The 576,716-nt window shown below is 43.5% G+C and overlaps 1 protein-coding gene and 1 pseudogene across 2 annotated transcripts; one reads left to right on the top strand and one right to left on the bottom strand.

Annotated features, from left to right (window-relative positions):
* Positions 1-104,727: 104,727 nt before the first annotated feature.
* VIPR1 (vasoactive intestinal peptide receptor 1) lies at positions 104,728-522,787 on the bottom strand. Of its 2 annotated transcripts, XR_004538192.1 has the most exons (14): positions 522,110-522,787; positions 416,083-416,179; positions 328,057-328,164; positions 261,755-261,858; positions 255,319-255,416; positions 234,158-234,290; positions 164,702-164,855; positions 148,832-148,892; positions 146,060-146,126; positions 133,442-133,533; positions 114,962-115,091; positions 110,808-110,849; positions 104,911-106,251; positions 104,728-104,876 (listed from the first exon to the last, which is right to left on the bottom strand). XR_004538192.1 is itself a non-coding variant. In XM_033931776.1 (13 exons), the coding sequence occupies exons 1-13, from the start codon at positions 522,164-522,166 to the stop codon at positions 106,060-106,062; spliced, it is 1,335 nt and encodes a 444-aa protein (XP_033787667.1). In that variant the 5' UTR covers positions 522,167-522,787; the 3' UTR covers positions 104,728-106,059. The 2 variants fall into 2 exon arrangements, 1 of the variants encoding a protein (XP_033787667.1); XM_033931776.1 differs by having other exon boundaries at positions 104,728-106,251.
* On the top strand, positions 337,316-337,481 carry LOC117356095 (annotated as a pseudogene).
* Positions 522,788-576,716: the final 53,929 nt, after the last annotated feature.

Below are 576,716 nucleotides of genomic sequence, written 5' to 3'. Positions count from 1 at the left end.
TCAGCTGATTGGGGATTCCCCTGCGGCAATTAGGAAAACCAGCAGGGAGATACAAAATTCCTTTCATCCTCCCACCCACCTACTCACTGATCCCCCCTAGCACCCCTCCAAAGAAAGCCCTCTCCCACTGAGCCCAACACCACACACACCCCTCCAAACACCCCAACAACCCCACATACCCCCCTACATCCTCCTTGTACCACTCCCTCCTGCCAGTAGGCCCGCCTCATCAAAATGATGGGCCTTCCTGTCCTTGATGCACCCTGAGATGCACTGGGAGGGGCCTAAGACTTTGATTGGTCCAGTGCATCCCAGGTTACACCGGGGCCTAAGGTGGGGAGGCGCCTTAAGTACTTGGGCCAGTCAGAAGCTTAGGCCCTTCCCAGTGCATCCCAGGGTGCACTGGGAAGGGGAAGACCCACTATTTTGATGAGACAGGCCTGCCAATTTTCCATGTAAGTGTAACCCCCTCCTTCTTAGACTGAGGTAAAAAATATTCCTCTTGAAATAAGATTTGTTTTGTAGTCATAAACACCAAGGGTTAAATTGATACCTTTTCCCCAGGAGAAGGAATAAATTACATAAAAAAATAATATATAATAATAAAATATAATGTAACCTAGAAATAAAAATGTTAATTAAACCATAAACAAAATAGATATAAAGAAGCACTAAGGATTCAAAATTTAAAATAGAAATAAAATTTAATAAACAATGCTGTATATCAAATCTACATAGAAACATAGAAAGTGACGGCAGAAAAAGGCCGATGTCCATCGAGTCTGCCCATTCCATTGACCCACCCCCCTAGTTAATCGCTCTCTGATGACCTTTTCCCTCGTAGAGATTCGACATGAGCATCCCATCTGTTCTTAAAATCTGGCACGCTGCTGGCCTCGATCACCTTATTCCAGCTTATTCCAGCTGTCAACCACTCTTTCGGTGAAGAAGTATTTCCTGGTGTCACCATGAAACATCCCGCCCTTTCCCAATGAAATTCTACTTCCCTTCTGTATAGTTCTTCTTTTTCCCCAGATTTGGGTATTTGAGGCTTTCTGTCCTTTCTGTGTAGGGATACCACGTTGGCGTGCTGTTGCTAGCAGACTCTCTCTTGCTGAAACCAACCTACTACTCTGACTAAAACCAAATCAATACGGGAAAACCCTATCCTACATCTAGAAACCCCACAGATACTTAAAATATTCTAAGCTATGAAAAGAGCAGATAATTGGAATTCCCTGTACTATTTCCCTCCCACAAATACCTATAATCAATACAATAATCATATATGAAGCAGCACATCTGTAATCACTATTTATACAAAATGATAAACTCTCAGATAAACCACACGTGTTCTTTAGCCAGAAATCCTTACACCAGCAGCTGACACAAAAATAATAAATTCTCAGGCAAATCCCAAAACTTCACTTCAGCCAAAAAATCCTTTCACCAGCAGCTGACACAGAATAAACAATTTCTCAGGCAAATCCCAAAACTTTTCTTCGGTCAAAAATCCTTTTACCAGCAGCTGACACAGAATAAATAAATTTTCAGGCAAATCCCAAAACTTCACTTCAGCCAAAAATCCTTTTCACCAGAATTTAACCTTAAACCACCTTAAAGTTCATTACCAGTATCAGTCAACTAAATCCCAAACTTCATCAAGAATCTCATATCTTACTCAAATTCCAAATAAACCACTCATATTTACCTCATCACCAGGAGCAGACAAAAAACCTCTATGATGCTGATCTCTGCACTAGGACAGCAAACCTGTGCAGGAAATCAGCAACATAATACCAAAATTGCACCAATACAAAAGATACACAAACCAAACCTCTCAAAATAGGGGAAAAAAAACACAGTTCTTACATTCCAGATCCTCTCTGCTTCAAAAATCCTTCAAAATCTTCTTTAACCCTTTCAGGACCATAAGGATCGTAGGCCAATTTTTGTGGTTTTGACGACATTTTTATGGTAAAAAGGGCTTGCAGATGCCAAAAAATTGATTTTTTTTGTGAAATATCATTATTTTTATTTAAAAAATCACACTTCTGGCTTATGGACAGTGTGGCAAGTGAATCTTCTCGTCAATCTGGCAACGACGCTAATGAATGAATGTCGGAACCAGTTTGTTTACATAAAGGCAGTATCATATGGAATCCGTACATATCAAATTTAGAACTGTAGACTATCCCAATCAAAATTTATAGGATTTTAAAGTTATGGGACAAATATGTCCCTTGGTCCTGAAAGGGCTACACCCTGTTTTTCTCACTCAGGTAATTTTTAAATTTTAACCCTGGTAACATAAGGTACAAGGGGTGTGTGTGGAGGGGTGTGTGGGGATGTCAGGGGTGGTGCCTGGCGTGGTGGGGAGGGGCTCTCTGGAGGGGTGCTAGGGGGATCAGTGGGTAGGTGGGTGGGAGGGAGGAGAGGAGGGAGAGAGGAATCGTTGATCTCCCAGCTGGTTTAGCTGATCGCGGCAGAGTAATCCACAATAAGCTGAGCTGGCAGGACTTCCTGAAGCCACAGTTGCGTGGAGTCCTGCCGGCTTAGCTGATCGGGGATTCCTCTGCCGCAATCAGCTGATGGCATGCTGTTGACTATTTTCAGGATCTCCTGGCAAAAAGAGGCACCAAAAATGTAGGCTAGGGTTTTGCGGGCCTACATTTCTGGCGCCTATCTCTGCACGAATCATGCCTAGGTAGGCGGTTTAGTTGCCTAATGTCACTTCTGCCATTGGCCATGCCTACTTTGGCGGTCAACGGCCTAAAGCGCCTATGTAGGTGCAATTCCGGCACCTTTAAATTTAGACATTGTGTAGGCGGTTCATCCTTGCCATTTTTAACTATGTTCTTCAGTTGACCAGTGTTTAAGCGCCAGTTTTAGAATTTCCTTCTTAATGTTTCACACAAAAATGAACATTAAAGAGCAAACACTGCAGCACAAACTCCCTCAAAAGATCAATAACATCAAGGCAACAAACAGTTTGCTTGTTTATTACCTCCACCACAGTCCAATTATCCAACCGAAATATCACACACCTGTCCTTTAAGTAGTCCCTCTCCATTGCGATGGCCACTGGGAGTCAAATGCTGTGCCTAAGTCACAGATTTGGACTCCCTGCATCACTCGGCAAATCTTATTCTGCACATCAAACCCATTTTGATGTGTTTTGGATCCATGTTCCAAATCTCTCCATTACTTTCTCTTGTGGTTTTGAATGTGCTTTCAATTGCTTTACTAATGCCTTTTCCCAGAAAGTCACTGTATCAGCTTGCCTCTGGATAAGCTCTGTGATTTGCCTTCCTATCAATCTGGATCCTGCAGGACTTGCTGCAGTTTGGCTTTTTTTCATCAAAAACTTGTCTGGCTTGTATAATGCTCATAAACCCTTATGGATTCTACAGAAAGCAAAACACAATCAAATGACTCATTCTTTGGGAATCCTCCATAGCTTAGCATTATGAATCACTGGAAAAATAAACCTGTAGGGAAACCAGTCAATACTTTGTATTAGTGGTATGGTAGTCCTTGGGGGGGGGGGGCAGGGGGGCCTTCTGGTGTGTCCAGGAGGGGAGGGAGAGAAGAACTAAGTGTGAACTATGTCTGTTTAGGGCAGTGGTCTCAAACCCGCGGCCCGGGGGCCACATGTGGCCCGCAAGGTACTATTTTGAGGCCCTCGGTATGTTTATCATAATCACAAAAGTAAAATAAAAGTTTCTTGATCATATGTCTCTTTAGCTATAAATGACAGTATTATTATTAAGACTTAGGCAAAAGGAAAGATTTATAAACTATAAAGAGATTTACCTCATACAAAATTGTCATTTCTTTCATAAGACATTAACGATTTTTTCTGCGGCCCTCCAAGTACCTACAAATCCAAAATGTGGCCCTGCAAAGGGTTTGAGTTTGAGACCACTGGTCTAGGGGGAGGAAGGGAAGGAAGGTGTCAGTGAGAGCTCAGTCAGTTGTGGGGGGGGGGGGGGGGGGGGGGGAGGGTCTTGCGGTGGTGACGGCAGTAAGGGAGGAGAAGGGATATTACCGGGAGGGAGGGAAAGGAAGGAATGCTGGACATCACAAGGGATAAAATGAGAGAGGGAGGGGAATGCCAGACACCACAGGGGAGAGGATGGAAGGAGAAGAATGCTGAAATATAAACCCTTGGTTTATATTCAAGTTAACAAATTTTTCCCTAAAGGGGGATGGGATTGTTATCTTGGTTTATATTCAAGTATATACAGTACCCTTAGAATGGTTTTCTACCTATGCAAAGGCTGTATTTTTTACCTAGTTCGACACATCAGCCTATAACAAAAGGTCCATTACTGGATGAACTTCATCTGATAAGCCTTAATGTGTCGGCTATAATATAGTCTTTTCAGGAAGATACAACTTTTAGAGCTATCCTATATAGGGTTACCAGATGTCTGGGAAAACCCAGACATGTCCTCTTCCGAACAGACTTTCTAAGATTCGGTGCTTGTCTGGGTTTTGGAAAGCCCCTACAAGCTCTAGTCGCACCTGGAGGGCCTCTGAGCATACGTGGAAGATGTTACATGCATCCGCACATGCTGCAGGCCCTCCAGATGCGGGTCAGAGATCGTCACAAAGAGAGGAGGCTTTCTGGGAGCAGGGATAGAGGGTGGAATGGGGGGTGGGGCTAGAGGCATAACTGGGCAGGGCTGGAGGTGGAATAGGGTGGGGTCATGTGTCTTTAATTCAGACATTCTAAAGCAGGGGTGTCAAACTCAGGCCTGCGGGCCAAATTTGGCCCGAGAGAAAATACCCTGTTCCTTCCTTCTCTCCATCTCATTATCCATCTTATTCCCAGCTTCCTAGTCTCACCTTCAAAGCAGCCTGAAAAGGACTGCTGGTCAGCTGTAGCGATCCTAGCAGGTTGCCATAGCCTCAGCAGCACATTCCCTCTGCTGTGGTCCCGTACGTCAAAGGAGGGGCAAGACCGTGCCAGAAGGACTGTGCTGCGGAGGCAGAGAGCAGCCTGCTAGGATCGCTACATCCGATTGGTGATCCTCTGCAGGCTGCTTTGAAGGTGAGGCCAGGAAGCTGAAAACTAGAAAGAATGGGGAAAACATGCAGGCCTTCGGGGGTGGGGGGGCACTGGTGTGGAAGTACACGGAGGGAGGGAAGGAGGGGGTCCAAAGAGACGTGCGTATGCCTGACTGAGGGGGGAAGGGAAGAAATAATGGGTCTAAAAACAGAGGAGAGGGAGAGAGATGGTGGACAATGGGATGGAGGGAGGGAAAAGAAAGGGAGAGAAGGACCCAAGGGGTGGTGTGGAGGGAGGGAGGATAGAGATACTGGATAGGAGGGTAGTTAGGAAGAGAAAGGGAGAGATGGTGGACCCTGGTGCGGTGGGGAAGGAGGGAGAGATGCTGGATGAAAGGGTAGTTTAGAAAAGGAGAGATGGTGGATCTGGGGATGGTGGGGTCCATCGCTGCAGCTGCGGGGATGGAGATGAAAAAAAAAGGAGAGATGCCAGATCTCCAGGGGAGGGAAGGGAAACGGAAGGGGAGGACAGAGATGGAAGATGGATGGTTAGCACCGAGAAAGAAGAAAACAACAAATGGGCAGGAGATCCTGGCAAGCGAGTTATCAGAAGACAACCAGAGTCCGGGACCGATATGATTTGAATAATGACCAGACACCAAAAGGTAGAAAACATAATTTTATTTTCTGTTTTGTGATTTCAATATGTCAGATTTGAAATGTGTATTCTGCCAGAACTGGAGTTAGACAGCAAGCCTGAACTAGGACCTAAAAGAGAGAGGAAAATGTTTTTTTATTTATTTTGTTTACATCACAGAGTCGACGTGGGGTTGGAGAGGCTGTAACCCTATACTTCCACTAAGACTAAGGGGTCCTTTTATTAAGGGGTGCATTTAGCATGTGTTAATCTTTAGCGTACCTTAATAAAAGGACCCTTAAGAATCTTAATAACAAATTCAGCCCGCAACTTAGCCTATGTTTTAGATTTCGGCCCCTTATGTGATTGGGCTAAAAAACCAGATTTCTCCTGATGTATTTCGTAGTACTCAAGAGAAGAGCAAAACATCTTTCTACGAGAGCTGAAGTTTTATACTTTATTGATATACTTGCTATACTGCCTTTCTAAAACAAGTCAAAGCAGTTTACAGTCTAGAAACAGAAAGGAATGCCAAAATTACGTAGGAAAGATATGAGCATTACACCAGCGAGCAGACAGCCATGGAGCCAGATTTCCATGCATAGTAAACTTTAATGTGACTTATTATTTCTCGAGCCAGCTCAGCTCCAGTCCTTTTTAGATTCTAGAAACAGAGTTGATGGAATAATGCTGGACATTGTGAATAGGTGTTAGGCAATTGCTCTTTCTTCATAGTCTCTTCTTTCTGGTAGACAGACTGAGAGCTCCGCAGACACAGCGGGGGAGGGGGTGGTATGGTAAAATCAAAAGGAGACTTTATTGCTGAACAAACAGAACAGCTGTCTCTTTCTATCATAGACTCAGGGCATAAAATAGCAACAGTCACAGGTACTCAAGACACAGCTATTTGTAGATGCTTTCTTCTAGTTTATAATTGCCTTTTTTTGGCAAAGCTGATGAACTGTTCCTGATCATTCTTATTTTGATTTTAGTTTTTAATAATGTTTTAACATGATTTTTTAGGATTATTTGTATGTCATGATGATTCTGTTTTTAAATTATGTATGTAACTCTGTGAACCATTTAGTTATAAACGGTATAGAAATTTTTAAAATAAATACCACAATTTAGATTGTGAGCTCGTCGGGACAAAGAGGGAAAATACTTAGATTACTATTCATTGTAAACCGCTTAGTATGCAAGCGGCACTCTCTAAAGTTAAAAGGGGATAGATTCCGTATAAACATAAGGAAGTTCTTCTTCACATAGAGTGTGGCCCAAAACTGGAACGCTCTTCCGGAGACAGTCATGGGGAAAACACCCTCCAGGGATTCAAGACAAAGTTAGACAAGTTCCTGCTGAACCAGAACATATGCAGGTAAGGCTAGACTCAGTTAGGGCACTGGTCTTTAAGCTAAGGGCCACCGCGGGAGCGGACTGCTGGGCAAGATGGACCACTGGTGTGACCCAGCAGCGGCAGTTCTTATGTTCTTATATTAATTTATTAACTAACAATGGTTTCTCCTTTCTCTGGCATTCCTATCTTCCCAAGCTTCTACAGCAGTGTCTTACAAACTTTGTGAAGCTGCGGCAAATTGAATGTGGCGGCTGCGGCTCAAGAGCATCCAGAACTGCACGGATGTCGATGCAATGATGCCATGCACGAAGGCCCTCCAGATGGGGCCCTGAGCCGTCAGTGGGGAGAGGGGGGGGGAGGGGTGCTGGAAGGGAAGAGGCGCGGAGAGAAGGAAAAGCGCTGACTGACTGCCTACAGGATGTGCCTCTCGTCGCAAGAGGCGCGTCCTGTAGGCAGTCAGCCGGCGTCTCTCCTCCTCCCCGGCGTCTCACGGCACACCTGGAATCTCAGGTGGCACGCTAGTGTGCTGCGACACTATGCTCTAATCTACAACATAGTTAAGCCACGCCTGCATAAATCCAGGCCTGGCTGTAGCAATGACACTCAAATGCACTCTGTACTTTTGCAGTCTTCTAGTCCTTCTTTTGTAACCCCCGGTTGACTACTGTCTATACTCAAATGTAAACTGAGATATTTGGGGCCCCCCCCAAAATGGCCCAGAAATGGAGATCTTGGTTTATATTTGAACCACCACCCGACCATTACCTTCTCCTCCACTCTACCCCCGACGACCATCAGAGCTGTGGTCATCCATGCGCTGCTGTCCTTCCGTCCCCACAATGAACATCTATAATGCCCCCTGATGAACACTAGTGCCACTATCCTCTTCGCATGCCTCCCCCCCAACCAGCATTGCATTTACCTGTTGGTGCTGAAGAAAGCTGCTACTGCCGATGCCGTATGCTGATCCAATGTAGGGCCTTGAGCGTCAGTGCATGCCGAAGGTCTGCCAGCTTCCACCCCCTCCAAGAATCCCTTTGAAAGCAACAGAAGTCCCAATCTTTCCTCCTTTTTCTGGAGCCATATGATAACCCTACACCTACGCATGCATAGATTTAAATAACACATTTGCATGCCACACTCAGGCATTGGCATGTGCTTGACTGTTGTATATCCAAAACAGAAGGCAAGGGAGGCGTCTTTTCAACCAATGATAAAGTCTTTATTTAAACCAGTGGTCCCAACAAGGATCCCAGTTTTGGCGTATAGGAGACGCCTTCCTCGGGGGACACTATTGAAAATATGTAAAACATAAAGGAAGGATTTGAAATCATGTAACAAAATATCATAACACATATACATTGAACACTTAAAAACAGCATTAAAAACATATAGCAGATTAAACCAAAATAAGATATGACAATTTGAACCAAATATGCAGAATGTACATCAAAAATAATTGAACTGATGTCACAGAAAGAGAAACTGATTGAACTGAATGAACGAAAAGACAAAATGGAACCAATTGTGATTTACAAATACCCAGGTTAGTCTGGCAACATGCTGAAATGAAAGATGCAGGAGGCCTTTCCCTGGACGTCTGGTAATAAAAATAGTATCTGGAGGTGAAAAATCAGTTAAACCAAATAGAAACACAAGTTCAGTCTTTTCCTTATTCAAACACAACTTATTTGCTAATATCTATCTCTCAGTGGTAAGAAGCTAGAATCCTACTAGATCCAAAGTCTGGTTCATTGAATTTCTAATTGGAACATCAAATTGGATGACATCAGCATAGATTTTATAGGTGATCCTAGGCCTGCTGTAGTACTTCGAGATGACTTCTAGGAGTCATGGTGGCCATTTTGATACCCAGCGTAATCCCAGACAGCAGCAAGTTCAAGTTTCAAGTTTATTCAAATTTGATAGTCTGCCTTTTCAAAGCGGTGTTACAAAAAATTTAAAATATTACATGAAAGCATCAAATAGGAGAAGAGAACACAACCAAGGACAAAAACACGATATCAAGTCATACATAAGGAACATTGACTAACTGGCACAAGAGGAAAGGGAAGAGGGACCCCATCAATAACCATAGCAGGGGTAGGGAACTCCGGTCCTTGAGAGCCGTATTCCAGTCAGGTTTTCAGGATTTCCCCAATGAATATGCATGAGATCTATTTAAATGCACTGCTTTCAATGCATATTCATTGGGGAAATCCTGAAAACCCGACTGGAATACGGCTCTCGAAGACCGGAGTTCCCTACCCCTGTTCTATAGTCTGGTGGCTAGTTGTTCCTGTTCCTGAGCCAGACCTACATTCTGTGTAGAAAAATAACCCATCTTAGTAGAAATATTAGAAAATTGTAACTGAACAGATTGTTCCATACCAGTTAGTACTTCCCAGAGGGAGTCAAGGGTTACAACTGAAGGCTTGTTCAAACCTTCCCGCATATTACCCAGAGCTGTTGCAATTGAAGTCCCACTCTGTGGCTGGATAACTCCTGCAGGTTTTCTCCACTCTGCGGCAAAGTCGGGGAGGACATCGCCAATGGTAGACCTTCTAGAGTCGGCACTGTTACTTTCCCAAGCAGGGTAGAAGGGCAGGTCCCACCCGCCGGAGAATGACTTCCAAGTTGCATTGGAGGAGCAAGCTGCATGGAGCTTAACGATGCCGCTTCCAAACTCTGTCCTGTGGAACCTTCGGGACCACCCATAGTTGAAGAAATTGTCATTTGGTGCCAGAAGGTATGTCCTAAACTTACCCCCTCTTTTACGAACACATAGCGCGGGTTTTAGCACTGATAGGAATTTTATGAGGATCAGAGCAGTTACCGCTGCTGCCGGCATAAAACCCTCACTATGCATTCGTAAAAGAGGGGGCTAGCCTTTGTCTTCCCCATTGTAAGCAGAGTCTCTACTGACAAGCTGACGTGAACAGCCCTACACCTTCCGAGATCATCTTGGTTCCTATGGATTATATATTACCGGTAATATTAATGTTGATGATGATTAAGCATATTTTTCCAGCTAGTAGTCATACAGGGCTTTGAATAACTGTGCTGCTGTTACTTTTATTGATAAAAAAAACACAGCAGATTTCCCCTAAAGTAATTTTGCCAAATATATCCCACATAATCTAACAGTATTGCACAGTTTGAAATATCAGTGTTTTCATCAAATTTGATAGCAAAAACCTTCAGCTCTCTCTGGTCAAGTAATAACCTGGGCTTTCAAATTCTCTACAATAACTTATTTTTGCCAAGACATTCTTTTATTATCGACAGAGATAAGTCACATTATTCTATACATTTCTATCGAAAACTGTGCATACCGAGGGCAATTTAATAATGTTGGGCCTAGTCAATGAACATTTTTCTTGTGCTTAATTTATGCTTATTTAATAAAGTCAAGTAGGCATTTAATGGACTTTACAACATACTAGCGTGGATGCAGAGGAATTTATGTACATGTAGGTGAAAACATACACATCAGTTCCACAGCTGGTGTAAATTCACACATGCTCTGACAGACTCCGCCCCTGTTCACGTCCACTGTGAAAGGCACACCGTGAAATTAATGCATGCACTTTCATGCTAGTCAGTAATTTATGAGATCATTTATGCATGCAAGTCGTGCTTCTTTGCAGAAATGACTAAAATACTAGCACTGCCATGTATTCTTAGCACCTAAAGTAAGGCAACTTCTTGTAAAATTACCCCAACTATTTGCTAGATGCAGTAAAGGATTCCTCCCATGTTTGTCTGTGAGAAAAATAGTTATTACAAATGAGCCATTTTTGCAACCGTCACATGGCATGCAACCAAACATGAGGCTAATTGTCCATTCTCATGGGAAATAGTTCAATAAGTAAGAACCTACATTGGAAACCTAGGCCCGGATTCTCTACATGGCGCTGTTGTCAGTGGCCGCCTTAAAAGTGGCTTCTGATCACATGTCAATTGTACCACAGCACTGTTTAGACAAGAATTGCACCTCCAGCAAAAGTAGGCACCAGAAATGTAGTTCAGAGTTTTCAAGTCCTACATTTCCAGCGACTACAGAAGAACGGGTCTTGGGTGCGATTGTATGTGATGATCTTAAGGTGGCCAAACAGGTTGAAAAGGTGATGGCGAAAGCTAGAAGGATGCTAGGGTGCATAGGGAGAGGTATGGCCAGTAGGAAAAAGGAGGTATTGATGCCCCTGTATAAGACACTGGTGAGATGTCATTTAGAATATTGTGTACAATTCTGGAGGCCGCACCTTCAAAAAGATATAAAAAGGATGGTGCGTAGTCTTCATCATAAGGCATATGGGGACAGACTTAAGATCTCAATATGTATAGTTTGGAGGAAAGGCAGGTGAGAGGAGATATGATAGAGATATTTAAATCAAAAATAATTCAAAATATGTCACTCACCAGCAATGGACTCAATCTCTAAGATGCCTTATTCAATTCAAAAAAGATGGAGAAAAAGCCTCAAAAAATAACCGTTCCATCAATCAAAGAACTTTTCTACACTTGTAATACCAACTTCTCTGCCGCTGCTCCTACCCTCTGGAACGCTATGCCATCACACCTCCGTCTCGAAAACTACTTTGATAAATTCAAGTTTAAACTTAAGATCTTTCTATTTCAGGATGCTTTTCAAAACAAAGCTAGACATCTCCTTAGTTATTTATCAGCGCTTACTAAGAACTGCTTTTAAGAAGCAGCCTCCACTCCCTATTTGTTTTTTTCCCTTCCTCCTCGTTCCTCCATTTTTAATTTTACTTTTAATCTAAATGTATTTATGAAACTTTCCCTCCCTTATTACCTTATGTATCAACTCCCTCATCACCCAGTCGTCTTTGTCTAGTTTACTTCCCCTTCCCTTTTTTTTTTTTTTTTAAATAATTTAATTTGAATTTTTTTTCCCTTAATTATTTTAAATTGTTAATTTTAGCTCTGTAAACCAACCAGATACTTGTTGATGGCCGGTCTATCAAATTATAAATAAACTTGGAAACTTGGAGACATTTAAATACCTATGTGATGTAAATGCACATGAGTCTAGTCTCTTTCATTTGAAAGGAAGCTCTGGAATGAGAGGGCATAGGATGAAGTTAAGAGGCTAGGGAGTAATCTAAGGAAATACCTTTTTACAGAAATGCTTCGACACTCATAGAATTCCTATGAGTGTCGGAGCATTTACCTCGCCGGCCCACGGTAGAGACCTCTACCGCAGCTTTGTAAAAGGAGCCTTATGAGTGTCACTTGCTGCCCTAACATGAAATAATGTTTGCAAAGCTCCTCTAAGCTCTCTACATAAGCCACAAGACATCCCAAAAAAGGCTTACTAATCTGATCCTTAAAAAGAGACTCATTTTGTCATGATAAAGCTCTATGCCGCTGATAAGTCACCGGGAAGTGAAATTTGCATCCAGAAGCAATTACCAGTTGATAATGGGAGTTATTTAAGAGAATAGGGAAAAGTCCTTTTTGTATAAGGCCCATTGAATACTTCCATTCTGAATATACGTAGGTCCAAATTTTAAATTAGTTGGGGTTTGGGGTTTTTTTTTTTTTTTGGGGGGGGGGGGTTTGCAATTATATTATTGTAAGTTGTTCTGTATTCCAGAGCTCAAGGCCTTACTTGGACTGGCTCAGAGAAAAAAAAGTAATTTAGATTACACACACACTAATAGTTCCTGTTTGAGAAATTGGCAATTGCTTGCATTCTCATTAAGGAGGTCAGATCACTTTAACTTTGTACTCATGAGCTGTACATAAACATTATTCAGCTGTTGAGCAGAGCACATTTCTAGCTTCTTGTTGCAGTAAAAATCTCTGTTACACAAACCAGGTAAGCATCAATTCATCATGCAGGTAGAGAGACTCCCACCAAAAGGAATACTTCAGTCTATCCCAGTTTTTCCAATTCCTTGCTTAGAATAAGCTGGATGGCAACCCCTGTCATAATAAAGAGAAGTTTATTATTATGAGATGATATTTGGCTTTTAACTCTCATCATAGTGCCAAATAGCACAGTGTCATATGTTAGTGCCACTGGATTTTCCATTACTTTGTTTACCTGATCCCAAATGGATCTCCAAAATTAGTGGGATTCTCTCTGTCACATTTTTTAAGATGGAACGTAATATGGCCATTCATCAGGGACATTATAAGGAGTTTCTGAAGATTTGGGAGCCACTGACAAAATTTTGCAAAGAGTGATTGGTGACTATGCCCTTTGGTCGTACACGTCCAGGGTGGGTGGGTGGGAGGGCAGGTTGGAATGTATTTTTCAATTTCTCAATTTGAGTGTAGTTTTTAGATATAATTATGGGGGGGGGGGGGGTGCTATATCTTTTTGTCATAGATTATAATTGTAATTGTATTTAAGTGCTTTTATAGAGTTATATGATTGTATTATATTGTGCACTTACTTATGGCTTTAAAATGAATAAAGCAATAAAAAAAAAAGAATTAATAAAAGATAAGTTGGGTAAATTGTTTTAGCGACCATGATAAAACAATTACAAACTATACAAAATACAGCCCTAAGACTTATCTACTCATTGAAAAAATATGACCACATCACAGAAGCATACCATGACCGTCACTAGCTCCCAATACAAGCAAGAGTACACTTCAAATTCTACTGCCTACTATTCAAAGCTATTAATGGAGAAAGCCCAACCTACTGGAATAACCGACTAACTCAATCCTACTCATCCAGGCACAGGAGAACCCACTCACTTTTCACACACCCACCATCCAAAAATGTCAAACGAAAAAAAATATATGACAACCTAATGGCCACCAAAGCAGCTAAACTGGACAGACAAATCACCATTCTGTTGTCATAGACCACAGAATACAAAACCTTCAAGAAAGATACTAAAACCCTACTCTTCAAAAAATACATAAAACCTATCTAATACGACCAGTTCCTACCTAAACCCCACCTACCCACTCTACACCCTTAATATACTCTAATATGCTTCTAACTACCCAACTAATGCTAAAATGCCTCTATTTACCCAACACTTACCACCTTAAGATCTCGACAACTCTTTGGTAATTCTTATTACCCAACATTTATCACCTTAAGATCTCGACAACTCTTTGGTAATTCTTATGTAACTCTTATAATAATAATAATAATAATAATTTTATTTCTTATATACCGCTGTACCGTGAGGTTCTAAGCGGTTTACAGTAGAAACAGAAGAAATGCAATAAGTAAGATTAATTAAGATGAAGAGAAAGTACTTAGAGTTCCCTGACTGTCCCAAAGGCTCACATTCTTGCTAAAGTACTTGAGAAAAATAAATTAGTTAGGTTATAAACATAGAGTAGAAGAAGGTAGGAAAACAGTTCATAGGAAAATTAATTTCGAATACATTATACATTATATATTGTTCAAGGCGGAATACAAATTATAGGAATTACCAAAAGAATTGCGTAATAAAGATTATCTAGATAAATTACATAACAGTGATTTTTAAGAATTACATATCAAGGGAATCAAGTGATAACAGAATATAGTGGAGATTATCAGTATATACGGTTTACAGATTGGAAGTTACCTAATAATGAAGTAAGAAATTTATTGGATAGTGTGGAAAATGTTTATATAGGAATCAGAGTATGTATGATAGGAAAGGTTCTAAGAATTGAATTAATGTGTTATTCTATCGAGGGAGAGCTTGTGCATAAAGGGAGGATATTAGTTGGTAATGACGTGTTTTCTGAATAGAAATGTTTTGATTTCTTTTCGAAACACTTTGATGTCTGTTGTATTGATCATTAGTTTGGTGATTGTGGGGTCAATTTTTGCTGCCTGTGTCGCTAGAAGGCTGTCGTATAGTTTCTTAAGACGGGTTCCATTATTAGGTGGGAAGGTGAATAGGTTTTGAGTTCTTCTTGATCTGGATGAGCGGTAATGGTTTAGGCGGTTGTTTAGGTAACAGGGGGCAGTTCCATGGGTTATCTTAAACAGCAGACAATAGAACTTGAATTGAGTTCTTGCTTTTATCGGAAGCCAGTGAGAGTCTATATAGGCGGGAGTGATGTGGTTAAATTTGCTGAGACAGTAGATGAGTCTGATGGCAGTGTTCTGAACTGTCTGTAGTTGTTTTATCATATTGTTATGACATCTCTTATGCTATTCCTGTAAACTTTTATGTAATCTCTGAAAACTTTTATGTAATCCGCCTTGAACCGCAAGGTATTGGCGGAATAGAAATCACTAATGTAATGTAATAAGTTTTCTACTAAAAAAAAAAAAAATTATTCATGCAGGTAACATACCAGACACATTTCAGGATCAATATTCAGCTGGCAGAGCTCAGGGTTTTGCTGACTATCCTTACCATCATACCTGGAATTTCAATGCCGGGCTCCAGCTGGTTTCCGGCATTGAATTCCCAGGAATACGGAACTAGCCACTTAGACACACAAAGTACCACAGATATTTTGTATGGCTAAGCGCTTTGAAAATGAGCCTGTATGAATGATATTCAGCACTTTATGAGCTGAAAAGAACCGCATAAAGACAGGACTGAATATCTCACGCAGGAAACTTTGGAACGAGGGGGCCGAGGATGAAGGTAAAAGTGGATAGACTCAGAAGTAACCTCAGGAGATATGTTTTCATGGAAAGGGTGAGGAATATGTCGAACGGCCTCCCGGTGGAGGTAATGGAAATGAAAAATGTATCTAAATTCAAAGAAAGCTTGAAACAAGTTCATTGGATCTTTAATGCAAAGGAAGGGATAGAAGATGGCCAGGAGTGTATTCCATATACCATACTTTGTAGAGGATAATATTATACTTCAGAACTTAGCATTACTAAGCTACTTAGGTCTAATTTTATCAAGCTGCATTAGGGTTTGTTATTTTTTTAAATCACGGCTCGCTGTGGTAAAAAGCTCTGATGCTCATAGGAATTATATAAGTGTCAAAGCTTTTACCACAGTGACCTGCGATAAACTCTAACACAGCTTGATAAAAGGGGCCTTGGAGACTAGCAGCTCCAAAGGTGAAAACCAGATGAAGAACGTTCGCCTTTCAGTGCTATATAAGTGATAAGTAGTACCGTGTTTCTCCGAAAATAAGACAGTGTCTTATATTAATTTTGGGTCCCAAAAAAACACATTAGGGCTTATTTTGGGGGATGTCTTATTTTTTTTCATGTACAACAATCATCTCTTCCTTCCTTTCCTCCACCCAAATTCTTCCTCTTTCCTTTCTCTCCGCCCCACCCCCCATGTGCATCTTTCTATCCCTCCCTCCCTCCCATCCCCCTGTGCAGCAGAACCTCACCCACCCTCCCACCGTGAGACTAACATACCTCCGCTCCAAGGCCTTCACAAACAGCAGCGGCAGCAGCACTCTGAACAGGCTTCTTTGAGGCCTTTCCCTGCCGGGGCCTTCCCTTTGCCGTATCACTGATGTAGCGGAGGGAAGCCCTAGTGGGGAAGGCCACAAAGCAGCCCGTTCAGAACGCTGCCACCACTGCTGCTTTAGGAAGCCTCAGAGTGGAGATATGTCTAAGGTGACCATATGTCCTGTTTTGAACGGGACAGTCCCGTTTTCGGATCCTCTGTCCCATTGTCCCCACACACAGCTTCGGGAAGCCAAAATATCCCATTTTTAGGGACAGCGTCCCGAAGCTGTGCGCGGGGACAACGGGACAGACGATTGCTTCCTGTTCCTCCCTGCCGCACCAAAAAAAAAAAAAGCCTGGGGGAAGTTTAAATCGGGCCTGGAGGTAGGCTTTTTTTTCCCACAGTAGGGAGGGAAGGAGGTAGGTAGGCAAGCTGGCTGTTTTTTTGCGTGGCAGAGTGGTAGGTAGGTAGGCAGGCTGGCTGGCTGGCTGGCTTTGGGGAAGGTAGACCGGCAGGCTGGCTCTGGGGGAGGTAGGTAGGCAGGCTTTGGGGGAGGCAGGGAGGCAGGCTTTGGGGGAGGCAGGCAGACTGGCTTTGGGGTAGGCAGGCAGGCTGGCTCTGGGGGAGGTAGGCAGGCTGGCTCTGGGGGAGGTAGGTAGGCAGGCTTTGGGGGAAGCAGGTAGGCAGGCAGGCAGGCTGGCTTTGGGGTAGGCAGGCAGGCTGGCTCTGGGGGAGGTAGCCAGGCAGGCTAGCTCTAGGGGAGATAGATAGGCAGGCTTTGGGGGAGGCAGGTAGGCAGGCTTTGGGGGAGGCAGGCAGGCTGGCTCTAGGGGAGGTAGGCAGGCAGGCTGGCTCTGGTGAGGTAGGTGGGCAGGCTGGCTCTGGGGGAAGCAGGTAGGCAGGCTTTGGGGTAGGCAGGCAGGCTGGCTTTGGGGTAGGCAGGCAGGCTGACTCTGGGGTAGGCAGGCTGGCTCTGGGGGAAGTAGGTAGGCAGGCTTTGGGGAAGGCAGGTAGGCAGGCTTTGGGGTAGGCAGGCAGACTGGCTTTGGGGTAGGCAGGCAGGCTGGCTCTGGGGAGGTAGGCAGGCAGGCTGGCTCTGGAGGAGGTAGGTAGGCAGGCTTTGGGGTAGGCAGGCAGGCTGGCTCTGGGGGAGGTAGGCAGGCTGGCTTTGGGGGAAGCAGGCAGGCAGGCTAGCTTTGAGGGAGGTAGGCAGGCAAACTGGCTTTGGGGGAGGTAGGCAGACAGGCTGGCTTTGGGGGAGGTAGGCAGGCAGGCTGGCTTTGGGGGAGGGGGTGGGACAAAGGCTGGAAGGCAGTGAGGGGGGGGCATAGGAAGGAGGGATGAAGGAAGGAGAGAAAGAGGCAGAGAAGGGGGGGGGGTTGTAAGTAGAAGAAAGACTAGAGAGATAAAGGCCTGGACCAAAGGGGAAAGACAGGAGGCAGAAGCAGGACTTTGGGAAGTACAGACAGAGGGGGAGAGCCCCTGAGGAAGAGCAGAGAGAGGCAAGATCATAACAGAGGAGGGAGACCTGGAACAAAGGTACAAAGGAGAACTGACACTGGATTTGGAGGCACTAAGGACATAGGAAGGAGGCACTGGGGGCACTAAGGATATAGGAAGGGGCACTAAGGACATAAGAATGAGGCGCTGGGGACACTAAGGACATATAGGAAGGAGGCACTAGGGGCACTAAGGATATAGGAAGGAGGCGCTGGGGACACTAAGGACATAGGAAGGAGGCATTGGGGACACTAATGACATAGGAAGGAGGCACTGGGGGCACTAAGGACATAGGAAGGAAGGAGGGAGGGAATAGAAAGGGACAATTGTTGGGCCTGAGTGCAGAAAGAAATGAAAGAAAGGATGCACAGTCAGAAGGAAACACAACTAGAGACTAATGAAATCACCAGACAGCAAAGGTAGGAAAAATGATTTTATTTTCAATTTAGTGATCAAAATGTGTCAGTTTTGAGAATTTATATCTGCTTTCTATATTTTGCACTATATTTCTCTATTTTTCTATAGTTACTGAGGTGACATCTTTGAAAACCCCCCAAATATAAATGATAATTAACATTTTCTCTGCATATAGGGTGCTTTGTGTGTTTTTAAAATTTTATGGTTACCATTATGAAATAATAAGATATTGTGTGTACATGAAAAATGAATAGAAGAAATTGGGGGTGGGGCTAGGGTAGTATTGGGGGTGGGGTTAGGGCAGGATTGGGGGCGGGACTGAATATTAATAGATGTCCCATTTTGATGAAAAAAATAAATGGTCACGTTAGGTATTTCAGATCTCACCAGGGTGGAGGAGGGTCACTGAATTGACAAGTCAGATTTTTTTCGGTGAATCGGGCAGTACTAGTGTTGGGGATGGAGTTGGGGGGTGTTGGGGACATTCGGGGGAGAGGGGCTTCAGGGGTCAGTCTTAACTAGGGCTTATTTGTGTGGTAGGGCTTATATTAGGAGCATTTTTAAAAATCATACTAGGGCTTATTTTCGGGATAGGTCTTATTTTCAGGGAAACGGTAGCAGTGGCGTACCTAGGATATGTGACACTCAGGGCCCATCATTTTTTGGCATCCCCCCCCCATCTGTATGAAAAACATGATTTTTAGTAACAAGCCACACGTCACACATGAGTACCTAGGAAAAGGCAGCATCTTACATATGCAGTGCGAGTACAACATCAATACACCCATTGTAAAACTAAACAAGCCAGACTAGTACAGATCAATCCTACACCATCAATCCTAACAGAAAACCATGTCTTTCGAACACACAGAACACGGAAAACACCTTTGCCTAGTATGGAATATGTAATCACAAACTAACCACTCCCTCTTTTACAAAACTGTAGTGTGGATTTTAGCCACGGTGGTAACAGCTCTGACGCTCATAGAATTCTGGGCATTAGAGCTGCTACCACTACGGCTGGTGTAAAAAAACGTTCCACAGTTTTGTAAAAGGGGGGATAAAATAGAAATACATAGACAAAGGTTAAATTGAACCAGCAAGAAGCTGGACTCTGCATATAATCCAACACCACAGAAACAGTGACACATGTCTCCTAAAGCAATAAATAAATAGAAAATTTTTTTCTACCTTTGTCTTCTCTGGTTTCTGCTTTCCTCATCTTCTTGTTACTCTCTTCCTTCCATCCACTGTCTGCTGCTACTCTCTTCCTTCCATCCACTGTCTGCCATCTCTCTGCCCCTATATGGCATCTTCTTTCCTTCTATAACCCTTCCAGAAACTGTATACCTCCCCTTCCATCTCTCCTTTCACCCCCCCCCCCCAATTGGTCTGGCATCTCTCTCCTCTCCTTCCCTCTCCCACACCTCTCTTCTGCAATCCCTTTCTTCCCTCATTTTCCTTTTCAATTTATTTTCTGCATCCATCTAGATTACGTTCTTACTACCCTCTCATCAATTTCCTTTTTTACTGTCTACCTACAGCTCGCCACCTCTTTCCCTCACCCTGTCCAGTATTTCCCTAACTCAATCCTTTTCACCCATCATGTGCCCTCCTTTTATTTATCCCCTCCTTCCATAATCTGCCCTCTTCTCTCTCCCCAGTTCCATCATCTGCCCCTTCTCCCCACTTCCATCATCTGCCCCTTCTCTCTCTTTCCGCCCACTTCCATCAGCATCTGCCCCCTTTCGCTCCCTAAACCCAATTCCATGCAGTATCGTTCCCCCTTATGTCTCTTTCTCTGCAATTCCTTCAGCATCTGCCCCTTTCTCTCCTTCCACCACGCATCCATACCACCCTGACCCCCTTTGTCACCCTTCAGCATGATTCCATATCACCCTGACCCCCCTTTGTCACCCTTCACCATGTTTCTATAGCACCCTGACCCCTCTTTGTCACCCTTCACCATGTTTCCATAGCACCCTGACCCCCTTTTGTCACCCTTCACCATATTTCCATAGCACCCTGACCCCCCCTTTGTCACCCTTTACCATGTTTCCATAGCACCCAGACCCCTTTAGTCACCCTTTACCATGTTTCCATAGCACCCTGACCCCCTTTTGTCACCCTTTACCATGTTTCCATAGCACCCTGACCCCCCTTTGTCACCCTCCACACCCTTTCATGCCACTCTGACCTCCTTTCTTTCTCCGTCCCAAAGATCCCGCGATGACTACTTCTGCTCTGATGGAAGAGGTAAGTGATGTCAGAGGGAGCTGGGCTGGCAGACGCAGTTAGTTGTGGCAAGATCCCGCAATGACTGCGGCTGCCGGTCCCCCCCCCCCCAAAGTCACTTACCTCTTCCCAGTCATCGCGGGACCTTCTTCACTTCAGCGCGGCTGCCGACTCTGCTCTAAGTAGGGCAGCCGAGCTGAAGTATGGTTTGAAGCAGCGCGGGAGGTTCCGGATCCGGCCGGCTGTGCACCCCCTTGGAGCATGCACCCGGGGCGGACCTCCCCCCCCCCCCCTTGGTACGCCACTGAACGGTAGTGCTTGCCTAAAATGGAGTCTGAACTCAGGACAGGAGGGTGCAGAAAGGAGGGGGGGGCTGATCCCTTCATGCATGAAGCAAATAACACTGGGAGCTTGCCTTAAAGCTAGAAACCTTAAGTACATTCTCAGTACAAGCAACCTGCACCCAGGAATGTGGGGGCAGAACAGGCAGCGTGCATATACCTTCTTCAGTAGATTACATTAGTAAATTGAAGCAGAAATTGCAGTTCAGTCACTAATATACTTTGCAACCATTAAGAAAGTTATATTGTTCGGCTGCTCGTTTTCACAGTAGAACTTACAACAAATACCCTGCCCAGCAGAGAGAGAGGTGTGGCAGCAGCTGGGGTGAGGGATGCATTGTGGGGGAAGCATATTGCAGCATGGTCATGAAATTATCTGGCCAATGAAAGAAAAAGGGATGGATAATGAACCTTCATGCAAAAACAAAGATACTCAGGACATCAAAATATAAAATGTTGGTTGAATAAAACACCACTGAAACAAAGAAACATAGAAACATAGAAATAGATGGCAGATAAGGGCCAAGGCCCATCCAGTCTGCCCACCCTAATGTCCCTCCCCTACCATTGCCCTGTGAATAGATCCCTCCTCTTCCTTTGCCCTGTGAATAGATCCCACGTGACGATCCCATCTGGCCTTAAAATCAGGCACGCTGCTGACCTCGATCACATGTAGTGGAAGACTATTCCAGCGATCAACCACCCTTTCTGTGAAAAAGAATTTCCTGGTGTCAGCTCGTAGTTTCCCTCCCCTAATTTTCCACGGATGCCCTCTTGTTGTCGTGGGACCCTTGAAGAGGAAGATATCTTCCTCCGTCTCTATGCGGCCCGAGAGATACTTGAACGTCTCGATCATGTCCCCCCTCTCTCTGCGCTCCTCGAGTGAGTATAGCTGCAATTTGTTTAACCGTTCCTCGTATGGGAGATCCTTGAGTCCTGAGACCATCCGAGTGGCCATTCTCTGAACCGACTCCAGTCTCAGCACATCCTTGCGATAATGCGGTCTCCAGAATTGCACACAGTATTCCAGGTGGGGCCTCACCATGGATCTTTACAATGGCATAATGACTTCCGGCTTTCGGCTGACGAAGCCTCTGCGTATGCAACCTATGACTTGTCTTGCTTTGGATGAAGCTTGCTCCACTTGATTGGCAGCCTTCATGTCCTCACTGACGATCACCCCTAGGTCACGTTCTGCTTCAGTTCTTGTTAGGATCTCCCCATTTAGGGTGTAAGTCTTGCATGGATTTTGGCTGCCCAGGTGCATAACTTTGCATTTTTTGGCATTGAAGCTGAGTTGCCAGGACCTAGACCAGCGCTCCAGTAGGAGTAGGTCGTGCATCATGTTGTCGAGCATTGAAACATCATCTATTGTGCATTTGCCCACTACATTACTTAGTTTGGCGTCATCGGCGAATAATGTTATTTTACCCCTAAGCCCTTCTGCCAAGTCCCTTATAAAGATGTTGAATAGGATTGGGCCCAAGACCGAGCCCTGTGGCACTCCACTGATCACCTCCGTCATTTCAGAGGGTGTGCCGTTCACCACCACCCTTTGAAGCCTACCTCCAAGCCAGTTCCCAATCCATTTCGTCAATGTGTCACCTAATCCTATAGAACTCATCTTGCTCAGCAACCTGCGGTGTGGTACGCTATCAAATGCTTTGCTAAAGTCCAGGTACACGATGTCCAGGGACTCCCCAATATCTAGCTTCCCCGTCACCCAGTCAAAGAAGCTGATCAAGTTGGATTGGCACGATCTCCCTTTTGTAAATCCATGTTGACGGGGATCCCGTAGATTCTCCTCATCCAGGATCTTATCCAATTGGTGTTTTATTAGAGTTTCCATTAGTTTGCTTACTGTCGATGTTAGACTCACTGGTCTGTAGTTTGCTGTCTCTATCTTGGAGCCTTTCTTGTGGAGTGGAATGACGTTAGCCGTCCTCCAGTCCGACGGAACGCTGCCTTTGCTAAGGGAGAGGTTGAAGAGCTTGGACAGTGGCTCCGCCAGGACATCACACAGCTCCCTTAGCACCCTGGGGTGTAGGTTGTCAGGCCCCATTGCCTTGTTAACCTTGAGCCTTGATAGCTCACTGTAGACACTGCTGGGCGTAAACTCGAAGTTACTGAACGGATCAACTGAGTCAACCCTTGTCTGTAGCTGAGGGCCAAGCCCCGGCGCTTCTCGGGTGAAGACTGAGCTGAAGTATTCATTTAATAGTTGGGCTTTTTCCGAATCCTTTTCCACATAGTCTCCGTCTGGTTTCCTAAGACGTACAATCCCGCCTGAGTTTTTACTTCTGTCACTGATATACCTAAAGAAGGATTTATCTCCCTTCTTGATGTTTTTTGCCAGAGACTCCTCCATGTGAAACTTAGCCTCCCTGACTGCCGTTTTGACGGCTTTTGATTTGGTCAAGTAGTCTGCTCTAGAGACCTGTTTCCCTGATTGTTTGTAAGAGATGAATGCTTTTTTCTTCTCCTTGATAAGGGCCGAGATCTCTGTAGTGAACCACTTCGGCTTATTGTTCCTTCGTTGTTTACTTACTAATTTAACATAGTGGTTTGTCGCTTCCTGTATGGTGGTTTTCAAAGTCGACCACATTTCTTCCACGCTATCGGTTTCTGCTTGTTCTTGTAGCGCCTGGTGAACGAAGTCTCCCATTTCTTTGAAGTTTGTGTCCTTGAATTTGAGGATCTTGGTCAGTGTGGTAGATTTAGTGAAACCTTTCCTAAGATTGAACCATACCATGTTGTGGTCACTGGAGGCCAATGTGTCGCCCACCGAGACCTTTGTGACACATTCTCCATTGGTAAGTAATAGGTCCAGTATTGCCTGATCCCTTGTTGGGTCCAACACCAGTTGCTTGAGACCAGCTCCCTTCATAGCATTTAATAGCCTCCTGCTGCTGCCGGAAGCAGAGGTAAGTTTATCCCAATCCACATCAGGCATGTTGAAGTCACCTAACACTACTGTGTCCCCATGCAAGGTGATATTTTCTATATCACTGATTATTTCCATATCCAGGTCATCATGTTGTTTTGGGGGTCTGTAAATTACGCCAAGATACAAGCATTTGTCCTTCCCTCTGGCCAAATTAACCCAAAGGGATTCCCCAGTGTACTGGACATCTGAGATTCTTGTGACCATAATGTCATCTTTAGTATATAATGCTACACCTCCCCCTATTCTGCCCTCCCTGTCCCGGCGAAGCAAGTTGTAACCTGGTAAGACCATGTCCCACCCGTGGGAGTCTGTGAGCCAGGTCTCAGATATTGCCACCACATCCAGGTCGGCATTCCTTATTTCCGTTTCTAATTCCAGGATCTTGTTTCCCAAACTGTGTGCGTTGACGTACATAGCCCTCCATGTTGTATTTTTGTTACGTCTCAGTGGGGGTGTTCCTGCTTGAGCTACTTGAACACCTTTAGCATTGTTTGTATTCTCCCTAGACTCATAACTACAATGTGTACTCCCCTTGGACCCAGAATTACAATGTGTGCTCCCTCTAGACCCAAAATTACAATGTGACCCATAATTGTCATATGAACATACCCCCGATTCGAAAGTTTTCGTACTCGCCCCTGACCCAGAATTATGGTGACTACTTTCCTCAGCCCCAAAAAAGTATTGGCAGTTTAGTTCGCCAGGTATGTTGTATGTGCCTGTACCCTCCCCCGAAGGGTCATATATGTCTCAATGTGTTTTGGCGGAAAAGATTGTCTATCTCAGGGGTCAAAGAATTTGTAAGATGTGCAGTAAGATACTACTCTAGAGTTTCCAGATGTCCGGATTCACCCGGATATGTCCTCATTTCAGAGGACTGTCCAGGCATCTGAATGGCTTTTACAAACCCAGCACTTTGTCCGGGTTTTGTAAAGCTTTGAACTTGAGGCCACACCTGGAAGACAACTGCACATGCGCGGACGCAACACAGTGATGACACACTCGGGCGCACACGCGCAGATGCCCTCCAGATGCGGCCCAAACAGATGAGGTTTGTGTGGGGCAGGGGTTTGGGGATGGTACAAGGCAGGGCTGTGGGCAGAACGGGCGGGATGTGGGCAGAATGGGATGGGTATGGGAGCGGAATGGGGGGGTGACACATCAAAGACACGCGGGACAAAACCGCGCCAACAATCCCACTTAGGACTTATGCGCGCCGCCTTCAAACAGTTGCTGTTAGCGCTCTGAGGGGGTGTAGGGGGGAACACCCCCCCACTAAACTGACAAGTGTTGGCGTTTCCATTGGTGGTGTGTTTGGGGGGAACCCTCCCCCCCACTACACTGAAAACTGCCGAATACCCAAAAAACTAAGCAAAGCTGTAGTTTTCAGTGTAGTGGGGGGAGGTTTCCCCCCAAACACACCCCCCATCGGAAGCGCCAACACTAGTATGTTTACAGAGCGCCAACAGCAATTGTTTGAAGGCAGCACGCATAAGTTCTGCGCGGGATTGTCAGCGCAGTTTTGTCCTGCGCGCTGCAGTTACGGTACCGGAATGGGGCAGGACTGTGTGTCTTCTGTTTGCCCAACAAAAATCTGGTAACCCTACCCAAGCTGTTGAATTGGATCGGTACAATCCAGTCACTTGAGTGCCAAATGACATTTACAATACTCTAAGACAAGTTCAAGCCCCGATGAAGGAAAGTATTTCCTCATTGATTTTCAGAGGATTGTGTTCGTGAGGAGCTGGCTAAAATAAAGGTAGACAAAGCGATGGGGCTGGATGGTGTACATCCGAGGGTGCTGAGGGAACTTAGGGAAGTTCTGGTGGCTCGGCTGACTGACCTTTTCAATGAGTGTCCAGAGTCGGTAGTGGTATCGGAGGTCTAGAGAAGGGCGGATGTGGTCCCTCTCCACAAAAGTGGAAGTAAGGAAGAAGTAGGGAATTACAGGCCGATAAGTCTGACTTCTGTGGTAAGCAAATTACAGTAATGGAAGTGCTTTTAAAACTGAGAATGATGAAGTTTCTGGAATCCGGTGGATTACAGGACCAGAGGCAACATGGATTCACTAAAAGTAGGTCTTGTCAGACAAATCTGATTAATTTCTTTGACTGGGTGACCAGAGAACTGGATAGAGGGAGTGTACTAAATGTGGTGTATTTAGATTTTAGCAAAGCCTTTGACTGGGCTCCATACAGACGTCAAATAAATAAACTGAGTGCCCTCTGGATGTGTCCCAAAGTGATGAGCTGGGTCAGGAACTGGTTGAGTGGAAGGCGACAGAGGGTAGTGATCAATGGAGGTCGCTCTGAGGAAAGGGATGTTATCAGTGGTGTGCCTCAAGGTTCTGTTTTTGGGCCTGTTTTTTTTTTACATTTTTATAAATGATATTGTTGAAGGGTTGTCAGGTAATATTTGTCTCTTTGCGTATGATACCAAAATCTGCAATAGAGTAGACACCCAGGATGGTATGAATAAAATGAAGAAAGACCTGGCAAAGCTTGAAGAATGGTCTGAAATTTCGCAGCTAATGCTAAGAAATGCAAGGTCATGCATTTGGGTTGCAAAAACCCGAGGGAACAGTACAGTTTAGGGGGTGAAGAAGTTTAGGGGTGCACAACAGTACAGTACAGGGGTGCAGAATAGAAGAGCGGGACTTCTACAGTGAACTGGCAAGACTCAAGGTGAACAAAACCATGGGACCAGACAATTTGCACCCAAGAATGCTCAGAGAATTGAGCGATGTCCTGGCGAAACCATTGGCTGAGCTATTCAATCTCTCCCTAAGTAAGGGAAAAGTTCCCCTGGACTGGAAATTAGCTAATGTCGTTCCTCTGCATAAAAAGGGTTGCAGGGCAGAGGCTGCAAATTATAGACCGGTGAGTCTCACATCAATAGTGTGCAAACTCATGGAAACACTAATTAAAAGCAAATTGGACACGATCTTGAATGAAGGGAATCTTCGGGATCCCAGTCAGCATGGATTCACCAAGGGTAGGTCCTGCCAATCCAATCTCATCAGCTTTTTTGACTGGGTAACAAGAAAGTTGGACTTGGGAGAGTCTTTGGACGTCGTGTACCTGGACTTCAGGAAAGCTTTTGACAGTGTCCCACACCGCAGGCTGCTAAGCAAGATGGAATCGATGGGGTTAGGAGAGACACTAACTGCATGGGTCAATGATTGGCTGAGTGGCAGACTTCAGAGGGTGGTGGTTAATGGTACCCTCTCTAAAACATCGGAGGTGACCAGTGGAGTGCCGCAGGGCTCGGTCCTGGGTCCACTCCTTTTCAACATATTTATAGGGGATCTGACTCAAGGGCTTCAAGGTAAAATAACACTATTCGCCGATGACGCCAAACTATGTAATATAGTAAGTGAATGCAGTTTACAGAATTATATGGCGCAGGACCTGCTTACATTGGAAAGTTGGTCCTCAACCTGGCAGCTAGGCTTCAATGCTAAGAAATGTAAGGTCATGCACCTTGGAAGCGGAAATCCATGCAGGACGTACTTCTTGAACGGAGAAACTTTAACTAGGACTTCAGCAGAACGAGATTTAGGAGTAATCATCAGTGCAGACATGAAAACTGCCAATCAAGTGGAGAAGGCTTCATCTAAGGCAAGGCAGATATTGGGTTGTATCAATAGAAGTTTCGTCAGCCGAAAGCCTGAAGTCATAATGCCGTTGTACAGGGCCATGGTGAGACCTCATCTGGAGTACTGTGTGCAATTCTGGAGGCCACATTACAGTAAAGATGTGCGCAGAATTGAATCGGTTCAACGGACGGCCACCAGGATGATCTCGGGGCTCAAGGGTCTCTCGTACGAAGAGAGACTGAACAAATTGCAGCTCTACACTCTTGAGGAACGTAGGGAGAGGGGAGACATGATCGAAACATTTAAGTACCTCACGGGACGTGTCGAAGTGGAAGATGATATTTTCTTTCTCAAGGGACCCTCGGCCACAAGAGGGCACCCACTCAAACTCAGGGGCGGAAAATTTCATGGCGACACCAGAAAGTATTTCTTCACAGAGAGAGTGGTTGATCATTGGAACAAGCTTCCAGTGCAGGTGATCGAGGCAGACAGCGTGCCAGACTTTAAGAATAAATGGGATACCCATGTGGGATCCCTACGAGGGTCAAGATAAGGAAATTGGGTCATTAGGGCATAGACAGGGGGTGGGTAAGCAGAGTGGGCAGACTTGATGGGCTGTAGCCCTTTTCTGTCGTCATCTTCTATGTTTCTATGACTTGGATGTGATTGTATGTGATGATCTTAAGGTGGCCAAACAGGTTGAAAAGGTAACGATGAAAGCTAGAAGGATACTAGGGTGCATAAGGAGAGGTATGGCTAGTAGGAAAAAGGAGGTGTTGATGCCCCTGTAAAAGACTCTGGTGAGACCTCATTTAGAATATTGTGTACAATTCTGGAGGCCGCACCTTCAAAAAAATCTAAAAAGGATGGAGTCGGTCCAGAGGAAGGCTGCTAAAATGGTGTGTAAGGCGTATGGGGACAGACTTAAAGATCTCAATCTGTATACTTTGGAGGAAAGGCAGGAGCGGGGAGATATGATAGAGATGTTTAAATGAGAGGGCATAGGATGAAGTTACTGTAAGTGGTGATAGGCTCAGGAGTAATCTAAGGAAATACTTTTTTACAGAAAGGGTGATAGATGCGTGGAACAGTCTCCCGGAAGAGGTGGTGGAGATAGAGTCTGTGTCTGAATTCAAGAAAACCTGGAATAAGCACGTGGGATCTCTTAGAGAGATAATGGTTACTGTGGATGGGCAAACTGGATGGGCCATTTGGCCTTTATCTGCCATCATGTTTCTATGTCTCTATCACTTGTGTTTGTATGTGTGTGTATATGTATATGTGTGTTTTGCTTGCATCTGTATACATTTTGTTTATGTTGGAGTAGGCGTGAATATTTGTGTGTGTATGAATGTGTCTAAGGGCTCCTTTTACAAAGGTGCTCTAACATTTTTAATGCACGCACTGGATTAATGCACGCTAGTGGAAAATCTACCGCCTGCTCAAAAGGAGGCAGTAGCGGCTAGCACACGCGGCAATTTAGCGTGCGCTATTCCGCACATTAAGGCCATAGCCCTAAATGTATCTATGTTAGATCTTTGTGTGTCTATGACCTGTAGAGTTAAAAAGTGAGGAGACATATTCATCGTAGCAGAAAACAATTTAACTTCCAATAAAGGATGCAAAGTCAATAACCTTTTCTATGATGAATGCAACTGCCTTTGAGTTTGGTACCTCTATAAACAGACTGCCATAAGTTTAGGTACTTCCCCGACACAATATCTTATACACTAAACAAACACCTTTAAAAATCAATTGTGGCTCAATTGCTAACAAGTGTAAAGCAATCAGCACTGCAGTAAGAAAATCATAGCAAAGCTTCTATGTCAGGAGCTGGAACGCTTCTCCCCCTAGAAATGGCTTTAGGGAATATATTTTTTTCTCGAGCCCCCAGTTTTGTTTGCCCATTTCTGAATATAATGCATTTTTTTTTTATTTAGTCCTATCTGTTAAATGGTTGGAGAGCTTTACCTCCCAACAGAGAGACAGACAGACACTTGTTTGAACCACTTATGCATGATTTACGTATTTCCAACACCCTGTTACATTAGAAATAATAATAATAATTTATTTTCTTATATACCGCCCAACCAGAAGTTCCAGGCGGGTCACAAGAATAAGAGACTAACACATGAAAAGATTTAAAAACTTCAGACAACAAATTTAAATTGAATGCGAATCAATAGCAGATGCATAGGCTTAGGCGTGGGAGAATTCTGTTTCTCTACCTTTAACCAAATGAACGGCCAAATTGCCAAATTCTGGTTCATTTGAAGATTCTTGTCCTCATAGCTGGTAAACTCCAGTATAAGACATTTCAATAGTCTGTGTAGTTGTGAGGAATCTCTAGAACTCCCCCTGCTGGATACTCCTTTACAATGTTGGAACCACTGTAACATAGGTAGTAGAGAATGACAGGGGGAAAAATTTATCCCCGTCTCCGCCCCATCCCTGCGAGCTCGGTCCCTGCCCCGTCACCACAAACCATCTGATCCCATCCGCACAAGCCGCGAATATTTATGATTTGATATTGAACTTATTTTATTGAAGTATAAAAAGAAAAGCTATAGGTATGAAAAAATGAATGCTGACATGTTGGGGCATAGTAATTTGTTTAAACTGGTTTGGGGACCATTGATGTCTTTTGTTACTTCATTGTAGTTATCTTTGGTTTTTGTTTGTTTCCATACACATTCAGGGAGAGGGGATATTTCTATCTTAATTTGGGTCCTTTGAGCATATACATCCAGGATGGGATTAAATTTATATATATATATATGATTTTTTTTTTATTTAGTCATTGAGGGGATGGATGAGTGGGGGGGGGGGATAAAATGGTTGTTCATGTATATTTATAAGATGATTGTGCGTTTCTTGATTTATTATATGTTGTTATACTTGTATATTGCACTAATATGTGGAAAATCAATAAACAATTTTTAAAAAAGTATAAAAAGAAACAATATTCTGTTCAATTGTCATTTTATAAACACAAATAATACAGAGTACAAATCAGCAAATCCCCTGTCTCCCTCCCCTTCCCTTCACAAATTCCCCCTCCCCTATCAAAAAAACTGAATAAGCCAAATTATTACAGAATGTTACACAGAAAAGTTATGCTAACAGAATACCGCAGTCACACATGACAGGAACAATGCTAGGGGAATGCAACTAGGGCAACTGCCCCCTGGTCAGGGAGAGCTCTAAGACAGCTGGAAGCTAAAGAAGCATGATCTGGACTTTGTGGTTCCCAGTTATGTCTAATACCAGCTCTAGCAGGATACTTATTTCAAATTTGATATAATCTAATCACAAAATAGAAAATAATTTTTTTTCTAACTTTTGTTGTCTTGTCATTTTATTCTTCAAATCATGTTGGTCTCAGGCGCTGGTCTCTGTTTTCTTTTGTCTTCTCTTAACTCACTTGCCAGGGTCTCCTGGCCATTTGACATTTCTTCTTTCTCCATGCTCACTATCCATCTTCTATCTCTGTGAATATATTGTTCTCCATGTTCAGCATCTCCCTTCTCTGTCTTCTATTTATCGCTTCTAGTATTTTCCCTGTGCTTATCTCCCTTTCATCATCTCACCATTCTATGATCCTTTCTCCCTGTGTACAATATCACTCCTCTATATCCCTATGCCCCTCCTGTTCAGCATCATACTTCTACGTTCTTATTCTCCCCCATGTCTAGCCATCTTCTCTCTGTATCCATATATCTGTCTGTGTGAAGCTTCTAAGAGGCCGGTAGGCCCACCAAGGAAGGAGCAAAGGGGCCGACCCAGGGGAGTCGATTTGTTTGTATGGGGTTTTCTTTTGCCAGTTTTGACTCACACCCGTGATCAGGAGGGAGGGTGTGGGAGGGGGGGGCCTACTGGACCCGCAATAGAGAGGGATGAAGGGGAGCTGCTGGACTCATGAGAGGGGCTGCTGGACCTGCGGTCACGAGGGGGACTGCTGACCAGGAGGGGTGAAAAGGGAGATGACTCGCAGCAGATCCTTTACTGTGGGGACAAGGTCATTCACCGCTCCTCAGGGTGGTGAAAAGCCTTGTCCATGTACCCATGGAAACCAGTATTTCCCCCCCCCCCCCCCCATTTCTGCTGGTTACCTGTGGCTATCCACAGCTAGCTGAGGGAAAAAGTCACCATGTCATTCTCTAATAGATAGCTCCTCCTTAGGGGGAAGTGACATGGGCAGGAGATGTCAAAAAACAGCTACAAGGAAGTGTAGGCCAGATCTAGGTTGAGGAGGCCCAGGAGAGAAGGAGGAAGAAGTGGTCCTAGCATACTCCTTGACTTCAACATCCAGACACTCTGCCATGTTGAGGTGAAAGGTCACTTTGGGCAACCACAAAACTTAGAGACTTGAAGAAAGCACAGATGTTTATTCACATATGCGGACCCTGAGCCCCAAGCTGGCTTCAGAAGTCCCGAAACCAGGAAGTTGCAGAAATATTTATACATTTTTCTGGCTATACAACTGAATTCTAGAAAAAACTTTACACGTGTTACTTTTCTTAACAATCATTGGTGCTAAGCTCATTAGCAGGTCATTAGCAGGTCACTTATCTAGGCCCTGCAGTCTTTCTGTTACATGTCGTTTATGCTAAGATAGCCATAAGAAGCTAGAATGCCCAAGCTAACACACCCAGTGCAGGCAGGCTAGAACATGAGATAAGTTAGGTCTGCAGCTAAACATAATTCAGCATTTTATTAAAGAGAAAACTTAGTTCAACACTTAGGAAAACCAGTCCCAGACTCCTTCAGAGGTAAGCCAGTTCTGGGGTATTAAAATATATGTAGGCTTTGTTCTAAGGTCTGGCAAGACTTTTACAATCCGTGTTTAGGGCATGGCAATACCATAAGAACATAAGAATAGCCTTTCTGGGTCAGACCATTGGTCCTTCAAACCCAGTAGCCTACTCTCATGGTAGCCAATCCAGGTCCCTAGTACCTGGCCAAAACCCAAAGAGTAGCAATATTCTATGCTACCGATCCAGGATAAACAGTGGCTTCCCCCATGTCTTTCTCAATAACAGACTATGAATTTTTCCTCCAGGAAATTGTCCAAACCCTTCTTAAAACCAGCTACACTTCTCTATCCGCTCTTACCACAACCTCTGGCAATGCGTTCCAGAGTTTAACTATTCTTTGAGTGAAAAAATATTTCTTCCTATTGGTTTTTAAAGTATTTCCCTGTAACTTCATCGAGTGTCCCCTAGTCTTTGTAATTTTTCATGGAGTGAAAAATCCATCCTCTTGTAACATAAGAACATAAGAACATAAGAACTGCCATCTCCGGATCAGACCCATGGTCCATCGAGTCCAGCGATCCGCACACGCGGAGGCCCAGTCAGGTATACACCTGATGTAGTTTTACCACCCATATCCCTCTAAGCCTCTCATAAGGAGATGTGCATCTAATTTGCCTTTGAATCCTAGCACAGTGGATTCCTTAATAACCTCCTGTGGAAGAGCATTCCAGGCGTTCACCACTCGCTGCGTAAAGCAGAACCTCCTGACATTTGTCCTGGACTTGTCCCCCCTTAGCTTTAAACCATGTCCTCTTGTCCGTGTCACGTTGGACAGTGTAAATAATTTGTTTTTCTGCTCTATTTTATCGATGTCTTTCAGTATTTTGAACGTCTCTATCATGTCCCCTCGCAGCCTCCTCTTCTCAAGGGAGAACAGTCCCAGTTTCTTGAGTCGTTCCTCATATTCCAAGTTCTCCATACCTCTTATTAGCTTCGTTGCTCGTCTCTGCACCCTCTCCAGCAGTTTTATATCCCTCTTTAGTTTGGGAGACCAATGTTGGACACAGTATTCCAAGTGTGGTCTGACCATTGCTCTATAAAGCGGCATTATGACTTTCTCCGATCTGCTCATGATTCCTTTCTTTATCATTCCTAACATTCTGTTCGCTTTCTTTGCCGCTGCCGCGCATTGTGCCGACGGCTTCAGGGTCCTATCTATCAGTACACCCAGGTCCCTTTCTTGTTCGCTCTTACCAAGAGTTGCTCCTGACATTCTATACTCGTGTTCCTTATTCTTACTGCCTAAATGCATTACTTTGCATTTCTCCACGTTGAACTTCATCTGCCATTGCTCTGCCCATTTCTCTAACTGATACAAGTCGCTCTGGAGTTCTTCGCTATCTTTCTGCGTTCTGATTGTCCGGCATAGCTTTGTGTCGTCTGCAAACTTAATGATCTCACTGGATATTCCGTCTTCAAGGTCATTGATATAAATGTTAAATAGGATCGGCCCAAGTACCGAGCCCTGGGGCACACCACTAGTCACTTTCTCCCAGTCTGAGAACTTCCCATTTATGCCCACTCTCTGCTTCCTGTTTTCCAGCCATTTGCCTATCCACCTGTGTATATCTCCCTCTATTCCATGGCATTGTAGTTTCCTGAGAAGTCTTTCATGCGGAACTTTGTCGAATGCCTTCTGGAAGTCCAAATATATTATGTCCACCGGCATTCCACTATCAATTTGCTTGTTCACGGTCTCAAAAAATTGAAGCAAATTCGTTAAACATGATTTCCCTTTCCTGAACCCATGTTGACTGGGTTTCAGCAATTCGTGTATATCTAAGTGCCGGACTATGCTATCCTTGATCAGTGCTTCAACCATCTTTCCAGGGACAGACGTAAGGCTCACAGGTCTGTAGTTGCCCGGTTCTCCTCTTGATCCCTTTTTGAAAATTGGCGTGACGTTCGCTATCTTCCAGTCATCTGGTATCTGTCCAGTTCTGATTGTCAGATTGGCGAGTTTTTGCAATAACTCTCCGATTTCAACCTTCAATTCCTTTAAGACTCTCGGGTGAATTCCATCCGGTCCAGGGGATTTGTCACTTTTAAGTTTGTCGATCTGGTAGTATATCTGGTCCAAATCTACTTCAACTGTGGTGAGGCTGTCTTCTATTACTCCACTAAACACTTTCACAGTTTCTGGTATTTTTGCGGTATCCTCCTCCGTAAAGACGGACGCAAAGAAGGAATTTAGTTTGTCCGCAATTTGTTTATCTTCCTTAATGTACCCTTTTCTTCCCTGATCGTCCAGGGGTCCCACCGCCTCTTTTGCGGGTTTTTTCCCTTTCACGTATCTAAAGAAGGGCTTGAAATTTTTGGCCTCTTGCGCTATTTTTTCTTCATAGTCCTTTTTGGCATCCCTCACCGCCCTGTGACATTTCTTCTGATCGTCTTTATGTTTGTTCCATGCTTCGGTTGTTTTCATGTGTTTCCATTTTTTGAAAGAGTCCTTCTTTTCTTGTATGGTTTCCCTCACCTGTCTGGTAAGCCATGCTGGTTCTCCCTTACCTCTTGTTCTCCTTTCTTTGGAGATCCTCGGAATGTATAGGTTTTGTGCTTCTGTGATAGTAGTTTTCAGTAGGGACCATGCCTGCTCTACTGTTTCAAGTTTATCCACCTTTTTTTTGAGTCGTTGTTTCACCATGGCTCTCATGCAATCGTATTTGCCCTTTTTAAAGTTAAAGGTTTTGGTTAAGGTTTTGGCACTTTTTCTATTCCCGATGTCAAGCTTAAAGATGATCACATTGTGATCGCTCGTCCCCAGCGGTGCCGTAACTTCTACTTCTTTTGTCGGTCCCGTGAGGCCATTTAGCACCAAGTCCAGGGTGGCGTTGCCTCTTGTCGGCTCTTTTACCATTTGTTCCAGGAAGCAATCCCCTAGCGCCTCCAGGAACTTGACCTCATTGCCGCAGTTGGAGGTTCCTAGTTTCCAGTCTATCCTCGGGAAATTGAAGTCTCCCAATATTATTACATTGCCCGTCTTGCATTCTCGTTTGATTTCCTCTATCATTTCAGAGTCAGTTTCATCCGCCTGTCCCGGGGGACGATAGAAAAGGCCAATTTTCGTGTCTGCACTGTTTTGGCCAGGAATCTTGACCCAGAGGGACTCTAGCTTCTCTTTCGTTTTCGCTCTACTCCACACGATCTATCAGCTTGTTGAGGAAAGGCTAATTTGAGCTTGCCCCATAGTTTTCTAATTTATTATTGTTCAATTTGTGTTTCTTTAAAGATTTTGACATTGAACAGTTCTTTAAGTTGATATAATTAAATAAATCACTGAGCTGCAATAGTCTTTCCAATTTGCAATCTCTTATTTTAACACTGTTGTGTGTGTAGTGAGTGACAATCTTTTGAAATTAATTCACTTACAGGTGAAGGATTTATTGCTACAATTACATGCAGGGGAGATGAGATAGGGAACACACTGCACATTCTTAGCAGACCATCTGTTCTGCCATTGCACTTTGGTTTACCCTATAGACAATAAAAAATGAGGTCTAGAAGCAGTATGTCTGCATGTGTGTCTGTGTGTGCGTAGATTTGTATTTCTGTGAGTGTTATTACGGGGCTCATTTTCAAAAGAGAAAAACGTTCAAAAAGTGGCATAAAGTGGCAGATGCATGCTTTTCTCGCCAAACCATTCAAGTCGCTATTTTCAAAACATAGACGGATTTCTATGTTGTGCATCTAAATCTCAAGGGGGCAAGTTAAAGGCATGGTATGGGTGGGACTAGGGCGGGCTTATGACTTGGATGTTGTTCTGCCATAATCAAACCTTTTAGAAAATATCCAGGGTGCACTTTGGATGATTGGGGGCTTGGCCTGTTTTAAAAAACAAATAAGTGCCTGAAAAAGGTGCCTAAACTGATCAGGTGACCACTGGAGAGATGGAAGCATGATCTCCCCGCCAGTGGCGTAGAAAAGGTGAGGGGCGCCCAGGGCAGTGCCGCCACTCCCCCGCCGCACGCGCGCCCCCTTGCCCTCCCTCAAAACTTTTGGGTGCTCCCTCTGTCGCTTCCTAGGTGCAGGTCCTGGAAGTGATGTCAGAGAGCACGCCCAAAAAGGTAGGGGGGAAGGGCAAGGGGTGTGCACGGCAAGGAGAGGAACGGGGCACGAGCAAGCAGGCAGGCGAGTGAGTGGGGAGCGAGCGAGTGGGTGAGCAGGGGGGAAGGGGGTGTAGAAGAAGAAGGGTGCAGCTGCGCCTTTAGGAAGACCATGCCCGGGGTAGACCGCACCCCCTGTACACTCCTCACTACGCCACTGCTCCCCACACTTCCCCAGTGGTCACTAACCTCCTACCTGTATGACAGCTGCAGATGGTATGGCCAGTCCTATTAGAGCAGCAAGTAGATGTCTGGAGTAGCCTGGTGGTCAGTGCAGTGGACTCCAGAGAAGGGGAACCAGGCCCATATCCCAATCTAACTACTACACTTGTGGTAGAGAATGTGAGCCCACCAAATCCCACTGTATCCACATATAGGCAATACCTATAGGCATAAGGGCTACTGTGGTGGTGTGCAATTGGGTCCAGTAGGTTTTGGGTGGGCATTGGAGAGCTCACGATACACCCTAAGGGGGCTATGGTAAGATGTATACCTGGGACCCTTTATGTGAAGTTTACTGCAAAGCCCCTAAGGTGCCCCACTGCTCTGCTGGGATGTCTGTGTGACAAGTCCACTACAAATACTGGTCCCTCCTATGTCCCAATTGCTTGTTTTATGCGCTTTTCAGTTGGATGTTTTATTTTTTTTTAATGGTCAAAAAAGTTAGATGCACTAAGGGCGAACGTATCTAGAAACGTAATTTTTTTTTTTTTTAAAGAGAGACTTTTTGCGGTTTTGAAAATTACCTTGTTTTTTTTTTGCTACCCGATTTTTGGACACACTTCACAAAATGTCCATACAAGGACTTAGATGTCATATCGAAAATGACCCTCTATGTGTATAAATGGGTATTTGTACATGTGATTTTTCTAAGGGTATTACATTACATTACATTACATTAGGGACTTCTATTCCACCTATTCCTTGCAGTTCAAGGCGAATTACAAAAGAGCTAACTGGACATTTCTAGTGAAGTTACAACAATTTTTTTTTTTTGGGGGGGGGGGTTTGGTTACAAGGGAGGAGAGGTACCTGGATTAATTCCGGAAGAACTTGCAAATTGGATATTAAATTGACTGTACGTTACTGTGTGATATAACAAATAGATTATAGTTAGAGTACAAATAAGATTACGTTACATTTCAGGGATCTGAATACTTGGTTGGTGTTTTGGGGAGGAAGAGATTATTTAAGTGGAGGTTTTGGGGGAGAATTTATCTAGGAGGAGGGGGAAGTATTGGGTTAAGATATCTGGATAAATTTTTTGAAAAGTAAGGTTTTGATTTCTTTTCGAAAAGTTTTGAAGTCGCCCGTTGCCATCAACAGGTTGGAGATGGAGTGGTTAAGTTTTGCTGCTTGCGTCGCCAGAAGGTTATCAAACATCTTTTTGCGCTGAGTGCCCTTGAGTGGAGGGAAGGCAAAAGGGTTCGGAGTTCTTCTTTGTCTTGAGGTGAGGATCTGGTTTAGGGTATATGTACGGATTTGTAATTTTTGTATGTTTATATATTATGTTTGCAATGGGCATGCATGTGGGTGCGAGTGTGTGCGTGCCATTTATTATTTACACCTATGATCAAAGACCACTGCACATAGGAAATTACACATGCCAAAATATGCCAAAAAAGCAGATGGAGAAAAAAGAGACCTCAGAGAAATTTGCTCCTTCAGTACATTTAAGTCCTGTAGTAGAGCTAGCACAGTCATTGGTCTCTAAAAAAAATCCACCAAAAAACTATTTAAATGTTTTCAATTCTACAATCTTATATCCAATTGTGCAGCAAGGCACTTATCTTCATAGTTTTCAAATTCGGTCAACCACTGACGCACATGGACATTGTACTGCTGAAAACCATGCAACAAAGGCTTCCAGAGAACATTCAGGCAAAAGTGTCAGGGTGAGCTGTTAAGGGTGCCAAGATGGGGTGTTGGGGTGACACCCCCTGAACACCCAGAAGAGGCTCCAGGCAACTTAAACCATCAATACCAAGCTCTCTAACCCATAATCACAAATAGTTTACATGGTTGCTAAAATTCTTGTTTATTTAACTGGAATATTTCAGCTAATTTCTCCTAGTATGAAGTAATGCTTTAATTCTTTCCTAAATTTTTAATGCATCCCTCTAGTTTTTTAATTTTAGCTTTTGTAGCTTTTTTTTTTTTTTTGTCCAGTAGAGATGCCAATTATTTTTACTCTCATAAAAGCTTTATTATCTTCCAATAATGTTTTTTTTGAGAATTCTCCATTATTGCCTCCTTCTTTTGGATTAATGTCTTATTGGAGCCTTTACTAAGCAGAACTGAATTACAGTATTAAGTTTCCATGATTTATGCTTAGGAAAGCCTTCTCTTTGTCTAATTCACTCTGTCCAATTGTTCCTTGATAATCGGCCATTAATCCACACATCATTATGAATCTTGTACTCAAGAATACATGGATCAGTTTTCAACAGCTTAGTCAGGAAATAGGAGACTTTTAAGTATATCACGGGACATATAGAGGTAAAGATGATATCTTCTGTCTTACAGGGCCCTCGGCCACCAGAGGGCACTCGCTGAAAGTCAGGGGAGGGAAATTTCATGGTGATGCCAGGAAGTACTTCTTCACCGAAAGGGTGGTCGATCATTGGAACGAGCTACCTCAGCAGGTGATTGAGGCCAACAACGTGTCAGATTTTAAGAGAAAATGGGATATTACATTACATTACATTACATTACATTACGGATTTCTATTCCGCCTGTGCCTTGCGGTTCTAGGCGGATTACAATATAGAAAATATCTGGGACATTCTAGTAGAATTACATTTCAGGATAGGAGTAAGTTGCAGGAACAGTGAAGAGTTATGATATTACAATTTTACAGAAGATATTACTTATTACAGAAGATAATACATATAGCAGAAGATAATGCATTTTGCAGAGGTAATACATGTCAACTCGATCAGTTAAGTCGGGTGTAGTGTAGAAGAGTTACAGTACATTCTTGATCACAGACAAAGAGATAATATGGATGAGTGATTCCGAAGTCATTGAATGGGAACTCATTGGGCGGTGGTTAGAGTGATGGGAGATATTTTTTGAACAGTAGTGTTTTTATTTCTTTGCGGAACTCTTTTATGTCTGTTGTTTTGGTCAGTAATTTAGAGATGTCAGAGTCTATTTTGGCTGCCTGTGTCCCCAGGAGGTTGTCATAGAGTTTCTTACGACAGGTACCGTTGAGTGGTGGATAGGTGAAGAGGTTCTGTGTTCTCCTTTTTCTTGGTGGGTGGTAGTAGTGAAAACGGTTATTTAGGTAACTGGGTGCCGTGCCATGGGTTACTTTGAAAATGAGACAGTAGAGTTTGAATTGTGTTCTTGCTTTTATTGGTAGCCAGTGGGATTCTAGGTATGCATTGGTAATGTGGTCGTATTTGTTGAGTGAATATATGAGTCTGAGGGCTGTGTTCTGGATGGTCTGTAGTTTTTTTATTGTGTTGGTCGGGCAGGGTAAGTAGAGGCTGTTGCAATAGTCGACGATACTTAGTACCATGGATTGGACAATGATCCTGAATTGGTCTTTTTTAAAGAATTTTCTGATTTTTCTTAAATTTCGCATTGTGAAGAATGCTTTTTGGGTGATTTTTTGGATTTGTGTTTGCATTGTACAGCATCTGTCTAAGTGTATTCCTAGGATTTTGAGGGAGTTCTGTATGGGGTACTTGATTGAGTTTACTTCCAGTTCTGTTAGGGATGGTTTTTTGTCCTTCTCTAGTAATAAGAATTTGGTTTTGTCAGAGTTCAGCTTCAACTTGTGATCTATCATCCATTTATCCACTGTTTCCAATGTAGTTTTCAGGTGTTCTGTAGAGATTGGGTTATGTATGTCGAATGGAAGGAGGATGGTAATGTCCGCGTAGCTGAGAGAAGTAATATTTTGGGCGTCTAGGACAGTGCCTAGGGAGGATATGAATAGGTTGAAAAGTGTGGGAGAGAGGGGAGAGCCTTGTGGTACTCCACATGGATTGGACCATGGTTCAGATAGAATGTCTTTAGATTTGACTCTGTATGTTCTATTTTTGAGGAAGCCTTTGAACCAGTTATGAACTTTACCTGAAATTCCTATTGCGTCTAGTATTTGGAGGAGTATGTCGTGGTCTACTAGGTCGAATGCAGCTGATAAATCAAATTGGATGATTAGCAGTTTGTTTCCTTGGCTGAGGTGACTTCGAGCTATGTCTAGTAGAGATACTAGTAGAGTTTCGGTACTGTAGTTGGTTCTGAATCCGGATTGGGATGGGTGTAAGATATTGTGGGATTCAAGGTATGTGGACAGTTGTTGTGCGACTAGTCCTTCTATTATTTTGACGTATGTAGGGATAGAAGCGATTGGTCTGTAGTTTGATGGGCTGTTTGTTGGACCTTTGGGATCTTTCAGTATTGGCGTGATTATAATTTCTCCGAGGTCTGGTGGGAACTGGCCTTCCCTGAGTGTGGTTTGCAGCCATAATGTGTAGCAAGCTTTGAAGTTGGTGGAAGCTGTTGCTAGTAGGTATGGTGGGCAGTTATTCAGATCACATGCTGATTTGCAATATTTTTTGTATAGCCTGTCCAATTCGGTCCATTGGGTTTTAGGGAAGTCGGTCCAGAACCTGTCTGCTGATATTGCTTCGGCTGTTGTGGGTTTTGTTAGAATCTTGTCTGTGTTGTATTGTGAGTTGTTGAATGTTGTTCTAATTGAGATGATTTTATTTTTGAAGTGGTCTGCTAATTGAGAGGCTGTAGGTGTTAGGTTTTCCTGGGTGGCTAGACATGGTTTGGTGTCGGTGAGGTTTCTTACTAGGTTGAACAGTTTTTTTGTGTCTGGTTTGTCGGTGCCTATGAGGTTAGAGTAGTAGTCTTTGTGTTTTTCCTTCAATTTGATTTTGTATTGCTTGAGTTGGATTTTCCATTCTATTTTGGTAATAACTTGTTTCTGTTTTGCCCATGCCCTTTCTAGTTGTCTACATTTCCTTTTTAGTTGTAGGAGTTCGGTGTCAAACCATTTATCTGATTGTCTATGTATTTTGTTTTTTTCTCTTAGTGGTTCTAGTTTGTTCAAGGTCGATTCGCTGAGAGACCGCCAGGTGTTTATGAATTCACTAGGGTTGCTGGAATCTATTTCTGGGTCCACTGCGCTCCAGAATGTGTTTGGTTCAATTTTCTGTCTAGTCTTATAGCTTGTTTTGAGGGGGGTGGGTTTGTTTTTGGTATGTTCCCAGTTGATGGTGAAGTTGTATTTATAGTGGTCCGAGCATAGGGTGGGTTGCCAGGCGCCATTGGTGATTTGGATGTTTTGTGTGTTGTAGTTTGGGGATGAGTATGCTGCGATATCGAGTTGATGACCTTTTTCATGTGTTGGTTCCGGGTTGAGGATCTGGTACGATAGGGTACTGAGGTATGATATAATATCTTCTACTTGTTTGGAGGAGTGGTCTTCTAGGTGGAGGTTTAAGTCACCAAGGATCAGATTGTTTGTAGAGGAAAGCGAGTTCTGGAGGATGAACTCTTCTAGTTCATGTTTAGTTATGTTCCATTTTCCTGGGGTGATGTAGCATAGAAGGCAGTTTAGATTTCCTGTTAGGGTGGTGTCAGAAAGTTGGCAGGCTAGAAGGTCTAGATGGGGGGAGGAGTGCTTGGCTAGGACTTTGATGTTGAAGTTGTTTTTTGCTATGATTGCAATCCCTCCTCCTCGTCTGTTTGCTCGGCATACTAGTTCAATTTTGTATCCTTTGGGACAGATTTCTATAATGTGAGGGTCTTTGTCGGATGTGAGCCAGGTTTCAGTGAGGAAGAGGCATCCTAGGTCTTCTTTGATTAGCCAGTCTTTGATTAGTTCTGTTTTTGGACCTACCGATCGTATATTTAAGTATGAACATGCTATTTGTGTGATTTTTGTGAGTGGGCAGTGGGTAGGAGCTATATTTGATAGTATTTTTTGTGTTGTCTGGGGTCTTTGAAAGCTTATCTTGGCTTTTGTTGTATGTCTTTTTCCCCAGATTGTGGGTATGCTTGTTTGGTTGGATGGTGAACAGAGGATCAAGGTTCTAGGGGTTTGGGTTTTTCTGGTTTGTAGGACCGATTTGTTTGGTACTGTAATGATTGGGATTGGCTGTGTGTGGTATCCGGTTGTTTTCCATTTGTCTGTGAAGAGGGATAGTAGTAGGATAGCAAGGATGAGTTTGGGTGTGCTTGTATCCATTCTGTGTGTGGCTGAAAGAAATTGTTGTGGAATTTGCTGGAACTTTGGAGGGCCTCGGTATGTAGGCTGGTCGGGTTCCTGTTTGTAGTTGAGTTAATTAGTAATTGTTTGTTTGGGTTTTGGTATTGGTGGTCTAGTGTGATTTCCTGGTGGTGTTAGGTGGTTATTCTCACTCACCTCTACGTTAGGTAGTGTTGGCAATTTCTGTATTCGGCAGTCGTCCCTGCAGTCGCTTCCCAAAGGCGCGCACTAAGGCGCATGCGCCTTTGTCGTGCGCCTTCGTCGGCGCGCCGAACGTCGGTGCGCCGTTGACCCTGGTTCGAATTAAATATGTTGTCCTCCTGCGGGAACGGGGGGGCGGAGCAGGGCTCCCACGCCGGCCCGTTCGAGCTGGCTTGTGTGGCGCTGGCGTCGGGTTTCTTGTTTTTAAATATGTTGTCCTCCTGCGGGAACGGGGGGGCGGAGCAGGGCTCCCACGCCGGCCCGTTCGAGCTGGCTTGTGTGGCGCTGGCGTCGGGTTTGTTGTTTTTAAATATGTTGTCCTCCTGCGGGAACGGGGGGGCGGAGCAGGGCTCCCACGCCAGCCCATTCGAGCTGGCTTGTGTGGCGCTGGCGTCGGGTTTCTTGTTTTTAAATATGTTGTCCTCCTGCGGGAACGGGGGGGCGGAGCAGGGCTCCCACGCCGGCCCGTTCGAGCTGGCTTGTGTGGCGCTGGCGTCGGGTTTCTTGTTTTTAAATATGGTGTCCTCCTGCGGGAACGGGGGGGGCGGAGCAGGGCTCCCACGCCGGCCCGTTCGAGCTGGCTTGTGTGGCGCTGGCGTCGGGTTTCTTGTTTTTAAATATGTTGTCCTCCTGCGGGAACGGGGGGGCGGAGCAGGGCTCCCACGCCGGCCCGTTCGAGCTGGCTTGTGTGGCGCTGGCGTCGGGTTTCTTGTTTTTAAATATGTTGTCCTCCTGCGGGAACGGGGGGGCGGAGCAGGGCTCCCACGCCGGCCCGTTCGAGCTGGCTTGTGTGGCGCTGGCGTCGGGTTTCTTGTTTTTAAATATGTTGTCCTCCTGCGGGAACGGGGGGGCGGAGCAGGGCTCCCACGCCGGCCCGTTCGAGCTGGCTTGTGTGGCGCTGGCGTCGGGTTTCTTGTTTTTAAATATGGTGTCCTCCTGCGGGAACGGGGGGGCGGAGCAGGGCTCCCACGCCGGCCCGTTCGAGCTGGCTTGTGTGGCGCTGGCGTCGGGTTTCTTGTTTTTAAATATGTTGTCCTCCTGCGGGAACGGGGGGGCGGAGCAGGGCTCCCACGCCGGCCCGTTCATGTGGGATCTCTAGGGGAGTAAAAGTCAGGGAGCGGGTCATTGGTATGGGCAGACTTGATGGGCTGTGGCCCTTTTCTGCCGTCAATTTCTGTGTTTCTATGTTTCTATTTTTCTACATGTGACAAGTAGGGTTTAGCTTCTTTGCTTACCCTCAGTCTGGGCAAAGGGAATTTTCAATGAGGAAAAATGAAGAATATTATGAAATATGGCTGCCAGCTTGTCACAAGAAGCAAAGGAACATTTTGGAGTCATTCTGGGGATAGACTGATGCAATACATATTTGTGTCACATGCTCTAGTATGACTGGATAGCATACTAAGCTTGTAATCAGAACAGGAGCTTCCATTCAGGGGCAGTGGAACACCTTTTTGGATGACGTGGCCTAACAGACCAAAGTCCAGTCCTGCCCCTAAAGTCTCTAATTACTGCTGCTATGTTGGGCAAATAACGGGAGGGTCATGGTCCGCCAGGATACACTGTCTCAATGAAGTTACTCACTGCCTCTGAAAGACAAGTAGAGGTGGGGGGGCCTACTCATAGTATGCAAATAATTCCTGTCCTTAATACTAATAGACAGTAATAGTGATCAGAACTTAGAATATATGATCTGCGGCATGAAGAGTCAGGAAGGGGAAAAGAACCTGGGCATATTATTAATGCACAAACCTCCTGGTAACTGGAACAAGGTAGAGGATAAGCTGTCAAATCTGATCTCTCACTATGCCACAATCTTTACACACCTGATAATTTTGGGTGACCTAAACTTACTTCTGGACATACACGATGACCCCAAAACCCAGGCCTTTAAAAGGATACTAGAGCAGCTCAACTTTGCTTCAATTCCATGTGAACCCACTCATAATGGCAGTCACTGTCTAGATTTCATAGTGGGCATGGCTGGAGACTTAAACTTCCCCCTGATAGACCATGTCACATGGGTGCCAGTCATCTGGACAGATCGCTACTTATTAAACGTCTTCTATAAACTACCAATTTAAAACATATAACGGCAACTTCAATCGACGGGTCCACGGTCCGAAGAGGCAAGATCCAAGCAGACATATTCTGGAGCGCGATCATCGACCACTTAGAACCCATAGGGGATGAAGCTGACAGGGCATTAACCTCCTGGCATGACGCAACAACATCAGCCTTAGATGAGATTGCCCCAGACAGACATATCAAATCAAAACAGAAAAAAAAAATCCCTAGTTTTAAGAACTAAAACAAGAAGGCTAGAAAGACTCTGGAGGAAGCAACCAACACAGGAGCATCTGAAGAATGGAAATTAAACAATACCAACTAACCACAATTGCAGCAAAAAAAGAGTACTATGATAACTTGATAGTCCACTCAAAGATTATCCACTCTTTTAAGATTAGCGTTATTATCTTTTAAGATTATCATTTATAGTTTATTATTTATAGTCTGCCTTTAACAAGGTAGATTACAACCTTACATACATAATAAATATACAATACTATACAAAATTTTACAATATGGAAAAATATTTCTGATAATCCTCTGTCATAATGAAATGTCAATAGTCGTATTTCATCTTACAAAATAAATGACATTTCAACATTTTCTTAAAATTACATAAGTCCTATTGTTGTCTGATATGAACTAGAAGCTTATTCCATTCAGTTGGACCTGCGCATGAAAGCACACTAGTTCTCACTGTTTCCAAGTGCAACTTCTTTCGAGTTGGGACAATCAAATCAAAATGTCCCGGCAGATATCTCTGTTAAGGAAACTCGCAAAGAAATCCTGCTGCCTTGACATTTGCCCAGCCAATCTGCTAGATCAGTGGTCCCCAACCCTGTCCTGGAGGACTACCAGCCAGTCAGATTTTCAGGACAGCCCTAATGAATATGCATGAGATCTATTTGCATAGAATGAAGGCGGTGCATGCAAATAGATCTCATGCATATTCACTGGGAAAATCCTGAACACCTGACTGGGTTGTGGACCTCAAGGACCGACATTGAACACCCCTGGTCTATGGGAAGACTTTATCCATATTTTGCATATGTGACCAAGGTAAGGTAGTTTGTGAGTCTGTAGTTTCTCTGTAGGGAATTCTATCAGTCTGGTTTGCTCTCTTTGCACAACAAGAGGTCTGGTGTAAATGAAAATGTTGTCTTTTAACCCTTTCAGGACCAAGGGACATATTTGTCCCATAACTTTAAAATCCTATAAATTTTGATTGGGATAGTCTACAGTTCTAAATTTGATATGTACGGATTCCATATGATACTGCCTTTATGTAAACAAACTGGTTCCGACATTCATTCATTAGCGTCGTTGCCAGATTGACGAGAAGATTCACTTGCCACACTGTCCATAAGCCAGAAGTGTGATTTTTTTTTTAAAAAATAATGATATTTCACAAAAAAAAATCAATTTTTTGGCATCTGCAAGCCCTTTTTACCATAAAAATGTCGTCAAAACCACAAAAATTGGCCTACGATCCTTATGGTCCTGAAAGGGTTAAGGGTTTTTTTTGCTATGAAAACAAACAGGCATGGGTATCTATCTGACAGGAATAGAGCAAATGACAGCAGAAAAAGCACCTCATGGTCCATTAAGCACCCCTGAATGACTACATATCAGTTTCCCCCCCCAAAAAAAAACAAAACAACAAAACAAAAACTCTGAATAGGAAACCACAAGAAAAAAAGGCTCTACTTCCAGACCACCACCACCACAGTGATGGAAACAGAAATGTATTTCCTCTGTTACTGTGCAAAATACAAAGATCTCAGAGATACTGATTCCCAAATCAGGTACAGAATATTCAAATTACTAAACCAATGCTATAAAATGTTTTCTACCTTTATTGCCTGGACAGCAGGAGCTGGGCTATTATCTCCTGTCCACATTCTCTCATGGACCTATGGGGACGCACTTTCTTTGCATGTGATTGGGGATCCTGGATTCTAATATTTGAATGGACAACCGAAAACATGCCACTACTCAATACCGCTCTGTAACACTCAGTACCTCCTGAAAAAAATAAAAAAAAAGCTCTGGTGTAGCTAGTGTCACCAGAGCATTAATGGTTACTGCGGTCATGCACTAACAGTTATCTCATCCTAATTCACATGCTAATTGCTTAGAGCCAATTACCAAAAGGGCTTCTTAGATTGTTGCTCTCTTATTCATTAAGTAAAAACATTTCTCTGCGGATCAAACATCCAAGAGAGGATTCAATTAATCACTCAGTTCAGTCTTAGAATATGGACATGAATAATCTTTTGAACCACAGATGTTCAAAAAAAAAAAAAAAAAAGGATAGACACAAAAATATAGCATTCCATAAGCTCCTCCCCTCAACAAAAATGAGATCTACATTGGGGAGTATGTGGTGCAATGGTTAGAGCTACAGCCTTAGCACCCTGAGGTTGTGGGTTCAAATCCCATGCTGCTCCTTGTGACCCTGGGCAAGTCACTTAATCCCCCATTGCCCCAGGTACATTAAATAGATTGTAAGCCCACCAGGACAGATAGAGAAAAATGCTTCAGTACCTGAATGTAAACCACTTAGGCTATAAGTGCTAAATAAAATAAATACATTTGAAGAAAGGGCATTTAATTTTAAAAAAAGATAAGATGTAAGGACCTCATGTACAGTAAAAGGCACCATAATAGCTTTATTTTGCTAATGCACTGTTCAGACAGTCCACAAGCTGCACAATTATCTCTAGGACTAGTCTTTAAGCCCGTTACATTAACGGGTGCTAGAATAAAAGACATTAACTATTTTTTTCTGTGGCCCTCACAGTTAAAGTTTAACTTCTTTCCTTTCTCAAAACTGACGCATTTCAATCACTACATGAAAAATAAAATCATTTTCCCTACCTTTGTTGTCTGGTGACTTTATTTTTCTGTGCTTTTTTAAATATGTTTCCAGGGCCTCCTTCCCTCCTCCAACCAACATCTATCTCTCCCTCCCTCTCTCCATAAGTCCAACTTTTCACTCTGTGCCTCTCTCCCTTCCCCAGTGTAACATTTCTCCTTCTCTCCTTTCTGCCTTCCCCATCCATCTCACCCTCTCCACTTTCCGCCTCCTGCACACACTCTCTCTCTGTCATTGCCTCTTCCCTCAGTGGCATCCCTCTTTCCCATCCCCAACCCAACATGCTCTCTCCCCATGCACCATCTCACCGTCCCCTCCAGTGTGTAGCACCTTTCCTTTCCCTCCCTTTCTGCCAGGTCCAGCAGCACCTCTTCTCCCTTCCTTTTACCTCCCCCCCCTATCCAGCAGTACCCCTTCCCTGCTTCCCCTGTCCAGCAGCAGCCCTTCTCCCTTCCTTTTACCTCCCCCCTGTCCAGCAGTATGCCTTCCTTGCTCCCCCTGCCCTGCATCCGCTAGCTTTAGTTTAGCTTTAGCCACGGTTTCATCAGGCAGCCTCGGGGTTTTTGCTAGGCCGGCCTGCCTCGCATCATCAAAGGTGGCCGGCCTAGCAAAGGCCCCGCGGCTGCTTGATGAAACCGCGGCTAAAGCTAAACTAAAGCTAGCTGTCGCTGCTGGTCCGGGGTGAGAAGAAGAGGAGTCCCACCAGCATATAGCTGGCATAAGGCAGGAAGTCAGCCGGTGTTGACGGACGGATTTGTAATTTTTGTATGTTTATATATTATGTTTGCAATGGGCATGCCGTTTATTATTTACACCTATGATCAAAGACCACTGCACATAGGAAACTACACATACCAAATATGCCAAAAAAGCAGGTGGAGAAAAAGAGACCTCAGAGAAATTTGCTCCTTCAGTACATTTAAGTCATGTAGTAGAGCTAGCACAGTCATTGGTCTCTAAAAAAAAAATCCACCAAAAAAACTATTTAATTAAATGTTTTCAATTCTACAATCTTAAATCCAATTGTGCAGCAAGGCACTTATCTTCATAGTTTTCAAAGACGGTCAACCACTGACGGACATGGACATTCTACTGCTGAAAACCATGCAACAAAGGCTTCCAGCGAACATTCAGGCAATAATGTGAGGGTGGGCTGTTAGGGGTGCCAGGGTGGGGTGTTGGGGTTTATTGGGGGGTATCTGGGTGATACCTCCTGAAAACCCAGAAGTGGCTCCTGGCATTTTACAGGCTTTAAGGTGTCTGTCTCGCGTCTACAGAGATGCATAGCGATGTTGACGGAAGCCCAAGGCCACTTCCAGTGGAAACCAAGCCTTTGCTTGCCTTTGGCATCGGTAGGCGTACCTAGACACCTCCATAGGCACGTGTCAGACACCTATATTGTAGGCGTTCTTCACGCTATGGTAGTTAAAAAAAAACAACCGGGAGCAAACAAGACAAAACTGCAGATCTGTACAAGACATAGACAAGATTTATTTGTGACAAAAAGATATATATGCAAACCCTTTTACCAATCAGGGGACCCGACACGGTCCGTGTTTCGGACAAACCTTCGTCAGGGGTCCTAATAGGTACAAATATGACATAAAATTTATTATTATTAAAAAACAATTAAACACATAATATATTAAAATAATAACTAAAAAACCATAATAACAAATGAATGGTGTGTCAATCAAACTTATACCAAAGTTTGTGAGGAGTACATTAAAAATACGCATGTGCGTAAAGAGAAAATTATAAATAAAAAGAGAAGAAACAACCGTGGAATAAATTACATGAAAAATAGAATAAGTGACATGAATGAACTATGAACAATATATATATGAAAAATATGTGTATAAGTATGTAAAGACGAAGATAAACATACAGAGAACGTGACCCATAGAAAGAGAACGCAGTGAGGAAAAAAGAAAAGAAAAGGGATAAATAAATACTGTGACAATAAATAAAGAAAAAATACATACCATGGTAAAAATAGAGGGAAAAACAAAGAGTCACAAAAAACTGTATAGTGGCAGCTATAAAATGAAATGGAAAAGCAAAATAGTCATAAGAGTATAAAGTAATATTCAAACAACAACCATATGTTATAAATTATAAAAAATCTTAAAAAACCTTAAAAAAACAATTACAAAAGAATTGTATTTATAACATACATTATTGAGGTAATAATAAAAAACCACAACCATGTTATAAAATAATTAAAGAAAGTGGAACGTATTTAGAAAACCTTACATACAGAGGTTATTTCACAAATGGATAATAATTAATAAAAGTTTAATTAGACCAAAGATGATATTTAGTGAATATATCAATACATCACACAGGTAAAAATCCAAATAGGCAGAAATAGTAATAAAAACATTATAAAACTTATTTAAGTGACGGATGAAATAAATGATAATTTAAATTGAATATGTTTACACAACACCCAGCCATAAATACAGACAAAAGCAGCCACATTTTGGTAGAAAATGCAAGGAATAAGATGCACAAAACTATATAAATCTTATCGGGAACTATCATACAAATGGAAGAAATATGCAGGGGAAAATTAAGAACAATTCAACCGGAAGATCTATTAAAATGTGCCTAAAAGATAAGTATAATAATAAAAACAAGAATCTCTAATATAAAGAAGAACGATAAAAAAATAGTATCATAACTTTAAAAATTGCTGAATGATGACGATGCCCAAAGGAATATGTAAGTAACCATTACTGTTTTCCAAAAAGAAAGAAGGAGAAAAATTAGCTAACTTACGTGAAGAAATACTTACAGGGCTCTACAAATTTGATGGGACTAAAACCTAAACAGGGTTAGTGTGTATGTATAGTGACCCGCCAGACCCTATTTCACAAAACCGCGGCCGCGGTCCACAGCACAGACCGGCGCGCCGACCGCCACACACCACCCCTAGCATCAGAGGGACAACCGGAGTAGTGCGGGACGCCCGGCGACCAAGCCTGCGCCACGAGCACACTGCCGCGGCCTCGCAAAAGGGGAGAGGAAGAGGCACAAAAATGCTAATAACATAAGTAAATCGCAAAAGTGTGTAAAAAAACTCCTATATAGGAGCTAGTGAGAACTATTTAGAAGTATTTAAAAGTAAAAAAGGGGCTAGAGAGTGGGCCGTCAGAGAGTTGAAAATATGTAAAAGAAACTTACCAAAATATGAGCGACTTTGGGATTTGTCACTGTGATAAGCCGTCAAGAAAATAGGCAATGCTATAGAAAAACTTAAATAGATGAATGAAAACGTAAAAAAATGTCGTAAAGCCCCATAAAGCAAATGTCTGGAGGAAAATTGGTATAAAGGGAAACCAACCAATCAGTCTTCAGAATGGGCGTGTTTATGTTACATTAAGGGAAGGTAATATGGAGCTGAAAATGTAAATGATGGTTTGATATAATGGAAAGAAAAACTGGTATATATGAACCTAAATATTACAGATGATAGTATAATAAAAAAAGAAAAAAATGTGTATAAATAGATAAAACAGAAAAAAACATGTGGCTGTAAAAATAGTAAAACAATTTTTATAAATAAACATGATAATAAAAACAAATGTATAATAATGTGAAAATACAGATAACACGCAATAAAAAACACAATAAAGTCATAAAAAAGGGAGGAAATCTATATCTGAATTTAAACCTGCTGGTGCAATAGTATTCAGTTCAAATATAATTCTCTGTTTAGCCCTCAGCAATACATTATCAATGTCACCACCCCTCCAATTGTTTTTAAAGGTTTAAAAAACAAAGAAACGCAAATCCTCAATCGTGTGAGCTAAATCCTTCCAAGGTTGGACCAAGGGCGCTGAACAAACTTCTCTTAAAATACAACTCCTGTGTTCGATAATCCTTGTTTTGATCTTCCTCTTGGTTTTACCAACATAGATGAGATGGCATGGACAAATGATGATATAAACAACATGCTCAGTATTGCAATTGCTGCTAAAATTTAAATTATATGTCTTCCTTGTACGTGGGTGTGTAAAAGTTGTGATATTCAGAGAATGTTTGCAAACTGAACAAGACATACAAGGTTGATGTCATGTATGGTGATGCTGGGCATTTGGGGCTGTCGGGAGTGCAGAGGGCACCGATTTGTCTCTAAGATTTGTGTTGCGTGCTAAGGCAAACATAGGTGTCTTGCCTCTAAAGCACGGATGTAACTCCAATATACGCCAGTGGTCTTTAATGATGCGTGATACTTTTCCAGAGAGACGTGAATGCTTCAGGACGCAGGTAAAATCTAGTGGCTTCCGTGTTCTATTGCCTGTCTGAAGTAAGTTTTCACGATGTTGTAATTGTGATCGTTGCTAGCATTTAGAAACCTCAGTAGTCCCTCTGATGCTAGGGGTGGTGTGTGGCGGTCAGCGCGCCGGTCTGTACTGTGGACCGCGGCCGCGGTTTTGTGAAATAGGGTCTGGCGGGTCACTATACATACACACTAACCCTGTTTAGGTTTTAGTCCCATCAAATTTGTAGAGCCCTGTAAGTATTTCTTCACGTAAGTTAGCTAATTTTTCTCCTTCTTTCTTTTTGGAAAACAGTAATGGTTACTTACATATTCCTTTGGGCATCGTCATCATTCAGCAATTTTTAAAGTTATGATACTATTTTTTTATCGTTCTTCTTTATATTAGAGATTCTTGTTTTTATTATTATACTTATCTTTTAGGCACATTTTAATAGATCTTCCGGTTGAATTATTCTTAATTTTCCCCTGCATATTTCTTCCATTTGTATGATAGTTCCCGATAAGATTTATATAGTTTTGTGCATCTTATTCCTTGCATTTTCTACCAAAATGTGGCTGCTTTTGTCTGTATTTATGGCTGGGTGTTGTGTAAACATATTCAATTTAAATTATCATTTATTTCGTCCGTCACTTAAATAAGTTTTATAATGTTTTTATTACTATTTCTGTCTATTTGGATTTTTACCTGTGTGATGTATTGATATATTCACTAAATATCATCTTTGGTCTAATTAAACTTTTATTAATTATTATCCATTTGTGAAATAACCTCTGTATGTAAGGTTTTCTAAATATTTTCCACTTTCTTTAATTATTTTATAACATGGTTGTGGTTTTTTATTATTACCTCAATAATGTATGTTATAAATACAATTCTTTTGTAATTGTTTTTTTAAGGTTTTTTAAGATTTTTTATAATTTATAACATATGGTTGTTGTTTGTACATTACTTTATACTCTTATGACTATTTTGCTTTTCCATTTCATTTTATAGCTGCCACTATACAGTTTTTTGTGACTCTTTGTTTTTCCCTCTATTTTTACCATGGTATGTATTTTTTCTTTATTTATTGTCACAGTATTTATTTATCCCTTTTCTTTTCTTTTTTCCTCACTGTGTTCTCTTTCTATGGGTCACGTTCTCTGTATGTTTATCTTCGTCTTTACATACTTATACACATATTTTTCATATATATATTGTTCATAGTTCATTCATGTCACTTATTCTATTTTTCATGTAATTTATTCCACGGTTGTTTCTTCTCTTTTTATTTATAATTTTCTCTTTACGCACATGCGTATTTTTAACGTACTCCTCACAAACTTTGGTATAAGTTTGATTGACACACCATTCATTTGTTATTATGGTTTTTTAGTTATTATTTTAATATATTATGTGTTTAATTGTTTTTTAATAATAATAAATTTTATGTCATATTTGTACCTATTAGGACCCCTGACAAAGGTTTGTCCGAAACACGGACCATGTCGGGTCCCCTGATTGGTAAAAGGGTTTGCATATATATCTTTTTGTCACAAATAAATCTTGCCTACGTCTTGTACAGATCTGCAGTTTTGTCTTGTTTGCTCCCGGTTGTTTTTGACTGCAGTTTAGGTTGGAACTTTTCTTTTTGTTTTATAGTTCAAAAAAAACAAACATGCGTCCCAATTGTCTGGTGGGAAGCCATTTGTAGAATCAGCCCCTAAAGTGCCTAAAATAATACTTTTTGAGTAAAAGGTAAAACTATCGCCACTACAATGCAGATTTATCAAGAACTGCTACCAGATTCAGCTGCATCTCTACCTTATAATAATAATAATAATAATGGTTTATATATCGCAGGACCGTGAAGTTCTATGCGGTTTACAATGAATATAAAAAATGTTACAAATGGAGGAGTGTGTGGCGCAGTGGTTGGAGCTACAGCCTCAGCACCCTGGGGTTGTGGGTTCAAACCCCGTGCTGCTCCTTATGACCCTGGGCAAGTCACTTAATCCTCCATAGCCCCAGGTACGTTAGATAGATTGTGAGCCCACCGGGACAGATAGGGAAAATGCTTGAGTACCTGATTGTAAAACCGCTTAGATAACCTTGATAGGCGGTATATAAAATCCTAATAAACTTGAAACTAGAATTGACATAGTTAATATCTATTGTTTAGCAGTTCTAGAGATCTGGTATTGAGAGAGAGATTGTGCGAATCAGTTTCCTATGTACTTTAGGAACAGATATGTTTTCAGTTGTCTCCTAAATTCCCTATATGTATTGGCAAGCGTAAGTAGTTGTTTCAGATTGTTGCCCCATAATGCTACTTGATAAGAGAGAAGATGTTGGTGATGAATTTTGAATTTACATCCTCCAACTGGGGGAGAAACAAAATTCAAGTTTGAGCTTCTTTTATGTCTATTGGTTGAAAAGGAGAATAGCTCGTTTATGTATTTGGGGGCTAGACAGAATAGAACCTTGAAGCAAAAGCAGCCGAACTTAAACCTCACACGCGCCTCCATTGGCAACCAATGCAGGAGTCGGTAGGAGGGAGTTATGTGATCCAACTTTTTCAACCCGAAGATCAGCCTGACTGCTGCACTCTGCACCAGTTGCAATCGCCGCATATTCTTCTGGGAAATTGCCAGATAGGCGATGTTGCAGTAATCCAGTTGGCTCAGTATGAGGGATTGTACCAGGATTGTAAATGATGGTGCGTCAAAATATACTCTAATGGACCGAAGCTTCCAGAGAGTAAAAAAAACTTTTTTGACCAAAGAGTCTACCTGGTCTTTCATGGTTAGGCCCTGGTCTAGCGTTACGCCTAGAACCTTCAGAGTGGGTTGAATGGGGTAACTAAGATTGTTGATTCGTAGTGGAGTTGTAGTATCTAGTGGGTGTGGCGAAGCTATGAAGAATTTTGTTTTTTTCTGAATTGAGCTTCAGTCTAAATTCAGTCATCCATTGTTTCATCGAGTTTAGTGCTTCTGTTGCCATGGGAGTAACTTCTGAGAGAGAGGTGGCGAATGGGATGATGATCGTAAAGTCGTCTGCGTAACTGAATAATTTTATCCCTAGTTGGGACAGCTGCACACCTAATGTTAACATGTAAACATTGAAAAGTAATAGGGATAGTGGTGACCCCTGTGGGACGCCAGATGGGTTACTCCAGGTGTCCGAGAGATTGTAATTAAAACAAACTTGATAGGTGCGGGATATAAGGAAGCCTCGGAACCAGTCTAACACCTCTCCTCTGATACCAATTGCATCTAAGCATTGTAGCAATTTTTCATGGTCTACTAAGTCAAAGGCGGAACTCATATCAAATTGCATAATCAGGGCATTGAGGCCTCTGCTAAACAAGGAGCGTAAGTTATCTAATATGGCTGCAATTACTGTCTCAGTGCTAAATAAAGGTCTGAAACTAGATTGGGTTTCATGTAGGAGAGAGAACTGGTCAAGATATTCCATCAATTGGGTGTGCACTAATCCTTCCATGATTTTTACAAAAAATGGAATGGATGCTACTGGTCTGTAGTTGGTTACTAATGCTAGTGATTCTTTACGATTTTTTGGAATTGGGGTTATTATAATGTGACCATTATTAGTAGGGAATTTTCCATTTTTTAAATTTTCGGACAAATAATCTAACCATTTCAAACACAGGCAATTCCACTGTTCTTGTAGGCTTTATTCACCGAACAGCAACATTTAAGATGAAACGATCCACTGTTTGCACGACGAGGTTTGCAATAGCAAAATCCTGTTCCCATTGTACTGTTTTGTTTTGGTTTACCGAGGAAATGCCATCTACAACTCTCTTCCACTTTTACTTTTTATTTTTAACTGCCAGCGTCAAATGGAACTAGGCAAAAGTAGTAAAATTTTGGCAAAATTATTACTTCAGTAAAAGTAACACATGTTATCTTGTACTACTTTATGAGTATCAAAACCTGTATGTAAGTAACGAGTTCGTGTACCTACCCCTTCCTTTACAAAGCCACGCTTGTGTTTGCAGCACCAGCTGTGACGGTAACAGCTCAGACGCTCATAGGAATTCTATGAGGGCACACATGCTAATTTTTGATAATAGCCACATGCTAATGGCTGTTATGTGAAATTGCCTTTATATAACTTATCAAAAACCACTGCTACCAGACATTAGAAATGGAGCCTTGGAACACTCGTAGAGTATCACTACATAAAAATAAAAAGTGTAAATATAAACCACAAATTATACTGTTGGCAAATGAGTAGATATTCCTAATCACTTGCTAGGCGCTAACAATTCATATCGGGTCTTGAGGAAAATGCCTCAGAGCCCCGTCACCACCCTATTGGGTCATGAGGAAAATGCCTCAGAGCCCCGTCACCACCCTATTGGGTCATGAGGAAAATGCCTCAGAGCCCCGTCACCACCCTATTGGGTCTTGAGGAAAATGCCTCAGAGCCCCGTCACCACCCTATTGGGTCTTGAGGAAAATGCCTCAGAGCCCCGTCACCACCCTATTGGGTCATGAGGAAAATGCCTCAGAGCCCCGTCACCACCCTATTGGGTCTTGAGGAAAATGCCTCAGAGCCCTGTCACCACCCTATTGGGTCATGAGGAAAATGCCTCAGAGCCCCGTCACCACCCTCCAACCAAAGTACTCATCTTATCACCGGGAATATTGGTGATGAGCACTTTATTTTCAAGTCCCTGTATTGACGTATAAACTATACCCATGCACTGAACAACAGGTACCCAAGTCATTTGTCACACTCCTGCTAGGCTCAAATATTACATGTTGAACTTATGTGATCCGCGCATCTCCTTCCTTTCATCTTACCTGTCCACTCACCCGATTCTAAAGTGACTGTCCTCTAAAACTATGCAATGGTTAGCAAAACTCCTTATCCATTTTTGTAATTTCATACTGTATATTAGTTGAGTCGTGTCCTTCACAGCATCAGGAAGTAATCCTATGTAATCATGTATCGTAACACTATGAATGTAAACTGTAACCTGTTCTGAGCTCTTTAGGGGGGGACGGGATATTAAACCAAAGAAATACATAAAAAGTTAGGACTGAGAAACATCTATTTTTGAAAATGCTAGCCGTTCAATTTTTGGAGGGGATTTTTGGAGTGGGATCGGGAAGCCAAGGGGATGCTGGACGGTGATGGAGAGCGGGAGCAGGGCAGGATTAATTGTTTGAGGGCCCCTAGGCACACAAGTACACTGGCCCCTCCCTGGGCCTTCCCCGCCCACACCTTTCTGCAGTCAGAAATGTAGAACATGAGGGCGGTAAAGACCACTGGGCCCTTCCAGTCCACACAAGAGATAATTGGAAATGTTATTGTGCTGGTCATTCCCACCCTTAAGTTTTCACATGAAAATTTGTTACTGTTTATTTTTAAAGTGTTTTAATAATTATTTCATTTTTAGCTTATGTATTCTGGAATGTAAACCACTATGATGTATATCTGTACAAGGCAGTATAACAAATTCTCAATAGAAGTAAAAAAAGAAAGAGTGGACTTAGTAAAGGTACAAAGAAGGGTAACAAAAAAATGCCAAAAGGTTTGGGATGACTTCTCTATGAGGTGAGGCTAAAGTGGTTAGGGCTTTTTAGCTTGGAGAAGAGACGGCTCAGGGGTGATATGATAGAAAATACTGAGTGGAGTAGAAAGGGTAGATGTGAATTGCTTGTTCACTCCTTTTCCAAAAATACTAGGATTAAGGGGCATGCGATGAAGCTACTAAGTAGTAGATTTAAAACAAACTGGAGGAAATATTTTTTTCACACGTGTAATTAAACTCTGGAATTCGTTGCTGGAGAATGTGGTGAAATCTGTTAGCTTAGCGGGGTTTAAAAAAGGATTGGGGAAATCCGCTGCTTATTCCTAGGATAAGCAGCGTAAAATCTGTTTTACTACTTGGGATCTAGCTAGGGACTTGGGACCTGGGTTGGCCACTGTTGGGAACAGGATACGGGGCTTGATGGACCTTCAGTTTATCGACAGCACGGTGTACAAAATGTATTTTTAAAAAAACAAGAAAAGAAAGGAACATCATGTAAAATAGGAAAGCAAAACATTTAGATGTCCTGGAGGGTGAATGTCCTGCAAATACATTTTAAAAAGTAGTTTTGAAAATCGGCACTTTGATGTTTTGGCGATTAAAACATCCAAGTGCTGTTTTATGCTGGTTTTTTGGACATTTTTCTCTTTTGAAAATGAAAGTGGCGTATTAACTAAATAAACCTGCAAATTTGGACCACGCTTCAGCCTCCTAAACACTGTGTTCTAATAATAATAATAATAACAGTTTATATACCGCAATACCGTGAAGTTCTATGCGGTTTACAAAAGATTAAGAGTAGGTACAAAATGATTGAACACAGGAGAAGAGAGCGAGAGAGGGTAAAAGGTCAAATCTGTCATCTTAACACAGGGCTCCTTTTGCTAAGATGCGCTGGCGTTTTTGGCACACGCACAAGATTAGTGTGGGCCAGCCGAAAAATTACCACCTGCTAAAAAGGAGGCGTAGCGGCTAGTGCGTGGGGGCAATTTAGCGCGTGCTATTCCGCGTGTTAAGGCCCTAACGCACCTTTGTAAAAGGAGCCCACAGTGAGTAAAATAATACACACACACACACACACAAAAATTTGAAATTCAAATCAGGGCCATTTTATATGAAAGAAAGACTAATACCAACAGGGAGGATCATTTCTACATCTACATTATTGCAAGCAAAATTTTTTTTTGATTTGTCATTAGTGCAATCGATGACTGGCAGATCAATTAGCCAGGACAGATCATTAGCAAAGCTCTGCAAACCTCCACAGTCATATTGATAGTCTCTCTCTCTCTCTGATTAGGGAAATTGTGGAGGACAGTTCTGAAAACAATGAGCAGTGATGAATGCAAATATTAGCACGTTGGAGCCTGTTTCAACACAACTGCAGTGATATAGATCAGTGCTCTCTCGCGTCTTAACCAGCTGCTTATATTAAGAACACGCAGCTGCCCTGATGAAGCCGTTTGGCAGGTTTTATGCTATATTAATGTGTACACGCTACACCAGGGGTGTCCAACCTTTTGGCTTCCCTGGGCCGCATTGGCCCAAAAAAATGTTTCTGGGGCTGCACAAACGCTGCAGCAAGACAGAGGAGGGAGCCGACAAGATGGTAAACATCCGAGGGCAGCAGAGGAAAACACTGCATCATCCTCGACCGGGGCCGCACAAAATACTTCATGGGGCCGCAGGTTGGACACCCCTGTGCTACGCCCTACATATGGGTGTATACAATTAGGCCTACATTTTCCTCTCCTCACTTTTATTTGTTGGTTTTTTTTTTATTTTTAGTTCAAAAAGTTTTATTGATTTTATAAAAGATGAAATACGAAGCCAACAATATGCGTGCTCCAACAAGGAGCACATTATAACAATGTCATTAACAAATGTGAAGTGCATCCACAGTGGGATAATAGTCATAAATGATTGAATGCATCAGAAATAAAATAGAAGTTGAGAAGACATTAGTTCAGGAAAAGGAAATAAGACATAATAGGTACTTTTATTTGTTTTAATTATTACATAAATATATTACTTTAAAAGTTATCAAAGGAGTCTTCTTTTGGAATTTTACTATATACCAGATAATGTTTATGAGTAATTGATTGTTTTTACATGTTTCATAGGGGGAGATCCTTGAAAAAAGCAATTTGTTGCGAAACGTGTCGGATCGATTAAACCCATGAGCGTGAGAGCATGATGCATTTAAGTTAAGTATTATACTCATTATAAGGATTAAAGAAGACTCCTTTGATAACTTTTAAAGTAATATATTCATGTAATAATTAAAACAAATAAGAGTGAGGAGAGGAGAATGTAGGCCAATGAGGATATTGAAACACCGGGATTCCCACCAGACTCAAATTTTGTCATGGGGTGGGGGAGGTGTACCTGAGGCCACATTCGCATATAAAATATGTGCATGTAAATTAATCATGATATTCAAGCGTGAGACACATAGTTAACGTACACGGATGGCGTTGTTGTATAAATTCAGCATCGGGGGATATTGTCAAGATTGAAATTTGGAACCCCCCACAGCATATTTATTACCGAAATTGGTGCCATCTTTGGTGACATTGCAAGGTGTATGCAATTAGGAGCACATTCTATAGATGGCACTGTTGGTTAGGAAGCGGTAGCCACCCTACCGCCATTTAACTTAATAATTTTAATTGGTTCAATTGGCGCAGTAACATGGGAATTCTATAAACGGCGCCCAAAGTTAGGCGCCTAAATAGATAGACGTCTAACTTAATTAGTAAATTGGCTTCAATAACGAGCTTTAACAAGCTCATAATTGAAAGAAATAAAATCTAATTGGGAGGTAGGCGCCTATCTTCTTAGGCGCAATTCTGCAAAAGATAGGCACCTATGGCATGGCGCCTAGCACCAAAATAGGTGTGTTTACGGTGGAGAAAGACTTAGGCGCCACTAGGCACGATTCTCTATAAGACTTAGGTGCCTATAATTAGGGTTGACAGTTGGTAAAGATGTCAGATCTCGGCACAAAAGTAAGCAAGCACTAGCTGTTCTAAAGATAAAAGACATAAATACCATTTTTTTCTTCACAAAATGTATATCTATTAACAAAGGGAATCATAGACTAACCTCTGCAACTTTGATTGAATGCCATTAGATCCATCTCCCCCTGTTGAAAACAATTATACCATGACCACTATCAACTAATAACGTTTTAAACCCCCCAAAGATTAGGAAAGGTTGCTTCTGATCTCTGTCATTTATTGCCCTATTCAGTTTATCAGATAAATAAATTGGGTTATTTCTGCTCTGGTAAAGTACAAAGAAGAGCTAAAACACTAAAAGACTCATCTTTTCTGAAAGAACGCCTACGTTCTTGAGTGAAATTCTTCATGGAATTTGAAATTTGTGTGCAGACTGACAGGCTTGATCCTTCGGCAGTACTTAGAAATCATAATGCAAAGGAAAGGCACGATTTGAAGCAGTATAATTTGTGTACACTAGATACCGTATTTTTCTGTCCCTGAAGGGCTCACAATCTGAGTTTGCACCTGAAGCAATGGAGGGTTCAAGACTTGCCTGGTTCTTAACACGTGGTACCATTGTCAGGGGGGTACATGGTGCCGCCACTGTATGTTTCCCACCTTCCTTCTGCTGTTGCATATCTCCTGCCTTTTTCGTGCTTTCTCCCCAGCCCACCCCAGGGACTAGCAACAACAGCTCACTGTGTACTTTTAACATTAATTTAGCCGGCAATTCCATCAGGCAACCTTGGGGCCTGTGCTAGGCCAGCTCGCCTCCAACGAAAGAGGGCGTTGCATTATGGGAGATGGGCTGACTTAGCAAAGGCCCCGAGGCTGCCTGATGGAACTCCGGCTAAATTAATGCTAGCGGCAGCTTGTGGGGAAGTTAAAAGCACACAGTGAGCTGCCGCTAGGGGGAGGAGAGGTACAGCTGGGCATGGGGAAGGGAAAGGGAGAGGTGCTGCTGGATAGGGGGGGAGGGAAACAGAAGGAAGAAGAGGTAATGCTGGATATGGAGAAGGGAGATGGAGAGGTGCGGCCGTACCATAGAATGATACAAGGGCATTATAAGATTTTCATCTTTATTTTCCATTCCTTTCCTGATAATTCTAAACATTCTATTTGTTTTCTTAGCCACCGCTGATAGTTTCAACGTATCCTCAACAATGACACCTAGATCCTTTTCCTGGGCAGTGACTCCTAACACAGAACCCAGCATCACGTAGCTATAATTCAGGTTTCTCTTTCCCACATGCATCACTTTGCACTTGCTCACATTAAACGTCATCTGCCATTTTCATGCCCAGTCTTCCAGTCTCACAAGTTCCTCTTGCAATTTTTCACAATCCTCTTGTGATTTAACAACTTTGAACAACTTTGTGTCATCAGCAAATTTAATTATCTCACTAGTTATTCCTTTCTCTAGATCATTACGAAGTAAATTCTTCTACGATCGGATAAAATTTGCTCAAAATTGACTGAGAGAATTATTTCAAACAGTACGATATCTGGTTGAAGGGGGCAAAGCCTCTAATAATTTACATCCATTGGTAGATGATTATGCAAAATATTTGGCTAACAGAATGAGTGGTGGTATAATAATAGAGGATATTATGCATGTAGACCTGATATTTGGGATTTTAGGAAATGGACATTCGTGTAACTTGTTTTTACAAATAGGTAAAGATGAAGTGACCAAAGTAATCATGAATGTTACTCCTACCAGATCATTACTTGATCCTTGTAATACTAGTGTAATGCGTCCATTGGCCAAACAGATAACTCCCTTGCCCTGACGCAGCTTGGAGTGAAACGTGGGCTTGCCTTTCTTGGCAGATCATCAAGGTATCAAAGATTGAGCTGAGAATAAAATGTTTAAGAGAAAAGTGAAGTTTGTTCCCAGGCATTTGTATTTTGAATTTTTGAATTATGGAAAGGTTGATAAATGGACTATGATGCATGTAGTGGGAACTTTCTAACAAGAAGGATTTTTAGCTGATGAGGTGATTTCCCTTTCTAGTATTGCCTGCAAGATAAGTTCTGGTGGCATACGGAGATCTGAGGCTTTACCCTCCTCCTTTAAATGTGTTTGAAATTATGAAGAGTCAGTCCTATTATAGACAGTGTTAGTTTAAAAAGAATTGTAAAGAACATAAGAATAGCCTTACTGGGTCCATCAAGTCCAGTAGCCCGTTCTCACAGTGGCCAATCCAGGTCACTAGTACCTGTCCAAAACCAAAGGTGTAGAAATATTCCATGCTACCAATACAGGGCAAGCAGTGGCTTCCCCCATGTCTTTCTTAATAACAGACTATGGACTTTTCCTCCAGGAACTTGTCCAAACCTTTCTTAAAACCAGCTACGCTATCTGCTCTTTCCACATCCTCTGGCAACGCATTTCAGAGCTTAACTATTCTCTGAGTGAAAAAAAATTTCCTCCTATTGGTTTTAAGAGTATTTCCCTGTAACTTCATCGAGTATCCCCCTAGTCTTTGTAATTTTTGACAGAGTGAAAAATCGATCCACTTGTACATGTTCTACTCCACTCAGGATTTTGTAGACTTCAATCATATCTCCCCTCAGCCATCTCTTTTCCAAGTTGAAGAGCCCTAACTGTTTTAGTCTTTCCTCATATGAGAGGAGTTTCATTCCCTTTACCATCTTGATCGCTCTTCTTTGAACCTTTTCTAGCACCACTATATCTTTCTTGAGATAAGGAGACCAGAATTGAATGCAATACTCCAAATGAGGTCGCACCATGGAACGATACAGGGGCATTATGACATTCTTAGTCTTGTTAACCATCTCTTTTTAAATAATTCCCAGCATCTTTTTTGCTCTTTTGGCAGCCGTCACACATTGGGCGGAAGGTTTCATTGTATTATCTACAATGATACCCAGATCCTTTTCTTGGGCGCTAACCCTCAAGGTGGACCCTAGCATCTGATAACTGTGACTCAGGTTATTCTTCCCAATGTACATCAATTTGCATTTGTCCACATTAAATTTCATCTGCCACTTGGACGCCCAGTCTTCCAATTTCCTAAGGTTCGCCTGCAATTTTTCACAATCCGCATGCGTTTTAACAACTTTGAACAGTATAGACCCCTGCGGCACTCCACTGTTTACTCTCCTCCATTGAGAAAAATTACCATTTAACCCTACCCTCTGTTTCTGTCCGATAGCCAATTCCTAATCCACAACTGAACTTTGCCACCTATCCCATGACTCTTTAAATTTCTCAGGAGCTTCTCGTGAGGACCTTTATCAAAAGCTTTCTGAAAATTACATTACATTACATTACATTAGGGATTTCTATTCCGCCTATACCTTGCAGTTCAAGGCAGATTACAAAAGAGCTAACTGGACATTTCCAGTGAAGTTACAACAGTTTTGGGGTTTTGTTTTTTTTTTTGGTTACAAGGGAGGAGAGGTACCTGGATTAATTCTGGAAGAACTTGCAAATTGGATATTAAATTGACTGTACGTTACTGTGTGATATAACAAATAGATTACAGTTAGAGTACAAATAAGATTACGTTACATTTCAGGGATCTGAATACTTGGTTGGTGTTTTGGGGAGGAAGAGATTATTTAAGTGGAGGTTTTGGGGGAGAATTTATCTAGGAGGAGGGGGAAGGGTTGGGTTAAGATATCTGGATAAATTTTTTGAAAAGTAGGGTTTTGATTTCTTTTCGAAAAGTTTTGAAGTCGTCCGTTGCCGTCAACAGGTCAATCTAAATACATTATATCAATTGGCTCACCTTTATCCACATGTTTATTCACACCTTCAAAGAAGTAAAAGCAAATTTGTGAACATAAGAATTGCTGCTGTTGGATTAGACCAGTGGTCCATCGTGCTCAGCAGTCCGCTCACGTTGCGGCCCCCAGGTCAAAGACCAGTGCTCTAAATGAGTCCAGCCTCACCTGCGTACGTTCCAGTTTAGCAGGAACTTGACCAACTTTGTCTTGAATCCCTATAACAGACTCCGGAAGGCAAGATCTCCCTTGGCTGAACCCATGCTGACTCCGTCTCATTAAATCATGTTTGTCTACATGTTCCACAATTTTATTTTTTATAATCATCTCTACCATTTTGCCCGGCACTGAAGTGAGGCTTACCGGTCTGTAATTTCCCGGATCTCCCCTGGAGCCCTTTTAAAAAATCGGCATAACAGGTTTTCTGTTTCTGATGCTATGAGATTTTGCAAGTTTCTCTTCATATTCTTTCTTAGCTGTCTTTATCAATGCTTTACATCTAACTTGCCAGTGCTTGTGTTTCTTCTTATTTTCTTTATTCGGATCTTTTTTCCATTCTTTAAAGGATTTTTTTTTTTTTTGCTCTAATAGCCTCTTTCACTTCACCTTTTAACCATGCTGGCTCTCATTGCCTCTTTTTTCCACCTTTGCTGATACGTGGAATATATCTGGTCTGGGCGTCCATGACAGTATTTTTAAATAACATCCACGCTTGGTTTCTAGTCCTAACCTTTGCAACTGATCCTTTTAGCTTCTTTTTAACCATTTTCCACTTTGAGGGAAGTATTTTTTTGGATGCATAGATTAGTTCTCTCATATTCTGCTTATTTTATTATTATTTTTTTTTTCTACTTAAATTAGGCTCTATTAGCAGATTATAAAATGGCAAATCAGTCCTGGCAAAGTGGTTTCAGTTTTGAATCAGCATTTATTATGAATGTTTTGCAAAGACTTTCTACATTTCAAATATATGAAACCTCGCCCTCAGCAAGCTTGACCTAGAATGAAATATTGAATGCATCTAAACGACTAGTTTGCACAGAGTTGCATGGAGCAACCCTATTGGAGTATTGTAAAAGGGAATATATACCCTAAGGGCTCTGGATTAATAAGGAACCAAGATTATTTTTAGACACCCAAGAGTTTTTGAAGAAGTGCTCCCTTGACCTTAAGTTCCTGATTATTGAACAGACAAGGGAAAATTCTACATTACGAACAGATTTGAATTCCAAACTCAGGGATTTTAAGACCTCAGTAACTATTGAAGAATTTGACAAAGGATTTGCAGAATTACAGCAGAAGGTAAAACATGGAACTGCAGAAGAACAAGATTAGAAAATTTTAAAGGGATGAAGAGGATTATAAAAAAACAAGCTGTATATCCATGGCTTAATCGTGATTATCAGACTGTAAAAAATGGCCAAGAAGGGGGAGGAAAGTTGATTTTGATAACATTTCAGAATCCACAGATACTTCAGGATCTGGAGATCGTTTTTTAGGAAATGCAGGTCAAAGAAAAAACAGAAGAGGCAGAGGACGGGGCAAGAGATGATCAGAACAAAGTTGACTGGCGACACGATCACAAAAGTCCACAGATCAGTAGAGATCAACCTTTCAGATTACATGTTGTCACCACCCAAGGAAGAAGTATTGCAGAGAGGATTATCTTTTGTCCCAGCTAAATATGTAATGGATTTTCAAGCAAGGGTAGATTTTGAGGGTTTTTTTAGATCTCTGCACCTATGTGAATTTTTTGGCAGAATGGAACAAGTAGGAGCCAGTGAAAACAGGGTTAAGAATAAATCCAAATGGACCCCCACCCCCATTCCTCCTGGGCCATCATTGTTGACTTTTATGCAGATGATACTTAAGGATGTGAGTTGTACAGTAGGCCAAGGAAGACATCAGCGTTGGGCTAGCGATATTTCTAAAACAGAATATCAAGCGATATATTAATTGAGAAACAATCCTGAGCTGATTATTAGGAGAGCAGACAAAGGTGGGGCAATTGTGGTTATGAATAAGAAGGATTATGACAGTGAAATGTTACAGCGGCTATTGGAACCGGCTGATTATTGTGATTTGCAGACAGATCCAACCAGAAAACTACAGGTTTTGATATGAGACTTTACTACAGATGCCTTTGATAGAGGGTTTCTCACTATAAATGAAGCACAGTTCTTAAATGTGCCATGCCCTAAAACCCCTGTTATCTATCTGTTGCCAAAAATACATAAAACCCTCTAAACCATCCTTAAACCACCAGGTAGACCCATGGAGGGGCATAATCAAAACATACGTCTAAGTATGATTTGGGCATATGGTGCTAGACGCCCAAAGTCGACAGTGAGAAAATGCCCATATTCGAAAAATACGTCTAGAATTTTTATTTATTTTTTTTTGAAAATCGTCTATCTGAACATCCAGGCAATTGTTCATCCAGACCGCCTATCTTTATACCACATTTTCAACCAAAATTTTATCCAAGTCCCAAATGCCCAACACAAGACCATTTGGACTTAGGAGGAGCCAATCTTGTAATGGACTGACCAGCCAGACATGGCAACAGAGCAGAAGGGGAACCTTACAGGACACTGCTGAGAACTTCACAGAAAGGGTGCCAGATAAATATCTAATCTAATCTAATCCTTAGGTTTGTATACCGCATCATCTCCACGTTCGTAGAGCTCGACGCAGTTTACAGTAGGAGAAATAGGAAGGAACTACAACAGAGGGTTAGAGGTAGAAGTGTGAAGAAAATTTAGAGGACTTGGGATGCCAAGATATAAGAGTTTCCTTGATTCCTAAGTTGGAGGGAGACTTATCTCACCAGAACTCCCTTATAGGTTATGGTTAGCCCCCCCAAATCCACTATACCCACCTGTCTACAACCTCAATAGCCCTTATGGCTGCAGGTGGCACCTATATGACAGTAGAGTTTGGGGGAGTTTCCTAGATGCACATGTTCCACCATAAATATAGTGGTTAGAGTGGCTTATGAGCCTGGGTCCTCCTCTCTATGGTTCACTAGCCCACCCCCCAGGCTATTTAAGACACCTGTGTGCAGCTCTACTAGGCTTTCCTATACCAGGGCTGATGTTCTGGAGACAGGTATGTACTTTTTTATTCTGATCTTTGTGGGGGTGTGAGGGGGGTCAGTGAACACTAGGGGAGTGTGTGTGGGTCTTTACTTTGTCTGTGCAGTGATCATCTGGTCACTTGGGAAACCTTTTAGGCTCTTATACCTGTTTTTACATCGTCTTAACTCATAACGTTTAATTTTCGTCCAGGATGTCTAGTAAAACATTCGATTATCCCTGCAGGATGACTAAGTCTAGGTCGGACCCCATTCTACCCACATACTGCCCTAACCACTCCTCCAGATACACACCTTTCAGCTCTGGGTGCACAGCGGCATTCAGAAGCATAAAAAGTCCCGTGACATGTCCAGAACGTTGATTTGTTATCAGCACTTGGACGACCTGTCTTTTAGGTCGTCCAAGTGCCAGCTTGGGCGAGTTTTTAGATATGTCTAAGTTTTGATTGTGAGCCCCATAGTGTCTAGTAATGGGTCAGTTCTTGAGCCCTTGTTAGTGTTTTCTGATAGCTTTCTGTGCCCTGTGGTAAAAGAAAGTTTTTCATACATTCGAGATTCTACAGATTTGATCAAGAAGTTATTAAATATTGAAGACATATCAGGGATCACCTATATGGTGACCCTAGATGTGAAATCTTTGTGTACAGTAATTCCACAGGATGAGGCTCTGAATATTGTACAAGCTGAATTGGAAGTTGAAGCGGGAAACTGTTGAGTCCCCAAGGAAGTGATTTTGAAATTGACCAAGATTACAATGAAGAACAACTTTTTCCAATATGGAGATCACATTTTCAAACAAATAGACGTTGCAACAGGGGCTATTTTGGCTTCTATGATCGTGTCGCCGGTCAACTTTGTTCTGATCATCTCTTGCCCCGTCCTCTGCCTCTTCTGTTTTTTCTTTGACCTGCATTTCCTAAAAAATGATCTCCAGATCCTGAAGTATCTGTGGATTCTGAAGTGTTATCAAAATCAACTTTCCTCCCCCTTCTTGGCCATTCTTTACAGTCTGATAGTCACGATTAAGCCATGGATATACAGCTTGTTTTTTATAATCCTCTTCATCCCTTTAAAATTTTCTAATCTTGTTCTTCTGCAGTTCCATGTTTCACCTCCATAGTGAATTTATTCATGAAGGCGTTTGAGGTACAGTGGGTACAACATAATGATTTCTCACCCAACATCAGGCTGTGGGTGAGATTTATTAATGATGCTTTTTTTCCTTTGGACTGGTCCAAAGTAGCTTTTCAAAGAATTTGTGGAGTGGCTGAACAAGAGGCACTACAGAATAAAGTTTAGCATGACAAGCCATTCAACAAAGATTTCTTATTTGGATTTACTGGTCACTAAAAATGGTGATCTGTGTGAAATGGAAGTTTTGCATAAACTCACTGACAGAAATACCCTCCTGCATTATAGTAGTTGCCATCCTTAATCATTAAAGGAGTGGCATGGATGGCCAAACTGGAAGGCCATATGGTCATTGGTGTAGCAAGGATAGGAGGCGCCTGAGGTGATGGCGCCCCCGTACTCTCCTCTCTGCCCCGTGCTTTGGTGCCAAGCCCCTGTGCCCTTTTCGCTACCTCCGTCATACTTGTGCCCTCCCTTCCCACCCCCGCACCTCTTCAAATCTTCGCTAACGCCAGCAGCTGCTGTTTGTGCTGGCTTTCCCCTCGGATGTCACTTCTTGGCCCCGTGACCTGGAAGTGATTTCAGAGGGAGCCAGGCTGGTGCGAGCAACAGGCTACAGTAGTTGCTTGTGCTGGCAAAGATTTTAAAGATGTACAGGGGCAAGGAAGGGAGGGCATGAATGAGGCATGGGGTGAGGCACAAAGCTGCTGGTACCCCACCAAGATGGTTTCTGGGGTGATCCGTCCCCCCCTTTGCTACACCACTGCATATGGTCCTTATATTTTATCTTCCTTCAGTTTTCTGATTCTATTCCACGTTTAATGTTTCTACGTTCTAACCAATGCTGTACAACTAAATAAAACATATTTCTTAAAGTTATTGTTTATGTGCACAAGTTGAGAGTAAAAGTTTGCTGAGCACCTCAAAAAGGACCGTGCATTTTATTGGTGACTGTGATAAGATTGTGAGAATCCACCCCTGGAGGAGAGGGTGTATGCTACTGAGGGAGGGAGGACAGAGGAATACAAATTGTTTCTATGTCTGTCCCCATACCCGTGGGAAAGAAAAATTACATATAGTATATTATCCTTTCTCTTGTCCAAAATATAATTAGAAGTGTTAGATATGGTAGAAAATACCCCCAGTGAATTCAGTTTCCTCACTTTTGCTTCTTTATTTTTCAGGGCTGAAGTAATTGAAAAGCAAGAGCTCATTTCCTTTCTAGTGCAAATTAACTTGAGTCCAGGCTTGCTGTATAATTAACACCTTATCCTGAAAGTTCAAAGACTTGGCTAGAAAAGATATGGCCTTTTCTCTTCTTTATGAAGGACCAGTTGGCTCTCCATGTGCCCTTTCTGCTCCAGTGTCTGGATGTCCTTGTGTGGGGGGGGGGGGGGGGGTCTGAATAATTCTAGCAGCATTTGGATAAAACCAAATCCCCCAATTGTTCGATGCCATGCTTTCTGGCAGTTCCACAATCCAAACGTTCAAGTGCCTTCCTTGAGTTCCAGGTTTTCTATTTTAAAATTTTAAGATCTTATAGCTTTGTGCTACTCCTTTAAGTATTTATAAATGGATTTCATCTCATCCATTGAATTATTAATATGGGATTCAACAGCTGTCATTCTTAAGGTAATGACATCTATTGATATTTGAATATCTATGCACAGTATTATCTTGTTTTTGAAATTGCTGCTTTCTTAAAGCTGATGTACCCAGAGTGAATTTATTTTAGGATCATAGATAGGCAAACATATCATTGCAACTCAGGAGCTTCAGACATATCCTGCAAAGCATCTACTATAATAAAATGCTAAGCGCGCATGTGCACTCCTACCTGCGTGATCCGTATGTCCGTGGCAGGCAGGAGTGCGCATAGTTTCCAGGGCTTCCTATTAAATGGAGACAGTCAATGGAACCACTAAAGAAGACCACAGAAGCAGAACAGTAGAATAAAACTGAACACAGGCTTAGCCTCATGCCCCATGCATGTATAAAAGGCTGATTATTGCAAGAACAATAAGAATTGTCATACTGGGTCAGACCGATGGTCTGTCTAGCCCAAAATCCTGCTTCCAAAAGTGGCCACTCCTACCTGCGTGATCCGTATGTCCGTGGCAGGCAGGAGTGCGCATACGCGCTTAGCAGTGCCAGTGGCCGGAAGAGAAATTGCAAAGCGCCAGCCTCCCTGCTCTCCAGCTCCTCCAGGAGCCAAAGTGGCAGTCCTCATCCAGTCCACCAAAGTGGCTCTTCTCTCTGCTCTCCTCTTCAAAAAAGCCTGCTGAGGATCGCAGTCGGCTGCAGCGAACCTTGCAGGCCGCTCTGCACCTCGGTAAGAAGGAATGTGCGAGGTTCGCTACAGCCGGCCGCGATCCTCAGCAGGCTTTTTTGAACGAGCAAAATGGCCTGGCAGTTGAACTCAAGGTGAATCGCGGCAAGACATTAGTAAAGGGTTCTGCGGCAAACATGTACGGTTCTTCTTTTGACCTGAACTATGATTTTCAACGGGATAGCATGCGCGTTCGGCAGTTGGCATAACAATTTGGCTCATGTTCAGAATGCGCACGTTTGCTTTTCAACGAGTGTCGAGTGGCAATTTACCATACCGAAGTCACTCTCTGCCGATTTACTACATTATACAATTTACTCTGTGCTGGTTTACTTCATACTACCTACTATGTGCCTGTTTCAAGTTACTCTCTGCCAGTTGCGTGAAAAAAAAAAGAAAAAATAGTAGGTGGAAGAAGGGGCATATTCCCCCAACAGCACCCTGACATCTACACACACATGACATCCCCCTAACTTCCCCCTGACATATGTCACACACACTGAAACACAGGTAGGTGGTAGTGAAAGACACAGACAGAAGGACAGGGGGCTAGGGAGACAGACTGAAAAAACAAATAAACAAAAAAACAGCGGACAAGGAGAGAAAGACACACAGAAAAAAAGACAGACAGACATACAGCAGCCAAGGAGACATACAACAACAACAACAAAAATACAGAAAGACATACAACGGCCAAGGAGACAGACATACATACAGTAGCCAAGGAGACAGACAAACAGACAACGGCTAAGGATACAGACAGCAAAAAAAAAGACAGACAGACAGCAGCCAAGGAGACAGACAGCAAACAAAGAGAGACAGACAGCGGCCAAGGAGATAGACCAAAATAAACACAGACACACAGACAGTGACCAAGGAGATAGACAGACAGACAGTGGCCAAGGAGACAGACAGCATAAAAATACAAACAGCGGCCAAGGATACAGACAGCAAAAAAAGACAAAAAAACATACAGCAGACAAGCAGACAGACAGCAAAAAAAGACAGACAGACATACAGCAGCCAATGAGACAGACAGACAGACAGCCACCAACGAGACAGACAGCAAAAAAATAGAGACAGACAGCGACCAAGGAGACAGACCAGAATAAACAAAGACACACAGACAGCGACCAAGGAGATAGACAGACAGTAAATTTTTTTAACCGTTAAGACTGCACATCTATTCTAGCACCCGTTAATCTAACGGGCTTAAACACTAGTTTATTCATATTTCATTACATGGTAATACTTTTAAGGAATTAAAACATATTTTTTCACACAATGAATAGTTAAGCTCTGGAACTTATTGCCTGAAGATATAATATATGCACTTAGCATATCTGGGTTTAAAAAAGGTTTGAACATGGTTCCTGGAGGAAAAGTCCATAAACTGGGATCGTTATCATTGAATCTTGCTACTCTTTGGGATTATGCCAGGTACTTGTGACCTGGATTGGCCACTTTTGGAAGCAGGATTTTGGGCTAGACAGACCATCGGTCTGACCCAGTATGACAATTCTTATTGTTCTTGCAATAATCAGCCTTTTATACATGCATGGGGCATGAGGCTAAGCCTGTGTTCAGTTTTATTCTACTGTTCTGCTTCTGTGGTCTTCTTTAGTGGTTCCATTGACTGTCTCCATTTAATAGGAAGCCCTGGAAACTTTTCAGATTCACATGGGACTGGCTTCCAAACAGATTTCCTCCCTTTCCCATAATTGCCTGCAACACTCATGTAGTTCTGCCTCAGCATCTTACCTAAGGAATTACTGAACCTTGTTGCTTTCCAGTGCATATAAAATTCATTTACGTAAGATTCTCTGATTTTCCAGGATTTTCCATCATTTATGGCTTTTAACTATCGTATCAAGCAGCCTTATGGGGCAAAGACTTAGAAAAACTAATTACCCACACAAATGACTATGGAGAATTTAGAAAACACCTAAAAACGTACCTGTTCTCGAAACACCTAGGTAATGAACCAGGACAATAGCCCCCTTCGCAATATCATTCCCAAAACTGAATTTGTAAACTGTTAACCCCCAATCACAAACTATGAATACCCCATTCAATTTATGGAATTTTTCTAATTCTTTGTAAGCCGCATGGCACTTCAAGGCCCTGCAGCATACGAACTGTTGTTATTATCATTAATGTTCCCATTATCAGATGTACACTGCTATACTCTGTAATTCGCTGTATGTACAGTTTCTCTTTATTGTGAACCGCCTAGAAGTCGCAAGATTGTTGGCGGTATATAAGAATAAAGTTATTATTATTATTATTATTATTATTATTAACTACGTGATTCAAACTTTGTAATATATTTTGCTTAAGCTGTCTGGGGAAAGGTTATTCTCACAGATTCTCAGTGCCTATGGTCTCCCACGCTGATATACCTTTTACAGTAGGAAAGAAATCAGTTAACAGCACCATGCTATAGAAAATTGTTCTTTTTTCCCCAAAAAAGAACATTATGAAATGAGTAAAATAGTATACTTAAATATGCCAATTAAATTCAGAAAATCAATTACCTTTGATGCATTCCTACAACGAAGCCATTGTGAGGATAGCACAAAGGAAAATGATGAGGTTAATTTTAAAGAATCAGTCACAGCCATGAAATAGTTTTCAGTGATCTTTTTCTAAGTTTGTTCTAGAATACATAAGGATCTATATACTAAACTGTGATAATATTGGTCATTTGAATGCTGTAAATGACCAGGTTATCAAGGGATACAGTAAATACTCTGAGAATACATTCAATATTACATGCTAAAAATTTGTGACATATTGATTCAGCATGGCAAAATGCAGTAATAGTTAGGCCCTGGTCAGAAAATAGATGGCTTCAGAAGATATGGAGGGGCATTTTCGTTATGACGTCTAAATCCGAAGTTAGATGTCACCCAAAAGATATCCAAAACCTAACAGCGACAATCAAATAACACCAAAAATGTATGGCATGTTTGGAAAATAACCAATATAAACATCTGGGAAATCAGCGTCTACAGATGGTATCACTTTTCGCCAATAAACATCACCAAGCATCGAAAATATCTCATGAAAAACATCTGCTGTAATGTAATGTAATTTATTTCTTATATACCGCTACATCCGTTAGGTTCTAAGCGGTTTGAAGAAAATATACATTAAGATTATAAATGAGAAGTAAGAAGGTACTTAAAAAATTCCCTTACTGTCCCGAAGGCTCACAATCTAATTAAAGTACCTGGAAATTAATAAAGAAGAGAAAATAAAGATGGTTGAAAAAAGAAAAATTCTATGTGAATTTATAGGATGGAAATTAAACTGACAGTGAAGAACTGTATGAAAAATACATATGGAATTCAGTTAGAGAGGGTAGGTTACAATCTATTTATGGTATTTGTTTAATTGGAAGGTGTTAAGGTGGGTAATTTGGGGGAAGGTTATCTGAAGGTAGGTGAATCTTCTGGAGGTAAAAGAGGAGGGGTTAAGATATTTGGATGAATTTTTTGAAAAGCAGGGTTTTGATTTCTTTTCTGAATGTTTTGAAGTTGTCTGATATTGTCATAAGATTGTATTACCGGGTATGGCGAATGTCAACGATGACATCAATATAGAATCAGAAAATAATAGTAAATATTGAAGAACTAAGGCCAGTACTGGGCGGACTTGCACGGTCTGTGTCTGTATATGGCCTTTTGGTTGAGGATGGGCCGGGGAGGGCTTCAATGGCTGGGAGGGTGTAGATGGGCTGGAGTGAGCTTTGACGGAGACTTCGGTAGTTGGAACCCAAGCACTGTACCGGGTAGAGCTTTGAATTCTTGTCCAGAAATAGCTAAGATGAAAATATTAAAAAAAAAATAATTAAATTGAATCAAGTTGGGCAGACTGGCTGGACCATTCGGTTATTTATCTGCTGTCATCTACTATGTTACTATGTAATATGGTCCTCAATTGGCAAAATGACATTCCTGTGATGTGCTGAATGTGTATGTATAGCAATACATGTGGAGAACATTTCTTTGTGGGAGAGTGGAGTTATAGAGAGGAGGAGAACTACTGGAGGTAGAGGAGAGAGAGAGAGAGAAAGAGAAGAGGAGGGAGAGAGGTGGCGAGAGAGGGACAAGAGATGATTATCAGGAAGGATCCTGACTTCTCCCCCTAGGAAACTGAGGCCTTGGTGCACCTATGCCTCAGCTACAGGAGGCACATATTTAACTACCATCACCACCACCATTTGTCCTCCCTCTATATTGGGCATAAGGGCACGGAGAGCTATCTGCAGCAACCTACATAGGTGAATGTGAAATGGTGACCCCCCAGGATCGCTGCAACACTTATGCTCAATCACCAGAAACAGACAGGGTGTGTCTCCAACAAAGGAAAAAAACAAACAAACCACTACTAGGTAAAGCACAATCCACATAATAAGGCATGAGCAGCTTACAAGGTTGCCCCATCTGTGCCCTGCCAATATGAGGGGGTCCCACAGATGTAAGACTCCTTCTCTCCCCTTGCCCCATGCTTATATGGGCAGAGCAAGCTTGCGGTCACTCACTAAAGTACAGTCACGCACCCCAAACCACACCTGCCTGTCTCCAATGACCATCCCCACCTAATCTAGTCTAAATCTTGGATTTATATACCATGTTATCTCCCCAAAAGGAGCTCCACTCGATTCACATAAAAAATCAATAATCAAAGTGAAAGTAGTTAGATTAGAGAGAAAATAAGTTATTAATGAAGACCCTCATCCGACATCCTAGAGAGAAGATAACTAATTTTCCTTAGAACAATTTTCTAAGAACTGTTAAAATAACAGTGTTTCCATAGATTTACAGAAAATCTGGAAGGAGAAAAGAATTCTAAAGAAAGAGGGAATCCCATTCCAAATCATTGTAAAAGTATATTAAAAAGATCGAGTAGAGCTGCCAGTGCCGCCAGTAGCACTAACTCCAACCAGCTTTGCAGGCAGCCCCCACAGCCACCCAGCATCCTGCGCCGATGGAGGGGTGCTTGGAGGCCCAATAAAGAACAGAGGGAGCCGCGGAACGCGGCCAGCAGTTGCGTGTCCAAAGGAGCGTGTCCAAAAGGGCAAGACATGCCCCTTTTGAGCCCCTTCGGAGCCCATGAGGAATTGTGAGAGGACCGAGACTTAATCCTTCTACCATGGGTAAGAGAAAAGCAAAACCTCATCTTCTAACTTCAGGTTTGGGTCCAATGGATCATTATCTTTCAGCTCCATGTCCACCATGGATAGAAGAGCAGGTAACTTTAAGCATGCAGTCAGCTTCCCTTTCCTCAGGAGGCCCTTCACCATCTCCCCAGCCATTGATGTCTGTTGGAAGAGTAGAGATAGCCTCCAATGCTGAGGATGTAGCCTCTTCCTTACAATTGTCTGATGTAATTGGACTTAATATGGTGGAGTAAATAAATGAGGTGAAGGCTAAAGGGTTGACTCCTGTCTAGATGGTCAAGGAGCCAACCCTTGATGTTCTTCCTAAGGACAAAGTTATCACTTTAAATGATATATGGCTAACTGTTAATAGAATTGAGTCTTCTTTGCAAAGCAGTTTTGAAATTGTGTCAGTTTTCCTCAGATGGAACAGTTAAAATGAATGAGCATGATAATCAAATAGCAGAGCTAGGAGGTAAATTGGATAAAGTAGATAAATCTGTGGGTAACTTACAAAGTACAGCTCTATCTAACATTAAAGAGAGTGTACAGTTTCATGCAAAAATAGAAAAAATGGAGAACTATATTAGAGTTAGGAATCTTTGTTTCCTAAATTTCCCGATCACGCAATTCCTCTCTCCTTTGGAGCTAGTAAGAATGTATATGAGGGAGATTTTGCAATATTCTGAGGTGGATAATTTTCAATCTGATAACCTCTATTATGTCCCCAGGGCTTCTAGGGAGCAGGGAGTGGAAGGGGAAATTGATAAATTAGTCTAACCAGATAGTTTAGAGGATTCTAGAAACTGAGAAAGATCTAAAGACACAATAACAAAAGGTGCCATACTTTTGGTAGCTTTCAAAACAGAGTTGGAGAAACAAACCATTTTGAAATTGTATTTCACTATCAAAACAGGCTCTGTTTTGTGGCCAAAGCATTATATTTCCTGATGTCTCTAAGCAGACTCAAATGAAGAGGAAGCAGTTCCTGGCACTCAGGCCTAAGACCTTAGTGGTAGGAGCAACCTTCTTCTTAAAATTTCCTTGTTTCATATGCAAGTGATAAGTATGTCCTTTTAGATCCAGTCCAGTTGGAAGGTTTTCTAAAAGATAAACCAGTTCAAACAATATCCTAGATTTATAATTTTGGTCATCTTCAACTAGGGAGGATAATTGAAGAAATGCACAGAAGTAGATGCCACATTCTGCCTACTTAGTTGTTTTCCTTTTCTAAATTTATGTTGCTATAGGGAAGGTGCTGACGGCCAGATTAAGTGGGCTAGATCATTGAACGATTTTATTTTCCTTTCTGTAAATGTTTATGATGACACTATGGATTTTCCTGAGTTTGTTAAATATATAATTTCTAACAAATGAATAAATTTAAAAAAAGAGAAAGATTGAGTAGTATTACCAATAGATTTTATTTCTTTTAAAGATGGAAAGGACAGTTTAAATTTCAGAGAGCTTCTTGAATCAGACAATCTCTGATTATTCAAAGATAGAGGAATCAAAGACGTAAATAGCCCATGTATGATTAAAAAAAACCCGCCAAAGCAGCAGGAGAGAAAGTGGCTCAAGGGCCCCGAGCCTCCTTGTCACCCACCGGCGCAGCTCACTCCCCCTGCACACGCTGTGTTGAAAATTGCCACGTCACCCTCCCGCTTAACTTTGAGCGCCACTTGAGTCAACATCTGGGGATGGACGCTGGCTCTCACTCTCCACCAATCGGAGTCTGCCAAAAAGAAGGGCGTGAGAATTTGGAGGCGGGCTTTGAAAGGAGGGTGACAGAAAGTGTGTGCGCGGCTTTTCTTATAACGGAAAGTCAAATTAAAGCTCAGACTATCCATTTGAATAGTACTGAGGAAAATACTAAGCTGTTTCTGGTGGTTGGGAGGACTTGTTGATTGGGACAGTGCTCGTTTTACGAGTCAAAGTGTGCTGGAGTGTTTAGCTTGTCTTGCAAAACACTCACAAACCACGTTACTCACAAAACGAGGTTTGACTGAATTAGCTTTTGCTGCCCCCAACAGTGCAAGTGATGCATGCAGAGGTCACCAGGCCACCTTCAAGCCCCATGCCCACACCAGCTCGCAATCCACCTGGCCTGTATTGGCCATTTCCTCCCTAGAATTCCTACGAATTTCGGAGCAGTGTTGGAGCATTTAGCGCTTTGAAGCTGTGGTAGAAACCTCTACCACAGCTTAGAAGAAGAGGTCTGTTGGTAGCAAATCTGTGTAACGAAACGCTTATAATAATTGCTACGAGGGAATTCTGTCAAGTTTGCAAAGTTCACAACCCACAGAGCAGAAGGGCTTCTCAGTAAAGTTCTGTGCAAGTGCAATCTGAACAGAAGCACTCAATCCTGAAGTCACAGAAAGCAAGACCAAAAGCTAAAGACTCTCCTGGGTCCTTCCCAGGAGGCAAGGGCCTCATATCTTATCCAAAAACAATATGAAAGAAAGCTTTAAGGAATTTGTTAGCACATTTACCAGCACTTTTCATTTTTAAATAAAGAGACCAAGGTGGAGAGAACGAGAGGGCACTCTCTAAAGTTAAAAGGGGATAGATTCCGAATAAATGTAAGAACATAAGAATTGCCGCTGCTGGGTCAGACCGGTGGTCCATCGTGCCCAGCAGTCCGCTCACGTGGCAGCCCCCAGGCAAAGACCAGCGCCCTAACTGAGATTAGCCTTACCTGCATATGTTCTGGTTCAGCAAGAACTTGTCTAACTTTGTCTTGAATCCCTGGAGGGTGTTTTCCCCTATAACAGCCTCCGGAAGAGCGTTCCAGTTTTCTACCACTCTCTGGGTGAAGAAGAACTTCCTTACGTTTGTACGGAATCTATCCCCTTTTAACTTTAGAGAGTGCCCTCTTGTTCTCTCCACCTTGGAGAGGGTAAAAAACCTATCTTTATCTACTAAGTTTATTCCCTTCATTATCTTAAACGTTTCGATCATGTCCCCTCTCAGTCTCCTCTTTTCAAGGGAGAAGAGGCCCAGTTTCTCTAACCTCTCACTGTACGGCAACTCCTCCAGCCCCTTAACCATTTTGGTCACTCTTCTCTGGACCCTTTCGAGTAGCACTGTGTCCTTCTTCATTACAGCGACCAGTGCTGGATGCAGTACTCCAGGTGAGGGCATACCATGGGCCGGTACAGCATCATGATAACCTTCTCCGATCTGTATGTGATCCCCTTCTTAATCATTGCCATTGCACAGACGGCTTCATCGACTTGTCGACAAGTACTCCTCTCCTCATCATATGAGCATTCAAATCAGCTCAAGATGAAGAAACTTCTGTTCTAGAAGACCTAGTAAGGGACTACTCCATTAGAAGATTTTTCCCTTTTGGGTTCTTAGTTTTCTTAGCGTTTGTGGGGAGAATCACTAGACTAAGAGAGACCAAAGAGAGTCAACTGGACTTCTCTCTAGCACGTCACCTTAACTGTCCAGCATATTTCGCTGCCAGAAGTTCATATAGAGGAATGGTAATTTTCAAGATCATTTATGAAGATAAAGCATTGTTTTTACTTGCAAAAATGGTTTTTATAAAATCTCCCTACATGAATGCAAATAAAATGTATCTGGCCAATATTCAGCCAACAGCAGTCTGCATTGTGACTACCACAGCTAAATTAGGCCCCTATATTCAATGCCGGACTACTTCCAGGCACCAGCATTGAATATTGGCAGCTGACTGGAGTATATCAGGCCACTGATCCATATCGAGGTCCCAGACAATATTCAGCTAGGATCTACATAACACCTGTGTCCATGATCCTACTGACAAGGCCCCATCCCCGCCCCCATAATGGTTCAAACCCACCCATCCTCTCTAAACAAGACAAGACCACTTCCCTCCCCCCTGGCCAGGTCCAGAATTCCTTCCAATTAATTAACAAGGGAAGACCCCCCCTCCCAGCCCCTCCTTATAGGTTCTGACTTCCCTCCCACCCTCCAGTCAGAATAAGCCTCCTTGGGCTATCTGAACTCCTTGGTAGTCCAGCAAGGCGATGGGAGCAGGAGTTAGAAAGTGTGGAATGCATCTGGTACCTCCTCAATAATCATTATTGCAAGGATTCTAGTGTGGCTTACTGTGTCTGGTCCAGGGGTATGAAATTCCGGTCTTTGAGAGCCACAGGCAGGCCAGATTTTCAGGATATCCACTATGAATATGTATGAGATGGATTTGCATGCACTGCCTCCTTGAGATACAAATCTATCTCATGCATATTTATTGTGGATATCCTGAAAACCTGACCTGCCTGTGGCTCTCGAAGACTGGAATTGCTTACTCCTGGTCTGGTCTATAGGTAGGGATGGTCCTGGAAGATCAACCCTACATAGACCCACAAAAGTGACAGTGTAATATTCACTTATGTTATGGCACATACATGAGCCACTCCTGTTATAGAATTGCTCTTCACATGCTTAATAGAATTTTGTAAATATGCAAGTACATGGCATAGCTTGTAAATTCAAGGGAGTGTTCAGACAAGTGAAGCACGGGCAGTTAAGTTGTATACCCCCTTTCTGCATTTGGGTGCCCACATTTATACCAGGACTATGGCTGGTGTATCTGCAGCAACTTACATGCAAGGCACGCAGATATTGGGTTACACTAGTGTTCTGAAACATAATCTGGTGACCCAAATGCCATTATGGAAAAGGCTCTTACCATATGGCATTGAGCTGCATAAACAGCGGTGCCCACCTATCAAAGTACCAATTTATTGCAGAAATGACCACATACTGTCAGCACAAACTGCACTTTGCAATGAACAATAATTTCCTGCAGCAGACAAAGGAAATCATGTAATGCCCAAATAACAAAGAGGAGTGGGAGGAAGAGTGCTCTATGAAATTTAGGATTCGGTTTAAGATCTTGATGTTGCCGCATAGAGCACTATTTGAACTACAGCCTTCATATTTAATTTAGCACTATTTTATGTTCCGAGGCGATTATTAAGATCATTGAACATTAACAGAGTAGCTATACCTTATATATCAAAGGTTCATCTTGCCTCAACTAGAAATTGTGCATTTTTCTATTTTGTTCCAACTGTATGGAATAGTTTACCTGTAGAACTGAGAAAGGAAGAAACTTTCATAAATTTTAAAAGTCATTTAAAGACACATTATTTTTAATTGACCTTCTTATATTGACGGGATTTGAATTCAGGACTTCAATCTGCTTTAATTAAATTAATTACATTTTTATTTTACATAATAATAATAATTTTATTCTTGTATACCGTCAAACCATCAGTTCAAGGTGGTTACAATAAGAAAAAAGCTTGACATACAGCGAATTACAATACAAATATCAAATATGTCTCAGAAAAATATAAATTGCAATTGGATCAAAATATTTCTCAAAGGCGATAAAAAATGAGAAAAGGCTGAACATACAATAAATTGAAATCCTAAGTATCAGATGTTTCTTAAAAATAGAAAAATGCAATTAAGTCAAATATTTTTCAAACAAATAAGTTTTAGGAATTTTTCAGAATAGATAATATGATTGAGTTTGGGGAATAATAGGATCCGAGGCAACATGGCTTTACAAAAGGTAAATCGTGCCAAACAAACCTGATTGAATTTTTTGATTGGGTGACCAGAGAGCTGGATCAAGGACATATGCTAGATGTAATTTACTTAGATTTCAGCAAAGCCTTTGATACAGTTCCTCATAGGAGACTGTTGAACAAACTTGAAGGGCTGAAGTTAGGACCCAAAGTGGTGAACTGGGTTAGAAACTGGCTGTCAGACAGACGCCAGAGGGTGGTGGTTAATGGAAGTCGCTCGGAGGAAGGAAAGGTGAGTAGTGGAGTCCCTCAGGGTTCGGTGTTGGGGCCGATCCTGTTCAATATGTTTGTGAGTGACATTGCTGAAGGGATAGAAGGAAAAGTGTGCCTTTTTGCAGATGATACCAAGATTGGTAACAGAGTAGACACCGAAGAGGGAGTGGAAAATATGAAAAAGGATCTGCAAAAGTTAGAGGAATGGTCTAATGCCTGGCAACTAAAATTCAATGCAAAGAAATGCAGAGTAATGCATTTGGGGATTAATAATCGGAAGGAACCGTATATGCTGGGAGGAGAGAAGCTGATATGCACGGACGGGGAGAGGGACCTTGGGGTGATAGTGTCCGAAGATCTAAAGGCGAAAAAACAGTGTGACAAGGCAGTGGTGCTGCCAGAAGGATGCTGGGCTGTATAAAGAGAGGCGTAGCCAGTAGAAGGAAGAAGGTGTTGATGCCCCTGTACAGGTCATTGGTAAGGACCCACTTGGAGTATTGTGTTCAGTTTTGGAGACCGTATCAGGCGAAGGACATAAGAAGACTTGAAGTGGTCCAGAGGAGGGCGACGAAAATGATAGGAGGTTTGCGCCAGAAGACGTATGAGGAGAGACTGGAAGCCCTGAATATGTATACCCTAGAGGAAAGAAGGGACAGGGGAGATATGATTCAGACGTTCAAATGGTACTTGAAGGATATTAACGTAGAACAAAATCTTTTCCAGAGAAAGGACAATGGTAAAATCAGAGGACATAATTTGAGATTGAGGGGTGGTAGATTCAAAGGCAATGCTAGGAAATTCTACTTTATGGAGAGGGTGGTGGATGCCTGGAATGTGCTCCCGAGAGAGATGGTGTAGAGTAAAACTGTGACTGAGTTCAAAGAAGCGTGGGATGAACACAGAGGATCTAGAATCAGAAAATAATATTAAATATTGAAGTAAGGCCAGTACTGGGCAGACTTGCACGGTCTATGTCTGTTTATGGCCGTTTGGTGGGGGATGGGCTGGGGAGGGCTTCAGTGGCTGGGAGGGTGTAGATGGGCTGTAGGTTTTAACAGAGATTTTGGCAGTTGGAACCCAAGCACAGTACCGGGTAGAGCTTTGGATTCTTGCCCAGAAATAGCTAAGAAAAAAATTTAAAAATTTAAATTGAATCAGGTTGGACAGACTGGATGGACCATTCGGGTCTTTATTTGCTGTCATTTACTATGTTACTATGTAATAACATTCAAATATGAATTCATTGCACTAGCCTGAAATGCCACGGTTTTTCCTACGAATCTCTTATTATGACATGCTTTTACTGAAGGGAACATAAACCAGCAGGCACAAAGGACACAGCAGGCGCTGAGGACACACAGCCAGGCAGGCACAGAGGACAAAGCAGGCACAAAGGACACACAACCAGGCGGACACTGAGGACATAACTAGGCAAACACAGAAGACACAGCAGACACAGAAGACATCCACAGGAGACCGACAAGTGGGCAGCAATGGAAGCAGCAGACAGAAGCAAGATATTGAGCTACCCAGTTTTCTGCACCATCTGCCATATGTATGACTACCTTCCTTCTGGGAGGCGGTCTTACGTATGCGCTCGATGCGGAGAACTGGAAAGCCCGAAGAAGTAAGTCAAACTCCTGGAGGGCAAAATACTGGAACTGGAGGTACTTCAAGCAGTGGAGGAGGAAGACAGAGATGCAGAGATCATCAAGACGGGGAAGCAGTCCGGGAGTTGGAGAACTTCATAGAAGTGGCATACAGGGAGGCCGTGGAAAAACACCAGCAACAGTGGAACTGCCAGGATACGCCTACAGAGAGTGTGGACCACCAGATGGACAGCCATCAGGAGGAAATGGGGGACACAGCAGCAAGATCTGGAAACAGCGAGGGAACCCATAAGAAGACGAATGCCAGGATGAGAGGAAATGGATAGGAATGAAGGACACGGACCTACAGCTGGAGAGATGGACATACACCAGGGAAATGGACTTGTGGCTGGAGAATCAAGATAAGATAGAGAGGACAGCAATCGTCACGTGGGACTCTATCATCAGACAAGTTGACAGCCACTTAGCGGGAGGAAGACTGGATCGACTGGTGACCTCCCTACTGGGAGCCAAGATAGAAGACATAGTGAGCTGCATCGACAGGATCATCAACAGTGTGGAAGAAGAAGATACGGCGGTGGTGATCCATGTGGGGACGAACAACATGAGCAACAGGAACTACAACAGAGAAGTACTGAAGGACCAGTTCCGGATGCTAGAAAAGAAGCTGAAGACCAGAACACAGAGGATAGCATTCTCGGAGATCCTGCCGGTACCCAGGGCAGATGAGAAGAGACAGATGGAGTTGCAAGCAGTCAATGCGTGGATGCAGCGCTGGTGTGAGGAAGAAGGATTCCACTTTGTGCGCATCTGGACGACATTCTGGGGGAAGAGCAAGCTATTCAGGAAGGATGGACTCTGCCTCAGCAGAGACAGAACGAGGCTACTTGCAAGCAACATCAAGAGAGAAGTTGAGAAGTTTTTAAACTAGGAAGAAGGGGAAAGCTGACAGTCGACCGAGAGAGTCAATGGTTCGGGAACGGGTATACCCAGAGGATACCGTGCAGGAAGATGGAGGGGAAGACTCACCAGATCACAGACAAGACAGACCAAAAGGGACACAAGAAGGAAGGACATGCAAGAAGGGAAGAGGCTGCAAACTCAAGTGTATGTACACAAATGCAAGGAGCCTTAGAAATAAAATGGGTGACTTAGAAGCTGTGGCACAAAAGGATAATGTTGACATCATTGGCATTACAGAAACATGGTGGACTGATGAAAATGTCTGGGACACGGTGCTACCGGGATACAAACTATACCACAGAGACAGAGTGACTCAAAAAGGAGGAGGCATTGCCATATACGTCAAAGAGGGAATTGAATCCACTGGAGAGAACATGCCACAACAGACAGATGTTAGAGTCCCTATGGGTCAAAATTTTGGGAACAAATGGACCGGAAACAAGGATAGGCATCTACTACCGACCCCCAGGGCAGTCTGAAGAAATTGATGGAGAAATGATGGATGAGATTAAACGCAACTGAAAGGGACGCCACGCAGTTATCATGGGTGACTTCAACTATCCGGGGATAGAATGGAACCTAGGCACCTCCAGCTGAGCTAGAGAGACCAAGTTCCTGGAAACTGTAGGCGATTGCTTCCTGGAACAACTTGTCAAGGAAAATACAAGAGGAAACGCAATTTTGGACCTAATTCTAAATGGACTGCGAGGACCGGCACAAGATGTAGAAGTAGAAGGGACGCTGGGAAACAGCGATAACAATACAATCCGCTTCAACCTGGAAATAGGGGCGAAACATCAGTCCAGAACGACGGCCATGGCGCTAAACTTCCGAAAAGGGAATTACAAAGGGATGAGACGCATGGTGGGGAAGAAGATTAAGAAGAGGATAAACACTGTAAAGACACTAGAGTAAGCTTGTTCTCTTTTTAAGGATACGGTCACCGAGGTGCAAAATCTATATATACCACATATCAACAAGGGATCAAAGAGGAAAAAAAAAAAGAACCGGCGTGACTCACTGTAGAGGTAAAGTAAGCGATCAGAGACAAAAAAACCTCATATAAGGAGTGGAAAAAATAAAAAACAGATGAAAACTGGAATCAGCACAAACAACATCAACGCAGGTGCCATAAGATAGTAAAAGGGGCCAAAAGAGACTACGAGGAAAAAATAGCCAAGAAGGCGAAAAACTTCAAGCAATTCATTCAATATATTAAAGGGAAACGATCCGCGAAGGAAGCGGTGGGACCGTTGGATGACCAAGGAATAAAGGGAGTGCTAAAGGAGGACAAAGCAATCGCTGACAGACTGAACATGTTTTTTGCATCTGTATTTACCGAAGAGGATATATACAGCATACCGGAACCCATCAGGCTATATACTGAAAGTGAAAACAAGAAACTGACAGGGTTAACGGTCAGTCTAGAAGAGGTATGCAGGCAGATTGATAGGCTTAAGAGTGATAAATCCCTGGGACCGGATGGCATCCATCCGAGGGTCATCAAGGAACTGAAAGGGACCATAGCTGAACTGCTTCAACTAATAGCCAATCTGTTGATCGAATCGGGAAAGATTCCGGAGGACTGGAAGGTGGCGAATGTTACGCCGATCTTCAAAAAAGGTTTGAGGGGAGACCCGGGAAACTATAGACCGGTGAGTCTGACCTCGGTACCGGAAAAGATGGTAGAGGTGTTGATTAAGGACCGCATCATTGATCACCTTGATGGACATGATCTGATGAGGACCAGCCAGCATGGTTTCAGCAAAGGCAGATCTTGTTTGACAAACTTGCTGCACTTCTTCAAGGGAGTAAACAGGCAGATAGACAAGGGCGACCCAGTCGACATTGTATATCTGGACTTTCAGAAGGCGTTCGACAAGGTTCTGCATGAATGACTACTTCGGAAAATTGCGAGCCATGGAATCAAGGGTAAAATACTCACATGGATTAAAAACTGGCTGGAGCATAGGAAACAGAGAGTGGGGGGTAAATGGACACTTGGACTGGAAGTGCATCACCAGTGGGGTGCCACAGGGCTTGGTGCTTGGACCCGTGCTCTTCAACATCTTTATAAACGATCTAGACATGGATACGATGAGCGAGGTGATTAAATTTGCGAACGATACAAAGTTATTCAGAGTAGTGAAGACGCAGGGGGTTTGCAAAGATCTGCAACATGACATAATCAGGCTCAAGGAATGGGCATCGACATGGCAGATGAGGTTCAACGTGGATAAGTGTAAAGTGATGCATGTTGGTAACAAAAATCTCATGCATGAATACAGGATGTCCGGAGCGGTACTTGGAGAGACCTCACAGGAAAGGGACTTGGGAGTTCTGATCGACAAGTCGATGAAGCCGTCCACGCAATGTGCGGTGGCAGCGAAAAGGGCAAACAGAATGCTAGGAATGATTAAGAAGGGGATCACGAACAGATCAGAGAAGGTTATCTTGCCGCTGTACTGGGCTATGGTGCACCCTCACATGGAGTACTGCGTCTAGCACTGGTCGCCGTACATGAAGAAGGACACGATACTACTCAAAAGGGTCCAGAGAAGAGCGACTAAGATGGTTAAGGGGCTGGAGGAGTTGCAGTACAGTGAGAGATTAGAGAAACTGGGCCTCTTCTCCCTCGAACAGAGGAGATTGAGAGGGGACATGATCGAAACATTCAAGGTACTGAAGGGGATAGACTTAGTAGATAAGGACAGGTTTTTTACCCTCTCCAAGGTTGGGAGAACGAGAGGGCACTCTCTAAAGTTGAAAGGGGATAGATTCCGTACAAATGTAAGAAAGTTCTTCTTCATCCAGAGAGTGGTAGAAAACTGGAACGCTTTTCTAGAGTCTGTCATAGGGGAAAATACCCTCCAGAAATTCAAGGCAAAGTTAAACAAGTTCCTGCTGAACAAGAACATGCACTGGTAGGGCTAGTCTCAGTTAGGGCGCTGGTCTTTGACCAGAGGGCCGCCGCGTGAATGGACTGCTGGGCACGATGGACCACTGGTCTGACCCAGCAGCAGCTATTCTTATGTTCTTAACCAGCAGGATCTTCGTGTATTCTTGTTTGAATTTTATCATTGTAGATTGTTATATTAAATATTATGTATTGGAAATGTATTTCTTTTTCTTTTCTTTTTTTATCTTCACTATTTAAATGGAGTTCTTTTCATAACTTTGATTGAATTATATTGTTAACCGCTTTGATCCTTTTTTGGCTAGTTAAGCATAAACATATCCAGATAACCTTTATTATTGAAAATCTTGATTGCAGATATCAATATATATAAGGAACTAGACAAGGTAAAAACAATCAGGCCTGGATTCTCTAAATGGTGCCAATATCGGTGACCGCCTACAAAGCATCCGCCGATCCTGCGTTAATCATTCAATGGTGCCGATTAAACAATCGTGCCTCTGGGAAAGATAGACGCTGGAAATGTAGGCCAGTGTTTTCCAGGTCTACATTTCTGGCGCCTATCTTTGCCGTGATTCGCACATACATAGGCACTTTTATGGCACCTAAGACCATTTCCATCCCTAGCCATGCCTATAGTGGCATTAGGCGCCAGTAGGTGCTTCTGGAGGCACGGTTCTGGTGCCTTTTGTTTAGGCGCCAGTAGGAGCTTTAAATTTAATGTTGCTTGTCATTTCTAACAACGTTTCTCAATTAACAGGCGCCGTTTATAGAATTTCCCTATAGAGGTATAAAGGACTCAATATGGTCCATGTTTCGGCACACAGTGCCTTCCTCAAGAGCCGAGTCCAATATATAGCGGACAGATGAGCTGTTGCTAACAGTTATGTGCATTGTAATAGAATATGCCCAATCCGTGCACAATTTAGGCATGGGCATTTAGGCCTGGTTTTAGCTGGCCTAAATGGGTTCATTAAAGTTATCTAATACACACAGGTGCTAAATGTGATTTTATAAAAGGTACGCTAAATGCCATTTTAACTGGTGCCAATTTTTTTTTTTGAATGAAGACATTAAATTGCAGTATATATATTTTCTCTGTGTTAACTAGATTGCAACTTGTTGGCAATACTCCCCAATAGTTGATGGAGAGCTTTGCAATCACCATTTAAATTAAAGAGCTAAGGCCAGTACTGGACAGACTTTCATGGTCTGTGTCCCATATGTGATGATTTGTTGTAGGATTGGGCTGGGGAGGGCATCAATGGGAACTCCACTAACTTGGAACATGAGGATGTTACTGGCTAGACTTTATGGTAGATATCCTGCAAACAGGATGAACATAAGAACATAAGAATTGCCGCTGCTGGATCAGACCAGTGGTCCATCATGCCCAGAAGTCCGCACACGCGGTGGCCCCTAGGTCAAAGACCAGTGCTCTAAATGAGCCCAGCCTCATCTGCGTACTTTCCAGTTGAGCAGGAACTTTTCCAACTTTGTCTTGAATCCCTTAAGGGTGTTTTCCCCTATGACAGACTCTGGAAGAGCGTTCCAGTTTTCTACCACTCTCTGGGTGAAGAAGAACTTCCTTACATTCGTACGGAATCTATCCCCTTTCAACTTTAGAGAGTGCCCTCTCGTTCTCCCTACCTTGGAGAGGGTAAAAAACCTGTCCTTATCTACTAAGTCTATCCCCTTCGGCATCTTGAATGTTTCGATCATGTCCCTTCTCAATCTCCTCTTTTCGAGGGAGAAGAGGCCCAGTTTCTCTAATATCTCACTGTATGGCAATTCTTCCAGCCCCTTAACCATTTTAGTCGCTCTTCTCTGGACCCTTTTGAGTAGTACCGTGTCCTTCTTCATGGACGGCGACCAGTGCTGGATGCAGTACTCCAGGTGAGGGCGCACCATGGCTCGGTACAACGGCATGATAACCTTCTCCGATCTGTTTGTGATCCCCTTCTTTATCATTCCTAGCATTCTGTTTGTCCTTTTCGCCGCTTCTGCACATTGCATTGACGACTTCATCGACTTGTCGATCAGAACTCCCAAGTCTCTTTCCTGGGAGGTGTCTCAAAGTACCGCCCTGGATATCCTGTATTTGTGCATGAGATTTTTGTTACCGACATGCATCACTTTACACTTATCCACGATGACCCTCATCTGCCATGTCGAAGCCCATTTCTCGAGCCTATTTCATGTTGCAGATCTTTGCAATCCCCCGTGTCTTCACTACTCTGAATAGCCTCGTATCGTCTGCAAATTTAATCACCTCACTCGTCGTATCAATGTCCAGATCGTTTATAAAGATATTGAAGAGCAAGGGTACAAGCACCGAGCCCTGAAACACCCCATTAGTGACGCTCTTCCAGTCCAAGTATTGTCTATTTACCCCACTCTCTGTTTCCTATGCTCCAGCCAGTTTTTAATCCACATGAGTATATCACTCTCGATTCCATGTCTCGCAATTTTCTGAAGTAGCCGTTCATGTGGAACCTTTTGAACGCCTTCTGAAAATCCAGATATACAATGTCGACTGGGTCGCCCTTGTCTATCTGCCTGTTTACTCCCTCGAAGAAGTGCAGCAAGTTCGTCAAACAAGATCTGTCTTTGCTGAAACCGTGCTGGCTGGTCCTCATCAGCCCCTGTCCATCAAGGTGATCAATGATGCGGTCCTTTATCAGCGCCTCTACCATCTTTCCTGGTACCGAGGTCAGACTCACCGGTCTGCAGTTTCCCGGGTCCCCCCTCTAACCTTTTTTGAAGATCGGCGTAACATTCGCCACCTTCCAGTCCTCCGGAATCTTTCCCGATTGGATCGACAGGTTGTCTACTAGTTGAAGCAGTTCAGCTATAGTCCCTTTCAGTTCCTTGATGACCCTTGGATGGATGCCATCTGGTCCCAGAGATTTATTGCTTTTAAGTCTATCTATCTGATTGGATAGGCTGGAGTGAGCTTGGTGGCAACTTCAGCAGTTGGAACCTAGGACAATACCAGGTGGACTTTACAGTCTATGACCCAGAAATATCAAAGAAGAGACAAGTTAATTTAATTATGAATTTGTAATGAGTATAACTAATGGGCAGACTGGATGTTACATTCAGGTCTTTATCTGCTGTCATTTTCTATGTTATTATGTGTTTATCACACTTTAGTAAAATGGCCCCAGAACATCAATAATACTAAAACTCTTAGCAGGCATGCGCATTGAAACTCCGTGCCTCTGCATGCGCAGTAGAATTGAACTCTCTCCATCTGCCAGGAGCCTGCGGCAATTTCCTCATCACCCTCCCTCGGCTATGCTGCAAGTCCGGAGCCAGTGGTGACCACCAAGGCGGCGACTCCCCCCTCCCACTCTCTCTCCATATGCCGGGGAAACCCCGGGCGAGACCAAACGGAAAAGTAAAAACAATCGCTGCCATGTAAGAGAAGGGGGCTGGGGGCAGATAAGGGGATATGTGTGAGAAGGAGGCTGCAAAAGGGACATGTAAGAAAAGGGGGGCTGGGGCTGGAAGCTGAAAGTGAAAAGATGGGAGAAGGGGGCTGGGGGAGGCTAAAAAGGGGTTTGGAGCTAGGGTTGAAAAAAAGGGAACATTTGAGGGAAGGAGGCTTTAAAGGGGGGTTCTTGGGAAAAGAGAGCTGATATAGGAGGCTGTTAAAAGAAGTAAGTTCGTAGAAGAGGGCTGGAGCTTGGGACTGCAAAAGGTGAGTTGTGGGAGAAGGGGTCTGGGTCTGGATTTGGGGGATGAAAAGGAAGACAGGTGTGATAAAGAGACTGGGGCTAGAACTGAGGGCTGGAAGAGCAGGTATGAGAAGGGGGTTAGGATTGGGGGCTATAAAAAGGGAATGTGTGAGAGAAGGGAGCTGGGGATGAAAAAAGGGGGAGGTGGGAGAAGGGGGCTACAAAAGGGGACATGTGAGAAAAAAGGACTGGGACTGAAGCTGGGGGCTAAAAAGGGGCCATGTGAGAGAAAGGGGCTGAAGAATAAGTGAAGATGCAGAAGCAAAGGTTGATGGGGAAAAGGGGAATAGAGAGGGAGTTCTATGGAGGTGAAGGACAGAGAAACGGGACAGACTTTTAAGTAGGTGAAAAAAGGTAGAAATAGGGAAGGTAAAAAGGGAAAGGGGAGTCTGAATATGGGGGTAAGACATAAGAAGAATAGCCATACTGGATCAGACTAATCTATTCTAGCACCCGTTAATGTACGGGTTAAAATACTAGTAGACAGGCGTACATGTGCGGTCGATGCCAGGAACTGGAGAGCCTGAAACAGGAGGTCGGGAGACTGCAGGTTAGAGTCCAAGAACTGGAGGGACTCTGCACCATGGAGGAGCAATGCTGGGCAACAGAAGACACCACCAGAGAGAGCCACATCGCGGAACAGGTCAGGGAGCTCGAGAAATTCATTGAGGAGGCCTGCAGGATGGTAGAGGCACAGGACTACCAACACACCAGGAGAGAACCGACAGATGGACGACAGGAACCACCAGACACCATGGGACTAGGACCTTGCGGAGGACCTGGGCAGGCAGAGGAGGAGGAGATCCATCAGAGCCAGGAGAAAGGACTAGCGGACTGCGCAGATGACACAGACCTGAGTCCTGGGGCGGAGACACAGCAGAACCCAGAGGACGGACAAGTGGACTGCACATACGACACAGATCTGAGACCAGAGAGACAGTTGAAGAAGGGGAAATCGGCTATCGTGGTTGGAGACTCAATCCTGAGAGGAGTAGACAGTCACATAGCCGGAGGTAGAGAGGACAGACTGGTTACATGCCTCCCGGGGGCAAGAACGAAAGACATCATCAACAATATCGAGAGGATTCTGGATGGAGTTGAGACGGAGGAGACAGCAGTAGTGATCCACATTGGAACCAATGACATCAGCAGGAGAAACTTCAACAGGACTACACTAACTGATCAGTTCAGGATCCTGGGGAGGAAACTGAGACTAAGGGCAAGGAAGATAGCCTTCTCAGAGATCCTGCCAGTACCGAGAGCGGACATAAACAGACAGAGCGAACTACAAGCAATTAACGTTTGGCTGAGGAGATGGTGCGAGGAGGAGGGTTTCCACTTTATTAGAAACTGGACTACTTTCTTGGGGAAGAACAAGCTCTACAGAAGAGATGGACTGCACCTTAGCACAGCTGGGACGAGGATGCTGGCACGCAACGTCCAGAACGTCATAGACTTGGCTTTAAACTGAGGAAAAGGGGAAAGCCGATAGTCGACCTGGCCTCGACACATCGGACAACAGTACCGGACAAGGATACTGAACTGGGACATTGTAAAGGAGGACTCGGGTCTGAGTGTGTATGTTTTGGAAAAGGACCTAAAGAGGCATTGCAGGGATCGAGGGCACAAATGGAACTGGTAAGCGGCACCAACACAGAACAACAGGAACCAGAGGGGCAAAGACATTGTGAAAAAGAGCCCAGGACTGAGTGGGAATTAAGAGAGCAGGAGGTGCAGGGGAAACAGGCTGAGGACGTCACACACACACTCCAGGAGGAGGATGAAGCTCAGGGGCTGGCAAACCATGAGGAAAACTGCAGGAGTACCAAAACACGAGGAAAACAAAAAGACAGGGCAAAAAACTGGGTCTTAAACTGCCTATACACAAATGCCAGGAGCCTGAGGGCCAAAATGGGAGAACTAGAAATCACTGCCAGCAAAAAGGGCATAGACATAATTGGAATCACAGAAACGTGGTGGACTGAGGACAATCAATGGGATGTGGCTATACCAGGGTACAAACTATACAGGAAAGACAGGACACATAAAAAGGGTGGAGGAATAGCGCTGTACATAAAAGACTCCATACCATCAGCCAGGATGGAAACAACAATACAGGCGGATGGCTTGGAATCACTATGGGTTAAGCTACAGGGAGGAACAGGGGCAGACATCAAATTGGGTCTGTACTACCGCCCACCTGGACAACTGGAAGAAATCGACCAGGAGCTGGAGGCTGAACTGAGGCAGGTATGCAGAAGCGGAAATGTGGTGGTGATGGGGGACTTCAACTATCCTGGGATAGACTGGAGTATTGGGCACTCAAACTGTGCAAGGGAGACCAAATTCATAGAGGTCACAAGGGACTGTTTCATGGAGCAACTGGTCACGGAACCAACACGGGGCGATGCCACTCTTGACCTAATCTTCAACGGACTAGGGGGGCCAGCAAAGGTATTAGCCCCGCTAGGTAACAGCGATCACAACACGATCCAGTGCAGGCTTGAAATTGGATCTTCAAAGGGGAAAAGAACCACAACGACGGCACTCAACTTTAAAAAAGGAAATTATGATACCATGAGGGAAATGGTGGGAAAGAAACTTAAAGGCAACATAGGGAAGATGGAATCCATAGAAAAAGCCTGGACCTTACTCAAGGGGACTGTGCACGATGCAAGTTCAGGAAAGGGTGCAAAAAAAATAGAACAAAAAACCCAGTGTGGATAACAAATGCAGTGAAGAAGGCGATAAGCGACAAGAAAGCATCGTTCAGAAAATGGAAAAAAGACCAAACAGAGGAGAACCAAAAAGTGCACAAAGAACACCAGAAGGAGTGCCACCGGGTGGTTAGAAAAGCAAAAAGAGAATACGAAGAGAGACTGGCAGAGGAAGCAACAAATTTCAAGTCGTTCTTCAGATACGTCAAGGGGAAGAAACCGGCGAGAGAAGAAGTGGGACCATTGGATGATGGAGACAGAAAGGGAGTAGTAAAAGAAGAGAAAGAGATAGCTGACAGGTTAAATGAGTTCTTCACATCAGTCTTCACGATGGAGAATACAACCAACATTCCGGAACCCGAGGAAATCATAATAGGTGACCAAGATGATAAGCTGGTCAATTTAGAGGTAAGCCAGGAGGATGTACTCAAGCAGATCGACAGACTAAAGAGCGACAAATCGCCAGGTCCGGACGGCATTCACCCAAGGGTACTCAAGGAACTAAAAGACGAAATAGCGGAGCCACTTCGACAGATATGCAACCTATCCTTAAAAACCGGAGAGATCCCGGAGGATTGGAAAATAGCAAATGTCACGCCCATCTTCAAGAAGGGCGCAAGGGGAGACCCAGGAAACTACAGGCCGGTGAGCCTGACCTCAATCCCGGGTAAGATGATGGAGGCACTGATTAAAGACAGCATCTGTGAACACATCGAAAAAAATGGGCAGCTAAAACCGAGTCAACATGGCTTCTGCAAGGGTAGGTCATGCCTCACAAACTTATTGTACTTCTTTGAGGGGGTGAACAGCCAGGTGGATAAAGGGGAATCTATAGACATCATTTACCTTGACTTCCAAAAAGCCTTCGACAAGGTACCACATGAGAGACTGCTTAAAAAAATATGGAACCACGGGGTACAAGGGGAGGTACACCGATGGATCAAAAACTGGCTAGGAAACAGAGGGTTGGCGTGAAGGGCCACTACTCAGACTGGAAAGGGGTCACGAGCGGAGTTCCGCAGGGGTCGGTGCTGGGACCGCTCCTGTTCAATATCTACATAAATGACCTAGAAGCGGGAACCAAGTGTGAAGTCATTAAATTTGCAGATGACACCAAACTATACAGCAGGGCTCAAACCAGGGAAGACTGCGAAGATCTCCAAAAGGATCTAACGCAGCTGGAAAAGTGGGCCGAAAAATGGCAAATGAGCTTCAACATAGGAAAATGCAAGGTCATGCACATGGGGAAAAAGAACCCGATGTTCACATACAAAATGGGGGGAACACCACTAGGGGTCAGTAACCTGGAGAGAGACCTGGGGGTGATGGTAGACGCAACACTGAAGGCATCGGCTCAATGTGCCATGGCCTCAAGGAAAGCAAACAGAATGTTGGGTATCATTAAGAAGGGTATTACGACCAGGACGAAGGAAGTCATCATGCCGCTGTATCGTGCAATGGTGCGGCCACATCTGGAGTACTGTGTCCAGTACTGGTCGCCATACCTCAAGAAGGACATGGCGGTACTTGAGGGAGTACAAAGAAGAGCAACTAAACTGATAAAGGGAATGGAAAATCTCCCATATACCGACAGATTGAAGAAGTTGGGACTTTTCTCCCTGGAAAAGCGGAAACTTAGAGGAGACATGATAGAAACTTTCAAGATCCTGAAGGGCATAGAAAAAGTAGACAGGGACAGATTTTTCAAATTATAGGGCACCACAAGTACAAGGGGGCACTCGGAGAAATTGAAAGGGGACAGGTTTAGAACAAACGCTAGGAAGTTCTTCTTCACTCAGAGGGTGGTGGATATATGGAACGCACTTCCAGAGGCTGTTGTAGACAAGAAAACATTAAGTGGCTTCAAAGAAGGCTTGGATAGATTTCTAGAAGAAAAAGGGATTGAGGGGTATAGATAGGTATGGACCATTAATCAGGCAATGGGCCTGATGGGCCGCCGCGGGAGTGGACCGCTGGGCAGGATGGACCTATGGTCTGTCTCAGCGGAGGCAACCTCTTATGTTCTTATAATAAATTAAAAAGCAGAAAACACCCAAAAAACTTTGACTGTTAGTACTACTCAGTCTGTAACATTTTTTTAATCATTGTAAACCGCATATAAACTATTATTATTATTATTATTATTAAAAAAGTGAATGAAGGAAAAACACAGGTCTTCAGACATCTTCGGCCTCACACTAAGATGCTGAAGAAAGATTTGATTTCTTCTGGCATTTCATTGTAAGATAGAACATGATTAAGGACGTTTCCTCTCTGTATATTGGTGTGAGGAATTTTATTTTTCTTTAATCAATTATACACGCTCTAGTGCTTTGCTTAACTGAGATAATTTATTTTCAGAGAGTTAACATTTATTGGGAGCATGACATGACCCTCAAGTCAGTTATCACTACACATAAGCAATGCAACAGTGACTTTACAGAAACAGTTACGAGGACATTTTTTTTGAAAAGCATATCCTTCCCCTTTCGTATTATGGTTATGTTATGAAAGCCAAAAAAACTCTGTGGAGTGACGATGTTCCCAAATGGACTTTATTTGAAAGTATCAAAGTTCCAAAGGTACACTGAAATCATCCACATAAAATAATTCCATCCACATAAAAGTAAATCATCCACATAAGAGCCTTAAAGGACCTAGTCCGCTAGGGATACAGGACCCAACACGGTCCGCGTTTCGACAAAAAGTCTTCTTCAGGGGTCCCTGGGGGTCCTATAAAGGTGTGTACGTGGGAAACAATTGTGTGGTGAACCGGAAGTGAGACCCCTGAAGAAGACTTTTTGTCGAAACGCGGACCGTGTTGGGTCCTGTATCCCTAGCGGACTAGGTCCTTTAAGGCTCTTATGTGGATGATTTACTTTTATGTGGATGGAATTATTTTATGTGGATGATTTTAGTGTACCTTTGGAACTTTGATACTTTCAAATAAAGTCCATTTAGGAACATCGTCACTCCACAGAGTTTTTTTGGTTTTCTCTGGATTTTCTTCTTTGTGGATATTTTGGGGTCAATTCCTTTTGTTTTTTATGTTATGAAAGCTTCAAAAATTACCAATTTAAAACTTGCTTTTCTATTCAGAGGTGATAGCCTGACTAGAGTTAGTTTATTCCAAGGAAGCTGGTTTTCAATTTTTGTATGCTGTTTTTGTGCTAAGAATTGATAGAAGACATTTTTTTCCCCCTGAAGGGATAAGAATATAACATAAGAACATAAGCAATGCCTCCGCTGGGTCAGACCTGAGGTCCATCGTGCCTAGCAGTCTGCTCATGCAGCGGCCCAACAGGTCCAGGACCTGTGCAGTAATCCTCTATCTATACCTCTTTATTCCCTTTTCCAGCAGGAAATTGTCTAATCCTTTCTTAAACCCCAGTACCGTACTCTGCCCTATTACGTTCTCTGGAAGCGCATTCCAGGTGTCCACCACACGTTGGGTAAAGAAGAACTTCCTAGCATTCGTTTTGAATCTGTCCCCTTTCAACTTTTCCGAATGCCCTCTTGTTCTTTTATTTTTTGAAAGTTTGAAGAATCTGTCCCTCTCTACTCTCTCTATGCCCTTCATGATCTTGTAAGTCTCTATCATATCCCCTCTAAAACACTGACTTTAGAAACGATCAGCAGACATAGCATCTACAGGTTTGGCCAATACTTTGCATTATTCTTTTTGGAAATATTTTTTCTTGAACTTGTTAGTGCACTTTGAGAAACGGATCATTTGTATACTAAGGGAAGCCAAAAAGTTCTCAGCCCAGCCAACTTCCTAAATTCTGAGCGTTATTTGACACAATAGCTGAAAAGAGTGTTATTTTATTTTGTAAAGTGCCAATTTGCAGAATCGTAATGCCATATTTTGAGATAGTTTCAGACCATTGATTGAACCATGTCAACAAAAAGCATGGAATTTTCGAGTGTGGAACTCTGAGCCAAAGGAAATCCATGAGTGTATGCTGCAAACATTGAGCGACAGTGACTAAGTGGTGTGTAAACATTCAGCATGGAGATTTTGATACTGAAGATGCAGCAAGGTCTGGGAGACCTCAAACAGTGTCAGCTCCTGAAATTATTGACCATGTTGTCTATGACCTGATTTTGGCAGATCGACAAATATCAGCTAAAACAATTGCTGAGACACTACAGATACACAGGGAAGGTTTGGGATATAAAATCCATGAGCAGCTGGGTGTGTGCAGATGCTGTCAGCCAAGTGGATGCCCAAATGTTTGAATGCTGATGAGAAACGAAATTGAGTGGACACTTCCAAGTGGATTTTGCAGCATTTTCAGCGAGCTGGTGTCATTTTTTTGGAACTAGTAGTCACTGTTGATGAAACATGGCTATACCACTAGGACACTGAGACAAAACAGTCAATGTAATAGCAGCACTCAGGTTCTCCAAGGTCAAGGAAATTCAAGACCTAAAAGTCAGCAGGAAAGGTCATGGCCACTGTGTTTTATTTATTTATTTAAAAAAAATTTATGAAGCACTTAAAACTAACCCCCTCTTCTACAAAGCCGCACGGCAACAGCCCCGAAGCCCTTTAAATCTCTATAGGCTGCGGGGCTGTTACCGTGCGGCAGCCACTAGCGTGGGTTTGTAGAAGAGCGGGTAAGTTTTGGGATCAAGAAGATTTTGTAATGACTGACTATATTCCGAGGGGCCAAGCAGTTAATGCAGGATACTACTGTAACTTGCTGTGCCGATTAAAGGAGGCATTGAAAGATTTAAAAAAAGGGTGAGGGAAGCTGTGGAAAGTTCTCTTTTTGCAAGACAATGCACCTGGGCACCGTCCACCCTATTCACTAGATCTTGCTCAAACTGACTTTTCTGTTTCAAAACCTTACGGCTCCTTTTACAAAGGTGCGCTAGCGTTTTTAGCGCACGCACCGGATTTGTGCGCTCTCCGAAAAACTACCGCCTGATCAAGAGGAGGTGGTAGTGGCTAGCGCGCGCTATTCCGCGCATTAAGGCCCTAATGCACCTTTGTAAAAGGAGCCTTTAGAGTTTGAAAGGGCAACGTATCATTAAAACTTTCAGATAGATGATTATAAATGGCCAATACTAACTTTGGGGCTCTTTTACTAAAGTGCATTTACCCCTAGATTCATTATAGATTGCTGTGGTAACATGAGCAGGGCAGACCTGGAGCCAGGGCAAGTGGCCTGCAAGATCCAAGATGGTGGCTAAAACATCAGATCAGCCATCTTGGATTCTGCAGACCGCTTACCTTATTGTTTTTGGGTTCCTCGCTTTGGCTGATGTACTGTTTGCAGAATGCTTGCCCTATTTTTTTTGGAGGGGGGGCATCCCACTTTTGGCTGATCTGAAGTCAGGACAAACTGGAGCAAAACAATGGGTGCAGGTAAAAGAAAAGAAAATTTATTGTGTCTCATAGGGGTCCTGTGTCGAGTCATAGATAAGGGAGAGAAAATAAACACAAACATGTTCTTTAAGCATTCTGTGGCCAGCTCCTGCAGGGACATGGCATATATTACTGTCTCTCAACATGACAGCACACTCTGGCCTGATCTTCCATAGTTACTAAGGTAGACTCTAGCAGTCAAAATCCAAAGTTGCAAGGTTCCAAATTGAACTTGAGCTACCTGACTGTAGCAGTTGCAGTTCATATGTAGATGGTGAAGGCAAATGCAGTTGGGCTTCGCTGCATCCCTCTCAGCCTCCTGAACCTAGCTTATATTTCCTGGACCATGCCTTCCTGGCTCACCCATCTAGTGTCACTTCCCCCTTGGGCAAGACTATGAGTTTTAAGGTGACTATGACACTGTGCAGAAGTATCCTTAAGTGGAAGTGACGCTGTCCTATAGACTAGGGTTACTAGACATCTGTCCTCTTTTTGAAGGACTGTCTGGATGACTGGATGGGTTTAAAAACAAACAAACAGATGTTTGTCCATGTTTTCGCTGAGCTCAGAGTTCTATCTGGAATGCCTCCGAGCATGCTTTCCATTTATGGAATCAGAGCCTTAATATCTCCTCAGAAACAGATATTAACTCTCTCATTCTGTAATCTTGTGTGCACATTTTAACGCTTAGCGTGTAAAGTTGTGCCCGCAGGTTATATTTTAATGTCAGTTATGTGCAAAACTTAGCATCTAATTTATTAATTAATTGGCCCTAACTACCGATAATCAGCTATAACTGGAGTTAATTGTCACTAATATGCAGTTGCACATGCAATCAAACTTAGTCATAACCCCAGCATGGACATTTTTTCATGTGGAATAGCTAGGGGTTGTGGACATAGGAAGGGCTTGCCCAGTGGCATGGCAAGAGAGGTTTGCGCCCGGGGCGGTGGTACCCTGTATCACCGCATTGGGCACCCCCACTCTTCCCTACTGCTTGGGTGCCCCCCTGCTCCCGCATACCTCTTGACATGTCCACTGGCATGAGTAGCATCTTCCACCCACGCCTCGCGACCGCGCCGGATCCCTTCTGAAGTCATGACTTGATGCTGGTGAACATTTAAAGAAGAGGAGAGGCGCCAGAATGACAGGATTCAGGATGTGGAACCCAAGGTGAGAGGAGTTAGGAGTTGAAAGCGGTCTTGAAGAGGTGGGCTTTTAACTTGGACTTCAATACTACCCGCCGTAGGGATTCAGGCAGTTTTTTCCAAGCATACGAGGCAGAAAGATAGAAGGGACGGAGTCTGGAGCTGGCAGAGGTGGAGAATGGCACAGATAGGAGGGACTTACCAGCTGAGCAGAGCTCACAGGGGGAACATGAGGAGAGATAAGTGAGGGGAAATAGTGGGGTGCAACCGAGTGAATTATTCACTATCAATATTCAATTATTTCACTAACTGGCTGACAAATTGGGTACGCATCCAAATTTGCATGCGCAATTTTGAGCGCCATTTATCGAATTTGAGGGGATAATATCCTCTATAATAAAACCCTAAGCGCGCCTGCGCACTTAGGGTTTCGTGTTCCCTGCCACCGTGTTTTCTGTTCCCTGGCCGAATTCTATTTTGAACGTGGCGGCAGGGAACGTTCTGGCCACTCCCCTCCTCCCACCCTCACTCACCAACCGCTGGAAGAAGCCTGGCAAGCTCTCTCCTTGCCCACGTCCTCGGCAGGGAACACACTGGAGCTTCCCCCCTCCCGCCCTCACTCACCAACCACTGCCACCGCTGATCCTCCTCTTCAAAGCAGCCTGTGATCGTGGCCGGCTTTAGCGAACCTCGCAGGCCGCTCTCCAACCTCAGTAGCATGTTCCCTCTGATGCACGGGATCGCGTCAGAGGGAATGTGCTACCGAGTTGGAGAGCGGCCTGCGAGGTTCGCTAAAGCTAGCCACGATCGCAGGCTGCTTTGAAAAGGAGCAGGCCAGAAGACGCCGGGATGGAGGGAGGGTAAGAACGGGAACAATAGAGGGGGCCAAGGGGAGAGAGCAAGGGGGCTGCTTTGGGTGGAGGGGTGTGCTGGGAACAGACAGCTTTGCTCTGGGGGGGGAGACAGTTAAGGAAAGGGGGCTGCTTTGGGGGGAGAGGTGTGCTGGGGACAGACAGCTTTGCTCGGGGGGGGGGGGGGGGGGAGACAGAATGGGCCATGGAGAGAGACAGTTAAGGAAAGGGGGCTGCTTTGGGGGGAGAGGTGTGCTGGGGACAGACAGATTTGCTCTGGGGGGAGACAGAAGGGACCATGAAGAGACAGTTAGGGAAATGGGGCTGCTTTGGGGGGGGGGAGGTGTGCTGGGGACAGACAGCTTTGCTCTGGGGGGAAGACAGAAGGGGCCATGGAGAGACAGTTAAGGAAAGGGGGCTGCTTTGAGGGGAGAGGTGTGCTGGGGACAGACAGCTTTGCTCTGGGGGGAAGACAAAAGGGGCCATGGAGAGACAGTTAGGGAGAGGGAAAGGGGACTGCTTTGGGGGGAGGAGTGTGCAGGGAGCAGACAGCTTTGCTCGAGGGGGGGAGGGAGACAGAAGGACACAGACAGCGGCCAAGGAGAGAGAAAGAAACACAGACATCTATTCTAGCACCCGTTAATGTAACGGGCTTAAAGACTAGTTTAACTATATAACGTCCAGTTATGGATTTGTACAGGATTGTTGAGTTGATAAATATCTCAAAATCTAATCTTTGGCTTACTGTGACAAAGATTGATCTTATTTGGTAATAAAAACACGTATTGTGCTCATGAAATACACAATAACCATTGACGATAACAATCACAGATATTTTTACACAACTGTTTTATTTTGCTGTTTATTGACAACATATTGACATGGAACCTTTTAACAGTAACTACAAAGTCACTGGGCATGGACACAGAACCATTTAATTCTTTTGTGTGGATATCTGCATGGGCAAAATCATTTAATACTCTGTGCAAAAAAATATATATATGGACAGTTCTGATATCATCATCTACCAATATACTTTCTCAACTATGGTAACTATGGTAACTCGCATTTGATCGCTTTTCGTAAAAGTGGACATAGAATCTTACAATTGTTAGGTAATGCAGTGGTTTAGATCAATATTGCGTTCTATGCAAACGCTTGTCCACTGTATTACTGTCATTGGCTTGCATCGGCCTTCATCTCATAGATATCACGAGCAAAACCCTATCAAGAGATAAAAGATAAACTTACTAAAACTATAAGGACAGGAAAGTGACCCCCCCCCCTCATCATAGCTGTAAGAAAGAATTTGGGAGCTTCTGCATTCATTATGTTTTTATCAACAGGCTCGTCCAAGTTTTGTCCCACTTTCTACCACAATGTCCACATGTAAAATGCCCTCAAATGAGTATTTTTAGCATATTGCTCTCTATTTATATCTTGAGGAACAAAAGTATACATCAGCTGCCATGCTAAAATGATATGTTTACAAAACCACAGAAACCCAGCCCTCTCTTGCTCTTTGTCCATATGTAACTCTTTGGGAAGTTTTTGGTCTTGAACATTGAGTAGTAGGTACCACCTGAATATCAATTTTGCAAAACTGCTAATGTTCAAACTTGCACTTAATAAGGTTTCTGATGGTGAGAAGAGCAAAGGAATATCTTTCTTCATGCCCAGTCGCTGGTGTGGTCCATATTTTTCCTGGGTTCCTCAGCTTTCAACTGGCTACAAAATACTTCCAAACCGATTATTCAGATGTACTAAGAATTAATGTGGAATTCATTTAAAACTCATTTGAGATAAAACAGCAGATGAAAATGATATGCCTCTGTATGTATACAGTATACATATATTACATATATGTACAGTAAATATATATACATATGTACATATACATTCATTGTATATAAGATATCACATGACCTGAATGGAAAAAAAAACCCATTTTTTTACAAGCTTGTGTAGATTTAGCACTATCACATGTAGCCTTTAGCATAGGTAGAATAACAAAAAACAGACATGAATGAAATGAAAATACCAAAAAATGATCTATCAAATCATGTGATACCTGCTTTACACATTTTTAGTTTATCACATTTATAGACTCTTTTCTCACGAAAGGAAGAATGAAAACGCCATCTCCAGTTCTAATCCAACAAGACAGTGACCACTCACATTAAACAAGTGGCAGCTATTTAAATTAAGTAGGATTACCAGATTTTACTCCTGTAAAATCGGGACCCATAGCCCCACCCATAGGCCCGCCCATTTCTACCCAGCCCTGCCCCCTTAAACCCAAGTCACGCCCCTTTCCACCCCAGCCTCGCCCCATCAACTTGTTCTTGGGACTGCATTGGGAGGGCGTCTCTGCATTCATGGATGCAACATGATATCACACTCATGTGTGCATGCGCATGACATCACCGCGTTGTATCCACGCATGCACAGATGCCCTCCTGATGCAGTCCCGAGGTGGAAACTTTTCAAAACCCGGACAAAGTGCTTGGTTTTGAAAAGCTGTCTGGGTAAATCGGTCGTCTGGTAACCTTAAAAATAAGGGGCCCTGAGTGAAGTTCTGAAAGGGTTGCTAATTAAAGGAGGGTCGGCATCAGCAGATCTGAGAGGGCTTTGTGTTGATCCTCCCGTTACCTTGAGCACAATTTATACCACAGTTTTGAAGGGTGTCAGGTCAAAAGCGCGCCGCGACAAAGGCGCGCCCAGACAATTGAGCGCAGCGCGGAGGCGCGCGCCGCTCTAAATTACTGTTTTTAGGGCTCTGACGGGGGTGTGTGTGGTGGGGGGAACCCCCCCCACTTTACTTAATAGGCATCGCGCCGCGTTGTGGGGGGTTGTAACCCCCCACATTTTACTGAAAACTTAACTTTTTCCCTGTTTTTAGGGAAAAAGTTCAGTTTACAGTAAAATGTGGAGGGTTACAACCCCCCAAACCCCCATAACGCCGGCGCGATGTCTATTAAGTAAACTGGGGGGGTTCCCCAACAAAAACCCCCGTCGGAGCCCCTAAAAACTGTAATTTTGTGTGGTGCGCGCTTTTGTCTTTCGCGCCGTTGTCTATGAACCGTTTTGAAGAGTACTGACTAACAAGTTTTACTATAAGGTGTGACGCTTTTGTAAAATCAGCCTTCCGCCTCGCTACCTAAGATCCTCTGCAAACAGAATGCAACACTTGACATTTTTTCTTCTAGAATTTGCTCATTTCTAATAATGATGACTTCTGGGCATTAAAAGGGGAAATTCTGTAAATGATGTCTACAAAGATAGGCGTCTACCTCTTGCCAATCACAATTAGGTGCCTATTACACAATCATGCCTAACTTAAAACTTAGGTAGGCCAGGGTATTGAAGGCCTACATGATAGGCACCTAAGTCCTTTAAAGCAGTGGTTCCCAACCTTGTCCTGGAGGCCCACCAGCCAGTCAGGTTTACAGAACAGCCCTAATGAATATGTATGGGGCAGATTTGCATGTCTGTCAGCTCCATTATATGCAAATCTCTTTCGTCATATTCATTAGGGCTATCCTGAAAACCTGACTGGCTGATGGTCCTCCAGGACAGGGTTGGGAACCACTGCTTTAAAAAATCATGCCTAGTGGTGCCTAAGTCCTTCTCCACCCCTAAACACGCCTACTTTGGAGATAGGTGGTTAGGCACCATGTAATAGGCACCTATCTTTTGTAGAATCACGCCTAAAATAGGCACCTATCACTCAATTTTTTATTATTTTTCAATTATGAGCCTGTTAAAGCTCTTAATTGAAGCCAAATTACTACATAGGGGCCTATTTTTTGTGCTCCTAGCTTTAAACGCCTCTTACAGAATTCCCCTCTATTCGTTCACTTTTTCGTCAAGCTGTACATCTTAATTGAATGCATCTAGCAAAGAAATGCTGATCAGCAAATGCCAATTAGCTGTGTCAACTAAATTCACCTATTGCAGCTGATGTGTTGAATTAGAACGTGAAACTCAGTAGCGCATTTGTGATGTCAACATACATTGCGAGATCTTTTGTAATGCAACTGATCCCCCCAAATTATTTGGGGCTTATGACAAAAAGCCACCCAAGTTTGTAGAGCCAGCCTCCTTTGAGGGGAAAACAAACCTGTCCGATATTCCATCCAGTGGTCAAATTTACTGTCACACACACTCAGCATAGTAGGAAATAATAACAAAGGGCTGCACTGATGCAGGATGGCATTGGAATGCATTCTAAACTGATATGGTGAACACTTATGGAATGGTAGATTAAAAGTTTCCAAGTTTATTTGTTATTAATATACCGCCTATCAATGGAGGTTGCCTAAGCAGTTTAACATTCAGGCACTCAAGCATTTTTCTTTATCTGTCCTGGCGGGCTCACAATCTACCTAGCATACCTGGGACAACGGAGGACTAAGTGGCTTATCTTTTATAAGCAAAAAGCTATTTTTCTTCACGCCACTCTATTATGACATTCCTCTAGTCTGAAAAGAGAGAAAGCATCTTTCATCGAGTTGCTGTAAATACATTTCTGGTATATTTAGTCCTTTGAGAACAGGGCATTTCCAGATTTCCAGACATTTCCACTCAATGAGTAAATTGCTGCTCAATTTAATTTGCATTCGTTTTAAAGTTTCTTCGTAAGCCTGAAGACTAAAGCTATGAGCGAGGTCTCATGACCTATAAAGTGCAATTGATTCCTTTTTTCCTATGATGCCAAAGTTAATGTGATATGCATCCCTATGGAATCTTCTCTTCCTCAAAGAAGTTGGATGTTTTCCAATAATGTCTTCCTTTATTTCACCGAGCCAATGTTTTGTTTTGAAAACCATTTCCTGTGGGGTCCTGAGTGACCTCAGATAGATTGATCGATCAAACTAAAGAAAACTCAGCTTGAAAGTGTGAACACCTTCGAGCTTTGGGGCTGCATTTAGTCAACATGGAGATCTGGGTGCTGAAGTTGGTGCCATTGCTTCCCGATGAAGGATGGTGGTACTTTGTGTCTGATCCTAAGAACCTCTCCAAGTGCCATCTCCTCCACTTGCGCTTCAGTTCAGCCTGGACCTGGCAAACAATGGAACAGAAGAAAATAAATCTATTTGAAGCTGTTCATACAAGATTGCCAATGCATAGCGCTAGAACAGGTGCTTTCAAACTATTCTTCAAGATACACCCAGTGTTTATAAAGCTTCCCTATATAATTCAAGTTTTATTAAAATTTGTTATACTCCCTATTCAGAATTCTAGGCGATTTGCAAAGGTTAAAAAACATACAAAGATATATCCATCCATAAAAACAAAGTAAATTAAACATAGACAATGTCATTAAAAAGACCAAAACAGATTATACAAAATGCCTTGATAGACAAAATATAATGAGGCAATGGACACAATGGGCTAAGGGGAAGAACTACAATTTATATAGAAAAGAAGGAAGAAGAAAAGAAAGAACGTAGGAGGAGGGGGTGGGAGACAGAGGGTTAAGCAGATGTACAGAAATTAAGATGCATCAGCATACATCTTAGACGTCATTAAAAGCACGATTACAGACCAAAGACATCTTTAAACTAGGTTTATAGACTAATCTTAAAGGAGTTTAAAGATGTCTGTTCTCTTAAGTGAATAGGAACTGAGTTCCAAAGCGTTGAAGCTCTACAGAAAAAAATATTAGAATGCATTGTATTGATATATTTTAAAGAGGGAATTGAGAGCAAATTTTGACTGACCAAGCGAAGAGATCGTTGAGTACAGTAAGGAATCAGAAGCCTGTTAATGAAATCTGGCTGGCCACTAGTTCTGGTTTTGAAGGTCAATAGCATTATTTTATATGCGATTCGGTGTTCTACTGGTAAGAAGTGGGCGTTGATCAAAAGGGGAGTGACATGATCAAATTTTCGTGTGTGAGTGATAATTTTTAATAATGTATTTTGGATAATTTGTAGTCTACTAATTTCTTTTTTGTTAATTCCCTTATATAAGGCGCTACTATAGTCAATGCAAGAAATGACAAGTGAGTGAATGAGAATGCTTAATGATGTAGAATCTAATAGTTTTGAAAGTGAGTGAATCAAACGTAAACGGTAAAAACATTTTTTTGTAACTGCGCTGATTTGGTCTTGGTATGATAATTTTCCATCAAGAATGACCCCCAGTAATTTGATGGTAGGAACGGTTTGTATTGGAATAGTTTTAAGCTCTATAGAGCAGGACAGAGATAACCCTTGGGGAAGATCATAGATTTCGATTTATTGATGTTTAGGGATAACATATTCATGTTCAGCCAATCACTTACTTTTTCTAATTTCCGATTGATAGTTGGAATATCATCAGGATTGTCAAGATCAATTGGATCGACTATCATCAGCATAGGTGAAAGTGGGTATCCTAATTTTAATAGTGGAGCCAAAAAAACTCTCACACTGAGCAAAACTGTGTAGATTTCAATTATACTTTCAGTAAAGAAAAAAATATATGCTCAGAAACCTGGAGACCACTATAGGGAGCAAGTCCCACATGTAGCCTCAACATCCAATCACTGCATATGATATATCACGTTTCGCCCCTGCATCAGGGAACCCCACAAGACATTGTTTGTAAATGTCAAAAAAGACAAGATGATCAGGTCTCTCATAATGCTTTTAGTCCTTCAAAAATGTGGCATTCAAAGATGCTTGTCAAGCGTGTCTTTTTGGCATTTACAATGTCTTGTGGGGTACCCTGATTCAGGGAAATACTTTAAAAACCAATAAGAGGAAATATTTTTTTACTCAGAGAATAGTTAAGCTCTGGAACGCATTGCCAGAGGTTGTGGTAAGAGCGGATAGCATAGCTGGTTTTAACAAGTTCCTGGAGGAAAAGTCCATAGTCTGTTATTGATAAAGACATAGGGGAAGCCACTGCTTGCCTTGAATCGGTAGCATAGAATGTTGCTACTCCTTGGCTTTTGGCCAGGTACTAGTGACCTGGATTGGCCACCGTGAGAACGGGCTACTGGGCTTGATGGACCATTAATCTGACCCAGTAAGGCTATTCTTATCACTTTGGAGTCTACAAGCAGATAAGTGGTTGAATATAGTTTTTTGAAATTTTGAAGATTTTGAACACTGCAAAGACTCGACTCCTTGCATAGAATGTGAAGATTTCAGACCAGACACTCGCAAAGACTGGACTCCTTGCTTAGAGTGTGTAGATTCAGCTCGAGGCATAGGCAAGGACTGAACTTCTTGTGAGACTGATGAGTGCCCAGGCTGGACTGCAGGAAGCAGAGTTGAGGCAGGACCATATTTGGTCAAAATTCCCGCTCTAAAATGGTCTGGATGATAGCCTGCAATTGTGGATGCGAGTCTGAAACTGGACCACTTGCTGAGGCTAAAGGCTCCGAGAACAAAGAGGAAGAATGCTTTGACTTGGAGGAATGGTGTTTGGGTAGCTTGAGGATCACCGCTGGAACTGTCTGCTGAGGTATCTGACCTGAGGGAAATATGGAAACCACAGGATGAGCAGAAAGGGGTTTCCCTTCTATAGGTTGATGGAAAGCAGCAATAGCACTAAGATAGACTCGAATGGATGTAGACTTGAGGCCAGAGGTAGATAAGTGCAGAAGATAATCCAAGACGGAAGACAAGGAGGTATCTCAAGGCTCCTTGTAATGAGAGATGTACCACGTAGAAATCTAGTCCATTTTTGGTGATAGCATTGTCTAGTGGCAGGCTTTCTGGAAACCTCTAAAATCTCCCAAACAGGTTAAGAAAACTGAAGAGGAGTTATGTTGAGAGGTACCAAGCTGTCAGATGTAGAGACTGCAGGTTGGGATGAGCAAGAGATCCTTGACTCTGTGTAAGCAGAGATGGAAAAACTGGTAGAAGGTATGGCTCCCTGCTGCTGAGCTGAAGGAGAAGGAAGAACCAGGGTTGCCTGGGCCACCGAGGAGCTATTAGAATCATGGTGGCATGATCTTTCTTGAGCTTGACAAGAGTCTTGAGAATGAGAGGGAATGGAGGGAACGCATACAGGAACAGATTTGTCCATTCTAGAAGGAAAGCATCTGCCTCGAGGCGATGAGGAGAGTATATCCTGGAGCAGAACTGAGGCAGTTTGTGGTTGTGGGGAGATGCAAAGAGATCTATTTGAGGAGTTCCCCACTGAGAAAAAATGTGATGTATAGCGAGGAATTCAGTGTCCATTCGTGAGGTTGCAGAAGACAACTCAATTTGTCTGCCAGACAGTTTTTTTCTCCTTGAATGTAGACTGCTTTCAGGAAGGTGTTGTGATAGATCGCCCAGTCCCATACCCTTTGAGCTTCCTGACAAAGAGGGAGAGATTCCGTTCCTCTCTACTTGTTGACATAGTACATGGCGACTTGACTGTCTGTCCGAATAAGGACTACCTGGTCATGAAGAAGATGCTGAAAAGCTTTGAGAGCACTGAAGATCGCTCTGAGTTATAACAGATTGATGCAACACTGACGATCTATGCTGGACCAGTGGCCTTGAGTACGTAGACCATCAAGATGAGCCCCCCAAGCATAGGTTGAGGAATCTGTCGTGAGGACCTTCTGATGAAGGGGTGTCTGGAACAGTAAACCTCTGGAGAGATTGGAAGAGAGCATCCACCAGTGGAGAGACTGTCTCAATGAAGGAGTGATTGTAATGTGTTGAGAGAGTGGGTTGCAAGCCTGCGCCCACTGAGATGCCAGGATCCAATTTGTATTAAGTAAACTGGGGGTGCTCCCCAACAAAACCCCCCGTCGGAGCCCCTAAAAACAGTAATTTTCTTCGGTGCGCGCCTCCGTCTTGCGCTCAGTTGTCGGCGCGCGCCTTTGTCTTCCATGTTGTTGTCTATGAACCCAATTCACATCACAGGCTGGTGTCAGAAATGTAGGTGAGGAAAATCCTGAAGATGCGATTCTGTAACCGGCGCAATTGGCAGCCATTGACAACGACGCTGGCTAGAGATTTCGGGCCTAACCGCTCAGTGGTGATAACTGATTGAGTGCTGCAGAAAATTAGCGGGATAGCCCTGAACAAGTGATTTAACCAGCCAGTGGACATTTCTGGCCCATTAAATCATTTGGTGACGGGACTAAATCGCGCGAGACAACGGCGTGCCAAAAACTGAGCGCAGACAACTGAGCGCAAGGTTGACGGCGCACCGAAGGAAAGCACTATTTTAAAGGGCTCCGACGGGGGGCGTGGGGGGGAACCCCCCCACTTTACTTAACAGACATTGCGCTGGCGTTGTGGGGAGTTTGGGGGGTTGTAATCCCCCACATTATACTTAAAACTGAACTTTTTCCCTAAAAAACAGGTAAAAAGTTAAGTTTCAAGTATAATGAGGGGGGTTACAACCCCCCAAACCCCCCACAACGCCAGCGCGATGTCTGTTAAGTAAAATAGAGGTGTTCCCCACCAACACCCCCCGTCAGAACCCTTTAAAATAGTGCTTTTCTTCGGCGGGCATCAACCTTGCGTTCAGTTGTCTGCACTCAGTTGTCAGCGCGCCGTTGTCTCGCGCGATTTTGTCTATGAACCAAATCATTTTGAATATTGACTGGGTAAATATATAGCATGCCTGTTTTTTCTTGGTTTCAAAACATAATAGAGTGACTGTATGGAGCTCACCTCTCCATTAAGAAAACAGTAGAGGACAGCCACCACAAAACCCTGCAGAGAAGAAAAGAGACATTAGAAAGTTCCAAACTTGAGGACCACATTCAACCCTTATTGAAACATCTAGTAAAATGGTAGATTTTTTTCATTTAGCAAATATTTGCAAATGATTATGTTTCTGAGTTCAAACATATTGCAAGAAGGTCCATCTTGGAAAATACAAGCTGATATTATAGTCTGCTGAGTATACACACACATACTTGTCACAGTTTTTCACCTAGAAGATGCTGTTTTGTGCAAATATAGTGTTAAAATTCTATCTGTTGGGATAAGAATGAATTAACAAATAAAACCAAAAACATGAAAAATATATAAGGCATATATAAGGAAGGGCTGTGGCTCACTGGTTGAGCTGCGGTCTCTGCACCCAGAGTTTGTGAGATCAAGTCCTGGTGCTGCTTCTTGTGACCCTGGACGCGTTAGCATTTAGCACGTGTTAAATTGGCTAGCGTGCCTTAGTAAAAGACCCCCTTAATGCGCTAGTGCAGTGGTCTCCAATCTTGTCCTGGAGGACCACCAGCCAGTTGGGTTTTCGGGATGACCCTAATGAATATGCATGAGACAGATTTGCATATAATGGAGGTGAAAGGTATGCAAATCTGCCCCCATGCATATTCATTAGGGCTGTCCCGAAAACCTGACTGACTGGTGGTCCTTCAGGACAGGGTTGGGGACCACTGCTTTGACATGCCAAAGCCACAAACAGACAGTATGCAAATCCCCATTCCCTTTCTACTTTTATTGGACTAAACACATTTCTTAATTAGATTTTGGAATCTAATATTCTTTCCCTCAGATCAGAATAGAAGGAACAAAAGATGACATGACCAGAAAGTGAATCACACACACAAAAAAAAATCCCAATGATGGTCTAAAGACGGCTTGAGATCCTGCAAGGACGGGGACAAATTTGTCCCTGTGTCATTCTGTAGTGATGAGTAAATGAGCAAAGATTTTTATTTGGAATTGCTGTAACTTAACAGCAGTTTGTTATTTATTAATTTTTAAATGTCTGTTCCAGAGCAGTACATTGTTTAACATCCGGCGTTCCTTAACCTCTAAAAACGACTCCTCTATTCTCCCCTCCTCTCCAGCAGCGGACAACCTAGCAAAATTCTCCAATGAAAAGGTTGCTACTATAAGAAGCTCTTTTCCATCAGCAGTCACTTACAATTCTCTGGTGCCCAGTGACACTAACCCTATCCCAGAAGACAGATCCTGGACAGTCTTTGAGCATGTATCCGAAGCCCAGATCTCTAACGTATGCCACAAATTAAGATCCTGCAAATATGCCTTGGACCCGTTTCCTTCTTATCTATACGAGAAAATTCCCACGCAGGCTATTTCATCTCTCACCAGACTTATCAACTCTGCCTTACTATCAGGCCTATTTTCCGAAGAAATGGGACACATTGCCCTGACCCCATTACTGAAAAAAGCTGATCTAGACCCATCCTCCCTTTCTAGCTATCGTCCTATAGCAAATATTCCTCTCCTGACCAAAATGTTTGAGGCTATTATATCCACTCAGCTCTCATCTTACTTAGAAAGATTCTCTATTCTATACCTTGCCAATATGGCTTCAGACCCAATTTCAGCACCTAATCCCTACTGGTTTCATTAATCTCAAAGATTCAACAACTTCAATCTTGTAATAAGTTTGCTATCCTACTACAATTTGATCTATCTGCGGCCTTTGATGTTGTCCACCACGATATCCTAATTTATCAACTTTCTGAGATAGACATGGATTCCACAGTCTTAGACTGGTTCTCAAAATTTTTATGATCCCACTCTTACACTGTTAACATGAATGGCACCATGTCTTCTCCTTGGAGACCGTTATGTGGTGTCCCACAGGGTTCACCTCTGTCCCCTATTCTTTTCAACATCTATATGTCTTCTTTGAAACTCTTCCATCTATCTCCCTTCGAAACACTATATACATATGGAGATAACATCCTTGTCCTTGAGATAGATTTAAACCTCACTAACCTCACCGAGAAAATAACGAAACTCCAATCCTGGGCCTCACTGTACAAATGAACCTGAATGAGTCCAAAACAAAACTACTTTGGCTTGACCCAAAATTAGATCAGCTACCCACGCTCATTTCACTACCTTCTGGTCCCACACTGCAGATTGAATTCTCAAGCAAAGTTTTGGGCATCATTATTGACTCTACACTTTCCTTTAATGACCATCTCAACTCTCTGGTAAAAAAATGTTTTTTTAGGCTTCACATGTTGAGAAAAGTGAGATCCTGCTTCCGCCAACAATATTTTGCTGTCTTTGTACAATCAATCATTCTTTCCAGACTGGACTATTGTAACTCCATCTATCTAAGTCTAACCAAGAAAAGTCTTCAAAGACTTCAGTGGATCCAGAACACTGCGGCTAGGTTGATCTTCGCAAAAAGTAAATTCGATCATGTTTCCCCACTTCTGTCAAAACTTCACTGGCTTCCAGTGATTTCTAGGGTTCACTTTAAATGTGCCTGCCTAACATTCAAGATCCTACAGGGCATTCTTCCTCCCCTAATTCCACTATCTTAGAATTCTTTGAGACCTGACATTGCCAGATCAACCTAAAAACTTAAACTATCTTTCTCCTCGTTTCTTCAAAATCACTGAGCTTTGGAATAACCTTCCTGCCCTGCTGCGGAATCTGGGCTCTTTCCAATTATTCCGAAAGCATCTGAAAATCTGGCTTTTCTCAAAAATGTAAAGCTCACTACCCCCTTTATAACCACTAATTCTTATTATGTTCTTCCCTCATTTACCTGTATGCGAGCTCTATCTTTATAGAGAGGATGCAGTATATAAACTTAAGGTTTAGTTTAGTTTATTTGTAACTGACATGAGTTCATTTTATTCAATGCTTGTGTGTATCCTTTTGTAACAAGCTTAGATTTTTAGGTAATGCCGGCTATAAATAAACAAATAAGCAAACTGCATAGCTATATGGATAGCGTCTGAATATTGTTCCTATTCATAGAGCCAGTGGCACTGTTATCCTTGTACATTCAGCACCACTTAATACTTAGATAGCTATGCAGAATGAATGGAATACATTTAAATGTCACCACCATGTTTGAACACTGACCCATAAATGTGTTATACCTTTTAAGTAAGCTGCTAGAGAATGACAAGGTGAGAAAATTCATCACCATTCCCATCCCTGCGGATAACTGCAGGAAACAATCCCGTGTCATTCTTTAGTGTCTATTTCAACCTCAGTCCTTCTACACCAGCATTCTTCAATGCAAGGCTTGAGGGTCAGTGGCTGAGCCCATTCATACTGATTCTTATGTGAGCCAAATATAGGATAATGAAGCCATTGTGACATCACTGATGAGGTTGGCTTTTAGGCACTGGTGGAATGAGGCATTATGACATTACAATATCAGCTCTGGAATGTTGCTATTCTTTGGGTTTCTGCCAGGTACCAGTGGATTGGCCACTGCTAGAAACAGGATACTGGGTTTGATGGACCTTCGGTCCCAGTATAGCAAAGCTATGGTTATGTTCTAACCATCCGGTGTCATTCTTTAGTGTCTATCTCAACCTCAGTCCTTCTACACCAGCGTTCTTCAATACAAGGCTTGAGGGTCAGTACTTGTGCCCATTCATACTCTGATTCTTCCCTCTCTCCTTAAAGAATGACATGGAGATGGTTCCCCGTGGGGACAGGAACAGTGATGAATTTTCTCACCATGTCATTCTCTATAAGCTACCCCATTTATGTGTAGGGGTTATTAAATGGATCGTTAATGTACTGGAGAATGGGAAGCTAAGCCCTGCTATTATTCTTGATAATCTCACAAGCTCTATGCTGCTAACAGTCTGGATGATATTTTTATTTCAGTATTTCTATCCCACTTATAACCTAAGTGGTTTACATTCAGATACTCAAGCATTTGTCCCTATCTATCCTGGTGGGCTCACACTCTAATGAACCTGGGGCAATGGGAGGGATTAGCCCAGGGTCACAAGGAGCAGTGTGGGAGTTGAACCCACGCCCTCAGGGTGCTGAGGCTGTAGCTCTAACCACTGCACCACACACTCCCTCTCTGAACCAGTCGTGGACCGTTACAATGCTTTTACCTGGAAGGATCCAAGAATGAGCTCAACGATCATTTTCACTTCTATTTTAAAGTTGTCCGGGAAAAAAGCAAACATTATATAATGAACTCCAAAAAGAGGAATCAGCAGCAGGGTAGACTTGGTCAGTCTCCTGTTGGAAAGAAAAGAAGCACCGTAAGTGCAGAGCAGTGAGTGAATACACGCAAGGAGAGCTCGCCACGCGCTACGATACTAGAAATAACACAAAGACAACTGAGTAGTAATTAAGAAATCTGACCTGCACAAGGGTTGCAGGCTCAGTCTGTTCCGTGTTAATAGTTATTCTCAAGCCTTGTGTGAATCATGCTGTATTAATTGAAACATTAAGCAAAACCTTTTATAATTATTCACCGCTTGAGGCTAACAGATGTCTGATTAGTTAAAGTGCATGGGCATAATCAGCCTGACATTTTTGGATTCCAACTAGAGAATGACACGGTGACAAAATTCATCACCGTTCCCGTCCCTGCGGATAACCGCGGGAAATAATCCCATGTCATTTTCTAGTGTCTATTTCAACCTCAGTCCTTCTACACCAGCATTCTTCAAAGCAAAGCTTGCGGGTCAGTGGCTGTGCTTATGGGAGCCAAGGATAATGAAGCCATTGTGACATCACTGATGTGATTGGCTCTTAGGCACTGGTGGAATGAGGCAGTATGACATCACAATATCTGCTCTGGATACCAGAGACTGTCATTCTGTAGTGTCTGTTTCAACCTCGGTCCTTCTACACCAGCATTCTTCAGAGCAAAGCTTGTGGGTCAGTGGTTGTGGCCATTCAGACTCTGATTCTTATGTGAGCCAAGGATAATGAAGCCATTGTGACATCACTGATGTGATTGGCTCTTAGGCACTGGTGGAATGAGGCATTAAGACATCACAATATCTGCTCTGGATACCAGAGACTGTCATTCTGTAGTGTCTGTTTCAACCTCGGTCCTTCTACACCAGCATTCTTCAAAGCAAAGCTTGAGGGTCAGTGGTTGTGGCCATTCATACTCTGATTCTTCCCTCTCTCCTTAAAGAATGACATGAAGATGGTTTCCCGCGGTTATCCGCAGGGACGGGAATGGTGATGAATTTTGTCACCGTGTCATTCTCTAATTCCAACTTACTGTAAATGTGGGATCTATGTGCTAAGCTCCTTTAGCTGTTTATAAATGGCTTTTAGCATGTATTTAATATTTGGTGCCGTGCGCTGTGGGTGCTGTCATATTAAAAAGTCCAGTGGTATATGGGGAAATCCAGAAAACTGGTACTCTACTCAGAAGAGTGATTAAAGGGAAGCTCCACTCGGTTCCCTGATGCAGGATCGAAATGGGCCCCGTCGGAAACTCTGATCAAGCGAAGTGGTTTGCTTGTAACGGATTAAAGTATAAGAAAATCCGCTCTATGCTAGTTTACAGCAACAAATTTTGCTTTCACTCGAATCTATAATATGCAATGATGGGGTGGTGAGGCAATTTTCTCTTGGGGCTGTGACTCCTTGTTTTTGCCTTTGTGTCTCTGAGCATATTTTTGAATTCTAAGTGTGTTTGTTCTAGAAGTATGAATCTCATCATTACACATTTTGAGTGATTTTCTGACTAAGTAGAAAACAAACGACGAAGGTGACTGATCGATGTTCAGTTTCCTTTATTGAATAAAATGACTCAACACGAAGGGCCTGCACTTTCATAGATGACATTGCTCAGTGGCTGCCTATAACATCCGTCACTTCAATCTACTCATGCTTATGGTTATATCTTTCCAGAGAATACAGTAAAACCTTGGTTTATGAGCATAATTCGTTCCAGAAGCATGCTTTTAATCCAAAGCATTCATATATCAAAGCGAATTTCCCCATAGGAAATAATGGAAACTCAGACGATTCGTTTCACAATCCAAAAACTGTAATACAAAATACTATACGGATTTGTATTGCAAGACCTCGCTCATTTAGAACAGTCACTACACTCCCGCAACATCAGAGAGAGAAGAACCATCGGCTCAGTTGTGATGATGTGACGCATTTATACTGTATGTACTCGTATTGCAAGACATTGCTTATATATCAAGTTAAAATTTAATAAAATGTTTTGCAATCCAAGGTTTTACTGTATATGTGAATGTTTTAGATTGTATTAGATTAGAGGACCAACAATAGACCTTTGTGTTTATTGATCCTTCATTCAGAATCCAGACTCCTGAGGCAGGCCCTTCAGGGCCGAAACACGATCGTGTCAAGTCATTTTATTCAATAAAGGAAACTGAACATCGATCAGTCACCTTCGTCGTTTGCTTTCTGCTTTCACGATTTGTGAAGGTGGCAAGTCCTGTTTTTTGTAACATTAGACAGCTAAAACATAAAGTGCCATGTTGGTATTGTGCCTTAACGTTAACATGGAGGTGGCCCCGTGAATTAACATTTATAAGAGAACATACACATGGGCATAGCTTGGGTGGGGCTGAAATTTATGTGCATAACTTATAGAATACCATATGGTACATAGGTATCTACAGCATAAGAACATAAGAACATAAGCAGTGCCTCTGCCGGGTCAGACCACAGGTCCATCCTGCCCAGCAGTCCGCTCCCGCGGCGGCCAAAAACAGGTCAAGGCCTGTCTGAATCATCAGAAGGGGCTCCCTTGCCACCTTGGTTTCCCATTTAAGTTCTGCCCTCCTATCGAAGTCCTAGCCCTCCGGTCTTGCACATGCACGACCAGGTTGGTTTACTCAGTACCCCACGATCCCTCTATCCCTCATGTGATCAGGTGCTCACATGCCAGCTCTATGGCTGTCGTAAGTGCTCAAGCCTAGCCTTATAGGGCCGGATTCTAAAAAAGAGGCTATGATATCAGCAGACACCTATAAAAACTGTTACCGATCATGCATCAATCACACAACTGCACCGTTTTGTAGAATTACAGCTACCTCAAACATAGGTGCCAGAAATGCTGGCCAGGGCTTTGAAAGCCTATATTTCTTGCGCCTATGTTTGACATGAATCATGTCTTATGGTGGCACCTAAGAACGCCTAAGGTCATTTCTGGCCTTAATCATGCCTACTTTGACCTTAGGCATTCTAAGGTGCCTCCATAGATGTAATGAAGGTATGAAGAGATGGGACGACTTCCATACGAGGAGAGGCTAAAGCGGCTAGGGCTCTTCAGCTTGGAGATGGCTCAAGGGTGATATGATAGAGGTTTATAAAATACGGAGTGGAGTGGAAAGTGTAGATGTGAATCTCTTGTTCACTCTTTCCAAAAAAATACTAGGACTAGGGGGGCATACGATGAAGCTACTAAGTAGTAGATTTAAAACAAACCAGAGAAAATATTTCTTCACACCATGTGTAATTAAACTCTAGAACTCCTTTCTGGAGACTGTGGTGAAATCAGTTAGCTTAGCGGGGTTTAAAAAAGGTCCATGAGCTATTATTGAGATGGCTTGGGGCAATCCACTGCTTATTCCTAGGATAAGCAGCATAAAATCTGTTTTACTACTTGGGATCTAGTTAGATACTTGGAACCTGGGTTGGTCACTGTTGGAAACAGGATGCTGGACTTGATGGTCCTTTGGCCTGTCCCAGTATGTTCTTATATATATATTTTTTTGCAATTTAAAACTTTTTTTTATCCACTTTGCCAATTAAGTTAGGTGCCGGTAGGGTGCCTACTTATGCCTAATTTAAGGCGCTGTTTATAGAATATGCCCCTTAATGCATACTGTATATAGGAAAGTAGGCATCTGTATACCTCTATAGAATAAGCCTCTGCCTTCTTGAATTGCCTTCTTAGGAGGTAATTTTATACAAGGGTTGATTCATAAGTCATGGCAACTATTTTTTTTCTCTTGAAAACGCGCCAACATTGTAAATCTAATATCTATGTTTGAAAGCATGTGGCATGTACTTCTTAATGTTGCCACAAGAGATGAGTGCAGGTGCCTCTGGTAGAGGAGAAGCAAAAAAAACCATGCTATTTGAAATCATTGTTTATTATGGAGCACAGTGTACAACATGAACAAAAAAGTACAAGTACAAACTGTTTAACTGTTAACATCCGCCCTATTCTCCCGATCTCAGTCCATGTGACTTCAATCTGATTCCTAAAGTGAAGAAGCCATTGCGTGAGAAATGCTTTGTTAAAAGTCTATGCAAAAAAACCCTTTAGGGAATCCAAACAATTATCAACAAGCAACGATCCCTATGAAATAATTAAGAGAAGTTGGCCACAAACCGGAACCTCTTTATTAGTCAAGTGTATTATCGTCAAATTTTTAATAGGTGTGTAACCTCGGTGCGGAAGTAAAAGCTATCGGGACGTTGGAAAAACCAGAGTTCCAGGCTTAAACGTATTAAGCGGGCTCTTTTTCAAGGCCTACTGCGCACCATCACGGGCGTACACCCTGTGCAATAAATTCTAAAGTGACAGTGTTTTTTTTTCAGAAAACATTCTTATTGTTACTAACTTCTCAAAATTAAATGCTCAAAACTGGCGTGTTTCAAGGTACTTATCTCAGACTTTTGCACGTGTGTTCTCAAAGTTCCATAGATCGGCATCTCTGCATTCATAGTTCAGTTCCTGGGCAACCTGGGTAAACGTAACCCCAGGAATTGAACAGCAAAACGAGTTAAGGCCTCTTTAAAAAAAGCCATGGTAGTGAATCCCATATGGAAAAATGACACAGCCCAGCTAATGACAATGACATGCAGTATATGTTGGGCCAAGTGAATGGTTTGTAATTTAATAGTAGGTATGTTTTCAAACTCCAGTCATGGTACGTGAACTTGTCATGTCAACGGGGTTTGCGCGCATCTGAGAAGCTTAAAGCTATGCTGTCGGTAGTTTCATTACTAGCAGGGCCTCCCGAGGTGGACAGGTTTCTCCGGAAATGTCAGACTAACGATGCACCACCCATCTGAGCAGCAGCAGATGGGTAGTGTTGGAGGCGGAGGAGCACATTTAATGTGTCAACGATGACAGCATCAAATGTATACGGCGCAGAAGGCCCGGTAATCTACTTCTATATTCTGCCAAGAAAACTTGATGAGGTTCATCAAGTTGCTAGGACTCGAACACGAGTCGAGAGCACCTGCCATCATGTTTTCAAAAGAGTCTGACTGATTAATTTTGTAAATCAATGTGCCAGACCTAAAGTTGGTGAAAATGTATTCCCTCTGAATGCCTAGAATAGCCTCTTATGAATATAGGCATTCAGCGGAAATACATTTTCACCAACTTTAGGTCTGGCACACTGCCTGTATACATAACGTGACCATTTATTTTTTTCATCAAAAGGGGACATCTATTCATTGTCAGTCCCGCCCCCAATCCTGCCCTAGCCCCACCCCAATCCCACCCCCAATTTCTTCCATTCATTTTTCATGTACACATAATATCTTATTAATTCATAATGATAACCATAACATTTTAAAAAGCTACAAAGTTCACTATATGCAGAGAAAATGTTAATTATCATTTATATTTGGGGGGTTTCAAAGATGTCAAGGCAGATGACTTTACAATAGAAACATAGAAGATGACGGCAGAAAAAGGGCTACAGCCTATCAAGTCTGCCCACTCTGCTTACCCACCCCCTGTCTATACCCTAATGACCCAATTTCCTTATCTTGACCCTCGTAGGGATCCCACATGGGTATCACATTTATTCTTAAAGTCTGGCACGCTGTCTGCCTCGATCACCTGCACTGGAAGCTTGTTCCAATGATCAACCACTCTCTCTGTGAAGAAATACTTTCTGGTGTCACCATGAAATTTTCCGCCCCTGAGTTTGAGCGGGTGCCCTCTTGTAGCTGAGGGTCCCTTGAGAAAGAAAATATCATCTTCCACTTCGACACATCCCGTGAGGTACTTAAATGTTTCGATCATGTCTCCCCTCTCCCTACGTTCCTCGAGAGTGTAGAGCTGTAATTTGTTCAGTCTCTCTTCGTACGAGAGACCCTTGAGCCCCGAGATCATCCTGGTGGCCGTCTGCTGAACCGATTCAATTCTGCGCACATCTTTACTGTAATGTGGCCTCCAGAATTGCACACAGTACTCCAGATGAGGTCTCACCATGGCCCTGTACAACGGCATTATGACTTCAGGCTGACGAAACTTCTATTGATACAACCCAATATCTGCCTTGCCTTAGATGAAGCCTTCTCCACTTGATTGGCAGTTTTCATGTCTGCACTGATGATTACTCCTAAATCTCGTTCTGCTGAAGTCCTAGTTAAAATTTCTCCATTCAAGAAGTACGTCCTGCATGGATTTCCACTTCCGAGGTGCATGACCTTACATTTCTTAGCATTGAAGCCTAGCTGCCAGTTTGAGGACCAACTTTCCAATGTAAGCAGGTCCTGCGCCATATAATTCTGTAAACTGCATTCACTTACTATATTACATAGTTTGGCGTCATCGGCGAATAGTGTTATTTTACCTTGAAGCCCTTGAGTCAGATCCCCTATGAATATGTTGAAAAGGAGTGGACCCAGGACCGAGCCCTGCGGCACTCCACTGGTCACCTCTGATGTTTTAGAGAGGGTATCATTAACCACCACCCTCTGAAGTCTGCCACTCAGCCAATCATTGACCCATGCAGTTAGTGTCTCTCCTAACCCCATCGATTCCATCTTGCTTAGCAGCCTGCGGTGTGGGACACTGTCAAAAGCTTTACTGAAGTCCAGGTACACGACGTCCAAAGACTTTCCCAAGTCCAGCTTTCTTGTTATCCAGTCATAGAAGCTGATGAGATTGGATTGGCAGGACCTACCCTTAGTGAATCCATGCTGACTGGGATCCCGAAGATTCCCTTCATTCAAGATCGTGTCCAATTTGCTTTTAATTAGTGCAATATCACCTCAGTAACTATAGAAAAATAGACAAATATAGTGCAAAATATAGACAGCAGATATAAATTCTCAAAACTGACATATTTTGATCACTAAATTGAAAATAAAATCATTTTTCTTACCTTTGCTGTATGGTGATTTTATGAGTCTCTGGTTGTGTTTCCTTCTGACTGGGCATCCTTTCTTTCATTTCTTTCTTTCTTTTTGCACTCAGGCCCAATAATTGTCCCTTTCTATTCCCTCCCTCTTTCCTTCCTATGTCCTTAGTGCCCCAGTGCCTCTTTCCCATGTCCTTAGTGCCCCCAGTACCTCCTTCCCAGGTCCTTAGTGCCCCTTCCTATGTCTTCAGTGCCCCCAGTGCCTCCTTCCCATGTCTTTAGTGCCCCCAGTGCCTCCTTCCTATGTTCCTCTCACAGCCTTCCAGACTTTGTCCCACCCCCACCCCCGAAGCCAGCCAGCCTGCCTGCCTACCTCTCTCCCTCCCTCCCTGGCCAAAGCCAGCCTGCTTGCCTGCCTACCTCCTTCCCTCCCTGCCGTGTAAAAAAAAAAAAAAAAGCCTCCCTCCTTCCTTTCCCCCGGTCTGCTGCTATCTTACCACCCTGCTGCTGCTAACGCTGACACGAAGTCTTCTTTCCGACGTCAAAGAAGACGTTCTGGGCCAGCCAGGCAGCGACTGGCTAGCCCAGAATGTCCTCTCTGATGTCATAATTGACGTCGGAAAGAAGACTTTGTGTCGGCGTTAGCAGCAGCAGCAGGGCGGTAAGATAGCAGCGGACCGAGGGAAAGGAAGGAAGGAGGCTTTTTTTTTTTTTTTGCACGACAGGTAGGGACAGGAAGTGATTGCCTGTCCCGTTGTCCCTGAGCATAGCTTCGGGACGCTGTCCCTGAAAACGGGACATTTCGGCGTCCCAAAGCTGTGTGTGGGGACAACGGGAAAGGGGGTGTGAAAACGGGACGTATGGTCACCTTATGCATACATTCATTCAATACCAGTTTACATGCGTTGCCTGTTTTTTAGCTGTTCAAAGTGTGAAGGTTCTCATGTTTGAGTGAGGGTTGGCAGCTGGAGTTAACTGGCTAGTGAAACAATTCTACTGAGCTAAATTAAGTGGCCACAGCTTTTTTTTCCAGGGGCTATTCATTACGGTAAGTACCCATTCCTTTTCTATTGCATGCTACAATGAATACTTTTCAGAGAGCCTAGGCCTCAAAACAACCCAAATGCACACATACAGAGAAACAGTATATTCAGTCAATCACTGTTGGCTCATGGGAGAAAATCGTGGATCTGTGCCCTGTAAGCGAAGTCTGGCTCCTTGGAGATTTCAGTTCCGTTTTTCTCTGAACATTTCTGTGTTTGATGTGTGGTTATTCTGTACACTGTGAAGCTCTATCCATGTTCTATACATGTGAGCAAGGTGGAGTATTTTGTGAGCATTCAGTCCAGCTTGTTCTCTTTTCACAAGATGTATATTCTAGGGCAGTGTATCTCAAACTGTGTGCCGAGGCACGCTAGTGTGCCTCCTGAGATTCCAAGTGTGCACACTGAGGAGGAAGAGAGGCGCCTGACAACTGACTTCCTTACGTGGTACAGCACCAGCGCTGCCTGATTCGCCAAAGGCCTGCATGTTTACCCCTTCTCTCTAGCGTCTTCTGGCTTCTCCCCTGGCCTCCCAATCTCACTTTTAAAGCTAATTACAGCAGCCTGCAAAGTATTGCTGGTAGGTAAAATGATTTTATTTTCAATATAGTGATTGAAATGTGTCCGTTTTGAGAATTTATATCTGCTGGGTATATTGTGTGTATATGAAAAATGAATGGGTGGGCCTAGGGAAGTCTATGGTTGGGGTACTCAGTTGATATTTGTCAGACTTCGGGGGGTACTTAGCTTGAAGTAGTTGAGAAACCCTGCTGTAGGCAATCAGCTGGCGCCCTCTTCTCTGCTGGCACCTCCTACTGGCGTCTCAGGGCTCACCTGGAGGGCCTCTGCACATATGTGTGATGTCATCATGGCGATGTCCGCGCACCTCTGGGTGCCTCAATCTGTGCTACCTTTAGTGTGCCCCGGCTCGAGAAAGTTTGAGAGACACTGTCCAATATTTTCAATGCTGGCTTTTCTAATAATTTATGGCCAGTTTCCGAGGTGGGGTTGTGACTATTGTGGGAGCATGTCCCTGGATGATCACCATATCCCTTAAGGGTGTCAGGCTGACCTTTTTCCTTAGGAAAAGAAAACTAAACCAACAACGTAGGTGGTTTAAACCCTCAGAACCAACAGGTTTAATGCCAGAGGGCGGTATTCAAGTCCAGGCTGAAGGCCCACTTCTTCGAAGCTGCGTTTAAGTCCTAACCCTACCAATTTTGTAAAGCATCTAATTTGTTTGCCATTCCCTCTGTAGTCCCCTACCCTCTCTACCTCTTCCTTTTGTATTTCTCTACATGAGCACCATATATTGATTCACCATTTTTTTTGTCCAGTGTGTCTGTCATAATTAGATTGTAAGCTCTTTCAAGTAGGGACCATCTCTTGTGTGTTTAATGTATAGAGCTGCGTGCATCTGGTAGTGCTATATAATTAACTAGTGTTTAAGCCCGTTAGATTAACGGGTGCTAGAATATATGTGAAAATTACTGAAAACTTAATGTGAGAGCTTTAATATCCATTGTATGGTTGATTTATTTAAAGTTTTTATATTTTTCCTATTTGTCGCATACTTTGTGCTTAATAAATTGTTTTTTTGTCCATTTTTTTCTGCAGCTCTGTATAAGTCTGAGTGTCTGTATGTCTCTCTCTCCTTGTCCAGTGTTTCTTGTGGGTTTTTTTTTCAATGTCTCTTTAGATCCCTGTCCAGAAATTCTGAGTGTTTTTGTCTCTCTCTCTCTCCTTGTCCACTGTATTTTTTTTTTTTCAATCTGTCTCTTTAGCCCCCTGTCCTTCTGTGAGTGTCTGTGTGTCTCTCTGTCCTTGTCCTCTGTGGTGTTTTTTTTTTTTTCAATCTGTCTCTTTAGCCCCCCTGTCCTTCTGTGAGTGTCTGTGTGTCTCTCTCTCCTTGTCCAGTGTTCCTGTCCTTCTGTGAGTGTCTGAAATTTGTTTTGACAACTGTGGAAGCAAAGAAGAACGTACATACCTCTTTACTTCCATTCAGGTTGGGTTGAGCTGCCACATTTGTTCTGGGAACATCACAAAGCTGTCTGCCTGTATTTCTCCCCAGCCAATTTCCCTCCCTCTCAAGTCCCTGTGCACCACTTGCCAAGGCGCATCCTCCCACGACCCCGGTCTGCATGTTTAGGTGTGGCTGTGAGTTTGGGCTCTTCAAATGAGCTAACAATTAGGTGTGTGTGTGAGTTTGGGCGAGTTCGGGAGGCGCTGGCGCTTAGTTGTGCCTGTGATTTCGGGCAAGGTCGGTGCATAGTCGGCCTTGAGGAGTCGATCGGGCTGGGGCTCCCGTGCGCGATTGCAAGGTGGGCTGCGTGGAGTTTGGTTTGTGTGAACAGCGGCCGTAGGGCTTCGTGTGGGGAAGAGTCCCGCCTACTTTTTCAGTTTCTGTATTGCTGGTACTGTCTGCTTGGGCTACGTGCAGGAAGAGTTAAAAGCAGCGCTGGGGGCTTGGTAGGTGTTGGAAGAAGGCTGGGGAGCCTCTCGATGGATCGCTAAAAAAGGAGGTGGGGGTGGGCACTGCGAGAATTATCTGTCGGGGGACTGTCGCCGCAAGGGAGCCGTTTTCAAAGCCGCCGCCGCTCCTCTCATGAGCTGCACTTGCGTCGGAAGATGAGAGAGGAGCGGCGGCGGCTTTGGGGGTCCGTAGTCCGAAGCTTTATAGGGACTGAAGGGGACGGATAAAAACAAATCGCGGATGCTGGGAAGTAAGGCTGGTGAGTCGCGCATGCGCACTCCTGCGGCCACGGAACTACTGATCATGGAAGCACGCAAATAGGAGTGCGCAAGTGCGAGTTAGCCTTTTATTATATAGGATAGTAGTAGTAGACAATTTAGGGAATTTTCAGCAAAATAATGACTCTCTGAACATATAGAGGGGGGGTGTCTCCCTGGTGGATAATGGGGGGGAGGCCAGCTCAGTAGCTTAACTGTAGTGCTATAAAACTTGCTCTTCTATAAATAGCTGTAATTAAAGACATTTTTTTCCTCAAGCATTTAATCTCGCTGAAAGTACAGGAGTTTAGGTGACATAATTATCACCGGGATCCTCACTTGCCAGATGGTATATAAAGTTTTAATAAACTGTAAACCATTTTAGAGCAATTTCTTAACAAGACCTAGTCTTAAAGCAGCAACTAATGACATTATTTTGGTCAGATAACATATCAGGAAGGGCATTCTAGTACATGACTAATCAATATGTCCAGATGGCGACAAGTAATTTGCACCACTTTGGGAAACATTCTGCTTGACAACCGAAGATCAGACATTGCGCAATAAAGTCCTGAACACAAAAACAACAACAACAACAAAAAACCCCCAAATGGAAATGGTAGGCTGATGATATACAGTGTTCCCCCGTGAATTGGCGGTTCGCGAACTCACTCATTCGCGGTATGCTCCGACCACCTCTTCCTGTAGTAAAGTCGGGCTACACCAACCAGGAGCTGCGTGTCAAAGCAGCTCCTGATTGGTGTAGCCCGACTTTACTACAGGAAGAGGCGGTCGGAGCAGATCGCGAGTGATTTTCTTCACCCGCCGGCGCTCCAGCTGCCCTCTCCTGCCTTTTGACAGGTGAAAAACCGCATTTGTGGTTTTTTGAAATTCGCAGGGGTTCCTGGAATGGAACCCCCCAAAATTTCAGATGAGTACTGTACATGGATTTTAGATTAAATATGGAGATGGAAATTCACAGGTTCGGGCTGGAACAAGGAGAATTTCCATAATATCTTACAAGAGCTCTACCAAACACACATCTTTTTGTAAAATTGTTTATTGAAAGCTTCTATGCCATTACTAATGACTGAGGGGTCAATTCAGAGTGGTTCCATGAGCTTCTGTAGTGGTGTTACAATACAGTTAGCATATCCTATGTATATATATATACACCTAATACTACTTATTTTCATGCATAATATCATTAGTGTGCTCAGTGGCGTGGTGAGGGCGCCCCTACCCCGCCCTTTTCTCCACACCCCCGCTCCTTCCCTGACCCCCCTGCCGTGTGCATATACCCCCTTCCCCGTACCTCTTTCAGAAAATAATAGTAAATATTGAAGAACTAAGGCCAGTACTGGGCAGACTTGCACGGTCTGTGTCTGTATATGGCCGTTTGGTGGAGGATGGGCTGGGGAGGGCTTCAGTGGCTGGGAGGGTGTTGATCAGGGGTCTCAAAGTCCCTCCTTGAGGGCCGCAATCCAGTTGGGTTTTCAACATTTCCCCAATGAATATGCATGAGATCTATGTGCATGCACTGCTTTCAATGCATATTCATTGGGGAAATCCTGAAAACCCGACTGGACTGCGGTCCAAAAGGAGGGACTGAGATCCCTGGTGTAGATGGACTGTAGTGATCTTTGACGGAGACTTCAGTAGTTGGAACAGCCAAGGAGAAAAAGAACAGCCAAGGAGAAAAAGAACAGCCAAGGAGAAAAAGAAAAAAAACAACAACAACAAATTTTTAGGTTGGGCACATTAGATGGACCATTCAGGTTCTTATCTGCCGTCATCTACTAAGTTACCAATTTACTGCCTGCATCGGTTCTCCCTCTGACGTCACTTCTTAGGTGTGGGACCTGGAAGTGACATCAGATGGAGAGCAGACGCTGGCACAAGCAGCAATATGGAGGTGCTACTCGCATCCGCACAGAGCTAGAGGTACGGTGGGGAAGTGAAGGTGTACACACAGAGGGGGGGGGAGGAAGGATGCCAGGACCCTCACCAAGATGGAACCCGGAGCCGCCCGCCCCCTCTTCCTACGCCAGTGATTGTGGTCTGTGTTCATCTTTTATTTATTTATTGCTGACCTACAAGTGTGTTCATTCTGCTGCCCCTCAATATCGCTCCTCGCTTCTCTCTCCTTATACACCTTCTAGAGAACTCCATTCCTCAGATAAGTCACTCTTAACATTACCCTTCTCCTCCACTGCCAATTCCAGACTTTGTTCCTTTCATCGAGGTGCCCCCTATGCCTGGAATAAATTGCCCTAATTTGTCCGTCAAGCCCCTTCCCTTGTTTAAAAGCAGACTGAAAACCCACCTTTTTGATATAGCTTTCAATCCTTAACCCTCCTCTGCCCTCCAACCCAGCCAGCTGATTAACCGTTCCACTTAACTATCCCTGTCATCCTGTTTGTCTGTCTTGCCTGTTTAGATTGTAAGCTCTTTCGAGCAGGGACTGTTTTCTTACTCTTTGTGACTCTGTACAGCGCTGCCTACGTTTGGTAGCGCTATAGAAATAATTAATAGTAGTAGTAGTATTTACACATATATCCTGATAATTCTAGTTATTTGTACTTTGTCATATCCTCAGCATTCTGGGCATCTCTATTGTGTTCACCCTATTGTGTTCCTAGTTTGGGGGGGGGGGGACGGGGGAGAGCCAGCTACCTCCTCTATGTTATTTGTTAAAGTAGTCTGTGGTCATTATTCCTTTCTTCAACTTTCCAGTTTTAATTCCTTCAGAAGGGAATTCTACCACCTTGGTGCCGTCACCGAGAACATTTTTGTCTCGACTCTTTTGTATTTGATGTCTCTGAAGGAGGGTATTTCCAGCAGGCATTCTTAGCTCGAGCGCAGTGTGTGTGTTGGTGTGTAGGACTGCACACGAATGCCTCCCGAGATCATAGGGAGCAGGGATTTTAAAAAAAAGCTGCACTCTGTTAAACAAAACATGTTACACTAGCCCATATGTCTATAGGAGCAGCAATTAAAACTGTCTACTCCCCATCTACCCACATACCCCGATCACCCTTCCCCACCTTTAATGACAGATCATTTGGCCCCAGCAGGTCTGAAGGAGAATCGATGGTCCATGCAGCCCTTGTCTCACCCTTAGGGCTAAAGCAAGCTCAAGGTTATAAAAAGATGTGCTGAGGTGTGTGTGTGTGTGTGTGTGGGGGGGTGATTCTTGATAACTACTCTGAGTGTAGGAATGCTAGTCCCAGCTCTCTGATCCGTCATGTACAGAGTAAAAGATCCAACGCTGAGTTCCAGCTTCTTACATAATGATCTGCTGTGGGGGTGGGAGCGGGAGGGGGGTATATCTTTTGTTTTGGTATTATTCCTGATGGTAATGATGGATGGGGGAGGGAATTTTTATATTTTGTATAGATACTGATTGATTATAAGTGCTTGGTTGATTATCATTATTTGTATATAAATTGAATTGCACTTTTTGTTGGCATTAAAAACTAAATAAAGTTCAAATAATAAAAAAAAGACTTACTACAAATAGAGCAACTAAAAGCTAGGATATTGTTGGGTTCAAGTTACATTGATGTCAACTATGATTCTACTACACATTGGGAAACAAGACTTCAAATGGAACCATTTAGATGCATCACCAGTTTATATTCAAATTCAGTAATGTTTAGGAAAATGAAAGAAACAATCTTGCCGGCCAGGCATGCAGGGGTTAATTCTATATAGAAGACACTTACATTTAGGCACCTGATATGTGCATAAATTATGTTATATCAGGTTTTCTATGCCACCTTTACCTATTCAGTTCAAGGTCAGATTACATTTAGAGCAGTGGTCTCAAACTCGCGGCCCGGGGACCACATGCGGCCCGCCAGGTACTATTTTGAGGCCCTCGGTATGTTTATCATAATCACAAAAATAAAATAAAACAGTTTCTTGATCATATGTCTCTTTAGCTATAAATGACAATATTATTATTAAAACTTAGCCAAAAGGAAAGGTTTATAAGCTTTATATAAAGAGTTTTACCTCATGCAAAATTGTTATTTCTTTAATAAGACATTAACTATTTTTTTCTGAGGCACTCCAAGTACCTACAACTCCAAAATGTGGCCCTGCAAAGGGTTTGAGTTTGGGATCACTGATTTAGAGGATGTAAACTGAAAAAACACCATGAACACCTTCTCTCACATCAGGCAGCATTATGGGGTAAAGATCTAGAACAATTGCTATCGCCCACTACTTATGAGGAATTCAGGAAACGCCTAAAAACATATCTGTTCCTGAAATATCTAGACAGCTGACCCGTACATCTCTTTCTCCTCAATACGGTTCTCCTGACCCAGTGGCGTACCTAGGGTATGTGACACCCGGGGCCCATCATTTTTTGACACCCCCCCCTATGTAAAAAAATATTTTTTGTAATGACCATGAAACAGAATAAATGGTCAGAATAGAAACAGGCAGTGAAAATTTTCTTATATTCCAAACATAACATAACATAAATTATGTCTGAATTGTCATGACATCAGAAGTACATATGGAGTAGTTGCAAGTGATGCTTGGGACAGTTCTGATTGTGTTAGTTCGGTTTTATGTGTTTTTTGAATATAAGGGTTTTTATTTCTTTTTGAAGGTTTTGCAGTCTGTGGTCGATGTCAATTGGTTGTAGAGTTGGGGGTCGAGTGTTGCAGCTCAAATGGCTAGGAGGTTGTCGAACAGTTTTTTTCTTTTGACGTTTTTGGTTGGAGGGTGTGTGAATGGTGCGTGAGTTCTCCTATGTCTGTTTGAAGTGGATTGAATTATTTAGCTGAAGAAATTAGTTACCCCCTCATCCCACACACATTAATTCTCTTCCATTTATGTTCCCATTATAAAAAACACTGATAAGTTCCCAGAAAAAAAATACATTAAAATAAGAAGTGAAAACAAAGGCCCCTACAGATGAGAACATAACATAAGAATAGCCTAACTGGGTCAGACCAATGGTCCATCATGCCCAGTAGCCCATTCTCATGGTAGCCAATCCAGGACACTAATACCTGGTCAAAACCCAAAGAGTAGCAACATTCTATGCTACCGATCCAGGGCAAGCAGACACTTCCCCCATGTCTTAATAACAGATTATGGACTTTTCCTCCAGGAATTTGTCCAAATCTTTCTTAAAACCAGCTACACTATCTGCTTTTACCATAACTTCTGGCCACTTCATTTTTAAGTTTAGATCTTTCCTTTCAAACAGAGACCTTGCTAGATGTCAAATAAAGCACAAGGTAACTTCACATGGACTTAGCTGTGCAGGAAATGTGAATCTCCTCATGCACCCACCATATAATGCAAAAATGTGCAAAGGTCTGTTTTTTTCTTTCGATCACTACATAGCCTAATGCCACACAAGCAGCGCTGTTACAAACATATTCTGTAGGTCAATGCTAAGGATAACAAAGTTTCCTTCCTTGGACCAGAAGGAGATACTGATAAACCACTGGAAGAGATCCCAAAACAACACCCAAAGACCCACTCAGTGTGTGAACCAGTTGAGTGGAGTGGACTAACTGGGGGGTGGAAATGGGCCCGGAGTTTGCTCAGCAGAATTTCCCAGACCACCTCTTCCTCTCAACACATTGACATGCTGCCACCATCACCACTAGGAACACCTCACTGGGTATTCCAGCTATGCTATAAACTTTATAAAACACATTATTATATTTTCTTATAAAGCACATATTTTAACTGAACTCTCTGACATCCTCAGCCTTTCCATTCACAAAAATAGAAGGAAGAAAAGTTCCCATTTCCTGCTGTCTCATGTCCCCGGCCTATACAATATATTTTTTCTGCAGACCCTTCAAAAGTCTGACCAAATCCTCGTTTCACTTGCATTATAAAGTACTGAGGATGCCATCTCTCCCCAATCCCAGGTCCTAATGTCTAAGACAGTAGCGCAAACTAATGCTGCCAGATTCAGGAAAAAAATTTTTGATTCAATTCAGCCTATTGAATTGGTTTTTCAATTCGATTTTCCTGCCCAGTTGGGTGATTTTTTTCAAAACTCCTGGTGGGTTTTATAGCTTTTTCACCCCCTTTGGCTTCTCCTAACCACACTGGCGCTGTGGTGTAAATAAAATAAACAAACAAAAAGGACTTTTCCTCTCTCTGTTAAATCCTAGCTCACGTTTGCAGTCCAACACCAGCTCTGGCAGGATACACATTTCAAATCTGACATATTATAATCACAAAACAGAAAATAAAATTAATTTTTCTACCTTTTGTTGTCTGGTTATATTTCAAATCTTGTTGGTCCAAGGCTCTGGTTTTCTTCTGATAACTTGCTTGCCAGGGTCTCCTTCTTTCTGCATGCTAACCATCCATCTGCCAACTGTGTCCTCCCTTTCCATTTCCCTTCCCTTCCCAGGAAGTCTGGTATCTTTCCTTTTTTTCATCTCCCTCCACAGATCCACCTTTTCTTAAATACCCTTTCATCCGGCAACTCTCCCTCCTTCCCCACCACCCCAGAGTCCACCATCTCTCCCTTTCTTTTCCTAATTACCCTCCTATCCAGTATCTCTATCCCTCCTCCACACCATCCCTTGTGTCCAATTTCTCTCCCTTTCTGTTCCTTCCCTCCCTAAATCCCATGGTCCATCATCTCTCTCCCTCTCCTCTATTTTCAGACCCATTATTTCTTCCCCCCCCAAAGTTTGGCATATGCACGTCTCTTTGAACACCCCCTTCCCTCCGTGTACTTCTAAATCATGGTCCCCCCCAAAGGCCTGTCCCCCCTTAAAGGTCTGCCTGTCCCCCCTTGAAGGCCTGCACCCCCCTTGAAGGCTTGTCCCATCCCCTTGTAGGCCTGTCCCCCCTTGAAGGCCTGCCTGCCTGTCCCCCCTTGAAGGTCTGCACCCCCCGAAGGCCTGCACCCCCCCCGAAGGCCTGTCCCCCACTTGAAGGCCTGCACTCCCTTGAATGTCTGCACCCCCCCGAAGGCCTGCCTGCCCCCCCTTGAAGGTCTGCACCCCCCCAAAGGCCTGTCCCCCCTTGAAGGCCTGCCTGCCTGCCTGTCACCCCCTCCCCCTTGAAAGCCTGCCTGCCTGCCCGCCCGCCCCACCCTGAAGGCCTGATGCCCCGACCCACCCCGAAGGACCGCTCGCCCCCCTGGCCTCCCCGCACCACCTATGAAGCAGCCGCAGCAGGATCGCAAAGTCAGCGTCAGCGATCCCTGCGCTGCTTAGGCGCTGTTTCCTGCGCCATGGTCCCGCCCCTCCTCTGACGTCAGAGGGGCGAGCGGTCCTTCGGGGGTGGGGGGGACTGAACGGCAAGGCCGGGAGCACCCCCTTAGGGCTGGCACCCGGGGCGCACCGCCCCCCCCCCCCCCCCCCCTTGGTACGCCACTGTCCTGACCTATTAACCACTTTCCTTCACCTCTTAAGTTCATTCAATTAGTAATGTCTTTTAATCTTTTGTAAACCGCATAGAACTTCACAGTACTGCGGTATATAAACTGTTATTATTATTATTAGTTGTCCAGCCACTGCCTACCGCTGCCTAAAAAATCAGCACTGGTTCAAGAATCTGGGCCTTGGTGCCTACTTTTCTTCAAAGAGTACGCTCTCTATCAGGCACTCACACAATGGCTCATCTCTATTTTGCATCATCAGTTTCTAGGACACTGACAGAGAGAGAGAGAGAGAGTGTCCTGCTTTTTATATCAAAATGCAGAAAATCAAATAAAACGGAGAAGGGAAATTTTAGAACTTACGAATACTGGCTCGCCTCTTTTCTTCCAACATCCGGGGAATGCAGTTTTTGGAAAAGAATTCGGATAATACAGATGAAGAGAATGAAGTTTGCCTGCATGAAGGCAGAGAGAGGCAAAAGGATTTCAATAGCCACCAGCGTGATCATAAGGGAGAGATGCCACAAAAGATACGATCAGCTACTGATACAAGCTTAGAGGAGAAAACTGTTACCCAAGGTGATTTAAAATAATACTTTGATTTTAATTCTGTTGACATTGGGTCGATGGTCTAAATTCCTATTGTTCTGTGCAGGGCATAGCGAGACAGAATAGCAGCCATCTTGGGCCTGACATCAGCCTGCTTGGGACTTTGTGTCATACATCCCAAGTATGATGATGTCAAGCTCATAGAATACAGCTATGCGTGATGTACTGCCGTGCAGGGCCGCAGGCTGATGACAGGGCAGAAAAAGAACATTCAGCTTGTTAAGACAAAAAAGTAAAGAAACAACACAAATACCTATAATTCAGTACCACAGTATATCTCAACATATTTGAAAAGGACAGACTTCATCATCAAAAAACAAAGCACATGAAATCTATTTGCACAAGGCATTCGGAACGGTGGAATTCACAGAAACATTACATGTAAAAACATACAAAGATATGTTAAGGTAGTAGTTCGGTGCCTAAAGCCTGAAAAATAAGTAAAATTTATTATTATACTGTAGACTAGTGTTCCCTTAGTCAGTCCTGCGGTGCTCCCTTGCCAGTCAGGCTTTCAAGATATCTACAATAAATATGCATGGCAATGATCTGCTGACACTGCCTCCTTTATAAGTAAATGTAATGTAATTTATTTCTTGTATACCGCTACATCCGTTAGGTTCTAAGCGGTTTTAAGAAAATATACATTTAAAATTGAAAGTAAGAAGTAAGAAAGGTGCTTGATAAATTCCCTTACTGTCCCGAAGGCTCACAATCTAACTAAAGCACCTGAAGATGAAAGAAGTGAAAAATAAAGAAGAAGATTAATGTTAAACATTTTAACTAGACAGTATTGATCTGAATAGTACTTTGGTAGTGGAAGAGAGGAGAAAAATGAAATAGATGTAAAAGGGAGAACCGTTGGAAAATAGAATTTTGGAGAGAATTTAAATGAAGGAGATATAACATAATAAAGGCATAATTAAAAACACTAGATAAGGTTAAAGAAATACATAATATGAAAAGAAAAATAAAGTAAAAATGAAAAATAGTGTCTTTAAACACGTTGTTGCTAGGATAAATAGATTACTCCTGTCCTGTATTTTCTGTGCCAACCTGGGCCGACGGATAGCAGGACACCTTCATGCATATTCATTGTGGAAATATTGAAAACCTGATGGGCAAGAGGGTACTCCAGGACTGACTTAAGAAACATTGCCAGTTGGACTATTGCAATATTGTCTACTTTGCTGGCTCTCCCAAAATGCTGCTGTTCGACTGATCTTTAATCTGAAAAAGTTTGACCGTGTCACCCCCTTTTTTTCATGAATTGCATCGGTTGCCAGTCGAGTCTCTTGCGAATTTCAAATTTGGTTGCATTTGCTATAAGATAAGTGTTTGGCCTTGCACCCAACTATCTTGTGGATTCGTTCACATATGTAAATTCAAAACACTCTCGACGCACGCATGCTGTATTTACCTTTCCTTCAGCTAAAGCAGTGGTCTCAAACTCAAACCCTTTGCAGGGCCACATTTTGGATTTGTAGGTACTTGGAGGGCCGCAGAAAAAAATAGCTAATGTCTTATGAAAGAAATGACAATTTTGCATGAGGTAAATCTCTTTATAGTTTATAAATCTTTCCTTTTGCCTAAGTCTTAATAATAATATTGTCATTTATAGCTAAAGAGACATATGATCAAGAAACTTTTATTTTACTTTTGTGATTATGATAAACATACCAAGGGCTTCAAAATAGTACCTGGCGGGCCGCATGTGGCCCCCGGGCCACGAGTTTGAGACCACCGAGCTAAAGGCTATCATTATAAAAAAAATATCATCAACGTTTTCTGTTGTTTCAAGCAGCATTATGGGATAAAGATTTGCATTCTTGTTCTTATCAGCATTTTAGGAGACAATTGAAAACGTATTTGTTTGCAAGATTTTGGGGGAAATTAATGTATTATATTCACCTCCATCTGTGCAGTTTTCTTAATTTATTTTGTAAACCGCATAGAACTTAACAGTATTGCGATATAGAAATAAATTTTTATATTATGTTATGTCCTCATTGCAGCTCTTGAAACACACCTTCCAATCCTACCTTCAGGATATCAACCATGAAAACACTCGAGCCAGATCTGCATTCGGTGGGGCAATCCACAAATCTCTCTCATACATATTCAGAAAGGGTTACCAGATTTTACTTCTGTAAAATCTGGACCTGCCCCCAGGCCCGCCCAGTTCCACCCGGCCCTGCCCCGTTCCACCCAAGTTCCACCCCGTTCAGCCCCAGCCCCACCCCAAACCCCGCCCCTCAACTTGTTCTCGTGCTCGGAGCCGCGTCGGGAGGGCATCTGAGCATGTGCGGGTGTGAAGCTATGAAGTTATATGCATGAGTGTGATGTCACCGCGTTACAAACGCGCATGCGCAGATGCCATCCCGACACGGTTCCGAGCTGAAAGTTTTTCAAAACCCGGACAAAGGGCCGTGTTTTGAAAAGCCATCCTCTAACCCTATATGCAGATAACCTGATTGATTTGGTTATGTTTCAAGGATGGGTTGAGAACCAATGCTGTAGACCAGGGCTGCCCAAGTCCGGTCCTCGAGATCTACTGGCAGGCCAGGTTTTCAGGAAATCCACAGTGAACATGCATGACAGACATTTGAATACCAAAAGGCAGTGCAGGCAAATCTGTCTCATGCATATGCATTGTGGATATCCTGAAAACATGGCCTGCCAGTAGATCTCGAGGACCGGACTTGGGCAGCCCTGCTGTAGACAAATAAGAAACTGTACAGATCACATGCACAAATTGCTACAGTAATGAAATATACATGTCAAAGAACATAAATTTAACCATCTCAGTTATTAAGTATAAACATGGAATCTGCATTCAGTTTAGTGACAAAAATGAGACATATTAGAATATCAAGATTAGCATATATGGCCATGCCTATTTTGATGCTTGGATTAAATGCACTTTTGATCAAATACTTCTAATCAGACAAATTCAAGAAAAATACCTCAGATTTTCTACATACAGTAGCTTCTGCCATTCTGTTTATTGTTTTTCCTGTCCTCTTTCTGGATATTGGAGGTTTGGACCATCATAAACACTGACCATGTTATCGGTGACCTATTCTTTGCAGAATATAGCAGAAGCTGCTTTGCCTTCCGTGGTGATCACATTCAAGTAATAGCCAATTCTGACCCTGCATAGCTTATAAGGTCTATAAGATTCAGAATATCCCAAGTCAGCATGATGAATTCATTTTGGGCCGGATTCTCAAAACTTCCACCGATAGGCTGCTGGGAGTTCCCGTAGTCTCTTGAGACTACGTCGGGAACTCCCTACAGCCATTGCCTGATGGTGATCTGCACGGGGCAGGAGCGTAGGAAGATCGCTCCTGCCCCGAAAACCCTCTAGACCACCAGGTAAGGCCGGGAAGACGGCAGGGAGGTGGGGGTGGGTCAGAGCCGGATAATCGCGGTTTTTCGGCATTCGCGGTCCGGCTCTGCCTGTATCCCCTGCGAATGACGAGGGAGAAGTGTACTGTATTCTGCCACAAAAACTGGATATCATTAACAAGTTGCTAAGACTTGGAACCCAAGTCGATGGCACCCGAGAACAACAACAAAAGGATACAACTCTACATTTTTTTTTTTTTTTTTAAAAGGCTCCTTTTACTAAGCTTTGGTAAAAAGTGGCCTTACCATGGCCTTTGTGCAGGTAATTCTAGTGCGCCAAGGCTATTTTTACTGCAGCCATAACGATGGCCTTTTTGCATTTTCTGTATTAATGGCCATTAGAGTCATCCATTTTGTAGGTGGGAAAAGAACACCTGCAATTCCTGCACTAACCAGTAATGTAGCTGGGCTGATTAGTGTAGGAATGTTCACTTTCTGCCCCCAGACATGCCTCCTCAAAAAAAAAATAAAAAAAAAATCTTTAAATGGAGGACATCTGGCACTTACTGCAGGATGCCTGAGTGTGTCCCACTGTCCACCATTTTAGCATTAGCGCCTAACGCAGCTTACTAAAAAGGCCCCAAAGAAAATATCTATTCTTCATTTGTTTTTAGGATTGTACAGTTGTCTGTGTTAATGAAAACTGATCAGCAATGGATTTACAATGGGCTGGGTTCTACTTATGGCGCTCTGAGTTGCGCATGCAAATTTGGATGGGTGTCCAGGGTGGGCATGCAGCTTGATTAACGAGCCAATCTGCACTGATCATTACTGCCGATAATTGCTTGTTAGTGGCCAATCGGCACTAATTAGAATTTATTGCACAACTTTCTAAGCGCCTTCCATGACTTTCTCCCATGTGTTGGTCTTGTAATTTGCAGGAGGGGACCTTGACGCATATGATCTATGACTGTGCGCACCTAGCAGGTTATTGGGACAAAGTATGGGAAACTATTTTGTAAAATCTTAAACATATCAGAGCCTTTGTGTTTACGCATTGTTATACTAGGTCAGGGGTAGGCAATTCTGGTCCTTGAGAGCCGGAGCTAGGTCAGGTTTTCAGGATCTCCACCATAAATATGCATGAGATAGATTTGCATCTCAAGGAGGCAGTGCATGCAAATCCATCTCATACATATTCATTGTGGAAATCCTGAACACCTGACCTGGCTCTGGTTCTCGAGGACCGGAATTGCCTACCCCTGTACTAGGTCATCATAGCCTCCTGCATACCCTGACTGAGCATAATGGGCGACTGCTCAATATCTTGATGTTTCTAGCTCTTAAAAATATATTGCATTGCTGGAAAGACCTGTCTAAGGTGCACTACATCATATGGTGGAATATGCAATGCCTTATAGTGAAATATGAAAGCGTCATTGCGGAAAAACACAAGGCTATGAATTCCTATACTAAAATCTGGAGACCGGTTAACTCCTAGTGCAACACAGGCTGACGACATTCAGTTTATTTGCTGAACTATGGATATCACCCTTTGAACCTGGCTTTTCCTTTACGGCTCATTCCACACATTCCTATAGGTGTATGGCTCCGGTGTCTCTCTGTGTTTTGGATTTTACAATCCTTTTTGGTTGTGTGTTGTGCTGCTACTCTCCTCCTTCTTGATAGGCATGGGTCTGCCTGCTGTATTATATTATGTAGATAATATTTTGTGACTCTTTGTATTGATGCAGCATGCATGTCTCCTGCCATGTTAACTTTCATTTCTTGTACTTTTATATACTAAAACCAATAAAATTTTTGAACTAAAAAAATGGTGCGTGTTAAGTAGTAGTGCATGGATCTCATCAGGGGGCGTGGCCAGGGGAGGGTCATGGGCGGGTCGTGGCACACTTTTACAGAATGCATCCAATCTGTGCACGATTTAGGCACAGGCACTTAGGCCTGGTTATCATTGGCATAAATGGCTGTACCTACATGCTAGTTCACTTGGACGAGCGCTATGCGTGCTTTTATAAACCATGCCCAACTCTATTGGGTGCCGCTTTTTTAGGCGACCTATGTGGTGAACTGGATTAGATACTGGTTGACGGACAGACGCCAGAGGTGGTGGTTAATGGAATTCGGGAAAGGTAAGTAGTGGAGTCCCTCAGGGTTCGGTGCTGGGGCCGATCCTGTTCAATATGTTTGTGAGTGACATTGACGAAGGGTTAGAAGGAAAGGCTTGCCTTTTTGCGGATGATACCAAGATTTCTAACAGAGTAGACACTGAGGAGGGAGTGGAAAACATGAAAAAGGATCTGCAAAAGTTAGAAGAATGGTCTAATATCTGGCAACTAAAATTCAATGCAAAGAAGTGCAGAGTAATGCATCTGGGGATTAGAAATCGGAAGGAGCTGTATGTGCTGGGAGGTGAGAGGCTGATATGCACGAATGGGGAGAGGGACCTTGGGGTGATAGTGTCCGAAGATCTAAAGGCGAAGAAACAGTATGACAAGACGGTAGCTGTTGCCAGAAGGGTGCTAGGCTATATGGAGAAAGACATGACCAGTAGAAGAAAGAAAGTGTTGATGCCCCTGTACAGGTTGATGGTGAGGCCCCACTTGGAGTATTGTGTTCAATTTTGGAGACTGTATCTGACGAAGGACATAAAAAGACTTTAAACAGTCTAGAGGAAGCGACGAAAATAGTAGGAGGTTTGCGCCAGAAGACATATGAGGAGAGATTGGAAGCCCTGAATATGTATACCCTAGAGAGGAAAGGAGGGACAGGAGCGATATGATTCAGATGTTCAAATACTTGAAAGGTATTAACGTAGAACAAAATCTATTACAGAGAAAGGAAAATGGTAAAACCAGAGGGCATAATTTGAAGTTGAGGGGTGGTAAATTCAAGAGTAATGTTAGGAAATTCTTCTTTACAGAGAGGATGGTAGATGCATGGAATGTGCTCCCGAGGGAGATGGTGGAGAAGAAAACACAGAGGATCACTAATCAGAAAAAATGGATATGCATTGAAGGAACTAAGGCCAGTACTGGGCAGGCTTGCACAGCCTGTGTCTTGTATATGAACATTCAGTTGAGGATGGGCTGGGGAGGGTTTCGATGGCTGAGATGGTTAAGATGGGCTGGAGTAAGCTTTCATGGAGACTCCAGTAGATGGAACCAAAGCACACTACAGGGCTCTGGGTTTCTGGCCCAGAAATATCTAAGTAAAGAACCATTTAAACTAAATAATTAATTTATGGAGCATGTAGCTTGGGCAGACCAGATGGACCACTCGGGTCTTTATCTGCCGTCATTTACTATGTTACTATATAGAATCTGGGCCAATGTGCTTAAAATGTGGTTGGTGTTTCTTCTGTTTCAAATGTGTTCACACTGGTCAGCTTAATCAGTCAAAAAAACCTCACGAGACCTATTTATTAAAACCCCTTTTACGAAACCGCATTAGTCTTTGTTATCACCACGTTGGAGCTAATATCACCACAGCAGGTGATAAAAAAGCCTAATGCAGCTTCGTAAAAGAGGGCTTAAACTTTTTCACCTGGAGTTATAATGTGCTGTTAACACAGAATAAAAAATAAACAGTTAATGGCTATGTAAATGTTCAATAACTGTTGCATTTTACACACATGTGAAGACCCCTTTTAGAATGAATGCAAAAATTAGAATTGATGCAGCCACATTGGGACATGCACAGTTCCAGTAGTATTTTAGAAAGGGATCTACTGACGTGGAGGTTTTTCTAAAAATACATACGAGCAGATGCTCCCCCTCCCTCATCTCTGCCCCCCTACTCCTTCCCTGATCCCCCCCCCTCTGCTGTGTGCATGCCCCTTCACCCATACCTCTACCAATATCGCAAACTGTATGCCACGGCACACCAATGTGCCTCCTGAGATTTCAGGTGTGCCGCGACACACTGGCGAGGAGGAGAATTTCAAGCTTCAAGTTTTCTTTATTTTTGATAAACCGTTTATCATACAGGTATCTAAACGGTTAACAATAAAATGAGATTTAATAAATAAAATGTCAAAAATAAAAGATATATCGTATCTAAAACTAAAAGTACGGGAGTATTTACGCAAAGACGTACATGAAAGAAGGGGAAAATGGGAGAAGGGAGGTTTGTAAATACATCGAGATAGAAAAATAAAAATAAAGGGAGGTAAATGGAGAAGGGAGATACACTAGGGTAGGATTCGCTTCAAAAGAAGCGTTTTGATTTTCCAAAGTACTTCTGAGAGAGAAAGTGAGTTGTCAAAGAGAGCTGGGATTAAAGAGTATAGGCGCCTTTAATTAGAAAAGTCTTGGCAAATTAGGGAAGTCTCTACTTTTCAAAATTACTGAGCTGTGGAATCATTTTACTATTCAGCTGCACGATCTGGGCTCTTTCCAACCATTTTGAAACATCTGAAAACTTGGCTATTTTCAAAGTTGTAAATTCCGCTTCTCTCCATACTATTCCATCCATATTGTATCTGTTCTCCTTTCTAATTTCTTGTAAACCGTGCCAAGCTCTACTGTTATAGAGAAGATGTGGTAGATAAGCCTAAGGTTTAGTTTAGTTTGAGTTTAGTTTTAAATTTTTCTAAAGAGTTTTCTTGTCCATTGGAAGGGCGTTCCAGAGAGAGGGAGCAGTGACAGAGAAAATGGATAGAGTCATAAAAAGTTCCTGTATTGAAGGAATGGTGAGTCGATTTTGGTCCACACCGGCTGACTGCCTACAGGACGTGCCTCTCATGGCGAGAGGCACGTCCTGTAGGAAGTCAGCCAGCGCAGATGGCTCTCCTCCTGGCTGGCGTCTATCCTCTTCTCCCCGCACCTCTCAGATCCCTCCACCGAAACTCTAGTTGTTCACCACCGCAAGTAACAACTTCAGTGTGCTCTCTGTGACCCCGGTGACTCGCCCTCTGATGTCACTTTTTATGTGTGGCCAAGATGTCCAATTAAGTCATTTTCAAAAAAACATTTGAACATCCAGTGGTTTCAAAAATGGACATTTTCAGCATCCAAATTTTGGACACACTTCTCAGGATGCCCAATACATTAGATACACTATTGAAAATACCACTCAAAATAACAATTTTTCTTTTGTTCCTGGGAAATAAATGTTCTCTTCATTGCCCATGCCAAAAAAGTAAAGAAAATGGCTATCATTCCCCTCAAACTTTACTTTTGTAACCAGGACACTGATATTTTGAAATTTACCCTTTTTGCAGAACACCCCAGATTAATTCCGAGCTGAGTAAACTTTTACTAAGGAACAAACATCTAGCAGGTGCATTTTGCTATGTATGCTGCCAATTTATCAAGACAAGATGGAAAAAGTACTCCATAGAAGTATCTGCTAAGATGTGCAATGCCTACAAAGCATATTTTGGCATGCCTGTTGAGGATTAAGACCAGCCTTGGGTGATTCACTTCACATGTGAGCACTGCCAAAACACTCTGGAAGGTAAGACAATTTTGTTTTTCACTAGGATCGTGGAATTTTCAGCTATAAAATTTCTTAGAATGTTTTCTTTATAAAAATGTTTTCTTTATAAAAATATTTAAATTATATAAAATGTTGTAAGAATCTCATATGAATTAGTCATAGGTGAAATTAAAAAAAAGCCATGAAGTTTGCTATCCCAAGAATTTGGTGGGAATCCACTGACAACTCAAGCAACTGCAACCTCTGCATGGTAGACCTTTCCAAGTGTCGAGCTGGTAAGCATGCATCTGAATCAAATATTCAGACAATCCTTCATCCTGGTACCACATTGCCCTGAGCTCCCCATACCCACTTCCCCAGAGAGAGAGAGCAGCTGTCTTCAGAAGAGAGCAGCAAGTCAGAGAGTGAAAGAGACATTGTAAATCCAGTTTACAATATCAGTGGTGCAGCTGATGAGAGAAACCCATACAATCCAAACCAAAAAAAGACTTCAACAACTTGATCAGAGTCCAATGCTGAGTTTTTGACATCTAGGCTCAAGCAGTGAAACTTGTTGGATGAAAAGCATGCAAGTCACATCAGAGGAAGCACCACAAAGCTTTTTCCATCTTCTTTACCCATCAAGATGACCAGTCTGTCTGAGGCAATTGGAATCACCTGTAACCCAAAAGAGTGGCAACTCTTCATTGACAGCTCATCCAGAAGCATCAAAGCCATGCTTCTTCATAATGGGAACAAGTACCCATCTCTTCCACTGGCTCACTCATTGTACCTCAAAGAGGATTACAATAGCATCAAGACCTTACTAGGCGCCTTGAAATATGATGAGTAGGGCTGGGATGTCATCGGAGACTTCAAAATGGTGACATTCCTAATAGGTCTCTAAGGCAGTTTTACCAAGTTCCCCTGCTATCTCTGCCTTTGGGACAGCAGGGACACAAAGGCAAACTACCAAAGGTGGGACTGGCTTCTGTGGACTGCATTATCTGTGGGGAGAAACAAGGTCAAATGGGTACCACTGGTGGACTCCCAGAAGGTGCTGATGCCACCACTGCACATCAAATTGAGCCTAATGAAACAATTTGTCAGAGCTCTAGATAAGGAGCTGGCAGCCCTCAAGTACTTTCAAAGCATCTTCCCTAATCTGCTTGAGGGCAAAGGTCAATGCTGGTGTCTTCATTTGACTACAGATAAAGAAGATTTTGGAGTGCAAGGAATTTCCCAAGAAGCTAATTAGGAAGGGGAAAGTGGCTTGGAACAGCTTTGTCGCAGTGGTTTGGGGGTTCCTGTGCAATGACAAGGCCAAAAATTATGTGGAGTTGGTTGAAATCTGGTGAAGGAATACAATAAAATGAGAGGTAGGATGTCTCTCAAAGTCCATGTACTTCAAGCTCATCTTGAGACATTCAAGAAGAACTTAAAAACATAAGAATTGCCATACTGGGACAGACTGAAGGTCCATCAAGCCCAGAATTCTGTTTCCAACAGTGGCCAACCCAGGTCCGAAGTACCTAGCTAGATCCCAAATAGTAAAACAGATTTTATGCTGCTTATCCTAGGAATAAGCAATGGATTTCCCCAAGTCATCTCAATAATGGCCTATGGACTTCTCTTTTTGGAAATTATCCAAACCATTTTTAAACTCTGCTAAGCTAACTGATTTTCACCACATTCTCCAGCAATGAATTCTAGAGTTTAATTATACATTGTGTGGAGAAATATTTTCTCCAGTTTGTTTTAAATCTACTACTTAGTAGCTTCATCGCACTACCCCTAGTCGTAGTATTTTTGGAAAGAGTAAACAACGAATCACATCTAGCCTTTCAACGCCACTCAGTATTTTATAGACCTCTATCATATCACCCCTGTGCCATCTCTTCTCTAAGCTGAAGAGTCCTAGCCACTTTAACCATGTCCATACTTTCATTCTCTCTGAAAGAAATTCCCCAACCCCTATATGTCCTGTCTATCCAGATTATATTGAAAATTCTTCTACGCAGGGAAATTACTTAGAGGAGCATAATGAGCACTTCCACCAGGATATACTGGACTTTGAATGTTGCTACCAAGGACAATATAATGAGAACATAAGGGAGACTATGGGCACCTTTTACAAAGGCGCACTAGGACCTTAACGTGCGGAATAGTGTGCGCTAAAATGCCACGCGCGCTAGCCGCTACCGCCTCCTTTTGAGCAGGCGGTAGACTTTTGGCTAGCACACGCTAATCCGGTGCGTGCAGTAAAACCCGTAGCGCACCTTTGTAAAAGGAGCACTATATCTTGGGGCTGATTCTTGAAAATGACTTACAATATATTTGTAAATCTAGAAAAACTACTCACTTCTAAATCTTCTGTGGTCATCTTTGTACAACTTCATTATAAATGCATGATAATTGTGATTCATGTGTTGCTTTTTATGACTTTGTAGGAACGAAAAAATGAAAATTCGGCATTTTCATATTTTAAATAGATAAATTGCAAAATTTGACTCTCCTGGTCACAAAAGCAAAGTTTAATGAAAATAACAGACATTTTCTATGAGAAATTAGGAAATTACACTTACTGAGCAGGTATAAAAATTGTGTTACGTAGCCGGTCACCGGTCTGGCCGGTGAGCCCGATATCAGCTGAATAATGATCGATAGCCGTCCAAACGGGACTCTGGGGAGCTGGCCCAGCCGACTAATAAGTCCTGCTGAATATTGGGGGAATCATGTACATACATATAAATAATTTTGATTGTTTTGCTTTGGAATTTTGCAACTTCTGAATTCTGTCAGCATAACCCTGGCAATTTGCCTGTTAAATCTGAAATCTGTTAAATCTGGGTTTGTTAAATCAAACAGTACGCAAAGGCATAAATGAACATAAATGATATGTGACCTTAAACCCGCCAATTTGAATCTTGGGGTTCAACCAAAGGTGTAATTCTTAGATATAATTATGGGGGGGAATGTGATAATCTTTTTGTCATAGATTATTATTGTAATTGTATTTAAGTGCTTTTATAGAATTATATGATTGTATTTTATTTTGCATTTACTTATGGCTTTAAAATGAATAAAGAAATAATTTTTTTTAAAAAACAACCCAACATAAATGATATGTGATTGAAAGTGCATGTGTAGGGAATGTAAAGGGTCTCACTTGATTACATTATCTTTATTTAAGTTTCAAAAACTAAGCGAGAAACAAGAAATCTTCCAAAGAATTACAAAACAGTAAGAATATGGCAAAAACAATAAATTCAAAGCCCACATCAAGAGAAGCGCATGGAAATTCTAAAGAAAAACATTAGCTCACGTGAAACATCGCTCATGTGCTTGCTACTGCAACTCCCTTTTGACAGCGCTCTTAAGAAAGAGACATGGACTGACACATTCGACGACACCAACCAAAGACGGAGCGCTCCAAAATATGGGGCCCAGAACAGACATCCTAGTTCCTGAACAGATCCCAAGGAAAATCTTGCTAGGTCACTAGGCACTAATGCAAGACATACAGGCTATAGTTTTACAGAGGGCTCTGCTTCCCAGGAAATGTAACAGATACCTTACCAAGATAGAAACCAGAATAGGTGCTTTGATGATCCACCAGTAAGGAGATTCAATTATGTCCCAACATCTGAAAATAAATAAAATAATGAATTTATAGGAAAATAAATATTAGCAACAGATGAACTACAATACATGTAAAGCTAAAACAAAAATACATTAAATAAGGGTAGGAGGCACCCGGGGCGGTGGCGCACCCTGCGCCCCCCTCTCTGTCCTCCCCCATTCCTTCGGTGCCCCTCATGCCACACTCACGCCCTCCCTTCTCCCTATATCTCTTTAAATCTTTGCCAGTGCGAGCAGCTTCTCTGGTTTGCTGCTTGCGCTAGTGTTGGCTTTCCCTCTGACGTCACTTCCTGGCCCCACGACCAGGAAGTGATTTCAGAGGGGAGCCAGGCCGGTGTGAGCAGCAAGCTAGAGAAGCGAAGATTTAAAGAGGTAAGGGGGGGAGGGCATGAGCCTGGCGTGGGGGTGGGGCGACAGAGAGGTGGCAGTGCCCGGGATGAATCGCCCTCCCCTTACTATGCCACTGTATTACAGAGATGTAACTAATTTAGCAAAGAGAACCCGGGAAGCACAGTTCAAATTCCACTGCAGCTCCTTATGGTCAAGGGCAAGTCACTTAACCCTCCATCGCCTCCAGTACAAATTTAGATTGTGAGCTTTCCAGAAGAGTCCTGCATCTGAACTATTTTTGCTCCTCTGTAACCTTCTCCTCTACTGACAACTCCAGGCTATGTCCCTTCTCTTTTGCTGCACCTTACAGCTGGAACAAATTGTCTGAGTTTGTACATCGAGCTCTTTCTCTGGTACTATTCAGATCTACTTTAGACTAAAAGCCCACTATTTTGAGATTGCTTTTAACTTCTAACTCCCACTCGCTTGTAAAGCACCCATGCCTGTTTTATCATTCCCCTTTTTGAGAAACTCCCTAACCCTCCTACTTATCCTGTTTGTTTGCTTGATTAGACTGTAAACGCTACTGAGCAGGGACTGTCTCTCGAATGTTTAATTTCTATTGGCATTCAAAAAGTATTACAAAATTGGAAATCTGCTTCCCTTCTTGACTATACCTTTTGGTGGAACTCGGTTTGTTTATACAGTGGAACCTCGGTTTGCGAGTGTTTTGCAAGATGAGCAAAACACTCCCGCAAACCTTAACTTGCAAAACAAGCACTATCCTGCTAAACGAGCACCCCACCACGCTGGAACCGGCATCACACCCTCCGCCCCCCTGTGAGAACCGAATCGCACCTCCGAGCTGGAAGCAGCATTCGCCCGCCCGCCCACCCAAACAAGCTCCTTACTCCATCTGCTGTGTGCCGGTGCCATTTAAGGAAAGATCCCGCCTTTTTCCTGAGCTGGGCCTTGAGCATCTGCGCATGCTCAATGCCTTCTGGCTCTCGTTCTCTCCGAGAGATCTCCGAGACAACGAGAGCCAGAAGGCCTTGAGCATGTGTAGATGCTCAAGGCCCAGCCCTTGGTTTATGAGCATGTTTCTGGAACAAATTATGCTCGTAAACCAAGGTTCCACTGTATAAGAAACTAGTTTTTTAGCCCCTTACATTAACGGGTGCTAGAATAGATGTGTAGACTTAGGCATTTCTTTCTTTCTTTCTGTTTTTCTTTCTTTCTCCCTGCCTTTCTGTTTTTCTTTCTTTCTGTCTCTCTCCTTGGCCCCTGTCTGTCTTTCTTTCTGTCTCTCTCTCCTGTCTGTCTTTCTTTCTGTTTCTCTCCCTGCCCCTGCTGTCTGTCTTTCTTTATCTCTCTCTCCCTGGCCTCCGGTCTGTCTTTCTTTCATCTCTCCCCCTGTCCAGCAGCACCCCTTCCCTGCTCCCTCTGTCCAACAGTAGCCTTTCTCCCTTCCTTTTACCTCCCCCCTGTCCAGCGTCGTGGAGGGAAGGCAGTCTGTAGCACACGGAGAAGTCTCCTGATTTTCGCAGCATCACGGAGGGTAGGCAATGTTAAAACCACCGCAGGCTCCAACACTCGCTGTCGAGATGAGGAAACCGCCGCAGGCTCCTTCTTCCCACTGCGCATGTGGAAACCGCCACACAAAACCATGCTCCTTCTACTGTGCATGCGGAGGCACAGAGGCACAGATCATGGATCACGGACGCATGGAGTTTCAACTGCGCATGCACACTAAGGGTTTTATTATAGCGGATACGAACAACATGCCATGGAAAAACTTTACCCTCTTTCATTTCACTCAAAAAGTCGTATATAGTTACCCATTGAAAGTTACCTAAAAAAAATTCTTCTGTATTTCAATAAATTCGTGTTGCAATGAAAACCGTTTATATTGACCTAATTATGCTAATTTGTAAGTGACTCTCCTGATTGTTGTGTGCTAATAATGTTTATTGTCATACACTTAAAATATAATAAAAAAAATATTGAACTGAAAAAAGCATTTTTCTGAGTACTAGTCTCCTCTTTTACTAAGGTGCGCTATGCTTTTTAGCGCGCGATAAATATTATCGCATGCTAAACGCTAACGCGTGCATGTTATCCTATAGACATGTTAACGGTTAGTACACACGTTGATTTAGTGTGCGCTAAACATGCACTAAAGCGCTTAGCGCACCTAGGTAAAAGAGGGCCTACGTTTTCTAATCACTGTACTGAGTGGTATTTAAATATCTTGTGAAGACAGGCAGAACTCATCAGGTGGCTTATTGTAAAGTGGGACCTAGCATTTCATCAACTTCATGAAAAATATGGTCACATGCAGAATTTACTCTTTGATCCTGTGTCAACACATATGCTTACCCGAAATCCTCATAATGGATTCTACAGATGGTCCAAGCTGTGATAAATACTGTCGGTGCACCTATCGTCATAAAAAATCTGTGTAAATAACAGATGCAACACCTCAAGAAATCATATTTGTTAAGTAGCAAAACATGAATATTTGAAGAGTCCAAATCTCCTACAGTTAGCTATTCCTTGAGTATAGTATAATCTCGTTATAACGGACTCGCTTATAACGGAACCTCGCCTATAGCGGACGAGGTCCGTTGGTCCCGGCCATGCGCCTTTATAAACATGAAGAAAATCATTGCATATAGCGGACTCGCATATAACGGACTTTCAGATATAATGGACAACCAATTTGGTCCCCAGAGCCGCTTTTAGCCGTAGTTTTGTTCGGCTATAACGGACATGCAGGCTCCGCCTACAAGGCGCTTGGCGTGTCAGTGATATTGTATCAAAATGCAGCCCAGAAGAAAATGACAGAGTATTTTACTTGCCAGTAAGGTACGACATAGTGCTTTAGAACATCTTTTAGTGTTCTGGTTTTGCAATCATTTTGTGCCATACCAATGTTTTGCCGAGTTTTGTTCTTGATGTTGCTGATATGCTTGTGCAGTGACTGTTCATCGATTTTACGTTGTTTCAAGTTGACCTAACTAAAGTTTTTAAAAAATGCAACTCTGGATATAATGGACTGTTTTTCCAGGTCCCTTGAAGTCCGTTATAACGAGATTATACTGTATATTCAAAAAAGTGTTGTTAGTTATATATATATATATATATATACACACACACCGTATTTTCAAGCATATAACACGCACGTTATACACGATTTTACAAACCGTGCATAACCTTGCGCGTTATACGCGTGAGCGCGTTGTACAAATTATTTTTTACATAGTCCCCCCCCCCCGACATCCGATTCACCCCCCACGCAGGACCGCTCGCACCCCGAAGGACCGCTCGCACGCACCCGCACCTGCACCCCCACCCCGAAGGACCGCTCGCACGCACTCCCACCCACACCCCCACCCTGAAGGACAGCTCGCACCCCCACAGCCTCCCCCCCCATCATATAGAAGCTCCTACCGGTGTCCTGCTGCTTCCTCTTGGCGGTCCCGGCCCTTCTGTGAGCCCTGCGTCAGAGAAAGGGTGGGACCGCCGGAAGAGGAAGCAGCGCAGGCGCAGGGCTCACAGAAGGGCCGGGACCGCCAAGAGGAAGCAGCAGGACACCTATAGGAGCTTCTACATGATGGGGGGGGGGGTCGGGAGGCTGTGGGGGTGCGAGCGGTCCTTCAGGGTGGGGGTGCGGGTGTGGGTGGGAGTGCGTGCGAGCGGTCCTTCGGGGTGGGGGTGCGGTGCGTGCGAGCGGTCCTTCGGGGTGGGGGTGCGAGCGGTCCTGCGGGGGGGTGAATCGGACGTCGGGGGGGGGGCATCAGGCTTTCAGGGTGGGGACAGGACTTCAAGGGAGAGAGGAGAGTCGGGGCGGGCGAAAGGAGAGTCGGGGTGGCCAGAGGAGAGTCGAGTCGGGTGGCGACGGGAGAGTCGGGGTAGCATGCGTGGTATACGGGTGTGCACGGTATACAAAATTTATTTTACATATATTTCGGTTTCACGCGCGCTATACCCGTGTGCGCGTTTTACACGGGTGCGCGTTATCTACGTGAAAATACGGTATATAAAACATCTTCCACCTAAAGTATTTAGAGATAACAGAATGGTGCAGTCGCAGAGCTGAATATCAGAAGAGCTCAGCCTATTTCTGTTTCTCTGTCCAGCGCAATGTTAATGAGCTGTGCCCTGTAGTACAGTCACATGAAAGGGTGTGATGTACAACAAACTGTTGTCTACCCAGCAGGAGTGTTTATGCTAGCTGAGGACCCTGTAGTGCACAAAGCTTATGATAAGAGATTTTGCAGCTCTAATTGCAAGCCTGGTCCCATGTAGAGAGTTGCGCGGGGACAGAAATCCCACCCGTCCCCACCCGTCCCCGCCAAAATCCCACCCATCCCCACCCGTCCCCTTGAGGAATCCCTCCGTCCCCACCCGTCCCCGTGAGGAATCCCTCCGTCCCCACCCGTCCCCGCGAGGAATCCCCTCCGTCCCCACCCGTCCCCGCGAGGAATCCCCTCCGTCCCCACCCGTCCCCGCGAGGAATCCCCTCCGTCACCATCCTTCCCTATAAACTTCAGAAATAGTTATTTTATTTAATTATGCTACTGAATTAAAGGCTCTGGTAGAGACCCATTTACAAATAAGCAAAGAGACTATTAATTTGGAAATATTAATTGGGAAGAATACATACTTTGTAAATGGGTTTCTACCAGAACCTCTAATGTAAATATAAAATATAAATACTCAGCTGATGAGAACCCACAAACTGTCAGCTGAGGACTTCCTTTGCAGTTGGCCTGGGGTCCCTTTTGCCAAGCTTGGCAGGCAGCAGTAGCGTCCCTGAGTCACAGATGCTGGCACCTCAGTGGCTCATGGATGCTGCCAGCGACTGCTGCGCTTGGTGGAGGGGAGTTCTGACCATCTCTAGAGGAGGTCCTCTGCTGGCGGTGCTTGGGGATCCCCACCAGTCACAGCAAGGGCCAACAAGTACTTCAACACTGTAGAAATAAAACCAGAAATGCATTTCCTTTTCTTTTGAACACAAAACAAAGATATCTGCCATATACATTTCCCAAGGCAGATGACTCTATGCAATGTCACCTCGGTAACAAAATACAAAAATAGACAAATACACCCCCTCCCTTTTTACTAAACCACAATAGTAGGTTTTAGCACAGGGAGTTACGCTGAATGCCTCGCGCTGCTCTCAATGCTCATAGGCTCCCTGCGCTAAAAAACAATATTGCGGTTTAGTAAAGGGAGCCATAGTGCAAAATATAGACAGCAGATATAAATTCTCAAAACAGACACATTTTGATCACTAAATTGAAAATAAAATCATTTTTCCTATCTTTGCTGTTTGGTGATTTCATGAGTCTCTGGTTGCACTTTCTTCTTCTGACTGTGCATCCAATCTTTCTTCCTTTCTTTCAGCCTCCTGTATGTTTCCTCTCCTCCAGACCTCATTCTCTCCCCCAACTTTTTCTTTCTGTCTCCCTGTTCCCCCTTCTTTCTGTCTCTCTGTCTGCCCCCTTTCTTTCTTTCTCCGTGCCCTCCCCCAAGCCACTCGGTTTGCTGCCACCGCCATCGGGGAATAGTCCCCAAGCCACCGCTGTCCCAAGCTTTCCCTGCAGAAGCGTCGCGCTGACCAGCATTCCGCTCCCTGACGTCAATTCTGACGTAGGAGAGGAAGTTCCGGGCCAACAAGGCATTTCTCCTCATTCCATCCAGCCTGAGCCCCATCTCTCCTTGATCCAGCATTTCCCTTCTGTGTCTGTCAGAATTACCATTCCACCTATTTTCCAGCATCACCCTTCTTTGTGTCCATCTCACCTATATCCGTATCTCACCACTTTTTCAGAATCTTCATTTGTCTCTGTCCTTGTCTTTACCCCATATTCACCATTTGCCCTTTCAATGTCTTTATCTCCCCCCCCACACACACACTTTTTCAGCATTACTTCTATGTCTCTATTTCACCTCCTCTTCATGTCCCCTCTGTATCTCTATCCTTATTCAGAAGGTCCTGCTTACCCTTTCTCTTCTTTGTGTCACTATCTCCATTTTCAGCTTTCCCCCCTTTTCCTTTGTTACTGCACCCTGTAGCCAGAATCTTTCCACCCTCTCTCCACTCCGGCCCAGCCCAGTATGAAATATTTCCTTTTGTTTCTCTCCCCTCTCTCTTCTCCTCCCTCACCCACGAGTCCTGCATCTGGCCCTCTCCCTTCTACCTGCACCTGGCAACACCCCCCTGCTCCGCGGCTCTCTTAAGCAACTCGTCAGCAGCGGTGATCAAGACAAGCTGCCGACATCGAGGCCTTCCCTCTACGAGTCCCACCTTTGTGGAAAAAGGAAGTTGAAACAAGCGGGACTCGCAGAGGGTAGGCCCCGACGCCAGAAGCTTGTGTCGATCGTTGCTGCTGAGTTGCCGAAGAGAGCCGCAGGTAGAAGGGAGAGGGAGATAGGAAGGCTGTAGAAGCTCCGGAGCATGACACCGAACCCGGCCAGGATGATTTCTTTTTCAGGCTGCTGCTGCCGCTGCCATCCCCCACCCGAAATGACAAAAAACAGCCTAATGCCCGCGTCGGGAAATAGCCATGCTGAGCAGTGAGCTCAGCACGTACACAGATGAAAGCCTTGCTTGCTGATTGGTCCGGCGGCACGGTGGGGCGGGGCCGCCGGACCAATCAGCAAGCAAGGCTTTCATCTGTGTACGTGCTGAGCTCACTGCTCAACATGGCTATTTCCCGACGCGACGCCAGACTTGTAAGCTGCATGCTTGCATCGCCAGAATTTAGGTAGGTTGTTTTCATCCCCGTGGGAGTCCCGTGGGCAAGGGGGCGTCCCCGTGGGAGTCCCGTGGGTCAGGGGGGCATCCCCGTGGGAGTCCCGTGGGCCAGGGGGCGTCCCCGTGGGAGTCCCGTGGGCCAGGGGGGGAACCCGCGGGATCCCCGCGGGACCCGCGGGATCCCTGCGATCCCCGTTCCCGTGCAGACCTCTAGTCCCATGGCAGCAGGAGATGACGACATAGTAACACAGTCACTTGTTGCTGATGGAGGGAGAAGCCATCAGCCTGAGATTTCCATTCCCTAGCAGGAGCGTGGGAGATGACCCACAAAAGCTGAATATAGGAGAGTTACTGTATATACTCAAATATAAGTCGAGACTCCCTTCCCCCTCCCCCCCAAAAGGGAGAAAAATGGTTGACTCTAATATAAGTCGGGTGGCTTAATATTCAAGTGCCCTGCCCTGTCAGGCTCTGCACCCAGCCCCAAGCCAGTAAGGAAGCCGCTCGGCGCTGAGAAGCAGCGCCAAATCACGCTGCTGCTCGTGCCGCTCAGCTGAAGAAACTGGATCTGCGCTGCTGGTTAGCAGCAGGGCATGAGTTCAGAGAGCTTGCTCCTGCCCGCTGCACCTCCACCAGAGTTGGAGGAGGTATGAAAATAGGGCAGGGAGGAGGAAGGGGACAGAGCCTAGTGGCGACAACAGGCTAAAAAAATTCTGGGAGGGGGCGTTGGCCTGAACATAAACTGGGACCCAAAATCCCGGTTTATATTTGAGTATATACGGTAGCAGGTCTGGTCAGAGGGATATGGAGGAGTGGCCTCAGGGCTGCAGCCTCAGAACCCTTGAGGTTTCAGATTCAAGCCTAGTGCTGCTCCTTATGATACCGGGCAAGTCACTTAACAATCTGTTGCCCCAGGAATGTTAGTCAGACTGTAAGCCCCGCAGGACAGATAGGAAGAAATATTTGAGTACCTGAATGCAAACCACTTAGACTCTAAACAGTGTATATATACTAAATATAAATATGGATGTGTGTGTGGTTGTTTGTTTTGGGTTTTTTTTTTGGGGGGGGGAGGATAGTATTTTGCAATTGTTGTTTGCTGATATACAGTATATTACTGTCACTGATGAGGGTGCTTTCCAAATTGTAAATGTAGTACGCTCTCCATTAAGCATTATGACCCCTGAGGCAGGCGCCATGTGCTGAAATATGGATCTGTGTCATGTCCTTGGATTCATTTGTGGTTATTCTCTGGTGATAATATTCAGTGCCAGGGTCACATAGCTAAGCGGGTTAATTTACGACAGACTTTGAGCTGTCCTAAATTAACCCATTTAGCTATGTGGGGGAGGGGGTGGGGGTGGCAGCACATTCAGGGCCGGATTAAAGGATAGGCCTAGTAGGCACGTACCTAGGGCCCAAAATTGTGAGGGGGGCCTGCTGAAGGAGGGCAAACACTCACTGTCAACTTTCTATTTTTTTTTTTTCCAAAATGGCAACTGAGGGAGGGAGAGACGGCTGACAGCAAGATCGGCCCCCCCTGCATAGACAGCAAGATTGGCAATGGCAGCTGCAAGTGGTGCTCAGCCCAAAGCTTCCCTCTGACGCAAACCGCACAGGCGGAAACAGGAAGCTGCATCAGAGGGAAGCTTTGTGCTGAGCACCGCTTGCAGCTGCCATTGCCAATCTTGCTGCCTATGCAAGCGGGGGGCCAGATCTTGCTGCCTATGCTGGCGGGAGGGGGGCGGGAGGATCTTGCCGTCTATGCTTGGGGGGGGGCCCGATCTGTCTGTCGATACTGGGGCCTGTCATCGCTGTTTAGGTGAGGGGAAGGGAGGGAGATGGGCCTGGGGTGGAGACGCAGAGCAGGAGAGAGAGAGAGAAGGGGGCATACGGATGTCAGTTGAGAGGGGAGAGCAGATGCTGAATGGAAGTGGAGAAAGAGAACACATACTGGATGGAAGGAGGGGATAAAGAAAAAGGGCATATGCTGTATGGGGGGAATAAGAGAGTTAGTGAGATAGTGGAGGGGTGATGGAAAGGGGTGGCAATCTGTGGGTAGACACAGTGAAAAGAGGGAAACTGAGGACTGAATAGTAAGAGAGAATTTAATTTAGACAGAAGCAGAAAATAGAGAAGAGAGAGATGCCAGAGCAAGAGGGAAAATAGCAGATCTGAGTGGAAAAAATGAGAAGAGAGAGGGGGGAAGGAAGGAGAGAAATGCCAGACCATGAGGGGAACAGAGGGAAGAAGATGGATGCCAGACCAAGGGGGCAGGAGGAGAAATGGAAAGATGGAAGGAGGTTGGCAGACAGTTTCTGGAAGGGGCAGACAGTGTCTGGAAGGAAGAAAATGACAAGATGAGGAAAGCAGAAACTGGGCAAGAAAGGTTGTTAAATGCCATCAACTCGTGCTTGAGTCCTAGTCCAATGTTAGATGAATATTGGAGAAGAGCAAAGAACACCAAAACCCCCTATACCTTTGATTCATCGACTACAGCAAAGCTTCGACTGTGTGGATTACAATAAACTATGGAGAACTCTAGCGCAAATGGGAATACCCAAATACATAATTCAGCTGATAGAGAGCCTATATGAAAATCAAGACGACAAAGGTAGAAAAAATTTTCTATTTTTGAATTTTTTTGCTATAGGATAAAGTAGTATTGTAGCTGTGTTGATAAATGTTTAGAAATAGAAAATGGAAATACGGTGATCATTTTCAGTGGCGTACCAAAGGGGGGATGCGGTCCGCCCCGGGTGCAGCTTTAGGGGAGGTGCACAGCTGGCCAGGTCCAGAAAATTCAGTGGTGAATGGTGTTGAAAGAGCTCCCTTTCTCCCTCCCTGCCCCTTACCTTCGTGGCGCTTCGCCCCTCCGCCCGACAACAGGCCCGATCCGACAAACCTCCCTGCCCTGTGGCCGCGAGTCTAAATTACCTTATTACAGCAGCTGGAGTATTGAAGCTGCGTGTGGCTGCCATAAAGGTCATCTCTGACGCAACCAGAAGTTGCATCAGAGACGACCTTTACGGCAGCCATATGCAACTACAACGCTTGGCTGCTGTAATTTAGACTCGCGGCCACAGGGCAGGGAGGTTGGTCAGACTGTTGTCGGTCTGGAGTGAAGGGGGGGCAGGCAGGAAGTGCACACAGGTAGAATCTTTGCAAAAGAGTTCTGTTCTCACCCTGAGTTCAAACAGTGAGTTAGAGCAGGAAAGAAAACAAAAAAAACTTCTTCTCAGAGCTGTGCTGGGCTAATCAACAATCTCTTACACAAGCCCAGAGGAAAAAAAAAACCAACAACCCACAAGAAAAATAAAACTTTCAATGGTTCTTCCTAGAACCTGGGTATCACACAATACTGTGTAGCAAAGAGTTCCTTATTATAAAAGAAGCAACTCAAAGTCTGGTCATCAGCAAGAGGTAAAACCACTCCACTTTTAAACACGGTCAGCATACTCATGATACTCTCACTTGCCTTAGTTTAGACAGCCCTCTATTGCTTGCTGGTCTGCATTTGCCTCTTATGTCCATGGCTTATGGAAATTCTCCTGTTGCCTGACCCTCAGCCCTGTCTTCTCCCTGGCCATGCGGCTTGGATACTTCCTCAGTCCGGACTGTTCTCTTTTCCTGTCCTAAGACACCTCCTTCCCTCTTAGCAGTGCAGCTAGCATTTAATAGGCAAGTGCCCCACCCCCAAATGAAAGAGTTCTATGGCACTCTGCAGTTGCCTGCTTCCTGATTAAAAACTATTTATTGTATTGAACTTCAGACCCATCTGCTCTCTTGCTCCCTCTGGTGCATCTGGAGAAAACACCAGTTTCAGGATTTTCTCAAAGCTGGAATGTCTCTAACAGCCTCAACCTGCTCTGTTACCTTAGGGACACTCCAAGCAGGCATACCCTGCATACCACAGTATGAAAGGCATAGTTTTCTGTTAGCATTGCCCGGCCTTGTTTGGCGAAATGCATCAGGCACGGTCCCTGGGAGCACCTTTAATAAACCTGATTTGAATCTCCTTATTGTCTGCCGATCTTCTTTTGCTCCACGTTGGATTCTTTGGTGGGCCGCTTGCCTTGTTGTTTCATTACAAATTAACATACATGGAGTGGAACGTACCAGAGGAGTTACAGATTTGGTTGTTTATACACACACTAGTCTTTAACCCTTTCAGGACCAAGGGACATATTTGTCCCATAACTTTAAAATCCTATAAATTTTGATTGGGATAGTCTACAGTTCTAAATTTGATATGTACGGATTCCATATGATACTGCCTTTATGTAAACAAACTGGTTCCGACATTAATTCATTAGCGTCGTTGCCAGATTGACGAGAAGATTCACTTGCCACACTGTCCATAAGCCAGAAGTTTGATTTTTTTTAAAAAAAAATAATGATATTTCACAAAAACAATCAATTTTTTGGCATCTGCAAGCCCTTTTTACCATAAAAATGTCGTCAAAACCACAAAAATTGGCCTACGGTCCTGAAAGGGTTAAGCCCGTTACATTAACGGGTGCTAGAGATTCCTCGTCTTCCTCCCTCTCCCTTTCCCCTTCCTGTCCCATCAACCCCCTTGTTTCCCTTTGCACAGTCTCCCTGCTTCATCCGCTCCTTCTCCTGCGCGGGCCACCGGAGCAGAGAGGACTGGGTAGAGGGGGCTGCCAGCCGGGGCCGGCGGAGAGGAACTAGGCGGCTGGAGGAGTAGCAGCAGCCGCTGCCGATTGCAGCCTCTGTCCCTGGATTTGCTAGAGCGGCCTGCAAGGTTCGCTATAGTGGCTGGCGAACCTCAGCAGGCCGCTTTGAAGAGGACCGGCAGTGGGAGGGAGGAGTCGCTGGCACACGCGCTAGCACTAGCGCAGGCGCCATGAGCACTGGCACAGAAGCACAGCTCATGCCACCAGGACGCACGGATTTTCGACAGCGCATGCGCGCTTAGCCTTTTATTATTATTATGGATATGGGTTAAAGTTGGATGACAGAGTGAGACAGTTGAGAGGCGTTGCAAACTTGGTTATTAATATAGACTTATGTTTCGGTTAGTATTGCTGCTTTGCAATGCATTTGAACACTTTTATATACGTACGGAAAGGGTTCCGAGTTAAAGTCCTGGGCAAGTAGGTGGGAAGGGAAGGAAGGGGGGCATTTGTTCAGAGATGTTTGGGGCTTGCATAGAACTAAAATTGTACACTGGCACTGGTATGGTAATCTTTGTTATTTGTTTTGAATTTTATAATAGAAGAAAAAAAAAAAATACAAGTGGAAATAAAGAAGTAAATAAGAAAACGGACAAATAAAAGGGGGCGGGGTATGGGCGGGGCAGGGGTGGGGAATGGGCGGGGCAAGGCTAGGGGGCCCAGTGTACTTGTATGCCTAGGGACCCTCAAAGAATTAATCCTGCCCCGAGTGCATGCATATCTTAAAATGTAGGTGTGTAAACACTAATCCTTCCCCAGCCCTATCCCTGGGGACACCTCCATTCAGTTCAGAACAAATTTATATGCGCATAAATTAGGAGGGATTCTTTCTGCATGACACTGTTCCACCCATATAAATGCCTTTTAAAATGACCCTCTAATTGTTCAGCATTCTGGGCACAGATACAGATACTAATAGCACTTTGAAGGCAGATATTATTACGGTAGTTGTCACAGCTCTACGGTATCACCATGGAGAAAGAGATAACTGTCAATGGAAACCTATTAATACTTAAAGGCAAGGTTATTAACACAGCATTAACTTATTGATTCAGGTGCCTACAATGATAACAGCTTGCCATGGGGAGAGACAATAAACATTAACATGGAGAGAGAAACCAAAGGCTGGTGATTCTTTTAATGGACATAACGCTGACATTGCTGAGGAAGGGGAAAAATACATTTTAGAAGGGTGCTCTTTGTCTGAGATAATGCCATGCAAGTTGAAAATATAGCGTAATAGCTATCCTATGCCAGACGCGATTCACAGAATACTGATAAATGTAACACAATTATGTAAAATAAGAGAAAGTCCAAAAAGTTTATTTAGACATATAGGCCTGGATTCGCTATACCAGGGATGTCAAAGTCCCTCCTCGAGGGCCGCAATCCAGTCAGGTTTTCAGGATTTCCGCAATGAATATGCATGAAATCTATTGGCATACAATGAAAGCAGTGCATGCAAATAGATCTCATGCATATTCGTTGGGGGAAATCCTGAAAACCCGACTGGATTGCGGCCCTCGAGGAGGGGACTTTGACACCCCTGCTCTATACGATGCCGAAACCGGTGTCTGCCAATCACATGACAATCCAGCGATGGCACCGTATACAGAACTGCGCCTCCAGGAAAGATAGGCGCCGGAAATGTAGGCCAGGTTTTCCAGGCCTATATTTCCTGGACCGATCTTTCTTGTGCATCGCACTTATGCGGGTGCTTTAGGCCGCCTCACACCGCTTCTGGTGATAGCCACGTCCACCGTGGCGTTAAGCGACCTAAAGCGCCTACGGAGATGCCATTCCTCTGCCGATTGTTTAGGCGCCAAAAGGCACCTTGAAACTCAGTTAAAAATGTCATCTGAACGGCGTTTCATTGAGCTTAGGAGCATATCGGCGCCGAAAAAATAAAATTAAAAAAAATCAGTGCCAGTTAGAGAGTTCAGATCATCATGCCAACCCGGAAGTGATTTCAAAGGGAGCCAAGGAGAGTAGTTGCTCACGCTGGCAAACCTTTTAAAGAGGTACGGGGGAGCGGGGAAAGGAGGGCATGAGCATAGCGTGGGGGGGGGCAGAGAGGTGCCAGCACCCCACCGAGATGGTGCCTGAAGCAGTTTGCCCCCCCCAACCCCATCTTACCAATTAGTACAAACAGGGCTTTAGATTACTTAAAATGGCTTCAGCTAACTCAACAATAAATACCTACTAACTTTAAGAAGCCTTCTATTGCACTTATCATTTTTTATTACCACATAATAAATATATTTATATCACACTGATTTAAATCACATATTATCAAACCACACTCTCTGTGAACAAATCACACTACACAACTGTTTTCTTTATAAAATAGCTCAACGGGAATACCCCATTGGGCCAGAAAACCTGGACTGGAACAAAGCCTTCTCAGTTCCTTTCAACACCATATTGTCCCGTTTTTTAAAAAAATTATCACACGTTCTCTTGCTGTGTTGCAAATTGTTGCCCCAGTCTCATGTTGCTCAACCACAATGATTATAGTCTATGCTTCCTGCTATCACCGCTGGACTCGACAATCATGTCGCTCAGGCGGCCCAACCCCGGGACTGTGTTTTGCTGGATCAGCGTCTTCAGGGAGCTGCGACCGCTTCAGGTTTTTCACTGAGTTATTTCACCTCGTATAAATGCCAATTCTACAAACAGCAAATGAGAGCTGGACACATTCACACAGACTATCAAGGCAACTGTTGCCTGTTGGCCACATGTCACTATGAAAGTTGCTCAGCCTAAAGACACACCTGCAGTCGTAAAGTGGCAGAAATCATAATGTGCATACCTTCATTAATTCTATATATATAAAATCGGAGGTATGTATGTGTGTATGTATGTGTGTGTGTGTGTATGTGCCGCGATCACGCAAAAACGGCTTGACCGATTTGAACGAAACTTGGTATGCAGATCCCTCACTACCTGGGGTGATATGTTCTGGGGGTCTCGCGGCCCACCTGCACACGTGGGCGGAGCTACAAACAGAACATCAGATTTCACCCATTCATGTCAATGGAAAAAATGTAAAAAGCTGCCATTCTCACAGTAATTCCAACTACCTGGGGTGATATGTTCTGGGGTCTCGCGGCCCACCTGCACACATGGGCGGAGCTACAAACAGAACATCAGATTTCACCCATTCATGTCAATGGGAAAAAAGTAAAAAGCTGCCATTCTCACAGTAATTCAAAAACGGCTTGACCGATTTGAACGAAACTCGGTATGCAGATCCCTCACTACCTGGGGTGATATGTTCTGGGGGTCTCGCGGCCCACCTGCACACATGGGCGGAGCTACAAACAGAAAATTAGATATCACCCATTCATGTCAATGGAAAAAATGTAAACAGCTGCCATTCTCACAGTAAATCAAAACGGCTTGACCGATTTGAACGAAACTTGGTATGCAGATCCCTCACTACCTGGGGTGATATGTTCTGGGGGTCTCTCGGCCCACAACTCTATGTTGCTTGCTCAAGGGTGGGTTCACCCAACAATTTATATGTTCTTGCTCCTGGAGGTGAAACTAAAAATGTTGTTTTTAATCACGTTTTGCGTTAGTTGTATTGTATTCATTTTGTCAAATATTTCACATTATAATTTGAATATTGTACTTTTTATTAAGCTGTAAAACAATAATTTCATTCACCACTTTAAAGTATCTTTATTTGAATCCATTTACAGTGTTATTGCTATAATTAAATACCCGTGCAACGCCGGGGCATCAGCTAGTATAAAATAAAGGAGCAGATGCTAGCTGGGGCAATCATTACAGTCTTAAATTTACTGCATGCATGGAATTTTCTATGGTTTAGTTAGGCATAGAACTAGAGGGGGAGGGGAAAAAGTTGGGTAGGCTTAAGTCCAAGTACTTGAGTAATTTCTCTTTGAAAATTTGTCTAAGCCAATGTCTCTCAAACTGTGTACAACGGGCACAGTGGTGTGCCCCGAAGAGATTCCAGCATTTTACTTTTATTTTCAAAAAATGTCCTTCATAAATATACATTAGAATAGATGACATGTACGTCACGTACGCAAGAGTCTGTCAATGTTATGAGTGTCTGGGTGCACAGACAAGCATAATTCCTTGACATGATTGGTCCTTTACAACTAACGGCAAGTAATCTTATTTTTATTTTTTTAGGAGGTAGTTATCCTAACTTGAGCAACAAAGCAATCAAGGCTTTGTTAGCATTTGGATCTTCTTATCTTTGCAAACTTGGATTTTCAGCTCTGACAGAAATTAAATCGAAAAAAAGAGAACAACTGCATATGGTGGATGATAAAATGTGTGTTTACTTGTCGACTATCGAGCCATGTTTTTAATTAATTTGCACTCAAAAACAAGCACATCCTTCGCATTGATTAATAATTCTATTCTATCTACCTTAGTTTTACCATTGTTACAATTACACATACATAACAAAGAACTTTAAATAAATAACTCTCAAATTTACCCCTCCCCCTTTACAAAACCGTACTGCGGTTTTTAGTGCCAGCTCTGGTGGTAATAGCCCTGATGCTCATAGAATTCCTATGAGCGTCAGAGCTGTTACTGCCACAGCCGGCGCTAAAAACCACACTACAATTTTGTAAGGGGGTGGGGGTAAATTTTTTCCTGATTTTGCAATTTTATAATTTCAGTTATAATGTGCCGTGAAAAACATTTGCTTTATTTAGTGTGCCGGAGCTAAAAAAAGCTTGAGAGACACTGGTCTAAGCTTACATGGCCAAAAGTATCTGCCCACGTGATAGCCTCATTCACTAACTTGTTATCTTGCACTGCTGCATTCAACAAACATTAAATAAGTTAGACTCCATTATGATCAGTGGGAGTTATTTTTTTTAGACAGCTATTTTATGGCAAAGCATGCTCTTACTTGCTAATTTCCTTTCCTTAAATGCCACTAGACCAGTCCAGATGAATGAGGTGTGCTCTAAAGCAGAAGAAGGCAGAGAACATTGACGTTGCAGTGACATCATCACCACCACAGCACAGATCTGGACTGGTCAGCTTATTACTGACAAGGCAGATCTGAAACAACCGAAGAGCCATATAGATTAATCGTATGATTCCACCTCGTGTAACAGCAATATGAAGCCACTGTATGCAGGTACAGGCTGGATCATCTTATAAAACAACCTCATACAACTCGTACAAATCAATTTTGTGGCAGAACATTATAGATCAATAGAATGGACCGTCACTATGGCTCACTTTACTAGAGCAATATCACAGAACGTAAGAACAGATATGCATCTTTCCCCCCCCCCAATTCCCTTTATTGTCCCAATATGAAGAAAAGGGGCCTATGTTGAAGTTACAAAGGTCTTTGGGGAATAGACAAGAAACAGCCGTGAATTCCACCTAAACAGGAGCACGAATGGGGAATTCTCATCTCTTTTTTGTTGTTGTTTCTAAATGTGCATACTGCATGGGTCCCAACATATTTAGGGGGCTGGAGAGACTCTTGAGATAGCCAGTACCAGTTACTGGTAGGAAAGAGAGAAGGGGGGGGGGGTCACTGAGAGCAATACCAGCCTCCCACTGAGAGCAATATCAGGGCTCCCACAGTCTTCGAACATCAGTGTGTGCACCTATGTCTCAAATGCAAAGAAGGATGACTACCATTCCCACTGACAACCGGGCTAGAGTTAAGATTTCTACACCAGTGGCAGTCCACATCACAGCCTGGAACATAACCAACCTTGCTCCCTTCATGGTACTATCGACTGCAAGCACGAACTGAAGTATCACATTGCCCCCAGTGTAGGTCTTGCCAAGACTACTGACCCTTCTCAGCTCAGCTACCTTTGGATCCTACTCACATGGCTGTTTGCCACTAGAACCACCTTAAAGAGCTGCTCTCTTCCAGTGCTGTTGAAAAACACTGCCAGAACAGGAGATAAACTCCCTACGGTCTTCCAACCTAACCTCATTCTCTTGTCACTTTCCCCTTGACCATCAAGTCCAGTCTATCTCCTCTAGATTTTGACTTCCAATATTTTCTTATTCAAAGGACTCTGGCTGCCTACAAACTGCTGCTTTGACTTTTGTTTTAGTTTAAAGATGAGGGAAAAGGCATGGAGAGAAAATTCCTCTCTTCTTTCCTGTCTGGTAGAGTTGTATCCTGGGAGGAGTTGCTGCCTCAGATGACTAAGTCCTAGAAGATGAGGCCTAAGGCCCCTAGCCTTCTCCAGACTCCTGCAGGGCTACCACTTCTCTAAGCAAAGGCCTTCAAGCCAAGGCTTGGGACTGAAAGGGAGGATTCCCTCTGTTCATGAAAAAGGTCCATAGATTGATCCCTGAGAGCTTCTCCAGCCAAAGACTCAATCATGGGGGCTACTGGCCCACAGCTTGTGCCCTAGGAAGTTAGACCTAAAATTTATTCTGCTGCTTCAGTCCACTTGCATCATCCGCTGGCACGTTCCAGGGCTGCATCACTCCTCATTGTGGTGATGACATCACTAAAATGTCAGTGTTTTCTGCTTCCATTTTTAGAACCTATCAGAGTGCTAAGAGATGAAACAGGTTGAAACAGATTTTGAGGCATGTCATAGACGAATGTGCAGCTTCTAGAACTGTGGAAGTGTGAAAGGCCTTTTCTAAATGCAACAGTGTCCACATAGAACACCGAAAGCCTACTAGAAAGATGCCTATTTTATAAACTTTGATCTATAATATTAAATAGATTATTTCCGGCTTTGTGAACACCTGTAACAATCATATATTCTAAATGTGAGTTAGGAAAATGCCTACCCCAGCCAATCAAGATATACCACCAAAAATACTTCCTCTCCGAAAAGAAGGAGATGACCAGGAGGGTGTGCAGGTACAATCCTTCCACGAGTAACCAAAAAAAATTGGCCATGATGCAGTACTGAAAGAAGATCATTGCAGCTTTGCAGCCAACCTGTAAGACATGGGGGAAAAAAAAGAAGAAAATGAAAAGGTCAACCTGAAACTAATTTTCTACTTATATAACTGATCTACTGCACAGTTGCTCTGTAGAACATAATTATCTCCCTATTTATGACAGGGACATCTTCACTAAAACAAAACAAATGGCTGGACTCATGCACAAACACGCAGCAGTGAAAAACACTTTTATTCCAGGCTAGGCAAGATTGCTAATATTCTGCTTCAGACCTCAGTGCCAATGATTCTTCAAGGGGACTGTGTGTGCTTATCCACTGCTCATAATAATATCCGTCGAGGGGGTAATTCTGTAACAGGGTACCAAGGACATCAGACATCCTTGCACCAGCCTTGGAGCCGAACATATCCCTGCAGTTCTGAGGAATATGTTTCTGATTCCAAATGTGCCTCCCCCCCACCTTTGAGTTTGAGATCTACTGAACCATCCCCCCTAAAAATCAACAACCCCAAACTAGAAAGGAAAACCTCCCAGGGCAGCAGGCTGTAAGAGATCACATTTAGAAATATTTTCATGAATTGTTTGTACTTTTGGGTAAAATCAGTATGTCGCAAATTTTTCAAGGTATGGCACAGTAATTTCACGGTACCCAAAAATGCGCGGATGTCCTCCAGCCATGGCCCTGAGCCTATTACCGCCAGGGAGGGGAGGGGATGTTGCAGAAGGAGAGGTGAGGAGGCGCCGGTGAAGAGGAGAGGCATAGGCACTGGCTGACTGACTACAGGATGTGCCTCTTAGTCAGCCGGTGCCTCCCCTCCTCGCTGGCACACTGTTTGCGATACACTGGGTAAAACGGACATGCATGCAAAACAGAAGCAGTCCAACAAAGAAATAAAATACTGCAGGCAGCGTGTCTGTATAGGAAAAAAAATTGTGATTTTTGAAAGTCAGAATTTGGGCGTTTTCACATTGCAGTTTGTTCAAATAGTAAGGAGGCATGTTGGCGGTGTGTTTGGGGAAGGTCCATGGTGGCACAAAAACTAGGATGCTTTTCAGAAATAATGGAATGGGAAGAAACGCCCAAAGCAACAAAGAGTGTTTTATCTAAATCTATTTCAATCACAGCCATGGTTCCTCCGATTGAGCAGGATTCCTATCTCATTTTCCATTGGTTACTGACCACCTCCCACCCCCTTAGAAGTGAAAGTGAAAGTGACAGTGGATACCAGGCTGTATGACAACTTCTGGTGTTACAGCTATTTCTAATAGAGCAGCAAGCAAGTGTAAGCTGTAGCCTATTAGTCCGTGTGGTGAACTTTGAACAACAAGATCTATGTGTAACTCCCATTTTACCTCTTACTTTTGTAGAAATATGAAGGGGTGCTAAAAAATTAGCCCGACCAACTTCCTAAATTCTGAGCATTATTTTGCCACTGCAGCTGAAAAAAGTGTTATTTTGCAAAGTGCCAATTTGCAGAATCATAATGCTATGTTTTCACATTGTTTCAAATCATTGACTGAACTATGTCAATGAAAAGTATGGAAATTTAAAGTGTGGAACACTAAGCCATCATGACGTACCTATTCCTGCAGAAGAAAACTCCAAAGGAAATCCATGAATGTATGATGCAAACACTGAGTGACAAATGCCCACACTCCATAGTGGTGTGCAAATTTTCATCATGGAGATTTTGAGGCCGAAGATGCAGCAAGGTCTGGGAGGAATCAAATGGTTTTAACTCCTGAAATTATTGACCATGTCCATGACCTGATTTTGGCAGATCGGCAAATATCAGCTAAAACAATTGCTGAGACACTACAGATATCCAGGGAACATGTTGGGTGTATAATCCATGAGCAGCTGGGTATGCAGAAGCTGTCAGCCAAGTGGGTGCCAAAATGCATGAATGCTGATGAGAAATGATGTCGATTGGATACTTCCAAGTTGATTTTGCAGCATTTTCAGTGAGCTGGTGCCAACTTTTTCAAACAACCAGTTACTGTTGATGAAACATGGTTACACCACTATGATCCTGAGCCAATACAACAGTCTGTGCAATGGAAGCACACAGATTCTCCAAGGCCAAGGAAATTCAAGACCCAAAAGTCAGCTGGAAAGGTCATGGCCACAGTGTTTTGGGATTAGGAAAGTGTTGTAATAGAAACATGATGGCAGATAAAGGACAAATGGCCTCTCCAGAGTAACCATTATCACTTCCTCTCTCTAAGAGATCCCATGTGTTTATCCCATACTTTCTTGAATTCAGACACAGTCTGTCTCCATCAGCTCTTCTGAGAGATTGTTCCACACATTTACCACCCTTGCAGCAAAAAAGTATTTCCTTAGATTACTCCTGAGCCTCTTAACTTCATCCTATGCCCTCTCATTTCAGAGCTTCCTTTAAAACAAGAGACTCAACTCATGCGCATTTACGCCATATAGGTATTTAAACATCTCTAACTAGAAACAATACTAGCTTGCTGCAGTTATATATCTATTTAAACATCTCTATCATATCTCCCCTCTCCCGCCTTTCCTCCAAAGTATACATATTGGGATTTTTAACTCTGCCCCATATGCCCTATGAAGAAGACCACACACCATTTTGGTAGCCTTCCTCTGGATCAACTCCATCATTTTTATATCTTTTTGAAGGTGCGGTCTCCAGAATTGCACAATATTCTAAATGAGGTCCAACAGAGTTTTATACAGGTGCATCAATGCCTCCTTTTTCCTACTGGCCATACCTCTTCCTATGCACCCTAACATCCTTTTAGCTTTCATTGTCATCTTTTCAACCTGTTTGGCCACCTTAAGATCATCACATACAATCACACCGAAGTCCCGCTCTTCTGTCATGCACATAAGATCTTCACCCCCTAAACTCTACCGTTCCCTCGGGTTTTTACAGCCCAAATGCATGACCTTGCATTTCGTAGCATTAAATTTTAGCTGCCAAATTTCAAACCATTCTTTAAGCTTCGCTAGGTCTTTATTTATGTTATTAATATACCATCTGGGCTGAATAATCTATTGCAGATTTTGGTATCATCTGCAAAGAGGCAAATCTTACCTGACAGTCCTTCAGCAATATCGTATATAAAAATGTTAAAAAGAACAGGCCCAAGAACAGAACCTTGAGGCACCACTGATAACATCCCTTTCCTCAGAGCGACCTCCATTGATCACTACCCTCTGTCGCCTTCCACTCAACCAGTTCCTGACCCAGCTCATCACTTTGGGACACATCCAGAGGGCACTCAGTTTATTTATTTGACATCTGTATGGAGCACTGTGAAAAGCTTTGCTAAAATCTAAATACAACACATTTAGTACACTCCCTCTATCCAATTCTCTGGTCACCCAGTCAAAGAAATTGATCAGATTTATCTGACAAGACCTACTTTTAGTGAATCCATGTTGCCTCTGGCCCTGTAATCCACCGGATTCCAGAAACTTCATCATTCTCTGTTTTAAAAGCGTTTCCATTAATTTGCTTACAACAGAAATCTGACTTACTGGCCTGTAATTCCCTACTTCTTCCTTACTTCCACTTTTGTGGAGAGGGACCACATCCACCCTTTTCCAGTCCTCTGGTTCCATTCCTGACTCTAGAGAAGCATTGAAAAGGTCAGTTACCGGAGCCACCAGAATTTCCCTAAGTTCCTTCAGCACCCTTGGATGTACGCCATCTGGCTCCATTGCTTTGCCTACCATTAATTTAGCTAGCTCCTCATGAACACAGCCCTCTGAAAATCGATCAGGGTCTACCACTCCTCCATCCCTATTTGTGTTTGCCTTCTGCAATCCCGCTCCTGGTGCTTCAGCCGTGAACACAGAACAGAAACATTTGTTAAGCAATTCAGCCTTTTCTTTATCAGCTTCTACATATTTCTCCCCTTCACCTTTGAGTCTCACAATGCCACTTTTGCACTTCTTCCTATCACTGATAGATCTAAAAAATGTTGTCTCTTCCTTTTACCGTGTCAGCTATTTTTTCTTCCATTTGTATCTTTGCTTTCCTGACTATTCGACTAACCTCTCTTAACTTTTCCAGATAATTTTGCCTGCCTTCCTCTATCTGCGATCTTATGTAATTTATGAAAGCTAACTTCGTATTCCTTACCTTCTCAGCTACTACTTTTGAGAACCAAAACAGCTTTCTTTTCCTCTTACTTTTACTTACTTGTCTCACAAAAAGGTTTGTAGCCCTTCCAAGGGGCCAATTAAAGCAGAATATTACTGTAACTTCCCGTGTTGATTAAAGGAGACATTGAAAGAAAAAAAGGGGAGGGAAACTGTGGAAAGTTCTCTTTTTGCAAGACAGTGCACCTGCTCACAAAGCTGACAAAACAATGAATGTTTTGATGCAGTTGGGGGTTTCAGTGCCTAGACCATCCACCCTACTCACCAGATCTTGCTCCATCTGACTATTTTCTGTTTTCAAACCTTAAAAAGAGTTTGAAATGGTGACAATTTTTGAGTGATTCGGAAAGGTTATAGAAACTTCAGACACAAACTACCAAGTGTATTGAACTTAGGGGTGAATATGTGGATTAACTTGTAAGTTTCATGGCTCCACATCATTCCCTTCTTGGTTGGGCTGAGAATTATTCAGTATCCTCTTGTACGTGAGACCTCTTGGAACTCAGAAATACGTACTGTACCTAAATGTATGACACCTTTAAGCGTGACAGCTATTTTGTGGTGAACCTTTAGGTACAGTAGGTTTTTATCTATTCCTGGAGGTCTCACAATAATATCATAAAAGGAAATAAGATGGGATTTGTATCTGGGTCTTGTGGTTTAAGAACATAAGAACAACATACAAGATGGCTGCTTCTGGCTGCTGCTGAGCGGACGCTTCTGATTGCCTCTTGCTTTTCTTTCTCCTGAGATGCTGAAGAAAAGGGGGAAAAGTGTCGGTGGTGCCTCCCGGTGCTTAGAGGTGCCCCCTTCTACTATCGATAATTTTTTCACATGCCGCCAACAAGAGCAACTAGCGTCGGGGAATCGCTCGCTGGGGACGCCATGGCGAACTACCCTTGGACTGGATGTCACTCTGAGGACGCCACCTCTACAGCCGTTGACGTTGGGAGCCAGCTCACCGCGAGACGAGAGTTTACCCGAAGAGGAAGAGATCTCATCTCGAGAGGCCAGTGCATCGGCGGGCTTGCCGACTGAAATATCTGGGAGTGGTTTATTCCTCCTGAACGAATCCACAGCTGGAACATCTGGTGCTATGGAGGAACAAGGCTCTAAGGAAGTAAAACAGTCAAAAGAACAATGTCTAAACAAATATGGAGTTTCCTTTTTGCTGGTTAAACCCCCAGAAGTCACCCTTGAAGCCCTCTGGGATTTGGTGGCAAATTTGGGAAATTCTTTTAATCCCCAAATTGAACATTTAAATAAGGAATTGAAAATTCAGAAGAAAGAAATTAACTCTTTTGTCTCAAGAAATGACTCAAGATATTCAAAAGTATGATAAAGAGTTGATAACTGTTACACATCACGAAGATTTGCTTGTAAGGGATAATTTACATATGAGGAGAAAATTAGAAACCCTTGAGAACAATAGTCAAATTAATAACTTACGCCTTATTAATTTTCTCAGGATTTCCTCAATTTCTCCTCAAGTTATGGTAAACGCTATTTTTGGGAAACTTTGAAGATCCCGGAAAATTCACTACCGCCCCTTACATGGGCTTATTTACCGATTAAATCTCAAGATCCACAAAATAACGAATATAAGAATAGCCTTACTAGGTCAGACTAATGGTCCATCAAGCCCAGTAGCCCATTCTCATGGTGGCCAATCCAGGTCACTAGTACCTGGCCAAAACCCAAGGTGTAGCAATATTCCATGCTACCGATCCAAGACAAGCAGTCAATAACAGACTATGGACTTTTCCTCCAGGAACTCGTCCAAACCTTTCTTAAACCAACTACGCTATCTGCTCTTACCACATCCTCTGGCAACATGTTCCAGATCTTAACTATTCTCTGAGTGAAAAAAATTCCCTCCAATTGGTTTTGAAAGTATTTCCCTGTAACTTCGAGTGTCCCGTGGTCTTTGTAATTTTTGATGGAGTGAAAAAATTATCCACTTGTACTCGTTCTACTCCACTCAGGATTTTGTAGACTTCAATCATATCTCCCCTCAGCCATCTCTTTTCCAAGCTGAAGAGCCCTAACCATTTTAGTCTTTCCTTATACGAGAGGAGTTCCATCCCCTTTACCATCTTGGTCGCTCTTCGTTGAACCTTTTCTAGTGCCACTATATCTTTCTTGCGATAAGGAGACCAGAATTGAACGCAATACTCCAGATGAGGTCGCACCATGGAGCGATACAGGGGCATTATAACATTCTTAGTCTTGCTAACCATCCCTTTTCTAATAATTCCTAGCATCCTGTTTGCTTTTTTGGCTGCCGCAGCACATTGGGCAGAAGATTTCATCGTATTGTCTACGATGACAGCAAGATCTTTATCCTTATCCTTCCGTATGAAGTAAGGCTGAATAAATTGCAGCTGTACTCACTTGAAGAACGAAGAGAGAGAGGGGACATGATTGAGACATTTAAATATATCACGGGTCGTATCGAGGTGGAAGAGGATATCTTTCGTCTTATGGGACCTTCGTCCACCAGAGGGCATCCGCTGAAAATTAGGGGAGGGAAATTTCATGGTGACTCCAGAAAGTATTTCTTCACTGAGAGGGTGGTCGATCATTGGAATGAACTCCCATGGCAGGTGATTGAGGCCAACAGCGTGGAAGATTTCAAAAATAAATGGGATATTCATGTGGGATCTCTAATGAGGTAAGGGCAGGAGGTTGGTAAGCAAACTCATGGGGGAAGGGTCACTGGAGTGGGCAGACTTGATGGGCTTTGGCCCTTTTCTGCCGTCATTTTTCTATGTTTCTATGTTTAAGTTTCAAGTTTATTAATAAATTTGATAAATCGCCTATTAGAATCACTAAGCGATGTACAAAATCAAAAATAGAGTATAATAAAAGAAACAAACATTTATCAAAGTTCTTTCGTCAAAAACAAACATGAGTTGGGAGGGAAAGGATAAAAGTTACAATTTTCAGTTGGGGTAGAAGAAATGGGAAAAAACAAAAGGATAAGGGGAAGTAAACCACAGCATAATTTGGAATCTCGCTGAACATTTAAATATTAAAAGCATCTTTAAATAAATAAGATTTTAAAAGTTTTTTAAATGTTATAACGTCCTTTTCATTTCGAATATATTGTGGCAGGGCATTCCACCATAAAGGTCCCATCACAGAGAATATGTCTGCTCTTCTTGTACCGATAATTTTCAAAGAGGGGACTGTCAGAAGGTTTTGACCAGAAGATCGAAGTAAACGTTGGGAAGTGTGAGGTATTAATAGTCTGGATATGAATTGAGGTTCGTCGAAGGCTAGAGTTTTAAAGATGAGCAGTATTATTTTAAAGGTGATTCTATGGCCAATAGGGAGCCAGTGAGCATCTATCAGTAGCGGTGAAACATGATCATATTTCCTAGCATTGTATATTAATTTAATAGCGGTATTTTGAATCAGCTGTAGTCTCCTTTTTTCTTTCTGTGTGATATTAAGGAAAAGAGCGTTGCAGTAGTCGAGTTTTGCTATTATTAGTGAATGGATTAGTATTTTAATGGAATTAGGGCTCAAGAATTTGCATATCGACCTGATAAGACGCAGTTTGAAAAAGCAGTTTTTAACAGTGAGAGAAATATGATCATGGTAGAGCAGTTTGTCGTCGATTACTACTCCCAGGATTTTGACTGTAGGGACTAGATTTAGTGGAGTATTATTGAGGATAAACGAGTTTATCAGAGTTATATCTTTTCTCCAAGTAAATAGCATAGATTTAGTCTTTTTTATGTTAAGAGCCAATTTGTTTGTATTAAGCCAGGTTTGTATTGTTTCCAGTTTATGATTAATGGATATAATTTCATTATTGTTTTTTGGATCCAAGGGGTGTATAAGTTGTATGTCGTCAACATAAGAGAATGGAGTAAAACCTATGGATTGACAGATACTTAACAGTGCGGAAAGGAATATATTAAACAGGAGAGGAGACAAAATGGATCCTTGAGGGATTCCGAAAGTAAAGGAATAAGTCGTGGACATTTCGTTAACGGAAAAAGTGCGATTAGCGAGATATGAAGTTAGCCAAGTTAGGACTTTCTCTGTTATGCCTATTGATTCTAACCTTTGTAACAGTAAATCATGGTCTATGGTATCAAAGGCTGCCGAGATATCTAATGAAAAAAGAATGACAGATTTGTGGTGGTCTAAGTGATATTGAATGTTTGAAGTTAATCCTATTAATGAATATTCTGTATTGTGAAATTTTCGAAATCCGGTTTGGTTGGGGTGTAGTGCGTTAGTACTTTCTATAAAGTCAGAGAGCTGATTAAATATGAATTTCTCTGTTAATTTTGCCAAAAATGGTAAGTTAGCTATCGGCCGATAGTTTGTAGGTTCATTTATGCTAATTTTGTGATCTTTAAGGATAGGAGTAATAATTGCAGTTTTCCAGAGGGGAGGGACGGTAGCTGCTTTTGTTTAGGCTGCTTTTGTGCTCTGTCTGGCCATTTTTATACAAATGATGCTAGATAGATGTTTTAGTGCCTGCTTTTTATGGAATTCATATTTTAGGCATTTCATTTTGGAAATTGGCTGCTTATTTTGGATATTTTATAACATAAGAGTTGCCATATTGGGACAAACCAAAGGTTCATCAAGCCCAGTGTTCTGTTTCCAACAGTGGCCAACCCAGGTCACAAATAGCTAGGAAGATCCCCCCCCCCCAAAATAAAACAGATCTTAAGCTGCTTATCCTAGGAATAAGCACTGGGTTTCCCCAAGCCCATCTTAATAATGGCCTATGGAGTTTTCACTTAGGAAGTTATCAGCACTTTTTTTTTTTTAAATCCAGCTAAACATTTTTGTCACCCTTCTCTGTACCTTTTCTAATTCCACTATATCTTTTTTGAGATATGGTAACCAGAACGGCATACAGTATTTGAGGAGCCTGAGCTCCCTCCATTTATTCCGCAAGCAACTAAAAAACCTGGCTCTTCTCTAACATGTAATTTCTTTTCCCTTACTTTTCCACTCGATTTATAAACTTATGTAAACCTTTTCCTACCCTTTCTCATTTTTAAGTTCTTGTAAACCGTGCCGAGCTCTACTTCCGTGGAGATGATGCGGTATATAAACTTAAGATTTAGTTTAGGAACAATACAAGGGCATCCTTCTTGTGTACTTTCAAAAAGGAAATCCAACGTATTTCTTGTTCAAAGTGGCTGTGAGATGAATATCAGTCCCAGTTCTGACCTGGATGTTCTAGGCAAGCGATCTGCAAAATCTGTAAGATCCAGTCAAAAAACAAAAACAGCAGGTTTGCATGAAAATACATAAATAAATGGTTTTATTGCAACAAACATTGACCATTTATTTATGTACTTTTCTGCGGGTCTGCTGGTTTTGTTTTTGGACTGAACCTCCATGTGACTTGCCCAAAGTCACAAGGAGCTGCGATGGGAACTGAACCTGGTTCCCCAGATTCTCAGACTGCTGCACTAACAAACAGAGGAAGTAGAGGTGGAGGATAAGAACATACCCTACTTGGTTAGACCAATGGTCCATCAAGCCCAGTAGCCCGTTCTCACGGTGGCCAATCCAGGTCTCTAATACCTGGCCAAAACAGACTATGGACTTTTCCTCCAGAAACTTGTCCAAACCTTTCTAAAAACCAGCTTCGCTATCCACTCTTACCACAACCTCTGGCAACACGTTCCAGAGCTTAACTATTCTCTGAGTGAAAAAAAATTTCCTCCTATTGGTTTTAAAAGTATTTCCTTGTAACTTCATCGAGTGTCCCCTTAATGAGTTAGAAACATAGAAAAAAGCAGCAGAAAAGGGCTATAGCCCACCAAGTCTGCCCATTCCAAGTATCCCCTCCCCTGAATATACTCCCTTAAAGATCCCACGTGAGTATCCCATTTTCCCTTAAAATCCGTCACGCTGCTGGCCTTTATCACCTGGAGTGGGAGTCTGTTCCAATGATCCACTATTCTTTCGGTGAAGAAGTACTTCCTGGAGTCGCCATGAAACTTCTCTCCCCTGATTTTCAGCGGATGCCCTCTGGTGGTCGAGGGTCCCATGAGCCAGAAGATATCATCTTCTGACTCGATGCGTCCTGTGATGTACTTATATGTTTCAATCATATCTCCCCGTTCTCTTCTTTCCTCAAGTGAGTACAGCCGCAATTTTTTAAATCTTTCTTCATACGTGAGATCCTTGAGCCCCAAGACCATCCTGGTGGCCGTTCGCTGAACCAACTCGATCCTCAGCACATCCTTTCGGTAGTGTGGTCTCCAAAACTGAACACAGTACTCCAAGTGAGGCCTCACCATGGCTCTGTACAACGGCATCATAACTTCAGGTCTCCTGCTGACAAAACCTCTGCGGATACACCCCATCATTTGTCTTGCCCTGGAGGAAGCCTTCTCCAGTTGATTGGCAACCTTCATGTCCTCACTAATGATCACCCCTAGGTCGCGTTCCGCCGTGGTCCTAACCAAGGTCTCACCATTTAGTACATAAGTTCTACGCGGGTTTCTCTTACCCAGGTGCATTATCTTGCATTTTTTAGCATTGAAGCCTAGCTGCCAAGTAGTTGACCATTGTTCCAGCAACAGTAGGTCGTGTGCCATATTATCAGGTAATAAGCTTTTGCCTACTATGTTGCGTCGTCGTCGTCGAACAGTGATACCCTTTCTCTAAGTCCTTGCGTCATATCTCTTATGAATAAGTTAAATAGAATCGGGCCCAGGACCGAGCCCTGCGGCACTCCACTGATCACGTCCGATGCTTCGGATGGGGTACCTTTCACCACCACCTTCTGAAGTCTACCGCTCAGCCAATCCCCAACCCATGTAGTTAGAGTGTCTCCTAATCCTATCTGCATTTTTTCATCTATCTTTTGCTCATTTTATCTTTAGTCTTCTGAAGTGGCCGTCTCCATGATGGTTGGGAGTTGGTGGGCTGGTTTATATGGGTTGGGAAGTCACAGAGCCATAGTTGTATCATTCTTCTCAGCCTTCTCATCTTACACTTCCTGTCTAGTTTATTGAGAGCTTATTGAGTAAACTGCTTTGCCTGTTGCCAGAAAAGTAATGGCTTAAAGAAAAAAAAAAATAATTAAGTAGTATAGAATTAAGGATCATAGATCATGCATATTGATATTATTACAAGTGGTATGTATGCATGTATTTATTGATTAAGGCATTGATATGTATTTATTCATTCAAGTTTTCTATACTGTTCTCCCAGGGGAGCTCAGAATAGTTTACATGAGGCATCTTTCCTTGTCTGTCCTGGTGGGCTCACAATCTATCTAATGTACCTGGGTCAATGGGGGGATTAAGTGACTTGCCCATGGTCACAAGGAGCAACATGGGTTTGAACCCACAACCCCAGGGAGCAGAGGCTGTAGCTTTAACCACTACGCCACACTCTCACATAATCTCACACATTTCTCAATTATCAAAGCATCTTGCGACATGACATTTTTCTCCTATATCTTTAGATTTCCAAATCAATTGGGACCGAGCCTTTATTAAGAGCAACCCAAGGACTTTTAGCCTTATGTTTATATCCCTTCCCAACTCATTCGTCACTGTGAAGGTCCTTGTTGAGGGCTCATTCCAGAACATCGCAACCATGGACCCTACATCCATCCACTAGCTGTCACCGTTGCACAATGACCGGGGCTTCCTCTCGCCAGGGTCTTTGAGTAATGCTCCTGCAATTTGGAAGTTACCGGCCAGCCTAAGGAAGTTGAGCTGACCTGAGAATCAATCCCTGCTTCTCCAGGTTAGGTATGTTTTAAATGGCAACTTTCATTTTGTTTTAACAAGCCAATCTACTGCCTGGCCATGTGAAAATCGAATCTTAGCTGGTGCTAGTTCGACAATAAATGGAAGCAGCTTGAACACTGCTGTTTGGTTGCTGGTTACATTCATCTTGCAGAGAGCAGCAGGAACAATCTATAGTTTCGGCTTATAGCCATCTACTGCAGGGGGTGAATGAGCTAATATCAGTGTCTTTGCTGTTGGGCATAACAAAGATGTGTAATAACATCTGGAGAGAGAACACTTCAAACTACTACACTTTTTGTAAAGTCCCACTGAAAATCAGTTGTTACGTATGCCATTGCATTTTATTCTTTCATAAATTTAAATGCTTTTCATGCATTTTAGAAACTGTTGCTTGAATAGAATGCTGCCATAATACAGAGAAACTGAACAGACAGAAAACTTCAAGGGCAGCTTTTCCAGAGCTAGAACTGCAATTACCCAGCAAAGGTTAAGATACTCGGGATCTTACTGTAGAAGCACCTAGATGTGCAAATCACTCCATTTACACATTTAGGTGGTATCCACATGCAATTAGTGATTTTGGAAAGCCAACATTTGCATGTTTAGAGCCCTTGATTGCATACATTGAGAGGTTGTGGCCTGGTGTGTCAAACAGACACGAGCTTCCCATTTTACAATGGTATGCTACGTCTTCAGCTTTTGTACCTATCCTGAGGCACACACCAATTTTCAGCTTGAAGGAGGCAAGTGCAAAGGCCATCAGAACCCTCCCCCCCCCACTCCCCGTGGCATAATCAGAATTTCCTCCTGCCTCCCAACACCATAAATACCTTCCCAGCTGTTAACAGGCTCTCTCCCTGGTGGTATAGTAGGTAACAGAAGCTATTACCAGTTACTCCAGTCTCATTGAGCTCCCAGGTTCAAAACAGCACTCTGACCCCTAGTGGTAGCTTTACAATATTACCAGTAAGGGTGAAGTTGCCATAAGGGTTCGACTCCTGGTGGTAACACCACAAGATTATTGCAAGAACAAGAATAAACAAAGACACCAGTAGCTTATTGCCCAGGCCACCTGTGGTCTGAAGAATACACTGCAGTCTAGCCAACTTCGTGAGGTATTGCTGTTCACCCAAAACATGGATAGCGAAATTTTGAGTCCTGCTTTAAAACTTGACCTACTGACTTGTTTTACTTCTGAGGAGGGTACAACATTCAAAACAAAGGAACCTAATAGCTAAACACAGAGTGATGTTTTGGTTCCAAATGGATACAAGTGGCAGAGAAAGCTGATTAATGTGTTAAGAATAAGAATGCCAACTGGAAATATATGGGGTCAAAGAAACTGGCACCCCTCCTGCCCTCTTATCCCTCTTCCCACTCTTCCCCCTGCTGAGCATGCAGCCCTTACCTTCCCCCCGTACCTTTTTAACTTCGGCGCAAGCAGCCACAAAGTGGCTGCTCGTGTTGGCCTCGGCGCTTTCTCCAACATCACTTCCGGGACCTGTGCTTAAAAAGTGACATCAGAGATAGCGCCAAAGCCGACACACGCAGGAAATTCATGGTTGCTCGCACCAAAGATAAAAAGATATGGAGAAGGAGGGCACGTGCACGGCAGGGGGGGGTGAGGAAAAGAGGAGGCGCTATAGCCCCAGGTGCTGCTCACCCCTGCTACCCCTGTAAAAGCAAGAGAACCTTAAACTAATCTAGAAAACCAGCTGAAACCATGGAAGGTTCACTGATAAGACTGTAACATGGTCATTTTTGCCTGCCCCAAAATGAGATTTAGCAACAGTGTTCTGTGAAATTGAAGGTGGTGATGAGAAAATGCTCGGATCCCGCAATATAATGAATGGTAATAATCAAAATGATTAACTAGAGTTCTAAGGTCCCTACTGTCAAAAAAAGACCTAATCGAGTACATTTGCCATAAGAACCCCTCCACCCCAAATAAGGGTTGCTAAAGTTTGGGTGTCAAAAGTCAGGAAGAAATCCAGGTTTAACCTTGAAAAATCTCCTTAATAGATAGAGCCAGAGAGAGATGAAGAAACAGTCTAACCACCATGTAGTAGTTGCTGAGAGGAAATCAACTTCAGACAATTCTAAGAGAGAGCCCGTCAGCCTCTTATCAGGATAGAGTCCGAATAACAACACTGTCTGAATAACCTTTTTTTGCCCATTCCTGTCCTGCTCTCATTTTTTATGGATAGTTTCAAGCTATTTAGAAATTTAAATGATGCAATATTAGGGTTAACAGATTTTACGTATGTAAAATACAGACCCCTAGACCCGTCCCAGGCCACCCCTAGCCATGCCCCCCTTATCCTGCTCATCTCAGTCGGGAGGGCATGTTTCAGGTTTCAAATTTAATTAAAAATTTGATTTGATCGCAAAATCGTAATCCAATGCGATTTACAAATAATGATAAAATTGGGGTAAAAAGAAAAACACACTAGCGCATGCATGTGACATCACCCCATTGCATCCGTGCATGCGCAGATGCCACTCCCGACGCGGTTTGCTTTTCAAAACCCGGACAAAGTGTTGGGTTTTGAAAAGCCATCCGGACATACCCTCTAAAAAGAAGACATGTCTGGGTAAATCCGGACGTCTAGTTACCCTATACAATATTATTCATATACAGTGGTACCTCGGAATCCGAACGCCCCAGAACTCGAACGTTTTGTAATCCAAACTTTTTTTTGTAGTAAATTTTGCCCCAGAATCTGAACTCTGCTTTGGAATCTGAATCCCCTGCACATTGTATGTACGTGTTTCTACCCCATAATCTGAATGCTGCTTTGGAATATTTGTTAATATTTTATCTTAAAATCCAGTGTATTTACTGTTAAAATTTGAGTTTGTGGGACCCAGGAACAGATTAATCCAGTTTCTATTATTTTCAACGGGAAAAATTGTCTTGGAACTCGAACGGGGTTTTTGAACGGATTAAGTTCGGATTCCAAGGCATCACTGCATTTTCTGAAAATACATGGATAGGCAAGATATACTGTATGTATGTATTTCAGCAGTCAGTGAGCAAATGCCACTCAAAACCTGATGCACCTCCCTCAGAAAAAAAAAGAAAGTGGCTTTTCTTCTAAATAGAAAAGCGTAAACTTTAAAAATTGTCATTAAAACCTACTGAACGGTTTAATAACAATGAGCAGAGTTCAAGATAATTAAATGCAGGGTGTTTCCAGCAGGTTAATTGCTCAAACTGTAATTCTAGAGAACACTTTGAATCCTGCCATTAAGCTCTCAGTGCATGCTGGGTGTAATTTTCATAGAGATCAGTCTAAGTTTGGGTTTAATAAAATTTTCCAGAGGTTGTAAGGAAAATGCCAGAGATGGACCAATGCTACCAAACAACTTGATCAAAATACAGAGATACTATATGTTGTCATGTATCTCTGGTTACCTAGGCAGTCCTATATTGCAAAAAACACTGCAATAGTAAATATATAAATGCTGAAAGCTGATAAAAGGCACAGCGGCACTATGAAGGCCTAAGTCATTTGGAAATATGTTCCAAACCCGGTTTCATTATCGGCACTTGGACGTATTTTGACAAGTGCCGATAATGAAACCGGGTTTTGAACGTATTTCCAAATGACTTAGGCCTTCATATTGCCGCTGAATGACCATAGTTAAACGGAGCGTTTTAGGAGAAGTGTCGAAGGCGGGAGTTGGGCAGGACGTGAGGCGGCTTAGACTTAGTCGTACTGCATGAATAACCGAAAGTTATACAGCACAGGATTGAGAGAACTTGGACATTGTGACTTAGACTGGTTTTTGGACGTTTTTCTCTTTCGATTATGAGCCTCTTAGACTTTGTCATTTGAGAAACACACAAAGATATAAGTTAGCCTTCCCTTCCTTTAAGGGAATTAAATCTGCTAGGAAGCTCAGTCAATCTTTTGTTTTCAAGTTTGTAGAGATCTGGAATGAACTTCCTGACTCCATTAGGCTTTTAAACCAGCTGCAATTATTTCATAAATTCCTGAAAACTTTGTTGTTCTCGCAATTTTCAAATGTGTCTCAATGAAATGATAATACAGTGGAACCTTGGTTTACGAGCACAATTCGTTCCAGAAGCATGCTCGTAAACCAAAGTACTCGTATATCAAAGCGAGTTTCCCCATTGGAACTAAGGGAAAATCGCTTGATACGTTCCCACCCACCCCCACCCCTCAAGGCCAGCGGCGCTGCTCTACCCCCCCCCCCCAAGAACCGGCATAGCTCCCCCTGCTCACGAAGGCCCCCCTGCGATCCGGCACCCCCTCCCGCAATCCGTCATCCCCCCGCTCGCATCACCCCCCCCCCCGCTACAATCTGGCATCCCCCACGCACCCATCCACTCATCCGAACACATTGCTTACCCCCATCTGGCACCTGGCACCAACTCACAGAACATGCCGGTGCCCAAAGTTCTGCCGTCTTCTTTTTGCTGGGCCTTGAGTATCTGCGCATGCTCAAGGCTTTCGAGTTCCCGCTCTCTCCGAGATTCTCGGAGATCTCAGATCCGAGAATCTCAGAGAGAGCGGGAATTCGAAGGCTTTGAGCATGCGCAAATGCTCAAGGCCCATCAAAAAGAAGATGGCAGATCTTTGGGCATCGGCATGTCCTGTGCGTTGGTGCCGGTGCCAGGTGCCAGATGGGGGTAAGCAATGTGTTCGGGTGGGTGGATGGGTGCATGGGAGATGCCAGATTGCTGTGGGGGAGGGGGGCGGGCGCTCATATATCGAGGCAAACTCGGTTTCTGAGGTGCCGATTTTGCGAATGTTTTGCTCTAGTCTTAATTACACGTGAACTGAGTCGAGCTCCACTGGGAGATGACCCGGTATATAAACCAAAGATTAGATTAGATTAGAATAACATTATACCTTGAAAGACTGAATTCCAACTTAGAAAATGAGTTGATCTCATACCACTTCCCACTTCTCCTTCGATTAGGGTTACCTGATCTGTCCTTTTTTTAGGAAGACTGTCTGAATGTCCAGACGGATTTCGAAAACCCGGCGGTTTGTCCAGATTTTGGAAGACCCCGGCTCTGCCAGAGCTCAGGGCCGCGTTTGGAAGGCCTCCAAACATGTGTGGACGCAACACGATGACATCACATGCATGCAAAAAAAAGGCACAATCTACTGTTGAGAATGCCAATGTGATACACCAGTCATGCTGAGTTATATCACAATACACCACTTGATTTGCATCATAATATTTGTGTACTTTTAATAGCACTCAGTGTATTGTTGTCTCCTAAGGAAGGCATTCCAGTTTGCCGAAACTAGGATCCTTGTTGGGATCTGCAATAATAGAGTCTATGTAATAAAACTATTGTGGCTGGATGGGACATTTCATTTGCCTTTTCTTTTTGTTAACGCTGTTTAAGGCAAGTTTTTTCTTGGGAGGGGGACTTAGGCATTTTTTAAAAATGGGGCAAATATTATGCATATGTAACACGCACATCTGTGCCATTAAAAAAGAAAAAAGCCCCAACAACTGAGGGGCTTCCCCTGCCACTCAGCTGTTAGGGCTTCCCCACACTGGCTCTATGCACGTGTTAGTCACTCTCAGCCCAACTGATTGAATGGGGGTTACCACGAACCAAATCATTTGCATGGAAGTTTGTTGGTTCATCAATTGCTGTTCCAGAGTTGTCCCAAAAAAATCGTCCAACATTGATTCACACGATCTTAACCACCGTGTTTTGTGCATCTAGCCCCCAGTCTTTACTTTCCCACTGCCCTTTATTTCTCTCAGCCTCTACTTTCCCTCTAAAAACAAACACTCTCTTTGCTCCTCTGTTGCAGACCCCTTTGTCCCAAGGACCTCTTCAACATGCTCCCCAATAGGCTTCTTCTTCGTCAACTGGTATGGGCCACAGACAATTCCAACAATACACCTTTCTCCTAGCCTCTCTGTTTAACAGACAATTTTTTATAGGATGTTTGGGAAGATTCTGGAACTGACCCACCCTGGAACACACCAGTGGTTTACTCAGCATTCCTCCCTACACGCATTTCCATTTGCTGAGGGCTAATGGTCCCCTCCCATTGAGAATCCATCCCCAGATTTCTGTTCCATGTACTAGAACTATGCAAGAAACCACTGTGGCACTAAGCCTAATGAGAGTTGAAGTTCCAACCTTGAGTGAAAAAGGTCCTGAACCTAATCAGAGACCTAGGGCTCTTCCCTGTGGCCTCTCTAAAATATACTGGGTCTTGTACAGCCATACAGAGACAGGGTTTCTCCCCCATGGCCTCTGTAAATATACACTCTTCATTTTCCACAATTCTCTTAGGGCCATGATTTAACGTGACCTCAAGTCCTGTTTTGAATGGGACAATCCTGTTTTTAGGAAGCTCGTCCCATTGTCCCGAAGCACAGCTTCGGGACACCGAAATGTCCCATTTTCAGGGGCATGACCCCCCCCCCTCCTGTGAGTCCTGACGGCAGCCATTCAGTGAACAGTGTGGGACCAGGCAGGCGCGCTGCTCTGCACTGCCGGAAGACATCAGGAGGCAGCCGCCCGGGATTAAAAAAAGGTACCGGGGGTGGAGGTGGGGTCCAAGATACTGGGGTGGGGAGTCCGAAATACCGGGGGAGGTCTGGGGGTGGGGCTGCCCCCTTCCGGGGAAAAAAATAAATTGTCATGTTAGCAATGATCCCAGTGCTTTTTCAGTAGCCTGATGTAATGAAGAGTTTCCAATAAACCTATCATAGCATGTACTTTTCAACTAGTTGGTATTTTGTAAGAGGCCTTTAATCCATGAATGTTGCAACATTCACCTGTAAATGATCAGAATGCCCCAAAGTGGGTGCATACTTTAGCATTTAAAGTACATGCCCATTATAGAATTACCTCCTTCAAGATCCATTGTCTGGCATGCCAGGGAATAAGTGATGGTGATTAATCAAATATGTCAGCAAATAAATTGAGAACACTCTGCTTCTTGCTCTAGTGTTTGCAAAGAGCAGAAAAAGAGATGCGTCTGCTGAAGTAGACAGAGCACAGAGCCAAAGAAAACAGAGCCAGCTCCAGTCCCTCCAAGTGATGCTGAACAGGACCAAGTAGCAGAGTGGCAAAAAGCTGTCCTGCTCCCAAGGTCAACTATAGAGAATGACATGGGGATACATTTCTCCCCGTCCAGTCCCTGCCCCACTCCTGTAAGCTCTGCCTTAACCGCACAAGCCTCAAACAGTTATGATTTTAAAGTGTTTGAGGCTTGTGCGGATGAGGACGGAGCTTGCAGGAAGGGGGCAAGGACAGGAAAAGATCTCGCGGGGATGGGACAGGAAAATGAGTCCCTGGGGGGACGGGGAAAAATTTGTCCCCGTGTCTTTCTCTAGTCAACTATTCTCTTGTCATTCTCCTTCAGTGAAGGTGCAGACTGGGATAAATACCAGTAGTTTTAGATTTCCAGATAGTCAAGTGCCAAATGACAAAAATTTTACTCTTTTGCTGTCAGTAGAAGTCATTTTAGAAGACTTCCACAGCTTCTGTAAGTAGAGATAGGCCACAGAGCATCAGTAGATTGACTACATGCGTAAATTACAATTTCTGAATGCCACTGTTTATATATGTAGGAGCCCGGAAAGTACAGAACTGAAACAGGTGACTAATGGACATGGGCAGGCCGAAAAATTAGCTTGATATTTAAAGTGATTTAAATTGCTTGTGGCTGTTTAAGTGGTGATATTAAGTAGCATTTATCTGGGCACTGTCCAGACCTTGGGACTTAACCAATTAGTGGCCATATTCAGACTGCTAATCAGCAAAAGGCTTGCCCTTTAGCTGCAAAGCACTGTCCTGAATATTGACTGGTGTTCAGTTAACTTCTGGCTTGTGGCATCTGGATCTTGGTACCTCCTCTCTGCTCCACAATCCTAATTCCCTTTCCTCCCATCTCCGATATCCAGAAAGTTCAACTGAGCCTCCTGCCCACAACCTGCCTCTTCCCCCCCCCCCACCCGTAGGCTTCTCTGGGCCTACCTATGCACACTTGATGGTCTAATGGGGGTCCACTCGGTCCTGCCCATCATGGCTGCTGTTACAAAATGACTGCCACGGTCCCTAGCAAAAGCCTTGTGGTACTGGCTTGGTTGGCCTTTCTGCAATTTGTGGTTCCTGGCCGATACTGGAGCGGGGTCCACATACATGTCTTATGTGAGTCTTGGCTGAATACGACCCAGGATCTGCATTAGATTCGGCAGCCAGTACAATGTTATGGAATAGCAGTTAGTGCCAATGTTTTGTGACGCTGAATTTTGAGCACCATTTACAGAACCCTCCTTTTTTATACCTAAACTGCCTCCATTGAAAACTAATTAGGCTGATTATTTGAATTTAGGAAATCTAGTTACCCCCGGAGGCTGCAATGAAAATAGCAACATAGTAAGTGACAGCAGATAAAATCCTGCAGTTTGGCCAAATAGCAAAGGGGCATCTCCGTATTTGCGGCTTCAGCAATTACGGTTTCGATTATTCCCGATTTTTAGCTTGCTGGATCCTCCCCCCCCCCCCCCAAATTACATCAGCTTGCATAGAGAAATCGCTGATTCCCAGCACTTTCTTCACCATGTTTTGCCTCTCCTTCAGGAACAGGCCAGGTCTCCCACGTTATTTGCGGTTTCACCATATTCACGATGGCTTTTAATAGAAAACAACGAATATCATAGGAAAAAGTTATTTGCGTTTTTTCTGTATTCGCGGATCTGTTAATTCACTATCACAGCGAATATAGAGGGAGAAGTGTACTTACATATCAAATCAAATTGCATAGAACATACACCTCGAATCAACGACGAATTTCAATTTAAGGTGAAAACTGGCCAATCTCACACATACATCAAAATGTGTGTTTTGGGCAGGGCTAGAGAGGGACCTAAAATCAGGGCATCCAGCGGCATAGCGAGGGTGAGTGATGTCTGTGGCAGTGGTGCCCCTCTCCCGCCCTCTTCTTCACCCCCTCCCTGATGCACAAATGCCCCCTTCCCTCATACCTCTTTAATTTTCCTCATTGTATTTCCTCAAATTCGCTATTATAATTATACAATTAATTTAAATTTCAAATATTTATTTAATTCCTTTATAATACATTAAAACTTCCTACTATCCGCAATATAAATAATTGAATATGTAAACACTCCCATTCACCCCACTTTTATAAATGAAACCCTCCCGTTTCTTTCAAACACCACAAAATTCATTCATTCATTGTTCAAATCCTATAAGAACATAACATAAGAATTGAAGAGAGATCCAAGATGGCAGCAGGTTTCCTTCCGCGTCTCTGAGGTCGATCTACAGTAGGAGCAATTTGCTTTGCCTTTGAATTTTGCTTCACTTGTGGCGATAATGTCATATTCTAAGCGTAAGGGAATAGTTTGAACCGACCCCCCCATGGCACAAACTTCTACTCCCTTACAACGCTCCATGCTGGAGTTCGTCGGAGTTGGTTCCCCTACCATCGGTGGAGTGTCCGGCGATTCCTCGGCTGGAAGAGAGGCTGGGGCTTTAGACTGTGGGGTTTCTCTCTCCGCCCCGATGTCAGCGCCACCGCCGCCCCCAGCGTCTAGTGTGGCTGAGACGGAGGAGGCTCGCGGTATGTTACCTTCGAGGGAGACCCCAGCAGCAGGGGCTGTAGCCATGCGAGTACAGCTGGAGGTAGGAGAAATCATGGAGATTTCCCCTCAATTAGGAAAACCAGCAGCGGTGTCGCTGAAGAGCTCTTGGGAGATCAACCCTACAGTCTCCAACTCTTCTAAAGAAATTGCAGTGCTTGTAAGTACTGTTAACACTATGGGGGAAAACTTCAAGGTAGTACAGAACATCTTAATATGGAAATAACTCAGGTTAAGTCTAAAGTTTCTGACTTACAGTCCCTATCTTCAGAGTTGGTTAAAGAGAAAGTTAACCTGAACAGGAAAATAGAACAACTGGAAAACTATAACAGAAGATTAAATATGCGTACACTTCTCCCTCCTTATTCGCAGGGGATGTGGGCACAACATAGCCGTGAATACCGAAAAACAGCGGATAACTTTTTAAAATGTTATTCACGTTTTTAAAAAAAAGTTAGTGTTTTTTGTATTGAAACTGCGAATAACGTTTCAACAGTTATTCGCGGTTTTGGGAAATAGGCATAAAATGAGAAAAACATTTTTAGGAATCAGGCTACCTTAAACTCTTTAAAATACTTTTAAAAGTAAAAATTGGTATTAAAATAAATGAAAACACAGCTGCTGCTTCTCATAATTCTCAAGCTTTACGAAACTGTTAGATCCAATATTATTAACAGGATCTATAGCACAGGGAGTGCCATTACAGTGCGATTGAGGAAGTAGGACGGAACCTCCGATTATTGGGAGCACAAAAGAACCGATCCATGGAGAAATACTGCAAGCAGCTGGGTTTTACTGCAGTGAGGGGTACTGCCGTCCTCTGCCCCCGTAACAAAATCCACCACGTCCCTTCTAGAACTGAAGTGCCGTTCGGACCAGCAACACATTCCCTTCCTCCGGCTAACCGAACCGAAGCTTCCCTTCCCCTCCTCCCAATAAGAGTTATGTCTACCCGTGACATACCTCTGTCTCTCTGGGGCCAGGGTTGCAGCTCTTCCCAGCTCAGCGCCCCCCACCCCATCCCCGATCTAAGACGCCTTCGCAGCAGCGATTCTTTACCTAGAGCTGTAAACGGAAAAAGAACTTTAGTGATGATGTAAATTTTGGGGGCGGAGTAAGCAGCTGAAAAATTGCAAATAAGTAAAACCGCAGATAAGGAAACCGCGAATATGGAGGGAGAAGGTTCTCAATTTTCCTCAATCAATTAGAGTGCCACCTATAGAAATGTTAAAAAAATACCTTACTGAAATTTTGAAATATTCACCTGACTTAATTCCTCCATTTAACCGATTATACTATATACCTTCAAAAAAGCAGATAGGTGCCCACTCCTGATGAAGGAGCAGCTGTAGATCCACTAAATCTTACAGAAATGCTTGAATCATCAGTTACAGATTCCACAGAGGAAGTCACAAAGCGAGCCACTGAGCAAGACGCTAATGCACTTTTGAGATTATACTTTCGAAATTCCCAACTGCCATTTCTGGGGAAAAGGGTTTGGATATACCCAGATGTCACAAGACAAACACTAGAGTGGCGTAAACTTTTCTTGGCAATGAGAACTGAGACAGTGACGCTGGGTGCAACTTTTTTGTTAGCCTATCCCTGTAAATGTTTAGTAAAATACCTTGGAGTTAAATATGTTTTTCTTCTACCTGAACACTTGCGGGCATTTCTTGATATGAAGAAGTTGTCTACTTGTGGAGGGGCATAATAAAAAAAAGTCTAACTCCCCTTTTGGCCTAAGGCCCTAAACGTTGAAAGTAGAAGCAGGGAAAATGTCCATTCTCAAAAAAAAACGTCCAAAATGAGGGTATTTTTTTTTGAGAATGGCCTACCTCTACGTTCAGCAGTTTAAACGGCCATACCACTACTACGTCTACACTTGCAACACATTATCAAACAAAAAAAAGCCTAAGTCCCAAATGCCCAGAACCAGACCTTTTAGGCGAAGGAGGGGGCCAGTCCTTCGCCTAAAAGCTGGATTTCGTAACCGGTGTCTGTCAAAAAGAACATCAATTACAGAATCCACCCCCCCTCCTCCCAGCAACGATCATGGCAGGAAAGATGGCTCATCTCCCTGCCGCGATAACAATCCTGGGAAGTGCAGCACTTCTGATCGCTATTGCAGCAGGAGAGATAGCCAATATCTCCTGCCGCGATCCACCCCCCACCTCCGATCGGATCGGGCAGGAGGGAGCCCAACCCCTCCTGCCCGAAGACCCCCCCACCCCCTCCCTCCCGACACGATCCGGGCAGGAGGAAGCCCAACCCCTCTGGTCTTATTCTTGTTTCATCAATACTTTCTCAAATGCCATCATTTTGTTCAATTCTCCATACTTTCTTCTTCAAAAGCAAGTCAACCATGTAACGTCTGTCAAGAGTTTTGACAGGATTTTCTGTCTTCCTATTGAGTTCTAAATTTAATTTTCCAAACTTGCTGCCCGCATCATGTCTGCTCTCCCTCTGACGTCACTGCCTAGGCGCGGAACCCAGAACTGACGTCGGAGAGAGTCGACACCAATGTGGGCAGCAAGTTTCTGATACTGCCCATGCTGAGAAAATTAAAGAGGTACGAAGGAAGTGAAGGGGCGCATGGCAGGGAGGGTCAGGAAGGAGCTGGGGGGTGGAGAGGAAGATGTGTGTCGACACCCCCAGCAAGACGGTGCCTGGGGAGGAACACCCCTCCACCACTGAGGACATCCAACAGTGATTACCAAAGGGAAAGAAACATCTAAGCCTTAAAATAAAGATGTCTTAAATTAGACTTGTTTCAGTCACGTCCAGAGTACAAAAAACTGATTGAGCAGTTGACCACTGGAGGGATATTAAGGCATGACACATCCCTAATTCCCCAGTGGCTGCTGTCTCCCTCCCTCTCCCCTGATACTGAAACTGCAAAGGGATACCAAGCTAAATGACAGCTTTATGTACTGTATGCATGCTTAGCAAAACAGAAAGCAAGTCTGAGGAGCAGCCTAGTAGCTGGTGTAGTGAGTTCTAAACCATGGGACTCAGGTTCTAATTCCACTGCAACTCTTTGGTTTATTATTATTACTGTGAGCCCTCCAGAAACAGAAAAATACCCACTGTGCCTAAATATATAAGCCACCTGCTACTTTCTGGAATATGAAAAATAAACAAATATAAAGAAGTTGCTATTTTCCTACAGAAAAATACCAAATAACCTACCGTTCTGAGTATCCTAATGCCAGTGCATCATGCACGGTTTAATTACCGTATCATCTCGTGTATAATGCGCACTTATTTTCCATCCAAAGAAATGTCAAACTCTGGGTGCGTATTATACATAGGTATACACACCGTGATAATTGGGCTCAGTCAGAAGGTGTTGAATTACCTATGGTATCACTTTAACGTTTGTAATTTATAGAATATAATGCCTAGAACTCATATCTAATACTTATAGGTAGTTCAATGTGTTCCGAATTTAAATTCCCTATCCATTAATCGCAGCACTTGTCAAAGATTTAACATACATAGCTTATGTGTGTGTACATTAAAGGGACATCGACAATTATGCTTGCGCACTATACATAGGTATACAGTTTTTTGTATTACGTTATTTTAAAAAAGTTGGGGTGTGCATTATACACGGCAGCGCATTATATACAAGATAATACGGTATATGTATCTAGAATGCTTCCAACGGTGACCTCTCAAAAGCGCGCCGGACTTTGGCACACCGACAATCCAGCGGCAACATTTACGTGCAGGACATATGCGTGCCGCTGCTTCCGCCGCTTTTAAGCCTTTCCTTTAGCACTGTGAGGGGTGTGGGAGGGGGGAACCCCCCCACTACACTGAAAACTCCCCAACAGCAAAAACGAAAATTGGAGTTATCAGCTCCCCCCCAATGGGAGCGCGAGGACTTGTAAATGTAGTGGGGATAGATCTCCCCACAACCTCCCTCACAGCGCTAATGGAAAGCCTTAAAAGCGGCGGAAGTGGCAGCACGCAAATGACCTGCACGCAAATGTCGCCGTGGGATTGTCGGCGCGCCAAAGTCCAGCACGCTTGACGGTGTACCCTTCCAACTGTCAATGAGTTTCAACATAAGAATTGCCGCTGCTGGGTCAGACCAGTGGTCCATCGTGCCCAGCAGTCAGCTTCTGCGGAGGCCCCTAGGTCAAAGACTAGTGCCCTGAGACCAGCCCTACCTGTATATGTTCCAGTTCAGCAGGAACTTGTCTAACTTTGTCTTGAATCCCTGGAGGGTATTTTCCCCTATAACAGCATTCCAGTTTTCCATCAATCTCTGGGTGAAGAAGAACTTCCTTATGTTTGTACAGAATCTTTTCCCTTCTAACTTTAGCGAGTGCCCTCTCGTTCTCTTCACCTTGGAGAGGGTAAACAGTCTCTCTTTCTCTACTAAGTTAATTCCCTTCAATATCTTGAATGTTTCGATCATGTCCCCTCTCAGTCTTCTCTTCTCAAGAGAGAAGAGGCCCAGTTTTTCTAGCCTCTCATTGTACGGCAACTCCCCCAGTCCCTTAACCATTTTTGTCGTTCTTCTCTGGACCCTTTCGAGTAGTACTATGTCATTCTTCTTAATTAGTTTTTGAATATTTCTACAATTGCTTTTTTACATTGAAAGTGTAGTCCTGGTGCATAGATCAGAGAAAAAAAATTTATATTTTAATGCATTTTGTGAGGACAAGGCAGTGTATGTATAAGCTGATGAGGAAAAAGCAGAATTGCTTAATAAATATTTTGTTTGGCATTCACTAAGGAAGGACCGGTAGTAGGGTCTTAGAAAACAGACACACAATTTTCAGTAGGCTCTGTTCTAGAGGTGTGCATGGAGATGATGTACCAGATTATTGAAGTGTAGGGACGCCATTCTGCCATTCTGAACCAGGGCAAGGTCGTTCTGAACCAGGGCAAGATCAGCACATAGGCCAGGTCAGCACACTGATCTTAGGCCTTGTGTGAGGATCTGAGGCCCTGTGGAAGTATGAATCCTTTCTCATTTCCCTCTCCCCTCCTGCCACGTCGACATGCTAAAGCAAGGAAACTTTGTGACAGAATGTTGAGGCATTCCCTCCTCCTTTCCTGTCACAAGACCCCTGTCACATATTAACCCTTATCTTAATCAAGCAGTCCTTATTTGGAAAGGACATCAGCTGGCAGGCATTGAGGATGTGCAAAGACTCAGGTTCTGTCCACATGTTAATCAGGCCCTTGTCTAAGTGCTGAGTTGGAGAGTGATCACGAGGTAAAGCACGAGGCAAAGGGCAGGTGATCAAGATGTAAAAGCATGTACCTTTCTTTGTATCCACGCTGTAAAGGCATGAACTTTGTATCCTCCAATCATTAGATATGTAATCGAGGGAGTTACTTTGATGTAATTAGCATAAGAAACTCAATAAAAGGGACTCGGAGCTAGCCCCTGGCAGCGCCTCCATCCCAACTCTAGGACTGCGTGTGTGTGTTTCCTGTGTGACATCCCTACATTGAAGACAACAGAACTTTGCTTTCCAAAGATCTTCATATTAAACTCTCTTTTAAGAATTTTATGGCAGTCTTGAAAACACATTATTTTCAAAAAAACTTTCAGTATTAACGGTACATACCATAGTTTGGACTTGAAGACTACACCATGCAATTCAGATGTCAAAATTTCACGAGCTCTTGAATGTGCTTATCGTCTTATCTAGTCATTTTCTCACCTTCTTTTGCCCTGCGTAGGGTTAATTAATTCCTATCTCTTGTCCCTCTTCCATACAGTATAAAATTGTAATCTAGTTTCCTGATGTGTCCTTCCATTACTCTCTCTTTCTTTTGTATACTTTTTTTATTTTTGCTTATTTCACCCTTTGTAAACCACTTAGATTTTGTGATTTGCAGTATTTTAAATAAATTTGAACCTTCTTTTGCTGCCAATGCGAAGGGGGGGGGGAGGGGAGAAGAGGGGAAAGTTGCCATTGCAGAAGAGAATCAATATGGCTATAAGAAACCATGAGTTTCTTCTGTGTTTTGAGTTGTTTGGTGCAATCCCTTAGTGAGGGTGAAGAATTTTGTGTTTGGTGATGAGAATTAATGTTGCAGCTCTTGATAAAGCTGGAGTCAAAACAGAGCCACTGTTGGGCTTTTTTGTGAATGTGAGATAGAGAATACAGCTGGACTTTGATATACTTAAAGTGAAGGTTTTTTTTTTTTTTAACCAATGACTGGAGAAGCTCTTATAAATAAAATATATTTGGTCTCATGAAGTTGGGACTTGTTGAAGCATCTTAAGGTGGCCAAACAGGTTGTAAAGGTGATGGTGAAAGCTAGAAGGATGCTAGGGTGCAAAGGAAGAGGTATGGTCAGTAGGAAAAAGGAGGTATTGATGCCCCTGTATAAGACTCTGGTGAAACCTTATTTAGAATATTGTGTACAATTCTGGAGGCCGCACCTTCAAAAAGATATAAAAATGATGGAGTCGGTCCAGAGGAAGGCTACTAAAATGGTGTGTGGTCTTCATCATAAGGTAGACTTAAAGAGATCAATATGTATACTTTAGAGCAGGGGTGTCCAACCTTTTGGCTTCACTGGGCCACACTGGCCGAAAAAAATGTTTCTGTGCCCGCACAAACGTGCAAACGCTGCAGTCAGACACAGGAGGGAGCCGGCAAGACAGTAAACACCCAGGGGCAGCAAAGGAAAACACTGCATCGCCCTTGACCGGGGCCACACAAAATACTTCACTGGGCCGCATGCGGCCCTCGGGCCGCAGGTTGGACACCCCTGCTTTAGAGGAAAGGCGGGAGAGGGGAGATATAATAGACATGTTTAAATACCTACGTGAGCATGAGTCGAATCTCTTTCATTTGAAAGGAAACTCTGGAATTAGAGGACATAGGATAAAGTTAAGAGGTGATAGGCTCAGGAGTAATCTAAGGAAATACTTTTTTACAGAAAGGGTGGTAGATGCATTGAACAGTCTCCCGGAAGAAGTGGTGAAGACAGACTGTGTCTGAATTCAAGAAAGCCTGGGATAGATAGGCACATGGGATCTCTCAGAGAGAGGAAGATATAATGGTTACTGCGGATGGGCAGACTGGATGGGCCATTTGGCCTTTATTTGCCATCATGTGTCTATGGGCTCCTTTTACTAAGCTGCGATAGCATTTCTAGCGTGCGCTAAATTGCTGCACGCGCTAAACCCGCGCTACGTGGCTAGAACTTAACACCAGCTCAATGCTGGCATTAGCGTCTAGCGCGCACGGCAATTCAGCATGCGCTAAAACCGCTATCGCAGCTTAGTAAAAGGAGCCCTATGTTTCTATATCTAAGGTATTTTTTCTCCACTATTTGAAACTTGTTCAATGTCTATTGATATACACATCTCCCTCATTATTCGTGGGGGATAGGGGCAGAGCCGGACCGCGAATAGGGAAATATCGTGAATATCCGGCTCTGACCCACCCTTGCCTCCCTCCCGCCGCTGTGAGTTCCCGTACTCCTCACAGCCATTTCCTATTGGCGATCTACACGGGGCAGGAGCGTAGGAAGATCGCTCCTGCCCCGAAAGCCCGCTAGACCACCAGGTAAGGCTGGGATGCCGAGGGGAAGGCAAAAATATGGGTTTGTTTTTTTCCCCCTCCCCCCCCCAAAAAAAATCACGATTATGTGAAATCGCGAGTGCGGAAACCGCGAACGGGGAGGGGGAAGTGTAACTGCTAATGTGTTTAACCTGTTTTCTGGTTAAACTCTCTCTATTTTTTAGGCTTTGCTTGTAAGAAACCATGCCAGACCTGCTACATGGGCATTTCAGCTTCCTCAGAGGAAGTATGGGAGAGGACGTGCCAAAGCAGGAGTCTCTGACTGAATGTGGAAGACATGGAGGTTTCTTCTCAGCTCAGGAGGGACTTATAGGTTCCACACTGAATTCTGGTTTAGGGGTTGCTCTTTCTGCTTGGGAGCATCATGGTGCAGGACAGGAGTGTTACAACCTCAGGTTTGGACTGAGGCATGGCAACATGGTTGGCATCAGTCAAAATTTGGCACCGGAGGTTGTTCCCTATTTTTAAATCCAGGCCTGGATGTGGTGGCACCGGAAGGACTGGAGAGTGACTCCCATGCTCACCTTCTTTTTCTTGCAGGTAGTTTGGGGCTAATTTGGCTTTCTCTGACTCATACGTCCTTCGCCAACCTAAAGAATAGGTAAAATGTGAAAGCAAATACTTAATTACAGCCTTTTCTTAGTCAGCAAAAAAAATAAAAATAGAACTTTAAGTACACTGTAAACTAAATAACCTCATTTATTCAGCATCCAAGGTCAGCTGTGGGTGTGGGTGTGTGGAGTTGTTTTCAAACCCAGATTAATAGCTTTGATGTGCTGTACACTTCCACTGCATAATGAAAGTACAGCTCCGTGCCACTTTCCAGTGCCAGGGCAGTATCTTATTATGCCATTTATGTAATTGACTTCGGATTGAAAAGGCTCCCTAATTCATTCTTCCACAATGAACTGGAGACAGAGGAAAGTATCTGTGGAAGGTAGAATTTTGCTAAATTCATTTTAAGGGTCTTTCAAGAAGCGGAGATCAAAGAAATAAAGCAGCCTGTTAAAAACAGTATGCGGCCTATTTACAAGACTGGGTTAGCTGCTTAACGAGGGAATTACTGTGGGCTATTAGTGCATACTAAGTCTCATGTTACACGCTATCACAGATGCAGGGACTGGGCAGAGACTATATTTTATGTTTAATACCGAAGTTATTTGTGTTTATTGAATATTAATTTTGGCCATTATCACGTGGGAGAGTGTGGTGCAATGGTTAAAGCTACAGTCTCAGTACCCTGAGGTTGTGGGTTCAAACCCACGCTGTTCCTTGTGACCCTGGGCAAGTCACTTAATCCCCCGATTGCCCCAGGTACATTAGATAGATTATGAGCCCACCGGGACAGACAGGGAAAAATGCTTGAGTACCTGAATAAATTCATGTAAACCTTTCTGAGCTCTCTTGGGAGAACAGTATAGAAAACTGAATATATAAATAAAAAACCTTGACATACTTTAGTAAATAAATAGCCTTTTTTCCTACAAATCTCACTATATGAAGAAGCAATGCTGCAGTTCTAGCTATTTTTTCTGCTACGGTTTTGTAAAAAAAAAAAAAAAAAAAGGGGGGGGGTTAATTAAGAAACCCAAACTGATAACGATAACTAGACAAAGCTGCTCAAAATGTCTTGGGAAATGTAGACAACAGGTTACTACAAACAAAAATTATACTACATTTCTTTTCATTCTAGTTGATGATTTCAACCTTATAATCTTGATGCAAAACTCAAATGATAACCGTAACTGTTTATTTTATATCGCTCCTGGCGATATTCAGTGCTTTACAACAGTGAGAAATATCCAGGTGCGTTAAGTCTGTACACCGAAAATCTTCCTATCTAAATGAATATCTGGCAATGGTGTGACTTGTCTAAGGAGCATCCACAAGAGTGGTGCATTTTGAGCCCTGCCTTCTCTGATCACCACTCAGCTGCTTTTAGCTGAATATTTATTTATTACATTTCTAACCCGCTAATAACTAAGCAGTTTCCATAATATCCGCTATAATAATTCCCTTAGCGCGCAAGCACACTTCAAACCTGGTGGCTCTGTGCGTCCGTAGCTCCGTGGCCGGCAGAGAAATTGTATTGTAAGAAGATGAGAAGTTGGTAAAGCGTTCGGCGCGTACGTTCAATTTGCTGAAAGTGGCAGTTTACTTTATTCTGTGCCGTTTGCCGTTTGATTAAAAAAAAAAAAAAAAAAAAAAAAGGTAGGCGGGAGAAGGGACACAATAATTGACATCCCTCCTAAAATCACCAATATTCCCCCGACATCCCCCTGATATCTACACACACACACACAGAAGGACAGGGGGCCAAACAGACGGGACATTGACAGACTGACAGAAAAGTTGGCAGTGAAAAACACACACAGCAGGACAGGAGGCCAGGGAGAGAGATTGAAAGAAAAAAAAAAAAAAACAGACAGTGGACAAGGAGAGAGAGACACACAGAAAAAAAAGACATACAGCGACCAAGGAGACAGACAGCAAAAAAAGACAGACAGACACACAGTGGCTAAAAATCACAGACAGCAAAAAAAGACAGACAGACAGCGGCCAAGGAGAGAGACAGCAAAAAAAGACATACAGCAGCCAAGGAGACAAACAGCAAAGAAAGAAAGACAGACAGACAGAAAGCGGCCAAGGAGGGAGAAAGAAAGAAAGACAGACAGACAGATAAAAAGTGGCCAAGGAGAGAGAAAGAAAGAAAGAGAGAGAAACACACACATCTATTCTAGCACCCGCTAATGTAACGGGCTTAAAGACTAGTACATACATAGTTATCAAATGACATACAAATCCTGTGCCTTCTTAAAACATTTTTCCTACTTAAAAGCTTCCGTAAACCAGTGATTCCCAACCCTGTCCTGGAGGAACACCAGGCCAATCGGGTTTTCAGGCTAGCCCTAATGAATATGCATGAGAGAGATTTGCATATGATGGAAGTGATAGGCATGCAAATTTGCTTCATGCATATTCATTAGGGCTAGCCTGAAAACCCAATTGACCTGGTGTTCCTCCAGGACAGGGTTGGGAACCACTGCCGTAAGCAATGTGGTTTTCAAAACCTTTTAAAGTTTTGAAATATCGAAAAGAGATCTCATAGGTCCTGTCAATTTGTTCCACAACATGGCTCCTGCAGTAGAGATCACAGAAGCTTTCATATTTTCATAGCGATACAAAACCATCAATTGACAAACACATCTTCCCTTCAGACCTTAACGCTCCAGGAGGCTGGCAAAGTGACAGCGCTTGTGTTAAATACCAAGGAATCTGAAAATGGATAACCTTGAACATCAACACAAGGACTTTGTAGATAATATGAGATTTCACTGGCAGCTGATGACGTTCCTTTAACCAGGGTGTTACGTGCTCAAATTTAGGCCCTCCGCAGATCATACGCGCTGCAGCATTCTGGATTACTTGCAACGCCTTACATAGAGAAGAAATTCCCAAGTAAAGTGCGTTGCAGTAATCCAGTTTTTGAATAACAGTCTGTACCAGCAGCCAAAAGTCCCACTTTGACAGCATTGCTTTGAGTTTACTCAATGAACGCATCTGGAAAAATGACAATTTAATCACTGCCATCATTTGATCTCTCATACTTAGGGCTCCTTTTACTAAGCTGCGATAGGGTTTTCAGCGCGCGCAGAATTGCCGTGCGCGCTAAACCCGCGCTATGCGGCTGGAACGCCAGCTCAATGCTGGCGTTAGCGTCTAGCACGCGCGGAAATTTATCGCACGCTAAAACCGCTATCGCAGCTTAGTAAAAGGAGCCCTCAATGTTGAGTCTAACCAGACTCCCAATATTTTCAACCTGTCTTTGTACTGTGAATTCAATATCATTTACCACGACGCTTTGCCAGTGGATGTGCGCTCAGGATGCAATGCGTCTAATATCTTCATTGCAACTGTTATAAAAGTAATTTAGTCCCAATATTATGGAGCAGTTTGCCTGTAAAATTGAGAAAGGAACAATCTTTTCAAAGTTTCACAGGACATTTAAAGGGCCTCTTTAAATTGATGAGATGAATTCGGGACGGCAGTCTGCATTTATATATTTTTAGCATTTTTAAATTTGTATTAATTCATTTTTAATTTCATTTATTAATTTGGATGTTATAGGATATTATGTATTAGAAATGTTATTCTTTTTCTTCTTTTCTATTTAAATGGAGCTCTTTTCATCATTTTGATCCTTTTTGGCTGTATATGCTGTATATAAAGATTTTAATAAACATAAGGAGCTCACATGTTTTTCCCCCTTGCCTCACCTGTGCCCTGATAACATGAGGGGCTCCACAGATGTAAGACACCTTCCTTTTCCTCCTCCTGCCCCATGCCTACAGAGTTCTAGAAATACTGGGGGCAGCTCCCGAAAGTACAATGAGCCACCCTAAACCACATCTGCCTATCACCAATGTCCATCCCTACGTACCACCAACAATGCAAATGCTCCACGCAAATGTCCCAGGCAAGCATCCTGTTGCCATCTGTCCCAGACCATGTCAGGAGCAATACACAGAATGTCCCATAGACATTTTTTTTTCACAATTACTGAGCCTATTAAGGGTATTTTCTTAATTAAGTTAGGCGCCCTTTATAGAATCAGCCCTTTAAGTGCATGGAAGTCCATTTCTGAGGAAGGAATTAGGACAAGAAAGCTGCAGACTTTAGCCCGACTTGTAATACAAGTCAGAATTTAAACACACCTTCCTAATCAATGCCTATACAGTACTCCCCTGATATTCGCGGGGGTTCCATTCCAGAGACCCCTGCGAATCTTGAAAAACCGCGAATACAGTTTTTCGTGGGGGAGACTGGCGAGGGCAGCGGGAGACAGCAGCCAGAGCACCGGCGAGTGAAGGAAATCACTTGCTGTATGCTCCGACCGCCTCTTCCTGTACTAAAGTCGGGCCTTACCAATCAGGAGCTGCGTGTCAAAGCAGGAAGAGGCGGCCGGAGCATACAGCGAGTGATTTCCTTCACTTGCCGGCGCTCCGGCTGCCCTCTCCAGCTGTCCTCTCCTTGTCAGCGGTTTGCGGTCGGAAAATACCACGAATGACCAGGACCGTGAACTGCCGACCATGAATTTGCGGGGGGAGCACTTTATTTCTTCCATGAAATGCAACCTTGACATTTAAGTGCTGATAGGGCATGCTCAAGAAGTTAGGATTTGCTTTGTAAGAAGGTTTCTGAAATAGTCTGCATAGTCTACCTATATATCATGCCTTTAATTTTACCATCTTTTTCTTCTGCATATCTGATTTTAAACTTTAGGATGATAAATGTGCAGGCATTCTCTCCAAAATGAGTTTTACCGTGATAAATTCCTTGGTACGCTAGCAATAGACAGAGAGACAACCACTAGGAACTGACAAGCGCTTTGGCTCTTCTTCTAAAAAGAGAGAAGTAATAACGCCATTCAAATTTCTGGTTAGTATCCTGAACCGAGGGCTCCTTTTACAAACGTGGGTTAGCGGTTTTAGGGCGCGCGCTAGCCGCTACCGCCTCCTTTTAAGCAGGCCGTAATTTTTCGGCTAGTGCACGCTATCGCGCGCGCTAATCTTGTGCGTGCACTAAAAACGCTAGCGCACCTTCGTAAAAGGTGCCCTAAATATTGTTTAGGAATAATAAATAATTCATCCAGCAAAACTTATATACAGTATACTCGCATATCTAAAAACAGAGGAAAAGCCATTTAACAGGTGCAACGTGGGCAATTTTTAGCACTTTTTATATAATTTGTGGCTAAGAGGAAATAACACCCAATTTTGCCATTTAACGTAAATTATTTGGCAAAAAAGGTGCATTCCTCTCGCCGCAGAAGCAGAGACTTTGCTCGTATTTAGTCTCCTTACTTGGACAGTTTGTCTCCCCAGACTCGTAGTCGCATTTTGAACAGGCTGCAGTTGTATCCTACCCCGCCTGTCTGACCTTTTTTTTTCCGTTCTTGGATTTGGGGGGAGGGGGGGAGGGAGGGGTTTGGGGGTGGGGTGGTACGGGGGGGGGAGGTCTGCTTTGGGGGGAGGGGGGTTGGGGATAGGGGCACCTTGTACCCTGGGAGGACATCAGAGTCCAGTCCTCTTGAGGGGAGGGGCTTGTTTTACTTACTTCAATTCTTGTCTGCCATTTTGAATTTGTTGGTGTGTGGTTTGTTCTTGTTAATAAAAACAGATTTAAACACAAAAGGTGCATTATTTCCAATTAGGGAGCCGAGCAGTCTTGGATTATTAAAGTTGTATTAAACACCAGGTGGGCTCAGCTGCCCTCTCAATCACTCATACAAAAATGAGCAGTTAGCCGCCATTTAAGCTTTCCCTGAAGCAGGCATGAATGCCGATGTCTAATTGTTTGTATACATTTGTTTATTAATAATAATAATAATAACTTTATTCTTATATACCGCCAATAATCTTGCGACTTCTAGGCGGTTTACAATGAGGTGAAACTGTACAGACAGCGAATTACAGAGTATAACAGTGAACATCTGATATTAACAACATTAATAATAACAACAGTTTATATACTGCCGGACCGGGAAGTTCCGTGCTATTTACGATGAGTTAGAAAAGTTTCATAAATTGATTGGAACATTCATAGTTTAGAGATTAGAGGTTAACAGTTTGCAAGATCAGATATGGGTGGAATTAGGAAGGGGGCTATTGTCCTTATTCGTTACCTATGTAATTCAAGAACAGGTATGTTTTTAGGGTTTCCTAAATTCGCTATAGTTGTTTGAGTGTGTGATTAGTTTTCCTAGGTCTTTGCCCCATAAGGCTGCTTGGTACGATAGAAGTTGTTGATGATGTCTCTTATATCTGCATCCTTTAGCCGGTGGGGAAACGAATTTCAGGTGTGTGCTTCTCTCATGTCTGTTAGTTGGGAATGAGAAGAGGTCTATTATATATTTAGGGGCTAGGCCTGATAATACCTTAAAGCAGAGACATCCTAGCTTGAACTTCGTGCGAGCCTCCATTGGCAGCCAATGCAGGAGTCGGTAGGAAGGGGTTATGTGGTCGGACTTCTTCAACCCGAAGATCAACCTGACTGCTGCATTTTGTATAAGTTGTAGTCTCTGCATTTGCTTCCTAGAGATTGCCAGATGGGTAATGTTGCAGTAATCAAGGTGGCTTAGTATTAGGGATTGAACCAGAATTCTGAATGCTGAGGTGTCGAAGTATGCTCTAATGGACCTAAGTCATTGCAAAAGTGGAAATGTACATGTGGAAGGGCACAATCAAAAGAAACATCTGGCTGGCAGCTGCAAAATGGCCATTCTAAAAAGTACGTCAAAATTTTTCCCCCCCCGAAAATCGCCTATCTGCATGTGTTTGATCGTTCAGACTGCCACTATTTCTATCTTTATACCATATTCTCGACCAAAAATTTTTCCCAGAACAAGACCTTTTGGACGTGGCAGGGGCCAGCATTGGTGATGGACATGCCATCCAGATATGGCAAGAGAGCAGTGGGGCACCTTACAGGGCACTGTTGTGAACTTCACAAAAAGGGTGCCACATAAACATCTCACCAGAACTCCCTTATAAGTTATGGTGAGCCCCTCTAAAACACCCCCAAACCCCACCATACTTACCTGTCTACAACCCCAATAGACCTAATGGCTTCAGGTGGCACCTATATAGCAGAAGAGTAGGTTTTTTTTTGGGTTTTTTTTAGTGGGCTCACATGTTCCACCATGGTTAGAGTGGCTTATGGGCCTGGGTCCTCCTCTCTATGGTTCACTAGCCAACTCCCTCGACTACTTAAGCCACCTCTGTGCAACTCTGCTAGGCGTTCCTATGCCAAGTGCTGATGTTCCAGAGGCAGGTATGTACGCTTTTATTCTGAACTTTGTGGGGGTGCGATGGGGTCAGTGAACACAGGGGGAGTGTTTGGGGGGTCTTTACTTTGCCTCTGCAGTGGTTCTTTGGATACCTTTTGGGCACTTATACATATCTTTACATCATCTAACTCACAACGTATAAGTTCAGACTAGGCAGTCTTGTCAAACCTTTGATTATCCCTGCAGGACGACTAAGTCTAGATCGGCCCACATCCCGCCCTAACCACTCCTCCAAAAATGCCCCTTTCAGCTCTGGGCGCACAGTGGGATTCAGAGGCCTAAAAAGTCCCTGGATAAGCACTTGGATGACCTGTCTTTTAGATCATCCAAGTGCCGATTTGGGTGGGATTTTAGACATATTTTACTTTCGATTATGAGTCCCATATTGTTGCAATGAGCCCAGAGCATGTCTACAACATGCTCCTTGGAAACAGTGCGTACTATATATCTATAGGTGTGACTAGTGGCTTTTTAAAAAATAACTCTTAACAATATTTGCACTAATCCTCATATTACAACAAACCCACACCTTATTCTGTAAATGAATACAGAGACAACTATTCTAATGTGGCACAACAATTGACTCTAGCTTTATTAGTTCAATAAAACTTATCAACAACTTTAAAACATTTAAATCAAATACTCCCCAACCTACCCTTGCTCGGTAAAGCCTTGCCCCACTCTAATAAAAATGCTTGAGTACCTGAATGTAAACCACTTAAGCTATAAGTGGTACCATATATACTTGAATATAAGTCGAGACCCCCATTTCTCCCCCCCCCCCAAAAAGGAGGAAAAGTGGTTGACTCGAATATAAGACGGGGGCTTAATATTCAAGTGCCATACCCTGCCAGGATCTGCACCCAGTGCCCTCTCCCTCACACCCTCAGCTGCCAGGCTCTGCACCCAGCCCCCCTCCCTGCCAGGCTCTGCACACAGCCATCTTCCCTTCCTTACCAGGCTCTGTACCCAGACCCCTTTACTCCCTGCCACGCTCTGCACCCAGCCCTCTTCCCTCCCTGCCCTACCAGGCTCTGTACCTAGCTCCCTTCACTCCATGCCAGGCTTTGCACCCTGGCTCACCTTCCTACCTCTGGTGGTCTAGTGGTAGGCTGGGACAGGCGGGATGCCTCCTGTCTCCCGTCACGGCTGACTAACTTTTTTTTAACCCCCCCCTCTCCTCCCGGCGCATGCTTATTTGCCATTTTTAATCCCTGGTAGTCCAGCAGTGTATAGGGCAGGAGCAATCTTTCAGCTCCCTGCCCGTGCTGAACCTCTCCGTCCACGTTCCCTTTTCACGGTCAGAGGTGCACCCGACAGGGCTGAGCTCTTCCTGCTCGCCCCGCACTGCTCTCTGAATGGACGCCGCAAGTTCTCGTCCACGTATTTGGCGTGTGCAGTGATTTTCTGTATTCCACGTTTGATTTCCAGAGTTACTTTGGATCATCAGTTTCTTAATTACACGAGAGTTAAAAAGGCTCCTGAAGCAGGCCGTACCGGCCGAAACACGTGCGTGTCGAGCCACCGCACAAGACTATGATTTGTTGAATAAAATTGCGCACCTTTGTCTTTGAACCTCCACTGTGGTCTTTTGATTCCCCAGTGGCCCCCCAATCGGGCACTAGCCAGGTCTGACCCTGCTTAGCTTCATGATTAAGCCTACCAAGGGCCTAGCCAGGGAAGCCAGGCTGTAGGCACTAGTTTAAAAGGTAAGACATTCAAATACTTTATACCTTTTCTGGGCCAAGTGAAAAAGTAAAGATTTAAAAGTGAATGTGATATGTTTTTCAGATGAACTTACTAATAAATGTCAAATGACATATATGTTAAATGAAAACCTTTATAATTTTCCATGTACCAAGGAAGCCTGTCCCACCAAGTTCGGAGTTTGTTTATTTTGGAGTCTTTGCAGAAAAAATATTTGCAAAGCCTTTGTATTTAGTAGATTTCTCATGACAAAGGATCTACTTTACATAGGCTGTGCAAGCCATGGTTAATTTAGCCTGTAATGTTTACTGAAGAAAGCAAGTCGCATTTGCCAGGTCTGGCCTTTAGTGAATGAAAAGGACTCTGAATGCTTCTTCACAAACATACTTTCCAATTTTCCACCCTTCAAAATGCCTTCAACCTTAGCAATTAGTCCTGCAACAATTAAGAATTAGCCATCAAACCAACTCCTTACCTTCCTGGAACAACAGCTGAAATGTTCTTTCATTTAATTAAACTTGCATATGGGGAACATTAATTTTTTTGTTTTGCTTGGAGGAAGAAACAATAAAGTGCTTCAGGCTGGGACTCTTAGTCACACACTCCGAATGATTAATTGGCCTCCTTAGTTCTTATACATAGAAACATAGAAAGATGACGGCAGAAAAGGGCTACAGCCCATCAAGTCTGCCCACTCCAATGACCCACCTCATTAAGTCTGAGTGCTAATGACCTAGTTCCTTAACTCGACCCTCGTAGGGATCCCACTGGATGTCCCATTTATTCTTAAAGTCGAGCACGCTGGTGGCCTTGATCACCTGCACCGGAAGTTTGTTCCAGTGATCTACCACACTTTCTGTGAAGAAATACTTCCTGGTGTCACCACTAAATTTCCCTCCTCTGAGTTTGAGCGGGTGCCCCCTTGTGACCGAGGGTCCCTTGGGAAAGAATATGTCATTTTCCACCTCGACACGACCTGTGACGTACTTAAATGTCTCAATCATGTCACCCCTTTCCCTGCGCTCCTCTAGAGTATAGAGCTGCAATTTGCCCAGTCTTTCTTCGTATGAGAGACCCTTGAGTCCGGAGACCATCCTAGTGGCCATCCGCTGGACCGACTCAGCTCGAAGCACATCTTTACGGTAATGTGGGTAGATGCAGTAGGTAAGATGCCTTAGCCTCTTCAATAAGCAAATGAAGTTGATTAGCTGGTATGTACAAACTCTCGCTCCTTTTTCTTCTCCAGCATATTTTTTATAATGCAAGCCAAAACTTCCACCATGTAGTTTGGGGGACACCATTGACTCCAATTCCGTTTTGCCCTCTATATTTCAGCTGCAGCCCAAGAAAGCTGACTTAATTTTGTAACAGTGCGTACGTGAAGTTCCTTGTGTGAAATGTCACCCCCTTGTTATATAATAATGGATGCAAACCATGTAAATGTTGTAGAGCAGCTGATAACTATATATATATTTGGTACCATGGTTTGCTGTGCGCATCAGATACACCTACAAGTTGCAGTATTGACAATAAAATAACTCCGTCTCAAAGCTGGGGTTCTATGACCACCTGGGAGCGTCAGGTTACCAACTCTTGGCCCAGTGCTTCCAGGTCATCTCTTAAAGGGGCTGTCACGATACACAGTAGTGATTAGTAGTCAGAGAAACCCTCTCCAGCGACCCCTGTCCTCCATCAAAGTGTCCCCCCCTCCCTAAATGGCAACATTACCCCCTAGCAGCTAAATTTCATCTGGAAGTTGACTATCCCCCACCCTGGAAACCCTACTCCCAACATGATCCAGCATTCGACGAAATCAACCCCAAAGAATTTGTAACTCACTGGCGTACCATTAGCGAAGCTACTTTGAACGAGCTAGCACCAATAAAAACAAAAAACAAAATCTGTAGACCTTCAGACAAATGGTTCGACGCTGAACTTCTCCATTTAAAAAGACAATGCAGACACCTCGAAAGAATATGGAAAAAACAGAAACAAGACCAAACAAAAGTAACATGGAGAATCCAAATCAAACAATATAACATCAAACTAAAGGAAAAAAGGAAAGCATACTATTCCAAACTAATAGGCACTGAAAACCCAGACTCAAAAATACTCTTCAATATTGTAAGAAAACTCACAGACACCAAACCTTTCCTAGCTACTCAAGGAAACCAATCTCCTTCAGCTCACCAATTAGCAGACTACTTCAAGCACAAAATCACCAATATCAGATCCACATTCAACAATTCATTAACCCTCCTCGATGAGATTATAACAACACCAACAATAGATGAAGCCTTAGTAGCCGACAGAACGTGGACTAACTTCCCCAAAATACAATGGAACGACATGACTCGACTATACAACAAATATAGTAAAACTTCTTGTGACCTAAACAGCTGCCCATCGTACCTGCTAACAACCGCATCCATCAAGTTCAAAGCTAACCTCATGAACTGGCTACAATCCACGCTCACAGATGGTCACTTCCCACCAGAACTAGGCGAGATTATTATCACCCCCATACCGAAAGATCCCAAAGCTCCAAACAATAATCCAGCCAACCACAGACCCATCGCTTCAATCCCATTATATATCAAACTACAAGAAGGTCTTGTAGCACAATACCTCACCAACTACTTAGAAGACCACAACATACTACACCCATCACAATCAGGTTTCAGAAAAAACCACAGCACAGAGACACTACTTGTATCTCTAATGGATATAGCCCACCAACACCTCAGCAAAGGGAACAGGATACTACTTATCCAACTAGATCTTTCAGCAGCTTTCGACCTAGTGGATCACAACATACTACTCCAGATACTAGACGCCATAGGGATCACAGGTTTGGTACTCAACTGGTTCCAAGGCTTTCTAAAAACTAGAACTTATAAAGTAAAGACAAAAGACCACATATCTGACCCTTGGTCAAACCCCTGTGGAGTACCACAAGGATCTCCATTATCACCCATACTTTTCAACCTCTACGTATCCTCACTGGGCACCACTCTAGACTCCCTAAATATAGTCTCATTCAGCTACGCAGACGACATAACAATCCTTCTCCCCTTCAATACCCAAGACCCCAACTCATCAGGACGACTGAAAATAACTCTGGAAACGGTAGAAACATGGATGACCAACCACAAACTGAAACTGAACACGGATAAAACCAAATTCCTGCTGCTAGAAAAAGACAAAGAACCTACCTTAACTGATCTGACGACAAATGCAATCACATACCCAATACAGCCAGCACTCAAAATCCTGGGAGTAACAATAGACAGGAGATGCACAATGCAGACTCATACTAACAAAACCATCCAAAAAGCCTTCTACACCATGCGCAACCTGCGAAAAATAAGAAAATTCTTTGACAAAATTCAATACAGGATCTTAGTCCAATCACTTGTACTAGGACTTGTAGACTACTGCAACAGCCTTTATCTACCCTGCCCCGCTTACATGACCAAACAATTACAGACAGTACAGAACACAGCACTCAGACTTATCTACTCGCTAGGAAAATACGATCACATCACTAATGCCTATCTCGACTCACACTGGCTACCGATACAAGCAAGAACTCAATTCAAACTATACTGTTTATTATTCAAAGCACTAAACGGAACAGCACCTCTCTACCTAAACAGCCGCCTAACCCGAAACCTCTCAACTAGAGTAAGGAGAACCCAGACTCCATTCACCTACCCCTCACTCAAAGGCACAAAACGCAAAAAGCTATATGACAACCTACTTGCTACACAGGCCGCGAAAACTGACCCCACCATATCCAAGCTGCTGACCACAACTACGGACTACAAAGCGTTTCGAAAAGATATAAAAACCATACTATTCAAAAAACACATCCCAATATTATAATCTACCATCATCTTCTCTCCCTTCATAACCTACTGCAACTCACAACCAACTGCAACTTCGTCCCCATAGGCAACATCTAATCTAGCTGCATCGGGCGTAAAGCCAATCCATATCTAGAAACACAGTCTCCCCAATTACCGAAAAAATCAGATATAGCAACCTAGGAACAGACGATTTTTTGGTAACATAAGATTATACGTTGTAATATTATGTAAAGTAACATAAGGTTATGCGTTGTAATATAACATAAGGTTATGCTTTGTAATATCATGTAATGTAAGTTATGCAATGTACTGGAATAATAAGGTAAAATAACATAAAATAACTCTACGTAAAGTCTTGTAAAGTTATGTAAGATAAATTATGTAAGATAAATTATGTAAACTTAATGCAAGTTATGCAAGCACGGTAAGGATAATGTAAAGTAACACAAAGTAACTCCACGTAAAGTTATGTAAAGTTATGTACGAAAAGTTATGTAAAGTTATGTACGAAAAGTTAAGTAAAGTTAGGTTTGCAAAGTTTGTAAAGTTATACAAATAATTGTATTGTCATCGCCTGGAAATGTCCAGCCATCTTCTAATGTAATCCGCTTAGAACCGCAAGGCACAAGCGGAATAGAAATCACTAATGTAATGTAATGTAATGTAATGATACCCCCTCCCCAACACCTCCCTGGGCCTAATTATATTCAAATCCTTGATATATACTGTTTGGGCAGGAGTTATGCCCAGCTACTCCTGCTCTTGCCTGCGCCATCATCCAAAATAGCCTCAGTGAACCCTAGTGGTAGTCTCATGGTATTATTGCTAGAGGGATCATCTTTCCATATAAGGGCAAGACTGTAAAGAGGGAAGAAAGGAATTTAATTCATCTTTCCACTATGGCTTTGTCCTCCCTGAGGCCCAATCAACTCAGTATAAAAATACTGGCTTAGGAACGATTTACTGGGCTATGCTTACACAAATAGCATGCAAATCATATGCACGCTATATGTTTGGAGTAGACCAGTAAAAGAGGGAACTGTGCCTGGTACCTGCTCAGAAGAGCAAAGTGGTAGGCACAGCTCCTCCCCAGTTTACTCCAGCCTTTCCAAACCATCTCCTTGGTGGTATTTAGACTGTGAAAGTTTGCCCATTCAGAATCTAGTTAGATATCCTCTGTGTTCATCCCATGCTTTTTTAAAATTTTATCACTATTTTCCTCTCCACCATCTCCCTTGGGAGGGTTTTCCAGGCATCCACCACCCTCTCTATGAAAAAGAACTTCCTAGCATTACTCCTAAGTCTACCACCCCTCAACCTCAAATTATGTCCTCTAGTTTTACCAGTTTCTATTCTCTGGAAAAGATTTGGCCCTATATTATTAATCCCTCTCAAATATTTAAATATCTGTATTATATCTCCCCTGTCCCTCCTCTCCTTTAGAGTATACATATTCAATTACACATCTCCCTCGTTATTCGCGGGGGATACAGGCAGAGCCGGACCGTGAATGGCGAAAAACGGCAAATATCGAGCTCTGACCCACCCCCACCTCCCTGCCACCTTCCCGGCCTTACCTGGTGGTCTAGAGGGCTTTCGGGGCAGGAGCGATCTTCCTACGCTCCTGCCCCGTGTAGGTCGCCATGAGGAAATGGCTGTGGGAGTTCCCGTCGTAGTCTCGAGAGACTACAGGAACTCCCAGCAGCCATTTCCTCATGGCGATCTGCATGGGGCAGGAGCGTAGGAAGATCGTTCCTGCCCCGAAAGCCTTCTAGACCACCAGGTAAGGCCGGGAAGGTGGCAGGGAGGTCAAAAATATGTTTTTTTAAAATTTTCCCCCTCCCCAGAAAAAAAATCGCGATTATGTGACACCGCGAGTGCAGAAACCGCGAATGGGCAGGGGGAAGTGTAGTCTAGTCTCTCCTTGTATGCCTTTTGGCAGTACACATGATTCCTACTCCCTGCACTAGGCTGCCTTGTTCAAAGAATGACGATATAAGGAGGGATTTCTGTTTGGTAACTCATTGCCTGTCCTATGATTGCTTAATGATTTGTATACGCCGGAGAGGGTCCTTCAGCAGTGGGCCGTCCAGCCCACAGGCCTTGAATCGATATGGGCATACCTTTTAGCACAATGCCCTAAAGTATGGCTACCAGACATCCGGGAAAACCTATGACATATACTCTTTTTAAAGGACTGTCCGGATGCCTGGAGGGATTTCCCAAAACCTGGCAGTTTGTCTGGGTTTCGGAAGGCCCCGAGTTCTGGGCCGCATCTGGAGAGCCTCTGTGCATGTGCAGACGTCGACCCAATGATGTCACATGCACGCACATGTTGTCATCGCGTCTACATCTGCGCATGTGTACAGCCCTCCCACCTTTCCTCCAAAGTATACATATTGAGATCTTTAAGTCTGTCCCCATATGACTTATGATGAAGGCCACGCACCATTTTAGTAGCGTTCCTCTGGCCCGACTCCATCCTTTTTATATCTTTTTGAAGGTTCGGTTTCCAGAATTGTACACAATATTCTAAATGAGGTCTCATAAGAACATAAAAAATGCCTTACTGGGTCAGACCAATGGTCCATCAAGCCCAGTAGCCTGTTCTCTCCAAAGTCTTATACAGGAGCATTAATACCTCCTTTTTCCTACTGGTCATACCTCTTCCTATGCACCCTAGCATCCTTCTAGCTTTTGCTGTCACCTTTTCAACCTTTTTGGCCACCTAAAGACCCTGCCCACCCGCGCTGTTAGAATAGCCAGAGATAGTTTATTATCCTGATATTGTGCCAGCTGGTTGATAACTATATAAATATAATATTCAGTAGCATTCATCTCTCCTTTAGGACTGTAGCCTTTTTATAGAACTGTGTGTCAGGTGTTATGTCCCTTACTTAGGTCACATTTGGGTTAGATGAAAAGTACAAATGAAGCCTATAATTAACTAATTCTCAAAAAATATAATTATATTAAAGTGTGATTATGTCACCAACACATGTTGCACTGTATTGCCCCCAGTCCCAACTATAGCAGTTTGTAATGCCCTCTGACTTATTTCCAATAAATTCACCATCTCATTTGTGCATAGGTGCAGAAAATCGCTAAGACAGTAATTATTTTGAACTTTTGTGCTAGGAATATGAGTGCACCTTTTGTAACCCTATGGTTTTACTATGGCTGCCTTATGAGAATAACAAGTGGAGTGTTGATAATATACTTTACAAGTAAATTTATATGCTGTTTTAATGAGATTTGCTTAATTCTGCTTAGGGCCTCTACCTATTGGCTTGTAAGTGCTCTTAGTGCAGGGAAGAATAATAATAACAGTTTATATACCACAAGACTGTAAAGTTCTTTGCAGTTAAAACCAAAAAAACTCTGTGGAGTGACGATGTTCATAAATGTACTTTATTTGAAAGTATCAAAGTTCCAAAGGTACGCTAAAATCATCCACATAAAATAAATCCATCCACATAAAAGTAAATCATCCACATAAGAGCCTCAAAGGACCTTTGGAACTTTGATACTTTCAAATAAAGTCCATTTTGGAACATCATCACTCCACAGAGTTTTTTTGGTTTTCTCTGGATTATCTTCTTTGTGGATATTTTGGGGTCAATTCCTTTTGTTAAGTTCTTTGCAGTTTACAGTAGTTAAAAATATAACCAATTGAATAAAAGTGAAGAACTTAAAAGCCAATAACTAAAACCCTAAAATATCTGGTTGTTGCATACTAAAAATTCCTCATAACTATCAGTAAGCCGAAGCAATTGTTCTAGATCTTTGCCCCATGATGCTGCCTGATATGAAAACAGATATTGATGATGTTTTTTAAGTTTACAACCTCTAACAGGCGGAAAAACAAAATTCAAGGGTGAGCTTCTTTTATGTCTGTTGTGTTGTAATGGAGAGCTGTAGAAAATCCGACCGATGGGAACGGGCGGAAACTAAAGACTGGGGATTAGGGGGAAGCAGGGGGAAATGGGTAGGGCTCGGGCTTGCCCAGTGGGGCCCGGGCACTGCACGTGCTCAGAGAGAGAGAGAGAGAGAGAGAGAGAGAGAAAAAAAAAAAATCTCTCTGAGCTATTGGAGAGCTTATCCGCAAATTGGGAGCTGTTGGGACAACACCCATATGTGGCTGACTCATCCTGCTTGTCCTAGGAGAAGCTCAGTTATATATTTAGGAGCTAAACCAAATAGAACCTTAAAACAAAAACAACCAAACTTAAACTTTACATGTGCCTCCATCGGCAACCAAGGCAGCACTTGATAGGAAGGTGTTACCTACTGTACTAAAATTTAAATCCTCTTGAGCTTGGATTCAGAAAAGAACATAAGAACATAAGATTTGCCACTGCTGGGCCAGCAGTCCGCTGGGCCAGCAGTCCGCTCAAGCAGCGGCACTTAGATCAAAGACCAGTGCACTATTTGAGTCTAGCCTTACCTGCATATGTTCTGTTCTAGTAGGAACTTATCCAACCTTTTCTTGAATCCTTGAAGGGTGCTTTCCCCTATAACAGCCTCCGGAAGAGCGTTCCAGATTTCTACCAAATTCAATCAAGGTTTTGCTCCATTAATAGTTAAATTAGCATGTGGAGCACGGCTCATGTAATTCTTTCTAATCCCACTATATATGTATTTTGGTGAATGGTGGGTTGCTGGTTATGGTGGGGTATATATATATATAGTGTGTGTGTAGGGTTAGTGATGCTCTTTAGGTGATAGTGTTAAAGTATACAGTATGTATAAATTATTGGTTTGTGGGGTGGTGGGGATTTGCAGGGAGGGGTATTTTTGGAATGAGGTAGTTTGCTTGATGGTGAAGCAGTTGTGGGGTAGTTTTAGGGCTAGAGCAGTTAGGTTTTGGGTGTGAGGGCAGTTTGCAGGGCAGTGGGGCAGCTGTAGGTGGCATTTTTAGAGAGTGGGGCAGTTTGTGAGAAAGGGGGCAGTTTGCAGGGGTAGTTTTGCGGGATGGGGCTGTTTACAGTGAATAGCTTATGGCAGTGAGGCAGTTTGTGGGGTGGTGGGGTAGTGATAGGGGCTATATGTAATTTTTGTGGTTGGGGCATTTTGGGGAGGCTGGTAGGGAAGTTCTGGGGAGTAGTACTTGGGGGTAGAGATAATACAGAACAGGGAAAAGGTTTAAAAGGAGAGATTATTTAACTGCTATGTTTCACTGAATATAAGCTTCTATGCTACAGGAGCTGAAACTCCTTTTCCCACAGATATACATAGTAACATAGTAGATGATGGCTGATAAAGACCCAAATGGTCCATCTAGTCTGCCTGATTCAATTTAAATTTTTTATTTCTTCTTCTTCTTAGCTTTTTCTAGTCATGAATCCAAAGCTCTGCCCGATACTATGTTTAGGTTCCACCTACTGAAGTCCCCATCAAAGCTCACTCCAGCCCATCTACACCATCCCAGCCACTGAAGCCCTCCCCAGCCCATCCTCAACCAAATGGCCATATAAAGACACAAACTGTGCAAGTCTGCCCAGTACTGGCCTTAGTTCTTCAATATTTACTATTATTTTCTGATTCTAGATCCTCTGTGTTCATCCCACGCTTCTTTGAACTCAGTCACAGTTTTACTCTCCACCACCTCTCTCGGGAGCGCATTCCAGGCATCCACCAACCTTTCCATAAAAAAGAATTTCCTTACATTGCTCTTGAGTCTCCCATCTCTCAGCCTTAAATTATGCCCTCTGGTTTTACCATTTTCCTTTCTCTGGAAAATATTTTGTTCTACGTTAATACCTTTCAAGTATTTTAACGTATGAATCATATCTCCCCTGTCCCTCCTTTCCTCTAGGGTATACATATTCAGGGATTCTCTCTTCATACGTCTTTTGGCGCAAACCTTCTATCATTTTCGTCGCCCTCCTCTGGACTGCTTTAAGTCTTCTTATGTCCTTCGCCAGATAAGGTCTCCAAAACTGAACACAATACTCCAAGTGGGGCTTATTTCTCTAGAACTCTTGGTCTAATTTGACCAGTTTTTGAACTGGTTTTACCCACATGCCAACTTTCATCCTATTCTGCTAAATTTTCTGTGCTCTCATAGAAACATTTTTTGGGGTGGGAGGCTTATTTTGTGGAACCCCCAGTTCAATTTGTCCTATTTTATAATGTAGGTGTTTTTTTATCAGTTTTGTCCCTATGCCAATTTTCATCCCATCCCATTCAATTTTCTATGCTACCGCAGTTGGAAATCCTGCTCCCACAGAAAGATATTCTGTCATTATTTTGGAAAGGAGGGCCATATTCTTCTAGGACAGAATTGTCCAATACTGGTCTTTAAGGGCTGCAATCCAGTCGGGCTTTCAGGATTTCCTCGATGACTTTGCATGAGATCTATTTGCATGCACTGATTCCATTGTATGCAAATAGATCTCATGCATATTCATTTGGGAAATCATGAAAAACCCGATCTGGTGAGGGCCGAGGTTGGACACCTCTGTTTAGAACCTCTAGTTGAATTTGGGCCATTTTGAAAAGTGTGTCTTTATCAGGTTTTCTTACATGCCCTAAGTTTCATCCCATACTGTTACATTTTCTGTCAGAGAAGCTACAACTACTGCTCCAACAAAAATGCACTGGGCCATTTTTTTTTTTTTTTTGGGGGGTGGGGGGGTGCTATATCTCAAGAACCCCCAGTGACTGAACTTCATGTGTCTATTTACAGGCTTTTCTGACACGCCATCTAGTGGATAGTTTTGGTCTTTCCTTGTATTTTGTTACACATTCATTGATCTCATCTATAAGGCTCTATGCTACCATTTTGGATTATAATCAATATATTTAGTAGAACCATGCACCATGTCTAAAACAGAGTCATATTTCTTTTCTGCCTTTTAAAGTTTATTGTAAGGTCTTAACATTTTTATTTCTAATATTTTTTTATGTTATTAAACAGTTGGTTTTATAATTTTCATGTTACTAATCTGCCAGCCTTCCTAGTAATCTGTTATTAATACACGTTTTACGTTCTTGAGATGTTTTTATTTATGTCATATATGTATTATTTTAGATTGTTTACTCACATTCCTGGCACAGGCTTCAGTGTTATAGCCGAAACACATACCGAGTCGGATACAAGAGAGTCTGAAAGGATCCATAAAAGGATGTTATATAAATATCAGTCCATATATGTGTTGTATTGAATAAATGATTTGAAACTTAACACTGTCATAGGTTGATGTGTACAATTCCCTCCCTCCCTACTTTCTTTCTTTTGTTGGTTTTCACCGTGGGGTTGTTGGCTCTGGTTTTTGTGTTTACACAAGCCAACTTTCATCCCATTCTGATAATTTTTGGAGAATTATTTTGGTTCCCAGACATGGACAAATAGGAAGACAAACAGGTGTATGGACATTTTCAACCCCTTTTGTGTAATTCTTTCCAAATTCCATTACATTGGAAGGAATGCAAAACTTGACAAAAAGTAAAAAGGAAACACCATGATACAAATGTGCCAAATAAAATTATAGAAAATACTGACATGAAGTTATCATGTTAGCCCAGAAAAGGAAAGGAATGAAGAGAAGATGCAAGCAGAAACCTAAAGAAAAAAGGCAACCCCCCCCCCAAAATACATTACATTACATACATATGAATCACTAATACACCCCAGTAAGAGTTCAATGTGATTTCCAATTGAGAAGAAGCTGGCCATTACAATATTACATTTAAATCAGGAATTACAATATTACATTAAAATCAGAATGTAAAAACAGAACATTATAGTCATAAGAACATAAGCAGTGCCTCCGCCGGGTCAGACCATAGGTCCATCCTGCCCGGCAGTCCGCTCCCGCGGCGGCCCAAACAGGTCACGACCTGTCTGAATCACCAGAAGGGGCTCCCTTGCCACCTTGGTTTCTCATTGAAGTCCTATCTTCCCATCGTAGTCCTAACCCTCCGGTCTTGCACATGCACGACCTGGTTGGGTTTCTATACTTATTACCTGGTTAGCTTTCTATACCTGTGTTACATCCCAGCACCTCTCTCAGTATCCCACGATCCCTTTATCCCTCAGGAATCCGTCCAATCCCTGTTTGAATCCCTGTACCGTACTCTGCCTGATCACTTCCTCCGGTAGCGCATTCCAAGTGTCCACGACCCTTTGGGTGAAAAAAAACTTCCTTGCATTTGTTTTGAACCTATCTCTTACATTAAACCTAGTCTTATATTAAAATGAGAGCATAAAAACATGGAAGATTTGATCATCTGTTAGAGATATCAGCTGTACTCAGTGTAAACGTCCTATTGGGATCACCATTCAAATATACTGAGACAGATAAATAATAAAGTGGAGAATACCAGAGCTCAATAACTTGGCTCCTGGACTAACAAAGCGTCCTTTAGAACTCGTATCATCATAGGTCTGCAAAAATAACTCCACATAACATGAAAATCAACACTCATTCTTAATCTTCTTATTCTTCAGTATGGGCTCTTTTTCAGTAGGAGTCCATAACAATAAACTTGTAAACGTGACGGCAATTAAAGTGAACAAAAAAGAAAAAATGTGGAAACTACCTAAAGGACAGTATTCTTAGCGAACTCTCATGAGAAATGTCCCGATATGTGTAGACAAAATTCGCTTATCTCAATTAGTGCTTCTGATATTCATCATAAAAACTGGTAGATTATGAGGGCCTTTTACTAAGAAGGCGCACTAGCCGATTTAACGCTCGCTAAATGCTAACGCGCCCATTATATTCTATGGAAGCGTTAGCATTAGTATAAAACCCCACTATATGAGATATCAAGCAAACAAAATTATCTGCTAGTGTGAGCAAAATATATTGCAAAAAGGTCTTCGGGCCTTTATGAAAATTCTCATAAGAGGGGATATTTCTTAATTGTAGTGGGAGATCGTTCCACCAGGCCACAAAATACAGAAAAATTATAGAGTGTATTGTTTTCTATTTAATACTTCTAGGGCTCAGAAATCCTAGCTAAAAATATGAAGCAGAAGAGCCAGAAGCATAAGCTCACACACATGTTAATAATACCGAAGCCAATATTCAACCTGCAACAGTTTTGTTTTGTTTTTAAACGCCGACTATAATTCTTTGGTGCAGTATAATAGTGATTACAGCAGCTTGGAAGGCATGAAACTTGCACAATAATTAAAAAAAAGGTCTGCTTTTACAATAAGCAACTTTTTCCAGTGGTGATTTTGACAATTTGGTTGATGTTTAAAGGATCAATGTTGCATGCTACTTGGTAGGGCAGCTCTAGCTGCCAAGTATCTTTAAGCACCTTAAGATTATTATTTTTGTTTTTTTTTGGGGGGGGAGGTGGGATCTGACTTGAAACTGTTATTCTCTAATGGCCGCACATACTCAATCATGGGATAAGATTTGATTGCCTTTGCAGCAGATAAGGAACCAGATTTTAAAACCATGTTACCACCAGCCTGCTTGAAAAAACAGTGCCCAGCCAGGCAGATGCTTTCACTTGGCAAGATATGAGGTCTGTCTTAAGCAGGGTCGGTGTTCTTTAATACAACTTCAAGCAAAATATTTGGTCACCAGGCTGCTCTGCCCTAGATAGGTACCTGCTGATTGTCTCCACTGCGCGTAAGTAAAAGTTGTTTATCGTTGTCGTTCGGTCTTCTTGGAAACGTTATCGTTATTCTTTAATCATTTCAGAATAAGTTTTAACTGTGCTGGATAAAAACCAGCAGCACCCTCAAAACTGTATTAAATCAATTTCCGGCATCTCTCCTGGCTACATTTGGTCCAAAGCTAATTATACTGGCAATAGTTAATAAAACCTGATGTAGGTAATGATAGAAAAATGAGCAGTCGTATTAAAATACACCGCCAGACTCTGAGGCTGAGAGAAGAAATATAGTTCACAATTTTCTCAAATAGGAGCATTATCCTCTATCAAATAAACACATGAAGACGAGCTATTTCACTGGAAAAATGCAGTCACTGTTACAGTTCAAGAGTGTATTTATTTTGTTTTATGAGTTATTTCTATTTTAGGCAGATGAAAACAACAAACCCCCAAATAACATTTTAACAGGAGCTCTTTGAGCCCTTTAGAGCAAAAGCGGGCCATGGCTACGTTTTGCATTATATCAGCTATGCAACAATTAGGCTATGAATCAGTGCGTAGCTGAAACAATTACTCCTGGTGGAATTCCGGGTAAACTGTGCAGCGTAAAATTTGCGCAGAATTCCCCATCTGTGTAAAATTCAGTGCAGACACCCAGACCTGCCATCTCCCATATCAACTCCCGTTCTGCTCTCCTTCCTGCTCCACTCCTGACCAGACCCCCTCCTCATGTGGATCCGGCATCTCTTTTCCTATCCACGGCCCTCCCGGCAGAGGCAGCGCTATGAACAAGGTGCTTGTGGCTGGCCCTAACACAGGAAGTGACATCACAGGCAGATGACATGGCAGAGGAAAGGCCAAGGTGGGGCTGTCCACAAACAGCCTGTTCACAGTGCTGCCTCTGCCAGCCAGTCATCACTGCTAATCTGGGAGGACTGCAGGTAGGAAAGAAAATAATGAACCCACGAGGTTGAAGAGAGGGGAGATAGAGAAAGAGGAGAGGTCATATCCGTGGGAGAGAAGGGAGGAGGTGAGAGAGGCCAGGCCCAAATGGGAGAAAGGGAAGGAAGGTTGGGTAGACCCATGGGGATGTGTGACCAGACTGTGGGGAGGGGAGAGAAGAGATGAGGGGAAAGGAAGGGAGGGGAATGCTGGACATAGATGCACTGTGGGGAGATGGAGAGAGAAAAGGAGTGACCCAGACTAGAAAGGGGAGTGAGAGGAGAGGAAGAGATGCTTAACCAGTGGGGAGAGAGGAAGAGAAATGGCAGGCCTTGGGAAGAGGAGAGGGGATTCAGGATGCGAGCAAGAGAGGTGCTGGGGGAGGGGATGGGACACGGATGCTGGACTGGCAAATGGGTGTGGGAGCAGGGTAGAGAAAGGAACGGAGAGTAACCCAGACCAGAAATAGGGGTGGGTAGGTAGGAAGATATCCTTGATCATAACTGTTGGGGGGGGGGGGGGGAGGGCAGAGTAATGGGATGAAAATGCCATAGGGGTGGGAGCAGCAAGCTGAAGGTTGAGGGGAGTGAAGATACAATGACAGCTGAGAAGGTGAGAAGACAGAATGAGAAACTGGGGTGCTGCATATGGGAGAAGACTATCGGGGCAGTCAGAATTAGGGGTTATGCTGAGACTTGGAGGGAGACAGAGAATGCAGGCATAAAAAAGACGACAGACTGTGAAGAGAGAGAAAAGTTCAGTAGCTGATTGGCACCATCGCTGCTCAAATACGCTATAATACAATCTCTCTTTTTCACCACAAATATCCATAAGTGTTCAAAACTATGCCAATGTCTCATATATGCAAAATATTTTATATGCTGAAATTGTGGCCAATTCAGCTATTTCAACAACGGAGCAAGTCGTTCTCTTGTTGAAATGCGCTAGGGAGACAAAATTCCTGGAAGCTACACAGGATTGTTTCATGGAACAGCTTGTTAGAGAACCGACGAGAGGAAATGCCACTCTGGATCTAATCCTAAATGGGTTAAGGGGACCTGCAAAGGAAGTAGAAGTAGTGGGACCGTTGGGAAACAGCGATCATAATATGATCAAGTTCAAGGTTGAGGTAGGAGTGTCAAAAGGCAAGAGATCCATTGCGACAACCTTTAACTTCAGGAAAGGAAACTACGAAGCAATGAGGGAATTGGTAAGGAAGAAACTTAGGAACACTTCCAAAACATGGCTAACGGTAAATCATGCCTGGTCCTTCTTCAGGGACATGGTGAGCGAGGCGCAAAATCTGTATATCCCCAGATTCAGGAAGGGGTGTAAAAAGAATCGAACAAAAGACCCGGCATGGATAACCAAAACAGTGAAGGAAGCGATAGGCAATAAGAAAAAATCATTCAAGAAATGGAAAAAGGACAAAACTGAGGGGAACTGGAAAGAGCACAAGAAGCATCAAAAAGAATGTCACCGTGAGGTTCGGAAAGCCAAAAGAGAGTATGAAGAGAGGCTAGCCAGGGAAGCAAGAAATTTCAAACCATTCTTCAGATATGTTTCAAGTTTCAAGTTTCAAGTTTATTTGGTTTTACTATACCGACCATCAAATAAATATCTGGCCGGTGTACATTACAATAAAAATATAAATTAAATAGGGAAGGGGAGTTAAAATAATCTACATTTAGAGGTACAGATAGTGTATATTAAGACATAGACTAGACAAACTTGATTGTGAGGGAAAAGGTTTAGGGAAGGGTAAAGTTACAATGTAGAGAGAAAAGGGAGAAAGAGGGGATGGGAAAATAACATTTGGGAAGGGAAAAGTCATTAGAATAAAATTTGTAATGATGAACGAGTGAAGATGACTGAGAGTTAGCTACTAAGCAGAAATAAAAGCATCACGGAATAGGAAAGTCTTTAAGCCTGTTTTAAATTTATCTAATTGTTGTTCATCACGAAGAAGTTGAGGTAAAGAATTCCATAGCATTGGGGCAGTAACAGAGAAATTTATTTTCCGTGTGTAATAACAACTTTTGATGGAGGGGATCAGAAGAAGATTTTGGTTTGTGGATCTTAAGGTACGAGATGAACATTGAGGGATGAGAAGTTTATGTAGAAATGAAGGCAGATGGTAGGATTTTATTTTGAAGGTCAGGAGAATAATTTTGTAAGTAATTCGATGGGCCACAGGAAGCCAGTGGGCATCTTTCAGAATTGGGGTAACGTGATCATATTTTCCTAATTTATAAATGAGTTTTATTGCTGTATTTTGAATCAATTGAAGACGTCGGATTTCTTTTTGTGGAAGACCGTTAAAGAGGGAATTACAGTAGTCAAGATGAGAAATGATCAAGGAATGGACTAGAATTGTGATAGATTCGGTCGGTAGAATAGAAGTCAAAGAGCGGATGATACGAAGTTTATAGAAGCAAGTTTTTACTATAGAACTGATGTGATCGTGAAATGACAGATCTTTATCGATAATAACCCCTAGAAGTTTTATTTTTGTTTCCATTTGAATTGGAACAGATTTGATGGCTATTTTTTCAGGTAAGGTTTCAATATTTTTAGTTGAGAATATAAGTCCACGAGATTTGTTAACATTAAGAGAAAGTTTGTTAGTGTAGAGCCAGGGAAGCAGCCGGCTAGAGAGGAAGTGGGACCGCTGGACGACGGAGACAGGAAGGGAGTGGTGAAGGATGAGAAGGTAGTGGCAGAAAGGCTTAACATGTTCTTCTCGTCTGTATTTACAAACGAAAACACGTCCAACATACCGGAACCTGAGCAATTCTTCAACGGAAGTCAGGCAGAAAAATTAAGATCCATAGAAGTGAGCCTTGAGGACGTTCGTAGGCAGATAGAAAAACTAAAAACTGACAAATCCCCGGGTCCGGATGGCATACATCCAAGGGTTCTGAAGGAATTAAAGGAGGAGATAGCGGAACTACTGCAGCAAATTTGCAACTTATCCCTGAAAACAGGCGAGATCCCGGAAGATTGGAAGATAGCCAACGTTACGCCCATCTTTAAAAAGGGATCAAGCGGTGACCCGGGAAACTACAGGCTGGTGAGCATGACTTCGGTTCCGGGGAAAATGGCAGAAGCACTGATAAAAGAAAACATCGATCAACATTTTGAAAAACATGAACTTCTGATAACCAGCCAACATGGTTTCTGCAAGGGAAGATCGTGCCTAACGAACTTATTGCACTTCTTCGAAGGGATCAACAAACGGATGGACAAAGGAGACCCCATAGACATCATATATCTAGATTTCCAAAAAGCCTTTGACAAGGTGCCCCATGAACGTCTACTCCGGAAACTGAAGAACCATGGGGTGGAAGGAGACGTACATAGATGGATCAGAAACTGGTTGGAGGGTAGAAAACAAAGGGTAGGAGTGAAGGGTCACTACTCCGACTGGAGGAGGGTCACGAGTGGTGTCCCGCAGGGCTCGGTGCTCGGGCCGCTGCTATTTAATATCTTCATAAATGATCTAGAAACAGGAACGAAGTGCGAGATAATAAAATTTGCGGATGACACCAAACTATTTAATGGAGCTCGGACTACAGAGGACTGCGAAAAGTTGCAAAGGGACTTGAACAAATTAGAAGAATGGGCGGCGAAATGGCAGATGAAGTTCAACATTGAAAAATGTAAAGTATTATATGTGGGGAGCAGAAACTCGAGGTACAACTATACAATGGGAGGGATGTTATTGAATAAGAGTACCCAGGAAAGGGACTTGGGGGTAATGGTGGACATGACAATGAAGCCGTCGGCACAGTGTGCAGCGGCCGCTAAGAGAGCGAATAGAATGCTTGGTATAATCAAAAAGGGTATTACAGCCAGAACGAAAGAAGTTATCCTGCCGTTGTATCGGGCGATGGTGCGCCCGCATTTGGAGTACTGCGTCCAATATTGGTCGCCTTATCTTAAGAAGGATATGGCGTTAGTCGAGAGGGTTCAAAGGAGAGCAACACATCTGATAATAGGTATGGAAAACCTGTCATATTCTGAGAGATTGGAGAAGCTGGGTCTCTTTTCCCTGGAGAAGAGGAGACTTAGAGGGGATATGATAGAGACTTACAAGATCATGAAGGGCATAGAGAGAGTAGAGAGGGACAGATTCTTCGAACTTTCGAAAAATAAGAGAACAAGAGGGCATTCGGAAAAGTTGAAAGGGGACAGATTCAAAACAAATGCTAGGAAGTTCTTCTTTACCCAACGTGTGGTGGACACCTGGAATGCGCTTCCAGAGGACGTTATAAGGCAGAGTACGGTACTGGGGTTCAAGAAAGGATTGGACAAATTCCTACTGGAAATGGGGATAGAGGGGTATAGATAGAAGATTACTGCACATGTCCTGGACCTGTTGGGCCGCTGCATGAGCGGACTGCTGGGCACGATGGATCTCGGGTCTGACCCAGCAGAGGCATTTCTTATGTTCTTATGTTCACCCACTATCCTCATTCCCATATCTTATGAATAATATGTGTAATTATGGCCAAAACATGAATAAGTAAATAATCTACTTAATTGCACTGCTCCACACTCTAAAACTGCATCCAACTTTCATCAAAACTTGTGTCCGACAAGGTGCCCCCTTTTCAGTATTTGCATCAGGGACTCTCTACAGCTCAAGCAGACTATTCATCTTCAATATGCACAGAAAAGACTGGCGGCTGCAAATGCTGCATTCTTCAGGCGTTTTTCTGCGCACGCTGAAGGAAAATAGTGCAGTGGTCTCAAACTCGCGGCCCGGGGGCCACATGCGGCCCGCCAGGTACTATTTTGAGGCCCTCGGTATGTATATCATAATCACAAAAGTAAAATAAAACAGTTTCTTGATCATATGTCTCTTTAGCTCTAAATGACAATATTATTATTAGGACTTAGCCAAAAGGAAAGATTTATAAACTATAAAGAGTTTTACCTCATGCAAAATCGTCATTTCTTTAATTAGACATTAATTATGTTTTCTGAGGCCCTCCAAGTACCGACAAATCCAAAATGTGGCCCTCAAAGGGTTTGAGTTCGAGACCACTGGTCTAGTGCAAATACTGAAACAGGGCACCTTATCGGACACAAGTAGCCAGTAAGTTGATGAAAACTGGATGCAGATTTGGAGTCTTGAACAGTGCGATCTTCTGATGCTTCAAAGTTGTAGACGATTTACTTATTATCTGGGGATGCACTAAAGTCGGCGATCGTCGCTAAACCTTTTTTTCACAGGTTTAGCCACGATCGCTGATAACCGATTCGATGCATTAAACGGCCTGCTGCGTGTCATTGTCCATTTTCTGATTCCGATCCGACCCATCCAAATTAGTAAAACCCCATTCAAAATAGCCAAGCAATTGATGCACTAACATCGCTTGGCTATTTAGCATCGGGTTTTACCGATTGTAAAATCCCGATGGCTCTGCCTGGTTTTCTTTTTCTTTTTTTCAATGGCACAGATATTTTGCGCGTAGTACACACGCAAAATATCTGCCCCATTAACAAAAAAAGAAAAAAAAAAAAAAAATCCCCCGCTGATGCTTCCCCCAACCCAACCTAACATAAAACAAATGGTAGGAAGGATACCCACTCCCTCCTGCCATGAAGGACCGGACTGGACCGCCCCCCCCCCCCCCCCCCAAAAAAAAGGCAGAAGGGATGCCCACTCCCTCCTACCATGAAGGTACCCACTCCCACCTTCCTCCCCCCCCCCCAAAAAAAAAGGCAGGAGGGATGCCCACTCTCTCCTGCCACTGGAGGCCCTCCTCCTCCTCCCCCTCCATGCTCCCCTGCCCCATACCTAACAAGTTGGGAGCAGAAGGTACTGAAAACACCATCTGATCATTTTTTAGATGGATTCTTTCGGCTAGTTTGACATCAGGACCTACTCATGTTTTCTCTTGACTGCAGCTGCCCTTTATTGCATCCTAGAAAGTGCACCCTAGGTAACTGTTTAGTTTGTCTAATGGTTAAGCCTGTCCTGCTTTCACCCTCCTCCAAGGCAACAAACTCGGTTGCATTATATAAGTACCACGAGCACTGTCTCTGTTCCCATGGCAGCTCCATCTTTTCTCTGAGCAGAATACGGTAGTTTCTTTTCAAAACTGAAAGCCAACATAGAGAGGCAGATGGGAAAGAGGCCAAAGCAGACACGAGAACAAAGCGTGGGCACTCTCTAGCTTTGACTTGGGGAATATATCACTGCTTCCAATGTTCAGGGGGACAGAGACATAATGTAGGGCCTTCGACTACAGAATCTAAAGTGGGAAGCCTTGTAGGAGACCTTTAAAGTGGGAAGGAGTGCAGGTAACCCAAGACTGTCTGATAGATCAGTGGTTCCCAACCCTGTCCTGGAGGACCACCAGGCCAATCAGGTTTTCAGGCTAGACCTAATGAATATGCATGGAGCAGATTTGCTTGCCTGTCACTTCCATTATATGCTGATCTCTCTCATGCATATTCATTAGGGCTAGCCTGAAAACCCGATTGACCTGGTGGTCCTCCAGGACAGGGTTGGGAACCACTGTGATAGATAAACATTTTGTACTTCCTGATAGCCCAAATCTGTGTCAAAATGGCATAGAAGAAAGTGAGAGCAGTCAAATCGGTACACCGTCAAAAGCACGCAGGATTTGTGCGCAGGACATATGGGCGCTGCTGCTTCCAAGCCTTCCCGTTAGCGCTGTGAGGGTGTGTGTGTGGGACTCGCCAGTACATTTACAAGTCTTGGTGCTCCCGTTTGGGGGGAAGCCCCCCCCCAAGTACACTGAAAACTCCCATTCTCCTTTTCGTTTTCGCTGTTCGGGAGTTTTCAGTGTACTGTGTGTGTGGGGGGGGAGGTTCCCCCCAATGGGAGTGCAAGGCCTTGTAAATGCAGTTGGGGGGGTTCCCCCCACACACACCCTCAGAGTGCTGATGGAAAGGCTTCAAAACTTAGAAGCGGTGGTGCGCATAGGTCCTGCGCGCAAATGTCACAGCGAGATTGTCAACGCGCCAAAGTCCTGCGCGCTTTTCATGGGTCACCGCCAAGTCAGTTAGGATTGCCATATTTGTGAAGTCATAAAAGAGGACACATGACCCCCACCCCCACCCCATTCCCAGCCGAACTTCCCACCAATCTTGCCCCTGCTCTGTTACGCCCCCCTTCCTTTCAGAAGAGCATAAGAATTGCCGCTGCTGGGTCAGACCAGTGGTCCATCATGCCCAGCAGTCCGTTCACACGGCATCCCTCTGGTCAAAGACCAGCACCCTAACCGAGACTAGCCCGTTCTTCTTCAGGAGGAACTTGTCTAACTTTGTCTTGAATCCCTGGAGGGTGTTTTCCCCTATGACATACTTCAGAAGAGCTTGCCAGTTTTCTACCACTCTCTGGGTGAAGAAGAACTTCCTTACACTCGTACAGAATCTATCACCTTTCAACTTTAGAGAGTGCCCTCTCGTTCTCCCTACCTTTGCAAGGGTGAACAGTCTGTCTTTATCTACTAAGTCTATTCCCTTTAATTTTTTGAACGTTTCGATCATGTCCCCTCTCAATCTCTTCTGTTTGAGGGATTAGAGGCCCAGTTTCTCTAATCTTTCGCTGTACGGCAGCTCCTCCAACTCCTTAACCATCTTAGTCGCTCTTCTCTGGACCCTTTCGAGTAGTACCGTGTCCTTCTTCATGTATGGCGACCAGTGTTGGACGCAGTACTCCAGGTGAGGGCGCACCATAGAAACATAGAAATAGACGGCAGATAAGAGCCACGGCCCATCTAGTCTGCCCACCCCAATGACCCTCCCCTACCTTTCTCTGTGAATAGATCCCACGTGTCTATCCCATTTGGCCTTAAAATCAGGCACGCTTCTGGCCTCAATAACCTGAAGTGGAAGACTATTCCAGCGATCAACCACCCTTTCAGTGAAAAAGAATTTCCTGGTGTCCCCGTGCAGTTTCCCGCCCCTGATTTTCCACGGATGCCCCCTTGTTGCCGCGGGACCCTTGAAAAAGAAGATATCTTCTTCCACCTCGATGCGGCCCGTGAGATACTTGAATGTCTCGATCATGTCACCCCTCTCTCTGCGTTCCTCGAGTGAGTACAGCTGCAACTTATCCAGCCGTTCCTCGTACGGGAGATCCTTGAGTCCCGAGACCATCCGGGTGGCCATTCTCTGGACCGACTCCAGTCTCAGCACATCCTTACGGTAATGCAGCCTCCAGAATTGCACACAGTATTCTAGGTGGGGCCTCACCATGGATCTATACAATGACATAATGACTTCAGGCTTACGGCTGACGAAACTCCTGCGTATGCAACCTATAATTTGCCTTGCCTTGGATGAAGCTTGCTCCACTTGATTGGCAGTCTTCATGTTCTCACTGACGATCACCCCTAAGTCTCGTTCTGCTTCAATTCTTGTTAGGATCTCGCCATTAAGGGTGTAAGTCTTGCATGGATTTTGGCTGCCCAGGTGCATGACTTTGCATTTTTTGGCATTGAAACTGAGTTGCCAGGACCTAGACCAGCACTCCAGTAGGAGTAGGTCGTGCATCATGTTGTCGGACATTGAATTTATGTCTGTTGTGCTTTTGCCCACTACATTGCTTAGTTTGGCGTCATCGGCGAATAATGTTATTTTACCTCGCAGCCCTTCTGCTAAGTCTGTTTTAAAGATGTTGAATAGGATCAGGCCCAGGACCGAGCCCTGCGGCACTCCACTGATTACCTCCGTCATTTCGGAGGGGGTGCAGTTCACCACTACCCTCTGAAACCTATCTCCAAGCCAGTTCCCAACCCATTTCGTCAATGTGTCGCCCAATCCTATAGAACTCATCTTGCTTAGCAACCTGCGGTGTGGTACTCTATCGAATGCTTTACTGAAGTCCAGGTACACAATGTCCAGGGACTCCCCAACATCCAGCTTCCTCGTCACCCAGTCAAAGAAGCTGATCAGGTTGGATTGGCAGGATCTCCCCTTAGTAAATCCATGTTGACAGGGATCCCGTAGATTCTCCTCATTCAGGATCGTATCCAATTGGCATGATAACCTTCTCTGATCTGTTCGTGATCCCCTTATCATTCCCAGCATTCTGTTTGCCCTTTTTGCCGCCGCCACACATTACGTGGACGGCTTCATCGACTTGTCGATCAGAACCCCCAAGTCCCTTTCCTGGGAGGTCATCCTGTATTCATGCAACACTTTACACTTATCCACATTGAACCTCATTTGCCATGCCGATGCCCATTTCTCGAGCCTGATTATGTCACGTTGCAGATCTTCGCAATCTTCCTGTGTCTTCACTACTCTGAATAACTTCGTATCATCCGCAAATTTAATCACCTCGCTCGTCGTACCTATATCCAGATCGTTTATAAAGATGTTAAAGAGCACAGGTCCAAGCACCGAGCCCTGGGGCACCCCACTGGTGACGCTCTTCCAGTCCAAGTATTGTCCATTTCCCCCTACTCTCTGTTTTCTGTGCTCCAGCCAGTTTTTAATCCACGTATTTCACCCTCGATTCCATGGCTTGCAATTTTCCGAAGTAGTCGTTCATGCGGAACCTTGTCGAACAGCCTTCTGAAAATCCAGATATACAATGTCGACCGGATCACCCTTGTCTATCTGTCTGTTTACTCCCTCAAAGAAGTGCAGCAAGTTTGTCAAACACGATCTGCCTTTGCTAAAACCGTGCTGACTGGTCCTCATCAGCCCGTGTCCGTCAAGGTGATCAATGATGCGGTCATTTATCGGTGACTCTACCATCTCACCCCTGCCCTGCCCCACAGTTACAGTTAAGTTTATTTGATATACTGCAGTTTTTAAGAATGTTGTCAAATCAAGGCGGTTAACAAAATTAAAATCTGTGGGTTTAAAAGAACTAAAACAGACAGGGGGAAAGACCAATACTATAGACAAACTGGGACAAAAGGATATTCAGGGAAGGGATAAGTTACAATATTTGTGAGATGCCTCTCTCTCTCTCTCTCTCTTCCTCCATTTACCACCACCACCCCCACCCCTTCCCCTTTTTATGGGTGCTTCTTCCTCCCTTTCCTCTCCTCTATGGGTGCTTTTTTTTTTTCCCTCTCTCTCTCTCCACATCTCTCCTCCCCATGGTTTCTTCTCTTTCTTTTTCACCCTCTCTACCTCCCTCCACCCCCACACCACAGGACAGTGCTTCTCTCTCTCCCCTGTCCCCTACCTATCTCCTCGTTGAAATTTAATCTTCAGGTCAGTCGACAGCATCAGCAAAGTGAACCTGCTGCTGCTAGCCTGTCCCAGAAGCCGCCTCTCTGGAGCGTCCTGCTTACGCGGTAACTGGAAGTCACTCCAGAGAGAAGTCTGCCAGGGCAGGCTGACAACAGCAGGCTCACTTCGCTGCTCCTGTTGGCTGGCCTGAAGATTAAATTTCAGTGAAGCCAGAGATAGGTGGGGGATAGGGAAAAAATAATCCGGACAGCGGGAAAAACCATCAGGACAGTCCTCTAAACAGAAGACATGTCTGGGTTAATCCGGAAATCTGTTAACCGTAATATCAGTAAATATGAAGCTATTGGTCTTGCATATATATATATATAACTCATTAACACTTGCACTGTCTCCTATATTGTTTGCTAGTTTCTGGCTTAAAATGTCATGATGTTTTCTCTGGCACAAAAATTTCAGGAAAAGAATGCTAGCAGTCTAAATTCCATTCAGTATCCTTTTGCCCTACTAGGGTTACTGGGGGGGGGGGGGGGGGGGGAGTAGGGTTGCTAGATTTCCTCTTTGAAAAAAAAGAGGATGCCTGGCCCCCGTTCTGCCTCCAGTCCTGGCCCGTTCCTCCTCCAGCCCCACCCCCCAACGAACCTCCCCGAGCTTGAAGGCTGCATTTGGAAGCCTTCGTGCTTGCGTGATCATCAATGCAATGATGTCACAGGCATGCGCGTGTGCCTACGATGTCATCATGGCGACGGCCATATATGCGCAAGAGCTTCCGGATGCGGCATCCGAGCTCAGGTCTTCCAAAACCTGGCCAAAATGCAAGGGCTTAGAAAACCCTCCTGGCGCCCGGACGGTTCTCTAAAAAAGAGGACCGGTCCGGGTTTTCCCGGATATCTGGTAGCCCTATCTGGGGGTAGTTTTCAAAAGCACTTCTAAAGACAAGGCAGTATTTGTACACAGAGAAATGCTCTACCCAATACATGATTGAGTTACACGCAAACATGACCCCCGAGCTAAATAAAGGCATTCTGAGGAAGACAGTTGTGAATGAATTTTGCATTGCTGGGAATACTTTAGAAAATTCCAGCCTGTGCGTGCAAATTACACCAGAATATTTGGCCCTGATTCTCTAACTGGCGCTGATTTTGTAGATGCCGGTAGGCACCCAAGTTCGGTAAACATTTTAAACTGAGTTTCAAGGTGCCTACCAGCGCCTAAAAAATCGGTGCTGGAATTGTGCATCCTTAGGTGCTTTAGGCCGCCTAAATGTCACTGTGGGCGTGGCTAATGCCGGAAGTGGTGTTAGGTGACCTAAAAGGCCAACGGAGGCACGGCTCACACCTAAGGCAGGCACCAGAAATGTAGGCCTGGAAAATCCTGGCCTACATTTCTGGCGCCTACCTCTGCCGTGATTGACATGCGATCAGCGGCCGCTTTTAAGGCAGCTGCCAACAATCGCACTGAATCCGGCCTCAGTGTTTCAAATTTCTTTCAACTGAATATTAAGGAGCAAGAACAAAAAAGAAATCAATAACAGAGTGAGCATAAAAACATACAAGTCATCTAGAATCACAGAGTACAATATACATGTTTTAATTAATTAAATAAATATAATAGGCCCAATATTCTGCGTTTTGCCAATTGCCACCCACATTAAACATGGAGTGCAATCTTGGACCACATCTAGACTCTGCCATTGAATTTCTCAATATCTTTATTAGCATTTCTATGTCGCTTAATGATCATAAGTAGTCAATTCAAAGCAGTATAAGAAGCCGACCAAATTAAGTGTGGCATTTTGGCATTTAAATGGCTCTATATAGCTGTATAAAGATATGTCTGCTATTTATGCAATTAACTTTAACTGTCTAAGTGCTGAATTTCATGCTTAACTGGTTAACTCCTCTTTTACGAAGCCATGTTATGCTTTTTTTTTATCACCGGCTGTGGTGGTTAAAGCTCCGACGCTCATGGAATTCCTATCAGCGTTGGAGCTAATACCGCCACAGCTGGCAATAAAAAAAAGCCTAATATGGCTTCATAAAAGGGGGGGCCTCAGTTCTGACTCTACGCCAGAAATGCACCTAAAACAGCTGGAATTGGCTTGGGCACCAACTGGGTATTTTCAGCAGCACTATCCGGTTACATACCATTGAAAATACCTGGCTAGCCCCAGGCAGGTGATTTAAAGAGCCAGGAGCCTCTCCTGACCTTTTAAGTCAGTTTGAATGTCAGACCCAGTATAAACCTCTCTCTGGCACTTTGTCTGAGTTTTGAAAAGCCTCCTCTAAATTGCATCGGGCAGGCAGCGGGAGACAGGGCCGGGACACTACGAAAGATTTCTGGACAGAACTCTCGCCTTCCAGGCAGGTAAATGGAACGATTGGCTGGGTAACATCATCCCGCATTCCTCATCCTACTTTAATTTAATTTTATTTATTTTTTTAATTTCTTTATTCTTTTTCAAACTTACATCAAGTGCACAAAAAGAACAACATGAAATACTATCGTACAACACTTGAACATCATACATTATATTCTTAATATGTAAATTAATTAAAAACCCTCCCCCTCCCATCTTTCTATACAATCATTAAAACTATCATATTCCTTCAAAATTTCAATTTTGCTACATCTTATCTTCCAATCTCCCCCACCCCCCTATGTATATTATCAAAGAATAATGATGCCTATTCACTACAAAAATCAACCATCGGTCTCCATATCTTTAAAACATTTTTATAACTTCCTTTCTGTATTGCAATTGCTCTTTCCATCTTGTAAATATGACACAGGGAATTCCACCAAAACGTATAATTGAGATTACTATAATTTTTCCAGTTGTTAGTAATATGTTGCATAGCAACACCCGTCATTATCATCAAAAGCTTATTGTTATATGCTGATAATTGACTTTTTTTCCTCATAGACATACCGAACAGAACAGTATCATATGATATTTCCACATGATTTTCCAATAAGCAATTTATTTGAGACCAAATTGAATTCCAAAAATTCCTAATGCAGGGGCAATAAAAAATTAGATGATCCAATGTCCCCACTTCTAGATTACAGTGCCAGCATCTATTAGATTTAGAGCTATCCAACTTTTGTAAACGAACTGGGGTCCAAAAAGCTCTATGTAATAAAAAGAACCAAGTTTGTCTCATAGATGCTGACACTGCACATCTCATTCTCCAAGACCAAATTCGTGGCCATTGAGAAGCAGAAATATTATGCTTAATCTCAATGCTCCAAAAGTCTCTCAGACCAGTTTTTGGCTTTTTATTTAAAAATCCAGATAATAATTTATACCACTGTGCGGCTAGGTGTCCCATGAAATCAGCCTGGAAACATAGGAACTCCAAACTATATTGAGTATTAAGAGTTTTCCATTCAGGGAACCCCACCTGAATAGCCTGCTTCAGCTGCAACCATTTAAAACTTTGTGATTTATCAAGACCAAATCTAATTTGCAACTGTGAAAAGTCAAGCAGTTTACCATTTAAAATAACATCATTTAAAGTTCTTATGCCTGCTATAATCCAGTGTTTCCATAAGATTTGAGCTCTGCCAATTCGAATCTTGGAGTTTATCCATAAAGATTGATTTGTTGATTTGCTTATTGGAATAGATGTTAGATTACTAATGTATCTCAAATTTTTCCATGTATCAATCAAAATTCTGTTCTGTTTATATCTTCTAGGCATTTTTATACTAACAACATGAACTAAATGTAAAGGAAACATAAGACGCCACTCCAAATATAACCAATCTGGAGCATTATCATAGAGTTCTGGGAGGATCCAATACATACCCTGGCTTAAAATATAGGCTTGATGGTACCTAAAAAAGTTTGGAAATTTAACCCCTCCCTCCTCAATTGGCTTTTGTAGAGATACTAGAGCAATCCTAGGTCTTTTACCCAGCCAAATAAATTTTGTAAGAATACCATTAAGTTTTTTATAAAATGACCCTGAAAAAATATTGGTATCATACTCATTTGGTAACAAACTACAGGCAAAATCATCATTTTAATTGTTTGCACTCTCCCCCACCATGAAAGATGTAACGGATTCCAATGCTCACATACTTCTGTTATTTTTTTTAATAAAAGTTTTTCATTCTCTTTCAAAGTGTCTTCCAACGTCTTTTTTATCATTATACCTAAATATTTTAATCCTTCTTCTTTCCAGGTAAATGAAAAAGCATCAAATAAACCTTTAGTACAATGTACATTAAGAGGAAGAATCTCAGACTTATTCCAATTGATTTTATATCCTGAAAATTTTCCAAATGTATCAATCAACTCCAATAAACATGGAATGGTAGATTCAGGATTCCTCAAATACAGCAATATGTCATCCGCATATGCTGAAACTTTATATTCTCTATCAGAAAAGAGAATACCCTGTATCCCCCTTGCTTGTTGAATGGCCAATAACAAGGGTTCTATCCTACTTTAATTTTAGAAAATCAGTAAAAACGAATTTATTTAATCGATTTTTGTAACCTAAGAAATTTTTTAGTTTTTCACTTCTTCCATTCTGTAAGCTTGTATTCGATGTCTTTGTATGGCGCTGATTTCCAGCACTTCTTGTTGTAAACCGCCTCGAACTTTCATGGCTTTGGTGGTATATAAGAATAAATTATTACTGTATTATTATAACAGGGCAGGGATGGGTGGAATTGGGCGGGCCTGGGGGGGGGGGCGGATCTAGGGGTCCGACTTTTACTATAGTAAAATCTGGCAACCCTATGCACTGAAAATTCAACTGGCTTGGAGTAGTAGGCCAAAGAGCGGGTTGAGAACCACTACTACTACTTATTATTTCTATAGTGCAGCCAGACGCATGCAGCACTGAATATTAACATGGAAGAGACAGTCCACTGTTCTAGAACAAACTAGGGTCAATGCATTTCAGTCAAAGTGTTGTTGCATTGTCTTGGACAGTGAGAGAGAGGAGAGAGAGTAGACATTAAAGTAGCAATAAATAAAAATGAATTTTTATAGCTCCAACCAAGACAACTTTTATGTTGCGACTATTTGGGTTTTGGCTAGGTACTATTGACCTGGATTAGCCACTGTTAGGATGGGTCTACTGGGCTAGATGGATCATTGGACTGACCCAGTATGGCTATTCTTATGTTCTAATTTATTATTGATCTGGAAGTGGGAGTATGTGGCACAGTGATTAGAGCTACAGCCTCAGCACCCTGAGGTTGTGGGTTCAAATCCCACGCTGCTCCTTGTGACCTTGGGCAAGTCACTCAATCCCTCCATTGCCCCAGGTACATTAGAAAGAGTGTGAGCCCACCAGGACAGATATGGAAATATGCTTGAGTACCTGAATGTAAACCACTTAGGCTCTAAGTAGTATATAAATACTAAGATAAATAAATAAAAGATTGGGCCATAGCTACAAGGCAAAAACAAAAAAACAAAACAAAACAGTAATAATACTAAAAAAAAAAGTTGTGCTGAAGAACAGTGAAAGCATTTTATGGATACAAGTCAAAAACTTGCTTTAATCTCTTTGCAAACATTGTTGAAAGTCTCCTCTATGTTGCACTGTGATGAACACACTTGCAAATACCAAATAGAATATATTTCCCAAACTTCTGACTCAAACCCACTTAAGTTGTGAGAGATGCACATATAGCTCCAGTAATAAACTCACTTAGGACTTCTAGCATTTTAAAACCCAAATGGCTTACTCCATTTCAAATAAAAAAAAGCGAGCTGATAGTTGCAAGGATTTTGACTGCTGTATTTTGTGAACTTGCTTTGGGGATCTTAATTGGCTGGACACAATTTATCTGAAGCATTTCTTCCAGTTCTTAATTGTATGGAAACAGAGGGCTTGTGCACATCAATCCTTGCAATTAAACAATTTCGCTGACAAAATACAGCCTTCGGACTTTTTGATTTGTTTTTCATTTTAATTCTTGCTCCAGTCTGATCAAAAACAGAAAGGATAAAGAAAAGAAAACAAGCTTTGAATGCATTTCCCGTTCATCTCCTATATACAAAAGGCAACCGTACGATGATATTATAACACGATTGCCAGATGTTAATGAATTGCTACTTACCGAGCCAGCAAAACAGTGATCCGATTCCCCATTTTCAAAGAGAATGATGTCTTTGATAAACACAGCAACGGCCCTCATTATGAAGGACATGAAAAGGTGCATGTGGATGTAATTCCTGGTACAATGCAGCTTTCTGTTGGAGGAAGAACAAAAGAACCCAGTTCCTGAATTTCAAAACTTTCTGCAGGCAATCGGAAAGGGAAGGTAGCAATACTTCATAAGAATAGGAATTGAAATATGCTTTACGTTTTCTTCTTTAATCTTGCTAGGATGAACTGATTGATAGCTTTAGCCACGGTTTTCTCCGTGACTTGTAACCTTTGGCTCTTTCATCATGAAGTTGGGATTTTCAAAGCTTTGATGTGTATTACTCAGGCTAGTTAGTAAAAGTACATTCCATATCCAGCTATTATCAACTTGTCCATTTAATGATTCTATTTTTCCCCGTTCTGCCCTTTTTTGTCTCAATGCATTTTAAGGCAACACAAGTTTCAAGTTTCAAGTTTATTAAAATATTTGTTTGACCGCTTAATCTAATTTCTAAGCGGTTAACATAATAAAATTACATAAAAACAAGTGAAACAGTTACATTGAGACGTATATTAAAACAGGGAAAACACGTGACTTGCACAGACAGACAGCAACAAAGGGACGGATGGGGAAGAACTGCAATTGATATAGGATAGGCAAAACATAAATGGCTAAAACAATAGGTTAGGTAAAAAATTATTAATAACAGTTAAGATTTAATTATAAACTTGGCCCTTAAAAGGGCATTTTAACCAAACGCGTCTCGGTATAAAAATGTCTTTAATCCTGTTTTAAATTGTTTTATATCTGTTTCGTTACAAAGATATATAGGCAATAAATTCCACGAACAGACTCCAGGAGAAAACTGCCAGAGGAACTTACAAAAGACACAAACAAGGAGGCAATAAGTTCTGAGAGTGGTTTTCTGAAGATTATATAGTGGTGAGAACAACAGACAATGAATAGAATATTATATATATATATATATTAAAATATTTTCAACAATCAATGTTAGTGTTGTTCCTTTCTCCTGTATTTGTATGTGCCTAATGATTTTTCAATAAAATTGTTTCAACACTAAGAGATTTAAAAAAAATAAATAAATATATATATATATATATATATATATATATTGAAACGGGATATCCTTAGTGTGAGAGGTCAGTGAAGGGAGGAGAACCTTCAGCGCTTAAAACAGCAAGGCAAAGGCTAAGCAAAGCCCTGCCAGCACACCATCATCGGATATCTCACGTGTGTCCAACAAATATTGTGATAGATAGTGTAATAAATAATTATAATATTCACACCTGTGAAATCAAATCAGAAAACCACTCAGAGAACCCCCCCCCCAGCCAACTCCCAAAATGAACTCAAACTTAGCTTGGATTAGATGGAAACGGTGTCCTTGAATTTAGCAAGAAAGTCCAGGGAATCACTGTATTACAAGATCCCCATAAGGCAGGATTCAACCAAGCCCGGTTTCGGTAACTCAGCGTCCCTTCATCAGGGACCCATCAAAGCTGAATCGTTTCCATCTAATCCAAGCCAAGTTTGAGTTCATTTTGGGAGTTGGCGGGGGGGGGGGGGGGGGTTCTCAGAGTGGCTTTCTGGTTTGATTTCACAGGTGTGAATATTATAATTATTTATTACACTCTCTATCACAATATTTGTTGGGCACATGTGAGATATCCGAAGATAGTGTGCTATTAGGGCTTTGCTTAGCCTTTGCCTTGCTGTTTTAAGTGCTGGAGGTTCTCCTCCCTTCGCTGACCTCTCACACTGAGGATATCCTGTTTCAAAAAATTTTAATATATATATATATAAAATATTATATTAATTGTCCGTTGTTCTCACCACTACCGTGTTTCCCCGATGATAAGGCAGGGCCATCAAATAAGACAGCCCCCCCTTTTTTAGAAAAAATTGTAAAATAAGGCACCCCCCCGCAAATAAGCCACCCACCGATACCTGCGCATACCCGAATCGGGTGGTACGGTGGGTGACTCCGTGTGGTCCCTCCGTCTACCGCGGGGGTCGGCAACCCGCGGCTCCAGAGCCGCATGCGGCTCTTTTCCACCTTTGCCGTGGCTCCGGTAGTGTGTCACGCAGGCATGCAACTTACAAGTTCGGCGTCGCGGTGGGAAATAGCCATGCTGAGCAGTGAGCTCAGCACGTACACAGATGAAAGCCTTGCTTGCTGATTGGTCCGGCGGCCGTGCCGCCGGACCAATCAGCAAGCAAGGCTTTCATCTGTGTAGTGCTGAGCTCACTGCTCAGCATTGCTATTTCCCGCCGCGACGCTGGACTTGTAAGGTGCACGCCTGAAAAAGAAATCATCCTGGCCGGGGTCGGTGTCATGCTCCGGAGATCTACAGCCTTCCTATCTCCCTCTCCCTTCTACCTGCTTCCGGCCACATCCCCTGCTCCGCGGCTCTCTTCGGCAACTCAGCAGCAGCGATCGACACAAGCTTCTGACGTCGGGGCCTACCCTCTGCGAGTCCCGCTTGTTTCAACTTCCTTTTTCCACAAAGGCGGGACTCGTAGAGGGAAGGCCTCGATGTCGGCAGCTTGTCTTGATCACCGCTGCTGACGAGTTGCTGAAGAGAGCCGCGGAGCAGGGGGGTGTTGCCAGGTGCAGGTAGAAGGGAGAGGGCCAGATGCAGGACTCGTGGGTGAGGGAGCAGAAGAGAGAGAGAAAGAGAGAGGGGAGGGAAACAAAAGGAAATATTTCATACTGGGCTGGGCCGGAGTGGAGGGAGGGTGGAAAGATTCTAGCTACAGGGTGCAGTAACAAAGGAAAAGGGGGGAAAGCTGAAAATGGAGATAGTGACATAAAGAAGAGAAAGGGTAAGCAGGACCTACTGAATAAGGATAGAGATACAGAGGGGACATGAAAGGGTAAATAAGGCATCCCCCCGAAAATAAGCCCTAGAGCATATTTTGGCCTTCCAAAAAAAATAAGACAGTGTCTTACCATCGGGGAAACACGGTATATAATCTTCAGAAAACTACTCTCAGAACCTACTGACTGTTACTGCCTCCTTGTTTGCGTCAATGCATTTTAAGGCTGATATTCAAAATCATTTGTCCAGATATCTTAGGGAACAAAATGATGTTTTCCAAATTCTCATCTACAGACTACTTATGTTTTTAGCCAGACAACCCGATATCTGGCCATGGGTCAAGTGCTAAAATTTGGATGGGGCAAGTAGCATTCCAGGGCTGGAGCTCACAATTAACCAGACAGCAGTGATATTCATCCATTACCTGGTTGACCTTATCCATTTAGCTTGGTTGCACATCTAGTGGGCCTAAGATAAATAGATAAAGACATCTATTTCTTTTCTTTCGTGAACTTACCCAGGGACTAGCCAAGCTTTTCTTTCCATTCCTTGGCCCTTTAAAATGAATATGCCCCATACAAAAGTGGTGTCATTCCCTAGGCAAATGGTTAGTTCAATGAACCTAAGAACCAGAGGAATTAGGTTCGGTTCCCACTGCAGCTCCTTATAACTCTGGGCAAGTCACTTTACCCTCTATTGCCTCTATATAATATTCAAGTTGCTTTGATGTAACCACAGAAAGGCCTTCATCCCAATGTCTGCAGCAGGAGGTGTGCCTAATTCCTCCTGCCACCACCAAGACATCCCTTGGCAGGAGGGATGCCCAAACCCTCCTGCCGCCACCCCCTGAGACATCCCCTGGAAGGAGGGATGCCCATTCCCTCCTCCTGCTGGCCCCATCATCTCCTGAACCCCAAAAATCCCACTGCCACCCCCCGAATGCCCCCGTACCTTTCTCTGATTGTCGGCAAGACGGATGCCCACTCCCTCCTGCCGGCAGGCCCACCTCCACAGAATGGTGGACCTTCCCCTTCCCGGTGCATCCTGGGATGCACCAGGGACTGGCCTAAGGCCCTGATTGGCCCAGGTGCCTATGACCCATAAGGCCTTAGGGGTCTGATGGTGTCAGGATGGCTGAGTGGTCTAAGGCGCCAAACTCAAGAAATAGAATTCTTACCCTGTAGGGTGTTCTGGTCTCCGAATAGAGGTGTAGGTTTGAATCCCACTTCTGACACATTAAAAAAAAGTGGGCATCCCTCCTATGGCCCCTAAGGCCTTCCCCTTCCTGATGCATCCTGGGATGCATCGGGGAGGGGCCTAAGGCCCAGACTGGCCCAGGTGCCTAAGACCCTTAAGGCCTTAGGCACTAGGGCCAATTGGAGTCAGGCCTCTCTCCCAGTACATTCTGGTATGCACTGGGAGTGGCCTAAAATTCCAGTTGGCCAGATCCCGTAGGCCATTGTGGGAGGGGCCTTAGGAACCTGGGCAAATCAGGGCCTTAGGCCCCCCCCAGTGCATCCCAACATGTACTGGGAAGGGGAAGGCCTGCAATTCTGTGGAGGCAGGCTCCCAGCAGGAGGGAGTGAGAATCCCTCTTGCCAGCCATCAGAGAAAGGTATGGGGGCCTTTGGAGGGTGGCAGGCAGAGGGATCTTGGAGGGGTTCGGGGGATTATGAGGCCAGCGGCAGGAGGGATGTTTTGGGGATGGTGGCAAGAGGGAGTAGGCATCCCTCTTGCTCGGGGATGTCTCGGAGACGACAGGAGGAATTGGGCACTCCTCCTGCTGCAGACATTCGGGGAGGGCTTGAGGAGTTTCAGCAGGAGAGAGAGGGCATCCCTTCTGCCAGCCAACTTCACAGAGGGAAACGGGTTCCGTGCCACGGCCAATAAACTGATCGCTGCAGGAAGATTCCCTTGTGGCGATCAGCTCAGCAGCAACACAATTCTCTAACTGGCGTTTGTGACATGGATGCCAGTTAGAGAATCGGGGTGGTTAGGTGGGGTTAGGCGAGAAGGCAGTGAAGCAGCCTGTAAGTGCTGCTGGCCCGACTCTCCTCTGCAGCAAGGTATTTATGGTTGCGGTCGGCAGGGATCGGTTGGGAGGGAAGGATGGATAGAGGGTCAGCAGGGATTCAGCGGTTCAGCTGCGTGGCAGGGGCGGGGGGAAGCGCACCTGCCTACAACTGGGGCTTATTTTTTGGGGTAGGGCTTATATTAAGACCAACCCTGAAATCATGCTAGGGCTTATTTTGGGGATAGGTCTTATTTTCAGGGAAACATGGTATATAGGATGCCCCTGTGAGATTCTCAAAAGCTGCTTAGGCGGCTATTGAGACCGAGCGTCCTACACAGAATTTTCCCCAAACTGTATTCTGAAATGTATTAGCTTCTAGACCAGGCTTATTCAAGTTCAGTCCTCAAGTGCTATAAACAGACCAGGTATTCAGTATATCCTTAATGAATATGCATGAGAGAGATTTGCATACAGTTGAGATAGTAGACATGGAAATCGCTCATGAATACCCTGAAAATCAAAACTGTTTTCAAGATGGCATCCGCTAAAAATCAGAGGCAGGAAATTTCATGGCGACATCAGGAAGTATTTCTTCACCGAAAGAGTGGTTAATCATTGGAATAGACTTCTTGTGCAGGTGGTCAAGGCCAGCAGCGTGACAGATTTTAAGAATAAATGGGATACGCATGTAGGATCTCTAAGAGGGTATAAGTGGGGGGAGGGTCATCAGAATAGGCAGACTTGACGAGATATTGGATATATGGAAGGCTAAATTTAGGGAAGAGGATCTTTAGTGTGAGCAGACTTGATGGGCTCTGCCGTCATTTTTCTATGTTTCCTCAAAGACTGAACTCGGGCAAGCTTGTACTATCCTTTGAAAGAAATTACAGACAGCAGTATTTAATAAATACAGTATATTATAATTCATCTTAATAGGTATATTATAATTTATAACAAAGATTTGTATTTTGTTCCTAAAAATATACCAATGGTTTATTTATCAAGGGTCTTCCAAAAGCACGAAAGAGGGAAACACATGGAATAAATTGGGTTCCAGTTTCAAATAATTAAGGAATCAAGCATTAGATTTAAAAAAGTTCCATTGTAAGAAAAAAAACAAACAAACATATATACAGTGGTGCCTCACACAACGAACTTAATTCGTTCCAGGAGCAAGTTTGTTATGCGAAAAGTTCGTTATGTGAAACGCGTTTTCCCATAACAATACATGTTAAAAAAAATAATTCGTTCTGCAGCATAAAATATGCTAAGATGACATAAAAAAAGATAAATTTGTCAAAATGGTGAAAATTGTGGTCTTGCTGAGGCCAAACTCTTTGACGAGGTCACACTGTTTTACCCCACATTCACTCCTTCTAATTATTTCCCGTTTCATTTCAACAGAAATCACCTTCCTGCTTTTTTTAGAAGCCATGATATATAAAAAATATTGAGTTTATCTTAAAAGGACGACTGTATACAGTGAGAGAGGGCAGTTAAGCGCAGTGACTAACGACTGCCTGCAGTGCCTGCGCGGAAGGATGCAATACATCGGCAGCTCGGGCGACTTCGTTGTGTGAAACGAAGTTCGTTGTGTGAAACGAAGTTCGTTGTGTGAAGTTCGTTGTGTGAAACGAAGTTCGTTGTGTGAATCAAGACATGAAGTTCGTTGTGTGCATCGTTCGTTGTGCGAGGCGTTCGTTATGCGAGGCACCACTGTATATATATATATATGTATATGTATATGTATATGTATATATATATATATATATATATATATATATATATACAAACCACAACTCAAATATACAAGTGAAAAAGCAACTGTGGTTTGATTTGCTATTTCTGGAATAGGTACTGCTTCTATTGTGAAAAATAGTTCAATTCCCTCTTCATCTTTGTCAAGGTCCCCAGACATTATGCATGTCTGTGTAACAGTAAAACTAAAAACAATGCATTTTTTTTTTCTCAGTAAAATCAGACTTCAAACATAAATTCTTTTTGCATATTGATTCTCTGTAGGTTGCAAAACCTTTCCTTGGATGTAACCAATGAAAAGAATTATCAAAAGATATAATACATCCACTTTTCAAATCACGTAAGTCTTTTTTTTTCCAAATTACATAGGTCTTTTCTTAGGATTTATCTCATTATAAAGTTGGAAACTGTGAGTTTGAATGTTTCCGCACTATAGACAGCAAGCACTGAAAAAAATTCAGTTTTTCTTGATCTACTAGGACAACAGAGCACTGTAGTACTTCTCTGTAATGAGATAAAACTTCATACCAGTGTATGTAAATGCATTATAGACTCATAGTAGACTGATTCAACTGGAAGGGTTAGTTATTATTTTTGGCAATCAAAAAGCTGTCATAAAAGAATGGAGTCGATCAAATTGGAAGGGGGGGGGGGTTGCGCTATATGTTAAAGAGAGAATTGAATCCAATCAAATAAACATTCTGCATGACATAGATAGCAGTGTGGAATCCTTATGGATAGAAATTCCATGTGTGAAGGGAAGGAATATAAAGATGAAGAAATGTTTTCAGAGATTAAGACAGCTGGAGAATTGGGCAACAGTATAATAATGGGTGATTTCAATTATCAAATTAATATGAAAGAGTATGTAAAATCAGCAAGTAACAAAGCTCATCCTCTATAATAAAACCCTAAGCGCACATGCGCACTTAGGATTTCGTGTTCCCTGCCACCGTGGTCTCTGCTTCTGTGCTAAATTTGATTTTCGAACACGGAGGCAAGGAGAACACGGAGGCAAGGAACACGCCGGTGACTCCCCCATCCCGCCTTCACTCACCAACTGCTGCTGCCGCAGCTCCTCCTCTTCAAAGCAGCCTGCTGAGGAATAGCGACGGCTGTAGCGAACCTCGCAGGCTGCTCTCCACCTCGGTAGCACATTGCCTCTGATGCATGGGATCACGTCAGAGGGAACGTGATACTGAGGTAGAGAGCGTCCTGCGAGGTTCACTACAGCTGGCCGTGATCCTCAGGCTACTTTGAAGAGGAGCAGGCCAGAAGACACCAGGAAGCCGGGATGGAGGGAGGGTAAGAACGGGAATAATACAGGCAGACAGGGGCCAGGGCGATAGGGAAAGGGGGTTGCTTTGGGGGGAGGGGTGTGCTGGGGTGCAGATAGCAATCATGCTTTGCTCTGGAACGGGGGAGGAAAGAAGGGGGCCACAGAGCAGGCAGGCATGGCACAACAGGGGGTCAGGGGGAGAGGGAAAGGGGGCTGCTTTGGGGAGAGGGGTGTGCTGGGGGGCAGACAGCAATCATGCTTTGCTCTAGAGGGCGGGGAAAGAAGGGGGCCACGTTGCAGGCAGGCATGGCACAACAGGGGGCCAGGGGGAGAGGGAAAGAAGAATGACAGTCAGACAGGGGGCTAGGGAGAGACACAGACAGAAAGAATGACAGACAGACAGACAGAAAGGAAGGAAGATAGACAGCCAGCATCCAAGCAGAGAGAGACACAAAGAAAAAAAAGACAGAGATAGACAGCAGCCAAGGAGAGAGAGACAAATAAAAAAAGACAGATAGACAGCGTCCAAGGAAAGAGAGACAAATAAAAAAAGACAGACAGCGGCTAAGGAGAGTGAGAGAAAGAAATAAAGAAAGACAGACACACACACATCTATTTTAGCACCCGTTAATGTAACAGGCTTAAAGACTAGTACTTTATAACCAAATATATCTATAGAACCCCTACAATTCCACTCAGTACTGCCAAATAATCACTCACAGATAGAGGAAATACGCCACCGCAATCATACACCACACACTAAATTCAAAGCAGAAACAGAGGGAAAAGGAGCACAAGAAATCCAGAAGAGAAAAAGAAAGTGGAGAAAAAGCTTTAGCTCAGCTTCATGGGCTCAAACAACTCCACTTTCTCTCATATGGGGTCCGTTTTTCTGAATCAAGTCTCAGCAGTAGCCACTCCCCAGTTGGAGATTGAAACATCCAAAAGTCTTGGAAAATGCAGGGAAAGTTCAAAAATCACTAACAGGCACAGATTAAATAGTGCATGAGATGGCAAAAAACAGATACTTAGCTGCCGGTCATCTCATGCCTTTCGTGCCATGGTCCCCCAAACGAACATGCACATGCAGGACAGCAGAACTTGAAACGGCGTCTCCACTACAGGACCCGACAGGGAACTTCCTTGTTATATGATTGAAGTGTACAAAATCCTGAGTGGAGCAGAACGTGTACAAGTGGATCGATTTTTCAATCCATCAAAAATTATAAAGACTAGGGGACACTCGATGAAGTTACAGGGAAAAACTTTTAAAACCAAAAGGAAGAAAAAAATTTTCACTCAGAGAATAGTTAAGCTCTGAAACGCGTTGCCAGAGGATGTGGTAAGAGTAGATAGCGTAGCTGATTTTAAAGGTTTGGACAAGTTCCTGGAGGAAAAGTCTGTAGTCTGTTATTGAGAAAGACATGGGGGAAGCCACTGGTTGCCCTGTATTGGTAGCACTGAATGTTGCTACTCCTTGAGTTTTGGCCAGGTACTAGTGACCTGGATCGGCCACCGTGAGAACGGGCTACTGGACTTGATGGACCATTGGTCTGACCCAGTAAGGCTATTCTTATGTTCTTATGTTATATACATTTGGCAGCCCACAGAACTGCTAAGAGAATGTTTCCCAGTATGCACCAAAAGCCCTATAAAATGACACCAACCTATACAAATACAGAAAACATGCTCAAAGTGGAAAGGAATTTATGGAGTTGCTTTATAAGATTCAACAGAGATTGACTCAGAACTAACATTATGAATTCTAAGGGAATTATTCTTGAGGTCTGGCTCCTAACTTTGAGAGCTAAAGCCCAGTTTTCTGTAGGTCATCAGAAAAGAAACATTCTGATCAGTGGCACCGCGAGGGTAGGCGGCACCCAGGACAGTGGCGCTTACTCCCCCCAAGTTCTCTACCCGCCCATCACCGCGCATGCATCTTACCTTCCCCCGTATCTCTTTGGCTCTTCACCGGTGCGAGCAGCATCTCCAACCTGCTACCGGTGCTGGCCTTGGCTCTCCCTCTGACATCACTTCCTGGTTCCAAGGCTTGGGGGAATTCCTGCCGGTTCAGCTGATTGGGGATTCTCTGCTGTATCAGCTCAGCCGGAAGGGAAAGCAGCAGCCAGCGGCAGGCAAAACAAAATGCCTTATTGCCTTTTTTTGGGCTCTTCTGAGCAGGCGCCAGGCACAGTTCCTCCCTCTTTAACCAGGACTATTCTGCACGAATAGCGTGCATATAATTTGCATGCTATTCGTACAGAGCATCACCTAGAAAACAAAAATCCCTCCCACCATGGTATTTTTTTTTCCATGGTGTTGGAGCTTTGTGCATTGGCACCTACTGTCTAATTAATTTTTAAAAATAGTTTTTAATGGTGTTTCAATTATCAGCACCAATTAAACAATTCAAAAAAATTAAGTTAGGCACCTACCAGGTAGGTGCTATTTATAGAATCAGGCCCATTATATGCATACACATAGATGTCTTGACCTCTCACTCTGGCTATTAGGGTTGTCAGCAGCTTAAACTCATTGAATCTGTAGCCTATAATATGACCAGACTGGACTCTGTGGTTCCTTAAACAAAACTTCTTTAATAAAAAATTAAAATAAAGAAATCAATAGTCTCACAGTTCAGCTGATCGTAAGGATTCTTGTCTTCCATAAAATCCACACTCTGTCAGCGCATCCTAGAGACAGGAAGCCAGGAGTGTATTCCACATACCGGTGCTCTTTGTGAAGGGTAATATTGCATTTTAAAGCTTAGCAACACTGAGTTACTTAGAGGCTAGCAGATTCAAAGGTCTAAACTAGAGGTCTGCACAGGAACGGAGATTGCAGGAATCCCACGGGGCCCGCGGGAGTCCTGCAGGAATCCTCCCTAACCCACGGGACTCCCCTCTGGCCCACGGGACTCCCACGGGGATGGAAGGCTTTGGAAGCAGGGTTCATCCATATAATATAATGGACACGTCAGCCTTAGTAAAAGAGGGGGTTTATAAGTTAATCTCCTGAACAGAAAACAAAAAAAGGGTTCCACCAAAGAGATTCCACAAGGAAAACAGCAGCGCAAACACAAAAGAAAGATGATCCTGTCAGAAGTAATTGCTGCTTTTTATGGGGACGGGCGGGGATGGAGGTAATTCCTTGTGGGGATGGGTGGGGACGGAGAAGATCCTGGCGGGGACGGGTGGGGATGGAGAGGATCCTGGCGGGGACGGGTGGGGATGGAGAGGATCCTGGTGGGGATGGGTGGGATTTCTGTCCCCGGGCAACTCTCTAGTGTAAACCAGATGAGGGAACAATGCTTTCTCTCTGGTCGTAGGCAGCTCAAATGGCATCTGCTCTTTGCACAGTCAGAAGAGAGGGGGGTTGGGAGGCGGGCTCCAGCCCACCAAGCTTAAATAGTGCACACTGGGAGCTTGAGTTAAAGAAACACACACTGTTTACACATTGCTTCCATGAATGTGGGGACAGAATAATAGAAAAGCGTTCTAATGGATGCACGGTGCCGAAATGGGGCCGAAATGGCAGATCCATGGGAAAGCACATTTACATGCCCATTTATAGGATGGTGCCTGTGTTCCTACATGGATCTGCAAAGGGATGTGGCCATGGGAGGGGCTTGGGCAGATCACTTAAGATGAGCGTTGTGTTATAGAACAATGTGGATCCGTATATAATTTGTGCACGGGAATTTACAGCTGGCTTCAATTACTGTAACTCTTCACGCTCAAAGGTGGGCGTGGATCCCAGCACTATGCACAATTCTACAAAGAGAGCTTATCCTGGAACACCCATTATAGAATGCCATTCAGCACCAAATTTTGAGCGTCATTTACTGAATCCAGCCTATAATCTATTCATACAAACGCCAATATTCAAACAAGTGATGTGGAGCACTCAGTTTTACATATAATGTAAATTTGAAACAGAGGAGGAAAGACCTCAAAAAAACCCCTGGACTATAATCAAACAGATCATAAACAATTGGGGTAGGTTTTCATCAATGGTCAAAAACCCCTGCGTAATTTTTTAATTTTTATGTGGATTTAATTTTCCATAATTCAATATGTGTTTTAATTATAAATTAAAAAGGCAGTGGCGCGAGGCCCCGCTGAAGAAGGAAATGGTGATGTGGGGAGGCGACCGCGAAGGTTAAAGAGCCAAGGAGATGTTGATGGGGTGGCTCCTGAGCATATTCCCCTTTTGAGGACTGGTGCTTGAGTGATGCCCAGAGGTTGTCTGCCATGAAATAATTCTTGAGCAATAGTTAATCTTTACCGGCAACATAATAAGCTCTATCAGTACCCCCGAAGAAGCCCGTTGGAGCGAAACGGATGGGACCTCCGTCGGGTTATTAAGATAAGTGCTTGTCACTATGAAGCTACATGTAATGTTATTTGAATTTTCCAATATACAGCTGCTGGTTACTTTATGCTCAATTGAATAATAAGAGAGATTTTGATATTTAATCATTATATTAATTTATAATTAAAACACATATTGAATTATGGAAAATTAAATCCACATAAAAATTAAAAAAATTATACAAGGGTTTTTGACCAGTGATGAAAACCTACCCCAATTGTTTATGATCTGTTTGATTATAGTCCAGGGGTTTTTTGAGGTCTTTTCTCCTCTGTTTCAAATTTACATTATATGTAAAACTGAGTGCTCCACATCACTTGTTAATCCAAGGACTTAACTAGGGTTACCATCTGGCTCCAGAAACAGGAAGGCAGATTTAGACATCTGGGTTTCACTTCCATTGGAAGTAAAACCCAGATGCCCCAATCCGTCCTCCTTTTTCTGGAGCTATATGGCAAATCTACACTTAACTTTCCAGTGCTTCAGGTACAATAGTTAGGTTGAGAGCCCACCAGGACAGGTAAGAAAAATACTTACCCCCCTCCTTTACAAAGTCACGCTAACGTTTTTAGTGCCAGCTGTGGTGGTAATTCTATGAGCGCTGGAGCTGTTACTGCAGCTGCCGGTGCAAAAAACCGCTAGCGCGGCTTTGTAAAGGAAGGGGTTAGAGTTAGGGTTGCCAGATTTTACGATTGTAAAATCCGGACACCCCAGACCCGCCTCCAGGCCTGCCCATCTCCGCCCCCCAGTCCCGCCCTAGCTCCGCCCCCCCCATTACCTGCTTTGGTCAGGCAGGAGGCAATCTGCGCATGCGCGGATGCCATGCGATGATGTCACGCACGTGTGTGCGTGATGTCATCGCGTGGCACTCACGCATGCGCGGATTGCCTCCTGCCCGACGCGATTGAGAGGAGGCTTTTCAAAACCCGGACAAAGTGCTGGACTTTGAAAAGCCGTCCTGACCCTCAGACATTTCCTAGTAATTCCACTTAGAGTACTAGTCAATGTAAACTGCTTAGGATATAAGTGGTAAATCAAATAGCCTATAGGGTTGCCATATTTGAGGTGTGGTGCAGTGGTTAAAGCTACATCTACAGCTCCTTGTGGATGTGGGTTCAAACCAACGCTGCTCCTTGTGATCCTGAGCAAGTCACTTAATCCCCTCATTGCCCCAGGTACATTAGACAGATTGTGAGCCCTCCAGGACAGGCAAGGAAAAATGCTCAAGTACCTGAATAAACTCATGTAAACCATTCTGAGTTCTCCTGGGAGAACAGAATAGAAAATTGAATAAATAGTGTGAAACGCTTCAGCCTCTGATAACCAGAGTTGGTATTGTGATGTCATAACGCCTCAATCCACCAATGCCTAAGAGCTAAACCTCATCAGTGATGTCACAATGGCTTGACTGCCCTATACTTGGCTCACTTTTGCTACATTATGATTTCTAGATTGGTGCAGTGGTTAAAGCTACAGCCTCAGCACCCAGAAGTTGTGAGTTCAAACCCACGCTGCTCCCTGTGACCCTGGGCAAGTCACTCCCCCCATTGCCCCGGGTGCATTAGACAGACTATGAGCCCTCAGGACAAGCAGGGCAAAATGCTCAAGTACCCGAATAAACTTATGTAAACCGTTCTGAGCTCTCCTGGGAGAACAGTATAGAAAACTGAATGAATAAATAAATAAATGTCTGGAAAAGTCCAGATGTTTAAACGCCACTTCAAACTAGAGGCCATTAATATGTGAGGAGACTCAGTATATGTGGATGGCAAGCGGCTGAGGGAAGGGCAGGGAGAGGGAAAAGTCTGAGTGGGTCTACAACACAGGCGTATATTTTATTTAGGTGATCCACAACTGTGTAGGGAAACATAAAACATAAATGTAGCTGTTTATATCCGTTACGAGGCATGTTTAAATGTTTATGCTATTTATGTTTGTTAAACTTGATATTCCGCCTTTCATTACACACACAACAAATTCAGTTTATACATTTAAATATGAGAGAAAGGAATACCAACAAATTAATAGCAAAGCTTATTAATTAGTTTGTTATTAAGATTCAAGTTTATTGAGATTTGTTATCTATATGCAATATCATATATTTCAATGTGTATAACAATTAAAAAAAAAAAAGGGGGGAGGACAAAACGAGACATTGTATACAAATTATATACGTTCTAATGCACACTGGTTCAAAAGGCAAGGGGGATGAACTACAATCTTTAAGGAAAGAAAAAGAAACATTTAGGGAAGAACACATATGGTGGGAGCACATAAGAAGAAAGCCAGAGGGGAGAAGAACACCAGAGAATCAAAACCAGGTCGTTTGGTACAGTCTAAATCTAAGGCGATAAGCAATAAGACGAGAACAGCAGCTGCAGTTGCTGATCTGTTAAAAGAATCCATCACATACTCTCAAGGCCCCCCCCCCCCAAACCAGGGTAAAGATGTGGCTTTTAAGTGGGACTATGAACTTGATATCTAGATTCAGCAATAAATATTTATTATGACCTAGTGGTCCAAATTCATAAACTATCCAGCTAAACCCAACCCACTACTGAAGGGAACTGACTTAGTAGATAAAGAGAGATTGTTCACCCTCTCCGAGGTGAAGAGAACGAGAGAGCACTCTCTAAAGTTGAAAGGGGATAGATTCCGTACAAACGTAAGAAGTTCTTCTTCACCCAGAGAGTGGTGGAAAACTGGAATGCTCTTCCGGAGGCTGTCATAGGGGAAAACACCCTCCAGGGATTCAAGAAAAGGTTGGATAAGTTCCTGCTGGAACAGAACATATGCAGGTAAGGCTAGACTCAAATAGGGCACTGGTCGCCGTTGGAGCGGACTGATGGGTACGATGGGACTGCTGGGCACAATGGACGCCTGGTCTGACCCAGCCGCGGCAAATCTTATGTGTTTATCCTTATAATGCTGTTATCTTCAAATATCATTGTGAGTCCCGGATACTTAATATCAGAGACTTCAGTAATCTTACAACAGAATCAATTCGGTCATCTTTTAAGTTAGATTTCTCTGATACAATAAATAGTGACATTGAAATTTTATTAACACAATGGACCACTTCTATAAATACATTACTTGATGAGCTTGCTCCATTACAAACTAAAATATTTTCAGCAAAACGAACAAAAAAACCATGGTATACAGTAGATCTAGCACTTATGAAAAAACAACTTAGATCGATTGAACGAAAATGGAGGAAAAATAAAACATATGAAAATACTCAACTATATAAAGAACACTCAAAAATATATAAATTAAAAATTAATCACACAAAAGAAAAATTTTATTCAGAAAAAATACAAAAAGCTAAGAATCCAGCAACACTTTATGCATTATTAAATTCTTTAACAAATACAAAAAAACAGCAACCACAAGCTCTTAGCTCTTTACCAACAGCCCAAGCCCTTTCAGATTATTTCATTGAAAAAATTATAAATATTAGAAAATCTTTGACGAAACAACACTCCAATATCGAACAAGATCATTTAATCACAAATTTGCCGTATTCAACATGTTCTAATTTCAATCTGCCTAATCTTACGGAATTAGAAACTATAATAAAATTTATTAATATTAAGAGCTCAAATGCAGATTCATATCCTCCATTTATCTTAAAAAATTTTTTTGAAATTTTTGGTCCTTTTGTCCTACAATTAATAAACGAAAGTCTTACGCAAAGCATTATTCCTAAATCTTGGAAATCTTCTATTATTCGCCCTATCATTAAAGATCATAAGATGAGTTCAGAAAATGTTTCAAATTATAGGCCAATAGCTAATCTTCCTTTTTTGGCAAAATTGACGGAAAAAATTGTGTTCAATCAAGTTGCAGAATTTATTGAGAAAACTAATGTCCTTCATCCAAACCAGACAGGATTCCGACAATACCACAGTACAGAATATTCGTTAATAGGAATGACTTCTTCGATCCACTACTTCTTGGATCATCACCAATCAGTTTTATTAATATCTATTGATCTTTCTGCTGCATTTGACACCATTGACCATCATATTCTATTAGACAGACTTCAAACAATTGGCATTACTGATCAAGTATTATCATGGTTCATTTCTTATTTCACAGATCGCACATCCACAGTTACATTTAATAATACAAATTCTAAAAGCTCACAATCTTCCCATGGTATTCCTCAAGGATCTATCTTATCCCCGTTACTTTTCAATATTTTTCTGGCACCATTGATGACAGTTTGTCAATCAATAGGATTTCATGTTTACGCATACGCGGATGATATTCAACTTTTGCATCCATTAGATCCCAACAGTACTTCAGACATTATATCAATAAATAATAAACTTGAACAAATTCATCAATGGTTAGATATAAATAGGTTGGCCCTCAATATTGAAAAAACAAAAACATTACTTTTTCCTTGGAAAGAAACTTCTAAAATAATTACTCCCATCACTATAAAAAACACTCCTCTTCAAATAGTTGACAGTATAAAAATTCTAGGAGTTACATTTGACAGCAAATTAACCTTCCATGAACATATAAGTAATACCATTAAATCTTCATTTTATAGACTTCGTCAAATACGTTCTCTCTCGCAATATCTTTCCTCTAAATCATTAAATATTCTGGTACACTCTCTAATAATTTCCAAAATTGATTATTGCAATGCCCTCTTTCAAGGGATCACACAAAAAGAAATAAGAAGGTTACAAATAATTCAAAACACCGCCATTAAATTAATAACAAAAAAAAAAAAATTTGATCATGTAACGCCACTTCTCAAAAACGCCCATTGGCTTCCAGTATCACACAGAATAACATATAAAATATGTCTGCTCACTTTTAAAGCAATGCTTTTTAAAACTCCGGCCTTTATTTATAGAACTCTAATTCCCTATTCCACTAGTAGACCATTAAGATCCAATGAACAACATTTACTTACAGTTCCTTCTCTTAAAATTATAAATACAAGAAGACAATTCATCTTTTCGGTTACAGCGCCACAAATATGGAACTCCTTGCCAATCTATTTAAGAAAAGAACATGATATCGATAAATTTAAGATTAACCTAAAAACGTTCCTTTACAAAGACGCTTTCGATTAAGTACTTATAAATAGGAACACAATGATGCATTAATTTTAATTCCCAACCTCATGTTTTGAACCTACCTCTCTTTTTATTGAATTTTGTATTTCTTATCCCTTTTCCCTTTTATTCATGTCTTGTCAAGTATGTATATAGTATATGTTTACTGATTATGGATAATTAATGTAATTAATGTTTTAGATTTTAGATTTTTATTTTTTATTTTTTAATAAGGTAATTTTGTATCCACTCCTATTACTTTATATTTATGTTCATCGCTTTGAAAATATGACAAAGCGATTAATCAAAAATTTAATAAACTTGAAACTTGATTACTATTGTTTTTAACGGGGTAAAAAAAGCCTCAGAACTGGACCCATCAGGGTCTCAAATGTGATAAGATTCAGTATGCTTCTATTACAGTCACTGGCAAACACCCCCCCCCCCCCCTTTTGAATATTATTTTCTCTTGATATCTTTTTAAAATCTCTTTTCTGTTATATTTTATTCCAATTTTTTAATTAAAATTTATGCACTCTCAAACAGTTAGTAAACGCGTGTTCTAAATTGGACAGGAAGACGGCAGCCACTTTAAATGGTCTCTAGTTCCTACTCATTGTGCTCCGCAAGAACATCATAGGATCAGGGAATAGCAGTTCAACCTCCTCTATAACTTCTTGGTTTGGTTTTCTCCTCCCCCATCAATTATTTTTATTGTTTTGAAATGAAGTAACTCCTCGCCGTCTTCCTTTAGTATCCTATGCAGTAGAGAATGACACGGTGACAAAATTCATCACCGTTCCCGTCCCCGCGGATAACCGTGGGAAATAATCCCATGTCATTTTCTAGTGTCTATTTCAACCTCAGTCCTTCTACACCAGCATTCTTCAAAGCAAAGCTTGCGGGGCAGTGGTTGTGGCCATTCATACTCTGATTCTTATGTGAGCCAAGGATAATGAAGCCATTGTGACATCACTGATGTGATTGGCTCTTAGGCACTGGTGTAATAAGGTATTATGACATCACAATTTCTGCTCTGGATACCAGAGATTGTCATTCTGTAGTGTCTGTTTCAACCCCAGTCCTTCAAGCTTGTGGGTCAGTGGTTGTGGCCATTCATACTCTGATTCTTCCCTCTCTCCTTAAAGAATGACATGAAGATGGTTTCCCGTGGTTATCCGCGGGGACGGGAACGGTGATGAATTTTGTCACCGTGTCATTCTCTACTATGCAGTCTCCCCCGTTGATTGTATCATAAACAGCCTCCCTGCTTTAAATTATTTTTAGCTTTGTATTACGTAAATCGCTTACGATGGATTTAAGCGGTACAGTACTCCCCCGATATTCGTGGGGGTTCTTTTCCAGGAACCCCCGCGAATCTTGAAAAACCGCAAATACGGTTTCTCATGGAGGAGACTGGAGAAGGGCAGCGGTAGAGGCAGGAGAGAGCAGCCGGAGCGCGGGAAATCACTCGCTGTATACTCCGACCGCCTCTTCCTGCGCTAAATCGGGTCTTACCAATCGGGACCTGGGTGTCAAAGCAGCTCCTGATTGCATAAGGCCCGACTTAGAAACATAGAAACTGACAGCAGAAAAGGGCCAAGGCCCATCTAGTCTGCCCATACCAATGTCCCACCCCCTAACTCCCTCCTTGAAGAGATCCCACGTGCCACGATCCCACGTGCAGGGAGAGGCGGTCGGAGCATACAGCGAGTGATTTCCTGCACTCGCTGGCGCTCTGGCTGCTCTCTCCTGCCTCTACCGCTGCCCTCTCCTTGTCGGTGGTTCGCGGTCGGAAAATACCGCGAATGACCGGGACCGCGAACGACCAGGGGAACACTGTATATCAAATCTAATTAAACTTGAAACCTGAAACTTGGTTTAGCCATATCACTTTTCATATAGAGAAAGAAGAACTTATCTTAGATTTTCATCTGTTTTGTGCCGTCCAAGTCCTCTTAGATTTTATAATCTTTTAAGGTTTTCTAGATTCCCCACAAAGCCAGTTCTCCCCCTGATCAAGCCCTCATTCCAATGCCAGCTTTCTCCCTTCCCTCAATGAAGGCCACCAAACACCCATGCCAATTCCCCCTACCCCAGGGATCTGCTCCCACCACAAACTTCCTACCCCCCCCCCCCCGAGTGGCACCTGACCCCCCCCCCAAATGTAGGCTCCCATCATAGCAGAGATCCTACATACAGACCCTTAAAATCTACTACCCGGCAAGCCCTATCCATCCTCCAACCCCCATGCTTGCCAGGGTTCTCTAGGGTCTATTGAGATGGAAGTAATGCCCACTCACTTTCACCTCAGTGCTGAGCCCTCTACTGGTAATAACGTAAGGAAGTTCTTCTTCACCCAGAGAGTGGTAGAGAACTGGATCGCTCTTCCGGAATCTGTTATAGGGGAGAACACCCTCCAGGGATTCAAAACAAAGTTGGACAGGGCTGGTCTCGGTTGGAGTGCTGGTCTTTGACCTAGGGGCCGCCGTGTGAGTGGACTGCAGGGCACTATGGACTAAGGGTCTGACCCAGCAGCGGCAATTCTTATGTTCTTATGTAATATCATAGTATTACCACTATGAGTGATCAGTAATATTACTTTTAGATGTCTCGGTAGCCACTTTGAAGAGCCAGGGGCATAAGGTGAGAGCAAGTGTGCATTGCTTTCACACCACTAGACACTAAGGACTCCTAGTAGGTCTGGGTCAGAGGGGCTGGGGTAGGTGCTCTGCTGGGGACTAGAGTTTTGAGGAGCTTGGCCTCAGGAGAAGGGGGTCAACTTGGGGGAGACTGCCTTGTGTTGAGGTCTTACTGAAAAGTAGGGAGAGGGGGGTCTGCATGCTTGGGGTGGGGGTGTTATATGCCACTATAGAAGGGGCCTGTATTGGAGGTTGGGTGCTCCCTGGGAAAGGGAAGTTAGCTTTGGGGTGCTTCAGTGGTAGGAGAACTTGGCAACTGGGTGGGGGTTGCCTATTGGGGAAATGAAATCATAAGTAGTGTTGCATGATTTCACGACATGGAGGAGTGCACTCAGGATCAAATTAAGTAAAATCGAGAGGGCTTTGCATTGTTGCTCCGCTGTCACTAGGCTTGTCTTGCATCACTGCACCTCTTGCTGCTGATGCCCCTTCAGAACTGCCACTAATGGGTCACATCACATTGGAAGGACTTGAGCCCCTCCAAACCCCCTCCCTTTGCTATGCCCCCGAAGTGAAGAGAGGTTATTAAACTCTATGACTGCAGTTTTCCTTTCAAAGGATAACATAAGAACATAAGTATAGCCCAGAAATAGCTAAGAAGAAAAAATTTAAATTGAATCAGGTTGGGCAGACTGGATGGACCATTTGGGTCTTTATCTGCCGTCATCTACTATGTTACTTACTGGGTTAGACTAAAGGTCCATCAAGCCCAGTAGTCCGTTCTCACGGTGGCCAATCCAGGTCCCTAGTACCTGGCCAAAACCCAATGAGTAGCAACATTATATACAGATTCTCAAAGAATAGCAAGATTCCGGAATCCCAGAGATTAACAAGATTCTAGAACCCCAAAGAGTAACAACATTCCATTCAGAATCCTAAAGAATAGCAAGATTCCGGAATCCCAAACAGTAGCAACATTCCATGCAGAATCCCCAAAGAGTACCAAGATTCTAGAATCCCAAGGAGTAGCAACATTCCATGCTACCGATGCAGGGCAAGCAGTGGCTTCCCCCATGTCTTTCTCAATAACAGACCCTTCTTAAAACCAGCTATGCTATCCTTCAGTAAGAACCTTACCTGAAGACACATAAGATGATTAAAGCTGCAGTGAGAGAAACAAGTGAAAGGCTGTGTCCAATGGTGTATCCAGTCTTTACTTTGCCCAAAAATTCTGTCTGTTAATAAAAACAAACACAAAAAGCAGTAAATATACACCTTTGTCTTTTTGCTGATAATCATTCATATTATGAGGACAATTGTTTCAAGCCAGGAAAAAAAACAAAAAAAAAACAGCTCAAAAATGATTACCAATTTATCACGGTTTTCAGTGAAATCAGGTTTCGACTTTTATATTTGGACTAATACATTTTGTTCAGTGTTTTGTAATAGTCTTGGTGGGGTTGTTGCCCAATGGTCCTGGGTCTGGAACGCTGGTGGTCTGTCAGCTTCAGTAGAGAGGCTTTTATTTAACTTTGCAGATAGCTACAACAAGGAACATGGCTTGGCTGTAAGCTCTGTGGAACCCCCTCCCCCCCTATCTGGAGACTTTGCAAAATCGATCTGAAGGTAACCAACGGCAGGATTGTTGCATGCGTCATTCACACACTCGTCAAGGTTCAGTGCGACTGAGCTCAACTGAATTCAGGCTACCGATACCTAATATTTCACACACGATTTGCCCTGGATGCTTTCTAAATTGTTTGATTATGTCAGAAAAATGTCCTAAAAATAGTGTGCAGACAAGACTTCTCAATACATATCGAGCTAAAGTAAAAATGCTAGAAAATGAGACGATATAATCTTCACATACACTCAGAACTGTGTAATCTGACCAAGAGCCGAGGCTCCTATAGCCGAACCCAACGTCCCATCACTGTGTATGGCTGTTAGTGCAGGAGTGTTAATAAAGGCAAAATGCTCTTAAAATGCTAGGAGGAACAAATAGTATCCACTTAACTTAAAGATGTAACACAGAAAATGACGGCAGTCTGCCCAGCAAGGTGGCCACAGCTGTACCTGCTGCTTTGTACAGGTTACGCTCATCTGTGTCCTAAAGTACACAATTTAATTAAGTATTGCTTTGATTCCATCCCTTTCTATATAGCAGGGGTAGGGAACTCCGGTCCTCGAGAGCCGTATTCCAGTCGGGTTTTCAGGATTTCCCCAATGAATATGCATTGAAAGCAGTGCATGCACATAGATCTCATGCATATTCATTGGGGAAATCCTGAAAACCCGACTGGAATACGGCTCTCAAGGACCGGAGTTCCCTACCCCTGCTAAATAGGGATCCTCTGTGTTTATCCCAAGGATTTTGGGATCCAGGCACTGTTTTTGTCCCTACCACCTCCCATGGGAGGGTATGCCAGGCATCTTCCACCCTATGAAAAAGTATTTCCTGATGCTTCTCCTTAGTTTACTATTCTACCATCCCAATTCACATCGTCTACTTCAGGGGTGGGCAACTCCGGTCCTCGAGGGCCAAAATCCAGTCGGGTTTTCAGGACTGCCCCAATGAATATGCATGAGATCCATTTGCTTGCACCGCTTTCAGTGCATATTCATTGGAGAAATCCTGAAAACCCGACTGGATTCCGGCCCTCGAGGACCGGAGTTACCCACCCCTTGTCTAGTTTTACCACTTCTCATCTCAATAAGGGGCCTTTTAAGGGCCCTTTTACTAAGCTATTTCAGGCAGCTAACGCAGTGTTATCAGTGTGGTATCTCACTACTGTGCTAATACAAGGGCCTTTGTGGTAAAAATGCTGCATTATCTGCCTAATCCAGGAGTAGACCTGGTCTTACCTAAAACAAGAAGTGTGGTCAAATCTTTACTGTATGCTGACCTTCGATAGCACGGCTGAACTTACCACCATCATAATTGCGATACCAGTAGTTCATTTGTACAGCATATGGTGAATCATCTGATCCCCCTGACAACATCCAACTACCCCCCCCCCCCCCGACAAGATCCCAACCTCCCCTGATGCCATCTTGAATCTCCACTGATAAGATTCTGATCTAGCTACGTACCCTTCTGGACCCTCTCGACAAGAAGCCGACTCCCCATGAGAGGGCAGATTCTCGATTCAATGGGGTGCCAGCACAACCCAGCCACTCCATTTCCCCAAACCCAACCTCTTTTCAACCATGCCCCTTACCAAAACCCACCCCTCCCCCACCCCAAACCCCTATAGGGATTTACCCAGGGGTCAGCATTGATGGTAGTGGGGTTCTGGGTGGCAGTGATCCCACATGTTGCTGTCCAGATTTGCAGCTCATTGTAGAAATCTATCTAAACTGTACCCTTCTTCTCTACGGCCAACTCCAGACTCCGTCCCTTCTACTTTGCTGCACCATTTGCCTGGAACACACCACCTGATTTCGGTGTGTCAAGCTCCGTCTCTGGCAGTGTTCAAGTCCAGACTCAAAACCCACCTCCTTTTAAGATGCTTTGAATTCCAAATTCAAACCCGGTGTCTTTCTTGTCATTCCCACTGTAGCTCCCCCACTTGAACACTGTGTATTGATGCACCTTCTTGTTCAGTTTGTTGATCTTGACTAGACTGTAAACTCTTTTGAGCAGGGACTGTCTCTCCTATCTTTTCTAACCTAATCTAATCTTCTATTTATGCGTCGTGCATACCTATTCAGGCTGAAGGCGACTTACCGAGAGAGGAGGGTAAAAAGAGGGCAGGAGCAGGGATAGAAAGGAGGGGAAGGCGACTAATAAGCAGGAAGGATATAGATAAAGATTGAATTAGTGTTCAATTAGTGTTAGCGCTGTGTATTTTTAGTAGCGCTATAGAAATGATTAGTAGTAGCATAGGCAGAGCCGTGATCTATGGGCATTGTATGAGTCTGTTGGAAGAAATGTTGAATAGGTTGGGTAATTATGTTCTTTAATATGTCGACGATATTTTTATTTAGAGCCCAATGTTTGATGATTATGGTGCAACCATTCAAGCTTTGAAACACAGTATGGAGCTGATAGATAATTAGAGTGTCAATAATTTTTGAAGCTAAACAAGCAAAAATCTAAAATAGTACGGACTGGTGAATACGATCAACTGAAAGAAACCAAATTAACTCTGGTCTCGGAAAAGATGTTATTTGTAGAAAGAACCTCTAAAGTTGTGTGCGTTATTTGGATGCTAAGCTTATGTTGGAAGCGGACGTTAATGATTTGATTAGGAGAATGCTATTTAAGTTACACCAATTGCGGGTCATACGAACTTTGTTAAGCCCCACTAGTTTTGGAACTGAAGAACAAGCCATTCTTTTGCCTCAACTGGATTACTGTAATGCTCTCAGTCAAACTTTGCTGTAAACTGCAACTGCTTCAAAACACCTCTGCTAGACTGATCTTTTGGTTACGTAGATATGAAAAAGCTTCTCTATTGTTGAGAAATTTGCATTGGTTACCTGTGAAAGCAGTGGATTAAATTTATAAATCGCTACTCTTAATTTGAAATATTTGAATGGATTATGCTCAATTGACCTTATTCAGCTTTTAAACTTCCCATTTATTTGTGCCAAGTTTCGTTTTCAGTCAGCTTTAAGACTTGGATATCTCCTATAATGAACAATGTGGGCCTGGTTCTGGAAGTGGCGCGTCAATCATCGGTAGGTGCCGTGTCCAGAATCGCCTCTATCTTGCTCTACAGACACCTTATAGTAGGCCAGCATTTTACAGGCCTACATTTAAGGCATCTGACTTGTGCCTACAAGAAACACCTAAGCATGCCTATAGATGCCTAAGGCCACTTCTGGCGTGAACCACACCTATTTTGGCCTTAGACATCCATAGGCTTGCTTAGATGCCTCCGTATATGTGCAAACACCAAAGCCCGATGGATCTTAAAAATTTTTTTTAATGTGCATCCCTATTGGTCCGTTAGCCAATGGTAGGATGCCTACTGCCGCCTACAATCTGAATGCCGATTTTAAGATTCGGGCCCTATGTGTTTAAAATCAATCTTGGAATATTCCTTTTCATTCCAGGGTGCAAACCTCTGGAATGATATTCCTATCCGAATTAGGCAATTTATACCTGTTTTAGAAAGGTGTTAAAAGCCATTTTTTTTTCCTGATCTGACTAATAACATTTGTTTTTTATATTATCATTGTTTAATGCTATATCTCTTCTATTTATGGAAGACTTTTTAACTGAACTCTGCCTTGAATCTAGGTAGATTATAAATCATAGAATAGAATAAAAAATGTTGGCCTATTCTCCAGTAGGCATAAATATCCATGGCGTCAATCTAGCTGTGATTTCAGCTGGTTTGCCCCTAGTATTTTAAGGACACACAGGTGTTTTTATAAAATCACATATACATATAAATGACCACTTATAAAATACAGTGTGGTATGCGCCATGACATCATGCTGTGAACTTTGCCAGAGGGCTTTCACTGGGTCAGAGTTTAGGTAGAATTAGCACATATACATGTTGATTATGAAGTAGCTTAAAACTATGTCTGTACATGCATAAAGTACGTATCTTTACTTACAGTGGCTTAGCTATGGGTAGACTCTTGGCTCAGGCCTACCCAAGACAACTCAGCAGTGGCAGACTTTCTCCTCTCTCTCCCACACCTGAATCTGGCATTTACCCTCATTTCCTGGCCCACAGACCAGTAACTCCCACCTCTTTCTAAATCTCCCTCTTCCCAAACCTCATCGCCTTTGCAGGCAGGAGCAGTGACACATATTTGCTTCCTGTGCTGACCCTGCAGACTTCCCTCTGCCGCGCCCCCATCCTGACTGATGTAACGTTTTATTTTCTCTCTGGTGGGACGCGGCAGAGGGAAGCCTTGGGGGTCAACACAAGTAGTGGATGCAGAAGGAGAGGGGGAAAGATGCAGGATAAATTATGTAGCAGGTGTGTAGTTTGGGCAGGCCCACCCAGTTTAACTGTGGGCCCACCCAAAACAGCAGGTCTGGCTACGCTTCTGCATGAGCTCCTGAGTAGGTGTGATTGTAAACACATTCAAGGTGTGTCCTCTGCCACGTATACTATTCATTTATAAAGTCCAGGTAGGCATTTATTTGTTTTCATAAAATAAGAACATAAGGAGCCTCATTTCAATTACATTTCATAACTTCTCTGAAGTACGTTGATCTCTCTCTTCCTATTGTTTTCCCCCATAACTGTCTTATTTACTATCAATAACTTGTATTTCTTTTCCCATTCTTTCCTTTTGTTTTAATATGTTTGTAAGGTTAGATTTAGAATCAGAAAATAATATTAAAGATTGAACTAGGCCAGTTACTGGGCAGACTTGCGCGGTCTGTGTCTGTGTATGGCCGTTTGGAGGAGGATGGGCAGGGGAGGGCTTCAATGGCTGGGAGGGTGTAGATGGGCTGGAGTAAGTCTTAACAGAGATTTCGGCAGTTGGAACCCAAGCACAGTACCGGGTAAAGCTTTGGATTCTTGCCCAGAAATAGCTAAGAAGAAAAAAAAAAAAAATTTAAATTGAATCAGGTTGGGCAGACTGGATGGACCATTCGGGTCTTTATCTGCCGTCATCTACTATGTTACTATGTCGTTAATATGTTTTGTAAGATTTAGTTTTTGCCGTTTATTTTGTTGTCCCCTATAAATTTGTAATTTTTTTTTATTTGTACATCGCTTGAATTTTGAATAAGTGATCGGTCAAATCTATAATAAACTTGAGTTGCCGTATGTTGACAGACCGAAGGTCCCTCAAACCCAGTTTCCTATTTTCAACAATGGTCAACTCAGGTCTCAAGTACTTGGCAAGATCCCAAAGAGTAAAACATTTTATGCTGCTTATCTTAGGTATAAGCACTGAATTACCTACCCAGGACACCTTGTTATAAAATTATCCTCAAATGGGGAAAGGCCTATCAAGGGTTCATAGACAAAAGCGCCCGACGACAAAGGCGCGCCGACAACCCAGCGCGGACAACTGAGCGCAAGGTGGAAGCGTGCTGAAAAAAAACAGTATTTTAAGGGGCTCCGACAGGGGGTGTTGGTGGGGAACCCCCCCACTTTACTTAATAGAGATCGCGCCGGCGTTGTGGGGGGGTTTGTAACTTAACTTTTTCCCTCTTTTCCCTCTTTTTTAGGGAAAAAGGGAAGTTTTCAATATAATGTGGGGGGTTACAATCCCCCAAACCCCCCACAACGCCGACGCAATCTCTGTTAAGTAAAGTGGGGGGTTCCCCCCCACACACCCCCATCGGAGCCCTTTAAAATACTGGTTTTCTTCAGCGCGCTTCCGCCTTGCGCTCAGTTGTCTGCGCTGGGTTGTCAGCGCGCCTTTGTCATCGCGCACTTTTGACCTGTCACCCCTATCAAGCCAATTTGTTTACACATATTGGAACCAGTAAATAACCTTCAGCTATGAGTTTAAATTTCCTGCAACTTCTGGAAAGGACATAAAGTACCAAAAACTCAGCAGTTTTTTAAAAAGATGATTTTCAACTAAAACTTTGATATGGTCTTTAAGAAATAAGTTGAACTATTGTACTTCTTACATACCTCATCAGTTGGGGTACTGTTGCTGTCATACCCACACGCTACTGCATAGGTGGGAGGAAACAAGTCTGTCCAGCCTTCATCGGTGCAATTTCTAGAGATATTACCTGCAGGAAAGTGTGAATACAGATTACAAGGCAAAACAGAACTCCACGTGCAATTTCAACTTTATGGGGGGAAAAAAAAAAAAAAGCTATTTAAAAAAAAAAAAATCCTGAAAAAGTTTGATGTTGACTTTGTAATCCGTCTAAGTCAGGGCTGCCCAAGTCCGGTCCTCGAGATCTACTGCATGAGAGAGATTAGCTTGCACTGCCTTCTTGGGATGCAAATCTTCCTCACATGCATGTTCATTGTGGATATCCTGAAAACCTGGCCTACCAGTAGATCTCGAGGACCAGACTTGGGCAGCCCTGGTCTAAGTTATATTCAATAGAATGGTCAGTTTAAAGCAGGGATCTCAAAGTCCCTCCTTGAGGGCCGCAATCCAGTCTGGTTTTCAGGATTCCCCCAATGAATATGCATTGAAAGCAGTGCATGCACATAGATCTCATGCATATTCATTGGGGAAATCTTGAAAACCCGACTGGATTGCGGCCCTCGAGGAGGGACTTTGAGATCCCTGGTTTAAAGCTTAAACTATCAGGGTGTTAAGCAAAAATGTAGGAAGGACTCTGTCAACAGGGACAAAAAAAGAAAAAGATTTGTACATGTCTGCTAATCCAGAACAGTTGAATTATACGCACCTCACGGTACCCTATCGGCTTAGTCTTCTGTTCCCTGTTGTTAATTGTTATGTATGTTATCATGTAACCTGTTCTGGGTTCTGGGGGGGGGGGGAGACAGGATATAAATCAAATTAATTAAATAAATAAATAAATATATGGATATTTTAAGTATTATTTACTTGAATGATGTAGGGACTGTTTGGAATCTCTACTAAAAATTTGCATCTTTGTGGCAGGGACATAGCAGTTTAGAGGAGGAAGCCATTTTGTTACAGCACCCCATTGGGAAATTTGCCTATGTTGTTGTGTCTGAAACTGTTAAGAGCAAGAGCTGGAGCACCCTAGCAATCAGTGTGGACTTAAGACTTGATTTTAGGAAATGTGGGAGCTCTTCCTATTTGCGCTGCTAAATTTGGGGTTCAGTTTCAAAATGTGGGTTTAGGATGAAACAAGAGTAGAGATCAGAAAGGAGTTTCCCCCTTTGTTAGTTTTCGATGGAGGCTTTAGTCGACCTTTCCCATCTAAAGAACAGAAACAGAAAGGAGAAAAATCCCCAGGGATTTCCCAACCAAAATAAAGGGGAAAGGAAAAAAAAAGCATTACCCCTAAAAATGCTAGCCTACAGAAGAAAAGTGAATGAGGTATTACTAGGGTTGCCATATAGCTCCAGAAAAAAAAGAGGACAGATTGAGATATCCGGGTTTTTGAAAACAATGGAAGTAAAACCCAAATGTCTCAATCCGTCCTCCCTTTTCTGGAGAAATATGGTAACTCTAGGTATTACCAATGCCTATTTGAGGAGAAGAGTAAGAGCACACAAGAAAACAAAGGATCCCAGGTTAGAACATAAGAACATATAAAGATAAGAACCGCTATACTGAGACAGACCGAAGATCCATCAAGCCCAGTATTCTGTTTCCACCAGTGGCCAATCCAGGTCACAAGAACCTGGCAAGATCCCAAGGGGTAAAACAGATTTTATGCTGCTTATCCTAGAAACAATGGATTTCCTCAAGCAATCTCAATAAAGGCTTATGAACTTGTGTTTTTGGAAATTATCCAAGCCTTTTTTAAACCCTGCTAAGCTAACTGATTTCACCACATTCTCCAGCAATGAATCCCTGAGTTTAATTACACATTGAGGGGGAAAATTCTGTGTCGTTTACAATCCTCTTGCGACTTAACAACTTTGTGTCGTTATCTTACCAGTTATTCTCATCTCTAAATCATTGATAAATATGTTAAAAAGCAGCAGTCCCAGCACAGACCCCTGGGGAACCCCACTATTTAACCTTCTCCAATGAGAATATTGGCCACTTAAACCTACACTCTGTTTTCTATCTTTCATCCAGTTCGTTATCCATAATATGAAATTACCTCCTGAACTATAGCTACATGATACAAGGTTCCACGTTAGGAGTCACCACTCAGGAAAAGGATCTAGGTGTCATCATTGAGAATATGTTAAAACCCTCAGCTCAGTGTGCGGTAGTGACTAAGAAAGCAGAATTATCAGGGAAGGAATGGAAAACAAGATGAGAATGTTTGAATGCCCTTGTATCGCTCCTTGGTGTGGCTGCACCTTGAATACTGTGTGCAATTCTGGTCGCAACATCTCAAAAAAAGATATAATGGAATTAGAAAAAGTACAGAGAAGGGTGACAAAAAATGATAAAAGGGATGGGACAGCTTCCCTATGTGGAAAAGCTAAAGCGGCAAGAGGGTCAAAGTCTGGAGAAGACATGGCTCGGGAAAGAAATGATAGAAGTCTATGCTGAGTGGAGTGGTATAGGTAGATGTGAATCACTTCTTAAGAACATAAGAAATGCCTTCACCGGATCAGACCCCAGGTCCATCTAGTCTGGCGACCCACACATGCGGAGGCCAATCCATGTTTTCCCTGCTGAAGACCTTGTTTAACCATATCCCTCAATGTGTTTTGCAAGAAGGTGTGCGTCCAACTTGCCCTTGAATCCTGGAATGGTGGTCTCTGACACAACCTCCTCCGGGAGAGCATTCCAAGCGTCCACCACTCGCTGTGTGAAACAGAACTTCCTGATATTTGTCTTCGGCCTGTTGCCCCTCAGGGCTAGGGGGAATTCAATGAAGCTGCTAAGTAGTAGATTCAAAACAAACTGGATAAAATATCTTTACTCAATGTGTAATTAAACTCTAAAATTCGTTGCCAGAGAATGTTATAAAACCAGTTATCTTAGCAGGGTTTAAAAAAAAAAAAAATTGTTCGAATAACTTTCTAAAAGAAAAGTCCATAAGGGCAGATGTGGTCCCTCTCTACAAAAGTTGAAGTAAGGAAGAAGTAGGGAACTACAGATGATAAGTCTGATTTCTGTGGTTAGTAAATGAATAGAAACACTTTTAAAATGCAATAGTGATGGTTCTGGAATCCAGTGGATTACAGAACTCGAGGCAACATGGATTCACTAGATACAGTTCGTGTCAGACAAATCTGATCAATTTCTTTGACTGGGTGACTAGAGAATTGGACAGAGGGAGAATGCCAGATGTGGTGTATTTAGATTTTAGCAAAGCCTTTGACAGTGTCCCACACAGGTATCTAATAAATAAACGGAGTGCCCTTGGGATAGGCCCCAAGGTGATGGACTGGGTCAGGAACTGGTCGAGTAGAAGGCATCAGACATAGTGGTCAATGAAGAGTGCTCTGAGGAACGGGATGTTATCAGTGGGGTACCTCAAGGTTCAGTTCTTGGGCCTGTTCTTTTTAACATTTTTGTAAGCAATATTGCTGAAGCGCTGTCACTTAACATTTGCCTCTGGTAAGGCCAGTAGGAAAAAGGAGGTATTGATGTCCCTGTATAAGACTCTGGTGAGACTTCATTTAGAATATTGTGTGTAATTCTGGAGACCACACATTCAAAAAGATATAAACAAGATGGATTTGTTCCAGAGGAAAACTACTAAAATGGTCAGTGATCTTCATCATAAGGCTTATAGAAGAGGGGTCAAAGTCCCTCCTCGAGGGCCACAATCCAGTCGGGTTTTCAGGATTTCCCCAATGAATATGCATGAGATCTATTAGCATACAATGAAAGCAGTGCATTCAAATAGATCTCATGCATATTTATTGGGGAAAACCTGACTGGATTGCGGCCTTCAAGGAGGGACTTTGACACCCCTATCTTATGGGGACAGACTTAAAGATCTCAATATGCGTACTTTGGAGGAAATATAATTTCTTTATAATGTCACTGGGATACTAATAGTTAAATATTAGTGGAAGTCAGAAAAATATTAGAGTTCAAATAAAAGAACTGTCTTCTCATTCAAATTGGTAACCAAACTTCAGGATTGCAACCGTCACGTTTGAATTAAGTCACTCAGAGGTATAGAGTTCTTCAAGAAGAGAGTTGCGCCCTCTAGTGATGAACCAAAGTATATTTTTCAGTCGTTGCAACTTTATTAGTTCTGGTTACGCTCCAAGTTTGATTACAAAAGTAAATAAATAAATAAATGTCTTTACAGTCTTTCAAACACTTGTATGAAAATACTTTGTTTTTTCTTATCTTTACAAATCTTTTTGTACTTTGGAGGAAAGGCAGGAGAGGGAGATAAGTTAGAGAAGTTTAAGATCTTATGTGGCATAAATGCGCACGAGGCGAGTCTTTCATTTTAAAGGAAGCTCCGGAATGAGAGGGCACAGGATGAAGTTATGAGGTGATAGATAGGCTGAAGAGAAATCTAAGAAAATACTTTTGTACTGAAAGAGTGGTAGATGCATGGAATAGTTTCCCTGTACAGGTGGTGGAGGAAAAGGCTGTGTCTGAATTCAAAAAAGCATGGGACCGGCACGTGGGATCTCTTAGGGAGAGGAGGAGATAGTGGATGCTGTGGATGGGCCATTTGGCCTTTATCTGCCATCATGTTTCAATAAGGCATTTCTAAATAGGCAAAAGAAAATGCGTCTGAAAATGCTCACAACTTTAAGGATACCCCCAAATGAACGGATCTCATTGACATTGGGCAGCAGTGTTGCGGCCCTGCATTGCAAGAGATTTGGTGGCTGTCTTCCAACTCATTAGAATCCAAAGTAGCCCCAGCATAAAAATTAATGAAGACCACTGGTTTAAAGTGTCACTGAAGACATATATTTGTTTCAGAAAGCATTTGTTATGTGAAGTTTCCTTCCTTCCTACCACAGGTTAATTGCTGCTACCCGGATAGCAGTTGGCATACCCCAGGGTTCTGTCTTAGGACTTCTTCTCTCTACACCTTTTCCCTCAGTGCCCTGATCTCCCCCCCATGGCTTCCAGTATCACCTATATGCTGATGACTCCCGGATCTACCTTTCTACACCTGAAATTTCACCTAAAGTCCAAGAAAAAATCTCTGCCTGTTTGGCTAACGTGTCCTGCCATCATCTGAAACGAAACATGTCCAAGACTAAACTGCTTGTCTTTCCTCCTAAACCCTCTGCTCCTCCTCCTCCTCTTCCTTTCTCCATCTTGGTAAATAATACTGTCATCCATAACCATACTCCCCACTGTCCACCAACCCCAGCCAGCTGATTAACCATTCCCCTAACTGTATCTATGATATCCTGTTAATCTTGGCTGTTTAGATTGTAAGCCCATTCGAGCAGGGACTTTCTTCTTCTTTGTGACTCTGTACAGCGCTGCGTGGTAGCGATATAGAAATAATTCACAGTAGTAGTAGTGTGAAGTGTTTCAGTCTCTGGGAAGCAGAGCTGAGATTGTGATGTCATAATGCCTGATTCCACCAATGCCTAAGAGCCAACCTCATCAGTGATGTCACAATGGCTTGATTGTCCTGTACTCCCCACTTGCCCTCCAATCCAGCCAGCTGATTAACCGTTCCCCTTAGCTGTATCCATGACATATTCTTTGTCTGTCTTGCCTGTTTAGATTGTAAGCTTTTTCGAGCAGGGACCGTCTTTTTCTTTGTGACTCTGTACAGTGCTGTGTACATCTGGTAGCACTATAGAAATAATTAATATTAGTAACAGTAGTAATAACTCTTATAGATGTTTATAGTACATGACATTGAAATTTTTAGTCGAGGATGACTAATCCTTCCAAAGGAGTTCTCCCCTTCCTATCATGACTCCCCTCTTCTCTTCCTCTCTTTGTATTTTTCATCTCAATGTAATTATGCACCCCTTACCCCACTTTCATCTGTGCTATTCCCGTTCTTTTAATATACAACAGTTTTTAATTTTTTTTTTAGATATATTAACTGCATAGATCAGGGGTCTCAAAGTCCTTCCTTGAGGGCCGCAATCCAGTTGGGTTTTCAGGATTTCCCCAATGAATATGCATGAGATCTATGTTCATGCACTGCTTTCAATGCACATTCAGTGGGGAAATTCTGAAAACCCGACTAGATTGCGGCCCTCAAGGAGGGACTTTGAGATCCCTGGCATAGATGGTATATCAACTTGTATGGTGCGCTGCAGTGTGCAACATATCATATGCTGAGTTGCTCCAAAAAAGGGTACACAGTTCTGGCTGTGTAAATCACGCTACACCACAGTAACTGTCAGAGCGTATTAGAGTAATTAGGCTAAGTTCTATAAGTTTACTGCTGTTTCTATGTTCTGGTAAAATGACTCTTTGTTTTTAATTGTTCTAATGGCAGTAACTCCGCTGTACGGCTGCACCTGGATCTGTTTGTTCTCAAGTTTATAATTACTTTTCTTTGTTATTTTCCTGGTACAAGTTTTGAGGTCGGGGGTGATTGCATTTGCTCAGCACAGAATTCTCTGGAGTATAATGCAGTAGAAATGGTCCTGGTAGATCTCAGATCTTTGTAGATAAGGGGACCCTTTACAGGAACAACAAAAATGATAATGTAGGATATATGAGCATTTGGAGGTCATCTGAAGAGGCCTGTAAGGTTTTTGAAAGTCTTGCATTACAATGCTTTTCTTGGTCCTTTAACAAACATATCAATCTTGTTAAACATTTTAGTGTTTTTTCCAGGTGTAATAAAACAGCTAATATTCTACGTCAAAATACATCTGAAACGTACAAAATCTAAACACCATCTCCTTCATGATACTGTGTTACAAAATGAATTTGATCTGCTTTGCATTATTGAAACCTGGTTAGTTGATGGAGAAGAAAGTTACCTCTCTCGCTCCTGCCCTTCAGGATACTGTTACCAATACAATCATCGAAAAGGTAAAAAAAAGGAGGTGGCTTAGCTATAATCTACCGGGAAGGCCTAATTACAAGCTTAGAATTTTCCATTGATAGCATTGATTTTGGAATATCGTCAATTCAGCTTAAATTTTGGTTCCCCTACAGATTATTTACTACTCTATCTCCCTCCTTCGGTGAGTAGTCAAACCTTAATGCTGCTTCAATCAGTTGTTTTTGAATTCTGCATTTCTTCTTTTAACCCAGTTATTTTAGGTGACTTTAATGTTCATTTTGATGATCTCTCTAACCATGTCACCTCAGAATTACTGACGTTACTGAAGAACCTAAATATTTCTCCTCTGTTACAATGTCCCACACATATAGCTGGACACTCATTAGACATGATGCTCGTACCAACTTCACAGAAAGATCATTTCCAAATTAAATCTTGCACTCCACTGCCCTGGACCGATCATTTTCTTATTTATTTTTCCCAGGTTACTAAGCTTAAATTGCTAAACATCAGCCCCAAGATCATATGCTCTCGTGATTATTCAAAATTAAACGACACCATCATTTCCTCCCATTTTCAATCTAACATTGTGCAAATGCCAGAAGCTTCTATTGAGGAGAAATTAACTTCATGGATAAACTCCATTACCAAACTCCTAGATACAGTTGCTCCCATCTCTACTCAACACATTTTCCAACATAAGCAGAAAAACCCCTGTATAACTCCAACTTATTGCTAATCAAAAAACAGTTACACTCTCTGGAAAGAAAATGGAGACATAATAAAACTTTACAAAAATTTAAATAAATTCAAAGAACAAGCCAACTATTACAAATCAGAAATTAATAAATTTAAAAAAGAATACTACTCCAAACAAATAAAAAAAGCTAGGAATTCCTCTACATTATACGCAATTGTCAGATCTCTTATAACACAGAAGTCTGAGCAACAATCATCCACTTCAATCCCAACAGATCAAGCTATCGCCTCTTACTTTATCAATAAAATTCAAAGCATTAGAACCTCATTTCCACAAACAAGCGTCTCTAAAGAAATCTCAACCCCAGTTAATTCAGAAGTTTCATCAATTGTATCACCACCTACGGTGCTTCCATATTCAAAATGTTCAAGATTTTCTTTACCTACTCTCCAAGATCTCCAGAAAACTTTGAACTCATTAAACTTAAAAGGTTCCAACTCCGAGATTCTTCCACCTTTTATACTAAAACGTTTTTTCTCATTTTTTGGTCAGGACATTTTAAACTTGGTACATACCAGTTTGGGTACTGGAACAGTCCCAAAAAGGTGGAAATAATCCATCATTTATCCAATACAGAAAGACCGCAAAGTTAGCTCACTCGACGTCTCGAATTATCGCCCAATCGCAAATATTTCATTTCTGGCAAAACTTGTTGAGAAAACTGTTTTCCGACAAATTTCAGACTTCATCAAACAAACTAACGTTCTCCACCCAAATCAGACTGGATTCCGCCAACACCACTCAACTAAACTCTCTCTTATCGGGCTAACTACTAAAATATCACTTAGACCATCATCAGTCTGTGTTACTTATCTCATTAGATCTCTCATCAACTTTTGACACTATTGACAATAAACTTCTCCTATCACGATTACAAGACATTGGCATTACAAACCAAGTCCTTGACTGGTTTTCTTCTTTTTTCACAGATCGGATTTCTAAGGTTGTATTTAACTCAACCTTTTCAGACTCTTTTACAACAGATTACGGTATACCGCAAGGTTCAATTCTATCCCCTTTGCTTTTTAATATCTTCTTAGTTCCTCTACTAACTCTATGCCAATCTATTGGTTTCACAACATTTGCCTATGCAGATGATGTCTAATTAGTACATCCAATAGACCTAAATAACCTGAATGAAATTATCATCATTAACGAAAAACTAGAAAAGATTAATTCTTGGCTCGATGCGCACATGCTCTCCTTGAATATAAATAAATCAAAATAAATGATCTTTCCTTTCAAAGATGGTCTCTCACTTTTAATCCCTCTTAAACTCAAAAATCTCTCTATCAAAGCTGTACCTTCCTTAAAATTATTAGGAGTCACCTTCGACTGTAAACTTACTTATCACCAACATATCAGTACAGTGGTCCAACGTTGCTTTCATCGACTGTGCATGATTAAAACTCTAGCAAAACTATTAGAGCCCGTGTCTTTGAATATCCTAATCCATTCACTGGTCATCTCACGCTTAGATTACTGCAATGCCCTTCTTAAGGGCATCAAAATAAAGAAATAAACAGGCTTCAAATGGTTCAAAATACTGCAGTAAAAATTTTATTCAACGCAAAGAAATATGATCATATTACACCTCTTTTGTCCAAAGCTCATTGGTTACCTATAGAGCATAGGATCACTTATAAAATTCTACTACTAATCTTTAAAACGAAAACAAATAGTCAGCCAGAATTTATTAACAACTTATCCCTTATAATCAATCAAGAACCCTACGATCCACCGCACATAATCTTCTCACTGTTCCCTCATTGAAACATATTAGTACAATGAGGAACACGATCTTTTCTGTAAGAGCTTCTTTTCTTTGGAACAGCATCCCCAACTACTTGCAGGAAAATACATCACTGATTAAATTTAAGGAAATGCTAAAGACATTCTTATTCCACGATGTCCCTTTAAGGATGACTTAGATTTTAGAAAATATTTTTTAGTATTACTTCCCCACCCTTCTGCTTTTCCCTTTAAGTGTTTTCTTTTCTTTCTATTAATTGGAGTTCCTATCCCCTCTTCCCTTTTGTTCCTGTTCGTTTTTTGTCCTTGAATCGTTTTTTTCCCTTGGTCTGTTTTAGATTAAATTACACTTTTATTGGTATATTGTTATGGCATTTTTGTACACCGCCTAGAAGTCTCGAGTAGGCGGTATAGTAAATTTTAAATAAACTTGAAACTTGAGAAGCTATCTCATGTCCCCTGAGAAACAGGGGAGGCAGCTCTAACACCAGCTTTTTGGGTTAGTATGTTGATTCTCTGCCGATAACCGTTTTTTTTAAATTGCATTTTCTAATATAATTTTAAGCATTATATAAGTAATTAGAAAGTATAAAAAAGAGCAAAGGAAACAGATTCCACATATGCGTTGTATCTCAACATGTCCCCAACCTGGTGGGCTCCCACTCTATCTAATGTACCTGGGGCAATAGGGATTAAGTGACTTGCCCAGAGTCACAAGGAGCAGTGCAGAATTTGAACCCACACCCTCAGGGCTATAGCTCTAACCACTGCACCACACACTCCCACAAGTTTGCGTTGGAAGGGGGCAGTTCGCATGCAGGAGGGGCTTCAAGCTCCCTTCTGTTTTCACCGTTCCTTGGAGATTTCGAACTGCCCCCACCCACGATAGCTTCCAAATGTGCCGCCCTTCTGTGCACAATTCGCACAGTGGGCAATGCCATCCTTGAACAAACCAATCTGGTAATTCCTCATTCATGGTTCGGGGTTCTTTGCCCTTTCAGATCATCATTCCTTACCATTTCAACAGAAATTAGATGGAAACAAGAAACCTTACTTCCATTATTTTTCTGTGCTCAGAAGGAAGGATTTTTATACATAACATTTTCTGATGGGAGCACAAAATCTATAGAACAAATTTAAGCTCCAAAGCAGATATGGCCTCTTGCCAAAGCAGTTTAAAAGGGAGGCATCTGACAGCTTTTCTATAAACAGATGATAAAGTTCTGCTTACAGCAGGTCAACGTACAGATAAAATATCTCAAGGGATTGATAGTTACAAAGGTTATCTTTTGATATTCAGAAATGTCACATTATGATGAGATAAGTATAGGGAAGCAGTAGCTCTCTGAAAAGAAATAGCTTTTGACAACGTATAGTACATTGTGTATTGCCACATTATAGCACAGATGCCACTGATTATAGCACAGATTCCACTGGCAACCAGCCCACAGATATAGAATATTGGCGGAGGCCAGCTATGTCATGAAATATAGCCAGTCACCAGCCCCTCTAGAGCAGTGTTTCTCAACCTTTTCAAGCCAAGTACCCCCTAAGCCTAATAAATACCAACCGAGTACCCCCGCCCAAGCTCCACCCTTGACCTGCCCAAGCTCCGCCCCGACTCCACCCCCATAATAACAGTACTAATTGTAATGCAATTTCTTCCATCCATTTATGATATATTCTTATTAATACATAATGTTAACCACAAAATAAAAAAACAAACAAAGCACACTGTACGCAGAGAAAATGTTAATTATCATTTATATTCAGGTTTTTTTTCAAAGAGGTCAATGCAGATGACTTTAAAATATGCAATCAGTAACAACTATAGAAAAAATAGACAAATATAGAACAAAATATAGATAGCAATATAGCTTATATAAATTCTCAAAACTGACACATTTTGATCACTAAATTGAAAATAAAATTATTTTTCCGATTGGCTGGCCCGGAAGGCTTGTGGGCTGGCCGCATGTAGTCGCTGCACGCACCTCTCCTGTCCTGTCTCTGTTGTTGCTGCTGCGAAGGCGGTGGAGGGGTGGGAATGGAGCGTGTCAAGTGGCAGGGTTGGCTTCGGGAGTGGGGCATGGAGGAATCTGCGGCGGCGGTGGCTTCTGCGTATGTGTGTGTGTGGGGGGGCAGGCAGGGAGAGATCCCAGGTGGCAGCCAGCCCATGTACCCCCAACAGGCAGCCTGCGTACCCCTTGCTCTAGAGAACAGGATATTTAGTGGGTTACAGCCATCTTCTGCTGAATATTGGTAGATAGTTGGTTAAGTAGTGTTTAACTGACTGGGAGCCATTCCCAGCTGGCTAAAATGGCTGAATTTCCTACTAATGGCCATGAGCTAATTTTGCCATTAAAGGGGATGGGACTTGATATACTACTTTTTCTGTGTGGTTACAATCAAAGTGGTTTATTTTAGACAGGTATTTATTTTGTACCTGGGGCAATGAAGTGTTAGGTGACTTGCCCAGAGTCACAAGTTGCTGTAGTGGGAGTTGAACTCAAAACCTCAGAGCGCCGAGACAGCTGCTCTAACCACTAGGTCCCTCCTCAACGTCTTAGGATTTGGCCATTACAACAGTTTAGTGCACGAGTCCTTACCACCTACATAATGGGTGGCAATGAAGGCTTTTGCACGAAACATGTGGCAATGTAGTTGCACTGAGTATCACAGAACAAACCCAGTCTTCGTCCCAGGAATTATTTTTTTATTTATTTAAGTTATTTATATACTGCCTATCAATGGAGGTTGTCTATGCAGTTTACAGTCAGATACTCAAACATTTCCCGGTGCCGGAAACAAAATTTTATTTTTTAGTGTGTGGGGCAGTGCGTGCACATCCCCCAATTACTGCAGGATGCTTCAGCACATCCCGTGGTATATGACATGTAATTGTTGCGTTAAGCACACATTAATGTTTACTGCAGCTTTACAAAAGAGCCCTCGAAATCCGAGCAAAATGGAGTCAGCTTTGTTATTGATTTGACTCCTGTCTTGAAGTCTGATTAGGCGGTAGAACAAATGTGTAATAAACTTGGAATGACACGGGGACAGAATTTGTCTCCGAGCCCCTGGATAACCATTGGAAACCATCCTGTGTTATTCTTTAGTGCCTCTCTCAACCTCAGTCCTTCTACACCAGCGTTCTTCAAAGCAAGGCTTGAGGTTCAGTGGCTGTGCCCATTCATACCCTGATTCTTATGTGAGCCAAGTATGGTATAATGAATCCATTGTGATATCACCGATGAAGTTGGTTCTAAGACATTGGTGGAGTGAGGCATTATGACATCATAATATCTGCTCTGGATACCAGAAACTGTCATTCTTTAGTGTCTCTCTCAACCTCAGTCCTTCTACACCAGCGTTCTTCAATGCAAGGCTAGAAGGTTAGTGGCTGAGCCCATTCATACTCTGATTCTTATGTGAGCCAAGTATGGTATAATGAATCCATTGTGATATCACTGATGAAGTTGGTTCTAAGACATTGGTGGAGTGAGGCATTATGACATCATAATATCTGCTCTGGATACCAGAAACTGTCATTCTTTAGTGTCTCTCTCAACCTCAGTCCTTCTACACCAGCGTTCTTCAATGCAAGGCTAGAAGGTTAGTGGCTGAGCCCATTCATACTCTGATTCTTATGTGAGCCAAGTATGGTATAATGAATCCATTGTGATATCACTGATGAAGTTGGTTCTAAGACATTGGTGGAGTGAGGCATTATGACATCATAATATCTGCTCTGGATACCAGAAACTGTCATTCTTTAGTGTCTCTCTCAACCTCAGTCCTTCTACACCAGCGTTCTTCAATGCAAGGCTAGAAGGTCAGTGGCTGAACCCATTCATACTCTGATTCTTATGTGAGCCAAGTATGGTATAATGAATCCATTGTGATATCACCGATGAAGTTGGTTCTAAGACATTGGTGGAGTGAGGCATTATGACATCATAATATCTGCTCTGGATACCAGAAACTGTCATTCTTTAGTGTCTCTCTCAACCTCAGTCCTTCTACACCAGCGTTCTTCAATGCAAGGCTAGAAGGTCAGTGGCTGAGCCCATTCATACTCTGATTCCCAATTATGGGATAATGAAGTCGTTGTGATATCACTGATAAGACTGGCTCTTACCCCCTCTTCTACAAAGCCACACGGCAACAGCCCCAATGCTCTTTAAATCTCTATGGGCTTCGGGGCCGTTACCGCAGCAGCCCGCGCTAAACGGCTTCGTAAAAGAGGCTCTTAGACATTGGTGGAATGAGGCATTATGACATCACAATATCAGCTCTAGAATGCTGCTACTCTTTGGGTTTCTGCCAGGTACTTGTGACCTGGGTTGGCCATGCTGGAAACAGGATACTGGGCTTGATGGACCTGCAGTCTGTCCCAGTATGGCAATGCTTATGGTCTTATGTTCTAACCATCTGGTGTCATTCTTTAGTGTCCACCTCATCCTCAGTCCTTCTATACCAGCATTCTTCAATGCAAGGCTTCGAAGGTCAGTGGCTGTGCCCATTCATACTCTGATTCTTCCCTCTCTCCTTAAAGAATGACACGGAGATGGTTTCCTGCGTTTATCTGCGGGGACGGGAACGGGGACAAATTCTGTCCCTGTGCCATTCTGAGGGACTTATTTTCCATTCACTTTTACGTCCAAAACTAATGCAATGATTTCCAGACTCCAAATATTTTCTAGAGACACAGAAATAAGACATATAAAGAAACAAATCATGAAAATTGGCAATAAAAATGACAATTTTATTAAATTTAGTATGGTTTATGCAGCTAAATTCTTTTATATTCAGAGCTATGACACGAGGTATGGCTGATATATCAGTGTTGAATACACAAGACCCAGCTTCACTATTGCTCATTTTGGCCTCTGTTCAAATCAGAGGTTCACAAAAATGTACACACTGGCGTAAATCTCTGCTAGACAGAGCGGATTCTCGCCCTAGGTGGCCAGAACTGGTTGTTTTTTTTTTCTTTTTGCAGGACAATAAAACTGTCACGGTAGGCCAAAAATCTCTAAATATTTGTGTGCTTACGAGGAACAGGAATTTACAAAATACCCATTTTGTGTGCAGCAGGGTGACAAAGACATTTTGGAGACACCATCAAAACGATCATAATGGGGTACGTGAAGGTCCCACATTTTTGAAAATGTACCCCACTGTGATCGTTTTGATGGGGTGCAGCAGTTGGCTGAATATGGATTTTGTCAGCCATCTAAAATAATGCATCTAAGCTCACATTGTGAATAAAATTTAGTCTTTTCCTTCCTGAATGTCTCGGCGGCACCACTTCCTGAGTATACAAATTCCATTATAGTTGGGTCTAGCTCCAGTTTTGTTTATAAATTGAAGGCTACTGTTTGGTTTGGCAAAATATTTTATTTTTTTGATAAATATAATAAAAGGAAAATAAAAAGCTTCCTATGGTGTAATCATGCTATCCCAATACCCCCTGATACAGAGCCAACAACCCCTCCCCCTTGCAGGATTCTAGACCAGACATGGGCAACTCCGGTCCTCGAGGGCTGGAATCCAATCGGGTTTTCAGGGTTTCCCCAATGAATATACATGAGGAATACGCTGTTTGCTGTTTCATGCACACTAAGGCCCTGGGTACCATTTTGGTGAGGGCATAGACAGCCGTCTGCCTCTCCACCCCGCTCCTTTCCCACCCCCCACCCCCCCCCCACTGCCACACGTGCATGCCGCTTCCCTTCCCCGTACCTCTGTAATGTTCCTGGCGCGAGCAGCAACCCCCAACCTGCAGTCGCGCCAGTTTTGGCTCTTCCTTTGATGTCACTTTCTGGACCCGCACCTAGGAAGTGACCTACCCCCCCCCAACTCTGAGACCAATCTTGCTCAGTATCCTGTTTCAAGAGTGGCCAATCCAGGTCACAAGTGCCTGGCAAAACCCCAAATAGTAGCAACAACCCATGCTACCAATCCCAGGGCAAGCACTGGCTTCCCCTATGTCTGTCTCAATAGCAGATTATAGACTTTTCCTTCAGGAATTTGTCCCAAACCTTTTAAAACCCAGCTACGTTAATCACTGTTATCACATCCTCTGGCAACACATTCCAGAGCTTAACTATTCTCTGAGTGAAAAAATATTTCCTTCCTATAGGTTTTAAAAGTATTTCCCTGTAACTTCATTGAGTGCCCCTTAATCTTTGTAATTTTTGATGGAGTAAAAAAATCGATTCGCTTGTACCCATTTTACACCACTCAGGATTTTGTAGACTTCCATCATATCTCCCCTCTATCTCGTCTCTTTTCCAAGCTGAAGAGCCCTAACCTGTTTAACCTTTCCTCATACGAGAAGAGGTCCATACCCTTTATCATCTTGGTCACTCTTCTTTGCACCTTTTCTAGTTCTGCTGCATATTTTTTTTTTTTTTTTTGAATAGTCGCAGTTAGCGCATAACTGCGAGCTGACTAACTTGGCAGCATCCCAGGAATGTTTCGGGGGCAGATCCAAGTCGTGTCCTGACATTCAGTGCTAATCAGGCAAGGTTATCACATAGATAAGACCACATAAATAGCAGTCTTATCTTTATGCGCTAGCTGATGGCCAGTTAATGCTAAATAACAGCTACTGTATTTTTCGGACCTGTAGAGGAGGAAAAACCAAGGAAAAAAAATTTGGTTCAGAATTTTTTTGTTCTTGGTTTTTCCTCCTCTACATGTAGATGCATCTGGTGCTGGGAAGCCCGCAGCCCACAGCCATCCAAAGTCCGCAGCCCCCCCCCCCCCCCCAGTACCTTTTTTAGTGGTGGTGGTCCAGCACAGTCTCCTGGACGGCTGCCTTTCTTTTAGAAGAGCGATGCACAACGCAGGAGCGTGATCTTTGCGCTTCCTGCCTGGTCCCGCGCCGCTCTGTGATTGGCTGCAGTTACTGCAACCAATCACAGAGCGGTGTGATCAGGCAGGAAGCGCAAAGGTCGAGCTCCTGCATTGTGTGCCGCTCTTTTAAGAGAAAGGCAGCCAACCAGGATACCACGCTAGACTAAAAAAAGGTACCCGGGAGGAGGGGGCGCAGTCAGTGTTCCCTCTAAGCTGCGCTGGCATGCGCTGGCGCACAAAATATTGCATCGCAGCGCACAAGTTTACGTCACAGCGCACGGCGTACGGAGATGGCAGGGCGGCGAGACTGGAGAATCGGGCGAGTTGGCGCTGGCGCCCGATATTTGTAGCGCACAGCGAAAAAAAAATTGCCCACAACACCCGCCCGCTTAGAGGGAGCACTGGGCGCAGTGTATTCGGTCCATAAGACGCACTTTTTTGGGGTAGAAAAAATGTATCTTATGGTCCGAAAAATATGGTAAGTGGTTATCAGCTACCCTTTTTTCTTAGGGAGGAATAAAAATTTACATAAATTTAAAGGGGCATTAAAATCCTTTCTTTTAAAAGATGCTTTTGAACAATAATCATTTTCATATCTAGTCACCGTTTGGGCATCCATTATTGCCTCTGAAACGCTATTCCTTTTTGAAGAGATTGATTAAAATCTTATAAACCTATCCTCTCGTTTTGCCCTTTCCATGATTACTTTCCTATTATTTTCTCGTTCTACCCTTTTCCTTTTGTATTTGTGAGCCTGTTACTGTCCATGTCATTTGTTTTTATATAAGTTTTGTTTTTAAATTACATCCCTTTTTATGTACAATGCTTAGAACTTGTGATCGGCGTTTTATCAAAATTTTTAAGAAACTTGAAACTTAAAAAAAACAAAAACAACCCCTTGATATTCAATGTCGGTCACCTGAAATGGCCTAGCATTGAATATTTGGGATCAACACTGGTGACAGGCTTTAAGCGCTCTGCTCGCTGCCAGCTGAATATCATACCCTGTATTTCTAATGCACAATAGGGAATACATACAATCTGTTCTCGTTATTTGCACATCCCATATTCATGATTTCGTGTATCTGCGTTTGAATGCATTGTGACTGCCATTGCCATTCGCATCGCTGTGTTTGTGTATTCATGGACCTGTGTACTTTAAAAAAAAAAATTTGCTTTGTTCTTACTTTCACTTCGTGGTTTTGGTGTTTTGTTTCTGAAAATGGCCACCAAGCATTCAATGTAGGATGCTAACCCTGTTTTTCCTATAGGATCCATTAAGACAGGTTTCTACATTTCTGCAGTGTAGAAAAGGTCTGAAAATGGCTTGCTTTGAGCGTTGTCTGTCAAGTGACAAGCGGGGGCGTGGGGGGAGATGTATGATTCTTTCTTTATTCTTTGTCAACAGGGTTGGTGAGCATGATTTTAAAAGATTTTATTTTGATGCTTTCAATAAATTTGTCTTTGCTTTGCATATCTGACTGTATGTTTCATTTATTGTTTATTATGTATGTCATGTTACCCACCTAGAATTAAGAATATAAGAACATAAGAATTTACCTCCGCAGGGTCAGACCAAGGGTCCATCGAGCCCAGTGGCCCGCTCCCGCGGCGGCCCATCAGGTCCATGACCTGTAGAGTGATCTTTTGTCTAACCCGTTGATTCCTACTCCTTTATATCCTGAAAAACCCCTTTTTCCCTTTTATCTATACCCTTTTGTTGCTCCTGTGTCCTCCTTTATCTGTAGCCTTCAATCCCCTTATCCTTCAGGAATTTATCTAGTCCCTCTTTGAAACCCCTTAATATAGTCTGTCCTATTACATCTTCCGGAAGCGCATTCCAGGTATCCACCACCCTCTGAGTGAAGAACGTTCTAGCATTGGTTCTAAACCTGTCCCCTTTCAGTTTCTCCGAGTGCCCTCTTGTTTTTGTAGTTCCCAGTACGCTGAGGAACCTGTCCCTCTCCACCCTCTCTATGCCTTTCATAATCTTGTAAGTCTCTATCATGTCTCCTCTGAGTCTCCGCTTTTCCAGGGAGAAGAGCCCCAGTTTCTCTAATCTTTCAGCGTATGAAAGGTTTTCCATATCCTTAATCATTTGTGTCGCTCTCCTCTGGACCCTCTCAAGAATTGCCATATTTTAAATAAATAAATATTTACTTTCCGCAGTTTTGAGGCCCCACGTGCATAGCTGGAACCTAACCTCTATTTTCCCACAGACGCAGGTTTTCACGGTTCACAAACATTTTCTTAAACCATACTGCTGCGAATAGAGAAAGACAGATTGTTCACCATCTCCAAGGTAGATAGAACGAGAAGGCACTCTCTAAAGTTAAAAGGGGATAAATTCCGTACAAACATAAGGAAGTTCTTCACCCAGAGAGTGGTAGAAATCTGGAACGCTCTTCCGGAGGCTGTTATAGGGGAAAGCACCCTCCAGGGATTCGAGAAAGGGTTAGATAAGTTCCTGCTGAACCGGAACGTATGCAGGTAAGGCTAGATTCAAATAGGGCACTGGTCTTTGACCTAAGGGCCGCCGCGGGAGCTGACTCCTGGGCAAGATGGACCACTGGTCTGACCCAGCAGCAGCAAATCTTATGTTCTTATGAATAATGAGAACGGACTGTACACCCTCCAAATAGTCCAGTTAAACCATGCTCAGAACAAGCCCTCTCAAAATCCGTGTGCGCTGCTGGTACATATCTGTAAACAGAAGCTTTTCAAAATGGGTGACTATTAATGCATGTAAATCAAAAATGGAGCGCACTCAGATAAAATTTGGATTCTACATCTGGGAAGCAATTTACACCCACATGGAGTGTATTCTGGAATTCTTTTTCTCCTGCTGCGAGGAGTCGTATTTTGAACTTTTGAAGATACTGGTTTATGGTTATACTGTTCCTTTTTCTCAGTGCTTTTAAGTTTTCTTACATTCTCCATTTTTTTTCTCTTCTTTTTCTCTTCTCCCACAGGGGTGGTTGGGGGATTGTTCTTATCACTGAAATGTATGAGCATATGTTTTTGCTCCTTGTGTCGTTGCTATGATTCTTTATATTATAGCGTTTTATTACAGTGTTTTTGTTTGATGCATATGTGCTCAATAAAAAGGATTTAAACATACATGTGAATCAGCTTTCTATGCATGGAAATGATGTCTGACCCAGGTAAAATCACCTCCCTGACTCCCTGATTTTTGATATCTAGTTTCTAATTGTGCTTTTCTATTTGTTTCTGATTGATCCCTTTTGCTTTCCCTCCACTCAAGGGCACTCAGTGCAAAAAAGATGTTTGATAACCTTCTGGTGACGCAAGCAGCAAAACTTAACCACTCCATCTCCAACCTGTTGACGGCAACGGGCGACTTCAAAACTTTTCGAAAAGAAATCAAAACCCTACTTTTCAAAAAATTTATCCAGATATCTTAACCCAACCCTTCCCCCTCCTCCTAGATAAATTATCCCCCAAAACCTCCACTTAAATAATCTCTTCCTCCCCAAAACACCAACCAAGTATTCAGATCCCTGAAATGTAACGTAATCTTATTTGTACTCTAACTGTAATCTATTTGTTATATCACACAGTAACGTACAGTCAATTTAATATCCAATTTGCAAGTTCTTCCGGAATTAATCCAGGTACCTCTCCTCCCTTGTAACCAAAAAAAAACAACAACAAACCCCCCCCCCCCAAAGCTGTTGTAACTTCACTGAAAATGTCCAGTTAGCTCTTTTGTAATCCGCCTTGAACTGCAAGGTATAGGCGGAAAAGAAGTCCCTAATGTAATGTAATGTAATTGAGCAGCCATCATTAGGACTTAGCCAGGCAGCCAATGAATATCATTTTGGACAGCTAGGTCAAACGCAGCTTAACACAGACTAGAAATTCAACGCCGGTTGTCGGATACGGCCATGACGTTGAGCTTCCAATGTTCGCCACAGACCACGGGAGGTAGCTTGGATATCCACCATGGTCTAAAAATTTGGGCTCTTTGGATTTATGCAGCAATCAGGACCTATTGTTTTCCTTTGGCTGCAACTGCTCTCTGCCAACCCAGAAGCTGTTGTCCTAGGCAACTGCCTTACCTTACCAGTTGGACGGGCCAGCTATGTTTAACATGCTTTAAATTCCAAATTTGGTGCTTAACTTAAATTACTATGTTGTTAGAGCTTGGCAATTAGATCACAGGGTAATGAGATAATTTTTTTTTTTTTCCAATTCTTACAGGCAGCAGGAGAGAGACATCAACTTTCTGTGTTTTTGTCTTGCTGGGCACCACCTACCCTCTGTTCTTGTCTTCTATACCTCTTAGGGACTGCATATCACATATTGGAAACCCATGCTTTAGAATATTGGGCACCCTTGCTGCTTAGCAAGAATGAAATCAATAAATGAATTGCCTGTGATGTGTTCTCTCACCTTCCAAGTAGCTCAACCAATTCACCTCAACAGAAATGAAGCTGAAATGAAACGATGAACAAGATATGGGACTATAACAATATTTATCCTGGGAAACAACTAATCCACTGAGATATGATTGCTGATCTTGCATTGACGGCTCCTAGTAGCAGAGAGGATTGCAAAGAAAGGGATTCCTGCTCCGATTGACTTTCTGCACTTGCTTAAAAAGAAGTCAGAAAACTGCCAAAGATATTCAGTCAATCGCGGCTCACAAGCTGGGTAAATTATAAACGGAATCAATACTCTGGAAAAGCCTCTTGACCCAGTTTAGCAAAGTCCGCGGACCTTGCAGGACTACAGCAAAGCTGCTCTCATCCTGCTTTTTAAACTTAGGGCTCCTTTTACTCAGCTGAGATAGCAGTTTTCGCGTGCGCTGAACTGCCGCGCACACTAGACCCTAATGCCAGCATTGAGCTGGCGTTAGTTGTAGCCACGCAGCGCGGGTTTAGCGTGCGCTAAAAACGCTATCGCAGCTTAGTAAAAAGAGCCCTAAGGCTCAGAAAAACTCGCATTGTAATATAAGAACAACAACAACAACAAAAATTCAACCAATCTGCAGCGAAAATGCGGTAAACCAAGGACAAAGAAAGGAACTGCAGACAGATATACAAGATACAGGCAGAGTTTATTTAAACAAACAGATTGTTGCGTACAAATAGACCACTTTTTACAAAATATAAGGGACCCAACACGGTTCGTGTTTCGATCAACACGTCTTCTTCAGGGGTCCCATAGAATGGTGGTATCGAAGAACACGCAACATCTATGCCTGATCTGTATGATGTGTGCTTTGCCATTTTTTTTTGATCGCCAAAGCACACAGCATACAGATTAGGCATAGTTGTTGCCCCTGCCTGCTCATCTCTGAATGAGGCCTAGGGAGGGGGTGGGCATGTACCTCCGTGCCCCCCTTTCCGGATCACCTGACTTGTGAAGTCACTACTCTATGAAGCACAATACCAAACTCACCGCTCCTCTTCCGATGAGCCAAACCTTGTAGCTCGGGATTACTGCAGCTGCAACAACCCCTAAACTCCACCACCCCTGAGTGAACTTCACCCCCCCTCCTCCCGAGTGAAACCCAGGGGAGGGTGAGAGGGAAAGGGGCTTCCAAGGAAGAGGGAAGAACCTCGGAGGCACATGTTCTATATATCCCCTACCCATCCTACCAGGCCCCACCTAGCCCTGCTCATATACGTCCCATCTCCTGACAGGAAACCCAGTTCTCCTTGCCTACTGCCTCCCCTCCCCCCTCCAATTGCCTATGATCTGCTTCTCCGTGGGCGACCCAACCCAGGCCATCCAGCTCATTGTTATAGTCACCCATCGAGACGAGCTCTCGGGCTCTTTTAATATGAAAATAAAAAGCTAATTTAAAAGGGCTAATGACGAAGTAGGTGTGTAAAGCTTAGCAGCTATGAAAGTACTTGAGCTCCAAGTTGCACTGCTGAAGCCTCTGAAGAGATATTTAGGTTTCATGATACTCCTGAGTCCTGAGAGGTGATTTGTGTTTAGGATAAGCCTTGCCTTAGGAGGATAAGAACAAACTGCTATTTAAATATAGCACATAAAGAGTGTTAGATATTTTTTTATCGTTGAGCCATGTCAGTATTAACTTCGACGCTCAAAGAATTCCTATGAGCATTGGAGCTAATACCGCTGTGGCCAGTGGTAAAAAAAAGCCTAACGCGGATTCATAAAAGGGGTGAGGGGAAGTTATGCATGTGCATGAATATTTTATCAAAATATGAGTAATTGTGACTGTCCACTCCCCACCCAAATTCTTCATTCTGACTAGGCCTACTTTAATGTCACGTGCAAGAACATGCTTAATTGGATCTCACACACTTTTTAAGCCGTTTATATGCATAAATTAATGTTTTACAGCTAAGAAAGGTTTGTAAAAACACCTCCACACCGTCCTCACTATTTATTTTAGTTTAGAAACCTTTTATCCCATGTGTATTGATGGTGGAGAATTTTGTACAATGATTCTGGTTACCCAAGGGTGTAGAGGGAAGGGGAAGGGATATGGAGGGGGGGGGGTATATGGGATATAGTTCTAAATTTGTCTAGTTGCTCCTCTCCGTGAAAATTTAGGACTCAGATGTTTTTATGCGCTGTTTTTACTTGTTTCTGCTCATGGTGTGTACTATTTCTTGGTTTATTTCTATGAAACTTAATAAACTTTCAAGTATTAAAAAAATAAAAATGAACTTGATAGGCCTTAGCGGTATATAAGAACTGATTGTATTGTGTCTGAGAATGATCTGTACCAAAATTTTAAAAAAACAACCACTGAATAAATTGTATTTTTCAAGTGCTGCACGGACCAAAAAAAAAAACCCCAAACTATCCCATGAGCTATGAATTTCCAACTTTCCTAATTCATATACAGTAACTCCCCACGAATTTGAGGTTCACAAACTGCGGATTCAGTAATTTACGGTATTTTCCGACCGCCTCTTCCTGGTACTAAAGTCATGGTTACACCAATCAGGAGCTGCTTTGACACGCTATCTAGCTCCTTTTGCGCCTCCCTCCCCACTCCTTCTGTGACTCCTCCCAACTCCTCCTGCACCTCCTCCCCATTCCTTCACCCCCTCGATTCCACACTTGCACTCTCCCTTCCCCCTGTACCTCAAAATCTTTGCAAGTATGAGTGGCTTCACCAGCATGCTCCTCACTCCAGCGTTGGATTTTCCTCTGACTTCACTTCCAGGCCCCATGACCTGGAAGTGATACAGAGGAGAACCAGGCTGGCACAAGCAAAAGGCAGGAGAAGTTGGTTGCACTAGCAAAGATCTACACAGATGTACAGGGTGGGGTGAGGTATGGCTAAGGTGACCATACGTCCCGTTTTCGGACCGACCATCCCGTTATCCCGATCCACCGCTTCGGGACACTGAAATGTCACGTTTTCAGGGACAGCGTCCCGAAGCTGTGCGCGGGGACACCAGGACGGGCGATCACTTTCCCTCCCTGCTGCGCCAATTCAAACCCTGGGCTGCCGCCGCTGCTTCTTGCCTTCTTCCCGAAGTCAATTTTTTTTTTTTTTAAATTCTTTATTCATTTCACTTCAATTAACAAGTATACAGTATGATATCTTATACTATACAAAATCACTTGTACATTCTTAACCATAAATCTTCAATTTTGATGTCGGAGAGGAAGTTCCGGGCCAGCCAATCGCTGCCTGGCTGGCCCGAACTTCCTCTACGATGTCAAAATTGACGTCTAGAAGAAGGCAAGAAGCAGTGGCGGCGGCCCATGGTTTGAATCGGTGAGACAGGGAGGCAGACTGGCAGGCAGCGGCGATACATGGACAGACGGGCGGGGGGGGGATGAATCTGGAGGAGGGGGGGTTGAATCAGGCACTGGAGGGAGGGAAGGAGGTAGGCAGGAAGGCTGGCTTCAGGGGAGGGAAAAAGGCAAGGGAAGACATAGGAAGGAGGCACTGGGGGCACTAGGACAGAGGCACTGGGGACATTATGGACATGGGAAGGAGACAATGGGGGCATTAAGGACACAGGACAGAGGCACTGTGGACATGGGAAGGAGGCACTGGGGGCACTAAGGACATGGGAAGGAGGCACTGGGGGCACTAAGGACACAGGACAGGCACTGGGGGCACTATGGACATGGTAAGGATGCACTGGGGCACTAGGGACATGGGAATGAGGCACAGGGGACACTAAGGACACAGGACAGGCACTGGGGGCACTATGGACATGGGAAGGAGGCACTGGGGGCACTAAGGACACAGGACAGAGACACGAGGGCACTAAGGACACAGGACAGAGACACTGGGGGCACTAAGGACATAGGACAGAGGCACTGGGGGGCACTATGGACATGGGAAGGAGGCACTGGGGGCACTAAGGACACGTGGGATCTCTTCACAGAGAAAGGTAAGGGAGGGTCATTGGTGTGGGCAGACTAGATGGGCCGTGGCCCTTATCTGCCATCACTTTCTATGTTTCTATGGTTCTATGAATAGAAAGGGACAATTGTTGGGCCTGAGTGCAGAAAGAAAGAAATGAAAGAAAGGATACACAGACAGAAGGAAACGCAACCAGAGACTCATGAAATCACCAGACAGCAAAGGTAGGAAAAATGATTTTATTTTCAATTTAGTGATCAAAACGTGTCAGTTTTGAGAATTTATATCTGCTGTCTATATTTTGCACTTTATTTGTCTATTTTTCTATAGTTACTGAGGTGACATCTTTGAAATATAAATGATAATTATATAAATGATAATTAAATATGATAATTAAATGATAATTAAATTAAAATGATAATTAAATATAAATGATAATTAACATTTTATCTGCGTATAGTGTGCTTTGTAGTTTTTTTTTTAATTTGAAGGTTACCATTATGAATTAATATGAAGATATTATGTGTACAAGAAAAATGAATGGAAGAAATTGGGGGCGGGGCTCAGGCAGGGTTGGGATTGGGGCGGGACTGACAATTAATAGATGTCCCCTTTTGATGAAAAAAATAAATGGTCATGTTAGGTATGGCGCGATGGTGGCGTAGTGGGGTGGGGTGGAGAGGTGCCAGCGCCTCCTCTGACAAGGTGCCCGGGACGGTCCGCCCCCGCCCTTCCCCCTTACTATGTCATTGCCTCAGAGCACTAATCTAGTCCACTGCTGCAGAAATAAAGGGCTCCTTTTACAAAGCTGCAAAAATAATAATAATAGCTTTATTTATATCCCATCATATCTTTTCAGTTCAAGACGGTATACATTATTGAAGCAAACAGAGTGATTACATGGTACTGGTACAGTTACAGGTTTGTGAAGTGCACAGGTGTATCGGGGCAATACAACATGGGATTGGGGAGGGAGCAGATGAAGAGAAGCAAGGTAAAAAAAGGGAGAGGGGGCATGTTGGGGGGTTAGTCATTGAAAAACATAGAAACATAGAAAAAAGCAGCAGAAAAGGGCTATAGCCCACCAAGTCTGCCCATTCCAAGTATCCCCTCCCCTGAATTTACTCCCTTAAAGATCCCACGTGAGAATCCCATTTTCTCTTAAAATCCGTCACGCTGCTGGCCTTTATCACCTGGAGTGGGAGTCTGTTCCAATGAATCAGAAAATAATATTAAAGATTGAACTAGGCCAGTTACTGGGCAGACTTGTACGGTCTGTGTCTGTGCATGGCCGTTTGGAGGAGGATGGGCAGGGGAGGGCTTCAATGGCTGGGAGGGTGTAGATGGGCTGGAGTAAGTCTTAACAGAGATTTCGGCAGTTGGAACCCAAGCACAGTACCGGGTAAAGCTTTGGATTCTCGCCCAGAAATAGCTAAGAAGAAAAAAAAAAAAAAAATAAAAATTTAAATTGAATCAGGTTGGGCAGACTGGATGGACCATTCGGGTCTTTATCTGCCGTCATCTACTATGTTACTATGTTACTATGATCCACTACTCTTTCGGTGAAGAAGTACTTCCTGGAGTCGCCATGAAACTTCCCTCCCCTGATTTTCAGCAGATGCCCTCTGGTGGTCGAGGGTCCCATGAGCCAGAAGATATCATCTTCTGACTCGATGCGTCCCGTGATGTACTTATATGTTTCAATCATATCTCCCCGTTCTCTTCTTTCCTCAAGTGAGTACAGCCGCAATTTCTTTAGTCTTTCTTCATACGTGAGATCCTTGAGCCCCAAGACCATCCTGGTGGCCGTTTGCTGAACCGACTCGATCCTCAGCACGTCCTTTCGGTAGTGTGGTCTCCAAAACTGGACACAGTACTCCAAGTGAGGCCTCACCATGGCTCTGTACAACGGCATCATATCTTCAGGTCTCCTGCTGACGAAACCTCTGCGGATACACCCCATCATTTGTCTTGCCCTGGAGGAAGCCTTCTCCACTTGATTGGCAACCTTCATGTCCTCACTAATGATCACCCCTAGGTCGCGTTCCGCCGTGGTCCTAACCAAGGTCTCACCATTTAGTACATAAGTTCTACGCGGGTTTCTCTTACCCAGGTGCATTATCTTGCATTTTTTAGCTCTGTCGTTTGTAAGTCAGATGCATCTGGGGACAGTTTCTTTAGGAAGAAAGGACGCTCAAACTCAGATTTGTCCCAAAGAAACTGTCCATTTATTATGAGTTTTTCATCCATTTTTATAGTATTATACAAGGGTCAGTTTTTTCAGCATATGACCGTAGGAAAAACCATATTTGGTAACAGGCTACATAAAAGCAACAAAAAAGGTAGCAAGCACAAGGAAGGGGGGGTCCATAACAATGGCATATAATACTGTGCTTTATTGTCTAAGGTCTTTCTTAGCAAATGTTTCTTGATTCTTATCTAAGTGACTCACAAGAAGCAAAATCATCTACCAGTTCAGTACATGAGAAGATATGACCTTGTAGCATTTCAGCAGAATGAAAACTGTCTGTGTTTTTTATAGAAAACTTACAAGGAATATATGTGCCCCTTCATTCATAGAGTGGGAGTTGGAAATTTAGACGAATGTCGAATAGGTAGGTTTTCAGAGCTTTCCTGAGAGGGAATTCAGGAGGAGGTCACTTAGGGTGTTGTTCCAGATGCCTGCTTGGAAGGATAGCGTTCTATCTAGGAATCTTTGGCTTGGCATCCCTTGGGGTTCAGGAAAGTGAATAGTAATGGTTTGCGAGAGAGGCGGGGTTTAACCTGTAGGACAAAGTGTCTCAGGAGGTAGGTGGATGAGGTGCCGAAGAGTGTCGTGTAGCATAGGCACCCGAATTTGAAGATAATTCTGGCCTCGATTGGTAGCCAGTGGAGTTTTTTTGAAATATGGGGTGATGTGGTCGGATTTTTTCAGTCCAAAGATTAGTTGTACCGCCGTGTTTTGGATCGTTCTCAGTCTTTTTTATGTTTTTTTTTGTGGGATCCTAGGTAGATTATGTTGCAGTAGTCCAGGGAGTTTAGGATTAGTGATTGTACTAACAGTCTGAACGATGCGAAGTCAAAGTAGGGTTTTAGCGTGCGTAGTTTCCATAGAAGACTAAAACATTTTTTGATTAGGATGTTGGAGTGGGCTTCAAGTGTTAATTGTTGGTCAAGGGTGAAGCCTAGGATTTTTATGGTAGGGTTGATTGGGAAGATTTTTCTGTTTATGATGATGGAAGTATCAGTGAGCTTTTTTGTTGGGGTGGCCATGATGAATTTGTTTTTTTCTGGGTTCGGTTTGAGTTTGAAGTTTTTTGTCCAGTGTGTTACCTGGCCGATGACTGATGAGATGAAGTGTTTGGTTTTTGTCGACAGGGTAGCGATTGTGATGATGATTGTGATGTCACCGCATAGATATAGGATTTGAAGTTCAGTTTAGATATCAATGCTGCTGTGGCAAATGTTTATGTTTTATTAAAACTTGTTATACAACTTGATCATATGACGAGTCTAAGCGGTTTACAGTAAAAATTTGATATATAAAGAACTCCAGTAATAATAGGAAAGATCTCAAAACATACATACAAACAAGAGGTACATCACATTTGTCTTTAAAAAAAGACATCATCTATCCTAAAAAAACAACAACCCTAAATCTAAAATTAAATCTGAATGTCCTCTAACCACAACATTCCCTGGAGTCACTTTGCAGAATCGAATCCTCTCAATAAATATGAGTTAATTTCTGATATGGATATATCATTCCCAAACACTTTACAAAAAATAAAAGGTTTTTGGCCTTGTCTTAAATGCCTGTCATGGTTACCTCCAATCTAATATCCAAAGGTCATTCAATTCCTATGGGCTTTGGCACATGTACTGTGGCAGCATCGCTACCTTGGCTTTGTAAAAGGGGCCCAAAAGTTCAATAACAACTCAGAAAAAATAAAAAATTAAATCTTTTTTACTGGTCTAAACAATACATTTCTGACTTGTTTTCCATGGTGTCAAGTCAAAAGCGCGCCGGGACAAAGGCGCGCCCAGATAATTGAGCGCAGCGTGGAGGCGCGCGCCGCTCAAAATTACTGTTTTTAGGGCTCCGATGGGGGGGCGTGGGGGGAACCCCCCACTTTACTTAATAGACATCGCGCCGCATTGTGGGGGCGTTGTGGGGGGTGTGGGGGGTTGTAACCCCCCACATTTTACTGACAACTTAACTTTTTCCCTGTTTTTAGGGAAAAAGTTAAGTTTACAGTAAAATGTGGAGGGTTACAACCCCCGAAACCTCCCATAACGCCGGCGCGATGTCTATTAAGTAAAGTGGGGGGGTTCCCCAACAAAAACCCCCGTCGGAGCCCCTAAAAACTGTAATTTTCTTCGGCACGCACCTCCGTCTTGCGCTCAGTTGTCGGTGCGCACTTTTGTCTTTCGCGCCGTTGTCTATGAACCGTTTTCCATGCCCCTGACTTGAGGGAAGATGAACAGCTCTTAGAAAGAAGTCACGTATGCATTGTTAGTGTAATAAAAAAGTACCACAATCTGCATGTTTATTGATTTTTATTTTTATATATCAGGGTTGTTATGCATGTTATCTAACCAGATGGCAGCCTAAGGAAAGACTGGAACAGGAGCCATGCTAAGCTGTCTTAATATACACATTAAGTACAACTGAATTTACAGCTGCTTGGCCAAAAATGCCCAGGGCTACCTTGCTGGGAGGCAGAAACTGACTCTGAGTAATATGTTCATTAAAGTTACACAGGAGCATACATTATAAGGGTCTCTGGGCTGCGGTTTTCTGGATAAATCTTCTTGAACAGATAAAACGCATTCCCTTTCTTTTCCTACTTTCAAACTAATTTCTTTGCAAGACTGAATGATTGTAAGTGTGTTATCTCTGGAACTTTTCTTCTGTGGTTTGTTTTTAGTAATTATGTTCACCGCTTAGGTCCTTAATCAAATCAATTAATAATAATAATTCTGGGCAACAGACATCCCAGAACAGCAGTGGGACAATCTAGGGAGCCACATAGCTTCACATAAAAGGTCCCAGGTACAAATCCTAGCTTAATACCCTTATTTTATATTGTAAGGCTTTCAGAAACACCCAAAAACCTACTGTATACCAATACAATAGCCCTCAAGCCTGCAGGTGTCTCCTATATATAGGTATTTCCATCAGACTATTTTGGTCACTGCTGATATAACAGCTTTATACATGAGTATACCCCAACAGGAAGCCGTGGATTTAGTAAAGAGATTATTGCATACAGTGGGTTTGTCCAGAACCAAACAAGAATTTATTCACGAGCTGGCCAGGGTGGTTATTCGTAATAATCACTTTTGATTTGAAGATCAATATTTTCACCAAATTAAGGGGGGTGGCAACGGGGGGGCTATGGTAGCCCCCATTATAGCCTGCCTTTATATGGTCAATTTTGAAGAGCAATTTGTGTACCGATCTGAGCATTTCAAGTGGGTGTGTACCTGGAAGCATTTTATTGATGACGTTTTCTTAATATGGAGGGGTTCTAATGACCAGTTAAATACCTTTATGTTGGATTTAAATTCTTGTAACCCAAACATCAAGTTCACTCGTACCAGCAATAACGAGGTCATTTCTTTTCTAGATGTTCAGATTAGGAAAACACAAGGATAATTACATACATCTATTCACCGTAAGCCGTCAGATCATAACACTATGCTGCTGTACCAAAGTTTTCATCCTAAGGCACTGAGAGAGATAGCATACCAATGGGTCGATTTTTGCGCCTTAGGCACATATGTTCGGATCAGCAAGAATTCAATAAACAATTAATAGTCATGCATCCTAAATTTATTCAGTGGGGGTATCCTAGCAGGGTGGTTGGGAGAGTGTGGAAACGGACAGGATCGTGTCAAAGGGGGAGCTCATTCCGTGGCGTGTACTCTGCCGTATTCTATCAATAGTGGCAGAATACGTGACGTTATTAGGAAGCATTGGTCTGTGTTGCAGGGTCACGAGGGGCTGAGGGATTTCCCCAAGTTCACTTTTACATGGGATCGTAATCTGGGGGAGATTCTCAGACATCGTGAACCAAGAGAAAATTCTATAGGAGAGGGCGGCCATCAGAGTTGTGGTCATTGTGTGTATTGTAAGCATGTTTATCGGGGGGGGGGATGTCAAGGATAGAGATCCCATTTACAGGGGGGGGAAATTTTTTAAATGACTTACTCCTACAAATTATGAATCAATGGCAGTGGCCTACTGTATATTATTCACTAATGTCAAAAGCTCATAACAGATATATAAGGAGGGATCAATCTCATATGACAATCAGTCCAAAAGACCTGCTTTTGGTTCTCTATATTCCTTCTTTGCACATGAGAGCCTACTATTATGTTAAGATTTGATTTAATGTAAATATAGCTTAAACAGGATAAATAATCAGTTCATGGGACCTTCATCTTAATTTTATAAGGAGTTTACCTGGGTATGTCCACAGCGCATGAATGCAAAGGCACCCTACATGATTTTACCCACAAACATCACCTTCTATCATCCTGAAAACTTTTTTCAAGTGTAAAAGCGCTTTTTTTAAAGAGAAAATTCAATACTAAAGTGTCATGTGCAAATACAGAATTAAAGACATCATAAATGTTCAATGAAAATCGTTGCGACTCCATCAGTCCTTGTGTGGTCTTCGTGATAAGGCATGTGGGGACAGACTTAAGATCTCAATCTGTATACTTTGTTTAGAGCAGTGTTTTTCAACCTTTTTACACCTATGGACCGGCAGAAATAAAAGAATTATTCTGTGGACCGGCATCAGTCCATGGCTCTGGCGGTTGAAGAACACTGGGCTAAGTCGTGGACCAGACCCCGCCCATCTCTACCCAATCTCTACCCCAGACCCCGCCCCCATAATAGTACTAATTGCACCTTGCACGTCCTGTGCCTTATCTGGAAGCCTTCCCTGTGACGTTGCAACGTCAGAGAGAAGGCTTCCGGTTCAGGCGCAGGATGCCCGTAGGAGCCACTGCCTGTGGCTTTGTGCACTGAATCAGTTAGGAAAAGGGAGCTGGCTCGAAGATAACGCCGCATTGATCGCACAGTAGACCGGCGGTTGAAGAACACTGTTTTGGGCCTGATGCACGTGCTGGCCCTGTGGACCGGCACTGGTCCATGGACCGGTGGTTGAAGAACTCTGCTTTAGAGGAAAGGTGGGAGAAGGGAGATATGATAGAGACATCTAAATGCCTACGTGGCGTAAATGCGCACGAGTCAAGTCTCTTTCAATTGAAAGTAAGCTCTGGAATGAGAGGGCCTAGGATGAAGTTAAGAGACGACAGACTCCGGAGTAATCAAAGAAAATACTTTTTTAAAGAAAGGGTGTTAGATGCGTTGAACTGTCTCCTGGAAGAAGTGGTGGAGACAGAGACTGTCTGAATTCAAGAAGGTGTGGGATGGCACGTGGGATCTCTCAGAAAGAGAAAGAGATAATGGTTACTGCAGATGAGCAAACTAGATGGACCAATTGGATTTCATCTCCAATCATGTTTCTATGTTTTTAAGTAATGTTGAAAACTAAAATTTCTGATTATATTCGGTAGGGATTGTGCTTACTGCAATCACTCCATTACTATTAAATATTTATCTAGTGCAGTAAGGTCCATGAAGAACTACTTTGCAGGTACATAAAAGAGACAGTCCATGTGCAGTGAAGCTCACAATCTAATTGACAGATGCATAATGGGAGCAGAAGAAGGCTGAGGACAGATGGACCGTAAGGAAGACGCAGGGATCCTGTAGGCAGGGTGTTTGGTTAATATTTTCTCTCTGTCTCCTGTTTTTTTTTTTTTAAATCCAAAGAGCAATTTGATAACTGGGTAACCGTAATTATTAGCCGCTTATGCACATAAGAGTACAGAATATCAGCATTTTTGTAGGCTTGTGAGCACTTATGCACTCAAGTGGCTAAGCACTATTCTATAAAGGCACTTTTACGAAGGTGCGCTAGCATTTTTAGCGCACGCACCAGAGGCGGTAGCGGCCAGTGCGCGCTATTCCGCACTTTAAGGCCCTAACACACCTTCGTAAAAGGAGCCCTATATATGGAGCCCAAAGTCGAATCATTGAGAGATTTTGAATAAAGAATTTTAAGGCACCACCTGTTTGTTGTCTTCCATCATTGCCATTGTTGCTTGTGCTTTGTTCATTTGCGGTAGACCCTTTTCCTTGGTATTTTTTTTTTTTTTTGCTTTGCTGCCAACTTGGGGCATGCTTCCAAAATGCATGCGCAAATAAGTCAGGCAGGTGCTAACAACCAATAACTGAGGTTAACTAGCACCCATTAAAATTTGTGCGCACATCTGAACGTGTGCTATTCTATAAGGCAGGGGTAAGGAACTCCGGTCCTCGAGAGCCGTATTCCAGTCGGGTTTTCAGGATTTCCCCAATGAATATGCATTGAAAGCAGTGCATGCACATAGATCTCATGCATATTCATTGGGGAAATCCTGAAAACCCGACTGGAATACGGCTCTCGAGGACCGGAGTTCCCTACCCCTGCTATAAGGAAAGGCGGATGGTGTGTATATAAAAAGGGTGTGTGGCCATGGGCTGGTCAGGGGCATTCCAAAAAGTTGCACACAGAATTACAGCATGCAGTCTTACCTTGCCAAATCTGGGCATCGGCATTTACAACAGGTTTCAGTGGGCATAAGGCTGGCGTCCAAAGGTTAGACATGGGATCGATGCTAAACATTATATATAGCAGTGGTTCCCAACCCTGTCCTGGAGGAACACCAGGCCAATTGGGTTTTCAGGCTAGCCCTAATGAATATGCATGAAGCAAATTTGCATGCCTATCACTTCCATCATATGCAAATCTCTCTCATGCATATTCATTAGGGCTAGCCTGAAAACCCAATTGGCCTGGTGTTCCTCCAGGACAGGGTTGGGAATCACTGATATATAGAATAGCACTTAGCTCTGAATTTTTTGGTGCCTACGTTTTGACACTGTTTATTGAATTCCCTCCTGTACCTATATTCAAAGGGGGTGGAGCTGCCACTTCTGCAAGCAAATTACAGAATACAATAAATTAGGTGCATTGATTGTAGTTTTGCTGAGGTAATCGAGGTAAACCTAGAAAGACCAATATGTCCCACAAACCACAGAAAGCAAACAGAAAAATAAAGTGGAACAAAAATTCTGGATGACTATAAATTTATTCAGCAGCTGGTATGAACGATCCCAAATAGAATGTGGTGTTAATAAGAAGGTCCCTCGATGCAAGTGAGGTAATATAAATTTAGGTGTACTGATTTTGATTCAACTGCAGGTGTGGAAATGTTAGCATGCCCACGTTGGGTTATACTAGCATTCTATAACTGGGAGCTGGGTGCCCAGGTCCTCTTTTAGGATAGGCTCTCATGAGGTGGCCTCAGGGCATTTAAAAGCTGACGCCCGGTTATAGAATTGCTTCTTTAAGCTGCAGCACACTATGTAATGCAGTCAGTAGTAGCAGCTGTGATTAAAAAAAAAATCTTTATTAGATTGGAAATATATCAAGTGACATGGCATTACTTCTGCAAATTAGCATGCTTACACACATGGAGGGACATCTGTTTGAAGTGTATCAAGGTTAGAGTTCATCTAGAACAGGGGGTGGGCAATTCCGGTCCTCGAGAGCCACAGGCAGGTCAGGTTTTCAGGATATCCACAATTTGCCTCCTTGAGATGCAAATCTATCTCATGCATATTCATTGTGGATATCCTGAAAACCACACCTGCCTGTGGTTCTTGAGGTCCGGAATTTCCTACCCCTGATCTAGAACATTACAGTTCACTTGTTGACTAATAGAAAACTTTGCACACACTAAGCCTGTTTTGTAGGATTGGTGCTGGCATCTTATTAGTGAACGGACAAAGTCAACGTTGTTTTTTTTTTATGACCTTTAGGGTTTTACCTGGCATGTCCCCTTTTCACAGAGCCGAGCATTGTTGGAAGAGCAAAAAGACGTGTATTGATGTGAGCTACAAACAGAGCTCTTTCCTGTGCTGGCCTGTGGCAGGGGAACCGGCTCCCTTTGAAGCTGAAAATGATGTTGAACCTTCCACTTTTTGGAAACATAAGAACATAAGAAATGCCTTCACCGGATCAGACCGAGGTCCATCAAGTCCGGCGATCTGCTCACGCGGTGGCTCATTAGGTTCTCTATTTTGAAGACCTGAAATTACCGTATCCCTCAATATGATTTGCAAGAAGGTGTATATCCAACTTGAGTTTGAAACCCAGAAGAGTAGTCTCCGCCACAACATCCTCCGGAAGAGAATTCCAAGCGCCCACCACTCGTTGTGTGAAACTAAACTTCCTGACATTTATCCTGAACCTGCTGCCACACAGTTTCAGGCTGTGTCTTCTTGTCCGTGTCACATCTGAAAATGTTAGCAATGCTGCTTCTTGGTCTATTTTATCAAATCCTTTTAATATTTTAAAAGTCTCTATCAAATCGCCTCGCAGTCTTCTCTTCTCGAGTGTAAACAGTCCCAGTTTCCTGAGGCGTTCTTCGTAGCTCAAATTTTTCATTCCTTTGACTAGTTTCGTGACTCGCCTTTACACCCTCTCCAACAGAGTTATGTCCTTCTTGAGGTAAGGAGACCAGTGTTGGACACAGTATTCTAAGTGTGGTCTGACCATTGCTCTATAAAGTGGCATTATGACTTCTTCCGATCTACTCGTGATCCCGTTCTTGATCATGCCCAACATCCTGTTTGCTTTCTTCGCCGCCGCCACACACTGCGCCGATGGCTTTAGGGTTCTGTCTATCAGTACCCCCAAATCCCTTTCATGTTCGCATTTTGCTAATGTTACCCCAAACAATCTGTACTCGTGCTCTTTGTTCTTCTTTCCTAGATGCATCACCTTGCATTTATTTATGTTAAAATTCATCTGCCACTTTGTCGCCCACGTTTCCAGCTGTCTTAGATCCTTCTGGAGCTCCTCACAGTCACTTTGAGTGCTAACCGCCCGACATAGTTTTGTATCATCGGCGAACTTTATTATATTGCATGTTGTTTCCTCCTCAAGATCGTTTATAAAAATATTGAACAAAATAGGCCCAAGAACCGAGCCCTGGGGCACTCCACTAGTCACTTTCACCCAGTCCGAGAATTTCCCATTTATGCTAACCCTCTGCATTCTGTCCTCTCATGGTAAATTTCTCCTGTAGACTTTTGGATTGTTTGTTGTAATCAACTAAATCAGTACAGTTCCTACGGATTCTTACAATTTGAGAGAAAGGTAGACTCTCTTTTAATTTCCTTGGGTGACAATTATCATATTTTAAAAGCATGGCTCTTTGTTGCTCCTACGTATTACTGTTTGATTTGGCAACGTTATTTTTATATGTATGTTTTGTGCTGTTTAATTTATAATTTAGAAAAAGGTGACATATTAAAAAAAAAAAAAAAAATACAATCAATATATTTTTTGAATTGCATTTCACTGTACAGTGTGACAAAGGGGTCCAATTTACGTTAAGGAATACTTTAGTTTTGAAAAGAATGCAGTGGAATTATGATTACCTGTAGGCACAGACAGTGATGGCACATCATCTATGATTCGGCACACAGAGAAATGGTATGGTAACATGGGGGGTCCTTTTACTAAGGATCGCTAACCGCTTTAACGCACGCTAAAGATTAGCACGCTATGGGCACCTTAGCATTTAACGCGCACTAATCTTTAGCATGCACTAAATCAGTTAGCACACCTGAGTGGTTCATAGACAAAATCGCGCGAGACAACGGCGCGCAGACAACTGAGCGCAAGGTTGACGGCGTGCCGAAGAAAAGCACTATTTTAAAGGGTTCCAACGGGGGGTGTTGGTGGGGAACCCCCCTATTTTACTTAACAGACATCGCGCTGGCGTTGGGGGGGGGTTTGGGGGGTTGTAACCCCCCTCATTATACTTGAAACCAAACTTTTTACCTGTTTTTTAGGGAAAAAGTTCAGTTTTAAGTATAATGTGGGGTGTTACAGCCCCCCAAAACCCCCACAACGCCAGCGCAATGTCTGTTAAGTAAAGTGGGGGGGGGTTCCCCCCCCACACACCCTGTCGGAGCCCTTTAAAATAATGCTTTTCTTCGGCGCGCCGTCAACCTTGCGCTCAGTTGTCTGCACTTAGTTGTCGGCACGCCGTTGTCTCGCGCGATTTAGTCCCGTCACCCACCTGAGTACAAGGACCCGACAGATAGGCAACTTCTATATTTTGGGCTTCTATGTTCATGATATGCCAGCATTATATTCTGTGCACTGACACAAGCATTATGTCATCCGACTCCTTGTCATTGCAAGCTCAAGGCTCTGTCTTTAATGTTTACATTTTGAATTTTGGAGGTAATTTTATAAAGTTTTACTGGGGCAAACCCTGTTTTAGCCATGGAAGAGGGCTTTTATAAAATGCATAATAGTATACATGGTGACAAGAAGGATACTTTTATGGAGGACATGAACTACAGAAGTGGAGGATACAAGAACCACCAAACAATAAGTGTCAATGATATGTCAATGAACCAAATTTATTTTATTTTTATTTATTTAAAAAATTTCTAAACCATTTAAAACTAAACGGTTTACAGAATTACATACGTAAGAACATAAGAATAGCCTTACTGGGTCAAACCAATGGTCCCATCAAGCCCAGTAGCCCGTTCTCCCGGTGGCCAATCCAGGTCCCTAGTACCTGGCCAAAACAGAAGGAGTAGTAAGATTCCATGCTACCGATACAGGGCAAGCAGTGGCTTCCCCCCGTCTTTCTCAATAACAGACTATGGACTTTTCCTCCAGGAACTTGTCCAAACCTTTCTTAAAACCAGCTACACTATCCGCTCTTACCACATCCTCTGGCAACGTGTTCCAGAGCTTAACTATTCCCTGAGTGAAAAAATATTTCCTCCTATTGGTTTTAAAAGCATTTCCCTGTAACTTCATCGAGTGTTCCCTAGTCTTTGTCATTTTTGACGGAGTGAAAAATCGATCCACTTGTACCCATTCTATTCCACTCAGGATTTTATAGACTTCAATCATATCTCCCCTCAGCCGTCTCTTTTCCAAGCTGAAGAGCCTTAATCGTTTTAGTCTTTCCTCATACGAGAGGAGTTCCAAAATCATCATAACATAAACATACAAATAATCCTTAAAAATCATAATTACAAACGAAAACCATGTTAAACAGTTCATCAGCTTTGCCAGAGAGGGCAATTATTGACTAGAAAAAGGCATCTACAAATAGTGGCATCTTGAGTAGTTTCCTAAACGTACCCTTTTCACGACAATTTCGTATTTGGCCTACAAGGGAGTTCCATATTTTAACTCCTGTACAGCAGAAAGTCATTTTACCAGTCTCAACAAGCCTTGGGTTCGCATTCATCTTCAGTAGAGCTAGATTTTCAGACTGTAATGATCTGTTTGGTGAATGATATATCAGTGAGCAGAAAGCCTGGTGCTCCTCTTGCACAACACTGTTACAAAACAGGACATGGTTTTGAACGTTTTAAGATCTTTGTTATTGATGTGGTCACAGTTGGATGCATTAGGCTTCACAGCGTTCATGATGGTTTAGGAGCCATTTTCAGGAGCACAAAACCGCGAGGATCATATCTGTCCAGTGAGTCACTAAAAGTTTGAGATTAAGCCAAAAGGTCACGGTGAGTTGTTCTTAGATTCCACGTGAGCTGGGGGTGTAAATAAGATGGAAGCCCTGATTCGTTTTTACAACGTCTATTTATAAATTATATTATGGCAGTTTTACCAATCTGCTCGTCATGCAAGTAATGTTTCATATTTCAAGCATGATAAGTTTTTCACTGTTTGGCGTCTTAAATGTTGTCAGCATCTTTTGAGATGGAAAACAAGATTTCATATCTAAGCACGATAAAACGCTAGGTTGCTTGGTTTTTCATAAGGATATCATCCATTTATGATATCTCTGAATGATTATTACACTAGGGTAGATTTCGTTGTGGCAGAATGATTTTAGTGGGAGTGAATGTGGCTAATGTGGTCCTATCATTTTGTCTCTCTAACAGATTGGAAGAATACGAGGTTGAGTTAATTGTGCTTTAGGAACATTATTATGTCTCATTAATAAACTGTCAGCTAGCCAGAGATGTTTGCTTTTAATATATTACATTACATGTCTTTTGAATGAATAATTTGATTTAAAATGTCAATGATCTAATTTAGACATGAACAATTTTGTATGTTGGCTGATTTTTATAGGTCAAATATTTATTGATTGCTCTTGTGAGCAGCATTTTTGACATCTGATCCCCTGATGAAGCAGAATGTGAAACGGGTCCCGTTGGGATCAGGATTCCTCAGTTAAGTTCAGCTGTTCTTTATTCATGCATTCATACTGGAGATATATTAATATCAGGGTTAAGGAGGTATTTTTTTTCTCACCGATGATTGATGCTACCCTGTATCAATAGTGATTGGTGGTAATCGTCTTACGTCAGGTGGGTTTTCTATACTTTAGTTCCCCCTTTGAACGCCGCGGCCATATTGAAACTTCGACATGACTGTTATGGCATTAGATACACTCTAAAAATTAGAAATTCAAAATGTTCCGGTAAGTCCGCGAGCCATATTTTCTTAATTCTGTCGTGAATCACCTTGATTGTACTAACATCTGCTTTTTATTGTTATAGTAATCTGTTCCCCGACCCTGAGGAAGCTATTTGAAACGTGTCGGCGGGGATTCAGACAGAGCAGAAATAACTTAAAGTAAGTCGTTATTACTCCTATTTATTATTATGCACTGACACTTTATTATATAAATTATATCCAGATATAATTACTCACTATAATCGGTTCCGATGAGGATGGCTACCACACTTAGGGACTAATTGTCTACTCACTCTCTGAGGACCGTGAAGTGAATGAACACTGGATTTTTCATAAGTGGTCACTAAAGTTATCTTAAGTTTATTGAGACAATTGAAAGACTGTGCGCATTTTTTGTGTTGGAATAATCCTGTATAACAGGCATATACTATTTCATTTGCTTGTTAAGGGAACCTGAGGTCTTTTTTCCTCCTTCTGTGAAGTACTATTATGCAGTTAGTATTTCATTCATATATCATTGAAATCGCATTCCAAACCACAGACGCATGCTAGGTTAATGATTTAAATATCCCGTAAGGTGGGTGTGGTCCTTAGAGGGCGTCCGTCTTTGCAGCTCTTCCCTAACTGAGTAATCACCAACAGGCATTTAGTCATCATATTAAATTAATTAAGGATAATTCCATTGTGAATTCTATTGCATAAGTTTGAGAGCATAAAGCGGAATTTAAAGAGATTTAGGGCTCCTTTTACAAAGCCGCGCTAGCGGTTTTAACACACGCACCGGATTAGCACGCGCTATAGCACCTGCTAGCCGGAAATCTACCGTCTGCTCAAAAGGAGGCGGTAGCGGCTAGCGCCCAGGGAAATTTAGCGCACGCTATTCCACGCGTTAAGGCCCTAACGCGGCTTTGTAAAAGGAGCCCTAAGTTGCTTGTTTTTTTGTGTGTGTTTGTATTTTTGTCCTTCCTCCGCTTGACGAAGCAAAGCGAAACCCGAGTCGATACAAAATAGCCGGAACAACTGGGGTGGAGGAGATCGCCGAACTTCACCTTGCTTCAGTCTTTGGCTACCATCGTTCTAAGCCAGTGGTCTCAAACTCAAATCCTTTGCAGGGCCACAATTTGGACTTGTAGGTACTTGGAGGGTCTCAGAAAAAATAGTTAAGGTCTTATTAAAGAAATGACAATTTTGCATGAGGTGAAACTCTTTATAGGGCTCCTTTTACAAAGCTGCGTTAGCAGCTTTAGCGCGCGTGACTTTTAATCACGCGCTAACCCCCGCGCTAGCCGAAAAACTACCGCCCGCTCAAGAGGAAGCAGCAGCGGCTAGCACGGTCGGCGGTTTAGCGCGTGTTAAACCGCTAACACGCCCAGCAGAGATCAGCAGCAAAAGGCAGGTTCTTCCGTCACCGGCACATCCTGTGGGTCGGTGCTGTGTGCCGGTGCCAGATCGCGGTAAGGGTTTGGGTTGGGCAGGCGGACGATGCCGGTTCTCGGGGTTGGGGGCTCGCAGGCAGGGGAGGGCGATGCCGGTTCTGGGGTGGAAGCGCGCCAGTGGCCTCAGGGGTGGGGGCTCACAAATCGAGTCAATGCTCGGTTTGCAAGGCACGGTTTGCAAGAATATTTTACTCGTCTTGCAAAACACTTGCAAACCAAGGTTTGACTGTACTAACATTACATAACCCACTCTTATACCAGCCATAAATTCAGCAGGGATATGCAAACTTACAGTATTATATTTTATGCTTATAAGTAGGAGCTCCATCTATGTTCCATCCATGCTCCATCCCTATGTATAGCTCCTTGCAAATACAGGCTATTTAAGGTAAGAGAGGAGGAAGCAGCACAGGTAAGAAGTGTGGCTTGCCGACTCGCTGACAAGATGTCGGGAGATTAAACAGAGGGCAGCAGTGGCTCTGCTCTCCCTCTACCCCACTCTTCTTTCTGCCAGCAGTAGCCTTACAAAACGAAAATCTCCCTGGGAAGCCAATGAATTTCGCATCTGAAAGGCCCCCCCTGTAAAACATTTGGGCCCTAGGCAGCTACCCAGTTTGCCTATGCCTTTATGTCCTTGCCCCATTGACTCTTCCTCTGCCAACTCCAGACTCCGTCCCTTCTGCCTTGCTGCGCCGTATGCTTGGAACAAGCTGCCCGTCTCTGGGCTCCGTCTCTGGCAGGATTCGAGGCCCAGTTGAAAGCCCACCTCTTTGAGCGTGCTTTCGACTCCTAACCCCTCTCACCTCACCTATCCCCAACCCTATATGTCAGGTCTGTCTGCCCAAGTTAAGATTGCAAGCTCCTGCGAGCAGGGTCTGTCTATTAAATGCCAAAATGTACAGGGCTGTGTATGCCTTTCAGCATTATATAAGTGATAGATATTAATAGTAGTAGTGGGGGAGGTGGGGGAGGGGTTAAATTTGTAGTGAATTCACCATGATATCTCACGGCTTACCCCTGTGCAAATTAATTTAATGTTATTGTCCACATGTTATTTTATAAGTTAGAATTGGGGCTGCTGTTATTTGGCATCAAGTTTTGCAGTACTTAAATTGTCATAACATTTGCTTCCAAAAATATAACAGCAAATCTGTGCTGCAGTATAATCCCTGAATAAACCATATAAACTACCAGGCAGTAAAATGGTAAAAAAAAAAACAACAAAAACATGAATAAATGCAACATCAACTTCAAAGTGGCCATTGTTCTAGGACCAGTTTCAATTATTACATGCTAGTGGTATCTTTTATGTAAGCATATATTCATTAAGGCCTCCTTTTACGAAACTGCGATAGCGGTTTCTAGCGCGGGGAGCCACGCTGAAAAGTCCGCACTGCTCCCGACGCTCACTGAGTTCCTATGAGTGTCAGGAGCAGCGCGGGCCCTTCAGCGCGGCTCCCCGCGTTAGAAACTGCTATCGCAGTTTCGTAAAAGAGGGGGTTAGTGTATCCCCCATAATAAAGTATATACATGGGCAAGAAAGTAGCCAAAATGCAAACAAGTCGGAACATGTCATGTCCTTAGGTCCTGAGCAGGCTCTTTAATCAAGCTTCTCTTCTGGAGCCTTGCTTGGACTTTTGACCGTCTTCTGTTCTTCCCTGTCCTGTTATGGGTACCCTAGAATCCTCTAGGAAATCCTGCAAGACACTCTCACTGAACAGTTCTCAAAAGTGAGAAAGCCTCGGTTCATAGACAAAACCGCCGAAGTCAAAGGCGCGCGCCGACAACTGAGCGCAAGATGGAAGCGCGCGCCGAAGAAAAAGTGTTTTTAGGGGCTCCGACAGGGGGTTTTGTTGGGGAACCCCCCCCCCCCGCTTTACTTAATACAGATCGCGGCGGCGTTGTGGGGGGATTGGGGGGTTGTAACCCCCCTCATTATACTGGAAACTTAACTGTTTCCCTGTTTTTTAGGGGAAAAGTGAAGTTTTCAGTAAAATGTGGGGGGGTTACAACCCCCTAAACCCCCAACAACGCCCCCACAACGTGGCGCGATCTGTATAAAGTAAAGTGGGGGCCACACCCCACGTCGGAGCCCTTTAAAACAGTCATTTTCTTTGGCGCGCGGCACCGCATTGCGCTCAGTTGTCTGCGCGCGCCTTTGTCCCGGCGTGCTTTTGACCCGACACCAAAGCCTCTTCAGGCCCCTAGAAAGGTACCACTAGTGCTAGCATTATAGGAAGGGACATTTTCAAAATGATGTCCAAGTGCCCTCCCCCCCCACAACAAAAAACACTTAGCACGATACATCCAACCCTCCGGTCCATCTCACAGACATTTTCAAACAGGAAAAATGTAGGTGTTTCCTGTTCAAATATATGAGAGGGTGCTGAAAAGAACTCAGCCCTCCCAAGAAGAGAATGACCTGGATACGGTTCAATCAACGATCAGAAACAATGTCAAAAACATAGATTTTTGTTTCTGCAACCTGTCACTCGACGAAATAAGATGCCACTCTTTTCAGCTGTGGTGGCAAAATAACGCTCAGAATTTAGGAAGTTGGTTGGTTGGGCTGAGAACTTCTCAGCACCCCCTCGTGCGGGAAAATATCCAAAATGAACAGCCATTTTTCAAAATAGAATGTCAAACTATGAATGCTAAAAAAAACCAGAGACAGGGACGTCTGTCCATCATTTATACAAAAATGGCTAGGCAGAGTTGAGGGCCAGCCTAGTAGTCAGAGCAGTGGAGTTTAGTCCAGGGCACCAAAGATCATATTACTACTACTACTGTTATTTCGGTTCATAGTCATTCGTGTGCGGGACTTCGTCACGCTGACATTGCAGCGCAGACAATTCGGCGCAAGACCCCAGCGCGCCGCCTACAAAGTTACTTTTAAAGAGCTCCGACGCGGTGTGTGGGAGTTTACTTCATACTCTTCGCGCTGCCGTTGGGGAGGAGTTGGGGGATTGGAACTCTCCATTATAGAGTAAAGTTAACATTTTCCCAATTTTTTAGGAAAAAGTTAAGTTTTCTTTATAATGGAGGGGGGGTTGTACCCTCCCCCACTCCCCCAACGGTAGCACGAAGAGTATGAAGTAAACTCCCACAACCCGCGTCGGAGCTCTTTAAAAGTAACTTTGTAGGCGGCACGCTGGGGTCTTGCGCCAAATTGTCTGCGCTGCAATGTCGGTGCGCAGAAGTCTCGCACGCTTTTATCCCATCACCGTTATTTCTAAAGTGTTACCAGACGCACACAGCGCTGTACATTAAATCTGCAACAGAGAGTCCCTGCTCGAAAGAGCTTACAATCTAATTATGACAGACCCGCAGGACAAAAATAGTGAATTAATATATGCTGCTCATTGTGATGTACAACCTATGTCTGCTAGAGATGTTCCCCAAAGTAGTGCACACACTGGATCAAGAGAGGCAAAACACAGCACAGTTTAAAGCTCAGGCAGATAAATTTAATGATATTCCCGCTGATTCCCCTAGAGCAGTGTTCTCAAACTCACGGCCTGCCAGGTACTATTTTGAGGCCCTCGGTATGTTTATCATAATCACAAAAGTAAAATAAAACAGTTTCTTGATCAAATGTCTCTTTAGCTATAAATTACAATATTATTATTAAGACTTAGCCAAAAGGAAAGATTTATAAACTCATGCAAAATTGTCATTTCTTTAATAAGACATTGGCTATTTTTTCTGAGGCCCTCCAAGTACCTACAGATCCAAAATGCAGCCCTGCAAAGGGTTTGAGTTGGAGACCACTGCTCTAGAGGTAGTTTGAGTGGTGAACAGCCTGCACTTCCTAGCACACATCATTCTAGGGGTGTCAAAGTCCCTCCTCGAGGGCCGCAATCCAGTTGGGTTGTCAGGATTTCCCCGGTGAATATGCATGAGATCTATTTGCATGCACTGCTTTCATTGTAGGCTAATAGATCTCATGTGCATTCATTGGGGAAATCCTGAAAACCCGACTGGATTGCGGCCCTCGAGGAGGGACTTTGACACCCCTGCTCTAGCGCTATCCCCTGCAATTACAGAGGGCAGGGTGAAAGAAAGAAAGAAATGGGGCACGGAGAGAGAGAGAAAGATAGACAGAGAAAGAAAGAAAGGGGGCATGGAGAGAGAAAGAAAGAAGGGGAGGGGAACAGGCATCTAGAGCACCTGGAACACTTGAAGGCTGGGGGCGTGGCTGTGCCTTTTTACACAGGAAGGCAGAGCACAGTGGCATACCAAGGGGGGGGAGGGCAGGGGGGGAGGTCCGCTCTGGGTGCACGCCACAAGGGGGTGCACAGTTGGCCACCCTCCAGTGTTCTCCCTAGGGCAGTGGTCGGCAAACTGCGGCTCGCGGCTCGCATACAACAGGGGTGACCAACCTGCTTCCCTTCCTTTCTCACTGCCCTCCCCCAGGCCACAAGCTGGGTGTAAGGGGCAAAGAGAGGGCAGATGTTGCATGGAAGAGAGAGAGGACAAACGCTGTATAGAAAGAAGAAAGCAAAGAGAAGATGATTAAAGCAGAAACGACAAAAGGTAGAAATATTTTTTGTTGCTTCACTTAGAATCAAGTAGTATTGTAACTGTATTGATAAAATTTTATAAATAGGAAATGGAAATAAGGCAATTTTTTGGACTAAACCCTTTTCCTCAGGTCAGGACAGGATACCATAACAGTACTGCTCTGAAGAAAGATTTGGCCTCTGAAAGCTAATTGAAAAATGGATTAGTTCAATAAAATGGTATTTTCTTATTTCTCATTATTTGTTTTATTTTTATTTGTTAATTTGTAAAGTGGTGATTGTTATGTATCAGTTTTTTCAAATTTACATCTACTGTCTTTATATTTTGCACAGTATTAGAGGACATGTGCTATTGTTTTTGTGGTGTTGTGGTGGTGCATTGTATGCAGAGTCTGGTTTCCTGGAGGCTCAGTTTAACTTTTGTCTACATATTTCTATTTTTAGTTTGTGATTATTCCATATTGGGCGAGGGTGTATCTCTGTTCTGTGTGTATGAAAAGAACATAGTTTTCAGTTGGCATTGACTGCAGAATCAATTGACTGTGTGGGATCTGGCTTGTTTAGTTTTACAATGTATGTGTTGGTGTTCTAGTGCAGTGTTCTTCAACCACCGATTCACGGACCGGTGCCGGTCCATATAAATTTCCTGCCGGTCCACAGGGCCGGCATGTGCATCAGGCTCAAAACTGTGTTTTTCAACTGTCAGTCCGTAGTGCGATCGATGCATTGTTAATAAGATTATATTGTGTGTATATATGAAAAATGAATGGAAAAAATAGTGTTACAACTAGGACTATGTGGACGGGGTCTGGGGTGGAGATTGGATAGAGATGGGCAGGGTCTGGCCCACGACTTAGCCCAGTGTTCTTCAACCGCTGGTCTGTGGACCGATGCCGGTCCACAAAATAATTCTTTTATTTCTGCCAGTCCATAGGTGTAAAAAGGTTGACAAACACTGTTCTAGTGCTCACTGCAATGTTTTTAAGATGCTGCCTTTTCTTAGGTACACTCTTGTGCGATATGTGGATTGTTACTAAAAATCATATTTTTCATATAGAGGGGGGGGAATGTAAAAAAATTATGGGCCCCAGGTGTCACATATGCAGAGCAGCTTGAGGAGAAGAAAAAGGAGAAGGAGAGGAATGTCAGACACTTGAGGCACACACAGTGCTCAGGGCTGAAGGTTTTAAAAGGGCAGGAGAGATCGGAGGCTATGGAATTGGTAGAGGCTGGTGAGGGACTGCCAGAACCCGAGAGCCAGTGAGACCAGGCCATGGGGACTGTCCCATACGAACAGCTGGAGTCAGCAGAGCAATCAATGGAAGTGTGTTGGAACACTAAGGCAAGTGAGCTTTAATGCCTTGTATAGTCATGAAGTTTTTTTTTCCCCACAAGAAGACTAGAAGTCCAAGCCTGGAACAAACTTACCTTTTTCTTTTTCCCTGCTGCTGGTAATTCCTGAAAGGAGTGGATTTTGTTTTCATGCTTTTGAATGGAATTTTAAAAGACTGGGGGGGGGGGGGGGGGGGGTTCTCTCTGCTTGTTGTGAGGACTGGACCAGAAGCAGGAGCTTTCAAATCACCTGTATGTTTGCTCAGCACTGATTAGCCCACAAAAGGGAAAACTCAAGGCTGCTGGAAGCCCAGACTGAGATAAGCTCACCCCTGCTGGGAAAGGAGTGAGACCAGTAAAGCTTAAGTGCTGGAAAGTGAAATTGTACAGGAAAGCACAAGCACTAACAATCTTAAAAGACTTTAAAGGGTGTTTTGGGGTTTTTTTTTTTCTTTTTCGGTCCCTGCTGAGGCACTCCTATGTTGTGGAGCATTCTGACACTGTTTGAATCTTGGTTTTTGCTTATTTTTCTTGTTTCACAAACTGGTTTTGTTTGTAACTGAGCTGAACATCTTTGTTTTTGTTTCTTATGAATAAAGTTTTGAAAAGTCTCTGGTTGTGCAGTATTGTCTCTCTGGTCTCCCCAAAATCCCTGTGCGGCTCACAGTGGCCCACAGGAGCCAAACTCCTGTCACAGGTAGCTCAGAGCCCATTGCTCTGATGGTGCCTATGATATCATGTAGAGAAATACAAAAGAATGAAGAGGGAGAGAGGGTAGAGGACTACAGAGGGAATGACAAATATGGTGCTTTACCAGTTGGAGGTGGATCTAGGGGTCCGGATTTTCCAGACGGAAAATCTGGTAACCCTAAACCAAGATGAATACATTTTTGAAACAATTCATTGGCCTAGACCTACTTACGCTAAATGGAACTGATGAAGTACCTTGTGGGATGCTGAGAAGCATTTTGGACTCCATGTGGGTTGCTCTTTCCTGACCTTTTCTTTTATAAGAACATAAGAATAGCCTTACTGGGTCAGACCAATGGTCCATCAAGCCCAGTAGCCTGTTCTCACGGTGGCCACTCCAGGTCACTAGTACCTGGCTAAAACCCAAAGAGAAGCAACATTCCAGAATCCTAAAGAATAGCAAGATTCCGGAACCCCAAATAGTAGCAACATTCCATGCTACTGATCCAGGGCAAGCAGTGGCTTCCCCCATGTCTTTCTCAATAACAGACTATGGACTTTTCCTCCAAGAACTTGTCCAAACCTTTCTTAAAACCAGCTACGCTATCTGTTCTCACCACATCCTCTGGCAACGTGTTCCAGAGCTTAACAAAAAATTCCTCCTATTGGTTTTAAGTATTTCCCTGTAACTTCAAGTGTCCCCTAGTCTTTGTAATTTTTGCTGGAGCGAAAAATTGATCCACTTGTACCCATTCTACTTCACTCAGGATTTTGTAGACTTCAATCATATCTCCCCTCAGCTGTCTCTTTTCCAAGCTGAAGAGCCCTTTATCATCTTGGTCGCTCTTCTTTGGACCTTTTCTAACGTCACTATATCTTTCTTCAGATAAGGAGACCAGAATTGAACACAATACTCCAGATGAGATCACACCATCAAGCGATACAGGGGCATTATGACATTCTTAGTCTTCTTAACCATCTCTTTTTTAATAATTTCCCAGCATCCACCACACAATGATACCCAAATCCTTTTCTTGGGTGCTAACCCCCAAAGTGGACTTTAGCATCGGGTAACTGTGATTCAGGTTAATCTTCCCAATGTGCATCACTTTGCATTTGTACACATTAAATCTCATCTGCCATTTGGACGCCCAATCTTCCAATTTCCTAAGGTCCGCCTGCAATTTTTCACAATCCGCATGCATTTCAACAACTTTGAACACTATGAGATACAGAAAGTCTGTGTCAAATGTATCACGGTAATAACACTGTATACTCAATGCTCACAGAATGTAAACTGGACCCTACATGGGCCATGTTTAGTGTCATCTGTAAATTTAATCAACTCATTCGCTATTCCAATTTCTAGATCATTTATAAATAAGTTAAATAGCACCGGTCTCAGTATAGACACCTGTAGCACTCCACTGTTTACTCTCCTCCATTGAGAAAAATGACCATTCAAACCTACCCTGTTTTCTATCCGAGAACCAATTCCTAATCCACAACTGAACTTTGCCACCTATCCCATGACACTTTAATTTTCTCAAGAGCCACTCGTGAGGAACTTTATCAAAAGCTTTCTGAAAATCTAGATATACTATATCAACTGGCTCACCTTCATCCACATGCTTATTCACAACTTCAAAGAAGTCATAGAAACATAGAAATAGACGGCAGATAAGGGCCACGGCCCATCCAGTCTGCCCACCCTAATGACCCTCCCCTACCTTTACCTTGTGAATAGATCCCACGTGTCGATCCCATTTGGCCTTAAAATCAGGCACGCAGTCAAGCAAGCAAATTTTGAGGCAAGATCTCCCTCGGCTGAACCCATGCTGACTCCGTCTCATTAAATCATGTTTGTCTACGTGTTCCACAATTTTATTTTCTATAATTGTTTCTACCATTTTGCCTGGCACCAAAGTGAGGCTTACCGGTCTGTAATTTCCTGGATCTCCCCTGGAGCCCTTTTAAAAAATTGGCATAACATTGGCCCCTACAATCTTCAGGTACTTCAGATGATTTTAGCGACAGATTACAGATCACTAACAGCAGGTCAGCAATTTCATGTTTGAGTTGTTTTAGTACCCTGGGATGTATACTATCTGGCCCTGGCGATTTATCACTTTTTAACTTGTCAATTTGGCTCAGTACATCTTCCAGATTCACCGAGATTTCTTTCAGTTTCTCCGCATCATCAACCTTGAAAACCATTTCCGGTTCAGCTAGATCTCTTACATCTTCTTCCGTAAAGACCAAAGCAAAGAATTCATTCAGTCTTTCCACTATGGTCTTATCCTCCCTGAGCACCCCTTTCACTCCTTGATCATTCAACGGTCCCACAGATTTTCTGCTTCTGATGTACCTAAAAAAATTGCTATGAGTTTTTGCCTCTTTTGCAAGTTTCTCTTCATATTCTTTCTTAGCTGTCTTTATCATCTAACTTGCCATTAATAGAGAACTTATCTTGTAGAAGTAATCAACACACTCTAATATTTTATGCATTTTTCACCACTTCTCACAGCAATCTGTTCTATGATAAAAGTACTGAAATATTAAAGAGATGCACCTCTTATCACTTTAACTATAAATGGAAACTCCTTACAAAATTTTCAGTATAGAGCAATACAATTCCTTGAGCTCTTTTCTAGTCATGCCTTACATATTATTTTTGTAAATCGTTATCAGATGATTCATCAGAACCACAGTTGGGATTCCAACTTTCTGATGTAGGTACTAACAAGGAGCGTTGGTCAAGTACTATTTCACCACTTAAAATCAGAAACACAAAGGTACTTTAATAGAGTACAATTCTGGCCTAACTTTAAAAAATCAAAACTCGCATTAATTACCTTCCTAAAAACCATGTTTTTTCCCCCCACAAGATGGAAAGAATGCTGCACAAAATGTGCTATGAAAAAAAAACCCTCATTCACTTCCAGAAGAATGATCTTATGAAAACAGAGAAATTATGGAGAAACTGGGGTACAAAAGTCCTGAGAAGAGTAGCACTCTCTTTCTTCCTCCTAGTAATAACAACATAAGAATTGCCCCTGCTGAGTCAGACCAGTGGTCCATCATGTCCAGCAGTCCGCTCATGCCGCAGCCCTTAGGTTAAAGACCAGTGCCCTAACTGAGACTAGCCTTACCTGCGTATGGTCTGGTTCAGAAGGAACTTGTCTAACTTTGTCTTGAATTCCTGAAGGGTGCTTTCCCCTACAACAACCTCCAGAAGAGCGTTCCAGTTTTCTACCACTCTCTGGGTGAAGAAGAACTTCCTCACGTTTCTATGGAATCCATCCCCTTTTAACTTTAGAGAGTGTCCTCTCGTTCTCTCCACCTTGGAGAGGGTGAACAACCTGTCTTTATCTACTAAGTCTATTCCCTTCGATCATGTCCCCTTTCAGTCTCCTCTTTTCAAGGGAGAACAGGCCCAGTTTCTCTAATCTCTCACTGTACGGCAACTCCTCCAGCCCATTAACCATTTTAGTCGCTCTTCTATGGACCCTTTCGAGTAGTACTGTGTCCTTCTTCATGTATGGCGACCAGTGTTGGACGCAGTATTCCTGGTGGGGGCGTATCATGGCTCTGAAGTTGTGGTGATAGTGCCTTATAAGACCATCAAAGCTTGTAAACTATCATGCTCTGCTTGAGATGTAGACACATGGAGGTTAAGTCCCAGTATTAAACTGGTAATGTAGAATATGGATCTCATCCACATACATTTAAACACTGTGTTAAGGTCAAATGCTGACTGAAGCTTTAAAATTTATATCCAGGATAGAAACATACAACAGAGAAAAATGAAGGCAGATAAAGACCATATGGCCTATCTAGTCTGCCCAAGCATGGCATCCATTGTCCCCTCCTCTCCCTTGTCTCAAGCCGTCTTGAATTCAGATCCGCTCTTCATCTCCACCACCTCTACTGGGAGGCCATTCCAAGCATTAACCACCCTTTCCATAAAAAAGTCTTTTCTGAGATTACTTTTAAATCTATCCCCTTTCACCTTCATCCTATGCCGCCCTCATTCTAGACCTTCCTCTCAATTGAAAGAGACTCGCTTTTTGCATGTTTATGCCATGTAGTTATTTCCTTAAGTCTGTCTCTGTACACCTTATACTTAAGACCATGGACCATTTTAGTAGCCTTCCTCCAGATGGACTCCATTCTGTTTATATCTTTTTGAAGGTTCAGCCTCCAGAATTGTACACAATATTCTAAATGAGGTTTCACCACAGTCTTATATAGGGCCATCATTGCCTCCTTTTTCCTATTGGCCATACCTCTCCCTAAGCACTCAAACATCCAAGGTCATTCCTGGAAACCAGTGCTGATATCTGGGTGTAAGATGGACACCTGAAGTTATCCTGATACTGCCAAAATCCATCACTTGGATCACTATCAAGACAAGTTAGGACAACTGTTTTGCTTAGTGTAACTGAGTAAACTGGAAGAGTGGTTTAGCTTTTGTTGTTGTTTTATTGCCTTCTTTATGTGAGAATCACACACCAGTATCCTATACAGAATCGCATCTGCCCTAACCCCGCTAAACCGCCCCAATTCTCAGGTGCTAGTTAGAGAATCATCAAGGGATCCCTTGCCATCAGCTGATCGTGGCAAGGAAATCTCCCTGCCACGATCAGATGAGCGGCTGTGGCAGGGAACTCTCCCCCCCCCCCCCCGCAAAGTCCTCCAGCAGGAGGGAGGCCCACTCCCTCCTACCCCCTTGTTGAAGACTGCCCTAACCCCGCTAAACCGCCCCAATTCTCAGGTGCTAGTTAGAGAATCATCAAGGGATCCCTTGCCATCAGCTGATCGTGGCAAGGTAATCTCCCTGCCACGATCAGATGAGCGGCTGTGGCAGGGAACTCTCCCCCCCCCACCCCCCGCAAAGTCCTCCAGCAGGAGGGAGGCCCACTCCCTCCTGTCCCCTTGTTGAAGACTGGCAGAAGGGATGTCCACAACCTCCTGCCATGAACCCTTGAACTGCCCAGAAACCCCTGATACCCCATGAACAAGAACCCTCCTGATACCCCAAAGGCTGTAGGCCCCCCAACCCTGCACATCGCTGCCTGGCTGGCCCAGAACTTCCTCTCCGACGTTTGGGTCAGCTTCCCTCCCTCCTACTCTCTCGCTGCTTTCTCTCCCGCAAGCACAACTTCAGGGCGGCGCTTCCCAGGCGTCTGTAGCGCGACTTGCTGCCAGGTGCAGGAAGCGGAGCGGCCAGGTAAAAAAAAACCAAAACAATAAACCAGCCAACCAAGTCAGGCTGGTGATAAACCATGAGAGGGTCGGGCTGCTGGATGTTGGGCTGCGGATGGTAACAGAGCCAAGGACCCCGGCTCTGCACAGGCTCGCTGGGCTCGGAGCACAGGAAGAGGTGGCTGAAGCAAATGGTCTGCTTATAGGCCCAGGCTGCGCTGGTGCGGGGAGGTTCCTGCAGGGAGAAAGCCTGCAGGTGAGGAGCGGGTCCTTGTCACTGCCTGCAATTGGCCTTGGAGAGGGAGGCGGCTCAAGGAGGATGATAGTAGAAGTCCACACGTGAACTGAAGTGGCTGTTTGACACTGATAGAGGACGAGACCTTGCTAGTATGTACTTTTCAAACTACTTTAAGGTATGTATTTGTTCTATATACCTTGTTGTAATTAATAGAGGATTTTTTTCTTACATATTAATCCCCATTCCTACAAATTGACTTGGATTTTGCCTATATGATTGTATTTATTTTATATTATTGATCTTAATATGTTTATGTTGCAGCTCTCCTTGTTGTTTTAATTATGAAAAGGGAAGCTGACCTTACCAGCCAGTGGGGGGAGGGAGGAAAGAAATGCTGATGCACCCAGTGGGGGGAGGGGGGGGAGAGAAATGCTGATGCACCCAATTGGTGAGAGCTTGAGAGAAGGAAGGAGAAGGAAGACCAGGAAAGGGAAAGGCAAAGAAAGAGAGATGCCAAGACCATGGGAGAAAGGGGAAGGAAAGGAGATACAAGCCCATGGAGGGAGAAGGAAGGGAAGGAAACAGATACCAGACCAGGGGTAAGGAGGGAAGGAGGGGAAGAAAGGAGAGAAAATGCCAGATAATGGAGGGGGAGGGAGAGATAGAAGAGAAGAAAAGGGTGGAGTTCGGTGGGACAGGGGGTGGGACAGGGGGCCCATTAGACTTGAGTGCCTAGGGGCCCTCAACAAATTAATCCTGCACTGTGGGGGGGAGGGGATTTTAAGCGGTGGTAGGCCAGGTTTCGTAGGGCAGCAAGCAGCAGCAGGGGCCGGTCTGGGGGGGAGCAGGCTTCAGCGTTGGAGGAAGGGAGGCAGACAGGCAGAATGGCTTTAGTACAATAGGGAGGGAGGTAGGCTGGCTGAGGGGGTGGGACAAAGGCTGGAAGGCAGTGAGGAGGCCAAGGTACAAAGGAGAACTGACACTGGATCTGGGGGTACTAAGAACATAAGAACATAAGAACATAAGCAATGCCTCTGCTGGGTCAGACCTGAGGTCCATCATGCCCAGCAGTCCGCTCACGCGGCGGCCCAACAGGTCCAGGACCTGTGCAGAAATCCTCTATTTATACCCCTCTATCCTCTTTTCCAGCAGGAAACCGTCCAATCCTTTCTTAAATCCCAGTACCGTACTCTGCCCTATTACATTCTCTGGAAGCGCATTCCAGGTGTCCACCACACGTTGGGTAAAGAAGAACTTCCTAGCATTTGTTTTGAATCTGTCCCCTTTCAACATAGGAAGGGGCATAGGAAGGGGCACTAAGGACATAGGAAGGAGGCATTGGGGGCACTAAGGACATGGGAAGGAGGCACTGGGGGCACTAAGGACAGAGGAAGGGGCACTAAGGACATAGGAAGGAAGCACTGGGGCACTAAAGACATAGGAAGGAAGGAAGGAGGGAATAGAAAGGGACAATTGTTGGTCCTGAGTGCAGAAAGAAAGGAGGGGCCTTAGGCGCCTGAACCAATCAGGCCCTAGGATCCTGTGGGTTGGGCAGGGGCGGGCCCGCCTCATTTGGACAGAGGCGGGCCTACTGGCCGGACGTGCGAGGAGCCGTCCATTCAAACTTGCTGGTAAGGCCAAGGGGGTAGTTCTGGGGTGGGAGGGTTCGTTGGGGGGGTCCAACAGGAGGGGTTGGGCACCCTCCTGCCAGTGATTTTAGGGGGGCCGGCAGGAGGGGTTGGGTACCCTCCTGCCACTATCTTTGGGAGGGCTGGGGGAGGGGGTCAGCAGGAGGGCTTGGGTACCCTCCTGCCGTGATCGTCAGGGGGCGTTTCTGTTGGCAGGAAGGGTTGAGCACCTTCCTGCCAGTGATCATCAGGGGGACGGGTTCTGTCAGCAGGAGGGGTTGGGCACCCTCCTGCCACGATCGCTGGGGGGAAGGGAGACTTTTGCGGTCGTAGCTGCGGCCGCTATACTAATCACGGCAGAGAGATCCTTGCCGCGATTAGGTACAGTGGCCGCGTCTACTTACCATGTAGGCCAGCATTTTGCTAGCCTACATTGTAAGCGTCTCCCTACTAGGGAGACGTGTAGGGCTGCCTAGGTTCGCTTAAGGCTACCGCCAAGCCTTAGGCGAGCTTAGGCAGGCTTGCGGGCCTCTCTAGGCTCCCTGGAGGCGCCTTCAATATAGGCGGTCTGCCTGGGAAGCATTTTTTTTTTTTTTTAATATTGTGCAACGTACTTAGCTCAAATGTCCTGTGCCAAAACTGTGCACAATATATGAAGAATTCTTTGTTTAAATCGTCAAAAGTTTGAATGAATGAAATGAACTTAATGTTTTGCTATGAATTGAACAGTAATTTAAAATGAACTGTGGGCTTATTTTAGCCGACGTAACAACGGTTTGAAATACTTTTTAACATTCCAGCACTTTTTTCTTTGCACTTTCTGCTGTTTTTCTATGAATTTTTGGCTTTTTTAGTCTTTTAAGCACTATAGCACTTTCAACTTTGATGAATTTGAATGAAATGAAGGATTCATAAATTTAAAATAAGGAGTTAAGATATACTTGAAACATAATGAAATAAAATGAAATGCAAGAAGATAGTTAAATTGATACTCTAACAGAAGTTGGTCTCGAGTTTCAAAAAATGATATGCTGATTCTTAAATTAAAACTAAATCAATTTAAATTACATTAAAAGTTATATGTTGATTCTCTACTATATTAATTCAAATTAAATTAAAAGTTATGTTATTTAATTAAAGTAATAAAATAAATATTTTGGTTAGGAGGTGGGGAACTAGCCTGTGATGCTATAAGGAGGCAAGAGATTAATTCATTTTTCTCTTGAATGAGTCCCAGCTGGGAAGATTTACTCCTAAGTCTGAGGCATGTCCCCGTATTAATTAATCAACAATTTAAATAATTAGATTTAAGGTTTATAGAAACCTTTGGAATCGGTGTCTCTTTTTTTTTTTTTTTAAGTTCAAAAAGTTTATTAAATTTCCATAAGATGAAATAACACAAGAAACAACAAGTTCAGTCTTTCATAAAGCAATGCATCAAGAGTACCCAATATAACAGTAGGATTCTAAGTTCAGCAAGCGCATTACATAACGAAGATTTTTGTGAATGGTTTTTGGTATTTGTTTATTTTATCAATATAGCACCATTCGAACTTTTGTTGTTTTGTTGTTATCAACACATTATACATGGGCCATGTTTTGGCAGTACTTTGCCTTCCTCAGGGGTCCTGATGTTTATGTATCGATGTGGATTGGAACAAAAGAGCTGTGATTGAATGACACAAAAGTACCTGACCCAGAAACTTAGGTGAGAATCTCATGGCTCCTAACTTGAAACGCCTGCAGAAGGCAAAGTACTGCCGAAACACAGACCGTGTAAGGGTCCGGTTTACATTCTGTGAGCATTGAATATACAGTATTATTACCCTAATATATTTGGCACAGAGTTTTTGTACCTCGTATGTTCATGTTATTACTATAAGTAATTTTGTGTATAGTAAGCATTTTAATAGAAGCTTCATGTATCTACGGTTACTTGTGCTCTACTTTTTGTGTTTTAGGGGTAAATCCTCACACTTAAAACTGAGCGCCGATTCCGGTGCTTAGCACTGTTCTATAAATAAGAACATAAGAAGTTGCCTCCGCTGAGGCAGACCAGAGGTCCATCTTGCCCAGCGGTCCCCTCCCCCGGCGGCCCATCAGGCCTAATTGCCTGAACAGTGTCCCTGACTAATTTTGTAACTGCCTCTAATCCTCTAATCTTATCCCTATAACCTACCTCTACTCCTATCTGTACCCCTCAATCCCTCCGTCTTCCAGGTACCTATCCAAACCTTCTTTGAAGCCCTGTAGCGTGCTCCTGCTTATCACATCCTCCGGTAACGCGTTCCATGTATCCACCACCCTCTGGGTGAAAAAGAACTTCCTGGCGTTTGTTCTAAACCTTCCCCCTTTCAATTTCTCTGAGTGCCCCCTTGTACTTGTGGTTCCCCATAATTTGAAAAATCTGTCCCTGTCTACTCTTTCTATGCCCTTCATGATCTTGAAGGTTTCTCTCATGTCTCCTCTAAGTCTCCGCTTTTCCAGGGAGAAAAGCCCCAGCTTCTTCAGTCTGTCAGTATATGAGAGGTCCTCCAACTCCGTGCTGTTTATAAAATAGCGCTTCAAAAACGTTGTACTCAGACTTCGAGTGTTAAGAACATAAGAATTGCTGTTGCTGGGTCAGACCAGTGGTCCATCGTGCCCAGCGGTCCGCTCACGCCGCAGCCAAAGACCAACACCCTGAGACTAGCCCTACCTGAGTACGTTCTGGTTCAGCAGGAACTTGTCTAACTTTGTCTTGAATCCCTGGAGGGTGTTTTCCCCTATGACATACTCCGGAAGAACGTTCCAGTTTTCTACCACTCTCTGGGTGAAGAAGAACTTCCTTACGTTCGTACGGAATCTATCCCCTTTCAATTTTAGAGAGTACTCATTTCCTGCTAAGGCGGGAAGCAGACTCTTGAATATGTGACATTATTACCGTACTTACCTCATCGTTTTGAGTATCTGGGTTTTGGGGGATGGGAGGTAGGGAAGTGCTATTTTTCCTGTTGTTAGCATTCCATTGTATAGCAGCACAGTTTGGCAGGCATTTGTTGTCTCTCATATAGCTGGCGGTGTGTGTGATGCCAGTTGTTTTTCTTTGCAATTTGCTGCTTAATAAAAATGATTTAAACATAAAATAGCGCTTCTTTTTTTTGGCATCCAAAAGTGGGCGCCATTTACAGACTCTAGTCCATCTGCCAGTGTGTCTTCCTGGCCTAAGGGCCCTGTTTATAAAATTACCCTCCACGTTTATTACTTTGGCAAGATGTAAAAATTGCCATGCCAATAAAATGATCTGAATCTGACGTCAACGAGAGAACATATGGAGTGCAGGAGCAGCCTAGGGGTTAGAGCAGACAACAAGGTAAGCCCAGTTCAAATCACACTGCTGCTTCTTGTGAGCTTGGGCATGCCACTTAACTCTTCATTGCCCCTCCCTTTTACTAAACTGTGTTAAGAAATAGGCTTAGCGCATCCTTATTTCAGCCTTTCCCATGTGTTGGAGTATTGTGTCCAATATTGGTTGCCATACCTTAAGAAGAATATGGCGATACTTGAGAGGGTCCAGAGGAGAGCGACACGAATGATTAAGGGTATGGAGAATCTTTCATACGCTGAGAGATTAGAGAGGCTGGGGCTCTTCACCCTGGAGAAGCGGAGACTCAGAGGTGACATGATAGCGACTTACAAGATTATGAAAGGTATAGAGAGGGTGGAGAGGGACAGGTTCTTCAGCGTACTAGGAACTACAAAAACAAGAGGGCACTCGGAGAAATTGAAAGGGGACAGATTTAGAACCAATGCCAGAAAATTCTTCTTCACTCAGAGGGTGGTGGATACCTGGAATACGCTCCCGGAAGATGTAATAGGACAGACTACATTAAGAGGTTTCAAAGAGGGACTAGATAAAGGGGATTGAGGGCTACAGATAAAGGAGGACACAGGAGCAAAAAGGGCAAAGATAAGAGGGAAGAAGAGGGCTTTCAGGATATAAGGAAGTAGGAATCCAAGGGTTAGACAAAAGATCACGTACAGGTCATGGACCTGATGGGCCGCCACGGGAGCGGACCGCTGGGCTCGATGGACCCTTGGTCTGACCCAGCGGAGGCAAATTCTTATGTTCTTATTTCTAGCACAGCTGTCAAAAGGGCTTTTCTTGTATGACAGGATGGTAATGTTAGGGATACCAGATGTCCGGATTTCCACAGTCATGTTCTTCCTTGAAGGACATGTCCGGGGTTCTGGATGGCTTTTCCGAAACCTGGCACTTTGTCCGGGTTTTGAAAAGCTTCCCGACATAATCGCGTCAGGAAGGGGCATCCGCGCAAGCGCGGACGTAACGGGTTGACATCACATGTACGCATGCTTGGTGTCATTGCGTCGTGTCCGCGCATGCGCGGATGCCATCTGGGGCGGGGCTAGGGGAGCGGAACAAGGCAGGAAAGAGGCGGAACTGGGCAGTCCTGGGGGGCTAAGTCCAAAACAGGCTCCTACATAAAGAACATACCCAAGATCCGGTCCAGAGAAAGGCAACAAAAATGTAAGGGAGTTTGCGTTAAAAGACGTACAAGAAGAGACTGGAAGATAGTAACATAGTAGATGACCAACCTGATTCAATCTAAAAATTTGTTTTGGGGGTTTTTTTTCTTCTTCTTCTTAGCTATTTCTGGGCAAGAATCCAAAGCTCTGCCCGGAACTGTTCTTAGGTTCCAACTATTGAAGTCTCTGTCAAAGTTCACTCCAGCCCATCTTCACCCTCCCAGCCATTGAAGCCCTCCCCAGCCCATCCCCCACCAAACGGCCATATACAGACACAGACCGTGCAAGTCTGCCCAGTACTGGCCTTAGTTCTTCAATATTTACTATTATTTTCTGATTCTAGATCCTCTGTGTTCATCCCATGTATACTCCAGAGGACAGGAAGGACAAGGGAGATACGATACAGATGTTTAAATATTTAAAAGGTATTAATAAAGAGCCGAAAATGTTAAAAACCAGAGGGCACAAGTTGAGGTTGTGGGGTGGTAGACTTATGAGTGTTGTTAGGATATTCTTTTTCACGGAGAGGGCGATTAATGACTGGAAAGCCTCCCGAGGGAGGTGGTGGAGAGGAAAACGGTGACGGAATTTAAAAAACAAGGGATGAAAACAGAGGATCTCTAATCACAAAATGAAGGATATACATTGAACAACTAAGGTCAGCACTGGGCAGACTTACATGGTCTGTGTCCCGTATATGACCGTTCAATTTAGGATGGACTGGGGAGGGCTTCGATGGGAATGCCAGTAATTTGGAAATGGTTTAGATAGACTGGAGTGAGCGTAGATGACAACTCCATTAGCTGGAACCTAAGGACAGTATGGGGCATGCATTTACAGTCTACGGCCCGGAAATATCAAAGAAAAAAGACAATTCAATTTATAATGCGTGAACCTGTTGGGCAGACTGGATGGACCGTTCAGATCTTTATCTGCTGTCATTTACTAGGTTACTATGATCCACCCCCTAACTAAGCTTAGTTTGTGTTAGGTGCTTTGAATGGTGATGGGATAATTGCGCGCCAGACACCAGTGCTGACAATTCAGCGCAAGAAAGAAGCCACGCCGCCGAAAAACATTATTTATAAAGAGCTCTGACGGGGGTGGGGGATCCCCCACACTTTAATGCATAGTGTTCGCGCTGCCGCTGGGGGGATGTGGGGGGTGCAACCCCCCACATTATAGAGAAAACGTAACTTTTCCTGAAAAAATATCGTAAAAAGTTCCGTTTTCTCTACAATGTGGGGGGTTGCACCCCCCACACCCCCTCCAACGGCAGCGCGAACACTATGCATACACCCCCCCCCCCGTCGGAGCTCTTTAAAAATAAGTTTTTGGGCGGCGCGCTTCTTTCTTGCGCTGAATTGTCAGAACTGGATTGTCGGCGCGCTGGTGTCTTGCGCGCCACTGCCTATGAACCGCTCTGGACTCGGGGCCTGCCTCATAGTGGTAGATGCCTAACATCCAGTTCAGAGCAATTTACATAAATTAAGAGGTGCCGATTATTGGCGCCAGTTAAGTCTATTAAACAATTAAGTTAGGTATCTAAATTGACTAGGCGCGCCAATGAATGCGCCTAACTTTAGATGCCATTTATAGAATTTCCCCTTTAAGCGCTAATCTCTCCTTATAGGTGGAGATGCAGGATGGATTTCAGTTCACAGAAAATTGTGAGCCAGCTCACCCAAGTGAATTCCACCACTCATAAGAACATAAGCAATGCCAATGCTGGGTCAGACCTGAGGTCCATCGTGCCCAGCAGCCCGCTCACGCGGCGGCCCCAACAGGTCCAGGACCTGTGCAGTGATCCTCTATTTATACCCTTCTATCCCCTTTTCCAGCAGGAAATTGTCCAATCCTTTCTTAAACCCCAGTACCGTACTCTGCCCTATTACGTCCTCTGGAAGCACATTCCAGGTGTCCACCACACGTTGGGTAAAGAAGAACTTCCTAGCATTTGTTTTGAATCTGTCTCCTTTCAGCTTTTCCGAATGCCCTTTTGTTCTTTTATTTTTTGAAAGTTTGAAGAATCTGTCCCTCTCTACTCTCTCTACGCCTCTCATGATCTTATAAGTCTCTATCATATCCCCTCTAAGTCTCCTCTTCTCCAGGGTAAAGAGACCCAGTTTCTCCAATCTCTCAGCCCTTTTATCAGACATGTCGCTCATCTCTTGCAATTTGTCTCTTCCACAGTATAACCGGAATGTACCGAGTCGCTCCATTCCTCCTCAGCTGAAGAGGATCAAATTAATGCGAAAGCTATGACCGTCGCCACATAAAATATTCAGCCACTGTTCCAGCATTATGAGCCATCACATTTCACTTTAAGAGGCAGCAGGGGCTCATTACATGTAAGCAGCTGAACCAAAATTACATTTAAATGCCCTGAGACAAAATTGAAACATACTGCAAAATATTCCTAGGCATTCCCAATAGGGCCCCCCTCTTTGGAACAGAGCTCTCTGTAGCCTTTAGTTATCTGTGACAACCATCAAAGCAAATTGTGAACTGATTAATGAATGAATACCCACTGGAAGCATTTAAGTGCCTGAATTGCATGCATCATTCTTCAAAGTTTAAGTTCTGAATGTTTTTTTGTTAAATAACCACTGCAGAAACCAAATCTTAAGCTCTCTTTTCAGGTTGTGGCACTGAAAAATGTAAGTACATACTTGTTGAAAATATTGCACAAAGAATTAGGGTTAATCACCATAGAAATCGAACCAACAAACCATTAAAAGAGCTAGAAGTTGCCAACGAAGCCAGTAGCTTAACCGTGACAATAACTGCAGGTATGTATTTCTTTGTTAGGCTTTAGAAACTGAAAGACTCTGGTCCTTTTGAAATGACGTTACTCTTAAGAGAACAAACAGTTTATTTAATTACATGACACTGACATGCCAAGAGTCCAGCATAATTCCAACAGAGGGGTGCTGAAAAGTTCTCAGCCCAACCAACCTTCCTAAATTCTGAGCTTTTTTTTTTTTTTGCCACTGTAGCTGAAAAAAGAATGTTATCTTATTTTGTTAAGTACCAATTTGCAGAAACGAAATTCTCTGTTTTGACATTGTTTCAGATCATTGATTGAATCATATCCACATCATTCTCTTCTTGGTTGGATTGAGAACTTTTCAGCAGTCTTTCATAGTGTGAAGGCTTTCAGTCTTTGATAACCAGAGCTGATACTGTGATGTCATGATGTCTCATTCAACCAATAAAAGCCAACCTCATTAGTGATGTCATAATGGCTAACTGAAAAGCGTGTTATTTTATTTTGTTAAGTGCCCATGTGCCATTGTTTCAGATCACTGATTTAACCATATCTTTTCTTGGTTGGGCTGAGAACTTTTCAACACCCCCTCGTATGGGGCTAGATTCTATAAATAGCCCCAAAAATTAGGCACTGGGAAAAATCTGCAATAAAGGGCAATCCAGAATGAGCACCTTTTTTGAACAGTGCTTAGCCTGGATTTCCATACCCAACTTTGGGTGCAAGGATTTTCGCCTGCTGAAACCTGGTTTAAATCTCGATACATGAGTTGGGCCCGCTGCACCTAAATCTTGTGAATGCCCTTGACCCGTCCATGTCCCTCTCATCTCCACACCTCCATCTGAGTTGCAAATGAACTAATTTAGGCATCCATTGTTATAGAATAGCACACAGCCAAATCCATGCAGAAACCATAATTAGTACCATGTTAGCTCAAATAATTAAATTATTGGATCCTGCTAACAAACTATTTTACGTGAAAATTATGGAACCATACCCTGGGAAGCTTTTAGAGAATCCAGGGAATTCTGTGTAAGTTTTACAGATGCCAGTTTCATAATTTAGTAATGGCCAACAATGACCTACTTCTAACTATGTATTTGTAACGATGACCTAACTGTATTAATAATTGGACTGATCCAACTGTACTAGCAACCCTATTGAATGTCCGTGTTAAACTGCCCATTGTAACTTCCTGGGTAACTGACCCAACCTCTTGTAATGTAATCCAATCTTGAACTGAATAGGTAAAGGCGGAATAGAAAACCTGATTAACATAACAACAAGACTGTTTGGCATTGTTTAGTTGTAGGCGCGCATGGCTCTTCACCCATTTTCAAAAATGAATCTCAAGAGCGTTCTGAAACCATGATGTACCAAATGAACATTCTGGGATTGGTAAGTCAACATAATATAACATAAGAATTTATTTCTAAACCGCAATTACCTTAAAGAATGCGGCAGTCAAACTAATCTTTGGACTAAAAAAATTTGACCACGTGACACCCTACTACCGGCAGCTACATTGGCTGCCAATGAAGGCACGCGTAAAGTTCAAATTTGCCTGTTTCTGCTTTAAAGCATTACACGGACTTGCCCCCAAATACATTATTGACCTTTTCTCCTTCTCAACCTACAGACACAAGAGAAGTTCACATTCCAACTTCGTTTCCCCCCCAGTGAGAGGTTGCAAACTGAAAAAACACCATGAATTCCTTCTCTCACACCAAGCAGCATCATGGGGTAAAGACCTAGAACAATTACTTTCGCCCTCTACTTATGAGGTATTTAGGAAACGTCTAAAAACACACCTGTTCCTAAAACATCTTGACAACTGATCCACTTATCTCTTTCCTCTCAATAGCGACCTACTGTCCTTTTGATCACTTTTCTCCTCAACAATGAATTTCCTGTCTTATTACTTCTCTTTCTTCTTCCCCTCTTGAAGTCAGTCAATTTGTACCTTTGCTTAATCTTTTGTAAACCGCATAGAACTTCACGGTATTGTGGTATATAAGCTGTTATTATTATTATTATTATTATTAAAGTTCAATGCAGTTAACAAAAGATTAACTAGAAAGCATAATTCAAAATGATGGATACATTAATATTAAGAACCTTAGGGCTCCTTTTACAAAAGGTGCGCTAGTGGTTTTAACGCACGTTTAGCGCACGCTAAAATGCCGTGTGCGCTAGCCGCTACCGCCTCCTTTTCAGCAGGTGGTAGTTTTTTGGCTAGTGCGCACTAATTGTGCTAAATACACTAGCAGACTTTCGTAAAAGGAGCCCTTAGAGAACAAGAAAGTCAAAACACTTATGCGATTGGCAGCAGCATTGCCAACCCCATGAGTGTTTTGGGTTAAAAAAAAAAAAAAAATTTCATAGCTCTTCAGCAGGTAAGTTTGGATATGTAAATTATTATTGTATTGTATTGTTCCCCAAATATTGTAATTTTTATTATGTTCATCGCTCAGAAATATGATTAAGCGATCGATCAAAAACCTTATTAAACTTGAAACTTGATTATACAGCCAAAGTTATGCATCCAAAAATGGAGAGTGCGTTTGGGGCATTCTGGACATGACGTCATGTAAATGTATAGCTTAGACATTTAAGGGGTGATATTTTCAGCAGCTAAACGGGCTGGATTCAGAAAATAGTGCCCTTAGGTGGCACTAAGATCCACACTTTTAGCACTTTGCAATCGGCACTTAGGCCCATATTCTATAATTATGCCTGTTTTTAGGCATCCAATCTAACATCATGTGATCTCATTGCCATTAAGTATGTGGGCAGAATGTTTTATTTATTTTTCTAGGTACTTTGCCAAGTTTCCAAGTTTATTTATAATTTGATATACCACAATCAACATGTATCTGGTTAGTTTACAATGCTAAAAAATGTAAAATTTGAAAATAAAAGTAAGGTGGGACAAAGACAGAACATATATTTTTTTATTTTATTTATTTATTTTTCTATACCGTTCTCCCAGGGGAGCTCAGAACGGTTTACATGCATTTATTCAGGTACTCAAACAGTTTTCCCTCTCTGTCTAATGTACCTGGGGCAATGGGGGGATTAAGTGACTTGCCCAGGGACACAAGGAGCAGCGTGGGTTTGAACCCATAACCTCAGGGGGCTGAGACTGCAGCTTTAACCACTGCGCCACTCTAGAAATCATAATGTAGTAAAGGTGAGCCAAGTAGAGAACAGTCAAGCCATTGTGACATCACTGATGAGGCTGGCTCTTAGGCATTGGTGGAATGAGGCATTACAATACCAGCTCTGGTTATCAGTGGCTGAAACTTTTCACACTATTTATTTATTCAATTTTTATACTGTTCTCCTAGGGAAGCTCAAAACAGTTTACTTGAATTTATTGAGGTACTCAAGCATTTTTCCCTGTCTGTCCTGGTGGGCTCACAATCCATCTAATGTACCTGGGGCAATGGGGGGATTAAGTGACTTGCCCAGGGTCACAAGGAGCAGAATGGGTTTGAACCCACAACCTCAGGGTGCTGAGGCTGTAGCTTTAACCACTGCGCCACAAAGACATTAACATATAAAGATACAAGTAGGCCTAGTAAACGTAGGCCAAGGTTTTCAAGGCCTACATTTCTGGCGCATATCTAGGGTTAGCAGATGTCCGGATTTCCCCGGATGGCTATTCAAAACCCGGCACTAGACAAAATCGCGTTGGGAAGGGGCATCTGCGCATGCAACGAGGTGATGTCATGCGCGCGTAATGCCACTGTGTCATGTCTGCACATGCACGGATGCCGTATGGGGCGGGGCTGTGGGCGGAGCAGGGCATGACAGAGGCGGAACTGGGCAGTCCTGGAGGGGTGTGGCCACGGGTCCGTATTTTCCCGAAGGAAAATCTGGCAACCCTAGGCATACCTTTTATGTGAATTGTGCCTGCAGAAGCGATTTGCGATGCTTAACGCCACTTCCGGTGTTATCCACGCCTACAGTGGTGTTAGGCATCATAAAGCACTTCTGTTGGCCTGATTCAAGTGCCTTTTTTTTTTTTAGGCGCTGGTAGGCACTTACATTTTCTCTTTTAGATATATATATTTTTTTCTTTTTTTAAACAGCATTTTCAATTTAAGTTAGTTGCCGGTAGGGCGCTTACCGGCACCTAACTTAAGACGCCATTTATAGAATCTGGGCCTCTGTGTATAAAGTTTTCCACCCCCGTCGTATCAGGAAAAATGCCGGCTTTTCTTGATTATGCAGGGATAGCCATTCAGATGATAACGCAAAATTGGAAGAGCTCTGATCGTCTCAACATCCCTTTCTGGTGGGCAAATTTATGCACTAGTTACAAATATGAAAAAAATGAATGCGAAATTGTTAAGGAATAATAAGGCATTTAAATTGATGTGGGGCCCATTGGCAGCTTTTATTGCATCCATGTAATTGATATTTTTCTTTAATATAGGTTTGATTTCCTTGCACATCCAGGATGGGACGGGGGAGGGGGGGGAGTGGTATCTTATAGTACTATGAATAAGTGTGTTTATTTCATTGATTAGTAAAAGGGAGGGGGGGAAATGATGATTTTAAATTTAAATTCTGTAAATTCAAAGTGCTTCTTTCTGTTTTGTTATGTGTTCAGACATGTATCTGTATTGCACTATTCGTACTTGAAAACTAATAAAGAATTTAAAAAAAGGAAAAATGGGCATTAAAGTACACATCCACGTTTACATAAAGTGAACCATAACTTACCTTGCGTATTAGAAAAGAAGCTGAAGTATTTCGGACATTGAATCACTACAATTTGTCCTACTGATGCCGAAGGCCAACAAGTAATATTATCAAACATCTTTCTGCATCCTGGAAAATAAATTGAAAAACCTTTATTGAAACCAAAATACATCACAGATCAAATGTCCCCAGTTATATGATTCTGAAAATCTATGTTGAACGAAAACCTGGAACCCACTACTTTAGCTACTGCTTGACCTTTCTTAAAACCAGTTACGCTATCCGCTCTTACAACCTCTGACAACGTGTTCCAGAGCTTAACTATTCTCTGAGTGAAAAAATATTTCCTCCTATTGGTTTTAAAAGTATGGGAGGAAATATTTTTTCACTCAGAGTATAGTTAAGCTCTGGAACACGTAGGAGGTTGTGGTAAGAGCGGATAGCGTAGCTCAGGGATGTCAAAGTCCCTCCTCGAGGGCCGCAATCCAGTCGGGTTTTTGGGATTTCCACAATGAATATGCATGAGATCTATTTGCATGCACTGCTTTCATTGTATGCTAATAGATCTCATGCATATTCATTGGGGAAATCCTGAAAACCCGACTGGATTGTGGCCCTCAAGGACCGACTTTGACACCTGTGGCGTAGCTGGTTTTAAGAGGGGTTTGGACAATTTCCTGGAGGAAAAGTCCGTATGTTATTTTTTGTTATTTTTTTAAAATTCTTTATTAAACTTTCAACAAGTGATTTAAAAAATTACAATTCTGTACACTTTAATATCACTTATTAATCAAGCATATTCATATAATAATTCCTTCTTCCCTCTCTTCTCCCAAATAACTTAATTTCATATAACTTTAGAAAACCTCAAACCTACCCTCCCCCCACCCTATACTTCAATAATTAAAAGGGGAAGAAATAAATTATTAGTTATAATCATTACAATAATTTGTTAATGGCTCCCAAACATCATTAAACCTTTTAGACCGTCCCTGCTGAATAGCTAAAATTCTTTCCATTTTAAAGATGTGGCACAATGAATTCCACCAAAAATTATAATTTAGTCTATCATAATTCTTCCAATTTCTTGTAATTTGTTGAATGGCAACTCCTGTCATTATGAGTAAAAGTTTATTGTTTCTAGAGGATATTTGACTCTTTGCCCTCTTTGATGTAGTCTGTTATTGAGAAAGACATGGGGGAAGCCACTGCTTGCCCTGGATCAGTAGCATGGAATCTTGAAAGTCTTTGGGGTTCTGGAATCTTTTGTTACTCTTTGGGCTTCTGGAATGTTGCTACTCCTTTGGCCAGGTACTAGGGACCTGGATTGGCCACCGTGAGAATGGGCTACTGGGCTTGATGGACCATTGGTCTGACCCACTAAGTCTATTCTTATGCTGTCTTTCCAGTTCAGGTGCTTTATTTCCTTTTTTTTGTTGTTGTTCATTTACAAAAGTTTTGTTTTTAGCCTACAGTATTTGCATGTGCTACTCTGCAAATACTCTCTTAGCACATATTTGCAAGGGGGCCATACACAGAGGCATCAAAATGTTTGGCGTGCTGATATCAGATTATGCTAGTATTTCATAAGGGAACTTAGGTTTCCAACATGCACTTTGACTGATTCTGGGTTACAGTCTTTCTCCCAGTATTAGATATGAAACTAGCAGCAACTTCACACTTCTTATTTTTCCTTCTGGGACAGGATCTTCCCCCAGTGATCTTTTCTTTGTCCTCTCATGGCACATGCCCCCAATTTCTATGCAAATCGCCCATACGTAAATGCAGAATTTTGAACACAGATTGCAGATATGCACGCAAAGAATCGGCCTTAAGAATCGGCCTTAATTGCCCCTAACCCCTGTATTCAAGGGGGTTAGGGGGCAGAGCCGGCCCGTGAATATTAAAAAACCGCAAATAATCAGGCCGGTTCTGCCCCTAACCCCCGGCTATTTTAAGCCCTGAAAGACCCCCTTAAGCCTTATCTGGTGGTCTAGCGGGTTTTCAGGCAGGAGTGATCTTCCCACGCTCCTGCCCCGTGCAGATTGCTCACAGGAAATGGCTGGTTTGAGCTCCCGCAGTCTCTCGAGCCATTTCCTGTGAGTGATCTGCACGGGGCAGGAGCGTGGGAAGATCGCTCCTGCCCCGAAAACCGGCTAGACCACCAGATAAGGCTTAAGGGAGGGCTTACAGGGCTTAAAATAGCCCGAAAAAAGAAAATAGATTTTTTAAAATTTAAAACCGCGAATAAGCGAATCCGTAGATGCGGAATTCACAAATGTGGAGGGGGAAGTGTAATTACTGATTGTGCACCTATCTGCTTTGTACCCCTATTGTATCTAAATCATCTCACATGCAACTTCAAAGGGCGCATGGCCAAGGGAAGGGCACGGGTGGGTCATGGGTATTCCCAGAATTTTGACACAGAGTTACAGGATATTTCCATTTCTGAGCCTGACCAAGCAGTTAGGTGAGAACAGTTTCACCAGCTTTTGGCAGGCATAAATGCTCATACCTAAAGTTACTCAATAATGATGTAGAATTTTTTAGAATATCCAATTCGGAATAACTATAACAGTCTCAAATGTCCAAAACCCGAATAAAGAACAATATAATGGATGCTTTAAATTTTCCAGAAAGCCTCAGCCCCACCACTCAATACATCTTAGTAGCGGAAGAATTACGTGGTTCTCATCACCGGCTTTCAATTAATATTTTGGCTTATATTTTAATTCTGTTTATTTTACTCGGGAGAGACAACCCGACATGTTTCGCACTCCCGTGCTTTATCTCCCGAGTCATGTCAGCTTAAAGATAAGTGGCTTAAATATTAATTAGCTAAATTATAGTTTTAACGGAGTTTATAAAAAAGTAAAATAAAGAGAATTAAAATATAAGCAAAACATATTAATTGAAAGCCGGTGATGAGAACCACATAATGTATTGAGCGGTGGAGTGGTGGGGCTGAGGCTTTCTGAAAAATTTAAAGCATCCATTATATTGTTCTTTATTCAGGATTTGGACATTTGAGACATGCCTAAAGATAGGCATGAAAAAGACTTTAAGCTGATTTTCTATAAAGACCGTTCCATGTGAAACTGCCTTTATAGTATAGAGTGGAGTAGTGGTAAGAGCAACAACCTCTGGCATAATACAAAGCTTAAAATAAATCCTTGCATTTAATGGCAACCAGTCTAGTCTAGTCTTTGGTTTATATACTGGGTCATTTCCTAACAGAGCTCGACTCTGTTCACAAATAATTAAGAGCAGAATACGTAAAAGAATGCGAACCTGAGAAAATGAATGTGAAAATGCTTTCAATTCGTCACTTCAGTAGGTAAACCATTAAGATATTGTTTAAATAACAAAGTTTTTAGGGCTTTATGAAATTGTTGTAGCTGACCTATCAGTCAGGGAGGTTGTTCCAAGTTTCTACCAGTTTGAACGCAAGAGATTGGCTAAGCTTCCCAACAGATTTAGGGGTCCTTTTATCACGCTGCGGTAGGGGGTTTAATGTGCATTAAACCGCCTGCTGCGCTAGCCGCTAACGCCTGCATTGAGCAGGCGTTAGTTTTTTTAGCCAGCCGCGAGGGTTAGCGCATAATGAAATATCCGACGCAGCTCCCGATTGGTAAGGCCCAACTTTAGTACAGGAAGAGGCGGTCGGTGCATACAGCGAGTGATTTCCTTCACTCGCCGGCGCTCCGGCTGCTCTCTCCTGCCTCTCCCGCTGCCCTTTCCAGTCTCCCCCATGAAGAACCGTATTTGCAGTTTTTCAAGATTCACAGGGGTTCCTGGAATGGAACCCCCATGAATATCGGGGGAGTACTGTATATGAAAATGCACAGAGATTTCAAAACGAAACGCTATACATCCCCCCCACCGCATCCCCCAATACTTTATGTGTTCTCCGCCACATTGGGAATGAACAATTTTTTAAAGAAGCCCTTCAATCCATTCAAAATTCTCCTGCATGACTTATATTTTGCGCTACTATCCCTCTCCTCAAGTCCCTTCATTGCATTTCCGCAGACATTTCAAACTCCTATTATTGACTTACAAGTGCATTCACTCTGCACCTCCTCAGTATCTCTCCTCCCTTATACTCCCTATATTCCCTGGGAACTCCGTTCATCGGGTAAGTTTCTCTTATCTGTACCCTTCTCCTCTATTGCCAGCTCCAGACTCCATCCCTTCTATCTTGCTGCACTGAATGCCTGGAACAGACTGCCTGAGACAGTCAAGCTCCATCTCTGGCTTAAAGCTCACTTTTTTGAGGCTGCTTTTAATTCCTAACTCCTACTCACTTGTAAAATATCCATGTTTATTTTATCATTCCCTCTGTGAGCAATTCCCTAATCCCTATTTGTCCTATTTATCTGTTTTAATTAGATTGTAAGCTCTGTTGAGCAGGGTTTGTCTCGTGTTAAAGTAGAGCGCTTTGTAGAAATGATAAGTAATAGAAGTAGTAATAAACATTTATTTATTCACATAAAAGTTCTGCAAATCACTCCCAGAGTTTATAGGTAGAAGAAATGGGGCTCCCTAGGTGTATGAGTCGAATGAAGAGTCGTAGATGAAGATTTGGAGCCTGGGCAAAAGACATGAAAAGGTCACTGGAATGAACACAGAATAATAGAATCTTATTCAAGATCTTAGACGAGATATGGTTCAGATGCTCAGAAGTCACTGTGTCTTAGAAGCACAATGAATAAAAGTAGGTCAATAGAACACCACGTCATCGAGCATGCAAAAAAAAAAAAAAAAGAAGCTGAAAAACATTTTATCATGAGGCAGAGACTTCATGCATAACGTGACCATTTATTTTTTTCATCAAAACGGGACATCTATTAATATTCAGTCCCACCCCCAATCCCGCCCTAGCCCCAACCCAATCCCGCTCTAGCCCTGCCCCCAATCCCATCCTAGCCCCGCCCCAATTTCTTCCATTCATTTTTCATGTACACACAATATCTTATTATTTCATAATAGTAACCATAAAATTTAAAAAAACACAAAGCACCCTATACGCAGAGAAAATGTTAATTATCATTTATATTTGGGGGGTTTCAATGATGTCACCTCAGTAACTATAGAAAAATAGACAAATATAGTGCAAAATATAGACAGCAGATAAAAATTCTCAAAACTGACACATTTTTATCACTAAATTGAAAATAAAATCATTTTTCCTACCTTTGCTGTCTAGTGATTTCATGAGTCTCTGGTTGCGTTTCCTTCTGACTGTGCATCCTATCTTTCATTTCTTTCTGCACTCAGGCCAAACAGTTGTCCCTTTCTATTCCCTCCCTCCTTCCTTCCTATGTCCTTAGTGCCCCCAGTGCCTTCCTATGTCCTTAGTGTCCCCAGCGCCTCCTTTCTATGTCCTTAGTGCCCCCAGTGCCTCCTTCCTATGATCTTAGTGCCCCCAGATCCAGTGTCAGTTCTCCTTTGTACTTTTGTTCCAGGTCTCCCTCTCTCCCTCCTCTGTTATGATCTTGCCTCTCTCTGCTCTTCCTCAGGGGCTCTCCCCCTTTGTCTGCACCTCCCAAAGTCCTGCTTCTGCCTCCTGTCTTTCCCCTTTGGTCCAGGCCTTTATCTCTCTAGTCTTTCTTCTACTTACAACCCCCCACTTCTCTGCCGTTTTCTCTCCTTCCTTCATCCCTCCTTCCTATGTCCCCTCACTGCCTTCTAGCCTTTGTCCCACCCCCTCTCAAAAAGCCTGCCGGCCTACCTCCCCCAAAGCCAGCCTCCCCCAAAGCCAGTCTGCCTGCCTACCTACTCCAGAGCCTGCCTGCCTCCCCCAAAGCCAGCCTGCCTGTCTCTCCCAAAGTCAGCCAGTCTGCCTGCCTACCTCCCCCAGAGCCAGCCAACCTGCCTGCCTGCCTATCTCCCCCAGAGCCTGCCTGCCTCCCCCAAAGCCAGCTTGCCTGTCTCCCCCAAAGTCAGCCAGTCTGCCTGCCTGCCTCCCCCAGAGCCAGCCTGCCTGCCTCCCCCAAAGCCAGCCTGCCTGTCTCTCCCAAAGTCAGCCAGTCTGCCTGCCTGCCTCCCCCAAAGCCTGCCTACCTTTCTCCCTCTCCCAGAGCCAGCCAGCTAGCCAGCCTGCCTGCCTACCTCCTTTTCCCCCCCCCACCCCCACCCCCCGGAAAACAAAAGCCTTCCCCCAGGCCCGATTTAAACTTCCTCCCCGGTCCACCACCACTGCTCATCTGCTGCCACTTCTCGCACCCGGAAGCCTTCTTCCCGACGTCAATTCTGACGTCAGAGAGGACGTTCTGGGCCAGCCAGGCAGCGATTGGCTGGCCCGGAACGTCCTCTCCGACGTCAGAATTGACGTCGGGAAGAAGGCTTCCGGGTACAAGTAGTGGCAGCAGAGGAGCAGCGGCGGTGGACCAGGGGAGAAGTTTAAATCGGGCCTGGAGGGAGGCTTTTTTTTTTTTTTTGGTGCGGCAGGGGAGGGACAGGAAGCGATCGCCTGTCCCGTTGTCCCCGCACACAGCTTCGGGACGCTGTCCCTGAAAACGGGACATTTTGGCGTCCCGAAGCTGTGTGTGGGGACAACGGGACAGGGGATCCGAAAACAGGACTGTCCCGTTCAAAACGGGACGTATGGTCACCTTATTCATGCATCACAACTCAACTTCCTACTCCCCAACAGCAATACAAACTAAACTTCTGTGTTGAAATGTAATCAAGAAGTGACCCCCCCCCCCCCCTCACTGATCTGAATATGATCCTATTGTATGCACCTTGCATAATTTGCTGTGTTGACCTTTTCAAATGCTTCCTGTGGCTAAATTAGAGGCTTCCCAGCCTGTGCCCACAGATAACTGAGTTCTTTCAAAACAGGTTTATCTATTTTTGTTGATAGCTATTAAAGCCGTTAAGGGTGTACAATGGGACATAGGCCTTTGCCTCACTAAAGAGGACTCATAAATGTTAAACCTTGAATAATGTGAGCACTTGCTGTCTTTTGGCAGCAGGCCAGCCCTGAGCCTCGTTCGTTTAACAATCCTGAAAGCTACAAACCAAATTACACCCATCCGATTTGATCAACCTATTCTTGCATTATAACTAGCACTTTACCAAAATCACTTCCACCTATCCCTCCCCAATCCTATAAACGTGTATGCACAATTTTATATTCACCGCACAAAGTTGCGTGCACAAGTTATAGAATAGTTGACAGTCTCCTACTATAACTCAAATGTGATCCATATCTCCCAAGGTGGTTAAAAAAGGAGGGGCAGGTCCCAGTACTTAGCAGTGGCAGCCACCATTTAATGTGAAGCCCTCACCCCTTCTGTAGTGCAGAGGGAAAACCCAAGGCTGGCTGTGCATGCTATTGCTGCCAGCAAGCAAGGTAATGTTTAGAGGGCCGTGGGATAAGGAGGATGTAAGGAAAGAGGAGAGGGAGCAACGCCGGACTACGGGCGTTGAAATAGAAGGGGAGAAAGCTTAAGCTTTGGGGGTGAGGGCGCCGGGTCTGGTTGCCATATTTAATTCAACATCCAGATCCTCAAGCGTGACCACTAAGCTTTGCAGTAATCTATCTACAAAACCAACTAGGCAACGCCAAAATCACAATTTCTAAAATTTGATCCCCTATATAAGTGGCAGGCTGCCAGCATCTGAGCGCCACCAGTCTGCCTGCGTTGATCCAGTGGGCTTCCGAATTGTATCTTTCAGAGTCCCAGCTGGTTTATCTTCTTGGCCTTCCTTGCTTATGCTTCCTTTATCTGTGCTTTGCATGTTTCCTTAACACCTATCTCCTTTAGGGAGTGGAGTGGGTTGTTTACATGAGTGCAGCTTCCGAACCTTGTTTTTAGCACTATCATCTCTTTCTCTCTCTCTGTCTCTAGCACCCTTGAATTTGGTCATTTTTAGTTGACACTACCTCTTCTAGTTGGTTGTTCCAAGCATTCGTCTCCTTTTTGTACAGAACAATCGAGATGGTGAAGTCACGGATGCTACTTTGCCCCCTAGGAGCCATAGGAACAAGCTCTGTGGATGCCAGTGGGTGCTGAGTACCCCCAATATTGAGCAAGCTCGTGGAGTGTGTCTAGAAAGAAGCACCCCAATCATTTTGAAATGTTGTCACCTATGCTTTGCGCTATGTCGTCTCTGTATGATGAGTAGGCTGCAAACTATGGATGTTGCTGTATTATTTTACATTATATTACATTGTACTGCATCATATTGTATTCCACTGAATTCTACTGTATTTTGTGTCTTCTCTGAGCGGTATATAAGAAAATAAATTATTATTATTATTATTATTATAATGGAAACATTTGTTTTATGTTTGAGGCTAATGAATTGAACAAGCTGTATGTTTTTAAAAAGATTTTTAAATTTGTTTATAAGTGAACTAGGATGGTTTTAAGGCACTTTGGGGTGTCCTATTTTTATTTATGATATGATTTTTATACAGAATCTTGTCAAACAAAAACCATGACATGGGCGTGGTACAAGCCTGCTATGTTTAAAGCCAGATATTTTTGTTGAATGAAAATAATTCCTCATAGGATTACATTTGACCAATTGCACTTATGGCATAAACTGATATAAATCTCAACAGCTCTCAGATAATTCTGCTTATGTTCGTAAGTCTGTGTTTGACCAAGAAGTATTTACACGACGCATGTGGCAATTACTAACACAATGAAGACAAAAGCAAAACAAGACAGGACTGTTACAGATGTTAAATAACTCAAGTCTAAAAAGCCTCGTAGTCCAAGAATAAGCCCCAGTAAATCGCTTGTGTGAACCCAGCTGTTTCTAAGTTGTATTTGTACAAACACACACCAACTGCAGCCTGACCATTTCAGCAACACTGTGGCAAATGAAAACGTATTGAAGTAGGAAGGCGCTTGGGCCTGCATCTTAAATGAGACAGTCAATTATGAGAGGAGCAATAAAACTGCAATCCCTCTCCACTACGGCCGCTCCAAAATTTACCCCGAGGCGCATATGAGATTCTGAGGTCAAGGAAAGAAACACACGAACAAATCTTCAGTCACGGAGGAGGGCAGGAGTTCCTTGGGCGGCCGTTTCACACAAGACTGTCACAAGCAATGGTGCACATTTGCACATTGACTAAAGCTCAAGAAAGAGCTCTGTCAACCAGGTGTGCCCAGGAAAGTAGCTTGGGGTTTCACTCCACAGAGCTATTACGTCATCATGTGGAAAGATCCAGAAAGCTCGCGGGTAGAATTTTCGAGAATTTTTTCAAGACACCCTGGGGTAGATATTCAAAGCAATTTAAATGGCGAGAAATATCGCTTCTCAGCCTTTTGGCTAAGATCAAGTGTAGTATCTGTTCTTATCAGCTTAAATGGCGAGAAATGGCCAGGGAAGGTCTGAATATTGCACTTCACCGGCTATGTTTAACTGCCCATATATACGATCTTTGCTGTTACCGTGCCCAGAATATGGAACTCTTTACCAGCACAAGTTGAGAAAGATCTCCGGTTTCATGCTTTGTGTCACTTTGTTGTACTTCTGTCCATAGTCTTGGTTTGGCGTGGCAGCTGCCCTTTACCTCTGTATCACTTTGATTTTTGTCGTAGCAGGGACAGTGGATTTTGGGTGTTGGGTGGGATGGTTGGATCTGGGGGGGTGGGGCGGAGTTGGGGGCTATTGTATATTTCTTGAACAGATATTGTATCTCTGATGGTTCTGTTGTTTTTTTCTCTTGCTTGTTCAATAAAAAATTATTTTCACTTAAATGTATTGTAAGCTGCTAGTTTTCTTAAGATCATTTTCAAAGGGAAAATATGTAAGGCAGAGTCCAGGGCAAATTTTGCACCAGCGCAATCAGCTATATTATTACCTCTCACTTGGCTGGCATATAAAACACATTTGTGAGAATGTTTCTTTACACATAAGTTAACCGATACTCTGCTTAAACTGCTCAAACAGGAATGTGCTGGCACTTCAGTCTTTCTTAGAGGACCCTCGGCCAAAAGGGGGCATCCGCTGAAAATAAAGGGCGGGAAGTTTCATGGCGACACCAGGAAATACTTCTTCACCGAAAGAGTGGTTGACAATTGGAATGAGCTTCCGGTACAGGTGATCGAGGCCAGCAGCGTGCCAGATTTTAAGAACAGATGGGATGCTCATCCAAACCACCTCTACCAGGCATAGAAAAACACACACCCCATTCACTTACCCACCAATGAAAGAAATAAAATGGAAAAAACTATACAACGGACTACTGGCCACTCAGGCAGCGAATATAGACAACCAAGTCTCCAACCTATTGACAACAACCCCAGACTACAAGAGGTTCAGAAAGGAAATAAAAACTATACTCTTCAAGAAATCCCTTAATAAAGCTTAATACCATGATAAAGCTTAACCCCCCTCTTACCATCCCCTCCCTAACCCCAGATCCTACTTTTCCCTCTCTTGGAAACCTTCTCTGATCTAATGTTGTAACCCTTCTTCCATAACTCTTTTTGTAATCCGCTTTGAACCGAAAGGTAATGGCGGAATAGAAATCTGTAATGTAATGCTCATGTTGGATCTCTAAGAGGGGATGGGTCATCAGAGTGCGATCTCTCAAAGGGTAGCTAGGGGGTGGGTCAATAGAGTGGGCAGACTTGATGGGCCTTGGCCCTTTTCTGCCGTCACTTTCTATGTTTCTTCAAAAATGAGATTCAGTAATTCCTAATGGCAAACACAATGGTGCGATGCCAACACTAAGCTGACAACGATGATCTGATGAACTATAAGCCTTTTTTCCATCTAGCACTGCCACCTACAATTGTCAGCAATGCTGAAATTACTCTGGCAGACAAATGACTGAAGCCTGAGTGGTAACTGGGGGAGCAACCAGAACCAAGGAAGAGGCAGAGCACGAAAGACAGCGATCTCGTTTGTTTTTAAAAGTTGCAATGGAAAGAAGCACATCAGCTGATCCGCAACACCTCTCCCGCAGAATTTCACTTGACCTACATTTGAAGCACGGTGACCTCTACTTCCTCACAACGTTTTAGCATAAACGCTTTATCTCCAGTGGCTTCTCATTCTCGCTCTGCTAAATTATGTCTGCACAGGGGGCACCGAGACAGGAGAAACATTTTCACGGTTCAGGGTCATAAAGTCTAGAGGCTCGATTTATTCCAAAATGAATCTGGCCTCTGGCAGCTGACTGCTGCGAAATCTCCAGACTGCTGAGCAGCAGGTACTGTAAAAAAGAGATATTCGTCACAAAAATAGAGGAATTCAATAGAGGCTGAAAAAAACAAGAATTCTCACCTACATCAGGGGAGATATGATAGAGACGTTCAAATACCTACGTGATGTAAATGTGCACGAGTCGAGTCTCTTTCAGTTGAAAGGAAACTCTGGAATGAGAGGGCATAGGATGAAGTTAAAGGGTGATAGGCTCAGGAGTAATCTAAGGAAATACTTTTTTACAGAAAGGGTGGTAGATGCGTGGAACAGTCTCCCAGAAGAGGTGGTGGAGACAGAGGCTGTGTCTGAATTCAAGAGGGACTGGAATAGGCACGTGGGATCTCTCGGAGAGAGAAAAAGATAATGGTTACTACAGATGGGCAGATTGGATGGGCCATTTGGCCTTTATCTTCCATCATGTTTCATAAAACTCTATAAAAAAAAGAAAAAAGCAGATCTCCCAAGCCCCAAAACAGAAACTGTGATCAGGGGAAGGGACTGCCCACAGAGACGAATGAAGTAGAAAACTGAAGTAGTTTTCTACTTCATTCGTCTCTGTGGGCGTCCCTTCCCCTGATCACAGTTTCTGTTTTGGGGCTTGGGAGATCTGCTTTTTTCTAGTTTTGTTAGCTCCCATTGTTCGGGTTTTCTTGAGATTCATAAAACTCTATGACATCACAATGCAGGTGTAAAGAGCCTTAGCCAATAGGGAGAGGAGGAGATAGTGGATGCTATGGATGGACAGAGTGGATGGGCCATTTGGCCTTTATCTGCCATCATATTTCTATCACTAGACAAAGGTATTAGATGGAAGGGCACAGGGGAGGCAAGCCAAAGTGATATTTCTGTATATCATAACCTTCCTCCTCCTTCTTTCTGCCCTCCACCTCTCCCATCTACCCCTTTCTTAACCCTTACTCTCTCAAGCCAGCATTATACCTTTCTAAACATGAAGAGTGCCAGTTGTGGGTTCTGAGCAGTGGCACTGCAGCTTAATCTCTGGGTGTTGTTCGAGGCGAGCCTTTTCTGCAATTTCTTCCTTCACACCCACAGACAGCACAAACTACCAGCTCTTGCACAGAACAACAGAAGCAGCGTGCTCTGAGGCATCTCTCTTCACAGGCCTGAATTTGTTAAAAAGGAAGTAAAGTGCAGTGGCGTACCAAGGGGGGGTGTGCATGGGGGGGAGGTCTGCCCCGGGTGCATGCCCCAAGGGGATGCACAGCCAGCTACCCTCCCTATGAAAAAGCGCTCCGTCTAACAACCGCATCCCGGCACCGGCTCCCCCACAGGGTCACTCCAGCGAGGCGATCTCCAAACCCCAGGGCGAACTTAACCCGGCCGGCAACATGACTTCAATCCATCATGCGGGCTCACTGGTGGGCGAGGAGCTAAGTCTCCTCTCATTGGTTGTGCTTTGCCGGCCCGCTGCGTGGAGGCAAAAGTTGAGGCGGGCTGCTGGGCGGGGAAAAAGTGCAGGGCCCACAAGACTTCACCTCCGGCGTCAATTCTAACGTCGGAGAGGAAGTTCTGGGCCAGCCAATCGCTGTCTGGGGGGAGTGCCTCCGACGGGGGATGTGGGGGGGAACCCCACCACTTTACTTAACAGAGATCGCGCCGGCATTGTGGGGGGTTTGGGGGGTTGTAACCCCCTACATTATATTGAAAACGTCACTTTTTCCCTAAAAAAGAGGGAAAAAGTTAAGTTTCCAGTAAATGAGGGGGGTTACAACCTCCCCAACCCCCCCAACGCCGGCGCGATCTCTGTTAAGTAAAGTGTGTGGGGGGGGGGGTTTCCCCACCAACACCCCCCGTCGGAGCCCCTTAAAATACAGTTTTTCTTCGGCACGCTTCCGCCTTGCGCTCAGTTGTCTGCGCTGGGTTGTCGTCGCGCGCTTTTGTCTATGAACCGTTCTCATATACCCACTCACCAATCCTTTCTAGAGTGTCTTCTATTCCAAGCTTTATTAAAGACTGAAGAGATCCTGCAAGACAGTCAGGTGGGAAACTGCATGCATGCATAATAGTTTTGATAAAAAGCTTCTAGAGTTATCTAGACTGAAGAGGCTTCTACAAGAGGATTCTGTTGAATAAGGTAAAAATTAATAAGGCAAGTTAAGAGACTTTGAAAAGAAACTTGAGCTAATAATAAAAACTTTCAAGCACATCTGAAGCAAAAACAAAACAAAACTCTGAGGCAGTCAATTGGAGCACCAGATGACCATGGAGTAAAAGGATTGCTCACAGAGAATAAGTAAGGTAAGAGCAGAAAAACGAAATAATTTCTTTGTCTTTGTTTTTGCTGAGGAGAATCTTGGAGTCATGCTCGCAAAGGAAACCTTTGATGGTGATGATTCAGAACAATTGAAATAAAATCACTGTAAGTAAAGAAGAATAGATCAACAGAGGAAAGTAGTAAATCACTAGGACCAGATGGCATTAAGGGGAGAGAATTCATCAAAGAGCGCTAACCGATTTGGTGCATGCTAAATGCTAAGATGTCCATAGGAATATAATGGACATCAAATGTGGTTATCAAATAATGGTCCTAATGTGGTTATGCACTAAATCAGTTAGCATTGCTTGATGAATTCCCCCCTAATTCCAGAATCCTGAAAGAATTCAAATATGAAATTGCTAACCCATTCCTAGTAATACATCCTCAGTACTTGAGGACTAGAAATTTTGACCAATGTAACAATTTTAACTAGAACATAAGAATAGGCTTGCTGGATCAGACCAATGGTCCATTTAGCCCACTATCCAGTCTTCATGGAGGCCAATCCAAGTCACAAGTACCTGGCAAAAACCCAAATACTAGCAGCATTCCATGCCACCCGTCCAGGGCAAGCAGTGACTTCCCCCATGTCTGTTGCAATAGCAGATTATAGACTTTTCCTCCAGGAACTTGTCCAAACGTTTTTTTAAAACCAGCTGCATTACCTGCTCTCACCATATCCTCTGGCAATGCATTCCAGAGCTTAACTATTCTCTGAGTGAAAAAAAATATTTCCTCCTATTGATTTTAAAAGTATTACTCTGTAACTTCATCGAGTGTTCCCTAGTCTTTGCAAATCTTGATGCAGTAAAAAATCAATCCACTTGTACTCATTCTACTCCACTCAGGATTTTGTAGACTTCAGTCATAACTCCCTTCAGCCGTCTCTTTTCCAAGCTGAAGAGCCCTAACCTCTTTAGTCTATCCTCATATGAGAGGAGTTCCATCCCTTTTATCATCTTGGTCGCTCTTCTTTGAACCTTTTCTAGTGCCGCCTTCAGGTGTGATCCAGGAACCTGTAGATTGATAAGCCTGATGTGGTGCAGGGCAAGATGGCCGAGTCTGTACTGAAAAACAAAATTACTGATCCCCGAGATCGACATAATTGGGAATGAGTGAGTCAGGATAGGTTCAGCATAGGCGAATCATGCCGTACCATATTATTTGCACTTTTTGAAGGTGCTCATAATGAGGCAGTTAATGGTGAGTTGGTTGATATGCAGTGCCATTTTAGAAAAGTTGTGAATGTTGGCATATAAACATTTTAAACAAAAGCCCGGTTTCTATAAATGGTGCCGGTATCAGTGGCTGCCCATAACTGGGCCCTGATTGTGTGTCAATCACGCATCGGCACTGTTGATAGAATCGCGGCTATTTAAAAAAAACACAAAAATGTAGCAAGACGAAAAAAGCATTGGCAGTACCCTGTATGTGACTTCCAGAGAACATTCACTGGCTACGAATGAATTGATAATAACTATAATAAGTGAACTTGAGACGCCTCAGTACGGGCCTAAATCGGAACATTGATGGCTTTCATGGCCCCGGGCAGAAAACTCTTAGGTGACCAACACCAGGTTTTAATAAAACCTAAATAAGTTCTGCCCCTTACATCATATGGTCTCAATAATGAATACATAGTTAAATAAACACTCAGTGAAGGACTTTTGAGGGAAAAATTTTACATTTTACAGGCCTACAGCCTAAAGATACCCAAGGCCACTTCCGGTGTAAACTACACCCACGCCAGCTTCAGGTGTCCTTATGCATGCAAGATCTACACCCTAAATGGCGAGATCCTGACAAGAACTGTAGCAGAAAGAGACTTGGGAGTGATTGTCAGGGAAGACATGAAGTCGGCAAACCAAGTGGAGCAAGCTTCATCCAAAGCAAGGCAAATCATAGGTTGCATACGCAGGAGTTTCATCAGCCGTAAACCTGAAGTCATTATGCCACTATATAGATCCATGGTGAGACCGCACCTGGAGTACTGTGTGCAATTCTGGAGGCCGCATTACCGCAAGGATGTGCTGAGACTGGAGTCGGTCCAGAGAATGGCCACCAGGATGGTCTCGGGACTCAGGGAGCTCCCGTACGAGGAGCGGTTGGGGAATTTGCAGCTCTACTCACTCGAGGAGCGTCGAGAGAGGGGAGACATGATCGAGACATTCAAATATCTCACGGGCCGCATCAAGGTGGAAGAAGACATCTTCTTCTTCAAGGGTCCCGCGGCAACAAGGGGGCATTCGTGGAAAATCAGGGGCGGGAAACTGCACAGTGACACTAGGAAGTTCTTCTTCACTGAAAGGGTGGTTGATCGCTGGAATAGTCTTCCACTTCGGGTTATTGAGGCCACCAGTGTGGCGGATTTTAAGGCCAGATGGGATAGACATGTGGGATCTATCCGCAAAGATAGATAGTGAGGATCACTGGGGTGGGCAGACTTGATGGGCCTTGGCCCTTATCTGCCGTCTATTTCTATGTTTCTATGTTTCTATGAACGGTGCCTTCAACGAAGGCGCCATTCGCCGCATTGATAGTTTTAGAAAATGTGCATTCTGATTGATTAGTTAGACGGTGGTGGGATGCTGTTACTAGAATCCAGGCCAAAATGTCTAGAGCAGTGACATATTTCACAAACCCAGGACTAAATGTAGAAGCTTAATATAAAATTGGTAGATCTTCACTCCCTGAGCAAAGCATCCTAAAAGTATTCAAAAACACATAGCACATCAATGGTGATGCCTCAAAATATGCCAATGTAAACAGTTCGAAGAAAGTGTACCGAAGGATGCCTATGGGGGCTATGCATTTTTGAAAATGTGTAGCACAACCTACGTTGGCAATACGATACATTTACTGCTGGTAAAACATTTACATAGAAACATGATGGCAGATAAAGGCCAGATGGCCCATCCGCAGTAACCATTATCTCTTCCTCTCTCTAAGAGATCTCACGTGACTATCCCAGGCTTTCTTAAATTCAGACACAATCTCTGTCTCCACCACCTCTTCCGGGAGACTGTTCCATGCATCTACCACCCTTTCTGTAAAAAAGTATTTCAGATTACTTCTCAGCCTGTCACCTCTTAACTTCATCCTATGCCCTCTCATTCCAGAGCTTCCTTTCTAATGAAAGAGACTCAACTCGTGCGCATTTATATCACGTAGGTATTTAATCAGATTTTCTATTCTGCCTTTACCTATTCAGCTGAAGGTCAGATTACAGAGCTGATTCAGGAAATTGGACTTCTGTCAGACTTATTTGATTTTTTTTTTCCAGTTTATGAATTATTTTAAATTTTATTCCATTGTTTTTACCACTGAATTCTATTGTTTAACGGTTCCTCCCTTGTATTCCTTTTTACATATTACTTTAATTCATTCAGATATCATTTACATAGATGGTGCTATCTGTAAAGTTAGGAGTTTCTATGAAATATTCTGCATGCTTCCCTCCTCGCCACTCCTTCCTGCCCTCCATAGTCCTCCCTACCCTCTTCTAACCCCTTCCTCTGTAATGTCGTCTAGAGCTTGTATAGGTATGTGCGAAGCACAAATGGAAGAAACAAATAAAATAAAAATAAATTACATTACAAGAGGTTGGGTCAGTTACCCAGGAAGTTACAATGGACAGTTTAGTTTGACACGGACATTCAATAGAGTTGCTGGTACAGGTAGATCAGTACAGCTGTGAATACAGTTAGGCCATAGTTATCATTATGTCCCAAGAGTTGCATTAGACAGTTTAGAAATGGACTCTTAAAACTGGCATCTTTTGTTTATGCAGATCACATACAGATTCTTTGTATTTTCAATTCAGAATTCTGATAAGATATAGGGCTCCTTTTACTAAGCTGCGATAGCGTTTTTAGCGCGTGCAGAATTTTAGCTGGCATTAGCGTCTAGCGTGTACTAAAACCGCTATCGCAGCTTAGTAAAAGGAGCCCATAATGTTCTTTATTTATAAATTGGATGTTGGCAAGACTGGCTTTCTGCTAATCTAACCCAGACAAATCGAGAGCTCTGCTGCTCTCAGGAAGAATTGCCTAGTACTCACACGTTCTAAACTTATTGCAGGCATACAGGAACTTAATGTATCCACCCTAAAGATCTTAAGAGTAACACTTGATAATATATTAACCTCTCATGAAATGTTTCTTAACTACAATAGATTTGTTCTATGAAATATCTGTTCACAAGGATACTCTATGGAAATTGGTTCATTCCCTCATCAGTAACCTAGACTATTACTATGAATTGACTCCCCAGTGATTAGTAGTGGTATAGAACCGAGTTCTTCAACCACCGGTCCATGGACTGGTGCCGGTCCACAGAAATTTCCTGCCAGTCCACAAGGCCAACATGTGCATCAGGCCCAAAACTGTGTTCTTCAACTGCCAGTCCACAGTGTGATCGATGCGTTAATAAGTTATATTGTGTGTGTATATATGAAAAATGAATGGAAAAAATAGTGTTACAATTAGGACTATGGGGGCTAGGTCTGGGGTGGAGATTGGGTAGAGATGGGCAGGGTCTGGCCCATGACTTAGCCCAGTGTTCTTCAACCGCCGGTCTGCGGTCCAATGCCGGTCCACAAAATAATTCTTTTATTTCTGCCGGTCCATAGGTGTAAAAAGGAACACTGTTATAGAAACTTTCAATGAACAATAAATATTATTCTAAGGCATAAGGTCCACTGAAATCAGAGGGCAACAACTTACCCAGAATTCAGTGATGAAAATGGTTTCTTTTTTTGAGTTCAATATTTTTTATTGATTTTTTGAAAAAATATAGGAAACAGTTCAAGTACATGGTATCAAAATATAAAACAAAACATTTAGTATAACTAATATTCAGTTACATTGTGCATTGTAGAATTGAATCGTTTTAAAAGATCTAAAGTACTAGGACTGTTCATGAAAAATTAGTAAAAGGAAAGATAAGAGGAAAGAGAAATTGAAGGAAGAAAAAGAAGAGGAAGAAGAAGAAGAGAGGAGTGTCTATGAAATAGATTTAACATATGAGTCTAGGAATTTCCAGGGTGATTTACATTGTATCAAATTTTTGGAAAGTCGAATTATATTTTTCTTTTCATAAGCATATGATTCAAATTTATGATACATGCTCAAAGAATTCCACCAGAAGGTATAGTTTAGTAGTGAAGAGGACTTCCAATTTTTCAAGATTTGCATAAGGGCAGTCACAAACATTGCATCAATGAGTTTAGGAGGACAGTTAGACTGTGTAAAACAAGGGTGTTGAGATCGGAGAATTATAGTGTCAAAGGAAATTTCTTCTGAACAATTGGTAATAGACTTTATGGTGTCCCAAATGCACGTCCAAAAGGAACGAACTTGAGCACAATGGAAAAGCATGTGATCAAGAGTCCCAACTTCTTTCATACAGTTCCAACATATAGAGTCTTGTTTTAGGTTAGCTTTCCACATCCGAAAAGGTGTCCATACCGCATTCCACATAATGAAGAACATTGATTGTGAGACTCTGGATGATAAAAGAGGTCGGTTTGTCGAGGACCAAAAGAGTTCCCAGTCAACATCAGAAAGTGAAGTTGTCAGCATAGGTTCCCAATGTTTCATGGAATGAGAGGAAAATGTAAAAGAGTGATCTCTTAGAATACTATAAAAGAGAGATATCGCTTTACCTTTTGATATAGCCAATGTGGACCAGTGATACAAAGTGTGAGTGGATGTCATATAATCAAAGCGTATAGACATAGAAGATAACATCTCAGTAAGAGAAAGCCACTGTGAGTAAGCAGAAGGAGACAACGAGTAAGTAGAGCAAATTGTATCAAAGGGAACAAACGAAGTGAGAGTGGTTATCTGATGGAGAGACCACAAACCAGCCCACTGCCACCTCTTCCATGAAAGAGATTTACTATTGATTTGGATTTTGGGGTTGTTCCAAATGGACAAGAGTGGACTGTCTTTAATTGAAATCTTTGCGATTGTGTCTAGTATATGAAGGGCATGCTGCGTTGCGCTCAATAAGGAGTATTTTCTCAAGAGTTTGGGTACTGGCACCGTCAACAAGCATGAAACATGTAGTGGTGCACATAAAAATCGTTCCAGGTCAAACCAGGTTGGTGAATCTTGGGTACTAGTGTTAGTAATCCAGTAGGCACCATATTTGGCCAATGATGCGATATAATAAAAATGAAAATCAGGTACATTCAGACCCCCATTAATTTTAGAGGCTTTCAGTTTATCGAGAGCAATACGAGGTTTTTTGTTATTCCACACAAAGTCAGATATTTTCTTATTCAACCAGTGAAAAAATTTCTTCTTGCATAAGGAGGGAAGCATTGAGAGGGTGTAGTTTATCTGAGGAGTAAGGGTCATTTTGATGGAAGCTATTCTGCCCCACCATGAAAGAAAGAATGGAGACCAACGAGACAGGGTGTTATGAACTAAGCTTTTAATTTTAGATATGTTTAGATCTTGAGTTTGAGTTGGATCTTTATGTATTAGCACTCCCAAGTATTTTACAGCTCCGTGTGACCACGTGAAGGGAAATTTGGCGAGGTCTGAGGGGTAAATGAGATCATTAAGAGGGAAAATTTCTGATTTTTCCCAGTTAACTAAGTATCCAGAGAGCTTGGAGTAATGAGAGACAATATTAACGAGTGAGGGAAGGGAAGCAACAGGATCTCGGATAAAGAGAAGGACATCATCAGCGTATGCTGCTAATTTGATATGACAATAAGTAGTTTCAATTCCTGTTATTGTTGGGCATTGTCGGATAGCAGAGAGGAGAGGTTCCAACGCTAAGTTAAATAGCAGCGGCGACAGAGGGCAGCCCTGGCGAGTACCTCTATGTAGGGAGAATTTATTAGAGAGGGAGTTATTAATTAAAATGCGAGCTGTGGGTTGATGATATAAGGTTTTAATCCAGTTTGTATAAAACGGGCCAAAGTTGTACCTCTTTAAAATTTGGAATAGAAAAGGCCATTCAACTCGGTCAAAGGCCTTTTCGGCATCTATGGCCAAGCCGATTACTGGATCTGAGAGTGTTTTAGCATGGGCATTAATATGATGAAAAAGGCGTATATTGTCTCCTATAAACCTTTGTTTAATAAACCCCGTTTGATCTTTGTGAATAAGAGAGGGGATCACTTTGTTGAGTCTCAGTGCAAGAAGTTTTGCCATGATCTTGTAATCTAAATTAAGAAGAGAAATGGGGCGAAAATTTTTAACCAAGGTAGGGTCTCTCTCAGGTTTGGGAATAACTACTATAGTGGCCTCAGTGAAGTTGAATTGTTTGTCTGGATCAGAGTGGAGAAATTCATAGTAAGAAAGAAGATGAGGAGCCAGGAGATTGCGAAACTGTTTAAAAAATTCATTGGTAAACCCGTCAGGACCTGGGGCTTTGCCGGTAGGTATAGATGATATTGCGGCTTCTATTTCAGATACAGTAATGGGAGAGTCCAGTTTTAGTTTCACAGAGTCCGATAAGGTCGGATGAATCAGAGAAGCAAGAAAAGAGTCTATCTCCGATTCTGAAGCAGAAAATTCAGATTTATATAAAGTAGTATAGAAGTTTTCAAACTGAGAAGAGATCAGAGACCGGGTTTTAACCATATGCCCCAATGGGTTTTGAATGGCTGTGATATGAAGACGTTTGGATTTAGTTTTAAGATATCTAGCCAAAGGGCGTCCCATAAGGTTGTCTCCCATATAATGTCCAGAGGTTGAGATAAAAATATCTCGTCTAGCCGTATTGGAGACTAAAGTGTTAAATTCGTATTTAAGATTTTGTATACGTTGAAAAATGGATGGATCATGTAAGTGGGTAGACATATGTTGTAGTTCTAACTCTTTGATAGAAGATTCTAATTCTTTCTCTTTTTTCATGGATTGTTTCTTTTTCCAAGAGGCAAGATTGATAAGTTCACCCCTAAGGGAGACTTTATAAGCCTCCCAGACAATGGATGGGCAAATTTCTGGATCTTTGGAGTTAAATTCGAAGAATTCAGCAGTGAAAGATTGAATTTTGTCAGCTATTTCTGAGTCTAAGAGTAAAGCATTGTTTAGTCTCCAAGAAGAAGATTCTTTGCGAGGGGCAGAGATAAGTAAGTGTAGGGAGGTGGCCGCATGATCTGTAAGAGAAATTGGGTGAATAACATTGTTTGCAAGGTCTTGAATGAGAGAGGAGGATATAAGAAAGAAGTCTATTCTTGAGTAGGTATTATGAGGTGGTGAATAGTGAGAGTATTCTCTACCTTTTGGATTAAACAAACGCCATGGATCTGCAAGGGAGAAGGCATCTTTTAGGGCGTGTAAGGCTGTGAATGACTTGGATTTGGAGGGTTTGCAAGAAGATGATCTATCAATATAAATATCTTGAATTTGATTGAAATCGCCTCCAAGTATTAAAGAGTAAGAACTGTATTCTACTAACGCCACCTGAAGATCTTGAAAAAATTCTGGGTGATCTAGGACTGGAGCATATATGTTTAGGAACACAAAGTTTACTGAGTGCAACGCAGCGTGCACCAAGCACCATCTTCCATCTTTATCCGTCGTAGAAGAGTGTATTACAGGAGAGAGTTTATCATGAAAAAATATTGAAACTCCATTTTTCTTACGTTGGGTCGCAGGAGAATAAAAGTGAGAGGAGTATCCCTTTAATTGGAATTTTAAGGCAGCAGCGAGAGGTAGGTGAGTCTCTTGTAAAAAAACCACATCAGGGTGCTTATTAAAAATATAGTTGGTTATCTTTTTCCTTTTAATGGGATGATTTAGTCCATTTACATTAAAAGAAAAAATATGCAAGTCAGCCATAATCTTTTAAATACCTTGATATATTGCAGTATATTTTACACATGTTCAATGTGTGTATATAGTAAAGAGAATGTTTGAGGAAGACACTCCTGTCAGAAAGTAAAAGAAAGAGCGTGAAGGTAGAAGAAAAAGAGTAAAAAATGTCATCGCAAAGGATCACATTCTCATACATAGAGTTAAAAATTTTTATGGGTGCTCCTGTGAGTACAAAGATATAACACATATAGGAAAGCTAGCAAAGAACCCCACACCCATACTATATCAATAAATTGAAAATTGGTGTGCTTATTAATATTTGCAATATAACTGAGAAACCAGTAAGTTTGTTTGCATCAATTCATGTCAGTGCACTTTTAAAGATTCCAGAAATGCAACTAAGTCATTAGGGTCAGTATATGAAGATGTGTGGTTGTTGTAGGTCACTTTCATCCTTGCTGGGTACATAAGACCATATTTGGCTCCTATGTCTTTAAGTTCTTGTCGATGGGAAAGAAATGCTTTTCTCTTCAAGGCCGTGGATTTGGCCAGGTCTGGAACTATAAAGAACTTCCTACCTTGGTGGAGGAGTTGAGATTTAGATTTTGCAGCTGTTGTGAGGATCTGTAATGTGTGTTGAAATCTGAGGAGTTTAGCCACAATAGGCCTGGGAGAAGATGCATGTGCAGAGAGATGAGACGGCACGCGGTGAGCATGCTCTATTTCCAGTGGAGGTGAGAAGACGAGACCCAGGGTAGCAGGCAGGAAAGTAGAAAGAAAGGCAACCATATCAGAGCCCTCCGATGATTCGGGTAGCCCAATAATTCTTAAGTTGGATCTTCTGTTTCGATTAGAAAGATCTTCATAGTCTCTTTGTAGAGTAGTGATCAGTTTGTCATGTTTAATTACCGTTTCTTGTAATGAAGATATTACAGATGTTTTTTCCTCTAGGACGTCCAAACGGTGTCGGGCATCCACAAATTGGGAATTAATTGCCTCAATCTCACCCCTTAAGAGTTTGATTTCATCAACCTGTTCTTGAATTATGCTCCGATTCGATCTTATTTCTTTCAAGAGCAAGTCTAATGAAGCCTCATCGTTCTTGGACGCCATTTTCTCTGGCGTGTTCAGATCAGATTTCTGTTTCTTCCCTCCGATCGTCACAGGTGGAACAGTTTCGTTTTTTGTCGATTTTGAAGGCGACATAGTGACTCATGAAGTTATGTTTTGGCAAAATAGCGAAGTTTTGTGTTTTTTATTTTATTTTATTTTTTTCCCCAAAAAATAAGCACTTTATAATCAGTTTCGAGTGTGGGTGAAGAGGAGTAGTTATTTCATGTTTGTGGTTCCCGCGGTAATCAAGCCGCGTTTCTTAATGATGTTGATCTAGATTGAGGCGGTTAGTTTGCTGTATATATGAGGATTTCCGCGTTTGTTGTGAAGTCTTAAAGAATCAGTTATTGCGTTTGAATTATAAGTTGGACTGTTTGAGCTTCACTCAGTCGCTCCTTAGCCGGCGCGCCGAACGGCTGCGCCGTTGAGCTGCCTACTTTAAAGTTTCCCGGCAGGGGCTGGGGGGCGGAGCAAGCTCGCACGCCCGGCCCAGCAGTAAGATCGGCGTCGGCTGGGTTGGCTGAAGCAGGGCAGGCAGCAGTTGAAAGAGAGAGACGTCTCCGGGATGGTTTAGGGTCGCGAGGGCTGTCTCTAAGCAGCAACGGCTGCTAAATGTGTTCTCTGCTCGAGCTGCCTACTTTAAAGTTTCCCGGCAGGGGCTGGGGGGCGGAGCAAGCTCGCACGCCCGGCCCAGCAGTAAGATCGGCGTCGGCTGGGTTGGCTGAAGCAGGGCAGGCAGCAGTTGAAAGAGAGAGACGTCTCCGGGAATGATGAAAATGGTTTCTAGAACACACAAATATGACCATGTGATCCCATTATTGCAAACAGAATACAGTGATACCTTGGAATCCAAACTTAATCCGTTCCAGAACCCCGTTCGAGTTCCAAGTAGAGGTCTGCACGGGAACGGGGATCGCGGGAATCCCGCGGGGATCCCCCAAGGACAACAGGACTCCCACGGGGACCCCTCCCAGGCCGACGGGACTCCCATGGGGATGGAACCGGGGCTCCCATTCTGAGGCCTACCTAATTTTCAAGATGATGAGACCGGTCCGGCGCCGTGGCGGGAACAGCCATTCTGAGCAGTGAGCTCAGCACATAGGCGCTCAGTGTGCCTATGTGCTGAGCTCATTGCATTGGTGCTGATTGGTCGGGCAGTGGCATGTGCAAGGCATTTTTTTGTAATATTTTGTCTGTCTCCAGTTATCACCGGCTATTTGGTATGTCTTCTTCTGCTTCACATGGGGGTCTTTCTATGCCTTTAGCGTCATCTAGTCAGTCTGTTACCCATAAGATTATTTTGATGCATAACAACTATGGTTTTAGTTCGGGTCTTTTATACGGCGGTTTCTATGTTGGCTATTCTGGGTGTTTCCATCTCTGCTTTTCGGCAAGTCTTCCTTCCTTTCAATTATTAAAGCCATCCGTTCCTCTTTGGCTTAAGGACATTGTTTACTTATAACATTATTACCCATATTTTTACATTTTTTGTTAATTTAGCACCTACATATCCCCAGGTATGTCAGGTGGTTCATCGTGTGGCTTTTGCTATTATCGCCGTTTTTGATTAAAGATGTGTGGGACTTTCCATCACTATCAAAGACAGTTTATAATCAGCACGTTACACCGGGCTTAATAGTCTTTTACGGAAATTCAACGCTTTAATTCTGATTTCTATTTCAAGTTTTATTTCAGTCTTTTTTAGCCAGCTACATTCTCCCTTAGAGCTCATTAGTCCCATGGCCTTATGTTCTCCATTTCTTTTGGTTTTGGTTTTAGCCAGTCCTATGGTCTCACGTTATTTATTTATTTTGTTTTGTTTTTCTATATCCTATTTATTTTTTAGCCCACTTCACTCAGCCTTTTCCTCTCGTCTGCATCATGTTCCTCTAATGTCATATTATGCTCTCTATACAAACGTGTTTTCTTAGTACTGTTTTGGCTTTCTCTTTGCCCCCATCATGGACCCCCTGCTACATTATACTAGATGGTTTATTGTATTTATTAAGCTTTTATTCTTGATATATTATGACTTTTGATGAGACGGTCTTTTGTATTAAGTTCCTAATTTGCATCGGCCTCTTTTACAAGGCCGTGCGCTAGCAGCTGCCGCGCGGCAACAGCCCTGAAGCCCTTTAAATCTCTATGGGCTTTGGAGCCGTTAGCGCAGCGCAGCACAGCCGCTAGCATGGCTTTGTAAAAGAGGCCACATGTCTTTTAATCTTTTTAAAGCAATCATTACCATAATCATTTTTAATATTGGTTATCATTCTGTCTGATTAATTCAAATTTGAGCTTTAATATGCTATTTATTTCATATTGATTTCATGGTTGCTTTATATATGAATTATACCAAAATCTGTCATCATCATGCTTTTTACCTTTCATCTAATTTATTATCATTATGTTTAATTGTTTTAAAATTTATTGTGTAACACATTAAGGTTCCCGATGAAATATTTTGTATATATTTTGATAGATACGATGGTTTAGCCTTCTATATATCTTTTTCTGTTGTTCTAATTTGTTCATTTTAGATTGATATTTATTATTTAAAGTGCTCATATTCTATGATGCACTTTTTAGGCAGGGACGGAGGGGATTCCTCGTGGGGACGGTTGGAATTCTGGCAGGGACGGTTGGGTTTGGGTGGGATTTCTGTCCCCGCGCAACTCTCTAGTTCCAAGACAATTTTTCCCATTCAAAATAATAGAAACTGGATTACCGTAATCCGTTCCTGGGCCCCACGAACTCGAATTTTAACAGGACAGTGTGTGCTTAGATGTTGCAATTGTCTTTGAACTGAATATGGAAAACTGTTTAGAACCAAAAACTGCCCCATTTTGGCATTACTGTAAGTAGAAAAACTATGTGAGTCATTGCCTATAAATGTCACTGTCTTTACAACTCAGTTTTTCACTTGATAAATCAATACTGTAATTCAGAAACAGAACCTACTTTTTGCCATTATCCCCCTTCTTTGGGGGAGGGGGATAATGGCAAAGCACCACATGCTCTCCTCACTCACTCTTCTGCCTCCCCCCTCACTTCACCTCTTCCCATCCCTCAACAATCACCTCAGTCCCTCAATCACCTCAGTTCCCAACTTTAATTCTCTCACTCATACCTCACAATCCCTCCAACCCTCTGTTAGCCTTGCACCACTTTAAAACTCCTCATTCACTCTCTCCCTCCTCTTCCCCCTAAAAACTCACAGCTCTTTCAGTCTCCTCACTCCCTATCTCTAACCCCCCCCCAACATCCTCCCATATGCAGAACAGAGTTGAGCCTAACATAAGCTTCATAAAAAGTGGGATCATGGTCCATCAATAGTAAGGTTACCAGATTTTACAAAAGATATGGCCGCAGGTATTCGCACCCTAAATGAATCTTGTACCCAACATCCCCTATCAATTGACCTGGCAGCCGCCACATGGCACTCTAACATCCAATCCCTCTATAACAACCTGGTCCAGACAAAAACAACCCAAATAATCACCAACAAAGCACCTGCTCCCTGGTACACTAATGACCTCCGATCCATAAAACGATCTCTGAGAAAAGCAGAAAGGATCTGGGCCAAACACCCGAACAATGAAACCAAAACCCACTGGAAAAGCATATCCACCACATACAAAACTGCCATTCTAGAAGCAAAAAAGACCTACTACGCTCGTCTCCTACAACAAGCCCCTTCTAGATCTAAACAACTGTTCACCCTCACCAACCATCTCTTCACCAACGCCCAAAGGAATAATCAAACCAACCAAACAGAACTCGATAGCGAAACTCTCTCGGACTTCTTCCAGTCCAAAGTACAAAAAATCCGAGCTAACCTCGACGTCAACACCAAACCCAATCCTACTCAGCTCCAGCCAACCCTATATACCCCCCCTTCCACCACTCTCTCCCAATTTCATCCAACTACTCATGCAGAGGTCCTCGAAACCCTGAGAGAACTCAAACCCTCCAACACCATCCTCGACCCCTGCCCGTCCAGCCTCCTGCTATCTGCCGGAGACGCCACGGCAGAATCCATCCTCCCCATCATTAACACCTCTCTAACTACTGGAACTGTCCCCCTCAGCTGGAAATCAGCTATTATCAAGCCCACTCTCAAAAAACCCTCCCTTGATCCTAATGAACCTGGCAACTATCGCCCAGTCTCCAACCTCCCAATTGTCTCCAAACTCCTTGAACGAATTGTGCTCCACCGCCTTCACCCTTTCATTGAAGAACAAGCTGCCCTATCCCCAGCCCAATCCGGCTTCCGTAAAGGCCACAGCACGGAATCAGTACTCCTCGATATCATCGACGACAGCTGGTCAATACTCGACAAAGGCAATGACGCCCTACTAGTCCTACTTGACCTTAGCGCTGCCTTCGACACAGTTGACCACCATCTACTCACATCTAGACTCCACGACCTCGGAATCAGAGACACAGCCCTCCAATGGATCACCTCCTTCCTTCACCAAAGGACCCAAACCGTCCTACTAGGGACACATAAATCTTACCCTAAGCCTATCAAATATGGTGTTCCTCAAGGCGCCCTTCTATCCCCCCTCCTATTCAACCTCTACATCAAACCCGTCATCGATATAGCGCAAAAATATAAAATCAAAATCCACTCTTATGCAGATGACATCCAACTGCTCCTCCCCTTAGGTGAAAACCGGCCATCCCAAATTGCTAACCTCAAACTCTGCCTCACTGACATGAAAACTTGGATGTCAAACAACAAGCTTCAACTTAACGCCTCCAAAACCGAACTCCTATGGATCAGAAACAAAAACACCAAATACCTACGACCTACACTAACATGGGATTCCACTCTACTAACGGCAGAAGATCAAGTTCGCAGCCTGGGAGTAACCCTAGACGGACACCTTTCCCTATCTGCCCACATATCCCAAGTAGTCTCCACCTCCTTCTACTACCTTCGCCAACTGAAAAGGATCAAACCCTACATCTCCACACCAGACCTCGCCCAACTCCTATACGCATATGTCCTCTCCAGAATGGATTATTGTAACTCCCTATTTAATGGACTAACCAAAAATAATATCAAACGCCTCCAACGGGTCCAAAATGCAGCCATCCGCCTCCTACACAACCTCAACTACCACGATTCCATCTCCCCGGCACTCCATGCTAAACACTGGCTCCCAATTAGCCAACGCTGTACTTTCAAAGCTCTGGCAATTGCCCACAAGAGAATTTATTCCACCACCCCCTCCTACATAAAATCCAAGCTACCCATCTACAACCCCACTCGCACCCTCCGCTCAAAGTCAGAGATACGCCTTTGCACCCCCCCCCGGAAGATCCCTGCTCACAGAAACAGCCCACAAACGATCCCACAGCCACTTCATTCCACACCTTTGGAACCAACTCCCCCCCCAACTTAGACAACAGAACTCATTATTAACTTTCAGGAAATCGGTAAAGACCCTCCTCTTCAACTAAAGATCTCCTCTGTCTTCTCCCCCCCCTTACACCCCCCTCCACTCTCCTATCTCCCCCCCAAAACTCCAATATAACCCTCTCTTACTCTCTCCACCAACAAATTGTATCTAAACGCATATAACTTTCCTTAAACTAAACTACTGTATTTCCCCCTTCTCTCTTTCTGCTATACTCTCCCTGTATTTAATTCTCTCCAAAATCTATAAATCCAATTACTAAACCTGTTGTATTACTTATATGTCTATTTACTCTCCACTGTGTATGTTCATTTGTAGACCGTTCTGAGCTACTGGGAGGACGGGATAGAAATCCAAATAAATAAATAAATAAATAAATAAAATATGGACCCATGGCCCATCCCCAGGCCTGTCCAGTTCCATCCAGCCCCGTCCCATTCTACCCAAGGCACGCCCTGTAACGCCCCGGCCCTGCCCCCTCTCAACCTCTTCTTGTGCTCGGAACCATGTGTGATGCAATGACATCACGTGCATGCACGCATTCATGTGATCAGTACTGTGGAGTCGGAGTCGAGGAGTCGGAGTTGGAGGAAATTTCGGGTACCTAGAGTCGGAGTTGCCAAACAATGCACCGACTCCGACTAAATTTAGATTGGAATTTTTAAAAAAAAGCAAGTTTAAATGTCCCAATTCACAAAAAGTTATAATCAATGACTTCTCTACTGTAAGAATAAAGACCAATGCATGCAGTGCCTCACGTAACCGCAAAACGAACACGTGCTTCACTATATGGCACGCAACTTATAAATGTATTCTCCCTTGTTGTTGTTTACAACTTATTTCCAACGTTCAACAAGGTTTTCAATACCTCGTTGGTAGAAATCACCTGGTGTAGACTCGAAAAATTCATCCAACCAAGCTCTCCCACCATACGCACAACATCTTTTTACGCGGATGAAGATCTTGTTTCGCGCGCGGGGGTCTTTTGTTTACTGGAGTCGGAGTCGGGGAGTCGGAGTCAGAAGTACAAAAAACTGAGGAGTTGGAGTCGGAGTTGGAACATTTATCTACCGACTCCACAGCCCTGCATGTGATGTCACCGCGTTGCATCCACGCATGTGCAGATGCACGCCAGACTCGGCCCGTGATCTCAACAGCTCTTCAAAACCCAGACAAAGTGCCGGATTTTGAAAAGCCATCCGGATGCCCGGAGAGTCCTCTAAAAAGAGAACATCTCCAGGTAAATCCAGACATCCGCTAACCCTAATTAATAGTAAACATGGCGGTGGCCGAAAAATTCCTAACATGCAGATATTCTCTGGCTGTCTAAATACAGTTTGTTGAACCGGTTCATGTACGATAACCAATGCTTTTGTTTGTTGACCAGCAACAAGATTCTAAACCAAGCTTGGGGCTTTTGAAGCCCTCATGACAGTTAATGCTGATAAAGTTCGTTTCTAGCACGATAAATGCTGCCGACTTTCATGCAGATGGGAAAAATGGCCACTTGACAGCCTTCCATAAGGTGCAGTCATAACCTTAGCTGTCTAGCATGGCTGGGATTCAGCGCATAGATAGTAGAAAATGACACGGTGACAAAATTCATCACCATTCCCGTTCCCGTGGATAACCACGGGAAACCATCTTCATGTCATTCTTTAAGGAGAGAGGGAAAAATCAGAGTATGAATGGCCACAACCACTGACCCGCAAGCTTTGCTTTGAAGAATGCTGGTGTAGAAGGACTGAGGTTGAAACAAACACTACAGAATGACAGTCTCTGGTATCCAGAGCAGATATTGTGATGTCATAATGCCTCATTCCACCAGTGCCTAAGAGCCAATCACATCAGTGATGTCACAATGGCTTCATTATCCTTGGCTCACATAAGAATCAGAGTATGAATGGCCACAACCACTGCCCCGCAAGCTTTGCTTTGAAGAATGCTGGTGTAGAAGGACTGAGGTTGAGATAGACACTACAGAATGACAGTCTCTGGTATCCAGAGCAGATATTGTGATGTCATAATGCCTCATTCCACCAGTGCCTAAGAGCCAATCACATCAGTGATGTCACAATGGCTTCATTATCCTTGGCTCACATAAGCACAGCCACTGACCCACAAGCTTTGCTTTGAAGAATGCTGGTGTAGAAGGACTGAGGTTGAAATAGACACTTGAAAATGACATGGGATTATTTCACGCGGTTATCCGCGGGGACGGGAACGGTGATGAATTTTGTCACCGTGTCATTCCCTAATAGATAGCGTACTTCTCCATGATTCCGAAAGGAATTTTACTCCACTGGGTTTGTTCATTGGTTTTCTTTGTTCCTACATGCTAAATGTTTTCCAAATACAGCAGCAGCTGGCACCAAAAAAAGGAGAAAAAAAAAAAAAATTACTTGTGCTGAACTCATCTTTGAAACATTTGTACGCTGGGTTATATGGGTAAACATTTTTTTGTTTCATTGAGGTTTGTTTCTTTTAGCACATACTTTTCGAACAACTTGTCTAATTTTCTGTTAGTGTGAACTATTTGTGTTACTTTGTGGTAACGAGCTCTAACACACACTAGAATGTACCCAACCACAACAAATAAAGAGAAAATGAAGTGAAAGCTGCTAAACCTATCCTCTTGCATATCCATAATAAATTATAGCAAGATAATGTCATCAGATTTGGTTTGGTTCCAGTTGTGGGAGCCCTTTTTCACTTTCTGGCATGTATCTATCTCACTGGTCAGCCTTTCACTCTCTTCTAATGAGGTCTATATTCAACAGTCAGCCAACAAGCTCATCGCCAAAGGCTCTAATAAACCAAGACAGCTCTTCTCAGTCTCCTGGTTACACCTTTTACATGCCTTTAATGATTCCACTTCGCTTAGGGCCCAAGCTCTTGCAGATTACCCTAGAGTAAAGGAGGGACAGGAGAGATATGATTCAGACGTTCAAATATTTGAAGGGTATTAACATAGAACAAAATCTTTTCCAGAGAAAGGAAAATGGTAAAACCAGAGGACATAATTTGAGGTTGAGGGGTGGTAGATTCAAGAGCAATGTTAGGAAATTCTACTTTACGGAGAGGGTGGTGGATGCCTGGAATGCGCACCCGAGAGAGGTGGTAGAGAGGAAAATGGTGACTGAGTTCAAAGAAGCATAGGATGAACACAGAGGATCTAGAATCAGAAAATAATAGTAAATATTGAACTAAGGCCAGTACTGGGCAGACTTGCATGGTCTGTGTCTGTAAATGGCCGTTTGGGGGAGGATGGGCTGGAGAGGGCTTCAGTGGCTGAGAGGGTTTAGATGGACTGGAGTAGGTTTTAACAGAGATTTTGGCAGTTGGAACCCAAGCACAGTACCGGGTAGAGCTTTGGATTCTTGCCCAGAAATAGCTAAAAAAAAATTTAAATTGAATCAGGTTGGGCAGACTGGATGGACCATTCGGGTCTTTATCTGCCATCATCTACTATGTATGTTACTATGTAGATTATTTTGTAGACAATTTTTCTGATCTCAGAGCATCTTTTACCACATCACCACCTCCTCTGGTTTCAGTTTCACTTTCTCCATCCTCTGACAGTCCTTTACCACTAACTTCTTCCTGTTGCTCAGAACTCTCTATTCCTTCTTTTACAGTCTTTGAAATAAATCTTACTGCAATTAAAAAAAAAAACCCACACACATGATCTTTGGATCCTATCCCATCACAATGACTTTTGCTCTCAGAACATGGTTTATCGCCCCTACCGAGAGATATGATTACAAAAAAGCCTTTCCTCAGGCTCTATTCCCAATGAATGGAAATCAGCAGTAGTTCACCTGATCTTAAAAAACAACAAGAAAAACATTCCTTAGACAAGCCAAGACTTTCCAGTTTTCATCCAATCTCTAACCTCCCATTTATCTCCAAACTTCTGGAATGTTTTGTGTTTAATCAACATCCCAACATATAGAATCTTCAAACTTCTTGTACCCCTCACAATCTGGTTTCCACAAATATCACTCCATTGAAACAATAGTTGCTTTTCTTTTAAATGATTGCCATGGTCTATAGCCGAGTAGTAAAGCTGTTCTCATTTCTTTAGATCTCTCTGCAACTTTTGATTTGGTCAGTCACTCTCTCCTAATTCCGTGCCTCACTTCTTATGTTAGTTTTCCTCCTTCCTTGCTTACAGATGTTTTTTGGTCTATCTATCTTCAGTTTCTGCTCAGTCCTTAATCACTTGAGTAGTGCCTCAAGGTTCAATACTATCACCACTCCTGTTCAACGTTTTTCTAAGTCCCCTTGCACTCCTAATTCAAGCATCACAGACCAGATGTTACATTTATGCAGACAACATTCTTTTGGTTTCAGTTCATGATTCTTTCAATCTTGTTTTGACAAGCTTGATTTGTGGCTTTCTTCTAACCATTTGGTTTTTAATTCTTCCAAGTCTCAAGCTCTATGAGTAACAGGGACTTACTCTATTCCACTCATGGTTCCATCACTCTGTTAGACTCCCCTGAAGCTACTTGACATCTTAAAGTATCTTGGAATTCATATACAGTTAGATAGTGCTCTCACTTTTCATTCTCAAATTTCCTCAATTACTAAATTCTCCTACTCCCTATGGTTGATTTAATCTTCCGTATTCACTCCTATGTAGATCATTCATCTTATCTAACCCTTCTGTATTCTTTAGTTACCTCCAAGTTAGATTACTGTAATGGTATCTATGCCGGTTTACCACAAGTAGCTATTAAAAATCTTCAGGCGATACAAAATACTTCAATCAGATTGCTAACCCATACCCGCCATTCAGATCACATAACACATCATAGACTTCCAATCCCTTCACGAATAAACTACAAACTTCTCATGTTAGCATTCAAGACAATGCACATTGGCTTCCCTCCTTAGACTCTTTTCTCATTCATATAAACCTGCTCGCCCAGCTCAAAGTCTTCGTTCCACTACAGCCCACCAATTGTCAGTTCCTTCAAAATTAAGATCCACATGTTATTCTGCATTCTTCACTATCATTCCTTCATTTTGGAACTCCCTCCTTGATCTTCAATCTGAGCTTTCTTACCCTAAAGTTTGAACCCTCTTAAAAAAATTCTTCTGTTTGTGTTGGCATTCAATTGGAGTGAGCTGAGTCTACAGGTCAGTAAAATCTACCACTCTCATGGTCTTTCTTCTATCCTGCCTTCTTCCTCTTTTCCTCTGTTTCTTTGCTCCCTTGTTTTCTCTTTTCTAAAGGATTTGTAGTTCCTTTCCTGCTCCGGAATAATATGTAAACTACTTTGATGCCACTTCTGGCATCAGCCACGCCCACAGTGGTGTTAGGCATTGTAAAGTGCCTCTGTAGCTGCGATGCAGGTGCTGTTCTTTTTAATGCCGATAGGCGCCTTCATTAAAAAAAAAAAAAAAAACATACAAAAAAAACAACAATTTTATCGTATTTTTCGCTCCATAAGACGCACTTTTTCCCCACTAAAAGTGGGTGGAAATAAGGGTGCATCTTATGGAGTGAATACCCAACCTCCCCCCACCTCTCGCTCCAACAGCCTAAGTCTTTACCGGGTCCCACTTCCTAATTTCTTGGTCGCCACACCGCCTTGCGCTCACCGAACAGCTCCAGCACTATGCTGAGGGGGTTTAGCAGCCAATCCCCACTGCCCGGCATTTTCCCTCATGGACGCTCTCACCGCTGCTTCCGCCTCTGCTGCTCGAGTGAGTTGCTGCCATGGGCCATTCCATTGGATTGGACCCGTCCCTGTTGTGCGGTCCCATTGGCTTCGTGCATCGGGAGAACTGGCATCGGATTGGCTGTTTGGTTCACTGCATGTGGAGACGTGTAAGAATGGCTTAGACATGGCGGACAAGAGAGCGAACGGCTTCTCCACCACCAACATGCTCTTCTCCTCCGCCACCGACTTCAGCTTCATCCCTGTGAGCCAGCTGGCTGAGTCTGCTCTGCTGCCTGCGGGTAAGAGAGGCGGACCCACTACTACTAATCCCTTCTATGGCGCTGTACACTTAACCTTCAATTGATGGTCCTTAGGAAATCAGCTAATGGTTTAGAAGAATATGACTTTACTCAGGCCTATGTTGTATCACCTTTTCAAGGGTAGAAGGTCTGAGAGACTTGTACAGTAGCTACTTGGAAATCCGTTTCAGGTTGTGGCTTATAGTTTTCATGCACTTCAGGGCAGTGGCAGGGCAGGGCTTCAAGTGGTCTGAAACCATCTGTGCGCTGAAAGATGTGCTAGCTGAAATGGACCCCAGGCTGTCAAATAGAGAATTGTCACTAGGCATGATTTTCAGGCATTTTCACTTTAGGAAAGCAGTAGCATTTTCAGCAGTTTCTGATACAGAATGAACTTGCACCTGCCTTGTCACCGCTCTGACACTGCCGGAGGATTCAGCTGGAGGGAAGGACAGCAGTGCAGGATACAGTGCTGGATGGCAGCAATTTAAAAAAAATACTGGGTGGGGGGGTTCCTGCCTGCCTGCCTCGGGGTGGGGGGGCCCTGCCTGCCTTTCTGCCTGTCACTAGGCCTGCCTGTCACTAGGCCTGCCTGCCCTGTGCCCTGTCCCAGCCTACCACTAGACCATCAGAAGGGGGGGCAAGGTACAGAGCCTGGCAAGGAGTGTGGAGTTGAGTGCAGAGCCTGGCAGGGAGAATTTGGCTCAGAATGTTTTTTTCTTGTTTTCCTCCTCTAAGTCTTATGGTCCGGTGCGTCTTATGGAGCGAAAAATACGGTAATTGTTTTTAAATGGCATTTTCCACTTAAGTTAGGCGCCTAACTTATAGCGCCATTTATAGAATATGGGCCTTAGTGAACTTAAGCATTTTCGACTTATGTCATTAATAGCGAAAGTTCTGGTTGTTTTAGAGTATAGTTTAATGAAAACCTTCTGTCTCTTGCCAGGCATCACGTGGATGCTATCCAGAAGGTGTGCTGTGCAAGTTTCCAGCTGTGAAATTTCACTGGAGCTTAGTGGCTCCTTTTTGATAAATACAGACTAGCTGAGGATTAAATTAAAACTAATTGGATTCAGCTGTTTAATATACAATGCCAAGGAAAACTGTTTTTATGTGGCGTTCTAAAGAAAGCTGGAACACCATGCGGAAGAATATTATGTCCATTCGAGTTTAGACCCATTGGATATAGAAGAAATCACCAGGGTAACCTCCATGAAGCTGCCTTTCAATTAAAATATTATGTACAATACAGTGTCAAATACCACAATTCTTTGCAAGGAATCTTGCGGTTTACTAGAAAATGGAAGTTAAATCTTGATGCTAATGTTATTAATTGGGCTGATTTCTGGTTACACTCTGCTCGTCCTACTATGTCTGCCTCACTTTGTCAGTCCACATTTTGTTATTGTGCAATTAAGCTTGCTAGAATTGCATTTCAGCCCTTTTCAAATCTATGTTGGTCCTGTAAAAGTAAACCTGGTATACTTTCTCATATTTGAATGCATTGCCCCAATGTGCAAATCTATTGGAATCTAATATGGTGCAGAATCAGAAAACGATTGAACAGTGTTCATTTTTTACCCTTTTCTTATGGCTGGTATCTTAATGCATTCTGCTTCATTCTTTCCATCAAGTTCCTTATATTCCGCTTGATGTATTTTATCTGTTCTATGTATTACTCCTTTCCCTGCCATGCCGGTATTTTCTGCATTATATTGTAAATGCTTTCTGTCTTTATCTGTTTTTAAGTCCATTATTCTAATTTGTATTTTATCTGTATCCCATGTATTAGCTCACCTTGTTGTGAACCGCCTAGAACTTTTTCGGTATGGCGGTATATAAGAATAAAGTTATTATTATTTTATTATTATGAAACTCTTATTCTGCATTCCTCTAACCCGAATATTAACATTCCTAATAATCAAACGAAACTTTTTAACATTCTCCTTGCTACTGCCACTCATCTTATAATCTGTAACTGGAAAGATAATACTAAGCTTAATTTTAGCGAGTAGTGGAGTTATGTATGCTCTATACCAGGGGTGTCAAACTCAAATCACATAAGGGACCGAAATCTAAAACACAGGCTAAGTCGCGGGCCAGATTTTTTATTAAGACACTTACCCCCTCCTTTGCTGACGCACAGCATGGGCCCCAGCGCCGGCGGCTGCTCTGACGCTCACAGGACTTCTGTGAGCGTCGGATCAATCACCACCGCCAAAACCCACACTGCATGCCAGCAAAGAAGTCTTAGTAGAAGTATAGGGATACAACCTCTCTAACCCCACTACAAAATAAGTAAAAAAGACTTTTCCTCTCTTTTAGGTCCTAGTTCACACTTGCTGTCTAACACTAGCTCTGGCAGGATACACATTTCAAATCTGACATATTGTAATCACAAAATAGAAAATAAAATTATTTTTTCTACCTTTTGTTGTCTGGTCATTTTGCTTTTAGTCCCAGTTTCTCTTTCTGATTTTGTCGATCTTCTAATTCTCTTTCCAGTGTCTGCCGTCCATTTTTTTTCTCCTCTTCTCTCTTGTTCCAGTCCCTGTCTCCAACATATTGATTTTTCCCTTTCAACTTTAATCCTTTTTTTTTTTCTGCCTCTGTCCACTCAAATCTTGCCCTCTTTCTTATCCTTCTCCTTTTTAAATTTTCAGCTACCTATCAATTTTCCATCTTCTCTTATTCTGTAGCTCTCCCATTTCCCATCTCAATCCTTTCCCAGCCTCCTATTTCCTTCTCTCTCCTCTTGGTCCAACATTTTGCTCCCTCTCTTTTCTGTTGTTCTTCTTCCCTCCCCCCTTGATGCTGAACAATGAGATGGAAGGCAAAAAAAAAAAAAAAAAAAAGAGATTCTGCATCTCTCTCTCCCTTCCACCCCCAGGCCTAACATTTCTCCCTCCCTTCCATCTCCAGATCCAACTTTTCTCCCTTTCTCTTCCCAACTTCCCCCATCCTATCTCTCTCCCTGTCTATCTGCCTCCCTCTCCCCAGGTCCATCATTTCTCCCTTTTTCTTCCCAACAGTTCTCCCTTCAAGTATCTTTTCACCTCTTCCTCCACACCATCCCAGATCCAACTTCTCTCCCTTTATCTCTCTCTCTTCACTGCCCAGCATGCCTCTCCCTCCAGCGCCAGTCCCTCTCTCTCCTCACAGCCCGGCGTGTCTTTTCCTCCGGCGCCGGTCTGATGTCGCCGCCAAGCCAAGGAATCTGCCGGCCTCAGCGATTCGGCAGTGTTGTGCAAGGCTCCTCCTCCTGCTTTTCGCCTGCTGCGGTCTGTCTCCATTGACGCACAAGTTCCTGTTTCTGCCCGGGTGGACCGTGGCGCACGCAAGGCAGGAGGGGGAGCCACAGACAACACTGCCGAATCGCTGACAAAGCTGGCAGACTTTTTGGCGTGATGGCAATGTCAGACCGGTGCAGGAGGGAGGACACACTGGATGTGAGAAGGGGAAGTTCGGGAGCATTTCCGTGAGCCACGTAGAAAGGCCAGGCGGGCCGGATTCGGCCCATGGGCCTTGTGTTTGACACATTATACGAAAATATGAAAGTATTATCGCACACTTCTGTAAAACTTGGGCACCCTTTGATAATTTCTGTAACCGCTTTTGAGGTTTTCTGCATTTTTGTTTGTTTGTAGCTTCACCGCATATTTAAGTAACTATCTATATAGATATACATTATATTATATATTGTTTGTAAATATGTTTATGTGCTTCTATTGTTAACTTTAAAATGCAATAAAATCTATTTTTTTTTTTTAAAGATGGATGTTACATTTTTAGAGTGGGAGGTGACTATTGGAGGAAGATAAGAGAGCGGTTATAGGGAGAAGAGGTATGTCTTTAGTTTTTTCCTGAAGTCAAGGTATGTGGTGGGTTGTCTTAAATATATTGGCAGTTTGTTCCAGATGTGGAGAACTTGATATTCAAAGGTGGTTTCAAACATCTTTTTCCGCCATATTTCTTGAGGTGATGGCAGGGGTAGTTTGAAGCGCTGTGTTTTGCGTGAATTCAAGAATGAATATGGCTCGATTCCCCTATATATGAATACTCTTATTATGTAGAGCATTGGCTAGGCAATATTATAACACTCAATGCAATGCTATTTAATTTTCCTAGACCTAAGGAGATTACAGTACTTAAAAAAGAGCAGTTTACTGCCCTGTTTTCTTATCAAACTGCTTCCATCTGGTTGGCTCTTTCAAACGAATCAAGATCTATATCAATCTTTGGTGCATTTAAAAAAGCACTTAAAACAACCTTGTTTCAGAATTAGTTTAGCCTAGTCTAGTCTTTGATTTATATACCGGGTCATCTCCCAACGGAGCTCGACTCAGTTCACAATTAATTAAGACTAGGGTACATAAGAAGAGGAGCATGAGAGAGGCAAGTGTTATCACTTCATTGATTCTACAGGTAAACTATTTAGGTACTGTGTATACAGCAAAGTTTTCAAGGCTTTACGAAATTAATACCTTTGTAGATGGCACTGGACAAAGTCCACCTAATATCTTATTGTGTAAATTGGTTATAATAGAATAGTTAAACTCTGTCCTTTGGGTGGCTTTGGGAAGGGGCTGTCCTATTTTATTATTGCATTTCCTTTCTTGATTACTCTTGATTTTTAACATTATAAACTGCTTATACGTCTTTTTAAGAGAAGGCAGTAAAGAAAGTCAATAAACATGTAACTTGTGGGTGTGTTCGGTGCTAATCCGTTATATTTTGTGCCTTAACCAATTACCATAAGCCCTTACCAAAATAGGTGCAGTTAACAAACCAATTCTGGAAGAAATCAAACCGGTTTTGTCACTCGAAGCTCAAATGATGAAGTTACGACTGTTGTATTTTGGTTGCACTGTCAGAAGAGAAAGATCATTGGAAGAGAACATTATGTTTGGGAAGATTGAAGGAACCAGGCAAAGAGGGTGACCTGTAAACAAATGGCTGGACATGTTGAAAACGACCGTGGTGATGACGCTGGAGGACCTAACCGGACTAGCAGAAAACCGATTTCTTTTTAGATCTGTAACTCAAGTAGCTAGGACATGAGCATGAGTTGATGGCATCCAACAAGTGCTCAGATGCTAACGGGAAACTTTGTGCATGGCCATTAATTTAACCTACCCCCCTCCCCCTGAAAAAGCAGCCTTTTTACCCATATGCTAAAAATAGCCCTAACATGCAGGAATGACATGCATAAGCTTGCTCTACAGCAGGGTTCTCAAAGTCCCTCCTTGAGGGCCGCAATCCAGTCGGGTTTTCAGGATTTCCCCAATGAATATGCATTGAAAGCAGTGCATGCACATAGATCTCATACATATTCATTGGGGAAATCCTGAAAACCCGACTGGATTGCGGCCCTCAAGGAGGGACTTTGAGATCCCTGTCCTACAGCAATAGTTAAGGATTTAGGTCAGACATGGGCAACTCCGGTCCTCGAGGGCTGCAATCCAGTCAGGTTTTCAGGATTTCCCCAATGAATATGCATGAGATCTATGTGCATGCACTGCTTTCAATGCATGTTCATTGGGGAAATCCTGAAAACCCGACTGGATTGCGGCCCTCAAGGAGGGACTTTGAGATCCCTGCTCTACAGCCACTTTTTTACCACAGCTTAGTGACAGGGCCTCATAATGAACTATTCCTAGAGTTACCAGATGCCTTCTAAAACTTTGTCCGGGTTTTGAAAAGCCTCCTCAAATCGCGTCAGGCATGCACGGAAGCCATGCGATGACATCACACGCACGCATGTGTGTGTTTACGTCATCTTGTGGCAGCCACGCATGCGCGGACTTCCTCCCTGCCCGACAACAGCAGGCAGTGGGTGGCGGGGCTAGGGCAGGACTGGGGGATGGGATTAGGGCGTTACAGGGCAGGGATGGGCGGAACTGTGGAGGTAGATCTAGGGGTCTGGATTTTCCGATTGGAAAATCTGGCAAGCCTAACTATTCCATAGGTGGGCATAGTGCCTCTGCCCTAGACAATCCAAAATTTATAGCACAGGAAAGTAGTGTGAAGCTGTCTCAGCAAAGAACTATTTATATTGTTGCTTTATTTTAGCCAGTATACGAGTGTTGCTTTAATAACAAACATATTACTTTTCATTTCGCTATGATGTAAAATGTATATTGCTTGTTGAAAGCTTCTAAACCACTCCTAATCACTTGGGAGTCAATTCAGAGCAGTTTACAAAAGTTTCTCCACCCCCCCCCAGCTCCTTCCCAATCCCCCCCCCCGGCCATGCACGCGTGTACCCCCTTCCCTTTCCCTGTACCTCATTAATTCTCCAAGCGCAAGTAGCATCATGAACTGGCTTGCTCACGTTTTGTCGGCTCACCCTCTGACATCACTTTCTAGGCTCAGGACCCAGAAGTGATGCCAGAGAGAGACGACACTGACGCAGGCAGCAAGTTCGTGATACTGCTTATGCCGGGAAAATTAGAGAGGGACGAGGGAAGGAGCACACATGCTTGGTATGGGGGGGGAGGGTCGGGAAGAAGCAGGGGTGGAATGACAAGGAAGATGGGTTCTGGCACCCCCAAGAGGGCGCCCGGGGGCGGGCCGCCCCCACCCCTATCTATGCCACTGGTTACAGTACAGATTTAGAGAGTCTTTGTAATAGTTTTTGATACTGCTTCAGCCGGGACTTACCAATGGTTTGGGAGCATTTAGGCATCATGGTGTGGTACGTTTATTTTCTCATGCATTCAGTCTTTTTGGCTGAGTATACAAACTATCTTCACCCTATGTATGCACCAACGAATACTATGTTTACTCTATGTATATACTCATCCTACATATATAACACCAGCAGCCCACAAAAAATAGTATCGAACATTTCATTAATTGGTCTTGCGCTACATAAACTTATATTCTTATTTATTTATTCAATTTTCTATACCGCACTCCCAGGGGAGCTCAGAATGGGTTTACATTTATTCAGGTACTCAAGCAGTTTTCCCTCTCTATCTAATGTACCTGGGGCAATGGGGGGATTAAGTGACTTGCCCAGGGTCACAAGGAGCTGCGTGGGTTTGAACCCACAACCTCAGGGGGCTGAGGCTGCAGCTTTAACCACTGCGCCACTCTAGAAATCATAATGTAGTAAATGTGAGCCAAGTAGAGAACAGTCAAGCCATTGTGACATCACTGATGAGGCTGGCTCTTAGGCATTGGTGGAATGAGGCATTATGATGTCATAATACCAGCTCTGGTTATCAGTGGCTGAAGCTTTTCACACTATTTATTCACCTAAAAACCTGGCTATTCTCAAAACTGTAACACTTCCCCCCTCTTAGGCCTCTCACCTTCCCCCTTTACACCTAACTCTTTAATCTCTCCACTGTAGTTCCTCTCTCATCTTTCTTCCTTTAAACCGTGCCGAGCTCCGCATTCGTGGAGATGGTGCGGTATATAAACCCAAGGTTTAGTTTAGTTTATTTATTTATTCAATTTTTATACTGTTCTCCTAGGGAAGCTCAAAACAGTTTACTTGAATTTATTGAGGTACTCAAGCATTTTTCCCTGTCTGTCCTGGTGGGCTCACAATCCATCGAATGTACCTGGGGCAATGGGGGGATTAAGTGACTTGCCCAGGGTCACAAGGAGCAGCGTGGGTTTGAACCCACAACCTCAGGGTGCTGAGGCTGTAGCTTTAACCACTGCGCCAGGCAACAAAGCACATTTTATTTATTTTTCCAGTCAGTACAGGAAAGCCTTTTTTTTTTCTCTCCTTTTTATACAAAAGCACTGCTCAATAGCCCACAACGGACATGATCTGCGTAGCTCAGCACAAATGATCTCAAACAGCTATGAATGTTCTTTCTGCAGGTCAAAACGAATCACGTCGCTCTTGCCGTCATCATTATTGATCCCTATTTGTAGGTTTGCTCCCTGCCTTTGGGCGAAGGTCTCTGTGTTACCATTGACCGATGCTCACTAACGTTCCACTTAGGAATTTGCTAACAAAAAAAAAAAATTTGTTTAAAGAGGAAACACATGAAGAATGCATTTGAAGGGAAAGGACATGGGATGTGATATGTCGCCTTTCTGTGGATAAAAGCAGAGCAGTTTACATATTATGTACAGGTACAGTACTTATTTTATGCCTGGGGTCACAAAGGGTTGAGTGACTTGCCTAGAGTCACAAGGAACTGCAGTGGGAATCAACCCCAATTCTCCAGGTTCTCAGACTGCTGCACTAACCACTAGGATACTCCTCCATTTTTAATACACAGTAGGCTTATTTTCAGTATTTCTTTGCTATTAATATGTGGAATCTTTGTATACTATGAAGCCATCTATTGGACCAATACAAACATAGGCATCAGAAGGGGTTTGTGGTAGTGGGGGAGGTGGGGGTTATGTGTATGTGGGGGGGGGGGGGCACACACAGAGACATGGCCGTCCCAAAAATTGGAAATCAGAAGAGTCAGTCATGGCTCTCCCGACTCCCTCCATCTATCTCCTCCCTTGCCGTTATAATTTTAAATTTTCGGGCAGCCAGTGGCGGCAATGAATTGAGCCTGCTGCCATCAGCCAGCCCCAGATGCCTTCATTCTGCAGCATCCCACTTACATGGGAAGAGGAAGTTGCTGCAAAATGAAGACCTCCGGCAAAGGCCAATGACAGCAGGCTCACTTCGTTGCCACCACTGGCTCCTCGAAAATTTAAAATTACAGTGGTGGGTAGGTGGAGGAGTCGGGAGCTGGAGAGAGAGGTTCTGCCATAGGATCCCACTGAGGGGGAGGGGGTTTGGGGTTGGGAATGGAGGGAAAAACATATGTTGCCTGGGCTGGGGGGGGGTTGAGAAGGCAGGGAAGGACAGATGCTGCATGGGTTGGGAGGAGGTTGGGAAGGACAGATGCTGCACAGGCTGGGGGGTTAGAAAGGAAGGGAAAGAGAGATGCTGACGGTAGGGTATGGAAGAGTGGAAGAGAAAAAGAGAATTGTTGGACATAGGTACGTAGAGTAGGAGAGAAAGAGAGATGGTATACATGGGGAAAGGAAGAAAGAGGGAGAATTGTTGGACATGATAGTGGTGGGAAGAAGAAATGTTACATTAGGAGGGAGGAGAGATGACTCAAAGAAGAGAGAGGTCAGATTCCAGGGAGGGTGATGGAAGGAGGAAGAGAGAGATGTCAGACCAGGGAATGGAAGGGAAGGAGGGGAGAGAGAGATATGCCAGACTGTGGGAAGGAGAGGAGAGAGATACCAGACTGCTGGAAGGGGAGAAGATAAGGAGAGAGATGTTAGACCACAGGAAGAGGGAGGGAAGGAGAGAGAAATACCATACCATGGGAGAGAAGAAAGATGCTAGACTATGGGAAGGAGAGATGTGAGACCATAAGAGGGGGGAAGGGGGAAGACAGAAATGTCAGACCACGGGAGAGATGGTGAATAGGGATGGAGGGGAAGGGTAGAGAGATGGAGGAGATGGTACACTGCAATGGGTGTGGTAGGGAAGAGAAATAGAAGAAATGCTTCTTATGAATAGATGGGAAGAGGGGAGAAGGAACAGGGAGAAGATGGTACACATGGATAGGTTTAAAGTTTTATTAAAATTTGATTTGATCACTTATCTAGTGTTACTAAGTGAAATACAATTAAAATAGAGAAAAAAATAGGAACATTAAAAAGTCATACAACTTATAAATTGATAACAATACAATTAATAGGAACAATACAAGCACCTATACTGACTGGTATATAAGGATAGTGGGGGTAGAATTACAATCTGTTTTTAGAAAAGAGAGAGGTAACATATATGGAGAGCACAACATGGAAGGGATATATAGATATAAAAGTATTGTCTATTATTTTTCTGGTTACCACGACATACTGAGCAGATTTCGACCTATTGTCCACGATGACACCCATCTATTTTGCATATTCATACAGCATAGGAAGCAGGCCATGCAAAATTTGATGGTTGACTAAGTATATTCTTAATGCTTCCTTAGTTGATACGGTGTATCAAACGCTACATAATCGTTTTTATCTCATCAGCAGTTAGATCAGGACAAATAGGCTTAAACTCAGCATAACGTAAAACAGAACTGCTGTAGGTGGCTAAACTACTTCACACGGGTGCTATTACCTTCTCATTTTGCCAGACAGATTGCAGTTCGAGCACAATTACTCATGCTGTTCCTTTAGTGGTGGAACAGGCATATTTCACGGCCAAGAAAGTGTTTACAAACTCGAAGCTGTTCCAACAAATCCATCATCTTATCTGCTATTCAGACCTATGATAACAGCAAGAAATTTTATCTAGACTTGTCAATTAAATGTTTAGCTTGGCTTCAGCTAATAAAAAAATCAGTGGCAAAGTGGCAGTAAGAGATGGGAAAGGGTCAGTTCTTTGTTGATATTTCTTAACTATTGTTAATCTCACAGATAACCAATTATTAAAGTTCTTGCCAATGCCTTTAGAGTACAAAAAGGATCAACCTTTCTTTACCTGGCTTATCATATACACTGATACTAACCTAACCAACCACTTTGCTTTCATCGTGACTTACCACTTAGGATCATCTTCCATCAACGACCTGAGATTATTGGTCACTCAAGAGCAAGAATTCTCAGGTAAGGACCCTCAGATATAGAAGTTGTTATCTCTTGATCTCAAACAAGAGGTTAGCTATTTTTTCCTTTTTAGAAACAGGTAAAGGCATGGCTATTTATCCAGAGAGCATCTTCGTTTTATTTATTCATTTGTAATACAGAAAAAGTAGACATACTAAACAAATGCTGTGCTTCTATTTTGTGTTCATAGTAGAAAAGTATGGCAAAGTTACACATGAGAATGGAGTTGATACCGCACCATTCATGGAAGAAGGCGTTTATGAACAACTTGAAAACTGAAGATGGACAAGGCAATGGGACAGGACAGGATCCATCCTAGGATAATGAGAGAGCTCAGAGAGGTTCTGGCAGGTCTTTTTAAAGATTTGTCTAATAAATCCTTGTAGATGAGAAAGGTTCAGTAGGATTAGAGAAGAGCAAATGTGGGCCCTCTTCACATAAGTGGTCACAGAGATGAAACAGAAACTACAGGCTGGTAAGCCTCACTTCAGTTATTGGAAAAATAATGGAAGTGTTGATAAAGGAAAGGATAGTGAATTTCCTAGAATCTAATGGGTTACAAGATCTGAGGCAACATGGTTTTACAAAAGATAAATCATGCCAAATGAATCTGACTGAATTCTTTGACTGAGCAACCAGAGAATTGGATCAAAGGCATGCACTAAATGTAATTTACTTAAGACTTCAGCAACACTTTTGACATGATTTCTCATAGGAGGCTATTGTTAGGACCCAAAATGGTGAACTGGATTAGAAACTGGTTGACAGACAGATGCCAGAGGGTGTTTGTTAATGGAATTCGCTCACAGGAAGGAAAGGTGAGTAGTTGAGTAGCTCAAGGATCAGTCCTGGGGCCAATTCTATTCAATATATTTGTGAGCGACATTGCCGAAGGATTGAAAGGTAAGGTGTGCCTTTTTGCAGATGATACCAAGATTTGTAACAGAGTGGATACCCCGGAGGGAATGGAAAATATGAAAAAGATCTGCAAAAGTTGGCAACTAGAATTCAATGCAAAAAAAGTGCAGAATGATGCATTTGGGGAGTAGAAATATGAGGGAACCATGTGCTAGGAGGTGAAAAGGACCTTGGAGGGATAGTGTTTGAGGATCTGAAGGTGACAAAACAGTATGACAAGGCGGAAGCTTTAGCCTGAAGGATGCTAAACTGAGAGAAGTAATCAGCAGAAGAAAGGAGGTGTTGTTGATGCTGTACACATCATTGGTGAAGTCCCATGTGGAGTATTGTGTTCAGTTTTGGAGGCCATATCTCACTAAGGATATAAGAAGACTTGAAGCGATCCAGAGGAAGGTGATAAAAATGGTATTTATTTATATACCACTTATAGCCTAAGTGGTTTATATTCAGGTACTTAAGCATTTTTCCCTATCTGTCCTGGTGGGCTCCCATTCTATCTAATGTACCTGGGGCAGTGGAATATTAAGTGACTTGCCTAGGGTCACAAGAAGCAGTGTGGAATTTGAACACAAAACCTCAGGGTGCTGAGGCTGCAGCTCTAACTACTGTGCACACACACTCCTCATAGAGTAGGGGGTTTGTGCCAAAAGACATATTAGAAGAGACTGGAAGACCTAAATGTCTATACTCTAGAGGAGAGGAGAGACGGATTATATCAGGGATCTCAAAGTCCCTCCTTGAGGGCCGCAATCTAGTCGGGTTTTCAGGATTTCCCCAATGAATATGCATTGAAAGCAGTGCATGCACATACCGGTAGATCTCATGCATAGTCATTGGGGAAATCCTGAAAACCCGACTGGATTGCGGCCCTCAAGGAGGGACTTTGAGACCCCTGGGTTATATGATACAGACGTTTACATACTTGAAAGGTATTAATATAGAACCAAATATTTTCCAGAGAAGGCAAATGGTAAAATTAGAAGGCATAAATTGAGGTTGCAGTATGGTAGACATAGGAGTAATGTTAGGAAATTCTTTTTCATGGAGAGGGTGGTGGATGCCTGGAATGTTCTCCCGAGAGAGGCAGTGTCTTTAAGACAGGAGTAATATGGCAAAACCTATGTAAGCCTGAAACAATTCTAGCTGTTGCATTCTGTGCTACTTGTAATGCTTTAGCCAAATTATTATTGACACCGATAAGTAGGCTGTTACATGAATCAAAGCAGGACATGATAGTGCTTTGTACACTCAATCTACAGTTTGAAAGGTTAAGAAGATCACACAGTCACCTTATCAACTCTAATTTGCAAAACTTTTCCAACAATTTTGTTAATTTGTGACTTCAAAAATAACTCCTAGGTTATACATAAAAGTTGCATTTGGAACTGTTGAATCGTCGATTGTAAACTCCTTGGGTAGATCATTGCCACAACAGCTTGTGTTTTTGCAATATTAAGTTTCAGATGATTCCCATTCAACCATTGGTTGACTGTACTCAACCAAAGTTTCAACATTTGTAAAGCATCAACGACAGACATATCAAGTTCAATCACGCAGCCACAAGTCCTGGAAAGAAGTTTCAAGTTTTTATTAAAATTTGATTTGATTGCTTATTTTGTTTTATTAAGCAAAATACAATTCATTTTTTAAAAAGCATAAAAAGACATACAAATTGACAATACATACAATAAACAATACAAATACACAAACTAACTGGTACAAAAGGATAGAGGGGGGTAGTACTATAATCTGTTTTAGAGGAAAAAAGAGGTAACATGTATGGAGAGCATGATAAGGAGAAAAGAGCCCCATTCTTACTCAACAACCTACCTCTAGACAACGTTTCTTCTATAAAAATCCTAGGGATAGTATTTGACAAAAAAATTAACTTCACGAACATTTTAGTTTCATAGTTAAATCCTGCTTCTTTAAACTAAATATGATCCGTTCTATCTCTAAATTCTTAGAGCCAAAATCTTTGAATATACTGGTCCACTCCCTTGTAATTGCAAAAATAGATTATTGCAATGGTTTATTTACAGGGATCACTCAGAAGGAAATGAGACGACGTCAGATCATCCAAAACACTGTCATAAAACTCATATCTAAAGCCAAGAAATTTGATAATGTGACCCCCCTATTATGTAAAAGCTCACTGGTTACCCATTAAACAGAGGATTTCTTATAAAATTGTTTTATTAACTTTTAAAACACTGCAATCAAAATCTCCCCAATTTATAGTAAAATACTTAATTCCCTACAAACCAACACGTCTTCCAAGATTATTAACTGTACTATCTCTACATAGCCCCGCTCCGCCCCTCCCCCGAACGAACCCGACGCCTCAAAGCCGCCGCGCCCCCCGGAGAGCGGCCTCTTCAGCCGGGCACTAGCAGGAGAGGAGCGTGCGAGCCCCGCTCCGCCCCTCCCCCGAACGAACCCGACGCCTCAAAGCCGCCGCGCCCCCCGGAGAGCGGCCTCTTCAGCCGGGCACTAGCAGGAGAGGAGCGTGCGAGCCCCGCTCCGCCCCTCCCCCGAACGAACCCGACGCCTCAAAGCCGCCGCGCCCCCCGGAGAGCGGCCTCTTCAGCCGGGCACTAGCAGGAGAGGAGCGTGCGAGCCCCGCTCCGCCCCTCCCCCGAACGAACCCGACGCCTCAAAGCCGCCGCGCCAACGGCGTGCAGCCGTTCGGCGTGCCGTCGAAGGCGCACGTCTAAGGCGCGTGCGCCTTAGCACGCGCCTTTGCAAAGCGACTTCAAACGACTCCTGAACCGGCGAGCCCGATCCTCTCACCCGGATCCCAACAACACCCAGCCTGCTCAGCCGGACACCCCTCCCTAACCAGCAGGAACCCAACCGCGAAGCACTTGCGGGAAGACACCAGCACAGGCAGCCTCCGATACCAGCCCACCGACCACAGAACCTGCCCAGACCACTACAGTCACAGCCCCAGCACTCCAACAAAGACTCAACCGTCTCAACCCAAAAAGGAACTCCTTCCCAGACAGATCCAACAGCACCGACTCCGGGTCTCGTGGACAGAACCCTGAAACCCCCAATCCGGACACGTTTTACTGTTACAAAAAACTCTAATGTATAACCCTGCCGGACCTATACAGATCATAGCACCACTGTATTGAAACCACATTGTTTATCCTTGTTACACTGCTTAACCTTCAGGACAGCTTACAGGAATATACCAAACCGCCCTCTGACCCACCAATCTAGAAACCCCAACTCCCGTTTTTTTCCCCCCTTGCACTAATCCTGTCCTCAATCACAGGAAACACCCCAACGTCTCCAACCACAGCTGGGACGAGCCCCTCACAATGGCCAAGCCAAATACACAACAATGCGTAGCTCTACTTACACTCCTCTTGCTCTCTTCCAGGCTCTGCAACGCAGACAACTCCAATGCATCCCCCATTCCCATCCACATCACGCTGCACCGATCGGTAAAACCCAGAACCACTACATACACTCTCCACACCACACAAGACCACCCACACGCCCACTTGCCCAACAACCCCCCCCACCACTACAAACCGACCAAGTCCCACCCAAAAAAACTAAGAACCCTAAAAAAAACTGGCGTACTCCCACTACTCCCCACCCAATCACACCAACCACCAGTCCCTGCAGGGCTTTTACCTGAATATCAGATCTATGAGGAATAAATCCACACTAATCAAAGACTGGCTAACTGAAAACAACCCTGACTTCGTCCTTCTCACAGAAACCTGGTTGCTTTCAGACAAAGACATCATTATTAAAGATTGTCTACCACCAAAATTCAAGATACTCTCCCTAGCCAGAACATGGGGAAGAGGAGGAGGACTAGCAATAATCTTCCGAGACCATCTCAATGCTTCCGTTCTTAACACAACCTCTTCACCTAATTCCGAAATGCTAACCATCGCCCTATCATCAACATCTCTGCCCTCCTCACTAACCATCACTCTATTTTACATACCCCCCAAAAAATGGACCACGACCAAAGACGACTTTACTGAATTACTTCTTACCAATTCGCTAACAAGCCCATACAACCTACTGTGTGGGGACATCAACATACACCTCGAGCAAACTGACCAACCTGAAACCGCGGACTTCTGGTCACTGCTCTCACAACTAGGCTTTGACAAACACCCCCCGATCAAAACCCACCAAAGAGGACATCAGTTAGACCTGGTAACTCTATCCTCCAAGGAACAGACCAATCCCACTTTTTATTGGAAACAAGGCAACTGGTCAGACTCCCTTTGGTCCGATCACCGCCTATGTAGCTTCACCATTGGATGCCAACTTAAACCCCCTAAAAGCGAAAAAACAAGAACAGTCAAAACCCACAATACCAGAGGAAAGATTGACCCAATGGAATTCTGGTCCCACTTCGAAATCAACACCAATCCAATAGAAGATACGGAACAAATCATGACCTCATGGATACAAGATAATACCAATATCCTAAACGAGATTGCCCCCAAAAAACCCCGCAGAATAAGAACCCCCAACCAAGAAGGCTGGTTCGATTCTGAACTGCTGCAATGCAAGAAGGACCTCAGAAAAGCCGAAAGATCATGGCAAAAAACCGGAACGCTAGAACACAGACTGGCATGGAGACAAAAATTAAAACAGTACAAAACCCTCACTAGTGAAAAAAGAAAAAAATTCTACTCCAACAAAATCGGTAATCCTAAAACCAATAGCAATAACCTCTTCAGATTGGTCAATGATCTTTACAACATAGAAACCTACACAAACCTACACGAAGAAGCCACCTTAACCGCCAACACCCTGGCTGACTTCTTCAATACCAAGATCCAAAAAATAAGAACAACTCTACCAGCCTGCCCCAACCCCCTCGAGCTCTTCCCCATCCTCACAGACATGAATCCACCAAACCCAGACCCGGGAGCCAAAGTCGACCTTAGTTGGAAACAGTTCGCAGTAACCGATTGGCAAACCTTCAATACTTACTACAACAAGTATACTCACTCCTACTGCCATCTGGACACATGCCCACCAAAAATCATGAGAACGGCCCCTCCCCATTTTAAAGCAAAAATGATGACATGGGTTAATTACCTATTATCCAAAGGTAACTTCCCATCGGAGCAGGGTCAAATAATGATCACCCCAATTTTAAAAAATGAGAAAGAACCACCAAACTCCCCTTCTAATTATAGGCCGATCGCCAGTATCCCCCTATTTACCAAAATAGCGGAAGGGCTGGTAAAAGCGGAACTTTCCGCATACCTTGAAAAATTCAACATTCTAAGTGACAACCAATCAGGATTTCGGGCGGACCACAGCACTGAAACCATCATAGCCTCCCTTCTCGACCACCTCCTCACACTCTTCAGTCAAGGCTCAAGTGCCCTGATCATACAACTCGATCTGAGCAGTGCTTTCGACCTGGTCGACCACACCATTCTCCTGGAATGCCTAGCGCACATAGGCATCTCAGACCAGGTCCTCAATTGGTTTCAGGGGTTCCTACAAAATAGATCATACAAGGTACTCAAGAATAATTCTTTCTCATACTGCTGGGACAACACCTGCGGGGTCCCACAGGGCTCCCCCTTATCCCCCATCCTATTCAACATTTACCTTGCCTCACTAGGTAAACTCCTACACAACCTAAATCTCAAATTCTTCATTTATGCAGACGATATCACAATAACCATTCCATTAACCAACTTTTCACAAGAACTACTCGACCACATCTCAAACACTCTCAACCAGATAGAACTCTGGATGCTTTCATTCAGACTGAAATTAAACCCAGACAAAACAAAATTTTTTCTAGCCTCCCCCAAAGATAAAATTAAGGAAACCACAATTCAACTAAAAGGAAAGACCTTCCCCCTTGATCCGACCATAAAAATTCTGGGAGTCACGCTGGACAAAAACTTATCTCTAGATAACCATACCGACCTCATAATTAGGAAAAGCTTATCGGTACTTTGGAAACTTCGCACCATAAAAAAACACTTCTATGACAATGCATTCCGCCTACTTGTACAATCCTCCATCCTCAGCATCCTCGACTACTGCAATATCATCTACCTTAACGCCACTAAGAAAACAACCAGGAGACTAAAAACAGTCCAAAATACCGCGGTGCGCCTCATCTTTGGCCTAAAGAAATGGGAACATGTCACCCCTTTCTATCACCAACTACACTGGCTACCATTTGAATCTAGAATTCTCTTTAAATTTGCATGCTTCTGCTACAAATCGGTTAACGGCTCCTCCCCAAGTTACATAAACACACACTTTAACCTCTACTGCAGCAACAGGACATCACGGAGAACTCAATTGTTCGCCTTCCCTTCGCCTAAACACTGCCCTCTCAAAAGATTCCTGGATAGAACTTTTGCCTTCCAAGCAGCCAAGTCGAACCCATGGCTAGCACAGATGATACTCGAGGCCCCCACTTACCTATCATTCAGAAAACTACTAAAAACGTACCTTTTCAGCAAACACGACCCTTAATAACCCATTCACCTCACAGGACACTTACCCCACCGCTGCCCCCTTCCTCCTTCACCAGCCCCCCCCTCCCTCCCCCCACTCTCTACCTCCCCTACCTAGCTCGGTCAAACCTGCAATTTCTGTAATATTGATGTAAACCTGCCCTCTGTGCAGACAGTTAAGAATCGCTGTAACTTCACGGCTGACTGCGGCAAATCACTGTAATTTATCGTAAATCGGCCTGCAATTTTCTGTCAAAAAATTCTTCTAATTATGCTGTAAATCTGCTTCTAATTTTGTAAACCTACTTCTAATTTTGTTGTAAATCTGCTATTCAATGCTGTAAATCTGCTTCTAATTTTGTAAACCTACCTCTAATTTTGTTGTAAATCTGCTATTCAATGCAGATCATTTGCTAATTGATGTAAACCGCCTAGAACTCACTGGGTATGGCGGTATATAAGAATAAAGAATAATAATAATAATAATATTATAGGCACCAAGTGTCAAGTTATCTTCTCAGTGGTAGCCCCCCAGCTTGGAACATTCTTCCCACCCGTCAGAGAAGAAAACAACTTAAATCGTTTTAAAGTCCTTTTAAAACACACTTTTTTAAAAAATATGCCCCTCCAAATGTATCATATTTCTCTACTTGTAGGTGGAACTAGTATGAATAATGCAACCATAGCTGCTTATTCACGATGAAAGATCATAAATAATAATAATAATAACTTTATTTTTGTATACCGCAATACCACAAAACAGTTCAGAGCGGTTTACAGGAGAAGAGACTGTACATTTACAGCGAAGATGCAGAGACTGATTAACCAGGGTAAAGTAACCAGTAACAGAAACAATTAAAATTAAAAAGTAAGATAGGTACTTAGAAATTCCCTTACTGTCCCGAAGGCTCACAATCTAATTAAAGTACCTGGAGAATAACAAAGAAGTGAAAAATAGAGATAGAGGAAAAATAAGAAATAAACATTCTAATAAGACTACATTGATCTAAAATACTTTGGAACACTTCAGGAACCTCTACCTCACCTCTAAACACTGACAAAATTTATGGAAATGTGCAGATATTATAGTGCACTGCTGCTGCCTACAGAAGTCTCAGTGCTCAAACATAAAAATCCTAATTCACCGTCAATTACAATATGTCATTTCGTTGCAATGGGTAAATTCTTTGCAGTCGCTCGTATATCGTCCTCAGTAGATTACCTTTAAATTTTCATTTGAGTTATTGGGAAGGAGACAGCTCATATACTATGCAGCCATCCTGATTGGTGAGCTGGCTGCGTATTTTTGGGTTGACTATTAATTGTATGGTATTAGTTTATGTGTAAAGCCTAATAAATATAAATAAGAATATACGAAATAATCACTCAATTATAAGTAAATAAGGTGCTTATAACCATACAACTGTTCATAGAGTTTTCTGCTCAGAGAAATGGAGGTGATAACAGGGAAAATCCCAACACTACCACCTCACCACCCAATCATTGCTTCAACTCTAGAAGCCTGTTGTAAACTCTGTCCGTGTTTGAAAAGTGCTCAAAGCTACTTCTATTTCAAAGTAATAAATATAATAATTTAAATCTGGAACAGCAAACTTAACTTTGGCTTGCGGGTTCCGACGGACGTGGGCCATTTCGTTCCTGCTTCAGGGAACCGAAAAAGAGTTGTAAGAATGCTCAAAGCAAGGGCGCGGTGAAACTCAACTTAACGACTAATTTTTCATATAGGCTTTTCATTAGAGCTACCTCCTCATAGCGCTATGAGGAGGTAGCTCTAATGAAAAGCTTATACGAAAAAATAGCCCTGTTTTGCTTTATCAAAGGCTGCAACCTCAATTCTTCATTAACAATCTTCGCTTATCACAAGGTTCTTCCCATTTTTCTAAAAGATGGCTTCTAAGGAGAAGCTCCTTTATATATATAGGGCTCCTTTTACAAAGGTGCGTTAGGGCTTTAACAAGCGGAAAAGCGTGCGCTGAATTGCCGCATGGGCTAGACCTTAACACCTTGAGCCAGCTGGAGTTAGTTCTAGAAGCGTAGCGCGGGTTTAGCGCGCGCTAAAATCCTGCGTGCGCTAAAAACGCTAGCGCACCTTAGTAAAAGGAGCCCGTAGTCTCTTCAACTTGGGACTTATGGGAAGAAGATATCTGAGGTCTTTTTTCTCATTTGTAACTACTGCAGTCTCTAACTGATTATAATTGCTACTGTGCTTAGCCTGTTTTCTGGTTATGCTATACACGCACTATACATTATATTTATTAGGCTTTGCAAGTACATGTATTACATAGTTTATTCCTTTTTGTAATAATAGTTTATGTGGGTCATCATACCATGTAGGGGGAGGTAAATTATATTTTGAGAGACTTTCACAGAGACAAGAACATAATCGTAGATCAATATTAAAGGCTCCTTCTACTAAGGTGTGCTAGCGTTTTTAGTGCATGCACGAAATTACTGCGCGGTATGCTTGTAGAATAACACCAGCTCAATGCTGGCGTTAAGGTCTAGCGCGCACGGCAATTTAGCACGCACTATTTGCATGTTAAGGCCCTAACGCACCTTAGTAAAAGGAGCCCTAAGTGGCATTATGGAATTCACTGGTAGGGCAGTTGAGAAAATGTGCTGATAGAGGAACTTTTAGGAAGCTCCTCAAAACACAATTGTTTGTCAATGCTTTTTTATAGGGTCTGATTTGTCCTGTTTAAGGAATTACAGTCAAACCTCGGTTTACGAGTAACCCGGTTTGCAAGACAAGCAAAACACTCAGCAAACTTTTGACTCGCAAACCGAGTGTTGACTCGATTTGCGAGCACCCCTCCCCCCGATAACCGGCATTGCTTCCCCCCCGCTCGCAAAGACCCCCTCGCTCCAACCGGCACCCCCCCCCCGTGCTAACCGGCACCCCTGCCCGAAAAACTTAAACTTACCCCCCCTGTCTAGCGCAGGCACAGATCGTGTGCCTAGAAGATCTTCCGGCTTCTGCCTGCCTGCCTTGAGCATGCATCTGCGCATGCTCAAGGACTTCTAATTCTCCCTCTCGCCGAGGGAGAATTAGAAGTCCTTGAGCATGCACTCGTATATCAAAGCAAATTTCCCCATAAGAAATAATGGAAACTCAGACGATTCATTCCACAACCCGAAAACTTTAATGCAAAATACTATCATATACTTGTATTGCAAGACCTCACTTATTTAGAACAATCACGACACTCCCGCAGCGTCAAAGAGAGAAGAACCGTCGGCTCAGTTGTGATGATGCGACGCGTGTATACTGTACTGTATTGCAAGACTCATATTGCAAGACTTTGCTCGTTTAGAACAGTCACTACACTCTTGCAGTGTCAGAGAGAAGAACCATCGGCTCAGTTGTGACGCGTGTATACTGTATGTACTCGTATTGTATATCAAGTTAACATTTAATAAAATGTTTTGCTTGTCTTGCAAAACGCTTGCAAACCAAGTTACTTGCAATCCAAGGTTTTACTGTACTTGTATTAGTCAGGACATGTGGAATCACTATACTATTTTGAATCCTACCTTGAAAAATTCATCCCTGCATTATATTACATTACATTTCTAGACTGCAAAACCTCACGGATCGATGCGGTTCTCCAAAATAGAAAACTGGACATTCCCAGTGAACTACAAAGTAGACATCAATCAATTCAATTATCTAAAAATTTTACAAACAAGACTGTTTCCTTACTCTTTGTAACTCTGTGAAGCGCTGCGTGTGTCTGGTAGCGCTATAGAAATATTTAAAAATAGTAGTAGATTTCAGTAACTTTCTGTAATGTATATAAGAACAGGACCTGCCAAATAAAGAATGTCACTCAGAACTATAACTCTATTGCCAATAGCCCTATTTTTGCAAAGTTTATGGAAAGCTTACTAGCTAAACAACTGAGAGAATATTTAGAAGCTGACGAAATTTTCCAGTCTTCCTTGTGAGGTTTCTGAAAGGGATTTGGAATGAAATAATCAGCTCTCCAAAGGTCAGAGAGTAATATTGTTGCAATTTGACCTTTCCGCAAACTTTGATTTGGTAGATCAAGACATACTGGTTGAATTACTAAGTGATACAGGAATGATAGGAAATATTTTGGGATGGCTTGAAAGATTCTTAAGAATTCATTCTTACAGAATTATAATGAAGAAAAAGGCATCAAAGACCTGGAGACCGCCTGTGAGGTTCCTCAGGGATCACCCCTATCTGTTATCCTATTTAATGTCTTGATGACTACTTTGGGGAACCAGTTGAGATGTTTAAAATTTAAACTGTTTACATATGCAGATGGGTACATAACATAAAATGGATTTCTAGACCGCATAACCTTGCAGTTCTATGCGGTTTACAAAAGATTAAAATAAAATACAGCAAGTAGAAAATTAAGATGAAAGTTATTTGTCCAAAAACAAATAAGTTTGAGAGTATCTCCTAAATTCTAAATAAGAAAATGAAGCAGTGAACAACTGCTTAAAATCCTCATCCCAAATAGTTGCCTGATACCAAAGCATACGTTCATGATACCTTTTAAACTTGCATCCCTTCGCCAATGGACAAATAAAGCATGGGTTTTACGAGAATATTTGTGAGTGGAAGCTAAAAATAAATCGATCAAGTACAACGGAGCTTGGCCCATCAGGACTCTATAGTAAATGCAACCTAGCTTGAAAATAATGCGTGCCTCAACTGGTATACAGTGGTACCTCGGAATCCAAACGCCCCAGAACTCGAACGATTTGGAATCCAAACTTTTTATTTTTTTTTTTGTCCCGGAATCCGAACGCTGCTTTGGAATCCAAACTGCAAGTGGTGCTCAGCCCAAAGCTTCCCCTCTGACACAGCTTCCTGTTTCCGCCTGGGAGGGAAGCTTTGGGCTGAGCACCACTTGCAGCTACTGTTGACGATCTTGCTGTCTTGCCGCTGGGGATCCCGATCTCGCTGCCTCTGCTGCTGGGGGTCCCGATCTTGCTGCCTCTGCTGCTAGGGATCCCGATCTTGCTGTTTCTGCCAGGTAGGCCCGATCTTGCAGAGTTTGTGGGACCAAGGAACGGATTAATCCAGTTTCTATTCTTTTCAATGGGAAAAATAGTCTTGGAACTCGAATGTTTTGGAACTCGAACGTGGTTCTGGAACGGATTAAGTTCAGATTCCAAGGTACCACTGTATTTCTGCTCCTTACCCCTCCTCTGCTTACCTTATCACTATAGGAGCATGTAGTTAGCTGACTAGGTCAGCCTGACTGCCAATAACTTCTGCCTGGTCTCACCATGCCACTATATCTCTCTAACACACCCCCCCCCCCCTTTTACAAAACCATAGTGTGGTTTTGAGCGCCAGCCGTGGCGGTAACAGCTCCAGTGCTCAAAGGAATTCTATGAGCGTCAGATTTGTTGCCGCCCCAGCCAGTGCTAAAAACCGCGCTACAATTTTGTAAAAAGGGGGGGGGGAGGGGGCTAATTTTCTTCCATTTTATTTGTGCATCACAAACTTTTTTAACTCCAGGCCCCTACCTGCACTCAGAATTATGGCATTTTATGTGATTATGCATGTGTTCATTAATTATGCACAAAATTATGCACATGCTTAATTGTATAATTCTCAGGGTGTCAATGGTAGTGCACTATTAAAACTTTTCATAGTGTTCTCTTTTAAGCTGATACACAATTATAGATATGCTTGCGTGAGAAACCACCCCCGAACTTGCTGTTGCGCCAGCTCTTCCTCTGACATCACTTCCTGGACCCGTGCCTAGGAAGTGACATCAGAGGAAGAGCCAACACTGGCGTGACAGCAGTTTGGTGGTTGCTGCTGATACCAGGAACATTACAGGGGTACAGGGGAAGGGAAGCGGCGTGCGCGTGGCAGGAGGGGAGGCAGGGGAGGAGCATGCGGAGTTGGGTGGGCAGAGAAGAGGGCAGGGGATGGGCACCAGCGCCCCCGGCGCTTCTAAGCCTTGCTACGCCACTGACTGACTGCCACTCCACTGGTTTCTAACCCATTTTAGACCTATCTCTAGCCTGCTCATTTCAGTTTGGGGCCTTCTGTGGAGAAGAGAATCAAGGAGTTTAATGAAATTCAAATGCACTATGTCCACTGTTCAACCTTGCTCTAGTGCTTTGATTACAGTGTCAAAAATAATCAAATTGAACATGATTTCCTTCTGGTAAAAAACCACGCTGCATTAGATCCTGTAGCCTACTGGATTCAATATATTCCTCTAGCAGTGATTACATTAATTTACTCATCGCTTGGGGTCAGACCAGCTGGCCTACAGTTCTCTGCCTCCTGGAAATCAGAAGATTCTTCCGCATCAGTAACTTGGTAATGCTTTTTTTAATAGATACAAAGGCGCTTCAATTTCCTTCTATAAGAACTGTTAAAAATAATGAAGTCAATATTCTACGGCACAGCTGCCATTTAAATACATATAACTTATCATTAGGGCTTCTGACTTTTAAGGTTTAACTAATAAAAAGGTGATAAAACACACCTGATACACAAAAATTAAGAATACGTGTTTGCTGGATTAATGCTACCTCTCCCCCCCCCCCAAAAAAAAATAATAATCTATATATATAAAATCGGAGGTATGTATGTGTGTGTGTATGTGCCGCGATCACGCAAAAACGGCTTGATCGATTTGAACGAAACTTGGTATGCAGATCCCTCACTACCTGGGGTGATATGTTCTGGGGGTTTCGCGGCCCACCTGCACACGTGGGCGGAGCTACAAACAGAAAATCTGATTTCACCCATTCATGTCAATGGAAAAATTGTAAAAAGCTGCCAACGCAAAAACGTCTTGCCCGATTTGAACGAAACTTGCAACACATCTTCCTTTTCAGTTTAAGAGCTTGCAAATTCCAGTGAGACTTGCATTCTCTATCACAATCAACAAATCACAGGGACAGACTATTACATACTGTGGAGTGGATTTAAGATCCCCCTGTTTTTCCCATGGTCAACTCTATGTTACTTGCTCAAGGGTGAGTTCACCCAAGAATTTATATGTTCTTGCTCCTGGAGTTGAAACTAAAAATGTTGTTTATAATCAAGTTTTGTGTTAGTTGTATTGTATTCATTTTGTCAAATATTTCACATTATAATTAGAATATTGTACTTTTTATAAAGCTGTAAAAAAATAATTTCATTCACCACTATAAAGTATCTTTATTTGAATCCATTTACAGTGTTATTGCTATAATTAAATACCCGTGCAACGCCGGGGCATCAGCTAGTATATATATATATATAGAGAGAGAGAGAGAATTCTGTCATACCTGCTCTGGCTTTTCTTGAGTCCTCCACACAGTTTTTGTGCTAACAAGATCTAAGTGACATAAATTTATATATTTGAGTCCAGGAAAAGGTAGCCAGAAATAGAATCTGTTCTAGAAAAGGGTTTAAATGGGAAGTGAAGGCTCCTGCCCGTCAAACCCTGCTGTGTGACCTAGCACGCAACATTTAGCGGCATTAACCGGCTATCTCCAAACCTGCAATCTGAACTGTCATTAAAAAATTTTAAGATTGGCCTGAAAACCCATTTTTTCACCCTAGTTTATGGAAGCCATTGAGACCACAGGAGCCCTGTGAAGGAGGGGTATTATGACATGAAGAGAATGACTTATTTAAGACAGTCAAGTATTTTTACACTGAAATCTATCTTATGAACAAGCTTGCTTTTGGGGTTTAAGCAGATGTGAGTGTTTCTTGTGTGATTGTTCTGCTGTCCTATATCCAATGGAGTTCTTTTTATATTGTGTTTCAGATATCGCCTTGATTTACCTGATAAAAGGTGATTTATCAAATGTACCGTATTTTCACGCATATACCGCGCATCCATGTAAAACGCGCACACGGTTATAGCATGCGGGAAACCTAAATTTATGTAAAGAAATTATTATATACCGCGCACACGCGTATATCGCGCATGCTGCTCCATGAATTTAAATCTCCTTCTGCCGTCCCGACTCTCCTTTCGCCGCCCTGCCCCGAGTCTCCTCTCATCCCGACTCTCCTTTCACCGCCCTAAGCTGCTCCCAGCTCTGTAAGCATGCGCAGACCATCTACAGACAAAGAAGATGGTCTGAGAATGCTTGCCGCTCAGTTTTCTAACCACACTGGCCCCCCCCCACCCCTTGAAGTCCTGTCCCCCTTGAAGTCCTGTCCCCACCCTGAAAGCCTGATGCCCCACCCCGAAGGACCGCTGGCCCCCCCACCCCGAAGGACCGCTCGCACCCCCACACTGAAGGACCGCTCGCACCCTCCTGACGTCCGATTCATCCCCCAGCGCCCCCCCCCCGCACGGAGAAGCTGCCTACCGTTGGTTCCCGATGCCAGTGAGCCCTGCTACTTTCTCTGCCGGCGGTCCCGCCCCTTCTCTGAGCCCTGCACTGCTTCCTCTGCCGGCAGTCCCGCCCTTTCTCTGACATCAGAGAAGGGGCGGGACCGCCGGCAGAGGAAGCAGCAGGGCTCACTGGCATCGGGAACCAACGGTAGGCAGCTTCTCCGTGCGGGGGGGTGGCGCTGGGGGATGAATCGGATGTCGGGGGGGGAAAACTATGTAAAAAAAAAATTTGTACAACGTGCTCACGCATATAACGCGCATGGTTATGCACGGTTTGTAAAATTGTGTATAACGCGTGCGTTATATGCGTGAAAATGCGGTAAATAGACATAATGAGGTTAGAGGTGGGCTGTAGCGGAACATGGGTGGAACGCCTACTTAAGAACATAAGAATTGCCGCTGCCGGTTAGCGGCTATTTTCTTTTCTTTTTTTTTGTAAATCTTTATTAAATTTCCAAACTACCATAGTGCAAACAAACAATTTCAATATACATAAGTTTACACGAAATGCACATTAACTTACCGACTTTAATGTACAACCATTTCCCCCCCCCCATCAAATAATCAGAAAAAGTACATACCAGCAGGAAAACTCCATATATTCCCCAAATGAAATTCCAATGCAAAACCCTCCCTCCCCCCTCCCACCCACCCTTTTTCAATTCGCAAACCAGCTAAGTAACCACATATAGTTAGGATAGCAAAACGGCTGCCCTAACCTTTTGCCCTAAACTTAACCGGGCACCAGTCTGAATATTGACCAGTTCCCAGTTAAGTTCTAGGCGACAACTATGGTGTGACCTCACTTTCAAGTTCTTTTACAAAGCTGCTCGCCCATTCTATTCCTCTTGGCTCTGCATCTCCCATAGAACCACTACGGACTCCCCCAGTCTCTGTCTCTGGTTTAAACCCTGCTGATAAGGGACGAAGGAAGTCATCCTGCCACTGTATCGTGCAATGGTGCGCCCGCACCTGGAGTACTGTGTCCAGTACTGGTCGCCGTACCTCAAGAAGGACATGGCAGTACTTGAGGGAGTCCAGAGAAGAGCAACTAAGCTAATAAAGGGTATGGAGGACCTCTCATATACTGACAGACTGAAAAAGCTGGGGCTTTTCTCCCTGGAAAAGCGGAGACTTAGAGGAGACATGATAGAAACCTTCAAGATCATGAGGGCATCGAAAGAGTAGACAGGGACAGATTTTTCCAATTATGGGGAACCACAAGTACAAGGGGGCACTCAGAGAAATTGAAAGGGGGAAGGTTTAGAACAAACGCCAGGAAGTTCTTTTTCACCCAGAGGGTGGTGGATACATGGAACGCGCTACCGGAGGATGTGATAAGCAGGAGCACGATAGAGGGCTTCAAAGAAGGGTTGGATAAGTACCTGGAGGACAAAGGGATTGAGGGGTACAGATAGGAGTAGAGCTAGGTAATAGGGATAGGATTAGAGGCAGTTACAAAATTAGTCAGGGACACTGTTCAGGCAATTAGGCCTGATGGGCCGCCGCGGGAGCGGACCGCTGAGCAAGCTGGACCTCTGGTCTGCCTCAACGGAGGCAACTTCTTATGTTCTTATGATAAACATGTATAATTGTATAATTTCACAGACTGAACAAAGTGTTGGATGAAAGAGTTCTGTATACCACCCCCGTGTTGTTGCTAATTAAGGGAAGTCTATCAAATTCTATAAATAAATAAAACACATCTATGTCCATGAATTGGCATAGTGTGATCACAAGGCAATTTTTCCCATTTATTTGGCAATTCAAGGGAAAGGAGAAGTCTCTTTCTATATCATACAATATGTTTCTGATCCTTAGCATCGCTATGAGAAGTCAAAATGGCTGCAGGCTAGGATGAACATAGTAACATAGTAACATAGTAACATAGTAACATAGTAGATGACGGTAGATAAAGACCCGAATGGTCCATCCAGTCTGCCCAACCTGATTCAATTTAAATTTTTTTTTTTTTCTTCTTAGCTATTTCTGGGCGAGAATCCAAAGCTTTACCCGGTACTGTGCTTGGGTTCCAACTGCCGAAATCTCTGTTAAGACTTACTCCAGCCCATCTACACCCTCCCAGCCATTGAAGTCCTCCCCTGCCCATCCTCCTCCAAACGGCCATGCACAGACACAGACCGTACAAGTCTGCCCAGTAACTGGCCTAGTTCAATCTTTAATATTATTTTCTGATTCTAAATCTTCTGTGTTCATCCCACGCTTCTTTGAACTCAGTCACAGTTTTACTCTCCACCACCTCTCTCGGGAGCGCATTCCAGGCATCCACCACCCTCTCCGTAAAGTAGAATTTCCTAACATTGCCCCTGAATCTACCACCCCTCAACCTCAAATTATGTCCTCTGGTTTTACCATTTTCCTTTCTCTGGAAAAGATTTTGTTCTACGTTAATACCCTTTAAGTATTTGAACGTCTAAATCATATCTCCCCTGTCTCTCCTTTCCTCTAGGGTATACATATTCAGGGCTTCCAGTCTCTCCTCATACGTCTTCTGGCGCAAGCCTCCTATCATTTTCGTCGCCCTCCTCTGGACCGCCTCAAGTCTTCTTACGTCTTTCGCCAGATACGGTCTCCAAAACTGAACACAATACTCCAAGTGGGGCCTCACCAATGACCTGTACAGGGGCATCAACACCTTCTTCCTTCTACTGACTACGCCTCTCTTTATACAGCCCAGAATCCTTCTGGCAGCAGCCACTGCCTTGTCACACTGTTTTTTCGCCTTTAGATCTTCGGACACTATCACCCCAAGGTCCCTCTCCCCGTCCGTGCATATCAGCTTCTCTCCTCCCAGCATATACGGTTCCTTCCTATTATTAATCCCCAAATGCATTACTCTGCATTTCTTTGCATTGAATTTTAGTTGCCAGGCATTAGACCATTCCTCTAACTTTTGCAGATCCTTTTTCATATTTTCCACTCCCTCTTCGGTGTCTACTCTGTTACAAATCTTGGTATCATCTGCAAAAAGGTACACTTTTCCTTCTAACCCTTCAGCAATGTCACTTACATACATATTGAACAGGATTGGCCCCAGCACCGAACCCTGAGGGACTCCACTAGTCACCTTTCCTTCCTTCGAGCGACTTCCATTAACCACCACCCTCTGGCGTCTGTCCGACAGCCAGTTTCTGACCCAGTTCACCACTTTGGGTCCTAACTTCAGCCCTTCAAGTTTGTTCAACAGACTCCTATGAGGAACTGTATCAAAGGCTTTGCTGAAATCCAAGTAAATTACATCTAGCATATGTCCTCGATCCAGCTCTCTGGCTACCCAATCAAAAAATTCAATCAGGTTCGTTTGGCACGATTTACCTTTTGTAAAGCCATGTTGCCTCGGATCCTGTAACCCATTAGATTCAAGGAAATACACTATCCTTTCTTTCAGCAACACTTCCATTATTTTTCCAACAACTGAAGTGAGGCTCACCGGCCTGTAGTTTCCTGCTTCATCCCTATGACCACTTTTATGAATAGGGACCACATCCGCTCTCCTCCAATCCCCAGGAATCACTCCCGTCTCCAGAGATTTGTTGAACAAGTCTTTAATAGGACTCGCCAGAACCTCTCTGAGCTCCCTTAGTATCCTGGGATGGATCCCGTCTGGTCCCATCGCTTTGTCCACCTTCAGTTTTTCAAGTTGCTTATAAACACCCTCCTCCGTGAACGGCGCAGAATCTACTCCATTTTCTCGTGTAACTTTGCCAGACAATCTCGGTCCTTCTCCAGGATTTTCTTCTGTGAACACAGAACAGAAGTATTTGTTCAGCACATTTGCTTTCTCCTCATCACTCTCCACATATTTGTTCCCAGCATCTTTTAGCCTAGCAATTCCATTTTTTATCTTCCTCCTTTCACTAATATATCTGAAAAAATTTTTATCTCCCTTTTTTACATTTTTAGCCATTTGTTCTTCCGCCTGTGCCTTCGCCAAACGTATCTCTCTCTTGGCTTCTTTCAGTTTCACCCTGTAGTCCTTTCTGCTCTCCTCTTCTTGGGTTTTTTTATATTTCATGAACGCCAACTCTTTCGCCTTTATTTTCTCAGCCACTAGGTTGGAGAACCATATCGGCTTCCTTTTTCTCTTGTTTTTATTGATTTTCTTCACATAAAGGTCCGTAGCCATTTTTATCGCTCCTTTCAGCTTAGACCACTGTCTTTCCACTTCTCTTATGTCCTCCCATCCTAACAGCTCTTTCTTCAGGTACTTTCCCATTGCATTAAAGTCTGTACGTTTGACATCTAGGACTTTAAGTATCGTGCAGCCGCTCTCCACTTTAGCCGTTATATCAAACCAAACTGTTTGATGATCGCTACTACCCAGGTGAGCACCCACTCGAACATTAGAGATACTCTCTCCATTTGTGAGGACCAGATCCAATATCGCTTTTTCCCTTGTGGGTTCCGTCACCATTTGTCTGAGCAGAGCCTCTTGAAAGGCATCCACAATCTCCCTACTTCTTTCCGATTCCGCAGACGGAACATTCCAGTCCGCATCCGGCGGGTTGAAATCTCCCAACAGCAGAACCTCCTCTTTCCTTCCAAACTTTTGGATATCCACAATCAGATCCTTATCAATTTGCTTCGAGTGAGTCGGAGGTCTGTAGTGTGAGGATTTGGGGTGGAGTAATGGCAGACACGAGGAACAGAAAGAAGAAACAAGGTCTGAAACAGAAAGGTAAAGTACAAAGAGAAGCAAGAAGTGAAAGGCGAATACATAGAGTACAGCTGGTGCAATTAAAGTCTGGAATTTGTTGCCGGAGAATGTTGTGAAATCAGTTAACATAGCAGGGTTTTAAAAAGGTTTGCATAATATCTTAAAAGAGAAATTCATAGGCCATTATTGAGATGGCTTGGGGAAATCTACTGCTTATTCCTAGGATAAGCAGTATAGAATCTGTTTTACTCCTTGGGATCTTGCCAGGTACTTGCCACTTGGGTTGGCCACTGTTGGATACTGGGCTTGATGGACCTTCGGTCTGTCCCAGTATGGTGGCAAGCAAAAGTGCAGGATATTGCTACAATCATATTATTATGTTTTTAAAGCAAATAAAGATGACTGAAGTCGCTAAATAGAGAAAAGGCAAGCATTACTAAGTGATTAAATAAGGGCACATTACAATCTAGGCCATGCCTCAACATGGAGCAGGAATCAGCTGTAATGTAAAAAGATGCAATGTGTCTGAACTCAATTGGTAAAGCAACCGAAAGGTGCCATGTTTGAAAATCCAGGCTCATTAGATTGTTATTGCTAGAAACCAACAACTAGTGTTGACAGGATAAAGAAGACTAAGCCTCAGACAGACCAAAAATCTTTTTCTTTTTTTTTTGCCTTTGCAAAATATTTTAGAAACTCACTGTCCTCCGTGAAGCCAGTCCTCAGAATGGCTTAGGCAGTTATTGCTTCTACTCAAGAGACAGCAGACCTACAAAGAACTAGATCAGCCAGTTACCAAGGCAAACATTTTCAATTAATACAGAAGATCAAGATAATCAAAGTATGCTTTTCTAACATGGTCACAGATTTGAAAGGAGAGGTCAACAAGCTTACAGAACCAGTTTCAATTTCTGAAATGTGTATCAATGAACAGATTGTTTCTATTGTGTAGCCACAAGAAAAAGCACTTATGAACAAAAGATGATTTAGAAAGCCGTGGCAGGCATGCCAGCTTTGAGACTGTGGGAATACCAGAAAGAAATGGAACAGAGAATACAGAAGCCACCGTCAAGATACACAGGACTGAAGTCAAAGACGGTAGAACCCAAAATGTTCCCATTACAACTTTTATCAGAAAAACAAGGGCTGCTGAAAAAGATCCACAAAACTGAATCTGTGTAGGTTCAGGGCAATAAACAATATAGATTTTTTTTTTCTGACTTCTCATAGTGGTAGTAAGGACCAGAAACACGAGCAGCGGCTTGACATATAGCTGATAAGAAAGTTATGGCTAGCAACACTATGTAATCACACCTCATTCCCTGATGAAAGTTCTGAAATGGGGCTCACGTCAGAAGAGGTGGTGCTGCAAGATAGGTTTGACACGTTTTCATGTTATATTTAAAAAGATAAAAATATAAATTGATAAATAAGAAGGCAAAAGACAGACTGGCGGGGGAAACAAAAACAAGAGGGCATGCAAGAAAAATGAAGGGAGACAGATTCAGAACAAATGCTAGGAAGTTCTTCTTCAGCCAGCGGGTGGTGGATACCTGGAATGCACTTCCGGGGGAGGTGGTAGAGCAGAGTACGATTTTGGGTTTCAAAAAGGGGTTGGATATGTTCCTAAAGGAAAAGGTGATTGAGGGGTATAGCTAGAGGGGTACTATAAAGGATAAAATGTCTTAAGTGAAAGAACACTACAGGTCATGGACCTGGGGGGCCGCCGCGAGTGCGAACTGCTGAGCACAATGGACCTATGGTCTGACTCGGCAGAGGCGATGCTTATGTTCTTATGTTCTTAAGCTGGATCAATGAGGATTGCAGCCTGGTTGGGTTAAGCTATCCGATCGGCAGTCTGAAGATCCTTTATCCCCAATATATCCCTCTTGCTATGAAGGCTATGCCGTACGTTATGGTGTTAATGGCATATGGTGTTAACAGTGATTGTGATAGTATTGTGCTAAGCTCTGAATGATCATGCACTTTTTGAACTGAATGCAAGCACATCGCAAAGCATCCCATGGTCACTTATATGGTAAAAATCATTCAGCATAAGGGAATCCTTCCATGCTCGTCTTCCAATGTGGTAGATATCATTCAATGCAAAAAGTGCAAAGAAAGATGCTACATTGGTGAAACAGGCCAGTTACTAAAGACTAGGATCAACTTATACAGATATATTAAAAATTACAGTGCCAACCAGGATGTCACCTCTGTTAGATAGCACTTTAGAAAAACTGATCACTGCCCCAGTGATTTTATGGTGAGAATATTGAAAGGAAATTTTAAGACAATCCAAGAAAGTAAGACTTTTGAAATCAAAATGATAAAAATATTTTGATACCCACCAGACAGGACTCTCAACAAAGACCTTGGCTTTCTTTCCCACTACAAAAGAAATTCAAACTGTTTCTTCACTTAGAGAATGACATGGTGGCTGTTACCCGTGGCTAGCCGCGGGTAACCCACCGAAACGGTGGGAGAGGTAAAAGTGCCCACTGCGGGCACAGGGACAAGGCCATCCACCTCCCCGTGGAGCGGTGAATGGCCTTGTCCCTGAAGTTAAGGGAGGGAACGCGCGAGGCACAATCCCTCCTTCCTACCTACCGAATCTATCTCCCTCCCTCCCCCTTCCCTTCACGGTGCATTAATAAAGTAACTTGCTGAAGCCAGTCAAGCCTGCCTGCAGTCACGTGTGTGTGGGCGTCAGAGAAGAAGCTTCCGCCCACACACACGCGACTGCAGGCAGGCTCGGCCGGCTTCAGCAAGTCACTTTACTAATGCACCGTGAAGGTAAGGGGGCTGCAAGAGGGGTGCTGAAGGGTGGTAGTGAGGAGAAGACGCTGAAGGGAAAAAAATGGGGAAGGTAGAGTGGGGAGAAGACGCTGAAGGGAAATGGGGATTGGGGACAGAGTAGGGAGAAGACGCTGAAGGGAAAAAATGGGGAAGGCAGAGTGGGGAGAAGACGCTGAAGGGAAATGAGGATTGGGGAAGACGGAGTGGGGAGAAGACGCTAAAGGGAATTGGGGAACACAGAGTGGAGAGAAGATGTTGAAGGGAAATGGGGAAAAAAAGAGTGGGGAGAAGACACTGGAAGGGAAGAAGAGAGAGATGCCAGACTATGGGGGCTGTGGAGGGAAGAAGATGGGTGCCAGACCAATTGGTGGGGGGGGAGGGGAGGGTGAAGGGAGAGGCACAGTAACAGAGCAAATGGAAGATGCAAAGAGAAGACAGACAGTGGATGGAAGGAATTGAATGAGAAGATGAGGAAAGCAGAAACCAGACAATAAAGGTAGAAAAAAAAATTCTATTTATTTACTTCCTTTTTTTTTTTGCTTTATGATAAAGTAGTATATTTGTTATGTTGATAAAAATTTATAAACAAAGCCCTGCCAGCTGAACATCTCTTTCTCTAGTTCAGCGGCCAAAACTTTGATTTATAAGGAAGGAATAAGCTAAATATTGCAGTACTGAGGCTTGTATGGATGCTGCGGGGATAGCAGTCGCGGGGGACTGTGGTCGCGGGGATGTGGCGGGGACAGTGATTGCGGGGATGGGGACTGGGCAGGGATAGTGGTCGCGGGGGACAATTTTTTCCCTGTGTCATTCTCTATCTTCACCTCTTTGTCTCTAACTACCACTGAAATGCTTTCATGTTTCCTTATAATGTATACTGTATACTGATTTTGCCAACATTTGCTTATTTCTGATCTGAGGAAGAAGGGGATACCTTCAAAAGCTAGTCCAACAAAAAAGGTATTATTTTTTTCCTTTATGTTTTTGTTTTATTTCTACATATTACCTTGAAGAGTGGACTAACATGGCCACCACACCTTTTCACTCATTGGATTAATCAAGTTGAAACCCTGTTATTACCATTTAAATATGTGCCTGTTGAGAAAGGGGTATGTGGGAATGCCCATAGAAGGTGTTATTGATTTATTCAGCTGCTTTTTTAAATGGTAGCATAACATTTTTTCATGTGCAGACGTAATTCACGCTGCACTTTTTCAATGATATGACCCCTGAAGAAGCCTATACACATGGTGAAACGGGTCCCGTAGGGCGTTTAGCCATTCGTTAACTACGAACCAGCTTATATGAGATAAGTGCAATGTTTATATAAAAAAATTTTTGATACATATTTTTCATATACGTTTTAAATATTTATTACACGTTGCACTTTATAGGAGCTGTATAGTTGGTTGCAGTAATTTGCACAAAAATATACAATATATACATACCGGCTCAGTGGTTTTAGAACACAGCTGTGTTTAACCTTCACAGGTCTCTGAGAGCGGTATAGCGATATGAGCAAGAACTTTGCTTTATATTAGTCTTCAGTTTTGACTGTTGAGCATAACAAAGAAGCCAACCAATGGACTAGTAGGATTTTGGAAGCTCCAATAACCAGAAAATAAGAAGGAAGATATTTAGAAGCACTTATGTGACTGGTGATGGTACTGACTGTATAAGTAATTTTTTTAAAATATTTCTGTGGCTTTTCACAAAGGGGCTGAAGTTAACATGTTTTTAAATGGTATGGTTTTAGGTGGAGCAAGACAGGAAAGATAATTTTGTATGTTCACTATTTGTGTCTGGGAACAAGTGACTAAAATAGCAGATCCAAAATGTTGAGAACGGCTGATTTTTCATGTCATGGGTCCATAAGCAATCTGCAGAAAAGCACAGTTACTTACCGTAACAGGTGTTATCCAGGGACAGCAGGCAGATATTCTTGACTGATGGGTGACGGCACCGACGGAGCCCCGGTACGGACAATTTTAGAGTGATTGCACTCTAAGAACTTTTTAGAAAGTTCTAGCTCGGCCGCACCGCGCACGCGCGAGTGCCTTCCCGCCCGACAGAGGCGCGCGGTCCCTCAGTTAGTATAAGCCAGCTAAGAAGCCAACCCGGGGAGGTGGGTGGGACGCAAGAATATCTGCCTGCTGTCCCTGGATAACACCTGTTACGGTAAGTAACTGTGCTTTATCCCAGGACAAGCAGGCAGCTATTCTTGACTGATGGGTGACCTCTAAGCTAACAAAAAGAGGGATGGAGGGAAGGTTGGCCATTAAGAAAACAAATTTTGTAATACAGATTGGCCGAAGTGACCATCCCTTCTGGAGAATGCATCCAGACAATAATGAGATGTAAAAGTGTGAACTGAGGACCAAGTAGCAGCTTTGCAGATTTCCTCAATAGGAGTGGAACGGAGGAAAGCTACAGATGCTGCCATTGCTCTGACTCGATGGGCCGTGACAGAACCTTCCAGTGTCAGTCCGGTCTGAGCATAACAAAAAGAAATGCATGCTGCTAGCCAATTAGACAACGTGCGTTTAGAAACAGGACGTCCCAATTTATTCGGGTCAAAGGACAGAAAAAGCTGGGGAACTGATCTGTGAGGTTTCGTACGCTGCAGATAGTAAGCCAGAGCCCTTTTACAATCCAAAGTATGCAGAGCTTGTTCCCCAGAATGAGAATGAGGTTTTGGAAAAAAAAACCGGTAGGACAATGGATTGGTTGAGATGGAATTCAGAGACAACCTTAGGGAGAAACTTTGGATGTGTACGCAGAACCACCTTGTCATGATGAAAGACCGTAAAAGGTGGATCTGCAACCAGTGCATGAAGCTCACTGACTCTCCTGGCAGAGGTAAGAGCAATAAGGAAAAGTACCTTCCAAGTGAGAAATTTGAAAGGAGAAGTAGCTAAAGGTTCAAATGGAGGCTTCATTAAAGCTGAAAGAACCACATTGAGATCCCAGATAACCGGAGGGGCTTTAAGAGGTGGTTTCACATTGAAAAGCCCACGCATGAACCTGGATACCAGGGGATGAGCTGAAAGAAGTTTTCCATGGACTGGCTCATGAAAGGCTGCAATGGCACTGAGGTGGACCCTGATGGAAGAGGACTTCAGGCCAGAATCAGACAAAGAAAGAAGATAATCCAACAACGTCTCCACCGCTAGGGAAGTGGGATCAAGATGATGAAGAAGACACCAGGAAGAAAACCTCGTCCACTTTTGATGGTAACATTGAAGAGTGGCTGGTTTCCTGGAGGCATCCAGAATGGAACGAACGGGCTGAGATAAAAGAGTATCAGTCGAATTCAGCCCGAGAGATACCAAGCCATCAGGTGTAGAGACTGGAGGTTGGGATGCAGAAGGGTTCCCTGCTGTTGCGTAAGCAGCGAAGGAAACAGAGGAAGAAGAAAAGGTTCCCTGGAACTGAGTTGAAGTAGAAGGGAGAACCAATGTTGCCTGGGCCACCTCGGAGCAATCAGAATCATGGTGGCTCGTTCCCTCTTGAGCTTGAACAAGGTTCTCAACATGAGAGGTAGAGGAGGGAAGGCGTACAGGAACAGATTCGACCAGTCGAGGAGAAAAGCATCTGCTGTTAGACGGTGTGGAGAGTAAAGTCTGGAGCAGAATAGGGGCAGCTGATGATTGTGAGGAGCTGCAAAGAGGTCTATCTGAGGAGTGCCCCATTGATTGAAGATAGAGTGCAGAGTTACGGGATCGAGTGTCCACTCGTGAGGTTGGAGAATTCTGCTGAGTTTGTCTGCTAAGGAATTCTGTTTCCCTTGAATGTATATAGCTTTCAGGAAGAGATGATGATCTATGGCCCAAGTCCAGATCTTCTGGGCTTCCTGGCATAAAAGGCGAGAGCCTGTCCCACCCTGTTTGTTGATGTAGTACATCGCAACCTGATTGTCTGTGCACAACAGAAGGACCTGAGGAAAGAGAAGGTGTTGGAAGGCCTTGAGGGCGTAAAACATCGCTCTGAGTTCCAGGAAATTGATTTGATGTTTCCTCTCCTGGGCTGACCAAAGACCTTGAGTCTGGAACTCGTTCAAGTGAGCTCCCCATGCATACAGGGAGGCGTCGGTGGTGATGACTAGTTGATGAGGAGGCTGATGGAACAGAAGACCTCTGGATAGATTTGAGGATACCAACCACCATTGCAGAGACTGACGAAGAGATGATGTCACAGATATGTGTCGTGAGCAAGGGTCCGATGCTTGGGACCACTGGGTCGCAAGGGTCCATTGAGGAGTGCGCAGGTGAAGACGGGCATGAGGTGTGACATGAACTGTGGATGCCATATGTCCCAAGAGAACCATCATTTGCCTTGCTGAGATGGACGGCAGAGGAAGTACCTGGTGACATAGAGACTGAAGGGTCTGAAGACGATTGGATGGCAGGAAAGCTCTCATGAGGAGTGTATCTAGGATCGCTCCAATGAATTGAAGTCTCTGAGTGGGAATGATATGGGATTTGGGTAGATTGATCTCGAATCCCAGAAGTTGTAGAAACTGGATGGTTTGGTTGGTGGCCAAAAGGACCGCTTGGGCAGAAGTGTCTTTGATCAACCAATCGTCCAGGTAAGGAAATACATGCAGGTGGTGAGAGCGTAGAAAAGCCGCCACCACAATGAGACATTTGGTGAATACCCTTGGAGATGAGGCAAGACCGAAGGGTAGCACCTTGTACTGGTAATGACAATGATTGATCATGAATCGGAGATATGGTCTTGAGGTTACATTGATCGGTATGTGAGTGTAAGCCTCTTTGAGATCGAGGGAGCATAGCCAGTCGTTTTGATTTAGAAGGGGATAAAGGATGGCTAAAGAAAGCATCTTGAATTTTTCTTTTACGAGATGAATGTTGAGATCGCGAAGATCCAGGATGGGTCTGAGATCTCCTGTCTTTTTGGGAACTAGAAAGTAGCGGGAGTAGAATCCCTGCCCCTTTTGATCTAGAGGAACTTCCTCTATAGCGTTCAGAAGGAGGAGGGAGTGGACCTCCTGAATAAGGAGGGCTGATTGAGGACTGTTCAAAGCAGACTCTTTTGGCAGGCTTTGAGGTGGGAGAGTCTGAAAGTTGAGAGAGTAGCCGTGGCGGATGATGTTGAGGACCCATTGGTCCGAAGTGATTACTTCCCACCGGCTGAGGAACAGAGAAAGTCGACCTCCTATTGGTTGAGGCAGGAGAGCAGGAATAGGGATACTGGCTATACTGCGGAGAATGAAGTCAAAAGGGCTGTGACTTTTGCTGAGGAGGTTGTTTTACAGCTTGTTGCTGTTGCTGTTGTCTGGGAGGCTGACGTTGCTGTTGTCTCTGACGCCTAGGTTGTTGAGCAGTGGTAGGCAATGGACGGGCTGTGAAACGGCGTTGATAGGCCGATTGCTGCCTGTATGGTCTTGGCGGAGGAGGCTTCTTTTTATTTTTGAGCAGGGTATCCCAGCGCGTCTCATGAGCAGAGAGCTTTTGTGTGGTTGAGTCCATGGAATCCCCAAAGAGCTCATCCCCTAGACATGGGGCATTGGCTAACCGATCTTGATGGTTAACATCAAGCTCGGATACCCGAAGCCAGGCCAAACGACGCATAGCTACTGACATTGCTGTCGCTCTGGATGTAAGTTCAAAAGTGTCATATATGGATCTCACCATAAACTTACGCAATTGGAGAAGAGACGACAAGCATGTGTGAAAAGCGGAATGCTTTCGTGAAGGAAGATATTTCTCGAAAGAAGCCATGGTGGTAAGGAGATGCTTTAAATAAAAAGAAAAATGAAAAGCATAATTACTAGCCCTGTTAGCTAACATAGCATTTTGGTAGAGCCTCTTACCAAATTTATCCATGGCCCTTCCTTCTCTGCCAGGAGGGACAGATGCATATACACTGGCTCCTGAAGTCTTTTTAAGGGTGGATTCGACAAATAAGGATTCATGTGGTAGTTGAGGTTTGTCGAACCCAGGAATGGGAATTACCTTATATAGAGAATCCAGTTTACGTGGGGCCCCTGGGACAGTTAAAGGAGTCTCTAAATTCTTATAGAAAGTTTCCCTCAGGATGTCATGAAGGGGAAGTTTCAAAAATTCCTTTGGAGGCTGATCAAAATCAAGGGCATCCAAAAAAGCTTTAGACTTTTTGGATTCAGCCTCCAAAGGAATGGACAAGGACTCACACATCTCTTTCAAAAAACTAGAGAAAGAGGAAGTGGCCTGTTTGGAGGATGGGTCAGGGACAGCCGAATCCTCCTCCTCTGAGGAACATTCTCCTTCAGAAAGAAAGGGTTCCTCTGAGTCTCCCCACAGATCAGGGTCCCTTACATGGGAAGAATGATCCCGAGACTCAGGTGTCGACGTTTGCATGTGTCGGGTTTTGCGTATCGACTTACCCGACCTCATCGATACCGTGTCCGGAGAAGTTATCGGACGCACCGGTGCCGAAGTCTGCACCGATTGATGGTGAGCTCTCGGCTCCGGTGCAAGGACTGGCATCGATACCGATGAGGTTAGGTGAAGCGGTACCGAAACAGTGGAAGTGGTTAAAACGGGTTCCACAATCGGTACCGATACAGGTTGTTCAACTACCGGTACCGATGGCTCGGTGCGAACTGGCACCGGAAGGTTCGGTGTCATGATAGCAGGAAGGAGTCGTTCTAATTGTTCCTTCAGCTGCACCTGAAGGATGGCCGTAATGCGGTCATCGAGGGATGGCACCGGTACCGCTTTTTTCTTCTGCGGTACCTGCGGTGCCGCTCGACGCCCCGGAGATGAGGAGCCCGATGTCGAGGGACTCACCTCTATAGGGGCGGAGCGCTTCCGCTGGCGTCGAACCGGCGGCAGGATTGGGCTCACTGCACTCGAGGCCGGAAGACGTTCCAGCGGGGAAGGCTTCTTAGCCGGCTTACCTGACTGTTGGGATGCCGGTGTGGAATCACGCGGCGTCGAAGACGAGGGTGCCGACTGAATCGGTGCCGAAGCCGGAGTCGAAGGAACGGGGTCGGACATCTCGGCACCGAACAACAATCGCTGTTGAATTAAGCGATTCTTTAAAGTTCGTTTTTTCAAAGTAGCACAGCGGGTGCAAGAGGAGGCCTGATGCTCAGGACCCAAACACTGTAAACACCAGTTGTGTGGGTCCGTGAGAGATATAGGCCTAGCACACCGCTGGCACTTTTTAAAACCCGGTTGAGGGGGCATGAAAGGAAAAACGGCTTCCGCCAAATCGAAGGCCGAGGCTTCGATGGTGGCAGAAGGCCCCGCCGGGGAAAACCGAAATTGAAGGAAAAATTTGAAAGATTTTTTTTTTTTTTTTTTAACAAAATAAAAGAAAGAAAAAAGGCAAATTAGCCAAACGTTTACGCGAGCGGGAAGGCAAGTTAGGAAAAAATTTTCAACAGCCGTTGAAAACGCGTCTTCTTAGCTCCGCGGAAACTAAGAAACTGAGGGACCGCGCGCCTCTGTCGGGCGGGAAGGCACTCGCGCGTGCGCGGTGCGGCCGAGCTAGAACTTTCTAAAAAGTTCTTAGAGTGCAATCACTCTAAAATTGTCCGTACCGGGGCTCCGTCGGTGCCGTCACCCATCAGTCAAGAATAGCTGCCTGCTTGTCCTGGGATAATGATATGTTTGAACTTCTATAACTATTTTTTTCCACATAGAAGGATGGGGTTTGGACTGTTGTATTACTAATTGTTCACCCTAACTTTTGTTTTTTTTTGGGGTAACTTTAGTCACTTTTCCCCCCAGACATGGTCACCTTTGTTCTGTGCAAAAATTCATCTGCTAAGAAGGTAACGTTCTATCATTTTTCCCACATGTAAAGCTTATTTTAAATTTGGAAAAGGACTTTGATAGACTGTATGGCTGAATACATGAGTAAAAAGGACCTGCAAGGAAAGTGTGCTCCTGCCTCTATGTGATCTGCACACAGATGTTAGTTTGGGCGGAATGGAGTCACAATTATGATATATATGCATATTAAGAAATACACATATATTGGATACCTATATACCTAATTTTCTACAACTCTCTTTCAATTAATTCTAGTAAGAGAAAATAATTACTGATTGATGTAAATAGGTTCAGACCTTTTTTTTTTTTTTTTTAATCAGTTGGTCTTTTGATTTACACAAAGGTTTTTTCCCCCTTTCTTTTATACCTATAAGTAAAACCAATTTACTGAAACTTTAGTTCATATACCTTTTAAAGAAGGAGACCTGTTTACTTATCTACTTGTCCTGTTTGCCTGTTTGATTAGATTGTAAGCTCTACCGAGCAGGGACTGTCTCTTGAATGCTTTAATGTACAGTGCTGTGTATGCCTATCAGCGCTATAGAAATGATAAGTAGTGGGTATATGTTTAAGTATTCATGGTTAAATAATAAATATGTCTTTAAAGAAATTCATTTTACATGATTTTGAATAGCAGTGGGCTAGTTTTACCTTACTGAAAATATATATAATCTAAGAAAAAAATTATACGGCATCCTTGCCACTGAATATGGATTATAAATGTAAACAAAATCCTTCCACTGTCTGCAAAGGGCAGTGCTTCTCAGTCAGATTTTCAGGATATCCACAATAAATATGCATAAACCTGATTTGCATACCCTGCCTCTTATGTATATGCAAATTTATTTCATGCATATTCACTATGGATATCTTGAAAACCTGACTGGCAAGAGGGTACATAAGAACTGCCACTGCTGGGTCATACCAGTGGTCCATCGTGCCCTAACTGAGACTAGCCTTACCTGCGGACGTTCTGGTTCAGCAGGAACTTGTCCAACTTTGTCTTGAAACCCTGGAGGGTGTTTTCCCCTATAACAGACTCTAGAAGAGCGTTCCAGTTTTCTACTATTCTCTGGGTGAAGAAGAACTTCCTTACATTTGTACGGAATCTATCCCCTTTCAACTTTAGAGAGTGCCCTCTCGTTCTCTCTACCTCTTGGAGAGGGTGAAAAACCTGTCTTCATCTACTAAGTCTATTCCCTTCATTATCTTGAATGTTTTGATCATATCCCCTCTCAGTCTCCTCTTTTCAAGGGAGAAGAGGCCCAGTTTCTCCAATCTCTCACTGTGAGGTAACTCCTCCAGCCCCTTAACCATTTTAGTCACTCTTCTCTGGACCCTTTCGAGTAGTACCGTGTCCTTCTTCATGTACGGCGACCAGTGCTGGACGCAGTATTCCAGGTGGGGGTGTACCATGGCCTGGTACAACAGCATGATAACCTTCTATGATCTGTTCGTGATCCCCTTCTTAATCATTCCTAGCATTCTATTCGCCCTTTTCGCCACCACCGCACATTGCACGGACGGCTTCATTGACTTGTCAACCAGTACTCCCAAGTCTCTTTCCTGGGGGTCTCTCCAAGTATTGCACCGGACATCCTGTATTCGTGTATAAGATTTTTGTTACCGACATGCATCACCTTCCACTCATCCACGTTAAACCTCATTTACCATGTTGCGGCCCATTTCTCGAGCGTGTTTATGTCACGTTGCAGGTCTTCGCAATCCTCCTGCGTCTTCACTACTCTGAATAATTTCATATCGTCTGCAAATTTAATCACCTCACTCATCATACCAATTTCCAAGTCGTTTATAAATATGTTGAAGAGCACGGGTCCAAGCACTGAACCCTGCGGCACTCTACTCGTGACACTTTTCCAGTCCGAGTAGTGTCCATTTACCCCCACTCTAGGACCAAGTTGAGAAACGCCATTTAAGGGTAGCAAAGTGAAATCTGTTATGATTTTACAAGATCAAAACTGCAGAAACCCCAACATCCTCTCAATAGTGATTTTCATATTTACTCATAAGCAAGAAAGAATCCACACATACACAAAACGTTTGAGAAATTGATCTAATATTTCTTTAATCTTATTTCATAATTACACAGTTAAATATCTCTCAATGATTTATGTTTTTTAAATCCCATTTGTTTAATTTAGGAATTACTAACCTACATCTATATAATAAAACCGTAGGCGGCGCATGCGCAGTCTTATCGGCGTGCTTCCATGATCCGTATGTCCGTGGCCGCCAAGACTGCAGCATGCCCCGCGCTTACTACGGCCCCACGCGCAGCTCAGTTCGGCACGGCGGTTTCCCCAGATAGGGGAAGCCGAAAAACTCAATCCCGCCTCATGGTCCTGCCGCCGCTCACGAATTCCCCCCCCCCAATCCTCCTGCAACAGCCGCTACCGCTCCTGTTCAAAGCGGCCTGCTGAGGTTCGCGGCCGCTGTAACGAACCTCGCAGGCCGCTCTCCACATGGTAGCACGTTCCCTCTGACGCAATCGCGTCAGAGGGAACATGCTACCGAGTTGGAGAGCGGCCTGCGAGGTTCGTTACAGCGGCCGCGAACCTCAGCAGGCCGCTTTGAACAGGAGCGGTTTCGGGAGGGGGGGGGAGTTTTAACAGGAGGAGTCGCCGAAAAAAAACCTTCAGCCGCAGCAGGCCAGCACACGGGAAGGGAAGGGGGAGGGGCCGAACGGAGCAGGGCAGCTCAAGGTAAGAAGGGAATGGGGGGTGGGGGAAAATGTTTCTACTACTCAGCAGGGATCTGGAGGGGAAGGGAAATAACACTGCTGCTTCTGCAAAGGAAAGTGGGGGGGGAGAGAAGGGAATGGGGGGTGGGTGGGGGGAAATGCTGCTACTACTTCACAGGGATCTGGAGGGGAAGGGAAATAGCACTGCTGCTTCTGCAAAGGAAAGTGGGGGGGGGGGAGACACAGAAAGAAATACAGACAGACAAAGGAGGCTAGGGAGAGAGACAGACAGAAATAAAGACAGACAGGGGACCAGAGAGACACAGAAATAAAGACAGACAGGCAAAGGGTGCCAGGGAGAGAGAGAAAAAAATTGCAGGAGGGAGAAAGACAGAAAGAAAGGAAGAAAGAAACAGGAGCAGGGAGAGAGACATAAAGAAAGAAAGACAGACAGCCATATATTCTAGCACCCGTTAATGTAACGGGCTTAAACACTAGTTATTTATAATTCAGTTTTCTAAGAGGCCTGTGGCATCACACACTGCCAATCCCTTGTCCATGTAGAGGCCCTAACAGCATGATTTCATTAAGGAATCCCCTCTTATTCTCCGCAGGAGAGAAGCTCATAATGAATCAGAGCTCTGATTAATTAAAATCTGCAGAACCGCATATCACTGCCAGATTTAACTGCTTTGTACAGATCTGTAATCATTCATTTGCTCATTCCATTTCTTTGATAAATGGAATTTTGCAATACAGAGAATGACTTGGAACAACTGGTGGTGTTTAAAAGGGAATACCTACCAAACATTATACTTTATTAAAGGGTTTGATTCAAAGTCTTTCCCCCATAAAAAGGGAGAATCAAACTTTAGGTATTCCCCAAAGCCCCTAAATTCTGCAAATTTTTTTTAAAGAGGTGTGTGGTACAGTGGTTAAAAGTTAAAACTACAGCCTCAGCACCCTGAGGTTGTGGGTTCAAACCCACACTGCTCCTTGTGAACCTGGGCAAGTCACTTAATCCCCAGATTGCCCCAGGTACATTAGATAGATTGTGAGCCCACTGGGACAGATAGGGTAAAATGCTTGAGTACCTGAATAAATTCATATAAACTGTTCTGAGCTCTCCTGGGAGAACATAGAAAATTGAATAAATAGTGTGAAAAATTTCAGCCTCTGATAACCAGAGCTGGTATTGTGATGTCATAATGCCTCATTCTACCAATGCCTAAGAGCCAGCTACATTAGTGATGTCACAATGGCTTGATTGTCTAATACGTGGCTCACTTTTACTACATCTTCATTTCTAGAGTGGCACAATGGTTAAAGCTACAGCCTCAGCACCCTGAGATTGTGGGTTCAAACCCACGCTGTTCCTTGTGACCCTGGGCAAGTCACTTAATCCCCCCATTGTCCCAAATACATTAGATAGATTGTAAGCCCACCAGGACAGACGGGAAAAAATGCTTGAGTGCCTGAATAAATTCATGTAAACCATTCTGAGTTCTTTGGGGAGAACGGTATAGAACATTGAATAATAATAAAAAAACAAAAGGAATTGACCGCAAAATATCCACAAAGAAGAAAATCCAGAGAAAACAAAAAAACTCTGTGGAGTGACGATGTTCCTAAATGGACTTTATTTGAGAGTATCAAAGTTCCAAAGGTACACTGAAATCATCCACATAAAATAATTTCATCCACATAAAAATAAATCATCCACATAAAAGCCTTAAAGGACGACCTAGTCTGCTAGGGATACAGGACCCAACACGGTCTGCGTTTCGACAAAAAGTCTTCTTCAGGGGTCCCTGGGGGTCCTATAAAGGTGAATACGTGGGAAACAATTGTGTGGTGAGCCGGAAGTGAGACACTGTACGATCGGTTTGCTTAGTGAACCTAGCCCTAAGTCGGCACTGGAAACCTATTTGTTCCAGCAGGTCTTCTCTGCCTAAGATGGAAGGGAGTGGCTGACCCTGGAACATATTATCTCATTCTAGTCATACTCTTTTTCTTTGTCTTCTCGCTATTTACTTATCTTTACTATCAAAAGGTATTCTCTTCTCTCTTTTATTATTAATTTGATTTGTAAACCACTCTGCTATGCTATCAGAATTAAAGGTATGTTAAACCAAATAAGCTATAAACCACAGTCACACTGGAATGTATTTTACTAAGGTGTTTTCCCTATTCTTTATCTATGTGGAAAATAAAACCCCAGCATAGTAAAGTACATTACATCCTCATTGAATAGTTTTTCAATCACAGCAGGGTCTTGTGAACCAGCCAGATTTGCTTTTCAGAAATTTGTTGTACTGTAGGTGTAACATACCCACTGATGTTTTGCTATAAAACAGAGAAAACATTAAGATTTGTGTAACAAAAGCTCAATGAATGAAATAGAGTGCATTGTTGATTAAAATAGCTTTTTTTCAGGGACTGCTTGAGAAACCATGACATTAAATCCTAATTAATGCCAATTGTGTGGATGACAAATCAAAGAGTCATAGTTTGTGCTTTTAATATTGTTTGTTTAGAGCTCAAAATAATATAACTAGGGCTAAAAATGTTAATAGCGATTAATTGTGCAATTAAAAATTTTAATCTCATGATTAATTGTGCCATCAAGGGTGGGGCATAGTCAGCAGTCCATGGGGGGGGAACCACAGGAAGGGACTAAGGGCCATATATTTCCTCTCGCTCCTTCTCACATTAGCTCAATGGTCTCAAACTCAGTGGTCTCAAAATCGGAAACCAACGACGGGACGAAAGCACACAACGAGGGAGTCGTGAGGGCAGGATGTCAATAGATCAGTCAAGGGTGTGTTGTTCAAAATAACCACTTCATTGATGAATATGACTCAAAAGAGTCTATTGAGCCATTGTGGCATATTCATCAATAAAGAACTTAACTGGTTGAGTACTTAGCGGCTAAAGATGGGCCTGCTAGTTAAGCGGCCTATTTTAGCTGCTAGACATAGCTGGTTAGGCGCTGAAAATGCGCACCTAGCTGGTTTTGATATGTGACATAGCCAGCAAATATTCAGTGAGAGATAGCAGGTGAGGCACCATGGTTAGGCAAAAAACAGTGGAGATACACAATTTTATTCCACAAATCAAGGAATCACATGCAATGGCTCGACAGGAGCATAAATCTGATCTTAGGAGTCAGCACCCAGGAAAAGGATTTTGTACCTTGAAATTCTCAGTTCAGTATGTGGCAGCAATCAAGGTCAGGTTCACCTCCATATCCTCAGTAGATGGTGGAAAACATGGAGGTTACTGTTCCAGAGCCAGAGTCTACTGAGGACATGGAGGTAAACCTGACCTTGATTGCTGCCACATACTGAACTGAGAATTTTAAGGTACAAAATCCTTTTCCTGGGTGCTGACTCCTAATATCCTGAAGCAGACTGTAGTGACCGAAATACGTGCGTGTCGAGCCATTGCATATGATTCCTTGATTTGTGGAATAAAATTGTGTATCTCCACTGTTATTTCCTGTTTGGACTGTGGAGATTTTCTCCTGGTTTTTTTTTTTTTTTTTGCTGGATTACATTTAACAGGCTAGGACAGGAGTGGGGAAACGATGGCCGCTATCCAGATTTTAGGCTGTAAACGCAGGTCTTATTTAGATAGGATGCTTGCTTTGCAAGCAAGCAAACAACAGTCCTGGTTGGGTAACTATATCAGCGGAGCCATGTTGTCCTATGGCGCTTTTAGAAAAGAAATCAAGCCAATATTATTTGATAAATTCATCTTTTAATCTGTGCTTTTATCTTCATTTTTTAAAACATAGTTAATCTTATTCTATCAATTTTAATTTTTACTTTATTTATTTATTCAGTTTTATCAATACAAACAAGCAATACATTATTTGTATTTCAGATTAACAGAAATTATTAAAAAGAAAACTTATAAACCAATTCCACTTAAATCAGTGTTTTGGTTATTCATTTATACTTACAATATATTTAGTCCACAAATTTTAAAGGGAGATTTTTAGAAAAATTAACAATAGAAACAATCTTTATCCAACCTAGAAAGCGGCACTTTTCTGCGGTGCTACAGCCATTCATGGCAGGTTATACATTCTCAGCCATAGGCACTACTTGCTCTTTGGATTCTATAAATCCTACTAGTTGTTTAGGTTCAAAAAACAAGTAATTCTTGTTCTGATAAGACACAAAACATTTTACAGGAAATTTCAACAAAAAATTTGCCCCCAAGGCAAGGACTCTTTGCCTTAATGCCAAGAATTCTTTCCTACGCCTCTGGGATCTTAAAGACATATCAGGAAATATTCAAACATTAGAACCTAAAAACTGATCATTAATATGATGAAAATACAAACGCAATATATATTCTCTATCACTTTCCAAAGCGAGAGTTATTAACAGGGTTTTCCTTTCCGTTATAACCTCCAAGGAGTTTTCCAGAAAAGTTGTTAAGTTCATATTTTCATTGTTAGTCCCTTGAATCTCATTAGGAGTGGAAACTTCCACAGGTCTCTTGATTTGAAAGTAATTAGCTCTAACAATAGGTGGCAAACTTTCAATAGGAATAAGCAAAATTTCCTTAAAATACTTTCTTGCCATCTCCATAGGTGAAATTAAGGGACATTTTGGAAAATTTAGGAGTCTCAAGTTGTTTTTCCTTAATTAGTTCTCGAAACTTTCCATTTTTCTAGCAATAAATGTTCTTTCTTTTACTAATTCCAAGTCCAATGATTCCATTCCACAAATTCTTGACTCCTATTTTTCTATTTTCTCACTTAAATCTTTAAGGGCCAAACCCTGTTGCTCCACTTTAGAGTGGATAGTCCCATAGTCTATATTTAAAGTGGAAAAAGACATTTGAGGTTAGCGTCCATAACTGAAATGGCCTGCCATAAAGCCTCCATATATCTATTACTTTAGGCTTCTCCAACACCCCAAAAGTGATCTTGCTTCCTCCCGAAGCTCCTCTCTCCTCTCCTGCAGTGTGGGTAAGCTGTCGGTGTGCTACAGCTTCTTCTTCGGCTCCAGATGTACTTGGAGCTACCAGCCCTCCTTCACTGAGGATCAAAGACTCCTCCCGGGTCCATGATGCATCAGGAACTCCCGAAACTGCATTGCTTCCGGGTTGTGGGGGTGGCTGCCTCTGTTCCGGGCTTAACATCGCCCAAAACTGCCGGCTGAGTTCGCCCGACGAATTCGGGCTCGCCCCTGAAGTAGCCACCGCAGATTCGCCCGAGCGGGCCAAGGCTTCCTCGATTGTAGACTGCACCAGATGCGGTGCCGCTACCGCCGCTGGAGGATTGCCGCGAAGGGCTCCTTTTCTCTTACCCATATTAAGGTAAGAGAACTGCTAATTCAAAAGAAAAAGCAACGCCGGCCGAAAACAAGAGAGGGAGCCTCGCACTCAGGCGTCTGCTCTCGTCGCCATCTTGAATCTCCCTGAGATGTCAATTTTAAATTTTTAATGTCTTTTTAATACAACAGGTTGTATTCATTTTTTACTATTTTGTATTTTACTGATTGTCCAGTTTTTCTCTTTTGGGGAAACCACCTAGAATTCTTTTGATTAAGGCGGTATAGAAAAATAAAGTTATGTTATGTATGCATAAGATCTATTTGCTTACATGCATGTTCATTGGGGCAATCCTGAAAACCCGACTGGTCTGTGGCCCTCATTCCCCACCCCTGGGCTAGGAGGTGTTCCTGGACTGTTAAATAGTTCTGAGTATCAGGGGGTCAGTCCTCATTTCAGAAAGGGCCTAAACAACTGTCCTACAAGATTGATGTTGGAAGTTACACTTCCTATCAAACACTTTTAGGCTTTGAGAAACAGCTGCTATGAAGTAGCTCTCCAGTGAAGAGATTAGGAGGGGTTGCTCACTTGATTGATTTGATTTTAATATTTTATACTGCAACTCTACAGTTTGAAGCAGTTCACACTTTATACATATATAATTAAAATCCACATTATACATCTCTGTAACATAAAAACAAACAGATGAACAAGGATCCAAAAACCACACACAATAAGCTTATTTTAACACACCATAATAAAATTAGTTATATGGGAGCTGATATTCTGCCTCCCCACAACGTGCAGATCAGAACTAGAACATGTCTCCATGGAAGTCACCATATCAAAAAAAAAAAAAATCCTGATTTTCACATTATCTGAGCAATAGCAACACAAAGCTCTTCACTACCAGGCACATTGTGAAATACAAAACTTGAAAAGGGGCTGCATATTTTGTACTGAATACAGTACAAAGACATCTGCAATTAATATTTCCCAAAGCTAACATATTTCAATTAATACATTCCAAATATAACACTTTATTTTACCTTTGTTTTCTGGATGGTTTCATGTTCTATTATGGTGGTTCCAGTTACTTGTCTGCTTTCCTGTCTTTCTTCTGTTTCCAGTGGCTGTTGTCTCTCTTTCAATTTTCCTCTCTCCTCCTGCTTTGTTCCCTCAATGTACAATATCTGTCTCTGACATACTGATTTCTCCTTTTTAGCTCCTTTCTTCCTTTTTTTTTTTTGGGGGGGGGGGTTACCCTTGTCCATTCAAATTTCACCCAACTCCTTTCTACTTTTCACCTACCTATCACCTTTATCTCCTTCTCTCACCCCTAGCTCTCCCATTTACTATCTTGCTCCTTCCCTAGCCTCCTATTCCCATCTCTCTCTCCCCATTGTCCCCCCTCTACAAAGTCCATCTCTCCCTTCCCCCTTTCACACCTCTACCTACTCTCCCTGACCCCCTTTTACCATCTCTCCCTTTCCTGTTCCCTCTGTCCTTCCCCAAGCCATCTCTTCCTATCTGCCATCCATCTCCCAAATTTCTCCCTCCCTCCCTTACACCCTCCTGAGTCTATCTCTCCCTTCTCCCACTCCCTTCCCCCGAGTCCAATTTCTATCTTCAGGCGGCACTTTTGAGGGAGCAGCATCTTGCTGCCGGCTCTCTCTGCTGCTCCCCTTCCTGGCATCTAAGGCTTTTACCCTTCTTCCTATAATCAGCATTTTTCCCATTCTAACCCCCTCACCCCCCACCCATCGCAGCAGCATCTACTTTTAGTTTTCTGTAAAAGTCGCCAAGCAGTGGTAATGATTCTCTGCCGCTGGTCCCTGCATCTTCTCTCCATTGCAGCCCACCCCAGTGCAAACAGGAAGTTGTCAGAGAGGGCGGGCCACAGTAGAGAGGGGACCGGTGGCAGGGAATTACTACCAGCGGCTTTTACAGAAAACTAAAGGTAGATGCAGTAGCAGCGGATAGAACGGGAAAAATGTCAATTGTGCGAAGAAGGGTGAAAGTTTTAATATGCCAGGAAGGGGAGCGGCAGAAGGCTGGCACGAAAATGCCGCTCCTTCAAGAGTGCTGCCTGAGGACGCCACCTCAGTTGGCCTCATTATAGGACCACCCCTGATCCCACCTTGAGTAACCCCCCCCCACCACCACCACTATCCTTGCTGCAGTATTTTGTACTACCTGCAATGCTTTTATCATATTCTTAGGGATCCCTAACAACGAGCGGTTACAATAATCAAAACACGGGGTGACTAGACTTTGAACAACCAGCCTAAAATTATCCCTTGAGAGATGATCCCTCAGGCATCTGATTAACCTCAGTCTATAAAAGACTTGTTTAATGATGTTACACACCTGCTTCTTCATGAATAGCTTAGAATTTAGCCACACCCCCAAATTACAAAATTTATGCACAATTGGGATTACTTCATCTCCCATTTTAATCTCAATAGTTCCATGCCTGACTGTCTCTCCGTGGCCCCCTTCTGACTCCCTACCCCCTCTCGAAAGCAAGCCCGTTACATTAATGGGTGCCCTGTGCAGCAGCATTAGCGTTTCCTCTACCCCCCTTTCCCTTCCCGCGGTCCCAACTACAAAGCTGGTGATTCCAGCAGCGTGTGCAGCAGTCTGCACACGCTGCTTCGGGCCCTTCTACTGCCCTGATTTACTCTGGCACGTCCCTGATGACATCATCAGAGATGCGGCAGAGCAAATCAGGGCAGTAGAAGGGCCCGAAGCAGCGTGTGAAGACTGCTGCACACGCTGCTGGAATCACCAAGACTGCTGCACACGCTGGAATCGCAAGGTTCGTAGTTGGGTCCGCGGGAAGGGAAGGGTGGGGTGGCAAAGGACTCGGGTCCCAGGCAGCGGGGTCAGTTTTTCGGTTCGTCCCGGGGGGGGGAGGCGCTCTTTGTACCCCAGTCCCGGCTTGTGGAGGCGATCGTCGGCTGGCTGGGAGCAGGCTTGTGGAGGCGATTGTCAGCGTGTAAAGAAACTTCCGTATTGTGAGGTGGAGAGCAGGGAAGCTTGTCTGGCGCACATGCGCACTCGTGCCGTCGCGACGGATCAGGGAACACGACTTTTGAGTGCGTATGCGCGGCCTAGCATTTTATTAGATTAGATGGAATCACAGAGAGAAAACCACGGACAGTGTATTGAAATGAGAGCAAGTCAAACACCTTTCCTAGATAATGAAAATATTTTCTTCAGGATTTTGAAGACAGACATTGAGCACCATTATAACTTATATTGTGTAAGTCAGGGGCGTCCAACCTCGGCCCTCGCCAGGTCGGGTTTTCAGGATTTCTGCAATGAATATGCATGAGATCTATTTGCATACAATGGGAGCAACTTGATCTCATGCCAATTCATTGGGGAAATCCTGAAAACCCGACTCGGTTGTGGCGCTCAAGGACCGACGTTGGACAACTCTTTTAGAAGTCATACCACCCGAAACTCTTGATAAGAGGCGGATGTCTGAGTAGATTGGACAGCTCATCATTTCTAATCACTTGCTTGACAGGCAGATTTCTAGATTCATGAATCCAATATTTGCTATATATATTATTATGTTGCTTTTTGCTTTTCACACACTAATAAATGATGCTTAAAATTTCTGCAAATAAATAACATAGAAGATCCTTACCCAAAGTATAATTTTCAGATTCTGAGCTGTCCATGCACTCCTCCCGTTCGTGTTCGATTGCTTGCATTATAAAGCACCCATAGGTTGTACTCGCCACCTACACAGAACACAAGCAGAAAGCAAGACGGGATAAGGAAGAAGTAAACCATTAATTATTTCATTATCAGTCTTCAAGTCACAGGCAGGGTGAATCATAGAAATTAAACTCAAATAAAACCTGCCTCAAATGGAGATGAGCAATGCACCGAGGAGGAATTAGCTGAAGATATGGGAATCGACCAAAGGGCCAGATGCTAAATGACTCTGTCTGCAAAGTTAATCACACAGAGATATTGGCCGTATTCACACAAACGTTTTGCTAAGTATGCAGTTCCTAATTCCAAATAGATGTGCCCTTATAGAGGATTGTGTATCAGTTAAGAGAGAGCTGTCCACACGGCCTAAAATATGTGACTTCACTCATAAAATATTTATTTTATTCATTTTTATTCTTTATTTTGGTTGTATATGGGAAAAGTTTTAGAAAATCTAGATCTAAATTTTAACATGTTAATTAAGCAGTTTGACAAGGTATGTCGTTCACAGAGCCCTACATTATTTGCAACTAAAAATAAGAGAACACTTTTGAAATGTATAGGAAGCTTCTTTTCTCTTTATATATGAATCCCATCCTCTCCATTTCTCATCACTGTTCTTAAGACTGATGAAGCCACAATCAAAATTCCCATGCACATTTTTTTTCCAATATCTACCTGTAATTCTAATCAGTTTGGTAGTTTATGAGTTTATTACTCACCTACATAAAATGGCAAAGCATGGTACTATAAAAGCATGCAAAGATAAATTAACCAACAGAATATAAAATCCCATTTTGCACAGGATGCCTAGAATGTTATTTGGGAGCATACACATGATTGCAGCTAGGGTGGAGGGTTCATAGACAATGGCGCGAAAGACAAAAGTGCGCGCCGACAATTGAGCGCAGCGCACGCCGCCGCGCCGCTCTAAATTACAGTTTTTAGGGGCTCCGATGGGGGGTTTTGTTGGGGAACCCCCAATTTTGATTATGGCTTCATCAGTCTTAAGAACAGTGATGAGAAATGGAGAGGATGGGATTCATATACAGTGGTGCCTCGCATAACGAACGCCTCGCACAGCGAACGCTGCACACAACGAACTTCATGTCTTGATTCATACAACGAACTTCGTTTCACACAACGAAGTCGCCCGAGCTGCCGATGTATTGCATCCTTCCGCGCAGGCACTGCAGGCAGTCGTTAGTCACTGCGCTTAACTGCCCTCTCTCACAGCCCTTCGCCTGGCTCCCTGTGCAGTGGCGGACCGTCGGCTCGCCTCCTTTTATGGAGGGGCCCGGCGCCTACTGCTGATGCGTTGGGGGGGGCGGAGCTACTCTCGCCGCTTCTCCGATGCTAGAAAAAAAAAAAAAAAAAGAAAAGTTAAGTCCCAGTTTTTGCCGCTGAGACTCTGCCCTCTCTCACTCTACTTAGTCTGTCTTAAAATTTAAAAAATGTGTGTTTTTTTAAAAAAAAATTATGTTTTTAGATGTATCTAAATAAAAATAATAACAAAAAATTTATCTTTTTTTATGTCATCTTAGCATATTTTATGCTACAGAACGAATAATTTTTTTTAACATGTATTGTTATGGGAAAACGCGTTTCACATAACGAACTTTTCGCATAACAAACTTGCTCCTGGAACCAATTAAGTTTGTTGTGTGAGGCACCACTGTATAAAGAGAAAAGAAGCTTCCTATACATTTCAAAAGTGTTCTATATTTTTAGTTGCAAATCATGTAGGGCTCTGTGAATGACATACCTTGTCAAACTGCTTAATTAACATGTTAAAATTTAGATCTAGATTTTCTAAAACTTTTCCCATATACAACCAAAATAAAGAATAAAAATGAATAAAATAAATATTTTATGAGTGAAGTCACATATTTTAGGCCGTGTGGACAGCTCTCTCTTAACTGATACACAATCCTCTATAAGGGCACATCTATTTGGAATTAGGAACTGCATACTTAACGGTTCATAGACAACGGCGCGAAAGACAAAAGCGCGTGCCGACAATTGAGTGCAGCGCACGCCACCGCGCCACTGTAAATTACAGTTTTTAGGGGTTCCGACGGGGGTTTTTGTTGGGGAACCCCCCCCAGTTTACTTAATAGACATTGCGCCGGCGTTATGGGGAGTTTGGGGGGTTGTAACCCTCTACATTTTACTGTAAACTGAACTTTTTCCTTAAAAACAGGGAAAAAGTTAAGTTTTCAGTAAAATGTGGGGGGTTGCAACCCCCCACACCCCCCACAACGCGGCGCGATGTCTATTAAGTAAAGTGGGGGGGTTCCCCCCCCACACACCCCCTTCGGAGCGCTAAAAACAGTAATTTAGAGCGGCGCGCGCTGTGCTCAATTGTCTGGGTGCGCCTTTGTCCCAGCGCGCTTTTGACCTGACACCAGGGTGGAGCATGGATGGGGATCTCATGCATTTAACTTATAGAAGCCAACAAGTTATGTGCATATCTACGGCATTTAGGTGGAAGCATTTACACCAGCTCTAGGCCTGACATAAGACTATGGTACAGTGGTTAAAGCTACAATCTTTGCATTCTGAGGTTGTGGGTTCAAACCCTGTGCTGTTCCTTGTGACCCTGGGCAAGTCACCCAATCCTCCACTGCTCATCTACATTAGATAGATTGTAAGCCTGCTGGGGCAGATTGGGAAAATGCTTGAGTACCTGAATGTAAACCACTTAATAATAATAATTTTATTCTTATATACCGCCAAAGCCATAATAGTTCGAGGCGGTTTACAATAAGAAGAGCTGGACAATCAGCGAAGATAGGTACAATGAAAAGTCAATTCAATACAAATGAGCAGGATAAAGAGATAAGAGGAGCTGGGACAATCAGCACACAAATCAGCAAAAATAGGCACACTGTGAAGTCGTCAAGTACATGTAAGTAGAGTACTAAGAAGGCTTGAGAGATCTTGGCTACAAGTCGGTTAGAGTATAACGGGAACAGGCTTTAGGAGATCTTAGGTTCCAAATTTGTTGTACAAGTTTGTTTTTACTAGCTTTCTAAAACTTAGATAGGATGAGGAGTGTGTAATAATGTTGCCAAGCCAATTGTTCAGATGACATGCTTGGAAAGCGAGTGTTCTGTCCAAGTATCTTTTATATCGGCAGGCCTTTATAGATGGATGGAAAAACAAATGGACTCTGCTTGTAGGTCTAGTGGAACAATCCAAGTTGAAATGGGAAAGCAAGTACATAGGGGCCAAACCAAGAATGGATTTGAAGCTAAGACAGGCAAATTTGAACAGAACTCTTTCCTCCAGGGGCAGCCAATGAAGTTCTTGATAGTAGAGGGGTAATGTGGTCCCATTTTTTTATACCAAAAATCAATCGTACTGCTGAGTTTTGAATAATTTGGAGTCTTTGAATGGTTTTCTTGAAAGACCCCAAGTAAATGATGTTGCAGTAGTCGAGCATGCTTAGAATGGAAGATTGCACCAGTAGATGGAATGAAGTTGCGTCGAAGTACTTTCTGATGGTTCTTAGTTTCCACAATGTCGAGAAGCCTTTTTTAACCAATAATTCCGTGTGTGCATCTAGAGTAAGGTAACAGTCCAGAGTCACTCCCAGAATTTTTATGGAATTGACAATTGGAAAGTCTTGTCCGTTCAAAGAGATTGAAGAATCTTTGAATTTGTCATTCGGACTCGCCAGGAAGAATTTGGTTTTTTCTGGGTTGAGTTTCAATTTGAATTCGGTCATCCATTGTTCAATTTGCTTTAAAATAGATGCCAGATGGTTCTTAGTCTCAGAAGACAGGTTGGCTAGGGAGAAAACTATAGTGATGGTGTCGGCATAGATGTAAAATTTGACTTTTAGGCTTTGCAGTAGATTACCCAATGAGACAAGGTGTAGGGGATAGGGGGGAACCCTGCGGGACCCCACATGAGTTAACCCAGCTGAAGGATAGTTTATTGTCACTGTAAACTTGGTATGATCGTTGTATCAGAAAGTCCTGAAACCATTTTAACACGTTACCCGAAAGTCCAATTGACTCCAGACAGTCAATTAGGATGACTTGATCAACTAAGTCGAAGGCATTACTTAGATCAAATTGCAGGACTAGTGCACTTGTGCCCTGACTGAATAGGCTATGGAGGGAATCTAGCAGTGAGGCAATAACTGTTTCAGTGCTAAACCCAGAACGAAAACCTGACTGGTTGTCATGTAGAATATTGAATTTATCCAGATAGGTTACTAAGTCCTGGTTAACCAAACCTTCCATCAGCTTTATAAAAAAGGGAATGCTTGCGATGGGTCTGTAGTTTGATGTCGGCTTGATTGATTCTGGGCTGTTGGATGCTGGCCGATGAAGCTGGAGAGGTGAGCTCCCCTGCAGCTCGGACCGTTCCCAGTTATAAGTAGCATATAAATACTTTTTTAAATATATATCTATATCTATATATATAATACATGGCCATATATACCTGGCTAGGCTAATATTCTATAAAGCAGAGATAGGCAACTATACATAACATAGCATAACTTTATTCTTCTATACCGCCATAATCAAACAATTTCTAGGCGGTTTATACTGAAGAGGGCTGGACAATCAGCGAAATACAATTAATTAAAAATGCAACAATTTCTTAACTATGTTCAATACAAAATTTTTGTTAACCATAGTCCTCGAGGGCCACAACCCAATCAGGTGTTGCCTCACTCAATTGACTCCCAAATTCCAAAACCAGCCCTAGAAAAACAAGAGTGGCACCTCCGAGTCATACCCTCACCCACTTCCTACCCACCCGGGGGTCTACTATCTGCACCATCTTTTAGACAGATGTTTCTGAACAAAAAATGGGATTTTAATTTTTCAGTTATGGCCCTGAGCCTTTGGAACTCTCTACCACTATATTTAAGGTCGGAAAAATCTCTTAAGACCTTCAAGTCACAATTAAAAGCTTATTACTTCAAAAAGGCATTTGATACAAGTTCTTTATAGGCCTACTTCTATTTCGGTTAACATGCATATTCTTTATTCATTTTCTTATCCTTTCACCTTTTGTAACTTTCCTTATTGGGTTTATTCCCCTTTAAAATTGTAAACCTTTCCTTCCCCTGTTACCCTGTTTGTGTCCAGTTTGTTTACTTGTCTTTGTCCCCTTGCCCTGTGAGTCTTTTTTATTAGATTTTTTAAAAAAATTTTTACCCATTGTTTTTATTTTTGTAAGCCGCTTTGGCTTAACTTTCTTTGTTAAAATTGTGGCATATTGGAGCATTGAGATTAAGCATCAAATTACTGCATCTCAATGGCCACGAATTTGGTCTTGGAGGATGAGATGTACAATGTCTGCATCTATCAGACAAACATGGTTTTGCCTGTTGCATAGAGCATTCTGGACCCCTGTTTGTTTACAAAAATTAGATGGCTCTAAGTCTAATAGATGTTGGCATTTGTCATCTTGAAGTAGGGACTTTTGATCACCTATTATTCTATTGTCCATTTATTTTGGCTTTTTGGAAATCAATTTGGGGCCAAATAAATTGTTTGTTAGAAAATCATGTGGCATTATTGTATGAGACAGTGTTATTTGGCATGTCTATGAGGGCTAAGAGCCAAATATCTTTCAAAAATAATAAACTTTTACTTATTTTGACAGGAGTTGCCATACAACAAATAATATGTAATTGGAAAAATTGGAATAGATTGAACTACAGTTTTTGGTGGAATTCAGTGTGTCATATTTATAAAATGGAAAGAACATTAGCTATTCAGAAAGGGGATTTTAATAAATTTCAAATGTGTGGGGGCCATTAACAAATGATTGCAATGAATAGATATTATTTTCCCTGATTAATACAAATTAATATTTTCCCTGATTAATACAAATGAAAGAATGGGGCGGAGGGAGGGGGGATTTTATTATTTGGTATATGTGCTATGAAATATTGAAGGGAGGGGAGGGAAAGGGATAAATTTCATTTAATATGAAGAATTGTAGAATTTCAAGTGATGTATTAAAGTTTAAATGTGGTTACTTTTTGATGCACTTGATGTAAGTTACAAAAATGAATAAAGAATTAAAAAGAAAAAATTGTGGCATATTAGATAAAATAACTGTTAACTGTACTACAGAGCTGTAGATCGTGGATCTCAGTGGGCTACAATTTCCCAGGGTACGGTAAAGAGAGCAGCACCTGAGCCCATAGAGAGGAATGACAAAGCCAGATTTACAGCTGGGGCTGATGAGAGCAAAGGTAAGCCTTTTCAATCAGTGCAAGCCTAATGCTGACAAGGGGGAGGACTCAGGAGAAGGCACCAGCCTTCCTGAGCAGACAGACTTGGAGATGATTGACGCTTAGAACTGGGAATTGCCATGATTTGTTCAAAGTTTAAAAGTGAAGTGTTTTATTTTTCTGTCTGCACTGTGAAAGCCATGCTGCTGTGCTACAGCCCATGCCATAAGAGGGGAGGGGGGAGGATGGGATAGAACTGCTGAAGCCATTCAGTCCATGCTGGTGAGAAGTTTAAAGCTGGGGTTTAAATCCTATACCCTTCTGCCCTGACCTGATAACAACTAGCAACCCTCTGACTGGAAGGAAGGCTGAAAGAAATGAGTAAGGGCTAGATTCACTAAGGCCGCCGATCATGTCCCCGACTACTTAGCGACCCTCTTTGCGACCCCGACCCAATTCACTAACCCTCCTCCCGAGCGTATCCGCACCCGATCCGATCCGCAAATGCAAATGCAAATGAGGTGAAACGGCATGCAAAGTAGGAAGGACGCGATTCACTAACAAAATTCAGGCACACTGACTGGGCTGGCCGACCAAGAAAGAAGGGTGACAGGTCAAAAGCGCGTGCCGACAAAGGCGCGCCGAGACAACTGAGCGCAAGGCGGAAGCCCACGCCAAAGAAAAACAGTGTTTTAAGGGGCTCCGACGGGGGGTGTGGGGGAGGGAACCCCCCCCCCACTTTATTGAATACAGATCGCGCCGGTGTTGTGGGGTGGTTTGGGGGGTTGTAACCCCCCACATTATACTGAAAACTTCATTTTTTCCCTAAAAAACAGGGAAAAACTGAAGTTTCCCTTTAATGAGGGGGGTTACAACCCCCCAACAACACCGGCGCAATCTGTATTTAGTAAAGTGGGGGGTTCTCCATGAACACCCCCCGTCGGAGCCCCTTAAAACACAGTGTTTCTTTGGCGTGGGCTTCCGCCTTGCGCTCAGTTGTCTCGGCGCGCCTTTGTCGGCGCGCGCTTTTGTCTATGAACCAGAAAGAAGCGACTGCTGGGGACCAGTCGGCTCACGTCCTTTCCACTGTCCTGCACATTCAAGGGGAAGGGCCAGAAAGAAAGTAGAGTTGGGGCGGTAGGGGCTAGCGAAAAGTAGAAGAAGCTGTAGGGGCAGATGCATTTTACTCTCCCGTGTCCCAGGCTAACCTGAGCCCCACACGCTGCTCCCCCAGCGCCATTCCCTTCTTCAGTCGCAGCCCTTCGCCTTCCTTTCCAGAATACATCGGTACAACTGCCCTTCCCCGCAGTGCAGCCCCGCTCTAACCCCATGGATTAAAACCATGTGCTCGCACTGTGGGGAAGGGCAGGTTAGCCTGGGACACGGGAGAGTAAATGGGCTCGCGAAAATAAAAGTTTCAGCTCTCGAAAAAAAGTAAACAGCCCTTCCTTGCGTGGAGCGCATGCGCAGACCATCTACAGGCAAAGAACATGGTCTGCGCATGCGTCGGGATCGCTCTCCAGCGATCCGTGCGGTCGGTGGGGGACATGACTCCGATCGTCCCCATTTGCATGAGGGCACTTCGTGAATCAGCCCCCCCCGACCACGGATAGGATAGGATTGCTCACGGATTGGATCGGATCGGCTTAGTGAATCTAGCCCTTAAGACTTTTCCAGCCAGTTAGAAATGGTGTCACGAGTCCCCTGACTGAGGCTGTAATTGCGGAGCCCTGTCGGTGTTTTGTATTAGTAGCCTTAGGGCTTACAAAAAGGCTTATCCTGAAATATTGGTTGGGGGAGGCCGTCCAACAATGGTGGGCCCTATGTCTCAAATTGGGAGCGATTGTGCACGCAGAGTGCAACTGGCTGGAAATCAGCGGTGTATTTGGAGTGTTGGGGTTCCTTTTAGACCGGTCAGAGTCCTGGGACACAGGGGGAGGGGGGTTGGGGGGGTTAGCATTATAGAACTTGCATGGGAGTGGTTCCCACTTCTGTCTTGCTCTGCTTATAAGGTTACTGTAGTCTAGTTGTACTGACTTATGATCTCTTTTTGTGGATGGTTTCTGTGTTTTACTTCTGTGCAATGTTTCTTCAATAAAAAAAAAAAAAAAGAAATGGTGTAAAGTACAAACTCAAAGGATACTGAGGGCCTTTTGATGTGAAACGTTTTGGACTGTGAAATGCTAATCTTCCCAAGGAGGGGGAGGAAACCTAGGCGATTGCACAGTGGAAGCGCTGGGAAAAGGCTGTTTCAGGGAACTGTGCTAATTTTGCTGTCTCCCAACAATGCCCCCCCCCCCCAATTTGTAGTTGAACAACGGGTTCTTTTTCCCTATATGCATGACCTTGCATTTTTCCACGTTAAAGCGCATTTGCCATTTGTTTGCCCAGTCTTCCAGCTTGTCCAGGTCCCTTTGCAGGTCCTCACACTCCTCCCTGGACCTAACTCTGCTGCACAGTTTGGTATCGTCTGCGAATTTTATAACCTCACACTTTGCCTCCTTTTCCAGGTCATTGATAAATATGTTGAAGAGTGACCTGGAAAAGGAGGCAAAGTGCGAGGTTATAAAATTTGCAGACGATACCAAACTGTGCGGCAGAGTTAGGTCCAGGGAGGAGTGTGAGGACCTGCAAAGGGACCTGGACAAGCTGGAAGACTGGGCAAACAAATGGCAAATGCGCTTTAACGTGGAAAAATGCAAGGTCATGCATATAGGGAAAAAGAACCCGTTGTTCAACTACAAATTGGGGGGGGGGGCATTGTTGGGAGACAGCAGATTTGAGAGAGACTTGGGTGTGCTGGTGGATGCATCACTGAAGCCATCTGCACAGTGCGCAGCAGCCTCAAAAAAAGCCAACAGGATGCTGGGCATCATAAAGAGGGGCATAACAACCAGGACGCGGGAAGTCATCATGCCATTGTATCGAGCGATGGTGCGTCCACATCTGGAATACTGCGTTCAGTATTGGTCGCCGCACCTCAAGAAGGACATGGCGGTACTTGAGAGAGTCCAAAGGAGAGCAACGAAACTGGTAAAAGGGCTGGAACACTGCCCATATGCCGAGAGGTTGGATAGGCTGGGGCTCTTCTCTCTGGAAAAAAGGAGGCTCAGGGGAGATATGATAGAGACCTTCAAGATCATGAGGGGCATAGAGAGGGTGGATAGGGACAGATTCTTCAGACTGAAGGGGACAACAAGTACGAGGGGGCATTCGGAGAAACTGAAGGGAGATAGGTTCAAAACAAATGCAAGGAAGTTTTTTTTCACCCAAAGGGTCGTGGACACTTGGAATGCGCTACCGGAGGAAGTGATCAGGCAGAGTACGGTACAGGGATTCAAACAGGGATTGGACGGATTCCTGAGGGATAAAGTGATCGTGGGATACTGAGGGAGGAGCTGGGATGTAACACAAGTATAGAAAGCTAACCAGGTAATAAGTATAGAAACCCAACAGGTCGTGCATGTGCAAGACCGGAGGGTTAGGACTTCGATGGGAAGATAGGACTTCAATGAGAAACCAAGGTGGCAAGGGAGCCCCTTCTGGTGATTCAGACAGGTCGTGACCTGTTTGGGCCGCGGCGGGAGCGGACTGCCGGGCAGGATGGACCTATGGTCTGACCCGGCGGAGGCACTGCTTATGTTCTTATGTTCTTGCCTTTTTGTAATCTGAAGAAATTATTATTATTTTTTTTTTGCCAGTCTTGTGGATTTAAAAGTGGTTTTGGACTCTAATTCGCACCGGAACCCACTACGCTGCTCTAGTCCTATGCTTGAAGATTGGGAGATTTTATTTTTGCATAAGAAATAAAAGGAACTGTTTGAACCTTTACCAAGGACCATTCTGACAATATTATTAGTTGGATGCACACCTTCTTGCAAATCATATTGAGGGATACAGGAAATCCGGGACTACAAAAAGGAGTACCTAAATGGGCCACCGCGTGCGCGGATCGCCAGACAAGATGGGCCACGGTCTGTTCCGGTGAAGGCATTTCTTATGTTCTTATGTTTCCTGACTGAATTAAAACTGGGGGAGGTTCATTGGGAGAATAACCCCGTGCCAGTCCAGCTGTCCTGGTGTTTGCATGACCGCTGGCGGCCCAGCATACAGGGAACAATTTTGGATGCACACATTACAAACAGTGAAACCAGATGGCTTGAATGATTTTGCTGAACGGCATTCTATTATTTAGATAGTGGTGGGTTGGAGGGTTTTACTCATTATATAAGCATGATAGAGCTTTCTTTTAGAAGACTTTTTCAAGCCTCTCTAAGTCTCATAAAACGCTCAAGTAAAGAAAGATGAATTTTTGTATTCTGCATAAAGGGGTCCTTTTATTAAGGTGTGCTAACTGATTTAGCACAGGCTAAAGATTAGGGCACGCTAAATGCTAAGATGCCCCTAAGAATATAATGGACGTCTTCGCATTTAGAGCGCACTAATCTTTAGCGCGCGCTAAATCAGTTATCACACCTTAGTAAAAGGACCCCAAAGTTGTTGCCTATTTATTTAAAAATTTGTTATTCGCTCCATTCTATAGTTCTGTGCGAGCACCAGTGGGACATTCATAATTAAAATGCAAACAATAAAAAAAAGTTTTTGTCATTACGTTTTTGATGCCACATTTCTGGCATCTCTTTTCCAGCCTTTCATTTCTATGAAGGATGGACCTCTGACCAGTTTGGTAAGTCCGCTCATTTACAAACTGTGGATTACTGAAGTGGATGGTATGCTTGAGCTTTAAAAAGTCGAAACGAGGCTCTCGTTGGATAATTTAATGGAAACCAACAACAGATAAGTTCTGAAATTGTTAAGATGCTGAATCTACTTACAGTGATTTTATTACTTGAATTTGAAGTTCAAACATTTCAAATGGGCACTAAATAAGGAAAAATTATGTTCTTACCTGTTAATTTTCTTTCCCTTAGACGCAGCAGCTGAATCCAGAGACCAATGGGATAGCCCACATCTACCAGCAGGCGGAGATAGAGAAACTGATTAACAGGTGGTCCTATTGGCTGACACTCCTCCTGTTTATCCAGTATAGCTCCTTGCCCAAGCATCCATAACCATCAATAGGCATAGCATGTAAAAAACTTATTTCCCATAACAAATCTCAAAATGCAATAATACAGAAAACAACCTGCCATAATAACAAACTGCGAAAGTTGCAAAAGAAAAAGCCGAGAGACAATATCCAGAAAGGGTGGGGCTCTAGATTCATCTGCTGCGTCTAAGGGAAATAAAATTAACAGGTAAGAACATAATTTTTCCTTCCCTAGCAACAGCAGCAGATGAATCCAGAGACCAATGGGATGTAGCAAAGCAATCCTCAATCTGGGTGGGAAGCAAACGCCGCCTCCACAACAACCAAAGCACAAAACGCCCCTACCGCATGCGCCCCCACATCCAAGCAGAAATGCGGAGAGAAAGCACTCTCGGAAGACCAATTAGCCACGAGACAAATCTCCTCCAAGGAAAAAAACCTCTGGGCCGAGCCCAAGAAGTAGCCATCGCTCCGGCGGAATGGTCATGAAGTTCTTTCGCCAACCGCTTCCCTGCCAGCAAGCAAGCATAAAGAATGTCCTCCTGGACCCATCGAGCGATGGAGGCTTCAGACGCCGCCATACGTTTGAAGCAGAGTACACTGATGCCAGAGGAAAACATGTTCCAGTCTGCCTTAGACAGATACTGGAAAGAGGTTCAATTTCATCAGGACAATGATCCTATGTACAAAAGAGAAGCAATGATAGTGCGACTCGGCAAGAAGTAAGTGAATGTCCTTGAGTGACCCAGTCAAAGCCCACACCTGAATCCAACAGAAAACACTGCACAACAAAGTTTTTGCTTCCTGAACACTGCTGGGTGTTTCTTATAGAATTTTGGGTGCTGATCATGAATATTACATCAAAAATTACCCATCACGTACCATTTCAGAGAAATCTTCAATTTTGTCGTGATTTTTTCTTATATTTGGATGCAAACAATTTTTTCTCCCATAAGTGTCTTATCAACAACGGTTTGTGCCGCCTGGGTATGTCCATGCATAAAATCTAGCCAGGTTGGAAGCTGTTTTATGGAAGATGACATCCTGGGCATGTCTGGGCAGGTCTGAACGAGCTTGCGCTGTCTCACCATGCTATAATGGTGGCTTCCATACACCGATCCTGCTCATTTGGTTAATATAGATAGTCCGTGTGTGTATATAGTATCAGTATAGTAAAGTATAGTAGTATAGTAGCTGTAGCAATATAACAGTAAGTAAGCTTGATGCTATAGACGTTTTGGTGTCGGGCAATATGTCTCGTCGGTGTCGTAACAGCCGCGACACATTCTGCTATATCTGTGGGGAATATACACTTACGCCTCAGAGACGTTCGATGACTGCCCTTGTAAAGAAAGCCTATCATCTGTATTTTGGCTGCAAAATAGGTGATCAAGACAAGCAATGGGCGCCTCACATTTGCTGTGCGACATGTGCTGTTAGTCTGAGAGCCTGGCTCAGAGGTACTCGAAAGACGATGCCATTTGCTGTTCCGATGATATGGCGAGAACAGAAAGACCATGTGACGGACTGTTATTTCTGTTTGACTAATGTGTCTGGTTTCTCTGCCAAAAACAAGAAGTCAATTGAATATCCTAATCTGCCTTCAGCAATGAGACCCATGCCACATGATGACAGTCTTCCAGTTCCGAAACCACCAGAGGATTGGACCTTAGACGAACCAGATGAAGAAACTGCAGTGCAGGGTTCTAACAGTGACATTGACCCGGATTTTGAACCATCCTCATCAGGCGATCCACATCTGATAACACAGTCCGAATTGAACGATTTGGTCAGAGATTTGGGTCTGTCAAAAGCAAAAGCTGAGCTGCTAGGTTCGAGACTGCAGGAATGGTGTTTGCTATCACCAGGTACGAAAATTTCTGTGTTTCGAGACCGGCATCATGATATAACCAAATTTTTTGCACAAGTCGACAGTCTCTGTTTCTGTTGTGACATTGAAGGATTGTTCTCGGTCTTTGGTTGTGATCACAACCCGGAAGAGTGGCGTCTTTTCATTGATTCGTCAATGTTAAGCCTGAAAGCTGTTCTGTTGCACAATGGCAACGTTTATCCTTCAGTACCTGTTGGCTATGCAGCACATATGAAAGAAACATATGAGAATATGGAAATGTTACTAAAGTATGTCCAGTATACCAGGTATAACTGGAATATCTGTGGAGACCTCAAAGTCGTTGCTCTGTTACTAGGACTGCAGCTTGGCTATACAAAGTACTGCTGTTTCATCTGCGAATGGGACAGCCGAGACAGAGAGTCGCACTATTCTAGAAAGAACTGGCCACTCCGTAAAAAGTTAGTTCCAGGACAGAAAAATGTAGCACATGAATCGCTTGTTGACCCGACAAAGATATTTTTGCCTCCTCTTCACATTAAACTGGGACTCATGAAGAATTTTGTGAAAGCAATGAACAAGGAAGGGGAAGGTTTTCGTTATTTAAGACAGATGTTCCCAAGAATAACTGATGCCAAGATCAAAGAGGGTATTTTTGTTGGCCCCCAGATCAGACATGTTATGAGTGACAAGCGATTTGAAGATCTGTTAGTTGGGCCGGAAAAAATTGGCTGGAAAGCCTTGAAAGACGTTGTTGACAATTTTCTGGGCAATTACAGAGCCCCAAACTACATTCAGCTGGTAGACAAACTTCTCAAAGCATACAAGAGAATGAAGTGCAATATGTCACTCAAGATTCATTTCCTCCATTCACACTTGGACTTCTTCCCCGCAAATCTCGGTGCTGTGAGTGACGAGCACGGTGAAAGGTTTCATCAAGACATAGCTACGATGGAGAAACGATACCAAGGCAATTGGAATCCGTCAATGCTTGCCGACTATTGTTGGATGCTACAACGTGATGCACCAGACACTGAATATAAAAGAAACTCGGGAGCAAAACACTTTTAATTCTGTTTCATTTAGTCGCTTGTGCGAAACGTAAACTTGACTATATATTTTATTGTCAGTAAACATAAAAATGTCTATTTCTCATAGTTCTTACGTGATGCAGTAAAACCAAAACCATATTTGAGCATACCAAGTTGGTACCTGTCATAATCACCAAAAACTTTTCAGGAATCAAGACTTAACCAAAAAATTGTTGTGCAGTGAAATCTGTAGCAAAACTTGCAAACCACAGATGATTCCCAGCCAATCAATTCGAATCTTTAATATTTTATATCGATTCATCGCAACAGGAGGGCTCGACTCAGTTAACAAAATATTAATAAAATTATACTGGCGATAGAACAGAAACTACTGGCCTCTTCTATCAAACTGCGCTAGCAGTTTTTAGCATGGTGAGCAGCGCTGAATGGCCTGCGCTGCTCCCGATGCACATAGGAACTCTGAGCATCGGAAGCAGCGCGGCTCTCTGCGCTAAAAACTGCTAGCGCAGTTTGATAGAAGAGACCCTATATCTTTTAGGCCAGAATTTTATCTTTTATGATTGATTATTTGAAAAAGAAGGATCATTAGCAAATTTCTGAAATAAATACAGTGCTCCCCTGAGATTCGCAGGGGTTCCGTTCCAGGAACCTCTGCGAATCTCAAAAAACTGTGAATACGGTTTTTCATGGGGGAGCCTGAAGAGGGCAGCGGGAGAGGGTACCAGGAGAGCAGCCGGAGAGCTGCGAGTGCAAGAAATCACTCGAGATACGCTCCGACCGCCTTTTCCTGCACGAAGTCGGGCCTTATCCAATCAGGAGCTGCGTGTCAAAGGAAGAGGCGATCGGAGCATACCGCAAGTGATTTCCTGCACTCGCAGCGCTTCGGCTGCTCTCTCCCGCCTCTCCCGCTGCCCTCTCCTTGTCGGCGGTTCGCGGTCCGAAAATACCACGAATGACCAGGATCGCTAACTGCCGACCGCGAACAACCGGGGGAACACTGTATGTCTTCAGTACTTTACGGAAAGTGGGTAGATGAGAGAGAACTCTAAGACAAGTATAGAAGGAAGTCTATTCCAAACTTTTACGAATAAAAAAAGAAAATGATCGACAAAAATTGGCCATAGTTTTTATTCCTGAAAGAGCTTGAGCTGTTCTGCCAAGAATGGCAAAAACCAGATGCCCGACCTGTGGAAGCTCAGGAATCAACAGCTCCACTGCGCCAAGGTCACAATTGTACACAGTGCTTCTACCTTTAACCTAAAAACCGTAGGCCTGCTTACCTGATAGAACTCGTAAAAACAAAAGCGAAGCCATATTGGGACAGTGGCATAGCGAGGGCGAGCGGCGTCCGGGACGGTGGCGCCCCCCTCTTCCCGCCTCCCTGCCGCACACATGCCCTTTTGGTGCAAGCAGCCACCAATTTACTGTCCGTGTCAGCTTCGGCACTCTCTCCAAAGTCACTTCCTAGGCGCGGATCTCGGAAGTGATGTCAGAGAGAGCGCCGAAGCTGACGCAGGTTGGTAGCTGCTTGCTGCGACGTTAAAAAGGTACGGGGGAATGGAAGGGGCACGCGCACAGCAGGGGAGGATTGGGAAGGGGGGGCGGAGAGGAGGAGGGATGCCAGTGAATCGAGCAAGATGGCGCCTGGGGTGGACCGCCCCACCCCCCCTTACTACACCACTGGACCAAAGATCTATCAAGCCCAGTATCCTGCTTTTCTAACAGTGGCCAGTACAGGTCATTTGTACCTGGCAAGATCCCACAAGAGTAAAACAGATCTTATGCTGCTTATCCTAGAGTTCTCCGCCAAGATATTGGGAGTCCTTCTTGATTCCTCTCCTGTTTATTTAATTGCTGTAAACCGAGTCGAGCTTTCTCAGAATGATGACTCGGTATACAAAGTTAAGCTTTAGTTTAGTTTAGTTTAAATGAGCAGTGGATTTTCCCCAAGTCCATAATGGCTCATGGACTTTTAGGAAATTATCTAAATCTTTTTTAAAACCCTACTAAGCTATTTTCAGCACATTCTCTGACAATAAATTCCAGAGTTTAATTAAACATTGAGAGAAGAAATATTTTCTCCAGTCTGTTTTAAATTTACTACTTAGTAGCTTCATTGCATGCTCCCTAGAGTCCTAGTATTTTTGGAAAGAACAGAAAAGCAATTCATAATCTACCTGTTCCACTCCACTCAGTATGGTATAGACCTTTATCATATCTCCCCTCTTCTCTAAGCTGAAGAGCTCTAGCTACATTAGCCTTTCCTCAAAGGGAAGCCATCCCATAAGAACATAAGAATTGCCATACTGGGCTAGACCGACAGTGGCCAACACATCCCTTCTACCCCCTCTGAGCTTTGAGCCATTTTTTCTCCAAGCTGAAGATCCCTAGCTACTTAAGCCTTTCCTCATAGGGAAGTCATCTCATTCCCTTAATCCCCTCTGAGCTTTGATAATTTGTGGGGATAAAAACTAAAACGTAGGTTTCTTTATATATTCAAAATAAACGTGCTGCCATGCAAGTATTGCTGGGATTACCATTCAGACATACAAAACTAAAATCATAAAAAAATCAAAAAGTGCAAAGTGGAGAAAAACAGACCTCAATAACTTGGCTCATGGATCCACAGAGTATCCTTTAGAGCCCGTATCATCATAGGTCTGCAAAAAAAACTCAACATAACATCAAAATCAAACATTCATGCTTAATCATCTTTTTCTTCAATATATGTCTTCTCAAATAACAGTCCACAACAATAAACTTGTAAATATAGTGACAACAGAAGTGAATACACATATGTATAAGAGTTGAAGCAAATTCTTATAAATAATGTCCCAAAATATAAAGGCAATTTCTTTTTTTATTTATCTAAATTACTGCTTCTAATGTTCTCTATATGAGCTGAAATAAATCACTCAAACTATGTCTCGACAGCGGTCCTCCTGTTTCGCTATTTAATCGAGCTACCTCAGGGTAATATTGATCATTCTTCATCCACGCTACATCGTATAACAACAGAAATGCTTTAAAAAAATGGCCATGGGAGTGGCTTTAGGCCAATGGGAGTCTTAGGCCATTCCCAGAATGCACTGGGAAGGAGGCCTAAGACTCCAGTTGGCCCAGGTGCCTAAAGCCCATTCTATGGGAGGGACCTTAGGTGCCTGGGCCAATCAGGGCCCTAGATCCCTCCCTGGTGCATCCCAGAATGCACCAGGAAGGGGAAAGTCCACCATTCTAAAGAGGTGGGCCTGCCGACCAGAGGTAGTAGGTATCCCTCTGGCTGGCCTTGCTTTTAAAGGTATGGGGGGGTCGGAGTGTGCTTTGGGGGTGGGGGTTCTGGCGGTCATGAGTTTGGGGGTGCCAGTAGGAGTGAGTGAGCATTACTCCTGCTTGGGATGTTGTGTGGGAATGGGGTGCTGGCATGAGGGAGTAGGCATTCCTCCTGTCAGGGATATTGTGTGGGTGTGGGTGGGTGCCTGCAGGAGGGAGTGGGCATCTCTCCTGCTGGGGATGTTGTGGGAGGGTGTGCTGGCAGGAAGGAGTGGGCATCCTTCCTGCCAGGGATTGTTTTGCAGTTTGCAGCAGAAAAGAGTGGGCATTCCTCCTGCCACGGACAGTGTGGCGAGGTTAGTGGGTGGCAGCAGGAGGAAGTGGGCATCCCTCCTGCCAGCCGACTTGCAGTGGGGTTCAGGGATTCCCTGCTGCTGCTGCTCAGCTGATCGCGGCAGGGAGATTTCCTTGCCACAATCAGTTTAGCGGCCTCATCTAATTGAAATGTAGGCCAACATTTCAATGGCCTACATTTCAGGCACCTATCGTGTCCCTAGGAAGATGCCTAGGACCGCTTAAGCTCCCCTAAGGCCACTTCCGGGCAAAACCACTTCAGCTGTGAACAAAGAACAGAAATATTTGTAACACAATTCAGCAATTCAGGCTGTAAAAAGAACAAAACAGAATCTGAAATGTCTTCTTCCCTACCTATAAATAACTTATTTTTTGTTAAGCTTCAATGTTCAGCGATTCAACCTTCCTTCTAATATTGGGAATACTTATGAGCTGACAAAGCAAAAACTGCAAAGGATATTTTCAAGACTTCATAATATGTACAATCCAAATCACCCAGGGTCAAAATATAAACAAAAGCTGTATTTATTTATGATGAGACAGAATTCTGGAACCTTGCCTCGGAGCTTTGGATACAATAAAAAGAAAGAGTCTAAAAATCCTCCCAAAATCTCTACATTCTTTAAACAAATGCTGTGCCCTGTTTCACAAGCCTTAAAATAAGACTGCAGTGATCTGTTTTCCCAGTGGATAACATTCAAATGAAACCAACATCTGTGGAAAGCAATTCTTAAAGAGAAGTTTTCAAGTTCATGTATTCCTGGAATAATTAAGTGAAAAGGCGTGGTGGCCATGTTAGTCCATTTTCCAAGGTAATATATACCGTGTTTTCCCCAAAATAAGACCTAGCATGATTTTCGGAGTAGATCTTAATATAAGCCCTACCCCCAAAATAAGTCCTAGTCCCGGGATTGGCTGGCAGCAGCGCTTCCCCCTGCCACTTAGCTGAACCCCCGCTGACCCTCCATTCTTCCCCCCCATCCAAACCCTACCGACCGCGAGCGAGCCCTACATACCTCCCTCCATAGCAGCGTCAGGCCGACAGCACTCTAAACAGGCTGCTTCGGCCTTGTCCGCTGGTGAATTCCCTCTGCCACATCACTGATGATGTCAGAAATAAGCAAATGTTGACAGATATCAATATATATATAAGGAAAACATGAAAGCATTTCAGGAATAGGAAGTGTGTGTGTGTGGGGGGGAGCATTTGCTTATTTCTGATCTGAAGAAGAAGGGTTACCTTTGAAAGCTCATCATAAAATGCATTCAGTTAGTCCAATAAATGAGGTATTGCCTGATTTCTTTGGTTTTTTATTTCTCTATATTACCTTGAAATACTTAACAAATTAAATGTAGAACAGGCAGAAACGAGCCACAATTTGACAAAAACAAAGATATATGGAAGCTGCTAGTTGAAGATAAAGAAATGCACAACCCCCTTGCTTTAAACTGTCAGTTACTGCTGTTATAGAAATACTATATACAGAAACCACATCCTCTTTCATTTAACTGTGATGCACACAGTGGAAAGCTTGATATGTAAGCGAACCAGCAAATTGCTTTTATCTGAAAGCTCCTAAAATAAATGTTCTCTCTGCTCATCAGGTGCCAGCCCCAAACTACGCACTTCATTTCAAATAAACAGTTGTTTTAAACTGGCAACTCTCAAGAGTGCTGCTCCAAGTTGAACAACACTAGCCCCCCCTCCTTCATCAATGCGTAGCACGGGATTAGCGCCCGCACAGGCGGTAACTGCTTCGACGTTCGTGGGAATGAGCATCGGAGCAGTTACTGCCACTGCGGGAGCTAAAACCTGGAGGGGTATATTTTTAAGCTTAATACTCTTTTTCCTATCAGTCTTAATCAAGAATCACATTTATTTGTAGTTTTATAGCACACTATACAGGAGTCTATCTCGACGTGGTGCTTGCGGAAATGATGTTAATTGTGATATGAAACTGATATGGTTTCACACTTGTATGTGTTCTGGAGTATTAACTATTTCTTTGTATTCTATTACACCCCCCCCCCCCAACACACACACACTTTTACTAAGTCACAGTAGAGGTTTCTACCGTGGCCTGGAGCGCTCAATGCTCTGATTTTGCTCCAACGCTCATTGAATTCCTATGAGCAGCATCAGAGCAGTGTCAGAACATTTAAGGGCAAATTCTATGAACAGCGTCCCAATTGTAGGCGGCGGACATGTCTCGGGGGGGGGAAGGGTTCCAGCAGGAGGGATTGGGCATCCCTCCTGCCGGGGGCTGTATCGAGGTGGTAGCGACAGGAGGAATTCGGCACTCTTTCCGTGGTAGGGGGTAGGGGGCTTTGAGGGTTCCGGCAGGAGGGAGTGGGCATCCCTCCTGCCGGTCAACTTAGCAGGGGGGGGTGGGGTACAGATTATCTGCTGCGGCTGCTGAGCTGATCGCAGCAGGGAGATTCCCTTTGCCACAATCAGCTCAGCGGCAACATGATGCTGGTTAGAGAATTGGGATGGTTAGGTGGGCTTAGGCGCTTGTCCATGAGGACAGAGACGATTCTATATAGGATGTCCTGTGCGATTCTCAAAAGTCGCTTAAGCGGCTTCTGAGACCATGCATCCTATACAGAATCCGGGCCTTAGTGCCCCAGGCAGCGGTAGAAACCTCAATCACAGTTTAGTAAGGGGGGGGGGGGTATGTTAGCTGTGTAAGCATTATTTCCCATTTTTTAGATAATTTTATTGTTTTGTTATGTTTCTCTTCACCTGCATGGTTTTATATATCATTCCCCTTAGATACAGCATTTTGTGGTTCCAATGACTTCATTGGAATTAATAAGAATGGTGCTGCAACAGAATGAATTTTTAGGCAATTTTTGTGATTTTTTTAAAAAGTCAATTTAGAGCATTTTAAAATAAATATTAGCTTTTTGAGGTGTGCAGAGTGTCCCTCATCATATATCAAACTTCGTTTTTGGATTTTGATGGTTCAAAAAAGTACAATTTTCTTCTACTACTACTACTACTACTATATCATTTCTATTGCACGAAAAGTACGGTCCCTGCCCAAAAGAGCTTACAATCTAATTTGAACAGACAGCCAAGACATCTCAGGGTTGGGGAGTTTCTAACAAAAGGGTAAAGGTATCTGATAGTGAGTTGAAAGCATCTTCAAAAAAGTGGGCTTTTAGCTTGGATTTGAATACTGCTAGAGATGGAGCATGACTAAGGTGACCATACGTCCCGTTTTCAACGGGACAGTCCCATTATGGGACCGACAGTCCCGTTGTCCCGACCCACCACTTCGGGATGCCAAAATGTCCCGTTTTCAGGGACAGCATCCCGAAGCTGTGCGCGGGGACAACAGACCGGCGATCGCTTCCCCTCCCGCGCTAAAGCCTGCCTCCCTCCTTCCCTCCCTACAGCGCCAAAATGGTCAGGGGGGACCCGCCAGGTCCAAAATCACCCTCCCTGTTCTCAGGGCCGGCATTAGGGGATAGCAAGGGGGCTCTGCGATCCAGGCAGCTCAATTAGCTACCATCAGCCCTGCCTTTGGCTGCGCCGGTAATGCTAAACTGGACGGTAAAAGCAAAGAGAGAAGCTGCAGGACTTTCCCACTTGCCTGCATCGCTCGAAGTTCTGCCGCTCTCGATCCCGTCCCCCTCTGAAGTGGCTTCCTGTTTTTGAAGGGTGGGATCGAGAGCAGCAGAACTTAGAGCGATGCAGGCAAGTGGAAAAGTCCCGCAGCATCTCTCTTTGGTTTTACCATCCAGTTTAGCATTACCGGCGCAGCCGAAGGCAGAGCTGATGGCAGCTAAGAATCGCTTCCAGTCTTGCAGCAGCACTGGAACACTCTGAGAGACTTCTATACCATTCAGGCCTAATAAGTTGGGGAAAAGAGGGGAGGTACTGGAATGGGATGTGGGAAGATGGTGGGTTGGCTGGCTCAGGAAAGCTGCTAAATCAGATAAGGAAGAAAAAAAGGAACACAGGAAGATGCTAGACATGAAGGTTGTAGAGTGAAGGAAAAAAACCAGACATGACGAGTAGGAAGGCAGGTGGGAGATATTGGACACGGGGCATGCTGACACAAAAGAAGAGAGAAGGAAAAAGGAGAGGAATGAGAGATGCCAAGTCCATGGGAGGGAGGGAAAGGAAAGGAAATACTAGACCATGGAGAGGGAGGGAGAGATGCCAGGGCAAGGGGGGAGAGAGAAGAAACAAATGCCAGACCAGAGGGAAAGGAGGGAGATAGATGCCAGGGCATGGGGGAGGGGAGGGAAGGAGATAGAGACGTCAGACTATGGGGTCGAGTGGGAAGGAAGGAAGGAAAGGAGAAGAGAGAGAATCCAGAGCATAGAGAATCAGAAAAATGGGGAGGAGGAAGCTGAAATGAATCATGTACAAAGGAGACAGTTTATGGAAGGAGCATAGAAAGAGGGAATATACCATATGGAAGAGAGAGAGGGCGGACACTGGATGGAAAAGGGCAGAGAATGGAAGGGGCGAGTCAGAGGGTGAACAGTAGATGGAAGGGGTAGAGAGAGGGGGACAGACATTGAATGGCAGTGTGGAAGAGAGGAGGGACAGATGCTGAATGGAAGTATAGGGGAGAGGAGGGACAGACGCTGAATGGAAGTGTGGGGAGAGGCGGGACAAACATTGAATGGAAGTGTGGGGGAGAGGAGGGACAGACACTGAATGGAAGTGTGGGGGAGAGGGGGGCAGACTGAATGGAAGTGGGGGAGAGGGGGAACAGACGCTGGAAGGAAGTGGGGAGGAGAAAGAAAAAAGGGCACATGCTGGATTGAGGGAAGAGGATAGATTTAGATACTGGAAGGAGTAATGGAAAGAGGTGGCAAGCTATAGGTAGACACAATGAAAGAGGGAAATTGAGGACTAAATAGTAAGAAAGAATTTAGACAGAGGCAGAAAATAAATTGAGAAGGAAGAACAGGAGGAAGCGGAGAGAGAGATGCCTGAGCAGGGAGGAAGGGGAGGAGACAGATACCAGACCTGGGAGGAGGAAACGAGGAAGAAGACAGATACCAGATCTGAGAGGAGAAAAGGAGGAGAGAGATAAGCTAAAATCTGCTGGGAGGGAAGGAGGGAGGAAGGAAGGTGAGAAAGAGGCAGAGAAAGGGGGGGAGGTTGTAAGCAGATTAGAAATACTAGAGAGAGAAAGGCCTGGACCACAGGGGAAAGACAGGAAGCAGATGCAGGACTATGGGAAGTCGAGGGGGAGAGACCCTGGGGAAGAACAGGGAGATTTAAGATCATAACAGAGGAGGGAGATAGAGAGGGAGACCTGGAACAAAGGTACAAATGAGAATTGACACTGGATCTGGGGAGGGTAAGAGGGAAAAGAGAGAGAGACCTGGACCCAAAGGGGATGGGGCTGAATTTTGAAAGAAATGTTGGATGCGAAAGAAAGAAAGATTGGATGCACATTCAGAAGGAAGTGCAACCAGAAACTCATGAAATCACCAGACAACAAAGGTAGAAAAATGATTTTATTTTAAATTTAGTGATCAAAATGTGTCCGTTTTGAGAATTTATATCTGCTGTCTATATTTTGCACTATATTTGTCTATTTTTCTATAGTTATTGAGGTGACATTGCATATTTTAAAGGCACTTAAAAGCTATTTTTAATCTTTATCTGGAATATGATCTTTCACCCTAGTAATGAGCTTATAAATCAGCCAGGAGTCTTCTATGGAGTTGCTTGACTGTCCATCTTCTTAATTAAAAGTTTTTGTTTTGATGCTGTTTTTAGGGGGGAATTAGGTGTTTATTCAGAAAGAAGTTGCTTTAAGGGGAAGGTGTGTTCTAATCTCCTAGGTACTTGCTAATGGTGCAGTGGTTAAAGCCACACCCTCAGCACCCTGAGGTTGTGGGTTCAAACCCGCACTGCTCCTTGTGACCCTGGGCAAGTCACTTAATCCCCCCATTGCTCCAGGTACATTAGATAGATTGTGAGCCCACCAGGACAGACAGGGGAAAAATGCTTCAGTACATGAATAAATTCATGTAAACCATTCTGAGCTCTTGGGAGAACAGTATAGAAAATTGAATAAATAGTTTTGACACACTTCATCTGAAATTTTAAACTCCTTTTACAAAGCCGCTGTAGAAGCTTCTACTTTGGGACGGTGAAGTAAATGCTCTGACATTCATAGGAATAATATGAGTGTCAAAGCTTTTACCGCTGCGGCCATCAATAAAAAAGCTTAACGCGGCTTCATAAAGGGGGGGGGGCTGTATTTATTTATTTTTAAATTTATACACCGTTTAAAAATTAAGTGGTTTACACCCGTGTTCTTCAACCACCATTCCGTGGACCAGTGCTGGTCCACAGAAATTTCCTGCCGGTCCACAGGGCCAGCACATGCATCAGGCCCAAAACAGTGTTCTTCAACCGCCGGTCCACGGTGCGATCAATGCGGCGTTATCTTCGAGCCAGCTCCCTCTTCCTCACTGATTCAGTGCACAAAGCCACGGGCAGTGGCTCCTACACGCATCCTGCGCCTGAACCGGAAGCCTTCTCTCTGATGTTGCAACGTCAGAGGGAAGGCTTCCAGATGAGGCACAGGACGCGCAAGGGGCTGCTGCCCGCAGCTTTTGTGCACTGCATCAGTGAGGAAGAGGGAGCCGGCCTGAACATAATACCGGGGGTGGCATAAAATGGCCAGGCGGGAGCAGGCCAGAAGGTAAGGCATAGCATGGAGGGAGGGAGACAACAAAGATAGGGGGGAATGATTTTATTTTTGAATTTAGTGATTGAATTATGTCAATTTTGAGAATTTACATCTGCTGTCAGTGTGCTTTGTGTAGTTTAATTTTGTGGTTAACCGTTATGTGTTGTTGATAAGATTATATTGTGTATCTGTGAAAAATGAATGGAAAAAATAGTGTTACAATTAGTACTATTATGGGGGCAGGGTCTGGGGTGGAGATTGGGTAGAGATGGGCGGAGTCTAATCCACGACTTAGCCCAGTGTTCTTCAACGACCGGTCTACGGACCGATGCCAGTCCACAGAATAATTATTTTATTTCTGCCGGTCCATAGGTGTAAAAAGGTTGAAAACACTGGTTTACACCATCACATACACAAAGCTTAAAGCAAAATATCACATATAAAATACTAAAGAACAAAACATCAACCCTCCCTTTTGCAATAGCGGTTTTTAGCACAGGCCGGCATGCTGAATTCTCCATGCTGCTCCCAACGCTCATATAGCAGCGCAGAGCATTCAGCGCGCTGGCCTGGGCTAAACAATGCTATCACGGTTTTGTAAAAGAGGGACAAATAAAAACATCGTACCATATTCTCGTCTTAAAAATAAACCTGCTGCTCCACCAAACAAGAATACTGGAATGAACAGTTGGGTCTTTAAAAAATTTTTTAAATTTTAGCCTATCTGTACTTAACCGCAGCTGACATCATTAGTAACGCGGCAGAGTGAATTCACGGGCGGACAAGGCCGAAGCAACCTGTTTAGAGTGCTGCCGGCCCGTCGCTGCTTAGGGGAAGTATGTAGGGCTCGCTCGCAATCGGCAGGGTTCGGATGGGAGGGAGGGAAGGATGGGGATTCGGCTGCGCAGCGGGGGCGGGGGCTCGCTCAAGGGTTCTGCTGCACAAGGGATGGGAGGTAGGAAAGGGAAACTGCCGGCGAATCCTGGGACTAGGGCTTGTTTTTGGGGTAGGGCTTATTTTCGGGGGAAACACGGTAGCAAGCTAGAGACAGATGAATCAAGCCTCAAGCTCCAGATGGTGTGCCTTGGAACTAAAGCTCAACAATGGCTACACTGAATAAAAATAATTATACTGTCAAAAAAACAAGTATAGTACTCTTTTTACTTTATATAAACGATAAAAGACCTCAGTGTTTCTCAAAACTGAGAAACTAACTATGCCAGTAAATAATCCCCTGATGCAGCCGTAGGGCGAAACAGGGCCTGTTGGGATTTCTATGTGAATCAGTCTGAAGCGGAATTGTTCACGATACCGCACTAGAACCTTCGAATGACTCCTGCGGTGATTTTGCACTGTTAAAAATAAGATAAGTGCTCACTTTTCTAAGAAACTTATAAAATCTTTTTTAAAAAATGATAATAAATAGGTAAAAAGTATAGAAAAGTAAACGATAGAATATAAGACCAAGGATGTATTTCTCTATGACAGTATCCTTACTGGCATAGTTAGTTTCTCAGTTTTGAGAAACACTGAGGTCTTTTATCGTTTATATAAAGTAAAAAGAGTACTATACTTGTTTTTTTGACAGTATAATTATTTTGAATATCAATTTGGTGTGGCTATATATTTGAAGATATTCAGCTTGTATTATATATAAAAATTTGTACACTGAATAAAAGTCATCTTGACTGAGTCAGAATGAGAATTGAGTGAGAAGTATTCTTGATAACTGAGATGTCTATATATGTGTAGCAACCCCTGGGATGGATGGAATGTGGGGAGGGACAGTCCTCACAACACAATCAAATTCTGCTGGAATCTAATTTTCCCCTTTACAGCCAAATATCCCAAGAAATGTAAATATAGAGGTTTCTGCACAATCAGCTGCAAGACTAAATCTGCTCTCTATCTAGGTCTGGCAATGGAAAATAAACCTTACAGAGCTAGTCTGCAGTTAGGAAAGTTTAGAAAAATTAGCAGCATGAAACACTAGAGTCAGTTTGAAAAGGTTATCAGCTTCAGCCAGAAAAGCTTCTTTTGTTGTTGTTTTTTGGGATTGTTTTTGAGGAGGAGACATGATTGAAGTCTACAAAATCCTGAGTGGAGTAGAACGGGTACAAGTGGATGAATTTGTCACTCGATCAAAAATTACAAAGACTAGGGGACACTCGATGAAGTTACAGGGAAATACTTTTAAAACTAATAGGAGTAATTTTTTTTTCACTCAGAGAATAGTTAAGCTCTGGAACGCATTGCCAGAGGTTGTGGTAAGAGCGGATAGCGTAGCTGGTTTTAAGAAAGGTTTGGACAGGTTCCTGGAGGAAAAGTCCATATTCTGTTATTGAGAAAGACATGGGGGAAGCCACTGCTTGCCCTGGATGGGTAGCATGGAATATTGCTACTCCTTGGGTTTTGGCCAGGTACTAGTGACCTGGATTGGCCACCGTGAGAACGGGCAACTGGGCTTGATGGACCATTGGTCTGACCCAGTAAGGCTAGTCTTATGTTCTTATGAGGAAGAGGTCTGGGTTTGAGAACAGAGCAATACAACACATTACAGATATAGAGTCAGCACGGTTTAACTCTTTTACAAAGCCGTGCTAGCGGTTTTATCGCACGCACCGGATTATCGTGTGCTATAGCGCGTGCTAGCCAGAAATCTACCGCCTGCTCAAAAGGTAGCAGCTAGCGGGTGCAGCAATCTAGCGTGAGCTATTCCGCGCGTTAAGGCTCTAGTGCGGCTTTGTAAAAGAAGCCCTAAGTAATTGAAGTTTAGAGAATAGATATCAGGCAGCAAATCCTATAACCAGACAGTTTAAAATCCTATATAATAAAACCCTAAGTGCGCATAGGGTTTCGTGTTCCCTGCCGCTGTGTTTTCTGATCTGTGTATTTTAGAACCCGGCGGCAGGGAACACTCTGGCCACTCCCCTCATCCCGCCCTGACTCACCGCCAGAGAAACCGCTGCCGCCGCTGATTCGGAATGGGAGGCACAGGCACCCCTGCCGGCATCTATTTCTCCCCTCCTCCCTCTCCCTTGCTCACCCACTCGCAGTGTTTAACTGAAAAGCGCTGCGCTATGCTGCCACTAGCCTCGCCGTCTTCTCTCCACTGCGGCCCGCCCTCTGACAAATTCCTGTTTCTGCTAGTGCGGGCCGCAGTGGAGAGAAGACACCGAGGCCAGCAACAGCGCAACGCATGCTTTTCTTTGAGGCAAGTAGATTTCTGCGGGGCGTATGCACAGGGAGAACAGGAAAGGGGTGCTGCTGGATGGGGGAGAGAAAAGGAAGGGAACAGGGGGAGCAGGCAAAGGGAAGGGGGGAAGGGGGGAATGCTGCTGCTACACTGGGAAGAAGGGGAATGCTGCTGCTGCACAGGGAAGTGCGGGGAGGGGGGACAGGGAAAGGGGGCCAGGGAGCAATCTTGGTTTGCTTTGGGGGGAGACAGAAGGGGGACATGGAGAGAGACAGAAAGATAGGCAGGCAGCGCATGAGAATGAAAGACAGACACAAAGAAAGACAGCAGGCAGGGAGACAGAAAGAAAGAAAGACAGACAGACAAAGGGGGCCTGGGAGAGAGACAGACAGTGGGAGGGGGAGAGACAAAGAAAGGAAGAAAGAGACAGGGGCAGGGAGAGACACAGAAAGAAAGAAAGACAGACAGACATATTTCTAGCACCCGTTAATGTAACGAGCTTAAACACTAGTTAAGAATAAGATCAAAGAGCATTTATCTGTGTCCCAGTCCTTGAACCAATACCAAGCACACACTGCCTCCAACCTTTAATCACCATGAGGGCCGCAAAGTGGTAATGGAAAAGCTCAGAGGACTACGAACACCCCCATCCCCCCCATAGTTGACATCTTCCCATTCTTCCCTCCATCTACACACCTGCCTCAGCACTAAAAACCTACAAATTTAGAAATGTTGTATCTCTAGCTAGGGAGAGGACGGGGGACGCCACTGCCTCGGGTGCTTCCTACCCTCACTACACCACTGATCCTACCTTGGGGGTAAAGGTACACTGATTCTCAAAACTGCAAAATAGTAGCAGGGTTGGAAGGAAAATAAAAATAGGGGTTCTCCCTCTGAGATGAAAGTTCACAGGCGAGTAAAACAGGAGCTTAAATTACTTGGAGCATAGGCATCAGAACGTTTTTGTTAGGAGGGGGGGGGCAAAAACTCTACACGAGACCCCGCCCAAGCTCCGCCTCAGACTCTGCCCCCATATTAATAGTAATTGTAAATGCCATTTCTTCCATTCATTTTTCATATTACACATAATATAATCTTATTAACAATACATAATGGTAACCACAAAATTAAACTACACAAAGTACATTTTTTTCCCTCCCCACCCCTGCACAGCATTTCTTTCTCTCTCCTCCACCCCCATGTACAATGTCTCCCCCTCTCTCACTGTCCAACATCTCTCTCTCATTCCCTCCCTTGCTGCAAAGGGAGAGGGGAAAGAGAGAAGAATCCAGGGTACATCTCTCTAACTCCTTGTACTGTCACATTCAACATTTCTCCCTCTCTTATCTCCTGGACTGTGTGCAGCATCTTTCGCCCCTGCCCACTATCCCCATGTACAACATTTCTCCTTCTGTCAGCCTTTCTAGCATCATGCCACATTTTTTCCTCCATTCCCTCCACCACTATGTCCAACATTCTTCCCTCTTGCATCCCTTTCTATCTATCCCACAGTTCCTTCTCCACCACCACATCCAACATTTCTCCCTCTCATCTCTCTCTACCTCATTCCTCTTCCGCCACCATGTCCAACAATTCTCTCCCTTCCTATGCCCCAAAATTCTCCTCTTTCTTCCTTTCCCCCTGTACACCATCTCTTTCTCTCTCACTCACACCCATGCTCAACAATTCTTTCTTTCTATTCCCTCCCCCACCTCATCATCTCTTTCCCTCCCTCCATCTTTCCATCCTATGTCTCAAGTTCATGCCCCCTCCCTCCCTTTGGTGTCCCAAATTTGTGCCCCCTCTCTCCTTCCTTACTTTGTCCCAAGTTCATGCTCCCTTCCTTCCTTCTGTGTCTCAATGTGCCCCACCCCTCCTGTGTCCCAATACAGCCCTCTCCCTCCCTCCTTCCCTCCCTTCTGTGTTCCAAGTTCATGCCCCCTCCCAAGGATGTGTACCTGTGTTCTGGCCAGCTCTAAGACATTCCAAATAAGCCTCCTCCTCCTTCTTTCCAGCCACAAGTCTTTCTTCACAAAGCCACAGGCAGCAGCAGAGTATGGCCAGAGGTCCTGATACGCTGGCTGTGTGGCTTGTTACCCAAAGGTGTGTGGCCACACAGCTTAGAGGGAACATTGCGTTTATTCCTTTTCACTTTTTATCTACCATAATCAACTTTCTACCTCCTTCTCTCATCCCCTAGTTTTCATATTTCTTATCCTCCTATTCCTTTTTTTCTGCTTCCTATTACCACATTGCTACCCTCATATACTTATTATTCTGCTCACTCATCTCCTTGACAACTCTCCCATATGGATCCATCATTTCTAGCATCTCCATTTTTTGTCGCTTACTCCACTCTTGTAACACAGAATTTCCCTCTCCCTCCAACAAGTCCAACATCTTTCCTTTCTGCCCTTCCACTCCTTCCTCCCAAGTTTGACATCTCTCCTTCCTCCCCCTTTCCAGCCCCCAGTCCATATCCCCTCTGCATTCCCCTGTCCATTTCTCCTCTCCCTCTTCTGCTCTCCCTGAGTTGTCCATCTCCCCTCCCCCTTCTGTCTTCTCCTCTGAATCTCTTTCCCTTTCCCCATTTTGCTCTCTCCATCAAATCCATCTCTCCTCCCCATTTTGCCCTCTTCACATCCATTTCTCCCCCTCTGCCATCTCTCCCTCTCTCCCTTTCATCCACTGCTACCATCTCTCCATGACTCCCTCTGCCTTCCCCATGTCAATCTCTCCCTCTCTTACTCCCTCTGTCCTCCTCCAAGTCCATCTCTCGGTCTCCCTTCTGCCCCTCTCTGCTACCTCCCCCTGACCTAGACCTTGAACAGCCTGACTTTTGTTTTTTCCTTCCCTACCACCTTTTTATTTTAGCAATGTAACCTCTCCTTTTTCCCTCTTGTGTGTCTTATAGTTGTTCTTGAGATTTGTCAACCTATGTATTTATGTTTATAATGTCTATAATTTTGTTGTTTTTAATTTTTAAAGATATGTAATGCTAGGTACAGTACTTGTGATCTGGGCTGGCCACTGTTTGAAACAGGATACTGGGCTTGATGGACCTTCAGTCTGTCCCAGTATGGTAACTCTTATGTACTCTCATTGACTGAACAACTAGGAAATAGGCACAAGGTATTGAAATAAAAGAACAGCAGGGATAAATTCATGCATTTATTATGCTGAAGTCCTCCCAATGTCACACTTCATTAATATTAGTGAACAAGCTGTGTATGTGCAAACACACGTAAGCAGTAATCCATCTAGTTTATGAGTTTATTCTTTTGATAGATTTTTTTTCCTCCTGTTTTGCCATTGTTTGCTTATGACTAAACTGTAAGCAATTTCTTGTAATTATTTTATGGGTGGCGGTGAGGCGGGTATTGACTGTCAAAGTCATGTAGTGACAATTTATGCCACAGTTCTCTTTTTCACTTGCCAAGTTAAAATGCTTAAAAAAAAAAAAAGACACACACGTAAGCAGAGATCAGCTGATATCCACAATATCCCCACCCCTCCCTTTTCAAAACAGCCGTGCCTTGATATGGATTTTTTAAGCAGTGTAGAGTCCCCTGAATACATGGAGGGGCATAATCGAAAGGAATGTCTAAGTCCGTTTTTGCCAAGTCGCAAGTCATCCAAAGTAAAAAAACAGCATAGGACACATTTTCGAAAAATACGTCCAAATTTTTTTCCCTTTCGAAAATCGTCAAAGTACACGTCCTGCCGATCTGATCGTCAAAGTCACTAAATCGTCCATCTTTATACCACATTTCCGTCCAACTTTTAGTCCAAGTCAAAAATGCCTAGAACAAGCCCTGTTGGACGTGGGAGGGGTCTGCAAAGTGATGGACTGAACACCCAGACAAGGCACCTAAATAGTGGGGTACCTTACAGGGCACTGCTATGAACTTCACAAAAAGGGTGCCATGTCATCATCTCACTACAGCTCACTTATATGAGCTCCCCAAACCACCTCCAGAATCACCTAGACCCACTTATCTACCACCATAATAGCTCTTATGGCTGCAGGAGCCACTTATATGCCAGTAAAAAAGGGTTTTGGGGGTGTATAGGGGAGTACACATGTTTCAATATCAATGTAGTGATTACAGGGGCTTATGGGCATGGGGCCTCCTCTCAATGGGTCCCTAACCCACCCCCAAGATGGCTTAAGCCACCTCTGTGCAGGACGACTAGGCATTCCTATGCCAGGCTGCCAGGTGATGAAGGTCTAGAGGCTGAATTTTAAAGGTGTGATTGCGATTTTTATGGGGTTGGGGAGTGGTCGGTGATCACTGGGTTAGTGTGTGAGGGTCTGTATTATGTGTTTGCAGTGCTTATCTGGTGACTTTAGGTGGGTTTTTGTGACTTAGACCATGTTTTAAATGGTCTAACTCACAACGTCCAAGTTTCGTCGATCCTGGGCTGTATAACTTTCGGTTATGCATGCAGTATGACTAAGTCTAAGCCAGCCCACGTCCCACCCAACTCCCGCCCTCGACACTTCTCCTGAAACGCCCCGTTTAGCGATGGTCGTTAAGCGGCACTATGAAGGCCTAGGTCGTTTAGAAATACATCCAAAATCCGGTTTTATTTGCGGCACCTGGACGGATTTTGACAACGTTCGTCCAAGTGCCGACTTAGGCCGGTTTTTGGACGTTTTTCTCTTTCGATTATGAGCCCCTTAATATCACTTTCTAGTCAGCCTCAACTCTTTTAAAGTTGTATTATAATGGCAGAAAGGTACTAAGTGCAATTATTTTCCTCAATGGGTGAAGGTGTTACTTCAGTGCAGAAAAAGTGGCCATGGAAATAAAACATATAGGGGTCCTTTTACAAAGCTGTAGTAAAAGTGGCCTTAAGGCCTGATTCTATATAAGGTGACCAAAGTTGCGCCTGCAAATCTGTATGCAGTAAATATTTTCACGTGCTACTTAATTGCTTAGAAGTCAAAACAATAAAATCCAAATAGCACCAAAAGGTTCCACAAAGGAAATGAAGCAGCAAAAACAACAAAAAAGATTGTGGAACTGAATATCGGATATACCAGTTTGTAGTTTAATAAGCGTCCAACTATCTTAAAAACAATAATCATAAAAACAATCCACATAGGGCGTATACAGTCACAAGTGACCCCACAGGATAGAAAACAAAGTATACAATAAAAATGATCTAACACGGGCTGTGTTTTGGCAAAATAGAAATGCCTTCCTCAGGGGTAGGGTTACCAGACTTCTGGATTTCCCCGGACATGTCCTCCTTTTGAGGACATGTCCAGGAGTCTGGATGGCTTTTCAAAACCCGGCAAATTTGGGTTTTGAAAAGCCTCCTCAAATCGTGTCAGGCCGGGAGGAAGTCCGTGCTTGCCCGTACGTCTTGCCCGACAAGAGCAGGCAGCGGAGTGCGGGGCTAGGGTGGGACATGGGGACGGGATTAGGGTGGGGATTGGTGGAACTAGGCAGGCCTAGGGGGCGGGTCTAGGGGGGTCTTAAAGAGTCCTCGGCCTACATTGTAGTCTTGTGAGTTGTACTGCTTATTTGTAACCTCTTAAAATATAAAAACATAAAAGTCACAAAAAGTAGCTAAGCCAGCCGGCGCCCCCACCATGATAGCGCCTGGGGTGGAGAGTCCCTCCCCCGCCCCCATCACTATGCCACCGACTTGCAGAGCTATCATTCTTTATACTGTACAAACAGCCCCTCTGGATTCTTAAGTCTGAGTGATTAAAAGTGATTTTATGGCCTCAATAAATACTTTCTCTTCTGCAATCTTGCATTCAAAGCGTGAGGTTTTCCAAATCTGACTCTTGATAATCCCTAGAAGTCTGGTTTTCAAGGGTACTAAAATATGCAAATTGGCCTAGTTGAACAAATGTACTTCATAAATATTCAATAAAGCTACCTCATAAATCAGACTTACTCCTTTAAGGAAAATATTGGGGAGCCACTGTCCCAACCCTGATTACAGGAACCGTCATTAAAGACACATACCCGCGGTGAAGTATTTACAACGCCTACACCAGTACATCTGTGCCTGATGCAAAACCACGGCCAATGATGGATGCTGAATTTACTGTATATAGTAACACAAAAATCATTTTGTATCCAGCAACAAGAAACTTGTCAAAGCTAGAATTTTATAGTTAGGGTCAAAAACTAGGCAATAAATTTCTTGTTAGACAAATATTGCACTGCACGCAAAAAGCACAGCTGTTCAGTTCTGCTTCTGAGGGCATTTACCAAAAGGTAGTGCCCACTTCTGAATGAAATCATATCACAAAATATATGGGTTGTTTCTCTTTCCTGCCGATGGATTAATGAATTTATAGCCCTTGCTCTGAAACCACAGAGGAAGTCAGACCGTACAGTGTGTTTCAGTAAAAATGGCAGAATAACTGAACGGCCTAAAGAACCAATTTAATCCTTGTTGGGATCTTTTTCATCTCAGTGTAGCTCCTAATTACTGTACAAGCATTACCCACAGAGCTACCGGTGAAGAAAAAAACCTAAAAACACCTGCTATGTGTTCATTCAGAGAGGCCAAGGCATCCTGCTAGCTGCTAATTATATACTAAATATGGCACTGGTGTTCTAATTTTTCTTAATTTGGGAAAATGCAAATTAACTTCAACAAATCAACACTTTGTCAGTAACACATCCTCCAAGGAGGCTTACATTTTTACATACGGTTTATACAGTACTTATAAAGCTTGATTTGGAGTACGATATCTTCAAAGGATAATGAAAAATTGGAGGAGTTAGAATATACAAATAGAGGGTTTTATAGGAAAAGCAGAAGTAGCCCAGGTATAATTAAATAAAAGGCAATAAGATATGAATGATTCCAAATTATCCCATCAACTGCTATTTTGCTTGGAGGTAAATTATGGTCTTTTATTATATACATTCTGGATTGGACATTATGGCCCATATTCTTATTTATTTATTTATTTAATTTTCTATACCTTTCTCCCAAGGGAGCTTAGAATGGTTTACTTGAATTTATTCATGTACTCAAGCATTTTTCACTGTCTGTTCCAGTGGGCTCACAATCTATCTAATGTACCTGGGGCAATGGGGGGATTAAGTGACTTACCAAGGGTCAGAAGGAGCAGCATGGGTTTGAACCTACAACCCCAGGGTGCTGAAACATAGAAGATGAAACATAGAAGATGACGGCAGAAAAGGGCTCAGTACCAAACTACAAAACCTTCAGGAAATTTATCAAGACAAGCTCATGATATAACCAATTACCTCAATCTATCTCCAGACACTAAACCAGGGCTGCCCAAGTCCGGTCCTCGAGATCTACTGGCAGGCCATGTTTTCAGGATATCCACAATGAACATGCATGAGAGATTTGCAGACCAAGAAGGCAGTGCAGGCAAATCTCTCTCATTAGGCTAATTAGGGGGTTACACCAAAACAATAAAGGAGTCAATAGAAGAAAATTAAATAATAATAGAACTCTAATTCAGCAGTACTGTATTTCCTATCTATCTGCCGACTAATCCTTAATGATCTTCTTTAGATCTATGAAGGTTTTTAATTGCTCTGGATCAAAAAATATATATTTTAAACCTCCCAATCGTACTAAATATTTGCATGGACAGCGCAATCTAAATGTAGCTCCAAGCTCAATTGTCTCTCCTCAATAAGAAAGAAAAGCCCTCCTTCGCTCTTGTGTTCTCCTAGTGACATCCGGACATGCCCAAACTCTCTGTCCATGAAAAGAAGACTTTAAATTGTGGGCATATAATTTCACCCAACCCCCTTAAACCCCACCTCTACCCTTCTTTCTCCATTCTAATCTTCGGCCTAAATTTCTGTATAGTCCACTTTCAGCCTATACTCAAATAACTTGTGTCTAAACTAAACTACTTATATTTAAACTACTGTTCTTAATTTGCTGTATAGTCCCTATATTTAAACTGCTGCGCAGTCTCGTATGTCCAAGTATTTAAATCTACTGCATAATCTTGTATGTCCAATTCACTCCATTGTGAATGTTTACTAGTAAACCGTTCTGCGCTACTGGGAGGACGGGATAAAAATCTAAATAAATAAATAATATAAATATTAAAGTAGATCTCCAAAATTGCTGAAATATTATTCGAGTCCAAGTTCTGCTGCTCTACAGATGATATTGTATCTTTTTCTGACTAAACGTTCTTCTTAGTCGTATTCACATAATATACCTTATTAAAAGGAGGAATCATATCAGAACGTGGCAGAATCACGTGGGAAATTCAAAAATCTAAGATTCAATCTTTTAATGTGATTTTCAATTTGCTCTATTTTCCTTTGCAAATAGGTTTGATCTTTTATTACTTCATTTTTTAATTCCTGAAGTGTTTGAACATCTGAACATACTTGTTGAAATTTAATAGAGATATCAGTGTTGAACACCCTCCACTGTTTTGTTGAGAGAATCAAACTTAGAAAGAGAAAAATGCTTGAGTACCTGAAAAAATTCATGTAAACTGTTCTGAGCTCCCTTGAGATAACGGTATAGAAAATTGAATAAATAAATAAAACAGTTACCTCAGCTGAAGACTTTTTAACTGCGGAGGTTAGTTCAGTAATAGCCTTCCAAACAGAACCCAAAGTAGGTAGGGAAGGGTAGAAGAAGATATTTCCACTCCTTCACTGTTCACCAAATCCTGGCTTCTCATATCAAGAACCTTGCCCCCATCTAGGACATCAACCCACTGTTCATCAATCGATTGTAATTCCTGCAAAAGCTCCATTCTGAATGCCGGACACGGCAGAGGAGATGCTCCGGGGAGGATAAGATGGTATGAGGCTCCAGAGAGTCAACGGCTCCTCCCAGCTGGTCTATGGGGCGCCCTCCCTCGGTTCTATCAATCGCTGTATCCCCAATAGTATACTGTTCAACTTTTGTTGAACCGTGAAATCTGTTCAGGCCAGTGAGGAAGTCCCCCGAACAACACTCCTTCTTTTCGTGTGAAACATTTTGCAGGAAATAAAAACTGCAGGGAATCACAGCAGTGCAAAAAGAGAAAAGTATACCATGCTCACTGGGCTAGTGCTGCCATCTTGGTCACACACACCCTCACCCCCCGGGCAAGTCTTACTCTATGGAGGAGTGTGTGGCACAGTGGTTGAAGCTACAGCCTCAGCACCCTGGGGTTGTGGGTTCAAATCCCATGCTGCTCCTTGTGACCCTGGGCAAGTCACTCAGTCCTCCATAGTCCCAGGTATGTTAGATAGATTGTGAGCCCACTGGGACAGATAAGGAAAATCCTTAAGTACCTGATTGTAAAAACCGCTTAGATAACCTTGATAGACAGTATTTAAAATCCTAATAAACTTGAAACTTCTTAATCAGTTTTTTATCAAAACACAAAACTATGGGTTTAGTAGAGAGCTGCTGACTGCAAGCTCTGGCAATCTCCTGTGGGCTTCATTGGTTCACATTTACACAAGCAATCTTTAGTTTTCAGTTCTAGTTTTGGCTTCGACCAAAACCAAGGGATAAATTTCAGTTGCCGTTTTGGTTTCTGCTGAAAGTGTTTAGTTTTGGATGAAACAGAAAAAAAACTGTTTTGGTCAGCCTCTTTCTACCACCAAACCTCTGTAAGGCCCGTGGAACAAGAAAAAAAAACCCTCACAACCCCAAAGCCAAAATGAGTTTGTTATTCCCAAGAAGCACAGCAAATCACTATGGATATCCAACTTTTGGAGTCTTTTAGAATGAGCCTCTCTGTAAAAAGGATTACTATCGCATTGATGTGGACCGCAGATATACTTTCAGCAGAAAGGTGAGACCTATCAAAATGGACACCATTTCCTCCGAGAAGGTGAGGTATGGGTCCCAGAAGGACAAGGCCTGTAATTTTGAACTTGTCTTTGCCAACGCAATAGCTATTAAAGTAGGGTTACCAGATGTCCATATTTACACTTTTGCTTTTCAAAACCCAGCACTTTGTCTGGGTATTGAAAAGATTCCACCTTGGGAGGGCAACTGTGCATGCAGGGATGAAACGCGGTGACATCACGTGCTGATCTATTAAGCATGTCTCTGTACTGTGTGAGTTTCTGAACCTGTGTTGAGAAGGTAAGAGGAGGAGGAGACATCCAGTGCATGATTTCCAGTAATCCAGTAATTTTTTCGCTGGCTTGGAACTACATGTTAAAGATAAATGACCATTATTTGTATTCAGCTGAATAATATTTTTCATCTTTCATGTTCGACCGAATAGTAAAATATGCCATTCAATTACAGCTCTATTCAAAATACAGAATCATTGTTGATATCGCTGCACCCCTAGCAAAAACAACAGGTCTAGGGTCCAAAGGAAACCTGAAGGTCTACCAATCAAGTGCACTTGTTCAGGACACTTGGAAAGTTTATTCTATTTCACTTCCAAATGCTCAAGATCTGTAAATCCACTCCCCTGACACCGCATGCTCTTGGGACATGTAACTGGCAAGTAAAAGGACAAAGGACACACTCATGGCAATCTTTTTAAAAGGAGCCACACAGAATAAATTACTGCCTCATTTATATCTGGGGCTGGATGGCTGATCGTCTCAAATTTATGGCATAAGTACTTCGGCCCATTATGAGGTCTATTTCATGCTTGTCCACTGTCATCGGTGCAGAAAAGAATAACGAGTAGTCTATGATACATCGAGAAATGCAAAACAGTGTGGCTACATTTGCTACTAATTTTACTACACAATTTACTGCATACAGTTGTGAAACAAAGGATGAAGATTAAGCTGAAGAACACTTCTGCCCTCAGAAGATATTTCTGTTTTGAAGTTTAGCTTCTCTGAGACAGTTGCTTAAAGAGATTAGGGCACTAGTGACACAAGAAACATCTGGTTTTGAAAAATATGATTTAAGGTCTACTATGAAGCTCATTTGCAAAAAAAAAAAGAAAAACTATTTTGGAAATCCATTCTGTAGATGGATTTCTATGCTGTTCATCTGCGTCTAAATCTCAAGGGGGTGTGTTGGAGGCGTGGTTTTGGCGAGACTAAGGTGGGCTTATAATTTGGACGTTTTTCTTCAGTCATCAAACATTTTAGAAAACATCCAGGGCACAATTTGGACATTTGGGGCTACACCTGTTTAAGCAACGAAAAAGTGCCAAAAAGGTGCCCAACCTGGTCATATGACCACTGGAGGGATGAAGGCAAGACTCCCCCCCACTCCCCCTGTGAATGAAACAGGTCCATGGTGAGGCCTCATTTGGAGTACTGTATTGTGTTCAATTCTGGAGACCATGCTACTGGAAGGATGTGCTGAGAATCGAGTTGGTTCAGCGAATGGCCACCAGGATGGTCTTGGGGCTCAAGGATCTCACGTATGAAGAAAGACTGAATAAATTGCGGCTGTACTCACTTGAGGAACGAAGAGAGAGGAGAGACATGATTGAAACGTTTAAGTACATCACGGGCCGTATCGAGTCGGAAGATGACATCTTCTGCCTCATGGGACCCTCGACCACCAGAGGGCATCCGCTGAAAATCAGGGGAGGGAAGTTTCATAGCGACTCCAGAAAGTACTTCTTCACCGAATGAGTGGTGGATCATTGGAACAAACTCCCACTGCAGGTGATACTCACGTGGGATCTCTAAGGGAGTGAATTCAGGGGGGCGGGTATCTGGAATGGGCAGACTTGGTGGGCTATAGCCCTTTTCTGCTATCATTTTCTATGTTTCTATGTTTCTATGTTTCTATATACCTGCCCATATGATAGAGTCAGATGTTATGGCCAGTCCTATTAGAGCAGCAAACATGTTTCTGGAGAAGCCTAGTGGACGGTGTAGTGGACTACAGAAATGGGACTCAGGCCCATATCCTACTCTAACTACTATATTTATGGAGGTATATGTGAGCCTTCCACACCCCACCCAAATCTTACTGTACCTACAGCGACACCCACAGGGCTATTGGGGTGGGATACAGTTGGGCACAGTAGGTTTTAGATGGCTCACCAAATAATATAAGAGGGTTATAGTGAGATGTGTACCTGGGACTTTTCTTGTGAAGTTCACTGCAGTGCCTCCTAGGTTGACCCACTTCTCTGCTGGGATGTCTGTGTGGCCAGTCTATTTATTTATTTAGATTTCTATCCCGTCCTCCCGTGAACTCAGAACGGGTTACAAAAGGACATTCACAGTAAATTACATTAGACATTCATGTTTGCTTAAGGACATGACTGGCTGTAATTCATAGGAAATTACAATGCTGGTCCCTGCTACATACTAATGGCTTGTTTTGTGCAATTTTCTTTGGACTTTCTTTCTGAAAAAGGTCCAAAAAGATAGGCGTACTGTGCAAAACCCATCTGAGAAATGGCCATTTTTTAATCATGTTCTGTGAGAGGAGTAGGAGGGAAACTGTGATTCTCGTCATAAACAGAGGAAGGTAAAATACTAGAGTAGGTATTACTTAAACCAGGGGTGCCCAACACGTCGATCGCGATCGACCAGTAGCTCAGGAAGGCAACGCAAGTCGATCGCGGAGCCCATCCCGGGCTCCGTGATAGACCCGTGTTACCGTCCTGATCTACCGGGCCAATCAGTCTTCCTCTCCAGTGTTCTCTCTAGGGCCTTTTAGCTGGGCGGTCCGCCCAGCTGTCATCTGCTGCCGCCGCCGCTGCTGAACATTAAAAAAAACAAAAAAATCCGGCTTGGAGATTTTAGCCCATAGCGAACTTATGCTCCGTGGCTCTAACGTGTGCGTGCCTGCTTTCCTTCTCTTCCCTCCGAAACCGGAAGTTATGTCCGGGGGGGGGGAGAAGGGAAGCCGGCGCGCACATGTTGAGAGCCCTGAAGCAAGCGTTCGCTACGGGCTAAGGCGGGAGACAGGTTAGTGAAGCATTTGCTCTTCTTGCTGCCTGGTCCTGCCTACTTTCTGTTTCCGCGAAGGCAGGACCCGGCAGCATTTCCCCCAATAGGTCGATCGCGATCTTGGGCCAATCAGCCTTCCACTCCCCGACTGCAGAATTGACGTCGGGGAGAGGAATGCTGGTCGGCCGAAGTAGGGACAGCTTGGGGCGTCGTCGGCTTTTGGGCCTGTTATTGGTGGCGATTTGGGTCCTGGTCCCTGATGGCAGTGGCTTGGGGGAGGGCAGGGAGAAAGAAAGAAAAAGGGCAGGCAGGGAGGCAGAAGGAAAGAAGAGAAACAGAAAAAAAAGAAAGGGAGGCCGAGAGAAAGAAAGGGCAGGGAAGAGGAAGGAAAAGTTGGGGGAGGGAATGAGGTCTGGAGGAGAGGAAGCATACAGGCTAAAAGAAGGGAAGAAAGATTGGATGCACAGTCAGAAGAAGAAAGTGCAAGCAGAGACTCATGAAATCACCAGACAAGGTAGGAAAAATGATTTTATTTTAAATTTAGTGATCAAAATGTGTCTGAATTTATATCTGCTGTCTATATTTTACACTAAGGTCCCCTTTTACCAAACCGCAATAGAGTTTTTTAGCGCAGGGAGCCTATGAGCGTCGAGAGCAGCGCTGGGCATTCAGCGCAGCTCCCTGCACTCTAAAAACTTCTATCGTGTTTTAGTAAAAAGGGAGGGGGGTATATTTTCTATTTTTGTATGGTTGTTACTGAGGTGATAGTGCATAGAGTCATCTGCATTGAAAAACCCTGGAATAGGAATGATAATTAACATTTTCTATGCGTACAGTGTGCGTTGTGTTTTTTAAAATTTTATTGTTGGTAGATCATTTTGACTTGGTCATTTTAAAAGTAGCTCGCAAGCCCAAAAAGTGTGGGCACCCCTGACTTAAACAATAATTACGGATGGGACATTTTCTATCAATAACAATCCTGGTGGGATAAACTGATTCCTTAAATCTTTAACCCACCATGAGATTAAATACCAGAAACACCTAATGCCATAAACTCATAATTATTACAGTAATTCTTTCTTCGCATGCTCTAGATTATGATATAATTTAAATAAAACATTATTTTAATCTTAAAGCCATTTCAAAAGAAAATCATGATAAAGGGTCAAGTTAAATGTCAATATTGTTCTATGAAATAGAAAGAACATGGGATATAAGTCAGTTAGAAACAACAGATTCCCGGGGGCTTCCTACTAGAGAATGACACGGTGACAAAATTCATTACCGTTCCCGTCCCCGCGGATAATCGCTGGAAACCATCTTCATGTCATTCTTTAAGGAGAGAGGGAAGAATCAGAATATGAATGGCCACAACCACTGACCCTCAAGCTTTGCTTTGAAGAATGCTGGTGTAGAAGGACCGAGGTTGAAATAGACACTAAAAAATGACATGGGATTATTTCCCACGGTTATCCGTGGGGACGGGAACGGTGATGAATTTTGTCACCGTGTCATTCTCTACTTCCTACCCTCTCTACAATAAGTATTAATGAAAGAGGTATGCAGGCAGTTGAGGCAGTGCATGCAAATCTCTCTCATGAATATTCATTGTGGATGTTCTGACAACCTCACTGGCTGGGGTGCCTCCAAGACCAGGTTTGGAAATCACTGCCCTATACTCTTTTGACATATAAACCTCAACATATATAGAGAAAATATCACTACTGGTTCCCCATATAATGGCGGCTAGGCATAAAAGATCGTACTGTATTTACCAGGGCTTACTCTGACAGCTGGATTTGCAACAGGAAAAAAAAAAAACCCCAACAACCCTTCAGCTCTTAACTGTGTTAAATTGGACAAATAAATTGTTTCAAACCTAGTTAAAGGTCTTCCTAGAGGCAGGAAGCTGGAGCGAGATAAATTATGGACCTGCATAATAGAGGTAAGCACCAGTCGCTTTTATTAAATCTCTATGCTCACGGTTTACAGGCACAGCATCACTTAATCTCTATAATCTACAGGAAACAAGAGCCCTCGAAAACAAAACAACTATTTTTATTTTTTAAAAGAGACACTTCCTGCTCCAGCAGGAAAAGGTTGTTTAAGGATTAACAGAGGTATTGTAGGTTTCACAAAAAGAATAAAATGCTGTACCGCAAGAACTTTAGCATTTCTTTGATAATAATTTCTTTTTTTCTTGCCAGCTATTATATACAAGCTTCCAGAAGATAAGTCTAAGTTTACATTCCAGGACTTACTAAGGGGCCCTTTTAATAAAGGGTGCTGAAATCTGGGCTTAACACATTGTAACGTAGGATTTTGTTGCATGCTCAGCCTAAAATTAACTTGGCACTGTTTGGGGGATATTCCCTCTATTTTTTTTAATTGCAGGTCATACATTAGATTCCGTACGAACGTAAGAAAGTTCTTCTTCACCCAGAGAGTGGTAGAAAACTGGAATGCTCTTCCGGAGTCTGTCATAGGGGAAAAAACATCCTCCAGGGATTCAAGACAAGGTTAGACAAGTTCCATACGCAGGTAGGGCTAGTCTCAGGGCGCTGGTCTTTGACCAGAGGGCCACCGCGTGGGCACGATGGACCGCTGGTCTAACCTAGCAGCAGCAATTCTTATGTTAGTGTAACCATTAATGAATGGTACCTGCAGAACATTAACGCGGGGACACTTGCCACCTCCTATTTAAGAGGCGCTAAGGCGTGGATTCTCTAAATGGCGCTGTTGTCGGTGACTGCCTTAAAAGCAGCTGCCAATCACACGATGGTGCCATTTAGAGAAGTGCGCCTCTGGCAAAGGTAAGCCCCAGAAATGTAGGCCAGGGTTTTCAAGGCCTACATTTATGGCACCTACCTTGGATGTGAATCGCGCCTGTGCAGGCGCTTTACGGCGCCTAACACCACTTCCAGCGTCATCCACGCCTACAGTGATGTTAGGTGCTATAAAGCGCCTTTGTAGGTGCGATTCTGGTGCCTTGAAAATCATTTTAAAATGTCTTTTACATGGCATTTTTCACTTCACTTAGGTGCTGATAGGGCGCCTACCAGCGCCTAAGTTAAGGCATCGTTTATAGAATATAGTACTAAGTGCTTTTGTGCTAACTCTGAACCAAGTGCTCTCTGCTTTAGATGGTTAGGACTAGATCCAGTCAATGGAGTTCAAAAAACAGCAAAAAAAAAAAAAAAAAAAAGAAAGAAAATCCATGTGGAGCATTTAGAATAGCACTTAGAGCTGATTCCCATGCCACATTTTAGTCATAAAGATTTACATCAACTGAAATCGTTCATAGAATTCCTATGAGTGTCGGATCTAATACTGCTATGGCTGGCAATAAAAAGGCCTAACGTGGCTTCATAAAAGGGGGGGGGGGAATGTTAGTTTTTTTGCCATTAGCATGTATATAAAGAGAGAGAAGAGAGGAGAGATATTGAGGGACAGCAGAATGAAACAATAGGATCTTAAACTGGCAGATAGAGAGCCAGTGAAGTGACTTAAGGGGAGGGGGTGACATGAGCGTAGTGAGGCTGGTAGAAGATGAGTTGTGCAGCAAAGTTTTGCACAGATTGCAAGGGGGAGAGGCGACACTGTGGGAGACAAGTTAGAAGTAGATTGCAGTAATCTAAGCGTGAGGTTACGAGAGTGTGGACCAGGTAGTGTGCTCATAGAGGAAGGGGCGAACTTTGGAGATACTGAAGAGGTAGAAGTGACAGGTCTTATACACATGGGCAAGACATACACTTACAAATGTAACTTCTAGAATACTATAAGTTATGCGCATATCTCTGGAATCTAGGCACAAGCAATGGCTGGCTTAAGTGTTCACACTAAGGGGCAAATTTTATAAAGGACACCTAAAGTTAGGCGTCCACAATGTGGATGTCAAGCAACTTAGGTGTCCAAATACATTGAATAATAAGCACCATTAACAACTTTAACACAAAATAATTGAAAGTTAGACGTCCAAAGACTGTGCATGATACACAAAATAGGTGTCCAGAATTTTATAGACGCCCATCGGAAAAAGCAGCGCCTAGCGGGATATGTGTGGGTGTGGTTTTAATATGGACATCCATTTACAGCATCGCATGTTGCTCAGCGAGATAGGCATGGTTTAGGCAAGCTGGAAGTGTCCAGATATAGTGGTACGGGTTTTGTTTAAATTTAAGAAAATAAGAAGAGAAACCCTACTTACAATGGCTGTGGTTCAGAGCAAGTGGACATGTCTGATGCACAATCTTGACATTATTGTGACATCATCAATATGCACCTAGAAGGCAGAATGTCACAAAAAAAATAATAGGAATCCCTACCTAAAAGGAAGCTCCTGCAGCTGAGCGGTTAAAGATGCTTCTTCCATCTTCTAAAGGTCCTGGGTTCAAATCCAAAGAACCCCCCAGTAACTTAACAGCTTTTTTTTGTCTCATAAAAGAGTATGAGTTGTGGACAAGAATCAAAAAGATCTTGCCATTTACACTTACACTCTGTCATTTCCAGGGTCCAAAGGGAAATTTGATTTTACCCTGAGTTGGCTATGATCTCCTAAGGTATCATCTCATATGTCAGGAACCCATGCCTACAAGAAACCTCCTGTGACTCAGTTCCTGAAAGCACTTCTATCTACCCAAGGTGGTGGGTTCAAAACCCTAGTATGTTCAGGTACCCCAGTACATGCCCCTATTTTTTTTAGTGACAATCTGCCATCTAGGTGCATATTAATGATGTCACAATGATGTCAAGATTGTGCATCATTCTGCAATAACACAATCTAATTATTCCACAAGGGTCCTCAGTCGAAATTATGTCTCAAATGGCAGTGTATCTTATCCACCATTAGAATACCCTTATGCATACAAAGACTTTAAGTCAGTTTAAAGGATCCTCAGCGGCACCACTTGGAGCTCAATAACATTTCATTGCTCCAAGCTTTATGTGTCTACTCGTCATCGGGTCCTGTTTATCTATTCAATTTAGTCATACTATTATTCACTCTTGCATTTTATCAGAATTAAGATATTTTTTGATCAATATTTAAAAGCTGTCACTTAGCTTTTTCGTGTGGTCTCTGGCAAGGGGAATGTCATACCGACATGTTTCGCTGTAAGTAGCTTTTTCAAGGAATATCTCCTAAGAAAACAGCAAAAGTTACATTAATATAAATACACCTCCCCAAGTAATCCATATCCTTTAAAAATCACCCAGACAGCAAACTTCTTACCCCAATATTAAGCCGCCAGCACATATAACCACTCAGTCCTTAGAGATGGCGGCGGCATCTTCTGCAAACATTATATACCGTCGGACCCGGGAGCACTGTACTCACGTGAATACGTGGCATCAGCGTCACGGGACCGAAAGCCGGTTTTAAGGTGGAAATACTACTCATATTCAATTCAATTGAGATCTTTCCAAAGCCTTCTACCCAAGAAATCAGGTTAAATCAAAGTCCCCCATTCTAGTTCACGTGAGGTATTACTGTGTTCAGATGGTAAATCCACCGTTGCTCTTTATAATTCAACATTTCCTCACTATTTCCTCCCTCCCTCCCTCCCCATCTCCAGACTCTCTATCACCCTCCATTGGATCTGGTCCATACTATGTTGCATGCTAAGGAAATGCTCGACCATAGGTGCTTGTACATTTTTAGTTTTTAAGCGTGATTTGTGCTCGTTCAGTCTGATATGCACAGGGCGTGAAGTCCGACCCACATATACCAGGCTGCACGGGCACATAACTATGTAAACCACATTAAAAGACTGACAATTTGTATCCTGTGAAGATTTTATAATTTTGCCAGATTGGGGATCCCTCCAAGTGGGTCCCTTAATGATAGTGGAACACCACTGACAGTGTCCACATTCAGTATGATTTCCAATCCTTAGGTCCCTATAATTCCCTAACTTTTGTTGGATCAGGGTCTGTCCAATCGTTTTACCCTTTTTAAAGGCAAACATTGGAATTTCTGCCAATACTTGATGAATCCGTAATATATGCTTAAAAACTAAAAATGTACAAGCACCTATGGTCGAGCATTTCCTTAGCATGCAACATAGTATGGATCAGATCCAATGGAAGGTGATAGAGAGTCTGGAGATGGGGAGGGAGGGAGGAAATAGTGAGGAAATGTTGAATTATAAAGAGCAATGGTGGATTTACCATCTGAACACAGTAATACCTCACGGGCTGAATGGTGAACTAGAATGGGGGACTTTGATTTAACCTGATTTCTTGGGTAGAAGGCTTTGGAAAGATCTCAATTGAATTGAATATGAATAGTATTTCCACCTTAAAACCGGCTTTCGGTCCCGTGACGCTGATGCCACGTATTCACGTGAGTACAGTGCTCCCGGGTCCGACGGTATATAATGTTTGCAGAAGACGCTGCCGCCATCTCTAAGGACTGAGTGGTTATATGTGCTGGCGGCTTAATATTGGGGTAAGAAGTTTGCTGTCTGGGTGATTTTTAAAGGATATGGATTACTTGGGGAGCAGTAGTGAGGTGTATTTATATTAATGTAACTTTTGCTGTTTTCTTAGGGGATATTCCTTTAAAAAGCTACTTACAGCGAAACATGTCGGTATGACATTCCCCTTGCCAGAGACCACATGAAAAAGCTAAGTGACAGTTTTTAAATATTGATCAAAAAATATCTTAATTCTGATAAAATGCAAGAGTGAATAATAGTACGACTAAATTGAATAGATAAACAGGACCCGATGACGAGTAGACACATAAAGCTTGGAGCAATGAAATGTTATTGAGCTCCAAGTGGTGCCGCTGAGGATCCTTTAAACTGACTTAAAGTCTTTGTATGCATAAGGGTATTCTAATGGTGGATAAGATACACTGAAGATTGTGCATCAAACATGTCCACTTGTTCTGAGCCACATCCACTGTGAGTAGGGTTTCTCTTCTTATTTTCTTAAACTTTGGGAATGAGGTTTAGTATGCAATATATAGATATTTTTTTTTTCATGTGCTTTGATTGAGTAATGCATTATTTAAACATCTATTTCCATTATTATCAAAGAGGAGTCCTCCTTACACCAAAAAACAGAAGGTGTGGAGGGGCATAATCAAAAGATACGTCTAAGTCCATTTTGGGCCTAAGCCGCTAGTCGCCCAAAGTCAGACATGGGAAAAGGTCCATTTTCGAAAAATACATGCAACATATATATATATTTTTTTTTTTGAAAATCGTCTAACTGTACATCCAGCCATCTGATCGTCCACACCACTAAGTCATCCATCTTTATACTCCATTTTCGTCCAAAAATTCATTCAAGTCATAAACGCCTAGAAAAAGACCTTTAGGGGTCAGCAAAGTGATGGACTGGAAACCCAAGCATTGCACCAGAATAGTGGGGTATCTTACAGGGCACTGCTGTGAACTTCACAAAAAGGGTGCCACATACGCATCTCACCACAACAACCTTATAGGTCATAGTGAGCCTCCCAAAACACCCCCAAAAACTGACTAGACCCATCTGTCTACCATCCCAATAGCCCTTATGGCTGCAAGTGTCATTATATGGCAGTATATAATGGGTTTGGGTTTTTTTTGGGGGGTGCACATATTTTACCATGCAAGCAGTGGTTAGAATGGCTTATGGGCCTGGGTCCTCCTCTCCATGGTTCACTAGCCCACCCCCAGACCACTTAAGCCACCTCTGTGCAGCTCTACTAGGCTTTCCTAAGCCAGGCTGCCAGGTGCTGATGTTCTGGAGGCAGATATGTAAAGTTGTTATTACGATTTTTATGGCAGTTGGGGGGGTGTCAGTGATCACTGGAGGACTATGTAGGGGTCTGTACTGTCCCTACTGTGGTTATCTGGTCACCTTGGATACCTTCTTGTGACTTAGATCTGGTTTTAGATGGCATAAGTCACAACGCCCAAGTTCCGACTAGGCAGTGTTGTAAAACTTTCGGTTATACATGCAGTATGACTAAGTTTAGAACGGCCAAACTATAAACAATCCTAACTGAGTGGTATAAATATTTAATGTATCACAAAAGTCAAATCTCCACTCCTATGAAGAAGTCTATACTCAAACACTTGCACTCCACTTTTATAGTTTATCTATACTTGGAGCTTGATATTTGTTCAGGAAGAGGCCTCAGAAATAAGGAGTATTACGCTTATAATTTCAGTGGTTATCATTACCAGCGTAGGGGTATTCCAAACACGTACTCCGTACTGCAATCACTGGCCAAAAACCTGTTCTTTTATTTCATTATCCACATTATGTTTCTGCTAATTTAAACTATTTTTTAAAACTATTTTTAAAACTTTTTTGATATAACTTATATCTTTTATTTTTTGCACATTAACTGACTGAGTGCAGACCGCTTCAGAATTTGAAAAACCTCACAGAAAATTACTTATCTTTAGTGTTTTCATTATTCTGTTTCCATTTCTGAGCTTCTTCAATTCTGTGCTAGTTCATACTCGGGACCAGAACCGGAGCTTTCAACGCTCTCGGAATTAGAGCCAGAGTCTAGAGCAGGGGTGTCAAAGTCCCTCCTCGAGGGCCGGAATCCAGTCGGGTTTTCTGGATTTCCCCAATGAATATGCATTGAAAGCAGTGCATGCAAATAGATCTCATGCAGATTCATTGGGGAAATCCTGAAAACCCGACTGGATTCTGGCCCTCGAGGACCGACTTTGACACCTGTGGTCTAGAGCGTTGAAAGCTCCGGTTCATGTCCTGAGTACAAAATAGCACAGAATTGAAGAAGCTCAGAAATGGAAACAAAACAATGAAAACACTAAATAAAAGTAATTTTCTGTGAGGTTTTTCAAATTCTGAAGCGGTCTGCACTCAGTCAGTTAATGTGCAAAATAAGAGATATAAGTTATAACAAAAAAGTTTAAAAAATAGTTTAAATTAGCAGAAACATAATATGGATAATGAAATAAAAGAACAGGTTTTTGGACATGATTGCAGTACGGAGTACGTGTTTGGTATACACCTAAGCTGGTAATGATTACCACTGAAATTATAAGCGTAGTACTCCTTATTTCTGAGGCCTTTTCCTGAACGAATATCAAGCTCCAAGTATAGATAAACTATAAAAGTGGAGTGCAAGTGTTTGAGTATAGACTTCTTTATAGGAGTGGAGATTTGACTTTTGTGATACATTAAGTTTAGGACGGCCCATGTCCCACCCTCACCACTCCTCTTAAAATACTCCTTTTAGCTCTGGGCGTACTGCAGCACTGTGAAGGCCTAAGTCATTTTTAGATGTTTAAAACCCGGTTCGATTATCGGCACTTCGATGACTTGTCTCACTGATTGGCTAAGTGCCGATTTAGGTCGGTTTTTAGATGTATTATGAGCCCCTTAGTATGCAATATATATATATATTTTTTTTTTTTTTTTCATGTGCTTTGATTGAGGAACACAGAGGCCAAAGGAGTTTTTTGGGAAAACAGCAGATGAACTGGACAAGTGTTGAAGGTACATGTTTGATATTTATCCTAGAGAAATGACTGTTTGTGAATCAAGAGGATATAAGCCTAGTTTTGAATTGAAATATGGTTTAATGCCTGAGGTGGGGGGTGGGGATGAATCAGATAACTGGCACCTATAGAGCTAGAAGGTGAGGAATGGCTCGGTGCAAGAGCTGGAGGGAAGGAGGCATGTCTATTGTAAATCCAAGTGACTCTAGTTGGGAGTGTGTGGCACAGTGGTTAGAACTACAGCCTCAGCATCCTGAGGTTGTGGGTTCAAATCCCTCAGTGCTCCTTATGACCCTGGACAAGTCACTTATTCCCCTCATTGCCCCGCTAAGAGTTTGACCTCAGCGGGATAGAAGGAAAATATGATAAAGTAGCCAAATGTAAATACCACTTAGGATATAAGTGGTATATAAATAATTAAAAGATAAATAAATAAAATATAATAGTGGTACTTCTTGGAGAGGACGAGCCTGACCTGGAGCCCCCTCTGTAAAATTGGGCTGTATTCTGCATGCCATTTTACTGCATACAATTTTAATATAAAAAACTGCATAAAATTGCCATTCTAATGATGTCATAATGCTAAAACACGATAATGTTATAGATGTTGTCAGGATGTCTATGTGATGCATAAAAGGTGATTCTACAAAGGACGCCTAACTATATAGGCACGCTTAAATTATCTGGGCTTCGCTGAGCGCGATTCTCTATTGCGCGTCTATGCATAATAGAATCACGCTAAGCGGCATACTGCCGGACATCTAAACAACGTCTAATTTTTAGGCGCCCTTGTAGAATTTGTCCCTAAGAGCATACATGTTAGGTGCCATCAACTCACGTTCGAGTCCTAGCAACTGGCAGAATAGAAAAGTAGATTTCCAGGTTTTTCTTTTGTCCAGTATAAATTTGATGTTGTCAACGTTGGCGCATCACTTATTTTCTTAAGTGACTTGCCCAGAGTCACAAAAAAGCCAAAAACCCAGGTACACAGGCAAAGATCAAATCTGCCCCCTCCCCCACCGGGTCCATTTAAAACTTTGAAATTTGCCAGAAAGCCTGTTTTATTCATAATTTACTAATATGGATTTCAGTAAAGATTTCATTTTAGGATATCATTACTTGTGTGAAAAGTCTTTATAGCAGGGATCTCAAAGTCCCTCCTCGAGGGCCACAATCCAGTCGGGTTTTCAGGATTTCCCTTATGAATATACATGAGATCTATGTGCATGCACTCCTTTCAATGCATATTCATTGGGGAAATCCTGAAAACCCAACTGGTTTGCCGCCCTCAAGAAGGGACTTTGAGATCCCTGCTTTATAGCTATGAAACATCTCATGTCTTATGATCCAAAGGCAAATCCTTCCCCTACTAGAGGATTCATTCCAAGGCTCATAAGAGGGAGTCAGAAGAAAGCCTTGGTATCAATTGGTTCCCCTTCTGTTTAGATCAGGGGTGTCAAAGTCCCTCCTCGAGGGCCTCAATCCAGTCGGGTTTTCAGGATTTCCCCAATGAATATGCATGAAATCTATTAGCATACAATGAAAGCAATGCATGCAAATAGATCTCATGTGTATTCATTGGGGAAATCCTGAAAACCCGACTGGATTGCGGCCCTCGAAGAGGGACTTTGACACCCCTGGTTTAGACGTGTACTCTCAGGAGGAGGTCAAACTTGTAAAATACTACAAAATACGTGTTGGGTTTTTTTTTTGTAATATAGCAGGAGAGTCAGTCTTCCTGCTTTGTCAATCTCTAGCACCAGTAGGGTGTGGCAGCAGAGCATTAATCCCCTCACTGTACAGGTTCTCCTCCTCGGCTTTCAGGCCAAGAAGCACAGTCCTGAGCTCATATCTCAAACATTGTGCTTGGATCCTAGTCAAACCACACTGCTGTTTCACGGATCAATTAACTGGCTGGATACACTACCAATAAGATCTCACATTTCTGTAAAGGCTGAAAAAAGTATTCTGCTGTAGGTCATCCTGAACAATCTATACACTACACTGACCGTTCCCCTTCCTCTACGACACATCAGTATTCTTCAGTCTTATCAACACTTGGGCCACTTGTTAAAGGACACAGGCCCTACACTTCTAAAGCTAGGCACCTAGATCTGACAAAATAAAGATTTATCCCTGCCAAGTGCCTAACCTTAAGGAGAAGTTGTGGTTTGCTTAGGCTGGCAAACTTGATTACTGGTGTACTGTTCTAGAGGTTGAATGTCTGTCTACAAGTTTGTTTTGACTGGAATAAAGTTTGTGTGTTACTATTCTGCGAGCTACCTGGATAGTTTCTCTTTGTGAGGTTGATTTACTAAATTGTACTACCTTGTTAGCAAGCATTAATGCCATTAATGATTATTACTATATACTGTAGGTTCCATTGAATTCCATTACATGTTTTTAATATTTCTAAGGTAGACTACTGCAATTTGGTTCTCACAAGAGTAACTGTAATTCAACTGAAATGTTTACAGACCTTACAAAATACAGCTTTGTGTTTTCTTTGCCACGCCCAATGCTTTGGTAAGTTTACCCTGCTGTTTTTGCAACTCCATTAGTTGCCTCTCCGTATCAAATTCGGTTCATAGACAAAATCGCGCGAGACAATGGTTCGAAGACAACTGAGCGCAAGGTTGACGGCGCGCCGAAGAAAAGCACTATTTTAAAGGGTTCCGACGGGGGGTGTTGGTGGGGAACCCCCCCATTTTACTTAACAGACATCGCGCTGGCGTTGTGGGGGGTTTGGGGGGTTGTAACCCCCCTCATTATACTTGAAACCAAACTTTTTGCCTGTTTTTTAGGGAAAAAGTTCAGTTTTAAGTATAATGTGGGGGGTTACAACCCCTCAAACCCCCCACAACGCCAGCGCAATGTCTGTTAAGTAAAGTGGGGGGGTTCCCCCCCCCACACCCCCTGTCGGAGCCCTTTAAATTAGTGCTTTTCTTCGGCACGCCGTCAACCTTGCGCTCAGTTGTCTGCGCGCCGTTGTCTCGCGTGATTTAGTCCCGTCACCTCAAAATCTTATGCTTAGTTCACAAATCGCTTAATACCGATCTACCCCTGTATCATTCCAGGCCTCTCATTCCTTATACTATATCACGTCAACCGCAGTCTATAGATGCAATCTGACAGGTGCTCTCAGACCCAAGTCAGGCTCATTACGAAGTCACTAAGGAGTTTGCTTTTTTTTCTTGACTTTCCTCCATATATCTGCCTGGAATCCAACTTTACAAAGTTTTAAGTCCTTGTTAAATGCCTTCTTCTATGAATGAACTTTCAACTTTACACCCCTCCCCCCCCCTTATGTCTCTTCTTCGTCTGCCTCAATTTGAGTCTGGTTGGTGACCCAGGGAGACTAAAATATACACAATCTGATTTTATTACAGTTTTATTTTAACATTGTTTGGCTTGCAATGTGTAAGTGTGCTTCTTTTTTTTTGATTTTATATGAAGTTCCTTTCCAATATTTTACTTAGCACATTTACACTGCTTTGGCCCACGTTTTGGAGAAAGCGGTATATCAAGAAAAATAATAATAAATAAATAAATGGGATTTATGGTTGGTAATAGCAATGGTCCCTTTTATAAAGCAGTGCTAACAAAGTGGCCTTAGTGTACCACGTGAGTCTTTCCTGTACGCTAAGTGCAGCAGAAAAACAGTCAAGTGCTAATGTTGCCATTAGCGTGTGACTATTTTAAAAGATTATCAGAAAATAGGGAGCATGAACTTCATAGACCCCTACAAAATAACACCCTTGTAAGGTTTGAATGACCCTCAGCAACGACACTTAGGGCTCCTTTAACGAAGGTGCACTAGGGCCTTAACACCCGGAATAGCGTGCACCAAATTGCCGCTTGCCCTAGCCGCTACCGCCTCCTTTTTGAGCAGGCGCGCACTAATCCGGTGCGTGCAATAAAACCGCTAGCGCACCTTCGTAACAGAGTTCAATTGATTTCATTACTTTAAGCTTTACTTTTTAGATCTTCATCGGATCATAGGGATATTTACTTAAGTAGATTTAATTCATTTTAAACAGTTCGATAGTTAAATAAATAGAATCATTTTTTACTTTTTCATCTAATATGCTTTAAATAAGTTAGTGCTTAGCTTAATTCGTGTGGTCTAAATCGTGGACATAGAATTCACCTTAAAAGATTAGCATGTGAACTGCTACCACTACCAACTTTTTAAGAGTTAAGGGCTTGCCCGATAATCACCTGCAAATGCATTAATGCTTGGCAATGTAGCTGAATTGTAGACACACTCACTCTCCTACCCAGACAAACCCTGTCTGCACATTTTTTTATTTTTTTTTTTGCAAGGTGTGCACCTTCTATCCCAAAACTTACTGCAGAATGTCTGAGCGTGCCTCATGGTACGTAAACCCTTTGAATCTGACACCGAAGGAAGCAATTCAATGGTGTCAGGTCAAAAGCACTCCAGGACAAAGGCGCGCCCAGACAATTGAGCGCAGCGCGCACCGCCGCTCTGCTCTAAATTACTGTTTTTACAGCTCCGACCGGGGGAGGTGTGGGGGGGAACCCCCTCACTTTACTTAATAGACATCGCGCCGCGTTGTGGGGGCATTGAGGGGGGCGTGGGGGGTTGTAACCCCCCACATTTTACTGAAAACTTCACTTTTTCCCTGTTTTTAGGGAAAAAGTTCAGTTTACAGTAAAATGTGGAGGGTTACAACCCCCCAAACCCCCCATAACGCCGGCGCGATGTCTATTAAGTAAACTGGGGGGGTTCCCCAACAAAACCCCCCATCGGAGCCCCTAAAAACTGTAATTTAGAGTGGCATGGCGGCACGCGCTGCGCTCAATTGTCGGCGTGCGCTTTTGTCTTTCGCGCCGTTGTCTATGAACCCAATTCAATAACTAGTCACCTCCATTTAGCTGCCTATGTGCTAATTTTATGCATTAGCAAATGGCCATATAAAAAAAAAAAATGTGAACGCTGACTGGGAAATTCTATATAGTCCACCTACACTTAGGTGCCTACATCATAGTAACATGGTAAATGACGGCAGATAAAGACCCAAATGGTCCATCCAGTCTGCCCAACCATACACGGTCTATAAATTAATCATTTAATTTAAATGGTCCTTTTTCTTAGATATTTCTGGGCCAGAAACCCAGAGCCCTGCACGGTAGTGTGCTTAGGTTTTAACTACTAGAGCCTCCGTCAAAGCTCACTCCAGCCCATCTAAACCATCCTAGCCATCGGAGCTCTCCCCAGCCCATCCTCAACTCAATGTTCATATATGAGACACAGATTGTGCAATTTTGCCCAGTACTGGCCTTAGTTCCTTCAATATACAGTACACCCATTATTTTTTGATTAGAGATCCTCTGTGTTCATCCCATGTTCGTTTAAACTCTGTCACCATTTTGCTCTCCACCAACTTCCTCGGGAGTGCATTCAATGCATCAACCACCAAGAATTTCCTAACATTATACTCTTGAGTCTACCACCCCTCAACCTCAAATCATGCCCTCTGGTTTTACCATTTTCTCTGAAAAAAGATTTTGTTCTACATTAATACCTTTCAAGTATTTGAACTCTGAAGCATATCTCCCCTGTCCCTCCTTTCCTCTAGGGCAGGGGTAGGCCATTCCGGTCCTCGAGAGCCGGAGCCAGGTCAGGTTTTCAGGATATCCACAATAAATATGCATGAGATAGGCATCTCGAGGAGACAGTGCATGCAAATCCATCTCATACATATTCATGGTGGAGATCCTGAAAACCTGACCTGGCTCCGGCTCTCGAGGACCGGAATTGCCTACACTTGCTCTAGGGCAGCGATGGCGAACCTATGGCACACGTGCCAACTGTGGCACGCGAAGGCCTTGCAGCTGGCACGCGCAGGGCCGCCAACAGGGCAGTACTACCAGGGGGTGCACAGGAGAGAGAGCTGAATGGGGACGATGGGGGACCCGCGGGGTTAAATATAACTCGAGCTGCGAGGCTCGTCTTCTACTCCGACTGCCCTGCCGCTCACACAGCCGATCAGAAATCTTCCCCGACGTCAGCGCTGACGTCGGAGGGAGGGCTTAAGCAATGCCCGCCCTCCGACGTCAGCGCTGACGTCGGGGAAGACTTCTGGTCGGCTATGTGTGCGCGGCGGGACAGGCAGGAAATAGAAGACAAGCCTACGCGGCTCGAGCTACATTTTGCTGAGAAAGTTGCTAAGATGGGCTGGGAGACAAACTGGAAACACAAAAGGGGGAGGGAGTGCGTTTTGGACACAAGGCATGAACTTGGGAGAGAGGAAGGGAGGGAAAGAGATGCTGAGGTGGGGGAGGGAATGGGTTTTGGACACAGAAGGCATGAACTTGGGAGGGAGGGAGGGAAAGAGATGCTGAGGTGGGGGAGGGAATGAGCTTCAAGAGCAGTGTGGGGCATTCAGCGCAGGTCCCTGCGCTAAAAACCGCTATCGCGGTTTAGTAAAAAGGGAGGGGGAATATTTGTCTATTTTTGTATAGTTGTTACTGAGGTGACATTGCATAAAGTCATCTGCCTTGACCTCTTTGAAAACCCGCGGAATATAAATGATAATTAAAATTTTCTCTGCGTACAGCGTGCTTTGAGTTTTTAAAATTTTATTGTTGGTAGATCATTTTGACTTGGCCACAAAGGTAAGGGGGAGGGAGGGGAGCTGCTGAAAGAGTCTACCTTGACGTGGTTGCAGGCTTACAAATCTTTTGGTCAAAGAGTGCGGCGACAGAGAAAAGTATGTGTGTATTCGGCCCATGAATGAAATCATGAAAACATTATAAATTGCCAATAAATTGAAATGAAAACCAAAGGATTGTGAATCAAATTGATTCTCTGACAATACAAAGATTCCAACCTTTAAAAATGATGTTACATAGTTCAGGCAACTTTATAAAGAGTTTTTAGATACTAAAATCTTGTTATTAAGGTTTAATTGACGTGCTGGCACTTTGAGGAATTTCTTTGGTTTTGTGCGGCAGTTTGGGCACTCGGGCTCAAAAAGGTTAGCCATCACTGCTCTAGGGTATACATCAGGAGTCTCCAAAGTCCTTCCTCGAGGGCCGAATCCAGTCAGGTTTTCGGGATTTCCCCAATGAATATGCATTGAAAGCAGTACATGCACATAGATCTCATGCATATTCATTGGGGAAATCCCGAAAACCTGACTGGATTCGGCCCTCGAGGAGGGACTTTGGAGACCCCTGGTATACATATTCAGGGCTTCCAGTCTCTCCTCATACGTCTTTTAGTGCAAACCTTCTAGCATTTTTGTCACTTTTCTCTGGAACGCTTCAAGTCTTCTTATGGCCAGATATAGTCTCCAAAATTGAACACAATAATCCAAGTGGGGCCACACCATCGACTTGTACAAAGGCATCAACACCTTCTTTCTTCTAATGGTCACACACCTGTCTATACAGCCTAGCATCCTTCTGGCAACAGCCACCGCCTTGTCACACTGTTTCTTTGCCTTTAGATCTTCCGACACTATCACCCCAAGGTCCCTCTCCCCATCCGTGCTTATCAGCCTCTCACCTCCCAGCAGATACGGCTCCTTCCGATTTCTAGACCCCAAATGCATTACTCTGCACTTCTATGCATTGAATTTTAGTTGCCAGATATTAGACCATTCCTCCAACTTTTGCAGATCCTTTTTCATGTTTTCCATTCCCTCCTTGATGTCTACATCATTGCACCTAGCTGTCGAAGGTGCCTAAATTAATTCACTAATAGGCACCAATAATTAGCACTTAATACCTTATAACTAGCTTTAATTGGACTTAATTGAAAGTTAGGGGGCCTAACTCAAAAAATACATTTCTAGAAAAAGTAGGTGTCTAAGTCCAAAGTGCAAACCTAAAACTGGGTGTGGTTAGGTGGGCGGAACATGGGCGTGTTTTTGAATTAGGTGCCTAATTTAGGCAAAGAAAAATCTGGCATAGATAGAGAGCACCTAAAGTTACAATGCCTAAGCATGCTTAGGCAGCGACAAAACACAATTCTATAAAGTATGCCTGATTTTTAAAGAACTGCACTTAGCCAGTGGCGTTGTGAAGGTGACAGGCGCCTGGTGTGGTGGCACCCCTCCCCTGCCCTCTTCTCCGCCCCCCACCCGCTAACTATTCCTTCCCGCCCCCTCCTGCCACGCACGCAGGCCCCTTCCCTCGTACCTGGTTAACGTTCGCGGCACGAGCAGCAACCCTAATCTGCTACTCGTGCCAGTTTTGGCTCTTCCTCCTAGGTGCAGATCCAGGAAGTGGCTTCAGAGGAAGAGCCGACGCTGGCGCAAGAAGCAGGTTGGGGTTGCTGCTCACGGTGCGAACGTTAAAGAGGGACGAGGAAGGGAAGGGGCGCGGTAGTGGAGGTGGGGGTGGAGAGGAGAATAGGTGCCAGTGCCCCCTTAAAACAGCACCCAGGGTAGATCGCCCCCCCCCCTACCTCCCTTCCTATGCCACTGCGCTTAGTGCCACAGTAGTCGGGGCTAATTTTTAGGCACACTTTATAGAATCGAGCCTTTACTACCTCCTACTTAGCACATCCTATGTTAGGCCATTCATGCTGTGTTAGGCGCATGTTAATGCTTAATGCAGCTTAGCAGAAGAGCCATACTTTACGGAGAGGGTGGTGGATGCCTGGAATGCGCTCCCGAGAGAGGTGGTGGAGAGGAAAACTGTGACTGAGTTCAAAGAAGCGTGGGATGAACACAGAGGATCTAGAATCAGAAAATAATATTAAATATTGAACTAAGGCCATTTACTGGGCAGACTTGCACGGTCTGCGTCTGTGTATGGCCGTTTGGTGGGGGATGGGCTGGGGAGGGCTTCAGTGGCTGGGAGGGTTTATATGGGCTAGGGTAGGTTTTAACGGAGATTTCGGCAGTTGGAACCCAAGCACAGTACCGGGTAGAGCTTTGGATTCTTGCACAGAAATAGCTAAGTAAAAAAAAAATTAAAAAAATTTAAATTGAATCAGGTTGGGCAGACTGAATGGACCATTCGGGTCTTTATCTGCCGTCATCTACTATGTTACTATGTTGCTTTTTTTTTTTTGTAAGAATTAGTTCATCTTAGCATGTCAAATACAACCCAAAAGCGATCTATAAATTCATTTTAAACATACGTCGGCCCTTTTACTTGGCTGTGCTAAAAGGTGTCTTGCGTTATTTTTAGCACATAAATTACCCACGTACTGAGGCTACTGTTTAGCGCGGCTCTAAAATGGCCACAGTTTGGCTTTCCCTATTAATGGGTACGCATTAATTTCAAAATTAGCATGTGGCTATTAGCATGTGAGTCATTCCAGGAGAACACCATTCTCCTGGAATGCCTAGCGCACATAGGCATCTCAGACCAGGTCCTCAATTGGTTTCAGGGGTTCCTACAAAATAGATCATACAAGGTACTCAAGAATAACTCTTTCTCATACTGCTGGGACAACACCTGCGGGGTCCCACAGGGCTCCCCCCTATCCCCCATCCTATTCAACATTTACCTTGCCTCACTAGGTAAACTCCTACACAACCTAAATCTCAAATTCTTCATTTATGCAGACGATATCACAATAACCATTCCATTAACCAACTTTTCACAAGAACTACTCGACCACATCTCAAACACTCTCAACCAGATAGAACTCTGGATGCTTTCATTCAGACTGAAATTAAACCCAGACAAAACAAAATTTTTTCTAGCCTCCCCCAAAGATAAAATTAAGGATACCACAATTCAACTAAAAGGAAAGACCTTCCCCCTTGATCCGACCATAAAAATTCTGGGAGTCACGCTGGACAAAAACTTATCTCTAGATAACCATACCGACCTCATAATTAGGAAAAGCTTCTCGGTACTTTGGAAACTTCGCACCATAAAAAAACACTTCTATGACAATGCATTCCGCCTACTTGTACAATCCTCCATCCTCAGCATCCTCGACTACTGCAATATCATCTACCTTAACGCCACTAAGAAAACTACCAGGAGACTAAAAACAGTCCAAAATACCGCGGTGCGCCTCATCTTTGGCCTAAAGAAATGGGAACATGTCACCCCTTTCTATCACCAACTACACTGGCTACCATTTGAATCTAGAATTCTCTTTAAATTTGCATGCTTCTGCTACAAATCGGTTAACGGCTCCTCCCCAAGTTGCATAAACACACACTTTAACCTCTACTGCAGCAACAGGACATCACGGAGAACTCAATTGTTCGCCTTCCCTTCGCCTAAACACTGCCCTCTCAAAAGATTCCTGGATAGAACTTTTGCCTTCCAAGCAGCCAAGTCGAACCCATGGCTAGCACAGATGATACTCGAGGCCCCCACTTACCTATCATTCAGAAAACTACTAAAAACGTACCTTTTCAGCAAACACGACCCTTAATAACCCATTCACCTCACAGGACACTTACCCCACCGCTGCCCCCTTCCTCCTTCACCAGTCCCCCCCTCCCTCCCCCACTCTCTACCTCCCCTACCTAGCTCGGTCAAACCTGCAATTTCTGTAATATTGATGTAAACCTGCCCTCTGTGCAGACAGTTAAGAATCGCTGTAACTTCACGGCTGACTGCGGCAAATCACTGTAATTTATCGTAATTCGGCCTGCAATTTTTCTGTCAAAAATTCTTCTAATTATGCTGTAAATCTGCTTCTAATTTTGTAAACCTACTTCTAATTTTGTTGTAAATCTGCTATTCAATGCTGTAAATCTGCTTCTAATTTTGTAAACCTACCTCTAATTTTGTTGTAAATCTGCTATTCAATGCAGATCATTTGCTAATTGATGTAAACCGCCTAGAACTCACTGGGTATGGCGGTATATAAGAATAAGAATAATAAAGAATAATAATTACCATCACTTATTTGGTCGGTTGTAATTTTATTTATTTACTTTTGTGGGTTTATATCCCATTCTCCTAGAAGAGCTCAGAATGGGTTACAAGTTTACATACATAATAAAGGCATAACAGGGTTTACATAATAAAGTAGTAAAAAATACTTCAAGAAACAAGGAAAAGATCCTTCTCATATGCGGGTCCCTACCTTTGGAATTCCATACCAAACTTCATGACTCCTTTGGGGGAATATCTTACTCCTCCTTCCGGAAACTATTGAAACCTGTTCTCTTTCAGCTATACTATGGATCCATCCAAAGTCCATTAACGAACGTCTCTGGCTAAATATTGTATCTGGCGCTAGCCTTTCTTGGATGATAAACTGAGATGTTATTGGGCTGGAATGAAAGTCAGAACTATAAACTGTCTAGAGTGGACTTTAACTTAATTTTTAATCTTTCTCGTTTTCCTGTTATTGATATTTATAAATTTAGATTGTTAAACTATTCTATCTTTCCTTATAATGTAACTATAATACCTTATTTCCCCGCATATAGGTCGCCCCTCTGCATAGGCCACCCCCATGTATGGGCCGCAGAAAAGGGCGGCCTATGTTTAAAAACCAGAAGATAAGCCATGGTATTAGCTGCAGTTTATCTTCCGGTATCTCCCCTGCCTTTTTCAATCATCCCCCTGTACTGCTCGGGTGTCCAGCAGTGCAGGGCAGGCAGCCGCGATCACTTCGGCATCCGGCCTGCCCCCGCACCGCTTGCTGAATGGCTGTCAGTTCTCGCGGGACTCGCGAGAACTGACGTCAGCCACTCAGCAAGGGATGCCGGGGCAGGCCGGATGCCGAAGTGATCGCGGCTGCTTGCCCTGCACCGCTGGAGATTCAAGCCATGCGCCATCCGCCATCCAGCGAGGGGGCTCCAAAACAGGTACGGGATGGGGGGATGATTGAAAAAGGTACTGGGGGGATGATTTAAAATTACTGCATAGGCCGTCTCATTTACACTAGGCCAGGCCCCCATACATGGCTTTGTATAACCCATGAATAGATCACGGCCTATATATGGGGAAATACGGTACTCATTTTCTTGGATCTTGAGAGGGGGGTTTTTCTTTGCCTTCAATGTTCTTTACTTTCCCTCCCTCTTATTATATATCTCCGTAATGTTAGTAATGTCTTCTCTTATATGCTTACAGTGGCGTAGTGAGAGAGAGGGGCACCTGAGCCAGTGATACCCCTCCCCCGCCATCAGGGCAAGATTAATTCGTCGAGGGCCCCTAGGCACACAAGTACACTGGACCCCCATGCTCCGCCCCGCCCCACCCAGGAAGCTGCGTCAGAGTGAAGATTTGGGCAAGCAGCACCATTTGCAAAATTACAGTTCCCGTTGCCTTTCTTACCGGCTTTGCTTGCATGTCTTGCTTTCCGTCGATGGAGGGGCCGCGTTGCTGATGGGGGGGCCCATGTTGCCGATCGATAATGGAGGGGTCCATCGCCGTTTGGAAAAACAATGTTGATGCCCTTCTTCATCGGGCCCCCCTGACAATTTTGGGCCCTAGGCACGTGCCTACTGGGCCTATTGGTTAATCCTGCCCTGCCAGCACCCCATTCCCTTTCCCCATACCCCCTTTGACGTCACTTCCTAGGCACGGGTCCCGGAAATGACGTCAGAGAGACTGCACCAAAAAGATACGGGGGAAGGCAAGGGGCTTGCGCAACAAGGAGAGGAGCAGGGAGCGAACGAGCAAGCTGGGGCAGGCAGGGGAGCGAGTGAGAAGATGGGTGGGTGAGCAAGCGGTGGGCCGAGAGGAGGAGGGGTGCCACCACACCCTTAGGAAGATCGTGCCTGGGGTAAACCACACTACCGGTGCCCCTCTTACTATGCCACTGTATACTTACTTAAATTGCGAGCCCGTTCGGGACAGAGAGAGTAGTTCATTGCCTATATTTAGTATCGTAAATTGCGTAATACTTACGTTAAAGTATCAAATGCAACAAATCCAATCCAACAGGGTTTAGTAATGTAGAACATGACAGTACATTTTAGGTCTTGACATGACAGGACAATGCATAGGAGAGCATGATTGCATCCAAAAGCATGTCATTATTTAATAATAATAATAATATTATTATTATTATTATTATATTATTATATATTATTATACTGTATTATATTATTACTAGTCTTTAAGCCCATTACATTAACAGGTGCTAGAATAGATGTGTCTGTCTGTCTGTGTTTCTTTATCTCTCTCCTTGGCCGCTGTCTGTATCCTTCTGTCTCCCCCTCCCCCCCAAGCAAAGCTGTCTGCCCCCAGCACCCACCACCCCCCAAATGTCTCTCCATGGCCCTCTTCTGTCTTCCCCCCCCAGAGCAAAGCTGTCTGTCCCCAGCACACCTCCCCCAAAGCAGTCCCCTTTCCCTATCTCTCCATGGCCCCTTCTGTCTCCCCCAGCACACCCCTCCCCACAAAGCAGCCCCCTATCCCTCTCCCGTGTCTCCATGGCCCCTTCTGTCTTCCCCCCCCAGAGCAAAGCTGTTTGCTCCAAGCACACCCCTCCCCCCCAAAGCAGCCCCCTTTCCTTCTCCCGCTGACTCTCTCTCTGGCCCCCTTTCTCTGTCTGTCTTTCTGTCCCTCTCCCTGCCCCTGTGTCTTTCTTTCTTTCTGTCTCCCTCCCTCCCGCTGTCTGTCTGTCATTTTTCCCCATTTCCCTGTACAGCAGCATAAGGGGGTAGAGAGTTTCTCAGGCTGGCAAACTGTCCTCTCCTCTCCCTCTCTAATGCTCCTCCTATGCTTTCCTTTTCTTTTCTGTTCTCTTCCTCCTTCACCATCCCCTCCTCTTTGTCCTCTCTCTCTCTCTGCTTCTCTCCTCCTCTCCGATTTTCTTCTTCTACCTTGCCTCTCCTCCACCCTCTGATGCTCATCTCTCCTGATTCCCCCCTCTGGTGCTGCCCGACCCGTGGCTGGCACCCATTGGCTGCTGCGCGCAAGACCTGCCAGCGGCCGGATGCAATGGGAAGCAGCCATCTGTTGGAGGCTGTAGTCGGGAGTCAGCGCCGTTAAAGCTGGTGGTTCCGCGTAGAAAGAATTGTGCACCTGTTTGAAAACTGTCACACCGCTGGAGCCGGGAGGCGACGGAGAGCAACCGTTGCTAATCCAGCGCGTCTCTCCCCGTCTCCTCCCTGTGCGCGCACGCTCGCTCTCAGGCCTCCCCTCCCCACCCCACCATCCTAACTCATACCTGAGGCCGTCCACCACCAACACCACTTCCGCAGCTTGCTTGCGCTTCGATACCCCGTCCCCTCTGACGCGGGCCGCCTCTCTGGAAACAGGAAGTGTTTGGGGGGGAGGGGTTGGATGCTGGATAATCGGGGGAAACAATGTTCAGAGGAAGGAGGCTGCGGGGCCTGTCGCGGATGGTCTCAAAGGCAAATGGAGAGAGAGGGAAGTAGCCGTATTGTGAGGTGGAGAGCAGGGAAGTTTTTCTGGTGCGCGAACACGCGTCGCGAGTGCGCATGTCTTTCAACAGGGAGCAGGACGGACCATAAGCCGCGCATGCGCACTTCCTATGTGTCGCTACAGCTCACGGAAAACTGGCGCACACATAGGAAGTGCGCATGCGCGGCCTAGCGTTTTATTATATTAGATATTATATTATTATATTATAATATTATTATTATTATTATTTAATAGGATATGACAAGACAAGACCTCATACAACATAGGATGGTGAAGTTTTGAGTTTGGTATGACATTGCGATAACTGCTGTGTTTCCCCAAAAATAAGACCTACCACGAAAATAAGCCCTAGTCGCCGACATCAGCGCTTCCCCTGCCCCCCCTCCCCCCCCGACTGACCCTACCATCTCTCCCCCCCATCTGATCCTCGACCGCAATACTGAAATACCTGGTAAACAAATGCCTTTTAGGCAGCACAGGCTGCATCGCGGCCTGCCCTTCTCACGCCCGGCCGTTCCATGCCGCGTTGCTGATGATATCATTAGTGATGCGGCAGAGGAACGCCCGGACGTGAGAAACGCTTTTGTTTCCAGGTATTTCGGCTCGCAGTCGAGTTCGAATGGGAGGGAGAGATGAAAGGGTCGGGGGGGGGCGCAGCCACTGCGGCGGTGAGGGGAGGGGATGGGAGGGTTAGAAAGATACTGCACAAGGGGATGGGTGAGAGGGGAGGAAAGATGCTGCACATGTAGGAGAGAGAAAGGAAATAGGAAGAATTGGGGTGGAGGAGAGGAAGAGAGAGATGATCATTGTACATGAAAAAAAAAATAAGACCTACCCGAAAATAAGACTTAGTGCCTTTTTTAGGGCCCAAAATTAATATAAGGCAGTGTCTTATTTTCAGGGAAATACGGTAATAGAGCTTGACTGTATGAAGCAAGGTAAGGCAGTGCACCCACACTAATCCTGCACTAATCAGTCAGCATGAACATAAGAACATAAGACTAGCCTTACTGGGTCAAACCAATGGTCCGTCTAGCCCAGTAGACCTTCCTCACGGTGGCCAGTCCAGGTCACCAGTGCCTGGTACAAACCCAAAGAGCAGCAACATTCCATGTGCCAATGCCTATGTGCTGATTACCGCAAGGCATGCCTACTCTCCGCCCCCATAAGCGTCCCCCACGCTGTACGATAAAGTGTAATTTTTTTTGTACCTGGGCGGCACTCGTCGAGTCCCCAATTAGTGCATAGCTCCAGAGTGTGGCCATTTTTAAGCAGCAGCAAACACACATTAGTGATTACCGCCACTTGGTAACAGGGCCCCATGGCCGCCGTCTCGGTTCTCTTACATAGGAGTCGTGAGACTACTAATGCCCCTAGGCAGGGAAGCAGAGCTTTGATAACAGAAGAAAAGCTGTAAATTAAAGGAAATGACAACACTAACACTTGTGTATAAAGTTTACTTTACAATCATTACTGTTTGACTACTATTCTTATATAAACAGCAACCATCCATATTAGATGGCAGGTGCCTATGGCAGGTCACAGAGTTCTCGAAGAGTGGAAAAGCAGAAATTGCATCTTATTAGGAGCAGATGACAAACAGATTGCATCTCAGTCACTCTTTTGTACAATCAAATATTGCAACGAAGTTCATTTCCGGGCATCTATGCATGGAAATAGCAGCATGTTACAGATGCAGATCACATATGCAAGGAACTCTGCCGTTTCAGACAGCTGCTATTGTCATATGTACATGTATAAGCAGATCCATAGGTTTCACGAAGCTGTGGTATGCACATGATTTGGGCAGGCTGAAAATGAGATACGTGCTCCCCAGCTTAAACTCAGAGAAATGTTCAGACATATTACTCATCAAAGTGAAATATTTCTTACTTCTGAAAAAAAGCCAAATCGTTGGCCTCTTGGGTCCTGAACACATTTCAAAGGGCCTCTCTATCGAGGGAAACAAAAGCCCTGATCTTTATAAAAGGCGCCTAAGGTTAGACCACTAGATCGGCACGCTTAGTTAAAAACCACTTTTGTGGTTTTAAAAAAACAAAAAAACAAGGGGGGGGGGAAATAACTATTTAAATAGCTTTAATCAGTTCAGTTAATTGAAAATTACAATTAAAAGTCAATTGAATCACAATTAACAAGTAGATACCTACCACTTCAAATGAGGCGTCTACTCCAAGATGCCTACTAGAAAGTAGGCATGGTTAGGGGCAGATTGTGGACAAGGTATGACTTAGGCACACATTTAGGCCAAGAAAACCCTAGGATAGAGTGTGCCTTAGGTTTTTACACCAACCAGTGCCTAAGACTGCATTAGGTGGGATCCCTAGGATAGTAGACTTGGGGGTGGGTCTGTAGAGTGGGCAGACCTGATGGGCTATGGCCCTTATCTGCCATCGTCTTCTATGTTTCTATATGTTTCTATATGTTTCTACTAGGTGTGATTCTATAAACGGCGTCTACCTTGTGACTGACATTTGTGCTCCTTGGTGCCTACTGTAGGTGCTGTTTGTAGACTCAGGGTCAAAATCTAGGGAATTCTCCTGCATATATGGTGCCTAATATTATTTATTTTATTGATTAACTCAATTTTCTATACTGTTCTCTCAATTTATTCAGGTACTCAAGCATTTTTCCTTGTCTGGCCTGGTGGGCTCACAATCTAATGTACCTGGGGCAATGGGGGGGATGAAGTGACTTGCCCAGGGTCTCAAGGAGCTGTGTGGGTTTGAACCCACAACTTCAGGGTGCTGAGGCTGTAGTTTTAACCACTGTGCCACACTCACCCCTTATGCTTTTGCCAGCACACTCTCCCCTTATTTGCTACTTTCGGCACTGAAAAGCATTCTAATGGAAGCAAGGTGCTGAAATAGGCAAAATACTGGCAGATCCAGGCAGAACAACAGTTACACTCCCTGCTACAGAATAGTGTCTGAGGCCCAGATTATCTATAGGGAGCCGATATCGGCGTGTCAGTCACATGATGGTGCTCTATAGAGAATCGTGCCTCCATGAAAGATGGGCACCAGAAATGTAGGCCAGGGCTTTCCAGGCCTACATTTCGGGTGCCTATCTATGTCATGAATCATGTCTATGTAGGAGCTTCATGGCATCTAACACCACTTCTAGCATTAGTCACGCCCATAGTGGCATTAAGTGCTGTGAAGGACTTATGTGCACAACAGAAGAGCAGGATTTGGGTGTGATTGTATGTGATGATCTTAAGGTGGCCAAACAGGTTGAAAAGGTGACGGTGAAAGCTAGAAGGATGCTAGGGTGCATAGGGAGAGGTATGGCCAGTAGGAAAAAGGAGGTACTGATGCCTCTGTATAAAACTTTGGTGAGACCTCATTTAGAATATTGTATACAATTCTGGAGGCCACATCTTCAAAAAGATATAAAAAGGATGAAGTCGGTATTGGGGGGGGGGGTCAGTGATCATTGGGGCAGTGTGTGGGAGTCTGCACTTTATGTCTGCAATGGTTTTCTGGTCACTTTGGATACCTTCTGGGCACTTAGACCTGTTTTTAGATCACCTAAGTCACTATGTACAAGTTCCGTCTAGGCAGTCTTGTTAAACTTTCGGTTATACATTCAGTACGACTAAGTCTAGGTCAGCCTACATCCCTCCCAAATCCCGTCCTCATCACTCGTCCTAAAATGCCCCTTTCAGCTCTGGGCATACAACGGCACTGAAAAGGCCTAAGCTGTGTTTAAGATTATCACCACTTGGGCAACCTGTCTTTTTGATCTTCCAAGTGCCAATTTAGGCGGAATTTTAGATGTATTTCCATTTCAATTATGAGCCCCATAGCTTCTACAATAGCAACTAAGGTCAGCTGCTTGTACAAATGCCAAATGGAGCCAATTAACAAAAATTTAAGACCAACATTGGATAGCACCAATTAACAGCCAATTATTAAACTAAGTTGCATTCATAACCGGTGGCGCAGTGAGGAAGCGTAGGTTGGACCGCCCTGGGCACCGTCTTGGTGGGGGTGCTGGCACCTCTCCTCCTCTTCATCTCCCCCCATACCTCTCTAGTTCTTCACCAGCAGGAGCAGCATCTCCAACCTCCTGCTCGTGGCAGCCTTGGCTCTCCCTCTGAAGCCACTTCCTGGTCATGAGACCAGGAAGTGACATCAGAGGGAAACTGAACTGAGGCCAGTGTGGGCAGAAGGTTGTAGATGCTGCTCATGCAGCGGTATGGGGGAAGGGAAGGCGTTCATGCGGTGGGGGGAGAGAAGAGGGTGGGGTGCCACCGTCCCGGGCACCTCCTACTCTTGTTATGCCACTGCATAACTGATCTTCTTCTATAAATTGGGAACCTGACTTTGTGCGCTAAGAGATAAATACATGGAGGACAAGATGGTGTTTTGAGCAGTGCACATAATTGAGTGCTCTCTGTCAATGGGCCAACTTTTTTGGATTAAATACAGTTTCTCAGCCTTACCTAATGCCCAAAAGACGTGGGAAACAGAGGGGATTACCCCCGCCCACCTCTGCTAACTCTATTATGCGACAGACTGTAATGACAACGTTTACAGTCCAACCTACCAGTTCGGGTACATCTGCTGCCGAGTTTTGGGAAAGACTCAGCTTGGACGACGACCTGACGCTGAGCCCGAGAAGACCACACATGCCCCCGATGCCTGGTGGAGCTTCAGAAGACCGGTCGCTGCTGGGGGGCTCCCCGAGTACAACGGGAGAGATGCTGCTGAGACCCGAAGTTGAACCGGAAGTTCTAACGTCGACGCCAACTCCTGCCGGGGAGTCGCAGCAAGCTGGGAGCATTACGACTCGAGGAGCAAGTGGTGGGGAGGATGAGGGAACCCAGGATTCGGTACCTGGAGAAAACGCTGAAGAGAAGCTGGCGGTTATTTCCCCCCTCAAGCCACTTGAGAGACCTCAGCTGGTTATACTTGATTCCATCTGGACCTGCACTCGGTATGTGCAAACTTTGTATCAATAACATTAAATTCAACTTCTAAGATAGCTCTGTTGGAGACATCACTTCAGCAGCAACAATTAGAAATGAATAATTTAGAGAAAACAACAATCGAGACTAAGAACTTGTTGGCTAAACAAATTTCAGATAAAATGTTGTTCCTGAGGAAGATTGAAAACTTGGAGAATCAACAGAAAAGTTTGAATTTGAGACTTGCCTAGGGGTCCTTTTATCAAGCCGCGGTAGCGGGGTTAGCATGTCGGACATTTCATCATGCGCTAACCCCCGCGGCCGGCTAAAAAACTAACGCCTGCTCAATGCAGGCGTTAGCGGCTAGTGCGGCAGGCATTTTAATGCGCGCTATTCCGCACGTTAAACCTCTACCGCAGCTTGATAAAAGGACCCCAAAGTCTATGTCATCCCGGGAAATCTTTAGAAATTTCATGTTAACTACATTAAAGATATCAGAATCTGATCTCCCCCCACTACAAAAAATATATTACTTAAAAAAAATTTCAATCAAAGGAGAATTAGGAAGAGGCAGGGATCAGATGGATTTATCTGATATATTACAATCATAAGAACATAAGAACATAAGCAGTGCCTCCGCTGGGTCAGACCACAGGTCCATCTTGCCCAGCAGTCCGCTCCCGCGGCGGCCCGAACAGGTCACGGCCTGTCTGAGACACCAGAAGGGGCCCCCTTGCCACCTTGGCTTCCCATTGAGTTTTATCTTCCCATCGAAGTCCCAACCCTCCGGTCTTGCACATGCACGACCTGGTTGGCTTTCTATACTTATTACCTGGTTAGCTTTCTATACCTGTGTTACATCCCAGCACCTCTCTCAGTATCCCACGATCCCCCTATCCCTCAGGAATCCGTCCAATCCCTGTTTGAAACCCTGTACCGTACTCTGCCTGATCACTTCCTCCGGTAGCGCATTCCAAGTGTCCACGACCCTTTGGGTGAAGAAAAACTTCCTTGCATTTGTTCTGAACCTATCTCCCTTCAGTTTCTCCGAATGCCCCCTCGTGCCTGTTGACCCCTTCAGCCTGAAGAATCTGTCCCTATCCACCCTCTCTATGCCCCTCATGATCTTGAAGGTCTCTATCATATCTCCCCTGAGCCTCCTTTTTTCCAGAGAGAAGAGCACCAGCCTATCCAACCTCTCGGCATATGGGCAGTGTTCCAGCCCTCTTACCAGTTTCATTGCTCTCCTTTGGACTCTCTCAAGCACTGCCATATCATCTGATATTGAAATAGAGGGTCGGGCTATCTTATTAGTCTCTCTTGTGTTTCATCAGGACAAGGAAATGTTGCTCAAATTGTACTTTAATTTGAAACAAGTATCCTATTTGGGAGAAAGGATATACAGTGGAACCTTGGTTTACGAGCATAATTCGTTCCAGAAGCATGCTCGTAAACCAAAATACTCATATATCAAAGCAAGTTTCCCCATAGGAAATAATGGAAACTCGCTTTGATACATTCCCCCCCCCCCCCCCCCGAGGCCAGTGGCGCTGCTCCCCCCCCCCCACTCACAAAGACCCCCCTCCGTGTGAACCGGCACCCCCTGCCCAAACAACTTAATCTTACCCCCCTGTCTGGCACTGGCACGCAGCCCACAGGACGTACCGGTGCCGCTAGAAGATCTTCCTGCTTCTGCCGGCCTTGAGCATGCATCTGCGCATGCTCAAGGACTTCTAATTCTCCCTCATGCAAAATTGTGATTTAAATTCTAAAGTATCAACTGCAAGAGACAAGATTTTGGTGTAGTCCTCTAGGGGAGAATCAATATCCGACTTGTGCCTTAAGTGTCCGGTGGCCGTGTCTGCAACCGCCTTCAGCTCTCACCTACTCCAGCACCGGACACAGCCGCCATCTTACATCAAGCAGTCACCGCCAGGAGAGGTGCCGAATTTCGCGAGATTACGTACACACGCACAAGCTGCACTGCCTCCAATGGTTACCTTACGTTCTGGAACGTTGCCCGCCTCACTGCTGTCACCTCACGCAAGCGCTTTCCTGCGTCTGTACACGATGGTCCTCTCCACTCCACCTCACAATCACGTACAGACGCAGGAAAGCGCTTGCGTGAGGTGACAGCAGTGAGGCGGGCAAGGTTCCAGAACAACGGTAACATACCGAGGGCCTCAAAATAGTGCCTGGCAGGCTGCATGTGGCACCCGGGCCGCAAGTTTGAGATCACTGCTATATAAGGCACTGTTAAGATATATATTATGAGTGTATAGCACTTATTTCTATGTTAAATATACGCAGATTCATTTGCTCCTTAGTTTAGGGGAAATTCCAACGTGAGAGAGATCATTTCACACACATCTTTTTTCCCACCCTCTAAAATAAAACATGACACAATCACCGCTGTATGTTAAAATCTTGTAGACTCCACATTCCTATTCCTTGAAACAACTGTTCATGGCTTTTTTTGATCAAAACAGTCTCCGACTGTGAAAAAGTCAACACTTGGCATGTACCCAACCCTGTTAACCAAAAGGATAGCATATTTGCCAAAAGTACACTGCAAATTAGAGTGATGAGAAAGCATAAACAACATACATCATCTTCTGTATCAATTTTCTTTTAAATCAAATGTCAAATAACTAAAATACTGTTCATTTTTTAAATGTAATTCTAATTATTACTCCCCCCCCACCCTTTTTATAATCGTAGTGCATTTTTTTTAGCGTCAGCCATGGCGCTAAAAGCTCCAACGTACATAGAAAATAAGAACATAAGAATTGCCGCTGCCGGGTCAGACCAGTGGTCTATCATGCCCAGCAGTCCGCTCACGCGGCGGCGGCCCTCTGGTCAAAGACCAGCGCCCTTGACTAGCCCTACCAGCGTATGTCCTTGTTCAGCAGGAACTTGTCCAACTTTGTCTTGAATCCCTGGAGGATGTTTTCCCCTATGACAGATTCCGGAAGAGCGTTCCAGTTTTCTACCACTCTCTGGGTGAAGAAGAACTTCCTCACGTTTGTACAGAATCTATCCCCTTTCAACTTTAGAGAATGACCTCTCATTCTCCCTATCTTGGAGAGGGTGAACAACCTGTCCTTATCTACTAAGTCTATCCCCTTCAGTACCTTGAATATTTTGATCATGTCCCCTCTCAATCTCCTCTGTTCGAGGAAGAATTGGCTCAGTTTCTCTAATCTTTCACTGTACGGCAGCTCCTCCAACCCCCTTAACCATTTTAGTCGCTCTTCTCTGGACCCTTTCGAGTAGTACTATGTCCTTCTTCATGTATGGCGACCAGTGCTGTATGCAGTACTCCAGGTGAGGGCATACCATGGCCCGGTACAGAGGCATGATAACCTTCGGAGACTAGCCCTGCCAGCGTACGTCTTTGTTCAGCAGGAACTTATCTAACTTTGTCTTGAATCCCTGGGGGGTATGTTCCCCTATGACAGACTCCGGAAGAGTGTTCCAGTTTCCCACCACTCTCTGGGTGAAGAAGAACTTCCTTACGTTTGTACGGAATCTATCCCCTTTTAACTTTAGAGAGTATCCTCTCGTTCGCTCTACCTTGGAGAGGGTGAACAACCTGTAAGAACATAAGAATAGCCGTGCTAGGTCAGACCAGTGGTCCATCATGCCCAGCAGTCCGCTCACGTGGCGGCCCTCTGGTCAAAGACCAGCGCCCTAACTGAGACTAGCCCTATCAGCGTATGTCCTTGTTCAACAGGAACTTGTCTAACTTTGTCTTGTATCCCTGGAGGGTATGTTCCCCTATGACAGACTCCGGAAGAGTGTTCCAGTTTTCCACCACTCTCTGGGTTCGGTGTTTTTGCGGGAATCAAAACAGCACTTTCCCATTTCACAAGCTGCTTCATCAGGGGATTCAGACCATGCTGCTTAAGGTTATTTCTTCTTCTATAAGACCCACTCAAGAAGAAATGACCCTATGCTGTATGCAACATGTTCTGGCGGAGCAGCATGTGAAGCAGGTCCTCATCAGGATTGTTTTAAGTGTTGTTTTGATTCCTGCAAAAAAATATTTGATACTTATAGGGCTCCTTTTACAAAGCCGTGCTAGCAGTTTTAGCGCACGCACCAATCTACCGCCTGCTCAAAAGGAGGCGGTAGCGGCTAGCGCGCCCAGCAATTTAGCGCGCGCTATTCCGCGCATTAAGCCACACCTGGCGCGGCTTTCTAAAAGGAGCCCATAATTTTTGAAGATTTACGTTTGCGTTAAGCAATGTTCTAGACTTCTGAGTTCTTTTCCTCCACTACAGGTCATGTTTTCGTAATACAGAAATATTGTTTTGTGCTGTGTTTATTGATGCAAGTGAGCATTCACGGTCCACCATTTTGTTTTGGCATAGTTTTCACACAGTTATTGTTGAGCATTTTCCTCATTCAAGAATTATTGTGGGGAATCATATTTTCACAACATGGCTTTACCAAAGGAAAATCCTGCCAAACGAATCCGATTGATTTCTTTGACTGGAAATGGGGACGAAGTGTGAAGTTATCAAATTTGCGGATGACACTAAACTCTGTAGAAGGGTTAGAAATGCGGAAGAGGGTGAGGACCTACAAAGGGACCTAAACAAACTGGAGGAGTGGGCGAATAAATGGCAGATGGACTTCAATGTAGGGAAATGCAAGGTCATGCATATAGGGAGAAAGAACCCGATGTTCAGCTACCAAATGGGGGGATTAGTATTAGAGGGAAGTAATCTTGAAAGAGATTTGGGTGTACTGGTGGACACAACAATGAAGTCAACAGCACAATGTGCAGCAGCCGCGAAGAAGGCAAACAGAATGTTGGGTATTATTAAGAAGGGTATTACGACCAGAACAAGAGAAGTCATTCTGCCGTTGTATCGGGCAATGGTGTGCCCGCACCTGGAGTACTGTGTTCAGTATTGGTCACCGTACCTTAAGAAGGATATGGCAATACTTGAGAGGGTCCAGAAGAGAGCAACACGAATGATTAAGGGCATGGAAAACCTTTCATACACTGAAAGATTGGAGAGATTGGGGCTCTTCTCCCTGGAAAAGCAGAGACTCAGAGGAGACATGATAGAGACCTACAAGATCATGAAGGGCATAGAGAGAGTAGAGAGGGACAGATTTTTCAAACTTTCAAAACATAAAAGAACAAGAGGGCATTCGGAAAAGTTGGAAGGAGACAGATTCAAAACGAATGCTAGGAAGTTTTTCTTTACCCAGCGTGTGGTGGACACCTGGAATGCGCTTCCAGAGGACGTAATAGGACAGAGTACGGTACTGGAGTTCAAGAAAGGATTGGACAATTTCCTGCTGGAAAAAGGAATAGAGGGGTATAGATAGAGGGCTACTGCACAGGTCCTGGACCTGTTGGGCCGCCGCGTGAGCGGACTGCTGGGCGCGATTGACCTCAGGTCTAACCCAGTGGAGGCATTGCTTATGTTCTTATGACTGGGTGACCAAAGAACTGGATAAAAGATGTTAGATGTAATCTACTTGGATTTCAAATAAAATATTTTTGATACCCACCAGACAGGACTTAACAAAGCCCTTGGCTTTATTTCACATTACAAATGAATTTCAACTGCTTTGTCACTTCCCTACCACCCATCCAAATCGCTCTGTCTCCTATCCACTCAGCCCTCTCTTTGTTTCCCCCCCCCCCCTCTTCCTGTCACTGGAATGCTTTCATGTTTCACCTACATAGACTACTACTAATGATAAGAATTTCTTCTTTTTTTATATAATGTTTATTAAGGAGTCAACAAGAGAACAGGAATAACAGTCAACAAATATGCAAACCAGCAAAAGTACAAGAAGTGCGAACAACAAAACTTTCTCTGGATAATAATTTCTATAGCGCACAGAAGAGACAGTCCTTGCTCAAAAGAACTTACAATCTAGTCAAGACAAACAAACTGGACTGGAAGGCGAATCAGTCCACTGTGCTTAGAAGGTGCTTAGAAGGTGCTTAGAAGGTGAGTTGGAGTTTCAAATTGAAAGCATCTTCAAAGAAGTAGGCTTTAAGTCTGGATTTCAATACTGCCAGAAATGGAGCCTGACGCATCGAGTCAGGCAGTTTGCTCTAGGCATACAGTGCAGCAAGGTAGAAGGGACAGAGTCTGGAGTTGGCTATCGAGGAGAAGGATACAGATTATGCTTCTCCGATTAGCGGAATGCCTGGGGGCAAGTGTGGGGAGAGATACTGAGGAGATGCAGAGCGAATATACTTGTAGATTAGAGAATGACACGGTGACAAAATTCGTCCCCGTTCCCGTCCCCGTGGATAACCGCGGGAAATAATCCCATGTCATTTTCTAGTGCCTATTTCAACCTCAGTCCTTCTACCCCAGCATTCTTCAACGCAAAACTTGCGGGTCAGTGGTTGTGGCCATTCATACTCTGATTCTTATGTGAGCCAAGGATAATGAAGCCATTGTGACATCACTGATGTGATTGGCTCTTAGGCACTGGTGGAATGAAGCATTATGACATCACAATATCTGCTCTGGATACCAGAGACTGTCATTCTGTAGTGTCTATCTCAACTTCTTCAGTCCTTCTACCCCAGCATTCTTCAACGCAAAACTTGAGGGTCAGTGGTTGTGGCCATTCATACTCTGATTCTTCCCTCTCTCCTTAAAGAATGACATGAAGATGGTTCCCTGCGGTTATCCGCGGGGACGGGAACGGTGATGAATTTTGTCACCGTGTCATTCTCTATTGTAGATCATTAAGAGGAGTCTGAACTGAATGCTGAAACGGATAGGGAGCCAATGAAGTGACTTGAGGAGAGGGGTAATGTGGGGCATAGCAACACTGACGGAATATGAGGCGTGAAGCAGATTTCTAAACAGACTGAAGGGGAGAGAGATGGTTTAGGAGAAGGCCAGAGAGAAGCAGGTTGTAGCAGTTTAGGTGGGAGGTGACGAGGGTATTAGCAGTGCGCTCAGAAAGGAAGAGTCTGATTTTGGCAGCATTGTAGAGAAAGAAATGACAGGTTTTGGCAATCTGTTGGAGAAGGACAGAGATAAGCCAAAGACTACCCCAAGATTGCGAGCCAACAAGACAGGGAGGTTGAGGGTGTTGTTCGCAGAAACAGAGAACGGGAGAAGAGGAGAGACAGGTTTAGGCGGAGATACTGATATTTGTCAACATTTGCTTATTTCTGATCTGAAGAAGGCAGATTATCTTCAAAAATGAATCATAAAATGCATTAAGTTAATCCAATAAAAAAGGTATCACCTTATTTCCTTTCTGTTTTTGTTTTATTTCTGTATATTACCTTTAAAAGCAAAGCCTTTGATACGGTTCCTCACAGAAGGCTCTTGAATAAGCCGAGAGGGCTGAACTTAGTGTAACCAGGGTTAAAAATTTGATAGCTACTTGAGAAAAAAAACAGGGTTTAAAGAAGTTTTTAAAGGGTTTAATGAAGCAGAGAGGATCTGGAAGGAAATATCTGTGTGTTTTTTTATTTTTGAGAAGTATGGTTTGTGTATTGTTTGTATTGGTGCAGTTTTGAGGTTTTCTGTTGCTGATCTCTTGCACAGGTCTGCTGTCCTCCTGCAGAGATCAGCATCAGCTGTCTGAACATTCTAACTGTGAGATTTGAGAGTTGGGAGGGTGACTTGGTTCTGTGAGGAGGTGTTTTGGCTTGTGTGGCTCTTGTGAAGGTAATTATATTTGATTTTATTGAATTTTGAATAAGAATTGTAAGTTGTGGTTGACGTTGGTTTGATTCTTAGATTCTGGTAATTTCCAAGGTTGAAATATTTCTTTCTGGCGGATGTGAAGAATTGTTTTATCTGGGAGACTATTGGGTGTTAGAAATAGTCTATGAGATTTCTGTGCAATGTCATGAGGGAATATTGGTGAAGAAAATTTGATAAACTGTTTTGGAAGTTTAATATCTTCTGTAAAATTTATTTAGACTTTAGGTTTTATTTGTGTTTTGAGATATAAGAAATTTGAGTGATTTTGGAAATAGGAAATTCTGGGGAGGGAAAAAGTATAGGGAACATCAATTATCTATTTTTTTCCTAGCTTAGAAAGTATATTTAGGCAATTTGGAGTTATTAGATTAGGATAGGGTTTTCCCTTATTGGTTTGTTTAAGACAGAGTAGTAGGTGGGTTTCAGCAAGAGAGAGTCTGCTAGCAACAGTGCGCCTACGTGGTACCCCTACATAGCAAGAACATAAAGCCTCAAATACCCAAATCTGAGGAAAAAGAAGAACTTTACAGAGGGGAAGTAGAATCTCTTTGTTTAGATTTGATTTACAGCATTTGTTTATTAAATATTATTTCTAATTTAAATTCTGAATCCTTAGTGCTTCTTTATATTTATTTTATTATATGTTTAATAACTATTTTTATTTCAAGGTTATACCATATTATTATATATTATTATTTTGTTTATGTAATTCACCCCTTTCCTCCTGGGAAAAGGTATCAATTTAACCCTTGGTGTGCACGACTACAAAACAAATCTTATTTCAAGAGGGATACCTTTTACCTCAGTCTGAGAAGGAGGGGGTTACATAAAAAGTGGTCAACTGGATTGGAAACTGGTTAACTGACTGATTGGAGAGGGATATGTTAAAAGAAATTTGCTCAGAGAAAAGGAAGGTGAGCATTGGAGAGCCTCATGAGTCAGTACTGGAGCTGATTCCGTTTACTATGTTTGTGAGAGACATGGCTGAAGAGTTAGAAGGAAAAGTCTGCGTTTTTTTTGCGGATGACATGAAGATAGTCAATAGAGTGAATACCCTGGAGGGAGCAGAAACCATGAAAAGATCTTAAAACCCACTTATTTAAACAATATACTATACATTATTGATTTTTTATATTATCATGTAGTTATAATGTACTTTTAATCTTTTTATCTATACTTATTTTAGTTTATATTGTGTTTTCCTTATTCATTAGTTTTAATGCTTGTATTAGGTACTTAGAATCTTATTATGTAAGATGTTATTATATTGTATGCTGAGCACCTATTGTGTAAACTGCTATGAACTGCTAGTTAGGAGCTATATAAAAATAAAATTGTTATTATTATTAAAAGAGATCTCCAAAAATTAGAAGAATGCTCAAAATTTAGGGCTCCTTTTACAAAGCTGCGTTAGGGCTTTAACGCGTGGAATAGCACGTGGTGAATTGCCATGCGCGCTAGACCTTAACACCAGCATTGAGCTGGCATTAGTTCTAGCCATGTAGCGCGCGGTAATATCCTGCGTGCATTAAAAACGCAGTAAAAGGAGCCCTTAATGCGAAGGATTGCAGAGTGATGCACTTGGGGTGCAGAAAAGAGGAGATAAGCACAGCTCAGGAGAGGGACCTTGGGGTGTCTAAACGTCCTGTCTCAGTAAATGCACATTTGATAAAATAGCGAAGTGCGTTCCTGCTCTATTCAAACCATGGCCTGGTGAACATTTACACACATGACTTGAAATTTTATTTTTTTTTCTTCTTATTTATTTCTTTAGATTTTTATCCCATCCTCCCAGTAGCTCAGAACAGTTTACAAGTAAACATTCACAATGGAGTGAATTGGACATACAAGATTATGCAGTAGATTTAAATACTTGGACATATGAGACTGTGCAGCAGTTTAAATATAGGGACTATATAGCAAATTAAGAACAGTAGTTTAAATATAAGTAGTTTAGTTTAGATACAAGTTATTTGAGTATAGGCTGAGAGTGGACTATACAGAAATTTAGGCCGAAGATTAGAATGGAGAAAGAAGGGTAGAGGTGGGGTTTAAGGGGTTGGGTGTAGACTGAGGGTGACCTTTAGTTGAAGAGGAGGGTCTTTACCATTTTCCGGAATGTCATTAGTGAGTTCTGTAGTCTGAGTTGAGGGGGGAGTTGGTTCCAGAGTTGGGGAATGAAGTGGCTGTAGGAGCGTTTGCGGGTGGTTTCAGAGAGGATGGACCTTCAGGGGGGAAAGCATAGGCGTAAATCCGTTTCTGAGCGGAGGGTGCGGGTGGGGATGTAGATGGGTAGGTAAAGCCATACTCAGTAACTTTCCAAGTTACTGAGTATGGCTTTACCTATAAGTTTTTGCCGACAGTTTTACACTGAAAAGCGTTTCCTACGGCAATTACCCACTGCATGTTTTTAAATAATTTGATGTGTTATGGTTTCAATTTCCATATGGTTCTTCTCACACCTGGCACGATACACATCTAGGACCCTTGAGGAAGAAGTGCTCTTCGAAACACAGACCGTGTCGGGTCCCAGTGTTTTACTTATAAGAGCCTTTTTTTTTTTGGACAATAACATTTGTTTGCCTTTAATAAAATTCCTGCATCCAGTACATCATTTCTGCAGTTTCTTAATTTTTTTTTGTTTTCGCTATTTGATCTCCACGGTGTCAGGTCAAAAGCGCGCCGGGACAAAGGCGTGCGCAGACAATTGAGCGCAGCGCGGAGGCGCACGCCACGGAAAATTACTGTTTTTAGGGCTCCGACGGGGGTGGGGGTGGGAGGGGAACCCCCCCACTTTACTTAATAGAGATCGTGCCGTATTGTGGGGGCATTGTGGGGGGTTTGGGGGGTTGTAACCCCCCACATTTTACTGAAAACTTCTCTGGTTTTAGGGAAAAAGTTAAGTTTACTGTAAAATGTGGAGGGTTACAACCCCCCAAACCCCCCACAACGCCGGCGCGATCTCTATTAAGTAAACTGGGGGGACTCCCCAACAAAACCCCCCGTCGGAGCCCCTAAAAACTGTAATTTTCTTCGGCACGCGCCTCCGTCTTGCGCTCAGTTGTCGGCGCGCGCCTTTGTCTTTCGCAAGGTTGTCTATGAACCGATCTCCACCGCAGATCCGCTGGATTTCTCTTTGTTTTGGTTACTTAATAAGTATTATGTTCCTTCAAGATGGGATTTCTACATAAGGAATTTTTCAGTTCTGAAAATCCTTTTTTTACTGATATAGAAAAATACTATCAAAATTTAAAGTCAACAATTCTTCTATAAATTGGCCAGTTTGACAATGTTAAGGCATGTGGATGTTAGCACATTTACATGATGAGAGAAAAATAACTTCTGGAAATACATTATTAGATAAACACAGATTGCCTGTTTGTCATGGATATAAGTGGATTCAATTAAAATGCTGCCTTCAAGCTAATATGAATTCCTGTGACAAGATACAGGATGTGTGGGATCTTTTGCCAGGATGTGTTACAATTCTTGCATTGGTTAACAGACTCTATATTTTCTGAAATACAAAGGGATGCTCAAATCAATAGCTGTAAGAACCTGGAAAAAACTGCTGGAAAACAAGGTAGATTATCTTATGTAGCCCCGGGGTCACATGGCATGGTCCAGAGAGAAGGAATCTGTGAATTTTAGAGCGCTGGGGGTTAGGAATTAGACAGAGCTTTGCAAGCATATTCTAGTGTTCAGCATGTGTTTTTTGAAAGTGTTCGCAGAGAGGTGGTATGCTGAAAAGCAGTACACAACAAAAAAAGCCAAACACAACAAAAAAAACAAAAAACAAATCCAAACGATCTGCAGTAAAAAAAAGTCAGATGACAAAACAAAAGGAAAATACTGCAGAACCAATATACAAGGTCTAAAATCCTAATTTTTATTAAAGAAGATGCAATGTAGCTTTTGAAACAAATGGCCCTCGTGAGTACAAGAAGACCATTTGTTTCAAAAGCTACATTGCATCTTCTTTAATAAAGATTAGGATTTTATACCTTTTGCATCGGCTCTGTGGCACAGTATATACTTGAATATAAGTTGATCTGAATATAAGTCGAGACTCCCATTCCCCCCAAAAGGGAGGAAAAACGATTGACTCGAATATAAACCGAGATTAGAAACTTGGGTGATCCTGGTGAGCCAGCCTACAAAGACTAGACATCCTTGCCATAAGTTTTAACACAAATATTTTTGTTAGTGTAAAACCACACAACATTTACAATAACATCAGTTTAAACAAATAAAAAGATATTGGTCATTATGACAGATATGTTACAAAGGAGTGTATACAAGGTTAATATACTTAAGAACAACAAAAACAAAAATAACCAATAACATAAAACCAAGTCGTTCATGGGTGCTTCTGTAAAACAAAATCTAAGTCCAAAGAATTATTAGCCTGCTATAGATAGTAATTTTAGATGACCTGTCATGACACATCAACAAAGGTGACCATATTTTTCTATACAAAATTCCTTTAGGATCAAAAGGTTAATGCTCACATTACAATGCAATGAAATTATGGCAATAGACCCTCTCCCTTAAAAAACACAACCAGCATATCAGGAACCAAAAATACCCCATGAACCCCCCCCCCCCCCAATAGTTAGCACGTACAGGGAAAAGAAGATGGAAGAATACCATACCTTAAAGACGTAAATTTTATCATTCTCAAAAGAAAAATATACAGTAATTACTGGTAACTCAAAGATATTACACTCCCCCTGTGTTACCAGTAAGTGCATTGCAATTAAAATAGGCGGTATTTATAAAAAAAATCACCTAATAAACTTAACAGCTTTACCTTTCAGGGCAGAAAACATCTATTGACGACAACTCTGTGTGCTGATCGAGTGCAGGGCCCAGCGTCTGCACATGCCCAAGGCCTGGCAGCTCCTGCCCTCTCTGAGAATCTCGGAGGGGGGCGGGAGCCAGTAGACCCTGAACAGCTGCTTACCCAGCCCACCCACCAGAGTCACCGACATCCATGCACGGAGCCGATCGCCGCACTCACCCCCGGAGCCGTCGGCATCCACAAACGGACCGCTGGCGATCCACTCCGCGTTGGGCCAGTGGGAGCCCTGAGCGTCCTCCGCATGTCCAGCGTCTGCTGGCTCCTGCCCCCTCTGAGATTCTCGGTGAGGGCGGGAGCAGCCAGGCCCTGGGCATGCGCAGATGCCTGGGGCCCCACACCGGCCCAGCATGGAGTGAATCACCGGCGGTATGCGCGTGGATGTCAGCGGCTCCGGGGATGCGTGCGCAGTGGTTGGTGGCTCCGCGCATGGAGGTCAGCGACTCGGTGGGTGGGGTAGAGTGGGGGAGTGGCTCGGGGGGGGGAGCATGGAGGTAAACAGTTCCAGGGGGTAGGACGAGATGAGTTAGCGGCTCCGGGGGTGGCCGGTCCTGTGGATGAAGGTCAGCGATTGCATCTGCGGCAGCATTAGGAGTGGTTCTTGAAGGTCAGCGTATCGGCGGTAGGCATACAGATGTCAGCTGACTGCAGTAGGCGTACGGATGTCAGCTGGCTGCACGTGTTGAGGATAGCAGCGTGGAGGGTGGGGGTCAGCCTGCATGCAGGAGCTTAGTGGTGAACATAAGGAGGACAGCTGTGCTGGTGGTGAGGGGGTGGCTTTAATATAAACCGAGACCCCCATTTTTGGGCCATTTTTTTTGCCCAAAAATGTAGGTTTATATTCGAGTATATACAGTATTTTCCTTTAGTTTTGTTGAAAAGCAGCACACTACAGGGGCTGAGAGAGTGTTTGAAGGAAGCCTGTTCAGGATGAAAAATGCCCAGCTCTTAGTAAAGCTGTAGCTCACAAGACACTGAAGAAGATAATGGGGAAGAGACGGTTCAGGGGCGATATGATAGAGGTCTTAAAATACTGAGTGGAGCGGAAAGGGTAGATGTGAATCGCTTGTTCACTCTTTCCAAAAATACTAGGACTAGGAGGCATGCGATGAAACTACTAAGTAGTAGATTTAAAACAATCCGGAGAAAATATTTCTTCATACGTGTGTTGCTGGAGGACGTGGTGAAATCAGTTAGCTTGGCAGGGTTTAAAAAAGGCTTAGATAATTTCCTGAAAGAGAAGTCCATAGGCCACTATGGAGACCAGAACTGGTGACCAGAATAATATTCGAGATGTGGCCATATCGTAGAGTGATACAAGGGCATTATAACATTTTCATCTTTGTTTTCCATTCCTTTCCTGATATTTCCTAACATTCTATTTGCTTTCTTAGCTGCCGCCGCACATTGAGCTGAGAGTTTCAACGTGACAAAAAGCATGACACAGTCTCCCACTAGGCATTTCCTCATTTGTGTTTAGTACATTCATAAAAGGGAGAATATATCTTCTGATAACAGAGGAACAGACAAGATTCACTGGGTTGTGCCCATCTGACATAGGGAAGCCACTTGTTACAAATAAAAAAAAAAGATGGAATCTTCAGGAGAACAGAAGAGAGATGCCAGGTTTTAAAATCTTAAGAGTTTTCTGGAGTTTATTGGCATTGGAGCAAAATGTCATTGAAGCATGCCCTCCAATTCCAAAAACTCTGAGGACAGCGATGAATGAGACAAGCCCAAAAGGATAGGGATTGGTGAGAGCTGTAACCTCAAAGACCGGGAGAAGCAAAATGCTTTAACTTCTTTAAATTTAACTTCTTTAACTTCTTTAAATGCTTCGAGACAGTGATCTGAAATGTGGAATAAAACAGAATCTGAACTTTGCACGTTTGAACTGCAAATCTGAAGCCGGAGGCTCAGCACTGTTCTCTGTGAACGGTACTGACAGAATTTGTTCCTATGGCATAGCCCGTAAATTGTTTTCTCTGTAAATGAAGTAAAGCTTATCATGGAACCCCCGCTGGGGTTTATGTTAATATTCCAGAGTCATGATAGGACATGATTATCCTCTCTCTTCACCTGTGATCCACTTCAGCTGCCCCAAAACTCCCGAGGCCATCCATGTTCCCAGCCGAAATTCTAAGAGAACGCAACCACAGAATTCTGGCTTGCTACACATCTAAACACTAGGAAGTTCTGCCAGCCTCAAACCACTGTACTCATACACATACAAACGTGATTAATTAGGGAGCCATCCTCTGAAATGCTAATGCAGGGAGGTGGTTTTGAATATAAAAACAAAGGGCCTGATATTCATACCAGGATATTGAGATCTGAGGGAGCCAAGAGACTAACAGTGATTAAGGAAAGAAGTGTACGATTTGTATGTTCAAAAACTAGAATCTTCTGCATGGCTGGGGTACACTTATGGAATAATTTATCTGGACATTTAAGATTGTGTACGAATTGTGCAAACTAAGAAGTTACGAAAGACACAACTTTTTGTCCATATCTATTTGTAAGGAGGTTATTCCCTTTTTTAACTGCCTTCCATATATGATGAGAAAATAGAGAATTTTTTAAAAATATATGTTTTATTATAAATTTTATGTATGTTTGTTGCTGGAAACCACTTAAATATTAAGCGGTCAATAAATGTTTTAAATAAACAAATAAAAGCAATTTATTTATGCAGGGCAGCCTCCTTATTGGTTAAATCGCATATTCCTGCCTATCTGCTGATATTCTGCGACAAATAACCAGACAGTGTCAATGAGTAATGGCCCCTGCACTGTCCGGTTAATGCCAGGGCGGTCTGTGGGCAGAGCTTTGGCAGAGCTGATACTTAACCAATGCCCACTCACTCCTGCCCATTGCAGCTGCGGCCTCAAAATGGCTGTCCTGACATCTAGCGGCAGTTTCACTATACTCGCTAGAGGGTGTGACAACTTTTATGAATATGAATGAGATAGATTCATAAGCAATAGAGATAGTGCATGCAGATTTATCTCATACATGTTCATGATGGATATGCTAAAACCCCGACTGGCTGGTCAGTATTCCGATGATTGGGTTAAGAAATAGAGAATGACACGGTGACAAAATTCAGCACTGTTCCCGTCCCCATGGATAACCGCGGGAAACAATCCTATTAGTGTCTATTTCAACCTCAGTCCTTCTACACCAGCATTCTTCCATGAAAGGCTCGAGGGTCAGTGGTCTGATTCTTATTTGAGCCAAATATAGGACAGTTAAGCCATTGTGACATCACTGATGAGGTTGGCTTTTAGGCATTGGTGGAATGAGGCATTATGACATCACAATATCAGCTCTGGAATGTTGCTACTGTTTGGGTTTCGGCCATGTACTTGTGGCCTGGGTTGACCACTGATGGAAACAGGATACTGGGCTTGACGGACCTTCAGTCTGTCCCAGTATGGCAACGCTTATGGTCTTATGTTCTTTCCATCCCATGTCATTCTTTAGTGTCTATCTCAACCTCAGTCCTCCTACACCAGCATTCTTCAATGCAAAGCTTGAGGGTCAGTGGCTGTGCCCATTCATACTCCGATTCTTATTTGAGCCAAGTATAGGACAGTTAAGCCATTGTGACATCACTGATGAGGTTGGCTCTTAGGCATTGGTTGAATGAGGCATTATGATATCACAATAGCAGTTCTGGATACCAGAGACTGTCATTCTTTAGTGTCTATCTCAGCCACAGTCCTTCTATACCAGCATTCTTCAATGCAAGGCTTGAGGGTAAGTGGCTGTGCCCATTCATACTTTAATTCTTTCCTCTCTCCTTAAAGAATTGGAATTTTGTATCGGAGACAGTTTCCCACGGTTATCCGCAGGGATGGGAACGGTGACAAATTTTGTCACTGTATCATTCTCTGTTGAGAAACCCTGCTCTGGATTGACGCCATCCTGTTTATATCCTTTAGAAGTTGTGGTTTCAGCAGAAACATACACAGAGGCATTGTCACCCCACAGAGGTAAGCACAATTCCCGTCTCAAATACTCCTTCAAGACCCAGGTTCAAACACAAAGTTAGGAGTTATGCACGATTTGAAAGGTGGGACTGATAGGGAAATTCTCTGAGGTAGGTGTGTATTGCTTTTCTAAAATATGAAATGCATTGGCCAAACTATGCCCAATATATGCCTCCTTTAAATCTCTGCACATTACCAAAACTAAAACTGCATTTTCTAGACATGCCACTTATACGTAAAACAATAACTCACAGGGTTAGAAGTCACAATTTACAAATGTAAATAGTGCTTACATTTTAATGTACTAAATCCTTTTCTAGAATTCTCTATAGGAAAGAAAAAGATTTAGGGGCCCTTTTCCTAAGGTGTGCTAAAATTTGGGCTTAACACATTGTGACACAGGATTTTCCTGTGCATTAAGCCTAGATTTAATACAGCATCTTTGGGGCGTTCCCTACATTTTCAATTGCAGGTCAATGTTGCCATAAGCACGTGATACTCAGAGAGAACTAATAAAAAAAGCAATTACGTCCGTTCGATAGTGCGTCTAAGTTTGATTTGGATGTCTTGAGAAATGTGTCCCAAAATAGGGAGACGAAAACATCCATTTTCAAGACCGCTAGACGTCTATTTTTATTTTTATTTTTTTTCAAAAATCACAAATCTAGGCGTCTTGGTCCTTAAAACATCCAACTTTTTCGGTCATTTTTGAAAAGAAAAACGTTCCAAGTTCAAAGCATCCAGTTTACTAATTAAGTAGGCACCCAACTATAGGCGCCTATTTATTTAGGCACCTATCTTTAGGTGCCTTTTATAGAATTTTCCCCTAGTGTTTAGAACAGTAAGGCTTACTTACGTGATTAGGGCCAATAATTTCTAGTTAACACGTGGAAACGTAAGATGCAGTTCTGTAAACAGCATATCTAAATCACTTAGGGGTAGATTCGGAAAAAAAAGCACCAAAAATTAATGCACCAAAAATATGGGCCCTAAGCGCCAATTTAGAAATGACAATTATGCACAAAATTGCCTTTATAGACTAGGTCAGGGGGTAGGCCATTCCGGTCCTCGAGAGCCGGAGCCAGGTCAGGTTTTCAGGATCTCCACCATGAACATGTACGAGATGGATTTGCATGCGCTGCCTCCTTGAGGTGCAAATCTATCTCATGCATATTTGTTGTGGCTATCCTGAAAACCTGACCTGGCTCCGGCTCTCGAGGACCGGAATGGCCTACCCCTGGACTAGGGTGTAAGTCAGCATGTGTTGTATCTGGCTTTAGGCTTGAGCACTTATGCCATGTCAAAGGCCGACGTCTACAGTTGCAAGTTGCGTACATAGGTGACACCATTCTGTAACATAGGCATACAATTGGACAGAATAGTGCCTAAGTTATAGCACAACTGCAAATTAGTGCAATTAATGCCACTTAAGGGGTATTAGTGGTATTTAATGCCTACTGGCCCATAATTTAACGTTTTCCTATCATGTGTCCCGGATGACGGGACATTCCAAAAATGTTGTTGCCATCGTGGATAAACAGTCTGTATGGACTAATAAAGAGCCAGGAACACAAAATATTTGAATTTACAGACTTATGACTTATTTACATTACGTTTACAATAGCCGTAAATGATAACGGTGAATAATACAAAACTTTGCTAAAATAATTACGATCGGAACCGGCGTAACGTAAAATTTATTACGATAGGAAAAGCTTAACAATTAGGTAAGGGTAGGGTTACCAGATTTTCCTTCAGGATAATCCGGACTCATGACCACCCCCCCCCCCCAGGACCGCCCACAGTTCCCCCACTTTCCCGGCCTGTTCCGCCCCCGCCCATAGACGGCATCCGCGCACGCGCTTTATGTCACCGCGTTGCCTCCGCACATGCGAGGATGCCCCTTCCGGACGCGACTATGCCGGGAAGCTTTTCAAAACCCGGACGCAGTGCCAGGTTTTGAAAAGCCGTCCGGACTCCAAAAGAGGACACGTCCGTAGAAATCCGGACTTCTGGTAACCCTAGGTAAGTCACTCCACTGACACTATTCTATAATTTGTGCACCGAGCCAGAAATTTGGGCACTCAGCTTTATAGAACTCAGCAGTTAGGCCCAGATTCTCTAACCAGCGCCGTTGGTGGCAGCTGCCTTAAAAGCAGCCGCCGATTGGGTGCCAATCACACGACTGCACCAGTTAGAGAACTGCACCTCCGGCAAAGGCAGGTGCCGGAAATGTAGGCCAGGGTTTTCCAAGCCTACATTTCTGGCACCTACCTTTTGATGTTAATCGCATCTCCGTAGGCGCGTTACGGTACCTTAAGCCACTTCCGGTGTTAGCCACACCTACAGTTGTGTTAGGCGCCATAAAACATCTATGTGTGAATTTTCATTATGGATATCCTGAAAACCTGACTAGCTGGGGTGCCTCTGGGACCAGGTTTGGGGACCACTTAGGCCTAGATTCACTAAGTCCACCGATCCTACCCGATCCGTGGCAGGCCGACTGATTCTCAACGCGTTCTCATGCAAATGAGGTCGATCGGAGGCATGCCCCCCCCCCCCAACCACACGGATCACTACAGAGCGATCCTGATGCATGCGCAGACCATCTTCTTGGCCTGTAGATGGTCTTCACATGCTTACAGAGCTGGAAACTTTTTTTTATTTTTTTTGTACTTTTACTTCATGAGCCTGTGGTTTAACCCGCTTTAAACCCGCGGGTTAAAACCACGGGCTCGCATTGTGGGGAAGGGCAAACAGGAGAGTCAGGGCAGAGAGTGGTGCGGTAAGAGCAGGAGAGTTGGGGCAGAGAGCAGGAGATGCAGTTTACTGAAGTCGGCAGAGAGCAGGAGAGTCGGGGCAGAGAGCAGAGAGCAGGGCAGTCGGAGAGGATGTGAGCGACTAGTGCCCACCAGTCGCTTCTTTGTGATCGGCCAGACCAGTCGGTGTTCCTAATTTTGATGAGTGAATCGCTGTCTTCCTACTTTGCATGCCGTTTCCCCTCATTTGCATGCATGGATCGGATCGAAGGATGATCGACACAGAGGTTAGTGAATCGGATCGGAGGAAAATCGGGTCGTACACGATCGCAAACACGATCGGTGGGCTTAGTGAATTTAGCCCTTATAGCCTTAAACGATAAGAATGTTGCATTCCTGTAGGAATACCTGTTCTAAAGAGTGCCGAGGGCTGAAGGACTCAGAAGGAACTGACCACACAATCCAAATCTGTTGTGTGCTCCATAAAACAATTTTGATGCTCTCTTTGATTGCACAATGGAAGCCAAAAATAGAGAAGTGCACAGGGCAAACGTTTTCAGTTCCCCATTTTGGGATTTTCCCCTGATAATATGGATTTTTTTTTTTTGCTGTTGTTTGTTTTGTTTCACAAATTTGTTTGAATTAAAAAAAAAAGTTACACACGTCAGACCCTTTTAACATTTGCTAATCAACCAATTATGTATTCATTTGTAGGTTAAAGCACATTAAATGTATTTAGCTTGCCCTACCTTTTTTAAGGCATGCTAATGAACCAAATGGAAAATAATAAAAATGAAGCAGAGCAAAACTGCCTTCCAAACAAATACATTGAAGGCTGCGGGCAGTCTATAAACTCTTTGAAACAGCAAATCTACTACTTAGTAGCTTCATCGCATGCCCCCTAGTCCTAGTATTTTTGGAAAAAGTGAACAAGCGATTCACATCTACCCTTTCTACTCCACTCGGTATTTTATAGACCTCCGTCATATGCCCCCTGAGCCGTCACTTCTCCAAGCTGAAGAGCCCTAGCCGCTTTAGCCTTTCCTCATAGGGAAGTCGTCCCAAACCTTTTATCATGTTTGTTGCCCTTCTAATTCTGCTATATCTAGGTTTACCAGATTTTATGATTGTGAAATCCAGACCCAAGGCCCTGCCCCCATGCCCACCCAGCCCCACCCCATTCTGCCCAAGTATCGCCCTGTACTACCTCAGCCCCGTCCAAACCACGCACTCAGAGCTATGTTGAGAGGGCATCTGTGCAGGCGCAGGTGTCCGACAATGACATGACATGCATGCGTGTGACACTGCCATGCTAACACTCAAGCTTGAAGACTGGACACTGGAATGGGGATTGGAATTTGACTGGTCATCGTATTTATTTAATTTTTTTTTTTTTAGCCTGTCCTCCCAAAGGAGCTCAGAATAGGTTACAAATCAAGCATTTTCCCCGTCTGTCCTGGCAGGCTCACAGTCTATCTAATGTACCCGGGGCAACGGAAGATTAAGGGCTCCTTTTACAAAGGTGCGCTAGTGGTTTTAGCAGGTGGTAGTTTTAAGCAGGTGGTAGTTTTTCGGCTAGCACGCTCTATAGCGCGCGCTTATCATGTGCATGCGCTAAAAACGCTAGCGCACCATCGTAAAAAGAGCCCTAAGTGATTTGCCTAGGGTCACAAAGAGCAGTGCAGGGTTAGAACTAGAGAGTTGCATGGGGACAGAAATCTCACTCGTCCCCGCCAGGATCCTCTCCGTCCCCACCCGTCCCCGCCAGGATCCTCTCCGTCCCCACCCGTCCCCGCCAGGATCCTCTCCGTCCCCACCCGTCCCCGCCAGGATCCTCTCCATCCCCACCCGTCCCCGCCAGGATCCTCTCCGTCCCCACCCGTCCCCGCCAGGATCCTCTCCGTCCCCACCCGTCCCCGCCAGGATCCTCTCCGTCCCCACCCGTCCCCGCCAGGATCCTCTCCGTCCCCACCCGTCCCCGCCAGGATCCTCTCCGTCCCCGCCAGGATCCTCTCCATCCCCACCCGTCCCCGCCAGGATCCTCTCCGTCCCCACCTGTCCCCGCAAGGATCCTCTCCGTCCCCACCCGTCCCCGCCAGGATCCTCTCCGTCCCCACCCGTCCCCGCCAGGATCCTCTCCGTCCCCACCCGTCCCCGCCAGGATCCTCTCCGTCCCCACCCGTCCCCGCAAGGAATTACCTCCATCCCCGCCTGTCCCCATAAAAAGCAGCAGGGGACAGGATCATCAATTCCACAGTTTCTTTTGTGTTTGCGCTGCTGTTTTCCTTGTGGAATCTCTTTGGTGGAACCCTTTTTTGTTTTCTGTTCAGGTAATTAACCTCCTTCTTTTACTAAGGCTGACGTGCCCATTATATTATATGGACGAACCCTGCTTCCAAAGTCCCGTTGGCTAGAGAGGGGTCCCCATGGGAGTCCCATGGGTTAGGGGGGATTCCCACGGGATTCCCGCGATCCCCGTTCCCGTGCAGACCTCTAGTTCGAACCCATAACTTCAGGGTAGCTCTAACCACTACACCACACTCGCCTCCCCACATCCTTTATTGTTTGCAAACCACTGCAGGTCAGTCTGTCTCCTGAGCAGGGCTTTCAGTTCTCTTGTCAGCATGTTTAATAATGCTAAATTCAGATAACTGCACCTATATGGAAGGCCTTAAGTCTAAGGATAAAGGTCATATTGGGGTAACAGTAACATCAATGCCGATTCATCCTCTTACTGCACCTCTGGGAATCTTGCTTAAATTGCTCATCCCACACAGGATGTTTCCACCTAAGGACTTGCTAGGAATGTGTCATATGCACATGTCACTACCAGATCATTGGAAATAATCACATAGTCACAAACCTATATTAAAAAATAAGCCGCCCAATATTCAGCACTATTTAACTGGTCAGGAACGGCTCCTGGCCAGTTAAACAGCGCTTAGGCGGCTAACTGCCAATATTTATCAGGAGATCTCCGCTGACTATCTGCGCTTAGCAGCTAAAAGTTACACCACACGACAGCCACCAATATTAGCATTGACTGGCCAAGTTTAGCAACCAAACCTGACCATGCAAATAGCAGGTCTATTTTTGGCTGCTATAAACTTAACCGGACAGTGCTCAATATGTTTATGTTTCTTTAAGATGTGATCTACCGCTCCTGCATTTTACTGACCTTAGCAGTTTACAAAGAATCAAACTAAAATGAAATGAGGTATTTGAGAAAAAAAACTATCCTATCTGTCCCGAAGGCTCACAATCTAGCTAAAGTACCTGATTAAAATCAAAATATGTAATAACAACATGTAATACATTTCCAAGATAAAAAAAAAATCAAAGAAATAGAAAATAGAAAGAATGAAAGAAGATAAAAAAAATTAAGAATAAAATAAAACAAATTTAATAGACAGAAAAGTCTCTGAAGCAGCCTGATAGCAAACAGTCGTATTTTAGTGCAGGTCTTAATACAACTCCCGGCACAGCCCACTTCACAGATCCTTCACTGGCAGAGCTTGAGAGCATCAAAGAAGTGAACATTTCTAAAACGTATCCACTAAAACTGTTATATGAAATAAATAAATCCAAATCAACATGAATCAGTACAAATTAAGGCAGATTGCGGTCCCCATTCCATTATTCAATTCGGGAGAGCCATTTGAAAAAAAAAATGTGCTTTTAGATGTCTTTTAAAATTTTGAAATGATTCTTCCTTCCTTAACTCTACAGGTAAATTGCTCCACAATATTGGAACCAAGTCGAAAAATGCACCATTTCTGGTTGAGGCAAGGTGAGCCTTTGTGATATGGGGAACAGCTGCTCTATTGTCATTTAAAGATCTCGAGCGACAAGGTATGTAAAATAACACAAGATTAGAGAGCTATAATGGTTGTAACTCATATATTGCCCTACGTGCCAGCATCAGGATCATAGATGTGTGCGTGACCTAACAGCCGAATTGCCGCATTTTGTACTGTTTGTAAACGTTTCAGTTGCCCAACTGTTATTCCTGCATATACCAAGTTGGCGTAATCCAACTTAGAAGAAAAGCATGGATTAAAGTACGTAAAGATAGAAGAGAACCTAATTGTATAGTGGATGAACAGGAAAATAAGTGTCTATTAAATGTTGGAAATGCTCCTTGATGCCAGCAATGATGGTTAAATCTGTTGCAGTAACAGTAAGATGCTTAAAAAGCTGGGCGAATGATGGAAGGACGTTGAAGATGGTATGAGTCTGACTAGCAGACAAGACTCTTGTTAACACATCAAAGGCAGACAAGGCACAAATCTGACTGGCCATCACATGTCATGTAATAGTACAGTAGTTCATTTAAGTCCAAAAGCAGCTTCTGCATTTTTTAAATCACTGTTTGCCATTTGTCTAAGATGTGTTAAATTTTTACATATTGATACTAGTCTCAAGTTTAGAGAATGACACGGGGACAATTGCCTGCTTTTCATAAATATATTCCATCCCATCGAGTGAAGGATTTCTGACGTGGAGGGGCATAATAAAAAAAAAACGTCTAAGTCCCCTTTTGGCCTAAGGTCTTAAACGTTGAAAGTAGAAGCAGGGAAAATGTCCATTACCAAAAAAAACCATCCAAAAGGAGGTTTTTTTTTATAATGGCCTGCCTCTACGTTCAGCTGTTTAAACGCCCAGACCACCACTACGTATAAATTTACACCATATAATCAACCTAAAAAAAGCCTAAGTCCCAAACGCCCAAAACAAGGGCTTTTAGGCGAAAGAGGAGCCGGTCCTTCGCCTAAAAGCTGGATTCTGTAACCAGTGTCTGTCAAAAACAACACCGGTTATAGAACCTCCCCCCCCTCCCTACAATGATCCGGGCAGGAGGAAGCCCAAGCTCTCCTGGCCCGTGGCACCCCGAACCCCCGACAGCATCGGGCAAGAGGGAGCCCAAGCCCTCTTGCCCTGCCAACTCCCCGATAGCATCGGGGCAAGAGGGATCCCAAACCCTCTTGTCCAGCGACACCAATAGCATCAGGGGCAAGAGGGAGCACAAGCCCTCTTGTCCTGCGATCCCCCCCCCGCCGAGTCCGATGGGGCCAGGAGGGAGCCCAAGCCCTTCTGGCCCGGCAATCTCCAACCCCCCTCCCCCCACACGATCTGGCCAGGAGGGAGCCCAAGCCCTCCTGGCCCGGTGACCCCCCTAACTCCCACCCACCCCTAAAATACGGGCAGGAGGAATCCCAGGCCCTCCTAACCTCGACACAAACCCCCCCATGACCATCCCCCCACTACCCCCCGAATCCCTGAGCGCCCTTCCGCCGACCCTCAACCCCCCCCCCCGCAGACCCCCCCTATCCCCTCCCCGTACCTTAAAAATTGTTGGTCGGACGGACGGGTGCCAAGCCCGTCCGTCCGACAGGCCAGCCTTCTCCGGAATGGCTGGCCTTAGGGCCTGATTGGCCCAGGCATCTCAAACCCTGCCCACAGGTGGGGCTTGAGGCACCTGGGCCAACCGGAATCGGCCCAATAGTTTTAGGCTCCTCCCTGTGCCTAAGGTCCCGCCCACAGGAGGGGCCTAAGACAACTGGGCCGATTCCAAGATCTTTAAATGATAATAGAGCAGCTGTTCCCCATATGCTAAAGGCATGGTAAGAGGGCTTGGGCTCCCTCTTGCCCCGATGCTGTTGGGGGTTTGGGGTGTTGCCGGGCAGGAGGGCTTGGGCCCCTTCCTGCCCGATCGTAATAGCTAGGGGAGAGCTGATCGCTGCAGGAGAGATGGCTCATCTCTCCTGCCTGCGATGGTGATCACCCACCTCCCTCCAAACCGCCGCACTTCAGGGTGAGGATTGCCGGCAGGGGAGATGCCCTGCCGCGATGCTCATCCCGAAGTGCCGCGGTTCAGAGGGGGGTGGGTGATTACCATTGCAGCAGGAGAGATGAGCCATCTCTCCTGCAGCGAACGTTGCAGTAGGGGGTAGGCAGGTTGCTGGGGCTGCTGAGCTGCAGCGATCAGCTCAGCAGCCCCTTTTCGGCACTTATACCTGTTTTGACTTGGTCTAAGTCAAAACGTTTAAATGCCGACTAGGCAACTTGCCTAAAGTTTTAGTTATACCTGCTGTACGCCTAGGTGTAGGTCGGCCCACCTCCCGCCCTTTCCCCTCCTCTAAAAACACCTTTTTTTGCTCTATGCGTTTAGAGGCAGGCTTTTTGATCGTCCAAGTACCCATTTAGGCCATTTTTTTAGGCTTTTTTTTTTTGTTATTATGAGCCCCATATTGTTTGCACTTACCCAATTAACACAGTGCATAGTAGTGCTGCCTGATTGGGGTGGCAGATTCTCCAAATGAGAAACTTTTATACTGAACCAACACAAAGAGTAAAAAGCACATGATCATCACTCTCGCTGGCTTATTGTTGGTTCGATTCAAGATATTATACAAGATATTATACTATGTTTCGACAAAAAGTCTTCTTCAGGGGTCCCTGGGGGTCCTATAAAGGTGAGTACGTGGGAAACAATTGTGTGGTGAACCACTACACCACACTACCCTCCACAATGCTTTCTATTCATATCGTGTATCTCGTTCAAACAGGCTGCCAATATGCTTTACAACGATTACATTTTAAAATCACAGAGTCGGGAAGTCTAGCTGACAATTAACAACCTTATCTCCATGATAGCTTCCAAAGGTGAACCTTGAGAAGGAACAAGATTATAGTGTAATCCCTCACTTCTGAGGAAAATCGCTTGTTGCTTTCTCCCAGAAAGTGTCCTCTTGCGCTTTCTGAGTTTGAGGAATAACACTTTCACTGGGGAGGCAGCATATCCTGTTTTACAGAAAAAACGTTTTTATGTGTGACCCCCCCTTTGAAAAATACCTCTGCCATATACAGACAGAGACACTGAGACTAAGTTGGAATGAGGAGGAGAAGCAGTGGCGGAAGGGAGTGGAGCGGAGGGGAGGGAGCGGTCCACCCTGGACGGGTCTTGGTAAGGGCATGGCAGCTGTCCTCCTCTCCACCAGCACCCCTTGCACCTTCCCGCCCCCCGCCACAAGCATACGCCCTTTCTCTTCCCACATACCTTTTTAATTTTCCCTGCGCAAGCGGTATTACAAACTTGCTGTCCGCGTTGGTGGCACCTCTCTCTGACGTCACATCCGGGCCCTGCGCCTAGGAAGTAATGTCAGAGGGATCGCCGAGACGATGCAGCAGCAAATTCGTCATGTTGCTTGCACTTGAAAATTAAAAAGGTGTACAGGAAGGGAAGGGGGGCATGCGTGAAGCGGGGGGTTCAAGAAGGAGCGGGGGGGATGGAGAAGTAGGCATGTGCTGGCGCCCTTATCAAGACTATGCCCCCTTTACTGCTCCACAATGACATGCGAAAGATCCAAAACTTGTGGTAAAGCCGAGTTGCCTCAAGGAATTGCATATCAGTGAATGTCTGATATACATTTCCCCGAGGTAACTCAGCTTTACCACGAATTTCGGATCTTTCATGTGTCATTGTGGCCCATTTTGGAACCATCCTGGACCCCTGAGGAAGCTGTGTTAATCAAAACACAGAGCACATTGCAAAAATAGCGTTCAATAATAGAAATAAAGACTTAGCATCCAGTACATCGTCTCTGCAGTATTTTCCTTTGGTTTTTCTGTTGCTTGACATCTACTGCAGTTCAGCTGGATTTCTTCCTATAGGCAGAAGGGCCCCGTGTTGGGTAGCAGCAACACAGTGGAGCCACGCACCCTGCAGGAGAAGGCTAATGGCAAACCACTCCTATACTTTGCCTTGAAACATCACAGGGAGAATTCCTGACTCTGCATGCAGTCATGGGTCAGTGGTCAACTCAAAGGCATGCACACACTAGAGAGTTGCACGGGGACAGAAATCCCACCTGTCCCCGCCAGGATCCTCTCCGTCCCCACCCATCCCCGTCAGGATCCTCTCCGACCCCACCCATCCCTGCAAGGAATTACCTCCATCCCCGCCCGTCCCCATAAAAAGCAGCAATTACTTCTGACAGGATCATCAATTCCACAGTTTCTTTTGTGTTTGCGCTGCTGTTTTCCTTGTGGAATCTCTTTGGTGGAACCCTTTTTTTGTTTTCTGTTCAGGTAATTAACTTATAAACCCCCTTTTTTTACTAAGGCTGACATGTCCATTATATTATATGGACGAACCCTGCTTCCAAAGCCTTCCGTCCCCGTGGGAGTCCCATTGGCTAGAGGGGGGTCCCCGTGGGAGTCCCGTTGGCTAGAGGGGGGTCCCTGTGGGTTAGGGGGGGGATTCCCGCGGAACCCGCGGGATTCCTGCGATCCCTGTTCCCTAGCAGACCTCTAGCACACACATCACTAATAGGTGATTTTAATATGCCAGATACTGATTGGAGTATCTCTACTGAGGGATCTCCTAGAAGTGGGATGATCCTGCATTCCTTACAAGGAAAACTGTTCCAGGAGTTGAAAATGGGGCAATACTGGACTTAGGGCTCCTTTTATGAAGCCGCAGCTTTACCGCACGCAACTTTTTAGCGCACGTTAACCCCCGCGCTAGCCGAAAAACTACCGCCTGCTCAAGAGGAGGCGGTAGTGGCTAGCGCGGCTGGCAAATTAGCGCGCTTTATTACGCATGTTAAACCGCTAACGTGGCTTCGTATAAGGAGCCCTTAGTGCTTACAAATGGGGAAAGTGTTTCTGATATGAACATAAGAATAGCTTTACTGGGTCAGACCAACGGTCCATCAAGCCCAGTATCCCGTCTTCACAGAGGCCAATCCAAGTCGCAAGTACCTGGCAAAAAAACAAATAGTAGCAGCATTCCATACTACGGTCCCATGTCTGACTTTTCCTCCAGGAACTTGTCCAAACCTTTTTTAAAACCAGCTATATTAACTGCTCTTACCACATCCTCTGGCAATGCATTCCAGAGCTTAACTATTCTCCAAGTGAAAAAATATTTCCTCCTATTGGTTTTAAAAGTATTACTCTGTAACTTCATTGAGTGTCCCCTAGTCTTTGTAAATCTTGATGCAGTAAAAAAAAATTGATCCACTTTTGCCCATTCTACACTTCAGTCATATCTCCCCTTAGCCATCTCTTTTCCAAGCTAAAGAGCCCTAACCTTTTTAGACATATTTTAAGATATATTTGTGATAGAAGTAAGTGCAAAAGTGGCATTGTGAGACTCAAATGTGAAAGGAAGGAATACGTAGAAACTGATAAGGCTGAATTGCTTAACAAATATTTCTGTTCTATGTTCACAGATGAAGTACTGGGAAAAGGACCACAGAAAATAAAAGCAAATAGGGCTGGAGAGTACTGAGGAAACTTAAGGAGCCTCTGGTGGCTCTTCTGGCTGACCTTTTCAATCCTTCTCTAGAGTCAGTAGTGGTACCGGAGGATTGGTAAAGGGCAGATGTAGCCCCAGGTACGTTAGATAGATTGTGAGCCCACCGGGACAGACAGGGAAAATGCTCGAGTACCTGATTGTAAAACCACTTAGATAACCTTGATAGGCGGTATATAAAATCCTAATAAAACTTGAAACTTGAAAATAAGGATGAAATAGGGAACTACAGGTCCGTAAGACTGAATTCTGTGGTAAGTAAATCCAATGGATTACAAGACCCGAGGCAACATGGATACTCTCCTTCTCCTTATCTGCCCTGCCTGCAGCACAGAGCCGAACGGAAGTCTCTCCGACGTCAGCGCTGACGTCGGAGAGAGGGAGGGCTTTGTTTAAGCTTTGTTTAAGCCCTCCCTCCCCTCCGACGTCAGCGCTGACGTCGGGAAGACTTCCGTTCGGCTCTGTGCTGCAAGCAGAGAAGGTAGGGAGAAGAAGAGCCACGTACATCCAGAAGACTGAGCATCCAGCCCCGCAGGAGCCCCGCGACCCTCGGAGGCGTCCCCATGGGATCCCCGCGACCCTAGGGGGCGTCCCCACGGGATCCCCGCGACCCTAGGGGCGTCCCCGTGCAGCTCTCTAAACAGTACCCGGCGTATAAGACGACCCCCGACTTTGGGGAGGATTTTAAGGTACTGAAAAGTCGTCTTATACGCCGGCAAATACGGTAATCAATTTCCTTCACTGAGTGACCAGAGAATTGGATAGAGGGAGAGTGCTAAATGTGGTGTATTTAGATTTTAGAAAAGCCTTTGACAGTGCTCTTTGGTATGGGCCCCAAATTGACAAACTGAATCAGAAACTGGTATTAGTATTGTAATATCATCAGCACATATATAGAATATCACATTTAAACATTACCGACGAAACTTCCTTTTCCTTCTAGTCCAATGAACATAAACCAGGATGAAAATGCAACCCCAAACCACTCTCTAATGTAGATGGACATGCCATCGTAGAAATGCTTCAATCAGCTTAAGCAAAGTCAATAACAACAAACAGAATTCCCTATTGTGGCAGCTGAGTAAAAGGTATGTTTTTTGGGGTTTTTTGTTGCTTAAGAGATGTAACAAATACATTAGTCTTACCATCCATCTTCTCTTTTCCAAAAGTATTTAAAGAAGCTCAAGTCATATTATAAAAACACAGGCATATTTCCATGAAATGACATACATTTGTGTAAAATTACTTTTAACGTTCCAAGAATACTGCCAATATAGCCACTATTTTTCACCTTGACTGAGCTCTGAGTCATCTTGATGAAATGAATCGTTTAGAATTAATCAAGAGTGATGGAGCAAAGTTGCTGGTTAAAGATTAAGTCAACCCTAACACATGAAAACTGCTTGCAACCTGTTTTCCAGCCACTTGGGATTTTGTAAAAGGTTTCCAATAAAATATTTACCATTAGTTTTGGAAGGTGTCAGGTCAAAAGCGCGCCAGGACAAAGGCGCGCGCAGACAATTGAGCGCAGCGCGGAGGCGTGCGCCGCAGAAAATTACTGTTTTTACAGCTCCGACGGGGAGGGGGGCGTGGGGGGGAACCCCCCCACTTTACTTAATAGAGATCACGCCGGCGTTGTGGGGGTTTGGGGGTTGTAACCCCCCACATTTTACTGAAAACTTAACTTTTTCCCTGTTTTTAGGGAAAAAGTTAAGTTTACAGTAAAATGTGGGGGGTTACAACCCCCAAACCCCCACAACGCCGGCGTGATCTCTATTAAGTAAACTGGGGGGGCTCCCCAACAAAAACCCCCGTCGGAGCCCCTAAAAACAGTAATTTTCTTCGGCGCGCGCCTCCGTCTTGCGCTCAGTTGTCGGCGCGCGCCTTTGTCTTTCGCGGTGTTGTCTATGAACCGTTTAGGAATGGTGGACGAACTGAATTATCGGTGGTCATGTGTTTCCAATGTAATATTCAAGTGTATCTACAGCTCTTAGAAAAGAAAGAAACCTTTATGATGGCATCTGTACTGGAGTTCGTGGAGGATACTAGGTGAACTCAAGGACAGGCATAAAGGAAATATAATTCCTATTCTGAAACAACTCCACTGGTTGCCTATGCAACAACGAGTACACTAGAAGGTGCTATCATTGGTATAACAGACATTGTATCCATCAGTCCTTTTCTGGTTCTAAGCTCTGTGGGAAGTCTATAGACCAAAAAGAGTCTAGAGATCAGAAGGTGGCATGAAATTAATAGTAATTATTTATTTCAAACATTTGTAGCCCGTATATCAAATGACTATGCGGATAACACCATTCCATGCATAATAAAACTACAGATTTAAACAAATCAAAATAAAACATCACCATACAGTATACAATTCAAAAACATCTAAAACAAAACTATAAAATACCCAAAGCTGAAAATGCCAGTTGAAAATCTTTTTCGAAAGGCCCAAAAATCAGTGATCAGACGAATACAATCTGGGATCAAGTTCCGTAACAATGGTCCCACTACTTCAGTGGTCTCCAACTCAAACCCTTTGCAGGGCCACCTTTTGGATTTGTAGGTACTTGGAGGGCCTCAAAAAAAATAGTTAATGTCTTATTAAAGAAATGACAATTTTGCATGAGGTAAAACTCTTTATAGTTTATAAATCTTTCTTTTTGGCTAAGTCTTAATAATAATATTGTCATTTATAGCTAAAGAGACATATGATCAAGAAACTGTTTGATTTTACTTTTGTGATTATGATAAACATGCAGAGGGCCTCAAAATAGTACCTGGCGAGCCGCATGTGGCCCCCGGGGTGCGAGTTTGAGACCACTTGAAGCATGCGAGCACGATTTGCAATTTTGATCACCGAGTGAATTGAAGGAATAACCAAATAGTCTCTGCCTTGTGATCTTGAAGAACGAGAAGGAGCACACAGCTGCAAAAAAGAAGCGATCACCTTGGGCAATAAGCCACGTATAGATTTAAATACCAACATTAGTAACTTCAATTGTATTCTCCAAATGACCGGCAACCATGGAAGAGGTGAGTGAAGTACGCGATCACAAAATCAAGAATGTTTTCCTTTTGAGCAGGCGGTAGATTTTCGGCTAGCGCGTGCTAATCCGGTGCTTGCGTTAAAAACGCTAGCGCACCTTTGTAGAAGGAGCCCTGTATGCTGAAAGTGAGTTGAGATTTGTTAGGCTTTGAAACACTTATGAATGTTATTTTAATGGAAACTGCTTAGAGCATAGGCGGTATATAAATTTTTAAATAGATTGCACAAAGAGATTCTTCCAATGTTGGCTCAACAGCATCTACAGGATCCCATGTACAGAGTCTCGGGCTGCCTAATTTTGGCCGTGAAGGATCAAGTGCTTAAGGCTCTGATGCACAAAGCTCCGACACCACGGTAAAAAAAAAAAAATACTGTGGTGGCAGCAATTATTCTTTTACTAGTAATGCTCAGCGCAATAGCACGCAAATTATATCACGGGGTCAATCACATAGGGCTCCTTTTATCAAGCCGCGCTAGCGGTTTAACGCGTGTAATAGCGCGCGCTAAACCGCCGGCCGCACTAGCCGCTACCGCCTCCTCTTGAGCAGGCGGTAGTTTTTCGGCCAGCGCAGGGGTTAACGCGTGACGAAAAGGCGCGCGCGTTAACCTCGCTAGCACGGCTTGATAAAAAGAGTCCATAATTTAAAAAGAAGTCTTGGAACTTCTTTACAGCGTCAAGGTTTCAAATGGCACTGTTTAAAGGGCAAGGCAATGACTATTTGGCTCCTTAAAAACAAAATAATAATAATAAAAATTGCTAACAGATCTGAAATGAAGAAGGGAAACTAGCGATTTTGGTGCAGACACTCATATACCTTTCAGAATTATGCCTCTTAATTCTAAATAATGAATTCAGTGTCTATGTGTATGAAGCTAAAAACCCCATTTTTTCAAGGTTGCTTTTAACTCCTAACCCCCACTTGCTTGTAAAGCATCCATGCCTGAGAAACTCCCTAACCCTCTACTTATCCTTTTTGTCTTAGATTATAAACTCTACTGAACAGAGACTGTCTCTTGAGTGTTGTAATGCACAGCGCTATAGAAATGATAAGCAGTAATTATAGATTTATTTGTTCATTCAATTTGCTAAACTGTTCTCCCAGGGGAGCTGAGAATGTTTTACATTAGAGAACGACACAGTGACAAAATTCATCACCGTTCCCGTCCCCGGGGATAACCGCGGGAAACCATCTTCATGTCATTCTTTAAGGAGAGAGGAAAGAATCAAGAGTATGAATGGCCACAACCACTGACCCACAAGCTTTGCTTTGAAGAATGCTGGTGTAGAAGGACCGAGGTTGAAACAAACACTACAGAATGACAGTCTCTGGTATCCAGAGCAGATATTGTGATGTCATAATGCCTCATTCCACCAGTGCCTAAGAGCCAATCACATCAGTGATGTTACAACGGCTTCATTATCCTTGGCTCACATAACCACAGCCACTGACCCGCAAGCTTTGCTTTGAAGAATGCTGGTGTAGGACTGAGGCTGAAATAGACACTAAAAAATGAAATGGGATTATTTCCCGCGGTTATCCGCGGGGACGGGGACGGTGATGAATTTTGTCACCATGTCATTCTCTATTTTACATTAATTTATTCAGGTATTCAAGCATTTTTCCTTGTCTGTTCCGGTGGGGCTCACAATCTATCTAATGTACCTGGGACAATGGGGGGGATTAAGTGACTTGCCTAGGGTCACAAGGTGCAGTGTGGGTTTGAGCCCACAACCGCAGGGTGCTAAAGCTGTAGCTTTAACCAGACGTCTGTGTGTGATTATTGCGTGCGCTACGGTAGTGTTTCCCAAGTTAGTCCTGGAGCACCCCCTTGCCAGTCAGGTTTTCAGGATATCCACAATGGGTACGTGTGAGATTGATTTGCATTCCCTGCCGCTATCGTGTGCAGATATTTTTCATGCATGTCCAATGTGCATATCCTGAAAATCTGACTGGCAAAGGGGCACTCCAGGACCGACTCGGGAAACACTGTGCTATGGGGCAAATTCTTTAACTAGGGACCTCCATCTGGGTGCCTCGAAGAAGCACAGTGGGAGTCTAGCCTTAAAAACAGGAGTTCTCAACCCAGTCCTCGGAATACGCCTAAGCAGTCGGGTTCTCAGGATATCCGAACAATGAATATTCATGAGATAACTTTGCATACTATGGAGGGAGTGCATGCAGATTTCTCTCATGCATACCCATTGTGGGTGTCTTGAAAACCTTTTAAATGTACAGCATTGCGTATACCTTTCAGCGCTATAGAAATAATAAATAGTAGTGATTTCCTGAGAACTGGGTTGAGAACCCCTGCTACTAACTGCAGCTACCAGTAACATTTTAGGTACTCACACCAGTTGTAAACCTGAAGGAAATACAGGTGCATAAAAGCAGCAGGGGTGTGCGTAGCTTACAGTATCTTGAAAGTTACATCTGCATATACTCCTTTACGTTTACGAGCTATGTAAGGGGTCCTTATACTCACGCTGAACTAAAAAGTGGCCTTAGTGTGGCCTTACATGGGGTTTTTTCCTACACACAAAGGCATTTTTACTGCATCAGCAAAATAATTAAATTTCTTCTTCTTTTTTTTCCCCCATTAATGGCTACGCAGTAATATGGCCATTAGCATGCAGCTATTATCAACATCTGTTTTGTAGGTGGTAAGGGCTCACGTGGTAATCCTGAGCTAATTAGTTTTATAGGCGGCAAGGGCTCACGTGGTAATCCTGAGCTAATTAGTTTTATAGGCGGCAAGGGCTCACGTGGTAATCCTGGGCTAATTAGTTTTGTAGGCAGGAAGGGCTCATGTGGTAATCCTGCGCTAATTAGTTTTGTAGGCAGGAAGGGCTCACGTGGTAATCCTGAGCTAATTAGTTTTATAGGCGGCAAGGGCTCACGTGGTAATTCTTGGCTAATTAGTTTTGTAGGCAGGAAGGGCTCATGTGGTAATCCTGGGCTAATTAGTTTTGTAGGCAGGAAGGGCTCATGTGGTAATCCTGGGCTAATTAGTTTTGTAGGCAGGAAGGGCTCATGTGGTAATCCTGCGCTAATTAGTTTTGTAGGCAGGAAGGGCTCATGTGGTAATCCTGGGCTAATTAGTTTTGTAGGCAGGACGGGCTCATGTGGTAATCCTGCGCTAATTAGTTTTGTAGGCAGGAAGGGCTCATGTGGTAATCCTGGGCTAATTAGTTTTGTAGGCAGGAAGGGCTCATGTGGTAATCCTGGGCTAATTAGTTTTGTAGGCAGGAAGGGCTCATGTGGTAATCCTGGGCTAATTAGTTTTGTAGGCAGGAAGGGCTCATGTGGTAATCCTGCGCTAATTAGTTTTGTAGGCAGGAAGGGCTCACGTGGTAATCCTGAGCTAATTAGTTTTGTAGGCAAGAAGGGCTCATGTGGTAATCCTGCGCTAATTAGTTTTGTAGACAGGAAGGGCTCACGTGGTAATCCTGAGCTAAATAGTTTTATAGGCAGGAAGGGCTCACGTGGTAATCCTGCGCTAATTAGTTTTGTAGGCAGGAAGGGCTCACGTGGTAATCCTGGGCTAATTAGTTTTGTAGGCAGGAAGGGCTCATGTGGTAATCCTGCGCTAATTAGTTTTGTAGGCAGGAAGGGCTCACGTGGTAATCCTGAGCTAATTAGTTTTGTAGGCAAGAAGGGCTCATGTGGTAATCCTGCGCTAATTAGTTTTGTAGACAGGAAGGGCTCACGTGGTAATCCTGAGCTAAATAGTTTTATAGGCGGCAAGGGCTCACGAGGTAATCCTGCGCTAATTAGTTTTGTAGGCAGGAAGGGCTCATGTGGTAATCCTGGGCTAATTAGTTTTGTAGGCAGGAAGGGCTCACGTGGTAATCCTGCGCTAATTAGTTTTGTAGGCAGGAAGGGCTCATGTGGTAATCCTGGGCTAATTAGTTTTGTAGGCAGGAAGGGCTCACGTGGTAATCCTGCGCTAATTAGTTTTGTAGGCAGGAAGGGCTTATGCCCCACAGACATGCCTCCTCTGCATAAAAATAAAATATTTTTAGCACAGATTAGAAACTTAGCTCAGGATGCCTGAGCGCATCTTGCAGTAGGTCATTTTAAGCTGAGGTATGCAAGAGACACACAAATGCGGGACCCTAATTTACAGCATTGCCTTTCACATTGTGTAAGCACCTATATATTGTGTCTGTCTGTCTTGAGTTTTAGACATCTGTCTACACACACATACAGTATGATCAACAAGTCATCTGTTTACATGCTGTATCCCAGCTCTTTCAAGGAGCTGATAGCGTGTAATATCCCTGCTGTAGCTTGTCATCAGCTAAAGAGAAAATGTTGTTACTTGACTGAATGGAAAGCGAATCAGACTTTCATTCATGCCAAAGGGCACTCAGCAAGTCCGAGCAGATCTAGCTTATGAACCTACCGTATCACACAGAATTAACAATGACTTTCACGAAAAAGGAGGGGAGGGGGGGAAAAGGTAAACACAAATACCGTCCTAAGGGCCATATTTACCAAAGCTTTCATTTCCCCAAAGACAGAAAAAAAAAAAAAAAGCCACGATCAATCAAACCGTCAATCAAATTAATTGTTATCGAAAAAACTTGCCAGATCCCAAGCTTTAAAGAAATCGATTACCAGAGCTACTAGTTGGTAATATCTATTATATTTGTGGCAAAGCGTTTTACCTTTGCAGCAAGAGCCCAATTTAATTCAAAATGCCACAATCAAATGAGCATATGTCATTCTCTTTCAATAAAACAAGCTGAGCAGAACAAGTTCTCCAGCTGATTTTAGTACGGATCGGGAGGGATGCTATGGAACACTTCTCAAACTTGCAAATTTATTTCACCTGATCACACCCCCCCCCCCCCCCCCCCCCGACAGCAAATACACCTTCCACTTCACAGTATATCATGTCTATGGCACAGCACATTTATACACAATACATGATCTCTTTAAAGCCAGACTTTGCATGCGCAGAAACGTTTCTTGCTAGGCTGGTCTCGAACAGGGGTGCGAGCGCGAGGTGTCTCGCGGCGTGAGGTACCTACCGAGCAGATCAAGCAGCCCAAAGTGGAAAGGAGGAGGAGCAGTCCTGTAAACTCCATGATAAAAAAACAAACAAAAAAACAATACCCTTGCGTTGGCAGTCGAGGGGGCAGACAGAAAGTGACCCCCCCAGCAACACCTGTTAATGTCCTCTCATCGCGCCGATTTATTTTGGAAAGTTATTTCATTCAGTAAAGGCGCTTCCCGGCAGCAGCGAAGGAGCTGGCAACCTCATGGCGAAACACCTGGCAAAAGTCCCTCGTAAAAAAACAAACAAACAACAAAAATCTCTTTTATCACGCTGGATTCTTTCTTTCGCTTTTTTGGTCCCGAAAGGGGAGGGGGGGAGGAAGAAACCTAACGAATGAATCTGACGGGGGGAGGGAGAGCAAGCAGTTAAAAGCACAGAAGTCAAAAGTGCTGCAATGCTCTCTCCGCTGCACTTCTCCCTGCAGCCTCTGAACCAGCACCACTTTCATTAACAAAAGTCTGAGGGGGGTTGTCGCATGACTGACACACGCGAGGGCTCCGCCCACCCAGCCCCTTAATGCCACGGGAGTGCGGGGGGGGGGAAGGCGGGGAGCCAGAGGCTGTAGCAGCAGGAGGAGAGCTAGGCGGGACGGCCATGAGGTTTCTTTCTTTGGAGGGGGAAGCACTGAACCCCTCTCCCTTTTTATTTTATTCTTGTTCTCCCACCCCCTTACTGCCGGCTAGCATGCCATGATTTACCTCAGGAGGATTCAGAGCCCTCCCAGCACCTTCAGAGACATCCTGCAACTAATATGGGGTGGGGGGGTGGGGGGGAGGGGCTCCGCTGCTGAGATGCTTGCATAGCAAAGGCAGCAGACTAAAGTATCCTTCTTTCAGTTTCAAAGCAGCAGGCTGCGAAGGTTGGCTTCTCCTGATTTTGTGGCTTTTGGTTGTGTTTTTTGTTCGCCCTTTTCTCTCTTTCTCTAGGGTTCATTTTTAGCAAGGGGACGGCAGCTTTTTTGGCGCAAACTTTTGCGTTCGGTTTCTTGTTTTCTTTCGGTATGCGTTGGGGCTTTGATTTTGACCTGCAGTCCCTCCCGTCCTAGCCGTATTGCTTCACGGGTTGCCTGTTTCCTCCTTTTTGCAGCCTGGCGGCCCACGAGAAGTTGTCTCCTTAAGCAGAGCAGTTGCGCGCTTGAGCGCCACGGATGCTGATTGGTCAGTGTTTTGTTTGTGGTTGGAACCTGCTCAGAATTCTGTAGATAACTAAACTAATCTAAACCTTAAGTTTATAGACCGCATCCTCTCCACGGAAGCGGAGCTGGGCACTGTTTACAAGAACTTAAAATATAAGAAGAGAAAAGAAAAGGTTTTACAAGAGCTTATATATAGAATGGAAGAGTAAGGGGGAAAATAGAATTACACGTTAGAGAAGAGCCAAGTTTTCAGTTGCTTGCGGGATAGTTGGAGAGAGCCCAGGTTCGGCAACGGGATAGTAAGGTCATTCCAGAGACCTGTGATTTTGAAGAGAAGAGATTTTCCCAGTTTACCTGCATAGAGAATACCGCGTAGAGAGGGGAAGGATAGTTTATATCTTTGGGGGGGTCTGGTGGAGTCAGGACTCGAAGAGTTAAAGGATAGTGGGATTAGGGGAGGAAGGATGCCGTGAATGATCTTAAAAGCCAGGCAGGACCATTTGAAATGGATTCTGGGAGCCAGTGAAGATTGGACAGGAGTGGGGAGACGTGGTCAGATTTTGCGTTTTGATAACGAGGTTAAATCTCAGCAAAATACTGAGGAAAGCTCTGAAACTGGGAAACTTTAGAGCTCGAATCCAGCAGCTCGTTGCTGACTTTCAATAACAATGCCAAAGCAGCACCGGTCTCGCTCCTGCCTCTAGCTGTTCCTACTGCACCTCCTTCTTATGAAGAAGAGAGATGCATTCTGAACACCGTTCCTGGGGGGAGGGGGGGGACCCACACCTGAACAGACATCACAGGACTTATGGGCAAATTCTATAAGAAGTGCCCAAAAGTTGGGCCCTTAATGAGCGCGATTCAAGTAAAATTGGGCGCTATTTAGTGAATCACGCTGAGCGGAACCTATTTGGGCACTTATTTTTGGAGGCGTCCAATAAATAGGCCAGCTCTAGGCACAACTAAAAGTTAGGTGCCCATGTGAGCGCTTAAGAGCAGGGCTTCTGTAAGAAGGTGCCTAACTCGTAGCCACGCCCACGCCTAACATGCATAGTGCCTGTTTTTTTGAAGGCTGCCTAAATTTTTAGAGGCGCCTTGTTACAGAATCGCACTTTCTCGATAGGCGCCTAGGTTTCAATCAGTGCTGATTAAAAAGCTTAATGGAACTTGCGCTGGTTACAGAATTTGGACTTAATAACACCTCCTACCTCTGCCGCTAAAGAAATTGACTCTGTCCCTGACGAAGCCGCAAAGGGGGAAGGGGATGCTTTGATATTTAAATTAAAAGAAGAAATTAAGCAAAAGATAGTAGCCTTAGATTTCAAACACCGGCAGAAGTACCTTTCTTGTTTAGGTCAAGCCTCTGTGGCACCTTTAAAATCATTATTATCAAAATTAAATGAATTGCAGAAAGCAATCGGTTACTTCCTTTGCGTGATCTAATAATAATAATAACAGTTTATATACCGCAATACCGTTAAGTTCTATGCGGTTTACAATAGATTAAGCGAGGTACAAATTGATTGAATTTAAGAGGGGGGAAGAGGAGAGTTAATAGGACCGGAAATGCGTTGTTGAGGAGAAAGAGATTAATAGGACAGAGGAATCACTATGGAGGAGAAAGAAGATGAGTGGGTCAAACTCCCTCTATAAATCCAAACCTTAACATTGATTCCCTCCGGGTATTACATGAGACTTTGCTGGAAACTTTAGGACATAATAAAAGGAAAGCAGACCAGTTGTGGTCAGAAATGCAGCTTTGTATGAATGAACTTCCTGGATTATCATGTGCTAAATATTTATGTGATCAAGTTCTACCTGTAATAAACTGTATATAAAACTTACCATCAACTGCTTCTTCCAACTCAGGAACACAATACCAATTACGCACTTTCCCCTCAGCAAAAGAAGGAACCATGTTAGTTCCTGTAAATTGGAGCCCATCAGAAATATTCCAATTGGCAAAATCCTTCCCTAATTTTAGGGATAATCCTGTGCAGTTTTTAGAAACATGGAAGCAGTTAATGGTATCCTATAATCCCACTCGGGCAGATGTAACCAGTCTTTTAAAAGCAGTACAGTAAAACCTTGGATTGCAAGTAACTTGATTTGCAAGTGTTTTGCAAGACAAGCAAAACATTTGATCAAATTTTAACTTGATATACAAGCAATGTCTTGCAATACAAGTACATACAGTATACACACATCACAACTGGGCCGATAGTTCTTCTTTCTCTGATGCTGCGGGAGTGTAGTGACTGTTCTAAACGAGCAAAGTCTTGCAATACGAGTAATAATAATAACTTTAGTTTTGTATACCGCAATAACACAAGCAGTTCAGAGCGGTTTACAGAGGAAGAGACTATACAGACAGCGATGTTACAGAAAAGGACATTCAAATCACATACAGTATACATGCGTCACATCATCACAACTGAGCCAATGGTTCTCTCTCTGACGCTGCAGGAGTGTAGTGACTGTTCTAAATGAGCGAGATCTTGCAATACGAGTACGTATAGTATTTTGTATTAAAGTTTTGGGGTTGTGGAACGAATCATCTGAGTTTCCATTATTTCCTATGGGGAAATTTGCTTTGATATACGAGTGCTTTGGATTACAAGCATGCTTCTGGAACGAATTATGCTCGCAAACCAAGGTTTTACTGTATTTGTAAATATTACAGATTTTAAAAAGGTGATAATAGATGCTGGAAGTGGCCGGAAGAGGATCCAGTCACAGACTATTCTGATGAGAGTTTATTAGGGAAGGGGTAAAACGCGGACCTCACGGACCTGACGGACCTCGTGGATCTAAACCCGCACGGCCTTAAAAATCTGAGGTCCGCGTCCGTGCCACTTGTAGTCTCTGTCTCTGATAGACCTCTATGAGATTTTAGCGCCGACGGATCCGTCTCAGCATAGGGAGGGAAAAGTATTAGGATCCGTCGGCGCTAAAATCTCATCAAGGTCTGTCAGAGCCAGAGACTAGTGCTGGAGCGGCAGAGCAGAAGCCAAGAGAGTGGGGACATAGGTTTGGGACGTGCGTTATGGAAAAGAAGTTTCCAAACGTTTCTGGGTGCTGCCGGGGTTCAGTCTGAGGATCGTAGGCATGAGGCAGAGCCTCGGCTGCTTTCCCTCTTCTGAATTGCTCGATGTACCCCTCTGCTCTGCCTTTCTTGGGGAAGGGGTAAAACGCGGGCCTCAGTCTCTGACAGACCTCTATGAGATTTTAGCGCTGACGGATCCTAATACTTTTCCCTCCCTATGCTGAGACGGATCCGTCAGCGCTAAAATCTCATAGAGGTCTGTCAGAGACAGAAACTACAAGTGGCAAGGACACGGACCTCAGATTTTTAAAGACGTGTGGTTTTAGATCCGCGAGCTCCGTTAGGTCCGCGTTTTACCCCTTCCCAGTTTATTACAGGAATATATTACACTGAGAAAAGCTTTAACTGATCATTTAAGTGCAATTTGTGAACCAAGGGTGGACTGGTCCACAATAATGTCTTTAAGGTAGGAGAAAGGGGAGGAAATTACAATTTTTCACAATCGATGTGCCCAATCTGTCAGATATTTTTCAGGGCAGGCTGAAGAGGGTTCAGGAAAAGGCATGGTAGCAATGTTTGTGAATGGACTTTTACCCCCTATCAAGGATATGCTAGAAAATGCCATCATTGATTCTAATGCAATCCTGGTAGCTGCCCACTGCTGTGAACGCCGGATTAAGGACAAGGAAGAACAGGAAAGATTGAGAAAAGAAAGTCGGAAGCAAAGACTTTCAGATCTCTTCCCTGTCGAATGCAGGTGCGAGGAGGGGGAGATGAACGGGTAAGGGGAGACAGATGCGAGGAAAGCAGATGCAGGGGAGAGCTACAAATGCTGGACTAAGAGGTGCCCGCTACCAGTGCGGACAGCCAAGGCATTTCAAGTGCGACTGTCCTAGTACCCCTCCTTATCCCCCAGCGGATCCAGCACATTCCTTGCCTCCCCGTCCTTCCTGTATACAGTCTATCCAGCCCTTCGGAGGTCCTGTTAATCAGTCTCACATCCCAGCAGCAGCAGCCTATTATTCTGATAATTTGGAAATTGACTTTACTGCTAATTGACCAGCGGAGGCCCTGCAATTGCCCTGCACTGAGGCAGCAGAAATAGAAGGTACAGTGGAGGGCAGACCCTGCAGGTTTATTTTAGACTTTGGAGCCACTTTTTCTGCACTTAGACTTCAGGATGCCCTGGCATGGGTATGCCAGATTGTGGAACAGCTCCTGTGATTTCGAGTGAGGTCACAGGGAGTCCTGAAGTTCCCCATTTTAAAAATCCACCATTAGCCCTTAGCCTGCAGGGACCTTCCTACTGCCTCTCCTTTCTAATAGACTCCCAACTGCCTGTAAATCTCCTGGGCAGGGATTTCCTCAGCACGGCAAAGGCTAGTCTTTATCTGGAATCAGGAAACTCTGCGTTGCTCAAAATATCTACTACAATCCCCTGAGACAGAAGAAGAAGATTTAAAAGACATTCCAGCAGAGTTATGGGCAGTGCCAGGGGCTAACATAGGGCATTTAAAAATTCCACCTATTAAAATTCGGATAAATCCAGACCTGGACCTTCCGCAAATAAAACAGTATCCACTCAAGCCTGAAGCTTGAAGGGATAAGACCGGCACTACATGATCTTCTCCAACAGGGGGGGGCAATATATCAAACTTCGCCATGCAATACACCCATTCTGAAGGCTGACAATGTTACTTATCATTTTGTACAGGGCTTAAGAGCTTTGAACAGAATTGTGCTGGCCAATTTCTCAGTGGTGCCTGACCCCCCCACTGTATTTGAACTTTAGTCCCATGTATTTCAACTTATTTTTCTGTTCTAGATTTGAGCTCCGCCATCTTTTCTGTCACTTTGAATGCTGAGGCACAAAAATATGTTGCCTTCACGTTTGAAGGCCGCCAGTATACCTGGAGTACTCTTACCCAGGGCTTCACCGAATCTCCTGGTCATTTTAGTCAGGCCCTAAGAGCTGCCCTACAGGGATTTGATCCAGCACCCTCCACCTTGGTACAGTACATAGACGATTTATTGTTATATTCTGATAATCTTGTAGGGAGGGAACAAGGAAATTGTTGTTGTATTTACATCACGTGGGTCTTAAAGTAAATAAGAGTAAACTACAGTACTGTAAGGAAACTGTTACCTTTTTAGGTGTGTGTTTATCTACAGAAGGGAAGGCAATAACCTCAGAGAGAATAACTGCCATCCTCCAGGTGCCCTTCCCAAGCTCCATATCTGCCATGTGAAGGTTTTTTAGGCCTAACGGTTTTCTGCAGACACTGGATTCCTAACTTTATGCAGGTGGCCGAACCTCTTTATGCAATGCTTAAGGAGGCCAATGGGAATTTGCCAACAGAAAAATGCACTGACTAATGCTCCCTGTTTATCATTGCCTGATTATTCTTTAGGGTTTCATTCGTACTGTACACCACACCAGAACTGTTGTAGCCTGCATGGTAGCATAGAAATTTCCCATGGGACTAAAACCACTGGGGTATTTCTCGAAACAATTTGATCCTGTAGTCAGAGGTATGGCACATTGTTTACAGCGTCTAGCGGCTACTGCGTATTCTGTACAGATCACAGATTTCTTGGTGTTACAACCCTCTCTCATAGTGCGTACAGAGCATTCAGTGTCGCAGCTGTAGGTCCTGACTAAAACTCGGCACATCCCCAATACACGCCTTATGCATATTGAACTGGCTTTAACCAAGGAGCACATTACCATAGAAAAATGTGTGGGTATGAATCCAGCCACCCTTCTCCCCACAGAGGAAGGAATAGAAAGCACAGCAGGAGACCATGACTGTATGCAGCAAATCTTGCTGGACACTAAACCACGACTTGGTTTATCTCCCACACCTTTACAGGAAGCCGACTTGATATTATACGCAGATGGGTTAGTATTGAGAGATCAACAAGGAAACCTGAGAGTGGGCTATGCTGTATATACTCAGAACAGCATATTGGAGAAAGGGACTCTACCCCAAATGAATGCGCAAGTAGCGGAACTGTTTGCCTTAATAAGAGGCTGTGAACTGGGACAATTTAAAGCTGTGAACATTTACTCTGATATGTCTATGCCTTAGGGATAGTACAGTGCTCCCCCGGTCATTCGTGGTCCCAGTCATTTGCGGTATTTTCCGACCGCGAATGACTGGGCAGGAGAGAGTAGCTGCAGCGCCGGCGAGTGAAGAAAATCGCTCGCAGCTCCTGATTGGTGAGGCCCGACTTTAGTGCAGGAAGAGGCGGTCGGAGCATACCGCCAGTGATTTCCTTCACTCGCCGGCGCTCCGGCTGCTCTTTCCTGCCTCTCCGGCTACCCTCTCCTGTCTCCCCCACTGAAAACTGTATTCACAGTTCTGGAACGGAACCCCCGCTAGTATCAGGAGAGCACTGTATGGGACTATGGACAAATTTGGGCACAGCGGGGGTTTTTGACTTTTAATAGACCAATGAAGCATGCTAATTATGCTCATAGGTTGTTGGAGGCTATCAAACGACCAGATAGGGTTGCAGTGCTGAAGTGCACTGCTCACACTAAGGGTGTGGACTCTGGGCTAGATTCACTAACCTTCCGATCCGTTTGCGGCTGGAGGCAGGCCGACCGATTCACTAACCATCTTCATGCAAATGGAGGTGAGCGGACTCATGCCCCCAACTGACTTCATGGACTGGATTGAGTCGGGGAGAGTCCTGACAGTAGTGACAGGAGAAACAGCCTCCTGTCACTGCTGTCAGGGCTCTGCCAGTTTGTTTGTTTTTTCATTTTTTTTAATAGGCCGCTAAATATCAGGCCTATAAAAAAAGAAAAAGCCTCTCCGCATGCCGAACACCCCCCCACCCATGCGCGTCTTGCCCTGCACACACACCATGATTATTGGAAATGCCATTAAATGCTAATTTAAAAAAAAAACAAAACAGTTTGCATGTGGAATCCTGAAAAGTAAGTGTGGTTAGGGGGCGGAATATAGGCATGGTATGATTTAGGCACTGGTAAATTAGACCCCATGGATCACCCTAGCTGCAGCCGGTGCCTTTCCCCCCTCCTCCCCCTTCCCCCTCCCTAGAGGGTGAGGGTGTGGGGGCAGCGGGGTGGGCCTAGGCCGGCACTTAGCAGCTGATTTAGAACCAGTGCAGACTGTGGGAATCTGACTGTTTAAAACAAAGCATTGCGAAGGCCTGTGGCGGGTGTTGACGAGATGTGATTTCTGCCCAGTGCTCTGAATGTCAAAGTGAAGAAGGAAAAGTGTATTTATCCCTTCCTTTCTCGTTATCACTCCCTGAGAGGCCAAAGTAATAACTTTGTGTAATAGCCACACACTAAAGCTCAGGACACAGGTTCCTAATTTAAGTGGAAAAAAAAAAATGCAGCAGTCAAATAGTATGCAAATCAGTTGAGCACAAAAAAAGCGGAGAGAGCATGGCAGAGCAAGCTAGAAGAATGTACAGACTGGTCTACGCTAGAAGCAGCTGTAGTTTGCACACAAGTTAATAATTCTAGAAAGAGGCTCCCTGGTCCTGCCCTTCCATTGCCCTGCACCCCTGGCCCTGCCAAAACCTCCATTTATTTATTCACCTGCTTCATTGCTTGTGTACTTGTTTGTTTACTTCCACTTGATTTCTTATTTTCTCTTTATTGTGGAGCATGAGATTCAGCTCCAAGCAGTAAAATCCTCTGGCTTTCAAATTATGACACTGACCCTTCACCAGGCTTAGGGAGAACATAAGAATTGCTGCTGCTGGGTCAGACCAGTGGTCCATCGTGCCTAGCATTCCGCTCACGCAGAGGCCCGTAGGTCAAAGACCAGTGCTGTAACTGAGACCAGCCCTACCTGCGTACGTTCTGGTTCAGCAGGAACTTGTCTAACTTTGTCTTGAATTCATGGATGGTGTTTTCTCCTATAACAGCCTCTGGAAGAGCGTTCCAATTTTCTAACACTCTCTGGGTGAAGAGGAACTTCCTTACGTTTGTACGAAATCTACTTTAGAGAATGCCCTCTCGTTCTCCTTTGGGGAGGGTGAACAACCTGTCCTTATCTACTAAGTCTATTCCCTTCATTATCTTGAATGTTTCGATCATGTCCCCTCTCAGTCTCCTCTTTTCGAGGGAGAAGAGGCCCAGCTTCTCTAATCTCTCACTGTATGGCAACTCCTCTAGCCCCTTAAACATTTTAGTCGCTCTTCTCTGGACCCTTTCGAGTAATACCGTATCCTTCGTGTACAACGACCATTGCTGGACGCAGTATTCCAAGTGAGGGTGTACCATGGCCCAGTACAGCGGCATGATAACCTTCTCCGATCTGTTCGTGATCCCCTTCTTAATCACTCCTAGCATTCTGTTCGCCCTTTTCGCCGCGCCACACATTGCGCAGGTGGCTTTATCAACTTATCGACCCAAATCTCATGCTTGAGACTGAGAGAGGTAGGGTCAGTGGCGCAGTAAGGGGGGTGCCGGCACCCCTCCTGCTCTCTGCCCCCCTTCCCACTCCTTGCCCTACCGCGCACCCCTCCTGCTCCTTCCCCGTACCTTTTTAACTTTGATGTGAGCAGCGATGAACTTGCTGCTTGCATCATCTTTAGCCCTTTCTCTGACATCACTTCTGGGAGGAAGTGATGTCAGAGAGCTCCAAAGCCGACGTGGGCAGCAAGTTCTTTGCTGCTCACAACGAAGTTAAAAAGGTACGGGGAAGGGGCGCATGCGTGTGGCAGGGGGATGGGGAAGAGAGTGGGAGAGGGGCACCAGTCACCATTGCTACGCCACTGGGTAAGGTCTCATGCTGCTTGGGGCTCCCTCTGTATCCTGGGCCTTAGGTTCCTCCTCCTTGTATGCGGGATACAGAGGGAGCTGATCAGGGACTTCCTTAAGCTCCTCCTTGTATCCAGGATACAGAGGGAGCCTATGGAAGTCCCTGATTGGCTCAGATGCCTGAGACCCCTCCCAAGGGGAGAGGCCTGAGGCATCTGAGCCAATCAGGGCCTTAGACCCCTCCCTGTGCATCACATGCATCGGGGAGGGGCCTAAGGCCCATCATTGTTGATGGTGACATCAGAGTAGGAGGGGCTGCGCATCCCTCCTCCCAACTTAAAAGCTGGGGAGGGGGCATCCAGTGGCAAGAGGGAGTGGGTATCCCTCCTGCCATTTTTTTCTGTGGGGGAGGGTTAGGGGTAGTTGCAGGAAGTTCTTCATGGCAGGAGGGAGTAGGCATCCCTCCTGCCATTTTGCCATGGGGATGGCGGGGGTTCAGTCACGATGGCAGGAGAGAGTGAGTATCCCCCCTGCCATTTGGGGGGGGGGGCTGTGGCTCAGGGGTGCTGGCGTAGGATGGGAGGGCATGGTGCACGGCGGGGGGTTCTTTTTTTTAATGGGACAAATTGTGCGTGTTTAACACAGGCACCTTTGTGCCATTTGAAAAAAAAAAACATAAGCCCGAACAGCAGTGACAGGAGGCTGCTTCCCCTGTCAATACTGTTAGGGCACTGCGCATGTGTCAATCGCTCAGTGAGAGATTGATCGGTCACGTTTGCATGCAAATTATTTGCACCTCTGTTAAAATCATTTGCAAGCAAACTTAGTGCATCGATCGCTGTTAGAGAATCAGCCAACAGCGATCGAGTCATATCTTTATTGCAGGGGTGTCCAACCTCTTGGCTTCCCTGGGCCACATTGGATGAAAAAAATTTTCTGGGGCTGCACAAATACTAACACTAGCTGATAAACAAAAAAAAAGTTGAGCAGGTCCCAAATTTGCAATCACTAATATAGAAGATGCACATATCTAATAATAAACCTTCATTAAAGGGACACTGTGGAGTGGAACCCAAAAAAGCAGTACCGTATTTTCACGCAGATAACGCGCACCCGTGTAAAACGCGCACACGGGTATTGCGTGCAGAAACCACGATTTTATGTACAAAAACTTTTGTATACCGCGCATGCAGCCCGACTGTCCTTTCGCCCGCCCCGACTCTCCTCTGGCCACCCCGACTCTCCTTTCGCCCTCCCCGACTCTCCGTGCGCTGTCCCGACACTCCGTTCACCCTCCCTGACTTTCCGTGCACTGCCCCGACTCTCCGTGCGCTGTCCTGACTCTCCGTTCACCCTCCCTGACTTTCCGTGCACTGCCCCGCCTCTCCGTGCGCTGTCCCGACTCTCCGTTCACCCTCCCTGACTTTCCGTGCACTGCCCCGCCTCTCCGTGCGCTGTCCCGACTCTCCATTCACCCGCCCTGACTTTCCGTGCACTGCCCCGACTCTCCGTGCGCTGTCCCGACTCTCCGTTCACCCGCCCTGACTTTCCGTGCACTGCCCCGACTCTCCGTGTGGTCGGGTTGGGCCCATGTGCCTCAGGCCGCGCCCCCAGGTGGGACCTAAGGCTCCAGGGCCTATTCTGATTGGCCCACGCGCCTTAGGCCCCACCAGTAGGCGGAGATTTGGGACGGATGGGCCAATCCGGCCTCATTCCGTCTTTGGCTGCCTGCCGGACAGGCGGGTTTGGCTCCTGTCTGTCCAGCCAACTACCAAAGGTACGGGGAAGGGGGGTGGAGGTGTCGTGGGGGTCGACCAGGGGGGTCGCGGGTCGGCTGGGGGGGCGGTCGGAGGTTCTTGGGGGGGGGGGCGGTCGTTGGAGGGAAGGGGGTTTGCGTCGAGGGCAGGAGGGCCTGGGATCCCTCCTGCCCGTAATGTAGTGCGGGGTGGGGGTAGGGGGTCGCCGTGGCCAGGAGGGTTTGGGCTCCCTCCTGGCCCGATATTGTCGGGGAGTTGGGGAGTCGGCCGGGCAAGAGGGCTTGGGCTCCCTCTTGCTCCGATCATGGATGCGGGTGCGGGTGGGAGCGCGTGCAAGCGGTCGTTCGGGGTGGGGGTGCGAGCGGTCCTGCTGGGGGGGGTGAATCGGGCGTCGGGCGGGGTGGGAACTATGTAAAAAAATTTTTGTATACCGCATTCACGCGTATAACGCGCGAGGGGTATGCGCGGTAGGTAAAAACGCGTATAACGCGCGCGTTATATGCGTGAAAATACGGTAATACCCTGACTGAGTGATAATCCACGTGCACCACTGACGGAGCAGCCACAGGCTTCCGCATCCCTATTCTGATGAGCAGGGATGAACACTCCTGGTTCTCCCATTCACTTCTATTACAGCTACGGTGAGCTTCTTCAGAGGTGAGCCTCATCAGAGCGGGGATACTGAATTAGCTGTCAGTGGTGCACGTGGAGGATCGTTCAGTCAGGGTAAGTATTACTGCTTTTTTGGGCCTCCCACTTTGAGTTTGGGCTCCCTCAAATGAACATCTCCCCTGCTGTAGCTAGTAGGGATCCCCAAGCTTCACCAACTGATGGCCACCTCGTCCAACTCCCCAAGTTCTGCAGCTAGCAGCAATATTACAGAGCTGCTGCCTTCCCTCCTTCCTGCCCCCCCTCCCCTTGGCTTTCATGCATGCATGAAAGCAGTGGCAGCTTGAGGATATTGCCATTGGCTACAAAGCTTGAAGATTTGAGGATGTCAGACTGGAAAATGTCTTCAGTTGGCAGGGCTTGGGAATCCCCAGTAGCTTAAGTATTTATAAATTGCACTTAGGCGGGGAGAAACTTTGGGCCCATCCACTAATTATGGGCTCCAGTCACTCCCCCAAATCAGCTATATATGACTACCCCACTGAATACAAAAATAAATTCAAAATAAAACAATTTTTTCTACCTTGTCTGGATATTTTGTTTTCCATCATGTTGGTCCCAGTTTCTCTTTCTGCTTTTTGTCTATCTCCAACTAATTCTTTTTCCAGTGTCTGCTGTCCATATTTTTCTCCTCTTCTCTCTTGTTCCATTTCCTCCTTATGCCTGTCTCCAACGTATTGATTTTCCCTTTTCAGCTTTCTTAACTTTTTTTTTTCTTTTTTGCCTCTGTCCACTCAAATCTTGCCTTCTTTCTCACCCGTCTTATTTTAAATGTTCTGCTACCTCTTAATTCTCCATCTTTTCTCAGTCCCTAGCTCTCCCATTTCCCATCTCACTCCTTTCCCAGCCTCCTATTTCCTTCTATCTACTCACCATTACCACATTTCTACCACTGTACTCACTGCTCTCTCACTCATCTTGTCATCTCCCTTTTGACCTCATCCATATGGCTCACCACTTTCAGAATCCCCCTCCCTCTCCCCACTGGTCAGGCTATAACTCCTTGTCCCTTTCTTTCCATCCCCTAGCATCTTCTTAATCTTATCCTAGCTCTTTTCCCTCCTGCCCTCCCATGGGTCCATCTCTCCTCTATTCCCATGGTCCAACATTTTGCTCCCTCTCTTTTCTGTTTTTCTTCTTCCCTTCCCCCTTGATGCTGACAATGAAATGGAGGGGAAAAAAAGAGAAATGCTGCATCTCTCTGCCTTCTATCCACAGGCTTAACATTTATCCCTCCCTTCCATCCCCAGATCCAACTTCTCGCCCTTTCTCTTCCCAACTGCCCCCATCCCGTCTCTTCCCCTGCCTGTCTGCCTTCCTCCTCCAGGTCCACCATTTATTTCTTTCTCTTCCCAACAGTTCTCCCTTCAAGTATCTCTTTCCCTCTTCCTCCACACCATCCCAGGTTTAACTTCTCCCCCTTCAGACCATTGCCCACCATCTCTCTCACTGTCCTCTGTTTCTGGCCCAAAAGCTCTCCCTCCACGCCAATCTGGCAACAAAAGACAACACTAACCACTAAGAAAGCTACAAAAAGAAATAAACAATTCCATAGAAACATAGAAAATGACGGCAGAAAAGGGCCATAGCCCATCAAGTCTGCCCACTCCAACAGCCCTCCCCTAATCTACACTCTATCACTCGTCCCCAAGCTGCCCTCCTCTATGCTACCCTCGTAGGGATCCGACTGGGCATCCCATTTATTCTTAAAATCTTGTATGCTGCTGGCTACGATCACCATGTTAGTAGAGGTAAGATCAACCCTACAGAATTTTGGTCACATTACGACAGGGATCTCAAAGTCTTTCTTTGAGGACCACAATCCAATCGGGTTTTCAGGATTTCCCCAATGAATATGCATTGAAAGCAGATCTCATGCATATTCATTGGGGAAATCCTGAAAACCCAACTGGATTGCGTTCCTCAAGGAGGGACTTTGAGACCCCTGCATTACGATGTTTTTACTAATCAAGACGATGAAAATGATTACTTCATGAGCTCCTGGATCAGTACTAGTGCCCATATTTTAAATAAAATGGCTCCATTAAAAACAAGAAGAAAGAGACTTAAAAACCAAGAGGGTTGGTATGACTTAGAGCTTTTAGAGAAAAGGAGGGAACTAAGAAAGTTAGAGGCAATGGCTAAAATTAGGAACCATAGAGCTCAGAGAGTCCTGGCGTCAAAAACTGAAATGTTACAAAAACATAACCAAGGAAAAGAAAAGAAATTTCTATGCCCCAAAAATTGGTAATGTATCCGTAAATAGTAGCAGCCTTTTTAAACTAGTCAACGATCTGTATGATATCCAGACATTTACAAACCCTGTAGAAGAATCCATCATGTCGGCAGATAACCTGGCTGACTTTTTTAATTCAAAAGTGCAAAAATGAAGGCATTCACTAGTGGGTTCTTCAGACTGCCACTGGGATTTTGCTATTACTCTCGACTTAGACACCCCCAAAGCTGACATCAATTCGTCCAATTTCCCTAAGACAGACTGGCAAACATTTAATAAGCTTTACAACAAATATGTTAAATCATACTGTAGACTGGTCAATTGCCCTCCTAATGTGATGAAAGTGGCCCCAATCAATTTAAAGCCAACTTGCTAGTTTGGACCAATCTCCAATTATCTGTAGGAAAGTTCCCAGAAGACAGGGTCAAATCATGATAACACCTATTAAAAAGAACAATAAAGATTCATCAAATAACATATCCAATTTTAGACCTATTGCAAAAAGGGTATGTATTGGGTCCTTCCAGAGCTCATGGAGAATGTCCCAGACTGGTTGTATTTGGAATGGCGACTCATGTTTCCTATACATTTGGTTCATCTTTTGAGTATACCAATGCCTAATAGATACAAAGGGAATAGAATTTTGATTGATACTTGGAAGACTTTGAGATATGTTACTAAATTATCACCTATTCCAATTTTTAAATCATTAAATCAATCCATTTGGCTAAACTCCAAGATTAAAATAGGCGGTCATAAAATTCTCTGGAAACAATGGATCATTGCAGGAATAAGAACTTTAAATGATGTTATTTCAAATGGTAAGCTGCTTAGTTTTTCACAGCTGCAACATAAATATGGTTTTACTAAGTCACAAAGTTTTAAATGGTTGCAGCTGAAGCAGGCTATTCAGGAGGGGTTCCCTGAATGGAAAGATCTTGATACTCAATATAGTTTGGAAATCCTGTGTTTCCAGGTGGATTTCTTGGGTCACCAAGCCGCTAAGTGGTATAAATTGATATATGGTTTTACAAATAAAAAATAAAAAACAGGTCTAAGAGACATTTGGAGCATTGAGATTAAGCATCAAATTTCTGCTTCTCAATGGCCACGAATTTGGTCTTGGAGAATTAGATGTACAGTGTTGGCATCTATGAGACAGACTTGGTTCTTTTTGTTGCATAGAGCTCTTTTGACCCCAGTACGTTTACAAAAGTTTGATAGCTCTAGATCTAATAAATGTTGGCACTGTAATCTAGAAGCAGGGACTCTGGATCATCTAATTTTTTATTGTCCTTGTATTAACGCCTTCTGGAAGTCAATTTGGTCTCAAATTAATTATTTTCTAGAAAATCCAGTTGCTATGTCATATGATACAATTTTGTTTGGAACAATGATGAGAACAAAGAGTCAAATTTCAGCAAATAATAATAAATTACTAATGATTATGACAGGAGTTGCCATTCAGAATATAACTAGAAATTGGAAAGATTATACAAGACTTAACTATACTTTTTGGTGGAATTCTATATGTTATATTTATAAAATGGAACGAATTCTTGCTATGCAAAAAGGAAATTATAACAAGTTTAAAAAAATTTGGGGGCCATTGATTGAATATTCGAATGATTAGACACTTTTTTTTTTTATATAGAAGAATAATATGATATGGGATTGGGAGGGTATAATGTGTGAGATTCAAATAAAAAGTTGATATGTGTGGAAGGGAAGGGGGGAGGGGGGATAATATAAGATTTAATATCATATGAAGTATACAAGTGAATTGTATGAATATTGAATGATTATTGTATACTTGTTATGAGATATGAAAATGAATAAAGAATTGGAAAAAAAAAAAGACCTATTGCAAGTATTCTGTTAGCCATTAAATTAATGGAGGGGATGGTAAACGTCGAACTAACTACCTATCTAGATAGGTTTAACTTATTGCATAATAACCAGTCAGGTTTTAGATCTGGCTTTAGCACAGAAACAGTCATGGCCTCTCTACTAAACTATTTACATTCTCTTTTTAGCCAAGGGACCAGTGCTATGATTTTGCAGCTGAACCTAAGCTGCGCCTTTGACCTGGTAGACCATACCATTTTATTGGATACTAGTCGTTAAGCCCGTTACATTAACGGGTGCTAGAATTTATGTCTGTCTGTATTTTTCTTTCTGTCTCTTTCCTCCCTCCATTTCCCTGTGTAGCGCTGTCTCTGCTTTCTTCCTCAGTCTGCACTCTCAAGCTGTAACATTACTGCTTAGCTTTTTCTCCCTGCAAGCATCTCTGCTCTCTTTCTCATCCCCAGTCTCTTTGCTATTTTTCTCTTCTTGCAGGGGTCTCTGCTTGCTTTCTCTATATGTTCCTGATTCCTGCAAACTTCTGTTTTCTCTGTATGCTCTTGATCCTGTGTTTCCCTGTAGGTGTCTTTTCCCTTTTTTTTTTTTTTTTTTTATTCCTTCTTCATGTATGGTTGATTTATTAAAAGTTTTTTTATTTTTCCTATTTGTTGCATGCCTGTCTCCTTGGCCGCTGTATGTTTCTAATTTTTTGCTTTGTGTGTTTGTTTGTGTTTTTTTGCTGATTGTCTACTTGGTCGCTGTCAGTCTGTCTGTCTCATTGGCTGCTGTATGTCTGTATGCCTTTTTTTCAGTCTAACTCCTTGGCCACTGTATGTCTGGAAGGTATTTTTTCCTGAATTTATCCTTGGGCATTGTAATTTTTATTTTTTTCTGTTTGTCTCCTTGGCTGTTTGTATTTTTTTGCTGTCTCTCTGTCTGTCTACTTGGACGCTGTATGTAAGTATGTCTGTCTCCTTGGCTGCTGTATGTCTGTTTGTCATTTTTTTTCCTGTGTCTCTCTCTCCTTGTCCTCTGTGTTTTGTTATTTTTTTCAATCTGTCTCTTTAGCCCCCTTTAGTCCTTCTGTGACTGTCTGTGTGTCTCTCTCTACTTGTGCACTGTTGTTTGTTTGTTTTTTTCAATCTCTCTTTAGCTCCTGATCCCCTCTCACTGACCCTTGCGCGACTGCATGTAATTCCGGTTAGGTTTCCATGGCAACCCTGCTCGCGGGTCTGTGAGTGTAGGGCCGTTTTGTCGGGTCTGGCGGCGCCGGGTTGGGAAGAGTCCTGGCTCCTTTTTTGGTTTGGGCCCGTGCAGAGGGGCTCAACAGCGCACAACCACCTTTCCTTCCCTCCCTCCATCAGGTGCTGTGCAGCTCCACCAATGTTAAAAGCAGCCGCGTCGAAATCGGAGCCCTGCCACTGCCGTAGCACTTTCCCCTCTACCTTGGTCCCGCCCCTTCTCTGACATATGGGACCGCGGCAGAGGGAACGTGTTACGGTGGCGGCAGGGCTCCAATTTCAAAGCAGCTGCTTTTAACATAGGCGGAGCTGAACTGTACCTGATGGAGGAAGGGAAGGAACGGTGGGGCAAATTTGGTCAACGGCAGGAATTGTTTGGCGGACCAAGCACCGTGAAACCGTGAGGAAGGCCGCCGCAGCCTCGCAGCTAGGTAGGGGGACAACAATGGCGCTTATGCTCAAGCCCCCGCCGCAGCTCCTCTCTCGATCCTGGTGCGGTTCGAGAGAGGATTCGTGGCGGCGGCTTGAGCATAAGCGCGATTGTTGTCCAAGTTGCCGAGTTTGGTGACGTAAACCTGCGCATGCGCACTAAAAAAAACCCGACGGATCATGGAACACGTTTTTTTTAGTGCACATGCGCGTCCTACCATTTTATTATATTAGATTCTTGAATCCATTGGTATTACAGGAAATGTTCATAACTGGTTCCAGGGATTCCTAGACAAACGATCTTATCGGGTATTCAAAGATGACAATCTATCTTACAGCTGGAACAACACCTGTGGAGTACCTCAGAGTTCCCCCCTGTCCCCGACTCTGTTTAATATTTATCTTACTTCATTGGGTAATTTGTTGCAAAGCCTAAAGCTCAACTTTTATATTTACGCAAATGACATCACTGTTGTGATTCCACTAACTTGTTTGTCATCTGATTTTATTAATTTTTTAGCTAATATTTTGAATCAAATTGAGCTTTGGATGATTGCTTTTAAACTAAAATTAAATACTGAAAAAACCAAATTTTTTCTCGCAACTCCCAATGAAAGGATAAAAGAAGATTCGATTCAAGTGAGTGGACAAGATTACAATATTGAACAATCTATAAAAATTACTAGGTGTAACTCTTGACAAACATTTGACCCTGGAAAAACACACTGATCTACTATTCAAGAAATGTATCTCAGTCCTATGGAAGCTTCGTAGTACTATCAAGAAATTCTTTGACAAACCTTCTTTTCGTCTATTGGTACAAGCATCCATTCTGAGTATTCTGGATTATTGCAATATTATATATTTAGGGAATGCGCTCCCGAGAGAGGTGGTGGAGAGTAAAACTGTGACTGAGTTCAAAGAAACGTGGGATGAACACAGAAGATTTAGAATCAGAAAATAATATTAAATATTGAACTAGGCCAGTTACTGGGCAGACTTGCACGGTCTGTGTCTGTGTATGGCCATTTGGTGGAGGATGGGCAGGGGAGGGCTTCAATGGCTGGGAGGATGTAGATGGGCTGGAGTAAGTCTTAGAGATTTCGGCAGTTGGAACCCAAGCACAGTACCGGGTAAAGCTTTGGATTCTTGCCCAGAAATAGCTAAGAAGAAAAAAATAAAAAATTTAAATTGAATCAGGTTGGGCAGACTGGATGGACCATTCGGGTCTTTATCTGCCGTCATCTACTATGTTACTATGTTAGGGGCTTACAAAAAAATACTTAAAAAACTAAGACTAATCCAGAATACTGCGGTTCGCCTCATTTTTGGTTTAAAAAAAATGGGAGCACATTACCCCTTACTATCAAAAACTTCACTGGTTGCCAGTGGAGTTTAGAGTTCTGTTCAAGTTTTCCTGCATTAGTTACAAAGCAGTTTTTGGGAAACAAAAACATCTTTGCATACCCAAAGATCACAGGCTGCAAATACAAATCCTTCCTAGACAGAACCTTCATGGTTCCAAGCAAACAGACAGCAATCCTGGCTGGGAAACCACATAAATAAAGCCAGGCAAACCTACAACACATTCCGAAAATCAATTAAAACCGTTCTATTTGACAAATTCCTTGCTTAATGAGATCACCTCCTGGAGGACAAAGGGATTGAGGGGTACAGATAAGAGTAGAAGGATAGGATTAGAGGTAATTTGTAAAATTAGTCAGAGACCACTGTTCAGGCAGTGGGTCTGATGGGCTGCCGCGAAAGCGGACCGCTGGGCGAGATGGACCTCTGGTCTGCCTCAGTGGAGGCAACTTCTTATGTTCTTATGTTCACCTTATAACCCATTGTATTATGTAACATCTTTCTTCTCTCATGTATTCTTTCACCATGTTTCTCCAATTCATGATGTAACTTCCTTCTTCTTGCATTGTGTAATTCACTGATCGTCCAGCCTTCTTTCTATGTGAACCGCCTAGAAGTCAGTTTGACTATGGCGGTATAGAAAAATAAAGTTATTATTATTATTATCTTACCTCCCAGTTTTCCATGAATAGTTCCAATAGGAGTATTCGTAGAATAAATTTATTTAATTATCCTTCTTTTAAATTATGTCAATACAAGAAGTTTTTTTGACAGAATTTTATCATTTCAGGCCACCAAACTGAATATATGGCTTGGAAGATTAATACTTGAGGCCACTTCCTATCTTGATTTTAGAAAATTACTAAAAACATGCCTGTTTGATATGCTTTCTTCTTAGTCAGATCTATTATGATCTTTAATAGCTTCTTACTTGCCAATTTGAGCTATTGTCTTAACTTTTATTTTATTTGATGTATTCTTTTACTGAATGTTTTTATTCTGCACTAGATATCAAATTTTAAGAACATAAGAATTTGCCTCCGCTGGGTCAGACCAGAGGTCCATCGTGCCCAGCTGTCTGCACCCGCGGCGGCCCATCAGGTCCATGACCTGTCATGTTATCTTGATTTAGCCCTATAGCCCCCTTGTTTTTATCTATACTCTTTCCATACTCTTATCTACCCTTATCTGTATCCCTCAATCCCCCTATCCTTCAGGAATCCATCCAATCCCTCTGTATTTTAATTATCTGCTGTATGTATCCTTTGCTGTGAACCGCTTTGAACTTCCGGCATAGCGGTATACAAGAAATAAATAATTATTATTATTACCTTCCCCCTCTATATTTTTTTTTTTAACCCAGTCCAGGGGGCTTCCTGACATGTTCTCCCCCTTCTCTCCATGCCCATGAATCTCTACCTCACTCCTCTCCCACCACCATGTCCAATAATACTCTCTCTCTCCTCTCTGCCCAACAGTTCTCCTCTTTCTTCATCTCTCCATGTGCACCATCTCAGAGAGAACGAGAACTAGAAGGCCTTGAGCATGCGCAGATGCTCAAGGCCCAGCCCAAGCAAGAGGGAGGATCTTCGGGCACCGGCATGTCCTGTGCGTTGGTGCTGGTGCCAGATCGGGGTAAGAGATTGTGTTTGGGGGGGGGGGGGGTGAGTGGGGAATGCCGGATTGCAGTGGCGGGGGGAGGCACAAGAGCGGGGGGATGTCGGATTGCAGGGGGGGGGGGGTGGAGCAGCGCCTGTGGCCTCGGGGTAAAGTGGAGCAGCACTGGTGGCCTGGGAGAGAACGAATCAAGCGCGTTTCCCTTCCTATGGGGAAACTCATTTTGATATATGAGTAAATTGGTTTACGAGCATGCTTCTGGAACAAATTATGCTCGTAAACCAAGGTTCCACTGTATTTTGATAGTCTGGAAGGCTAGTGGGATTGCTGGCTGTTGTGTTGAACAGAAAGTGCTTGAATATGAGGAGCAGCTTACCTTATTGCACAAGGTGGAAGGTCTAGTATTGAGAACTTTATTTTATTAGTTAGAAGAACACGGCCTGTCTGCCTAAGAAGAACACTGATGAAGTAACACACACAGAGAGAGTGAGGGTTTTGCCTCCTTTTAAGAAAGAGTAGTCCAGTTCCAGCTGCTACAAGGTGTTATTTTTCCAGCTTCAAGGTGTTCCAGGTCCAGCTGCTAGCCAACGCAAGAAAGCCTGCACTCAAAAGAGAGGTTTTCTTTAGCTTTATTTTTTTTTTTCTATGTGCACAGAGTGGACACCTAAAAAAAGAGAAAAAGTCATTAAGGTATACTGAACGAATACACAGGGAAAAAGAGTGAGAACATTAAGAAAGAGAGGTATTTACCTGTAATACTTTGCAATTTAATAATTTATTAAAATTTCTTATTATTGTGTAATAAAACTTGAAAAATCTCAGCAGGGTTTAACTTGTCTTATCTTACCAGCAGTTCATTGAAGATTACACACATCCTGAGACTATGCAGAGGTTTTTTAAAATTTTTTATAACACCCACAGTGTGTTTGGAAGGAAGCATACCCTGACCCGGGGAAAATTCATTCCTCTACCCGCTGCCATTGTGACCTCAGCTGAAAAGCTGCAGCATTGGGTCAGGATAAGGCTGAACCCCAGAAGGAGCTGTGGGGGTTCTCATGTGTCCTAAGTTCATGCCCCTCCCTCCTATATGTCCAGAGTTTGTGCTTCCTCCCTCTCAAGTCCCAACACAACCTTCTCCCTCCCTCCATTCTGTGCCTCCCTCTGGCAGGTATTTACCTTCTGTCCGGCTCCCTTGCTGCAATCGTTTTTCTGGTCAAAGCTGCGGGTGGTGGTGGCTAGCTCCTCACACGATTTGTGGCTGTGTTGGAAGCATTTATTTTATGGCCGTCGACGATCCGCACCTGTGCTGCAAGCGTTCCCTTCCTTCTGTGCCTCCCGGCGAGTGTTTATTTTATGGCCGGCTCCCTTGTTGCAGTCGTCCGCGGGCAGCGTCTGCTCCTAGCACAGCTGCTTCAGAAGCCTTCTTTCTGTTGTCATGATGTCAGAGGGAACACTGAGACAGCCACGCATCATGCACAAGGAGCTGATGTCGCCCGTGGACGACTGCAGAAAGGGAGCCGGCCAGAAAAGTACCCACCAGAGGGAGGTACAGAAGGGAGGGAGAACCTGGGCCACACAAAACACGTTACTGGGCCGCATGTGGCCCATGAGCCGCAAGTTGGACACCCCTGTTTTAGTGCATCTAGCCCTAAGTGGGTAAATGAGTTGGGAAGTAGGGAACTGAAATACATGAGTTTGTAGTTGAGTGTGAATGCTGTAGGTGAAAGTGAAGCTCACAATGTTTAAACCACACCTTTAAGGAAGTAGTGTGTCAGAGAAAAGGGGGAGGGGAATTTTCAGTCCTGTTCTGCCCAGAGCATAGTGCCTAAACAATTTAGAATCCATTAGCTGATTCACAGCTCATTCAGGGGTTGCTAAATCAAGGGAGGTACATGACATCAGGGAGATTTGCCCCTTTCATTGAGCCAGTGATAATATTTGAAGGCTCAGTGAAGAGCAGAATCATTAATGGTGTTAAAATATTAAGCACAAGCGAAAAATGGACCCTTAATCCCACAGAAAATGCAAATCTCTGGAGATGGTGATGTTCAAGATGCAGGCTTTATTTAAAAATACAATTTAATAATCCACATAAAATACATCTAGGACCCAAAATGATGGTCTGTGTTTCAACAATGCTGTCTTCCTCAGGGGTCCCTAAAGATCCTTTTATCCTTTCTTTCAGCAACACTTCCATTATTTTTCCAACAACTGAAGTGAGGCTCACCGGCCTGTAGTTTCCTGCTTCATCCCTGTGACCACTTTTATGAATAGGGACCACATCTGCTCTCCTCCAATCCCCAGGAATCACTCCCGTCTCCAGAGATTTGTTGAACAAGTCTTTAATAGGACTCGCCAGAACCTCTCTGAGTTCCCTTAGTATCCTGGGATGGATCCCGTCTGGTCCCATCGCTTTGTCCACCTTCAGTTTTTCAAGTTGCTCATAAACACCCTCCTCCGTGAACGGCGCAGAATCTACTCCATTTTCTCGTGTAACTTTGCCGGACAATCTCGGTCCTTCTCCAGGATTTTCTTCTGTGAACACAGAACAGAAGTATTTGTTTAGCACATTTGCTTTCTCCTCATCACTCTCCACATATTTGTTCCCAGCATCTTTTAGCCTAGCAATTCCATTTTTTATCTTCCTCCTTTCACTAATATATCTGAAAAAAATTTTATCTCCCTTTTTTACATTTTTAGTCATTTGTTCTTCCGCCTGTGCCTTCGCCAAACGTATTTCTCTCTTGGCTTCTTTCAGTTTCACCCTGTAGTCCTTTCTGCTCTCCTCTTCTTGGGTTTTTTTATATTTCATGAACGCCAACTCTTTCGCCTTTATTTTCTCAGCCACTAGGTTGGAGAACCATATCGGCTTCCTTTTTCTCTTGTTTTTATTGATTTTCTTCACATAAAGGTCCGTAGCCATTTTTATCGCTCCTTTCAGCTTAGACCACTGTCTTTCCACTTCTCTTATGTCCTCCCATCCTAACAGCTCTTTCTTCAGGTACTTTCCCATTGCATTAAAGTCCGTACGTTTGAAATCTAGGACTTTAAGTATCGTGCGGCCGCTCTCCACTTTAGCCGTTATATCAAACCAAACCGTTTGATGATCGCTACTACCCAGGTGAGCACCCACTCGAACATTAGAGATACTCTCTCCATTTGTGAGGACCAGATCCAATATCGCTTTTTCCCTTGTGGGTTCCGTCACCATTTGGCTGAGCAGAGCCTCTTGAAAGGCATCCACAATCTCCCTACTTCATTCCAGTCCGCATCCGGCAGGTTGAAATCTCCCAACAGCAGAACCTCCTCTTTCCTTCCAAACTTTTGGATATCCACAATCAGATCCTTATCAATTTGCTGTGATTGAGTCGGAGGTCTGTAGACTACACCCACATAGATAGAAGTTCCATCTTCTCTTTTCAGAGCAATCCATATCGCTTCTTCCTCTCCCCAGGTCCCTTGCATTTCGGTCGCTTGGATATTGATCTTTACATAGAGAGCTACTCCTCCACCTTTATGACCATCTCTGTCCTTCCTAAAAAGATTATATCCCGGTATGTTTGCATCCCATCCATGTGATTCACTGAACCATGTCTCTGTGATAGCAACAATATCTAGATCTGCCTCTAATATCAGGGCTTGCAGATCATGAACTTTGTTGCTTAGACTGCGAGCATTTGTGGTCATCGCTTTCTAGCTATTGGTTACAGGATCCGAGGCAACATGGCTTTACAAAAGGTAAATCGTGCCAAACGAACCTGATTGAATTTTTTGATTGGGTGACCAGAGAGCTGGATCGAGGACATATGCTAGATGTAATTTACTTGGATTTCAGCAAAGCCTTTGATACAGTTCCTCATAGGAGGCTGTTGAACAAACTTGAAGGGCTGAAGTTAGGACCCAAAGTGGTGAACTGGGTCAGAAACTGGCTGTCGGACAGACGCCAGAGGGTGGTGGTTAATGGAAGTCGCTCGAAGGAAGGAAAGGTGACTAGTGGAGTCCCTCAGGGTTCGGTGCTGGGGCCAATCCTGTTCAATATGTATGTAAGTGACATTGCTGAAGGGTTAGAAGGAAAAGTGTGCCTTTTTGCAGATGATACCAAGATTTGTAACAGAGTAGACACCGAAGAGGGAGTGGAGAACATGAAAAAGGATCTGCAAAAGTTAGAGGAATGGTCTAATGCCTGGCAACTAAAATTCAATGCAAAGAAATGCAGAGTAATGCATTTGGGGATTAATAATAGGAAGGAACCGTATATGCTGGGAGGAGAGAAGCTGATATGCACGGACGGGGAGAGGGACCTTGGGGTGATAGTGTCCGAAGATCTAAAGGCGAAAAAACAGTGTGACAAGGCAGTGGCTGCTGCCAGAAGGATTCTGGGCTGTATAAAGAGAGCCGTAGTCAGTAGAAGGAAGAAGGTGTTGATGCCCCTGTACAGGTCATTGGTGAGGCCCCACTTGGAGTATTGTGTTCAGTTTTGGAGACCGTATCTGGCGAAAGACGTAAGAAGACTTGAGGTGGTCCAGAGGAGGGCGACGAAAATGATAGGAGGCTTGCGCCAGAAGACGTATGAGGAGAGACTGGAAGCCCTGAATATGTATACCCTAGAGGAAAGGAGAGACAGGGGAGATATGATTCAGACGTTCAAATACTTAAAGGGTATTAACGTAGAACAAAATCTATTCCAGAGAAAGGAAAATGGTAAAACCAGAGGACATAATTTGAGGTTGAGGGGTGGTAGATTCAGGGGCAATGTTAGGAAATTCTACTTTACGGAGAGGGTGGTGGATGCCTGGAATGCGCTCCCGAGAGAGGTGGTGGAGAGTAAAACTGTGACTGAGTTCAAAGAAGCGTGGGATGAACACAGAAGATTTAGAATCAGAAAATAATATTAAAGATTGAACTAGGCCAGTTACTGGGCAGACTTGTACGGTCTGTGTCTGTGCATGGCCGTTTGGAGGAGGATGGGCAGGGGAGGGCTTCAATGGCTGGGAAGGTGTAGATGGGCTGGAGTAAGTCTTAACAGAGATTTCGGCAGTTGGAACCCAAGCACAGTACCGGGTAAAGCTTTGGATTCTCGCCCAGAAATAGCTAAGAAAAAAAAAAAAAAAAAAAAAAAAAAAATTTAAATTGAATCAGGTTGGGCAGACTGGATGGACCATTCGGGTCTTTATCTGCCGTCATCTACTATGTTACTATGTTACTATGTATGTAAAAACACGTGGATTAAAAACTGAGATAGTAATGACGCTGTAGTCTAGACCAGTGTTTTTCAACCTTTTTACACCTATGGACCGGCAGAAATAAAATAATTATTCTGTGGACCGGCATCGGTCTGTGGACCGGCGGTTGAGGAAAACTGGGCTAAGTCGTGGGCCAGACCCTGCCCATCTCTACCCAATCTCCACCCCAGACCCCGCCCCTATAATAGTACTAATTGCACCTTGCACGTCCCGTGCCTCATCTGGAAGCCTTCCCTCTGACGCTGCAACGTCAGAGAGAAGGCTTCCGGTTCAGGCGCAGGATGCCCGTAGGAGCCACTGCCCGTGGCTTTGTGCACTGAATCAGTTAAGAAGAGGGAGCTGGATCGAAGATAATGCCACATCGATCGCACCGTGGACTGGCGGTTAAAGAACACTGTGTTGGGCCTGATGCACGTGCTGGCCCTGTAGACCTGCAGGAAATTTCTGTGGTCCATGGACCGGTGGTTGAAGAACACTGCTCTAGAGATGTGTGAGCGGTTGAGCAGCAGTGTATAGAGCTCCACTAAAAGTTATGAGAGAATGTGACTGTGATTAGCAGAGCGCAGAGGCCACGATAATCGATGGTCTCAGGTTTAGGAGCAGCTGCAAGTGACTGGAGAAGAGGATCCTAGAGGGTCTGAGACATGTATTGTGTTTTGCCAAGCAGCTGGCAAGCTATTAATGGAAAACTTAGAGGTTGTTGTTTTTTTTAATGTTGAAGAACTGATATTTTGAAGCAGAGCTGTGCAGGAAAGAAGCGCACAAGTGAATTTTTATTTTGTTGCTGCTAATAAAGAACTTTAATTTTGGACACAAAAGTGTTTGGACCATTGCCTTTGGGTAGCAATCCTGCCTAGAGTCACTCCCGTAATCGCTCAGCTGGGCGGTGTTGAGGACAGGTCTTAGCTCCTGGCTAGGGTTGCCAGACGTCTGGATTTCACCCCCCCCCCCCCCCCCCGGACATGTCTTCCTTTTGAGGACATGTCCGGGAGTCTGGATGGCTTTTCAAAACCTGGCTAGAACAGGCAGCGGGGGGGGGGGGGGGGAGGGGAGGGCGGGTCTGAGGCAGGGTTGGGGGTGTAACGGGGCGGGGATGGGTAGAATTGGGCGGGCCTGGGAGCGGTTCTGGTGGTCCGTATTTTCCAAATGGAAAATCAGGTAACCCTACTGGTTGACCCTACTCCCTGTCACAACATGCTCCCCTGCAATTGCATGCTATGACGCTTGCACAAGCCCTAAAAAATAATAATAATTTATTTTCTTGTATACCGCCCCACTAGCAGTTGTAGGCGGTTCACAACAGAAGAACTGAAATATTTCAGTTAAAAATACAATTTCAAAAAACACAACTATTATAACTACAACATCCATTAAATATACCGTCAGATAAAAAGTACATTTTAAATACAGAGCCTAATAAAAAAAATACCTTCTTAAATATCAACATTTTTGTTTATCAAATAGGTGAGTTTTCAATAATTTCCGAAATGTAAGATAAGAATAGGCTTGAACAATAATAATAATAATAGTTTATTTTTATATACCGCCAAACCATCAGTTCTTGGCGGTTTACACAATAGTAATTACAACAAGTAATTAAAATACAGATCCAAATAACAATCTATATATATAAAATCGGAGGTATGTATGTGTGTGTGTATGTGTGTATGTGCCGCGATCACGCAAAAACGGCTTGACCGATTTGAACGAAACTTGATATGCAGATCCCTCACTACCTGGGGTGATATGTTCTGGGGGTCTCGCGGCCCACCTGCACACGTGGGCGGAGCTACAAACAGAAAATCATATTTTACCCATTCAAGTCAATGGAAAAAATGTAAAAAGCTGTGGGACCGATTTGAACGCAAATTGGTATGCAGATCCCTCACTACCTGGGGTGATATGTTCTGGGGGTCTCGCGGCCCACCTGCACATGTGGGCGGAGCTACAAACAGAAAATCAGATTTCACCCATTCACGTCAATGGAAAAAATGTAAAAAGCTTTGGGACCGATTTGAACGAAACTTGGTATGCAGATCCCTCACTACCTGGGGTGATATGTTCTGGGGGTCTCGCTGCCCACCTGCACACATGGGCGGAGCTACAAACAGAAAATCAGATTTCACCCATTCACGTCAATGGAAAAAATGTAAAAAGCTTTGGGACCGATTTGAACGAAACTTGGTATGCAGATCCCTCACTACCTGGGGTGATATGTTCTGGGGGTTTCGCGGCCCACCTGCACACATGGGCGGAGCTACAAACAGAAAATCTGATTTCACCCATTCAAGTCAATGGGAAAAATGTAAAAAGCTGCCATTCTCACAGTAATTCAAAAACGGCTTGACCGATTTGACCGAAACTTGGTATGCAGATCCCTCACTACCTGGGGTGATATGTTCTGGGGGTCTCGCGGCCCACCTGCACACGTGGGCGGAGCTACAAACAGAAAATCAGATTTCACCCATTCATGTCAATGGAAAAAATGTAAAAAGCTGCCATTCTCACAGTAATTCCAACTACCTGGGGTGATATGTCCTGGGGGTCTCGCGGCTCACCTGCACACGTGGGCGGAGCTACAAACAGAACATCAGATTTCACCCATTCATGTCAATGGAAAAAATGTAAACAGCTGCCATTCTCACAGTAAATCTAAAACGGCTTGACCGATTTGAACGAAACTTGGTATGCAGATCCCTCACTAACTGGGGTGATATGTTCTGGGGGTCTCTTCACCCAAGAATTTATATGTTCTTGCTCCTGGAGGTGAAACTAAAAATGTTGTTTATAATCAAGTTTTGTGTTAGTTGTATTGTATTCATTTTGTCAAATATTTCACATTATAATTTGAATATTGTACTTTTTATAAAGCTGTAAAAAAATATTTTCATTCACCACTATAAAGTATCTTTAATTGAATCCATTTACAGTGTTATTGCTATAATTAAATACCCGTGCAACGCCGGGCCATCAGCTAGTGTCTTATAAAAGAAAGTAGCACAATTCAATAAAAGATACTGACTAACACAATGCGACCCTAACTTATTCAAAGCAAAATATGTACAATACAAATTATTTATACTAAAATGGGTAAGAAAACTGTAAACATTGTGCCATAAAAATAATAAGAAATCCACTTATCATGATAATTTTAAAATCAATTAAATATTATATTGTTTAAATAGATAAGTTGTAAGATCTTTCCGGAATTGATGATAAGTGAGGGCTGGAGAGATAAGAGCATTCAAACATGAATTCATTATTCCTGCTTGAAACGCCAGAGTCCTATCTAAGAATTTCTTAAAACGGCATGTTTTCAATGAAGGAAAATAAAACCAACCGGATCTACGTATATTTTTTTTACATGTAAAAAAAAATCAAAAATGAGCAACAAGATAAGATGAAGGTAACCCAAATAAAACTCATCCAGGAGTTCAACTTCCCCGCCTGATAGTCCAATGTCCTGTCTAAAAAAGTCTTATAGCGACAGGAATATACCTGAATTTCTGGTACATTTTAATGAATTAAACAGTTTCAGGTAAGATACCAAATAGGAAGGTAATAAACCAAAAAGAGCCTTATAACAGATACACCCAAACTTACAAAATACTCTGGCCTCAAAAGGCAGCCAATGCAGTCTAGCATAAAAAGGCCTAACATGATCATGCTTCTTAAAACCAAAGATTAAACGAACTGCTGCATTCTGACCTAATCGATGCCTTAATAGAATCTTTTTTGGTAGCCCCAAATAAACAGTATTACAATAATCCAGAGTTGACAGTACAGTAGACTGGACCAACAACCAAAAGGACTCTAGATCAAAATACTTCTTAATGGTCCTCAATTTCCACAAAATTGCATAGCTATTTTTAATTAATGAATCCGTATGCTTCTTAAAAGTTATACTACGATCCAGAATTATTCCCAAAATTTTCAAATTTGGCACTATCTCAAAACTTTGACCCTTCAATTGAATAGTTGTTTCCTGAATTTTATCGGTAGGGCTAGCCAAAAAAAACATAGTTTTTTCAGAGTTAAGCTTTAGTCTGAACTGTAGCATCCACAATTCTACCTTAAGTGGCACTTTTCCCCATATTTATGTACTTAAGTGGCACGGGAATGCAGGAACAGTTATAGAATTGCCCAGTAAGCCTATTGGCATTCTGTGTTGCGTTCACGACATATGCACATGTACTGGAATACAATTGCACAGAGACCTGATTTACGCGCTAACCGGTTAGCACACCTTAGTAAAAGAGGGCCTTAGTCCATTGAGTTTCCAGTTTTTTATGTATCATAGAAAAATAGCTTTGTCGAACGCTGCAAAATACTCATTGACGGCATCAGTGACTTACCCCCCCCCCCCATCCCTTTTTACAAAACCGTAAAGTGGGGTTTTTTTTGTGCCGGCCATAGTGGTAATGTCTCTGACACTCTTAGGAAACCAATGAGCATCAGAGCCGTTACTTCTGCAGCCGGTGCTAAAAACCACACTATGATTTTGTAAAAAAAAAAAAAAAAAAGGGGGGGGGGGTTTAATGGACTGTGATGCCATCTCATGAAAATTTAGTAAACTTTTTAAACCACCCTCGTATACTTTTATTACTTTCCGTTTGAACTTTGTGTTGTGAAGCAAAAGTTCAATCATGTATCAGTTCACATACGTTATGTAAATTGGGTGGTTCTAAGTTGTTGTTAAATCATGATCACGATGCTATATGTATCATATGCAAGTCATTGATTTCTCATCACATAGTCAAAAAACTTTACAACCTCTGCTTTAAAATAATCATTTAAAGAACAAACCTGCCGATAAATATAAAAGCATGCTGGTGAAATGTCAGATGCCACTGTTTCATCTACCCATCTCTTCTATTCCACTTGTACCATAACAGTTCAAAGTGGATTACAGGAAGAAAATTAGAGACATATATTTAGAGGAATATAATAAAATCATAAATTCCACCTGAAAAATTGTAATGAAAGGGGGGGCAGATGAAAGTGCTTGAATTAAACATATTCCCAAAACGATGTAGCTTTTATAGATTTTCTTAAAGCAACATAACCAGTCAGAGAATTTATCATTGGTGGAAGCGTCTTCTAGAAATTTGCTGCTTAATAAGAGAACAATGAGGAAAAAAAAATATTAACTGACTTTAAAAAAACAGTTTCATTTGATTACACATAGCACATTTTTTGGAGGAGCACACGATAGATATTAAACATACATGTAATGTAGCCCTGTTCCATGGATTATCTTAAAAGTCAAGCAGAGAAGCTTATACAGGTAGGCAATGTACTTAAATAAGAGCCTGGAAAGTTAATTGAGCTTAAGTGATTTGATGTTGAAGAAAAAGCAGAGACCATGGGTTCACTAAGCTAGCAGTGCTATGATAGGCTTTCAGCCTTTCTCCACTGCTGAAGGTGTCATCTTTAAGAAGCTAACACCCGTTCTAGACCCTAGATCAGTGTCTCTCAAACTTTATTAGCTCTGGCACACTAAATGGAACAAATCTTTTTCTCTCGGCACACTAAACAGAGCAAATGTGTTCCATGGCACATTATAATTGAAATTTGACATTTATTTAAAGTTCTTTAAGTTTCAAGTTTATTAACTTTTAATATACCGACCATCAACAAGTATCTGGCCGGTTAACAATAAAATATTTAAAAAGAAGGAAAAATAATAGATATTTAAAAATGATGAAAGTGAACATCAAAGACATTAACTGGACAGACTTGAATGTGAGGGGAAAAAAGGGAAAGGAGGGGAAAAGTTACATATTTTGAGAAGAGAAGGAGAAAGTGGGAGTAGGGTAAAACATATTGGGTGGGGTCGCTTTTTTAAAGCGGTTGGTTGAGTAAGAGAGGAACAGAAAAGAGAGAGAGAGAAAAAAAAAAAAAGGAAAGAACTCTAAACACAAGTAAAGGCGTCACGAAATAAAAAAGTCTTCAGGCTTATCTTGAATTTAGCAAGATGTTGTTCATCTCGGAGTTGCTATGGCAGAGCATCCCACAACGTTGGGGCGACTACTGCACAATTTATTTTCCGGGTGTAAAAGAAATCTTTTATGGAAGGAATTAGCAAGAGTTTCTGATCTGCTGACCTCAGAGTACGTGATGGGCATTGTATGGGTCATTGTAACAATGATGAAACTAAAGTAGATAGAATAGAATTGCTAATGCGATGGATGCGCTTGTTTTTGAGTGCAAATCGACTCAAAACACAGCTTTATAGTCGAGAAGCAAACACGCATTTCATCATCCACCATCTGCAGTCGTTCACTTTTTTTCGATTTTAAATTTCTGTCAGAGCTGAAAATCCAAGTTCAAAGATAAGACTTTCCAAACGCTAACAAAGCCTTGATTGCTTTGTTGCTCAAGTTAGGATAACTGCTTGCATAAAAAATAAAATTACTTGCCCTTAGTTTTCAAGGACCAATCACGTCAAAGAATGATGCTTGTCTGGGTGGTTGTATCCTTACGCACAGACACTCATAGCATTGACGGACTTTTATGCACATGTCATCTATTCTAGTGTATACTTATGAAGGGAATTTTTAAAACTAAAGTAAAATTCTGGAATCTCTCATGGCACACCCGGAATTTCTTCAGGGCACACCACACAGTTTGAGAGACACTGCCCTAGATCAAAATACCATCAAGGAAATTATTTCAAAAAAAGATTATCCTATCAGTGTATGAATGGATTAAAGACAATAGGCAGAATGACACTTACAAAATAATTTCCTTCACGGCTGATTCAAAACCACAATTAAATCCTTATAAGTCTTTCTGCCCGTTGGATCATTACATTGTACTTGTTAACTGCGTAACCATAAGTTCAACACGGTTTACAAAAGATTATTAACTTCTTGAAAAGATCTGCTGTTCTGTATGAAACATAGAAACATAGAAGATGACGGCAGAAAAGGGCTACAGCCCATCAAGTCTGCCCACTCTGCTTACCCACCCCCTGTCTATGCCCTAATGACCCAATTTCCTTATCTTGACCCTCGTAGGGATCCCACATGGGTATCCCATTTATTCTTAAAGTCTGGCACGTTGTCTGCCTCGATCACCTGCACTGGAAGCTTGTTCCAATGATCAACCACTCTCTCTGTGAAGAAATACTTTCTGGTGTCGCCATGAAATTTTCCGCCCCTGAGTTTGAGCGGGTGCCCTCTTGTGGCCGAGGGTCCCTTGAGAAAGAAAATATCATCTTCCACTTCGAAACGTCCCGTGAGGTACTTAAATGTTTCGATCATGTCTCCCCTCTCCCTACGTTCCTCGAGAGTGTAGAGCTGCAATTTGTTCAGTCTGTCTTCGTACGAGAGACCCTTGGGAGTCACACAGAAGCTTGCCTGGTTGAAACTGTCAGAAGTGTTGTCAAATTGGAATATTCAGAAGAGGCAAATTCATGTTGTCTGGAGCCCAACATAACAAGAGCCCTGAAAGATACAAAGGTATGTGGCTTGATATACTCCAATTAGGCATTCACAACATCTTTATTCTCTCAAGCTTCCATAACAACATTGATTAACATATCAAGAAAATTAGCTGAACATTGTAAGCATTCATCCCATACTACATTCTATTCCGTTCAAACTTAGGGCTCACGCCGGATTAGCGTGCGCTAGCCCGAAAAACTACTGCCTGCTCAAGAGGAGGCGTAGCGGCTAGCATGCGCGGCATTTTAGCGCACGCTATTCCGTGCGCTAAGGCCCTAACCCGCCTTCGTAAAAGGAGCCCTTAGCGTCAACTTCTGCCTGATGTGAGTAGAGGGAACTCAACCTATTATGTTGCAATGTTTGTTAGACCAACAGAGGGCTATACAGTACTGCTATACATTTCTAAGGTGGATGATAAACCCATGTATGCCTAGAAATATTTCTGTTAGCTACAGATTTGTTACTACTACTACTACTATTAATTAATTATCTCGTTATAAAATATAATTGTTAGCAACTAACTATTTCTTACCAGCTTGGCCTGATGCGCACTTTAGAAAATAATGAAACTTTATTTATCCTTGAAGAACTACAGGAAGATAAAGCACTGTTACTTACCTCTAACAGGTGTTATCCTGAGATAGCAGGCAGCTATTCTCACATGTATATGACATTATCCACGAAGCCTGGTATGGACAGTGCAAAAGTATACTGTCACTTTAAAAAAACTTTAAGTCTCGAGACTGCATTTACCACACCGGTGCCTTTCCACACAACATCGGCTTGCGAGACCGTCAATTCAATAAAAAAAAGCTAAGCAGTCAACTAGGGGAGATGGGAGGGTTATGAGAATATCTGCCTGCTGTCCCCGGTTAATACCTGTTACAGCACACATGTCAAACACAAGGTCTGGGGGGGGGGGGCCCCGAATGTGGCCCACCTGGCTGTTTTATGTGGCCCGCGGTGACTGTATCGCATCTAAGTGCCTGACTGTGCAGCCCCAGTGGCGCTCCAAGCGACTGAATGCACTGCCCCACTCCCAGCAGTTCTCCAAGCTCCTCACCACGCTGCCTCAGTATCCGTTTGCAGGCAGAAGGACCCAGTCCCAGTGTAAAAACTAGGTTGGATCAGAGCGCTCCACACAAGTGCCTGATCGTGCAGAAGGTTCTATACTTCTACTAAGACTTAGTATATCTTATTTAAAAATTTGGCCCGCAACTTAGCCTGTGTTTTAGATTTTGGTCCCTTATATGATTGAGTTTGACACCCCTGTGTTACAGGTATGTAACTGTGCTTTATCCTAGGACAAGCAGGCAGCATTTTCTCAAATGTGGGACTCCCTAGCTTCCAGGATCAGGGTGGAGGGAAGTTGGCATTTAAACAGAGAATAAATTTTGTAGAACTGCTTGCCTGAACTGACTGTCCCATCTGGAATGATTCTCCAAACAGTAGTGGGATCTAATCTAATCAGGATTTCTTGATCGCATTTCTCCATAATAGGTTCAAGGCGATTTACAAGTTAAGAGACCCATGTAACATCAAGGGAAATTTTACATCAGATACAAGGAGAAGGTAAGTGAGAGGGTTACAAAACATTGTGGATGAAGGCCACATTTTTCAAGAGAGTATGTAGATCAATATGATGGGCCTCCTCCACAACGTATTGTGACTAGGAATGTGAATGTATGCGTAGAGGACCATGTAGCTGGTTTACAGAGGGCAGAACAAACAAAGAATCCAACTAAACTGCAGTAAAGTGTCGAAACGAAAAACAAAAACTGCAGTAATGATGTACAGGACGTCAAGTCTTTAATAAACAATAATAAAAATGAACATAAAAATGGAACAGTTTGCATCCAAAAGGAATGACTGGACCGGACCTGACATGGTCTGTGTTTCGAAGAAACGCTCCTTCTTCAGGGGTCCTAGCAGGTATAAGAACAAGAAAACCTGATGGATAACAATTGATAAGAAACAGGAAACAGCGGTGAATAGCCATTAGTGTCCTTCACTTTTTTGTTTTGCATTGCGTATGTGCACTAATGGCTATTCACCGCTGTTTCCTGTTTCTTATCAGTTGTTATCCATCAGGTTTTCTTGTTCTTATACCAGCTAGGACCCCTGAAGAAGGAGTGTTTCTTCGAAACACAGACCGTGTCAGGTCCGGTCCAATCAGTCCTTTTGGATGCAAACTGTTTCATTTTTATGTTCATTTTTATTATTGTTTATTAAAGACTTGACGTCCTGTACATCATTACTGCTGGCTTACAGATGTCATCAATGGGAGTGAAACGTAATTGAGCTACTGAAGTGGCCATTGCTCAAACTTTATGTGCAGTGACTCATCCTTTCAGCATCAGTCAGGCCTGAGCCTAGCAAAAAGAGTTACAGTCTGCCAAGATATTCTGCTTTCCTGCTATGTAAACTGCTTGGGATCACCCAAAACCAGATGGGGGCGAGATCCAGTACCTGCTTGTTTATGTAGTACATAGTGTGATTGGGCGTAGCCAAGCTGGACTCAGCAAGAGACCTAACCCAGTGCACACCGACCTTGGCCGGGTGGTTTGTGAGATTGCTTTGGTAGCTTGGTACTGCTTTAATAAAGAGTTCAAAAAAACAATGGTGCAATCTCTTTGTATAATTTATTGTCAATCACCACAAACCAAACTTCGAGAGTGGTTTTCAGGTTTGTATCTTCATTGTGCTTATCTTTCAACACACACAAACCAAACACTTCCAGTTCAAGCCGAAACACAAAGCCTTATTCCAATTAAAAGCTTTTCTTTGCCAGGCAAAAACTTCTTGGGATTATAGGCTTAATACTCCCAAGATGGGATCCACTCCAATAATTTTCCCTTAATGGATCAGCTTGGAAGATCCCCTCCCCAGATCCCAAAACAAAATGGCTGCCTGTGGCTTGTACTTTAAAGTTCAAAACAAAACTTCAGCATTTACAATAATCTTGTGCAGACTATACTCTTTCCTCTAGCTTATTATCAATAGCTTTCAGCTTAGGTCCATACCTTCCGAGCTGGGCAAATCAGTACCTTCTATTTCCATATCATAGGTGATGTCATTATCAGCCATTTCACTATCTTGCACAAAAGCAGAATTAACATTATCATTGTCCCCTTCCTCACAAACGTCTACCTGAGTTTGCTGCCATGTGGCAGTCTGCTGCTTTCTGGCTCGCAATGGCTGAAGTCTGCTGCTTCCCTCTGCAAGGTAGTTCTTGGTTGCTGGAACTCCTGTGTGAAAGTTACACCCTTTTCTCTGCTGCAGTGAGCTGATTAGAACTCGCTACAGGTGAGTTAGAATAGCCTGCCCTCTGAAGCCTTCTAATCTGGCCTAAACCAGTATCAGCCTGATTGGGTGTGGCTTGTATTCCATCCCTGCTTTTCCCCTTCCCTGGCCCTGTGGCTGCTGGGATGTGTAGTCTTTCTAGCTGTTTCCTTACAGCTGGCTTGGGGAAAGCTAAATCAGTTCTGGATGCTTTAGGCATGGCTTGAAGAGGTTTCACTATAGGAAGGTTTGGCCTATGAGTATTCCTAGGGGCTGCTTTGGGAGTTAAACTAGCAGGCCTAGGAATACCTTTAATGTTTTTAACTTTACCTCCCTCTTTTGGCAAGGCTTCCTAACTACAGGGACAGCCTTGTGACAATGGCTACTTGGTTGTCTGTATGGATGATAACCACTTGATTTAGCAAGCAATCTTACTTATTCCCTGAAGTTTTAGGAGATTGATATGAAGAGTCATCTCTTGAGAATTCCAAGTTTCCTGAGTATGGATCCCATTGAGGTGGGCTCCCTAACTGACCATGGAAGTATCTATTGTTGACATCTTTTAATGCGGTATGGTGTGAAAGAGAAGGCCCCTGGAGAGATTGGCTGGAGATAACTACCACTGAAGGGATTGACAAAGTGTTGGGGTAACTCATAGATGTTGAGATAGTTGATTATGGCTTGAGACCATTGGATCAAGAGTGCCCACTGAGGTTCCCTGAGATGTAGATGGGCAAATAGAGTTATATGCACTGTAAGATGCCATGTGGTCCAAGAGATGCATCATTTGGCATGCAGTGATATGCTGGAGAAATAGAATCCTCTGACAAATATGGATCAGAATTTCGAGTCTCTGTTGTGATAGAGAGGCACAAGCTTGAGCCATGTGTAAAAGTGCTCCAATGAACTCTAGAGTTTAAGTGGGTTATAGATGAGACTTCTCAAAACTGACTGCAAAGCTGAGAAGTTCTAAGAGTTATTCCATGGAATCCATGGCGTGGTGAGCTTGTTGAGGGATGGGGGCTTTGATTAACCAGTCCAGATAAGCAAATACTTGGAAACCTGACAAGCATAAGGTTGCAGCCACCAATATTAAGCATTTTGTGAAGATATGAAGACCATGGGTGCTGATGCCAGGCCAAAGGGAAGTACTTTGTAATGGAAGTGGCATGTGCCTACTCAAAAGCACAGATATTTCCTGTGGATTGGGAAGATGGGAATATGTGTATATGCTTCTTGGAGATCTAGAGAGCAAACCCAGTCTTCTTCTTTAAGAGGGGTAGAAGAGTTCCCAAAGAGACAATTCTGAATTTCTCTTTCACTAAGTATTTGTTGAGAGTGTGGATGTCTAGAATTCAACAAAGACCTCCATTTTCTTTCAGTATCAGAAAATATTTGGAATGGAACTCTCGACCCCTCTCCTGCAGAGGTACTTTTACAATGGCATCGATTTGGAGGAAGCGCTACAAAGACTTCAGGGACCAGACGGACTCCATCTGACCAGTAGGGGTAAGAATGTCTTCGGACACCGACTAGCCCGCCTGCTTCACAGGGCTTTAAACTAGGTAAGTCGGGGGAGGGTACCCATTCACATATTAGTGCAGAAAGGAATTATCCTAATGAGGTGAGTCGAAACTCCACTTCCATGTCCAAGGTAAGTATCCACATTGCAAACAGTTCTTTAGGAGTCACACCGACTCGGGTAGGATACACCTCACAGGGACTTAGCAAACACAAGATATGGAGGGCCATGTATGTCAATGCACACAGTTTAGGTAACAAAATTCTAGAATTAGAGGTTGAAATAAGGAATACCGACCTAGATGTGGTGGCAATATCTGAAACTTGGTTCACGGACTCACATGGGTGGGATATGGCTATACCGGGCTACAATCTACTTCGTCAGGACAGAGAGGGCAGGTTAGGAGGGGGGGGTAGCTCTATACATTAAAGAGGGCATCAAAACCACCAGGATCACAGATGTCAAGTACACCGGGGAGTCCCTCTGGGTAAACCTGGCAAGAGGCAGAGAAAAATGCCTGTATCTAGGTGTGGTATACAGACCCCCAAGACAACTGGAAGATATGGACGCAGAATTAATTGAAGACATAGAGAATATCACTCTACGAAGAGAAGCTGTACTGCTAGGGGACTTCAATATGCCTGATGCAGACTGGAACTTATTTTCAGCGACAACTAGCAGTAGCAGGAGGCTCTTAACCTCCATAAAGGGAGCACGTCTCAAACAAATGGTAACGGAGCCCACTAGGGCCCAGGCGATCCTCGACCTGGTACTCACCAACAGGGAAAGCGTCTCAGAGGTCTCAGTAGGAGATACGCTAGCCTCCAGCGACCATAACATAGTATGGTTCAACCTTAGGAAAGGCTTCCCTAGATCAAACACGAAAACAAAGGTACTCAATTTCCGGGGCACAGACTTCGTACGCATGGGAGATTTCATCCATCGGACGCTGCAGGACCAAGCGGAGACCAATGATGTAGAAGCTAAGTGGTTAACACTGAAATCAACCATCCATGAAGCAACTAGCCGCTTCATAAAATCAGTAAATAAACGACAAAGAAACAATAAACCCCAATGGTTCACCGCGGAGATCTCGCATCTCATTAAGGAGAAGAAAAAAGTGTTTCTCTTCTACAAGCACACAGAGAAAAGAGAGGCAAAGGTAGAATATAGGACCAGGTCTACAGCGGTCAAAATGGCAGTTAGGGAAGCAAAACTTTGAGTGGGAGAAATTCTGGCAAAAAACATTAAAAAGGGGGACAAATCCTTCTTCAGGTATATTAGTGACAGAAAAAGGAATACAGGCGGGATAGTACGCCTTAGAAGACCGGATGGAAGTTATGTGGAAACAGATTCTGATAAAGCCGAACTACTGAATGAATACTTCTGCTCAGTCTTCACCTGTGAGGCATCGGGACACGGTCCGCAGTTGAAGGCAACACAAAGCACAGAAGACCCGTTTCAGAATTTTTGAGTTCACACCAGGTGAAGTTTACAGTGAACTGGCAAGACTCAAGGTGAACAAAGCCATGGGACCAGACAATTTGCACCCAAGAGTGCTCAGAGAATTGAGCAATGTCCTGGCGAAACCGTTGGCTGAGCTATTCATTCTCTCCCTAAGTAAGGGAAAAGTTCCCCTGGACTGGAAATTAGCTAATGTCGTTCCTCTGCATAAAAAGGGTTGCAGGGCAGAGGCTGCGAATTATAGACCGGTGAGTCTCACATCAATAGTGTGCAAACTCATGGAAACACTAATTAAAAGCAAATTGAACATGATCTTGAATGAAGGGAATCTTCGGGATCCCAGTCAGCATGGATTCACCAAGGGTAGGTCCTACCAATCCAATCTCATCAGCTTCTTTGACTGGGTAACAAGAAAGTTGGACTTGGGAGAATCTTTGGACATCATGTACCTGGACTTCAGTAAAGCTTTTGACAGTGTCCCACACCACAGGCTGCTAAGCAAGATGGAATCGATGGGGTTAGGAGAGACACTAACTGCATGGGTCAATGATTGGCTGAGTGGCAGACTTCAGAGGGTGGTGGTTAATGGTACCCTCTCTAAAACATCGGAGGTGACCAGTGGAGTGCCGCAGGGCTCGGTCCTGGGTCCACTCCTTTTCAACATATTCATAGGGGATCTGACTCAAGGGCTTCAAGGTAAAATAACACTATTTGCCGATGACGCAAAACTATGTAATATAGTAAGTGAATGCAGTTTACAGAATTATATGGCGCAGAATTATATGGCACAGGACCTGCTTACATTGGAAAGTTGGTCCTCAACCATGCACCTCGGAAGCGGAAATCCATGCAGGACGTACTTCTTGAACGGAGAAACTTTAACTAGGACTTCAGCAGAACGAGATTTAGGAGTAATCATCAGTCAGACATGAAAACTGCCAATCAAGTGGAGAAGGCTTCATCTAAGGCAAGGCAGATATTGGGTTGTATCAATAGAAGTTTCGTCAGCCGAAAGCCTGAAGTCATAATGCCGTTGTACAGGGCCATGGTGAGACCTCATCTGGAGTACTGTGTGCAATTCTGGAGGCCACATTACAGTAAAGATGTGCGCAGAATTGAATCGATTCAGCGGAAGGCCACCAGGATGATCTCGGGGCTCAAGGGTCTCTCGTACGAAGAGAGACTGAACAAATTGCAGCTCTACACTCTCAAGGAACATAGGGAGAGGGGAGACATGATTGAAACATTTAAGTACCTCACGGGACGTGTCGAAGTGGAAGATTATATTTTCTTTCTCAAGGGACCCTCGGTGTACAAGAGGGCACCCGCTCAAACTCAGGGGCGGAAAATTTCATGGCGACACCAGAAAGTATTTCTTCACAGAGAGAGTGGTTGATCAATGGAACAAGTTTCCAGTGCAGGTGATCGAGGCAGACAGCGTGCCAGACTTTAAGAATAAATGGGATACCCATGTGGGATCCCTACAAGGGTCAAGATAAGGAAATTGGGTTATTAGGGCATAGACAGAGGGTGGGTAAGCAGAGTGGGCAGACTTGATGGGCTATAGCCCTTTTCTGCCGTCATCTTCTATGTTTCTATGTTTAAGAAGGATAGTCTGTTGGGAATTGCAAGAATACTCTTTTGGAGGATGGTTTGGAGGCAGTTTTCGGAGGTGGAGAGCGTAACCTCATCTCACAACCTGTAGAACCCAGGTGTCTGATAAGATATGGGCCCAATGATGATAGAAATGAAGAAGACAACCTCCAGTGTATGAGAAGACAGTTGTTGGATGCTGGCCAGGCTTTCTATGAGAAAGTCAAAATGACTGCTGGGTTTTCTGCTGAGACTGAAGTTGGGTCTTCTGGGGCCTCTTCTGCCTAGACCACCTCTGTATTGGGGCCCTGGAGGAAGAAGTGGATGGAATGTACTTCCATCTAGAATAATAATAAGAGCGCTTAGGGTTGTAGAAGCGCTTGGCAGGTGGAGGTTTTGAAGATTGTGAAGTAGACAAGTGTGAACATCGGCTACTTACGTCTGGTGATCTTTTGTGTGGCCTCCTCTATTTTCTGTATCTGAGGCCTGAACCAAAACATCAAAGATTCCTGTCATAAGGCACACTGGACCTGTGACCACAACTGAAGACCAGCTACCAGAGTGTGAAGAATGAATGCCAACACAATATTATGGCCTTTCTCAGCTTACAAATTTAGCTCCAAAGACCTTGAGCTGAAACAGTGTTGCTGTCATCTTCAGCTAGCCTGGTACCAGCACATTTGTCATCTGCCTTCGGTTCCTCATCACTGAGGTTATGGATCATTTATCTGCCATGTGATAATAAGCATCTGATTAGCTCACGGGTTTCTGATTCTTATAATCAGATAAGTTGTTTCCAATGCCCAGAGATTTGTACACAGTATGATGACTTAAAAAAGCTAATAACTACAACTGAGAAAAAGAACTATATTGCCAACTTTCATGCCACATATTCACAAGCTCCTGCAGCCATACTGTTGGCATGCCACTCTGCAAGTAACTCCTGAAAGATTTTATAGACTTTGCTAGACTTTGAGACTATCTGATCTGAATCTTTGGCTCACTGACTGAAGATCAACTGTAGCCAGTGTGAGAGGAGAAAGCAAACCATTCTGTCGTGGAACAAAAGACAGCCTGGCTCTGGAGTCTTCCTCAGATGCTCTACGAACCAATCTAACTATTCTATAATTCCTCTGGAAATGGCCAGATAGATCCTTTATGTAATCTGCCTTGAACCGCAAGGTAACGGCGGAATAGAAATCACTAATGTAATGTAATGCTATGATAAGGGTAGGATAGTTTTTTTTATCCTAAGACAAGCAGGCAGCTTATTCTCACATATGGGTGATGTCATCCATGGAGCCCAGTATGAACAGTACAAAAGTGCACTTGGCCCTGCTTACCGGATACTTTCTTGTAAGCACTGCTCTGCACTTCAAAAAAGATCACTGAAGGCTAGACAGCTCTAATTTCATAAACTTTTTCCATGAACTGTGGGAGCATCAACATCAGGAACATCGACATCGACAGTACCGAGAATGTCTGTTCCTCATGCACCCCTACAATATTTCTTCTTTCCTCATGCAACATTGCTCCCTTCCTCTCTTCCATCATCTTATGCATTATCCCTCTTTCCCCAAGCACTATCTCTCCCTTCCCCCTTCCACCATCTTATGCAATATTTTTTCTCTCCCATGCACTCAGTCTCCCTCCCCTCCATTATTTTATCTAACATTTCTCTCTCTCCTCCCCCATGTCCAACATTATCTCCCTCTCCAAGCAGCATCTCTCTCTCCCCTCCTCCCTATTATTGTCTCTCCCTTTCTCCCCAGCCCCCTTCTTCACCAATGTCCAGCATCTCTACAACTCTCCGCTTGATCTTCAGTGGGTCAGCGGCAGCCAGCAGTGATTCTCACATGCTGCCTGCAGTTAACCCGGAAGCCTCCCCTCTGTTGCAGAGAAACAGGAAATTGCCAGGGGAGGGCAGGACATGGCAGAAGGGAGGCTTCTAGGTTAGGAGCAGACAGTATGTGAGAATCGCTGCCGGCTGATGTTGACGCATTGAAGAGAGCACCGTGTGGACACAGTTGGGGGAGGGCATGGCTCCCCATTTAGACACCTATGATTATGGTGTTTAATATCCCTGTTTCTACTTGCCATTAGCTAATATAAAGAGAAAATGTTGTTAAGTCCAAATAGGTCTAGCCTATCAATCTACATAGCACACAGCATTAAAAGTGAGCTTCAACAAAAAAAGGAAGGGAAGATGACAATACAAATATAATCTTAAGGGCCATATTTACTAAGCCATAATTTCCCCTTGAGCTGAGAATGGGAAAATAAATCAACACCTCAATGAAACATACTGAAAACCTAAAAAAGAGAAATCTGGATACCAACCATTGATAAAAGAACCTTAGCAGACAGACTTATTGCTACCATCTTATTTTCTTTAAGGTTTAATAAAGAAGGGAACAATTTTCTAGGTGGAGTGCAATTATTCCTGTAGTGAAATAAACACAAGGAGGCCAATATTCATTAGGACAGATCTGATCAAAACGGATTCCCTAATTAATGCTCGCTGATCGTGTGTGAGCGAAAGGATACCAAAAGTGAGGTATGTGACTTATTTATACCTCAAGATAGAAGGATATCAACAGCAAAATCCTGCCAAATTTCAAATGTAGCTATGGACTAATTACATCTTTAAAAAATGAGAAATGTTTATCAATTAAAAAAAATAATTAAACCCAGAAACCACAATTCTTGAACCAGCACCGATATCGATGGCTGCTTTAAAAGAGGCTACCAATCACGTTTCATACACATCAGTGCCAGTTTCAGAATCATGCTGATGTGAAGGACAGGCACTGGAAATGTAGGCCAAGATTTACTGGGCCTACATTTCTGGCACCTAGCTTCACATGAATCGTGCCTAAGTAGGTACTTTAGGCCACCTAATGTCACTTCTTTCATTGGCCACGGTTATTTTGGCATTCAGCGGCCTATAGCACCTATGTAGGTGCAATTCTGATGCCAGTTTTCTAGGCACCAGTAAACACCTCAAATCTTGGTTAAAAATACCATTTGGACGGCATTTGTAACAGAGGTATGGGCGCCTACCAATGCCTAGAAAATTGGCACCAGTTTTAGAATCTGAGCCTTAGTCCGATGATTTTTCATTTGGAAAAATATGGAATGAAAAAAGTGGAAAATCACTGGACTAAGTTTATAGCCCTCGATGGAGACTGCCCCGACTTTGTTGGTTGGGCTGAGAACTTTTCAGCGGCTGCTTGTAATGTGTGCCTTGACCAAATCTCATCTTGGCATGAGAAACACCATTTGAAATTGAGTCCCCCAAAATCTAAAGTTATGTGGGTTATTGAGCAAACTTTCTCTCCAGATAGATCTCTTTTATTTATGGGTCATTTCTTGCCTCTTGAATCCTCCCTTAAAATCTTGAGATGTTATTTTGATTCTCAACTTTCTGTTTCTACTTGCACAGGTTTTGCAGTTTAAGACTCATTTATTCAGTGTGGTGTTTTTTGGATAAATCAGCCTTCATTTCATTAGTTCTGTTATTATGACCTGGTTGGATTACTGTAATGCAATTTATAATGATCTTCCATATTTATCTATTCACCAATTGCAATTAGCTCAGAACACTGGTTTCAAGATAATATATAATGCCTGTCAATTTGTTTCTCCTTTGCTCCAAACTGCTCATTGGTTAGCAATAAATTACTGAATTAAGATTAAAGTTCTGATGTTCTCTCATACCACCTCTTTTACAAAGTGGCTGCTGAAAGGCAAAAGCCCTGAAGCCCTTTAAATCCCTTTGGACTTCAGGGCAGTTACTGCAGCAGCAGTCTCTGGCATGGCTTTGTAGAAGGGGGGAATAGAGCTTTCTTCAGGGGTTTCTTCTGTTGCTAACTACCGACCCATCACTTCCATCCCTTTCTTTGTGAAACTACTAGAAGGACTAGTGTATCACCAACTGCTCAACTACCTAGAAGAGCACAATATACTTCACGACTCCCAGTCAGGCTTTCAGCCACTGTTCAGCACAGAAACAGTTCTAGCTTCACTAACGAATGATGTCTACCAACTTTTCAGCAGAGGACAGAGTGCTCTTATACTACAATTCGACCTAAGCAGCACCTTTGACCTAGTAGAGCACTACATACTTCTTTCATTCATGGATGCTATTGGTATCACAGGAATTGTCCTAAATTGGTTCAGGGGCTTCCTAGCAAGTCGCTCATACCAAGTCTTCCACAACAATAAACTCTCCCCTGTCTGGACATCTCCCTGTGGCATTCCGCAAGGTTCCCCACTATTCCCCAGTCCTGTTCAACATATACTTATGTTCGCTGGGGAACCACCTAGCCTCATCGGGAGTTAAGAGCTATAGTTACGCCAATGACATCACGTCCTCTTACCAACACCCACACTGCCTTCAGTGGAATCAAAGCGAATCGAAGGGATAATCCAAACAATGGAAGACTGCATGACAAAACACAAACTGAAACTAAACCCTGAAAAAACCAAGTTCTTCCTCGCAAGCCCCTCGAAACCTCAATGAAAAAAACATCATGATCAGGGGGTATAACCCTACCACTACAATCCACTATCAAAATCCTAGGAATGACTGTAGACCAGGGGTAGGCAATTCCAGTCCTCGAGAGCGGTCAGGTTTTCAGGATATCCACAATAAATATGCATGAGATAGATTTGCATCTCAAGGAGGCAGCGAATGCAAATCCATCTCATACAAATTCATGGTGGATATCCTGAAAACCTGACCTGCCTGTGGCTCTCGAGGACTAGAATTGCCTACCCCTACTCTAGACCAAAAGATGACCATGGAAAGCCAAATTGCTGTTGTAGTTCACAAAGGCTTTGCAGATCTCTGGAAACTACGATCAATCCATTCCTACTTTGACATCCTTCCCTTCCAAATCCTATGCCAAGCCCTAATCCTCCCCTTCAAAATTGATTTTCCTATATCTACTATACTTATTTACTTAGAGAATCATCAAAGCTTCAATATTATTAAACTCTGAGTGTAACCAGTAATTTATACCAGCTACTATACTTTTCTTCTGAGCCTCAGCGCCACCGCTTCAAAAAAACTTTCATGGCAGTGAGCTTTATGTGTCAGATCGTCATTGGCTGAATATTTAATTTTCTATTTTTCTTCAATTTTTGTGCTATCCAATAAAGAAGCTCTCATATTCTTTCCTTCTTATTACTTTTTCAAATATAAATGTATAAATACTTTTTGTTTTAAATTCATTTAAAAGAATAACTTATCTTAAAGAAATGTCTTCTGTGCTTTAAACTCAGCCCAGGAGGGCTGAACCCGACATATTTCGCGTTAAGCTTTGTCAAGGGTCTTCCCTAATCATCAGCATACTAGACTACTGCAACCTCATTTACATCTCATGCCTCAAGAAACACTTCAACAGACTCTGGACAATTCAGTACAAAGCTGCGCACCTTATCTTCGGCCTAAGGAAATCTGACCACGTCCACTTCTTACTACAAGCAACTGCACTGGCTCCCGATCGAGGCCTGCTCACTATGCAAACTGGGTTGCTTTATGTACAAGGTTCTTTATGGCCTCTTACCAAACTGCATGACAGAAGTATTTGAGTTTACCCTCCCAAACCCGCCTTTTGCGCTCCAACTCCATTTCCGCCTACCCATTCCTGCAAGTAAAACCTAAAAAAACTTATGTGACAAAACTACTATCCTATCAAGCAGCTCATTCCAGTTGGGAACTATTTCCATTATAGGGTTGTCTTTGTCATACATTTAATTATTTCAGTATTTATATACCACTTATAACCTAAGTAGTTTACATTAAGGCACTCAAGCATTTGTCCCTATCTGTCCTGATAGAGTGTGAGCCTATCTAATGTACCTGGAGAAATGGGGATTAAGTGACTTGGCCAGGGTCACAAGGAGCAGCATGGGATTTGAACTCACAATTTCAGGGTGCTGAAGCTTTAGCTCGAAGCACTGTGCTACACACTCCCTGCCTTGATTTTGACTGCTTTTGTGAGCCAATTTTACCCCAAGAATATTATAATACATCTGTATCACTCCATGGTGCAACCTCACCTTGAGTATTGCGATCAATTCTGGCCACCGTATCTCAAAAAAGATATAGCGGAATTAGTAAAGTTCAAAGAAGAGTGACCAAAATGATGAAAAGGGTCGGAACTCCTCACGTATAAAGAAAGGCTAAAGAAGTTAGGGCTCTTCAGCTTGAAAAAGAGATGACTGAGGTCTACAAAATTCTGAATGGTGTAGAAAAGGAAAAAGTGAATCATTTTTTTTTTACTTTTTCAAAAATTACAAAGACTAGGAGACTCTCAATGAAGTTACCTGGAAATACTAGGGAGGTGCTGAAAAGTTCTTAGTCCAACCAAGAAGGGGTGAATATGTGGTTTTGGCAGATAGGCAAATATCAGCTAAACAATTGCCATGACACTACAAATATCCAGGGAATGTGTTGGATGTATAATCCACAAACAGCTGGATATGCAGAAACTGTCAGTCAAGTGGGCACCCAAATGTTTGAATCCTGACATCGAGTAGACACTTCCAAATTGATTTTGTAGCATTTCCAACGAGCTGGTGCCAATTTTTTGGAAAGACTAGTTACTGTTGATGAACAATAGTTACACTACTGTGATCCTGAGACAAAACAACAGTCCTTGCAATGGCGGCATTCAGGTTATCCCAGGCAAAAGAAATTCAACACCCAAAGGTCAGCAGGAAAGGTCATGGTCACAGTGTTTTGGGATCAGGAAGGTGTTGTAACGAATGACTATCTTCCAAGGGGCCAAAGAGTTAATGCAGAATACTACTGTAACTTGATGTGCTCATTAAATGAGGCATTGAAAGAAAAAAGGAGGGAAGCTGCAGAAAGGAGTAATATAACGTAATATTGTGCTTATTGACAGCCTAACCAGAAGTTCAATGCGGTGTATAAAAAATTAAAAAATAAGCATGTTACATAAAATAGGATGGTTAGTTAGTCAGATATTTAGAGAAGAGATAGGTCTTCAATTGTTTTCTAAAGTGTCTGTAGGAAGGAGTTCTCTTTTTGCAAGACAATGTGCCTGCTCACAAGGCTGGCACAATGATGGATGTTTTGATGCAGTTGGGGTGTCAGTGCATAGACCATCCTCCCTACTCACCAGATCTTGCCCAATCTATTTTCTGTTCCCCAGTGGCTACCAAAGGGAGCTGGGAGGGGGGGGGGGCAGTCCGCCCCGGGTGCATGCTCCAAGGGGTTGCACAGCCGGCCGGATCTGGAACCTCCCGCGCTGCTTCAAACCGCACTTCAGTGCGGCTGCCCTACTTAAAGCAGAGTCGGCAGCCGCGCTGAAGTGAAGAAGGTCCTGCGATGACTGGGAAGAGGTAAGTGACGTCGGGGAGGGGGGGGACCGGCAGCCGCAGTCATCACAGGATCTTGCCGCAACTAACTGCGTCTGCCGGCCCAACCCCCTCCGACGTCATTTACCTCTTCCATCGGAGCAGAAGCAGTCATCGCGGGATCTTTGGGACGGAGAAAGAAAGGAAGTCAGGGTGGCATGAAGGGGTGTGGAAGGGGGTCAGGGTGCTATGGAAACATGGTGAAGGGTGACAAAAGGGGGTCAGGGTGCTATGGAAACATGGTAAAGGGTGACAAAAGGGGGTCAGGGTGCTATGAAAACATGGTGAAGGGTGACAAGGGGGTCAGGGTGATATGGAATCATGCTGAAGGGTGACAAAGGGGGTCAGGGTGGTATGGATGCGTGGTGGAGGGAGAGAAAGGGGCAGATGCTGAAGGAATTGCAGGGAAAGAGACATAAGGGGGAACGATACTGCATGGAATTGGGTTGTAGGGAGCGAAAGGGGGCAGATGCTGATGGAAGTGGGGGGAAGAGAGAGAAGGGACAGATGATGGAAGTGGGGAGAGAAAAGAGGGCAGATGATGGAAGGAGGGGATAAATAAAAGGAGGGCATATGATGGGGGAAAAGGATTGAGTTAGGGAAATACTGGAGGGGGTGAGGGAAAGAGGTGGAGAGCTGTAGGTAGACAGTAAAAAAGGAAATTGATGAGAGGGTAGTAAGAACGTAATCTAGATGGAAATAAATAAAAAATAAATTGAAAAGGAAAATGAGGGAAGAAAGGGATTTCAGAAGAGAGGTGTGGGAGAGGGAAGGAGAGGAGAGAGATACCAGACCAATGGGGGTGAAAGGAGAGATGGAAGGGGGAGGCATACAATTTCTGGAAGGGGCATTGAAGGAGAGAAGATGCCATATAGGGGCAGAGAGATGGCAGACAGTGGATGGAAAGAAGAGAGTAACAAGAAGATGAGGAAAGCAGAGCTTCAGAGCTGTTACCACCGTGGCTAAAATCCACACTATAGTTTTGTAAAAGGGGGAGGGGTTAGTTTGTGATTACATATTCCATACTAGGCAAAGGTGTTTTCTGTGTTCGAAAGACATGGTTTTCTGTTAGGATTGACGGTGTAGGATTGATCTGTACTAGTCTGGCTTGTTTAGTTTTAGAATGGGTGTATTGATGTTGTACTGCTCACTGCATATGTAAGATGCTGCCTTTTCCTAGGTACTCATGTGTGATGTGTGGATTGTTACTAAAAATCATGTTTTTCGTACAGATGGGGGGGGGGGGGGGCAAAAAATGATGGGCCCCGGGTGTTACATATTCTAGTTACGCTACTGCTGTTCCCGAAAGGGTGACAATTTTTGAGTGAGTCGGAAGTGATTGCAGCAGCCGAGCAGTATTTCAGTAATCAGACATCAGAGTATTTTTGGGGAGGTTACAGAAGCTTCAGATATGATGTGGCAAGTGTGTTGAACTTAGAGATGAATATGTGGCTCCACGTCACGCCGTTCTTGGTCGGGCTGAGAACTTTTCAGCACCCCTTTGAATATCAATAAATAATAAAGTGGAAATCTTACCCAGTTATCTTCTGAATAGCCAAAGTTTGCCAAAGTCCCAAAAGGACTTAGCAGAATAAATTGCAACAGAAACTGCATACTGTACTAAGTGAATAAATGGGGAACTTCAAAAATTGTTGGCAGTTAAGAGTAGCCATAAACCATGCCACACAATTTAGATCACTAGAACCCCAACAACTGAAATCTAAAGGAAAATGTATTTTCTGATTTCTCTTCTTAAAATTTTCTAATTGTATATAAAACTTTAAAAAAAATGTGAATGTTATATTCCCCTTCGATATTTCCATGAGCTCATTCCATACTTGCTTGAGCCAACGCAGTTCTGTGCTTTGTAAAGTGCTTCTCATGGGTTATCTCAAAGTGCACTGCTATTGCCACTCAATCACTTCAATCCAACAGACGCTGAATTTAAAAGAACAAACAGTGGAATAATTGGTTATTATTTATGTACTAGTCTTTAAGCCCGTTACATTAACGGGTGCTAGAATAGATGTGTCTATCTGTCTGTGGTTCTTTATCTCTCTCTCTCCTTGGCCGTTGTCTGTGTCTTTCTGTCTCCCCCACACCCCCGAGCAAAGCTGTCTGCCCCCAGCACACACCTCCCCCCAAAGCAGCCCCCTTTCCCTCTCGCTAACTGTCTCTCCATGGCCCTCTTCTGTCTTCCCCCCCAGAGCAAAGTTGTTTGCCCTAAGCACACCCCTCCCCCCAAAGCAGCCCCCTTTCCCTCTCCCTGTCTCTCCATGGCCCTTTCTGTTTTCCCCCCAGAGCAAAGCTGTCTGTTCCCAACACACCTCCCACCCAAAGCAGCCCCCTTTCTCTCTCCCTATCTCTCCATGGCCCCTTCTTTCTCCCCCCCCAGCACACCCCTCCCACAAAGCAGCCCCCTTTCCCTCTCCCTGTCTCTCCACGGCCCCTTCTGTCTCCCCTCAGCACACCCCTCCCCTCAAAGCAGCCCCCTTTCCCTATGGCCCCCCTGTATTGATCCCCCTGCTTACCCTCCCTCCATCCTGGCATCTTCTGGCCTGCTCCTCTTCAAAGCAGGCCGCAATCGTGGTGGCCGGCCCCAGCGAACCTCGCAGGCCGCTCCCCAACCCGGAAGCACGCTCCCCCCCGACGCGATCCCGTGCGTCAGAGGGAATGTGCCACCGAGGCCAGAAAGCGGCCTGCGAGGCCTGCCAAAGCCGGCCACGATCGCAGGCTGCCCCGAAGAGGAGGATCAGCGGTGGCAGCAGCAGCGGTGAGCGAGGGCAGGAGGTGTGTTCGAGCTTGCTTCGGGTTGGTGAGTGAGGGCGGGAGGAGGGGAGTGGCCAGAGTGATCCCTGCCTCCGCGTTCTAAAATGGAACGCGGCCACGGATCAGAAATCACAGCGGCAGGGATCACGAAGTTTCAAGAGCGCATGCGCATTCTCTAGGGTTTTATTATATAGGATAGTATTTACATGCCCCTTATGGCCTAAGTGGTTTACACAGAACTGGGAGCCAGTGATCTGCAGCCCAGCTTTGGACACTAGTTGCCATGTACTGTTTTTCCTTACAATGCAACAGCGCTTGACCCGGAGCTTCTGCACTTTCAAGACAGACTCTTGATAAAGGCAGAGATGCCGAAACACTGCCAGTGTCGAGTCTTTGAGCCTTTGTGGCATATCTACAAATAAAGAACTATACACCCTTGGCTCTATACTTTACATCTTGTCCCATGACTCCTTGTGTGTTGCTAAGTGGTTTACATTCAGGTACTCAAGCATTTTCCCCCATCTTTCCCAGTGGGCTTATATCCTATCTAATGTATTTGGGGCAATGGGGTTTAAGTGACTTGCCTAGGTTCATAAGGAGCAGCATGGGATTTGAACCCACAACCTCAGGTTGCTAAGGCTGTAGTGCTAACCACTGTGGCACACAATCCTCAATGCCCTTAGTATTTTCTATACATGCAGGCATGTATTAATATGGCATTCACAATATTGATTTGGTATGACCTGCAGCAATCCATCAGATTGGAGAATTGTTGTTAGGTACCATCGACTCGTGCTCGAGTCCTAGTGACTTGATGAATTGCGGATCTAAAAAGAAATCTGTTTTGTGCTAGTCCGGAAAGGTCCTCCAGCGTCATCCCCATGGTTGTTTTCAACGTGTCCAGCCATCTGATTACAGGTCGCCCTCTTCGCCTGGTTCCTTCGATCTTCCCAAACATGATGTCCTTCTCCAGTCCTTCTCTTTTCTGATGGTGTTACCAAAATAAGGCAGTCATAATGTCATCATTTGGGCTTTGAGTGGCATAGCTGGTTTGATCTCTTCCAGAATTGATTTGTTCTTCTGGCGGTCCATGGCACGCCTAAAATCCTTCTCCAGCACCAAAGCTCAAATGAATCAATCCTCTTTCTATCTTGTTTCTGTAGTGTCCAGCTTTTACATCTGTAACTGACCACTGAGAAAATGAGTGAATGGACAAATCTGATCTTTGTTTGGAGCAGGGGTAGGGAACTCTGGTCCTCGAGAGCTGTATTCCAGTCGGGTTTTCAGGATTTCCCCAATGAATATGCATTGAAAGCAGTGCATGCCTATAGATCTCCTGCATATTCATTGGGGAAATCCTGAAAACCCAACTGGAATATGGCTCTTGAGGACCGGAGTTCCCTACCCCTGGTTTGGAGTGTTACCTCCTTGCCTTTAAATACATGCATTTTTATTTATCCAATTTTCTAAACTTTTCTCCCAAGCGAACTCAGAATGGTTTACAACATGAATTTATTCAGGTGCTGAAGTATTTTTCCTTGTCTTTTCTAGTGGGCTCACAGTCTCTCTAATGTACCTAGGGCAGGGGTAGGCAATTCCGGTCCTCGAGAGCATGAGCCAGGTCAGGTTTTCAGGATCTCCACAATGAATATGTACGAGATGGATTTGCATGCACTGCCTCCTTGTTATGCAAATCTATCTCATGCAGATTTATTATGGATAGCCTGAAAACCTGACCTTGTTCCGGCTCTCGAGGACCAGAATTACCTACCCCTGACCTAGGGCAATGGGGTAATTGAGTGACTTGCTCAGGGTTACAAGGAGCAGTATGGGTTTGAACCCACCAACTCAGGGTGCTGAGGCTGTAGATTTAATCACTGTACCACACTCTCCCCCCTTGTTGAGTGCACCTTCTTTCCAGCACACTTGATTAGAACAGACACGGAGGAGATATTCCATTCAAGTGGGCCTGCAATGGGATAACAAGTTGCCAGCAGAAATTGGAAGACCGCAGAATTTGACAGCTTTTAAGCAATTTTTGAAGCAGCATTTACTTATGCAGGCAGATCAGGGACCATAAACATGCTATACTAGTCTGTGTTTTGCTGAACACCATTGGAGTATATTTTTTGTTTGTTTTAATTATATGCTTTTATGCTTTTTTTGTACCCTACCTTGATTAAAGGCAGATTATAAATTGCAATGAAATGAAAAAAAAAAAGAAATCTAAAACATTGGTTCCCAACCCTGTCCTGGAGGACCACCAGGCCAGTTGGGTTTTCAGGATAACCCTAATGAATATGCATGGAGTAGATTTGCATGCCTGGCACCTCCATTATATGCAGATCTCTCTCATGCATATTCATTAGGGCTATCCTGAAAACTCGACTGGCCTGGTGGTCCTCCAGGAGAGGGTTGGGAACCACTGACCTGAAAGATGTCAAGAAGTCAACAACTGAAATGCCCCCCAAATACCAAATAATAATAATGATATTATTATGCAATAGCAATTAGAACCATTCTTCCCTCTCAATCTCTTTAGTAAGTCCTTAGGGACACACTATTGAATGGACAAATTCAAGATTGCTCAATTCTGTTTAATGTGGATGAGACTTGCATGTGGTCCCAAAAGGACTTAGCAGAATAGGCTTAAAATAAGTGCTTTTCAGTCTTTACACATAGACATTCTATTATAATCAGGCCCTATAGGTCCAGTTATGTTCAGAGTGTATTAGACAAATTGTTGCATTAAAAGAAAAGCTTGCTCATT

Source organism: Geotrypetes seraphini, chromosome 2 (assembly GCF_902459505.1).
Source record: "Geotrypetes seraphini chromosome 2, aGeoSer1.1, whole genome shotgun sequence".
Classification (NCBI taxonomy): domain Eukaryota; kingdom Metazoa; phylum Chordata; class Amphibia; order Gymnophiona; family Dermophiidae; genus Geotrypetes; species Geotrypetes seraphini.
Note: the sequence above shows the minus strand (reverse complement) of the source record. Positions and strands in the feature narration are given on the sequence as shown.

Coding starts and splice junctions, on each gene's coding strand:
- VIPR1 (XM_033931776.1), bottom strand. CDS start 522,166: ATGGAGTTTACAGGACTGCTCCTCCTCCTTTCCACTTTGGGCTGCTTG. Junction 416,180..522,109: donor TGGGCTGCTTGATCTGCTCG/GTAGGTACCTCA, acceptor TGTTCTGTGTAG/GTGGCGAGTACAACCTATGG. Junction 106,252..110,807: donor ACTGTTTTCTTAATGGAGAG/GTGAGCTCCATA, acceptor ATTGTTTGCCAG/GTCCAGGCTGAACTGAAGCG.